Source organism: Neofelis nebulosa, chromosome 5, assembly GCF_028018385.1.
Source record: "Neofelis nebulosa isolate mNeoNeb1 chromosome 5, mNeoNeb1.pri, whole genome shotgun sequence".
In the NCBI taxonomy this organism is placed as follows: Eukaryota; Metazoa; Chordata; class Mammalia; order Carnivora; family Felidae; genus Neofelis; species Neofelis nebulosa.
Window position 1 is genome coordinate 60,723,675 of NC_080786.1, and position 558,078 is coordinate 61,281,752.

The 558,078-nt window shown below is 38.0% G+C and overlaps 7 protein-coding genes, 1 long non-coding RNA gene, 2 other non-coding genes and 2 pseudogenes across 16 annotated transcripts in view; 5 read left to right on the forward strand and 7 right to left on the reverse strand.

Moving 5' to 3' along the window:
- The window catches only part of ZBBX (zinc finger B-box domain containing), a 123,550-nt gene extending 117,711 nt beyond the window's left edge, over positions 1–5,839 (reverse strand). For 3 of the 4 annotated variants that reach the window (XR_009261974.1, XR_009261972.1, XM_058730418.1), the window contains exons 1-2: positions 5,758–5,839; positions 4,295–4,375 (exon numbers count right to left, since the gene is read on the reverse strand). The gene's annotated coding sequence lies outside the window, so the exon portion shown is untranslated. Of the gene's footprint in view, positions 1–4,294; positions 4,376–4,697; positions 4,717–5,757 lie in introns of those variants that run through there. The other variant, XR_009261973.1, reaches the window with a different exon arrangement.
- Positions 5,840–29,686: 23,847 nt separating this feature from the next.
- LOC131513126 (large ribosomal subunit protein eL19-like) lies at positions 29,687–47,087 on the forward strand (annotated as a pseudogene).
- A 6,476-nt stretch (positions 47,088–53,563) lies between these two features.
- SERPINI2 (serpin family I member 2) lies at positions 53,564–87,105 on the reverse strand. Its single transcript, XM_058730419.1, has 9 exons — positions 87,015–87,105; positions 84,264–84,518; positions 79,054–79,284; positions 77,443–77,637; positions 77,172–77,364; positions 65,809–65,906; positions 61,862–61,948; positions 58,492–58,581; positions 53,564–53,826 (listed from the first exon to the last, which is right to left on the reverse strand). The coding sequence occupies exons 2-9, from the start codon at positions 84,508–84,510 to the stop codon at positions 53,750–53,752; spliced, it is 1,218 nt and encodes a 405-aa protein (XP_058586402.1). The 5' UTR covers positions 84,511–84,518; positions 87,015–87,105; the 3' UTR covers positions 53,564–53,749.
- A 5,948-nt stretch (positions 87,106–93,053) lies between these two features.
- On the reverse strand, positions 93,054–231,184 carry WDR49 (WD repeat domain 49). The gene is made up of 18 exons (XM_058730420.1): positions 230,442–231,184; positions 209,441–209,881; positions 203,768–203,944; positions 202,763–202,937; positions 191,961–192,128; positions 188,818–188,966; positions 171,903–172,136; positions 153,476–153,640; positions 149,443–149,558; positions 137,859–137,989; positions 135,407–135,505; positions 133,623–133,787; positions 131,431–131,618; positions 130,428–130,625; positions 125,396–125,577; positions 115,792–115,901; positions 113,605–113,751; positions 93,054–93,252 (listed from the first exon to the last, which is right to left on the reverse strand). The coding sequence occupies exons 1-18, from the start codon at positions 230,601–230,603 to the stop codon at positions 93,122–93,124; spliced, it is 3,138 nt and encodes a 1,045-aa protein (XP_058586403.1). The 5' UTR covers positions 230,604–231,184; the 3' UTR covers positions 93,054–93,121.
- LOC131513237 (U6 spliceosomal RNA) lies at positions 101,104–101,210 on the forward strand. The gene has a single exon (XR_009262470.1). It is a non-coding gene; the product is annotated as a U6 spliceosomal RNA (small nuclear RNA).
- Positions 212,838–212,985, reverse strand: LOC131513365 (U4 spliceosomal RNA). The gene has a single exon (XR_009262561.1). It is a non-coding gene; the product is annotated as a U4 spliceosomal RNA (small nuclear RNA).
- A 21,788-nt stretch (positions 231,185–252,972) lies between the features above and the next one.
- PDCD10 (programmed cell death 10) lies at positions 252,973–299,750 on the reverse strand. The gene is made up of 8 exons (XM_058730424.1): positions 299,614–299,750; positions 279,878–280,085; positions 270,678–270,731; positions 264,887–265,004; positions 264,115–264,241; positions 256,455–256,533; positions 256,067–256,149; positions 252,973–253,454 (listed from the first exon to the last, which is right to left on the reverse strand). Exons 2-8 carry the CDS (start codon positions 279,971–279,973, stop codon positions 253,373–253,375), a joined length of 639 nt encoding a protein of 212 aa, XP_058586407.1. The 5' UTR covers positions 279,974–280,085; positions 299,614–299,750; the 3' UTR covers positions 252,973–253,372.
- A 345-nt stretch (positions 299,751–300,095) lies between these two features.
- SERPINI1 (serpin family I member 1) lies at positions 300,096–372,469 on the forward strand. Of its 2 annotated transcripts, none has more exons than XM_058730423.1 (9): positions 300,096–300,627; positions 345,883–346,149; positions 347,181–347,411; positions 349,611–349,805; positions 351,496–351,700; positions 357,459–357,556; positions 370,110–370,196; positions 371,589–371,678; positions 372,148–372,469. In XM_058730423.1, the coding sequence occupies exons 2-9, from the start codon at positions 345,900–345,902 to the stop codon at positions 372,222–372,224; spliced, it is 1,233 nt and encodes a 410-aa protein (XP_058586406.1). In that variant the 5' UTR covers positions 300,096–300,627; positions 345,883–345,899; the 3' UTR covers positions 372,225–372,469. The 2 variants fall into 2 exon arrangements, with proteins under 2 accessions (XP_058586406.1, XP_058586405.1); XM_058730422.1 differs by having other exon boundaries at positions 300,097–300,638.
- LOC131513345 (U2 spliceosomal RNA) lies at positions 337,305–337,456 on the reverse strand (annotated as a pseudogene).
- Positions 360,600–369,159, forward strand: LOC131512129 (uncharacterized). The gene is made up of 2 exons (XR_009261976.1): positions 360,600–368,011; positions 368,265–369,159. It is a non-coding gene; the product is annotated as an uncharacterized LOC131512129 (long non-coding RNA).
- Positions 372,470–389,542: 17,073 nt separating the features above from the next.
- Positions 389,543–389,767, reverse strand: LOC131511375 (protein CEBPZOS-like). Its single transcript, XM_058729082.1, has one exon. The coding sequence runs from the start codon at positions 389,765–389,767 to the stop codon at positions 389,558–389,560; it is 210 nt and encodes a 69-aa protein (XP_058585065.1). The 3' UTR covers positions 389,543–389,557.
- A 62,882-nt stretch (positions 389,768–452,649) lies between these two features.
- LOC131512130 (uncharacterized) lies at positions 452,650–480,136 on the forward strand. 3 transcript variants are annotated; one of them, XM_058730427.1, is made up of 8 exons: positions 452,656–452,962; positions 460,948–461,089; positions 465,532–465,625; positions 470,735–470,853; positions 473,601–473,743; positions 476,750–476,947; positions 478,757–478,818; positions 479,956–480,136. In XM_058730427.1, the coding sequence occupies exons 1-7, from the start codon at positions 452,937–452,939 to the stop codon at positions 478,803–478,805; spliced, it is 771 nt and encodes a 256-aa protein (XP_058586410.1). In that variant the 5' UTR covers positions 452,656–452,936; the 3' UTR covers positions 478,806–478,818; positions 479,956–480,136. The 3 variants fall into 3 exon arrangements, with proteins under 3 accessions (XP_058586409.1, XP_058586408.1, XP_058586410.1); XM_058730426.1 differs by lacking the exon at positions 478,757–478,818 and having other exon boundaries at positions 452,650–452,962; positions 473,622–473,743; XM_058730425.1 differs by lacking the exon at positions 478,757–478,818 and having other exon boundaries at positions 452,652–452,962.
- Positions 480,137–558,078: the final 77,942 nt, after the last annotated feature.

A 558,078-nucleotide genomic window follows, 5' to 3' on the forward strand; every position in this document is an offset into this window, starting at 1 on the left:
TATGTGTTCCTATGTACTTAAAACCCCTATAAATATTTCCTAAGCTCTGCTATATGCAAAGCACTGTGTTAAGAGGCATGGAGTCAAGGCCCAAGGAGATCTGTTGACTGGCTCAAATGGCATAGAGTCAAAAAGGGCATATAAGACCTACATATAAAGGCCACAAAATAGGGTAGAAATTATAAAGTCCATAAAACTTACAGATGTGATAAGAAGAGAGAGAGAATTCAAGCTGGCTAGCATTTAAAGTGGCATTTTGAGGAGAATGGGGGCTTATATAAAAAGATATGGACTGGATGAACACTTCACACTATGAGAAAGAACAGCTCTTGAATGGGGACTAATGACTGGCTCCATTTGGTTGATATTCGGGTTACATGGAAGGGGAAAAGTAGGCATAAATTTGGACATGTAGGCTGCAGCTCAATAATGAGTGGCTTTAAATGCCAAGTTAAGGCATTTGGAATTCAATATGTAGCTAATAAGAGGCACTGAAAGTTTTAGAGGGAGAACAGAAAATAAGTCTAGAAGCTTTGCTCGAAAACTTAAGGAGAGAAGGTATCAGAATAGGAGTAACCAAATGGAAGGTTATTGTCACATGGAAGTCTACATAATCAAATGTGCAATTCTTCAGTTTTGTTCCTTTGGGACACTATATCATAATTTCAATGATGCAACCACTGATCAAGACATTTTTGGAATACCTCTTTGAAACCTCCTGCAGAGTCTGTCATATACCCAACAAACATACAAATCTACTTTGTTGTGCCTCATTTAAAACTAAAAATTATAGCACTATATGCTAACAAATTTGGATGTAAATTTAAAAAAATAAAAAATTAAATTAAAAAAATATATATTGTTTGGCAGGAGTGAATACTTTATTCATTCAAATCTAGTTTCAAGTTATTCTACCTCCAAAAAATCAAATCTACCCTGAAAGGGTAGATTTTTACTACCTTGGAGAAAATTCTGAAGGAATTTATTTCTGAAGATAATTTCAAATAGAATTATACAAAATAATTTTATATTGTAAGAAAAGTAGTAGATGCATCATAAGACTAAGTGTATTTGTGCCTTCAATAAACACTTGTGTTTTTTTTTTAATTTTTTTTAAAGTATTCACTTTTGAGAGAGAGAGGGAGAGAAAGAGAGCCAGAGAGGGGCAGAGAGAGAGGGAGACACAGAATCCAAAGCAGGCTCCAGGCTCTGAGCTGTCAGCACAGAGCCAGACACGGGGCTCAAACTCCCAAAAACGCGAGATCATGACCTGAGCTGAAGTTGGATGTTCAACCAACTGAGCCACCCAGGCACCCCCGGTAAACATTTATGTAGCTACTCCTTCCTGACCTGTTTATGGGTATTGATATCACAATAGTAAATAAGATACAGTGTTTTCCCCCAAAGAACTCAAAATCAAAGGGAAAGCCACACAATGACAATACCATGGAACATTCCAACAGAAGGAAATACTTAGGAGGGACATTTAACTCGGACTTGTTTCTTAAGTACCAAGTCCTCTCTCTCAAAGCTAAAATGAATATCAAAGAAAAATAAAGATAACCCCTGGAAAACTAAGATTTGGTTTGCTTTTGCGGAGGGAGGATACATCATCTTCTACGCCTTCCTTGTAGGTAAAAACTTTGTCTCACTTAAAAAAGACTTCAGGAATAATCCTACTCAAAAAGAGTCTCTATCTCTTTTTGATCATTATTTGGAAATCCAACTGCTGGACCCTAAGTCTACTGTGATAAATTTTTCAAGAAAACTTTCATACTGTTATCATTGCCACCATTATCAAAAAATAAAGTCAAAAATTATACGTGGGTTTTTAACTGTGTGGGGTGCTGGTGCGCCTAATCCCCCACATCGTTCAATGGTCAGCTGTATATGTACGTATGCATAAAGCTGAACGTACACATGAAGACTGAAATGAATAAAAAAAGTCTGTAAATTTCATTAGGATGAGATGATTCAGATGTATAGCTCTGCTGATAATGTGATTTAACCAATAAATGGTCTTATTTGGGGGCATTTCACTTCATTGAATGCAATTAGTAAGGCTCCCTCTCAGTTAAATGTTTTATCAAGTCACACACATAAGCCAATTTTCTCGTATGAAGAGAAAAGCAAGATTATAATTGTGAGTCATGCTGTTCCGCCTGTTTCCTTTCGTAAAACCAACAGAGAATTAGTCACCTTTCTTGGGACAGCAAGGAGATAATAATGTCAGCAGGAAGAATTGCAAAGCACAAAACTTTAGTCATTTAATGGAATCAGGGAAATAGAGATAAACTCCCTATTATGCGAACTTTGTAGTTCCACTTGTCCTTAGGTGACTCAATTTTTTTCTGACAATTAAATACCAAAGGTTTAATAGTTATTTGGAAAATGTTCTTGTTAACTGACTTATTAGACTGCATCATTTTTCTGTCCCCAACCTGTTTCTCCCCACAGGTGTACAGATACTATGACGCAATATTGTCCATGATGGTTTGATTCTCCTTCTACATAAGTTCTCATCCTGGGAATGCAACTCAAGCATCAAGGCCAGCTACCACAGAATGGAAACAAGGAAATTATGATGATTTATACTCCTAGAAACTCAGAGTATTTATCAAGAGTTGGCATAGTCTTCTAGAATTTGCCATGACACCACTGGCAGAATGGGAGGTTGGGGAAACCACTGTTTTCAAGATAGGACAGTTTTTGTAACTGAAAACTTATCTAAGATTAGCTGATTAGTCTAATGACCTGAAATCATCTTAGACTTGAAAATTCAAAAGCCAATAAATAAGAATTTTTCCTTGCTTTGACACATTTTAAGGTCCAAAAGCAAACTCTCTTGGATGGACTAATATGTTTGCCATAGCACTTAGAAACTGGATACCCAGGCAAGAAATATTAAATAAAAATGAATTTCAATAAAAATGGTAGTTTTAAACTCTTAAAAAGAATTGTATCCTTATTCTACATATATGTATATATTCAAATATTTTTAAAAATCTAAGGAAAAGACTGATAATACATGATCCCTGGCATAATGTCTTGTGCTTTAGTGGCCCAATAAATAAATATATGCCATTTTCTACTAGCACAGGCCATGAAAGTAAATCAGGTGCTGACTTCTCAGCTGCACTTAACCTTTCAGCCAACCAACACAGCCGATAAACGCTGCTTCAGGGTATTAAATAGTGCCCATGGCACCCATTTTTTTTTTTTTTTTTTTTTTACCTTATACGTGAAGGTTCCCTTGAGAGCAATTAAGAAAGTTTACTTTCACTCTCAAGGGGCAAGGTATCTTTTTAAAATAGTTGTCAACTAAAAATGATAAGTAATGTTAAAAGATGCTAGGTTTAAGTTCAGAGGACCTTTGTGTTAGAGTAGTCTCTGAGCATGTTTATCCATGTATTAAATGATAAGAATTCCACCCCCACCCAATTTGCAGGATATCAAACAAAAGGACTCTAATTTATGGTCTGTAAATCAGCGGGCTCCTTAAGGGCCACCAGAGAGCTCAGGGTTCAGAGAAGGGGCAGTGTTAGAAACTACCCTGAGAAGGGAATGAGGGAACATCAAGGTTTTTCTCAAACCACAGCTTCTCTGACTTCATCGGTTTTCATAAGGAGCCTCTGAGTCAGATTTAATATAAAGAAACTCCTCAATAGCTTAAAAAATGTTTTAAAGGCACAACATAAATCAATACACAATTATTATCAACTGAAAACTTCATATGATTACAAATAGCAATGAAAGTATTTAATTCATAAATTAAATTCAGAATCCTAAGCTCTTTTATATTTATCTATCCTACCCATTCTCATACAATCCACTACTATCCTAAGTGGTCTCTTCTGAATATCTTAGAAATGGGAAAATTAAGGAAAGATTGGTGACAAAGCCAGAAAGTACAATTTTATTCCCAGACCTGTTAGCTCTTAAGACTTGAAATCTAAATTGTTCTACATCCTTAAAGTGATGAATTCATATCATTCATATTCTTCACCCTTTCATATTCTTAACCTGTCATTAAAAGGAAATGTAGAGAAAGAACTGTTTGGCATCAGATTACCTTCTAAATTTTACAGTAATGTTTTTAAACACCGGTGAAAACCTTTTGGGTTTCAAATTGCCTCCATGTAATACAAGGTTATAAATTTCTTCTCTAAAACTTTCCCCCTTACCCAGAAGGAAAAAAAAAATTACTCATCTGCTCTGTTTGGTACTTGAGAGCTTCAATTATGCATTCTAATTTTCCTAAGCATTATGCTTTATTTTCCACTTTTCTGCTCACCAAGTTTTATTCCATTCATTGCCAGGTTGGAAGGCCACCTCTACGATGCAGATTTCTTCCATCAAAAGTGAACTTCTCTTTCTGTAAGAACATCATGCGTATTACACTCATTTGCTATTATATGCTTCCTTGTGCTATTTTTTCGGCTTTGCTTTTATAGGTGTGGTTTCCGTGAGCATCCCAAATATTTGAGGGCAGTCCTGCCACTGATCTTTGAATCCCCAGCAATTAGAAGAGTGCCTACATACAACATACTGCCAATAATAATAATATGCTAACTTTTAAATATTTAGCTTTTTCCTACTGCTTTGAATTTATTGGACAATCTTATGAAAAAAAATTAAACAAACACCCTCTTTCCCACTTCAAAATCTTTTTGTTTTCTTTTTTCCATGTATCCTACCAGACTCTGGTGAACATTCAACAAATATAGGAACACCTCTTCTGTGCCAGATATCGGATTAAGCTCTGAGAAACAAGGTGAGCCAAACAGGTATAGTACCAATCCTCACTGAACTTGTAGTCTGGTGAAAAGAGTAGGAAAAAATTAAAAAGCAAATAAAATAACTGTGGGAAGTACGAAGTGTTTTGAAAGAAATAGACAAAAGACTTAGCTACCTACAAATAAATGTGTAATACAACTGGAAATATCATGGGAGGTCAGGCAGGCCTCTATGTAGGTTATAAAATAAGGTGATACAAAATAAGGTAGGGTTTTTGTTCTTATTTTTGTTTTCATTTTCCATAAGCATACAGTTTGCATAGTTTTAATCCTGTGTAGCTTCAAATTTATACGACTTCTTTTTAATGAGTCTTGCTAACTCTGGATTTAAAAAGTCAGGCTATAAAAAAAAAAAATACATAACTGAACCAATATATGAGCACCTCTAGTGCCGATTTGGGGACAGAAGAAAAAAAAAAAAAACTCCCACAGCTTCAGATTTCTTAGGAATCTGCCACCCCTCACCTTGGGAAGCATGGACTTCTATAATACAGCGGGTGCCTGTGGCCACCCAGGCAGAAAGCAAGCTACAAAAGGGGATGTCCTACTGGATTGCCACAGAACCAAATTTCTCATAAGGCACCCCTGACTTCAAAGGATAAAAAAAAAAAGGGTAGCGTTTGAAAAGGTCAGGTTGTAGAGGGGGTATAATTGACAAGGCCCTGGTTTTCTTGCCTGGGGGTTCACTCTCGGTTCACCTCACGGGCTGGAAAGTTCTTTGTTTATAGAAAAAGACTTTTATCCTGAGGCCAAGGCCGTGTCTTGCAGCCCGTGGGCCTGGCACTGTGTCGGGCACACGGCAGCGCTCAGCAAACACCTACAGGGCCGGCGCCCCAGCCCCACCCGGAACCCGGTCTACTTTCCCGCCGTCCCGCCATGCGTCCCGCACCCGGCGGACCTGTCAGTCGCCACTCCGCCCCGCCGCCCGCCCACCATAGTCATCCGCAACCTGCTGACCCACCTGGAGACCCCAGCCCCCTGCGTCACCACCGCCTGCTGGAGCTATCCGGAGCTTCCGCCTCGGTCTCCTTGGTTACCGCGTTGCCTCGGTAGCCATAGCAACCAGAACACTTGGTCCTGCCGCCATTGACCAGCAGAGGGCACAAAGGAGCCCTGACGCGAGTGGGAAGCAGGGAGAGGAGCTGAAAGGAGAAGAGAGGAGAGAGAGAGAAGAGAGTGCAGGAGAGCAGGGACAGGGAAAGGACCTTCTCAGAAAGGACAGGGCTGAGAAACCCAGCAGGCCTTGAAGGCTTTCTGCTGGAAGGGCTTCTGCCACATTCCAAGCACTCTTCTAAGAGTTTTATCTGTAATATTTAATTCATCCTCTTAACGGCCCAACTTATACCTAAGAAAATTAAGGCACAGAAAGTTTGAATAACGACCCAAAATTACAAAACTAGAAAATGGCAGACCCAAGAAGAATAACCCAAGCAGTTTAGAACTCCCATATATGTGCTCTGTTCAACTGATTATCAAAGGTCACAATAGGTAAAACCAATACTAGAATCTAGGGCTCAAGAGCTTTCTTTATACCCAAATATATGACCCATGGTGTGTGCGAATCTAATATATAGGGAGAGAGGGAGAGAGAGATAATCAACCCATGCTTCTCAAACTTTCCTGTTCCAGTCACCTGTGGTGAAATTTTTTGCTTCCTAAATATGCTGTGGTTTTTTTTTTTAATCTCTATTTTATATGCTTCAAGTAGGATATGTGGTTGGTTCTGCAGTCAGTTGGTGCAAAAGCTTCTATCTCATCCACAGTGTTATCTATCTTGTAACTGGAGTAATAATCTCAACTATTATGGTTAAGATACTAAATTTGCACCACTGTTTTCCACATTAATGTGTCTGCCAATACACATTTAAGAACACATCTAATATCTTCCCCCGGCAAATTCAGTTGTATAAGACAACTAGCATAGATAAGAAAAAAGACACAATGTTGTGGCTATGATTCTGGACTTTGAAATTAAGGCAGACCTGAGTTTGAGTCCTGGTCCTGCCACAACTTACCTGTTGTGTGACCTTGAGTGAGATATAAAACTCAGTTTGATTGATTAAATAATAATACACTTAGTGCATACATAGTATAGTATGGAAGAGTAAATGAAACAATGTATACTAAGTCTTTAGCACTAAACCAGGCCCACAGTTGGCACTGAATAAATGGTTAAAAAAAAATGGTGATCCTGGTATAGCTACAGTGATTGTCATCTAAGTGTTCATGGCATAAATTCACCAACTCCTTTCGTTAAATCTAATACAATGACAACTTTCAAATGGACATATAATATTACTAGAATTTTCTTATGCAGGACTGTTTTCCAGACGTGCTCTTCAAATTACCAGGAAAGATATTTTCAGTGTGTATCCATTCATTTGTCCATTCATTCATTAATTTAACAAATATTTATTGAAAGTTCACTCTTCTTGGGGCACCTGGGTGGCTCAGTCGGTTAAGCTTCCGACTTCAGCTCAGGTCACAATCTCACAGTCCGTGAGTTCGAGCCCCACGTCAGGCTCTGGGCTGATGGCTCAGAGCCTGGAGCCTGCTTCCGATTCTGTGTCTCCCTCTCTCTCTGCCCCTCCCCCGTTCATGCTCTGTCTCTCTCTGTCTCAAAAATAAATAAATGTTAAAAAAAATTAAAAAAAAAAAGAAAGTTCACTCTTCTACACCTTGGAAATACTGCAGTGAAGAAAACATAGCACCCCTGTTATCAAACTTGTAATTTAGTAGGGGCAGAAAGACAATATAAAATCATACAAATATATGTCAAGTGCTTTGAAAAAAACAAAGCAGAATAAAGAAACAGAAAATAATTAAGATTTCACATTTAGGTTAGATGGTCAGGGAAGTCCCAGAATGCAGGGAGAGAGGAAGACATGGGACAATCAGGGCCAGGAACATTCCAGACAGAGGGAAGAGCAAACCAACTTCAGTCTGGACCCAATCAATAGCGGTATTTTGCATAAAACCTCTGATCACTTCTGTACAGCACATTTTTACTTTAAAAAGGAATTCTTGGGGCGCCTGGGTGGCTCAGTCAGTTGAGCGTCTGACTTCGGCTCAGGTCACGATCTCACGGTCCGTGAGTTCGAGCCCCGCGTCGGGCTCTGTGCTGACAGCTCAGAGCCTGGAGCCTGCTTCTGATTCTGTGTCTCCCTCTCTCTGCCCCTTCCCCGCTCATGCTCTGTCTCTCTCTGTCAAAAATAAATAAACATTAAAAAAAAATTAAAAAGGAATTCTTAGAATGTACTTACTGGTGCAATCGTAAAATTAAACTCATAAAAATAATGTATACAATATTCTGGTACTTGTCAAAAGCATTGGAAAGACATTAGCTTACTTATATTTAGAGAAATAGCTTAGCTTATGCACAGTTATGCAAAACAAAGCAGAGCCAAAAAATAAGCTAATGCCAAGTTACAGGGTACACTGAAAAATCTGAAGAGCTTGTCTTTCAGAACCATGATTAGTGACAAAATGAAATGAAACATGTAAAAACAATGACACCTCTAGAGATAGGATTTCCTCTCTGCTGAAGCAGAGTGCATTTAACTGACACCGGCAATTGTGCAAAAGTTTACCACATCTATATCAGGAGCACAGTATGCCTGATGGTTTTTGCAAATTCATGCCTATTGCACCCGTGTGAAGACAAGATTTGAACGCAAGTTTTCTGAACTAAGGATATTCGATGGAAAAAGATAAAAATTACCCACATTGATAAAACCTAGGTAGGACACAGACTCACTGAATTCAAAGGGCAGCTACAAGGTCATGTTTAAAAAGATATTCTCTCTCTCTCACACAACACACACACACACACACACACCTGCGTTAAGCAAGCCCCACTCATTAAGTAACCTTATTTTGTACTTGGTAGCCTGCTGTCTGGAGGAAAATCGTGGCAGGCTTCGGAACTTTCTGGTCACTTACAGGTGATAAACGTTCTTAGAAGAGTTACAAAAATGTCCAGTTCCATATAATCTTCAAACCTCTGCATGTGATGTAGTGTTAAGGTTCTTCCCCTTTGCAGTGGTTGGGCCTTCTGAATATAGGGAGGCCTGCAGTCAAGAACGGTTACAAAAGGCTTGTGTCTCTGTTCCTCATCATCCATTCTTGCTTGGGTCTTAGTAATTACCTACATTGAAATCACGGGAAAGGGTTTAAAACAGAAAAGTTCTAACCTGACTGGTACTGAGCCTGCCACGTGTTACGAGTAGTCCATTCTCCAGAGACCATCCCACCCCCATCGACGGAGGCCCTCTCACCTGCATTCCTCTAGAGACAGGTGATGCCTTCTCCTAACACCTTACTGAGCCCCAAGGCCTCAAGTGATCATTCTTGCTTCTCCCTGCGGGGTCTCAGTGATCCTACTGGACAGAATTTTAAGTGACCCATTTTCACTTACATTTTTGCATGTTCCATGTCTGACCTACAGGAAATCCTCCTGCATACTTTGCCCCGCCACCCTGTGAGTGCACAGGACAGCCAACACAATCCCCTCTCTTTAGCTCAAATACCAACAACCAGCAAGCTTAACAGTTGCACTTATGACTCCACAGATGGAAGTCAAAAATCGGTCTGCTGGATCTCCATTTGCGGGGACCCCAGTGATGCATGTTTTACCAGATCTGAAATGACAGGGACTGTTAACAGACATGTCCAAAACATGAAAATAAGGTGAAGGAATAATTACATGTCCTTTCAATGCCCACTGTAAGAGCCCATTCAAAGATAACCTTATTCTCTAGGAAAATAAACCTTTGTGTGCTTATCATTTACTATTCTATTCATAAGCCTGGGTAAAGTTACACATTAATTGGTAGGTTTTTTCATCTATATCTTTCATATCATGTGCATCTAGATGCAGATAAGATCCTTACTTTAGATAAAATAATTCCAGAGGTTGTGGTTTCATTGCCCTGTAGTACATTAACTAGTTCGAAATCTAACCTAGAAATCCTCTACCAATATCTTGTGTTGATGTCTATATATAGGTAGCCTCTCAAAATTTTTCTAAACATTTATTTATTTTTGAGAGACAGAGAGAGACAGAGCATGAGCGGAGGAGGGGCAGACAGAGAGAAGGAGACACAGAATCTGAAGCAGGCTGCAGGCTCTGAGCAAGCTGTCAGCACAGAGCCTGATGTGGGGCTCAAACCCACAAACCGTGAGATCATGACCTGAGCCAAAGTCGGATGCTCAACGGACTGAGCCACCCAGGCACCCCAGCCTCTCAAAATTTTTTGAACCAGCTTTACCATTCTAGTGGTTTCTTTTGGAGTGAATTAAATAAACTGTGGAGCATATACATTCCAGATTTATGGAACATGTTCTTATCTACTATAACTGCACGTTGATATTACCAGGCCTTTCTCTTTTGAAGAGAGATGGGATACAGCATACAAGCAGCTTTCCAAAAGTACTCTCAACCTTCACTCTACTTCTTGGCTCCTCAAACCCTTTTTTAGGCAGGAGTTGGTAGTCGGTTCAGGACTACAAGTTTTCTCCCATCTCCACTGTACAAGTCCTGCAGTATAACCTTACTTTGAAATGGAGCATCTTCTTCCTTTAAGCCCTGGCAGGCACTGAATATAATAAATCCTATTACATATGGATGGGATTTTTCAAATTGTCAAGGACAGTGAGCTTTAGAGGCAACATAAAATTACAAAAAGATTTCTCAGAACCCTGAATTAGTATGATATAAATATATTTAAGAGCATCTGAAGGGCTCAACTTAAAGAAGGAAGAAGAAACGTGTAGTTAGGAGGTGACATTGTCCTTTTATAACTTTTCTCAGCATTGTAATTTCTGGCTGTCACCAATGACACAGAACTCTTCAGCAAATAAATTTCCCTAACACAAGGCAATTATTACTGATGTTTCACAAGTCGAGGAAAATCATCAGGGCATAGGATAAATTTCTGCTTCCTGCAGTGTGCAGTTCTTTCCCAGTTGAAAAATAAATGTACAGGCTTGTTGGACGGGCACAGCTTCATTCAGTCAGCCTTTATTCAATACCTGCTCTATCCCAGGCACTGCCCGAACATGGATAGAAAGAGGAACAAAGACAGCATCTCCACCCTGGAGGAACCCACTATCTAATGAGAGACCTGAAATTGATATGTAATGTAATATGTAAATTGTAATGTAATATGTAATGTAATGTAATGTAATATGTAAATATGTAAATTAATATGTAATGACAATTGATATGGAATGTAGCAAATATCATATTTACAAAATAGGGGGTTGTGACATGTCTGTGGCATGGCCAGAATCTCTGGGTCGTTCAAACACAGTATATATGGCAGAGAGGTAAGGATAAAAAAAAAAAGTGCTGTGGTCAAATTTAAAAGCATCTCGGACATTATACAATTCACAATGAAAACCCCAAAATTATTTTTAAAACAGAAAATAATCATCCTAGTATGCTTATAGCAGCATCCTTCAAAGGTAATTCTGGTGGTAGCGTGAGGACAGAGCAAAAGGAGAAGATGGAAACAAAGGGGCAATTTTAAAATACGGCTATATTAGTCAAAGGTAGAAACAGTGAGCGTAGAGTAAATCAATACAGAGGTGACAGGCCAAATGAGACAGATTCAAGAGATTTTGTAAACTCTAACAGCACTTGGAGACTGAAGACATGTACTTGTCAAGGAATAGAGAACAGTTCACAGAGAGTAGGGACCAAAGAGGTGATGTAGAAAGTAGTTCCGTTTTGAAGTTTTTACTTCTGTGACAGCAATAAGAATTAATAAAAAAATAAAATATAGGTCTGATATTGGGAAAGTGATTGGGCTGGTCATATATATTAGAGTGGCATTAGCCACATGGAGGGTAACCAAAGATAAAGGAAGAGTTTACATACAATTCATGTAAATAGGTCCCAGAGTAAGCAAATCTAGAACTCATGTCATAAGGTATTTGGAAAGACACTTTATTTGAGCATAACATTATTTTCTTTCATTTTTTTTTACCGCACCCTCTAATGTGAGGTTAATATTTCTTGCTTCCATCCAGGGATTGATAAACAATACTGGTGCACACCAATAATCCCCTACTCATCCCCCTCTCTTTGCCTGGAAGTAATCTGTGCCCCGTGGCAGCCATGTTTTATTGCACAACCCAACCCACTCTTACAATGGTTTAGCAGACAGGAGTCCAAACTAGACCAGTCAGATTCACTCTTGCAAGAGTGTGAAACTGAGACTAAGAAATTCTCAGGGTTGCAATATTTGGCCATTTGGACCATAGGAAGAAGAAAGAAAGAAAGAAAGAAAGAAAGAAAGAAAGAAAGAAAGAAAGAAAGAAAGAAAGACAAAAGGGGGGAAAAGACAGGAAGAGGGGATTCTCTGGGGGCTCTCCTTTTCCTAAAGAGTAGCTACATCCTAGCCCTTGGGTTTCAGGATACACCCCTGTATCCTTAAACTAAATTCTCCTTTGTAACTTAAACTAGTTGGTTTTGGTTGTTCAGAAGAAAGAAATTTGACTGAAATGAGTGCCAGAAGAATTGCAATAAAAAGTAACTTTCTTTATAAGTCAAGTCCAAGTGTAGATTCCCAGAGAATTCTTTTAAACATCTGTAGAATATTAATCCATGTCTCTCATAATTTTAAATTAATATTGCTATATATGCAAAGATAGGAAAGCCATTTGGCATTCTTTTGAAGCCATTCTCTCAAAAACTGCTAAATCTCTTGTTTATTTTTTAATCAGTTTCATTTCTTAGTTTATTTGCTTTAAGTTTAGCTGTGCCCGTTTTGCTAGCAGACAATTATTTATAATTGATGTAGCTTTAGGGAAAAGCTAATCTTAAAAAGAAAAAAGCTGGCATTTCAGAGAAAAAGTCATTCATTTCTGATCCTTGCCAAGTTTTAATAAGTGTATCCTACTGTCTTCTGGAGATTTATGCACTGTTAGCTGTTCTTCATTTGGAAAATTTGCATTTTTCTCTTATGCACTCAAGCTGGGAGGCACAAAACAAGAGTTACAAGGTTTGTTTGACATGAGATGTCTAACAGTAATTTTCTTTCATCAACTTTATTCTCCTACAGTTCTCATCCCCAAGGGCAGATTTTTCATCAGATTTCGTGAAACATTTTATAACCACCTTACCTTTGCAGAAGTTGCTCTCCAAACATTCCAAAGGAGCTGTCACAATTCTCTCCCGTATAGAACAAACTAGATTTACTATTCTTATGCCCACTTTGAGTTAACATGATCTATGTACCCATGTTCACACTAACTCAGAAAACCATATACATCTAGTGTGAAACCATGGACAATCACCAGATACTTACTGAGGATCTACTCTATACCAGGTCCTTTGATATATAGTGGCTACAAACATAAACAAGACAGAATTTTATTGTCTTTACAGGGAAAAAAAAATAGTCTAGATGAGAGACACAGAGAAGAATTCAGAATAACAACTGCTAAAACTGTGTGAATCTGTGGGAGCACAGACAAAGAACACTAACCCAATAGTAGAGGCTCAAGAAAGGCTTCTTAACACAAGTGATGTCCTAGCTAGGTTTGGCCCAGATGGTTGAGTAGGAGCTCCAGACTGGTTTGGGTGGGCTGGGGGGATGCTGAAATTAGGGAACATTCTGGGTAGAAAGAAAAAAGAACATGCAAACTTCCTCATAGTGAGTTAAAATATGGTAAGTTTAAAGAATTTAAAAATTTCCAGCATTACTGAAACATGAAAAGGGATTAGGGTAAGTGGGGAAAGGGGAAGAAAAGAAGTGGGAGTCATACTCTGGCAAAAGGAGACTGATTTAGAAGTTATTGCTATAGTCAAGTCAATTACATACTAGTGGCCAGGCCTGGGCATAAGAAGCAATATTAAAGGGAAAGTGAAAGGATCCAGTATTCACACTGAAAAATTCATTAGTGGACTTGGAATTGACTAGATAAAAAGCTGAGGAATGAAGGGTGATCCCATAATTTATGGAAACGAAGACAAAATTTTTGCACTTACGCTCATGAGATATTGGTCTGTAGATTTCTTACAATGTTTTTGTCTGGTTTTGGTATTAAGGTGATGCTGGCCTTATAGAATGAATCAGGATTCCCTCTGCTTCTATCTTCTGAAAGAGGTTGTACAGGATTGGTATAATTTTCCTTCAATGTTTGGTGGAATTTACCAGTGAATCCATTTGGGCCTGGTACTTTCCATTTCTGAAGGTTATTAATTATTGATTCAATTTATTTAATATATACAGGCCTATTCAGATAGTCTATTTCTTCATGTGTGTTTAACACATTGTATTTTTCAAGGAATTAGTCCATTTCATCTAGGCTATGACGTTTGTAGGCCTAGAGTTGTTCATTGTATTCACTGTATTCATTGATTATTCTTTTAATGTCCAGTAGATCTATAGTGATCCTCTCCTCTTTCATTTCTGATGTTAGAAATTTGTGTCCTCTTTTTACCTTAGGTGGCCTGGGTAGAGAATTATTGATTTTGTTGATTATTTCGAAGAACCAACAACTGATTTTCTTAATTTTCTCAACTGTTTTCCTATTTTCAATTTCATTAATCCTGTTCTAATTCTTATTATTTCTTTTCTTCTGCTTACCTTAGATTTAATTTGATCTTTCTAGTTTCCTAAGGTGGAAACTGAGATGACGGATTTTAGATCTTTCTTTTTTTCTAACGTATACATTCAATGTTGTAAATTTCCCCAAAAGCACTGTTGTATCCTACAAATATTGATAAGTTGTGTCTTCTTTTTCATATAGTTCAAAATATTTTTTTCATTTCTCTTGAGATTTCTATTTTCACCATGTGTCATTTTGAAGAGTGTTGTTTAATCTCCAAGTATTTGGGGGATTTTTCAGCGATCATGCTTTATTGATTTTTAGTTTAGTTACACTGTGGTCTGAGAGCAAACATTATATGATTTCTATTCTTTCAAATTTGTTAATGTGTGTTTTATGGCTTAGAATGTGGTCTATCTTGGTGAATGTTCCATGTAATTTTAGAAGAATGTGTATTCTGCTGTTGTTGGATAAAGTAGTCAATAGATGTCCTTTATATCCAGTTGATTGATGGTGTTAAGTTCAATTATGGCCTGATTGATTTTCTGCCTGCTGGATCTATCTATTTCTGACAGAGGGGTGTTGAAATCTCTAACTGATAGTGGATTTATATATTTTGGCTTATAGTTCTACCGGTATTTCCCTCACATAATTTGTCACCCTGTTGTTAGGCACATAAATGCCTAAGAGTTACATCTTCTTGGAGAATTGACCCTTTTATCATTATGTAATGCTTCTCCTTATTCCCAATACCTTTCCTTGCTTTGAAGTCAGCTTTGTCTGAATTTAATACTCCTGCTTTATTTTGAGTAGGTTAGCATGTTTCATATTTCTCCATCCATTTACTTTTAATCTGTATGGGTCTTTACATTTATTTTTTTAATTAAAAAAAATCTAATGTTTATTCATTTTTGAGAGAGAGAGAGAGAGAGAGAGAGAGCAAGAGAAGCAAAAAGGTGGGGGCAGCGAGAGGGGAGACACAGAATTCAAAGCAGGCTCCAGGCTCTGAGCTGTTGGCACAGCTCACCATAGAGTTGGCTTTTGTCTTTCTTTTTTATTTTTTAAATTGTTTTAAGTTTTTATTTGAATTCTAGTTAGTTAACATACCGTGTAATATTAGTTTCAGGTGTACAATATAGTGATGTAACACTTGATAGGGCACCGGTGCTCATCGCGATGGGACTCCTTAATCTCCATCAACTATTTAACTTATCCTCCCACCCAACTCTCCTCTAGCAGCCATCAGTTTGTTCTCTATAATTGAGAGTCTGTTTCTTGGTTTCCCTCTCTCTCTTTTTCTCCCCTTTGCCCATTTGCTTTGTTTCTTAAATTCCACGTATGAGTGAAACTATATGGTATTCGTCTTTCTCTGACATATTTCACTTAGCATTATACTCTCTAGTTCCATCCATGTTGTGGAAAATGGCAAGATTTCATTTTTTGATGACTGAGTAATATTCCATTGTGATATACATCACATTTCTTTATCCATTCATCTACCTATGGACACTAGGGTTGTTTCCATTACTTACATATTGTAGATAATGCTGCTATAAAACATCAGGGTGAATGTATCTCTTTGAATTAGTATTTTTGTATTCTTCAGGTAAGTAACTGTAGTGCAATTGCTGAGTCATGGGGTAGTTCTATTTTTAATTTTTTGAGGAAGCTCCATCCTGTTTTTCAGAGTGGCTGCACCAGCTTGGGTTCCCAGAGCAAGAGGCTTAGGTCACTAATTTGTTCTTCTGCTTCTTCCAGTCTGCTGTTCATTGCATCTAGCCTGTTTCCAATCTCATTTATTGCACTCTTCATCTCTGATTCTTTTTTAACTCTTTTATCACTATGGTAAGGGTCTCACTGATGTCTTCTATTCTTTTCTCAAGCCCAGTGAGTAACCTTATGGTTATTGCTTTAAATAATCCATCAGTCATGTTACTCATATCTATTTATTTAGATCTCTGGCAGTGGCCTTACCTTGGTCTTTCATTTGGGATAAATTCCTCCATCTTCACATTTTGTCTAATTCTCTGCCTTCTTTAATATGTTAAAAAAAAAAGGCAGTTATGCCTCCTGCTCCTTCTTCAATGTGGCCTCTTCTCTCCCTTTAGTTGTGGAGTTTGTTCAGTCAGTTTTCAGGTCAATTTCTAGGATATTTAGGATGATTTGATAGTTATCTAGTTGTGTTAGCGGGACAAGGAGAGATTAGCATCCTTCTCTGCTGCCACCATCTTCCTCTCTCCCCAGGTTTTGTTTTTCAATCCACTCTGACATTCTCTGTCTTTTAATTGCTACAAATATTTAACTCTACTCTCTTCTAGCTTGCAGTTTCTAAGGAGAAATCAATATAATTCCTGTCTTTGCTTTTTTTCTAGGTAAGGTGTTTCTGCCTCTGCCTTGTTTTAAGCTTTTTTTCTTTGTTTTTGATTTCTATAATTTGAGAATGATATACCAAGATATAGTTACTGGTATTTACTCTGCTTGGTATTCTCTGAGCTTCATAGATCTGTAGTTTTGTATCTAACATTAATTTGGGGAAATTCTCAGTCACTCTTGCTTCAAATATTTCTTCTGTTCCTTTCTCTCTTCTCTGTTATTTCCATTACATGTATCTTGCACCTCCATAGCACTTGGAAATTCTGTTCTTTTTTTTTTTTTCAGATTTTACCCCTTTGTTTTTCAATTTTAGGTTTCTTTTGAGATATCCCCATGCTCAGAGATTCTTTCCACAGCCATATGCAGTCCAGTAATAATCCCATCAAAGGCATCCTTCATTTCTGCTACAGTATATCTGATTCCTAGCATTTCTTTTTGGTTCTTTCTTAGAATATGTATCTCTCTGCTTACATTGCCCATCTGTTCTTGCATGATGTCTACTTTATCCATTAAAGCCTTTAGTGTATTAACCATAGTTGTTTCAAATTCTCAAGCCGATCATGCCAAAACATGCCTGCCATATCTGAGTCTGGTTCTGATACTTGCTTTATCTCTTAGAACTATGTTTTATTTCGTTTTGTTTTTGCCTTTTAGTATCTTTTTTCTTGACAGCTGGACACAGTGTACTAGGTAAAAGGAATTGCTGTAATGCCTTTAGTAATGTGGTAGAAAGTGTGGAAGGAGGGGAAACAATCAAGTCCTATAATTGTTTCAGTCCTTTGTTGAGCCTGTGCCTCTGGACTTTGACTTCTCATATGTTTCTCAGTTGTTTTGCTTCCCATTTAAGGGGGACAGGATGGTTTCTCTTCACCCCCATCAGTTAGGTTTTAATAAAATGCCATCAGGTTAGACTTTGGTTAAACAATTTCTCCTGCAGGTAGCCTTTCTTTAAAAAAACCACACATTTATTTATTGATTTTGAGAGAGAGAGAGAGAGAGAGAGAGAGAGAGAGAATATATATGTGCATACGAGCAGGGGAGGGGCAGAGAAAGAGAGGGAGAGAAAGAATCCCAAGCAGGCTCCACACTGTCAGCACAGAGCCTGATGCTGGGCTCAATCTTACAAGCCATGAGATCATGACCTGAGCTGAAATCAAGACCTGAGCTGAGTGGAAATCAAGAGTCAGATGCTTAACTAACTGAGACACCCTGGTGCAACCCCTGTGGGTAGACCTTCTTTAGAACAGAATGTTTTGATGTATTTGAAGAAAAAAATTCCCCTCCCCCTACTGGAAGCATGAGGGCATGTTCATCCAATATTCTCTGTGAGAACCTGGTAGAATTTCAGGAGGCAAAGCTCACAAAAGTGTGGCATCCTTCCAATAAGTGCATCTCTCTGGAGTTTTTAACTCTGAGTTAAACTGCACCTCCAGGAATTCCTCAATCACAGTTCAAGTTCCTCTACCCTGGCACTGGTTCCCAAGTTTCTGTTCCAGCAAGCTGTGGTTCTCTGTATTTGCCTATAGGTGTCTACAATTTAGAGGCAGTGGTTTGCCCGGTGAGCATACTTTTCTTACAGATCTAAGGAGCATTGCTGAGTTTTCAGTCTGTTCAACTTTTCACTTGTTAGGAATGAATGGTGATTCCAAAGCTTCTTAGAGGCCTGATCAGAAACTGGAATCCTCTTTGTCTTTTCGATAATTGATATGTCTAAATCATATCTTCAATTTACATGTACTCCTAGTGAGTTTAAGCATTTCTAATGGCCATTTGTATTTCTATTTCTGAGAACTGTTTCTTTTCAACATGATTAATTTTTAATTGTCACCATTTGGTTTCTACTGCAAATAAGGCTATCTTTTCTTTTACCCAACTTTATTGGGGCATATATAATATACCTACAATAAATTATACACATTTTAAGTTTACAGGTCAATGAATTTTGACAAATGTATCTGCCTGTATAACTACCAATAAACTCAAGATATGGAAAATATATATCATTTCAAAACAGTTCCTATTTGCCTCTTTGCAGTGAATACTCCCAGAAAATCATTAACCTTTTCGCTACTATGCAAGTAGGATGGAATAATTTTTCCTGTTCTAGGATTCAGTATAAATGTAAACATGCAGTTTGTACTTTTTTGTGTAAAGCTTCTGTCACTCGGCCTAATGTTTCTGAATTTTTTTCATGTTGTGGTGTGTATCAGCAGTTTATTCCCTTTTGTTGCTGAGAACTATTCTATTGAATAGATATACCACAATTTGTTTATACATTCATCTTTTAATGGACATTTCATTCTGTCTAATTTTTGTCTCTTATGGATAAAGCTGCTATAAATGTTTGTGTACAAGTATGAGATTTCCATCTGCCATCACTTCTTTTATGAGCATGATCTGGAAATTACATGGGTGGCTTCGGTCTTTATCCCATAAAACAGGGCTTAGTCATGTGACCATATGTGACTGCAAAGGAAGCTGGAAAACTAGTCTGTAGCTGGGATGCCAGGTGCCTATCTAAAACTCAGAGTTTCTATTAGCAGTTGAAGAAAGAAAAAATGGAAATGTCAGGGATTGACTTCACGTGACAGGGAGAAATGAAATCCAACTTCTGGATTTTGGGTGAATGTTGGTCCATTAACTGACTTAACATGTTAAATTTGAGATGTTAGGTGTCCAAGTGGATGTTCACTATACCATTCTGGTATATTTCCATCAAGGATCAAAGCTGGAAATATAAATTACATTTGGTATAATTTAAAGCAATCAGATGGGATGAGATCATGAGGGAGTAAATGTAGGATATAGTTTCCTTACAATGATGCAGTGATTTCACAAAGTGTTACCAGAAACCAAACTAAGTGTAATTATAATGAACCGAATGCTAGTTAGCCTAAAACAAAACAACAAAACATAAAAAAAAATTTAACCCCTTTCCCTAATAATATAGTAAACACTTAGGGATTACATTTCTAAGCCTCTCTAAAAGTTGGATGTGTCTTTATGACTAAATTCTTATCGCTCAAGGGAATGTTAGTGATAGTGCCCCTACCAGTCTGGATGCCCATTTCCAGACTCTTACAATGAAAATTAACTTCTGGGGTGCCTCGGTGGCTCAGTCGGTTAAGCATCTGACTCTTAGTTTTGGCTCTGCTCATGATCTCATGGTTTTGTGGGTTTGAGCCCCATGTCAGGCTGTGCACTGGCAGCACAGAACCTACTTGGGGCTCTCATTCTCTCTCTCTCTCTCCCCCCTCCCCAACTCCATGACTTGCACTCTCTCTCTCTCTCTCTCTCTCTCTCAAAATAAATAAACTTAAAAAAATTAACTTCTATCTTATTTAAGCTACTAATGTGATTTTTTAGCACCTAGGGTTAACTGATTTATGAAGCATATCCAATATTTTTTTATGCTCGGTTGAACAGATCTCCATTTCCACCTATTTTATTCATTTTTATTGATTTCACCAAAATCTTTTTTATTTTTTGTCATTCCTTATTTAGGTTTAGTTGACAAAAAAAGTTTTAGGTTGCTAGTATTACTAAACTGCTCAAGGAAATAACGATATTATCTCGCAGAATATTAATGAACATTTTCTTCATGTACTAGCGATTCTTTCCAGTTATTGCCTCAATTAATTCTTGATGCTAAAGTTTAGAAAAAAGCTAATGTGGTTGTCCTCATTTCACTGAAGAAAACCGAAGCAGAGATATTAAATTATTTGCCCATAATAGCAAACCAAGTTAGTGGAAAAGGTGGAAGTAAAATGCAATTATCTCACTTCTGGTTTTATTGAACTATTGGATTACAAGTCACAACCAATTAAAAACACGATACAAGAGCTAAGCAGCATAACCTTTTTATCATGGAGACAGCCCCCAAAAACTGCCTGTCGGCACTTTGTAAAATGTTTCTTACTTTTAAAAAATGTATTTTGCTAACCTTTTTCACTGTTAAGTTTACATATATATATATATAGATAGATATAGATGAAAATATGGAAAAATTTTAAATACAGAAAATATTTTCACTGCAAGTTTTCTACACATATCAAAAGCTGTTTACATCTGGATGTCTTGTCTTCCAGCCCTTTCTCTATCCATATCACTAACCATTTAACTGTCACATAATTGTGATCAAATATAAATTCAGATGGCATCTCATATATATAGTGTTTCTCAACACAAGTGAAATTCAACAGATATCCATCAGGTGGAGTTGTACTATAACTTAACATTTCAGGGTTTCTCAACTTTTTCGTTTTAACTTTTCCCCCAGCTCTGATAGAGCTCATGGCCAAACAACACTTGCTATCTGTAGATTTTTAAAATATTTTATTTCCAATGGAAATTGTTTGGAGATGGCTGACCTGAGAATTATTTTCTTTTCTGATTGTATAAATACAAGCCACATACAAATGGACACAATTTAGGATTTAATAATACTGTCAAAGAATACAATTGCTTATTTCCCCAAAAATATTCAGACTAATGAGATTAAATAGAAAATAACAGTTAACTTGGTTAAAAAAAAAATGCTGTTCTGTCCTTTCATCTCTCAAACTCATGGGTTTTTTTTGTTGTTGTTTCTTTTTTTTTTGTTGTTTTTTTCTGCTATCAAGAAGAGAGGTAAGGGAAGCCTAGGTGGCTCAGTCCACTGAGCGTCCAACTCTTGATTTCAGTTCAGGTCATGATCTCACGGTTCATGGGATTGAGCCCTGTGTCAGGCTCTGTGTTGACAGCATAGAGCCTGCTTGGTATTCTCTCCCTCCCTCTCTCTATTCCCCTATCCCACTCGTGCTCTCTCTCTCTCAAAATAAATAAACATTAAAAAAAAATAAGAGAGGTAAAGTAGCTGATATTTTAATTCCTCTGATACAAAATGCTATGTGCCCCAAACAAACACCTTCTTCATTGGTGTTGATCTATTCTTAGAGGTGCCACAGAAAGCTGCCACAAGTTTGACATATACTTAGGGAACTAGCTCCTCAAAAAAAGATTTGCCGCTATACACATAATCAGGTCAAGCTCTTTCCAGCAGTATTTCTGCTGTAACTGTGCATAAATATCCTATAAAGGACCCAATCATAGAAATTCTGATTTTGTCAGTCTGAGGTGGACCTCAAGAATTTGAATATTTTACAAGCACCTGCAATGGATGTTCAATTATCCCTCTAATTTGAGTTTATCCTCTGAAGGGAGACTTAAAAATTTCTTGCTAACTCATTAGGGCTCAACCCTCTCAAAAGTACACCATGTACTCACATCACTTAGAAGAATGAAGGTCAATATTGTGGTAGGAAAATGATGACATATGAGGATATATAGATTGGACTGGATGGGCATTTTCTTGAGCTCATTAGAAATTACTAAAGTCCTCTTTTTGAGAGGCAATAACATTCTTGAATATTCCACTTTGGCCTCATGCTTTGTATATAATAAGAGTTATCAATTTTGGTACTAGCTGGTTTCACTTCCAATGCTAGTCTTTTTATGCATCAATAAAGTAGTGAATTCTCTTCTGCTGGGTTTACAACAAGAACAGGCAAGATTGCCAGTGTTAGAAGAGTAGGCTGATAGAAAGATCTTAAAGATCATAAAGAACCCTGAGATAAGAATTTGAATCTTAATTCCATATGCAGTAGCTGAGGAAAAAGGGAGGAGGTTCTTAAAATTCAGGACTTTTACATTTGTAAAATATCAGTAATAGCAATTTAACTACTTTATCAGGTTGTAATGAGGTTTGCAAGAGCGCCCATAATAAAAAGACATTGTGAAATGTGAAATGCTTTGAAAATCACAATAACCTTGTTTCTAATGATCCATTTTCACCTGCAAGTCACCATCCAAACGCCACTGGCTATAAAATATGCATATGTAAGAGACTCTTAAAAACTGAGAACAAACTGAGGGTTGATGGGGGGTGGGAGGGAGGGGAGGGTGGGTGATGGGTATTGAGGAGGGCACCTTTTGGGATGAGCACTGGGTGCTGTATAGAAACCAATTTGACAATAAATTTCGTATATTGAAAAAAATATGCATATGAATTGAAGGCTGAGAATCTGTCAAATGCTCACCAGTGATCAATTAAGTCAATACTGAACACCCTCTTTGTTCTCAGTGCAATGCTGACTCTGATACAGCCATTAGAGATATGTTCATTGTGGTCCAAGAGATTACAATAGAATTATAGAATATTAGATTTCAGAGACAGACACCTTACAATTGTGTTCCTTGATCATAAAACTCACATGGGGTACTTGCTAAAAACTCCAATTTCCTGGTGCCCCGCATCAGATCTACTGACTCAGAATCTCCAAGAGTCCTGAGAATCTGTATTCTATAATAAATGCAAAGATATTGTTATGACCAGAAGAAACCTGGGAAACTGTTTCTAAGAAACTTTTTTTCCAAACTCCTACATGATGAAAGTATCGCTCAGAGAACATCCTTTAACACTGGTTAAGTTCACGTTTTATTTTTTTTTCTTTGTCTTTTTGAAAAAAAAATTTTTTTTGAGAGAGAGAGAGCATGCACATGTGCAGGGGAGGGGTAGAGGGAGAGCGAGAGAGAATCTCAAGCAGGCTCCACACTCAGCACAGAGTCTAACACGGGGCTGGATCCTGCGACCCTGGGATCATGACCCGAGCCGAAATCAAGAGTCAGTTGCTCAAGCAACTGAGCCACCCAGGTGCCTCAGGTTCACATTTTCAATTCTATTATTGGTATTTCAATCAATGAAGAGTTGGGAAGACAAAGTCGCATACAAGAAATAGCAGCAAGCACTATAATTGGTGAATTTTGTAATGATATACATTAACGCTACACACTGGACGCCTTTGCTCAAAGTCATGCGGCAGAGATGTACTTAAAAAGATGAAAGTGTCTAATTCCAGGTTAGTATTTGGTCTGGCTAGCATGACACTTCTATGTGCTTCCATACTGGTAAATATCAAAAACCAGGAAGCTTTTTACTTTCTTATTTTTATGACATCAACCTATGTTAGCATTTTTAAAGCACCTGCCATGCTCATGACAGACACTGGAGAAGGGAAGAGGAATAATTACAGGTTAGCTTCCTCCAGTCACATGTGTGAGCCTCCTCAGAGCAGGCACCATGACTCCTTTTTCTCTGTGCCCCCTTTGCTCTGGCACAGAGACAGAACTGCACTTCCTTCCCCAAATCTAGAGGGTAGACGATGGACTTGAGTCACATTGTAAGAGGTTTTGAAAGGGCTGAAAGTCAACACGTTGCTTTGGGTGGTCCCCCTTTTCCATTCTCTTCCACTCAGCACAGGCTGGGCTGTACTCAGCAGGCCAGGGCCTGCTCCCTTACTGCGACCCTACCGTGTCTCATTGTTCCTTTACCACATGATAGCTAAGTCTAGATCTATGGCCTGGCCTGAGCCACACTCAAGAGGCAACATTAGCCAGCTGTCTCATATCAGGGCACACACTTTCTTGATCTTCTTTGTATCTCTCTTTGATTCTGGCCCACTTTGCCCTTTTGCCCATACATATCCTAAGTCACAAATTTGAAGAGCTCATGCAGAAGTGTAGAATCAAGAGAGAAAGCCATGTGGCCCACTTTGGTTTGAGGGTTTGGCTCACTTGACATAAAAGGAGCCTTCTGCATGGCTCATCCCCAACTCCTGGAGTTCTACTTGAAGACTGGTGTCCAAACCTCAGTGAAAATAAGGTATTCCTTTGTCTTGCTTTACCTCTTTATAGCTTACTCAGGGATTCCCTCAAGAGGAAGTTAGTTGCCAGGGCATGATTTCAGAACTCCTCCCCCTCCTGGAAAAATTTCTGCTTAATAGATCCCACGCTAACCCACACAAAAATACATTTCCTGAATGTAGGTATACTGGCAATGATCCTGGGTCTGTTTGCCCTCAGATCCATCTTTGTTCTCTATTCTGTGCTGTCGTGCAGAACTGACTGCTGATGGATGCATTTCCCTGGCTCTGTGTCAGCCTCTCCCAGCTGTGCTCTATTGCTGAATGTAGAAATAAATGACAATGTAAACAATGTAAAGAAGTCTGGCTGCATGGTTATAAGCCAGGGTGATTGGGAGAATCGGGACTACTATGGTGCACAACTCCAGGGGACAGCATTCACTTTGAAGTACGACTGAATGGCATATAAACACAATTGTGCAGAATGTGGCTTATGTGGCCATTTTCAAGGCATGAGTCAAAAGGCTGTTAGCACTGGCAGAGATAGAAATGAATGGGATCAGAGTTTCATGGATGATAATCTTACAGGCAGAGTGGAATAGAAAAAACACTGGATTAAAATCACCAAAACTGCAAGCACCTGGGTGGTGCAGTTAAACACCCAAGTCTTGATCTCGGCTCAGGTCATGATCTCACGGTTCATGAGCTGGAGCCCCGCATCAGGCTCTGAGCTGATGGTGTGGAGCCTGCTTGGGATTCTGTCTCACCTTATCACTACCCATACCCCACTTGTGCTTTTCCTCTCTCTCAAAATAAATAAATAAACATAAAAAAAATTTAACCACCAAAACTGGAACTGTTAATAATATCTAGATGACAGAAGGAAGTCATCACAACGAGTAAAATCACTGAGGAAGAAAGTATGTATAAAAATATAACCTAAGTGCTCTGTCGGTTAAGCGCCAGACTCTTGATTTCAGCTCAGATCCTGCTCTCATGGTTCCTGAGTTCAAGCCCCAGGTCCAGCTCTGCACTGACAGCTGCAGAGCTTCCTTGGGATTCTCTGTCTCCCTCTCTCTCTGCCCCTCCCCTGCTTGCTCTCTACCTCTCTGTCTCTCAAAATAAATAAGTAAACATTTAAAAATATATATAACAGGGGCACCTGGGTGGCTCAGTCGGTTAAGCGTCCGACTTCAGCTCAGGTCACGATCTCGCGGTCCATGAGTTCGAGCCCAGTGTCAGGCTCTGGGCTGATGACTCAGAGCCTGGAGCCTGCTTCCGATTCTGTGTCTCCCTCTCTCTCTGCCCCTCCCTCGTTCATGCTCTCCCTCTGTCTCAAAAATAAATAAAACGTTAAAAAAAATTTTTTTAATATATATAACAAAAATAACACTGAACTTGGAGCAAGGCAAATGCGCAGAATAAGCAGGAAAAAAAAGTAAAAGAAATGCAGAAGTAGGAGAGATGAATCATCTGGTGCAATCCTTTGAAAGTCAAGGCAGGAAAAAAGACCAAACGTGTGTATAGGACAGGGTAGGGGTCTTCAGATGATGAAAAATGAATGCAGTCCCTGGGCATTTACCAGTAAAGACACTGTAGGGAGACCATGTGCTTGGCTGTGGAGTAAATTCCCTGTTACAGACGGATTTGCCCCATAAAGTACCATAATTAACACTAGGTTGCATGGGCTTGTGATTGACAGCAATGTTGATATTTGTATTTACCTGAAAGCAAAAGGTCTTAGACTTTAGGCTACATAAATATCACCTAGGGACTTGTTAGATATGCTGATCCCTAAGATCAACCTCACAAGGGTCTGATTCAGATTTTCACGAGCCTGCTAACTCAGTGCTACTCGATGACGAGCTTTGAAGATGAGCACAAGTTTCCAAACTATCTGTTATCCTCCTGGAAGAAAGAAGTACTGATAATGAGAATAAGAGACTAGAAACTTCATGAACAATCTGACATTGTTGCAACATCCAAGCCCCCATAATTAGTGGACTCGTCTCATTGCACAGAGCATAGGACAAGAATTTCAGTCCTCTACAGGTTAAGAAAAATAAAAAATAAAAAAGACCTTTTTCCCAAATAGTTTAAGAAGCCCTGACCTAGATAATTCTGATTCATATATTCCATAAACCAAATTTCAAAGAAATATGCTACTAAGTTCCAAGAAAATCTTAATTTGATCACATTTCAAGCATATTTTATGTGTATAACAAAGGAATGTTACTTATATATGCTTATTCATATATTTTATGTTTTTATTTGTTAATATTTACTTATTTTTGAGAGAGAGAGAGAGACAGAGCTCGAGCAGGAGAGGGGCAAACAGAAAAGGAGACACAGAATCCTAAGCAGGCTTCAGGCTCCAAGCTGTCAGCACAGAGCCAATGCGGGGCTCGAACTCTCCGAACCATGAGAACGTGACCTGAGCTGAAGTCAGACATGTAACTGACTGGGCCACCCAGATGGCACCCCTATATTTATTTTTATATTAAAATGATATCCAAATGAACTGTTATTTTTTTAACATTTATTTATTTTTGAGAGAGAGACAGAGACAGAGTGTGAGCTGCAGAGGGGCAGAGAGAGAGGGAGACACAGAATCCGAAGCAGGCTCCAGGCTCTGAGCTGTCAGCACAAAGCCTGACGCGGCCTCCAACTCACAGACTGCGAGATCTTGACAGACCGCAAGCCAAAGTCAGATGATTAACCGACTGAGCCACCCAGGTGCCCCCAAATGGACTCTTATACAGTTTGAAATAAGTGGGTAAAATAGGGATCACGACCCTAGAGATTTTTGTTATTTTTTATACTCCAATTTGACTTATTATTAAGAAGTAACAGCTCATTTTATTCTGCTCTGCTTTGTTGAAACTAGTCATGAATGCCTGGGCATGTTATAAATATTTATGCTTTATGAATAAGAGTGTGCAAATGACAAAGTTCTTTCAAAATAAACACAATGACGCTGATACACTAAAGTCTTCAAATTTTTGTCAATGAACATTTTAATCGGAAAAAATTACATGAACAATTTTTCTTGCCCTTTTCTTGATAAGAGCAAAGGATGATGAAAAACAGATATCACAAATATCTCCAGGAAATTTAAGCCAGCATCACTTGTCTCTGCTTTTCACAGGACTTAAATAAAATATCACAATAATGTCAGATCTGGTTGTTGGTATTGTAGAAGAAAGACCAGGGAGAAAGGCACTGTCCCCCAGTCTCACATGGTAAGCACAACACTGTTTACCGTTTTTTCCCCTTTCCTAATCATTAAATCCTTGAGTATCTCATTTATAAACATGAAAAATTCAGCGACTTGCTTGCAGAACTGATGAGATATTAGTTAAGCACAAAGATTCTCAGTGGTAGAAATTTGGCTCCTTTCCATCACCGCCTTCTACTTCTCACTTGTGTTCCCTGGTTCCAATTCCTTTGCTTTTTCCAGGTTTTTTTTTTTTTTCCAGCTACCAACTGAATTGCTAAATTCCATTTGGATAAGCAAGAGAATTACCTTAGGTTTGCAAAGATACAAAGTCATGTCATAAAAACAATATGGATGGCCCATAATGCTCTTTGTTGTTTTTTTTTTTTAATTTTAGGGAGAAAGAGAGAGAGCACAAGCAGGGGAAAAGGACAGAGGGGAGAGAAAGAGAGGGAGAGGGAGAGGGAGAGAGAGAATATTCTAAGTAGGCTCCATGCTCAGAGCAGAGTCTAGCACAGGGCCTGGTGCCATGACCCTGAGATCATGATCTGAGCCAAAATCAAGAGTCGGAGGCTCAACCCACTGAGCCAGCCAGGCACCCCCATAATGCTGTTTTAAAAATAAATAAATTACTCCCTATCCCATTACAAGATCTGTGTGCACGCGCACGCACACTCACACACATTTTCCATGTCAAAAAATTATCAAATATATGTTATATCCTTATTTTATCTTCCTTGAAACACTGCCCAGTCTCATATATTAATATTTCATTCCCAAATGTAACATGTCAAAGTGAAGAGTTGTGTTGACCAGCAAGAAGTCAGAAGGAAAGAAATGTCCCTGCTTCCAGGAAAACTATTGTTAGTACAGCAGCCAATAAATAAAAGGGAAAGGCAGGAGGGAGCCTTTTATGCGGAGAGAAATGCAGACGATGACAAAACTTATAAGGCTAAGAAAAAACAAATCATCTTTAGGAGAACTTTCCCTAGAAATGTCTTTGCCTTTCAAGAGGAGAAATGCCCTGCTGAGTCAGCAGAGTTTGGTGGTGGGTGTATTGGGGTGGGGAGGGGTGTTGGATCTTATGTGGTTTTCAAAACAGTGAACTCAAACGCCCTGGCAAAAAAAGAAAAAAGGCTGTGTTGCACGTAAGATGAGAATGACTTTAGGTTCAGGAAATTGCAAATTGAGGATGAGGAAAATCAAGCACAAGGGTTGCAGAGAAAAGAAACGAAGCACATTTGGGCTGGTAGCATCCTGATGTAGAGGAGAAACAAATCTACGAAGTTGGTCGTGTGCCCATTTCATCCTGGCACTTTGCTTCATAAATGTGCTAGAAAAAGTGGCAAAAAAACTGAATGAGCTCTAATTCTCGTTCAGTCGTAGAGCTGTTCAGTCAAGCAAGAGAGCAGATAATGAATACCTACACTGAAAAATTGATTTGTGGATTCTCAAATTCTTCATTTTGTTTATGTTTCAGAAATGTATGGATGTGTCAGGATGTCCTAGTGGGTTTTTTTTCCCCTTTCAATATTTTATCGCAGCGAGAAGAAGTGACTTGACTATAACTGAGAAATGCAAATTAATTTTATCTTGCCATGTAAAATATACTATTGTCAGTCTACAACAAACGTAAAAAAATAAGATTCTCTGAAGTGGATAACATAGTCAATAAGATGTTTTTACTGTGGGAAATAAAAAGTCCCCAATCCTTCAGAAAAATATTCAGTCTGGATTTTTATGAACTTTAAAATTATAGGGCATAACAAGGATGCATAGAAAGGGCACTCCTCTTACACTACTGGTGGGAATGCAAACCGGTGCAGCCACTCTGGAAAACAGTATGGAGGTTCCTCAAAGTTAAAAATAGAATACCCTATGACCCAGCAATTGCACTACTAGGATGCAAAAATACGATTTGAAGGGGCACATGCACCCCGATGTTTGTAGCAGCATTATCAACAATAGCCAAATTATGGAAAGAGCCCAAATGTCCATCAATTGATGAAAGGATAAAGAAGATGTAGTTTAGCTTTCCTTTTGTCACTGCAGCTGCACCCATGAGTATGCTCAGGCTTCAGAAGAGGCTTGCCTCCAGTGTCCTCCACTGTGGGCAAAAAGCAGGACTGGTTGGACCCCAATGATACCAATGCAATTGTCAATGCCAAGTCCCATCATCAGATCCAGAAACTGATCAAAGATGGGCTGGTCATCCAGAAGCCTGCAGCCGTCCATTCCTGGGCTCAGTGCTGGAAAAACACTTCGGCCTGCCAGAAGGGCAGGCATATGGGCATTTCTAAAAGAAAAGGCACTGCCGATGCTCAGAAGCCTCAGAAGGTAACCTGATGAAGAGGATGAGAATCTAGGCCAGCCTGCTCAGAAGATACCATGAATCTAAGGTTGACCGCCACATGTATCAGAGTCCATACCTGAAAGTGAAGGGTAACATGTTCAAGAACAAGCAGATTCTCATGGAACACATCCACAAGCTGAAGGCAGACAAGGCTTGCAAGAAGCTTCTGGATGACCAGGCTGAGGCCCACAGATCTAAGACCATGAAAGCACACGAGGGCTGTGAAGAATGGCTCCAGGCCAAGAAGGAGGAAATCATCCACACTCTGTCCAAAGAGGAAGAGGAAAACATAGAAGAAGTGGGAAAAACAGGAGAGAGGGAAGCAAACCACAAGAAAGTCTTAACTATGGAGAATAAACTGAGGGTTGATGGAGGGAGGTTGGGGGAATTGGGCTAGATGGGGGATGGGTATTAAGCAGGGCATTTGTTGTAATGAGTCCTGGGTGTTGTATGCAAGTGATGAATCACTAAATTCTACTGCTGAAACCAATATTACCTTATATGTTAACTAACTAGGATTTATATTATTTATTTATTTTTTATTTTTTTGTAATTTTTTTTCAACGTTTTTAATTTATTTTTGGGACAGAGAGAGACAGAGCATGAACGGGGGAGGGGCAGAGAGAGAGGGAGACACAGAATCGGAAACAGGCTCCAGGCTCCGAGCCATCAGCCCAGAGCCCGACGCGGGGCTTGAACTCACGGACCGCGAGATCGTGACCTGGCTGAAGTCGGACGCTTAACCGACTGCGCCACCCAGGCGCCCCGTATTATTTATTTTTTTTAACATTTATACATTTCTGAGAGAAAGAGAGAGACAGAGAATGAGTGGGGAAGGGGCAGAGAGAGAGGGAGACACAGAATGCGAGGCAGCCTCCAGGCTCTGAGCTGTCAGCACAGCACCCCGCGTGGGGCTCAAACTCAGGAACTGTGAGATCATGACCTGAGCCGAAGTCGGGCGCTCAACCGACTGAGCCACCCAGGCACCCCATTAACTAACTAGAATTTAAATAAAAACTTGAAACAGAGGGGAAAAAACAGAAAGAAAGCAAAATTATAAGTCATAAATTGTAATATATGTTGTATTAAATAGAAAATATTTTCTACACTTAGTGAATTTATTATGAAATATGTACATATCAATTGTATAAAGATTTAATGAGCATTTATTATCACAACTGGCTGGTATTTACTACAAACCCTTCTTTTTTGGTCTAAGGAACTATGATAGCACATGAAAGAAGGTTTAATTTTAGATATCTGATAATTGCAAACTTTCAGCAAAATTTGAGAATGTGAGACATCATAAATAAATTTTTCTTAAATAGGCAGGGATTATTACAGGCCAACTTGACTTCATTCAAAACCTATAAAGAAACAGTTAATTGAGAGCCATTGTTAAACTGACGAAAATGAGCAAATCTCAGACATAAGAAAAAGTAGTTTACAGAGATAATCCAAGTAAAAGCAAAAGCTGCTGAAAGTTTAATTAAATCACTAGAGCTATTATTCACTCAGTCACTCAATAAATATTTTGTGAATACTTTGTAACAACAAATATTTTGTTAATATCACACAGTGATAACTGCCATTTATAGAGTGCCATTATGTGTCAGGCATAGTACATAGGCAGTTTCAGAAAACTTAAGAAATTAGGTAAAGATTTCAAAAATTTTAAGGACAAATCTGGTCCATATTAACCCCAGTCCATCTGCAACTGAAGCCAATGTTCTTTCAACCATTGTAAGTTACTTCCTTTTAGTACGTTCTATAGCTTGTACTCTAGGGCTGGAGATGGGGACATAATTAAAATTCCCATACAATGTGATAAGTGCTCTCAAAGATCAGGAACGTCTGACTAAAATGAGATTGACTGAGCTGGATGTTGAAGCATAAACTGGAGTTTCCTAGGTAAAGGAAAGGAAGAGAATTTCCTATGATGGGAAAAACAACAACAAAACAAACAACAACAAGAACAACTACAAGAAAACTCCAGCATATTCACGATCAGGGAGGCTATCGAAAATATGGTATAGTCTCACCAAACTCCACACCCAAAAAACAAATAATCCAGTGAAGAAATGGGCAGAAGACATGAATAGACACTTTTCTAAAGAAGACATCCAGATTGCCAACAGGCACATGAAAAGATGCTCAATGTCACTCCTCATCAGGGAAATACAAATCAAACCCACACTGAGATACCACCTCACACCAGTCAGAGTGGCTAAAATGGACAAATCAGGAGACTATAGATGCTGGAGAGGATGTGGAGAAATGGAAACCCTCTTGCACTGTTGGTGGGAATGCAAACTGGTGCAGCCGCTCTAGAAAACACTGTGGAGGTTCCTCAAAAAATTAAAAATAGATATACCCTATGACCCAGCAATGGCACTGCTAGGAATCTACCCAAGGGATACAGGAGTACTGATGCATAGGGGCACTTGTACCCCAATGTTTATAGGAGCACTTTCAACAATAGCCAAATTATGGAAAGAGCCTAAATGTCCATCAACTGATGAATGGATAAAGAAATTGTGGTTTATATACACAATGGAATAGTACGTGGCAATGAGAAAGAATAAAATCTGGCCATCTGTAGCAATGTGAATTGAATGGAGAGTATTATGCTAAGTGAAATGTTAGGCAGAGAAAGACAGATATCATATGTTTTCACTCTTATGTGGATCCTGAGAAACTTAATAGAAGACCAGGGGGGGAGGGGAAGGGGAAAAATAAAAAAAAGTTACAGAGAGGGAAGGAGGGAAACCATAAGAGACTCTCAAAGACTGAGAACAAAATGAGGGTTGATGAGGGGTGGGGGAGAGGGGAAAGTGGGTGATAGGCATTGAGGAGGACACCTGTTGGGATGAGCATTGGGTGTTGTATGGAAACCAATTTGATAATAAGTTTTATATATATATATATATATATATATATATATATATACACATATATATGTGTATATATGTATATATGTGAAAATATGGTATAGTCAACAAACATGCATTATGTGTCTATTGTGAGGCAGAATCTACACTATTTATTGGCATTAAATGGATAAACAAAATGAGGCCTTGGACTCAAATATTTTACTATCGTATAGAAGGATAGATCCTATAAACAACTAGGTATTCTAAAGAATCACAGCTGACAATATAGGATGATATACAGGGGCCACAACAGAAAAATTAGTTTCAAAAGAGAAGTTCAGTAAAGACCTCTAAGAGGTAACACTTGAGTAGAGTCTAAAAAAAATACCTAAAACTTCTCTAGGCACTTTCTGCTTCCAAGTATGACATAGAAAACCTTAGCTCCCATGGAAACATAAAATATATATATATATACAGATAATTCAAAAACCATACTTCTGTGGGACTATCAAAGAACAATGGAAACATGAAAGTCTTGATGAACTGATTTCCAGAGAAAGAGTCCTTCATAAGAGAATAGTGTGTCCTGGGTAGTCTGGATGCAGGGAGAGAAGACAGCTGCTTGAGATCCAGAAATTAACTGGGTGGACACAAAGCCAGCTGAGCTACTGGCAATGGTGGGAAGTTTGGGAGTCTGAAAAACTATCAAGTACAATGATTTGCTCAACACAGCAAGTTATCTGTACCCCCTCCCACATTTACTAAGAAAGATGCAAGTGAAGGCAGGACTGAAAAACAGAAAGAAAACATACCAATCTGTCCCATCTCCCACATTCTCCCTATGCCTGAAATGGAGGAAACCAAAGAAGTTACCTGAAATCCCACATCAAATCCTGGTAAGAACGAAGATACTAGCCCTTCCTTAGGGAACTGAATGTTGGGGCTTGGGCTGACCAGAAGTGAGCTGCAACTCAGTCCCAGTCAAATTAATCCTTGCTGACATGTGAATAATCTCCTCACTATAGCCAACAGTTGAGAGAAGAAATGAAAGTTTCTGGATCAAAAACAAACAAACAAACAAACAAACAAAAAACAGTATTATTTTTCAAAAAAAAAAAGGTATTATTTTTCAATTCTCACTTTTCTGAGAAGTAAAGCATAAAAAGAAAAGCAAAGCAAAAAAAAATACACCAAACAGAAGCATTAGTTGACCTATGGAACAATATCAAGCAGTCAAATATATGTGTAATTGGAGTCCCAGAAGGATAGGAAAGAATTAATGGGGCAAGAAAAAAAAAAACTTACAAAATAATGACTGAAATGTCTTTTCTCATGATTAAAAGCACATAAACGAGAAACCCATGAAGTTCAGTGAATCGCAAGTAGAAAAAATTCACAGAAAGTTCACCTAGGCATATCACTGTCACACTACTGAAAGCCAAATGTAAAGAGAAAAATTCTAAAAGGAGCCAGAGTAAAATGTGTAACACACACGGAGAAATAACAATCTCATTAGAAGGACTGCAAGGCAGACACAATGGATTGATATCTTTAAGGCACTAAAAGAAAACAACCAAAATATAGTGTCAGCCTAGACTCCTATGTCTAGCAGAAATAGCCTTTAAAAATGAAGGTAAATTGCATATATTTTTAGACAAATAAATAAATAATAAATGAAAGCTGAGAGAATTTGTTGCCATAAAACATGCACTACAAGCCATGCTGAAAGAATTTCTTCGGATTGAAAAAAATGATACCATTTGGAAATTCAGATCTGCAGGAAGACTTGAAGCATGCTAAAAATGATAAATAAGGAGATAAATATGACTCTAATTATTTTTCCTCCTCTGATTTCTTTGAAAGACATCTGCCTACTTAAAGCAAAACAACATTCATATTGTGGGGTGTAAGATGTAAGAGTAATATACATAAGAATTATAAAAATGATCAAATGGGGATACTGGAATTATAATTTGGTGGGCTTCCAAATAACATTAATTTAAGATAGAATATGATATGTTAAAGATGTATACCAAGAGCAACTACTTAAAAAAATACAAGATAAAATAAAAATCCAACAGGTTAGATAAAATAGAATACTAAAATATGCTAGATTAATTTAGCAGGAAAGTAAGATCAAAGGAAAAATAGGAAAAACAAATAGAAAATAAAAGTAAGATGTTAAACTTTAAGCAACCATACCAATAGTGGGGCACCTGGGAGGTTCAGTCCATTGAGCGTCTGACTTCAGCTCAGGTCATGATCTCAGGTTTCATGACTTAGATTAGTGAGTTCGAGCCCCGCATTGGACTTGCTGTTGTCAGCACAGAGCATGTTTCAGATCCTCTGTCTCTCTCTCTCTCTCTCTCTGCCCCTCCTCCACCCGTGCTCTCTCTCTTAAAAATAAACATTTAAGGGGCGCCTGGGTGGCTCAGTCAGTTAAGCCTCCGACTTCGGCTCAGGTCATGATCTCGCGGTCCGTGAGTTCGAGCCCCGCATTGGGCTCTGTGCTGACCGCTCAGAGCCTTGAACCTGTTTCAGATTCTGAGTCTCCCTCTCTCTCTGACCCTCCCCCATTCATGCTCTGTCTCTCTCTGTCTTAAAAATAAATAAACGTTAAAAAAAATTAAAAAAAATAAACATTTAAAAAAGTAAATAAATGTGTTAAAAAATAAAAACCATACCAATAGTTACATTAAATGTAAATGGAACACACCTGCCAAATAAAAAGTGATACTGTCAGAGGGATTAAAAATGATTACTAATAGTAATTAGTAATAGTTAAGAAAGCAATTACAAATACTAATAATGGTCTCTCTACAAGAATTGCATTTTAAATGCAACATGGATCGTTTGAAAGTAAAAGGATAGAAAAAGACATACCATGTAAACCCCAATCAGAGCAGAGTTAGTATGGTTATATTAATATCTGATAATGTAGGCTCCAAAACAAAGAGTATTACCAAAGATATTTTCATAATGATAACTAAGTCAACTAACCAAAGAGATCTAATTTGTCTAAATGTGCATGCTCCCAACAATGGAGCTTAAAAGTAAGTGAAGCACAACTTTACAGAAATATACACAAATTCACAGGAGGCTTTAACATTTTTGCAAAAAGCAATGGATGAATTTATAATTTTAGTAGGATATTTCTCAACATCCTTTGGCCAATAATTAATAGAACAACTTTATAATAAGGAAATAATAAGATCAGATTTGCAGTTTCCACTCTGATGGAATTGTCAAAGAAGTTTTGAAGGAGGCAGAGAGAGAGAGAGAGAGAGAGAGAGAGATTGACTGTTCATTAGTAATTATTACAGTTACCTAGTAAGAGATGATAATGGGCTGAATTCATGAAGAAAGAAGTGGGGTAGAGAAAAGATAATAAACTGGAGATGTATTTAGTTTCTAACATTCATAGAAACTAGTTAGTTCTTGGATGGTTGGTATAGGTAGGAAGTGGCGATAGGAAGACTCCTAGAATCTTCAAGGACTCTTGCTGGGAGACTGGATGGATGTTTTTCATCAAAATAGTGTAAGGAAGAGAATCACAACTGACAAGAAAGGCAATGAATTCGCTTTGGATACTTTTGCTATCTGTGAGACACTGTGGGAAATGTCCATAGGCAACTGAATAGTTAAAGTCAGAGATAGTCACAGTGACTGATGTCAATGGAATGGTTGAAAGATACCAAGACACAAGTATAAGGCCAAATACAGACCCTTGAACTCTGTGTCAGTAGGTAGAGGAAGAGGAAACTGTGATGGAGACAAAGAAGGAAAGGACAAGATAATAATCAGAAAAAAGTATGTCAAGAAAACCAAGGAGAGACATGAATTCAAAAAGAGGATAGTACTCAGGGGAGCTAAATGTTACAAGACAGTGGAGACTGAAGCACATTCCTTGTATTTAGAGAATGGAACATTTCTCCAGACTCTTTAACAGAATGACTTTCATGAAGAAAAGGGATGGAAACCTGATCTTACTGAATTGAAGACTGAATGAGAAGTACAGGTGAAGAAAAAGTTAATAGAAGTTAATCTTTCGGGGACCTTGACTTTTAAGCTGAATAGGAACGTCTGACTTGAAATCAATAACTGGTGTCACCAATAATTAAAAAGTCTACTACAAGCTATAAGAAAGATGAGCAGGCCCTTTGTTCAATTTAAGTGGCCAATAAACTCTTCCCAACCGGAGAGATTATCATAGTTTCCTTTGTATTATGTTGATTTTTGACCTAAGTGACATCTTCAGAGATAATTAGCCCTTGATACTATGTTGTGATCAACAGCACTGTGTGAAGGGTCTAGAAAAGCGATACATTTATAAAGAAGAATGCAATGATACTTAAAGGCAATTTGGGCAAAAGCCTACTTATATTTTTCACAACAAAGAGTAGAAAGTTTTAATACACTTTTCTTTATAATTTATACAATGGAGGTACCCTCCAGGGAACTCAGGAAATTGAAAGGGTGTGTGGAAAAGAGGCAAATATTAGGGAAATCTAAACTACAGTGCCATAAATAAGATGTTTCTCCTTAAGACTTTAAGGAGGACTTAAAGAAGGACTTTAAGTTGTGGCAATAAAGAGCCAAATCCCAACTTTATTCTTGAAAAGAAGGGGGGAAATGGAAATTGTAAAAGGTGGGAAAATTCTAATTTGGGGTGTAGAATTTGGCATTTAAAAAATAAGAATCTGGGGCACCTGGGTGGCTCAGTCAGTTAAGCATCTGCCTTCGGCTCAGGTCACGATCTCACGGTTCGTGGGTTTGAGCCCCACATCAGGCTCTCTGCTGTCGGCACAGAGCCTGCTTCAGATCCAATGTCCCCCTCTCTCTCTCTGCCCCTGCCAACTCAGTGTCTCTCTCTTAAAAATAAATACACTTAAAAAATAGTTAAAAAAAAATAATAATCTAATTCAAAAGATCAGTATTCTCCTAGTAGTTTCCGAATGGCCTGACTGCCTAGTGGAACAGGCAAGACAGGCTGTTTTGGTGGAAGCTGCTTCAGTTCACCACCAGGAATGCTTTCCTGTCTGCTAGCTCCGCTCTCAGCCTTGTGTTGTAAGAGGGAACAAAGTCAATGTTTGCTTGGTCTGCTGGGTGGCGCCAGATCATCACATAACTACCAAATCCCAGAAACAACAAGCATTTCAAAAACTTTTAATGAATAAGTATAAATATATGCCTATAATCTTCATTGTGTTTAAGTTTTTCTTAAAAAAATCCAGATAAGGATATCAAAAAGGGGAAAAAAAGTATGAAATCTCTCAAGTGTAGATACATGGATTTAAAATGATTTTTCTGATAACACTGAAACAATTTTACATAAAGAAACACCCAAAAGTAATGTCCGTACCTATATTACTTTTCCAATCGGAAAGGCAAGTATAGGTATAACATGGTTTGCAAAAAGTGAATGTGTGCGTATTATCATTACTGATGTGCTGGCAGACAGCTCTGGGAAAATATTGACCTTATCCTACTACCTGCTCTGCTTTGTTCCACGGGGATCCCTCATAGTGTCTCCAAGTTGATCTTAGGCAACTGTAGTCTTGTCTGCACACTCAACTCACAATCAGGCTCAAGTAGTCTGCAGAGTGCTTATTCACCCTCTCCCTGTTAAAAATATTCCTGCTCTATATCCCATAACCTCAAGATTTTACTAACGCAATAGCTACTGCATTGAATGGACTATGCAGAAAATGCTGACATTTTTGAATGATTCTGTGGTAGAGACTGCTAGTTGTCTATCAAAATCCATACTCATATTCTTCTATAGTAATCGAGTGCAAACTGGGTCTGTGGCTACACAGCTAAGACTACATTTTCCAGCCTCCTTTGCAACTGACTCTGGGATGTGACTTAGTTGTCACCAAGAGAATATGAGTGGAAGTGGTAAGTGCAATGTCTTCTTCATTGGTTTTAAAAAAAAACTGCTTGTCCCCAACACGTGTTCTTTTCCCTTGCCTCGAGCCAGAACATGGACTTATCTGCCATTTAGTTTTGCTCATACAGATAATGACATGTCCTAAGAACTGATGGATCTTGTAAAGCCACTATGTTTGGGACCTACATTTTTAATAGCAGCTTAGCCTTTACCTAACTAATATAGATATTAATAGACCAGTGAGTTTTATCTTCCATGTTTGCATTTTTAACACAGGCAGCATAGAGACCTAGTTACTTAATGACAAAGAGCACCTTTCCTACAAGAGTTCCGCAACCTTGGCAAGTCAACCACGTCTGCTACTTTCACAGCACTAATGAGTTGGAAAGCAAAGTCTATGTCTTCCTAGCTCTAGCATTCAGCAAACGTTTTAGTACAATAGTGGGTGCAGAGTAGATGTTTAAAAATATTGGAAATAGGGAGGGTTTGCAGCCTCCAAAATCATGTGTCCAAGGCAGCCACCTAACCTGCTTACACACAGGGTGAGTCCTGTAAAGGTTAGGCGTTATGAGGACTTACGTTGCCACATAGCTGGATATAAGATCAAGCTTGAAAACAGACCACATGGCTAATGTTCCCACATTTTGACCTGCCAGAAAACATGGCAGTTGATCAGAAGATCAGTGGTGAATAATATTGCCATTACAAACTTTATTAACATCTGAACTGTACTCTCATATTAGGTTCCATAAAATTCCATGAATGGTGAGATACCTAGATGCTGAATAATAATAATAAAGAAATACTGCAGGATTAATTTACCAGTTGAAGGACAGTAAGAAATTTGAATTTTTAGCATTCATGCTGCTACTTGAATGTTGGGAAACAGCAATCCTGGCTCTGGCTGATGCATCACTGAAGGCTGTATTTATAAGTTAGGGCACACCTGGGCACACGCTGATCTCACCGAAGCATGGTTCTCTAAAGGGCACTGCTCGAGAACATTTCTCAATCTACTCTTGTGCAATAATCTTAGCCTCAGGTCTTCCAATTTTAGGTGCCAATCTATGACAACTCTTGAAAGTGATTTTTGTTCTGGACTTAATTATAACAGCAATATGAGTCATGGAAGAAAATATTCAACCTATAGTTTTTTAACCTAATAAATGCCCAAGAAATACAAATAATATCTCGATGGTAATTTTCCGTGTCTCTTCACTAAGAAACCATAGCCAGGTGTAGATAGAGAAAATGTCTTTCAGGGGCCACGGTCAGTCTCAGATACAAGAATCCTAGAGATGGTTTTAGTCTGATGTTCTCTGAGTCTTAAAGTGAACCCTTTATCTTCCACTCCCCTTCTTTAGGAATTTCCTTAGATTCACCTTCCCTTGCGTTTGAAGATTGACTATAAAGAGAAGAAATGTAGCTCTGGGCTTGGAAGAGACATAAACAGGCTGTGCTGCCTAATCTGATTCCAGTTTAAGTTGTCAGAGGAATTCGTTTTTGTCTCTTCCTGTCCAGCTTAGCCTCTCAAACAAATACTTTAGAGTTAGGGCAAAAAGTCATCTCTTAAAAAAGCATTTGCATTTTTTCTGGAAACTCCTAAGAATCTAGGCATGCTGACCCCTAACATTTGTTAGTCCCTGGAAAGAATATAAATGGAGGCCCACATACCATATGCCCAAGTAATAAAGCTATAAATCAAGCCAATAATTTAAAGAAAATATGTCTATTCTCCTACTGCAATAAATAAACCTTCATAATAACCTGAAAGGTCAGGTTTGAGTTTACAATACTTGAATTCACTGGGTTTCTGTAACAGTAGATGACAGCATAAGGAGAGCCAGTCCCTTGTGCCCTAAAGGAGGTAACTCATTCCTTTTTCCTCTATTCCTGCCTCTACCGCACCCTAGGAAGGATCTGGTTACATGCTTATCTCAATCTATAAATCTAAGCTCCATCTATGTTCCTGCAAAAACCAGTCCTTTGGCCCTTCCTTGGGTTTTGGAGTGGGCCCTATAGCTGCGCATTATTTCCCAGAGAAAACAGACTCTAGGAATGCCCTACATATATGTTGGAAGTAGGCTTGGGCTGTTTAGAAAGTGAATTGTGGGCTTTCAGGTATCCAGAACTTGGCTTAGAAGATAGAGTCCCAAGCTTTGGATGGGCATAACCCTTGGTTTTGCAGACTTTGACTCCTTGGAGAGATAGCAAAGACAGAAGAGGTTTATAACAGGGGACCCAAACTCTCTTGCCTGGTTCTAAGGGTGATATTGAATCTAGGGCAGCAATAGGCAACCAGCCAGGAGAAGGTCTGGGAGTTGGGTCCTGTTTCCTAATACCACCACCCAATTTCAACATTTGGGTAAGTATTCTTTTGAGTACATCCATTGTTGGCTATGTTAGATGATGGCAGGGAATTTGAGATCATCAAATTAGGACCTTAGGATCTGTTAAAGACTAGAAGAAATCATTTCTGGTTATAGCCATGATAAGCATTGAGAGTGAGATTTCAAATGAATTGTTTATAAAAAGAACTATAACTGCAGCACACATCATATTGCCCTACTTACTAAATTAGTCTAATTAAGATCTAACTTTCTAATCCCAAGAGTGGACCTACAGAAATTACTTTTTCCCCTTTAATTAAGTGGGAACTTACATAGAGACACACGTGAGACAGTACTCATCAGACACAGTCAACCTTGAATTCTAGTTCTAATTTCTCCCATTAGCTAGAGGAATAAAAGACAGAGTATGTGGCCAAAGAAGAGCTGGGTATCACATTTTCTCAGCACCCTCTAGGTAGGACTCATAGGGAGTGGGTCGTATTACTAAGAAAACAGATCCGTGTTTTGACTGTTCTAGGAGAGGTCCATCATTGCATGTCAGACCAGATGGTCCATGTCCCACTGACTCAGTCTGCAGGGAAGGGGTGGCCTTGAGGCTTTCCATTTTATGAGTGTGATTGAATGTAGTTCTAACATCACCAACAGTGATGGGATGATCCAACAGAGAGCATTCTGGACAGAATACTACTTTAGCAATTGATCCTAGGGCTAAAAGCCAACTCTATGCTTCCAGTGCAGACCTACGGATATCCACGGTTATTTTCTCAGGTTGCACCCATTATATATATTTATATATATATATATATATATATATATATATATATGTTTCGATTAACTTAGGTTAGAGTCTGGGGCTCAAGGAAATAAATTTCATTACAATGTAGCAATTGCTTAGAGAGCTTCGAGCTTCATAAGGAAAACTGTCCAGGAGATTTCTATCAAAACAGTCATCTTACAACGTTATTTGTGAAAAGAGTCTTTACACCAATTGCTGAAACTGTGGTGATCATGTACTGAAATCATGAGGCACTGTGACTGCCTGAGTGATTGGCTGAAATACTGAGTAGGGTAACTAAGTTTCCTATAGATAAGTAGAAATCTGCTAGATATATTTACATATCTCATTTCCACTGAAAGGCAGTGTTTGTCCAGTTTACAAGGCATTTCTCTGAGAGCTAACATATTCTTTCATGAGCAGCAGCTCATAACTAACTCTAGACAATAACTATCCTGAGCAGAGCTCAGCATATGACCTAAAGTGGGCCAATCAGATTATTCTAAGCATTTGGAATTGGACTAAAATGATGATGGCTTGGCTTATAAACATGAAAACTTATGTGAGACCTATTTAACCACATGCATGAGACAGCACAAACACCAATCTACAGACACATGAATTTACTAAGATCCCAGAGAGAAGCAAAGATGTGGAACTATAATATTTTAAAAGGAAGGAGAATAATTTAATAACATCCTGAAGATTTGATGTTGGTCACTTCTGTGTTCTGGTCCCTCCAGAAACTTGGGTGCAGTTTCTCCCTGGGTAACCAAAATATCCCTGCATTCTCAAATAAATCCCCTTTCCTGTTTCAGCATGGTAGATTTCTATAGCCAAAGAGCCTTGACTAAACATTACTTGAATTTCATGAATTTCTCATTTACCTTGCAAAGATCTCTGCAAACACTGGGAAAATAGAAATGAGTTTTGCTTTTCTCTTAATGCATGTTCTGTTAAAAAACATTTTCTATTTTCTAATTTCTCAGGAGGGGGAGATATATAGATAGATAGATAGTAGATCAATCTACGCACACACACACACACACACACACACACACACACATCCACACACATATGTATGGTTTTTTTTTTGTTTTTTTTTTTAATTTACGTTGATTCTCCATAGCCCTCCCTACGGCTATATTCTGCTCTATAGTACATCTGTTCTGTCATGTAAAAGACTTTAGAGCTATTCTGTTTCCTTTTCTGATGTGAGAAAAATATTGAGGAGGGACTGTAATACTTGAAATAGTTATCCACATTGTGACCATATCTCTGACTGTGATGTGTCTTTTTCACAGTGTCATATATTCCTGTTTTTCCAGACTCATGTTTCCCCATCTCCCTCCCATTAGTCACCTAGATTTTTGTTGTTGTTGTTTAATGTTTAACTGTCTTATGCCATTATGGCCTATATAAATATATACTAGGGGTTCTCAAACTTTTTGGTCTGAAGAAATCTTTCCATACTTAATCGTTTAGCATACCAAAGAGCTAGATATTTGTCATCTTAGGAAATAAAACTGAGCACTTAAAAATAAATTCATTTAAAAATGGCAGTAATAAAATTATTACACATTTACATAAATAATATATTTTTATTTTAAAAACTGTGTTTTCCAATTTGAAATAAAGTTTCAGAGAACAGTAGTATGTCTTTATATTTTTCATATTTCTTTTATGCCTTTATTAATTGATGACATCAATAGCCTTATACCTGCCTCTTTGTTCCATCTGTTGCAATGGCATACGTATTATAGCCCATGGAAGCTTTGCTGTGTACTCATAAGAGACTTAGAGTGAAATGGGCAAATAGCTTCATGATATTATTATGAAAATAGTTTGACTTCATAGAGTCTCAGCCACTTGGAGAAGTATTGCTACGAATTATACAATTGCAACATTAACCTAACAATCAAGAAGTAATCAACTAAATATTTTAACAAAAAATACCTTTTTGTTGTGGCTTTTAGCTGAACCAACCAAATTCACATATTTGGGGCATCCTATACCAATAACTTCTGAAGGGAAAATCTCATTCTTATTTTAATTTTGCTGACACATAAAATACTTTGGGGAAATTTAAATTGAATCTGAAAAAGCTTAAATTCCTATGGTAACCTGCTCTGTTAACTTTTCATCATCACGTAGGTAGAATGAATAAATTAGTAAGTGACTTACTTAAATGCCTTAGATAAATAACATTACTTTTTCCTTTGAACACCTACATATAGAAATGGATGTTTTCAGCATTATTTTAGTTTTGATATATTTTTATCCTAACCTACTGGTATAATACGTATGTAAGTAAATATACTAGTCAAATTCAAATCACAGAATTCTACAAATCTCTAAAAGGAGGAGAATGTATGCTGAGAATATATGCTATGATTTGGTATATCTGAGAAAGCTCAAACACATCAACTTTTAAATTCTTTCTTCCATAATCTCTAGATAATTTGATCAAATAAAGGGTTCTTCTTATAATCTTTTGAAAAGGCACCAGAGCAGAACTCACTTAGTCATATTCCATCTATTCTTAAATGATTATCTCCATGCTAAAGTCAATATTTACAAAGATATCTAAAGTTATCTCCTTGTTCTCCAGGATGCACGTGTATAACCCTTCAAGGTGATATAAACGTAAGGAAATCAAGTTAAGGATGAGGCTGCCTCAACTGCAGCAACTCATTGCACAAGGCAATGGGAGACAATATGTATCTATACTTTCACTACCAAGTTCCATATTTTTGCTTCTTTCTTCCAAGAAGCGGTGGCATGGTAGAGACAAGGAAAGAAAATGAGGATATAGAATTAAATATGTAAATATTTATAATGACTTGAACAACCAGCAGAAAAAGCAATTGGTCAGCAGTTTCCGGAAGTTCTTTCAAGACTGAACCCTTCTTTATACAAATCATATTCTCCGCTTTCATGTTATTATCATCTGTATATAGCTGAATTTTCTGTCTTTGATCTCAAAAAGATCAATCTGACCTACAAGTAATTTTATGACTATTAAAATTCAATTCTCTTTAAAGTCAGACAACAAAGTCCAGAATCACAGCAACATACTAACAACAATTACAGTGCCCAGCATCCAATCACAGTGCTACAAATGCAAAAAAAAAAAAAAAAAAAAAAAAAAGCAGAAAATGTGACCCATAAGTAAAAGGAAAATCAATCAATAAAAAAACAGACCCCCAAACAACAGTGATTATAGATTTAGATGACAAGGACTTAAAACAGCTATGAAAATACATTCAAGATTTTAAATAAATATATTAAACCTAAATAAAATTAGGAGGAAAATGGAAGATATTTTTTTTTTTAATTTTTTTTTTCAACGTTTTTTATTTATTTTTGGACAGAGAGAGACAGAGCATGAACGGGGGAGGGGCAGAGAGAGAGGGAGACACAGAATCGGAAACAGGCTCCAGGCTCCGAGCCATCAGCCCAGAGCCTGACGCGGGGCTCGAACTCACGGACCGCGAGATCGTGACCTGGCTGAAGTCGGACGCTTAACCGACTGCGCCACCCAGGCGCCCCTGGAAGATATTTTTTAAATGAAACTCCTAGAGTTAAAAAATATACCTAAAATGAAAAATCCTACTGGATGGAACTCAGTGAAGATTAGACTCTACGGAAGAAAAGATTAATGAACTCAAAGACATTACAATGGAAACTATGCAAACCAGTGCATGCAGAAAAACATGAACAACATTGCAGTGTCCTGTGGAGGGATGTGATACAGTCTACCATGCCTGTAATTCCAGTACAGAAGTGGAGAGAGGAAAGAAAATAGTTTTTGAAGAATAATGGCCAAAAATGTTCAAATCTGATATTAACTCTAAGCTGATGGGTCCAATAAGGACAACAACCCCAAGCAGGATAAACACAGTGAAAATACAACCACAGCATGTTCTAATAAAATTGCTTAAAAGCCGGTAGAGAACAGAATCACATTACCAAAGAAGACACCTTGATGGTGGATTTCTCAGCCTCCAGAACTGTCAGAATTAAATGTGTTTAACCACCGCCCTGCCCAGTGTATGACATTTTGTTGTAGCAGCCTCAGCTAAGACACAATACCATAGAGATAAAGCCATGGAACCCCTATCTCAACCATGAATTGGCAACCTCCAAACTTCTTTTACTTGAAAGAGAAATAAACTTTTGTCATCTTAGGCCACTTTTTCTTGTCACTATTACAGTTAAAACACATCTTACTGTGTACAATTATCTACAACTTTGAGGACCTCATATAGACTGATAAGGCAAACATACCTGAATTGTTGGCTCTAACAAAGTTCTTTATTTATTTCAGTTCGAGGTCTCCTCATTGAGCAACTGCCAGAATACAACAGAGTCCTAGGTCCTATGGGAAACATAAAGATGAATAAGACTCCATTATGGTACAATTAAAACTATGCAAGTCTTCCTGGGCCCGCTGTTCCATGATGGTGGACTATTACGATATAAGGGGAGAGTTAGTGGAAAGAAGTAGCAATTGAGAGAAACTTGGAAGACATTTTTAGAAAAGGAAATATTTGAACTAGGTCTTGAAGCAAAATTAGACCTTTGACAGACATTTTGCAGGAGGGGATAGAAAACAATTCCAGGTAGAGGAAGCAGATTTAACAGTCACCCACCCAAAGTGAGAGATTGGAGATGTGCTACATAACCAAGCACCAGTGAGTAAAGATTAGTCTAGAAATGTGGGATTAAATTATGGAAGACCTTGAATATTGGCTGCAGAGTCTTGCTTTTATTCTTAATGCAATAAGGAGACATCATCTTTATAATTCACTTACTTTTTTTAAGTTTATTTTTTTTTATTTGAGAGTGACAGATAGAGAGAGAGAGAGAGCAAGCAGGGGAGGGGCAGAGAGAAAAGGAGACAGAATCCCAAGCAGGCCCCACGATGTCAATACAGAGCCTGATGGGGGGCTTGAACTCACGAATCGTGAGACCACGACCTGAGCTGAAATCAAGAGTTGGATGCTTAACCAACTGAGCCACCCAGGCACCCCTCACTTACCTTTTTTATTTGAATTTTTAACATAATATTTTCTCATTGGCCTCTTTCTTCATTGAATCTTGTATTTTTGTAGCTTCTATACTGTTTTATTGAATATCAGATTATTCTGACCATTAAAGAAACCTTCACAGAAGAGAAGCAGTCTACCTTATTTCAGGGGTTCGCAGGGTAGCTTTCCTGACTGGAAGCATCAGAATCACCTGGAAACTTGTTAGAAATGCAAATCCTTAGGACCCAACCAAGACCTACCAAATCAGAAGCTTCGGAGATGGAGCCCAGTCTGTTTTAACAAGCCCTCCAGGTGAATCTGATGCACGTTAAAGTATAAGAATTGCTGGCTTAGCGACTAAGAGGTGGGATCTGGAGTCAGAGAATCAGAGTTCAGGTACTAATTCTACCATTTATACTCCATGAGTATCCTAGAGCAAAGTTTCTTCACCTTTTGATTCCAAATTTCTCATTTTATAAAGGGTGGGACAGAGATAGGAGGATTACATAAAATACCGTATATGCACTTCTCAGTGACAGTAAGATCTCTATAAATGTAAGCTGTAGTTAATTACTAAATAGGAACTTAACTGGCCCCAATTTTTCTTTGTATACTTTCATGGACATAAGGATATGAATAATGGTACACAAATACTTCAAATTTAATATGCATATATAATCCAAAAGAAAAATCTGTTTTGGTCTCCACAAATGTCTACGGAGAATTCCTCAGAGCAGCTTTTCTTCTGTCATTTTCTGTGAAGCATTGAGAACATGCTTTTATTTTTTTTTTTTTTAAATTTTTTTTTTCAACGTTTTTTATTTATTTTTGGACAGAGAGAGACACAGCATGAACGGGGGAGGGGCAGAGAGAGAGGGAGACACAGAATCGGAAACAGGCTCCAGGCTCCGAGCCATCAGCCCAGAGCCTGACGCGGGGCTCGAACTCACGGACCGCGAGATCGTGACCTGGCTGAAGTCGGACGCTTAACCGACTGCGCCACCCAGGCGCCCCGAGAACATGCTTTTAAAGATCATTAGCAAGCCTGTGCCCTCATCCCTTACAAGTAGGTATAATTTTTATATCAGTCAGAAGTCTGTTTAGGACAAAGATTTAAAGAAGATACCCTCAACCTTTAGCTCCCCACCTCTGCCACACACACACACACACACACACACACACGCACACACACAGTAACTAGAAGTTAAAGGCTGCTTTTTTGCTTTTTTATTATGGAAAGGGTCTCATTAAAGACAGCTGTGTAGCAGTCAGCAAAGCACCCCATTCTGAATTTTACATCCTTTCCTCTCTTTTGATGAAGATATATTTTTACTATGACACTGAGCAATTTGCATAGCAAAATTCACTGGAACATCAATCCTAAAGTTCTTTCACAGAACTAAGAAAATTGAAATAGCATTCCAGAACTTTACCAGGTGTCAGGCACCAGGATGAGAAAACATACACCACGGGCTAATCCATGGAAAACATGTGTTAAGAACAAAGTTGTATTATTTCACGGAGTGAAATACCTAGTTACCTAGTTCCTATGGCTTAACACTATATGATGTATCTCTTGCTCCCAGTAGAGTCCAGTGTGGCAATCCATGGTCAGTGCTGGCAGCAGAGGATAAGACAGATGTGATCCATGCAATCATTCAGAAACCCAGGCTGATGGAGCCTCTGCCATCTTCCAGATGTCTTATAAGACTTTCATGGTCATATACAGTGTTGATATACAGCCAGCAGAGTGGATGGAAGAGAAAGAAAAGGAGAGAAACTTGCTTTGTAACTACCGCAACCAGAAGTAACACATGGCATTTCTGCCCATATTCTATATGCTGAGAATAGACCAAGCAGTCTACCAAGTTTAAGAGAGATGTGAATGTAGTCTCTGGCTGGCTGTTGGGTCAGTATACACATGGTCTACTTTTGAAGTTATTACAAGCAACCATTGTACTAAATATTTCCACAGGTTAACAAACTTTCCCGCCTTCCAGCCTGCTGTGTTTGTGTTGCTGCTGCTGCTGCTATCAACTTCAAATTGTTCCACATACTTTGGGTCTTGTTATGAAAACACCCCATTAAAAATACCAAATTAACTAACTATTGTCACTAACAACCCCTTCAATGTCAGTGAGACTGTAACTCTTGTTCACGTCACGTTGCAATGCCAGTGGGTGTTCCTGGTTGCTTGGGCAGCAGAGAGGATCTGCAACACACAGTAACAGAGGCACCCAGGCTAACAAAGGCTCTGTCATCTAAGTAAAGCCCCCAGGGTCAGCGCTTGACATCTTCAGCATTGAGGTCTAGATGGTACAAAATAGAGCAGTGAAAGAGGGACACTTGTTTCTTAATCATTTGGGCTCACAAGTGACACACTCACCTCCACTCAAATTCCATGGGTGGGAACCAATGGCAAGGGCCCACTCAGATAAATACAATGATGGATGAAATGTGGTCCCCAGCTCGTCCACCACTGTCCAGCAGTAGCTCTACACTGAGGAAGTCATGGTCAAAAATCTTCACTAGGGCACCTCAGTCGGTTAAATGTTTGACTCTTGATTTTGGCCCAGGTCATGATGTCATGTTTCGTGAGTTCAAAGTCTGCATTGGGCTTCAAACTGACAATGGGGAGCCTGCTTGGGATTCTCTCTTTCTCTCTCTCTCACTCTCCCTGCCCCTCCTCTCCCCCTCAAAACTAAATAAATAAACTTTAAAAAATCACCAGATACAGGTCTCTGCCACAAGAGTAAAATGTTTTATATGTATTCTGTTTTTAAAAATTGAATCTCAGGGCACCTGGGTGGCTCAGTCGGTTGAGCATCCGACTTCGGCTCAGGTCATGATCTCACGGTCTGTGAGTTCAAGCCCTGCATCGAGCTCTGTGCTGATGGCTCAGAGCCTGGAGCCTGCTTCCGATTCTGTGTCTCCCTCTCTCTCTGCCCCTTCCCTGCTCATGCTCTGTCTCTCTCTGTCTCAAAAATAAATAAAAACATTAAGAAAAAAAAATTGAATCTCAAACCTATAAATAGACAACTGTAAATACATTAAGGACAAGGTAACAGAGTAAGATCCTAGTGAGAGGCACATCCTGGAATTTTTGTTTTATGAAAACTCTAACCGCTTGTGGACAATGGTGATCAAAAGACATTATTCCAGAAATGTGTCTTCACTGAGAAGTCTAAGATTTACAAACATAGGACTTTGGAATAAAGACTTAAAATAAGATTTGTCCAACCCTTCACTGTACTGGTGAGGACATCGAAGCCCCAGAGAATTGAGGTAGGTGACAAGCTAAAAATACAATTTTAGAAAGTGTAAAATGTCTCATCTTTCATTTCCGTTATATTATACCATCAGCATCAAAAAGAGAAAGAAAAAAAAACAGGTTTTGACCTCTAGAATTTCAGACTTTATTTAGAGTTGATCACACATGAAGCCAGAAAAAGAGAAATGCAGGGGGGAAAACAACAACAACAACAACAGAAACAACAACAACAAAAAACCTGCTTTACAAACAAACAGATTATAGTAGGCCCACTTTTCCATCCTATGCATGGAGTCAGTCTCAGGATCCCCAGCTCAGGGGTCAGCCGCACACTGGGTGTATCTCAATGGTCTGAGGCTATCCAGTGAGAAAATACCTTATTTCCAGAAGTCCAAATCACTGACTTCTAATGAAATCTGCCTAATTTTTCTCTGTGTATTTCAAGTTTTCCAGATCATTATTATGCAATTTATGAAATTCTATAAATCTCACCCCAAAACAGAAATCTCAGGTCTTTGACCCCTAGGTCCCACTGCCCGATATAGCATACTCTTCACCCTAAAATATACCATGAATTATAACTATGTGAAGTCAAGAAACCCAATTCCAAAGTTCCCCCCAAATACTACTATGGCCATTTTGCCTCAAGGAGGAAAAAAAAATGTATATGTGATATGTATGTGATGCATTAGACTTTTTCAAGGGGTATTTATTTGACAATATTTTTATCCCACATAGATTATGGACTGTTGAATCATAAAGATTGTACATAGCTTGGCAACGAAAATGATTTCATACTTATGTTATTTAATATATATATATTTATATTTTATAAATATGTTCCAGAAACTTCTAACCTTTGTGATATGGACCTATAATAACTACTGAGTTAGTTTTATGAAGGTAAAGATTACAGGTTTTAATCTTGAAAGTGCTATGGCAACTGTTTCTTGAACCTGGAAGTGAGGAAAGAGGGGATTTTCAGCTTGAATCCACACCAGAAAGCTACTCCCTCTTCTATAAGGAGCTTAAATGCTCTCCTTTTGAAACCCAAGTACCACCTACCAGATGCAGAGCATGAAATCAGGGAAGAAAAACATTTGACAGTGCAAAATCAGGCTCTATAGGAGAGAACCTGAGGCAGACATTTGGCAGATCTCATTCAAGAAAAGCAAATACATTAGAAACATATTATGAAAATATCTACTTAACTTAAAACTTGGGCAGTCAACTTATTACATAGTCTCGTTTATAAAACCCTTCTTATTTCCTTACCCTGTTTTATTTGTTCACTGGTTATTGTTTTCTGCCATCAGTAAAATGTCAGCTCCATGAAGGCAGAGACCCCGTTAGATTTGTTCACTGGTATATCCCTGGTACCCAGAGCAGTGCCTGGAACAGGGTGGAAGCTCAGTTAATAGTTCTGGAAAGAGCAGATCAATCTCCAGAGCAACCTGACATGTTACACATGGAAGAGGATCCTAAGGCTCACACAATCCAAAGGAAACAGGAATGTGGACAGACCTGAAGACAACCACTGTCCTCTAACAGCTTATTACTCTCTTCTTCCTTAATCGAGGAAGTGTATTTTTAAACCAGCTCCGTGATGAGCAACAAATTTGTGGCATATCATTAACATATAGATTAGCATTTACTGTGCTATAGGTTAAGTAAGCTCAAGTTGACAGTCTAGAAAAAGGAACATTGCTTGCAATTATGTTATAGTTTTACGCAATCATAATTAATTATAAAGTTGGCTTCATAATGTCTTGAGTATTGTTCTAGATTCTTCTGTAGATAGAAACCTAGACTTCAGAGACTAGTCAGCACAATGTTTTAGGGGGAAGATCTGTACTACTTGGAAGGACTTATGTAGAAGGGAATATGACTCAGTGATTATGGTCACAAGCTTCTAGTTCAGATATTCTTGTCTTTAAACTTGGAAATACTTTAAAGGCCACCATATTTATTTGCTTTATTTCTGTGACTAATTTATATGCTGGTTTGGAGCCTCAGTTTTCTCATCTGGAAGATGGGTAACATTATTACACAGGGTTTTTAGTATGTTTAACATAATGTAGATAAAATACCTATTTCAGTGCCTAACAGGTGATTAGGCTCAACAATGGGTTGCCATTATCATTAAATTCTCTACCAAGAGCTGCCTAGACAAACAAACAAAAGGACACTTTACAGTATTAACATCAAAATGGAAAAACAATGAAACGTGTTCTAGTAAATCATTGGAATGTAGCATTCTTTTGAATATTTGGATCTGACATTTGAGAGTAGGCAGAGAAAGGGTTCTGCATTTAATCTTTATAGATTACAATCTTGGCCCTAATACATCTGTCATTCAGTGTTACAAAATCTTGGAAGGTCAGCTTCCCTAAATCACACTAATTTAGCTGCCACTTTCATGCATAGGAAAATTTTATAAAAGTTCTCATTATTTTACTTTCTTATACATGTTTAAAGCATAAATCAGAAGAAAAAAAATTGATATACCCCAAAAGGTATTGAAACAATGGCAAATAGTAAATGTAATACATGGACTTACAATCAAGATTTTTCTCTTTGCTCATTTGTTTCTTAAATTCCACATGTGAGTGAAATCATATGGTATTTGTCTTTCTCTGACTGACGCATTTCACCTGGCATTATACTCTCTAGATCCATCCATGTCATTGCAAATGGCAAGATTTCATTCTTTTTATGGCTGAATAATATTCCTCCACTATCTATATCTATCTATCTATCTATCTATCTATCTATCTATCTATGTTATGTATAGATATATCTCACATCTTTATCCATTCATTAAAAGAGAGGAAGAGAGAGACAGATAAAGAGAGAGAGAGAGACAAACCAAGAAATAGACCTTAACTACAGAGAACAAACTGACAGTGACCAGAAGGGAGGTGAGTGAGGTGATGAGTAAAATAGGTAATGGGGATTAAGGGGTGGATTTGTCATGATCAGCACTGGGTGATGTATGGAATTGTTGAATCACTATTTGAACACCTGAAACTAATATAACTCTGTATGTTAACTGGAATTAAAATAAAAACTGAAAAAAAAAAACCAAGATTAAGATTAGCAAAATACTTAAAGTGCATCTACAGTCATAGATACTAGATCTCTGTACCTTAAATGGCACCTGGAGAGACACACACCAGGCCCACTCTCTCTCTTGACCTTAACTTCTACATGGTCTGGATAACGCTGCTGTGCCTGGAGGTCATATGGTCAGTTTTTGAGGAATACAGAGACTTTGATATCTAAGATAGAAATCTGATGAGATTGTTCTAACACACTAACATTTTATGTAAGTTCTCCGCTTTTGATTCATATAGACTTTATAAAACATACAGAAAGACCAGAAACATTAAATGCACAATTTCATTTATTAATAATTTCCCTTATTCATTAGTACATGTCTGTATTAGTACAGATTAATACACATACAGTTAAAACAGAAAAAGATGTGTAAGAAGTATTTGCAACATGATGCTATTTTGCTGATCAACTATTTTTCAGGAATCATCTTATATTCTGAGGCTGTGTTTTTCATTCACAGTGAATCCAAATCTCTTGCCTTCATCTTTTGGGTGTCAGGATTTGTCACCTTTCCCATAAATAAAATTGAGTCTAGGAAAAGAAAAAAAAAACCTAGGAACTACTGGAGAAAAAAGTTGATAATAATTAGTCTTTCTGAATATTTTAACAAATCATTTAATATTTTATTTATCTATAAGATAAATAGACCATGTCGAACAGCAAAACCCTCTCCTTTTTCTAAAATATGTAATTATATAAGTATTAATCTTTTTCTGGTAATTTATGAAGTAAATTAACACCGACAACGGCTTGTCATGGAAAATGCATTAGTCGTGTTTTTCATACAGGAAGGCAAAAATAAAGTGGCAGAGAGGTATTCTTCTAAATATAGAGACTCAGGCAAACATAATATAATGAAATGGTGTTGAGCATGGTGGAGTTTTTAATTTAAGGCATTTGCAGTCATCTTTTTATACATGTAACATAAGTCTTTAAGGTTAAGAGTGCAGCTTCTCAGATGTCTTCCTTCAGCTCAGAATCAAAGCTTACTGCAAAAGACAATATTTTCTATTGTCTAGTGCTTTCAAATCCTCACTGGGGTGATATTGTACACAGCACACACGTAAACACCTGAGTCCAGCTGTTCTGTGTTTGCAGGTGAAAGGGAACTAAGAACTAGAGGACAAAGTAGAAATACAGGATGTATCAAAAACCCATTCACCTTTCTTTTAAACTAGGGTAAGATAAGTGGCTTGAATGGATCGGTGTCAAGCGTTGCCTTGACTTTTACGTTCCTTACAGACAAATATAATAGAACTACCCTATGATCCAGCAGTAGCACTACTAGGAATTTATCCAAACAGGTGTGCTGATTCATAGGGGCACATGTACCCCAATGTTTATAGCAGTACTTTCAACAATAGCCAAATTATGGAAAGAGCCCAAATGCCCATCAACTGATGAATGGATAAAGAAGATGTGGTTTATATATACAATGGACTACTACTTGGCAATGAGAAAGAATGAAATCCTGACATTTGCAAGAACGTGGATGGAACTGGAGGGTATTATGCTAAGTGAAATAAGTCAGAGAAAGACAAAGATCATGTTTTCACTCATATGTGGAACTTGAGAAATTTGAAAGAAGACCATGGGGGAAGGGAAGGGGAAAAATAGTTTCAAACAGAGAGGGAGGCAAATCATAAGAGACTCTTGGATACTGAGAACAAACTGAGGGTTGATGGGGGGAGGAGGGGGGGAATGGGTGATGGGCATTGAGGAGGGCACTTGTTGGGATGAGCACTGGGTGTTATATGTAAGTGATGAATCACGAGACTCTACCACTAAAACCGAGAGCACACTCTATATATACTGTATGTTAGCTGACTTGAAAATAAATTACATATATATATATATATATATAGAGAGAGAGAGAGAGAGAGAGAGAGAAGAAGAAGACAAATGTGAATTTCAAAAGTGATAAAATAAATTTTACATAAGTTTAAAGCTAATGAAAATTATACTGAAATGTATTTGAAATAATAGAGAGTTTTCATTAACTCTAGTGTTCAGTCCAAAGACAGTCACTCTTAGAAGAGCCAGTAACATGGAAATAGACATAATCTCCAGCAGATTTTTTTCTTTTTATGATTATAATCAATAACACTTTGCCTCAAAAATCTCAAAATAACTCCAATAAAAAGAAAACAAATACTCCTGTTTTTCAAATAGATGGAGATACATAAATAAATTTCCCAGGATTTTGTGACAATAGGAATCAACCTCAATGATTTCCTCAGTTCATCTGTGAGAGGAAAATAAATAAATCACTGAATGTATCTTTATAACTCTACAGCATTAAAATGCTTATTGGAATTGTTTAGATATTTTTAAAGTCACTTTTATGGAAACTAACCTCATAATTGAAGACAATTGTTTAAAATTTTAAATGCTCAGAAGCAGAAGACATTACATAAAAGCCATTTGTCCTAGCCTTTTCGATCTGTTTCTTTGACCACGGAGAACCACAGTTTGAATGGAGTCCATATGCAGTCACCTATCTACTCTCCACTAAACTGGATGGATTAGCAAACTCTTCCTGGACATAACAGGAATGGATCTAGAGGTAGGCTGAAACAGAAATTATTGTTTCCATTTTTCTCTACAGTCCCCCTTCCCAAAGAGGTGTCCCCCATATTGAATCAATATATTCACATATCTCCATCAGATAGAAACAACTTTTACCACCTAATACAATACTAGGTACGATAGCCGATAGCATCACCAAAGCCAGAAGAAGGATTTCTTAATAGATATCCTTCAGTCTGCTTCTTCAAACACAAAACCTGAAAGAATTTTAAACGCACTGTGTATATATATATATATATGTATATATATATATATATACATATATATATTTTATTGTGTGTGGAGTACTGTCAGTTTCAGAATCATCATTCACTCTCTAAGAAATGGCACATTCGTGTAGCATCTTTCACAATTTTCTTCTGAAAGTCTCTAACACTGGCCTACACCCTCAGCCTAAAAGAAGAAAAAGTGTTCTTCGTTTCCCTGCAAGTTTGGCTTAATAGGAGCTTCGGGTGAATATATTGAAATATAAGACGAACGTGATAGAAAAATACAAATAATGTTTGTATTTTGCACAAGAGGACTGTTTGAATGAAAGAAAATATTAAATCTAGATAAAAATTGATTTGCACTAAGTCTAAAATCATCCATCCCTCATACTTCAGAAATTATCAAATGAATATATTTTATATAAAGTGTTAAGCCACTTAGCTTACTATGCTATGCTAAGGCACCATTTTTATCAACCTCAATGATTTCCTCAGTTCATTTGTGAGAGGAAAATAAATAAATCACTGAATGTATATTGTCTTAACATAATAGCCCAATCTACATTTTATACGGCAACAATTTACAGCCTCCGATGAATGAGTTGCTATTCATTTTAAACAATACTTTAAGGGAGTAACCCTAGTTTAGAAAGTCTCATTACAATAAAGATCACGAAACAGTAGAAATTGTCATTAAGGTCTGATGGTTAAGCATTATCACAAATAAATAAATAAATGGATTATTTGGGGTTTTGAATTTTCATTGCTGCTTAACAGATAGCAATTACATGGCCTTTGTTCTTCAACTTAGAAAACTGAGAGTCAAACATCATTATTCTAAATTATTTCCTTATGCACTGATGTCCAATGCAGCTCCATTTCTTTCTGTTCTCCATACTTAACAATTACATACTAATTGTAAGAAATTAGAGTTATCCAAAGGTTAAAGATGTATAGATCAAATGACATTCTCAGAATATCTTTTAACACTGACCCATCCACTGGAATTGAAGTTGTGTTAATGCAATCTCAGCAAATCTAAAACTGCCTCACTGTTTCCAAGATATAACTTTCGAAAGGGTCACTCAGCATTGGTTTCATGGAGCCTAAAAAAAGACACTAGTATATCCTTTAGGGGGTCGATAGTATGAGCACCATCATGAGCTAATCTAACAGATTCAGATCTGAAATTAACTACGTCTCTTTTCCATATAACAATTTATAAAAAGCAACTTTTCCATTTTCCTTCCTTCTTTCATGTATTCAGTCATTCACTCATTTATATTTGTTGATTTATTCATAATGAACACTATGTGTCAGGCATAGTGTTACACGCTTCATATATTCTTTTACTTAACTCTAGATGAGTACTAATATTCTGTTTAAATTGGAGGTGAAGAAAATATGGCTTAGGAGGTTTAATTGACTTGTCTTACAGCTATTAGTTAACAGAGCTGGGACTTGAGCCCACTCTGACACCCACGTTCACACTGTCAGTCTCTAAGGATACTGACATTGTGTGCAGAGCCCTTGGCCAAACACTCCACCTGCTGCCATTGTGTCAAATGCAACCCAATCCACTACTACCTCTCTACCTTTTGTAACTATAACTGCATCATCTTTCACCAACAGCCCACATTGGAGATTTGTATATATTTGCATATATTTGCATATACGTGACCTCTCCCTCCCACTCAGAGCCCATAGCTAGTCACTTCTTTGGGAATCTACCTCTGAAACCTTCGCAACTGTGCAACTCCCAATTTCTACTCCTATTGTAACATCACAGAGAGTTACCTTCTGAGACAAACAGGTGCTATTTCCCCTCTGCTGTGTTCCAACTATATGACCTTAGACAAATTATATAACCTCTCTCTGAGCTTCTCTGTTGTTATTTGTCAAATATCTAAGCTACTGGAATGGTGTTAGCTTTAGAGATGGGGATTTAAAATGGCTACCATATTTAATAGCTGTGTTGGCGGCTATTACTACCACTTTTAGGCCCCTGTCACCTTTAAAATACAATACCTGGTATAAAAGAGGCACTCCACAAATAGCCACTGAAGGAATAAATTTAAAAATTGCAATAAACTTAATAAATTGAAGGAATAAATGATTTCAGATATATAGATTACAAATAACAGCTTGGGGCGCCTGGGTGGCTCAGTCAGTTAAGCACTCTACTTGACTTAATTTTGGCCCAAGTCATGCATGATCTCACAGTTCAGGCTCTGTGCTGATTGTCTCTCTCCCTCTCTCTCTGCCCTTCCCTGTCTCGGGCACATTCTCTCTCTCTCTCTCAAAATAAATAAATAAACTTAAAATAAAAACTAAACAGCAGCTAGAACTGGGTCTGTTTAACATAAGCAATTGCCCCAGAGAATTCTCAAAAAGATACCTGTTGGGCTATTCTTCACAATAAACAGAAATGGACGATTTGCTGTAAATTGGTTTTGAGCCAGACTCATGATCACAGGGATGTTCATGCCTATGAAACAGAGACAACAGTTATTTAGATGTTCACATTAAAAGATGAGTAAAGAAAATATATCCATAATACTTTTTTGTAAACAGGAAAAGTCATTTTGTTTCAGGACTTAACGTGTAGAAAAATAACCATTTTCAAAATACAGGGAAATTGAGAATAAATTTAAAAATCAAAGAGCAGAAGAACAAACATTGGATTATTCATGGAATTATTCTCACTTCACATTTATGTTCAATGAAGAAGAAAGCCAGATTCTTGATTCAATTTATTGAAAGCAGCTGAAAATTTTCCTCTTTTATTTTTTAAAAAATTTTTTTTTTCAATGTTTTTTATTTATTTTTGGGACAGAGAGAGACAGAGCACGAACGGGGGAGGGGCAGAGAGAGAGGGAGACACAGAATCGGAAACAGGCTCCAGGCTCCGAGCCATCAGCCCGGAGCCCGACGCGGGGCTCGAACTCACGGACCGCGAGATCGTGACCTGGCTGAAGTCGGACGCTTAACCGACTGCGCCACCCAGGCGCCCCAAAATTTTCCTCTTTTAAACAGTAATTTTCCACTCACTTTTTATTTACATTATATGATTTATTCTTATAATGTTTTAACTTTTAATTCCTATCCAGATAGGTCTGCACTTTATTTTTGTTGTTCAGGCTTGTGGTAATTACATCTGCCTTCAAATTTATTCTTTTTTTAACTTTTCCAAAATCATTCTGTGGGCTCAGAGCTTTTAGGCTTTGTACTGTGAATGAGTATGGGATTTTTATTATATGATTAGAAACAGAGATTTGCTGCCTTTAATTATTATTTACTATAATAAAGTATATCAGGCGGCTCCATTATAGCATTTGCCAACATTTAGAGTGGGTAAATTTAAATGGTTGGATTTTTTCCCTGTGTCTACACTCAATTCAGATGTGTTCTTTACCAATACCGCAATGATTTCACACAATTTTCTGAGTCATGAAAAAGTCATTAAAAAAATACCACATGAGTGATCAGAATTGGAAAATAATGGTAGAGAAGGAAAAAAATGTATCCTCTACACTGTGACTGGGGTATGCAAATTAAACTGACAAAAGACATTAACAGAAAAAATGGTTCATTTCATATCCCCAGAGAAGCTTCATGGAAAAGAAGTAAATATTCCCAAAAATGTTAGCTTTGAGAGCTAATCTACCTGTTTAACAAACTGTGGAGAAGTGACTAGACAAAAAAAAAAAAAAGGAGGGGGGCATGCTTCTGGGGCAATAACTTGTGGGAAGGTAAATACATAGGGGAAATCAATGGTATGAGAGGGTTATTCAGTAAGGTTTGTTACGCAGACTCATTTCAGTGCCAGTTTTCATGTCCTGTGGTAAAGGTTGTTCTCCTTCTCCCATTATGGGAGAGAAGAGAGACACCTTCACAAGGAAATGCATGTCCTGCTTTTAGGCAGATCTGGGGAGAGTAGAGAGCTCTTTTTTATGTGCTGTTTCTCAATTTTCTTCAGCTCAAAACAACTCTTCTGACAAAGTAGCTGATTCTGATGCCCTTCAGAATTAAGTGCAAAATACAAAATGCAAGGCACTCTCCTACCTGAAATATCAGGGCTATGATGCCCAAATTACCAGCAAATACAGGTAATTAAGTATTCAGGCAAATTATGTCTGAATTGATGATAGAATACAAAAAAAAGCATAGTCAGTGTCACTCTCGTTCTCATTTGGGTGAGTGCTTGAGCTTTTTTTGTTCTTGAGCATCCACTGAGCAGATGCCTGAAAGTCAAAATGCTCACACTTAAACCTATTCTGACGTGTAATACATCAGGGGGCCTGCTGATCCCCGAGTGATCGTTATGGCCTCTTAGAGAACTCTAAACATTAGAAGCCGTGGGTGATAGTAGAAAGAGCGCTGAACTTGAAGTCAGGGAACGTGATTAGAGTTCATACTCTGCTGTCAATTAATAGTATGACCGTTGGCAAATCAGTTCACGTTGTGGGCCTGTTTCTTCACCAATACAGTGAGAGGATCAGGCGATGACCTGTAAAGACTCTTACGTCAAAACAGCTGGAAAATTTGTCTACATAGGCCAACAACTTCATCCAATGCAACTTATTTATTTCTCCTATATTGAAATAACCCATCTCTTCCAATCTACGTTCCTTGAGCACAGTAATGCAAAGTCCTTCAGGAGAGGACAGAATGGTAGTGGGAGTCTGGTGTGACCCACCCAGATATCAGAATCCATTGGCACTACCTAGCATTACAAATTAACCAAGAAATGAACGACATGGATGTAAATTTACAGAAATTTATCAATAACACGGTATAAAGGGTGCATGTCTTTGACATATTGACTGCAATCAGAGTAGTCTAAGGAATTAAAACAGGAATTATGAGACATTCATGAAAGTGGCTTTTGCTTTTCTAATGAAATTCCCTCCAATGATTTTTGAGTATTACTTGTGTGCAGCCTAAGATATTATTCAAAATACCATTAATTCAAGGAAATCCGTCAAAAGGAGTCGTTCTCAAATTGTTATATGTACACACATCACCTAGGGACCTTGGAAAACAAAGATTTTGATTAAGTAGGTCTGGGGTTGGGCTTCAGGGTCTGCATCTCTAATAAGTTCCAAGTGATGCTGATGTTGCTGGTCCATGCACTACACTTGGAGTAACAGGTGGCTGGAAGCCACTGTTAAGCAATGGTTCTCAACCTTGGATGCACATTTAAACCACTTAGGGAAACATAAGAAAATGTCAGAGTCTGGACTGCATCTCCAGAGATGCTACTTTAATTATTTTGGGAGGTAGACTGGGCATAGGATTTTAAAAAGCTTTCCAGGTGATTCTAACGTGCAGCTAAGTTTGAGAGCCACTGGAATAGAGATAATGACAAACACCATATTAGAAAAGTAGGGACTTGCCTGGTGTAATAGAAGGATGAAATTAATTCAGTCCCTTAAAAGTAAGCATTCCTGGACAATAAGAATTTCTTGTTTGAGCCAGCCTACAGTTTCCTCCACAGGTCCTATCTCCTAATTGGCAGGTAAAATCCCATTTACAAATAAGCAAATATCAGTAGATGGGCCTCATCTCCTAACCAAATCCCTTCCCTTCCCTTTTTTATTAAGCTGCGGCTGCAGAGATGCAAAAATAGCCAGTTTCTCTTTTCTTCCTATAATATACTAGACAGCAGGAGGGAAACAGGAGATCTGGGTATGCAGAAACGCCAGTGCTCTAATGTCGCGAATTCCCCCCCGAGTCTTTTCTCGCGACAAAACCATTTGTCCTACCGGTTGATGCCGCAGCTTCGCTCCCATCTTCATTTATCTCAAAAAAAACGTGTTGCATGACTTGGGAAACAAATACCTCAGCTGAATCTGTTGGAAAATAGAAAAGTGTATTTAAGGATTAAAATGTCAGAGCCATTACTTATTGGGTCCCATGTTAATTACATTTTCAAATGAACAAAGAATAGGAAAAAAAAAAACAAACAACTTACTCCAAGTTACTTAATTTGCTAGAGATGACGGTGGCTTAGGTTCGGCTCTTGCAAAAATGATACAGAGACCCATAGAGAGAGATCAAATTTAGCCCAGATACAAAAGAAAAGACAGAAGAGGATAAGCCTCAAATCAGGTATCCCACTAAGTGAAATATTTGTATGGACAGAAGGTTTTGCCCCCTTAGCTATGGTCTACAGACAAGATGAAAAAGGCTTTTCAGATTTAAATTAATCCCACCCTATGTATTCAACCTCAAAGCCAACTTGCCTTTCAAATTCTGTATTCAGTTTTGATCTGACTTTAAAACAAAATTTACTTTCTTTCAAGACTGGTGAGGCTATGAAAGTCTAAAGAGCTTTTGTGTCATCTGTTACAAAATCACTTCAGAGCTATGCTTTAAAACCTGTCAAATTTCTCAGTGTAAGATAGTGTCTTACAACATTCTGTTCCGGTGTGGATACAAGCTGAGAGAACATGCCCCTCATCTCCCCTTGGTGGAACTGATGTGTGTGTGAAGCGTTTCTGATCTTGTGACCTGCGGGGATAGTCTCCTTGAGAATGGGGAAGTGAAGCCACGAGTTCAGAAGCCATCAGCCATTCCTGCTGTGTCAGGACCACTTAGATCCGACAGTGTCCCCCAGAGAGACAGCGGAAACATGGTCATGGGTTCAGTTGTGGCCAGAAGGTAAAGGAAGGACCATGGGCCTGGAATCTTGAAGAGAAAGGAGAAAAGAGAGCTTTATCTCTCTTGGGAGAGAAAGCTGATGTGATCACGCAGAATCCACCCAAACCACCAGATTTAGAAGGATTCAGGAAGAAATACCTTACTAACGGTAGCCAGCTCTGACAGCTTACGGAAAGGCAGAGCCCCACAGGTAAGATATAGAAGTCATCAAAGGGAAATTTGCATAAAAAATGGCTTCCTAAAAATAAACTCCAAATCGCTTGCGATGTTTCATCTGGGGCCCTGATTACCTCAGCTACCCTCCTCTCCTCAGCCAGTAGCTCCAGCTCAAGGTCAGGTATCAAGGCATTAGCCCTAACTCTCCTGCCTAATACCCCCTTCTCCAGAATTTTCCTTGACTGGCCCTTGATCTTCAGGTCCCCCCAAAGTGTTACTTCCCATTCCAGTATTCTCTACCCACCCTAAGTCTGCTTTTATCTGACCTAATCACCTTTTATTCCATGATGGTATTTTAGTTAATTCACAGCATCCATCACCTCACTATTTAATTAACTAATTACTTGTTAATTATTCATCAGTAGATGTAGACTTCTCTAGAAGAGGAACTCTGTCCATTTCATGCATCCCTAGAAAACTGCCTGGCATGTCATTGGTAGACAATAAATACTTATCAAACAAATAAATCAAAGGATATGAACATGTCCAGTGACAGAGACACATAAGATGGAAAAGAGGGGGCATGCATATCTTGAAATGCAAGAGAATGGTCTATTAAAAGGTCAGGCAAATAAGCGTGTTCTTTCCTAAGGACTACCTAAAATAAAGCAAGATTCACATATGGCGCCCAGAGTAGAGGATCTAGGGCGCCATACCAAGGCAAGAGTGAAGAACAAAAAGCATGTTGGGATGGAGTGGAGAATTTCACCCACTTTAGCACTGGTACCAGATCAAGTGACTCCATGGCTATTAGACTGGGCCTCTGGACTCATGTATCCTGTCTTACCACAAAGTAGGCCTGATCTTGGGAAAAGAACGGGACCTGACAGATAATAGGCAAATAAGGAATCTGGACTCTATAAACTCACTGATTTCTCAGGTTTGTAATATTTTTTTTTCCTTTTCTATGATAATTCCAACTATGTCTTTGTCAAATTAAGAGGATGAGAACCCTTTTACAGCTTTGCTAGAAAACATCCAAATAAATATTAATGTGCCATTACCCCACTTTTTTTTTTTGTATTTAACATTTATTGAGCATCTACTCTGTGTCAGATGTTGAACGAGGAGATTTACATCCATTCTTTCTTTTTTTTTTTCCTCCACCAGGATTTATTATCTCATTTAACAAATTAGAAAGCTGAGGCTCAGAAAGGTTAAATATTTTACTAAAGGTAACACAAGAAGTAATAACAGTGTGAAGTCAAACATTCATCTCAAGGTTTCCAAAGTAACTGTCTGAAAACATTTCATCCAAAGCTTGTGAATTATATGAGTATAGGATAGTAGCTCTTGTGTAAATATCCCAAGGCACTGGTGTTGGACTGATTCACAGTAGCTTTTAGTGAATGTTTATTGTGCAAATGATATGTAGGGATAGCAGGGAATGTAGTGTTCTCTTAATGTCCAGATGTAGGGCCAGTGGCTATTTTATTTCAGGCAGTAAGACAGAACCAAAGCAGTTAAAGCAACTCAAATAGGCAACTCAGGAGAGAAAGAGCAGAAAGTGTTGGATATTTGTTTTTCTCTATTTAAGGTTATCCTCTTGCACAAATTCTTTTATATAGCATTTTGGAGGTATTTTTGTGATAAATCTGCCTATGAAAGGAAATTTTATAGAAGTCACAAATTGCTGGGGATTTGCAGGGTGAGTGGCTGTTTTAAATGTCTGAGGTATAGCAAGTGAGCTTCTGAAGGCCAGAAAGAGGTTTAACAGGAAGAGGTGCTTGACAAATGGCTTGGTTTATTTTAGGTTGGCAAGGTGGCTGTGTTCCAGGGCACACTTAGATAGCATCGTGTTGCAGTATTCAACGTTCACTGCCTCATTCCTGATGCTGATGAAATTGTCAGAGAAGTCAGATCTATCTGTCAGTGTGAGAACAAGTAGCTAAATCATGTGTGAAGGTAATAATGAACATCTGTCACAAGAGTACCCCACCCACCTCCTCCACCAGGAAAGCTCACTCATTCTGTTCATTTACCCACATAATTGATGAGTGAATAGATTAATGAATACTTCTCCAAAGCCCAGAAATTTACATAGGAATACACAATATTTCCATGTGATGATCCAAAACTCCATCAGACAGACAAGCTTGTAAGGTTAGGCCCCTTTTTATAAAACAGAAGACTGAATTTAAAAGCAGGTAAGAAAATGGGGACACATCAGCCCTCTTTGTCCATTTTTTTTTTCTTTTTAGCTGGTAATTTTTGAACTAGCAGGTACTGCCGGGACAAGAAAAAATAAGAGTGTCTTGGGCTTTGTTGTGTGAGTGAGCATCTTAGCCATGTGCAGTTTCCCAGGTGTGAGTTAGCACAAAAGCTCCATCTCCGGGGATGTGTGGTTAGTCTTAAGCTGAAACTGCAAGCTTCAGATTCATTACAATTTCTAGGTTACGTTCATCACCCAGCAGCTTGTGGATGCCTATTTCATGGGCTCCAATATTACCAAATTAACATTTGCAAATCGGTTTATAAGAGTTTTATTAGCTCTGCTTAGATGAGAGACTCAGCGTTGTAATTTCCATTATTCTGATCAGGAAATCCAAACAGGGCTGAAATAAAAGCCCCTGTAATACTTTACCTACATAGTTTTATTACAAGCATGGTTAGAAGGCTTAGCTAACATTCCAAAATGCTTTCTGACTTTCATTAAGGAAAATGACTTAAATGCAAAATAAAGTGCTTGTTTACAGACGGCTCAACATGACTATGACATTTAGTTATCATGCATGTATTTTCTGAGCCCGAATGCTCTTTCAGATCAGTCAGTTAACAGATTTACTAGGAAAACATATTAACCTAATAACATAAGACATACTTATCATACTACCTGTTATTCCAGAAAGGTCACAGCCACCACTAAATATCTCAGTTATATTCAAAGAATACAAAGCTTCTTTGAAGTCTAATTTTTGTTCGACTTTAAATCTGTTAAAAAAAAAATGAAGAGGAAAAGTCTTGAAAAACCGTGCACCGTTATGCTACCAAAATGTTTTCTATAAAATGGATGACTTGGAAGAGAATATAATGTGAAATCTTTTGTTTTCATTATCCCAATTGCATTTTCTCATATATAATACCATTTTCCCCGAGCTCCCCGAGTTCTGAGGTTGCTAATAACTTGCTTCCCAGATAAATGGTTGGTGAGAAGGGGGAAGAAAATGTTATATTTTTTGAAGTTGTAATTATCTAATGAAACAGGGCGAGAGTTCTAAGTTTCAATTACTTGGCTCCTTCCCTAGAAATGTAAAGTTTCCCTCCAGCAACCACATACACTGTTTTTCACACCATCAAAGATGGCTCCTGGCATACATCCAAAATACTGTGGAAAGGGAGCAGGAACCAACAGCCCTTGGAGAAGACTGTTGGCTACTGAAGTACAGAGAGGCATTAATAATCTATTTTTCTTCCCATCTATTGTCACAGCTGATGTGACTTCCTTCACTTTATGGACACACCTAATGTCTTCCCAACAGGTCCTGTGAAAGGGGTAAAACAGAGAAAGGAAACTAAAGATAAAAATTATAGGAGGAAACAAATTGCTGGCCACTTCTTCCAATGCAGGGCCCGAAGTTAGGACCCGAGCTTCCACTCAAGTCTTCCAACCTCACTTTGCCTGATGTGAAGACCTTAACCAGAGACTCTCAAAGAGTCTCTCAGGCTGATCTGTGATTCCAAGCTAACAGAACACTGAGCCTCACTTTACCATTTCACTAAAAAGGAAGCAAAAAGAAAAGCTAGTACTTACCGACTTTATAGATGCCAGAAGCATCAATGTGCCTTTTAAAACCAAGTTGGAAACTTCATGAAAGAAAAAAACAGAAGTTCTGTATATGTCTTACATCAGTGAGATTCCAGAGCAAGTCCTGCCTGAGGAGCTCAGTCTGTGAACTGATGGGCATTTGCCCCTGTGCTGTCCAGTTTGGATACAGACAAGGCTGGTCAAGGATGGAATCCTTGCTTAACTAATAGGTAGGCCCATACCAGGAGCTAGAAATTAGCTTGAGCAGTCAGTCCAATTAGATCATTGTTTCAGTTGCCAAATATTCAGCAGTCTTTTTAATTATAATTCTTGCAAACAGTGAACATGATATGTCAGAAATTTACCGGGCCTGAATTATATCTTGGTAAAATATTATATACTTTTTGGAAAATATTAACTTATTCAGAGCCCTGAGTGTGGGGTACAACATGGGCATTAAAATCTACCGATAGTGATTTAAAATCAGCTTCTTTCTTTTCAGTTCCAGCTAAGAAAGATAATAGGCAACATGATGGGTTTGAAGTCTTCATTTTTTTTTCTGTTTTTATTACCACATTCTTTTTGACAACTGAATGGAGGATAGGCATCTAAAAGGTGGAAACTAAATGTTCTGCTTCACCTAAAAAAAGGCTATTTTTAGTATAATAGTTTTAGGATAATGACAAGAATACTGCAAGACTTATTACAACTTTTAATAACGCCTAATTATCAGTGGAGAGTCATTTAAGCTACAGTCCTACCTGTAATATAGCCCAATGAAACCTACAGCAATAGAAACTCATTCAACCATTTAATAAAAGTATAATCTACAGCCAATTTCTAATTAGCCATAATTACTGGAGCCACGAATAGCCAGGTGTGAAGTAGCACTTCCATGTGTTAGGCACTTAATATAGATTATAGTTTTTAATCTTCACAAAAACCTGAGAAAGTTAGTATTCCCATTAATTACGAAAGTGGAGGACAGAGGAGGAGGATTTCCAGGCTCGGGTTCAAGATAGGACACAGAGCTGGGATTCAAATTCAGGTCCATTCCAAATCAAAGTTAATGTGCTAACCCACGTTGCCTTCTCATCAAAATATAATTTGAAGTCATAATCTCAATCAATATAGATACAGCATTCATTATGTACCTCTTCCAAATTTTGTGAGTCTTAATATTTATTTTAGATGTGGTTCATTTCCCCTTTTCCTTGACCCTCATCTAAAATTGTCAAAAGATGCATCTAAAGAAAAAAAAAAGAAGAAGCAGCAAAAAGACTGGATAGACAATTAACAATTAAGTAATCATGAAATGAATATTTCAGCAGATGTAAACATTATCTATTTGCTTAAAAGCCAACAGTTACTGCCAGGCAGGAGCACTGGGCTTGAAGCGGTTTAACATAGGTAACAGGTGCAGAAAATGAAGGAAAAAAAATTAGCATTTCCATTTTAAGATGGATCCACTCCTGGTCTGCAGGCCCTAGTGTGGATTGGTGTTGTCCCTTCCTCACCCTTTACACCCAGCACTCTTGGTTATTGACACAAAGCCTTGGATGGGTCTCCCTTGGGATCCCTATTCTCAACATTTGAAATCCCACTCTTGGACAGTAGTGGGCCTAGATTATTATATAAGTACATGGCAGTTTCTGGTCACTTTCTAACCAATCACCTGAAGTATATTTGTGTGTGTGTGTGTGTGTGTGTATCTATGTGTCTGTGTCTGTGTGTGTCTATGTATGAAATACTCTGTTAATCTCAAGGACTGAACTAAAAATGCCTTCTGTCACATACAAGACATATGTGGACACTGTTTAATGTAAAGAAAGTCAAGATTCCAATTGGTATCAGTGTCCAAAAGGTTAAAGTAAGTGAACATTTTGTAATCATTACTGCAGTTAGTCATGACATTTCTATTCTCATATTCAGCTTCATTTACCCTGAGATCACTTTCACCCATATAGCTCACATTCACCTGTTTGGAGATCCAAAGCTGGCCAAAGCTGGGACCGATTTCTAGCCCAGTAAGAACATACTTCATGTCCTGTGGAAGGTGTTATCTCCTGGGCACTGCCTCTCTATAGCTCATGCTGCTCATTGTATCATGGACACTTGCTCTGTTCTGTGCTCTGCCTCATGCTTGCCTACATTACACCTGTTTTCTGGCTTCCACAAGGTTGGCTGTGCCATGTATTAGCTGTGTAACCACGGGCAAGGATTCACCTGTCTGTACCTCATCTGTAATGTGCATATAAAAATTGATATTTATCAAATTTATTTGGGGGATTAAATGAGATGAGGTAAAGCAAGGCAGCATCTAGGACAGTGTTGGCACTCCAAGGGATGTTTGATATGTATTAAAATGAGTGAGAATAATAATAAAAATAATAATAGATAATACTGAATACTAAAAACATTATAAACAGGATTTCATGTAACCTGCAAAGTAACTCTGTGAGGCGTGTATTATCATTGTCCCATTTAACATTTAAAGAAACATCTTAGGAAAGTTCATTAAAGTTACACAGTAAAAAGGTGGCAAAGCTCTTGGTCTTCAGTATTATATTCTATTTGCCATGATCTCGTCTCAGCAGTTGCTAAAGATACTGTGAGATGCCACATCAGTCAATATTTTTGAAGAATGATACTTCTCACAAAGAGGTTATTTAGTTATTACTATACTCTTGAATAGAACTGTAATATTTAACAAGTTTAAAGACCCAGAACACCGAAGACTCATTGACAACTATGAAGCCTCCCCCAAAGAAAACAGATGTATGATGATCCATGCATACATTTGCTAATAGTGTCAAGGGCTTCAAGGACTCTCAGAAGTCTGCCACAGAACTCTCTAGAAGTCCAAGGTGCCCATCTAAGGACTGCCACAAAACAATAAGAAATCAGTCTTCTCATTTTCCTGGTAAGTCAAACTTAGAACCTCAAATCAATCTATTTCTTCTTAACCCAGATCTCATTAGTCAATACTCCACCAAATGTCTTTCTACGTCACCAGTTCTTTGCTATTCCCAATGTGTCTGTGCCCTTTAAATACTCACTACTTTGTGAGTATAATTGCGGTGGTTTCTTAACTAATCTTTTGGGCTTCAGCCTTTCCCTCTCTAACACATCTTGAATGTCACTACTCTTCAGATTAAAGCAATAAAAGTTCATTGAACAACTACTGTTTTTCAGATGCACGCTTTGTGCTGAGGTCACAGAAAGGAAATATACATAGCTCTGACCTCAAGAAGTGTATTGTCCAGTGAGGGAGGTGAAATAATAATGTTAATATAACTGCTATGCAGCAATAAACATGAGATACTCGGAGAAGTTTTCCCAGCAGGGAAATGGGAAGATGTGTTATCTTGAATGGAAAGATCAGAAAAGCTTTCTAAAACCCAAACTTGGTTTTAAGGACCAATAGAAGTTATCCAGAAACATGGGGATGGCAGTGGGAAATAGGGAAAGGGCTCAGACAAGTTATCCAGCATGAACAAAGGCATTGTGACTACCACATACTTCTCTCTAAAACACTGCCTTCATCATTCCACTATCCTACTTGGAAATTTTCAATAATTCCCCTTTCCATATGGGACTTAACCCTCTTGATTCTTCTTCTTTTTTTTGAAGTTTGTTTATTTTGAGGTGGGGGGACAGAGAGAGAGTGTGCGTGCAAGTGAGGGTGGGTCAGAGAGAGAGGGAGAGAATCTGTGCTGACAGCACAGAGCCTGATGCAGGGCTCGAACCCATGAACTGTGACATCATGACCTGAGCCAAAGTCAAGAGTCGGACATGTAGCTGACTGAGCCACCCAGGTGCCCCTCAATTCTTTTAAAGCCCAGTTCAAGTTCTTCCCTTTCCATAAAGCCTTTTTTTATAACTCCAGTTTCTGGTGCTCCCTTCCCCCCCCCCCACCCCTCTCTCTCTCTCTCTTTTTCATGAATCCCTTAGTGCTTACTGATTGGACCTTTCTTTTAATATATACTGTGTACTGCTGTATATTGCTAGTAAATTTCTTGTACAAATCTTGCCCACTCCATCTAAGTGGTAACCATCTTATCAGTGGGGAACATGTCCATCACTTTGCATCTTTTCCAGTTCCTTGTCCATAGTGGGGTCCCAATCAATCTGCTTTTGAACAGGAGATAAAATTTCTAGGAAGTAGCGAACCAATAAAACCATAAGGCTGTAAGACAGTAGTCATAAGAGCTAATTCTGTCTCCCAACACTTAGTTGGATGTTGATCAATTTATTGTTTGAGTGACTCAGTTTCCTTCTCTGTAAAATGCAAGATGTAACCAAGTCAGACTGTAGAACCACAACATTTAGTATTAAAATACTTTAAATTAGGGGCACCTGAGTGGCTTAGTTGTTTGAGCATGCGACACTTGATTTCAGCTCAGGTCATGATCTCACAATTTCCTGAGTTTGAGCCCTGCATAGGGCTCTGCACTGGCTTTGTGGAATTTGCTAAGAATTCTCATTCATTCTCTCTCTCTCTCTCTCTCTCTCTCTCTCTCACGCGCGCGCGTGCGCTCTCGCTCTCTCTCTCTCTTTCTCTTCCCCTCCCCTGCTTGCACTGTCTCTGTCTCTCTCAAAATAAATAAATAAACTTAAAAAACTACTTTAAATGTCCTACAAAGTTAAAATGCTATATAAATGAAAGTTACTTCTTCATTTACCTTATTTGCATGTATAAATAATCACTTTTGCCCATACACATAATCATAAGAACATGTTCTCACAATGTTTCTTATATAGAGAAGATCTGATATATAGAAAGTGTGTGTCAGACTCTTTAATCTGAGGAATTTTGACTGCTATCATGTTTTCAGGATCCCGTATACATTTAGACAAAGTAACATGATTATTTTAGCTGCTATCCAACATGGGGTAATTCTAAAACTAGATATCTGGTATGTTACAAATAATAAACACTAGAAAGCACTCTAGCATTTTTAGTCTATATCTTATTGACCTTGATTCTAAACTAGTCATACATTAAAGGAAAAGAAATGTTTCTTAAATAGTAACTAAAATCTAAATAGTCATTCACATGTTCCTTCCTAGTGTTACTAATATACAAGCATTCTTCCGATTAATTTTTCTCTTGTTGGCATTTACTAAATTTTGCCACCAAAGAGGCTTTTATTTTGTTTTACATTAACAGAACTTAGCATAGTTGGTGTAATGGATTGAACTGTGCCTTCCCCCATTCATATGTTAAAGTCCTATCTCTCAGTACCTCATAGTGTGACCTTACTTAGAAACAGGGTCATTGCAGATACAATTAGTTAGGTCAAGGTCCTAATGGAATAGAGCAGGCCCTTAATCCAATATGATTACTGTCCTTATTAGAAAGGAGAATGCCATGTGAACAGAGATGGCATATGACAATAGAGGCAAAGATTGGAATGGTGCATCTATCAGCAGAGGAACACCAAAGATTCTGGATCACCACCAGAAACTGGGCAGAGAGGCAAGAAAGGATTCCACACAGGGGCGCCTGGGTGGCTCAGTCAGTTAAGAGTCCAACTTCAGCTCAGGTCATGATCTCACAGTTTGTGTGTTCGAGCCCAGCGTCAGGCTCTGTGCTGACAGCTCACAGCCTAGAGCCTGCTTTGGAATCTGTGTCTCCTTCTCTCTCTGCCCTTCCCCCACTTGTTCTCTGTCTCTCAAAAATAAATAAATGTAAAAAAAAATTTTTTTTTAAAGAAAGAAAAAGAAAGGATTCTACACAGTCTCGGGGAGGGTGGCTTTGCTGACACCTTGATTTTGGACGTCTAGCCTCCAGAGCTGTGAGAGAATGAATTTCTGTTGTTTTAAGCCACCTAGTTTGTGGTCATTTGTTACAACAGCCCTAGGAAACTAATACAGCTGATTAAACTATTCAGTTTTACTAAAGTCTTTAGTTACCAATTTGAAAGCATAATGGATTCATCCAGATACAAAAGAACCATGGCACTGAGTATCAAAATCTAAAATTGTCAGTCCACCCTAATGTATTTACTCAGCCTATATGGTTTTCCCTCTCTGTACTGAACACGGATTTTAAGTGGGTATTTTTTCTGTTGTGAGGAAATTATTCATTTGGGAGAAAATGTATGTCAGAACTTCCAATCCATGATCTTAGTGCTCAGGAAACTTAATTCAATAAATGTGCCCTCATGGACTAAAATTATTTGTGAACTTAACAAATAATCAAATCATTCCTTTAATCAATCAGAAGACTCATCCTGTTGTGAAAAGTGAATGCATTTAAGATTTTTTAAAATGTTTTATTTATCTTTAAGACAGAGAGAGAGCATGAGTGGGGATGGGGCAGAGAGAGAGGGAGACACAGAATCAGAAGTAGGCTCCAGGCTCCGAGCTCCGAGCTGTCAGCACAGAGCCCGACGTGGGGCTCGAACTCACAAACTGTGAGATTGTGACCTGAGCTGAAGTCGGACGCTCAACCCACTGAGCACCTGGGCGCCCCAAAAGTGAACATATTTTAAATGTAATGTTGTATTAATGTGATGGAATAATTAATAACAAAATTTTCAATATTGTGAATTTAAAACACTCATTTTATTTCTCTAGAGAGGTTTCCAAGAAAATGGTTGATGTTCTATCTTTCATTATGCTGCACATATGGGAAAGTTTCAACAGGATCCTCACAGGGAATGAAAGTGTAATTGGAAAGTTGAATTCTGGTTTTTGAGGTATTTAAAATTAGATAAAGGGAAATGACATAGAATTGGTTTCTTTGAAATTATTTATATAAATTAATTCAACAATATTCATTTAGCACATACTATATACTATGAAATGCTTCAAGGACTGTGGAAACCAAAATGACGGAGACATAATCTCCTGTTCCAGAGCTCACATTTTAATAGGATACACAAGAATGTGAGCAAGAGATGGAAATGTAATGTAATAGGTGTTATAATGTAAATTTGTATAAAATGTTCTAGAAATAAAGATAAGGGATGGTTGAGTCTAAGTGAGAATGTTGGGGAAATGTACACCGAAGAGTTAATTGTGAGGGGAAGATGAAGGATGAATGAGAATTCCCTGGGTAGATACCATGGAGAAGGGCCTGCCAGACAGAGGGGACAGGCATAAGAGAGACTGAGAAGTCAGAGAAGACCTTCTACTTTGGCCAGTAGCTGGGCAGTGATCTTAACAAAGAAAGAAAAATAGTCATCACTTATTTAACATCTTCTATTTGCCAGACTTTGTGTTATGAATATAATTATGTAATGAGGTACTATAATTGAAACTTTAAAAAAATTTTTTAAAAATCTTTGGTGCCTGTAATTTATTTGAGAAAAGGGAGGGAGTACCACTGCCATTTAATGTTTCTGCTTTCATATCACCAAAGATCTACATTCACGTTTAAGACGAAGTGTTTATTTGTTTGGGAAAAGCAACATGATGAAATCTCCATTATGCAAATAGAACCAGTGGGATGGAAATAGTGAAGTTTGAAATGATCAGGATATAATTTATTCTACATGGTATGAAAAGGTATCCACTGAAGGTCAGAATCTGCTGTTGTCGATTCTGATCATGACTGGGAATCTGGCCTCAGAGATGGGAGAAAATCTGTGTTTCTTTCTGCTGGGAAAAGTTGGAGGACTCCAACTGCTGGGTTGGAGGGAGATGAAAAAGACTCTGGGTGACGGTGGGTTCTGGTACCATGACAGCGGTAGGCTAAGGTCAGCAATGGACAGGAGAAGACTCCCTGGTTACAAGACATGGCTTGGACTCCAGAACACTGTTCCCTGACACCTGGTTTTTAAATTACTTTCCACCTTAGAAGCCTCTTTTGTTAACATAAAGCTCTCAGTAAAATTTGGCTAAACATTGAAGTTGCTCTTGTATTAGTTTGCCAAGGGCTACCTCAACAAATTACCACAAAGTAGGTGGCTTAAACAACAGAAACTTATTGTTTCATGATTGTAGAGGTCTAAAATTAAGGTGTGGGTAGCATTGGTTCTTTCTGAGGACTATGAGGGAGAAGTCTGTTCTAGGCCTCTCTCCTCAGCCTGTAGATGGCCATCTTCTCCCTCTGTCTCTTCATGTAGCCTTCCTGCTTTGTGTATCTCTCTATCCAAATTTCTCCTTTTTATAAGGACTCCAGCCGTGCTGGATTAGGGTCCACCCTAATAACTTCACTTTAACTTGATTACCTCTGTGAAGACTGTCACCAAACAAGGTCACACATTTTGGGGGTAGTGGAAGTTAAGACTTCAACGTATGAATCAGGAAGGACATAACTCAAACCCATAACCATTTTTCTTGGAGGAATCAAAAGAGAAGTCTGTGTCACACTATGAGAGAAGTTGTATGAGAAGTGTGGCCAGTTTGGAGAAGCTGATAATAAAACCAAAGAGTCTGCTGTCCAGAATGTAGTAGCCTGGATGGAATTGTCGTCTGGGCAACATTCTTACGAAGATTCCTAAAATGTTGGAGAAGGGAATTCTGAAAAAAGCCTGTATTTGCTGTTGCCAACTGAGTTTGAAACTTATGCATTATCACCTAGGCATTTGTTAACTAGGCTGATGATGCTGGGGCCACCTTGGCTACAAGTGTCATTATTCCAATTTCATACTAATAAAACCACAACTCAGGACAGCTGATGACTCTCCTAAGACACCACTGTAGTACAAGGCATGAACAATTTTCAAACTCAGTGTTTTTGGCCCCAAACAGTGATCTTTCCAAAGGAAAAAGAGAGAGAGAAAAATAAATTTGAAAATAAATAAGTTAATCCCCCAAACTGTTATTAGAAGATAAACTGTCACATCACTTTATCTCCAATGTTTCACACATAATAGGAGCAAAAACAAAACAAAACAAGCAAACAAACAAAAACAAAACACCCAAAACTCTTTGAAAGACTAAATCACATCCAGGTAGAGATATACAGGGATGCTAGGGAATTAGAAGAGAGATTGGTGGAGAAATTCAGATATTAGAGACATGAAGAAAAAGGGACAAATAAAAGAGAGTAAGAAGAAGAAAATTCTGAAGAAACAATTCTAGTAAATATTAGCTGGGAATAGAAAGAAAAACAAATGTAGGTCAGGGAGCAGCACAATTTTACAATGGAGAGAAAAATAAACAGAAGTGAGGAGTGCCCCAGGGGTTAAAGAAAGAAAGATTTTTCAAGAAAAAGGAAATAGTAAATAATATTAGGATCAAGAACCTAGAGTAAGGGTGAGAAAAGCATAGGGTACCTCTTTCTCCAGGATGACAAGGAAGGTAGAGGAAGAGAAGATTATCAAAGATGTATACGAATTTTGAGGTGAAGGGTAGGGACGCAGATTTGCCTAATGATATGTTTTATTTAAGGAACAGGAAGTTGAGACATATGTTGAGAGTAAGAGAAATCAACATAAAACAGCGCCTGCAGAACAGAAGTTAAATTTTGGTGTGGTGTGTGTGAGTATTAAAAAAGGAAGTTCTTTGAAGAGAAATAAGGAATCCCCAGCTCCAGCCTCAATGATGCCAGAAGGGACTGCTTCCTGGGTTTTTGCTTAACAAAATTAATAGTTGGGGAGCAGGAATGGCTTTTGGGGTAGATTTGGGGTTGAGGATGAGTAGGGAGAAATCAGAGCAGAATAAAGACAAAATAACAAAAAGCATTAAAAATATTATCTGCGAATATGATTACAATGACTGACTGGATCCCGGCTTAGTGGAAAATGCAGGAAAAGCCAAGACATTTAAGTGGCAAAAGGCCTGGAAGAGGGGTGCACAGACCATCCAGGCTTTGATGAGTTTGCAGAAAATTTTAGAAACGAAAGAACAGAATATCATCTATTAGACATCTGCCTCTTTTAAAAAGTTGAGATAGAATGTGAATTGAGTTATTTGGGCATAACTTACTCTGAAGTTTCTCCTGTTGGCTAGAAGCATGATATTTAGAAATCAGTGTTTATATTCTTGTTTCCTGAGATAAGCCTTTGCAATTTCCATTTTGTATTAACTACCTAAAACTCTCCATAGGACTCTATTTAAATTCAATGACTGTTGGAGCACCGGTGGTCAAAGCTGGTGTCACACATCTTTTAATTGTGGTACATTGAGTGGTTGGGGGATTTCATCTTCCTTTAATGTAACAGAAGACAGATATTTAAAATTCAATTAAGAGATTAGAGAAAGGTACGTCTATATACTAAAAAGAATAAAAATTCCTTTTTATCCTGATGTTCTAGCTTGAACACTTACACCTCTTCATCTATTGCAGAGAATACTGGGTGCTTAAATTCAGTCCCCCACGTGGCAGAACAGTGCTTATGGAACAGTAGTTCCATAAAGTGGAGCTACACTTCCAAATGCATTTTTCTTTTCGACAATAGCCTTTTCAAATATTTGTTATCTTTTAGCCAGCTATTCAAATTCCTCCATGAGTGAAAACCTAAGAGCTGGAATAATAAAATAACGTTACCAACCTAGGGAGGCTGATTTCCACTTCCTCTTCTTGCATCTCAGAGAACCATTTCAGGATTCGATGCGCAGTCATGCGCTTTTCCATTTCTTCTATGTTCACATCTTCTGCAGGGAGTATGATGATTAAACTAAACTCGTCACCTTTATAAGGTAATTCCAAAACCTGGTAGTTCACGGAGGAGTCAGAAAAATAGCCTGGAACGGAGAAACAAAATATTAAATATTCTTGGCAATTCCCCAACTCATGCTTCAAAGCATGATTTCTCATCTCACCATATTTTGTTCGCAAAAGAGCCTTCATCATTGGAACTTTGACTGCTGCACCATCTTTCTTGGTAAAATTCATCAACTGTGTGTTCTCTTTTGTGAACTTCTGCTTCCAATTGCCCTTGAAATAAACAGCATTCACCAGGATGAGCCGAGTCAGAGGGCCAAATTCTTCCCCGGAAAACATGTCTTTAATTTTCCCTGTGAAGTGGGTGCAGGAGGAGGCAGAAAGAGATGTGCAAGAGCGACTCAGTGGAATGCTTTAAACAGAATTAAAGCACAAATTTCTCTTGCAGGTCATTATAAACGGGGTGCTTTATCATCTAGCCTTGGCAATTTTGAGAGTAAAGAGGAGCACTGTTACTTATTTCACTTAGAAACAGGTACAAATGAGATCTCACTAGGAAACCGGAGATACGAGATTGTCTTAGGCAAACCTGGACAGACCTGCTATTGGACTCTCTTCGGCGAGCTTGTTTGTGTAAATCGTTTTTCAGCCAGAAAGAATGAAAACTGAATGTCCCTTCCTGCATATTTATTGATGATTTTCGAACTTTATTTCAAGTTTCTCCAGCAGGTCAATCAGAATTAATAAGTCAATGGTACACTCAAACCTTCTATTCCTGTGGCTACAGCCACTGACCATTGGGAAGGGACAAGAATGGAGTTGTTAGTATGATTTTCTTCCTCTACACAATCAGTCTGCTATTTCTATGTCCAGTGACTATTTCAGTTAAGAGATAAAAGCATGAATGAGTGCCATGGAGCTGTCTAGGGATATTCATTTTGTGTCCCATCAATGGGACTTTCCTGTGAACGCTGCTCAAAACACCCATCTCACATTTTGAACCATGCCTCCCTGAATGACGCTTCCTATCAAGAATATGGTAGCATCATATATCATCATAATTTTTGGTAGCAGAATGAATGAACAAAGAAACAAACTACTGTTAATCAAGGCCTGATATATGCTTGTTATTTCTCATACATTATTATCAAACCTGCTAATAATCCTGAAATATTTTAATAGTATCCTCATCTTAGATAGGGCATAGCTTAGAACCGGTTAGGATTTGAACTCAGATCTGAAGGACTTTAAGCTTGTGTTCTTTCTACTATGTCACTCCATAATCCCTGAGGAATTTTTGCTAGCTTATATTGGGATTAAAGTTTAGATTACCATGTTTATGATAGTGTTATCCACATTTATTATTAAACATTAACCCATCCAACTGAGATGTGTTAATTATTTACAGTATATGTGGGAAAGAAGGCAGTTGAGGCCGACAGATCTAATTTTTACCTGGCCCAAGATATTACTTCGGCTGTCGTAGATTAAAAACCTATGCTTAAACAAAACTTATTATTAAAAGTTTTCCATTAAAAATTCTCTAAATAGGTGTCGCTGAAAAAATCTGTATGCTTTTCAAAGCAGCTGACAATTTCTCTCAGTTTTACAATTTAGTATTAATTTGAATAACAGGGAAGCAAAATGGGAGGTTTGATTCCTCTGAGCCACAGTTTAACAGGGAAATATTCAACCATTCTTTACTTTAGGATATTAAAAACCATGAATACAATGGCAAATAATGATTTTATGAAAATGGGAAACTTTACCATCTGTTTTGCTTTCCACCCAGGTACTTATTGTCTCTGCAGAAGCCTTTGCATCTTGAAAATCCACCAGTTTTATGGCACTCTGAAAAAACTCCTTGTTGCTATGGAGATACTGTTCTTTCACTGTGAATCCTTCTTGAAGGTAGAGGGCATTGGCAAGATTAAATGTAAATTCTTGCCTTTTCTCTGAGATGGCAGAGAAAAATGACTCCAGCACAGAAAATTCTTCTCCTAAAAAATAATTATAATGTATACTGACATATTGAACAACATAAAAACAACAGCTTTTCAGCTTTACTTCTAAGTGTTGATTCATATCACCATTTTTTGTGCCCTTAGGTAAAACTAACGATCCTTTCTAAGTTAGTATAAATATTTTAAGCATTTATCTTCATACAATATGCATTTTATAAAGAACTCAGTTCTTATATAGAAAAAAAAAGAATGTCCATGTAAATTTGAAATGTGTCAAAAACAAGAATGTGCATTTAAACAGGCTGAAGGAAATTCCCTTTTTATAGTCAAATTTAGCTCATTCTTACTTGTTGGAAATTTATCTTTAGAACCTCATTCTTTGCATAACATGCGATACTTATGGAAGGAGAATACTAATGAATACTGATGGTGGTATGACAGTGATGAGCAATCCTTTTCATTATTGCTTTTATTTCAGCTTAAGAAAGTTCTCATAAGAGATGAGCAATGGCACCTGTCCAAGTTTTGAGATTTATGAGGTAATCCCTGTAATCATCTCTAGAGATGTGCAAGAATCAGAATTGCCTATTTCTTCAGGTTCATGAATGTATATCCTGTGACTGTCTACATGAACAGTACCAGTCTTAACCATTCCAACTATCACCACTAGTCAACTGAGTCCAGTAGAGTCAGTTAAGAATCACTGTTGGCCTATTATTTATTTACCGTTGTATTATTCTGACCACCATGGATTGTCGGGAAGATACATGTACCTATGAGAGAATTCAGGTTTGATCTTTGTTCAGAGGCTTCCTATCCATTACCAAAAATATAATGTTTTTCATTCCTATCTGGCTTACTCCTGGAATTCAATCATTAAGTCTAGGAACTCTATTTCAAATCAAAGTTTCTTTCAGGGCCATTGTTATATTTTGAGTTACATACTAAAAATACCACTTTCATAACTTAAAAGTTGAGTATGCCTAATTAATCTTTATTGAAGAAAATATAAATCATTCATCACTAGAAGATACCCACTGAATAAAGAGAGAAAAATTTTACTGAGAACTTGTCTTGAGTTGTCCACTGGAAATGTGATGGCGGCCGGGGGAGATGCGTCTGCGCACTTTAGCAGAGAGCTAGCAGTCAATGGGCATCTTTGTATAAATAAGAACAGCTTCCCTCACAGGTGGGGGAGGAGGAGGGTTTCAGCCCAGTGGCCTCATATCTCGTCTAGCTGAGTGGAGCCTACATTTCCATTCCCACTTGTCTCCTTGTCCTCCCCTGTTCTTGCGCAGGTACAACCCACATAACCATATTGCAGGCTCTGGGAAGTATATTTCATTATGTTTCAAACTCCATGATGCTGCATTCTGGAGATATAGATACAGATATAAACAATCTTAGCCCTAAAAACTTACTTCCCTTAGGTTGGATTAGAAGAATTTCAGTAAGTCTTTACAATCCTAGAATTCTTACATAAGGAAGGAATGAAAGTTAATCTATTTAACTGGTTTCTGCGATGGTTTTAGATGCAATCATTTGCTATTTGAAGCTGAGGAAATATCTCAATAAAGGCAAGCTACAGAGACTTTCTGAGTTAAGGCATGTGAGTTTTTTCAAAAGAATTAATTAAGGTCAGAAATGAAGTGGCAGAATTTGAAACCAATCTTCAGAAGTTTGTAATTTATGAACATCTTTAAAGGAATGGGGGGGGGAGGGGAAGGGGAGAAAAAATAGTTCCAACTCATTTGTCAGAGCAAATAGATTTATGTCATGTACTTAAGGTCCAAGACTGTGTGACAAACAGTCAGTTTCCCTTTGATAAATCACTGGACTCAGAAGTCAATGAAAAATGTCATCAAGTAGCACAAGTTTGGAGGAGAATATAAAGTTATCTGTCTTATAAATTTGATTTAATTTCAGATTAATAACCTCTTCTAGCACAGATCAAAACGAATATGTATACATGGCTCCCAATAAGCAGTGAGAATAAATGTATTTCATTTCCTAAAACAGAGTCATAGAACACCTATAGGCCATGGGGTGAATATAACTTTTGGTTTGATTTGGTTTTGGAACTGGGATCAGAATGCAAAGCTGACCCCCTTTCCATAACACTCTTAGAATAGCAAGCACCCCAGTTAGTCTTTGATTAGTAAGCAGCATGTTAGAGGCAAAGCAAAATGGAGCATTATCAGATGCTCAGTAGACTAGAGAAGGTAAATTCTGAGCAGAAGTTTTGACAATTGGGGGAAAGAAGGAAAACTGAGGACACTGAGAGCCCTGTGGGGATAGGATGCCAGGAATTGTATGACCATCTGTAGAATAAGCCAGGTGTTAACATAAAACAGCCTAGTATGACAGGTAGTAACTTTTGATAACCACTGGGAATGGAAGGCAGGGCCAGGACCAAGAGGAGTCAAGGAGGCATTTATATTGAGCATGAAATTTAATGAGATGCCAGCAGACTCAATAATCAAGATAATATTTTACTGTAACAGTAAAAATCAGTATTAATCAAAGAAATCCATGAGGTACATTTGTAAAAATGCTCAATGAAGACAGGATCATTACTAGTGATTTTCCTGTTCCTCTTGGGTTCCAATGTGGCCCTACCAGGTACCACCTTCTGACCTTACACCTTGTTCCACCCTTCACACCACTTTGCTCTTCTTTCTTTAGACCATCTGGGCCTCTTCTCCATTTCCTTGCTCTCTTCCACTCTGTTCCCTTCCTTAACTCTGTCTCCTTTTTCTTTGTTCCTTAATTCTCTCCTCCTTTTTTTCTCCAGAGTTTATTTTTTCATATTTTGTCTCTCTCTGGCTCATGTTCCTTTTCCTTTTGCAATAACCTTCCAACTGTATCCCTGTGTCTCTCTCCTTCACAAAGCATAATAGCAATTTTGAGGGGCGCCTGGGTGGCTCAGTCAGTTGAGCATCCGACTTCGGCTCAGGTCATGATCTCACGATTCATGAGTTTGAGCCCCGCGTCGAGCTCTGTGCTGATATCTCGGAGCCTGGAGCCTGCTTCAGATTCTGTGTCTCCCTCTCTGCTCCTCCCCTGCTCACACTCTGTCTCTCTCTCAAAAATAAATAAAGATTTAAAAAAGTTAAAGAAAAAAAAGAAAGCAATTTTGATAGATTTTGTTACATGTGTTACAATGTTAATGTTTAATTGCCCGTCTATATTTTCCCAAGGAAAATATAATATATTGCTCTTCTGATCTAGAACTCTTACTGAATCATTTTTGGAATTTATTCTGGACAAGCTACTTTAACCTTTCTTTGCTTCCATGTCCCCATCTAAACAGCAGGGTTATGTCTGCCTCACAGAGTAACTGTAAATATTAAGTAGGAGAGCAGATATCAAGCACAGAAAAAAGTGTCTGCTACACTATATACATGTTTGATAGTGTCATCATCATTATTGCTATGATTAGCATTACATGCACAATCCAGAGTTGTTAACATTTCTGTTTCTCTACAAGATATACCCATTTAGAGTAATTTAGATTTCAGAGGCACTAATTTTGCTAATTTATCTTAGAGTCAACTTTACATATCTTTATAAATGTATTTTTACTTTTCAAAGCAGTATCAAGTGATGAAATGCTTCTGCGACTCTCTTATGGGATTTGCTGAAATTAATCTAGACAGTCAAGACTAAATCTGGAACACAGTGGCTTCATTTTACATTATTCACAAAGGAAAATTCTTGCAATTAACTTCACTATCACCAACTTCTTTTCTACATAAAATGGCCTTTATTTAAAATGAAGCAAATGAGACTTTGTAAAAACAGAAAGGCAAATTCCTAAATTTAAGTACTCTGTTCTAAGGCAAACATACTGAAATTGGTTATAGTTATAGTGATTACATTTCCAAATCGAAAAATCTGGAAATTTGCTCTGATGTTTAGGACATATTATCTGACAGTGATGAGGAAGTTTAAAATTAAAATTATTATGGAAATCGAGAACACAGGATAGCCCGAGAAAGGGACAACTGCCCTTTCAAACAGGACACCAGCACCAAAGCTCTAGAGTAGCTCAGATAGGCCTTTGGGAGACTCTAAGACAGCAACCCCTCAAACGCCAAAAGGCCTTGGATGGTTTATGTAATTTTTTTTTTCAGATTTTCTTTAAAAACTATTAACCAAACAAGCTTTTTAAATGTATAAATTAATACTTTTTCTTGGTCTCAGTTAAGTGAAAAAGTTAAATTTTATTTAGAAAACTAACTTTAGAAAGCTAACAAAGTAATGAGAGATGCACACAAAGATTTCTGGGTAAGGATGCTCATTGAAGCATTTTTATAACAGAAATACTGGAAACAACCTAATGAAGAAGGGTTAAGTAAGTAATGATAGTTCCATAAGAGGCCATGATATGCAACAATTAAGAACCATATTCTGAAACTGATGCGAAAAATGATCATAGCATCATGATAGTGGAAATATAAACAAACAGAAAACCATACACATACACACATTCACGCACACAACACGATCTCAATTAATTAAATCTGGCTAAACCAGACCAGAAGAAAATATACTGTCACACTCACAGCTTTATATCTGTATTAAAAATAATAAATTCTTTTGGTAACATTTTCATTGGGAAACAATTAAAATTATTATTGTACACAATTCTCCATTTTATTATAATTTTACACTTTTGATAACATTTTCCATTGATTTAAGTTGTGTCACCCTGAACTTCTAATTTAAAAAAAAAATTTGGCCAGATCTTATCCAGCATAAATAATCATATGTAATGGGGCACCTGGGTGGCTCAGTTGGTTAAGCATCCAACTTCAGCTCAGGTCATGATCTCCTGGTCTGTGAGTTTGAGCCCCGCTTTGGGCTCTGCACTGATAGCTCCGAGCCTGGAGCCTGCCTTGGATTCTGTGTCTCCCTCGTTCTCTGCCCCTCCCCCACTCATGCTCTGTCTCTGTCTCAAAAATAAATAAACATTAAAAAAAAATTTTAATAATTATATGTAAGAATCTCACCAGTTGAGTTTTCCTGAAGTTTTAACGTTTGTCTTATCTGCTTCTGTGCATTTCCTTTTGCTCCCAGTTGTACCATCCCAAGAACCAACGTTGTTCCAAGGGGGGAAAATATAATGTTGTCCTTATGAGATAAACAAATAGCTTGATAAAGATCCACTGCAAATTCGATATTTCTTTGAGCCAAGAGTCTTGAGGCTTGACTTCCAGAAGAAATCAACAGTAGACTCCACAACAAGATCTTATCCATTTTGACTTCTGTGCATTAATTTAAAATTCATTACTTTTCAAAATAACCAGAGGTGACCATAGTGAGCTCAACTGACAACCTTCTTCCTATTAGAATTCTTTGTCTTAAGTCAAACATTATTACAAGGAGATTCTCATGCCAGTTTGCAGAATAAGCCTCATCTATTAGGAGAAATAAGCATGTGCAAATGCCATTTTTATATTCCTTCAAGAACTAGTCCAAAACATAAGGCAGTCTTCTAAAATCAAAGAAGAAATTATAATTCTGGAACAACGTCAATAGCAATATGATCTCTAAATAGCTAAATGATACTTTTTCCTATCTTTCCCATGGTTTTAAGTGAGATACCTGTAACTCTTTATCAAGGGAATCCTCTGTCCACACTACTTAAAAATGGTTTATAGATGAAAAGAGAAATGGAATAAAATATGAAGACACTCCAGTGTGGTTTTTAACCTATAATAGTGCAAAGTTAATGTATTCTAAATCAGTTTGAGTAATCTGGCAAAGTTTTTATGGTATGAATTTTCATACTTTGTGGACTCCTACTTCTACAGGGTGAAATACCCTAAAATTCACATTGTACTTTTTCAAAGGAAGGAAAAACTCAGAAAACCTGTAAGGAAATGCAATTAAATGTAACACTACAACAATAACAAAAGAAAAAAGCACTTTTTAAGAAACCAAGAATAATTTGACAAGTTAACACGTAAGAAAGCTGCAGCTGAAAACTTTAGCCAAGTCACAACACTAATGACACCTTATTCAAGTGCCCTCCACTAAAAGTACAGGAAATTCAACCATCTGATTAGGTCTTGAGAATGAGTTTTGCAATATTAGACTTCATGGAATACTGACCCCAAAACCTCATAAATTTTAGTAACTCTAATTTTACCTTGCAAAAACTATATTTCAGGAACTCTTAATAACTCCTAGTTTCATAGGTTACTGGGAAGTAACTGTTCGTTGGGGGTAAAGATGAAAGCCTCCAGAACAATGTATTGTTACCCTTAAAAATGAAGAACTATATTTCTAAAGGGCTTTTGCAGACCATTGGAAGGGTCACCATGACCCATAAGTGGGTTAAGAGTCACTATTACATATAAAGATTACTAATAGTCAAATACTCTCTAAAGCTAATCTGTGGAGTCATTATGTAGCTACTTCAAATTGCCTTCTAATATTTGTAGCTAAACTCTATTTGTTTAGATATACAATTTGCAAAGGAAAAAGACTTCAAAATGCAATTTAAAACAAATGTTAAAAAAATAGCATGTTGGTAAATTGCAAATATAAATATATATTATCAAATGTTTTATTGAGGATTAAGTTAGTACATAAGGTTGTGATTGGAAGTGCAACAAAAGTAAAAGCCAGTGAGTAAGAAAAGTTTTATACACAAAAATAAATTTCTGTTTACCATTTTCTTTCTTTTTAATGTTTATTCATTTTGAGAGAGAGAGAGAGAGAGAGAGAGAGCACATGTAAGAGGGAGGAGGGGAGAGAGAGAGAGAGGAGAGAGAGAATCCTAAGCAGGATCTGAGCTGTCAGCACTAAGCCCAAATGGGGCTTGAACTCATGAACCATGAGATTATAACCTGAACAGACATCAAGAGTCAGACTGCTTAACCAACTGAGCCACCCAGGTGCCCCTATGTATCATTTTCAAATACATTCACTATCTCAGAAGATTTCTGATTAAAAACAGAAGTTTGTAGATATATAAGTAGTCACAATGTTATTAGTACTTTTAAGTCATCAAGTGGCAGTTCTTTAGGCACATCTTTACGTAATTGGTTTGTAATACAAAAGTAAACAATACTATGAAGGATACAAATTTTTCCTTATGGTAGAATCTGAGGGGTATCCTCTCATTATACTAATAATCTTAATAATTAAAATTTATATTATTTGAGCATCGGGGTGCTTGGGTGGCTCAGTCAGTTAAGCGTCCCACTTCAGCTCAGGTCATGATCTCCCGGTTCGTGAGTTCAAGCCCCACGTTGACAGCTCGGAGCCTGGATCCAGGTTCAGATTCTGTGTCTCCCTCTCTCTCTGCCCCTCCCTCCCCCAGGCTCTGTCTCTCCCTCTCTCCTTCAAAAATAATTAAACATCAAAAAAACTTTATATTATTTGAGCGTCTAATTCTCCCAGAAAATTTCTAGGCATTTAACAAATTATAATCTCACACACACACACGAAATGTTTTCAAAAGTTCACTTAACCTCATTGTGTTTTGGATCCTATCTCATTAGATCTCATTAGAAAGCATGAAGTACTGGTGAACTAGACAACGTAATGAAAGTCCTATAAAGAATTTGACCTTCAAATTTATAATGACATTATTTAAGGAGAATAAAAGTAATGTGTTAATTTGATAAATTTAAATAATATCTGTTATCAAAGTGAATTGAAATGCCAGTCCCCTGCTCTATTAAATACTCATGATCAATATTATCGCATATGTACTGCATTCAAAAGCTATTTAATTTTAAGGTACTTACCCCAAATTGGCTTCTAATTATTCACTGTGATGTTATAACTGAAATGTGCCTGCTGGGAAACACTAGTACATAAAACACCTGATCAGTCAAGGCCAAATTTACTTATCTTGAACACTGTATGATTAATTCCTCTAAACCCAAAGCAGGTGTTCCCTACATTTGCATAAAAGGACTAATATGATCGGTTAATGATCAATGACACAATAGGCAAGAAGTGAGAGAGAAAACCATAACAGAAATTTTTAAAAGCATTAAGCTTATATTATTTAATCCATTATTCCACTTCTGTTATAGTAAGTAGAAACAGAATTTGGAAGAATGTGCCAAGGCTTGTAAATTGGTTAGTAATTAGTTCTTTTTGTTTCTCACAGGACTTCTGCATCAGATTACCACTGTATACCATCATAAATATTTCAGAAAGCCTGTGAGAAAAAGGATAAAGCTAAATCAAGTCCAGAATGCAGAGACAAATTGCTGCTGCATTTACAAAGTTCTCAACAATTCATCAAATCATACAATAGTCACAGGAATTTCCTGTGGTTACAAGGCTCATTTTAATCCTTAGGAAAAAGGGTGGATATTGAAGAAATATACTCTCTATGATGAACAAAAAGACCAGATTAAGATTATTGATTTACCAAATCATAGGAGGACAATACGATTAAACATAGGTGATTTGGTAATACACATCAGTGTTACTTTCACATGCCTTTAAACTTTTACGTAATTTTCTCTACCAGTAGTTCATTAATAAAAAAAATGGATTCATAATTGAATGGATTGTGATCTCATTCTAGTTCAAATCAATCACCTCAATGGCAATCAGTTACACACTGATTCATCCGTGGTCTCCGAGAAGAGAAATGGAAAATTTGTTCCAGATGCAATTAAACAAATAGTCACCATTGATAACTAAATGTAATGTCACTTCTGGTAACTTTATAAAAACAAGATAAAATGGATGTAAATACCTGAGAAGTAACTTCTTTCAATGTCCTGACAGGGCTAGAGCTTACGGAAAGCCATGGGAAGCCTGATAATTGCTATAGGCCATAATGTCCTAATTCACTAAAATTCTTAATTGTCCATCTAGGCTTCTCTTAATGTTTTCTAAGTCTCGGGTTATATTCTAATATCACTTGCTCTAACATAAGCGAACCCCTCTCCAGCTTTAGCTTAACACTGTTAGAGATAATTTTCCAAAAACAGAGTTAGGCAGCACAAGAGTTCTATCCTTCTTGTTTTACTGTGTAATTCATAAACAATAGTCTGAATGTCCAAGGACTCTCATTCAATCAATGTTTTTCTACCCCTGTAGTGACACTAGCAAACATCCATCACAAGTACCCTGAGTTACCAAGTTATTATTTCTCCATATTACTCAGATCATAATGTGATTTACCCAGGAACAGGTCATTGCTTTCCTTGCAATGACAGAGACAGACACTCTGTCTTAGTAAGATCACTTAATGAAACTTTCTGTAAGGATCTTATGTTAGAGCAGTTCAAGCACACTGTACATTTTCCTGTCTCTTGAGGAGTAAAAAAGAATGGCCAAGAATTTCTCCTCCCTGGTTTAAGCTCTTTTAATTGACAATGATACCACAATTATCCATAAAATATTACTGCAGGCCTTTTAAATATTTTCATAAATCTGTTCCTTCTACAACTCTATTTTGCCCCTAGAGCATGAGCAAATATTTATATATATATTTGAAATATATATATTATATAATATATATATATATATTATATAATATATATAATATTTCATTAGTGAGAGCCAAAGTGTCTTGGTATAAATTTGAGCGCCATCACTCCTCCACTGTAAAAAATAAATCTGGGGATATGTATAATAAAAACAATAGCAAGAAGTTATAGGTTCAGTCTCATTATCTTTCTTAGCATTTTGTAGCTTTTTAAAAGTAAAATTGTATTTAATTCCCAACTTTAAAAACATACAAGCAAATGTTCTCGTTAATATAGGACTTAAAAGCTAATTATTCTATCTGAGCATGGGTTAATTTCAGGCATTTTGTTCCTCTCTCAGTTTGCTCCATATATCATGTGATAAGAAGAAAATGTTCTGAAAAGATAACAGGTTAAATTATATTTAGTGTAAACCTACATATTACAAACAAAGTAGCCTATTGAAAGTTCTGGCACATTCTATTTTAATGTGACAAGTTCATTTCACTGTAGAAAAAATGGATCTTAAATCATTGAACCTAAGTGTTAATTTCAGAAATAGCTTATAAAGTCTTCAGTTCTATTAGCATTTTATAGGTGAGACCCTGCTACCTGCCTAGCACAATTAGATGCTGTAAGATAGAAGAGACATAATAACTAAATGTCTTTTTCCTTTCCTGGAAGAGCCCCCGAAGTTAATTAAAGATGGGATTAGGGTTTTAACACAGCACAATTGCCTTACACATGTGGTAGGCTACAGAGAGAAGGTATGTCCATATGAAACAGACTATTTCACTAATCGTTTCAAACAGTCATCTACAAGGGTAAAAAAAAAAAAAAAAAAGAAAAAGAAAAAGATGTCTAGCAAAAGAATTTCCAATTTATACCAGAAAAACTAGTGGGCTCATTCAATCTTTGCTTAATAAATCACTGCATTTTATGTACTTTCACTCCAGGAACCTGATGGTAAGAGAAGTGTATTCTATTTATAGGTATATACCTGGTGTCTAAAACACTCCCTTGTATGTATCTTAGATAATTGGTTGGATAGGTGGATGAATGGATGAACAGATGGATGGGTGGGTGCATGAATGGAAAACAGAGCCTTCACAAAGTACGTGGTACCCATATTTCCTCTCTTTAACATCTTAATATTCCTCTAAATTTCTAGAAATGTGGCTCAAATTTCACTCCACTGTACTGTCATCAATCTATGATTCATAAATCATATGCTCTAAGTTTGAAATGATGGATTATCTAATCAAACCTCCCGACCAGTGCAAGAATTTTCTGCAATATCCCTGTGAGAGAGTTACTCAGCCTCTGCTGGAACATCTCAAAAAATCTTTTTTTCCCAAGGCAACCTTTTTCATCTAAAAAAAAAAAAAAACCTTTGAAATACTTCCAAATTTACAGAAAATTTGCTGGTATAATAAAAAGAACTACCATCTCCCTCTCTCCTTCTGTTTTCCCAATTGTTAGCCTTCTACCACATATGTATGCTCAATCTATATAGCTAATCTTTCCCTCCTTCTCTCTCTCTCCTATATATATAATATATATAATATATATATTATATATAACATATATATTATATATAACATTATATATTATATATGTATGTATTATATATATATATGTATGTATATATGTATGTATGTATGTATATATGTATGTATATTATATATGTATGTATGTATATATATACATAAAGTCATATATTATATACATGTATTATATATATATGGTGTATGTATGTGTAGACACAATTATAATTAGCATTTTCTGAATCATTTGCGAGCAAGCTGCAAACATAGCTTCTTAATCACTCTTAAACATTTCTTCCTTCCTTCCTCCTTCTTTTTCTTTTTTTCTTTTCCTTTCCTTCCTTCCTTCTTTTCTTCCTTCCTCCCTCCCTCCCTCCCTCTAAAACCATGAATTCACACTGGAATCTCAGACCCAATCTGTGATCTCAGGGTTCTTTCTAGCTTCCCCCCTTTGAAATTTTATAAATACCTCTATAAAAGTGAGACACCTGCCTCTCATTCTTAATATATTCACGAATTTATCCATTTACTTACTCAATGTTTATTTTCTCAGTGTAAGCAACCTCCCAACTGTGCCGCCCATTTCCTCTACTCACCCTCTCTGCCTTTCCACCACCTAAACACTCCTCCCACTCCCCAGTCCCATACTCTTGGATCCAGTGAGCATATGACTTCTCTCAGCTCCTCCTTCTTCCTTTCACAGCCATGCAGCCAGCCTGCTGCCAACTCCTCTCCACCAAGATGGGAAGGGAAGGGAAGACGAGAAATCCCTTCCTGTTTTAGCAGGTATCAGGAAAGAATTCTAGAATCTGCCTCCTTATAACTGTGTCCATTGGTTCTACTTCTACTCTTTTTCCTCATTGCAGCTTTGAAATATTTGAGAATAGGTTATATGTCCCATGAATTTTCTTTCTTATGCCAGACTTCCCCATTTCTTTACCTGTTTCTCTGGAACATGGTTTCCAGAGTCTTTATCACTCTGATAACATTCACCAACATTTGTTGGTTGATACATTCAAATATATGTTTCTTTTAAGTCTTTCCCACATGTGGTTGTCATTCAAGGAAAGGGAAAAGCAGTATACATAGACGTCACAGGGCCTGATCAGGATGCACTTAAATGTAAATGGAATAGGCAGTGTCTTCTGAAAACCTTTCCTCTGCCTCCCTCCTCACCAGCTAAAACGTTTGCTCCACTGATTCTGGAAACTCCATTGTTAAAGTTCAGTCCACTGACTTTATACTAACAAGAAGAGAGTGAACAGAAAGTTGAAGTGCAAAACCACACTCTTTGGAATAAAACACACCCAGGCTCCAACCTCAACTCTGCCATAGATAATTGGGCATTCTTCTCACAAATCCAAATCTCAGATTTTAACCTTATAATAGGTATACGATTACTGTGAGGCTTACACGCAATGAAATTTTGCAGTTACTGAACAGAATAGACCCCTAATATATTGTTAATTATTGCCTTTACTTGTGTGTGTTAGTACAAAATTCTTCTAAAAAATACAAATGGTTTTGAAAGAAGTCTTTAAAATGCAAATGTGTAGTAACTAAAGTTATATGAATGAATTTATTAATTACTCCTACAGAATACAATAAATAAAGCAGCATAAGAATATTGGTTACCTGGTAGATGATGACATTTATAAAGAAAAATGGATCCAAAAAGTGAGGCATTGTTTTTCAGAACCAAACATTTCCCACTTGAGCTTCTACATAGAGTGAGTCCTATACCTAGCCCCAGTCTCTTCAAAAAAAAATTTTTTTCTGAGACTATTACTTCTTTGGTAGTGCTATGCTTTTCAATAATATGCTAAGATAAAATACAGAAGCAGAACATATGCAGTAATTTCTCAATAGGTACACAGAAGAATGGATATAAGTCTGTAAGAATTAATAGGAATAGCTGCTACTGACATGGTCTGACTGCATTATCAGAATCATTTTCAAAAAACTAGAAAGTATGTAAACACATGGAAATGGTTTTCTTTTTTTTTTTTTTTTTTTAATTTTTTTTTTCCAACGTTTTTTATTTATTTTTGGGACAGAGAGAGACAGAGCATGAACGGGGGAGGGGCAGAGAGAGAGGGAGACACAGAATCGGAAACAGGCTCCAGGCTCCGAGCCATCGGCCCAGAGCCTCATGCGGGGCTCGAACTCACGGACCGCGAGATCGTGACCTGGCTGAAGTCGGACGCTTAACCGACTGCGCCACCCAGGCGCCCCTGGAAATGGTTTTCTTAGTTAAGTTTGTAGATATTCGCTGTGTTAGTACTTTCCATATTTAACTTCAAGGCAGGTTTTTATAATAATAATTGATCAAAAATATTTGCCTATAGAAGCAACCAGAAGGGCAACTGGTTAGAATGCATTGCTCTGAAAATGCACATTTTTATATAAAACCACTTGGGAATAGATGATACCAGTTAATATTGGCCCCTCTGTAGTCCAATCTATCTTTTATTAAGAATGCACAGAAAGTGAAAGGTGATGGATAAAAGCAGCACTAAGACATTGTCTGAAGGTGAAACTTCCTGAAGTTTAAATACAAAGTCAAGGAGGGGCAGCTGGATGGCTCAGTTGGTTGAGCGTTTGACTCATGGTCTCACAGTTTGAGTTCAAGCCCTGCACCAGGCTCTGCGGTGACAGCTCTGAGCCTGGAGTCTGCTTCAGATTCTGTGTCTCTGTCTCTCTCTGCCCCTTCCCTGCTCACACTTTGTTAATCTCTCTCTCAAAAATAAATAAACATTTAAAAAATCTTTTTTTAAACATAAAGTCAAAGAATGGCACAGAATTCTTGATTCCTCTCCACATTTTATATTCATATTTTATGTGACAATGAAATATTTATTTTTGTTTCAATTATAATTGCTTCTTATTTCTTTTAATCTTCACTTCACTACTTGTTTCTTGATATAATTGCTTGGCTCTTCGTTCACGATCCAGAATTTCTTTGGGGAACAGGTTTTTCTCATCAAATACAGCGTTCAAAGCTACAAAATGATGAAGAAAATAACATGTAAATTATACTTGGTAAGAGGCCCAATTAAATGAAATAGTGGGGAGAAAATTCCCATTTGAATTCATCTGAAAATGTGTATGTTTCTAACACCAAGAGTGTATCTGGGGGGATTTTCTCTTAAGTTCCTGCTATTTCTTTGACTTCGGTTTAAATTAAAAAGCTAAATTTTAACAGAGTTTGTTCTATTAATGTATTTATACCATGATGATTTCCACCACTTCGCAGTAGAAGACTAAAGAAGCTTGTGTTTTCCATTTTTGCTTTTTCATCTACTTAGCAGCTATCAAAGACTCATAATAAGCCAAGAACAGATTATTCTGTATTGAAATAAGACAATGAAAACAATCAAAACAGTTTGACTGCACCACTAAACAAGCTCTTCTGCAATCACGTCCTTATAAGACACTTTGATCTACAGGGATCTGTGGCTTCAGAAAAAAAGAGCCAAATTATCCCCCATGAGTGGCTGTCTTATGCATCAGTGAGATGTAGGAGGAAATTGTGCCATGCATTCAAGAAAATAATTTTGGCCTTTTGCTTAATTCTATCATTTCAACAAATGTTTACTGGATGTATATTATGCACAATGTCCTATGCTTGGGCATAAATGAGGCACAAATATGACTCAGTCGCAGGCCTTCTTCCAACTGGTAGAAAGCAGGCGCAGTGCCCAAATGACCAAAATATCAAGTACAATAAGTTACAGTTCTCAGAAAATAGGAGCAACAGAAATTTTGGTTAAGCATATAAAGAGATTGTAACACTATGCAGAGATCAGAGGAAAAGCTTGAAGAATTAGACACTATTTGAGGCAGATTTTGAAGTCCAGATAGGATTCTAATTGATAAGAAGGGCCACGGAGGTGAAGAAGGGTTCGCAAGAGGGAAAGGAAATGTCAACGAGAGAGAACAAAGTAAACCAAAGTGTGGAGAAACGAGAGCTACCGTTCAGGTAATTCTGAATAATTCAGTACAATGTGACCAAGGTTCAAAACAGAGAGAGAATGAGGTTGGAGCGGGACAAAGGAATACTTTAAATGGCAACCCCGAGGAATATGAAATAAACTACATAAACATTGAACAACTTCACCGTATACTGCCATCTTTACATATATGAACTAGGGGGAAAAAAAAACAACAAAAAACAAAAAACAAAAAAAACCCTCTCCACTTCCCATATAAACATGATTGTATACGTCAATATCCTTCCCCATTTTCTCTTGAATATTATACTAGAACAACCAGGAAAAATGAAAACAAATAATAATTTGGCAAACAAACTCCACGTGAGTGAAGCCCAAAGATAGAGGTAACCTGCAGCCTGCAAAATAGGAAGAAGGGCAGCCAAAGAGCTGTTACATGAGATAAGGTGATGAGTCTGAAAGTGTAAGAAGGCCAGCAGCCACAGCATCTCAGAAAGTTCTAGCAAAAAGACACTGACTAAAGGTGAGGGGCTCGCCCTGCAGTACAAATGCTTTATCTTTCATTTATATCTACGGATGCAAACAGAGGTGAACAAGGCCGGAAGCAAAAGCCCTCCATGACACCTTGTTTGGTTCAGAGAAACAGATGAGGCAGGGCTACGTGAAGAATCACGCACATGAGCCGTTTTTTCCTAAAAGCAGTTTGCCTGTCAGTTGTAAAAACTGAAGGCCACTCTAATCCCACACCACAAACTCTCACCTAGGGACCTACTACAAACTTCAGGTCTTAAAAAATCCAACTCATTAAAACTAATTAAGAAAGGAAATTTAAAAAAATGGCATAGAGTGGACACAAAGGACTATAAGAAAAATTAGAAACGAAACTAAACAAACTTTAAAAAGGGCAGAAGAGGGGCACCTGGGTGGCTCAGTTGGTTGAGCGTCTGGCTTTGGCTCAGGTCATGATCTCACGGTTCACAAGTTTCAGTTCCAGGTCGGTCTCTATGCTGACAGTTCGGAGCCTGGACCCTGCTTCAGATTCTGTGCTTCCCTCTCTCTCTGCCCCTCCCCTGCTTGCTCTCTCTCTCTCTCTCAAAAATAAATAAAAACATTAAAAAAATTTTTAAAGAGAAGAAAGAATCAATACATGAACTACCTCCAGAAGTACGTTGCCACTGGCCAGATAAATATTGTTACTAAGCGCTTTGTCACAAACTATATTTTAAAACTCGAAAAAGCACTTATTTCTGTAAAGGAAGATCACAGAGCAGAAGTGAAAGAGCTCCGGAAATGTCACAACAGGAAGTGAGGAAAGTGAGCTGGCAGAGCTCAGGAAAAATCTCACAAGTGAGATTTTCACTCACAAGTTTGTGGTAACATAATGGGAAATGGAGTTTACAAATGAGACAAACAAATATAATAAGGTGAAAATGAAAAGAAGAGAAATGAGAGAGGAAAGTGACACTGAAAAAGAAATAGATTCAACCAACACAACAATCAGAGGAGTCCTTCAGAACGAACACCAAAATGGAACAAATATTTGAAGGTATTATGTGTAAAGTTTTCCTTAAATTAGAGACAATCTGACATACACAGGAAGGACATACTGTGGCACCAGGAATAACAGAATCAGAAGTCAAACCGAAGCACATCTTCGTCAAATTATTAGACTTTAAAGAGAATCATTTGGCAGCCAGACAAAATGATCAAGTCGCTTAAAAGGAGAGAAATGTGTATCTTGCATTAGATATCTTCACAGCAATGATCAACACCAGAAGACAGAGCAACACCAACAAGAAAATCAAGGAAAGAACGTGTGGAGTGTGGATATTATACACACTCAATCTGCGCCTCAAATCTAAAAATACAAAAGTTTCAACAAATCTAAAAATGCAAATTTTCAACATTCAGGAAATTCGGGGACTATTGTTTCTAAGAGACCTTTTCGAGAAAACTACTACAAAGTAAACTGATGGATGACTGAGGAAAATTTAGAAAACGACTTAGTGGAGAATGCTGTATATTTTTAAATGTAGAAGTGAGATTAAAATAATATGAAGCGTAGGATAACAAAACAGACAGTAAATGCCACATGCCTGACAATGTCAAAATGATACAATTTAACAAAAACTGGACCGATTAGGGAGAAGCTTCATTCATGATAAATCAGCAACAGCTAAGAGACAAAGGACTTAAACCAACAAGTCAAGGAATAGTAGTATAAATAAATTTAACAAAATAAAAGAAGCACAAAAAAAGATCACATTGTTGAATAAAATTAGGTGGTAGAGGGGCACCTGGGTGGCTCAGTCGTCAAGGGTCCGACTTCAGCTCAGGTCATGATCTCACAGTTTGTGAGTTTGAGCCCCGTGTCAGGCTCTATGCTGACAGCTCAGACCCTGGAGCCTGCTTCAGATTCTATGTCTCCCTCTCTCTATGCTCCTCCCCAGCTCACACTCTGTCTCTCACTCTCAAAAATACATAAATATTAAATTTAAAAAAAAAAAAAGAGAAAGAGGGGAGTGAAGAAACATGCTCATTTTATCATTAGTCGACATGGATGTAATGGTTACTATCCTAGAAAACTGAAGGGCTAGAAGAGTTATACCAACCTATGAGTACAAAGTTACCACTAGAATGTATAATACCCTCCCCAAGTAAAAACAAAGAAAAAATTACAGATCCAGTGAAAACTTTAAAACCCATATAACCAATGAATGACATAAAAGAGTGTGAGAAATATAAAACCAAACAATATATAATATATACTTTTATATATAATATATTGACAAATTTAAATGTGCTCAATTTCATGCTCATAAAAATTATTTTTTAGCTGGATCAAAAGCAAAACCCAGCACACATCTAAAATGAAGTGACTCCAAAAATTTGAAATAGAAGGATTTGAAAAGTATACCAGGCAAATCAAAACCCACAGAAAGCAGAGGTCAAAATCTAAAATCATCAGTGCATACAGAAACCCTCAAAGGATACACTGAAACTCATATTGCTTCTGCACAGAAAAGGAAACAATCAGCAAAACTAAAAGGCAACTGACAGAATGGGAGAAGATAGTTGCAAATGACATATCAGATAAAGGGTTAGCATCCAAAATCTATAAAGAACTTACCAAACTCAACACCCAAAAAACAAATAATCCAGTGAAAAAATGGGCAAAAGACATGAATAGACACTTCTCCAAAGAAGACATCCAGATGGCCAACCGACACATGAAAAAATGCTCAACATCACTCATCATCAGGGCAATACAAATCAAAACCACAATGAGATACCACTTTACACCTGTCAGAATGGCTAACATGAACAACTCAGGCAACAACAGATGTTGGCAAGGATGCGGACAAAGAGGATCTCTTTTGCACTGTTGGTGGGAATGCAAGCTGGTGCAGCCACTCTGGAAAACAGTATGGAGGTTCCTCAAAAAACTAAACATAGAACTACCCCACGACCCAGCAATTGCACTACTAGGCATTTATCCACGGGATACAGGTGTGCTGTTTCGAAGGGACACATGCACCCCCATGTTTATAGCAGCACTATCAACAATTGCCAAAGTATGGAAAGAGCCCAAATGTCCATTGATGGATGAATGGATAAAGATGTGGTATATATATACAATGGAGTATTACTTGGCAATCAAAAGAATGAAATCTTGCCTTTTGCAACTATGTGGGTGGAGCTGGAAGGTATAATGTTAAGTGAAATTAGTCAGTCAGAGAAAGACAAAAATCATATGACTTAACTCATAGGAGGACTTTAAGAGACAAAACAGATGAACATAAGGGAAGGGAAACAAAAATAATATACAAACAGGGAAGGGGACAAAACAGAAGAGACTCATAAATATGGAGAACAAACTGAGGGTTACTGGAGGGGTTGTGTGGGGGGGAGGCTAAATGGGTAAGGGGCAGTAGGAATCTACTCCTGAAATCATTGTTGCACTATATGCTAATTTGGATGTAAATTTTAAAAAATAAAATTAAAATAAATTAAAAAAAAAAAAGAAACTCATATTAGTGGATTCCAGAAATAAGTGATACCGGGAACTGAACAAACCAGTGTGATAGAGGAGAGGGAGATTTCTCACTGAATAATTTTTCTTATGTTCTAATATTTGACCATGTATATTTTGGTTTTTAGCAATAGCACAAAAATGAATAAACCTGGACTATCTCTTAAGCAAAGCTACAAATGAAAATACTTTCCATTTGTCTAATGCCAGCAGTGTAAGATATATGGATTTCTGTATATTAGCCATTGATTCTGCCCTGTATGCCTGCGGATTAGCATTTGAGAATCATGAGACATTCTGAATGCCTTAGAGCTCTCCTGAAATCCATTATGAAAGCCAGAAATTTCCTTTTGAAATAAACTCTCGCTGTTTTATTGAGATTTGTCTCTCAACTAGATGAGGAATTTCTACATAATTGACTGGGTTTCAGGACAGTTATACCAATAACTAACTGATAGGGCGTTGAGAGAAAATCTTGCCCAAATAAGTCATTTTTTGTTTAGTTAAAAAAAAGGTGATAAAAAATTCATACGCAAGGGTGGATCCTCGTTTCCTGGGCCCAAAGCTTACAAGGTGGGGAGGCTTTCTTAAAGAAAAAATATAAAGTTACAAATATGTAATTATTCATAAAACTAGCTATTTATTTGGGATGAGAAAATAAATCTCAACAAACCATTAAAGTTTTGTAGAGTTGGGTCCTTTTATTCTGAGATTTCTTTTAGGAAACACACCAGAAATGCTTACCCGGAAATGATTCCTGCTTGCAAATGGGGCTTCCTGGAACCGGGAACAATAAAACTTCCAGCAACTATTAATACTCACAAGGGTCTTTGTATATGAGGCCTATTAAAACTTCTTGGCTTCACTGGCAAACTCTTTTATTTGGCAAAAATGATGTCATTAACCTAACACCTTCTAAATGGATAATGGTAATCAATTCATCTTAGTATTCAAAGTAACAACATCTGCTAGGTTTATGGCACAATGTTTTCATATGATGATGTGAGGGAGTCTGCAATGGAACGTGTGATGTATCTAAGAGACCATTAACCATTTATTGAATTTATTTAAGATTATAAAAGAATGCCCTTAACCTTGCTGTGATAACTTGTTTTCATGAAGTATTAACTGGCAAGGCTAAAGCTCCCTAAAGTCCCTAATCAATGGACTTTAAGTAAAAGAGATTATCCAGGATAATCTGGGTGAGCCAGATTTAATCAGCTGGAAGGCCTTAAAAGCAAGGCTGGGGCTCCCGGAAGACAGGGAAAAAATTCCACCAATGGACAAGAGTTTCTTCCTGTATCCATGGGGTTTCAAACTCACCTTTCCTGGCTGCCTGTGGACAACAGCTTTAAACTGTGCCCACTCTGCCCATGATCTTCCCTTTCTGACTCAGTCCTACTCATTTTGGATTTGCTCAAACCAAATCAGCCCCCACAATCCCATAGGCCAATTCCTTGTGATACATTTCAGTATATGGTCCTGCTGGTTCTGCTTCCCTGAAACCTGACTGGTACACTTGCCATAAAGGACATTGTGTACTATAGGACAATTGTGAAGGGTCAAGTGTTCCTATTGAGACAAACAGACTGGTTTGTCAAGATTCTGATGGTTTGTGACTAGAGTCTGTTGGGATATTCCATGTGAAGAAAATTTGTGTTTATTCAAATATATAGCTGATCTTAAAGCACTCTCAATATCTCAATAATACAATAGGTATTATATGGGACCTCAAGTTTCCCACTTCTTGCCCTCAACAAATTACTTTGAATCTTGAAGAGTAGTTGGTTTAGAAGGGCTAGTAACGGTTAATGTACATTAGCCTCTAAAGGCTTCCCTTCACACCTAAATCCAAATTCTTTGTGCAGGCTACATGGCCCCACATGACCGGATCCCCAGCCTCTTCAATCTCATTTTGTACCAGTCTCCATCTCTCTCACACTACCCCAGCAACAGTGACTTTCTTTCTGCCCCCAGAACATGTCAACCTGTTCCCAACTCAACAGTTTTACACTTCTGGATAATTTCCTTGGAAAATTCTACCCCTAATATACAGTGGGAGTGCTTTCTTTCAGGATTCAGCTAAAAAATCAGAGGAACCTTTGCTGATGCCCCCTAGTCATGTCTTATCACATTATTGTGCTTTCTTCATAACTCTTACCTCTTACAATATTGTTATCCAATCTTATCTTCTTATATTTACTTATTTATTGTCTGTCTTTCCCCTAGGTGGTAAAGTCAACAAAAGCAAAGATCTTGTCTGCCTTTATACCTCATATATTCATAGTACCCAGCATTGTGTCTGGTACATGGAAAATATTAAATGTATATACATACATTTATATATATATATATACACACACACAATACATATATATATATACAATATATATATTGTGTATATATATATACACACACAAATATATATACATACAAATGTATATATATATAATAAGTGAACAAATTTAAATGAATAAATAATAAATGAATATATATATAATGAATATATATATATATAATGAATATATATATATATATATATATATATATAAAATAAATGAACAAATGAATGAAGATACCTCCAGCAATGCAAAGGGTGGGGCTCACTTCTCAAACTTTGGAATTCTTGCATTCTACAGACCTGAGAAAGGTGGTGCTCCATGTCATGTATCCATGTACCCATCCACTTACCACAGCCCCTGCTCTTAAAAATCAATATCTAATGTTATGGGTAACCATTTACATTTACCATTTCCTACCTGGGAAAATATGACATTTATACATTCACCCCTTCATTTTATAGGTGGCTGTCCAACAAGGTTTGTTATAATGATACCCAAAAGGTGTTTTAAAAGTCATGAAAATGAGTGCTCGCTTCGGCAGCACATATACTAAAATCGGAACGATACAGAGAAGATTAGCATGCCCCCCGTGCAAGGATGACAGGCAAATCTGTGAAGCGTTCCATATTTAAAAAAAAAAAAAGGTCATGAAAATGAAAGATGTGGTGGTCATGAAGCTATTAAAACATTTCCAATAAAATGAAAGGATTCAGTGAACCTAATAAAGCAAAGTTAATCTTTTATCGTCTGATCCTTCCCTTGTCCCCTGATTGGCAACCAACCATATTAGACAAGCAATAATGGCAAAGCTCACAAAGGCATCCTGGCAAGAAAGGACTTGATGGTGATCTAAACATAGCACTGCAATTACCAGCTGTTGTTTGTTGATGAATATACAGTATTCTGAAAACCTTCTAATTCACATCCTCCATCCTATCCTAAGTCCTCTAGATAACTACTTCTCAAACTTTGATGTGCATGAGAATCACCTAAAAATCTTGTTGAAATGCAGATTCTGATTCAATAGAGCTGAGCTGGGGCCTGTGCTGCTACATTTCTAGCATGATCCCAGGTTGTGCCCATGCTATTATCTGCTGACCAAGTTTCTAATTCCCGAATATAGACTCTAGATCAGTATAGCCACGCTGTCATTCAACTTTAGCCATCATTGAATAACAATATGGTACCAAAGCAAAAGGTTGTTGGCAAGGTGGTGAGGACTGGTCTAAATGCTTTAACAGTCTTCATATAATGCTTAAATGACTGTGGTTCAGGACCTGTTGAACTTTTTTTTTTTTTAAGACTCAATTTTTTTTAATTTCAGATTTTAATGTATTTGAACTTTAGTTTACATAGGGATAAAGTCTCAATTTTCCAAGAGCAGTTTTAGGTTTAAAACAAAATTGAAAAGAAGGTACAAAGATTTCCCATATATCCCCTGCCTCCACACATGAATAGCCTCCCCCTTTATCAACATCACTCACCAGAATGGTACATATTTCCCCGAGAATGAATCTACACTGGCTCATCATAATCACCCAAAGTACATAGTTTACCTAAGGGTTCACTACTTGTGGTGTACATTATATAGGTTTGGAAAAAAGAGTAATGACCTATATCCCTCACTATAATGTCATACAGAGTATTTTCACTGCCCTAGAAAACCCTCTGCTCCCATTCGTCTTCTCTCCCCTTCTCTGGAAACCACTCATCTTTTTACCATAGTATTGCCTTTCCCAGAATGTCATGGAGTTGGAATCATCGTATGTACCTTTTCAGATTGGCTTCTTTCACTTAGTAACACTCATTTAAGATTCCTCCGTGTCTTTTCATGGCTTAATAGCTCATTTCTTTTTAGTGCTCAATAATATTTGATTATCTGGGTGTACCTCAATTTATTTATACATTTACTTAGTGAAAAACATCTTAGTTGCCTCCAAGTTTGGGCAATTATGAATAAAGTTGCTTTAAACACCCATGTGCAGGCTTTTGTGTGTATGTAAGTTTTCACCTCCTTTGGCTAAATACCAAGGAGCATGATTATTGGATTAAATGGTAAGAGTATGCTTCCTTTGGTAAGAAACTGCCAGCTGTCTTCCAAAGTGGCTGTACCATTTTGCATTCCCACCAGCAATGAATAAAGTTTCCTGTTGCTCCATGCCCTCGTCAGCATCTGGCAGTGTCAGTGTTCTAGATTTGGGCCATTCTCACAGGTGAGGAGTGGTATCTCATTGTTGTTTCACTTTGCACTTCCCTGATGATATATGTGGGGCATCTGTTGAACCTTTTAACAGATGCTTTTCACATATTAACAATGTCTGTCTTGTAGGACCCAAATTTTGGTGTGTGTGTAGTATGTGTGTGTGTGTGTGTGTGTGTGTGTTTGACTTTCAAGATAATTTAGGGCTATCATATAAAGATATAAAATGATAAGAAGGAATTCCACTTCTAAGATGTCTGTTTTATGCCCATTCTTTAGTTATTTAAAATTTCCTGAGGTGCATCACACATAACGGTCTCTCATTTCTTACTTAAAGTGAATATATCTATACATGCTTTCATGCTTCCTTTTTGTATTTTAATTATTTGTTCCAGTGAGAAATTTCTCACAATATCAGTGATTTTTTTCTTTATTGGTACTAGATTTACGATTATATTCTAAAGCAAAAACATAGTAAATTAGATTTTACTAAAAGCCTGTGTATATATTTTCACCCTATAGTTTAAGAACGATGCAGAGAATTTTGTGTTGCAATGGAAAACCACACATTGCCTCTACTACACTCTTCCGAGCTGTCAGAGTCTGGCTGCTGAGTTCACCACTGTTGAGCTATTTTGTCCCTCTTTGTAAATTGCAGGTTATCCTGCCAATGGATACACAAATTCTGTCTCATCTGGTAGAATTTTTTTTTTCATGTTTATTTATTTATTTTGAGAGAGGGAGAGAGAGAGATCATGAAATAGCATGCATGCACACAAGCAGGAGAGAGGCAAGAGAGAGAAGGAGAGAGAGAATCCCAAGCAGACTCTGTACTGTCAGCACAGATCCTGATGCAGGTTTTAATCTCACAATCATGAGATCATGACCTGAGCCAGAATCAAGAGAGCCGGACACATAACTGACCCACCCAGGCGCCCCCTCTGGTAGAGTTCTAATTGACTTCCTCTCCTGCTTTGGAAACACGCTTTGGAATCTACCTGCAGATTGGACTGGAGACTGTTAACATGCACAAATTGTTGGTTCTTACAGATTTTCAAATTTTCCAGTTCCCTTCAGTAGTATCTGACTACAATACTCCAAATGGACTTTCCCAGTTCTTCTCACACCCGACTAAAACTGAGAACTAAAACCCGACAGCCCAAATCCCTATCTAGACTCTATGCTGCCTGCCACTGTGCTTTTCTCTCAGGATCTCTTCAGGATCCAGAACAACTGACCTTTGTCACCAACTCGCAACATATGGTTCAACTGGTTTTGCAGGAGCAACACCAATGAGAATCCCTGAGGGACCACTTCTGAGACCATGCTTTGTGCCTCTAGGAGCAACCTCTGGGTTGCTCCATGATGAGAGACATTCCTTACTCTTTTTTTTTTTAATTTTTTTTAATGTTTATTTATTTCTGAGAGAGAGAGACAGAGCATGAGTGGGGGAGGAGCAGAGAGAGAGGGAGACACAGAATCCGAAGCAGGCTCCAGGCTCTGAGCTGTCAGCACAGAGCCCGACGCAGGGCTCAAACTCACAGACCGCGAGATCATGACCTGAGCCGAAGTCAGACGCTCAGCCGACTGAGCCACCCAGACGCCCCTATTCCTTCCTCTTAAACAAAAGAGAGGGACTGACAGTATTGAACTTTACCTGAGCCCTGTACTCCCTCCCGGAAAGCAGAGACAGTTAAGAAACTCCTCTACTATTTTGTGTTTGGGAGACAAATAATAGTAAAGGAGGACTCTGCTCTCCTACTGCGAGATAAGACCCTCCGTGCCTGTCCCCAGAAGTCTAGTAAGACTCATGGATTCACTAACCTGTCTCTGTAACAGGTCAGGCCCCTTTCCTTTCCTTTGAGACATTCCTTTTAACAAATATTCTCCCTATGCAATAGCTTGCAATAAAATCATCTCTTTAATTGTCCTGTTCATTTTGTCTTTGCCAAAACAACAACAACAAGAACAAAACAAGTCACCTGAGGTATCGCCAATGGAGCATCCTCTCTACGTGGAAAAATTTAAAGATTTTACAGATACAGTATAAATGGGTTCTAGGGCATTTATTGGTGAAACCTGACCCAGAGACATTTCCAAGTCACTTCTAGGTTTTTGAATAAGGCATATCAAAGAGGGGTTTCAAGCTGTTTGAGAACCCACAGGGAAGAGCTTGGAAGCTAAAGAGAGAGTATGAAAGATGTTTCAACCTGAAAGGGAAAGAAAGAGAATACAACAGGACATTAAAAACCCAGTAGGCAAGACTAAAAAAGTCACCAGGAGATTATGAAGTGTTTGAAAACTGTCCCGAGTTCCAAAGTGGTAGTTTAGAATATTGATAGTAAGTCTGGCAAAATGCCCCTCATCATACAATTGCCAAATAACCTTCCACACACTGTAATTACGGGGATGGCAGGCGTGTGTGGAAAATGCAGCACAAAGATTTAAGGCAGACCATTGTAATGAAATTGTGGAGGGGGGGATACGTCGGTAATTGAGATTCTTTTTAAGTGCTCTTTTATTGTAACTTTTTTTTTTTAATTCAGCAGCATCCTCCTGAAAAGAAGAACAATTTTGAATGAAAGTGATAAAAATAGGTACTATTATAGTAAAGTGGTTGATTTTAGAAATCAGCATAAGAATAAGCCGCCCTGGGAATATGATTTGAACACCACTTGAAAAAGGGAGATGACACCTAGAAATATTAACAACACGAACAACTAAATAACATGGACACTGCTCACGTAGGGCCCAGAGAGTCCGTGCCACAGATTCCGCATAAAGAAAATAGGGACTTAGAGATGTCTAGTGCAATAACAATGGGACAACGACAACCCAGTATTATCAATAAAGAACATGTATCAAATTCTCGGTAGGTGTCAGGCCCTATGCTAAAGGCTTCGCCTGAATTATTTCACTTACTGTTCACAGCAACATGATGAGGATGGTAACTAACATGATGCCATTTTCACTTGGAGAAACTAAGGCACAGAGAGTTTAATTGACCTGTTCCAAGTCATAAAGCTAGCAAGTGATAGAGTCTTGGTTTGAAGCCAAATGTATGCTCAAAATTTTGCCTTTAGACCATTATTGCTTCGAGTCTCCCAAGTTTGATTCCCTTTATAAATGGAAATTCTCCCAAAAGACAACCATAGCCACCAACGCCTTATAACTTCATAGGAATGATGACTGCAATTTCAAAAGATAGAAAATAACGTAAAGGGCCAGGCATGGGGGAGAAAGCACAGAAACAGAGGTAAAATGATAATAGGCCAGTTACCAATGGATTGCCCTCAGCTCCAAATCCACTCTTCACTGCTTGCTTTGCGATAATGGACTGGAGCCCTATAAGTATTTCTTTTGCCAGCTGGTGTGATGTTGCTCCCTATCATGAGGGGATGCCAGCAGGACACTGGAGGAGAAGTGGATTTCTCTTACAAGTGGGTGCTCCTGTCACCATACTCCTGTAGGGCACTTTCTCCAGCACTAGACTCCTGTAGTATGGACTCCCCCAGTACCAAGCCCCACAGTGGCTTTTCCAGCTCCAGACTCCTATGATGCAGGCATGGCTGACTTCTCCAGAGCCCAGAACCAGCGGCTTTCCTTGTCACCTCTCAGGTAGCTTTGCAGCAGAGTGCCACCCATCTGGCACCACCTGGTGAATGGCTTTCCGTAACACCCCAAGAAGTGAGCAGAGGTCCACCACTGTGACTCCTCCCTGTGAACAGCCTCCCCTGCCCTCCTTTGGTGGCTTTGCAGTGAGTTCTGAGGTGCAGCACCTCCCCGTGGATGGTTTCCCATGGCCACCCTGGGAGATTTTTGCCATGTCCTACCTGCGACAGCTATGCCACCTTGCTATCCAGTGACACGAAGAAGCCTTCTCGAACAAGGTCTAGGTATCAGCCCTAGCTTGGATGGGCATCTTCCTTGGTCTATCTCAGGCTTGAGGGGGGAGTGGCTGTTCTTTAGATCTGCTATTCCCAAGTTCTTTAGAGTTCTCTTTACTTCCTACTAGCCAATTTTCTATAATACCCATGATTATATCTACAACCAGAAAAAGAAAATGAACTTAAATATAAAAGGAATGCTGAAACTTGCCTGTACTTGCTTTTCAGCTACCTCTCTGTATTTCTTTCCTACTATAGTCAGTTTCTTGGAAACATATTAGCTTTTTTTGGTTCATGTCCCAGCCACCTCCATCACAACATATTTTGAAAACTGACTCTAAACCATCTTCTCCTCCTGTATTTCCTCTCTCAATAATAGTCTCTCTCTCTCTCTCTCTCTCGCTCTCGCTCTCTCTCAGACATAGTTATCCAAGCTAGAAATCTGAAAGTCATTCATGTGCTTACCTATCGTCATTGAACCTTTAAGTTCAATCTCCTTAGCATGTCTCAAATTAGTTACTTCCTTTGTAGGATCTCCATGGCTTCAAAATAATAACAGATACCATTTAATGAATGCAGCATATATGCTAGCCATTGTGCTGAAGTTAGCCCACACCACTTCAAAATCAGGTATGATTAGCCCCATTTTATACACGTGAAAACTGAGACTTGGTAGATTGTGTAATTTATCCAGATATAAACAACTAGTGAAAGGCAAACTAAAGATTCAAAAGCAGATAGCTGGCGGGGCGCCCGGGTGGCGCAGTCGGTTAAGCCTCCGACTTCAGCCAGGTCACGATCTCGCGGTCCGTGAGTTCGAGCCCCGCGTCAGGCTCTGGGCTGATGGCTCGGAGCCTGGAGCCTGTTTCCGATTCTGTGTCTCCCTCTCTCTCTGCCCCTCCCCCGTTCATGCTCTGTCTCTCTCTGTCCCAAAAATAAATAAAAAACGTTGAAAAAAAAATTAAAAAAAAAAAAAAAAAGCAGATAGCTGGCTACAAACAATAAGCTCCTACTGCTCTAATATGCTGCCTTCAGTCTAACTCCATTATAATGCATCTACTACAGTTTCCAGAAAGCGTTGTAAAATGCGTACCCGGTCGTGTCACTTTCCTGTTTTAAACATTTCAGCAGAAATCTTTTTTTCTGAAGAGGTTTAATAGCTAGTGGTAGGTCATCCTTTTCATTTCACCAGACAGAACAACAAAAACAGGTAAATTACAGAAATAATATTTTCAAAGCTATCAGAGGGTGATGGAAGCAGAGATTATCAAATTAAAATTCCAGAGGCAATAGAATCCCTCTTAGATGGGCTCAAATTGCCAAATATTTTCTTCTCTTTATGGATTTATCACATCTGGGCATCGCTAAGAAACAGGATTGTCAATAGACAAAGAGACGAGTTTTGATGACAATGTGGGTTAAGGTTTGACATATTGGAATCTAGAGAAATTCCACAATAGTCAGTTCCCTATAAGCTATTTTTTAAGTGCTAGGGTGATGGAGACTGTGGATGGGACTAGAGAGGAATGTGTCCTGTAATCTTGCAGTACTTAGGAGACAATATATCAATAAAAGGAGAGGCTTAAAACAGACAGACATTTGAAATCAGAAGTAGACTAAGTCGACTGTAACCAAGCACTGACCAAGCTCAATTTGTAACTGAATCAACATGATGTACCCTTCATGTTCTCTGCCCAATTAAGGAAAGGGTCAACTACCTCTGGGAGAAAATAACATTAATTTCAGCATCTATAGATATTTTACACATAATTCCTGTCATACAACTTAAAATTATGCAAAATTACTAGACTTGCAAAGAAGAAGGAAAATGTGACCAATAACAAAGAAGAAAAAATAGACATTAGAAGCAGACCCCAAGATCATCCAGATATTGAGGTTAGCAGGCCCAGATTTTAAAATTACTATTATAAATATGTTAAAGAAAAAGAGATAAAGTTTGGACAAAATGGATGAAAATGTGAATAATTTCAATTGAGAAGAACTAAAATATATATATATGTAAAATCTGAAATTGGGGCCTGATCACATGAGTTTAACAGCAGTCTGGTGAAGGACAGGGTAGTAATGCAAATACAAGTCAATATAAAGTACCCAAAATAAAGCTCAGAGAGGAAAATCAAATGGAAAGAAGAGAAGAATGTAAGAAACATTTATGATGTAAGGAGTGTCTACATGTACAGAAATGCAATCCCAGAAGGACAGGAGAGTGAGAATTGGAAAGAAATTATAATCAAAAAGATAATGGCCGAGAATTGTCCAAACTTGAAGAAAGATTTATTCAAGAGTTCCTATCAACACCAAGCAATATAGTGAGAAAAGCGTATTTATATCCATCATGATAAAACTGCTGAAAACTGAGGATAAAGAGAAAAATCTTTAAAGAAGCCAGGTAAAAAAAAAAAAAAAAAAAGATATTACCCTCAAAGGAGCCACAATCATAATTTAAAAAAATTTTTTTAGGGGCGCCTGGGTGGCGCAGTCGGTTGAGCGTCCGACTTCAGCCAGGTCACGATCTCGCGGTCCGTGAGTTCGAGCCCCGCGTCAGGCTCTGGGCTGATGGCTCGGAGCCTGGAGCCTGTTTCCGATTCTGTGTCTCCCTCTCTCTCTCTGCCCCTCCCCCGTTCATGCTCTGTCTCTCTCTGTCCCAAAAATAAATAAAAAACGTTGAAAAAAAAAAATTTAAAAAAAAAAAAATAAAAAAATTTTTTAATGTTTATTTATGTTTCAGACAATGCAAGAAACAGAGTGCAAGCAGCAGAGGGGCAGACAGAGGGAGACACAGAATCTGAAGCGGGCTCCAGGCTCTGAGCTGTCAGCCCAGAGCTCGACACGGGGCTCGAACTCATGAACCGTGAGATCATAACCTGAGCCGCAGTCGGACGCTTAACCGACTGAGCTACTCAGTAGCCCCAGGAGCCACAATCATATTAAAAACTGAATTTTAATCAGGAATTATGGGAGCAAGGAAACAATGAGATGCTATCTTTAAAGAGCTGAACAGAATTTTAACAATCACTGGTATTTAGAGTTTTAAACCCAGTGAAAATATCCTTCTGAAGTCAAAATAAAATAAATGCCTTTTTAAGACACATAAAATGACTCCCCAGCAGACTCACATTATAGGAAATACTGCGGGACATTCTTCAGATGGGAGGAATATGATCTCAGGTGGGAGCCTGCTATCATAAGAGGGATAAAGGACACAGAAAAGAGTATTGCAATCTTCTGAGTAATCACTAAAAGAATAATACGAAGAGATATAAAAACAGAAGAATTAATACTAGAGATAAAATGGAATAATTCATAATATTTGACTGAAACATTCTAATGGGTCCTCGTTTCTGATAAAATAAATGCCAAGGTCTTTAGCACAGCACACTATGTACTCCAGAATCTGGCCCTATTTACCTATCTAGCCTTAATTCTTGCCATGCTCCTTCTAGAACCATTTGGGACTATGTGTAGCCCCCAGACATTTGGGACTATGTGTAGCTTCCTCAGCAAACCATGTCACTCCCACCACCTTTACATTTGCATGTGCTGCTCCTTTGCCAGAAATATCATCCCCTTTTTTTCCCTACCTGACTAATCTAATAGCAACTTGACTTTTAGTATCCAGCTCAACATAATCAAGTTTCTCAAAAAAAAAAAAAAAAAAAAAAAGAACCATCTATGAATCTCCATGTGGTCTCACACTGGCCAGTGCATATTTCTGTCATAGTCCTTGGTATAAAACACAATTATTTGTTTCCTTATCTATTTTGACAACTAGTCTTCAAGATCATTGAAGGCTGGGCCTCTACAGGTTGACTCTGTCTCCAGCCTCTAGCACAGAGGCCAGCACAGAGAAGGCATTCAATATCTACCACAGAAAAGGCTACACACACAAATGAACAAACATTATCTCTATATCTGCTAGTTGAAGACTCTATAATATTATACAAAGCATGTTACAATCCTCCATCATCCTCAACAACTTTCTTTTAAAAAAAATTTAATGTTTTTATTTATTTTTGAGACAGCGAGAGACAGAGCATGAGCAGGGGAGGGGCAGAGAGAGAGGGAGACACAGAATCTGAAACAGGTTCCAGGCTCTGAGCTGGAGCCCGACACGGGGCTCGAACTCACGGACTGTGAGATCATGACCTAAGCTGAAGTCAGATGCTTAACTGACTGAGCCACCTAGGTGCCCCAAGAACTTTATTTCTAAATAGCATACCAGTATCTTAAACTCAACACCTTCTTTTTTTTTTATGTTTATTTATTTTTGAGAGACAGAGAAAGAGACAGAGCATGAGTGGGGGACAGGCAGAGAGAGGAAGACACAGAATCTGAAGCAGGCTTCAATCTCTGAGCTGTCAGCACAGAGCCCGATGCAGAACTCGAACCCACAAACCACGAGATCATCACCTGGGCCCAAGTCAGACGCTTAACTGACTAAGCCACCCAGGTACCCCTCAAATTCAACACATTCGAAACTCAACTCTACTCATGTGTGTCAAACTCAACGTATCACTATCTGAAGTCACCCAATGCAGTCAACCTAGGATCATGTGGACTTCTGCCCTACTTCATCCCTGATGAATTTCCTTACATTGTTTCCTTCATCTTGACTTGCCCTTCTCCTCCTTCACCCTTTGGACTCCTGCTTCCCCTAAGTCCCAGCTCAGATGTGACCACCTCTCTGCATTCCTTCCTATGCCCCCACAGTTAATCTGGCTTCACCCTGGATGCTTCCACAGAATATGGTGTCACAAGTCATGCATTCTGTTGTCCTCAAAGTCTGCATCTGCCTCTCCCTTTAGTTGATGGAACTTAAAAAAAAAAAATTCACTCATAGGGAAGGCAAATAAGTGGAAATACTGAAAAGAGAGCAAAGGATGAAAAGCTGAAGAAGAAAATAAAAAAGAGGGATGAAAAGATCTTTAAAAAAAACTGTGTGGAAATTACAGGGAAAAAATTTATGTTGTGAAATCCAGGAGAAAAAATTTTCTTTGAAAACTTAATAGAGTATTTTAGGTATGTCCATCCAGCCATCTATCCCCCCCCCGCCCCCCGCCCCCCGCCCCCCACACGTACATCCACCTGCCCATAGAAGAATTCTGCCTGCTGCAGAATGTACAAGGTTCCTCACAGGAGCAGGACCTCGCACTGCTGAGGACAGGTGTTTGCTGCCCTCACTGCTGCCCTCTCCCACTTTCTTGTCCCCCAGCATCTGCATACTCTCTGTCTTCTATTTCCCTTGCCTCAATTCTGATCCCTTGCTCCATCTTGGTTTCTTCCCATGTTCATGTTCTATGTCTCTACTGTCTTTACACTTTGTCCTGGCTCTGGGGATCTTCTCTTACTGTCTGTTCCTCAGATTCTCATCTGTCTGTGACTCAGAAGGACAAGATAAATGCTCCCCATATTTATTTGTAAAAGATGAATCATCCTGGGGGGAAAAAGGCAGGATGATAGATTGAAAGCTCTGTCAGATGCACAAATGGCTATTTAGAGCCCTAAAGTTTATGGATTCATGGTTTTAAAAGAAATGAGCAGAAGCCATTAGATGACTCTCATGAGACCAAATAAATGATTATAAGTTTAGAAAAGAAAAACTCTGAGTAAAGGCAAAGGAAGCTGATAACAATTAGACTGGAAACCATGGCAATGAGGAATGACAGCTGTCCCTTGCTCACAAGTAGAATTAAAAAAAAAAGGGGCACCTGGGTGGCTCAGTCGGCTGAGTGTCCGACTTCGGCTCAGGTCATGATCTCACGGTCCGTGAGTTCGAGCCCCGCGTCGGGCTCTGTGCTGACAGCTCGGAGCCTGGAGCTTGCTTCTGATTCTGTGTCTCCCTCTCTCTGCCCCTTCCCTGCTCATGCTCTGTCTCTGTCTGTCAAAAATAAATAAACATTAAAAAAAAAAAAAAATTAAAAAAAAAAAAAATGTTGACCAGCTGCTCTCCTTTTCCATAGGGAACCAAGCAGAGACAAGAAGCTTAAACTTCCTCCAGCGTGGACATAAAAAACAAAACAAAACAACAACAACAACAACAACAACAACCTCCTCCCTCCTAAAGGGTGATTATTTCTCAGGGATGATGTTGAACCCTCATCCCAGAAGATTTGAAAAATTTAGAGACCACAGATCTCAGATTGTTTGAGTATAGTTCTGATCATCTGACTGTGACAAGTTGGAAATGTGCACTTTCATTAATTATTTTAAATGAGTTCCCTGCCGGGTCCATATGCTTTCTGAGTGCCTCACTAAGATTCAGGTTGTGCCGGCTGCCCTCCCGGAAGGCCCCTCTATGCGGGGAGGATTTCTGCACCGAAACTCTTCTTCAAATCCTTAGGAACTTGGAAGCCTGTAACAGTCTGAAAATCAGAGCCTTCTTTTGCACATCTTGTTTCTGAATCTCCGGAGATTACTCACTTATATTTTCTAAGCTGAGCTTTCTTGTCCTCTCATGATATTAGCCCAACACTGCAGCTGGAAGTCTCGAACACAATGCACTTTAAGTAGCCTCTATTTATAGTGTTCCACATGCCAAGAACAAAACCAGATTGTCAAAGACTCGGTTCGAAAGCGGTCTTAGGATATCTCTTTCTCTGGTATCAGTTTTGAAAATGAAGATTATTTGGGGAAGGGGGTTCTCATCCGTGGCAGACTCAAAATACATATTCATGGCATACTGACTTCAGAAAACTGACAAAATAAAAATACACTTTTTATGTATTCCAGCCTGTTGGCTGCCCTTTTTGAGAGCACAGATCAACGGCTGAGCTATAAATCTTAGCAGTCAAACCACGCTTCCTTTCACTGCAACCTACAAGGCAAACATGTTACTTCCACGCTTTCCTACTTTGTTTTTTGAAGTGATTGAGTTGAATGGGGACAGATGATGGAGGGGTGTGGTGGCTGAGGACTTACTTTCGGAGAGCAATGGAGGCTCCGGAATTTGGGAACACTCCTCCTTTGGCTCTTCCCTGAAGTATTTCTCTGGGTCCCAAAGAAAAGCTGGTTTCGTCACTTCAGGCAGCTCTTTCAGGGCTCCGATACTTAATGACCTGAATGCACCTTGACGACAGTAGGTTTTAGGGGAGGGCAGGAAAAAAGTAGAGTATCATTAATTCCTCAGAAGGAGCTAGCATATTTCCAAGTTAACTTTTTAAAATGTAACCTTCCTGTTACTCAGCTGGTACAGCTGCAGTGATCAGCGATGCCAGCAAACACAGCTGTTCACGATGAATCCATGGTCCTTGTATTCAAAGGGACCAAAAGGAACTTGAGGCCCCCCTTTCATTTATTTTTTTATTTGGACTCTTTTGCTATGTTCCCTTGAAAGTGTGTATTCTGCCATTTTGGAAGAGCTCCAGTTTCTTTTATCTGCCAGAAAACTGCATCTTTTGCGGGACGGAATCTTGTTTTCACCATTTAACAACGTATCTAAAATTTTGAATGTGCAAGTACTTTTTAATTTCGCTAACATGTAAACCAGAGCTGTGCCATTGTATTTAAGATGCACACAATGAGACGACAGAAAGGAAAGGTCTTTTATTCCTGGGCCTTAAAGCAAAGTCTCGGACAATGGAAAAAGTTTTCGTTTTGCTTCACAGGATAAATGGGAAGTGCTTCGCTTGAGATGTGAATTTATGTTTGCTTGATTGTTAGCACTGCAAAGGTAGGAACTGTGCTTTTGTCATCATGGTGGTTCAGCACCTAAGAAAAGTGAGCTAATACATATTTAGCACTTGCTATGGGACAAGTCATGTGCTATGTCAGCAATTCTCAAATTTTGCCAGGCATCACCATCACCGGGAGAGCTTGTAAAAACATAAGCTGCTAGGGGCTCAGTAGGTTAAGCATCCGACTCTTGATTTCAGCTCAGGTCATGATCTTGCAGTTCGTGGATTCAAGTTCTGCGTCAGTCTCCGTGCTGATCTCTCTATCCCTACCCTGCTCATGTTCTCTCTCTCTCAAAATAAGTAAATAAACTTAAAAAAAAATTAAAAAAACCTAAGGTGGTATATATCACTCCCATTTCTGATTTACTAGGGTAGGGGTGGGGCCCCAGAATGTACATTTGTAAGTTCCAGGTGATGCTCATGCTGCTGCACAGGGAACAGACTTTAAGAATCAATATGTTATATCGAACCAAGGGAGACATCTTTACAACCTGTAAAGTATCAGTTCACCCTTCTGACAGATGAGGAAATCGCAGCCCAAGATATTTTAATAACTTGCCTGGAATTTACATAGCTGGCAAATGGCAGACCTTCAACATAAGCACAAATACGTTTCACTCCAAAGGTCACGCTCCAAGGCATAATAGCGATAATAATAAGAGTAACATTAGTAATAAAATTGTATAAGTTTCTATAATATGCCAGGTACTGTTGTATGTATAATATGCTTTATACATATTATCTCATGTAATCCTGACAAAAAGCCTATGGAGATTTGTTTATAAATGTGCATTTAATATTAAATAACAATGTACGTTTTGGCAACAAAACTTCAGTAGAAATTCTAAAATCAACGTATTTATTCTATCAAAGTCTATCCCTTGGACATAAGTTGAAATAAGATTTATAGTGAGTGAAATAGTTTCATATAGTGGAGCTTTACGAAATTATTCTCATTACACTTCTAAATAATACCCTTCAGTATGATAACAACTCTTGTTTCAATTACTTTTTAAATAATTCTTTTTCTGGTTAGCCCCAACCAAACTAATATTGTTCTGTATAGCTTTGGGCTTCCTGAGGGCAAAAATATATTTTATTCATTTTCATCTCTTAAATACTTAGGGGACAGAATTAGCGTTCTATGCCAACTCTATTTTGGATACTATAGTGGGCACTTTGTGTGTGTGTGTTTTCTGGCTTAGACCTTACACTTCAGCCATTTGTATGCTGTGCAGCCTGGGACAAGTCACAGTCTCTCTGATGTGTCTGAGCCTCACTTTTCTCCTTTGTTAAATAGAGATCACAGGACTTTACCTACCTTTATGAAGAAACACCAGCATTCCTGGCACATAGAGTAGCTGTTTGTTGCATGTATACCAATCTATAAAAATAACAACACTATAAAAATATGTCAACAGTGATTACTTACTGGATGATTTTTGTATAAATTCTCCCTTGTAAAGGTTATGTGTTTTTTTCTTCAAGATATTTCTTTCCTTATATTTTATACCTAAATTTATGACTTCTGATGGTCTGACACTGGAAGAAAATAACACATGATGAAATAAAATATCAACCACAAAGGATGAACAGGTACTTTCAGGCTTTAAATACATACCTTACTTAGACAAAAAAAAAAAAAAAAAAGAAAAGAAAAAAATCTTTATACTGTGGACCTAAGGGGCGAAATTTGTTAACACTAATCAAGCCATATCTTTGAATAAAATGTTTGCTAGCCAGGTGATGATGTAAAAGGGTAAGAGCTAAGTTAAGGCCAAGAGGCTAGTTAAGCAAAGATTTCCATAGCAACTGGCAGGTCAGAGAAAAAACTATCCAGAAGAAAATTTCACAGAAAAACACACTATTCTTGCCCTGTATACAAATTATATGGGCTAATCAGTGGTATGTGTCAAAAACTTATTCAATGTGAGGCCTGAATCGTCACTTATGATATCCAAAATGCAAAAAAAGTTCAGTAGTTTTGAGGCTTATCATATGAATCTATAGGAAAAGTTTAGATTAACTTGACTGCATGGAAAATTTTTTCTCAGTAAAACAGCGGGAGTGTAATCATTATTTAGCTGTCCCTAATTCCTGCCAGAAAACAGGAAACGGTCTCAAATATAGATAGCATCCACTGTGTGGACCTTCACCTTGATAGTGACAAGTTGCGTTGCCAAAAATCACTATTCTTCTCTTGGAGGCATCAGGTCAGAAAACACACCCATTTTTCGCACAATTACTGCGAGCCCTGCGGCCTGCCCTCTCCCTGCACCTCCTCTCCTTGTGTCTGTTAGCCCTCATGGTTACTGCCCTCCCAGCCCCTAGCTTTTATTCTCAGTTCTGCTGCCTCCTGAGTAGCTGCAGAACCTCGAGATGTTTCCTATACTCTCAGCCTCAATTTCCTGCTCTACACAATGAGATTCTTACTGTGGTTTTAAAGGAGAGGAGATGGATGGCTGTTCAGCGATGTGCCTAATAAATAACAGTATTCAATAACTGTTCACTTCCTTCCTTATCCTCTGCTCTATTTGGCTGGTATTTCCCAAACTCAAGAGTTTAAAATATCAATACAAGTGAAATTAAGTCTATGTATCTCAAAGTTAATATTGTGTGCTCTTTATACAGCTTTACGTAGCAATTTATTGATTGCTTTTTTATACAGAAATAAACTTTTCATTTTAGAGTAATTTTAGATTTACAGAAAAGTTGTGAAGACGGTACGGAGACCTGGTATATCCTTCACCCAATTTCCCTGTTGTTAACATCTTATATTACCATTTATCACAATTAAGAAGTCAATTTGGTACATTACTATGAACTAAACTCAATATTTTATTAGGATTTTCCTACTTTTTTCCTAATGTCCTTTTTCAATCCTAAGAAATCACATTATATTTAGCTTTCTGACTCCTTAGCTTCCTCTGGTCTATGGAAGTTTCCCAGACTTTCCTTGTTTTTCATGACCTTGACAGTTTTGAGGAATACTTGTCAGACTTTTTTGTAGAGTGTCCCTCAATTTGTGTTGCTCTGATGTTTTTCCTATGGTTAGATTGGGGTTGTGGGGAGGAAGACAATGGAGATGAAGTGCTGTCTATTCTCACTACATCTTATCAAGGGTACATGCTATCAAGCTGACATTACTGCTAATGTCAACCTTATCATTGGCCAAGGTTACGTTTGCTAAGCTTCTGCCCTATAAAGTTACTTTTCTCTACCTTTTCATATACTACTCTCTGGAAGCAAGTTTCCAAGCACAGCCTATGCTTACGAGGGGGATGACAATGGGATTTAAGCTCTGTTTCCTTGATTGGGTGAAGTATCAACATAAATTATTTGAAAATTATAGATTTTTTTTTTTTTTATTTTTTTTTTCAACGTTTTTTATTTATTTCTGGGACAGAGAGAGACAGAGCATGAACGGGGGAGGGGCAGAGAGAGAGGGAGACACAGAATCGGAAACAGGCTCCAGGCTCCGAGCCATCAGCCCAGAGCCTGACGCGGGGCTCGAACTCACGGACCACGAGATCGTGACCTGGCTGAAGTCGGACGCTTAACCGACTGCGCCACCCAGGCGCCCCTGAAAATTATAGATTTTTAAGGGAAATCCTTGGCATCGAAAAGACTAAAGGCAGGTGGCATGTTTTCCCCAAAGTACGCTGTAATAGCTCCCTCAAAATGTGCTGTCCCTCTTGAATAAGAGGGACATTTAGCCACTATCTGGGCTTGGAAATATTATTTAGCCACTATCTGGGCTTGGAAACTGTGAGAGTATCCAGAGACAGTCATTTTCAGTAAGAGAACTTGTAACAATAAGAAGTTGGTGGTGGGCACAAGAAGGGTAGAGAGTGGTGCAGTTACACCTTGTAGTTATCACATCTGGAATATTTTTCCCCCCAGAAAAGTATTACTGCTATAAACTGAGGTACAAAATGTTGAGGGAGGCCTAGAAATAAGGAGGTCTATCTTGGCACTAGATAATACCAGACCTTTATTTTCCCCAAACACTCTGAATTCTTTCCCACTTTTAGGCCATTTGCTTCCTGGCTGTCATCCAGTGATACTAAAATCACTTTGTCTATCTCCACTAAAGAGTTTAATCCACAGAGGGAAAGGGGCCGGCAAAAACTAGGAGAGAATCTCCTGGGACTCACAACAAATTGTACTACTGAATTGACTGCCAAGGAAACATAGCCACAGTGATAAAGCTCTAACCAAAGGGCAGTTCTATGAACCACGAGACAGCAGAATCAACGTCATGTTCAAAGCCCAACATACTGCTTCCTTTCCATAGACATTTAACATTTGGGGGGATGGTTACTATGAAAATGCAAACACAAACTTGGAAAGAGACGAATATTCTCAAAATTCCAATATTCCTACTGGAAGAAGACAAAAATGCAGAATAATGCAATAAAAAGCCTGGATAGAGTTAAAACTTTGCAAAAAAGTCTTACATGGTGATGCCAAAAGGGCGCCTACCAGGGCCTCTGGCAGCCTTGCCATCAATTCTATGAGAAAGGCTCTAACTGATCTCCTGTCTCTTGGTTCAGGGTATGGAAGGAAGGAATGACATGTGACAAGTCCCCAAGAGCCTTACTAGGCATTGAAGGAAAGTGAAAGCAACTAGAGTTGTGGCTTAGCATAGCACGTACTTGATAAAATATTTGATCACTCAACTCAGAATCCAATAACTGTTCCTTATTGACACATGATGCTTCTTGGACAGGCAATATGGAAGGGCGGCTAAGTGCAATGTCTCTAGAGGCAGAATGCCTGCTTGGGGATCTCTGGTTCACCTTTTTACTGATGGGTGGACACTGGGCAGATCACTCAATGTCTTCCTGCCTTCTTTCCTAGTCATGAAATAGGCACTGTAACTGTTACCATGCCAAAGATCACAGTGACAATTAAACGAGTGAAACACATAAAGACAGTAGAACTGTGCCTGGAATATGGTAGGAGCTCCATAAGTACCGACTGTTGTCACTTTAAACAAGAATAATAAAACATTTTCCACTCAGAGTAGGAGTTCCAGCACCCCTCACGGACAATTCTAATACTCTTGGGAACTATCAAATGATAAGACAAACAATAAGGAGATGTGGCACTTCCAAAAATTATAATTTGGTGTTGTAGTATTTTTATCACTTAAATTTTAAAACTGAGTAGACTTTCATTTGTCATACATGGGCAAAGGATAGTTATTGCCACAGATTGTTGGCAAAAGTAGACTGTCAATCCTCCAAGTGTTTTATGTCATATAAGGCCTAATTTCAAATGAGCTTTAAAAGTTTTGTATATTTTGTCTTATAGTTGTCCATAAATTTTCTAATTTAATTTCTCACATAAGATCAATTGGCAGGATAATTAGGTAATCAACAGCATATAAATAATATTAAATATCAATTCTCTCTTAACCATAGGAAGGAATTTAGAACATCATTATATTTTCTCAAGTCTAAGAAACATCAATTTCAAGTGTGCCTTCTGTCTCATAGAAATTTACGGAGAAATTAATGGAAATTTGTTTCATTTCCCATCTGATTCTTTTATCCTGGTTCTGATAATTAACGCTTTCCCCATAAGTAACTTTTTTAATGGGAGCCAGTGAAATGTGTCAAATAGTAGAAGGCAGACATCCTTTTTGTTGCCCTAGAGTAAGAATGAAGATCAAGGAGAGAGAGAGTTTTTTACAAATTAATAGATTTGACTTAACATTAGAATCATTCTATAATAAAGAGTGGTTCAAAAACAGAGAAGGCCAGGGGTGCCTGGATGGCTCAGTCAGTTAAGCATCTGGCTCTCGGATTTGGCTCAGGTCATATCTCAGTTTTGTGGATTCGAGCCCCGCATCGGGCTCTGTGGATTCTGTCTCCCTCTCTCTCTGTCTACCCTTCCCCCATTTACTGTCTCTCTCAAAATAAATAACCTTAAAAAAACTTTATTTTTTTAAATACAATTTATTGTCAAATTGGTTTCCATACAACACTCAGTGCTCATCCCAACAAGTGCCCTCCTCCCTGCCCATTACCCACTTTCCCCTCTTCCCCACCTCCATCTACCCTTGATTTGTTCTCAGTCCTTAAGAGTCTCTTATGATTTGCCTCCCTCCCTCTCTGTAACTTTTTCCCCCCCTTTCCTTCCCCCATGGTCTTCTGTAAAGTTTCTCAAGATCCACATATGAGTGAAAACATATGATATCTGTCCTTCTCTGACTGACTTATTTCACTTAGCATAGTACCCTCCAGTTCCATCACATTGCTGCAAATGGCCAGCTTTCATTCTTTCTCATTGCCAGGTAGTATTCCATTATGTATATAAACCACATCTTCTTTACCCATTCATCAGCTAATGGACATTTGGGCTCTTTCCATAATTTGGCTATTGTTGAAAGTGCTGCTATAAACATTGGGGTACAAGTGCCCCTATACATCAGCACTCCTGTATCCTTTGGGTAGATCCCTAGCAGTGTTATTGCTGGGTCATAGGGTAGTTCTATTTTTAATTTTTTTGAGGAATCTCCATACTGTTTTCCACAGTGGCTGCCCCAGTTTGCATTCCTACCAACAGTGCAAGAGGGTTCCCATTTCTCCATATCCTCGCCAGCATCTATAGTCTCCTGATTTGTTCCTTTTAGCTACTCTGACCAGCATGAGGCAATATCTCAAAAAAAAAAAACAAAAAACTTAAAAAAAAACAGAGAAGGCCATCTTTAAGATGGTGAGTGCATCCCACAGAAATTATTCAGAAAGAGTCCAGGATGTGCTTCTCTTAAGGATGTGTTAGGAATCAGTCTAGTGGATGTCTAATACCTCTTACAAACTCCTTATTAAATTATTAAAGGTTAATACACATGTGGGGAAAAAAGTTCACTCTCACAAATAATCAAAACATTCAATTTAAACCAATGATGAGATCTCATGGCAACAGGTTTAAGACAATGACCACACGCAGTGTTGGTTCACAGGCGGCAGTTACTATACACCGTCTACACTGCTCCTGGAGGAACCCACATGTCTCAGAACAGCCATTTAGCAAGAGGACCCAAAGCCCTTTGCAACTTTGGTCTCAGCAACTTCACTTCAAAGAATTTATTCTAATGATGAATTCAGTTGGGTATTCTAACACGTATGCATCAAAGCATTTGAAGAAATGTTTCCCTGGTTAAAGTTTGTTAACAATCTAAGTGTTCGAAAAAAAAAAAAAAAAAAAAAGAAAATGGTTACAAAACTAGATAATAAGTTCCTAGGGAGTCATTGCAAATGTTGATGTCTGTGGACGCTCCTATTAATTCATACAGAAATGTAATCACTGTGGATTTTTTTTTTAATTATTTAAAACAACTTTTTTAAAATGTTTATTCCTATTTGAGAGAGAGCATGAGCAGGGGAGGGGCAGAGACAGCAGAGAGACAGAATCCGAAGCAGGCTCCAGGCTCCACACTGTCAGCACAGAGCCTGATGTGGGGCTCGAACTCATGAGCCATGAGCTCATGACCCAAGCTGAAGTTGGACGCTCAACTGACTGAGCCACCCCAGCGCTCCTTCACTGTGGATTTTTTGAATGATAAGGCAGGTTATAAGCTAGGTATGCTAGTCTCCAGTTTCATAAAATGTGCCTTTATTTATTTGTTTACATGCCTGGAGCTAGAAATGCCTAAGTGCCAGCAACAGTTTTGTTACAGGTAATTTTTTATCTTTTTCCTTGGTGCTTATTTGTACATCCAAAATTTCTCCTAAAGGACATGCATTATTTTTGTAATAAAGAAATATTCTAAAGTCATATTGTCTGAATTCTTCATTTTGTCTATAACTTTTCTAGGTAAGAATATTCTGTGTGGGTCCAGAAACCAAACATGTGTTAATTAAGAAAAAATGCATGTCTGCTGTGGTTTTTGTTCCCTATTTTATCCTTTCATTTCTTTCTTTCTTTCCTTCTTTTCTGAATCTAAGGAAAGAAAAATTCCATTTCTCTGCATTAACTGTTAACATTAGGAATTTCTATTAGTCTCTTAAATTCTATATTCATCTTTATCTCCCCAGGACTTAAGTTGAAAATGACATTTTACCACCTACCTACTTCTCACACATAATATTATACAATACCTTAAGTGTTATGGAAATCTGTTATTTATGCATAAACCAGAAGATAATATATGCTAAGATTTTTCTCCTGGAGACAGGATCTTAGGAGTTAAGCTGAGAATGTAGCTTTAAAGCATCTGATTTTTCCCTTTATTTTTCCTGCTTCTCCCATTTTCTATTGGCTTTTCCTTTTTGCATTTCCATTTTTCTTACCGTTTCCCCTCCATCTGAACATACCCCCACATGCCTACGGACCCACCGGATGTGCTCTTTCTCTCCTTAGTTCTCGTAAATTCTCTCACATATTTTTTTTTTCAACGTTTTTTTTTTTTATTTTTTTATTTTTTTTTATTTTTGGGACAGAGAGAGACAGAGCATGAACGAGGGAGGGTCAGAGAGAGAGGGGAGACACAGAATCGGAAACAGGCTCCAGGCTCCGAGCCATCAGCCCAGAGCCTGACGCGGGGCTCGAACTCACGGACCGCGAGATCGTGACCTGGCTGAAGTCGGACGCTTAACCGACTGCGCCACCCAGGCGCCCCCTCTCACATATTTTTAAAAAAATAGTTTTGCATAGGGATAAGAACTGGCATGATTCCCTCCTTGCATTTACTAATCTTTTGAGGAATAAGGCATGTTCTTCAGAACAATATTCCCTCAAGGAGAATACAACCTGCAATCTCTTTAGTATTGGATGGAGGCCACAGAGGACATTTTCCAGTTGCCAATTACATTGCACTTGTATGTTTTCCATGGAGGATCCCTGGTTGTGCTCTTGGGAGAAGTGAAGGACACCTGCCAATTCTGAGGATATGTTTTTAGCCCTTTTCTTTCAATTAGTTCAAGAGCTCCAAAGTGACTTTATTCTGTACTATCTCCTTACAATAAAGTCTTAAACTTGTTTGAATCAAGTCATCTGACTTAAAGCAGAAATTTTAAAAATCACGGGTATTTTTTACATACTGTCATTTGAAAAGATGAAGTAGAATAGAGGTAGCTCTGCTTTTTACTGCTGACAACTTCTAAGGAAAACTTGAATTAAGGAAAAAAGAAGAATTGAGTGTGTCAATAGGAATAGAAAATCCGAATATTAGCTGAAATACTCTTAAAAAAGAATGTGTTCTAACAGTTGCCTTCACTCTGCTAGGAGTGTGACAGGAAGAGAAACAATGATCTATCTGTGTTACCCTGGGGTAACTTTATTTCCTTATCTGTAAAATTGTGTTGGGTGGCTGGGTGAGGGCATTTTTATCGTGTCTAAAATCTTTCTATTCCCAGCATTCTATTATTGTACAGGATTGGTCATGCTATATTTCTAAATTGAAAAGATCCTTCTGCCTGAAAGTAAAATGCCACTTGACATTTCAGCAAACCATAATTCAAGGAAATGGAAGAACAAATACCAAAGTGTAATTTAGTGTAACAGGATGTTTAAGGGGATTTTTTCCCCCTTCTCTCTCCCTGTCCACCGAGGTCCAAAAAGTCTGAAAGCAAAATAATTAATTAGTTAAGAGGCAAAAAGTATTCTCATCTTCCAGAGTGAGGTGATAGATTCCTGGGGCAGAACCAGGAGATAGCTCTGAAACCAACCTGCTGATACCCAGGCCAGCCACCACTCTAGGATATAAATAGACCAAAGATGCCGTAAAGAGAGGAGCTGCACTGAGTCCAGCTCCCCTGGGGCAGGAGGGAAGCTTCCCCTTCAGTTCCAATTTCGCCTCCCATGGACCAGTCAAAAAATCTAGTGTATGCCCTCTGGGGTAACCATTAGAGAGACAGAATGGATCAGTGGCTCATTAATACCTGCAAAAGTCTACAGGCAAAAAGCTGCGGCTGAAGCAACCCGTGTGAACAAGGAAAGAAGGGGCAGCCGGGGAGCCGTGGGTGTGGCAACAAGGTGTGAGCTTCCTATGGGCCAAGCTCAAGTTGACTCGGGAGAAGTGGGGCAAGTGGGGAGGCCTGCCATTGTGAGAGACTGTAACAGAAAAACACTGGATATGTATTACCGAAAGTAACCCCAGTTAGTGGGGCTAGGCCATAAGAGATTGGCCAGAGAACGCGCTGATTTGGAAATAGGCAATGCAGAGGTACCTGAGAATAGTCGTTAAAGAACCTCCCACCCAAACTCTTTCATGCAAACTATGTACTTTACTAATCATAAAGTATCAATATTGGTGCCTAAGTTGTAACAGATAAACCACACTAATGTGGGATGGGAGTAGAGAATGTCCTCTCTATACTTTCTGTGCAGTTTTTCTATAAATCCCCCAAAGGTAATACGCACATGGTAAAAATTTTGCTTTCATCTGTATCAAAGAAAATACAATTCAATTCTTATCAAAATAAAATCAGCCTTTCGAAAACAATAGTTTTTGAGTCTGAGAGATGGAATTATGAGGGCATGGGTTAGCAACAGTGTAGGAGACAAAAGAAATCAGTAAAACTCCCTGGCATTAGAGAGTAAGAGGAATGTGTAAGAATGGGATCTAGCAGAGCGGGGTGAAGAGAAGAAAAGGCTGAACAAATGAAGAAAAGGCAAGAGTTAAAAGGAGAGTCATATCTAAGACTCAAAGGTAAGCTCTTTGAACCTCTGTCATATAAACCCCTGTACATGTTACCAAAACCAGAAGCAAATCTGACATACATTTTGAGATAGATACGTACATACATACACACATACAGTGTATCATTTTTGGGGAAAAAGGCTAATTTCCACAATTAGATTGATGATGGAACAGAAACAGAAGACTAGAAGATCCTGAATGGAAATGGAGACAAGAGATCAAACCAGCTATAATCCTGAAAATATAAATTCTCCCCCCACCACACACATCCTTGAAGCAGTCATTGGATATTCCATGTAGAACAGAAGGAAGTTTGGGTCAATCTTACTTAGGTCTTATCTAGACTCCAGTTGGCATCCAGGTGACACTTAAAATTACTTACTTGTATGTGGAGCCATCTTTGTTTTTCTTATCAAGTAGAGAAAGTTCTGGTAGGTCTAAACATGATTCCTCCTTAGAAAGTAAAGGAATTTCTCTTATGCTTTCTTCTTGACTCTCACTTTTCATTACATTAGTATCCCTTTTAGGAAGGGAAAAACTGTTTTCAATTTGCCAGTGCTTTTCCTGAAAAAACAGACCATTATTTTATTTTTATGACATTTATTTTTCTTGAACATTTATGTGCTACACTTATTAACTGAAGTCCTGGGTACACACAAAAAAAATTAATGAAGTGTGGTTTTTCAAAGTCATTACAGTTTTATAAGGGAGATGAGGCATATATATGTAACTTTATTTTTTAAATTTATTTATTTAAATTCAAGCTAGTTAACATACAATGTAGTATTGGTTTCAGGAGTAGAACCCAGTGATTCATCTCCTGCATATAATACCCAGTGCTCCTCCCAACAAGTGCCCTCCTTAATGCCCGTCACCCAGTTAGCCCATCCCCCAACCCAATACCTCTCCAACAACCCTCAGTTTGTTCTCTGTTTTAAGTCTCTTATGGTTTGCCTTCCTCTCTGTTTTTATCTTATTTTTCCTTCCCTTCTCCTATGTTCATGTTTTATTTCTTAAATTCCACATATGAGTGAAATCATATGATATTTGTTACACGTAACCTTAATAAATGTAGACAGGACTAAGTTGTAAGAAACAAACATTCTCTGAAAAGATAATGAACTACAAAAAAACTGAAATTCCCACTTTACATTCTTGAATAGCAAGATGTATGCTTACCAAAAAGAAAAACAAAACTTTTACCAAAAAATTACCAGTTAATTTTTCATACAACTGCTTTCTTTGCATCTTCCTAAAAATATCTCAAAAACCAATCAAATTATTGAGCATTTCCTTCCAGAAAATATGTTACATGCTAGTTTTCACGAAATTTGGCTATAAGTCTTAATACGTTTCCACCTAGCAGAAGCTCTCATTGACATTCTATTTTATATTTGAAAAACAGAATCAATTTCCTTGTCTTGTGTCAATTCCTATTATATACACGGGAATGCATGATATGTGTGATATGAGGGAATTAGGCATCCCCAGGATATCTGTGTGGCCTATAAACTGATAACTTGTCAGCAGATATTGCATAGTAAAATGGCTAGAGGGGCCGGGAAGATAATGCCAATGAATGAATCAAGCCTCATATAAGGTGATAAGTAGCAAATGAAGTTCAGCCCCAGTGCTCATCATCAATGGGAAAAGTGGGACGACAGTGAATTAGAGAGAACCCATTTTAGAGTTACTCTCAGGGACTGACATGTTCTTTTTCAAGAGAAGCAAGAAATCTGGATCTGGTATGAAATCTTTAATTGTTTAAATATGAGCAACCAAGTTGGGCATCCGGGGGCCTCAGTTGGTTAAGCATCCGACTCTTAATTGCAGCTCAGGTCATGATCTCACAAATTTATGAAATCGAGCCCCATGCTTGGGATTCTGTCCTTCACTCTCTCTCTCTCTGCCCCTCCCCCATTCATGTACATTCCCTCTCTCTCTCAAAATAAATAAACTTAAAAAAATGAGCAATGGGGCGCCTGGGTGGCTCAGTCGGTTGAGCGTCCGACTTTAGCTCAGGTCACGATCTCGCAGGGTCCGTGGGTTCGAGCCCCACGTTGGGCTCTGGGCTGATGGCTCGCAGCCTGGAGCCTGCTTCCGATTCTGTGTCTCCCTCTTTCTCTGCCCCTCCCCCGTTCATGCTCTGTCTCTCTCTGTCTCAAAAATAAATAAACATTAAAAAAAAAAAAATGAGCAACGAAGTCAAATTTTAAACACTGGGTGAATAGGCACAACCGAAATCACCGGCCCCCACAGGACCAGGAGGAGAGGTGCCAATGAGCACATTCTGCCCAATACCACGGCTGTTAGTGTGCAAAGAGGGGCACCAAAGGCATGCATGTGATACCTAATTTCTTTCGATAATACAATCATCTGACAGTCACCTGGGACAAGTGTATCTCCACAAAAACGTCATCCCCACTCCATTTTCCAGTGCTAGAAATAGACATACCACACCTTTACTTTCCAAAATCGAACTTGAAAACCAACCACGGATCCATAGGTACGTTATAAAAGTTATTTACACTTCTGAAAATAATAACTTCATCCATGATATATATTCAATCACGTGGCACTAAATTTTAAATATTTTTTTTTTTTAATTTTTTTTTTCAACGTTTTTTATTTATTTTTGGGACAGAGAGAGACAGAGCATGAACGGGGGAGGGGCAGAGAGAGAGGGAGACACAGAATTGGAAACAGGCTCCGGGCTCCGAGCCATCAGCCCAGAGCCCGACGCGGGGCTCGAACCCACGGACCGCGAGATCGTGACCTGGCTGAAGTCGGACGCCTAACCGACTGCGCCACCCAGGCGCCCCAAATTTTAAATATTTTAATCAGACTGCATGTGACTGGAAAATTAAGTCTTAATGCCGGAAATTAAAGTACATTGTTTTTGTTCCTATTTTTAGAACTGCTAGGCCAGAATTAATTAAACTGAAACACAAATGTAACATTCAAATGTAAGGCAAAAGTCATGACACTGTACACATCAAGTTTGTTTAGCAAAAACTGTTCTAATCATAATATGTTGACTAATTGGGTCTCTTCTCCTTCTTATCTATGCATTACCATCTGCCTTCCATATCCTTCTGTTCTTTCTCCAAAAGAGTGCCTCTTCTTACACACCACGAGAAAGACATTCAAAACTGCTATTTTCCAGTGTCAACTAATTTATTGTCTTCCCTCCCCCACTCCTCTCTTTTCTTCTCACCCTACCCTTTCCCCTTGGGACTAGCGGCACCTATATTCAAGACAGCTTGATCAAAGTGAGCTCTCAAGGGAAAACAAAACAAAATAAAACACAAAAACAACAATGACAAAAAAAAAAAAAAACCCTCAAGCAGAAGAGACCAGGAAATCCAGCTGTCCCCAAGTCTGCCAGCCTTTACTTTCTAGGACTATCCCAGCTCTGGTGGCTCTTTTCCTGTCTTGAACATAAGGAAAATACCGAACTATTTTTACACGGGCTTTTTGAGGCTAAAATCCTTCAAAATACAAAGACTTTATAAAACAGCTAAGGACAAAAATCAAAGGCATAAAAGTGAACAATTTTACTAGCACATGCTTCTTCACCAAAATAAAATTTAGCCACAGATTCTGTTTGGTGGGCACAATATGGCACCCACACCTAGAATGGGGCTATTTCTTGCTTCAGCCCCATCTAAAGAAATCACACTCCAGGTACCAGCCACTTGATGAGGCTTTGTTTCTTTACTTGTTGTTCTAACCTCTACCTCATCTCTCCGGAGCCCATGAGGCATGGCATACAGCAATTCAGCACTGCATTAACTTCCTCACTCACAGAAGCATCTTTCCAACTCATTTTGTGCTCAGAATGCCAGCTGTGCTCCTCTGTCTCACTTACCACACACCTACACACATACCCATTTGAGTTCCCACTCAGATGCTCTTTTTCCTGACTGGGGAAAGTCTAGCACTTGCCTTGGGTACAGGGCAGAAGACACTATACAGCTCTTGAGTGTTACCTTGGGGCTCCCATATTACCCAGCCAAATATGGGCCCACCATCCCAGATTATTTTCTGATTTACCATCACCCTTTGTGTCCCATAGGGTTGGATAAAATTCTTTTGGGACAGGTTGACATCATCAAACTGATTCAAAAACAGAGCAACAACATATTTTGTCTTCCAGCATGAAGATAGTTGCTGTGTTCTCATGGCATGAGTGGCAATGGGGACTGCAGGATAGAACCCAGCCAGTGAGCCAGACAGAAATAAAGGTTTCAGCCTGACCTCACGTCACCATGCTTCAATAGTACTGGTTGAACAGGTCTGGGGCGCCTGGGCAGCTCAGTTGGTTGAGCGTCTGACTTCAGCTCAGGTCATGATCTCACGGTCTGTGAGTTTGAGCCCTGCGTTGGGCTCTGTGCTGACAGCTCAGAGCCTGGAGCCTGCTTCGGAGTCTGTGTGTGTGTGTCTCTCTCTCTGCCCCTCCCCCACTCATGCTCTGTCTCTCTCTGTCTCTCTCTCTGTCAAAAATAAATAAACATTTAAAAAAATTAAAAAAAAAAAACAGGTCTGTAATTTTGTACCCCAAATCACAAAGAAAACAGGAACAGAGTTCCCATGACAATAAATGGAAAAGATAAAAGAAATGTGAGACAATTAATATTTCCTTTCTACCATCCCCCCAACTTCCATTTCTCTTAATAGGCAGGTATACATGAGAACTTAGTTTCATAGGAGGAAGAGGTTAAAACCATGAGCTCTGAAATGAGCCAGCTTGAGTTAAAAGCCAAACTCTACTACTTATTAGCCTCTGTGAGCTCAGGAGATTTATTGAAACTCTGTACCTGTTTTCCCATTTGTAAAATGGGAATCATGAGAGCTCTTCCCTCACTGGATGAGCAATTATAATTACATGAGATAATTCATGGGAGACCTAGAACAAGACCTCACTCACATAGGAAAAACTCAGCAAATGTTAGCTATTGTGATTTTGACAGGAGTAAATCAGACATAGAATAGGAAGGTTTGTTTTTTTTCTAAAATTTTCCATATTTCATTATTACCTTGATTATTAATTGACATTGTCCTCTATCTGTTTAAGAACAACATGGTAATTTTTTCTACATTGTATTTTTACTAAGCATTGAAATGGAAGAACTTCATTTATTTTAGAGGAGAAACTTCTCAGCAATCCTGGAACATTTTGAGCTGTATACAGCCACCATCTTTCCATGTCTCCAGAGTCTTCCACTTGATGGAACTGTCATGGTTACTGGTAAACAGAACAAGAGACGCCTGGAGCTACAGCTCTAGAAATGGAAGTCAGTTCTTTCATGGCTAATGAATATTAACAGCCGATGAGATTCAAATAGAAATCAGCCCAACTTCATACTACATGTCACGTAAATACTAGAATAACAAAGAAGCAATATTTCTACCTGACCAAAGATCCAGACAGGAGCACCGAAGACGTCAGTCACACAAATGCTGCAGTCTGCAGAGGAGGAGATAATCAGTAGGCGGCCGCCCGGCTTACACATCTCTAAGGAACTTATCCGGGCTTCATGAGGTCGGAATGATCTTATCAGAGTTGGGGCCTGTGTGATTTTGCTCTTACTGGAATTAAGACAGTACTCCTGAATAAAAAGAAATGCCAGCATTCTAAAAAGTCCAAATATTAAATTCTTCCAGTGACATAACACTTTTTTTCTTAAAACATCTGATACGGAAATGAAAAAAAAGGACATTTGGGAATAATAATCTATTCTCCAAATGCAAAAGAATAGTTCATGATAACAGAGTTCAGAAAAATGGTATTAAGTTTCAAAAAAAAAAGTTTCTAACCGATTTGCGTAACTCGAGACGTTGAAAGAGAGGAAGAGGGGGAGGGGAAGAATGACAAGAAGAAAAAGTGAACAGGGAAGTCAGTTATTTGATAGAGATGAACTTTATCATGTGTATATAGATGTGTATTGTACAATTGTACAATTTTATGCGATTGTACGATTTTATAATGTTATTAGAAAATTGAGCAGTTTATCAGTGACAGAAAACTCCCAAACCAATTCAAGAGGACAATAATGTTGGATGAAGGGCCAGTACTCTTTCTAAATGAGGCTTACAATCTCATTTCAAATAAGGTACATCCTAATTATTTACGCTCAAACAATGCTGCAGTACCTAACTGACAATACCGTGTTTCTGAATTCGGTGACTGACTTGACTACATATTAGCAGAAGATTTTCATATATTGAGAAAAATCTAGTTTTCTCCAAACATCATGGAAGAAATTTCTCTGCTTAAAGCATGTAAATGTTTCCATTAAAATACTCAGGCTGATCATGTCTTCCCTTACCCAGGACACAGACAAAACCGAACTCATAGTTGTCTGCTGTCAAAGGCAATCAAAAATAATAAGCATGAGAATTCTTTCAATTTACTTCTATATTCCAGATTTTCAACTGTCCATCCAGATCTCCTGTGGCAAGGTATTGGTTTGACTTATCAGTAGACATTATAATGGATCCAACTCCACCATGAGCCAAAAATTCAGCCAGAAGTTGCTTCTTAAATGTGTCCCAGAACCTGACATAGCCAGAACCTCCACATGAGACCAGGTTAGCTCCTCCTAACATATAAGAGAACACCTAATTAGGAAAATGTGACAACAAACACCAGAGAAAAAATATCTTCAGTGGCTCACCCTGTGGGAAGCATAAGGATGTTGGAGAGGTAGGTAGCCCTGATACCAATTTCCAGCACTTTCACTCTCTCAAATATAAAATGGACATAATCCTATGGTACCCTTACTGGTTTGGGTGGAGTATTAAATGAGATAGGAAAGGCAAGATGATCCATTACATTTAGTTCCTTTTCCTCCATTCATTATTTCGATAAAACTGGGCTTTTAAAGCTAGATAGACTTAATTTGTTACTCCAAATAAATTTACAAAGACGTTATAATACTCCAGTTACATAAACTTATCTTTCTTAATAACCCAGTGGACACATACACCAAACAAGGAAAATTCCTCCTGCACAGAGCTGGATGCATATATTTAGTTAGAGCAGCATAGTTATTAATTACTCTATGTGGCATCATGCTTAGGATTCTATTTATGAGCTTGTTTTTAATTTTTCATCAAGAATTCATTAGAACCCCTTATGGAATACTCTTTTGGTTCATAGGCCTAGAACTAACCTTTTCATTTTCGATTTTCATATGCCTTGTAGAAGCACTCTACCTAAATTATTCTTCTGTGGCAAAGTTCCTATTATTATTTGATAAATCTGTAGATGACTTTCAATTTACTTCACAAATGTACTGCCGATTAACAATCATATCTGTTTAAGGTAGAAATAATGGCATGTAGCCGCTTCAGTGGAAACAATTTGGGAATACTGATAACATTAAGAAGAATTAGTGTTGAGGAAATGAGAGCAATTTCAGGATAATAGTTCATTTTGTGACTATAAGTGAGTTCTAGAAAATAGAGAGTGTTAGAATCTAACCATTTCAAAGTCTATCCTGAATACTCCGCCAGGTTTCTAAAATTCTATAAGGATATACCTTTATTGATTTTTTTAATGGTGCAAATTTTTATATGACAATCGTGCAGATTTTCTAGTTGCAAACTGAATATGGGAAAATAAATATGGAAAACACAGCTCAGATATGTTCAGTTTTTCAAACATATAATATCTATATGTCTAGATACCTAACATTATTAAATGTATTTGCCTAATATTAAGAAAAAAGATAAATTTTAGATAAAAGGTAAAAAGGATGCATTTTTCTCAAAAGCAGATTTTTATTTGGGGAAGATGCAGGCTGTGTCAACACTATGCTAACATAGCCACTGAAAACAAGGTGGAAATTAAGCAAATGGTTATTTCATTTACATAATATCAAACAATTACAGTAAGTGATATGATGGCAACCGTCTTAGCATACAGCTCAGCAACAGCTCTATCCTAAGCACTCCTGGAATCTATCCTAAAAATCAGGACTCTGACTTATTCTGGAAAGTAGGCCTAACTGGTAATGATACCCAAAGCATTACCAAAAAAACAAACAAACAAACAAACAAAATTAAGAAAAAAGCAAGCAGCTCTCTTGACCTAGGATCAGCAGTTATTTCAAATTCTATCGCCCTAATCTCCAAGATTCCTACTATTTTCTCCTAGCCCATTTTGATACTAGGTGCCAGCAAAGTCTCAGACTCTATCCTTCTGGCACATGTAGACCTGAGCCTTGGCTCATATATTTGAAGCATATTTCTTGCTGTACCCTCTACCCTACCAGACTTCTTTAAGCCATGGCTAGAACAGTGATTCTGATTGTCACCCGTATCTAATTGTTTGCCAGAGTTTTCCCACTCTGCTCCTGACCTATACAGCACTGTATAAATCACACATCGGGTGTAGTCTGGTTCCTGCCCCTGGATCCTTCCTCCTGAACCCTGACCTTGTTTGCTGTGGCCTGTGACCTCCCATGACCCAGCACTGATTCTTAGCTACCCAAAGTCAAGCTCTATGGGACCTAGATAGGAATAAACTGTCTTCATTGCTCCCTTTTCCAATGGTTTACAAATATATCCATGTACAATCAAACTCGAAATATATATTTTACCTGTCTCTGCAGTGTTTTTTCTTGCTTCAAGGATGCAAAGCCTCACAACAGCATTATTGTATTTGGTGTTTGTCTCAAAGGAGCAGGGTCCCAGGGTAGCCTGGTTTGCACTGGGGCAGGCAGAGTGGCTCCTCCCAGCACTGAGAAGCTTCTGAGGCTCTGTATCTGTGATGGATACAAAGCTAGGTGTCTTCATGAGGAGAATCTGCTCTTCAAACAGATGCTTATGCAAAACAAGAGGCCCGCCTCCCTCACGGTCTCTGGTGACTCTATCAAGTCTCACAAAAGGCTTCCAGTCAACATCCATTGAACCTTCCGCTATTCACTTCTTCAACACCAACTTGAAAGGCTCATTTGATTCCATTCTGTTTTGCATATTACATACACACTTAATGTGTTTTCCCTTGATATGAATTAATAGGGACTTCATTTCGTTGTCACTGTTAACATCTTAGAAATCCTGATGGGTTCCAGACAAATGTGATTCTAATATCGTAGCATTTTCAGCTTATCAATCATTAATATTAATCTTGCGAATAATGTAATGAACATGAGCTATAATGACTATTTAAATATATTTAAATGATCATTCTTAGCAGTATTGTTTGCTAGGGAATTAACCTGGAGAGGGCATTCCCAGTGGTCCTTTAATTATCACGTGACATCATCTCCAGGCCACATTAAGAACTGGGAATACTCAGAATCTATGAACAGTGTGTGCATAGATAGTTATGAAAAATCTATACAGGAGTATCTTCAAAATTTCAAAGCAAGACATCCATCGCAATGCCTCTTCTGTCTCTTAGAAGTCTGATATTACCCATTTTTCTTATCTATCTCTCTGTGGTTTTCATTGTAGCCACAATTAGGTTTGCCGTAACAGCAAGACGTCATTCTCCTGCAGGCAGAGGAAAAAGCAGAACTGCACCCTCTCCATGGAGGATTCAAATGAACCCTAGTGCTTAGGTCTTGGCACATAAAACAGGCCAGGGCTGCAGGTAAGTAAGCCCTAAATCTCCTAAGGGCTTATTCTTAACAAATTACTCCCTCAGTTTTCACACACAAAAAGCTTTATCTGATGACCTGTCCTTTCCTACGGTCCAATTCAGCTCTGTGAGTTTATCCAATTGAGACAATAGAACCTCACCGGGCTGTGAGGAATGACATATTCATTACCTAAATAAATAAGTCTAAGGAAAAATCTTCAGTATCTAAGGAAACTGAAATAAAATGTGAAAGGCAATTGTCAAGACATTTTGCTTAAGTATAAAGTATTCATGTGCTCTGCTAAACTCCCATAAAATACAATACACTTCCGTCTCATGCTCCTCACAGGTTTCTAAAGCAAGAAATAATTTAAGATTTCCAGGTGGCATAATATTTAATACAAGCTCTAGACTGAGCCTGAGCAGCCTATCAAGTGAACACGAGTTCCTATTTTCCTACTGAGGGGTACCAAGTTTCACTCAAAGGCAATTTGGTGAGGTTTATTGGCAAAAACTAAACTAGATGGAAATGACAGGCCTGCTCCCTGCTGTCAGTAATTCAGAAAAGCTGATGTGGCATAAAGGCAAGAAACAGCACGCCATGGAGAATTTGCTAAGCCAAGGAAATCTCAAGGTTCTTTTTAGTCACTTTGACAAGACAACGGTATCACTAATCCCTTGTGCTTATAGCCAATCATCTATAATTTAGGAGCAAGCTGTATCAGGTACATGCATAAACAGCTAAGCCTACTGTGGTTTGATTCAGCCACCTTATTTTAGTTTCAAACTTGCACTCACCCCATTTTGATTTTAGCAGCCTCCGGTAATCAGGGTGAAGGACGTAGTGAGCGTTTTCTGTGTTGTTGTTCCACAGAATAATTTCTCCATCATAGCTTCCTGTATGAGCCAGGATGGCGAATGTAAATTGTCAGAAAGTTGGAAAATATGAGCAACCGCAATGAGAAGTCATTATCATACTACCTTATGCAAAGTCTGGCACATAGTAGGTACTCTGTATTTTTGGAAACACGAGTGAATAACTAGTACTTTGATTAAACTTTAGAACTTACCATCCTCATAGCACACCTGTGTATTCACTGTGATAGAAATTACCGTCATATCTTTTTATTTTATAGTAATCAGTCATTCAGAATAAGGGCTTTGTAATTAAACAACTTGAGTTTGATTCCCCATTCTACCACCTACTGGCTGTGCACATGTGGGCAAGTTATTTAACTCTACCTAATGCCACAATTTCTTCACCTATAAAACTGGATTAAAAATTATATTTATTTCGGGGCGCCTGGGTGGCTCAGTCGGTTAAGCATCCGACTTCGGCTCAGGTCATGATCTCACGGTCCATGAGTTCGAGCCCCGCGTCGGGCTCTGTGCTGACTGCTCGGAGCCTGGAGCCTGTTTCGGATTCTGTGTCTCCCTCTCTCTGCCCCTCCCCTGTTCATGCTCCGTCTCTCTCTGTCTCAAAAATAAATAAACGTTAAAATTAAAAAAAAAATTATATTTATTTCATAGGGTTGTTGTGAAAAACAGAAAGTACTTAGAATAGTGCCTAGCATATTATAAGTACAATTCCTAATAATCATTATGCTTTTTTTATTGAGTGAAGGAAGCAAATCAAATCATTCTAGGTTTCTGTTTCCTGCATCTATTCACCTTTTCTTGTGTGTGTGTGTGTGTGTGTGTGTGTACACGCTCACATGTTTTCTTTTCCTTCCCTCCCTCCTATATTCTTTACTTAATAATGCTTTCTCCAATTCTAAAATTTTCCCTATAGAAAATCCTTCCCTACTGCTCATCGCAGACAATATAGAAAAGCCCAAATAGTGAGACTCAGTCTGACCAAACTTGTCCTGGGGAGAAGCAATACATGACCAGACTGCTGCTCTTACTGGCTCAGTGAGGAGCGCTCCCTACTGAGCAGAGAGTCAACGTCAAGTGAAGAGGAGAACAGAAGAGCCAAGTTTGAGTGCAATGTACAAATGGTGTCTTTCTTGGGATTTGGAGAAAGAGAGTGATACATACTAAACTCTGTATTGTTCTGGAAGGAGTAACCTGTGTAACTCAAATATTGGCCAAGGATGATGGATTTGCATGGATTAGCTGTATGGGGGAATATCCATCTTCTCCTATGATTTTGAAAGGCTTATGTTGTAAGGTGCTTGACCAAACATTTTCACATAGGACTGAAGGGATGATAACGAATGGAGAAATCATCTACCCACCAATTACAAGGGCCTCTTATGACACTTTCGCAATACAAAGACGCAGCCTTATAGCTTATTTGTCTCCATCACATTTCAGTATGTCATTCTCCCTGCAGAGATGGACTTTCAGCAGCTACCAAGCAAATTCAACTGCAGAGTTGGCCCTACTGGAAAGTAATCAGGTAAGTCCTGAAGACAGTGGAAATTTAAGTGTACACACAGCTGTAAGCCTCATATTGTAACACGTCATAGACATCCTGGCTTTTTTATTATAAGTTTTCATTCCTCTTAATTGATGACATTTTGGGTTCTATTAAAAAAAATTAGGTTGTCAAAATATGGACTCTATAATTTCATGGTGCAATCTATTTTTATAACTTGTTTTCTTTGGCCAGAAACGATACAATGATTTCTGATCCTCTTTCATTTGTCACGTCAAAGCATGCCCATGGAACCTTTTAAGGTCCTGCTTGGATTTGTAGACATTTTGTGAGGTCGGTATTTAACCAACATTACTTAGGCTAAATTGTGTCAAAGGGTTAGTATGTTCCCATTATGAAATATCTGAGTGTCAGAGAAGTGTGATTCGTTCCCATCATCCCTAATGCTGTTTCTGGGAAAAGGATAATAGGATAATAAAAATAAAAGCTAACCATTTACTGATAAGCTTACTGTGTGTCACGCACTGTATTAAGCCCTTACACAGATTATCCTACTCAGTCTTCACTTTAAACCAAGATATTGATAGATTATTGTTAGCCAGAGAAGGCTATGATTACAGTTTAAATAACGTGATTGGTAAGTGGTAGCACCAGGATCGAAAGCCAGGTAGCGATGTTCAAGAGCTGACAGGCGTAGCCACTAATATATTGCCCTAGAGATAAAGACCAAGGGTAGCTGTAAGGGCAAAGGCCAATTCTTCAAGAAATTTGTCCATTTTGGAGTTCTGAAAAGACTTTTTTAAAAGTGACTGAGCCAAAAGAAACCAAACTTTCAACCACCGATTGTCAAGTGAAGGTTCAATTAACCTGTAACAAGAGTTTGTGGAGGTAAAAATGCAGCGCACAAGATATCATCACAGTGCTGTATTCCACCTTTCCATTTCTCAGGCTGGATGAAATATTGATTGAAGTTTTGTAGACGGAACACAGTAATAGCCCTAGTAAAAAGGAAGTAAGATTTAGCTGTGAAACCAAATGTGATGTAGACATTGAGTAGCCAACATCCATTTGTCATCCATAATCCTGAACTTCCTACACTAAACTTTTTTTTTTATTTCTCTTTGAATTCTCTGGTATATTATGAATATTTAATACTAGAAAGTTAATTACCTTTTCACAGTCATTAACATTAAACATGTATGCATTTATCAGATCAATTATCCACCACCAAGACTCTAAACAACATCTCCCCATATGGGTACCATGGAACCACAAAGACTTATTTGACAGTAACAATAAAAAATGACATGAGCCTGTGAAGAAATAATATTTGGTAGTTTGAACAAAATCAGTAAGCTTTCTTTTCATTAGAGATTCCAGAAGAGCTAACATGTTAACATTCCCTGTGGCATTTTCCAGACTTACCTGACCACAGAGTCCTTTTTCATATAGCATTTCGAAGAGCTATCATTTGTGAAACCCACTTAGAAAATGCCACTCCAAGGGAATAGGACTCTGGACAGGCACATTTTGAACAGAAATAATAGTTTTAAAAAAGCCAATATCTTGGGGCACTGCTGTGAATTTGACAGGCCAGGATGGGCAGAAAATGAAATGCCTGGTGCCTAGTAAAGAAGGGAGGAGCATGAAAATTAAATTGTGGAGGCATCAATGCCACCTTGTTTCCACTTGATGATTTAAGTTCTGGCTACCAGATTGTACTAAGTCTCTCTCCTTCTAGAGGCATACACATCTCAAATGAGCATTTACAAACACAGGCTTGGGGTCTCCACCCACACTCTCTCTTCACCTACCCGAAATCCTGCTTCTATTCCTACTGCTCCAAAGGTCTCCCAATTGCTCTATCACAGCAGCTCCTCACTCTGAAGGATGTGGCTTTCTCCTCCTGAGAATTCTTTTCTTTCTAGTACATCCCACTTCTCTTCCTGACTTCCTGATCTTTCATTCCCTGTTCTCTATCCCCCCTTCCATTCTTTCTCCCCTTCTTTTTTAATGTTTATTTATTTTTGAGACAGAGAGAGACAGAGCATGAATGGGGGAGGGGCCGAGAGAGAGGGAGACACAGAATCGGAAGCAGGCTCCAGGCTCTGAGCCATCAGCCCAGAGCCTGACTCGGGGCTCGAACTCACGGACCACGAGATCGTGACCTGAGCCAAAGTCGGACGCTCAACCGACCGAGCCACCCAGGCGCCCCTCTCCCCTTCTTTTACTATGGATGCTCCTTACTGTCACTTCTCTGTTACTCTCTCTCTACCCAAGTGGGCTTGTGCAGGGAATCCACATACCGCTGTAAGTTGCAATCTTGCTTCTCTACAAATGGCTCTAAAATTTATCTACATTCATAACTTTTCCCAGTGCTGAGAAGCTCCATTTGCCAGCTGACAATTTCATATAATTTCCCATCAGCAAGATATCAAGAAATCCAAATTTTTCATCTTCCCTCCACACCAGGTGTGGATCCTAAATTCCCTACTTTGGTTAACAGTTACCAGCACTCCAGCTTCCTGGGTGTTTCTCTTCCTTAGGCACATCAAATGCTTAGATTCCACCTCTGTGAGATGTCACCATATTCATTCCTTTTTATTTAAACAAAATTTTTTTTAATGTTTATTTATTTTTGAGAGAGACAGAGACAGAATGCAAGGGGGTTAGGGGCACAGAGAGAGGGAGACACAGAATCCAAAGCAGGCTCCAGGCTCCGAGCTGTCAGCACAGAGCCCGACGCAGGGCTCGAACTCACGAGCTGTGAGATAATGACCTGAGCCAAAGTGGGTCACTCAACCCACTGAGCCACCCAGGCACCCCTCATTCTTTTTTATTTTAAACAACCAATGACAGCTTCCTAGTTCAGTGGTCACAACCTCATCGTTGAATAATTGTAACAGGCACTTGACCAATTTCATTGCCTTTAGTCTACCCTTTCTGGACTAATCATTCCATTTGGGGACTTTTGATATATATTCATTTTACAGGCATTTCTGGTTTCCACCTGGAAGTCCATAGTCAGGTGCTGCAGGGGATAGAGCCATGAGCATAAAAATGACTAAAATGAAAAGTGAAATGTGGCAAATGCCAAGGAAGTACTGATCAATTGCTGTGGAAGTCCAGATATAGAAAGCACAGAAAGCTGAGTGAGGGGTCATATTTGAGCTGGACCATAACAGATGGCTGGTATTTGGAAGAGGAGGGCACTATACGCAGAGGGAACAGTCTGGTCAAATATAAGTCTAATGCCCCTTTAAAAAAAATTTACTAGTTTTCCATTCTCTACATGGCAAATTTTAAATGTGTGTGCCTACATCCAAAGCCCAATACTTTTGGGGTCTAATCTACAATTTTAGAATTAGTTCTCTCTATTCCTGTATCCTTGATATTCAAAGTCAAATGTGAATGTCCAGCTAAATATTTGACAGAGCTACTGGGAGCCATAGGATAAATACGGCTCACCTTCCTAAGTGTTAATTTTATGTAAAAGAGTTTGGGGGAAATATTTTTTATTTTAAAATAAGGATAAATGAATTTATGTAATAGAATGCAAAATTAATCTGGATTTAAAAAGTAGAGGGGTGTCTGGGTGGCTCCAGGGCGCCCGGGTGGCTCAGTCCATTAAGCATCTGACTTCAGGTCAGGTCATGATCTCATCATTCCTGGATTCGAGCCCTGCGTTGGGCTCTGTGCTGACAGCTCAGAGCCTGGAGCCTGTCTTCGGATTCTGTGTCTCCCTCTCTCTGCCCCTTCCCTGCTCGTGCTGTCTCTCTCTCTCTCTCTCTCTCTCTCTCTCTCTCTCTCTCAAAAATAAATAAAACATTGAAAAAAAAATTTTAAGTAGAATACAAGGCTTCAAATAAATGTCATGATTACAGGAACTGTTTGAACTACTAGAGGTATTCAAAGGCTAAGCTTCTGAAGCACACTTTCTTATTTAAGAAAAAAAAATGTTTATTTATTTTTGAGAGACAGAGAAAGAGCACGAGTCAGGGAGGGGCAGAGAGAGTGGGAGACACAGAATCCGAAGCAGGCTCTAGGCTCTGAGCTGTCAGCATAGGGTCCGGCGTGAGGCTCAAACCCACGAACCGTGAGATCATGACCTGACCTGAAGTCAGACGCTTAACTGACTGAGCCACCCAGGTGCCCCTGAAGCACACTTTCTTGTTCAACACAAATGATATCTTTACTGTTCTCTAAGCACCCTTCACATTTCTAGCTGCTTCGTTTTCATTCATGGTATGCTCATCCATCCCTCTATGGATTTCCTTTCACATACAGTCCCACATCTATCCATCCATATAGTCATTATCTAAGACTCATCTTGTTCTGGTAGACTTCCTTAATAACTAGAGTTGAAAGAAATATTTCCTTCTTCTCATCTCATCTTACACATCTTACACTGTTCACATTTTACTTATAACATGTAATGAATATTATATAGCTATACTCCCCTGCTAGATTACAAATTCTCAGAAACAAGGAATCTTGTCTTATTCTACAATACCACAATAGCAGGCATTGTGACCTACTCATATTGAGTGTTCAATAGATATTTGTCAAATAAATGAATGAAAAATTCTCTGTCCCAAATGTCACTTCCTTAAGTAAGTCTTTTGTGACTACCCTCTCTAAACACTCTTCTTTGAGGGTTAATATCCAAAATACATTAAAAAAAAACTTATACAACTCAACACCAAAAAGGCAAATAATTCCAAGTTAAAATGGGCAGAGGATATGAATAGACTTTTGTCCCAAGAAGACATAAGGATGGCCAACAGACACCTGAAAAGGTCACTAATCATCAAGGAAATGCACATCAAAACCACAATGATATATCACCTCACACTTGTCAGAATGGCTAAAACCATGTAAAAGAACAGTGTTGCTGAGGATGTAGAGAAAAAGGACCTCCCCCCCATGCACTGTTGGTAGAATGTAAAATGGTACAGCCACTGTGGAGACAGTTCCTCAAAGACTTAAAAATGGAATTACCATATGATCCAATAATTCCACTCCTGGGTATTTACTCAATAAAATGAACACTAATTCAAAAAGATATATGCACCCCGATCTTTATTGCAGCATTATTTATAATAGCCAAAATATGGAAGCAATCCAAGTGTCCATCCATGAATAAATGGATAAAGAAGATCTGTATAAAAAATGTATATATATAAACATATAAAATGAAATATTGCTCAGCCATAAAAAAGAACGAAATCTTGTCATTTGCAACAACATGGATGGATCTGGAGGGTATAACGCTAGGTGAAATAAGCCAGTCAGAGAAAGACAAATACCCTATGATTTCATTCCTACGTAGAAGTTAAGAAACAAAATAAATGAACAAGGAAAAAAAGACACAAACCCAAAAAAGCTATTAAATATAGAGAGCAAACTAGTGGTTTCCAAAGGAGAAATTGGTGGGGCAGATGGGTAAAATATGTACAGGGGATCAAGAGTATACTTACCATGATGAGTACAGAGTAATGCATAGAATTGTCGAACCACTGTATTGTGCACCTGAAACTAATCTAGTACTGTATGCTAAACATACTTGAATATATAAAAGAAAATTTGAAGTGGGTAGCACTACTTACTTGGAGTTTTCCAATCAGAATAAAACTTGATTTAAATTAAAAGATAAAATAAAGAAGACTCTCCGTTGAGTCTTTCATCCCTCACCCTACGTCATTTCTCTTTATCGTCATGTGATATCGTGGTCTATATTTATTTGTCTGTTTACTTACTGTCTCTGCTACCAGAAATAAGCTCTAGGGGAGCGGGGACTTTGTTTTTTTTCTTTCCTGTATCACCAGTGCTTAGACTAGTACCTAGCACATAATCGGCATTTAATAAATATTTGCAGAATTGATGTATGAATTATTCTTTCTTTAAAAAAATCAATAATTTTAATACTAATATTCTTTTAATAATATTACTATGAGGCTTAGCAAGGTAAGATATTATAAATAAGGTACTCTGCAGTTCTGAAATTGCCGTGAATCTCATAAGAGCTTTACATGCATATATTTTTAATTTTTTCTTTACTTATTGATAAGTTTGGTTGAAGAGATTACTTTTTGGGAATGGAGAGAGCAGAATGGGAGTGAGAGGGAAGAAGTCAATCCTATATCTCTTCTATTATCTCTCAGTCAAAAGTCAATGTCAAATGTCTTTTTGCCAAGATACCCATATTAACTACATATATTTAGGTTGTATGACCCAAAGGCACAAAATGCTTTTCCCAAGATGGTGTAAAAACCATCCCTTCTGGTATTTGACCTTGTGTGTCAAAATGTTGAGAAACTAATTAGCTGCCACCTTTCCCTTAAAACCTAACCTGAATCTTTCCATTGAAGTGACAGTTATCCTTAAAATACCTTAAGAATCCACACTGCATTTCTTACTTTGTCCATTTCAAAGATAGCTTTTTTTTTAAGTTTGTACTTTTGCCAGGAGTTAAATTGAAGTGCAGAATGAGCCAATTTTAAGGCATTTGAGGAGTCTGAGAGATTTGTTCTTTTGACACTGAAGGAGTTTACTAGTTTCCTCCCATACCCATCTGAGATCCTGAGTCACTGTGTCATCTGTGAAGACGATCAGACCTCTCATTCAGAATGTAGATATAATGACCAATTCTGTGAGAACAAAATTAGTTTACCTGGCAAGTACAAAAAAATACAAAAAAGAAAAAAAAATATTTGGAGGGAAAAAAAAACACCAAAAACCTCTTTTAGGATGAATGAGCTGGGAAAATAACTTCTACCAAAACTAATCCTGTAGAAGTTGTCATGGACAGAACAAAAGAACACAACCAACTATCTGTTCCCTTAGAGGCTAATTGCTCATGTGTTGTTAGTCCCATTATAAGACTCTATCCATGTTCAGTCCATTGCCTTTTAGGCTTAAAAGAAGTATCTCAGAATGTGTTCGATATAAATCCATTCATTTTTATTCTTTTTCCTAAAATTTGTGGTGTCAAATTTTGGACACCAAAACCATCGCAAAATATGATTTGAGGGCTATTTGTGATTTTCCAACATACCTGCCCCCTCCTGACTTCCAACATGGTTATTCAGAGCAAGTTAAACTTTGGAAATTTTCATTCTGGTTCTCATCCTAATAATAGAAACCAATTGAGTCACATAGAAGTATAGTACCAAAGTAAAGCAATTATTAAGAATTTAATATCTCCTGATAGATAAGTTTTATTGTTGAGGAACTTCAAATCCCTAATCTAATTTTGCTTAAAAATACTTTTCTAAATCAAATGATATCAACAGCTATTTATTGAGCACCTACTTTTACAGAGCTTTGTGAAAGATGCTATCAATAATATTTTCAGAACTACTTGAAATTGTACAAAAGATTATTTTTATATTTGTATGAGTCTAGATATTTTACAGAGATAAAACCTTCTTAAACAGAGGTTTTTCCTTTAACAGGAAGGAAAGAAATAAAGTGGGAGAAACTAAAAGCCTTAGTCTATTTTTAAAAAGTATAGAATCATAGAACTTTAGGGCAAGATAAAATCTTGAACTATTATGATTATTTGATTTTGCCAGAACTATAAATATTACATGCAAATGCAAAGTTAATCAATCATCTATTCATATAATTTCACCAATGTAAATATGACCGGATATTTAACCGGGCATTATTTAATTGGCCCTATGTCAACTCACAACTTTGTCTCTAAATATATTTTGCCTAAAATGGTAAGAAACACGTTTCTAGAAGTTCTGAATTTGGGGCTTCTTTTTAAAAGATTTAACATACTCTCTTGATATTAACAAATGTATTTCTAAATTTTTTTAATATGTATTTATTTTTGAGAGAGAGAGAGAGACAAACAGAGCATGAGCATGAGCAGGGAAGGGGCAGAGAGAGAATCTCAAGTAGGCTTCAAGCTCTGACCTGTCAGCACAGAGGCCGACACGGGGCTCAAACTCACAAGCCATGAGATCATGACCTGAGCAGAAGTCAGATGCTTAACCAACTGAGCCATGCAGGGCAGGCACCCCTAACAAATCGTATTTCTAGATAGCCAACATAGGCTCTCCAATTCAGGTTTTGCTTAGGACCATTTCACAATGGCATTTATCATATCCTGCCTTGTGTGAGTTGACTCCCCAGTGAGAATGTGATGCCCCTGAGAGCAAGAATCATGCTTCTTCACATTCAGTCCACCATAGTTACTAACTCAGCACTTTCGACCAAGCTGCCATTTAAAAATATTTGTGGGAAGGAAAAAGGAAAAATAAGAGTAAGCTAAAACTTTGAAGTATTAATTTGATAATACATGTTTTTTATGTGTTTCTTCAAACACACAAAACTGATTCATTAGCTTTGATTGACATAACCAACCTATTCAACAGATTATTTAAGACAATATAGTTGTTCTAGGATTTAATGACTCCATTTGTAACTCAGGAATGGTGGAAAGAGCATGGACTTTGACATGGAGTTCCAATTCAGTTGTCTACTACTTTGTAACATTGACCAGGCTACCCAACCTCTTCAAGCCTCATTTTCTCCCTTGTACAAAAGGACTGGTAATACTTAGATTCCTGGTTTATCATGAAGAGAGAATAGATTTGAATAACTATCCTGCTTGCTCCTTATTCAGAGTGTGACCACAAATAATTGATCTCTCTAGTTCTCAGATTCCCTGTCTACTTAATAAATATTAATTAAGTCATTCAACACATATCATTGAGCATCTACTAAGAACCAGACACTAAACGCGCGTGTGTGTGTGTGCGCGTGCGCGCACACACACACACACACACACACACACACTATATGTTATAATCCAGTCCGATGTCAAATAAAGTATAGGAAGCTAAACAGCACAGACAAATAGGGGGAATATTTCCACCCTGGGAGTAAAAAGAGATGTCCTGATGGAGAAGATAAATGAACAAAGACCTGAAGCAGGAATAAACGTCAGCCCTATGAACAATGTTTAGGGAAGGATTTCTAGAGAAGGGGAGACAATAAAGGCAAGGAGGTGTGGAAAAGTATGGTTTACCTGGAGTGCCCTGATAGCACATTCCTATTTGAGGTGAGAATGGGTAAGAATGAAACTAAGAATAGGCCCAGGCTAGAGGGGGCTTCAAATTATTTTGTAGACACTCTGAAAGGTGTTAAACAAGGAAGTGACATCGATGGAATGCATTGTAGAAAGAAATAATTATAGCTAAAATGTGCAGAACCTAAGAACAAGGCGGTATCACTAGAGAAAAGGGCTGTGACATTCATCAGGTAGAAATGACGCTCTGAATTATACAGTTGTAGTTGAAATAGGGACAGGTTTGAGAAATGTTTAGAATATAAAACAGATAAGACTACTTGGTTGTGAAGCTGAGTGAGAAGGAAGAACCAAGGTGGATGTTCAGGTCTCTGGCTGGTAACCAAAGCTCTGAAGCCAAGAGAGCAAAGCAGGTTGTGAGGAGGGGAACAAATAATAAATTCAGTTTACAATATGTTGAATTTGAGATTGCAGTCAGACGTGTCCAGAAAGCAAATGGGTAAGTGAGCTTAGAGAGCTAAAACCTGAAGACAGAGATGGAGACATCTACAAAATATTGCCTACCTTTCAAATGAAGCTCAGGACTAAGGCAGATAATACATGTAAAGGGCCTAATGCTAGAAAGCGCTATAAATAAAATAAATCAGATGCATATTTAGGTACCTCAGTCAATAAATGTAATATCTAGCCTATCCTGGGCAAGATTATCAACCAAACTCTTTAGTTAGATAGAACCTAAAGTTAAAGCTACAGCTTAATTCGAGCCGCCTCTCTCTAGGTTTAAAGAAAGCTTAATGGGGCGCCTGGGTGGCTCAGTCAGTTGAACATCTGAGTCTTGATTTTGGCTCAGGCCATGATCCCTGGGTCATGGGATTGAGCCCTGTGTTGGGATCTGTGCTGAGTGTGGAGTCTGCTTGAGATTCTCTCTCTCCCTCTGCCCCTCTCTACCACTTGCTTGCTGTCTCTCTCTCTCAAAATAAATAAATAAGCGTTAAAAAGAGAAAGCTTAATAAGCTGTCAATCATCCAGTTGTTTCTTCTCTAATCACTAAAGTGTCAAGGAGTTGGCTCAGTGGACCATCCTCCCCCCACTATACCCCAACAGTTGACCTGTCCACTTGCCTCCTTTGTTAAATACCTCCTGATATAAAGGAACCTGTCAAAGTCTGGTAAAATGTATCCTAACCTAAGGCCTTTGACTTAGGAAATAAACTTTTAAATCTACCAATATAAAAGTGAAATAACACAATTGAGAATGCAGTCCTTTAACTTTCAGTTCCAACTAAGGGATCCAAGTCTTGACAACTTTGCAGAAAATGAAAAAGCTGGGGAAAGATAGAGGGAGTGGCAACTGTTCCTCCTACCTCAGTCTGTCCACATCTCCCTCTCTGAGATTAAAAAAAAAGTAACCCACCGAGAGAGATCAGAACATCAAGTGTTCCTTTTTCTTTCTGTCTTTCTTTTTTTTTTAAGTTTATTCATTTATTTTTGAGAGAGAGTAAAAGAGAGCACACACGCACAAGCATGCAAGCGGGGGGGGGGGGAGAGTGTGGAGGGGAGGGGGGGGAGAGAGAGAGAGAGAGAGAGAGAGAGAGAGAGAGAGAATCCCAAGCAGTCTCCACACTTTCAGCATAGAGCCTGACATAGGGCTCAATCTCAGGAACTGTCAGATCATGACCTGAGCCAAAATCAAGAGTTAGACACTTAACCGACTGAGCCACCCAGGTGCCTACTTTTTTTTTTTTTTTTAAGTAAGTTCAATGCCCAGTGTGGGGCTTGAACTCACAATTCAGATATCAAGACTCATATGCTCTATGGACTGAGCCAGCCAGGCACCCCAGGTGTTCTTTTAGGCCACTTTTAGAGGACTCTACTCATTTAATCTTTTAAAACTAACCTGCGCAAGCAATCAAAGAAACCTTACTTTTGATACAAATTTCTAACTATGGATATCTAAAAATTATAATTAAGAAAACAGTACCTCCAAAGTTTTGACTTACACTTAATAAATTTTAAATTTTTTTTGTTATGTTCAAAATTTAAGTTGGATCAGCTATATACTGTACATCTACCATACCATAATATTTGAGAATTAAACTTATTTACTGCCACAGCCCAAAAGGAATAATCAGGCAAAAGTCTGTTAAGAGAAAAGTCATTAATGGATCGTGACTGTTCCCAAGATGTGAAGAAGCCTTGTCTTTCAAAGGTGAAGATTATTGAATTAATTCTTAATATCAAGTGGAGTAACGTGGATTATACTTTCTTTCCTTAGAGTCAGACTACCCTGAAAACTAAGCTGTAAGTGGCATTATGTTTTCTCATCTGCACATGCACATTTGCATTAGAAGAAAAAGCCTTTCATGTGATTGATAAAAATCCCCAACTATATACCGTTAGTTTTCTAGGTATAAAATCTGATTTTAATCCTGGCTTCAAATCATGAAGATCAAAATTCCATAGTGAAAATGTGGGGCAAATTACCTATTAGAGCCATATTTTGTGAACTGTTGAATTTATGGACAATATTTTTTCAGAAAATATCACACTTTAATTTTCCTAGTGCTTATACAATGCCACAGAAAAGGTCCTGTTTATGATCCCTTAGTTCTCTCAGGAGAAAAGGAAAGAAAAGTAATTTTCCTTCTAATGAAATGGGAGAATTGCTCTTTGAGAACAGTAAGCAGGCTGTGAAAGCCCTCTCTGCCCTGATATGAAGCAAGTGCTAACACAATTCAGCAGCCTATCTCCCTCCTTGCTGCAATTTAAAATAAGTAACGAGAGAAGAAATGAGTTTCCTTGATAGTTGAAAGAATATAATTTATACTTTAGGAATTTATGGACTATAAAATTTAGGAAACTTTTGGAGTTAATACTCAGGAAGGGGTATTAGGGCCTTGTCTGGAATGGTTAAAGAAAAAGATTCCAAAAGCCAGAAGAAAGCCTTCTAATGCCATGATCTTATGATGTTTTAGCCCTAAGCACTCAGTCAATCCAAACAGTTTCATTCACCAAGGTCACCAGCAAGTTAATGACTCAGTATCAGTCAGGGTTTCTATGTTGTCTTATCTTTTAGATTTTGATCCAAATAAAAACACTCTCTCTCTCTGGGGCGCCTGGGTGGCGCAGTCGGTTAAGCGTCCGACTTCAGCCAGGTCACGATCTCGCGGTCCGTGAGTTCGAGCCCCGCGTCAGGCTCTGGGCTGATGGCTCAGAGCCTGGAGCCTGTTTCCGCTTCTGTGCCTCCCTCTCTCTCTGCCCCTCCCCCGTTCATGCTCTGTCTCTCTCTGTCCCAAAAATAAATAAAAAACGTTGAAAAAAAAAAAAATTTAAAAAAAAAAAAAAACAAAAAAAACAAAACACTCTCCTTCTGCCTTCCCACGGTTTTGCATGAAGCGTCTCATACCTCTCCCAGCCTGTAACCAGTATTGTCTTCTTAAGAACCAGAATCTGTGAAATATCCACAGCTCCCTCTTGCCCAACATTTAGGGTGTGGTGACAGTATCCATTGAAGTCCCATACCTTTAAGAGAAAATTTTATTTTTTATTTTTTTTTTTATTTTTTTTTTTTTTTAAATTTTTTTTTTTTTTTCAACGTTTATTTATTTTTGGGACAGAGAGAGACAGAGCATGAACGGGGGAGGGACAGAGAGAGAGGGAGACACAGAATCGGAAGCAGGCTCCAGGCTCTGAGCCATCAGCCCAGAGCCTGACGCGGGGCTCGAACTCACAGACCGTGAGATCGTGACCTGGCTGAAGTCGGACGCTTAACCGACTGCGCCACCCAGGCGCCCCTAAGAGAAAATTTTAAATCACCTTTGAGACAAGAAAAGAAAATGTCTTCTTCAGTGAGTAAAACGACACAGGGTAATCAGATTTGTTTAAGCTTTTGTGTTTATATTCTGGACTAGGGTTGATTCACTTAAGGTATGCAATAATTAAAGAAAATCCTCTCACCATTTAAATTTACCCATTATATTGATAATTCTACTTGTAACCCTACCCGTCTATTCTAATAATGGTCGACTCAAAAGCTATTAGTCAGTATGTATTTTTAAGGGGGACACTACAAAATCACTTAGAGCTACATTTTGGAGCGTTGAGATCATGGTTCTCTAAGTAAATCTCTCTAAATTTCAGTTTCCTCATTTATGACACAGGAAGCTTACTCCTCTGGGACATTTGGAGGATTAAGCATCTAATACAGAGCCTGAAATACAGTCCTTATGTATAGGTTTCCCATCTGCTCCCAGTAAAATGTCCTATTGTTAGTGGATGCCAGACCCAGTCCTACAGAGGAGAAGAACTCTTGAGTTTACTTCCTCAGGCAGTGGGTCAGGACCCAGGCCCAATGGGGACACTTTACAACAGAACATCACCAGCAGTTAAAACTAAGCCCTGCTATGAAACATTGCTGGTGCCTCATACACAAAGACCAAGCTGGCAGTATGAAAATTAAATTGCATATACCCTTTGAATTAAAAATTCAACTTCTAGGAAACTGTCTCACAGAGACACTTAGATGTGGGAAATGACATGTTTTAAAGGCTATTCTTTTTTTTTTTTAAGATTCTTTTTTTCAAGTTCATTTATTTATTTTTAGACAGAGAGAATGAGCAGAGGAGGGGCAGAGAGACAGGGGGACAGAGGATCCAAAGCAGGCTCCATGCTGACAGCAGAGAGCCCGATGTGGGGCTTAAACTCACGGACCGTGAGATCATGACCTGAACTGAAGTCTGATGCTTAACTGACTGAGCTACCCAGGCAGCCTTGAAGGCTCTTCTTGAGGCACTGTTTATAAAAGCTAAAGACCTGAATCAACCCCGTTGCTCATTAACAAGGGACTAAGCAGAGGGCCTGGGTGGCTCAGTCGGTTGAGGGTCCAACTTCAGCTCAGGTCAGGATCTCGCAGTTTGTGAGTTCCAGCCCCGCGTCGGGATCTGTGCTGACAGCTCAGAGCCTGGAGCCTGTTTCAGATTCTGTGTCTCCCTCTCTCTGCCCCTTCCCCGCTCATGCTCTGTCTCTCTCTGTCTCTCATAAATGAATAAACATTAAAAAAAATTCAAAAACAAAAAACAAACAATAAGGGGCTAAACAATCAGAATATGGAATATCTATACAGTAGCATATAATGCAGCCATTAAGACGAAAACGTCATTTCCATATTTCTAAGCTCTGCCCAAACTGGACCAGCTATGAAACGTTAAGCAATTTGCTTTATCTCCTTGCGCTTTAGTGTCCTCCTCTGTAAAAGTGGCATAATAATAATACCAACTATATAGATATATAGATGTGGGGAGTGTAGGGGTGTGTGTGTGTAAAGGGGTGTGTATGTATAAAGTGCTTACAACAGTTCCTGGCTGTTAGTAAGTATGCAGTAAAAGTTAACTACATTGTTAATAACAATGTCAAGGTCCGAGACAATATGCAAAATGCAGAACTTTGTATATACTGGGCTGCCACTGAGAAACAAGTGGTGCTCCCGGGCTAGAAGGATGCGTGAGAAACCATTAACAGTGGCAGCTACAAGGGAGGTGAGAAAGAGACTTTCTTTTCACTGTATAACTCTTTGATATTTCAAGTTTTACTGTATGCATACATTAATTATTCAAAACACTAATTAATTAAAAATCAGACACTTCAAAACCATGATAAATAGGGCAATACTTTTAAATCTTTGATGACATAGGTACTGGTTTTGGATTCTAAATTATAAATGAGATTGGAAAATGTCATTGATTCCTGTCTCTTCACAGAATATGTCCACAGCAGCTCAACTCTGATTTATGCATCCTACATAGAGGTTGCCAAATTTCAGAATTCTGTTATTATGATAAAGATAAATGTACTTTCGAAAGCTGTGATTATACTACTAAATTCACATTAAGCCTTCTGAGATGCAGGGCTTGAGCTGAAATGTTGAAGGGTGCTCTTCACCCATGTCACTTCATTGTCCTCTCAACATGGCTCCTACCAAGCCCACCTAAAATAACACCCACACATAGGTATCGCGAAGATCTGACTGTCCCCAAGTCCTATTAAGTCCTTTAGCTGGGACTGTCTGCAAGCTCTTAGCACCCCTGTAGGTTTGTAAGTTTGCCCTACTCTGGACTGTGTAGTTGGTTACTTTCCAAGACAGGGGTGAAAGAAACCTCATCTATTCATTTCAGTTCTCAGTTCAGTCTCATACCCTGGGACTAGTAAGTGGGATACTCACTTGTTCCTTTTACCTAAGCCTGTCTGACACTCCAGTTTCACTTGTTCTTGTTTATTCCACCTTGACTATTGGGGTTGGAATTGTCCCATTACCTTCCCAACGCCTTTCCAGTAGTCCTGTAAACTAGATTACTTAAACCCAAGCTCTCAGTCCCTAACCTCATGCTGTTAACCTTCCCAGAGGCCCAGCTCTGTTGATTTACAGACACTCTCATTGCAGCCTGCCATAGCACCTCCTTCACATTGACAGGTGCCACCCTAGAATCCCCTGAACGCCAGCTTCCATCATGTTCCACGTACATATCCAGATAACCTTCCATTAACCCGTTGGCAGGCTACCGGCATGCAACATACACCCCACCATGGAAGATACACCTAATTAATACCCTTCTTATTCCAGTTATGACAGAAGTTGAGAACTATTCAAAGCTTATTCTGGGAAACTGCCTTCTGTTGCCTCAAAGTGTCACAAGCCATCTCCAATCAAAGATTGTCATTAGTCTCAGAGCTGAGGGGGGCAGAGAAGATTCACTGGTAGGCGTGATTGCAGATAGCAAATATCTAAGCTTTGCATGAAAATTTGATCATTTTTCAAAGTATAATAGCTCTCATCTCCCAACAGAAATTAGTAATAGCTATAAAATAATAAAAGTGGAAGTATTAAATACTGGAGGTTTAGGATGATAATAAATAAGATAGTGATTGTTCTTTCTACTATCCGTCTTCACTGTCTCACTTGCCTTCACATAAATGTGCAAATTATAACATGGGTTGATTTTGAAATATTCATTTGCCCCCAAATTTGCATCTGTGCCATTTTAACAAGTTTTCTTGGTTGCACTGATTTCTCATTTTACAAACTAAGAAGAAAACTAGGGACATTAGCTGAAGCATAGGAAAATTATTCAGACTTCTTATTCCCCAAAGTAGTCCTCTATCCAGAACTCTGAGAAAGGCTTTCTGAAATAAGTATGCCAAGTTGTGTTTTTATTCTAAATAATTTATTCAGAGAAATCATTTACTCATTTTTCCACTGAGGCTTTTTTTTTTTTCCCTAACAGCTTTGTTATTAGATGGTATGGGTTATTTAACTCTTCTAATCTTGTCTTGTCTTTCCTCTTGCATGGCCAAAAAGGCAGAAACAAATATAGCTATAGCTGTGTCTCTTCACATAGTATTTTAGCCTCCTCATATGTGGATAGAAAGCATCACTGTGTTCTCACCTTTACGGTCCCATCTGTGCTGCCAGTCAAAAGCCGGGTCTCATTTGCATCAAGGGCCATAGTGCTGATTTCTGCATTGCCATGGCAACCAGTAAACTGTTTGATTTTCTGCCCAGTGTCTATCATCCAGAAGGCAACAGTAGACCCCTCATCACAGCTGATTACCTAAGAGAAAATAACATTGTAAAGAAATTAAATACAGTCCCAGAAGCCACCATTTTTATTTCAATAAAAATATCTAATCTGTGAATTTCCACTACTGAGATCCATCCACCGCCATAGTTAGAGGCACATTTGTAACATACTTACTTTCTCTTTGTTAAACTGGTAACATTTCAATTCTTCAGCTGGAACTGAGGTAATGCAGTCATGAGTCTCTTTACCAGAAAAGATAGGACTCTGCTTCTTTTACCCACCCTTCAGCTTACACTCTAGAGGCCGTACTGAAATCGAGTCCTATTGAAAATAAACTTTAAAATCTTCTGCATTTAAGTGACAAAGCTGATTTTAAGTCACGGTGCTCCCACACTATTTACTATATGAAAAGAAGCATTTTACTACGCACCAGCTTCCGTTTAGCATTCAGAAAAGAAAGTGCTACCCAACATTATCGGGGGGGTGGGGGGGGAGGGGAGTTAATTTTAACAAAATGCTAGAGCTATCACTTTCAACGCCATTAGTCCCTTTCTTCCTCCTTTCTCAAGGTGCTGCATATATGTCTACAGCGAAACACAATTATTCATGACTTGCTAAAAACAAAGAACACAGGAGGATTAAATCTAAGTCTGCAATATACACCCCAAGAGGAAGGCAGCAAAGCAAATGCTAGAAGGGATGGGACCACATATAGTAGCCCGACAATGGGAAATTTTATAGTGGCAAGCCACCTGCTAATTTCAGCGCTAGGTATTTAGGCACCCTTTAAGAGGTTAGAGTCACCTCACCCAGGGGCGCCTGGGTGGCTCAGTAGGTTACGTGTCCAACTTTGGCTCAGGTCGTGATCTCACAGGTCGTGGGTTTGAGCCCTGTGGAGGGCTCTGCACTGACAGTGTGGAGCCTGCTTGGGATTCTCTCTCTCTCTTTCTCTACCCCTCCCCCACTTGTGTTCATGCTCTCTCTCTCTCTCTAAAATAAATAAATACGCATTTTAAAAAATCATCTCACCCATATGATTTTGAGACCCAAAAGAATGAAAACCAAATGGACAACACTGAACACACAAATAGGTAGATAGGAAGGGGCCTGAAGGAACAGGTAGACTTTGAGAGAACTTCTGGCATGTTTTTGTCTTCACAGGTATCAATTACCATGGTATAAATGTTAAGTGTGACAATAATATGTCAATTTGAGTATCCCATTTTTATAATTACATAGGTTATTAAAATGTATCAAATGTATATTCAGAAGCCTCTAGAGCTGGCCATCACACATGCATGCTTTCATTCGTTTTGTTGGCAAGCACTGAATATCCACTCTGTGCCCAGCTCCGTGAGAGCAGCAGGGATCACTAATGAATCCCTGCTCTGAAGGAATCTACAGCCTAGGCTTGAACACTAAAATCACCCGAGGAACTTTACAAACCATGTCTGTGTACCAGATCAGAGACTCTGCTGTAACTGAACTAAGGAAGGAGCATTTTTTAAAGAGCTTCTCGGGTTCCTGAAGTGTGCACCCTGGGTTGAGCACTATTGGCGTAGACAGAACAGACAAGACACAGACAAATGCCAAACAAAACTACAGGTTTAGAGGTCTCTCCCTTGGTTGTTGCAGAGGCACAGAGAGGAAAACCCAAAATCCACTTGCTGGGATGGGGGATGGGGAATAAAAGGCGAGGATGGTCAATGTGAGATTGAAGATAGGAACATGCATTTATTGGATGCCAAGCCCTTTACAGTGCGTATCTCACTTAATCTTTCTAAAAATACTGTAAATAATGTTAGTGCCCTCATTCTACTAGGGACGAAATTGAGATTCTAATCAGCTAAGCACCATTCCCAAGCCTACATAATGAGGTTTGAATCATGGGCTATCTATGACAGACACATCATCAGGCCTTCTCTATTGTAGCATAGTATTCCAGATAATTAAGAGTGTGGTTAGAAGAGAGAACTTAGGCAGTATTCTACGCATGAGAAGCAATACGAAGTGTCATGGAGCCAGAGTGCGCAGAGGAGGAGATAGACGGTGGGATACGAGGTGAAGAAGCAAGCTGGTGACTGGTACTGAAATTCCTACTGAGCTGTGCTGGAGATCTTAACCAGGGAGACTAGTCCAATGGTGAGCAGAGGGGAAGGGGGTGGAAGGGTGGGTGAGACAGGTGATGGAGATTAAGGAGTGCACTTGCCATGATGAGCACCAGGTGATGTGTGGAAACGTTGAAACCCTATACTGTACATCCGAAACTAACATGACACTGTATGTCAGCTAAACTGCAATTAAAATGTTTGAAAAGAGCAATGTTAGAGAATAATGAGTCATGTGTATAAATGACTAGGTAGGGGCCTTAGCTTGCAAGAGACTGTCAAGTGGAATGTATGCCTCAAAATCAGCAGCAATCACTGTTCTTGGTGAGCGCGAGAGTGATACAGCATTTTTTGTTGGTCGGTTTGTGAAGGTACTCCTGGCAATGATGTGGAGAACAAGCTGGGGGTGTAGGAAGACCATCTGGGGACTTCTGTCATAGTCCAGGCAAGAGATGTTCACCTGAAACAGCAGTTCAGAGGTAAAAAGGAGAAAAGAGACAGGAAAAAAAAGGGCCACCATTTAACAACATTTGTGCTCAGCAGAGAACTGATCGTGAGCACATGCTCTCTTACAGCCTTTTTCCCCTGAAATTACAAACTGCGACTCTGAATCAAACAACTTCTTAAATGATGTAAAACTATATGTATGTTACACATTTTCTCTCATGAAATCAAAAGTAGCTTAAATATTTCATCACCGTTGTGAAACAACAGCATGGTTTCTAGGACAAATGGCCTGAATCTTGAAACAATGTGACCTACCTCTTCAATTACCATTCGAGATTAACTGACTGTGTTTCTGTCCGCTTTGCTGTGTGCAATACACATGGGGGTCGAGAGCACCAGGTCTGAAGCTAGGATGCCTGAGTTTGGAGGTCAATTGTTTGACCTTGGGCTCATTACTTAACCTCTCTAAGCTTCAGTTCCTTCACTTATAAACCAGGGAGAATCATAGTAACTGCCTCAAACCATTTTTAAAAGGTTTAACTAAACTAATATTTATAAAGCATTTAGCATAGTGCATGGCATACAATAAATAAGCCGTAAAAGTTAACTAGTGTTACTATTCTAGTTAAGCTTTATTTGTCTGACTCTCCATTTTAGGTGATATCACTTTTCATATACAAACTAGTTCAAAAATATTTAATGTCTTTCTTTCTTTCAACCATGACAGTGAATATAGACAATTACAATTTTAGAAGCCAGATTGTAGATGTACATTGAAATTTCAAATTAGGTCAGATTTGTGAATTTTTCACGTAATTACCTACGAATTTCAATTGCATTCATCAAAAACAAAACCATGAAGACATACAATTTTCCAAGCATGAGTGAAAATTTTGATGGCGTTTTAAGAAAAGGTTAAAGGTTGTAAAGGGTTTTATTATTTCTATTCAAAAAGTATTTATTGACCACTTACATGTTAGGCATTTCCATACTAAATGATGGGCATTCCCTGATAAGAACAAAACAATACAAAACAAAAAAAGCAAAGTAAAATGTGACCATGTTCAAGGAGAAGGCTTGCCCACTTGTCCGAGACTGGCATCGTCCGCGTCACAAAGCATCTAATCAGCAACCACACCACTTTTATCTGCTGTAGACATTCAATGAGGAATTAGTAACTTTCACACTTTGCTACTTGCAGCAAAACTCTCCCTCCGCTGCCCACCTGGCTGAACCCCAACGCTATTCATCAGTTTTCAGCACCTTTCTCTGCTCATTGAATGATTTTTCATGAAATCAGAATCAATAATGGCAAGAGTATATAGCCAGTCGGATTTCATTTTATGGCAGTCTGCAACCTCCAGGAAAACAACGTGCTGAAAAACAAGGACTGACTGTGTCACAAACATCCTACCAGGATTAACCAGACTCTGCTGTCACTATGACAATCTCAGAATACAAGAATAGCAAGACAGGTGAAAAGACTTTCAAAGTTTGGTGAGAGAGGAGTGCACTTAACATCACTTGGCAGGTGAAGGAAGTGTTTGACTACGGGACGGTGAGGACTTTATTTTTAGCAAGCTGATTTTCTCAGTAATAAAGCCCAGGAATAAGTATTGGCATTGTATTTACAGGCCGGATTTTGATGATACCAAATCTCATGAAGTTTTTGGTTCATTCCTGGCTGCTTCTTATCAGATGAGACCTCAAGTGACGAGGACGCAGCAGGGCCCCGGCAGTATGCAGGGCAGAAATGATACTACCCTAAGAACTTCACTCCAGTGCGAGTGGGTTTCAGAGCATATCGTTGTTCTCCACCTTATGTACCCAAGCTAATAACCATTTAGGAATATATGGGTCTTTTTGTCTCTCTCATCTGAAGCTGTCACAGCCAATGAGGCAATTCTAGGAGATACGAGGTTGTATCCATGTCCCTTAATTGTCTTCTTATATTCCAACAGCAGTAGGCATTTTAGTTGTCTCTCCATGCATTCCAAGTCCTAGGTCTAAGCGGGAAGGGAAATCAAAAATTACAGCAGCAGATATCGCTGGCTACCAAGGGGTGAGGACATTTGATTTCATTGCTGTTTATAGTTCTATTTTCAGTCAGTCCTGTTTGAGGCCCCATAATATAAAGCAGGGTACCTCCTTTATTTCTATTGTGCATCAAATCTCTTAGAAGTTACATCTCTGTAAGTAGTGAGGCGAGGGGAATGATAATATCTAAGTCCTGGTACGGAAGAGGATTCAAATATTTTAAGGCAGCCATTCTCCATTTATAAATCTTATTTATTACCTCTTGTAGAGTAACTTGTAATTTGCTCTTTCAAATTCAGTCCTCGAGTTTACTGAACCCCTACAATATGGAAGACCCGGGATTTAGGTGTTGGGGATTCAGCAGTAAACAATCCCTGCCCTTACATTTAGTGGAGGGAAAGACGCAACCAGATGAGAAAACAAAATAAAATTAAAATATATGGCTAGTGGTGATAAGCATTATGGAGAAAAATAAAACTGAGAAGGAGGAAGAAATCACTGGGAGTGAATGCAAAGCTGGGGGCTCAGAGAAAGCCTCCCTGAAGAATCATTTGAAGAAAGACATGACTGAGGTAAAGGAGGAAGCCACACAGATACCTAAGTGAAGAAAGTTCCAGGCAAAGGAAACAGCAATGCAAAGGCCCTGAGGTAAAGTGCCCTCGGCACATCCAAGGACTAGCAAGGAGGTAGGCTTAGTGTGAGTGAGGGGAGGGGCAGCAGGCTGTGACCACCTTACATAGGCATTCAAAACACTTTCCAAATCACCAGGCAGCCCCAGGAACTAGGTGACAGAAAAATACCACTTTCTCTTTTTTGGCTAATATTTACTTAGCTTTTACTCCTGCTCTGTTCCATGTGTGTTTATATGGAATATCCTTTGTCCTTTGTCAGAACATCTACAAGGGAGGTATTATAATCCCTATTTTATAGATAAGAAAACTCTTGTTTAAAGAAGTTAAAAATCACTCGCTCAATACAAAGTATTGGGAACTCTGACTAAAACCTCACCACTTCACTCATTCTAAACAAATAGCTGAGAAAACTCTACTTCAAAAAGCAGTTGAGATTGGACTTCCAAGGTTCCAGTTCTGCCTGCTCAGAAGTCATCCACCCTAACAATAAGTAAAAAGCCAAACAAAATTCAAAAATCAACAACCCTTCCCGGATCAATAATAGAAATGAGGGCAAATTGCTATCCCCCAGAACTGGAGAGATCAACAGGCAAATAGACAAAATAACAATTTACCAGAGCAGGAACTCGTGAACCGAAACTCCACGGGAAACAGTGCTGAGATAGAAAAACAAGAACCGTAATTGACGAATTGCTGGAGGCTCTAAGTGGACGAGTCTGAGAGCTAAAAATTCCAGGGGGAGCCAGTCATAGGGGGGCCCCACAATTTTATGAGCTTTATTTTGAGGATATCGACCAGGTTTTTACTGTAATTTTGGAGAAAAACCCCCTCCTGCTTCCGGCAGGGGCAGAAGCAAAGAAAAGATTTCAAAATACATTAGAGTAATTCTGTTCCTCTTAACAAGGTCTGCGCTGGAGGGAAACTACTTAACCAGGGCCTCACCTGCTGGGGGTTTATCAGCACTCAACTGACCTGAGGAAGGAAAATACCAAATTCTAGCTGGCTCTAGCCTTCCTGTGGGATATAGGGTGGGGAACAACTGGGAAGCCTATGTGAAGCTCACATATGTCCAGAAGCACAGGCTCACAAAAGACTGACACCTAATCCTAGGAATATAGAATCCTTCCCCGCCCCCCACCTCACCACCACACTTCTAAAGGCCTATTTACAGCAGTTCCTTTCACCATATGTCCCACTATCAAGAAAATATTACTATGAGAGGAGAAGATCGGATTCAGTAGGCAGAGAGGGAAAGATTAGGGCCTGAGGTCCCTGGGTAGGGAAAAACACATATTTTGGAACAATGCTGGGAGTGTCTGACCACAGCAAATCCCCTCAGGTGCAATGTTCCTCTTAAGAACTAACAGACCCCCACCTACTGTCCCTCAGGTTTCCCTCAGGAATTTGAGGAAAGACCTAGGTATGGCTATAGGCCACCCGGCATACAATGGAAATTAACCAATCAGGAATGACTCAACACCTCGAGTTATCCAGCCAATAAGGGTAGAGCCTGAGAAGGAACAAGGAGGAAGTGAAGGGGAGAGTAGGGGAGGGCTAACCAAAACCTTATAAAACAAGACCCTTGCGTCTTGTCAGGGGGCATTCACTTTTGAATATCCCCTATCTGTAAAGAGCTTTCCTACTAGTCTAACTTTGTAATCTTATACTCTAATAAACTTTTTCCTGCTGCTCATTTTGTGTCCACCTCTTAATTCTTCAAAGCGGAGAGACAACGAATTCTGGGTATTGTGGTGAAAGATCCTGCAACACTACAAAACATTCTAAAAGGCAAAAAAAAACATAGTTTGAAGAAAGAGAGCAAGCATTACACCCAGACATGGCAGCAGGGATGTTGGAATTATCAGATCGGAAATTTAAAACAACTATGATTAACGTGCTAAAGGCTCTAATGGGTAAAGATAGCATGTGAGAACAGATGGGTAACATGAGCAGAGAGATGGAAATTCTTAGAAAGAACCAGAAAGAGGTGCTACAGATCAGGAGGGAAGTATGCCTTTCATGTGCTTACTAACAGACTAAATGTGGCTGAGGAAAGAGTCTCTGAGCTTCCGGATATATCAGTAGAAACCTTGAAAACTGAAAAGGCAGAGGACAAAGACTGAAAACAAAAACAAAATACAGTATTCAAGAACTGTGGGGCAACGACCCAAGGTATAATATTCACACAGTGTGAATACAAGTAGGAGAAGAAAAAAAAGGAACAAAAGAAATACCTGAAACAGTAATGACTGAAAATTTTGGCAAATTAATGACAGGTACCAAGCCACAGATTCAGGAAGCTCATGTGACCCCAAGCAGAATAAATGCTAGAAAAAGAAACATAAATAAATAAATAAATAAATAGCAACACCTAGGCCTAGTGAAGTCAAAGGTAACATCTTAAGAGAAGCCAGATAAGAAAGACAACTTATCTTCAAAGGAACAATAAAGATAAGAATTACATTTGACTTCTCCTTAGAAAACACAATCCAGAAGGGAGTCAAGTGAAATATTTAAAGTGTTGAGAGAATAAACCTCCCAACCTAGAATTCTATATCTCGTGAAAATAACCTTGAAAATAAAGAAGTAGACTTTCTCAAACAAACGAAAATTAAAGGAATTTGTTGCCAGTAGGCCTACCTTCAAACTATGTTAAAAGAAGATCTTTAAAGATAAAGAAAATAAAGTCAGAAAATTGGATCTACACCAAAAGGGAAAAACATTAAAGAAAGAATAAGTAAAGGTAGAATAAAAACTTTTATTTTTCTTGTTCTTAATTGATCTTAATTTGATCTAACAGATCAAAACAATAATACCAACAATGCACTAAATTATGTATGCTTATGTATACATACATGATTATATAGAGATATATCGTTAAGAGTCTCTTATGATTTGTTTCCCTCTCTCTTTTTCCCTCTTCCCAAATGTTCATCTATTTTGTTAAATTCCACATGACTGAAATCGCATGGTATTTATTCGTCTCTCTCTGATTTCGTTAGTGTAATACACTCTAGCTCCATCCATGTCACTGCAAATGGCAAGATTTCATTATTTTTGATGGCCAAGTAATATGCCATTGTATATATGTACCACATCTTCTTTATTCACTTATCGTTGATAGACAATTGGAATCTTTCTATAGTTTGGCTATTGTTGACAAGGTTGCTATGAACACTGGGGTGCATGTACCTCTATGAATCTGTATAATTAATAATATTCTAAAACAGGAGCACCTGGGTGGCTCAGTTGGTTAAGCGTGACTCTTAACCACGCTTGACTCATAACCACGTCATGATCTCATGGTTCATGAAGTTCTAGCCCTGCATCAGGCTCCGCTCTGTTAGTGCAGAGCCTGCTTGGGATTCTCTCTCTGCCCCTCCCTGCCTCTCTCTCTCAAAATAAATAAATAAACTTTAAAAAAGTTAAAAACACATAATGTTCCAAAACAGAAAGCACAGGCTGAATGGGTTCATTGATGAATTCTATGAAAATTTAAGGAAGAAATGATACCAATTTACTATAGTCTTGTTCAGAGGATAGAAGCAGAGGGAATACTTCCTGACTCATTCTATGAGGCCAGCATCACCCTAACCAAACAAAATACCAAAACCAAAGGCATTACAGAAAAGAAAACCACAGACCAATATGTCTCATAAACATAGATGCACCAATACTTAACAAAATAATAGCAAATCAAATCCAAAAATGCATAAAAAAAGTCACATAGCATAACCAAGTGATACTTATCCCAGGTATGCAAGGCTGCTTCAACATTTAAAAATCAATTAATGCAAACCATCACATTGATAGGAAGAAACATCATGTGATCATATTAATAGATGCAGAAAAAGCATCTGACAAAATCCAATACCTATTCATGATAAAAATTGTCAGTAAACTTGGGGTACTCAGGTGTCTCAGGTGGTTAAGTGACTGACTCTTGATTTCAGCTCAGATCGAGGTCTCACAGTTGTCAGGCTCTGTGATGGGGGAGCCTGCTTAGGATTCTCTCTCACCCTCTCCCTCTGCCCCTCCCCTGCTCCCCCTCGTTCTCTCTCTCTGTCTCTATCAAAAAAAAAAAAAAAATATATATATATATATATATATATATATATATATATATATATATCTCAGTAAACTACTAGTAGAGGGAAACTTCCTCCACTTGATAGAGTACTTGCAAAAAACATAGAGCTAATATCATACTTAATGGTGAGAAACACGAAGCTTCCATACTAAGGTACAAGGCAAGCATATCCCCTCTTATCACTCCTTTTCAGCATCATCTAGAAACTTTACCTAACTCACTAAGACAAGTAAAGGAAATAAAAGGTATAAAGATTAGAAAAGAAGGAATAAATTGCCTTGGTTAACAGATGACATGATCCTCTATGTAGAAAATACAAAAGCATAAATAAAAAACTCCTAGAACCAAAGTGATTACAGCAAGAGCAGGATACAAGGTTAATATATAAAAGTCAATCGTTTTCCTATAAAGCAGCAATGAAAAGTAGAATTTGAAAATAAAACTGCAATGCCATTTATATTCATAGTTACTGAAATTAAATACTTAGGTATAATTTAAAAAATGAACAAGATCTATATGACATAAACTACAGACCTCTGATAAATGAAATCAAAGAACTAACTAAATGGAGATATTCCATATTTTATGGATAGGAAAACTCAATATTGTGAAGATCTCAGTTCTCCCCAATTTAACCAATATATTCCATGCAATGCAAATAAAAATCCCAGCAAGTCATTTTGTGGATATTGACAAACCGATTCTAAACTTTGTATAAAGAGACCAAAGACCCAAATGTGCTAACACAATATTATAGGAAAAGAACAAAATTGGAAGACTGACACTGCCAATTTCATGATTTACCATGAAGCTTCAGTAATCAACACAGTATAATACTGGCATAAAAATGGACAACTAGATCAATGGAACAGAAAAAAGAGCCCCAAAATAGATGCACATAAATGCGGTCAACTGATCTTTGCCAAAGAAACCAAGGCGGTATAACGGAGACAGGATAGTCTTTCCAACAAATGGTGCAGGAATAACTGGACATCCATATGTAAGAAGATGAATCTAGATGCAGACCTCACGCCCTTCACAAAAACCAACACAATGGATCACAGACCTAAGAACATAAAACACAAAACTGTAAAACGCCAAGAAGACACCTTGGAGAAAATTTAAATGACCTTGGGTTTGGCAATGACTTCTTAGATAAAACGTTGAAGGTATGGTCCATGAAAGACAAAGACGGATAAGCTGGACTTCATTAAATTTAAAAATTTCTGCTCTGCAAAAGACACTGTCAAGAGAATGAAAAGGTAAGGCACAGATTTGGAGAAATCATTTCCAAAAGACACTTATGTTGAAGTACTGTTACCCAGAATATACAAAAACTCTTAAAATTCAACAAGAAAACAATCCAATTAAAAAATGGGCCAAAGATCTTAACAGACACCTAACCAAACAATATAAACAAATGGCAAATAAGCATATGAAAAGATGTTCCACATTATATGGCATTGGGGAAATACAAGGTAAAATAATAATGTGATACTATACATCAATTGTACACACTATACGTTCCAATAGAACGGCTTAAATCTGGAACACTGACAACCTCAAATGCTGATGAGGCTGTAAAGCAGTAAGATCATTCATTCTTATTGCCTGTGTGAAAGCAAACTGGTACAGCCACGTTGGGAGGCACAAAACTAAGCATATTCTTACCATACAAGCTCCCAATCATGTTTCTTGATATTTACCCAAAGGAGTTGAAAACTTATGACCACACAAAAGCCTATGCATGGAAGTTTACAGAAGCTTTATTCATAATAGCCAATACAGGGACGCAGCCAAGATGTCCTTCAGTAAGGGGCGCCAGGGTGGCTCAGTCCGTTAAGCATCCAACTTGGGCTCAGGTCATGATCTCATGGTTCGTGAGTTTGAGCCCTGCATTGGGCTCTGTGCTGACAACTCAGAGCCTGGAGCCTATTTCAGATTCTCTCTCTCTCTCTCTCTCTCTCTCTCTCTCTCTCTCTCTCTGCCCCTCCCCCACTTGCATTCTATCTCTCCTCTCTCTCTCTCAAAAATAAACATTAAAAAAAATTAAAAAAAAAAGATGTCCTTCAGTAAGTGAATGGGTAAATAAATGGTGGAACATCTATACAATGGAATACCATTCAACATTAAAAAAAAAAAATCGCTCAAGCCATTAAAATACATAGAGAAAACATAAATGCATATTACTGAGTGATAGAAGCCAATCTGAAAAGGCTGTATGCTATAATGGTGGATACATGAGATTATACATTTGTCTAAACTCTCAGAATGTACTACACCAAGATTGGCCCTAATGTAAACTGTGGTTACACTTGGTGATAATGATGTGTCAGTATAGGTTCATCATTTGCAATAAATGTACCACTCTAGTGGTGGGTGTGGATAGTGGGGCAGGGTATGAGTGTGGGAAGACAGGGGGCATATGGGGGTATCTTTGTACTTTCTACTCACTTTTGCTGTGAACCTAAAAGTGTTGTTCAAAAAAACAAATTCTTTTTTAAAAAAGGCTGAGACTGTGATGTTGAGAGAGGCTGAGGAAAGGGTGGCTTTTATGGAGAATATTTGACCATATCCATCAAGGTTACTGACATAAATACTCTCTGACTCCATAATTTCAGCTCTAGGAATTTATTCCACAGATATTTCCTCACTAGTGCTAAAACCTGTGTGTTCAAGGTTGAAAACTACTACATTATTTGTAATATAAAAATACTGAAATCAAAAAATGTCCGTAAAAGCTGAGGAAAAAACTTTGTTACAACCATGTAATGGAAGACTGTGCAACTGTAACAAAGTAAGAGGCTATACTCTAGGTAATGAGATAAGATGATCTTTAGGCTGTATTGTTAGTTGAAAAATCAATGTACAGAACAGTGTTTCTGTGCATACAATATGCTATCGTTTGTGTAAACAGCATTTAAAATAACATCAATTCTTAAATATTAAGAATTAAATCTATCCATATTTAAAAGTGAGTATATATGTTTCCTTGTGTATGAATAGAATAGCGGTTAAAGGTAGTTCCTGAAAGTCAAAACTGGTTGCCTCGAGGGAAGGAAACTGAGTGGGTAGAGATGGAGAAGAGGAAATTTTCACTGAAATTTTCACTCAACATCCTTTTGAGTTTTGTAACATTGAAATGTGTTCTTCTTTCCAGGTTAATGACATTTAAATATGCATATGTGCATATGTGTGTATATATATGATTTGGTGTAACCTTAAGACGAGGGTACTCCCCATGTCTCCAACAGGTGACCAGAGCCCATGGCCTCAGGATTGACATGTAACCAAGTACCGCCTCAAGCTGACCACTTAAGAAGAGCCGTGCCAATAAAAGGAAGGTCACTTGGAGTCCAGCAAATAAGGCAGGCAAGGAGAAAGTTTTCATCAGTGTTCATCCAGCTATGTTCAAAAGAGAAACTCATTGGCTTTGACCTGAATACAAGCACTAAAGAGGTATAATGTCTTGTAAGGCGGAGATAAATTTCCCTCAAGCTTGTCCACTTCCCTTTGCTCAGATTTACAATTACCAAGGGAACTACCAATTGAATTGGTTAGATTCTCACATATCTCAATTCCCAAAAAATGGTGTGCAGAAGAGAGGACAAGAGATACACTGTCACTAAAAAATTACAGTCCAGCCCCATTTAAAAAAAGAAAAAACTTTTAATGTTTATTCATTTTTGAGACACAGAGAGAGACAGAACACGAGTGGAGGAGGGGCAGAGAGACAGGGAGACACAGAATCCCAAGCAGGCTCCAGGCTCTGAGCTGTCAGCATAGAGTCTGATGTGGGGCTCAAACCCACGAACCGTGAGATCATGACCTGAGCTGAAGTCGGATGCTTAACCGACTGAGCCACCCAGGCTCCAGCCCCATATTTAATGAATGATTTGGCATTATGCTTGCTGTGATGGTACAAGAGGTGGTCCTCGATAAAGAGCACCACTCTGGCTAATATGCAGAGGGTCTAGTCTTCAAATTTTCCGAGTCAACATCCCATGCTGAGACGTGGGAACCCCACCAATGATCTCAAGGGTCCTGCTGGAGGCAGCCAGGCAGCCGCGGACATGTCTCTTTACATAACCATGCATGTGATTAATATGCTTACTCTTGGAGATTGGGTAAAATGGTAAGATTCTGGGAGGCAATTTGTGTATCAAATTATCTAATAGGCATATATTTTAACCTAGAATTCATTCCTAAGATTTTACCCTAGAGAAATAAAGTCATGAGTGTGAATATATTTATGCACAAAAAAGTTCATAATAGCAAAATTCTCATCAAGGCAAATGGATCAGTAAATTATGATACACACACAGGGATACTGTGCTGCTTTTTAAAAATGATTTAGTAGATCTACATACACTTAGGTACAAGGAAATATATTCCAATATATTATAGAATAAAGAAGAAGCTTACGGAACCATATTTATATAAAATATTCTATGCACACAGAGATATTTAGAACATATTGATGGCATTTCAGCAATACTTAGTTCCTTATTTGAGCTTACTGCATTGTTTTAATTTCTTATAATAAGCATGTAGTGCTTTACAAAGCTAAGTTATTTAAATAATAAAAAATAGTTAATATGGTTCCCTGCCTAAATGCAATGATGCCTAAATATCTAGTCTGACTATAAATATGTCCTAGACGCAAGACAAACTGAAACATCACCATATTTTACAAAAACAACATAAACGCACATCATTAGGATGAGAGCCAGAGTGATTACTCAGAAATTTTATCTATTCCAGTTTATAGGAGTCCTACAAATACATTTTTTTTACGTTTCCTAACCTCATGAGTTTTTAATAAAAGCTCCATTTAAGAACTCGGTGCAAAGACAGTTCATTAGAACTGCCTCGGGGATATTGAGTTCCTTTGATTCTTTCAAAATTCAGCATTCCAGGGACTCCTTCATCCTGTCCCAACTCGTTCTGCTGTGAGCTGTGAGGGCAAGCTTTGCCGGGTAAGGTAAAGCATGTGGTTTCTTTTAAAAGATTTTGCAGGGTATAACATCACTTTCTTAGATTAGGGTACAAGGATACCAAAAGGCAGGTGGATAAAGAAAAGTCGCAGAGCTGCGCCCAGTTGCTTTAATACAGGGATTATGTCAGGTCTCTGCCGAAGTCCAAAGAGAATGAAATAATAATAAAGCTTCTGCAACATATTAAAATGACAACAGAAAGGGAGGTTTTCATTAAACTCAGACAAAGAGAAAGTCTACCAAAACAAAACAAAACAAAACAAAAAACAAAAAACCCCACCAAACCAGATAACCAAAGAACAAGTTCCTGTGGACTGAAAAAGCCTGGATTCCTTTTGAACCTGGAATGAGAAAGGGTGATATTTGACCAAATCTAGCAATTGAGATGTATGTGATGCTTGGGAGAGTCTAAGGAGTTGTAGGAAGATACAGAAGTGGAATGGAAGGATCTTTCCCCTTACATCAAAATCAAAGGAGCAGAGAAAAATGGGAGTTTAGTTAAGTGTTTGACTGGAAACAACTAGAAATGTGAGCAACACTCAGAGAGGGGAGAGGTAAGTGTGGGGTGTCCCTGCAGATTCTGGGAGCGGAGAGGACCAAGAGGAGCTCTGGGGATGAATGTTTATGAGCAGGAAGTGAGGAGAGAAGGGGCAGGATCAACAACTACCTCACCTAAAGTGGTGTTCCTGGATAAACCCAATTCAGGATCCCCTCCTCCATTCTAATCCTCCTAACATCTTGCTTTCACATGCACATGGTTAAAACAAAGATTAAGGAATAGCAAGAAGTTTAAGAATAGTAGTGTCGTAAATCACCAGCATTTAGCCTGAGAGGTATAGGGGGCTGGGGGACCCTTGATAAAGCTGGCTGTTTCTAAGAGGCAGGCTATAGCAAAGCAATGCTGCAGAGATATGTGCTGTTGCCAATTTCACATCTATGCTCCCCACCTCCGTCACCCAACACCCTCCCCACAAGACACATACATTTTTAAGAGTCAATCAACTGAAGCTTAGACATGTTAAGCTATCTGCTGGACCCTGAACTCTGATTTAACTCAGCGGATCTAAAAACTTTAGATCTTGGGGGCACCTGGATGGCTCAATCCAATGCTTGATTTCGGTTCACGTCATGATCTTACAGTTCATGGGTCCAAGCACCTTGTCTAACTCTTCTCTGACATTGTGGAGCCTGCTTGGGATATTCTCTCTCTCTCTCTCTCTCTCTCTCTCTCAAAGGGATCTTGGGATCCCTTAAGACTCTTAAAAATTACTGAAGAATCCAAACAGGTTTAGTTTATGTGGGAGACGAGACAAAGATAAATGTACTATGTATTTACCATATTAGAAATTTAAACTGAGAAACTGTGAAAACACAAGAATACAAAAGCTTATATTCTTTTAGCCATTAGAGCAATGATGTCATCACCCCTCACGCAGCCTCTAGAAAACCCCAGTATGCACTCAGGAGACAATAATGAAAAACGCGAATGACTACTACTATGATGAAAAGAGTTTTGATCTTGCAGATTCTCTGAAAGAATCTGAGCTCCCTCAGGGGTCTGAGGTCACACTGTGAAACTGCTGGTTTATTCTTTTTAATTTTTTAGTTTTTAGTTTAGTGGAGGGAGGGAGGGGCAGAGAGAGGGGGAGAGAAAGAATCCCAAGCAGGCTCCATACTCAGCATGGAGCTCGACGCAGAGCCCGATGCAGGGCTCAATTCCCTCATCCTGGGATCATGACCTGAGCTGAAACCAAGAGCTGAACATGTGACCAACTGAGCCCCCCAGGCACCCCGAAAATTGCTGTTTTAAACTCAAGTCCATGCTTTATTTTTCCAAGACCAGGCTGTAGTACATTCAGTGAATGACATTCACAATCTGGCTGTAAACTCCCTTTACTGCCTCAACTCCCACAACATTTGCTAAGTACCTCCAAACACCAGAATAAATCCTCTCCCTGTTGAAAAAAAAAAAAAAAAATGTCCTGTGAGTACGGGAGGCTCTCTGAAAGCTCATGCTGTGTCTTCTGTCTGGAACTGCTTCCTTCCCCTTTTAGAGAGTCCCACTCTAAGACTTCAGGGCTCTATTCTGTCACCCAGCCCAGCCCCAGGCAGAACTGACCACCCTCCCGGGACACAGCACTTTGCTCTCCTCTCTACTGCATTTTACTGTATTCCACCTTGAAGGTGTGAATTAGTAATGTGTCTGCCTTCCCTTCTTCCATCCCTCAATCCTGAATTGAGCCCCTGCTTAGCAGTGAACACCAAGATGGTCTGGACCTGAATCTCCCCGAGCTACTGGAAGAAAGAGACGGGAGTGTAGGAATCTGACTCCTCATTCCTGGCACCTGGACTTGTTCAAAACTGTTTTATTTGCTTGGTCTAATTACTCTGAAATGATACATTGTCACTGGGGGATGGGACTGTGGGTGACTTTGTTTTCTTTGCTCCTAACTGCAATACATTTTTATAATTATAAATGTAATGCCACATTAAAGTGTTTCTCTGTAGCCTAGCCGCTATAGTTACGAAACACGTATGCTAGGGATGGTTCTATGTGCTTTATATACATATTAATGCTTTTAATTATTTACACTGCTAACAGCAAAAATAAGTAGAGGTGTGAACACCCAACTCAACCGTACGGTGATTCTTCCCACTTCGTACCCCATATGTGCGCGTTCTATTGTTCCCTGCCATTTGCCTGTATTTCCGCTATCTTGGCTTTATCTTCACATCCCAAATGGGAGATTCCTCATCTTCGTGTCCCGTTTCCTGAATTCCGCCTGGGATATTGCTCATCTAATGGCGAGACAACATAAGATCTTCACATCCACATACAGACCTAGCTTTTTAATTTTGCAGATCTCAATTAGCAAAATGTTCTCCTGGAAATAAATAACATCTCTCAGTGGCCACCAGGGAGCCGAATTAACTGGCTGCCTTCATAAACTTCAGTAAAACATTTACGGGAGAATGTTCCCCGCAGATGGAATTCAAAATGGATTGTTTTGTAAAGGATTTTTATCTCCTACAATAACCAGAAAACAGAGTGTTTAAAGTACTGACACGGCACGCTACTCATTACCAACAAAGGGCTTTCCACCCCTTGCACAAAAACCGAACCACTCGTTTCTTCACGAGCGCAGAAGCTTCTGCGGAAGGGAAGGGAGGACGGGTTGGAGTTATTGTTTAATTGGCCGCAAGCTGGATACCAGCTCTCTGCTCCGCTCCTGCTGTGCAGTTACCATCAGGCCTGAGGTGATCACTGCAGCAGGCTAAACTTCCCCGGTGCCTCTCCCTCCACGACGCCGCACGCTGGTCCTCTCGGAAGGCCTGGGGTCTGCGCGGCATCTTTGCTCCAGAGGAGCAAGGGCGTCCTCATTGACATGCAGGTGGCGATCCCGTAAGCAAAGGCTGCAAAGTGTCATTAAAGTAGCGGGGAGACAGACGCCGCTGGCGCTGCATACCAAGTGGCGCCACATTTAACTGAATCATTTTATTATGAATACATTCCGGGCTGCCACTGTGAGCCGCTGGTGTAAAATATGCCTGGCAAAATGGATCTCTGCTAATTACATTTCATGCATATTTCAGAACTTTCCGCGGAGATCCAGGAGGATGGTGCTCATAAAAGAGAACTTTACAGCCAGGTTCACTGGCATTTGGCACCAAGACCCAAACTAGCGAGCGACAAACAGAAGCTCAATTATATTACACGTTGTGTTTGTTTTAGTCGGACTATCCTAATTCCTTACAACTCTATCCGTGCTGCTGTGGTCACGGGCTGGACACGAAATCACCCTTCAATTCCACCTGAACACACATTATTGCAGAAAAGCACATGGCTGTTAAATCATTTCTTCCCCACGTTTTTTGTTTTTTGTTTTTTTCTATCTGTCCTCAGTTGCCTTACACTGAATTAAGGAAATGAGCCTCTGGACATGGGGATGTGTCAGAAGAGTGACAGAGAAGCATCATTACCTGCTTCAAGACTGAATTGTAAAGAGCACAAGTGACTGGTTTCTTGTGACTCTTCACCCTCTTGCCGGCCTCGCTTTTCATTGCCAACAGTCCGAGCTGGTTATTAAATGAGATGAAAAGTCGTCCGTGGGCTTCATCAAAGTGGAAGAGACATCTGAAGTCCTGACTTTTGGAGAAAGAACAAGCTATCCTCTGGATGGACAGCTGGTGCTGAATATCCCAGAGTCTCAAAACCTGGTTAAAAAGTGACAAAGTCATATGAACATGTCAAGAATAATTGTAGTCTTTTAGCCCCAATTTTTTCTAGTTCACTCTCAACCCCAGGCAGATAGTTGTTTCCTCCAGTGTTACAGTTATTTATACTGTAACATATGGCACATATGACATGAGAGAGAGAGAGTGAGAGAGAGAGAGCACACTCAAGTGGGGGGGAGGGGCTGAAGGAGAGGGGGGAGGAAGAGAGGAAGACAGGAAGAGAGAGAGAGAGAGAGACAGAGAGAGAATCTTAAGCAGACTCCACGCCCAGAGCAAAGCTCATGTGGGGCTCAATCTCACAACTGTGTGGTCATGACCTGAGCCAAAATCAAGACTTAGATACTTAACCGGCTGAGCCACCCAAGCACTCCAAATGTCTCCTCACTTGTAATCTTCTGCATGGAAGAACTGTGTTTTGTCTCAATCCCCGGAAGGATGATGTATTTAGCAAGTGCTTGTAGTAGGCAAAAATAATAGTCCCCCCAAATGCCCATGTCCTAATCCCTGGAGTGTGTGAATATGTTGTTTTGCATGACAAAAGGGATTTTCCAGGTGTAATAAATTAAGGACTTTGAGATGGAGAGATTACCCTGGATGCTATGGGTGAGTCCAGTGTAATCGTACGGGAGATCAGAGTGATGGGGTATGAGAAGGACTCCATCCAGTATTGCTGGTTTTGAAGATGGAGGAAGGGGGTCATGAGCCAAAGAAGCCGGAAAAGGCAAGGAAACTAATTCCCCCCAGAGCTTCCAAAAAGGAAGAGTCCTGCCAACACCTTGATTTTAGCCCAGTGAGACCTATGCTGGGATTCTAACCTACAGAACACAAATGCATCTGTGTTGTTTTAAGCCACTGAGTTTGTGGTTATTTGTTACAATAGCAAATGAAAAGTAATACAGAGTCTCTCTCTCTCTCTCTCCTATATGTAACATTATATATAACACTTTTTATATAGTTGTTACGCATTATATGTACATATTAACCTCTTTTATAGCTATAGAGTATAGCATATTACCTACATAGTATATACATACATGTATATTGTGTATGCGTGTGAAATAAAAGACTCGGTATTAAGTGAACTCAAGTTCACATAAACCACAGCCATCAGATTCTTATTCAAACACAGACAAACAAGGCACAAAAATGACATGCAGACAGAATGAGACAAACACGGGAGGAAACAGGAAGAGCAGCTTTGCAGGTATACACGCTGCTGTTCTCACTCATGGAACAGCATTAACGCAGGCCAGTGAGGGAGAGTCACAGTGAAGACAGTGAAAAGTCCCTCCAAAAGATGCGAGCAGGCCAGCTCTAGAGTTAGACTTTTTGAGTTCTCATCTTGGTTCTGCCTCTTATTCTACGGTGACCTCTAACAAGTTTATTTGTCTGAGGTTTTGATGTAGTACCTAACTCATCCAATGCTCTGAAGATTGAACCAGAGCCCGTGTCAAGCATTTAGTATGATAACCAGCATGTAAAAAGTGTTCAATAAATGCTGTTATTATTAAGTGTATTTCATTATTTTTTTCATCGTGTAAATATTAGAACCCAAGAGCAGAAAGGGTTCTTTCAAATAAACTAGTCTGTGTTATCCGATGTAACATTTCTAAATTATTGATAAAAAACGGTCTCTGTTTAAATGAGTGTTTACAGGCAACCCTGTAGTTCTTAACTTATTTTTATTTTTTTAAGTTTATTTATTTTGAGAGAGAGAGAGAGAGAGAGAGAGAGCGCACAAGTCGGGGAAGAACAGAAAAAGAGGGAGAGAGCGAGAATCCCAAGCAGGCTCTACACTGTCAGTGCAGAGCCCAGTGCAGGGCTTGAACTCACAAATCATGAGATCATGACCTGAGCTGAAATCAAGAGTTGGACACTTAACTAACTGACTGAGCCACCCAGACACCCCAGCTCTTAATCTATTTTATTTATTTATTTTTAAAGTACATTATTTTATCTTTAGAGAGAGAGAGAGAGCACAAATAGGTGAGGGGCAGAGAGGAAAGACAGAACCCCAAGCAGGCTCTGAGCCGTCTGCAACAGAGCCTGATGTGGGGCTCAAACTCACGAACTGTAGACCATGACTTGAGCTGAGATTGAGAGTCAGAGGCTTGAGTGACTGAGCCACCCAGGTGTCCCTTAACCTATTTTAAATCATATAATCTTTCGGGAAAATAAAATCTGTTCAAAATGATGGTCTATCCCCTCCTCCTAAATGCATATGCCCATATATATATACAGATTCTTGCATATAATTTCTTTGAGCATATAGACACGTGCATCTCCCAAACATATGTGTAGACTCAGAATCTGCAGGTTAAGAGTCCCTGTGGTATCTACTATGTACATTCACCCAGAGATATCCTCTTCTACCTTCTGGTTCTACCCTCTTTTCCTACATCTACATAAGCCTCTTCTTTTTATTTTATTTTATTTTATTTTATTTTGTTTTGTTTTTTAATATATGAAATTTATTGTCAAATTGGTTTCCATACCACACCCAGTGCTCATCCCAAAAGATGCCCTCTTCAATGCCCATCACCTACCCTTCCCTCCCTCCCACCGCCCATCAACCCTCAGTTTGCTCTCAGTTTTTAAGAGTCTCTTAACATAAGCCTCTTCTTAACACTTCTTGTCCATGGTAAATGATCCCAGTTCCTTCAACCGTCTTAACATCAGAACTCACTGATCCATAGCAGCCTCTTGATTCTCTCAGTCTTTGCACTTTCTCTCCAGGGGAGGATCATCATTCAGATTTTTTTAACTTTTGAAACCATAGTTGGATATGTTGACGGTGTGAAATCCAATAGCACTGGAAGGCTTTATTCGCAGCCCATCCCCCATCCCTCTAAACCTCAAGCCCTACTCCTCAGAGACAGCCTTTTTTAAATTATCTTTGAAATTTTTATTATTTGGAGACAGCCTTCTTTAACTCTTCCTGAGTCATGGACTTCTCCATGACACCAAATAATAGCAGTGTGTGTGTGTGTGTGTGTGCGCGCAAATATCACATATTGATCAAATGACTCTCCTTTGAATGAAAAGGCATTGCTAACATGCTCTTTCTCCCTTCTCATTCCTCCCAATCTAAACTTTTTTTTTCTGGTCCTACTGGTTGTGATACTTTAAAATAATACACTTACACATTAATTATCACGTTATCAATTTAAGACAGTATCTCTCTACTCATCAAAATGTAAGATAAATCCTCAGAATGGATCCAGTATTTCAGGTGTGTTCTACACTGTTATAGGCGCTGTGACCGCTTTCAAGTCACTTATTTTTGCATCGTGATTAAGTCACTCCATCAGGAATTTTGCTTACCTTAAGGCTCTGTGCAAAACTCTTAAATCTTACTCCCACGAACAAATAATCAAGCCAGACGTTTACCATCCTACCTTCAAAAATCTGATGCTTTAAGCTAAGACTAGGATTTTCCTACTTTTTGTTAAAAGTTTCCAAGTATGACAATATAGTATTGAATCCTAATTCAGTTATATTGACAATTCCTCCCTAATTTGTCCACATATCCCATGAGACATAATAGATGTTCAATAATTTTTTTTAAATTTGTTGAACATTGTGGCTCAGCTAATAACTATTTATCCAGCTCATTGGTGGAGTTCATCAGCTAGGATAAAATCCAAGAATATAGAACCCCATAAAAACTTGCCTCACTTCTGCATCGTTATTCACCCAATTGCAAATCTCATAAAATCCACAATGACATTTTATGAAACTTTTTCAAACATCTTATAGAAATAATTATGCTTAATGTATAGGGTAATCTCTCCATCTACCAACAATTATAACAAACTTAAAATGACCTAGTCAACCCCTGCCAGATAAACAGCATTACCAATCCTTCTAACCCCAAGAATATATATATTTATGAAGTAAGTTGGTTCTGTGGCAAGAATTTTTCATTAAAGAACCATTCTGGTTCTTAAACATTACTAAATTATTTCTATTTAAACTATTCTGGCAATACTCCAGAATATATTTATCCTCAAAAATATAAATACTATAATAACAAAGACTTGCAAATATTTTTCAATGTGCTCTAAATATAAATAGAATTGATAAACTTATTTTGAATGTTAAAGCCACAAGATTAGACGCATCTCCATCATTCTCAAACACTCGTACTGCTTATAATCGTTATACCCTCATTGTTCAGAATCCTGTCTTGTTTAGTATAGACTCCCTTCTAAAAAATAGAAACTAACTTCATGTCAGGATAATAATCTGGGGCATAGTTGAATATAGATTAATAATAACTCAACAGTATTAATGGACTATAATTTTCACAGAATCATTTTCCACTGTGTTGTTCAAGTAATTTATATTGCCTTTAATATTTTATTGACACTTAGTTACATAAATTAAATGAAAAATTAAAAATAGATGAGCGATAACCTCTTGTCTATGATAGGTCAGTTCTTGCTATTAGCAATCAAAACTAGAAATATGTTTTTATCAAAATGTGTATATTCATTACTTGTTCTTAAAATTAATTTTATTGTTCTGATTTCTCTTCTTCCTCTGAAGATCCCTTAACTCTCTTAATTAGTGATCCTTGATCCCTTTAAGTCCCCTCCCATCTTTAATTCTCTAATTTTTCTCTCTGTTGAGAATCAAAGCAACAATATTGATGTATTACCATCATTGCACAGAACAGTGTTCTAGTATTCTCTTAGAAATCATGTCACATACCATGTCTTCCAGTTTTTCTACACTACCACATTCTATACAAATGGTTCTTAATCTTGACGTTAGAAACACCAATGGTACCTTAGAAATGACCTATTTGGGCCCTTCTGCCAGGTCTATTAATCAGAATCTCTGAGGATGGGGCTCAGGTATCAGTGTTTTGTTTTCTTGTTTTTGTTTGTTCGTTTTTAATTTCCCAAGCATTTCTTTTGCATTCTACCTTGGCTGCTTCTCTACATGGTTTTAAGGTCAGTACTAATATCCTTGAACAAGAAATCTTTCTCTCAGCTTAGTCAGTAATATTATGTGGCTTGGCTTTAAACCAGATAACTATATTCCCCTTCTTTCCTCATCAGTCTTTACGCTTTTTATCACAAAAATATCTCACGTTAATTCAGTTTTATTAATCACATTCTTTGACAAAATGTAACTTAAATATCTAGTTAGTATTTGAGAAGCCCGGGTTCTTCTCTGTTACGTTGAAATTGACTTCAGGGATAGAATTAGGCTACAGTGCAGAAAGACATATATTTAATACCAATTTTCATTCCAGATTTCCTAGAGAGGTTTTCGTCATTCTCAGTAGGAAAAATAGATAGACTGACAAACATCTAAGCTTAAAACTTACAATTGAACAACTGATGCTTTTTTATTTTATATTGTCCACAAATTTTCATTTAAACTGCACATCCGGCTTTCATCATGATAGCTGAGAACTTGTGATGTCCGTCCACACTCAGCCTTCCTAAGTCTAGTCCTTGAAATGGCATGTTTGGGAGCTTTCTATTTCATCTCCATTTTTATATTAAAAGGAATGAGTACCCGAGCTTATGATTTAATAGCATGACAACATTTAGCTTTTTACGTAACGATGCGGACATATTTTTCTGCCTAAACTTCCCCTTGTTTCAACTGTTGGCCATTTAATAATGCAGGATTATCAAAGCAAATATTTTGTTATTTGTATATATTAGAACAAGAAGTCACTGGGCTGAGACCAGACACCTAGACCCTCATTTTAATACTACTCCGAGTTGGCAGTTCAGGTATGCAATGTTACCTTTTCATTTCCTCACCTTTCTCCTAAAGGGACCCCTGCCAGCTCTGAAATTCTCTCAATTCTGTCTAGAATGTACCGAGGTTGCTCAACCTATTATCTGTGCATTCCAAAACAACAACAATTCAAACAGATTTAAGAAGGTGCACTCTGAAGACTGGACCAAAGAAATGTAGGACCTCACCATGTTGTCAGTCTAATTTTGCTGAAGAATTTTTTTCCCTGCTTCCTGCAAGAGACAGCATCATTTCACATAAACATAGTAAAACTGTACTAAACAGATACGAAAATAAATAAATAAAACTGTTATTTCGTCCTCTACTAGATTTGTAAATGGGTAACTTCATGGATGGGTGGATGCATGAATAGATACGGATAGATAAAGAATCTGTTTTCAGTGCACTTTCTAAAACCAAATCAGCATTATTTATATACTGGCAACATCTCCAAGTTTTTCTTTTAATTTTTTTTTAACATTTATTCATTTTTGAGAGACAGAGAGAGAAAAAGCGTGAGTGTGGGAGGGGCAGAGAGAGGGAGACAACAGAATCAAAAGCAGGCTCCGGGCTGAGCTGTCAGCACAGAGCCCAACACAGAGCTTGAACTCAGGAACTGTGAGATCATGACCTGAGCTGAAGTCGGACGCTTAACCGACTGAGCCACCCAGGTGCCCCTCCAAGTTTAATTCAAAGTGGGAGACAAAAGAGGTTTATAGTTTCCCAATAATGATATAAAAGTGAGGGAAAGAAAAGTAGAAAACAGACTCAGGTGACTATCAAAGTGAGACCTGTTTGGCTTCATCAAACATTTGTTACTAACTCCTGCAGTCCTGTAGGGGATAGATATAAAATGAAACAAGAAAAAGGGAAAGAGAGTATGTATCACGAGGGGATTTTGAGGACAGCAGTACAGCCGCTCAGCTCTCCAGGGTAATCCACAAAAATGGATAACCTACTTGCAGACGATAGCATAACAGGACATGATGGAATTGGGTCTCCTGAATAGTCCTTTATGTTTTAACAAGCTTATTTATTTAGAATTTAAGCCTCTGGATAATCCACGAAAGCATCACCAGTGAACCCTTAAAGGCTATTTTGTTTGACATGATATATGCAAGCAAAAGTATTCTACTGAATACCTCAGATAATGTTTTATCATAAAGTCATAGAACAGAGTTTCCTTTAAGAAATATTTTTACCAGTTTTTTCCCCCCAGGATTGAAGTCAAACCCAAAATATTGGCTGGAAATTAAAATCTTCTCTTGAGCTAATCATCTTTAAATTGTTACCAGAACCATTATCTTCTCTGTTTTTTTGTTTTTTTGGTTTTTTTTGTTTTCATTCTTTTCAATGAAAATGAGAGAAGATCTACAGCTCTAAGACTTAAATTTCTGTTAGGTGTTGGTTTGTATATTCTATTGCTGAACTAGAAAAAGTCAAAACCTTTCTAACTAACACTGTGAATTATTCTGCAAAAATCTCATTGATGTCCTAGTTCAGCCTTAATAAATTTAAATTTAATAAACTCAAGTTTAATACACTTAACTAATACCAACATTTTATTTCAGGTGATTCCCTTTTTCAGAACAAAAGTTTACTTGGGATATTGAAAAACATCTCAATTAAACTGATTTTTTTGCCCTTATCATTACTCACATAACAGAATTTTTCTTAGTCTTCAAAAATTTTTTTTTCTAATTTTGCTTTTCAAAGATCACCATTCCTATCTTATTTTACAAAGTAAACTTAAACACTTCAAATTTCTTTCTTCCTCTCTCTCTCTCTCTCTCTCTCTCTCTCTCTTTCTTCTCTCTTGAGATCTATACTAATCACAGCTTTGAAGCAAACAAATGAAAACCAGCTGGAACAAGAGAACTCTGGTTCAAGTGTCATTACAGTCTAGGTTTTTGTAGGGGGCCTTTCTGCTTCAAAGGAACACAGTTCTGAACAGAACATCATTTCTGCTGCCTTGCTGAGTTTTCAAGGAGTGGGAACAATCTCCACAGATCCAAAAGAAAAAAGAGGAAAAAAGTAACAAACCTAACACGGTAAAGCTCCTACAACCGGGAGCTTGAGCCGTGGACCATCCGCTAGGTGCAGGCACCGAGGCAAGACTGTTCGATTAAACTGGACAAGAGAAAGGGAGCACGTGGTAGCCGCAGGCAGCATCCTTGCTCGCTTCCACCTTCAGAAACAAATAGAAATTTCTGGAGGACAGCATCTCCAGTTTAGTTCCTCAGAATGCCTAGAGTTTAGCAACAGTGACCAATGAGGTGACAATAAAAGATAACAAAACATAAAAAGAAAACAAGTCACCAAGAGAAAGAATCACCAGAATAGCCAATATCGGATTTAGATCTTTCAAAGTCCAGATACTGGAATTATTACATAAGGACAGATAATAATTACGTGGAAATGAAAGAGCTAGAAGTCAAAATCCCCAAAATGAGCAAGCACCAAAAGACTATCCCAAATTACCAGTTAACAAAAATGTTTTAGAAGAAAAAAACTACATTAAAATAAAAAACTCAATGAATGGGTTATATAGACAGGGGCCCCACCTCCTAAAGGTGGTCACACTTGCTAAGATACGTACAAAAAACCTGAACAAGGAATGGGAAAGAGATTCGTGGCGTGAAATTTTTCTGAAAGACGGCTAAAAGAATGAATACATGGTGAGATAGAGGCTGTGGTTTCTCAGTACTTTACAGATGTCGAATATCATCATATTCAATCAAATTTCAACCCAAATACTAGTGTATTTTTTTTTCATGAAACATGAATATTGATCCTAAAATGTACTTGGAGGGATAAAATGCAGAAGACAGTTAAAACTGAAAAAGGGAAAGAAGTAGAAAACGACCTACCAGGTATCAATAGTTATGCTGGTTGGATAGTGTATTATGTAGGAAAAGACAAGTAGACTGATAGAAAGAATAAAGCATCCAGAAACAAATTTATATACATACAGTAATTCAAATGATGATAACAATAGCATTTCAAACCAGTGAGAGACAAATTATTCAAAAAATAATTTGGATATCCATTTGTAGGAAAAAAAAAACTTTAGATAAACTGCAAAGGTAAATGCAAAATATATTCAACAATAGAAAAAGCTATTGGTAGAAAATAAAGGAGATATTTCATATTTTATAAATAGGAAGTATGGAAGACATTCCTAAGCTAGATACAAAATCTAGAGCCATAAAGAAAATCATTTCTTATATGCTTGAAACAAGTGAAATATTGCATTATCTATAGTAAAGGAAAATCAAAATATTTTTCAAACTACTACAAATCAATAAGAAAAAGACAAGAGCTAATAAGATGAAGGGCATGATCAGGTAATACACCCCCCAAAAATAAATAAGGAAAAAGAAATGTGAAAAAGAAACTCATCATAGGTTTTTGTCCATCAGATTCACACACAAAAAAGTGAACACGTTAATAGCATCCATTATTGACACGATTGGAGAAACAGGCATATTTACACACGTCTGATGAGTATATCGACAAGTACAATGTTTCTAGATCTAAATCAGGATTATTTTAAAAAATTTACTGTTTATTTTTGAGAGAGAGAGAGAAATAGAACGAGTGGGGGAAGGGCAGAGAGAGAGGGAGACACAGAATCTGAAGCAGGCTCCAGGCTCTGAGCCATCAGCACAGAGCCCAATGCGGGGCTCAAATTCTGACTGGTGAGATCATGATGTGAGCCGAAGTCGGATGCTTAACCAACAGCCACCCAGGCGCCCCGAAATCAGCAATATTTAAAAAAAATATTTAAGGAATGCATCTCTGTTGACCCAAGAGCATTCAATCTAGGGACTTATATTAGTAACTTATCACAAAGAAATTAACATACAGTGTTTTAAAGTGTGTGTGTGTGTGTGTGTGTGTGTGTGTGTGTGTGTGTGTGACGGTTTATAAAGGTTGGGGCACCTGGGTGGTTCAGTTGGTTAAGCTTATCACTTTGGCTCAGGTCATGATCTCAGGGCTCAGGTCATGATCTCCCGGTTTGTGAGTTTGAGCCCCCCATCAGGCTGTCAGCACAGAGCCCAGTTTGGATCCTCTGTCCCCTTCTCTCTCTGCCCCTCCCTCACTCATGCTCATACATGCTCTCTCTCTCTCTCTCTCTTTCTATCTCAAAAATAAACAGAAAAAAATTTTAAAAAGATTGTTTATAACAGTAAAAACTTAGAAATATCTTTTACAATCAACAGGTGCTTGATAATAAAGTTATGACTATCTATTACTATGGATTACTATGCAGCAAGTAAAAATTCAGGTCTCTGTGTAGTCACACAGAAAGATCTCCAGGAGCTATTCTTTAAGGAAAACCAAACTGCAGAAAAAATATGTCTTGTATGATACCATTTACATAAAAACTAATAATAAATACTACCTTGTATTTGTACTCAGACACAGGATAGTATATATAATACTATAATACAATATAACATAATAAAATAAAATATATTATTATATATACATAATAAATAATACAGTTAACCCTTGAACAACATGGGCTTGAACTCTGCAGGCCCACTTATATGTGATATTTATTTATTTATTTATTTATTTTAACATTTGTTTATTTTTGAGACAGAGAGAGACAGAGCATGAACGGGGGAGGGGCAGAGAGAGAGGGAGACACAGAATCGGAAGCAGGCTCCAGGCTCTGAGCCACCAGCCCAGAGCCTGACGCGGGGCTCGAACTCACGGACCGTGGGATCGTGACCTGAGCTGAAGTCAGACGCTCAACCGACTGAGCCACCCAGGCGCCCCTGTGATATTTTTTTTAATATAAATTCAGTATAGTGCTGCAAATGTATTTGCAAATGTATTTACTCTTCCTTATGTTTCCTTAGCATTGCCTTTTCTCCACCTTACTTTGTGGTAAGAATACAGTCTATAATACATAAGATATACAAAATATGTGTTAATCAACTACTTATGATTAACTTACTTATTAGTAAGACTTCTAGTCAACAGTAGTAGGCTACTGGTAGTTAAGTATTTGAGGAGTGAAAAGTTATACATGAAGTTTTGGCTATGTGTGGGGTAAGTGCCTCTAACTCCCACACTATTTAAGGGCCAACTGTATAACAAAAATTATGAGAAGATATACATCAAGGGTTAATAATGGCTGTTTCTTGGGAGAGAAATGGATTTGAAGGGGAAATAAACAAAAGGAATATCCATTTTTTGCACTACATTTTTCCTCATTTATAATTTTTATGGAAGGGCATTAACCTATTTACCTGTGTAGTTTTTTTTTTTATTTTTTTTTAATGTTTATTTATTTTTGAGACAGAGAGACAGAGCATGAACGGGGGAGGGTCAGAGAGAGAGGGAGACACAGAATCTGAAGCAGGCTCCAGGCTCTGAGCTGTCAGCACAGAGCCCGACGCGGGGCTCGAACTTACGGACCATGAGATCATGACCTGAGCCGAAGTCAGATGCTTAACTGACTGAGCCACCCAGGTGCCCCTTTACCTGTGTAGTTTAAACAAAATGAAAATGGCTTTGTTTCTGGATGAACAGAGGGAAGTTGAGGAGGAAGAGTACACAGAAGGAAAAGGAAGACAAGCAGGTAAGATATAATCATAACACAAAGTCTCACTTTGTATTTTTCTTATCAACTTTGGGTCTACAATGTAGAAATCAGGGTCTGAAAAAAATCAGAACCTTAAACAAACATTCCTAAAATTTTTATGGAATCACAAAAGACCCTGAATAATTACAGCAGTCTTCAAAAAGAAAAAGAAAGCTGGAGGCATCACAATTCCAAACGTCAAGCTATGTTATGAAGTTACAATCATGAAAACGGTATGGTACTAGCACAAAAACAGACACATAGATCAATGAAACAGAAAACCCAGAAGCGGACCCAACTTCTGGCCAACTATATGGCCAACTAATCTTTGACAAAGCAGAAAAGAATATCCATTAACAAAGACACTCTCTTCAACAAATGGTATTGGAAAAACTGGACAGCAACATGCAGAAAAATGAAATTTTCTTATACCATACACAAAAATAAATTCAAAATGGATGAAAGACCAACATGTGACACAGGAAACCATCAACAGCCTAGAGAACACAGGCAGCAACCTCTTACCAGACACATCTCTGGAGGCAAGGGAAACAAAAGCACAACTTGAGCTATTGGGACTTCATCCAGATAAGGAACAAAGGAAATAGTAAAGGAAACAATCAACAAAACTAAAAGGCAGCCTGTGGAATGAGAGAAGATATTTGCAAATTACATCTCTGATAAAGGGTTGGAATCAAAGATCTGTAAAGAACTTATCAAACTCAACACCCCTCCAAAAAAATCCAGTGAAGAAATGGGCAGAAGACACGAACAGACATTTTTTCCAAAGAAGACATCCAGATAGCTAACAAACACATGAAAAGATACTCAACATCACTCACCATCAGGGAATGACAATTCAAAACTACAATAAGCTACCACCTCACACCTGTCAGAATGGCTAAAGTTTACAACACAAGGAACAACCAGTGTTGATGAGGATGTGGAGAGAGGGGAACCGTCTTATATTATTGGGAATGCAATGCAAACTGTTGTAGCCGCTGTGAAAAACAGTATGGGTTTCCTCAACAAGTTAAAAATAGAACTATACTACGAACCAGCAATTGCATTAGTATACTAGGTATTTACCCAAAGTATACAAAAATACTGATTTGAAGGGGCACATGCACCCTAATGTTTACAGCAGCATTATCAGGAATAGCCAAATTATGGAAAGAGCCAATGTGCCCATCAACTGATGAACGGATAAAGAAGATGTGGTATATAGATACAATGGACTATTACTCGACCATCAAAAAAATGAAATCTTGCCATTTGCAGTGATGTGGATGGAGCTAGAGGGTATTATGATAAGCAAAGTAAGTCAGTCAGAGAAAGACAAATACCATATGATTTCACTCATATGTTGAATTTAGAAAAACAAAACAGATGAACATAGGGGAAGTGGGGGGGAGGGGGGAAGAGAGGAAAGCAAGCCATAAGAGAGTCTTAGCTATTGAGAACAAACTGAGGGTTGATAGAGGGGAGGTGGGTGAAGGATGGGCTAAATGGGTGATGGGTATTAAGGAGGGCACTTGTTCTGTTATGCACTGGCTGTTTTAAGTGATGAATCACTAAATTCTACTCCTGAAGCCAATATTACACTATATGTAACTAGAATTTAAATAAAAATTTGAAGAAAAAAAAAGAAGAAAAATCACAACCTTAAATGAAGGATTAAGTTCCAAAGTGATATGATTCTGATGGGCAAATCAGGTGAAGAGCCTAGAAGAGTTAGGAGCAATAGAAGAGGCTAATCAGGCTCACGGGTTGCAATGTTGGCCTCCAGCAGAGAGATCTCTGCTAGGCTTTGAAAATCCTTTTACTCCCCATGGTAATTCCTCCTCCAAATCCCCAAGTTACTGACCTCCAGCAGGGTGCTGTCATCAGTGAAGTTTAGGAGTCTAAAGCAAAATGCAAATGGACTATTATTTAGTGTGGTACCAAATTTACCAAATTCTATAGGGATAAATTTATTTAATCATCACTGGAAAATGGTACTACAGCAGTCTTCCAAAAGCAAAACAAAACAAAACAAAAACCCTGAAGTCTCAGATCATTTTTGGAAGAAATTATTTAGATCTAAATTGCTTTGGTCTGAAAGTCTCTAACTCATTGACAAAAATATGACTCATTCAAAGGCTCTTTGAAAAAAAAAAGATGTTGTCTTTCATTTGCCCTGTTCCTTTACCCTAGTCCCATAAAACACCAAAAGAATTGTATAGCAATAAAGCAAAGGCTTAACCTGGTAGTAGAAAGCCCTGTTTGTTATAAAGACGTAAAGACTAAGATTACTATGCCTTTATCAAAGTGAAATGGATTTAGACTAATGTAAAAGACAGCATGACAAGCTTTATTACAACGTAATGGTTTAGAAGTCAAAGCAAAAATAGAATGATAAAACAGCTTTGGGAGAGGCTAGGTAGTCTTAACATTGATGATACCTATACACAATCAATTGTGACTCTGATGACCTTTTTTTTTTTTTTCACTCGCTTTTAAAGTTATAAAACCCTTTGTGCATTAAAACTGCAGTGGGTAACTGATGTCAGCCTTCTCTGGCTCTCAAATGATTTCAAGGAGAAAACAAAAACAAGAAGCAGAAAACCAGTTAAGCAGAAGCATGCAGGCAGTATTTTTGAACAATCATATATGATAGAAACACAATGTATTAAGATGACCTAAGGGGTCTTTCACACATCTGTGTGGAAATCAATAAACCTTAATTTTTACAACCAAAGTCTGCCTTGTGACACGCAATTATACCTTGGAGAACTGCTTGCGAGCATGTATACCCTTCCCTTCGTTTTGTATACAATCCCCTATAAATTGACAAACTTTGGGGGCGCCTGGGTGGCTCAGTCGGTTAAGTGTCTGACTTCGGCTCAGGTCATGACCTCGCGGTCCAGGGGTTAGAGCCCCGCATCGGGCTCTGTGCTGACAGCTCAGAGCCTGGAGCCTGTTTCAGATTCTGTGTCTCCCTCTCTCTCTGACCCTCCCCCGCTCATGCTCGGTCTCTCTGTGTCTCAAAAATAAATAAACGTTAAGAAAAAATTTAAAAAATAATAATAAATAAATAAATAAATAAATAAATAGACAAACTTTGGAGCAGTTCTTCAGAACAACCTGAAATCCTGTCTCCCAGGGTAGAGTCTTCAATAAGACAAATAAAGTGTTTACTAACCCACTCTAAGATGGGCTTTTTTTTTTTCTTTCACTCAACACTTTCATGGAATTCTGTAATGATAAAATACTTGTTATTTGTTTCGTATTTATGTTTGATAAAGACTCATTCATTTAAGATGTATGGATGAGTTACTGTGTGTTTGGCACAATTCAAAAAAGATATAATAGTCCTTAACCTCATCGATCCCATCGGCTAATTGATAGTTACACTATTTTATATGTCCCATTTAACATGTGTTTAAGTACATTAATATGTGCTATGTCCTGGGAAACAGAAAAAAACGAACTCAACAAATAACCTTTGTTCTTAAGGACTCAAAATCTAGGAAAAGATACACGTATAACCTTTGAGTACCCAAAGCACATTACGTTCAATTCAGTAGTGGAAGTTATATCCAAGTGCTCAAAGATCTCAAAAAATAAAACAACTAAATGTGATGAGGACATCAATAACGTTTTCAGTCTGAGTTTTTTGGTACTTTAGATTCATAGTTACATGTCTTCCCTTCAAGGTGTCAACAAATAACCACAGAACAAACACTACAAGGTGCCAGACACAGGGATACCAAGGATACAAGCCAAAAAGACACCGCCCCCTGCTTAAGGAAGCAAACTAACAGTTAATTTTGAAACAACAGGATACATGTTCCAATAAGAGACACACAGGTGCAACTGGAGTGTGGAGTGTGCAACAGAAGTCTGTGTGAAAGACTCCAGAAAGTTTGAGACTGAGGGTGAAAAGAGGTTTGTCAATTGATCATCAAGGAGAGGGAACTAAAGGCAGAAGAAAGAGCACACTGCAGAGCCCTGAGGCAGCAGGGTGGGAACAGCCAACTGGGATATGGCTGAAGCCTCAAATGAATGAAAAAGAAAAGCAGGAAATAAAGTGGGGCTGACACACTGGGAGAGGGCTTTGTATGAAAGCTTAAGAATTCTGGAGTTGATACTTAGAGGATTAGATGAAGTGCTAAAAAAGCTTTTTTTTACAAACCGCTTCATTAGCAGGACAAAGGGCAGACTGGAGTCAGATCATCTGGATGTTGGGAGAAATGTTAGGAAATCTTTGTTATGTTTTGGGTAAAAGAAAATGAGATTTTGAACTAAGAGCAGTGGCAGCAGAGAGGGAGAGGTGAGGCTGATAAACATATTTTGATGGTAGAATCAACCAGAATTGGGAGAAGATTGACACAATAGGTATTACAGCAAAATATACAAGTTTGGCAGGACCTGTGAGTGGGATGAGGCTAAGGAGTTGAAGATGAGTTTCTGTTTAGATTGTACATATACACGTATCACTTTAGAATGAAATAAAAAGTCAGATTCACTGACAGTCTCAGGTGGGGCCTGTTCCCATAAGCCTATAGCCCTGCGCCCCTTCTTCTCTTCACAACCAAGTGTCTTGAAATCTGTCACATGTTAACTGGATCTATAAATTAGGCATTATGTAAAATGAAAGTTTGACAGAGAAACAAATGACAAGATTATTAGAGATTAAGAAATTTTCCTAAGGGGAATATGGGTAGTAAATAATGTGGTCAGGATTCAACCTGGATGCCTGGTTCTGGTACCATGTCTTTGTCTGACATTTAAAAAATATCCCATCAACATCACCAAATGGAAATGGACTGATTTACACAATCGAAATGTACTTAATGAACTTGATAGTCTTCAGGTTAACTTAAATTTCTAATTTACCGAATTTCTTCAATATATATGTAAAAAAAAAAAAACTAATTAGCTGTGCCTATTCCACATCTTACAATTACCAAGCAACATTTCCCCATCGCTATTTTTTTTTTCTATTGCATTAGTGAGAACTTTGGAAACTCTCCAGATGTGAGCTTCTGAGAGTGCAGCTATAAACATTAAATCCACGAGTATATCATTTAGAAAAGTTTTTTAAGGAAATACTTTGTCTAGTTGCCCAGGACTATGCTTAAGTTACCATAAATATCTTTTCCTAATTTAGATTTCCAAAGACATAGTAGTTAGCCAGTATATTTTAAAAATCTACACCATCCCCCAGAGGAATTCAGGACCAAGGATAGATTTAGGGAGGAACCCAGGAGGCAGAAGTAAATACTTTCAATGTACGATATCGCTTACTTTATCTTTGGAGAAGCTGAAAAGTTGTTTTCTTGCAGCAAAGAATTGGACAGCTATTACGCTGGTTGAGTGACCCCAGAGGACACCAACCGGTTTAGAGACAACATAGGGGTTCCAAAGGCAAACTTTATTGTTGATGCCAGCAGTTGCTAACCAGAATTAGAAAGAAAAAAAAAGTGCTTTTAGTACATGAATAACCCATACCATTTTCTTTTTGAAATGAGTGCATATCGCACATCTGTAGGTTCTTAAATGCTTTCTGAGCACTAATGCACCCCGCCTGGAAGAAAGGAAGATCATGGCAAACTAACAGGCCTGAGTTCTATTACCGGAAATGGTTGAAATGGAAGGAGACGTGGGGAACGAGTATTCATGGGGCCACAGGACAAGAGAGTCCTGTTTAGGAGGCAGCCAATGGCCCAGCCAGGAGGCCACAAAATCCTGCTTCTCAGTCCTCATGCTTTCCTTCTACTGCTAGCACAGCCTAGGAATATACACCAAGTTACAGTTAGTTATCCCAGGAGTAAGAAAGAACTAAACCAATATTTAAAGTTTCCAAATTAATGAAAAAGATATAGAAAAAATTATTTCCACTGCCATATAAACAATTGAATATTTACAAGCACACAAACAGCAGAATTATATTTTTGACCTGCTCTATTGAGAGAACAAGATATTTTTGAACATGAATTGGTTTTATTCAGGGAGCACATCAAGAGCATGTGGAACAGTGGTGTTTCTGGTCTGTGGAAACTCAGTAGAGCACTCTTTGTTTTTCTCTTCTTTGGGGCCGACTGTAGAGCTGAGCTTATTCACTGTTCTCTTTCCAGCACTATGCCAGGTACAAAGTAGTGACAGTGTGTAGGGTTGAAATACTCAATCGATGAATCAATGAAATAGTTGATATTTGCATGCTTCCAAACTCAATTCGCTAACCCAACCTTATCAGATAGATCTACAATTCTCTTTGAAAGGTGAATATTGGCATATTCCTGAGTTTCTATTCAAGGTATCTTTTTTTATTTTTTTATTTTTTTTTTATTCAAGGTATCTTTTACTGTGATTGTCAGCCATGATTGTTAGGGATTTTAGAGACTCAGCCTCCTAGCTGATACCGATACTCTTCATGTGAGTGATAATTGTTACATGAGGGTGATTAATATGACCCGTTCCAAAGGCCATGTATGGCCATTCTCTACAACTACCCTATTAAGTTTTAGTGCCTCACTTTTTCATAGTGTTTGAACTAATGTATATACCATATCAAATTATCAGCTTTCAAAACATCACATATTTTAAATAGTTAGTGCCCGAAACTTTATAGCTTATTTCCTCAGCTAAAATATACTCTTTCATATCAAAAAAAGAACTCTCATTTTAAACTAAAACTAGGGTAATCTGAAAATGTTCAAAAAGCAGTGGGGGTTGCATTCTGAACAGTGAAAACCTTCTATATTTCATAGTTCTGGTGTAGGTGTGTTGTGGCTATAGAAGCAGCAGCAGCAGCCATAGTGGTAGTAGTAGTCGTAGTCGTAGTAGTGGTAGTAGTAGTAATTGCAGTAGTGGCAGTAGTAGTGGTGGTGGTGGTAGTGGTGGTAGTAGTGGTAGTAGTAGTGGTGATAGTAGTGGTAGTGGTGGTGGTGGTTGTAGTAGTGGTAGCGGTAGTAGTAGCAGTGGTGGTGGTTGTAGTACTACTAGTGTGGTGGTGGTGGTGGTAGTAGTTATAGTAGTGGTGGTGGTAGTAGTAGTAGTAGTGGTAGTAGTGGTGGTGGTGGTAGTAGTAGTGGCCGTAGTAGTTGTAGTGGTGGTGGTTGTTGTAGTAGTAGTGGTGATAGTAGTAGTAGCAGTGGTGGTGGTTGTAGTAGTAGTAGTAGTGTGGTAGTGGTTGCAGTAATTGTAGTAGTGGTAGTAGTAGTGGTGGTAGTGGTTGTAGTAGTGGTAGCGGTAGTAGTAGTAGTGGTGGTGGTAATAGTGGTAGTAGTAGTAGCAGTGGTGGTTGTACTAGTAGTGGCCGTAGTTGTAGTGGTGGTGGTTGTAGTAGTAGTAGTGGTAGTAGTAGTAGTGATAGTAGTAGTAGTGTGGTGGTGGTAGTGGTATTAGTTGTAGTGGTGGTGGTGGTAGTAGTCGTGGTGGTAGTAGTAATAGTAGTAGTGGTAGTGGTGGTAGTAGTAGTAGGGGGTGTAGTAGTGGTGATAGTAGTAGTAGCAGTGGTGGTGGTGGTAGTAATTGTAGTAGTGGTAGTAGTAGTGGTGGTGGTAGTAGTCGTGGTGGTAGTAGTAATAGTAGTAGTGGTAGTGGTGGTAGTAGTAGTAGGGGTTGTAGTAGTGGTGATAGTAGTAGTAGTAGCAGTGGTGGTGGTGGTAGTAGTAATTGTAGTAGTGGTAGTAGTAGTGGTGGTGGTAGTAGTCGTGGTGGTAGTAGTAATAGTAGTAGTGGTAGTGGTGGTAGTAGTAGTAGGGGTTGTAGTAGTGGTGATAGTAGTAGCAGTAGCAGTGGTGGTGGTGGTAGTAATTGTAGTAGTGGTAGTAGTAGTGGTGGTGGTAGTAGTCGTGGTGGTAGTAGTAATAGTAGTAGTGGTAGTGGTGGTAGTAGTAGTAGGGGTTGTAGTAGTGGTGATAGTAGTAGTAGTAGCAGTGGTGGTGGTGGTAGTAGTAATTGTAGTAGTGGTAGTAGTAGTGGTGGTGGTAGTAGTGGTGGTGGTAGTAGTTGTGGTGGTAGTAGTAATAGTAGTAGTGGTAGCCGTAGTAGCAGCAGCAGCGGTGGTGGTGGTGGTAGTAGTAGCAACAGCCGCAACAGCAGCAGCAGGAGGTTGAGCATTCGGTGGTGTTAGAAAGATGGCAGAATAGCAGACACAGCACCAAAACCGTCTTCTTTCTCTGTATCATCTCACATCCTCCACAAATTCTAATAAAAACGCTAATTCAAGCATTGGGGCCCTTTCTCATATTTCCACCCCAATGTAGTTCATACATGCCGCACATCACAATGCATCATTATCAGACATTCTCAGGCAATAAAATGTGAGCTGTTCAACTTGGTCTCTCTGGCAATAAAGCAAGAAGGTGGAGAGGCCCCGTGCATACAAATACACATCCCAGACTATTTATGAGGCCCTCAGAGTTACCATGATTTATTTTACATACCAATTAAATTGAGCCGAGAGTGGTAATCAAAAGCATGAATGCCCTCGGCAACATTGAAGGATGTCATTTTAAGAGGCTTTTTTGATTTCTCTCTCCAAGCCAGCACCACAGTGTTTGTATTGTTGGTTGTACTGGAAATGATAGCATCTAAAGATGCACTGTAAGTAACTGATTAAAAAAAAAGGATCTTTAGTTGGTTTCTCACAAAACATGAGCAAAATTCAACGGTTTTAATACCTAAAGTCAAAAATTAAACCCAGGTAATGAGGACACAACCCAATACATAGAAAATACCTCGTTAATGCCTCCCCGCTCCACTAAAGAATTTACAGTGGGAAGTTACAGCAAAGTCTGCATTCTGACCTTTTACCCAATCTAAGGATACGTTGACATTTTTTTTTTAGTTGGCACACATGGCAGGAAACAACATAATCACAATAATCATATGGGATTCTGGAGTCTTAAGATGAATGATTGGCCAGATTCCTGGGTTCTTCCTCCTGGATCTGAAGCAGGCAAACAGAAGCTTAGACACCCTCTGCTGCTCTCCCAGGTCCAAACCGTGCCCAAACCATGGTTCGTTTAAGTCATGACTGGACCTAGACAGGGCTCAACGTCTGGCATAAACACAGCCAGGGACTTGGGTAAAATGGCTGTTCCTATGTCCTCAGGGACACAGCACCAGATACCGTGGAACAAAATCCCATTCCCCAAGCAAGGATCTTGCTGCCTCTTGCCAGGAGGACCTGTCAGACTCCCAGGCTCCAAAAAGCAAATAGCCTGTTCCTCCAGGAACAGTATTCTTATCTCCTCCTGGTTTCCTCTCCATCATTTTTTCTCACCTGTCTTCCCTTCCAAAAAAAAAAAAGAGAAAGAAAAGAGAGAAGAAGGAAGGGAGAACAAACCTAAGAAGTGATCAGTTCCTGAGGTGCCTGGGTGGCTCTGTCGGTTAAGCATGTGACTCTGGATTTCAGCTCAGGTCATGATCTCATGGTTCCTGAGATCAAGTCCCATTGAGGCTCTGTGCTGACAGCATGGAGACTGCTTGGGATTCTCTCTCTCCCTCTCTCTGCCCCTCACCCACTCGTGTGTGTGTGTGTGTGTGTGTGTGTGTGTGTGTGCGCGCGCGCATGCGTGTACATGCGCAAGTGTGCATGCATGGGCTTTCTCTCTTCAAATAAATAATCATTACAAATTTAAAAGGTGAACCTCACTAGGGAGCAATTAATGTCAGGACAATAAAGGTCCCTGAGCACCCGCTATACCACTGCTGCTTCTTTACAGGAAGTACCAACAGACTAAGTCTGATGACATCTGTTCTCATTAGGAAGCAACCTCACTGAAAATATTCCTTTTGTTTACAGAAAATGCTAAGGGTTACTGTAACTTGACTCAGTGAAGCAATACTATCTGATCTAGAGTATATAACAAACGCTGTATCTTCAAATCCATGGAAATTTCAAGACGTCATTACGGTACAATCAAAATAAAGTATTTCTGTGCAGAAGATTACTTTGTCTTGTGTTCCCACATTACATTGAACTGTCATCTTCAGTTTTGAGGCTATAAAGAAAAACACATAAAAAAGTACGTTCTGCTCTGGTATTCGAAGGACTGCTTTTAGATTTGAATCTGCAGGCTCCCAAGTGACATTTATGGGCATGTAGTGTTACATATCGGAGGCTTAACAATTCACACTTTATTTCCAGACCAAGATATAACTTGTATCTGATTAGACTGTGGAATGCCAGAGCTCCTGAGAATGCCCGAGTAAAAGGTGAGGGTAAAGCCATTTCCTTAAAATCAAATTATCTGATAAATAAAAATGTTTTCCTCCCTTCTTGAAGACAGCAAAGGAAATGATAGGTTATGATGGAAAAGTTTTTAAAATATCAAACTAGGGAATGGGGTGAGCTGATAAAATAAATGATTTGTTTTTAATATTCTCAGTGAGTTTCAAGATTGGTGGAGGAAAAATACTTTTTAAATTACTTTTAGATACTGTTTTCAGGGGGAAAAATGTCTTCAGGGGACAACTTGATCATGTCTGTCCATTAAGATGTTCACTTTCCATGCTTCCGCTCTTTGCCACTTAGTCATGAAAAAGGCATTAAGCGAACTGCCATTGATCCCTGTTCTGTTCTCGTGCGTGTGCTGTCAGGATGACCCTGTGTAATGGCAATTAGTTAAGGTGAGGAAAGTGATCTGAAAATGGAATGTGATCCCTAAAAACCAAGTAAGTAATGCCATTAGGTGAAGTTGAAATAAGCTAGAATGAGGCCACCTGATATCCTCTGCCAACAGGTACAAGCTGTAGCAGAGTAGAAAATGGGGCCATTTCTAAGAACTCTTATTATCATTTTCCAAGCTTTTTTACTTTAGGAGTCATACGGCTTTAGGAAAACACCCTACCTTGAACTTTCTTTGATGATCTCTTGCTTGAGAGAGTTGGTTTTCAGTTACATTTCTTATTTTGAAGTTTGAGTCCCTTTCTCTGAGACCACCACATGGCTGCCTATATTGTGACCAGCTACCATTGTAAGAAGGACAGAAAGAATCACCCTATTTCGTTTTTAAAAATCAAAATGCATCTAACTCAGTACTGCTGGGCACATTAAAAAATAATGCAATTAATTTAATGACTTTTCAAAATGCTGATTGGATGCCCATGCCCATGATACAAATGGATCTTAACCTCCCATCACGCTGTTAAACAGGCTGCAGGAAGAGACCTCTTCAAACCTAGGCTACCAGCTCAAAGCTCATTTCGACAGCTTTAAACACAGTGAGAGAACTGATAGGAAGGACACGGTGTTCTAGCTAACTCAGGAAGGCACCCTCTTTTTGTCTGGACTGATTTAGATGCAGAGCAGTGGAACAAAGCACAACAAGAGACTAAATGTAGCCCTTATTCCAAACTTCATCTCTATCAATTATAAAGGCTTCCTAAGGAAATGTAGCCTGGTAGCTGTATTCTCAATTCTCTGGCACACCTCTATTAATTAGTGCAGCAATTACTGATTTTGTTATCAGTCCAAACTGTTTTGTACCTTCTCCCAGCCATGGCCAAACAAAGGAGACAAAACACCTTTCAACGTAATAAAAAAAAAAAAAATCAATGATTTTTTTATTATTGGCAATTTAGTGCTCACTTTTTCAAAAGCTATACTGCCAGTCTATGGTTTCCAAGGTTTCCAATGATATTGTCTATAAGAGGAGACAATTACTTGGGAAAAAAGGAAAACTTCTCTCAGATTTAAGACATTTACGTTTTGCCCCTATTGCATAAAATCTCTGTACTTTACAAGCATTTTTAGAATGTAATTATTTTTCTATTAAAATGTGACACAGAACCACTCAGACAAGATGAAAATATTTCTCCTTCTAAGTTTTAAAATAGAAATCTGAACCTTATCTTAAAGCAGTAAGTTAATATTCTTACATCTGACTCTAAGTTTTTCCTTTGACATTTCAGTTTTATAAATATTTTATCCTTGGCTTCAACGAAACATTATTACCATACTTGCTCATTTATTTCTTTCTTTCCCCAATTGTATATTCTCTTCTCACACTAAGAATAAAATCAACAAAAAATATTTCTTGAGGAGTTCTAAGAGTATCGATTCATGTCACTGGGGTAAAAAAAAAAAAATTATATATCAAATGAAAGCAACTGTTGGTTGCTTGCTCCTGGCAGGTTAAGTCTTGTGGACCAGGGATCACTATTAGGCCCACTGTTCTATTTTTTATTCCTTCCTGCCCTCCTCTCCCTGCTTCATTATTTTAGTATTTCTTTCCTTCTCCTCATACTGAAATAACTGAGCTGCAAATAAACAAAAAAAGTTGTATTTAAGCTTCTAATAGCTACTGCTAAATCTGGGAACAGGCATTCATTCATTGGTTAGGACTGAATTAGGTCCTTCTTTCACAGGTACTTTGGGCTTCAAATCTAAAATTTGAAATAAGAGGGGCTCCTGGGTGGCTCCGTCGGTTAAGCGTCCAACTTTGGTTCGGGTCGTGATCTCGCAGTTTGTGAGTTCGAGCCCCGTGTTGGACTCTGTGCTGACAGCTCAGGGCCTGGAACCTGCTTCAGATTCCGTGTCTCCCTCTGCCCCTCCCCTGCTCATGCTCTGTCTCTCAATAATAAATAAACGCTAAAAAAAAATTATTTTTAAGAAAAATTAAATTTGAAATAAGAGAAAATGTTATAAACTCTTCACCTTTCTAGACTCTATATACTTTTTAAATTGCCTTCTCCCCTATCCATTTTCCTCGATATTGATTCACATAGTATTAAACTATATACTATTTGCAATCTTTTTTACCCCAATCACTTTTTTAACCATAAAAAACCCCCTATTTTTTTTTTAAATCTACTAATAATGAGCGAGATTTCTTTTGGTATCTCTCTTTCCTTTTGAAATATTTTTCAGTAGTATTTATCCAGTGTCTTAATCTATTCAGGCTGCTATAATGAAATATACAGACCAGGTAGCTTAAACAACAAAAATTTATTTTTCACAGTTTTGGAGACTGGGAAGTCCAAGGTCAAGGCACTAACAGATTCAGTGTCTGGTAAGGGCCCATTTCCTGGTTCATAGATGGCCAAATTCTTGCTGCATCCTCACATGGGAAAGAAGTGAGAGACTCTCTGAGGTGTCTTATAAGAGCATGAATTCTATTCATGAGAGCTATACTAGCCACCTCCGAAAGGCACTACCTTCTTTTTTAAAATTTTTTTTTAATGTTTATTTATTTCTGACAGAGAGAGATAGAGCATGAGTGGGGGAGGGGCAGAGAGAGAGGAAGTCCCAGAATCTGAAGCAGGCTCCAGGCTCTGAGCTGTCAGCACAGAGCCTGACGTGGGGCTTGAATTCACGAATGGTGAGATCGTGACCTGAGCTGAAGTCGATCGCTCAACCGAGTCGCCCAGGCGCCCCAAAAGGCACTACCTTCTAATACCATCATATGGGGCTTAGGATTTCAACATATGAATTTGGAAATGGACACAAACATTTAGTCCCTAACATTCTGCCCCTCCCCTATCCATGTCCTTCTTGAAAGCAAATTACATCCCAATAGTCTCAAAAGTCTTAACTCATTCCAGCATCAACTCTAAAGACTAAGTTCAAAGTCTCATCTAAATCAGATACAAAGACTTGGGATACAATTCATCCTGGGGAAAATTTCTTTCCAAGCTGTGAACTCAAGAAATCAAACAAGTTGTGTGCTTCCAAAAAAGTGGTGGAACAGGCATATGGTAAGCATTCCCATTCCAAAGGGGAGAAATAGGAAAGAAGAAAGGGGTACTAGATACCAAGTAAATACAAAGTCTAACCAAGAAAACTCTGTGAAACCTTAACACTCAAGAATAATTCTCTTTGGCTTGATGCTCTCCCTTACAAATCCACTGGAATGGCCATGCTACTCCCGAGGCTTGGTGCTGCTGTCCACCTATGCTGCAGCTCTCTGAGGGGCTCCTCTGGGTGTGGCTACACCATGACTCTCTGCAGAGCCATCATCCCTTCAGAGCTAGGTTGGGACGACCTGGCCCACGTGAACCAGAGAGGCAGCCCCATCCTCTGAAACCATTCTGCAATATCTCAGAAGAAAAGAAACAGAAACTCAAAGGCATAGAAAGAAAATCTAACTAAACTAAAACATAGTGATTTAAAATAAATTTTATTTATTTATTTTTAATTTATTTTTAATGTTTATTTATTTTTGAGACAGAGAGAGACAGAGCATGAATGGGGGAGGGGCAGAGAGAGAGGGAGACACAGAATCGGAAGCAGGCTCCAGGCTCTGAGCCATCAGCCCAGAGCCTGATGCGGGGCTCGAACTCACGGACTGCGAGATCGTGACCTGAGCTGAAGTCGGACACTCAACCGACTGAGCCACCCAGGCACCCCTAAAATAAATTTTAAAAAGACTGAATAAACATGTATAAAGCTTATTGCAGGATAATATGAAACATCTAAGATATTTCACACATATAATGGGAGCCCCAGAAAAAAGAAAAGGAAGGGGTCAGACAATTTTGGGAAAAATAACAATAGAAAAATTTCCAAATTTAATAAAAACTACAGACCCATATATCCAAGAATTTCAGTGAATTCTAAGCAGTGTAAAAACACACACTCTCTCTCTCTCTCTCTCTCTCTCTCTCACATACACACACACACACACACACCAATAAACTGAAGCACATCACAAGTAAGCTACTTAAAAACAGTGAGAAAGGGAAAATAGGGCAAAACATGGTACCATGTGTTACAGTAGACACTATGGAGAATAAAAAACCTATCATACGCCCTAAGGAGATCGTTTAGCTTTCAGTTTATGTATACATGTGATTTGCATGTGATACATCCAAATTTCCTCTGGGTTTGAAAGAGTTATGACAGGCAGGACAAAAGTTGTGATGTAGGTACAGAAATTTTTAGGATTCCTTCACAGATTGAGCTGCATCTGAAAGCAAGATTTTTACGAAGCCAGGAGCATAGCTCAAATTGAGAACCCTGAAAATCATGTAAGGCAAAGTCCATATGAGTGACAAGAAACAGCAAAATAAGGAGTTTGGTAAAGGTAAGGGATGTTTCGGGGTCAAAACTGGCAAGTAAGACTCTGCTTTGGTGGCAGGATCTGGAATATCCCAGAATAAGGGAATCCTTCAGAGGTAGTCCACATTGAGAAGGTGAATGGAGAAGAATATGAGCACTGGGTAGGACCAGGGCATCTGCAATCTGCAAATTGAACATTCCCCACCTGGAAACTGATGTCTTTGTGGGACATTCTAAAATGGCTCATCATTTCAAATTTTCAGACCTCAAGTCCTGAAGATTCCTGTTTCAGAAGGTTGCTTATTTCCCTCCTTCCTTGCTTGCTTTATCATTTCCACTTTCTCATCATCAAAAGCCTTATAATTAGCCAGTCTGATTGCAGTGTCTTTCTTTGTCCTCCAACCTATGCCAAACAGAACTATCAAAGAAACCATTCCTAAATGTTGTGTGCATTAGGTCTTCCAAGTATCCTCAAAAACCTTCAGTGCTTCACTGTTTCATTTTCTATCAAGTGTAAATAGGGCTAGTTGCCAAGATTTCCAACATATGTCCCTATTAGACCTACTCACTTGTATTTGCTCAATACTCAGCCTCTCATCTATTCATGTCCATTTCTCTTCCCTTCATTGTGTCTGCTTGTCTCCCTTTACTCATGTTCTCTGTGTTCTTTTTCCCTCCACCTATCCATCCTTTGAGTAGCACCAACTACTCTTGAAGCTTTCCTCATAATGTTTGCTGCTTAAGAATTACTATGGGAGTTAATATCTCATTTATGTGGTTTAGTAGCTAATTTTCAGTACCATTGTACAATGTTCTAATAAGTTATTTTACATGAGTCTTTAATTCTTATTCCTATACTAAGTTTCTTGAGGGTTATAATTAATCTTTCTTCTACAGTCTCCAAGGCCTAAAACAGTTTAGAGCACATAAAAGACAAATAAATAATTGTTGATTGATTGACACATTGAGTCCACAATTTAAATAAACTGACTAATGTAAATATATTTTTTCGGCTATTTTTCCAAAAATGAATCACTTAATTACAATGAGTTTTGATTCACAGAGCTAAGAAATATGTAATCCTAACAAGATAGTAAACATCCTTGATATTTCTTTCATATGTAAAATGTTTTTGTAGCCAGTTCCTAACTGCAGTGATTCAGAGGCCAGACTCCAAAGTTGGATTGCTTAGTTCATAAACATGAATTACAGTGTTGATACTAAACTAAGTTTCCATGTTCTTTTGTCACTAGATGAAGGAAACAAAGATTAGAATGATATTTTGGAAACACGATGAGCAATGATTTCACTTGAACCTACAGAAAACTCCTTGTCCTGCAACTTAACAGACAAATGCCTATAAGCAGTTACCAGCAGAGTTGAATTTAGGTTTAAATGAAACTATGACAGGGTCTAGAGTGGAAACTTTTCATTCTCTCACTGAAAGTGAATAGAGTATTTAGATACTACTCATATTCAGAAAATATAATATCAAATTGAAAACTTTACTTGATATATCCCCAATCTTTTCAATAACAAAATTCTTTTAGCTACTTCTCTGTATTTATTCATAGTAATTTAAAGTCATGGAACTCAAATAATACACTAATCTTGAGGGAAGCCTACTACAAGTAGATTTTAAGAACTAGTACTTTATTACTATAGTCTATCTAGTGTTTGTTTTATGTATTAAAATAACATGCTTGTAAAAATAAACTATTGGACCTACACCAAAATAAAAAGCTTTTTCACAGCAAAGGAAACCATCAACAAAATGAAAAGGCAACCTACTGATTGGAAAAAGGTATTTTCAAATGATATATCCAACAAGGGATTAGCATCCAAAATATATAAAGAACTAATACAACTCAATACAGGAAAAAAAAAACACCAAAATAATCCAGTTAAAAAATGGGCAGATGACATGAATAGACATTTTTTTTTCCAAAGAAGACATACAGATGGCAAACAGACACATGAAACGATGCTTGACATTACTAATCATCAGGGAAATACAAATCAAAACCACAATGAGATATCACCTTACACGTATCAAATGGCTAGAATTAAAAAGACCAGAAACAACAAGTATTGGTGAGGACGTGGAGAAAAAGGAACCCTCATGCACTGTTAGTGGGAATATAAATTGGTAAACAGGATGGAGTTTCCCCAAAAAATTAAAATAGAAATACCATGATCAGGTAATTCTACTACTAGGTATTTACCCCCCAAACCCAAAAACACTAATTCAAAAAAAATAGATGCACTTCTATGTTTATGGTAGCATTATTTAGAATAGCCCAGATATGGAAAATAAAGAAGAGGTGACATATATACATATATATACGTGTATACATATATACATACATATATACACACGCACTTGTACACACACACAATGGAATACTACTCAGCCATAAAAAACAATGAGAGCTTCCAATTTGTAACAACATGGATGGACCTAGAGGGTATTATAATAAGTGGAATAAATCAGATAGGGAAAGACAAATACCCTATAATTTCACTTTTATGTGGAATCTAAAAAACAAAACGAATGAATAAACAAAAAGCAGAAACATCCATAAAGACAGAAAGCAAACTGATGGTTGCTGGGGATGAGGTATGGGCAACACTGATGAAGAGAAGTGGGATACACAGGATTCCAGTTATGGAATGAATAAACCACAGGAATAAAAGGTACAGTGTGGGGAATATAGTCAGTGATATTGTAAAAGGTTGTATGGTGACAGATAATAGCTACGCTTGTGGTGAACACAGTGTAACATACAGAGCTGTGGAATCACTATGTTGTACACTTGCACCTAATGTAACATTGCATGTCTAGTATATTTCAATTACCATGCTTGTTTGGAAGCAGCTGCAATAGCTCCCTGCAGTTTCTAGCACTGTGATTCTTATATCCATGCTGTACAAATATAACACACAATTTTGTGCCTGCAACACAGAAGAGATAACCAAAAAATATCATCTTCCGTCTTTCCCACATTCAGTATCATGCCAGCATTAAAGGATGGGCAGAAGGTATCAACGACGTGATACGATTTATAGTGAAGAAAAAATATAGAACCTATAGTTCCCATCTTGTGGGATATTACTATTGTGGGCCATGAATTAAAGAATTAGTTGCAACCTTCTAAACTCAAGAGGGTAAAAATACTAAAAGGGCCAATAGCTGGGTCCATTTTGAATATCTCTCCTTCAAAGTATATTAGGAATAGACCTATAAGATAATAGTCAAAGAGACTGTTAGTTTCCATTCCTTTCAATGGGCATAATTTAATGTTGCAATTTAAAAGTGAGAAAGTTATCATAGTCTAGTAGATACTAGGACCCAAGAGATATCAGAACAGATATTGCACATGTAGATCCTGGACCAGAGGCAAACTTTGTATAAGTTATATATATTGTGAAACTAATAAACTCATTGATGACAAGGTATTAGGAATTTTCTGGCTTCATAGATGCTATTTTATGACATAATCTGTCACACAGAGAAATACTACTCAAGTACCGTAGATCAGACGAACCCAGTCACTATATCAACAAACAGGAAAAAAAGAAGATCCTTTTTGAAGACAATCAAAAGAATATACTTTCATGAAAACATGAAGAAAACAAAGGAGTGGTTTTGAGGGCACTTGTTGCATTCTTTCACTAAGCAGCCATGGATGTGGCTAGATGAGACTTAGAAAAAAATTTTTCTTATCGTTTTATTTATTTTTGAGAGAGACAGAGACAGAGTGCGAGCAGGGGAGGGGCAGTGAGAGAGAGAGAGGGAGTCACAGAATCTGAAGCAGGCTCCAGGCTCTGAGCTGTCAGCACAGAGCCGGATGAGGAGCTCAAACCTACGAACCGTGAGATCATGACCTGAGCCGAAGTTGGATGCTTAACCGACAGAGCCACCCAGGTGCCCCTAGATGAGACTTTTAGGATCAGAGTTGGGTTGAAGTTACATGGATTCTATGACAATTTTTTCCCTTCTCTTGAGATGTCTTCAATGCACAGTTCACCTGAACTAATTGCATGAAATTTTAGAAGGAAAGAAAAGAAAGAAAGAACTGTTAGTGTGCAGGAGATAGCTGACAATCCAGGCCCAAACTTCCAGAGAACCAATTATTGGTTGTGAGACTAACATTTTATGGGAAACATTTTCAACAAAAAATGTAAATGTAGATGTCAAAGGTGACCGTTTCTTTCATTACTGTTCAAACTGAGTACCTTGCCTGACCCAATCTCCATGATGAAGATTATGCTCTAATGTATAGCAACATTTGTGATATCCAGAGAGCAGCTCTGCCCAGTTAATAGTCACAGTGGCTTCTTCGTCTTCACGTGCATTAGCAGGACGCTCAAACAGGGAAATCAAGGCCGTCGTGAAAACAATTGCTTGAACCTTGAGAGAGATATTGAAAGGAAAACAAAAATGGGCAGGATCATTGTTGGAAAAAAAAATCTATGTTCTTTAAGATTAATAAGGAATAGGTATTGAATTAATGGGAATTTCCTCAACATTATTCAAAGGATGCAGGCAGTCATACCAAAAGACAAAACAACTATAATGTTGGTAAAGCAATTACCAAGGGCAGTTCATTATTTGCTTTTATGATACACTTGTGATTAAAAACACAAAGAGTGAAAAGCTTTCACAATTAGGAAAGGAAATTGTTCAAATTAGACCACTTCAGAGTTCATGGGCATTCAACAAATAATAATTTTTTAGCGGTTAGGTGGAATGTGATAGAGGAGTCATTGCATCCAATGTCCGGGTTTTTGTGCTGCCCTCTCTAATGCATCTATCCCTTTGTTAGGTGATGCAGGAAACAAGCACTGCCCAGGGAGCGGGTACAGAGGAGGCTTTTAAATGAAAATCAGGGTAATTAATTTGAAAGAGTTATAAGAGATAATTTTGGGCATTTAAAATTTGATGTTTATTAAAACTGGGACCTAAAAGATCAAGCATCGTTTGGTGAAAAAAAATTACAATTTCTTTCTAAATAAGGAAAATGAGACTATACATAGACAAGAAAACCACATGAAGACTGTTTTTCATAAGCAAGAAAGGGAACTGTGACCTAATCCTTCTTTTCCACGCCCAGTAGGTGTGGCTTTATAATTTGTAGTGTAGCTCAATTAGGAGGTCATACTTGTTGTATTCTATTTCTATGTTGAGCTACAGTTTGCTGATTAAATCCATAGTGTTCAACTTTTCCTTCCCTCACTTACCTTTCCAGTTATGTCCCCAAAAGAAAGAATCGATTCATTGGCATCAAGGACGTCATACCAATATTCCATACAAATCGGTGTTCCCTTCAGGCCTTGGAGTTTATATTGACAAGGAAATTCTCCTTTGGACAGCAGATCATAGAAACAAATCTCTTTACTCGTAAAAGCCACTGCTATCTAAAGTAACAAATAGAAAATATTTGTTCAAGAAATACAGAAATACAGAAAGTATTTTTTCTGATGAATTTAGTAAAATCAGTATACAAAGGAGACATGCGACTCTTAGCCCCAAATCAGACACTGTTCCCTTCAGGTCACTAACAGTATTATAGAGGCACAGCATGGTAGCACAAGTGGACTTTATTCTAACTTTGGACTCTAGCCAAGAAAAAGTTCTTCCCGTTAAAGGCATTTGAACATATTTTCCTCTGTATCTCCACTTCACACTCCTGCCAACCTCATCCATCCATGGGAGACGAGATGATTAATCACAAAGGAAAGACAAAAACAGAGGTCTAGAGCATCACACAGTCAAACCAGAAGCTTTACAAATTATGCTTTATAAAGCAAGCAGAGTCTTTCACAAAAATCAGTTGATAAAAACTCTGTAAGTAGCCTTCACAAGTTAGATAAAATCCCAAAACTATTTTTAAAAGTGTAAATACATTTGTCGATAAAATTGACCAAACTTCAGCTAAACTAACCCAAGATAAAAAAGAGTGAAAATACACATCACTGAAATCAGAAATAAAAGTGTATTCTGCTATCGACCTGATAAAAATAAAAGGAGATTATAAGAGAATATCATAAACAATGGCATGCCAACAAAGTAGATGACCTAGATGAAATTCCAAATTTCTGAAAACAAAAATAGTACCTAAACTAACTCAAGACCAAATAGAAAATCTCAGCAAACATATCAGTAAAACAACAAAGTTGAATTGTAATCAAAAACGTTGTCACAAAGAAAATCCCAGGCCCAGATGGCTTCACTAATAAATGCGACCAAACATTTAAAGAATTAGCAACAATGTTTCTCAATCTCTCCAAAAAACAAAAAAATTAATAAATAAATAAAGTGGAGGCAACTTTTCCAAAATCATTTTATGAAGCCAATACCATCTTAACACCAAACTACACAAAAACATACAAGAAAACTACATATCAAGAACCCTAATGAATATAGATGTAAAATTTGTCAACTAAACAATAGCAAAGAGAATCCAACAACATATAAAAAAGATGACATACCATGACCAACTGATATTTATATCAGAAAGCAAGGCTACTTTAACATACAAACATCAATCAATGTAACACACTCTACTAATAAAATAAAGGACAAAATCTATATGATTCTCTCAATATATCCAAAAAAAGCATTTGACCAATTCTAACACATTTTCATGATAAAAATGCTCAACAAACCAGGAATAGAAGAAAACGTCTTCAACTTGATACAAAGAACCCACAACTGATATCATACTTAATGGTGGAAAACTGAATGTATTCTCCCTAAGATCAGGAACATGATGAGGATGTTCACTCTCACCACTACTATTCAATACCACACTGCAATTTCCAGAAAGGGAAATTAGGCAAGAAAAAGAAATAAAAGCATCCAGTTTGGAAAGGAAGAAGTTAGACTATCTTTGTTAGTAGATGACATAATCGTAAACACAGAAAATCCTAAAGAATAACAGCAACAAAAAATGATCAAAACCAGTAAATGAGTTCAGTGTAGTTGCAGGATATAAGGTCATTTTTAAAAATCAAATTTTTTCTATACACTAGTAATGAACAATCTGAAAATGAAACTACCAAAAGCAGTGTTAGGAAAATACAAAGACAAAACATGTGCTGTAAGACAGTATTTGTAAATCATCCATCTGATAAATGTATATATCCAGAATATATAAAGAACTCTCAAAACTCAGTGAAATAAAACCAACAACAAAATGGGCAAAAGATTTGAACAGACATTTCACCAGAGGATATACAGGTAGCAAATCAGTATATGAAAATAAGCTCAATATTATTAGTCATTAGGGAAATGTGAATTAAAACCACAATAAGATCCAATACAAACCTATTAAAATGGCCAAAATTAAGTGGGTAAGAAAACCCTGATCATACCAAATGTTGGTAAGGATACGTTATATCCACATGGTGGAATATTACACAACAATAAAAAGATAAACTGATATATCCAATGACATGCCAAGTTAAAGAAGTCAGACCAAAACGAGTATACACTATATGATGTAAATTATATACAAATCTAGAAAATGCTAACTATTGTATGGTGACAGCATATCAGTGGCTACCTGACAAGAAGAGATGGGAGAGGTTGGACAGGAGATTACAAAAGGGCACAAGGACATTTTTGAGCGTGACGATTATGTTCATTATCTTCATTGTACTGTTGATTTTTCACAGTAGACAAATGTATTAAAATCTGTCAACTTGGGTATTTTTAGTATGTGCAGTGCATTTTGTATAATTACATCTCAAAGCTCTTTGAGGAAAGAAGAAAAAAGCAACCCTCTTTAAACTTCTATGTTGCAAAAGTGCAAAGGAAAGGCTAAGATTTAGTTATCAGTCCTGGAAAGAAGAAACAATGCGACATAATCATTACACAACATAACAACATAAACATTGCATGATAATAACAGAATGCTGCACACAGATATAAAAGAAAATCTGGGCTTGAACCATCTTGTAATCCATATAGTTAACATTAACACCAGATGACCAGATGACAAGAAGAGACTGGATGTGATGATGTCCAGCTACCACTCTAGAGGCAGCAAAGACTCTGAAACACAGGTTCTGAAATCAAGCTGCCTCTGTATACAAATCTTACAACATGCATTCTGTGTGACCTGGGGCAAATTCCACAACCTCTCCTTGCCTAGTCTCTCATTCTTAAAGTAGGAACAATGTCCACTTCATGGTGATCTTGAGAAGATTAATAGAGCAGGGTGCATCACGTTGGAAGTTAATGATGATGATGATTCTTTACGTTCAAGGCAGTAGAGCCTACCATTTCCCACTTAAAAAAACCCTGGGTTTTTGGAAACATGGAGGACTCTGGCTCTGGCATAATAAATATGCAAGATGATCCTGGAACAGCTTGTCACACCAGAAAACAAAGAAGCTTTCAAAGACTAACACAGTTATAGCAGAAAAGACTCAGAAGCTGACTTGTATTCATTCCAGTGTATAAAGATGGTACAATTTTAAGGATGAGTTAGCAACTCGGTGGACTGAAGCAAATAAAATTGCTTAAACTCATGAGTTTGTGATGATATTGATAACAATAATGATAGTTTTGCTCATTTTTCGTCTTTAGAGGATTCTGAATACTGGCAAATAGAAGTAAAGAATTAGCCATTCATCCTCCTTTGTTCTATGATTTGTACTACATTATAACTAAATAATTGACAGGTGGAATTTCTTTTTATAGAGGTATTCCAGCTTATGAAGAAAGTAGAAATGATGGAATTAGAATGTCATCATCTTGCAACCCCTAATAAATTGATAGATCAAGGAATAATCAGCAATAACTGTCCACATCCCAGGAAGAGAGAGAACAGGCATTTTGTGCCTCCTGATTGAGGAACACCTATTCCAGAACGAACCATCTTGAAACCGATCAAGGCTTTAGATTTGACTACCAATTTACTGGAAATATGGGGAACAAGGAGACATGTAAAACAACCCCCTCTAAACACAGTCTGCAAAATCCAGACTGAGACATTTTAAAGAACAAACACCAGTTTCTCTTACAAAAACAGAATAGCAATAACAAAACAATGCAATAATAAAGAAGAGGTGGGGAAAAACACATAGATCAAAAGAGACATATCAACAATTCACAATGGTTTGGATCTTATTCAGATCGTGATTCAAATAAACTATCAAATGAGGAATTAACAAACTATTAAAAAATTACAAGAAAAGAAAATGTGTATTTGACTGGATATTTGAGAATAAGGAATTATTGTAATTGCTATTAAATGTGATCGTGGTATCATGGTTATGCTAAAAAAAAAGGAGATTTTTTATGAAATATTTACAGATTAAACAATTGTATGCTTTGGATTTCAAAGAGGGGAGATATAGATCTAACTAGACTGGCTGTGAATTGGAAATGGCCAAGGGTAGATATTGGTTCTTAATACTGTTATCTCTGGGAATGCAAGCTGGTGCAGCCACTCTGGTAAACAGTATGGAGGTTCCTCAAAAAACTAAAAATAGAACTACCTACGACCCAGCAATTCACTATTAGGCATTTATCCAAGGGATACAGGTACACTGTTTCAAAGGGACACATGTACCCCCATGTTTATAGCAGCACTATCAACAATAGCCAAACTATGGAAAAGAGCCCAAATGTCCATTGATGGATGACTGGATAAAGATGTGGTATATATATACAATGGAGTATTACTCGGCAATCAAAAAGAATGAAATCTTGCCATTTGCAACTACGTGGATGGAACTGGAGGGTATTATGCTAAGTGAAATTAGTCAGAGAAAGACAAAAATCATATGACTTCACTCATATGAGGACTTTAAGAGACAAAACAGATGAACTTAAGGGAAGGGAAACAAAAATAACAAAAACAGGGAGGGGGGACAAAACAGAAGAGACTCGTAAATATGGAGAACAAACTGAGGGTTACGGGAGGGGTTGTGGGAGGAGGAATGGGATAAATGAGTAAGGGGCACTAAGGAATCTACTCTTGAAATCATTGTTGCACTATATGCTAACTAAATTGGAGGTAAATTTAAAAAAATAAAAAATAAAACAAATTAAAAAAAATACTGTTATCTCTGCTTGTATGTGCATTTAAAAGTTTTCATAGTAGAGGCACCTGAGTAGCTCAGTTGGTTAAGCATCCAACTTCGGCTCAGGTCATGATTTCACAGTCCATGGGTTCATGCCTTGCGTCGTGCTCTGTGCTGACAGCTCAGAGCCTGGAGCCTGCTTCAGATACTGTGTCTTCCTCTCTCTCTGCCCCTCCCCTGCTCATGCTCTGTCTCTCTCTCTCAAAACTGAATAAATGTTAAAAGATTTTTTTTTTTAATTTTCATAGTGAAGTTTATCATCTGCTTAATATAAAATACTAAGAATATGGATTCTTTAAGTTATCTTCATCCTTCCCTCACACACTGATTTTCCTCTCAATACATTATCTTGCTCATAGGCTGTTACATAAGGATATTTGTACTGAGTGGGCCCTACCCATCAGAATTAAGAAATTGAACCGTGGTTAAAATCAGATAAGCAGTTCCCTGTGATTGCACTGAGTTGTGCCATGCATTGTAATAACCTCTCAGCGCCTCATATAGACCCATGATTCTACCATAAACTGTGGAGTCAGAAACGTCTTACCAGCCAGTAATGCAGCATGGCCACATTTGGGACAGAGCCAAGAATCTGAGTCACTGTCAGCTGTGTCCTTTAAAGGAGCTGAAGAAAACAATCTGGGAAATTGAGAAGCTCACTGGCTCTACTCGCATTCCCTCCAGATCAGATGAGAGGCACAAAGTGGGACTGAAGCTCTCAGTCCCTGCTGGTGTTATACTTGATAGTGATCAGGAGCCCCATCCTATCATTTTTCCCCTTTTACAGGCAATAATTTATTTATAAAGACGTGGTACCTTGTTTATATTTTCCAGAGAAACCATACTTGTCACCCACAGGTGTTTAAGCTTGGTGGCATCTGAAGTGATGGGAAATGTTTCTTGGAGCTTTAAATTCTCTCCCCAGATTCCTAATAAACCTTCTTTACTGATGGTCAGATAACGATTTGAACTTTTTAAGAAAATTACTTTTTGAATGATGTCCTTGTGTTTCGTTGGAAGGAGTTCAAGGTCTTTCCACTGGGGAACCACAGTTGCCTTTGCTCGTTCATCGTTCTCATGAAGTGCTAACAGCATAAATGAAGTCAACTTGTCCCAGTTAATGAAGCCATCTTGGGCCATATCCACTTTGTCAAAGAACTCCCCATATTCTTCCTTTGTTCCCCAACCAACAATCTCTGTCATTCTTTGCATGAACTCTTCTCTGGACATGCAAATAGTCTGACATGGTTCTGAGGGCTAGAAATAGGAATGAAAACAAGATGATAGTGAAAGCATCATAAGTACTAGGGCATTGTACCATACCACACCCAAATGTGGACCCAATCAGCAAGTCTTCCCAGCTTAAAAAAAAAAAGTTGTCTTTTACTTTATAACTATACTTAAGTTAATTTGGGCTGGGGAGCAAATAACTGACAGGGCTACAAGCTGACATTCTCAATAACCAATGTCCTTATAACTGGAAAAGGGAGGCAGGAGAGTCAATGATTTGATATCATGATGGAAGCAGCAGTCAGAGTAACGTGGGGCTATGTTCCAAGGAAGGCAAGCACCTCCAGCAGCAGGAAAAGGTGAAACAGAGTTTCCATTAGAGACTCCGGAAGGAAGACAATTCTGACACATCCTGATTTTAGCCCTGTCCAACCCACTTTGGACTTCTGACCTCCAAAGTAAGATAATAAACTTGTGGCTTAAGCCACTATGTTTGTGCTAATTTGTTATAACATCAGTAGGAAACTAGTATAGTGGTTGACAAAAGATAGATGAACAGAGTTTAGCACAGCCAGTGAAATTATACCACAGTGAAACTTTAATCCATAAGCAAGCAGTCCACTTTGGTAAATACACCATTACAGTGAAATTACAAGTACACCATTACAGTAAAAGCATATATGTTTGATTTTTGTGATGAGTGGCACTTATGCTCTATAAAGTCTTTGCAAATACTAAATTAGCAGCTACTGAACCATAGTTCAGAGATGAAATACAGAGTTATGTTTCTATGACCCTTTGGTCACAATATTTTCATCACTTGATCAATTCATAATTTGTTTTGTGTGTTTCTGTTGAAAGACACTTAACTTAGCATATTAAGTTAACTTATTAATATTTAATTCATGACCAATAGAACAAAGTTTATCTAACACCTGTATTTTCTCCATAAGGCACATCACTGCCTTCTTAATATTTATTTTTGAGAGAGAGAACATGAGCTGAGAGGGGTAGAGAGAGAGAAAGAGAGGGAGACATAGAATCCAAAGCAGGCTCCAGGCTCAGCTGTCTGCACAGAGCCCGACACGGGGCTCAAACCCACAATCTGCAAGATTATGACCTGAGCCAAAGTCAGATGCTTAACAGACTGAGCCACCCAGGTGACCCCACATCATAGCCTTCTTGTACTTAGGAACACTAATCAGAACCTTACCACCACACTTGGGGACCATTTTAAACAGTGAAATAACCAACAAAAACAAAAAATGCAAAATGAACTTGGTATTAGTAGACCTCAAGTTAGACGCTTGTTTGCAGTGTGAGTGCTAGAATAAAAAGGTAGTGTTATGTTGTTTGACCTCATCCTGGAATATGAACATTGGAGGCAGAAACCTTTTGCCACTCTGTACATGTCTGTGAATGACCATGAAAGTGTTTTCAGGATTCATTTTTGGGGTTACAAATAAATTTTAGTAAGCAGGCACACTCACAAATACAAAATCTGTGAATAAAAAGAATAATACTATATCATTATTATTATTATTATTATTATTTGAAGTAATAATATTTCAAATAAGTATACATTTTACTATTTAATAGGTTGTTGAGTTTGGTGAGATTCATGATAAGAAATCTACTTTTCCTACTACCTTGGAGCCAAAGAGTCAGGATTGATAGTAAGCTCTGGGAGGAAGCATATTGTAGAGCAAGTCAAGTAATTGCAGATTTAACCCTAATTCCACCAGTAATTGTAGGAACTTTACTTCAGTGCTGAGGCTTACTCTCCCCATCTGTAAAGTGTATATGGCAATATCAGTTACAATAAAATTGTTTTTAAAATTAATTGATATATCAATACATGTAGAAAAAGCATTTGACAAAATTCAATGGCCATTCATGATAAAAACTCTTGGTAAACAAAGAATAGAGGGTAACTTCCTCAACTTACTAAAGAATATCTGCAAAAAAAAAAAAATGGACATCTGACATCACACTCAATGGTGAGAAACTGGAAGCTTTCCTACTAATATTTGGTACAAGATATCTCACAATTGCTTTTTAACATCATAATGAAAGTTCTAGCTAAGGCAATAAGACAAGAAAAGGAAATAAAAGGTTTAAAGATTAGAAGAGAATCAATAAAATTATCTTTGTTCACAGATGACATAATCATCTATGTAGAAAACCTGAAAGAACCAACAAATAAACTCCTGGAACTAATAAGCCATTACAGCAAGACTGCAGAATACAAGGAAAATATATAAAATCAATTGCTTTGCTATATACCAACAACAAATAAGTGGAATTTGAAATTAAAAACACAATACCATTTATATCAGTAACCAGAAAAATGAAATGAATATAAATCTAACAAAATATTTATAAGACCTAAACAAGGTAAACTACAAATCTCCAATCAATGAAATCAAGAAGAAATAAATAAATGGAGATATTCCAAGATCCAAGATAGGAAGATTCAATATTGTTATGATCTCAATTATTCCAAAAATAATCTATAGATTCTTTGCAATTCCAATCAAAATCCCAGAAAATTATTTTGTGGATATCAACCACCTGATTCTAAAGTTTATATGGAGAAGCCAAATACCCAGATGAGCTAACACAATATTAAAGGATAAGAACAAAGTTGGAGGACTAACTCTACCTGACTTCAAGACTTACTATAAAGCTACAGTAAGTACCAAAATAGTGCGTTATTGGCATAAGAACAGATAAAAAGATCAATGGAACAGAGAGCTCAGAAATAGACCCATATAAATATAGTCAATAGATCTTTGAAAAAGGTCCAAGGCAATACAATAGAGAAAAGATAATACTTATAACAAGTGGTGCTGGAATAACCAGACATCCACATGATTAAAAACGAATCTAGACACAGACCTTACACCCTTCAGAAAAATTAACTCAAAATGGATTGCAGACCTAAATGTAAGACACAAAACTACAAAACTCTAGAAGATAACATAGAAATAAAGTTATATGACCTTCAGTTTGGAGATGACTTTTTAGATGCAACACCAAAGGCATAATCCATGAGAAAAGTTTTCAATTAGCAATAATCGCGCCTCGGATAAACCTCATTGGCTACGATACTGCCACTGCGCAAAGCTAAGGCATAATCCATGAAAGAAAGAATTCATAGACTTCATTAAAATTAAAAACTTCTGCTCTGTGAAATACAATGTGAAAAGAATGAGAAGAAAAGCCATAGACTTGGAGAAGATATTTTCAAAAGATATATCTGATAGAGAACTCATCCAAAATATGTCTTAAAAATTCTTAAAATTTAACAATAAGAAAACAACCCAACTTAAAAATGGGCCAAAAACCTTACTGAATTCTTCACAAAAGAAGATATACAGATACAGATGGCAAATAAGCATATGAAAAGAACATTATATGTCATCAGGGAAATGAAAATTAAAACAGCAAGGTATCACTACACACCCCATTCGAATGGCCAAAATCTGGAACACTGAAGCAGCAAATGCCGGCAAGGATCTAGAACAGGAACTCTCATACATTTCTGATGGGAATGTAACATCAGACAGACACTTTGGAAGGTAGTTTGGTGGTTTCTTACCAAGCTGAACACATTCTTATTATATGATCCAGCAATCACACTCCTTGGTCTTAACCCAGATGAACTGAAAATTATGTCCACACAAAAAACTGCACAGATGTTTATAGTAGCTTTATTCATAATTGCCAATATTTGGAAGCAACCCAGTTGATGTCCTTCAATGGGTGAATGGATAAATAAACTGAGGCATGTCTGGAGAATAGAATATTATTCAGCGCTAAAAAGAGATGAGCTATCACATCATGAAAAGACCTGGAAATGCATAGTACTAAATGAGAAAAGCCACTCTGAAAAAGGTTACATATTGTATGATTCCAAATACATCAAATTCTGGAAAAAACCAAACTATAGAGACAGTAAAAAAAATCAGCGGTTGCCAGGGGTTGGAGGAGTGGGGGAGGGAAGAATAGGCAGAACATAGAGGATTTTCAGGGCAGTGAAACTACTCTGAATGATACCATAATGGTGGATATACATCATTATGCATTTGTCCAAACCCCACAGAATATACAACACCGAGAGTGAATCCTAATGTAAACTGTGGACTTTGGATGATTATGATAGGTCAATGTAGGTTCATCAACTGTAACAAATGTGCCACTCTGGTTGGGGATGTTGATAATGGGGGAGGCTATGCATGTTTCAGGGTAGGGAGTATATAGGTAATCTCTGTACCCTCCCCTTAATTTTGTTGTTAGCTTAAAACTACTCTAAAAATATGACATCTTAATAAAAAAAAATCAAGTGAGGTATCATGTGAGCAAAAACTAAGTAGTCAAGTGTTTAATAGAATTTGGTCTAGGCTTTTAACTTAATTAAATTAACTTTCTGAGAAATAATTGGTATACATCCCTTTGAACTACTCAGAAGTCCATCATTCTTTTGTTTGTTAAATTATTTTTAGCCCCAAACATTTAGAGAGATGGAAAATTTTCAGTGACCCAGATTTTAAGTGTGGAGAAAGAAATCTGATCCTAAAACTACTCCATTTGAGCCAAGACTGCAAACTGTTTCTGAAAGCTAAGTCAATGTTGATCAAAAGTTTTATTTTAAACTGTTCTATAATGACATCAATCAGCTGCATATTTATGTTATTATATTATGTTATGTTCAAAACATTTTAAAGCTGAATCTCAGAGTATTTTCTTCGTATGAGTTAGTGATTTATTTTTATTTCTAAGAACAGGAAACTGTTTTGATTGATAAATACCAAAATGAGTCTTTTTTATATTCTAAAATATGGAATTACAACTAGACCATAAACAAGACGACAAACTTTCTTCCCCAAAGTAACATACACAATAACCTTTATAATTTTCTACACATTGATAATGTCACTCTGCACTGGGAGATTTGAGGAATACTCCCAATTTAGGAAGTTTGACAGAAAAGAGCAACTATATAATATACCTGAAGCTCTATTATTGATTGTTTAGTGATTTAAGTTTGAAAATAAAACCAGTTTTTGCCATACCTTTGGTTAAAATTTAGGAATTTGCTTTTATTGGGGCACCTGGGTGTCTCAGTCTGTTAAGTGTCTGACTTTGGTTCAGGTCATAATCTCACAGTTCATGGGTTCAAGCCCCACGTTGGGCTCTGTGCCGACAGTTCAGAGCCTGGAGCCTGCTTTGGATTCTGTGTCTCCTCTCTCTCTGTCCCTCTCCCACTTGTGCTCTGTCTCTCTCTCTCTCTCTCTCAAAAATAAAAAAATAAACATTAAAGTTTTTTAAATTAAAAAAAAACAAAAAAAACGAATGTGCTATTAAAAATTCCCAACTTGTTTCAAGAAGAATTATGCCTTGGGGCGCCTGGGTGGCACAGTCGGTTAAGCGTCCGACTTCAGCCAGGTCACGATCTCAAGGTCCGTGAGTTCGAGCCCCGCGTCAGGCTCTGGGCTGATGGCTCGGAGCCTGGAGCCTGTTTCCGATTCTGTGTCTCCCTCTCTCTCTGCCCCTCCCCCGTTCATGCTCTGTCTCTCTCTGTCCCAAAAATAAAAAAATAAAAAATGTTGAAAAAAAAATTTAAAAAAGAAGAATTATGCCTTGATCAGTATGTGGTTTATGTTTATTAATTCTATTATATGCCAGCTTTAATAAATTAAATGTACAAGAAAGTATGTGATCTTTTATATAAACTTAAAGGCACATATGCATTAACTTCAACCTCACAGTTAATTCTCATTTTATCAGTGGCTCCCACTTATCTTCTGGTACTAGAATTAATTCACTCATTCCATTATATTATACTCATCGCACACTGTGGTAGGGAGAGTGTAGGTGTGCAATTGGAGGTCTAAGCCTTAGCTTCAGTTACTGTACCTCTAAATAGGTACAATAAGGGGTGCCTGGATGGCTCAGTCATTTGAGTGACTGACTCTTGATTTCAGCTCAGGTCATGATCTTATGGGTGTGTGGGAATGAGGCCTGTATCTGGCTCTGTGCTGACAGAGTGGAGCCTGCTTGAGATTCTCTCTCTCTCTCTCTCTCTCTCTCTCTCTCTGCCCCTCCCCCCCACTCATACACATGCACACACGTGTGCTCTCAAATAAATAAACATTTAAAAGTAAATAAATAGAGATAATAATAACTAACTGTTAGGGCTGTTACCAGGCTTAGCTGATATTTTATGTGGACCACATGGGATAATTTAATGTGAGTACAACACATTTATACCCAAGAAATGTTAATTCCCTGCTAAATAGTTTAAAGAACAGAAGGACTTCACACCAGCAATGAGTCTTCTCTAAGGATTTAGCTAAATTCATTTGTTGGGGTGTGTGTGTGTGTGTGTGTGTGTGTGTGTGTAAGGATTTGGAGGTGTACATAATTACTAATTTTAGTAAACTGATCGCTATCTATCAGGAGGGGCTAGTTGCTAATTAGCTTCTAAGAGACTTCTCAGTGGGCCTGAAGATTATGTGAAGGAGACTCTACTAACAGGATTATGCAAAGTTCTCAGTTTCTGTGACCATTGCCATCGGGGTAGCAGATGCTAGTTTGGGGCTTAATACGAAATAGCAACTGTATACACCGTGTCAGTTGGTCTTCCTCAAATACAAAACTGTTCCAAGTGAGCCCAGTGAAAGTAAAGTTTACCTACCCGTTTCCAGAGCCCAAGACCATTTCATGCATACAAGACCAACATCTTGTCATTGTGACTCACTGTAGCCTGTACCTCATCATAAGCCATTTAAACTGCTATTTTATGAACTTTAGGTGAGCCAGAGGTTCCTATCCTGGACTTCTTGGCAGAAGGTAACTCCACAGGAAGAAAGATAAATAATCCTTCAATCTAAAAATGAGCTTCCATATACCATGATTTGGTTGCTAGAAACTCTCAATCTGTATTAGATTCAGTACTCAGTGGCAAAATAACATACCTTTGAGTCATTTTGGGGAAAAAAATACATATATATGTGTTTAAGTATACGTATATATCTAAATTAATACTAATTTAGTTAACATCTGAATATTATGCTTGAATTCACTACCTAAAATTTGTGGGCCCACAAGTCAGTCATAACATCTCTCAGGGTTTGTATGAAGGTCCAATAAGATAATCTGCACATAGGCCTTCTTTACATTAAATAATTTTATTACAACTTTAAGTTATTATTGTTGAAGACACATCCACATCAACCTAAATTCACAAGCATATATTTAGTATAGCTAGGGAAATATAAAGAATTTAGGAAATTTGATTTCATTATAAAACATACAGCCTAAAATAATTAACTGTCAGTCCCTTCAGTTGAAAATTTAATTTGGCTATAGTAAAAAGTATGGCTTTAATAAAACCTTCTTCCGGTAGACATTTGTTCCAATTTGAATATAGACTTTCCAAACAAAAACTCCTAACAGATTTTGAAAGTACACCCTTTCATTTCTATTTTTTTCTGGGGTGGGGGAGAGGAGAGAGAAGTTGAGAGAGGGAGAGAAGAGAATCCCAAGCAGGCCTCGTACTGTCAGTGCACAGAGCCCAACGAGGGGCTCGATCTCACCAACTGCGAGATCATAACCTGAGCCAAAAGCAAGAGTTGGATGTTTAACCAACTGAGCCACCCAGGCACCCCATCTGTCTGGTTCTTTTTGAGGTAAAAAATTAATACCCCCGTATTTTTGAAACTTCTCTTATAATAAACGTGAAAAATGTCTGCTCTATTAGAAAACATATTCTCATTCAGCTCTTCTAAGATAATGCTTGTAAATTTATTTCGCTATGTCTATGTAACTATTGAGCAATTAAAAAAAAACAACAACCCAGTATTGCTTCCAACTTTTCTTGCAAAAAAGCTAACATACTCAGGATGTCTGCTTGATTATCTCAGTGGGCACAACTTTAGACATTTAGAAAATCTTCCTGTCTGCCTGAAAACCTTTCAAAGAATATTCGAAAAATCCTTTCCTTTTGCCTAGAAAGCATTTTCTGCAGATACGCTCAGTTCTCATAAGCTATCCTTATAAAAAAAAGAAAAAAAAAAAAGAAGCACGAACTCTGTAAAACTTCCTCCAGCCTTTGAGATTTTAAGATTTGGATTTCACTATAACTTATGTCAAAACTAAGCACTAAAACCTAAGTGCAAACCTCCAAAAATATACCCTTTGTAAGAAACCTGACAGCCTTTCTTTAAATTAAGAAGCGATCATGTGCTTTCAATTAGTAATGTGTAAGTGTGCCAATACATTTGTAAAATTATTTTTTTGCACAAAATAGTTCATGTTTACTATAGAAAATAGAAAATATAAATAACCCCAAAATTAAAATCCTCCATAATGCCATCAACGTCTCAGATTTTCTTCTGGGCAGAAATAGAAATACCTGTGTATTATTTCTGAAATGGTGTCATGATATATGTATCTTTGTGTGCTGCTTTTCCACGTTACAGCATATCATGAAGGTTGCCTTGTGCAATATAGGTTGGTCTTTACCTTCATTTTTAACAGCTGCACAATATTCTATGGAGAAGATATACAATTTATGGCCCCACAGTAGTAAAAATTTCAATTGTTCCCAATGCTTTGTTGTTTTATATAAACAGTCCTGCAATAAACATCCCAACACATATGTCTTTGCTTATTTGTCCAATTATTTCCTGAGGGAAATTTCCTGGAAACATAATTGCTGGGTCAGAATTTAAATATTCTTAAAGCATTTGATATATCTTGCCAAATCCTCCTCCAAAAAGTTGAACAAATTTACATTTCCATCAGTAAAGTATGAGATTGTCTATACCCAAAACCCCCACTGAGCTCATTCCTCTTAAGACTCACCAATTGGCTGCTGAAAAAAAGTTCTAATAAGCCTAAACGTTCACATACTTGCTGGCAAAACAAAGCAATACATTTTTAAAGCAGACGCTTCCTTCTTTTAAATTCTGCCAACTTTTAGAAATGCTATTTATATTTATTTTTTCCTTAACTTTTTCTGGTAGCAATATTTTTTAATGAAATAGGGAAAGAAATTTCTTCCTCTTTTTTCCCTGCTCTGTAAATAAGGATTTGCCCAAGGTAAGAATATAAGTGCCAGTTAAAAACTATGGAGAGACTGACAATCCAATTTCCTCAGAAATCTAGGTATTTTCTCCCATGTCAAAGTTAGCAGTGGGTTAACATGTCACTGACCCAAAGTTCACTGCCACCATTCACTGGTGAGTAATGAATCCTGCGAATTAATGCCAAAATGTGAGTTGGCATGGGGTGCCTGGGTGGCTCGTTCGGTTAAGTGTCCGACTTCGGCTCAGGTCATGATCTCACGGTCCGTGAGTTCGAGCCCCGCGTCGGGCTCTGTGCTGACAGCTCAGAGCCTGGAGCCTGCTTCAGATTCTGTGTCTCCCTCCTCTCTCTGCCCCTCCCCTGTTCATGCTCTGTCTCTCTCTGTCTCAAAAATAAATAAACGTTAAAAAAAATTAAAAACAAAAACAAAATGTGACTTGGCTTAGGCGGATATTTCCACCCACCCATCCATCCATCCATCCACTGATCTAGTCATTAATAAATATATATTGAACTTGTACATCAGACAAAGTAGCATGGGGTAGGTTTATGTATTCATTCATATTCATATTCAACAGATAATTATCAAGCAACTGCTCCACGCCAAAGACTATTTGAAGCATTTGGTATCAGCTTTGAACAAGACAACAAGATGCATGCTCTTCAAACTGAATTTAGCATTTACGCATGTTGAAAATATTCTATAGACCAGAAACCTTTCCTTAGTTTGAAAGCTTTTTATTTATTTATTTTTTACTTCCTATCATTAAAATTCTGCAATGCTTTTTTTTTCTCTACATGAAAAATAGTTTCTAATACGGTTTCAGAGTCTCATTTTCTCCAGAACCTGCTAGTTTTATCAAGCATTTCACCCAAAATACTATTTCTTCTTGTCAAATATTTGGCATGATTTGGGGGCAATGTTCCATGACAGCTGAATGAGTGTGCACTATCAAAATGCATTCTTTCCTCCATCTCTATAATTAAATTTAAAATTAACATGCTGCTGTCTCATGCTGCATTCTGTTGCACTTGCCTCAATTTCCCTTGGTTACGAAGCCTATTGGTTATGAATATGTATTAGCGTTTGCTGTCAACCCTTGTGAACATCTTCTGGAGCAGAAGATTAGATATGCTATTTCAAAACAGATGCATCAGTTTAAATCATCGTCTGCTATGTTCACCTACCAACTTTCATGAGAGACTGAACAGCACAACAGGAGACACTAGTCTGCCAGCCAAGGTTCATATTGCCTTTTTTTTTTTTTTTGGCTTGCTTCAGTGAATTTTAGTTTTAATTTTCATTTACAGGATGATATCAATGATTCGAGGGCTCACGAGTCTGGACAGAATTAAAATTTTGTGACTAACCAAGACACAGGTAAATGGATGCCTGAAAGTACCAACTACTTCTGCCCAACCAAACTCTGCACTTCGTATCCTCTTTCCAGAAAACTAATCTCCCAACCTGCATTTACCTGCCTGCGTGATGCCCTTCCCTCAGATGGCGGCTTTGACTTTACTTCCTCCAAGAAGCCTTCCAGGAGGCCCTTCCCCAATGTGAGCCGTATGCTCTCCCAGTTCTGTTCTTTCCTCAGAGCATGGGGTGATTACAGAGCAACTGCAAGTTTACTTGTTGGCATATACCCTTCTGTGAAGGAAGGTCAGGGTCTAAGTGCTTTTCAAATCCCACAGGGTAGACATTCAATAAATACCTGTTGCAAGAATGAGATAATGGATGAAAATATTTTTACCGTCCTCTTCCATATTGCAGAAGAGATGCTCATCTGTTTTACCAGTAACAGCAAATTTCAGAAGGAGATCATAGTAATAAACAATGGTCAAGTTATAGGAAAATACTGTGTAAAATAATGTTGGAAAATTCGAAACAATTCTAAACGAAGTTTAGGGTTGTCCACCATGAGAAAAGGGACGGAAATGGATATCAGAAGACACTGAGCAATGTTCTGGCTTTGCCCACAAGTCAAATGGAGCTGGACAAAAACAAATCCCTTTGTTTTAGATTTTTGTTTCCTCTCATGTAAAATGAAGGCAATAAAATAGGTCTCCACAGTCTGTCTCTTAATGTTAAAACTCAGCGAAAGGAAGCTGGTGGAGAAACATTACTTAGTAGAAGCTCGAAGTATTTATAAAAGGTGTCACTTTTAAATTCAGCATTGCTTAAATTCAGCGTTGTTAGATACACATTTAGGAGAGTACCATGGAATTTTTAGGTGATTAGATATGCTGACATTTTAATGACATTTATCTTTGCTCTGAATTACGATATAGATAAGGTGCCCACAAGTCATCTGCTATGCTTGTCCTGCTACAAGTAAGATTCTATTTTTCTGTGATTGAGACCTCAATACATATTGAAACACAGACATTTTTCATTTTAGAATATGATTTGCACGGTTCTGCAATTTTCCTTTTTCCATTGAACAGTAAATCCTGACAATTTCATATGCTTGCCTTATTCTTTTTAATAGCTGAGTAGTAGGAGTATACTGTCATTTCCTTATCTATTCATTTATTGACAAATATTTGGGCCATTTTAAATAGTCCATCTTACTGACAATATTAAAATGAATTACAATGAATATTCTTGTACATAGATTTTTTTTAATGCACATCATAATTCATTTAGGATAGCTTATAGAATTGGAATTGCTCATTCAAAAAGTACACATCGGATACATTTTACATTTGATATGTTCTGGAAAACGGCCTACCAAAAAAGCTTTGACAATTCAGTCTTAATAATAGTACCCATTTCCCTGATTCTTTGCCAACAATATATATTGGTAATCTTTGCCAAGCTGATGAATGAAAAAAGATGTCTTCTTTTTTTATTTGCATTTCAAATCAAATTCCTAATGAATTTGAATATCTTTTCACATGATTAGGAGCTATTTGTGTGGCATTTTGTCCTTGAATGCATAAAATATGTAGACATAGTTATGAAGAATAGAACTATATGTGATATGGGGATGTGCATTTATGGGAAGAAATGAATAAAAAATACACTGGAAAGATGCAACACAAGAGTAGTTAACTTGGGGCAGAGCAGTGGCTGAGGGTGGGCCGTGGTAAGAGGGCAATTTCATGTGTGACTCAACTTTTTACAATGAGAATAATGTTTTCCTCCTACCTTTGTTTTAATAATAAAGGGACTGTTAAATAGGAGTCATAAAAATGAATGAAATTGTATTTCACTGGCTATACTCTCGTTTTCTGTTTGCTTCTCTCCTTTCAACTTCCAGGAGATAACCTTGCTTCTTTGTTTATTGTATCCACTCCAGTTTCTCTACCTCCTTGAAAAATTTCCCTAAGATCTGTCTTAGACACTCTGCTCTCTTCTCCAGATATCTCCTCTGCATCCATAGTGCCCACCCTCTGGGATCTATTGATGTCGCACTGACTTCTCTCTGCCTGCCTGATCCTTCTACTTGGTTTTAAATAACAGCATTGTACTTAGGGCATATGCAATTAAAACAACAAAAAGAACATACAGAAAGCTACAAAAAGAGGTGAACAGAAACCTGGGAAGGTGATAACCCAGCCTTGATAGTGAGAGAAGACTTTCTTGAGAGAGAAGTACGTAAATATGAAGTATGAGTATGAGTTTGCTGGGAAATTGTGGGGGAGGGGGCAGGAATATTCCAAGCTGACACCAGCATTTGATAGGCCCTAAAATAGCAATACTGTTAAATCATTCAAATAACTAAAATATGACCAGCATGACTTAAATAAGTTGGGTAATGTTACAGTGCTGGATAATTTTGTGACTGATACGTTGGAACCATAAATCTAGACTACCTACCTGTGGGGAGGTGGAAAGGGATGGGATGAGGACATAAGGATTCCCCTGAAAGGAATAGATGTTACGTATTCTTTACCATCCCAGGGAAGGAATGTAGAAAAATAGGTCTGAGACTAGAGCGAAGGAAAATATTTTCTGGCCTCCAGGCTCTATTTTCTGAAGAAAAATATTTTCTTCAACCTCCGGGTAGGTTTACAGAAAGAGTAACCTCTTTGCCATATAAATGTAACCAGAAACGAGGAAATGGAACAAATTAGTAGGATACCATGAGAAGGGTCCAAAACAGCATTGCCCAATAGGACTGTCTGCAATGATAAAAACATTCTATAAACTTAATTATCCAATATGATAGCTATTAACCACTTGTGGCTACTGAGTACTTTAAATATGGCTGGTGCTTGTGAAGAACTGAACCTTTCATTTTATTAAATTCTTCTTTTTAAAATTTTCACCTTAATTTAAATAACCACCTGGGGCTCATGGCCACCATATTGGACAACGCAGGTCTGGAGCAATGTGGCAACCTGGCCTCAGAAGTGTTGAGAGAATTAGAGAAGAACATGTGCACACGTGGAAGGGGAAGGAGTAGAGGAAAACGGTGTCCCTGATAGTCCTCAGCAGAGAATGTCAGTGCCCAGAGAGTCCAGATTTAATGGGGGTCATATATCCATGAAATGGTGGTAAGACACGATGAGGGGGGAAAAGACCCTGAGGTGCTTGTGGAAGTGTGAAGCAGAGGCTTGGGAAAAAGTTGGAAATCACCAAGGGACAATCCAGAGACTTCCTGGGGTGGTAGATTGTGTTATCACTGAGTGTAATATACTTGGTAATGAATGACAAATGTGCAGTAATGGCACACATTATAGTTCTTTGGTTGCCTATTTTGTTTTTCTTTTTTAATTCTCAAGAAAATTGAAAAAGTAGGCCGTGCCCTTGGTCTACAGGTCTGGCTAAGTTGATGCACCACAAATGAATAGCAACAGGCACTGTACTGTCTCTCTCTCACCTTTATAACAAGTTTCTTGGTTGCCTTCTCTGCTCCAATCCTGGCCAAAGCTCAAGGTTAAAATATTTGTTCACCTAAAGCATTCTTCACCACCCTCTCTGACCCGGATCAATTTTTATAAGCACCTGCTCCAAAAGCACACAGAGAAATGGGAAAGGGTATGAAGCTGTTAGAACTCATCACAAAATTCGGCACAAAGTCAGCAGTGTTTAAGAAGGCCGATTTTTCACGTGTGTTGACAAACAACTTTACTTGCTTTTGTTTTGGTGATGACATTGTTTGCTAGCCTCAACTACGAATTCTAGCAAGTCAAACAAAACCTCCAAAGAATGTCAGTCATTTCCAATTGTACCAGCTGCAGTGGTGTTGGATTTGCTTTGTGTTATTATTACCTTAATGTTGGGTGAGCGGTAGGGGAGACCCCCCTGAGCTTCACTGATTTCCTGCTGCCACCAAAAATGGGTTTTTTGATTCCACGAAGAGAGTTGAGGTAAGAAATGCTCTGATCTACTGCCTTTGTTTAGCAGGTCATGAATTGACTGAGGCTGCTGAATGTACAACGTACTATATAACAGAGTTCTAGATTAAGCTTTACCTGTTTACCTTCTCATAAGCCTCCATTGAGATGCCTTTATTTTATTTATTTTTTTATTTTATTTTATGTTTATTTATTTTTGAGAGAGAGAGAGAGACAGAGAGACAGAGTGTGAGCAGGCGAGGGGCAGAGAGAGAGACACACACACACAGAATCCAAAACAGGCTCCAGGCTCTGAGCTGTCAGCACAGAGCCCAACGTGGGGCTCAAACCTATGAACCATGGGATCATGACCTGGGCTCAAGTCAGATGCTTAGCTGACTGAGCCACCTAGGCGCCCCATAAGATGTCTTTAGAAAGGAAAAAAAAAATAATAAAGTACTAAATTATTCTTATTTTTCCTTTTTTTCTTCCACCTTTTCTCTGCATTGATTTTATTATTGATTATTTGCTGATTGTACGTTAATCCCAAATTACGAGGGCTGAGCGCCTATGTGTTATTAACTTAACGTGGTTGTTTTGTTAACCAAGTCCTTATCCTATCGGATTCCTGTTCCTTACAACAACATCCCACAAGGTTGCCTTGTGGCCAGTGGGAGCCGTGCCATACAATGGGCTGGAAAGTTGACAATCTGTCCCTGGGTCCTGGTTCTGCCCCATGAGGTAATTCAATTAAACATTTTTGCGCTCCATTCTTCTTGTGTGTAAATGGGAAATAAAAATGTCTACCCTGCCTACATTCCAGGCTGGTGAGAGGATCAAATAACATGATGCCTATAGAAGTGCTTTATAAAATCTTATCATACTTGAAAGATATTAAATTTTTATTCATCATTTTCACCTCCACTGATTTCCAGGAAGAGTTTTAGTTCAGTTACAATGAAGGTACATAGGTGGTTAGACCATTAAAGCAAAGATAAAAGAACAGGGGTCATATAATGAAAATAGCAGATAGCTGTTCCAGAAAAATCTACATTAAGAGCGGTATTAATTGAACACTAAATTCAAGCCTGACAATTAAGGCAAAACACAAAACATCGTTAGGCACATGAACTCTCCTTAATCTATGAAAGGAAGCATGTTGGTTTATTAGGAGAGACAGAACTTTTTCTACCATCAAACTCTAAGGATTGGGGATGAGACTGTTTTCTGGGCACAACCTGTGTACATAACCTGTGTTCCAGCTGCCCTTGCAGTTGGGATGTGTCCGGGATCCATGAAAACCTTCCACGTGTGACCCTTCTTGCTCTCACTCCTGCTACTAGCTTGATGCGTGGCAATCACAAATGGTGAGAGATGGAAGGAGCCCGGGCACCTGAATCCTTACCTGGAGCTGCCCACCAATTAGAAATATCTACTTTCTAATTTGTATGAGCAAGAAATAAACCTCTAACGTGTATGAGCTATTATATATTTTACAGTGGGCACACGCTATGAAAATATAAATTGTCTAATGTGGAACTTTACTGGATAACATAATATAGAGTTTTTAACTATCAGTTTTACCTAAATTTTTTTTAATGATCTTCCTGAACTGTCTCCTATTTTGACAGAGATAAGCAAAATCTAATAGTTGTAAGGAAAGGGAATGAAACAAAGATGGGGGATTTTATTTGTGTTTAGGATAGTAATGCCTGGAGTGGAAAAGAAAGAAGCAAGAGACAAGAATTCTTCTGGAATATGAGATATGTCCAAAAAGGCCTGTCCATTTGGGGACCTTAATAGTGAAGATACAATGAGCAATGAAAAGGCTGAGAGAAGACTGGGGCCTTATGGAACAGGGAGAAATCTTGACGGATTAGAAAGAAGGACAAATAGGGGTGCCTGGGTGGCTCAGTCACTTAAGTGTTTGACTTCAGCTCAGGTCATGATCTCATGGTTCGTGAGTTCGAGCCCCCCGTTGGGATCTGTGCTGACGGCTCAGAGCCTGGAGCCTGCTTCAGATTCTGTGTCTCCCTCTCTCTCTGCCCCTCCCCTGTTCATGCTCTGTCTCTCAAAAATGAATAAATGTTAAAAAAAAAAAAAGACAAAGAAAAAAAAAAAAAAAAAAGGACAAATAAAGCAAAGGTAGGAAAGACCTAATCCGTCTTTCCATATTCCCTTAGAGTCTACACCGCCTGGTAGGATATCAGAGCCTTCAGCTTTGTCCTGTCGGAACAAGGAAGCATCATTCATAGGCTTAGCTGTAGAATCTGTCTATAGGCAGACTCTTGCGAATTTTATAAAGACGACTAGGAATAAGGGTAACAAATTCTGTGGATTTAATCGTTTTATTACATCTCAAGCACAATTTTCAGGAACTGTGGAATTGCCTTCGGAACTTCTCTGATGTTTTGAGACTAAGTTAGCACAAGTGTACTGTGCACATTCCATTTACCCCCGAGATAGGTTTGTTCTGAGAACCTCCCTGAACATCTCTGGGGATGTTAAAAATTCTACTAGGATTTTTGCTATGCTTTTCTCAATGTTTTATGCTTTGAGCATAAATAGCTCATCTTTTCCATGTGGTTTAGATTTCATTTCTAGCTATTTAAACGAAAAATTTAGCAGGGCTGGGGCAAATAGCGGCATGGAATAGACAGGATAGGGCCAGTCCCTCATTCTGGGCCAACAACCTTGGCCAGAACAGAAGTTCCAGGAGATGATATACAGACACAGCTGCTGTCAGAGGTAGGTAGGGACCCAACCCAGTGAGTCCAGCAGGGTGGGCAAACCATAGTCCAAGGCCAAACAGGCAGCAGGGCATCCAGGACCGAAGAACAGAAAGTCCTGGCGTGTAGAGGTCAACAATGTAGAATTCAAGGGAAGAAATACTCAGAAATTTACATAGCCAGACTCTGAAGAAACTCAATATATAACAGGTCTCAATGGGGCTTTTCCAAAATTCCATTTCCCTTGGACCATAATTTTCACTTACCTGCATTCCTCTAAAATCATCAAACCACAGCCATCTTTTTCTACATAATAGCTATAGCTTTTGAAGTATCTAAGCAAATGTAAAATATGGTGGACATCAAAATAATATGAATATCCAGAGACCATGTCATTTCTCTAAGCATTGCAAGTGCTACAGGGAAGTTTGAGTAACAACCATTTTACAATTCTTTGAAGAATACAAGTTTCATTCCATTCAGGTTGATATATGGCTTTTTGGACACCATCACTTGAAAGAAAATGAAATTTCTAGTACTTCTATCCAGGTAATTTCTTTGTTCTAAAGATGGGGATCGATTTAAAATAAAATACAATAAAATTAAAAAAAAATAAAGATGAGGATCAAGACATCAGTTAAAATCTTTTGAATGCTAATAAAATGTGAAATAAGAGGTGAAGAATGATGCCTTTGTGCACTTCTATGTGAATTTGTCTTTGCAACTCACCGCTTCCACTTCCTACAGCAACTAAAAGGAATGTAAAAGCATAGTTGTGTTATTCAAAGTTTAAATCCCTTTAGGAAATGTAGGAGTTAGAATCAGGAGAATGTTAGAGGCCATGTGATTCAGCGTCTACTCCCTGAATAATACCCATGTTAATTGAGCACTTACTCTGTGTCAAGCACTCTTCCAAGTATTTTTCAGATAACAGCTTATCTAATCTTCACCACAAATCTGTTGTCCCCCACGTTAGAAATAGAGGAAACCAAGGCCCAAAGGGTTAATTTGCACAAAGACATACTGTTAGAGGCAAAACTGGGATTTAAATTCAAGAAATCTGATAAAAGAGCTTGCGGTTAGTGACTCTGAGTCATTTATACCACTTTACAATACATGTAAGCATTACTTGCTTCATTCCTAAATGTTACTACTAAGATGTATACGGTGTGTATATTTCATTTGGAAATACACGTGAAACATTCAATATGCAATTCAAAGTCCCAACTCCCCATTTTTCAGTTAAGGATATGGACTTTATCTAATATCTGACAAATCTTCAGCCCCAAATAAGCAATCTGTGTACAAAAAAAAGAGGAGATGAAGAGATCTAGTGACAGAATCTTCGCATTTCCAAGAGCATGTCTTTAATGGTTGGACTACAAATCACTACCTTTAGAGTTCCATGTTGCAGGACACTTAGGGCAATTTGTCCTTTTACAGCAATCTACACCTGTGGCCTGTGGGCCTAACGTTCATGACAGATGGACCGAACTCCAGTAAAATTATCAAGTGTATCATCCTTCTCTCAGTATCCATGCTGTGTTTAGAAATCAGACTGTCTCAAGGGCCTAACTTTTAGTCCTGTTGCACATTTGCCATTGGATTATTCCATTCTGTGTCTGTTGAGTCTGTGAAAAATGGATAGACTTCATTTTCTCTGAAAAGTGTATATGCAAAGCTCAATTTTTTTTTTAAACTGTCATTAGATTTTCTATGTTCATGCAAGCTCCAATTGCAATCTCTTCTCTCTCAGTAATACCTGCTTTTCCAACTGGTAATTTCAAGATAAGTGATCCAATCTTTGAAACATTTAAAGTTAAAAAAAAAAAATCTTGAGACTGATTATCGTGTTTCATTGGCTTCACTCCAGGCTGATCAGTGGTTGAAGAGAACACCCACTCCCACCCTTCGGCAGCAGTTTCATGCTTGAACACATCAACTTCAGGATGTCGACTCTCCTAACAGACCCTAGAATTCAGATTCTTTTTGTCCTAGCAGAACAAACCACCATATTTCTGTTCATGGCGGAGTCAAAGCTGTCATGATCTGGAGTTACGTTTTTCTGAATGTTCTCAAGCTGTCAAAATGTTTGCTATGTCTATCAAAATATGCCAGATCCATTTGGGGCATTGGACATGAGCAACACTGAAATTTTTCAGGCAAATGGGGTTGGATGAATAGCAAATATATGACAATTAAAATGAGGAAAGTGTAGGGCAGAGCATGTCTTTCCTACTAAATATGATGGATTATATTATAAAGAAATGATTGATATAATTGGGACATTAATCTATCATTATAGGTAGAATCTAACTGGTTATGCAAAACAGGGTACAGCAGACTTTTCCAGTAGTTAGCAACTCTTTTGGGGGGAGAAAGCTGAAGATTAAAATTTATGCCAATTACAGGCTGATATAATTGTTACATTTCATCATGCTTTATTAATTTCAAGGTGGTATTCCAAAATATTGCATGTCTGTCTCAAATTAATGTGGATACTCCCAAGCACCCTCAGAGGATCTTCTGAAGTCCTGAGAACATATTTTAGCAAACATAATGAAGTAGAAAGGAGGAGGGCTCATGTCTACCGAAATTCCACAGCACGAAAGAGCACTTCTTTGCACTCACATGAGAAAAAAAAAATCATTTTGACGTATGTGGGTTACAATGCACAGCTGCAGAATTCCAAATTAATTAGCTAAGATAGAGAGAAGGAACTTATTTATTTATAGTTAAAATTCCTAAGGTCTATTTCATATGTAGAATTAAAATGAAAACTTTACATTTTGTTTCGATTGGCATTGTTCCAATAATTACCAAAAAAGTGGGAGACTGTTGCTCACATAGATCCTGGGACAATTAAGTGCCCGCCCCCCCCCCCCAAAATGGAGTCACTTGGAGTGAAGCAGGGGAGAATGTTTACAAACTGCTTATTTGCATTTCCAGACTTCCTAAGGACAGTTGTGCTGGGAGTCACCTTGGTCCCCACTCACAACCATAACCTTTAGGTTTCCAAAACTATGGTGATCTCTAAGAAAAATTTTGTCCAAGAATTAATCCTTCCTTGATGGCAAGGATATTCAACAGCGGCAATTTTGAACTAAATCATATTTTTTGGCCCACAGAACTGAGGACTAACGTTACTCTGGCGTGAAATCCAAGCCTGATCAGTTCTTTTCAATTCCCTGTTTGTTTTTAATGTTTATTTACTTTTGAGAGAGAGAGACAGTGTGAGCAGGGGAGGGGCAGAGAGAAAGGGAGACACAGAATCCAAAGCAGGCTCCAGGCTGTCAGCACAGAGCCAGAAGAGGGGCTCCAACTCATGAACCACTAGATCTGAGCCCAAGTCAGACACTTAACCATCAAATGTCTTAACCATTAAATACATAAACAATTTTAAGGGAAAAATCTGTTTCATCCTAGTCTTCATGAACAATTTAAACCCTCCAGTAATTAAGATTAAGGCTTACCTCAAAAGCACTCTGTATTTTGAGAAAGTCGCCCACACAGAGCTGGTTTTCAAGCAGGGCAGGGTGGTGGTCTTCATCTGTGGCCACACTTCCTGTTCCCCTGGGGCTCTTTGACCCCAGCTGTGGCCCCTTGTTCAACTCAAGTGCATTCTGGTAACTCATAATGGCTTCACCTCTTTTCAGCTGACTTCAACTCTTTCTATACTTTTTTTTTTTTTTTTCAATTCAACAGGTGCCTTTGAAAACAAACCCAATTTAGCAACAGAATTCCAAAATGAAAGCACATTTCAAGACAGACAATTAGGAGACAAAATGTTCAAGCCAAAATGTTCAAGGTAGGGAGTAAAAGCCCTCAACCCCCACATGTCTTTAATTCCACAGTTTACTTTCAAAATCTACAATCGAATCCTTTTAAAACACCCCTCCTTATATTCTGTTTAATCTGGCTTGATTAAAAATGGATAAAGCTTCCCCCCCATGTTTATACCAACCAATACAGAACGCAGCTTGTAAATCTCCTTTGAAACGCATTAAAAAAAGCAATTTCTCAGAACTTCTTTGGCTAACCTTGCTTCCGTTAGCATGTCAGGGGTTTAAACTCCATTTTCTTGTGTGACTTGCCCCTGCAAGACTTCTGTCCCAACGGAGGCCTTGCCTCCGAAGGCCACTTTATCAGCGATGTGCAATTCTTTGTTTCATCTGCTCCTGCTTGCCTTTGTGTGTTTCCTGGCAACCAAAGTGAAGCCAACTACAACTTTACCTAACCCTCCCCGCTCCCCACCCCCTCCCACACAACTAATTACTGACCTCAAGGTTTCAATGCGTGATGTAAATGTTTGTTTTTTTTTTTTTAAAGGACAATTCAGCTACCTCCTTTTCTATTTTATTTTTTTTAATTTTTTTTTTAACGTTTTATTTATTTTTGAGACAGGGAGAGACAGAGCATGAACAGGGGAGGGTCAGAGAGAGGGAGACGCAGAATCCCAAAACAGGCTCCAGGCTCCGAGCTGCCAGCACAGAGTCCGATGCAGGGCTGGAACTCACGGACCGCGAGATCGTGACTTGAGCCGAAGTCGGCTGCTTAACCGACTGAGCCACCCAGGCGGCCCTTATTTTATTTTTTTAATGTTTATTCATTTTTGAGAAAGAGAGACAGAGCATGAGTGGGGAAGGGGCAGAGAGAGAGGGAACCAAGGAATCCAAAGCAGGCTCCAGGCTCTGAGCTGTCAGTACAGAGCCCAGCATGGGGCTCAAACCCGCAGACTTTGAGATCATGACCTGAGCTGAAGTCAGAAGCTTAACCGACTGAGCCACCCAGGCACGGCTCATCTCCCTCCTTTGTAATTAAACTTCATTGCTCTATTATTTACAAGCAAGTTTTATAAATATATATTTCTGTGAAGCATGTTATATATTATGAAATAATAAGATTAGCCAAAGAAAAGAGAATGACATTCTGGAATTTTATGTTTTCCATATAGGAAACCTTTTATTCTTAATTAATAAGAATCCATTCCTATCTTCTCTTTGTCTTAGTTTTATGTATCTAAAATGGGGATGTTCATCAATTCATTGAACAGAAGGGGGGAAACCACAGCATCACATGATAAGCTTTGTAATAAAACCACTTACAGTATCATCACTGGTTCAGCTACCATTAAAGAAAGGGGAAAAAAAGAAGTATTTTTGAGTATTTTGAGTATTTACCATATGCTAGGCACTACACATATGCATTTACTACATATGCATTCTTTTGCTTGCTTAGCTTTACAACAACCCTGCAAAGCAGACAAGATAGACAAAATCACTCTCCCCACTTTACAGGTGAAGAGAAAAAGAAAATGCCAAAAGCCACAAGAGATAATAAGGTATGAAATACGGGGGATGGCTCCCAGGCTTCAGAGACTGTGCCGTAGATGGATGTCCTCTCTGCACCTTTCGTTCACCTTTGCAAAACTGAAAAGTCGTCACTCGGTATTTTCTCAGGTCTCTTCCAGCTCTATCTATGAGCTGGTGTTCACAAGGCTATGGTGATACACAGTACATTCCGAAGAACACAGAGAAGGAAGCGTCCTAAAGGCATTCCTACACCAGTTTTAGAGGGGGAAAATATCATTCATGCATCCATTTAATTCATCTAGCTCTCTGTCCACTGTTCATTCCAAAGACCATTTATTAAGAACCTACTGTATGTCGTGTCCTGAATTGGATCTGGTCCCTGCACCTGAGGGAGTTTTATAGGCTTGTAGGAGCAATTACCTGGCTAGTTCATCTTTCATGCCAATCCCAACCTCTTGCTGTTTCTGGTGCTGTGTTGAGAAAGATTCTGAAGTCATATCTAGGCTCAGAGGAAAGGAGTGGCATTATAGATTACAGATGTGTATCAAGGGCACAGAAGGGCAAAGGGGGGGCGTGTTTACCCCAGGTTGGCCTTTCCTGATTTAGACCTTCACGTAAGCTAGGAAAATGTTTTTAAGCCCTAATATTATAAATTCCCCTAAGCTGTCTCAATAGGAACAAAATAGTTCTTTTTGCTATCCTAATTAGAAAACTAATAATAGTTTGGATCAGCTGGATCAGTCTCATACATGTTTGTAAAATATTTTATAGTGATGTTCTGGAGAGTTGGGCTTTATCCAGGAAGAGTCACTAATGAGGGAAGGCTGAGGAAACAGAAAAACCATTCTCTGAAGCTGCACCGGGAGAGGTAGGTACCCCACTGGCTAACAATGCAAAATTCTCTAATTATTCTTAGACAAACTGCCTGGCCTACTTAGCTGCCATCAAGATGCAGCTCTAAACGTTTTCATTAGTCAAAACAGGAAAGTATAACGAGCAGCTAATAAATTACCGCAGAAGTTAATCAATCGACACCGTTTGGTTAGGTAAAATTACGGCGTGGGAAATAATTCTTGATCGTCAAGGCTTAAATGGCTTTAACCTTCTTTGTAACTGTGTGGTTAATTTTCAGGTTAAACTTCCACAGCACTGTAAAATCCATAACTAGCCCCTTGACTCCGCTGAAATTTACCTTCTTGCTTGCCGGGAATCAATTATGATTGTGTGAAAACCTGCCCCAGGCCCCCTCCAATACCAGGCTCTGTGGGTGAACGCGCAGTGATGAAGACAGTCTGTGCTCTCAAGGAGTGGACGTTTGAGTCAGGAGAGAAGGCTGGTGAGCTAGGGGACACCTGCTCCCCTTCCCTGTAGGGACCCGCCAACACTCGCCAGCCCCGTGGAGCGCTCACACGTGAAAGGGTAGAGCAAACGGAAGCGTCCACTGGCCTGTGCTTCCTTTGGAACCTTGGGACTGAATCATTCTCCCCACTGAACACGCTTTCCTAAGTGTGCTTACATGACTCCCCCGGTCCAGCCCGTAATTTATACCCACCAGTGTACATGTGGGCCTCGCCTTTCCTCCAATCCCCCTTCCTTAGTTTGCCCTCCCCTCACACTGAAGCCTATCCTTACCGACATTCTTCATCTTTGCCTAGAATTCTCCCTGCACCTCCTCATTTTGACAGAAACCAGCTTTCCCTTACCAACCCTGTTTTCCACCAGACTATCCCACGTGAAGGCTGTCCCAGTCCCCGTTGCACGGGAACAGCAGAAGGGTGTCTTCTCCTGGTATCCTTGTTTCTTGAACCCATGCCTTCCCAACATGGCCCAGCGGCCAAACACCCCACAGCTCAGTTTAAATACAACCTCCTGCCAGAGCCTGAGGGAAAGCACTAGGCTTGCCTTCTGCAACTTTTAAGTCCTCAATAAATATTAGCTTCTTTCCTTCCTTGTTCCTGATCCTCCCCGTTTGAATTAATTACTCCTTCCACTCTGCAACCACAGCATTTTGTTTATACTTTAAGCACAGCACTTTTTCTTTCTGCCTTGCAGTATAATTAGTTGCCTGTGTATCTCTGTCTCCTACTACATTAACTCTCTAAGAACAAGGATGATACCACGCTAATGCTCAAGACTTACATTGCCAACACAGAGCTTCGCATAAGCCACACAGCAGTACAGCAATGTGTGCTCATTTGTAAAATGGGATGGACAGAAAGTGAACTTCACCCATAGCTCTGAGATGTCAGGGAAGGATCCTGGGACTGGGTGACACTGAATCAGAAACAGAAGCAAAATTCCATGAAAAATAAAATGAGTGAGGGAAACAAAAGATTGAATCTTCAAAGCACTTAGAATAAACCAGGTAAGTGCTTTTGCAACAAAGCATTTTTTATACATACAGTTTCTGTGTAAGATGGAAATGTGTCGCAACCCTATTCCATCCCAGACACTGCTCTAGGTGCCAGAAAAGCAACGATGAATGAGACACACGCACCGTTGCTCAGAGACACAAATAATAGTAAAAGGTTGGTTTTAAATTAATCCTATCTTTGGAGAAAGCAGGTCTTCAGCGAACTCTTAGGCAATATAATGTTTGCCTCTTGATCTGCTGAACAATGTCCATAGTAACAAAACCGTATTTTCATAATAGCATTTCTCAGACTGTTCAAGTATTTAAACACTGAGAAGTCACACAATAATGATATCCTAAAAGAACTAAATATATAATTTTGCAATAAATTGCATGTTATAAATTTATAATTTGGCAGTGGCAGCCAAATTAAAAAATATGTGGAAGTGAAAGGTAAAATTAAGAACATTCTAATTATTGACAAGTCTTTCTACCACTTGAAAAGGTGCATTCTACCACTGTGCTTTTCTTGTGTCAGTAGACACATAGGATCCACTGAAAGGGATATTGAAAATCACTGCTTAAAAATATTCTCAGGTTCAATGTTTTTATGCAAATTTGAATGGGTGTTTCCAACAGCTAATCACTTTTGAGCACCTCTTTGGTTTAACAAACCCTTCTCCTTGAAATGCGTCCATGCCCAAAGTACATGTGGGCTGGCTGTCTGCACAGCTTTCACTGGGGAGCCACTTTCTGGGCAATTACTCTGAACTAGGTTACCAAATTCCTTTATGTTACCTCTCTCAAAGGACACTGCATTTTATTCTACAAGGAGCTTTAGAACAGTTTATCAAAGTCACCTTGATATCGAACACTTGCATCCATGTATAGAACCACTAACACATAGTCATAAAATCATTGCCATGAAAGGAGTGACTGGAAATCCAGTAAACATTTATTGATTTTCTCTTTGAAGAAAGACAGAAAGCAAGTAGGTTGAAAATGAAAAATTATTGAGTCCCAACGACTGTTAGGCACTTTCACAAATGTTATTTTATTTAAGCCTCATTATACGCCTGCAAGATACTTAATATTTTCCTTTTTTTTTTCTTAATGATGGAACTGAACAAGATTAAGTATCTTGCCCAACCTTACACAACTTATAAATTGCATAATGTAATAATACCATGATATGGTCTCTGCTAACACTTCACATCGATTATTTCATTTAATTCACTTTGATATCCTTTGATATGGGCACTATTATGGTCATCATCTTATAGATGGATAAGCTGAGACTTAGATGGATTAAATAACTTACCTAAGATCACCCAGCAAAGAAGTAGAGAAGTTGGAATTGAAAACCTAGATCCTTTTATGTATTCCATAGTATAAAGCCATGTGCAGAGAAATCTGTTAAACACCAGGGTGATTTCAAATCCAGTTTGAAAGCTGAGAGGTATAAGAAGGGAGGAGATGGAAAGCATATACTAGGTAATGAAGTCAAAGGAGTTTAGAATTTGGAGTCAGAATACCAGGGTCACGTCTTGGTTCTCTCACTTTCAGACCCTATGATCTTGAGCAAACTGAGTAATAACTCAAAATAAAGATAGCAATATTGTTTATCTCAGAATTGTTTTAAGGTTAAAATGAGATAATATGGTCAAAGCTATATATAAATCATAAATTCTGCACATGAATTAGCATTAATATCGGTACATAGTCAGAGGAAGGCAAAGTCCCTGCAAATTCAGGGAGACCAGGTAGGAGGGATTGGAATATTGTAACTGGAAGACAGAATGAAGGAAAATTATCCACAGTATGGTATTTTGTATTGAAGCTGACATTCTATAATCATTTTCATTGCTTCTAGGAAGTTCTTACATCTAAATTAATCCCAGAGAGAACGATGGCATACCAATTTTTTCGAGATTAGTTATTAAATGTAATTATTGTGTGTGTGGTGGGGGGGTTGGTTATCACTTTGAAAAACATTTTCTGCCTTAGGATTGCTAATGGCAACTATCAAAGTTTTCTCTAAGAAGACTTCGTCTATCTGGCACTGTCTGAATCTATTTTTAATAATAACAGAAATAACTTTTTCCCATAACCAAAGCAGTATAACAACTGTCTGTCATAACGTGACCTTCTTAGACTATTTGAATGCCTGAATCCCCAGCATTAGATGTTTTATTTATAAAGCATTAAAAACTTTATTCTAGAAGCAAAGTGCATTTTAATTCAATCTGAATGCCCTGAGTGGTTCAGCGTCAGGCAAGATACTATATATACATATACATGTACATGTACGTGTACGTGTACATATACATATACATACACATATACAACAGAGACAGAAACAGAGATTGAGAGAGGAGACATGTAAGAGTGTAAGACTGCGACCTTCTCCTTAAGTTACCTCAAGGGAGGACCATGGGCAGCCACAGTGCTTTGGGTGGGCACTGATCACTAACTGGGGTGGCAGAGGCAAAATGTGGAGATAAAAGTACCTCCAAAAGGGATAAAATACTATGGGACAAGAGATCCAAGGTCAGAGTCAGGAAAGCTGGATTTTCATGCAGTCCTCACCATATCCATGTAACTCTGGACATATATTTTCTTTGGGCTTCAGTTTCTACAGTCATAAGTGGAGATAATTCCTACATGACCACTTCAAACACCTGCTTTGACATTCAAATGAGGTATGAAAATACAAGACAGCTTATGTTACCATGCTTATTATGTATATTATGTATAAACTAATGTAAAATGTAAATATAATCATTATAATAATATATTTATTAGGTACCTAGCACAGCTAGCTAGCTTGGCACATAGTAAGCATCAAATAAATATTTATTGAATGAATGTGTTCTTTAAATGTTTATTTAATTTTGAGAGAGAGAGAGAGAGAGAGAGCATGCAAGCAGGGGAAGGGCAGAGGGGGGGTGGGCAGAGAGGATCCAAAGTGGGCTCCACGCTGTCAGCAGAGAGCCCAATGTGGGGCTTGAACTCATGAACCATGAGATCGTGACCTGAGCCACAGTCAGATGCTTAACTGAATGAGCCACCCCAGTGCCCCAAATGAATGTTTAATAAATAAAAAGGAGCTCAAAGAAAAAGGAATGGTCATATAATATATATATTATTTTATGTATATCATAATATATATCATATATTTCATATTATGAATCATATATTCATAATGTATATTATATATTTCATATATTCTTTTTTCCTGTGCCAATCTTCCACTGATCACACACACAAAGAAACAAAAAAATCCATACTACTATGAAAAATGCTGCCATTTTACCTTTGTTTACTCTAAGAAATTCTGTCTAGGAAAGCAAAGGGGAAAAAGGCAATAAAAAGGAATTCAAAACTTATAGCAAAGTTCTGAGACAAACTGTACTTTAAAAGATTGAAAGCTGTGAGCCTTAGAGAGAACGCTGCCTCAATAAATATTTCCCACAGAACACAGTGCTCCCAAACATGGTGCTCTGATGAAGAGCCCTAAGGACCAAGGGGCTCTATTTCTCTGCGGCAGGAGCAGCGATCGTCAAATTAATACCGGAAGGACACTCCTAAATCAAGCTGTTCCAAGTGTGCTCACAGAGAAGTCATCTTACAAAATGCAGATGGAGTTTTGCAATCATTGCCTAGACCAAATACTGTCAGAGAAAATGGATCTTAATTTACTCAACATATTTTGATGTTGTAATTTTCAAGATTCATTTTTGCCAATGTCTGAAAAACATGAGGTCCTTTAAAGACAAGCTTTACAAATATACTCTTGAATGAGGCAGGGAGTTACACATGTGTTGAGCAGATGATGGGAGTGCTGATTATGTGTGTTCATGGTCACCTCAGGCGTGAGTGTGTGTGTGTGTGTGTGTGTGTGTGCATGTGGTGTGGTGGAGGCCACTTAGCTCAGGGAAGAGTTCATGCCCCCTTTTGGGAAAGTACAAAGATGGTAATGGTCTGGCAGATAAATGTACCAAGCAGGATGCTACATTTAGAGAAGTGAGTCAGGTCTCAACTAAGAGAAAAAAAATGATGTAAATTTATGACAATAACCAGCTGCATGAACTTGGGGAAGTTACTCAACTTCTCTGGTTTCAGAATCTTCATGAGTAGAATTAAAAGACTAAATCACATGATCTGTAAAACTCCCCTCCAGTACTTAGTTTTAAAAAGGGGGAGAGGGGGAAGTATAAGAATGCTCTATAGGGGCCTCCCCCCCCAAAAAAAAAAGATGCTATGTTCTAGGTGGTATTACTGCATTCATACTGGCAGTAAGTACTTTTTTTTTTTTTTTAACCGATGCTGAACCCTGAACTACCAGGAACTCTTGTTACATTGCCAGTGGAGATTTTAACACTTAATGGCAAGTGGATTCTTTGAAAAGAATACAATTGAAATGTAGTTCTTTTTTCGCTTAGTCGTTCCTTTTCATACATTTATACTATGTGCCAAGCATAGCCTTTAGCACTGGTGATATAAAGTGACAAAGCCAAACTGGTCCTGTCTCTAGTAGGGTGAGATAAATAAGTACAGGTTTATCCTACAGTGCTATACTCAATAATAATGATCTTCTATAACAGCTATCAACACACACATACATAGATATTATTGCACTATTCTTATAGTTAATGTAGTTTTGAAATGTTTTCAAGCTAAAAGTTAACAGTGAAAATTTCAGAATTTGAGCTCAAGCAGGTGAAGCACCACTGATGTCCTGCTGAGTTTATGAGGACAAGCCTCCCTCATGGAAGCCACTGGCTCTGGGGTCAGTTCAGCTTTTATATCCAGGAGTCACACAGCACCCCTCCTCGCCACCCAGGTACACATGACAGTGCCCATTCTCCAGTGGAGCCTGCATCTCATAATATTGCTTGTTTCTCATAGTATTGGCTATTGAGTATAAACATTTGCAACAGCGAAGCATAGGTGATTGAACAGTTTCCTCGGTTGGATTCTCCTTGTAATTCCTGGAAATAATGTGGAGAGAGCAAGTTTACAGAAGGTCAGATACCAAGGCATCTCTGAGGCTCAGAAAGGCTACTAAAGGACCCATTAACATTTTTCTCCTAGCTATCTTGCCAGCAATTTGGGTTTCCTATCCAACATCCCCTTCTGGCGTCTGCCTTGCTAGTAGAACCCCGTTCCATACACAACATTGTGGCCAACACCAGGAAAGACAGCTTGCCTTCTCAGATTCCCTTCCAGGCAGAAATGGCCATGTGACATAATAACACAGTCTGGACAATGAAACCATACGTGGAAGCCTGTTGGGACCTTGGAAAGTCTTTTGCTTTAAATAAAACAGGAAAGGTACTCCCTCTTCTCTTCATCCTGCCCTGTATGCTGACAGGATGACTGGAATAGCAGAGGGAAAAAACAACAAAAATGTCAGAAAATTAATACTTAAGCCCCTTAACCAACATCAGCAACTGTTTTTTTTTTTTTTCAAGATTTCCTATGTTAAAAAAAAAAACAACTATTTATTTAAACATTACTTAGAGTTTTGTTACCTATAACCTAATAACCTATAACAGATATAAACAACGAGGAAGGTAACATTTGTCTTGTTGGAAATACTAGTGCATGTGCAAGGTTAAAAGGTTAAAGTGTGCTTTTGGAATTGTTGGACGTAGGTTTTTGAGAACCAGCTAAGTGACATGTCTGATCAAGAACAGGCCATAAATGCTGGAGTGTGTTTCCTTAGGTGTGAAATCATTTCCCCAGATTTCTCTGCCTTTTTTGTATTTTGAACACAAAGACAGCAAAGGAATAGGTAAAGGTTATTTCTTTTTTTTTTTTTTTTCCTTTTACCTGGGAACAGAGAAGTATCTTTTTTTTTTTTTTTCTTCTTCTTTTTCCTCTTAGGAAAGAAAAAGTGGAAAACAAATCTAGCTATTTTCAATTAACTAGTTATAGATAGAATTTTAGGGATCGTTCTTTTCTAAATTACAAGAAAAAGCTGATTAGCCAGGGGAGCTTTCTAGCTGGTAGCTGTGCAGACCAACAGAAAGAAGAGGAATGCCTAATTACACTGTCTCCTTCCTTTTTCTCCCCTTTCCTTCATTTTAGTGGTAAATCATCAGCAAAGAAAGTCGGGGGGGGGCACATATTGGGGGAAATAGGGAAAATAAGAGAATAAATCTAGTGTTTTAGCATTAGGAAAATAAATATGAGTGCTTAGTAATCAGTACTCCACGAATACAGCTACCCATGAGGCAATGTAGATCAGGCTATTTTGGTTATAAAAAACAAGCTCACTTAGGTAGCCAAGTGATGGGGATTTGTTATATAGAGGAAGGATGGGGAGAGAGAGAGAGAGCCAGAGAAAGAGAGACATATTAGGCACTCAGAAGTAAGGAATTACAGCACTGCCAAGTTTGATGAAGATCATTCAGGGACCAAACAAGGGCTGGGAATTGGATTATTTTATCTCAATAGCAATCGATTGAATGTTCACCTAAATGTCACTTGAGCAACTCAACGGCTGTTTCTTTTTGTATTTCTACATTCTTTCACTACAAACTGACAACTTACCCTCTGGTCAACTTGCTTCACCTCACCTTTACCCATGGTTTCTGCTTCCTCCTGACGTTGGCTCATGTGTGTTCCTTTTGCTTTATCGCCTTGCTGTATACCTTTGGCTTAATCTCCCACTGTTCCAATCAGTACAGCTAGGAAGAGTGACAGAAATAGCCAAGATCCTTTCCCTTCAGCAAAGACCATGGTGGGGCAGTTTCCTTCAGAAGAGGCATCTGGAGGAAACCAAGGTCCCTCATCTAGCACTTGTGAGTACCACCGGAAAAAGAGGATAAAAAAGATGTTAGCGAGTAGACTGGTATGCAGAGAATAACTTCCTATTTATACTTGCAAAACCAGACACCGTAGGATAATTACAGAGTACAATGAGGTATTAAATAAGTTTGTGAATAGCCGATTTGATTTAGAAAGATGACTGCTATTTCCCTGCAGTGGTAGCAAATGACTGGGTTTATTTTCTCAAAGACCTTAGTATACATGCTTGAAAAAGCTTAGCACTTTTGCTTGGAATATAAATGTCAAACTGTCAAAATCATAACAACTCTCAAACAATTTTTGGAAAAAGCTTAATAGGAAAGGGAAATGCATAAACATCATAAAAGGGTCAGATACAAATGCCGATCAAGAAAGTCGGAGAAGCAGAGCGGTATTCAGCTGTTTTCACCACCACAGAAATCTTAATTCCGTTTAGAATTCAATCTGTGTAATTTCTTCTTTTTCAAATTTCCTTTGGAATTATGTCCTACTGCTAATTTGTAGCTTTCCAGGCAATGTGCCCAGGTGAAGGGACACCTTTTCTGAAGCACTGTTTGCTTTCTTATTTTTGCATCTTTACAAAACAATAACAAGTCTCTTAATTCATGCTGAGTAAAAGATTTTGGAACATTTATAAGGTAATGTTTGGATTCCTCCTATAGGATATTTTCCCTGTAGTCCTATTTATTTTCCCCTATGGACTTCCTCCCTCCTTGCAGAGTGACCTTGAGTAGATCAGGGATTGCCTAGCTAATTGATCAAACATTATTTTGGGTGCTTTTGTGTGAGTATTTTTGATGAGATTAACATTTATTTAAAAAAAAATTTTTTTTCAACATTTTTTTATTTATTTTTGGGACAGAGAGAGACAGAGCATGAACGGGGGAGGGGCAGAGAGAGAGGGAGACACAGAATCGGAAACAGGCTCCAGGCTCCGAGCCATCAGCCCAGAGCCCGACGCTCGGGGGGCTCGAACTCACGGACCGCGAGATCGTGACCTGGCTGAAGTCGGACGCTTAACCGACGGCGCCACCCAGGCGCCCCTGATGAGATTAACATTTAAATCATAGATTGCCTAGAACTTATTGCTTCTGTCGTGTGGGTGGGCCTCATTAAATCAGTTGAAGGCCTGACCAGGAGAAAAGTCTGACCGTCCCCTAAGTAAGAGAGAATTCTGTCCTACCTGATGACTTTCAAACTCAGTTATCAGTTTTTTGTGGTTTTTTTTCTCCCTGTCCTCAGACTGGCACTGCACCAACGTTCTCCCACTTCTCAGGCCTTCAGACTTGACCTGGAACTAAATCATTGACTCTCCTGGGTCTCTAGCCTGCCAACTCACCCTGTAGATCTTGGGATTTGCCAGCCACCATAATGACATAAGGCAATTCCTTATAATAAATCTAACTGATATAAAGTCCTGTTGCCCATCTTCCATCCCATCATCTTCTAGAGGAGAGAAAGCAGAGAGGGAGCCAAGGGCAAAATACAACGGAGGTAAACTTAAAAGAGAGTAAAAGAAATGGCGGGGGGGGGGGGTTATATTTTGGGGTATCTCTCATGTGTCCCAAATTTTATAGATGAGGAAAGTTAAATTCAGGAAGTTATAATTTATGTAAGGTTACACAGCCAGTAAGAAGCAGAAGTTATTCCACCCATAAGTTTTATGAAAATAAAACTTACAATGTAATTTCCCTTTACCAATAGTCTTCTAGTAAAGTGTAACACCCTGGAAGTAAGGACTTTCTATATCCTTATGTCCGAGTCCGTTGTTTTTTTTTTGTTTTTTCCTCATGGGACCTTTTCCAGAATAACTAGTATACTAGTATTACATCTTCATCTTTTACTGTTTTCCTCTGTGGTGTTGCCCTGTTTTATGGCAATTCATTAATGAGCATTCACTATTTCTTTTGACTGGTATTTCCTGTGCTTTCTTTCTCAATTCTTTGTGGGACTTGTGTCCATCTTATCACATAATATCAACGGTAGAACTTAGTTTTGCTGTTTCCAAGAATGCTGTTCTATTCAACCGTAGGTACCAGACTTTGCTTGCCACATAAATCTTGAATTCCATACTCCAAGCAGGCAGTATCTTGAATGAAGCTATACACTGAATTGTGCCATCCACAATTCCTATGTTGCAGCCCTAATATGATGGTATTTGGAGATGGGACCTTTAGGATATAATTAGGTTTAGATGAAGTCATGAGGGTAGGGCCTTCATGATGAGATCAGTGCCCTTATAAAAGATACCAGATGGTGCTTCCTCTTCCTCTCCCCATTGCCCTCTGCCTCTCTCTCTGCCATGTGAGAACACAGTAAGAAGGCAGCCAGGAAGAAACAAGCCAGAAAAAATGTTCTCACCAGAACCTAACCATGCCAGCACCCTGATCTCAGATTTCCAGCCTCCAGACTGGAATGTGTGAGAAAACACATTTTTGTTGTTTAAACCAAGCAGTTTATGGTACTGTATTATGGCAGCGGCAGCCAGTGGGCTTAGACATCATTAAAAACACTAGGTATTACTCCAAAGGCATACTATTATATCTTTTATCACAATTGGTATGCATAGTTCACTGGATGACTGGAAAATCATTGAATTTAGTCACATTATTTAATAATTCAAAGTCCACAAGGATTCCATTTTGGCAACATGAGTATGCCACTTAGAACTTTCTCAGAACAAAAATTTGTATCCCAAGTTAACCTGCAAGTTAACAGCAAGAATACCGAGACTAGGGAAAAGAGAAAAACAGAGCTTATTTTCTATTAGTGCTACTTATGGGCAAAGGGGACAGGAAAAACTGAGAAGAAAGAACCATCCGCTTTCTGCTGAATTTGCCCCAATGAGAAACAGAGTGAATGATTTATCTCTAAGACCCAATCTTTTAATCCATAGGTCTCAGGAATTTTGGATTTCACAAACTGGCAAAATTATTTTTAAAACTGGAAAGGAAACTTCAGGTTTGGAGAATAATGGTGCCTGTCTGATTCTGTATATCCCCACAACCTCCTAAATAAAATGATAAATTCAACAAGGAGAGTAAGTTAGACCTTAGGTGACTTATACCTTCAGTATTACTAGCAGACAGAGAACACTGCAACCGTCAAATGACCTGTAAGTAGAGAAGAACAATTCCAACAGACTCTCACTTCTCTTTTGCTGATGGCATGCCTATGAATGAATAGGGCAAGTAAAGGGAAGTTTAACAGATTCTGTGGAAAGGAGTAGAAAGAAATAGAGGAGTTAGGAACAGCAAAAGTAAAATCATCCCTAGAAAGAGAAAGTACAACATAAATGACAAAATTCTGAACACAGAATTTTGGTATATGGTGGGTATACCCAGGTGGGCATATGATGGATGATTCCCAACATTAGCTGCACAGAAGACGCAGGAATGGAAATGGAAGCTTTGGTAAAGCATTGCACCCAGAGAAGAATGAGACAGGAGAAGGAAACAAAATACAAAGAGAACATTAAGTATCTTGTATAATAAAAAAGAAACAAGGTGCACTAGTTTTCTCTTTCCCCAACATCAACACAATTCATTTCTGCTACTGAAAATCCCCACTCCCTCCAAAGAGGAAACCAAGAAGCTAAAGAAAACTGTACCAATACACCCCAACTAAATAAAATATCATCAGATAAGTGTATGGTATATGAAAAAAGGAGACTGAATCATAAGTACAAGTACTAAGAACAGAAATGCACAAAAATAAGGAGAAAGAAATGAGAGTTGATTGAATGTAGAAACAGAAAAAACATATATGTATATATATCAAAAGATTATATTACAAGGTGCCCAAGAGAAAGCAGACTTGGATAAAAATTTAATAAAGGATCTTAAAGAAAATCAAGGGGAAAAATGCAAATAAAAATTAAAGAAAGAAAGTTTAAAAAAAACACAGAGAAAGTAGTTGAGATGGAAGACAGGCAAAGAGGGTCCACCATATGTTTAATTGATGTCCCAAAGGACAAAACAATGCAATAAGGTTAATGTTTAAAATTATAATCCAAGAAAACTTTCCAGAAATAAAAGAAGACCTCAATCTACACAGAAAGGGCACATCAGGTACCAGGAAAATCGACCTGGAATGGTCAACTCTGATACATATCCTAATAAAACTAATAGACTCTGAAAATTCTCAGAGCTTCCAGGCTAAAAACAAAAACAAAAGTGAAATAATATTAAGACAAGAGAATCAGACTTTTCAACATAAACAAACAAAAAAAATGTGTAACAGCAACATATAAAGCAAGACAACAGTGAAGCTACATTTTCAAGAAACTGAAGAAAAGAAAATGTTGACCAAGAATATTTTACACAACCAAGATACCCTTTAAGTATCAACACTACAAGGAAAATAATGTTGAACATACAAAAAAAATCAGAGAATACTAGATAAATGTGTAATATAACACTACTATACTACTATAATGGTAGTATATGGTGTAATACTATATAATTTTGTAATAAAAAACAAAACAAAACACCTAGAGGATGAGCTTCATGCAACCAATAGGTGGTTGAGCATACTTAGGCAAAAGGACTCATCAGAAGCATTTCATCTATTTAATTGTAGAATTTAGACCATCTATGTTTTGATAAAGTAGAAAAATGCAATTAAAAAGGAGAGAAAAAGGGGAATGTACAAAAAGAACAATGACTCCCATTTACTAATAGGTGAGAATTAAAGGATAGGATCCAAAATTGATGCCCACATAGTAAGAGTTTAAAAAAAACCAGGGGATTACAAATCCTACAAAATATTAATACAAAGGCATGAATAGAACCAAAATAGAAACCTTCCTAAATGCCAAAAGGAAGTTTTTTTTTTCCCCAAAGCAAAGAGAGTACACCAAGTAGAAAAGATATGAATTATACCATAATGCACAGACAAATTGTAACAAGTTACATGACAGCGTAAGTCCAAACATAACAGTCATACCAATAAATGTGAATGGGCTTAACTCAAGGCCAAAAGACAATTTCAAAAGGCATTACACTAAACAAAATGAACACTTTATAATGTTAAAATCCACATTTCACATTTAAGATGCAACAGGTATGAATATCTATGTGTGAAACAACACAGCAATCACCTATATAAAACAAATACTACAAGGGATGTAAGGAGAAACAGGGAAACCACTACTAATCGAGACTTTAACACACAGTATAAGACAGGCCAAATGAATAAAAAAAAGTAGGGATATACAAGAACTAAACGACATAAGGTGAATTTTTGTATATATATTGAATAGTACATCCTAATAATAGAGAACATACAATCTTCTCAAGTATACATGAAACATTCACATGGATAGGCAAAAATTTGATCATATATTAGGGCACAAAGAAAACATCAGCAGGTACTATAAAGTTATTACAAACAATACTTGCCGATCACAGTGCAATAAAAATAGAAATTAAAAATGCAACCAAAAAGGCTCTTCCATTTAGAAATTAAGATATTGCAGTAAACAACTTAGGCAAGATAGGGAATAGAAATAAAAATTACAGAATTTCTGAAAAATGATAATAAATAAATCTGTGGGATACATTCTAAGCAGTGATCAGAGAAAATTTCATAGCACTAAATACCTATATCAGTAAAAAATAAAAAATTAATTACATTCCCAACTGAAAGGGCTAGGGAAATAACAACAAAGTAAAACAAACCCGGGGGTGGGGGTGGGGGGGAATAAATACACGAGCAGAAATTAAAAATTTTTTTAAATCAAAATTAAAGAGGTAGTGCACAGAAAATTAATGCATAGAGTTCTGGAAAAATAAAAACAACATAGACAAAATATTTCCTAGTTTAATAAAGAAAATAAAGGAGAGAAAGTGCAAATATACAGAATAAGAAATAACAACAAATAGCTATTGATACAGAGAAAAAAAATTAAACATAAAAGATGTCACTTACTTCAAATGAAATACATCTGAAAACCTAGAGAATACTTTCTTAGAAAAATATGGTTTAACAAACGGACTCCTGTAAAGAAAGCTTACAAAAACAATTTGCATATGAGAAATAAAATTGCCAAAGAATTACTCCACAAAAAAAGCACCAAGCCCAGATGGTTTCATGAAGGAATTGTTAAATTTGTCTACATAATAATAATAAAAAAAAAGTATGATAAAAAAATGCATGAGCAAATTCAAAATCACAAAGATATAAAAATGGTGCTTAAACATGAAAGATATTTAAGTTCGCTCATAGTGAGAGAAATGCAAATTAAAGCTACAATGAGATACCATTTTTCACCCATCAGATTGGCAAAAATGCAAAAGCTTGACAATATATTGTTAGTGAAGTTTTGGGGGAACAAAGTCTCAAACATTCCTGGTAGAATGTGAATTACCACAACCTTTATGAAAAGAATTTGGCAATACGTAATAAAAGCACATATGCGTATGTCCTTTGACTCAGTAATCCCGCTTTTAGGAATCTACCCTGAAGGTATATTTCAAACAAAACAGAAATATGTAAGATCATTCACTATAACATTATCTGTAATTTTGCAAAAATATTGACAACTCCCTGAATGCCCAAGCATTGCAGATTGATTGGATAAAACTATGTACCTCTCACACAATGGAATGCAAGGCCACAATAAAGAGAAAGATAGAGATAGAGAGAGAGAGAAAGGTAAAGATAATCTTTATGAATTTACATAGAGTGACTTCAGGCCATGCTAAGTGAAAAAGCAAAGTCTGTAAGAGCATATATGTGAAATAACTAATAAGCAAATGAAAAGATGCTCAACTTTGTCATTAGCGAAATGCAAATTTAAAGATGAAATAACACTTTGTATCTACAAGAACATCTGTGATAAAAATTAGTCATTAACAAATGTTGGTAAGGATGTGGAGAAACAGGAACCCTCATACATTGCTGGTGGGAATGTAAAACACTATAGCCACTTAGAAAACAGTATGATGGTTTCTTAAAAAGTTAAATATAAATCGCACACCCAACAATTCCAGTCTCAGGTATTTACCCCAAAGAAATGAAAACCAAAGACAAACAGACTTGCACATGAACGATCTTGGCAGCACTTGTGCATCAGGGCCAAAAAGGAAGCAACTCAAATGTCCACTAACTATTAAAAGAAGAAACAAAATATGAGTCCATAGGATGGAATGCTATTTAGCATTAAGAATACTGATAGAAATGCTGACATATGCAATGACATGGTTGAACGTAAAAATATTATACTAATTAAAAGAAAGCCGGACTCAAAAGAGAATAGTGTAGGATTCTATTTATATGAAATGTAAGTCTAGACAAAGAAAGTAGCTAGTGGTAGCCTGGAACAGGAGAGAAGGCAGGGTGTGGTGGGAACATAGAGTAACTGTACCCAGGCATGATAAAGTTTACTGGACTGATGAAAATGTCCCTAAAACTGAAGTTTGGTCAGATTGCACAACTCTTTAAAATGAGTTAATTTTGTGACATTATACCTCAACAAAGTTATTCTTTCAAGATATATATGTGAATTTTATAATACGTACAGTATGCATCGATACAGTTTTTGTTTTGTTTTGTTTTTTAAAGAGCAAGTAAACTGGGGCGCCTGGGTGGCTCAGTTGGTTGAGCAGCCAACTTCGGCTAAGGTCATGATCTCACAGCTCGTGAGTTTGAGTCCCGCGTCGGGCTCTGTGCTGACGGCTCGGAGCTTGGAGCCTGCTTCAGATTCTGTGTCTCCCTCACTCTGCCCCTAACCCACTCGCATTCTGTCTCTGTCAAAAATAAACACTAAACAAAAAAAAAAAATTTAAAGAGCAAGTAAACAGAGTTGTCAGCCCTCCCAGTTTTAGCACTGCCAAGTCCTGTGTGCCAGGAAAGTTCATCATGGGCCAAAGGGCTTGTCTCTCTATATGCAGGCTACCTTTAATGTAAGAGAAAAGGTTGGGGGGAGGGGGGAGGTAAGAAAACATACTTACTTTTCTTCATAAAAAGAATCATGGGGGGACACAGTGAAGTTGGATACCTATGAAGGGGCTGGAGAATGGGGCAGAAGGGGTATGAGACCGTAATACTTCTCAGTATACCCTTGGTATAGCTCTAACTTTTAGAAGCATGCTAATATCCCATATATTTTAAAAACTAAATCAACAAGGATATGAAGTATGTGTGCGTGTGTTTGGGGGAACCTTAAACCTGGAAAAAAACTGAAACAAATGAATCCGATTTATTTCAAATAAATAACATAATCACAGTAAAAGAGGGGAGAAAGAATTAATCCAAGTAATTTATGAACACAGAATGTAATTATATATCCTTATTATCGGGCAGAGTACAAGTGGGGAGAGAACTGCAAACAAGCTTTTAAGTGTTTTTTACAGTGACATGGGCAAAACAATTCTCAGTACTATTTTAGATGTACTACAGGATTGACTGAGTGAATAAATGAACTTTTTGGAGTGCCCAAATTCTGAAGAAAAAGAATGGAATGGAGAAAGCAAGAAAGAACCCTGAGGATGGCCTGGAACTGAAATTATCAGTGTGAACTCATGATTTCTGAAATCAAACACGATGTGTATAGAAGTACCTGTGAAATGTACATGGTGCATTCATATTACGTTTATGTATGTATAGGCCCATTTCCTAAATCTGTCTGAACAGGCCTAGAAACAGATGACACCTAGCAACCAGACCTACGTGTCTAATATCACTCCCCAGGAGTTTCTTGAAGAAACTGCTAATTCTAGATCCTAGAACATCTTTTATTTAAGAAAATGTGCTAAAAAAAAAAAAAAAAAAAAAAAAAAAAATTAAAACGGATGCCACAAGGGCATAGGAGCCAGACTGAAGGATCTCCCATTGGGCAAATTTAAGACAATGTAAGCACCAAAGTAAGTAATGAATTATAAGCCACTGAAAAAATAGACAACCAGGAGTCCAAAACAATAGTAAATATAAAACTGCACATAGATAAGCATAGATGAATGACTGGATGGGGACAGAGGAGGGCTCCTGCTTACAGTAGAGGACAGGATGCTGGAGTTGGAAAAATCACCAAAGGCTGCTAAATCCTGGTGGAATATGGTGATGTTAACGTAGACTTAAAAAAGAGTCTTCCTCAGATTGTTTAGTAGACACCAGGTAAAAAATAGTAACTATATATTGGAGAAACTGAAAAACACCTTGACCAGGTGACCAAAACTGACATCACCAATAGCAGACAGACACTCTGTATGTGATACTCTGATGACACAGTTTCAACGATGGAGTATTCTGAGAATGAATAATCTGAATCTAATGAGGAAACTCCAAATGAGGAACATTCTACGAAGGCGGGGGGGGGGGGGGCGGGCCAAAAGACTGCATTCTTCAAAAACATGTCATATCAATGCCATAAAGACAAAGGCAGACATGGAAATGATCTAGAGTAAAGGGGAGATGAGGGCAAATGAACAGCCAAATGATTAAAAAATGGTAAGCTCTAAACAATAGGTGTATCTGGATAAAAGATGTATTGATGTTCTTCGTACCATTCTAAGTCTTGCCAATTTTTGGTAAATTTTAAATCATTTCCATATAGAAAAATAATGTTAAAAAAACAATTAGGAGGAATTGTGATACTGGGTTGTGAACTTCATGTTTGGCTAATAAAGTTATTTAAACTGCAATCACTTAAAAAAAAAACAAAAACAAAACCCTAACATCTATTCTATTTAAAAAAGTGTGAAGAGGGAACATTTTAAACATCCAAAACATAGGAATAATACCAGAGAGAGAGAGAGAGAGAGAGAGAGAGAGAGAGAGAGAGAGAGAGAGAGAGAATGGGCCTCTACAATGCAGAAATTTAGATTTAAGAGAAAAACTTCTCAAAACTTCTCACACTGTCCTGATTTTTCCCATTTCCCTGTGGACGAGGAGTGTTTTGTCAGGTGGTGTTAGGGAATTAGTATTCTAAGCCAGATGGATTTTCAGCAATGAATGAAGTACAGATCAGTGGAAAGATCATGGAGGCAAACACTGAATTCAAATCCCTGCACCAGCAGTTACTAGCTTTGTAATTTTAAGTGCCGGTAGCCAGTTTCCTTAACTGCAAGGCAGACAGCTAAATCATGGGACTGTTAAGAGAATTAAATTCAATGAATGTATTTAGAATACTTGGCAAAGTATTCTTGGCAAAGAGAAGGGTGCTCAACAAATGTTTTCTCCTCCTCCTTTTTTTCCTGTTCTCTGGAGATGAATCTGACTAGGACCATATTGGCCCTTTCCTCACTGACCCAAATGCGGCCCCATTAGGATCATGTAGGAAACTGCATTATCCTGAGAACAAACCCCCCCTTCTGAGTAAACTTTGTGGTAAACTTCATGTAAATGGAAGCCAGGGATACTGGACAGTGAAATGGAAAGACAGATGGCTTATAAAAACAGATGATTTGGGGAATGGCTGGTAACTGGTGAGTTCCGTTAAAGAGGTCAGGACAACTGGAGGGAATATAGTATTAGTTTATGTTATAAAAGTCTGCTGCTCAGAAAAAGATAAAACAGTATATTTTTTCTTCATATATTCACAAGTCTATTTTGCAAACAACCATCTGTCTACTTCCAAGAGTGAATAATTTATATCAAAAATAAATAGTATTAAAATCACCAATTCCACTTGTTTTACTATGAACTTTTGAAAAAAAAAAAAAACAATTCAGTAAAATGTCCATAAATGATGAGATTTCATCCAATTGTCTATTTTTTTTTGCTTCTTTCCATATACTTCCTGTTCATATCTAATAGGACGATATCCTCTTATGTTGCCCAAGATAGTAATTCTTTATATTTTTAGAAAAGAAAAAAGTTAAAAAAAACCTAAATTGCATTATAGCAAAGAAATTTGTATTGCCAAACAGAAATTTAGCTTAACATTTAAAATCTTTATAAAAGATAAACAAATCCTGAGTTTCCCTTTATTTTATCATAATTGAAGAATGAAATCACTTAATATGATCACCTGATACATAATTTCCGTAAAACTTCTCTATGATGAAACAAAGCTCTATATATTTAAAGAGTGTGTATAACATTTATAACTCATGACAATTCCAAACCAACTAGCACTGGTATAGCTCCAAATTACTATTAGTTGTGGCTATTTTTGGAAAAAAAAAAGGTACAAAGCTTATTACGTAGGGCCCAGCATACCAGAAAAACTTAACTTTACATTGTCAGAGTTCAAGAAGTGACATTACAGTGTGAAGACACTATAAACTGCCATTTCTTTCTCATAAGTTTCTTAAAACAGGTTGCAAAAATATTCAGTACCTCATATATAATAACTAACAAAAATATTTCCATTGGCTACCGTTTGCCCAGAGTGACTAAGGACCAAAAAATAGAATTCTTGTTGCTTTATTATCTGATAAACTGCTAGTAAGCTCCCGTTAGAAGTTCTTTAGACATTACACCAAGTTGTCTTGGTCTTCTGATCATATATATATATATTCATATATATATATACACACACATATATATATATGTATTTTTTCAAGTAAAGAAATGTTTAACAGATGTAAACTATTTATTGAATATTTGCCACCAAATATTGTTAAATACATTATCTTGCAGCATATCGCTTTCAAGTTAAAATGTCAAACAAACACCAATATTTACAATTCTTTTAAGGAATGTTATATAATGACACATTAAGGCGTAAATTCTTTTGGCTTATAATTCTTAAAAGAATGATAATAGCAAAAGTGATGCAAAATCTTCAGTGTGAGATTATGATTAAGCTACATTTTACAAAAATATGGTGTAAGATGGCAATAATCCCATTCAACATCCTGGATTAAATCCCTTCAGGAGGGACTGATAATTTATACAGTCAAACTTTAAAATTTACAGATAAAGGCAGTTCAATACTGCCACTGAGAAGTACATCTCTTAACATATACAACTTTCAGGCCACAGTTTTGAAGGTCTGAAGTATCAAGTTGGTTTGATGAATTAGTCGGTTGGCACTTATGAACACATTTATTGCCCTGTTTAAAAAAAAAAAAAAAAAAAAAAGCATTAATTTTACCAAAAAAAAAAAAAATCATCCTTTAAAAATATTTATACTTGACACCATCTGCTAACAGTAGCACTGAAATCAATTTAGGGGGAAAAAAAGAAAGGCAAGTTAGTACTGAGGATCTTATCCTTCATACCAGTTGGTACTGAATGCTCCTGCATCATTTGAAACTGTCCTAGGAATTACTGCCCCCTAGTGGTTCTGGCTGGCAATAAGGTGTTGGGCTGCTAATGATAGGTGGCGCCTCAAAACCCAGATCTCATGGCTAGGTTGAACAAACTGGCCAAACAGGATTCAATGTAGTCTCCAGCTCTGATTTCATGTAAATTACCAAAACAGAATCTTCTCCTCAAAATCTCTATATCAATGGACATGATACTTAAGAAAAAAAGTTAATTACTCGAAATCTGAATTATCCCAATCTCTCTTACCTTCTTTCAAAAACAAAAAACAAAACAAATAACCATGAGAATTCTAAACTACTTTTGAAATAAATCTACTTTTAAAATAATCATGTGGCTTCAATATTGAAAGCTGATGATATATAAATATATGTTCTTAGAAATTACTTTGTGCTGCACACATTTCTTCTATCAGCCCATCTTTGGGACAAAGAACTGATGCCCTAGTCCCATAATGTGGTCTCATCAGTTTCTAAGTATCATAGCTAAAACTTGTATCTTTACATCCTAGACATTTCTCAAAAAAGATGGACCAGAAAGAATTAGTGGAATTAATGCAAATACATCCCTCTATTGAAAGATGGCTCAAAGATCAGGTTCTGGTAACAGTTTCCAGTTTTGCGAAAGCAGGTACAAAACTCGTGGCACATTATTCATACGCAAATAATTATAAATTAAAGAAGCTACTGAATGGAGAAAAAGTAGTAGCAGGGAGCCTGAATAATCCATATGCAGAGTACGTAACTTCAGATTAATGGAAATTAGGCTCTAAAGGAATTTCAACCTTTCAATGTGCTTATTTCATGATAGTTCTTAATTAGAATCAGAAATAATGATCCCATCAAGTAAATTATTCTTTTAATGTGTTTTGGTTATTTGGGCTTAGCAGTGGAGACCAAGGAAAAACAGATGTAAGGTTATTTTCAGAACACACCTGCAAGCTTATTAAACTAAGTCGTCAAGGAACATTTCTCCTAGACTATCTGAACAGTAGTAGGGAATAACACAAAACCATTAATAAAATGTAGCTCGGTATCTTTAATTTATAATGTAAATATTTCAACTTACTTGAACTGTTAAAAAATAACTGAAAATTAACAGACCATTCTAATGTATTTTATTTTTTTAAATATTATTATAATACTGTAATGGTTTGACATGGATTTAGGGATCTTTAAATTTCAAATGGTAGGATAAAATGTTAGAGGCCCCTGCCAGTTATAAATGAAATAATCACTATTTAGATGATTTTTCTGACTTTAAAAACAACGCCCAATTTACCTTTTTAGTATACTACTCGTAGAAGGACCCTGAAAGCTTCCCTCCTTCCACAAGTTAGTCACAACCTTTGCATCACTTTTAAAGCACCTGGAATACTTCTTTTTTTTTTTTTTTTTTTTTTTAAGTTTAATTATTTTGAGAGCAAGAGAGAATGGGGTAGGGGTACAGAGAGAGAGGGAGAAAGAGAGAATCCCAAGTAGGCTCCATGCTGTCAGCACGGAGTCCGACACGGGGCTCGATCTCACAAAGTGTGAGATCGCGACCTGAGCTGAAATACAGGCGGAATGCTTGACTGAGCCACGCAGGCACCCCCTGGAATACTTTTTAAAAAGACTTAAACCCTAATTCCAAGCTAACTGAATCAGAACCTCCGAAATTGAGACCACGGCATTGGAATTTTTAAAAACTGAACCCAAGTGATTCTAATATGCAAAGTGCATTAAGAACCACTGCTTTAACTTTAGTTCTCAACAGACCTGGCAGCATCAGTATCATTTGGAAACTTCTTAGAAATGCAGATTCTTGGGTGCACTCTAGACCTACAGAATGGACAATTTGTTCTTTAATAAGCCCTCCCGGTGATTCTGAGGCTACTAAAATTTAAGAACCACAGCCTCAGGGGCTGGTAAAGTAGGGTAGTAAGCCAATCTCACTCCCCATGTTTCTGTATGGCTTGCAAGCTAAGAATACTTTTGTATTTTTAAACGGTTAAAAAAGAAGAAGAAAAATATTATGTAACAGGTGCAAATTATACAAAATTCAAATCTCAGTGTCTGTAAATAAGTGTTGTTAGAACATGGCCATAATGCCACTTGCTCCCATACTATGACTGCTTTTGTACCGCAACAGTGGAGGTAAAGTACATAGTTCTGACAAGCCCAAGTCAAAATACTTGCCATGTGGCCTATTTCAGAAAAAGTCTGTCACCTTCTGCTCTCAACTAGTTATGGCTGGATTATCAACCACACGCTATTTTTATAAACAGTCTATCTTTGTTACTAGTTAACTCGAGTATTAACAATATAGTAAGAGTAAGAGTAATTTACATGGTTTTAGTATTATATAAAACTACATAATTTAACTTTAAAAGACAAGGATGATAAATGACACTACTTACTTGCCATCTTTAAAATAGGTTTTCAAAGTATCACTGAAACTTTTGGAGTATTTTACAAATTCTTTCTTTTGGTGTTCAAGTGCCTATAGACATTAAACACAGTAAGAAAAAAAATATTAAATAAGAAAAGAGAAATAACACAAAAGCCAAAATCAAAGACGGGAAGATTACACAGAATACAGAATGGACTTTATATTACGGATTAGAATTTTCAGAAGTATTTACTTAAATATATGTAACAGCATATTTTAATTCAATGACAAAACCAGTGGTTAATGATACAAAACTATTTCCCATAATCAAACCATCTTAGTATTTAATTCAATAAAGCAACTAAGTGTAAAGCAACATCTAAGATGGTAGCTTATAAAGCTTCTACTAAACTTACCCTGCGGTTCTGGTATTGGTACTTCTTGAAGACATTATTCACTGTATCAAGAAGTTCTTTTATTGCACTAGCTATATCCCTGTTGGGTAAGGAAAAAAGAATCTCCTTTAAATCAGTTACATTTGGAAGAGGTTTGTCTGTGTGCATGTTTATTGTATATAATATATATAAATATACACACATATTTTAAGGATTACTAATCACGCAGTTAATGACCACACTAATCCTGCATCATGTGCAAACATCCGACTAGTAGTTTGAGTGGAGCTTTTAGCCCGTACCCTTCTGTGACCCTGACCTCTCTTGCACTGCTGACAGTTTGGTCTAGGTTTATTCTGCAACTTCAACCTTCCCAAATCAGTAACATTTCATTCAACATTACTTACTGAAATTTTTAAGAATTATCTCTGCTTCTGATCTTTTCCAGTTATGATTTTTCCTTTCTCTGGCTAACGTAGCTAAATTCAAGCTACTATCTTCTTCACTTTTGCTATCTCATGAACAATTATATAAAATTTTTACGCTACATGCAACTCCCTCCTATATTTACCAGCACTTCAAGTTACATATACCTCATACTCTGAATGTTTAAAATGAAATATTTCCTTCTCAGACTCTCTCTTTTTTAAATTTTTTTAATGTTTATTTATTTTTAAGAGACAGAGTGTGAGCAGGGGAGGGGTAGAGAGAGGGGGAGACACAGAATCCGAAGCAGGCTCCAGGCTCTGAGCTGTCAGCACAGCTGAGAGGGCTCAAACTCATGAACTGTGAGATCATGACCTGAGCAGAAGTCGGACGCTTAACCGACTGAGCCACCCAGGTGCCCCATACATCTCTTAAGATATATTTACCTTCTAACAACTGCCTATCTTCCTCTTCCAAACCTTTGTTGTAATTATTTCCCTTGGAAAATACATTTAAATTTCTGAGAAAGGCAGTATCAGAATATTTTTTCTACCTTAACCCTTTTCAGCTATCATCCCTGGACTATATATGCATCAACACCTTCCTCTCCTTTTAAGGAGATAAAGAAATCAGCAATTTTCATGAGTTGAATGTTATTCTTATCTGTAAACCATTTTTTTTTCTAAACTCTGGTCTTTTATATCTATGCCCTTTTCAATTTTCATCTTCTAACTTCATAGCAATATTTTTGGTCAAACTGAACTTAAACTTCTGCTACGCAAATGTAAATGTGAAGATATGAATTAGTAAGACATGAATCTAGACCATCCCAAAGATAATCTTTTATTACTGACTTTTTAATCACAAATGTCAGATTTCAGGTATTTCATACCTAAAACATTTCAGCTTTACTAAAGAAAAAAAACCAAAAAAGCTCTGTGTCCAGATTTCTGTATGTGCTTCATAGTAGATTTCCCATAAATAAGCAAGTGGGACGACTAAGAATTACAAGTATGCAGGATTTTGGTATAAAGGAAGTATTTTAGCCTATTCTGAAATAGTAAAATATTTTAATAAATATTTACTTATTACCTCCTGTATGTCAAACATTCATATCAGGCCGATACATTAAAATATGAAATATGCAAGTAGGACAATGAATTTTACATAGAAATGGTATCTATCCACTCATTTTTTCCTCCTCTTTGCCTCTAGTTTAGGAACAGCAGTTTTAACTCATACAACAGTTCCTTTCATCTATGGTTTCAAGTAAGCTGACTCCTTCTGTATTGCTATGATGTGCATAAATTCATTACTGCTTAATAAAGTGATGTCACGTGACTATGACATGAGAAAAATTATGATTTCAGAAAATAAATATTTGGAATGTACTTCAAATACATAATGAGCCCATTTAAAACAGAACATAATGGAGCAAATTAGAGTGATCAAACAGGTGTTTATACAGAAGAACTTTGTAAATACTTTAATATTCTACTTTAAAGAAGGGATTAGGGGTGCCTGAGTGGCTCAGTCGGTTAAGTGACTTCGGCTCAGGTCATGATCTCAAGGTTTGTGAGTTCAAGCCCCGTGTTGGACTCTGTGCTGAGCATGAAGTCTGCCTGGGATTCTCTCTCTCCTCTCTCTGCCCCTCCCCTGTCATGTGATTTCTCTCTCTCAAAATAAATAACGATTTTTAAAAATAAAAATAAAAAAGGACAATAAGAATGTGCTTTCTGGGCTAATCAACAAGATGAATATATGCTCCATATATAATGACAATGGCTGGATTCTATAGGTCAAAAGAGCAGTGAGTTCTCACCCACTCACCTCTTAGATAAAGCAAGGGTTTACTAAATAGTAGTGCCCCAGGCTTACTAATGAATATTGGGAAGCTATCTATAATTTATTTTATTTATTTTAATTTTTAAACATTATTTTTTTAATGTTTACTTATTTTTGACAGACAGAGAGAGGCAGAGAATGAGCAGGGGAGGGTCAGAGAGAGAGGGAGACACAGAATCTGAAGCAGGATCCAGGCTCTGAGCTGTCAGCACAGAGCCCGATGTGGGGCTCAAACTCACAGACCGTGAGATCATGACCTGAGCCAAAGTCGGACGCTCAACTGACTGAGCCACCCAGGCGCCCCATGGAAGCTATCTATATTTTAAAAGAAAACTTAAAAAATAAGCCCCCAGGTGATTTTGCTGATGAACCAAATTTGGAATCCAGTGTTTGGGAACCTAGAGCCTAGAACTAGGCCATAGAGTTTCATAAAGAATTCTATGGAATGATCAAGGCTGTTTATCCCTAGGCCTGCCCTCCTCTACAAACAATCTGTGGTTGGGGCACCTGGGTGGCTCAGTCAGTTAAGCATCTGACTTCGGCTCAGGTCATGGTCTCACGGTTCGTGGGTTCAACCTCTGTGAGCCCAGAGCCTGCTTTGGATTCCGTGTCTCCCTCTCTCTCTCTGTTCCTCCTCCACTCGCACTGTCTCATTCTCAAAAATAATAAACATTAAAAAAATTTAAAAACAATCTGGGCAATTTATGTCAAATATGACATCATCTGTATGTACACAGAAGAGTTTTTTCAGTTAAGGCACTAAGGTTTGCACCAGGGAAGCTAAACTGTACTAGTAGTTAAGGGTCCATTTCCAACAAGAGAAAATAATCAGCCCTAAAAAATACTTCAGACAATGTAACAGATCAAGAAATGGAGAAAACCTGAGGATAAAATAACTTCAGTGTAATTACAAACAGTCTGGAGTTAAGTGATTCTGTGAAAAGGGACATATAATACAGTTACAATAGCAAGGAATTTTAGCAATTTGTAGCTTTTAGTGGGGCAATTTTGGGGAAACATACACTTGAAAGAGAGGACAACAGGCATCAGATGAAATGTAAACATACACCTTATCCAAAACTTGCATAGAATAGTAGAGCTTTTAATCATGTCACCCAAATTTATATAACATATGTTTATGTGAACACTTTAAGGAAGGAAATTCCTATGCTGTATGTTTAGTTTGGTCTAGACTGGACAACTCTGGAAAAGCTATTCTGAAGCCATCTGGAAAACCAAACTCGTGAATTTTAGCATATAATTATGCAAATGCAGATTATAAAGAGTGAATACATCAACGCATGGCTTTCTGCTTTATTAAGGTACAAGTCTCTACTAGTCATTCATTAGAATGTATCAGACTTTAAAAAAACCCTATTAATTAATTTTATTAAATATTTGTATAAGCTTAACTGTAGTCAAACAGAAACATTCATTAATCAAAAGAACTTTTAACGTATTTGTTTGCCGGATCATTTTCCTAATCATCTCCATAGAGAAAAGGGGGAAAAAAGCCCTATAATACAATGCAACATGTGCTGTAAGCATATGTGCAGTTCTGTGTGAAGCACTTTGTGTGTGTCGTTTCTTTCAATTCTTGCAACTGTCACCCTCATCTTCAGACAGAAGCTAGAAAGACAGAAGCTAATAAGCAATTTAACCGAGGCCACACTGCTAAATACTGGAAGAGAAATTCAAACCCAGGTCTGCTAACATACACAAAAATACCTGGATATTTGTTAGTGGACAGGAGTCTTTTTACTACCTTAATATAACCCATGAAATCACATGTAGTACTTGGTAAAGCATTTGATACATGTTTATTGAAAAATATTGCTAAAATTAATGAAAAAGATAAAACTACCTTAAATATACAAAAGTAAAATATTTTAAAGAAAAAACCAGTAACTACATAATATGTTGTACCTGAAGGATAAGCCTTAATTTTGGTGTGATTTTATCCACTAATTTGTTAAACAATTAACCATGGGGACGATATGTACCAAAATGTATCAATCTATATCAGTGATACAAATAATTATACCTTACCTATCTATATTAATTCATACATGGTTGAATTTTAGTCTCAGAAATAATACATATTATCAACACAAACTTTCCATGGCCAATTATACCTCCTCAAACGGTTAAGAAATAAATGTGAATTGCCAATATTCTTAATTCAGTCATGCTGGGCACACTCCAGAAAACAGAACTGAAATATTAATACTGCCCGATAAATGAGAGACTAGTCCCTGAATCGGCCTCTGTCAAGGATTATGGACAAGACTCTTAGGCTCCTGACCCTGATTTCCTTACAATTAAAATGTGGTTGTTTATAAAGTGTTTTTCAAACCTATCTCTCCACAGCCACAGTGGGTTTAGCAGGGATGCTCTGGGGACTCCACAGAGGGGAAAGATGGTGTCAAAGTAGCAGGAGGAGGGTTCTGGGCCTATCATATCTACCCCAGCTTCAACCACAACACTGTTCTCTCTCTTACCTACCGGAATTCTATATTAAGATGTCCTTTATCACACCTCTTCCAAATGGTAGAAACTTTTTTTTTCAATCACCAGATTAGATCAGCATTATGCATCTCGGATTGGGAAGCAGCAGAGAAGACCATGGAGCGAGTCTGCCTGGGTTCAAAGCCAGATCTACCAACTTACCAGCTCTGTGACCTTGGAAAAATTACTTAATTTCTTCACTTGTTATGGCAGTGTTATAATAAGTTAATACACATGAAGCACTTAAGAAAGCACTGAATACATTATTCTAAGTGACTGCTATTACTATGAAGATGACATTGATTCTATAAACTTCTCCTTCAATGACCTGAGGCAAAATCTGCCGAAAATATTATTTTTAAAATGTCGTATTTTCATAGAAACGTAGCAGAGATTATAAGCAAATATGTGATCAAAACACATTAAAATCTTATTAAATTTTTTGAAAATGCCGAAATAAGTTGTTTAAACAACTGTGCTTCAGATCACTGGCAATTTATCCTTTTATGAGCTAAAACATGTTTACTTTTTATGAGACTAAAAATAAAATTTCATGCACAGTTGACTGTCTTCCTTTTTTACATATTAAAAATAGTTAAAGGAAGTTGAGGCTTTCCTATAAGGGTAAAATATCTACCTTGGTATTTGCTCCTGTGACATGAAATTTGGCTACCCAATGAAAAATCTTTCTCATACTTTCAGGTTCTCAGTTAGAAGACCTACAAGAGGGGCACCTGGGGGGCTCAGTCCACTGAGCATCTGACTTCGGCTCAGGTCATGATCTCACAGTTGGTGGGTTTAAGCCCCGTGTGAAGCTCTATGTTGACAGCTCAGAGCTTGGAGCCTGCTTCCAGATTCTGTCTCCCTCTCTCTCTGCCCCTCCCCATTCGTGTTCTATCTCGCAGTCTCTCAAAAATAAAAAACGTTTAAAAAAAAAAGGGGGTGGGGTGGAAAAGAAGACCTAAAAGAGGAGGGGTGCTCCTTGATAGCTGGGTTGGGTGCCCAACATGAACCATTATTTTCTAAAATGGGATACTCCTCTCCCCATACCACTCAAAATAGGTGCCCAAACCAGCTAAAACAGCATTTTGTAATGTGAATTGCAAAGAATACTATTTCTAAGAGATGAATGTTATTATTTACTTCCAGTGAACCTCTTTATATTCTTCAACGATACGATGTATGTGAACAGACACCTTTCCAAAGAAGACATCCAGATGGCCGACACATGAAAAAATGCTCAACATCACTCATCATCAGGGAAATACAAATCAAAACCACAATGAGATACCACCTCACACCTGTCAGAATGGCTAACATGAACAACTCAGGCAACAACAGATGTTGGTGAGGATGAGGAGAAAGAGGATCTCTTTGCATTGTTGGTGGGAATGCAAGCTGGTGCAGCCATTCTGGAAAACAGTATGGAGGTTCCTCAAAAAACTAAAAATAGAACTACCCTATGACCCAGCAATTGCACTACTAGGCATTTATCCAAGGGATACAGGTGTGCTGTTTCAAAGGGGCACATGCACCCCCATGTTTAGAGCAGCACTATCAACAATAGCCAAAGTATGGAAAGAGCCCAAATGTCCATCGATGGATGAATGGATGAAGAAGATGTGGGGTGTGTGTGTGTGTGTGTGTGTGTGTGTGTGTGTGTGTATATATATATATATATATATATATATATATATATATAATGGAGTATTACTCGGCAATCAAAAAGAATGAAATCTTGCCATTTGCAACTACGTGGATGGAACTGGAGGGTATTATGCTAAGTGAAATTGGTCAGTCAGATAAAGACAAAAATCATATGACTTCACTCATATGAGGACTTTAAGAGATAAAACAGATGAACATAAGGGAAGGGAAGCAAAAAGAATATAAAAACAGGGAGGGGGACAAAACATAAGAGACTCTTAAATATGGAGAACAAACAGAGTTACTGGAGGGGTTGTAGGAGGGGGGATGGGCTAAGTGGGTAAGGGGCATTAAGGAATCCACTACTGAAATCCCTGTTGCACTACATGCTAACTTGGGTGTAAATTAAAAAAAATAAAATAAAAAATTAAATAAAGATAGGATGTATGATGATGCAGCCTCTTCCAGAAAAACAAAAAAAACCAAAAAACAAAAACCTGAAAATCTTTCCTTGTCAGCATTTTCTACTTGTGGTTTCACTAAAAGGTTGCACTAATAATGCCATTCTAGTTATTCCCAATTTTCTTCATTTTATATCCAGTCAGGCTGAAGAAAATTATGAGACTCTTTACTCATCGGAAATCATGTTTGGAGTTTCCCCCCTCATTCTCCCACCCTTTCACCCCTGAGGAGAGTGCTCCTGGTTTGAGAACCGCTACTCAAGGATGATCCTTCTTGCTGCTGCTCACCAGTCAGCCTCCTGGCCCCATGCATATTCTCAGTCTAATTTAACCTGTATCCCAAAGGTAAGGATTTGGAGGTTTACGATTTGGCCAATATTAAAAAATGCTATTCAAGCCTAAGAGTACATTACTTATCTTAATGACTTATGCCATTTCTGAAACAAAAATAATACTGGTATCCTCTGTTACCGATACTATAATTTATCCAACTTCTCTATTCACTTTAATCTGACATTTACATTTTTCAATTATTTTTTATAGTTCAAACTGCATTCCAGTTTATGTACATTTCATTCACTTTTTATATTAACATTCTAAAAAACATTACATTCTAATGCCAAATACCACAGCTTAAAAGTTAATCAAAAATACAGCATTTAAAAATTTCAAGTTTGATTTCAAATTAGCATTTCAATTTAATATTAATGTCATACCAAAATAAAACACCTAGTATTAGTGGTTCTTTTGAAGTATTTTCAAGAAAAGAAGAACCAAAGCCAAAAGTTGCTTACTTGATTGTCTGCAGAAACCTCACTCGGTCATTGATCTCATCTGGGATCTTACTGAGAATTTGTTTAAGTGCTCGTGCCTTTTCGTTTAGGTCCTGGAATTCTGGCTCTGGTCGTTCAATCATATACTCTGACAAAATACATAATAAAAAGCATCATGCAATTCCCTGCCAAATTCAAGTACAAGAATTCCCAGTATTGGTTAAAGAGGTGTGGCAGAGTGGGGAGAGAAAGGCCAGATGATTAGGAAAGACAAGGTTGCAAAAGCAAAATTCATTAAAATTCAACTTAGTTCGGAAATAGTATTAGGGCTTTCACTCTACAAGTGAAGTATCAGAAGATGAAAGACCAAACATTTTCCATTTTGGGATAAATGGAAATCCCATGAATATTAAATAACTAAACAAACGTCTCAGTCAAGTTTATCAGGCCTCTGAAGCTATACTTGACACAGAAACCTTAAACCTTATGACATTCATAACAAATATAATGGCAACAGATATCTGTCAATGGGGTAGATGAGTTTAATAAAAACCTTTGTATTTAATATATCAAAACCCAAACAACCTGCTAATATCTTCAGCACATTCTTGAAATCTCACTTAAAACACAAACATAATTTACATTGATTTTTTTCCCCACTATCATCACAGTAATAATAACAGTAAGAAAGGGAAGGAGAAGGGAAGGGGCGGGAGGCCCTTTTGCCAAATAAAGACTTGGAGGAAATGCTTTTCAACAACTGTAAGAAAAGTAAACAAGACTCTCTGACTACCTTCTACATCATCAGCTGCCATTCGAAGAAGGGACTCTGTGAAGTTAACTTCTACACTTTTTTTCTCTAAAATTTTCATAATGATGTCTTGCGTGAGTCCTGGATTTTCTTTTTCAGCCTATAAAGAAGAGAAAGCTAGTTTTAAAATACAGAAGCTCAATCAGCATTTTAAAGCCAAAACTTAATCGTTTAGAACCTGCTGAGAATTTCTTTCAGTGATCAACTTATGAGGGCAGAAACCTTTGTAAAGTAGGTGTCCTGATGGCATTCACTTATGTTTCCTCAGAGCTTATGCACGAGGCTTCTGGTTACAGCCAGGGTCTCTTTTGCCATTTGAACGTAAAGTACTTAACACTTCCTACTTCTCCTCTATGCTCACTTGCAATCAAACTAGTAACAAAAATAGAAATAAAGGTTATATATATTTTGATAATCCATCAATTACTCTTTTCAGTAGCTTAAATATACTAAGGATATTTAGATTTTTTTCTCATTAGCTAATATTCCAACTTGAGAATCAAGTAATACTTATGTTACCAGTACTTTGCAGATCCTTGGCATTTAAATGAACAGTAAGTCAAGAAAAACAAAAATGAAACAAAAAAGCAGGGTTCCCTTTGCAGGTTTTATTTAAGCTATATAATCCCTTAACTACTTCCCCACATAATGATTTCCATTTCCTATTTTATTTTTGTAGCAAGAATATTTGTAGCAAGGATAATTTACAGAACATCATTTCATCCTTTGCTATCTCCTGAGCTTGTCTCACTAATGAGTCTGTATTGGTTCTATGTTACTTACATTCACCAGGGCACTAAAATCTTCTAGCCATTTCAGGACTGAACATAGGAGTTCTGAGCTTATCAAAGTTAACTTTCTGATTTGGGTCTTTCCCAGTGATTTTGTCCCATTTTACTATTTTTAAAAATTTTGTAATGACATTCTAAGTTTGTTTTAAGATGCCTGTCAATGTGAATCATTGTGCTGATGATTTCTTATCATTTTTGCCCAATATTAAACGGCAAATAGAAACACCATTTATGATCATAATCGGACAGCGATCTATTTACTTCCTTATGTGTCAAGCACATTTAACCTCTGCCTTTACAATTCCTTTCTGGTATCACTGCAGATCTAGCTTTCTTCTGTTCCTATGCTCTTTCCATTATAACATCTTGTTTTTCAAGTACGAAACACTGAAAGGTTTTCGGATGGAATGGGAAAAGAAAATATGCACATTTATCTCAATCCTGGGACCATTTTAACTGCCGTCGTATGCTACTTAAGGAAGTCATTTTCATAGATGATTAATAACAATAAAGTGTATCCTATGAATTCATTCCCTTTTATAACCTGTTTTGCTTTTTCCTTCCATGAGTATATGTAAGATAGAATCTATTTTTAAAATACAAGACTACCTTTCGAAGAAAAATTGTATAAATATGGGTTAAGATGGTATCAACATTAATTTAGTGAATTGTCACGAAATTATATACACTATGTAAATAAGCCAGTATTTGATAACAGTGGTTTATCTTCCTTCTCTGAGTAGCATCAAATTGCCTATATAATGCATTGTTTTAGGAGGCAGGAGCGCATTCCCCACCTGCTCACAAAAAGTTTCAGCAGGAAGACAATCTCTCTGATTAAGTTATAATACGGTGCCAAAAGAACTAAATGCTGACAGTCTGAGAATAAAGTTTCCAACATCAAGTTGGTCTGGAAACTGCCCAAACTGGAGCATTACAGAAATCTTGCAGAAGTATTGAGCCTTCTCAGTTCACAAGTGTTCTTAGTGCTAAGAAATATACCTTAATAGTGCTATGTATTAAGTAGTTAGGTTCAAACAACTTAATAAGTACTTGCGTTCTTCTAACAATGTGGTCGTCTTTAAGAAATACATAAATTGAAAGAAGAATATTTTCTTTAATTCTTAAATAACCAAGATTACTTGCTACTGAGATATATGCACCTGTTGGGCACTGCACAATTCTCAAATGTTGGAATCAGATTGGACCCTGCCCTCACTTCCTGTTGTATATTGATTTTCTTGTGGTACCTGCTTTTTCTCACAGCAATGGCCAAAATTCCAACCTCATAAAGATATACAATCATTGAAAGGAATAGGGCTTAATCTAGTATGTTGGAATTGCAAACTATTTCAAGCTAGCATAGTTCACAGGGTCTAACAGATGTTTAGCATCACTATGTTCCTTTAGATGTTTAACATAACTCATGGCACCCATCTGAGTTTGCTGTGGGGACGCAGGGTGCCTAGGCACATAGCTGAGGAATTATAGTCTTAGTATCTTCTGGCTGAAATCCTAATTAAGCTACTTACTTTTAATTTTAAATGCCTTAAATCTACCCAATTCTTCTGACTGACAAAATAAACAGATCTATGCTTAAACTGGTGACTTTATCTATCTATATCTTCAGGTCTGCCCCAGAATACAACCTTGAATTCTATGGTTGTCCAATTTTTATAAAGAACCCAACTATGACAGGAAACTATCCTCAAAGGCAGTAACATCCCCTCTTGTGATTCAGTGATTCTCAACAGCAAAACCTATCAGAACTTTCCAAGAGGAAAAAGAACCAAGGAGAACAGGTATCTTCAAAGATAGTATTTATTAGTATTTCATCTTGGGAGAAACTATTTTAATCCTTTTTCTTGTGATAATAATAAAAATAAATATTAAACCTTGATAGATGACACTGTGTTGTGGTCAAAGAACTGGAAACACAGGCATATATATTATGGATATTAATAGGGATATATGGGTGAGTGAGGCTTTTAAAATCTTTTTCAGGGGCGCCTGGGTGGCTCAGTCGGTTAAGCATCCGGCTCTTGATTTGGGCTCAACTCTTGCAGTTTGTAAGTCTGAGCTCTGCATAGGGCTCTGCACTGTCAGTGTGGAGCTTGCTCGGGATTCTCTCTCTCTCTCTGCCTCTCTCCCTCTCTCAAAATTAATAAACTTAAAAAAAATTGTCAAATAAGTTCTAGTTTTAAAAACACAAAATCTTCATCTTTTTAAGGCATGCCCTTTCAATTCCATTTGAAGTTTAACACATTAAATTTGCTCAGTCGATTAAGCATCTGATTTTGACTCAGGTCATGATCTCAAAGTTCTTGAGTTCAAGCCCCTCCTCGGGCTCTGTGCTGACAGCTCAGAGCCTGGAGCCTGCTTCGGATTCTTTGTCTCCCTCTCTCTGCTCCTTCCCCTGCCCCTCCCCACTCACAATGACGGTCTTTCTCTCTCAAAAATGAATAAACATTTAAAACATTAACAAATTAAATATGATAATAATGATAAAATCAAGGCAAACTAATTTGTTTTCCTCTCAAAATAACTTCCACTTTCCCCAGTTAAGAGTCAGTGCCAAGGCTAATAAAATTTATCCGTATGGTAAACCAGATCTATCATAACCACATACTTTAAACAGTTTAAATTGTACTTTAGTGTTAAAACATCAGATTATATATAAGTATATTAAAAGAAGAAGCTTAACAAAATTATTTTGTCTCTTTTAGAAATAACATTGAGGATATCATCTACTACTTCAGACAGAGTCCTCTTTATGATGAGCAGGAGAAATTTCTCTCTGTTCTTGCTATCAGAAAAGCTGAAAAATGGACTTTTGCCTTATCAATACTATATTGTTGTTTTTTTTATTTTTATTTTTTACATTTATTTATTTTTGAGAGATAGAGTGAGACAAAGTGAGAGTGGGGGAGGGGCAGAGAGAGAGGAAGACACAGGATCAGAAGCAGGCTCCAGGCTCTGAGCTGTCAGCACAAGAGCCTGATGCGAGGCTCGAACCCACCGACTGTGAGATCATGACCTGAGCCGAAGTCGGACGCTCCACCGACTGAGCCACCCAGGCGTCCCTCAATACTATATTGTGAAATAAGTTGCCTTTCCTTCCCTTCTTTGGCCACACTGAAAATAGGTTGAAAGTCAGCTTAAAACAGTTTCCATCATGCCTCCCTAATGACTAAATATGCCATTCCAAAACCACACCAAACTCAAAGAAAAAAAGAAACACAACAATGATGGTGTTACTTGATTCATTTTCTTCATTAACCCAATGATTTGTCAGAACATATTTTAATTAAGCTACTATGTATACATATACAGGCAGTGCTTTTTAGAGTATTAATCACATCAAAATAGCTCTAATCTAATACATACAATGTAAATTCTTATGGTGAAGGAGGAGAGATGTCTAGTGACATAGTCTATGCTACCAGTTAAGAGTGGTATCGATAGGGGCGCCTGGGTGGCTCAGTCGGTTGGGCGGCCTACTTCAGCTCAGGTCATGATCTCGCGGTCCGTGAGCTGGAGCCCCGCGTCGGGCTCTGTGCTGACAGCTCAGAGCCTGGAGCCTGCTTCGGATTCTGTGTCTCCCTCTCTCTGACCCTCCCCCGTTCATGCTCTGTCTCTCTCTGTCTCAAAAAAATAAATAAACGTTAAAAAAAAAATTAAAAAAAAAAAAGAGTGGTATCGATAAACTAATCTTTGCCATAAAAAGAAATCAAGCTGGATGGCATTATGGTTTTATTCCAATAAAACTTAACTATACATTTTTTCCTAGATTTAAACATTAAAATACTTTACCTGAAATAAAAATTTTCTTAGCTACAGACAGAAACAAATACACACAAAGTAAATAAAAATTAAAGATTTGGGCACCCTGATATATACCGGGAAAGGAAGGGGGATGAATAAAGTTTTATATGAAAGACTGCACCCAATATGTAGAATAGGGATGTCCAACAGAAATATAACTCAAGCAACAAATGTCATTCATTGTAATTTTAAATTTCCTAGTGGCCACATTAGAAAAGTAAAAAGAAACACATGAAATCATTTTAGGAGTACAACCAAAATATTACGATTTCAGTATGTAATTACTATAAAATACTTATTGCTGAGTTATTTTACATTCTTTTTCTTGTACTAAGTCTTCAAAATCTGGTGTATATTTTATACTTGGAGTACAACTCAATTTGAACCAACCATATTTTAAGTATTCAACAGCAACACGTGGCTAGTAATTATTAAATAGTACGTGGCTAGTAATTATTAAATGTCTCCAAATCTGGAGACAATGAAAAAGTTGACTCTAAGTGACTCGACCATATAAGGAAAAGGTATCCTTAATCTGACCTACACACAGTTCTTATTTTCCCATCAAAAATATTGTTTTATACTTAGGTTCTGTAAGTAAGCAATATGAAAAACATATTTTCAAATTATAATTTTACAAAAAGCTTTTTTTTTTTTTTTGATATTTTTGAGAGAGAGAGAGAGAGAGAGAACATGACCGAGCAGGGGAGGAGCAGAGAGTGAGGGAGACCGAGGAACCGAAGCAGGCTCCAGGTTCCAAGTTGTCAGTGCACAGCCCGATGCAGGGCTTGAACCTGCGAACTGTGAGATCATGACCTGAGCCAAAGTCTGTCACCCAACTAACTGAGTCACCAAAAGGTTTTTATCAAGTCAAATAACAGGAAAAGAAATTGAAAATATACTCTAAAGCTAAAGAGAAGAGACTCCAAAGAAATTAGTTTCAAAAGCATAAAAGTGATAAAAAGATGAATGCTAAGGAAACAGCATTTCTGTCAATTCACTTTTTGGAAGTGTTTTAAGCTTTAAAGAGTACACTAAAACAGACCTGAGATAGCCGAGAGGTTTTCACTAGAAGGAAATAAAGTGGCAATTATCACATGATATTCAGGTTTATACGTAACATACATTTTAATCATAATAAATTATGTGCACCTCACCTTAATGAAAGCTGCTCTCAGTGTCTGAGCTGCAGACAGGTTTACTCGTTCTAGCTGTAATAAAAATTTTAAATCACTGTTAATATCAATTTTCTTAGAAAAAGCACATTTCTGATATTCCACTCTATAGTAATCACACTGATACATCCATCATTTGATTAACAAAAACACTTGCTAATTATTCTAAATCACCATAATTCTTCAAATACACAGGCTATCTAAAATTTTCATTAGAGACCATGAGAAATTAAGGAATATATAGTTTTTCATTGAGAAGAGAAGAGAAGAGAAGACAAGAGAAGAAAAACACACTCGGGGCACCTGAGTGGCTCAGTTGGTTGAACTTCTGACTCTTGATTTTGAGTCAGGGAATGAACTCAGGGTTGTGAGATCAAGTCCAGCATAGGGCTCCCTGCTGGCCATGGAGCCTGCTTAGGATTCTTTCTCCCTCTCCCTGCTCTCTCTCAAAATAACAAAAACAAAGACAAGCTCTACTTTAAAAGATTTAAAATAAGCATAGAATGCAAAATAATATTGTCTCTACAGAAAGAATAAACATATTTACTTAAATTATTGAAAATGGGATTCAAGATCAATTCTCAATAGTCTATTGCAAGTACATGGTAAGTTGGGTGTGCACTGAATATAAAATGATCAATACCAAGAAAACATTTATTTAAGATTCTTTGTATTTTACTCCTTTTTAATTATTTTACAATTCCTCAGCCAGGAATTAAGCTGACGTTAATATATTTTATTAATTAGAAAATAGCACTGATAAAAGGTTTGATACTAAATAAAGACTGTGGATCATCTGTCTTCTATGTTACCGGGATTAAAAAAAAAGGTTACCTAAAATACTGTCTCAAAAGTTGAATTCCAAAGCTTTTAATTTTAGTATCAAAATGTGAGGTTTACAATTATGAAAAATAAGTGTCCTTATTATGTACTTTATAGAATTCATTTTTCAGTGAGCCAAAAATAAATAAATAAAATTTCATTAAAAAAAACGCCATTTGCTGGGGCGCCTGGGTGGCTCAGTCGGTTAAGCATCTGGCTTTGGCTCAGGTCATGATCTTGCAGTCTGTCAGTTCAAGCCCCGCATCAAGCTCTGTGCTGACAGCTCAGAGCCTGGAGCCTGCTTCGGATTCTGTGTCTCCCTCTCTCTCTGCCCCTTCCATGCTCATGCTCTCTCAATAATAAATAAATGTTAAAAAAAAAAAAAAAAAAGCCATTTGTTGAAGAGTTAACTGCTAGGCTTAAAATAAGTACCTTCGGTTAAATTCATATTCCTTTGGTCTCTAATGATTGGGCCAATTAACTCAGTAAAACTCAATGTGTATATATATGTGTATATGTGTGTGTGTGTATATTTTTAAGCTTTATATTTAAAAAAAATTATTAACGTCCATATCTGAGAGAGAGTACAAGTGGGGGAGGGGCAGAGAGAGGGGGACAGAGGAACTAAAGCAGCTTTGCCCCCACAGCAAGCAGCCCAATATGCAGCTCGAACTCACGAACTAAGACCATGACTTGAGCTGAAGTTGGACACTCAACTGACCGAGCCACCTAAGTACCCTAAAGTATATATTTTTTTACTGGGGACAATATTAAATGTTCAAAAACAATGTAACTTTTATAGATTTTTATGCAAGTGGAATATTTTTACAAGAACCTTATGAACAGAGCATATTTTGAAGTAAATATTCCTTTCAATCCTTGGAGGCAATAAAATGTAACTTTGCCTTTATAAACAATATAAACATACATACATGTATTTAAGGAATGGCCTACACTTTATTTTCTAAACAAGACAGAAATGCCAAGAACCTTATCTCCCTACAAGTTATGCACCTGAAACATAAGGCAAAAACAACAAAATCTGCCAAGATAAATACTTTATCTCCAAAAATAAATAACAGACCATTTAATTCAGTATTTAGCTTGGCTTCTACAAATCCTGTAAAACTAACATCACCGGGAAGATACAAGGGAACCACATAGGCAAATACAACAAAGAAGCAACTATGTAAGTTTATAAAATTAAAGAAAGTATGCTTCCAAAAATGCAAACTTCTTCCATGGAATTCATTTAATTATAATGAATACTACTTAAGATTAAAATAACAATACAGCTCTTCTCATCTCAAGTTCTTGTGCAAGGGAGGGAGAGGCAGGCAGACAGGATGAATATTTTCCACTCTGATAGGAACCATTTCCTTATTTGGGTTTACACCACACTCTGACCTCTTTCAGCAAGTCAAAGGTCTGAGTCAGATGTGTACCTTCAAGTGTCAGCATTATTATCTCTTTCTGTACTGGTTGTTATGTGAAAGGGTCAAGGCAAGTAAAAGAGGCCCAGAAAATTCTGTGAAGAAGTAATAAAAGTACCAAGACAGACATCAGCATCTCTGGATTTCTAGATTAAGTTTACATAAGTTATCTTAGAAAAGAAAAGGAAAAGTCAGGTATATACTAAATCAAATCTGTGAGCTGTGAAGCACCTCACCAGAACTCTGCTGGGAGTCATTTTGGGATACATTATATACCCACACAACTTGTAATAAACCCACTAGGCTTTATTACTCATACGATATCCACATTGCCCAGGGAATACCAGGCATGCAGGCACATATATATTTTTTGAATTGAACTTAATCTCTCATCCATAAATTTATCTAAATTGTTTTTGAATCTATTTATAATTTCAGCCTGTAATACTCAGGCAGCAAGATATGTTTTTATCTTCCCGAATAAAAAGTGCTTCCTCTTTAGATCTTTTACTTGTGATAGATGATTTGATTATAAAATCATGTTCATCCTACCTTTCATGACAATGTAAGGTTCTGTTGTATCCTAATGACAATTATCATTTACTTAGCACCTGTAATGAACTTTGTTATATACAGTTTTATAGAGTATCTCATCCTCACAATCTGTAACTAGCGATCATCATCTCTATTTTAAAAGGCAGAAATTCAGTTTGCATAAATTTACCCAATGTTCAGTAGCTATAAGTACAGAGGCAGAATTCATAACAGTTCTGTCTGGTTCCAAAACCTATGCACAAGCCACTAATGCTACCCAGCCTCCCTGAATTCACCCTTTGCAGACTGGCAGTCCCCCTATCATTGAACCTCTTCAACTACTTAAGAACTAACAAATTCCTGAGTTTCTACCATGTGTAAGGAGGTCAGTGTAACAGATACAAAGAAATAGATTATAGTCCTGGAACCCCAGAAGATCAATTTAAGTAAGCCACTACACGGACACTGATGGGATCACTATCAGTTGAAGTAGGAAAAAAAGTCTTTGTGAAAGAGAGATCTGAATGGTCCTAAAGAGGGTATCCTCTTAAAATCTTCTTCCTTGGCTATTCTCCCACTTATGTATTTCTTCAGGTTGGCAACACATGGGGGTGTAAACACTGTATGTAAGTTCAGAACAGAAAAGAATTTCCATTTTGTTTCCAATGCTTTCATTAATTAGCCCAGTTGCTTTTTCTAGCTTTTGAGATAACAGTTGTTGGCTAGGGTATCTTTAGTGAGCCAACATCCATCATTTCTTAGCTGTAATTGATAGTGCACACACCACATTTTGAATTCTAAGGAGGAGGAAAATATGATTACACCTTGATTAATGGATATCTATCTGGACAAGGAGGGACTTTCCTTGGGGCTCAGCCATCTAGGATTTCCATGTCACCAGTAAAAGGGTAAAGGAAAAAAAAAATGAGCATGAGAGAAAGGGGCACATAATATCTCATTTCACCAAAAACATAAGGACAAGTGCCTCAAGTCCTACCCAGAGGGTTATGATAGGCTGGGTGAAGCAAGGCTCACCTCACATCCTGCCTACTCTCAGTTTTGTGAGCTCCTCCTGGAACTTATTTTTGATAGCTTCTGAGAGCACTTACTACTAACTGCAAACTTTGCTTTAGAATGTTCATGAAAATATTTCAAAAGGTTACACATAATTTTGATTCCACAGAGAGCTCATTTATTACATTGGTCCCTCCAAAAGTTATTAGTTCTTTCCTATACTTCCTTTTCTACTTATCAAGCCAGTCTCTTACACCCATAATTAAAAAAAAAAGAAAAAATCCATTTAACCCTTTGGTTGCTCAAGTTTTACAGGTCTTGCATAAGACTTTCTTTTTTTAAATTCTGCTTCCTCAAAATCAAGCATGATTTCCCCCATGCTGACATCTTTCTCCCTTCCCCACAAAGACTACTGCTCCTATTCTTTAAGGAACCAAACAGGGCCAGGACACCAGTATAAAAGGTACATTTCTCATGACTCAAATGAGAATGAGGTGAACCAGGTCAAAAAAAGAAAACAAACAAACAAACAAACAAACAAAAAACCAAACCCTACGACAAAAGTAGATAGAATCAAGAGGCCACCTACTAACTTCTGTGCTGCCACACAGAAGACAAATGCAGTCATGTGTTTTATACATAATAAATGCAGTTAACCGTTTCTAAATTGATCCATTCCTGGGGTTGCCAAGTTGTCCAGCAAAAAAAGTAAGCAGAGCCACCTAACTTTTACAAAAATGTCTCCTTAAGAATGGTCTACAGAAAATTACATGAAAGATTCCTGAATAACAGCTAATACTTCACTACATGCTTGGTACTATTCTTAGCACTACAATGTTTGAAGTCATTTACTTCACAGAGTTATGAAAAATAAACACGTTACTGGTTATCATTATCTTATAAATAATAAAAGAAGATAAGATTATACAGCCTAAGTAAGAGGCAGAACGGTAATTCTTATGCAAGATATCAAGTATGGTCACCTCTGGATGGTGGGATTTCAGGTAAAACCCAGGTCTTCACTGTCGAGATGTTTACCATGCTCAACTTTTGGAGTTTGATTTTTTTCTTCCAATTAAAAAAATTATACTTCACCTTAAAACAATTCCTCTACAAAGTCATATGAAGGGGTGCCTAGGTGGCTCAATCGGTTAAGCAACCAACTTAACGCTCAGGTCATGATCTCACGATTCGTGAGTTCGAGCCCCGCATCGGGCTCTGTGCTGACAGCTCGGAGCCTGGAGCCTGCTTCAGATTCTGTGTCTCCCTCTCTCTCTGTCCCTCCCCTGCTAGCACTTTGACTCTCTTTCTGTCTCTCTATCTCTCAAAAATAAATAAACATTAAAAAAATTAAAAAAAATAAAATAATAAAATAAAAAGTCAAAGGAAAAAATGATACATGGTGTATCTTTTCCTGGAATGAAGAACTGAACTATACCTCTCTCCTCCTCCATACACAAAAATCAGTAGATAGTGATACAGTACCTGAGAATCTGATCTAAGACTTGTCATGAGGCTTCTATAAACTCATTATTTCATAATGCAACCAGGAGACCGATTACACAGTACATTTACAACACATGCAATATACTTGGGACTCTGAACTCTGCAGCAGCTGATTAAATAAGAAGCCTACTCCTTTCTCAGCAGTCTTGGCATAGCTTCATTAAGTTTAGCAAGCATCAAACTCCCAGAATACCATAAATAACTTTGCTTTGTGAGCTGGAGTAACAGTATTACAATTTCCCAGGTGTAAGGATGTCCTACTATCTAAAACTCTGTTCTACAAGATGACTTCCAGATTACCACTGTCACTACTACGGATGTAATGTCAAGGTGAGAATGCATCAGCTTTTAAACTTACAATACACTGTGGACAAAATTAGGTGCAGCTTTTAGCTTCAGAGGAAAACATTCATCCCTACTCTGATACTATTTTCTATAAGATTAATTCGACAACCATTTTATCTTTAAATCCTCATAGCACAGAAAAACAGAGCCAAACTAGATTCTAATTTTCCCATTAGTAGACTTGCGGAAAAATCTATGTTTGAACTATAGTTAAATATTAATGTTTAACTGATTAGGTATCTTTTTTAGGATGTTACGTTAATATACTGGAATGTCAGAGAACAATGCTAGTATTGTATTCTTTCCAACCAAACACTGCACATTTAAAGGCACAATTATTTTATGCCATTCCTAAATCAAGCCCCAGATTTCATTCATATCTCTATCAGAGAGGAGACCTACTACCACTATTTCTAAAAGACTTTATTTCTGAATACTTGTTTTTTTTTTTTTTTTTTTAATTTTTTAATGTTTATTTTTGAGAGAGACAGAGATGGAGTGTGAGCAGGGGAGGGGCAGAGAGAAAGGGAGACAGAATCCGGAACAGGCTCCAGGCTCCGAGCTGTCAGCACAGAGCCCGACGCGGGGATCGAACTCACAAACCGTAAGATCATGACCCGAGATGCAGTCGGACGCTCAACCGACTGAGCCACCCAGGCACCCCTCTGAATACTTGTGTTTAAATAACATGACAAATAATTTTTATACAAAGCTTGATACCATGGTGTTAGATCATAAATTCGAGAACTAGACCCTGACAATTTGATATAGTATCTCTCAGTCGGCTACCTCTTGCCATTTCATTTTCATATTCAGTTCTAACAACTAATTCTTGAACCAACTATGAATCATTTGGCAACATGTTCTAATTCTGGGCCCATTAACCCACATATTTTTTCAGATATCATCTGGCAAGAATCATTGCCTTTATTTCTGGAAAAGATTTACCAGTCCATTCATAGCCATTTCTTTTTCTTTCAAATTAATTTTACTTACACATGAATAAATTAGAAAAGATGGATCAGTATCAATCCCAATAGTGCATTTTACCAGAATCTCATATCCTATGTAACTATTTTCCAAAGTGAAGATTCAAATAAAATCCATTTTCCATATGTAGGAAAAGATCACTCTAATTGTTAGAAAAAAAAAAAGCTTCTCTAATTCCTCTTCACTAACTAGAGAGTCAAACAGAAGGTCTACAATACACATTGCCCTTCCTTCAAGTAAAGACTCAAAATACTGGATGAATATAGAAATGCCCCAAAACAACTTGGGCCAAAGCCTACAGGGGTAGCTATATAGACCAGGAAAGAGAGAGCACCTCTGGGTAGAACTGCCATACTGCTTCTCGAAGTACCTGAGAAATTAAACACTAATCATCAACAAAGGTTACTCAACAGCTCTCAGTGACTATCTTCTTACCTCCTACATGGTACAAGGATAATTAAATGATGTATTTGCTTAAACATCTGTGCTCCCCACAATTCCTGAGGACAGGTATATTGCCTTTTTCTTCTCTACATCTCTAGGCCCTAGCAGGCTACTCAGCAAATAAATGGTTGACATTTAGTAAATATATACTAAACAGAACTGAAGCATTTGCTTCTAACAATAACTGTAGTCTTGTAATAAATGGTAGGTATTAGAACAAAATGGTGGACTTACTGGAGTGTTGGCTATACTTGCAGAGATGGGTATAACCAGACCTAAAAGAGTAGCTCCATTGCTACCATGGTACCAGTGTAATAGGGACACGTTTTTCAAAAGATGCCTCCTATTGCTTCCTCTTTAGTAACAAAACTTCTAAATTTCCCAACATCCTTTGCAGGTAGGTGTGTTCATAAGACTAAGTCCTTGCCAATGAGATGTAAATGGAAGTCTTGTACAGGAATTCCAAAAAGGTTACTTTAAGGAAGCTGAATCAGCTAGAAAAAACACCTCACCCCCTGCTCCATTTTTTTTGTACCTTCCAGACAACTTAGAACACGATGAATGGAGAATCAGCAGCCCAAGCACTATGATACTGAGTCATAATTATACTAGCACTGGACCACTTACTGCCACAGTTTTTTCTGCAAGAGAAATAACTTGTATCCAAGCCACTGTTTTTGAGTTTTCTTTTATCCTCACTGAACATAACACTATTTGACAAATAGCATTTGGAATTCCAAAGTGTATGTCTGAAATGGCAACTATGTCTGTGGTTTCCAAGTTGAAGAGGATGAATCGTTCTCTATTGTCCCTAAGACTTAAGACCATAAGTGCATCAAATACATGATCAATAAAACTAATAATATGGGAGAAATGGCTTTGAAACCCAGAATCTTACTCTAATATAAATACTTTACAAAAAGGAGTAAAAAGCCCATGGAAATGGTGAGGGTTTCCAGGTTACAGTAGCAACAATAAGGTTAATGCTGTTGACAGCTTTATAATTAATTAAGTGCAAAAAACCCCACAACAACCCAAAACAAACAACAACAACAAAAAAACGCCTTAATTAAATGGACAGAAAGGCTGAAGCCACTAAATTTAGAGTCCTAGCTCTTAGTCCTAAGTAATTTCAGGAACGCAATTTTATGTAATAGGAACTTGGCTCACGATTAAAAGGAAGGGTGATTAAATTATCTGTAAGGAACTTCCAGCTCTGTAATTCTCTACAAATCTTAGCATATTAATATTAAATTAAAAGAAAAAGTGCAAATGTACTATTATTAACTCCTAGAAAATTCCTCAAATAAAAAAGCAACTACATCTGCTCTAGATACTAAAGCAATGGTATCTTCTCTTTATCAGTAGAAATGTTTTAACACTACTAACTAGAATTCATCAGGATATTTTTGTGCCTGTTCTTCTGCTACCTAAAATGTGCTTATCCCCGACTCTTCAACTGTCTACCCCTTTTATTTATCTCTTTTCTGTCATAGTGTATAGGTCTCATCTTCATTGAGGCTGGTCCTGACCCCTAAAGCAGGTCCCACCTGCTAGGTAACAACAGGGTTTTTTTGTTGTTTTTTTGTTTTTGTAAACCTTCATAGCACTTACCACAACTTCCCATTTATATAATTACTTGCATTGTTTTGTTCACTATTTGTCTTTCCCTCTATAGTGAAACTTCCAGATGGGAAGCAATACGTCTAGGTTTTTTCTTCCCCCACTTTTTTTTTTTTTTAATTTCTTTTTAACGTTTATTTCTGAGAGAGACAGAGCATGAGCAAGGGAGGGGCAGAGAGAGAGGGAGACACAGAATCTGAAGCAGGCTCCAGGCTCCGAGCTGTCAGCACAGAGCCCTATGCGGGGCCCGAACTCACAGATCGTGAGATCATGACCTGAGCCAAAGTCGGATGCTTAACCAACTGAGCTATCCAGGTGCCCCATTCCCTCTATTTTATGTCCAGTCCTGGTACAATGTCTAACACATAGATGAAACTAATTTATGCACTTGTTACATGAAGGAATAAATGAATAAATGAAGCAGGCATCAAGAATTGCAGAGACCATATGAGGAAATGTTGACCGACTCACCTCATTAAACACAGGATACATGACTGCATAGAGGGGCATAGAAACCATGGAAGTGGTCTCAGCTTCATTCTTCATCTCTTCCATTGTCATCCTCATTCAAAAGCCAACTACAGTAGAAAAGGCAGTGCTAAAATGCAGAGGAATCTTCATTCACTGCAGTATTTCTTCTCTTTTTTGTGATAAAATAGGGCACAAAACATATACTGACCTGTTTGAAAGGGAAGAATGAACACAGGTTTACTATACAAACACCAGTAACTTTCTTTCCCAGTCCCTATCTTATGAACAACTGATTTGTTAATATATCTTACTTATGAAGGTATCCCAGATCTGTGAGACATCTCTTCCTCCTCAGACTCAAGAATTTGCCCTTTCTTACAACAAATTTCCCTTATTAGGTACTAATTCATAAAGCTGTGATTCAGGAACCCACTCATCTTCAACTGAGACAGTGCTTTCTGAAGCACCATGGAATAATCATGCATCTAATTCCACTACATACAATCAAAAAAGTTAACACAAGGAAGTTCCAACAAAAATACATAATTATAACATTTATATGTAATATAAAGCTGTAACTATAGAGAACCACATTAACGAACTAAGAATAAGGAATGAAGGTGTTTAGATTAAAATTTTTTTTTGCTAGTAGTTCATTGATTTTGTCACCTAAACACAGTCAAGCACCAGAGATTTAAGACAAATCTTAAAACTGGGAAAATTCTATCAAATGTGGTCTATTTGGGGGGGAAAATGTTTAATTTTGCTAGTGGTACTTTTCATATCTTGGTCCCCAAATCTGGCACAAAAACTTAAGTACAGAGATCCACAGACCCTGATAACTTGGAATTAAAAATACTGAGGAGCACCTGGGTGGCTCAGGTGGTTAAGCATCTGAATTCAGCTCAGGTCCTGATCTCACAGCTTATGAGTTTGAGCCCAGAGACAGGCCTTGTGCTGACAGCTCAGAGCCTGGAGCTTGCTTCAGATTCTCTGTCTCCCTCTCTCTCTGCCCCTCCCCTGCTCACACTCTGTCCCTGTCTCTCAAAAATGGATAAACATTCAAAAAATAAAAAATAAATAAAATACTGAGAATTTGGGGTGCCTGGGTAGCTCAGTTGGTTGGGCATCCAACTCTTGGTTTCGGTCATGATCCCATGGTTTCATGAGTGCAAGCCCTGCATTGAGCTCCATGCTGACAGTGCGGAGCCTGCTTGGGATTCTCTGTCTCTCTCAAAATAAATAAAAACTTTAAGAATTTAACAATCTAAGAGGGAAATTTTGCCTTGAAGAGCTGAGGAAATATATTGGTTTTTAAGAGAAAGCAACTGTATTTATTTTCTTTGCTAGGCTAAAAAATGAGCCTAAGTGTAAAGTGAAAGAATAGTATTAGTGACATATTTTAAACAATATATATTAATATATATTTAAAAGCCATCAGTTTTGAATAATTTCTACCATTTACAAAGCATTTTCAGATTATAAAACATTTTTCACATGCTTTTAGTCTTCACAATGTAACTAACTTACCTTACAGCAACTGCCATTCTAATTTTACAGATGGAAAAGCAGGTTCTGAGATGGTAAATGACTTGACCAAGAACACACATGCAGGGGCACAAGACTTAATCATAATACTTTCAATCCAGATCTGATAATTTCACATAAAAGAACTAAGTTTGAGCAGGAAACAAAGAACCTCAGCTCATCTACCCAGGAAAATGCCCAGAAGTTATTCATTCACTGAAAAATGTATATTTAGCACCTACTGTGTATAAGATGCAGTAGGGAGTGATCAGGATGTGACCCTAATCATTAAAAACTCATCTGGGCCAGACTGTGGAAGACCTAAGCAGTTTGAAAAATAAAATCAAAGGCCCAGAGTATGTATAGCTTCAAAAAGCTCTAATAACTCGTCCAATTTGAGAACTGCTTACTATCTATCCTTCCATATCCTTACAAGTGAAGCAGAACGCAACCACTACTGAAACAGTTTAGTCCCATTTCTGGTAGTTCTAAACACAGGAAGTTTTTCGTTTTTGAGCTAAAAGCTGCTCCCTGACTTCACAGAACCAAATAACTAACTAAAAATAAAAAGGCTAATTCCTAAGTTTTATCTCATAGGGTAACAGAAAAACATTACCTGATGAGATCATTTATTTAAGCAGACTGCTTCGGTCATACCATTAAAGATAGAACGGAGGAACACGAACTGAAGGGAAAACTTAAAACATCTAGTATATTTATATAAAAGACCAACCAGATCTGAGCAAGTAACAAGAGGAAGTAGGTAAATATCAACTGTGGCCCTGTTGTTTCTATTTAACTACATAAATTTGGTATTCTACTTTTCCACTTTAGAAGTAAATTGTGGGGGCACCTGGGTGGCTCAGTCAGTTACGCGTCCAACTCTTGATTTTGACTCAGGTCATGATCTCACAGTTCTTGAGTTTGAACCCTGGGGTTGGGCTCTGCACTGACAGTGTGGAGCCTGCTTGGGATTCTCTCTCTTTCCGTCTCTCCCTGCCCCTCCCCCACTTTCAGGCAGGCTCTCTCAAAATAAATAACATTATAAAAATCAATTGTGAATACTATTTCATATTAAACTTGGAACAAAAAAAGAGGGGCTGAAATGCAAGGATAGTAGTCAAAATTAAAATGATGGACAGTGGATGCACTGTATAGACAGTAATTGAAGGCATCAGTATCAATGAAAAAACAAGTGAGAAATAGCAGAACAGGGCCAACACTTGAAGAGTTATCTCATTACCTATACAGTATTAGACCTCGGACTAAATACAGAGCAGTGAACAAGACAAGACAGTCTCTGACCTCATGGAGCTTATCCAGTGAAAGGAAAGCCAGAAAATAAACAATTAGTATTACAAGGGAGAAGTCAGGATACTATATTGCAATGGGAGAATTGGGAGAGAGAACCAGTATCACAGAAACAAGGTGTTTCAAAGAGAAGGTGGTCAAGTTTTAAATGTCCTGAGCATGGACAATAACTTAAAAAAAAATGATTTGATTTCTTAAAAAAATTTTAATGTTTATCTTTGAGAGAAAGCCAGAGCACAAGTGGGGAGGGGCAGAGAGAGAGGGAGACACAGAATCTGAAGCAGGCTCTAGGCTCTGAGCTGTCTCAGGACTCACAAGCCATGAGACCATGACCTGAGCCGAACTCAGTCGCTTAACTGACTGAGCCACCCAGACTCCCCAAAATCATTCGATTTCTTGATGAGCTCACGAGTAACAAAGAGTACTGTCACTTGTACTCTTTGTACAGAGAGTACAAAGGGGGGGGGGGGGGGGGGACTACCTGTAGGAGCTGACTGAGTCTAATGATCTCAGTAAAAAGGAAGTGAAAAATTAAAGTAGGCTGAATTGGATCATTTTTGTATTTTTCTCTTTTGAACATATGTGTACCCCTGCATATATAAAGGCAGATGGAAGTGATCAGTAAAAGTGGCTAGAGTCACTTTCAGGATTCCTGCTGGCATCCACCCATCTACCCCAATAAATCTGTTCAAACACTTAATTTTTTACCTTTTGTAAACAGCTGTATTGAATTTTTTTCCACTGTGTTTCATCAGTAGTATTATCCCATGTCAGGAAATTTTCACTTGAGATATTTATGATTCAAACTTAAGAAAACACATGTATGTATTTCTCACCTCTAAAACTAACTATGCGGTACGATAGCTACTATTTATCATCACAAAGAAAGTATTATAGCAATATTATGAGTTAAAGAGGCAGCTAAAGAGGAGGCACACATTCACAAACTGGGGCCACTCATGGTTTCATCAGTGTTTACATGAGATTAAAAATGAACAATTTCAGGGGCGCCTGGGTGGCGCAGTCGGTTAAGCGTCCGACTTCAGCCAGGTCACGATCTCGCGGTCCGTGAGTTCCAGCCCCGCATCAGGCTCTGGGCTGATGGCTCGGAGCCTGGAGCCTGTTTCCGATTCTGTGTCTCCCTCTCTCTCTGCCCCTCCCCCGTTCATGCTCTGTCTCTCTCTGTCCCAAATTAAATAAAAAATGTTGAAAAAAAAAATTAAAAAAAAAATCAACAATTTCAATTAGGTTTCTTAAATATTAAATTGTTCTGTCATTTTTAGTACAAGTTAAAAAATGCTGTCATTCCTTCTACAGGCTTCTTTATTTGAAAAGGTTCAATGAACAACCTGCAATTATTCCCATCAACAAAGAGCCTGTTACCCAAATAGCAAAGGTACTAAGCTGATCAAGGGCTGAGGGCTGAGACCCTGCCCCTTTGAGAAGGATGTTCCTTTCACAGTGGGTGTGGTCAGGCCCTGAGTAGTTGGGCAGCACCTTAACAGTTTCAGCTCTCTAGTGGCTACTGGTTTCTGAGGTGAGTGCGGATCATGTATGCATAGCCAACTGAAGATAAATAACTCCAAATCCCAAACCTGGAAAGGCCTTAAGAAGTCACCACATCCACCATCTAGTACAGTAGAAACCACAGTTCAGAAAAATGACTTGCCATGGTAGTAATTGCTAACTAACAATAAATAAAAATTTATTGTGGGTATGGTGGCAACATAACAACTACTTTGTTTCCCATTTCGAATGTGTTGCATTGGGGGAAAAGTTTTGATTTCAAAGTAAGCTTTGTTTCACAAGGAATTAGTCACACATACACACACACACACACACACACACACACACACAAAACAAAAAACAAAAAACAAACAAAAAAACCAAGAACCAGAACTACAAGACCAGTAACACAAAAGTATATTTTTTTAAAAAGTGTATTTATTTATTTTTAGAGAGAGGGAAGAAAGAATGCATAGGCGGGGGGCAGAGAGAGAGAGGAAGAGAGAGATCCTAAGCAGACTCCATGCTGTCAGCACCGAGCCCAACTGGGAGCCTGATAATCACGAACAGGAGATTATGACCTGAGCTGAGATCAAGAGTGGGACACTTAACTGAGCCACCCAGGAGTCCCAAAAAGGTATACTTCTAAGCAAATTCTTCTTCAAAAACACCCTCTGTGATATGGGGCTACGAATACAAATAGAACATAAGCAACCTATTCATTTATATTTTCTCATTTCCTTGAGTGATCAAAATAGCACTGCTAATCTCTAACACACAATGAATAAGTATTAAATATCTCCCTGCACTTAAGACCATTATTTGTTTAGAGTGAGGAGAAAACAAAAATAGGTTCTTGTCCATTCCACTGCAAAACGATTAGTCTTAGAGGATTTCTGCCCTGCCCTGCCCAAAGAACCAACAGGAGTCTGTTCATTTAAAGAAATACACTCAGATAGATGTCAAGGTTCAGAATCAGCAGTTCCTGAAAGAGTCTCATTTTAATCCATCTGGGCATGAGATAACTCTAGAGCTAAAGTTATTTACTCACAAATATAAGGCGTGGATAAATGGAAGTCCCTGGAACTGAAATACAAAGTTCTTAGGGAGAAAAAGAAAGCTCCTAAATAAATTCTACACTTAAAAACATTTGTGAGCAGGGGGTGACTGGGTGACTCCATCAGTTGAGCATCTGACTCTGAATTGATTTTGGTTCAGGTCATGATCCCAGGGTCGTGGGATGGATCAAGCCCCACATCCGGCTCTGTGCGAAGTGTGGAGCCTGCTTGAGATTCTCCCTCTCTCTCCCCCTCTCCCTGGCTTGCACTCCTCTAAAACAAAACAAAACAAAACAAAACAAAACAAAAAAACAAACAAACAAAAAAAACATTTGTAGGCAGGTCTATTTGCCTTGTTTTTCTCTATAGGCAATTCCAGAACTTAGTCTCCTCACCTGGTCTTAAATTCTTACAATTCCTTTCATTTCCTTTCTTAAAGAGGAAAGTTTTATTTATTTATTTTGCTTGGGTCTCCAATCTCCTCATGAACACTTAGCTAAAAGAAATTTATTCATTCTAGCAAGAAGCAGATTCATGTTTATGTTACCACTTATAAATATATTTCTTTTTACCAATACAGACCTTAGTGCAGCAGATACATAGTAGACACTAATAAATGTTTGTTGAATGAACAAATTAATAAGAGATGGTCAATTTATAAGTTAAACCAGCCTTGCTAATAGTTTTGAAATATCAAGCCTACCAAAACAAAAACATACAAAGAAATCTAATTAATTCTATTAACAAAGATTTTAATTTACCGGTCATATTTACCAGTTTTCACTACTTCTCGTTATCCCAAGCTCTTCCTAGTATAGTAAGCTAAGAGAATATTAGCATCAGATGATTGCAACTAAAATCAGAATTCCAAAAGAAATTTACATGAAAACCAAATCAAACTAGAGAAACAAAACAGTTGCAGATTATAAATTCTAACGTCTCATTTTTATTAAGGGTGAGAGGATGTATTTTAGACCATAGGACTTAATTGGCATATAACTTAATAGTTCACAAAATTCTCAAAGTGCAAGAATTTCCAACATAGATTAGCCTTGCTTTACATAGGAGCAAGATCCAAAAAGTATCAGCTTTTAGCAGAAAGCAAAACTTTCTCTAAGGGCAAGGGTGCATAAGTGGTGCAGTTCCTAAATGTTGGACAACCTAAGCCATCACAGTCACTTCAGTGCTTATTAAAAACATTCCCAAGATGACTCAATCAGAATCTCCAAGAAAGGGTCCAGGAAGCTGTGTTTTGAGTAGACAACCCAGATGATTTTCGTGAACAGGACAGGCTGAAAAGCACTGGTATGGAAAGAACAGTGCCTAGAGAGTCAGAAAAACTAGTTGCCAAGGCGAGACTCAGGGAAGGGGCACAGGTAAAACTAAGTACCTGAGACAGGGCTTCTTTTTGGTTCTGACTTTGTGTAAGTTTCACTTAATCACTGGTTTGTTTTCCCAGCAGAAACAAAGAGGGGATAAAACTACATAGTCTTAAATGCTTTGAAACTCCAAATTTCAGTGATAATAAAATTTTATTACTGCGATCTACCAGAGGTTCAAAAGTAATATCATGGGAAGCTAAAATTCTTTTTATTTTTTTTTAAATTTACATCCAAATTAGTTAGCATATAGTGCAACAATGATTTCAGGAGTAGATTTCCTTAGTGCCCCTTACCCATTTAGCCCATTGCCCCCTCCCACAACCCCTCCCATAACCCTCAGTTTGTTCTCCATATTTATGAGTCTCTTCTGTTTTGTCCCCCTCCCTGTTTGTATATTATTTTTGTTTCCCTTCTCTTATGTTCATCTGTTTTGTCTCTTAAAGTCCTCATATGAGTGAAGTCATATGATTTTTGTCTTTCTCTGCCTAATTTCACAACATAATACCCTCCAGGAAACTAAATTTTTTTTTATCAGGTCATAAAAACTATTTACAAATTCTAGTAAAGAGATCCTCCCCAATAGCTGGTTGATTCAAGGTTTCAAATACCTGACAACTCTTTGCTTTCTCTTAAGCACCTGGCATCATGAATCATATCCATCAGGCTCCTGGAGAAACTCGATTTATTTTAAGGCTGTGTAGCTCAGTCTGGCCATTTTGCACAGCTGAAAAGGTGAGTCTTTGATATCGCAACCTATCGTTTAGGGCCTTCTCATCTCAAAATGTAACCAGTTTTAAATAAGAGACTACAGGTTTAGAGAAGAAAGCTAGGAAAAGGGGAGGCAGAGGAATAGGGTTAAGTAGAAGATCCTACTTAGATCAAAATAACCTTGAAGCCTTCAAGATAAAGCTACATCTCTCCTTCCTTTGCAAATTATATTGTCTAGGATTCACTCTCTTCCATATATAGTTTGCTTTTTTAGTAAGGTTATGTGGAACTCAACCTCCCTGAACATGTACTATGATCAGTTCAGTTTTTGCTGAATTTTGCAGTTAGGGACATCTAGAAACAATCTCTTTTGTTTTGGTTTGGTTTTTAGTGTTTACTTTCGTGCGCACACACGCAGGGGGAGAGGCAGAGAGAGGATCCCAAGCAGGCTCTGTGTGGATAGAGCACTACTAGTGCAGAGCCTGATGTGGGGCTCAATCTCATGAACCACCGTGAGATCATGACCTGAGTTGAAATTAAGAGTCGTATGCTTAGGACTCAAGTCGTACACCTGACCCACCCTAAAGCCCCCAAACAATCTCTTGTTAATGGTAAGGTAACATATGACACTTTGCCACCATATTTGTTTACATATATCAATATTTTTTCTGGACATCTTCAAAATATCAATGGAGAATTTGTTCAGAGCTATGGAGAAAAAGACCATTAGGTATTAAGATCTGAAAACAAGGGCTCCAATTCCGGTACTATCATCATAACCCATCTTAGCTCTGAGCAAGTCACTTTACCTCTCCATGCTTTAGTTTCTTTAAAAAGCTGAGCCATGGGGCGCCTGGGTGGCTTAGTCGGTTAAGTGTCCGACTTGGGCTCAGGTCATATTCTCGCGGTTTGTGAGTTCGAGCCCCACGTGGGACTCTGTGCTGACAGCTCAGAGCCTGGAGTCTACTTCGGATTCTGTGTCTCCCTCGCTCTCTGCCCCTCCCCCACTCATGGTCTGTCTGTCTCTCTCAAAAATAAATGAACATTAAAAAATTTAAAAAAAAAAGCTGAGCTGCACACTTGAAAGAGATACAGTTAGAATAAAAGATGAAGTAATTTCTAAATCAAACCATAAAGTCTCTATAATAAATACCTGTAATTTGCTAAATATTATATTTTTGCACTTTTAAATAACTATTCAAAGAAAGTACGCATTCCACAATGAATTATCACTTCAATCAAATTTTTAAAGGCACCCTCTCTATCATAACACAATTTCCAGGTATCTAGTTGATACCACTATCTAGTTGAAGGACTCCAGCTACAGTTTTCTTAAAAATAAGATCAAAAAGGTAAGTGTTCATATCTCTGTAAACATGACTGACCAAACAAGCATTTGATGAGCTATTAATTGAGAAGAGAGGTTCCAACTAAAACATCATCTGAAAGCTAAGATGTCTCTGAAAACAGGTAACACTGGCAAATTAGAATACAATGACCCATGAAGGAAAAATGCAAAATGTAAAAGTGCTCTAAATTTAACTCTATTACCTTTATCATTCTTGGTTAATTCTTATATGTCTGTCATACAGAGGCATTCCATAACTAATAAGCAGACTTGGTTCTAAACATACACTTAAAAATCAGTCCCTTTTAAAGCTTACAATTTATTTTTCTATAGAGGATTGGGGTTCTAAGAAACACTTCAAAATCCACAATGCTACCTAAAGGAAAACAGGATTAGGACTGTTTCCATTATACTTAGGTAACATTAATAGCACTGTCATTAGAGAGGTGGGTAATAAGCTTAGTGACTCTAGGACCAGACTTGCTTAGATTCATTCCTGGATCTACCACTTACTAGATGGAGTGACCTGGGGCAAGTTATCTAACTAGTCTGAGCTACAGTTTTCTCATCTATGATAGGGGAATAACATAACAGTCTCCCTCTGTTAAGGCTGATGTGAAGATTCAACAAGTTATTAGATACAGTGTTTAGAACAGTGCATGGCACATAGCAATTATTCAATATTAGCTATTACTATTACATTTTTATCTCAGATGAAATAACAGATCTCTTTCTAGAAATCAGGTCTCCTGCACAATCATCTAGCCAGGAGAATCAAGGACTCCTGAAAGCCAGATAAATAGTGAAGGATAAGTGATTCTAAGCCTCTTTAAAACAGCAGAACTGTTAATTGTTTTTCAAATAAAATATTTTATCAAGAGAGGTAAAACACACTAAACTGTTCATTCATCCAATAAACATATGAAGTAACTAGCTTCCTACCCCTCAGCCTCTCCCTCTCAGAGGAGCTCTTTAACAACTCTACACAGTTGGAACACCACTGCTCTAGACTATCAGGACACAAGCATGGTAAACAAGGCATTATGAAGAACAAAGGGGAATGGTCCCAGAAGTAAGGGTTAGGTGTTGGCAAAAGCCTTTCTAAGCCCACATTTTTCCATAATTCAGTTCTCAATCTCTCATCAGTAAATTTACTCTTACTCTTGTCATATGCTTATGCATTTAAGAAACTTAAATATTAAGACCCTCAAATTTTAAAGCTATACCAGCCATTATATATTATCTAGTCCAATTTTTATATTTTACAACTTAGAAAGAAATGCCCTTAGAAATTAACATTAAGAAACAAAACAGTGACAGACATTTTAAACAAATATGCTACTGAGCTACTCCAGCTTATCATACAGGTTATGTTGATACATACAGTCTGCCAAATGAACTACTTCTAGACTAACCTGCCCTGCTCCATATGTCATCCATGGGTCAATCTGCTTACAGCCAAGACCCCCAGACTCCACGCTGAGTGAAGACTGAAGCCAGCAGGAATCGGGCTCTGATTCAAAGTCGCTCCAAGTGGTACAAAGCAGCAGAAGTTTGAGATCTTCAGTTTGGTGCTGCTGAGACTTCTGACTCACTCACCTTACAAGTTAAACCGTTTCGTGTCAGTGAATGCACTTGTAGATTTTGGAGAGTATCGTCTCTTTTGTGTGGGAAGTATTGTTTAATATAGAAATCTATATGGACAAGAATTAAGTATTTCTACACACAGATGGACAGTACAGAGCAGTAGGTAAAGCTCTCAAATTCAAAACAAAGATCTGAGTGTTATTGTTTACTAATCTCTCTATATTCAGTGAGAAATTAATGAAAATATTGACTGAAGTACTCAGCTTCCTGGTTATTAAGAGTACTAAATGCATATTAAGCACTTAATACAGTAGCTGACACACAATATGCATTCAATTCATATTGTGATTGGTCTTAGATAAAATTCACGCACCTGACATGTCCTGTGGATTGGAACTAAGGTGAGGCAAACTCACACCTAAGAGCACACAATTTACTTCTGACTTGCATGACAGAGTAAGTGCCTCAAATTTTGTACCCTAGGCCCCTCATTTACCTCAGTCTAGTCCACACCTGCATAGCACACACAATGACAACCTCATATTGATATCACAATGTTATACAGCCCACTTTACATAGCATATTTTTAAAACTTTTTCTCCCTCATTTGCCAAAATGGAGACATAAATAAATTACTTGGGCCACCAGAAAAAAAGGTTACACGTCATCCAAAGCAAGTTACAGTATTAGAACACTTAAGAGAATTTGGTCAATAAATAAATTTTAACATTACTTGTCAAGCCTACATTAAAATTACTTTTCATTCTTTTAATGTAAATAGATCAACTTAATAAAAGAAAACTGTGGCCCAGAAGCGGACTGGGTAATGGAGTAAAATTAAGATGCAGTCAAAGACTTCAGGATAATTCATAAAAGGGTATAACCTATATGGGATAATGAATAGCTGACAACAAAATCAAAGGGCTAGTTACCTTTGAGTTACCTAATGGGAAATGGGAACAACAATACAAGTAGCAACAACTGGCTTCTAAGATATTTCTACAAAACTAATTTAGGGGGAAAAATACACATCTCTTTAGTTGTGACAATCCTCAATTTTTTTCCTATCCCAATGCCTAAGTTTCCGTTAAATCCTGGTCTGAATATAAATGAAACATTTGTTGTAGGGCAAGAAACAGAGTTGTCCCCTTGAATATGTTCATCTTTTGCTTATAAAGCTCTTAATCTAGTGGCTCATGAATCACATAATCCCAGAGTAGCCATCAAGTGTCTGAGGGACACCTTTCTATTTTCCTTTTTATCAGTATTTGTGATCTCCTATTTTAATTTCTACAATATGCATTTAAAATACCTTAGAAATTCAACTAAACTCAAATGCTCATACTGTTCCTATGTTCTCTATGCTTGAAGGTATAATTTAAGGAGTCTGTACCACAGGGGCTAGGCCTATCTGCTCTGTATCACTTATAATCTTAGTTATCTAAGATTTACCTTACAGACTCTTAATTGCCTATGGGCCTCTACCAAATACATTGTGTATTTTCTTTACCTTACCTTACCAAATTTCTTTCCACCAAAACATTGCCACAAGGCACTCACATGTTGATAAAATTGTTAGCTGCAGATAACAGACTGAGTAGGTCATGTGCTTAAAACTAGGAGCTAATAAAGACAAGGTTCTATCTTATAACAGTTAACTTCACTTTTAGCTCCTAACTGATCTTCAATACAAATGCTAGGAGTCACAAAAAGAAACGAAGGTATCTGCTTGTATACATACTTCCTCTTGTACCCTTCCTTTGCCAAACTAATTAATTTTTTAAGGAGGGACACCAAAATTAAGGTAGGACCTCAGAAATCTGGTGTTTTGACAACACTGCCAAAATGCCAATTTTATTATGGATAAAGACATCCAGAAAGCATATATATTTCTGAACAAAAAGATCACAGCAAAATTCAAAGTGCTTTGGAATTAAATTAATTAAACCTTGCAACACTATGAACTAGCATAGGGAGCAGTTGCAGCCTAGAGGTCAGGTCTGACTCACTTATCACTCCCAACTGTTTTTTGTTGTAGCAACCTTATATAAGTCTAAGGAGGCAGCAGGGGTGTGACATCTTAGGGTTTGGTCATTCCTTAACTCCCATCTCCACTGGAGTTCCGGTTCATCCTGAACACAGGGTGGTTGAATAAGGTAGTAAGGCATGTTTCAGTACCAGGGACCATATGGCTAAGTTAGAGAAGGTGTAATTGTTTCTCCTTTGTATCAGCTCTGGCCCAAAATTACCAAACGAATTGATGCATGCAAAAAGTACATAAGAAAAGGGGTAAGAAAGGGTGAAAGATAAAAAGGAAAAATTAGAAAAAATATATATATTAGAAAGGCTAAATGCCCACGTAACAGTTTTCCCATCCCTTTCCCCTAAAGAGAAGATTTGTTACTTTCTCTATCTCCTAGCAGCTAGTACAGTACTTTGGCATAGTCAGGCTAAGTCAGCAAGCGCTAGTTGGAGATGTGGTGATGAAGTCAGAAAAAGTCTGTGCCCTTGAGGGTGGTGTCTGGCAGGGAAGAGGAACAATAAAGAAATACGCCATGTAGAGCTGCCGCTCTGCATACCTCCGTGAGTATACCTGCCTCATGTTATACACATACTCACCGAGCAAGTTCAACACCACGTGCATGCTTAACATGTTTTGAAGAAAACAGAGAAAAACAACTATTGAAATACATAGATGTTCATGATTCCATTCCATACACATAAGCCCCAGAATGAAAGACAGAAAAGATATGGATCTGCTATTCCCCCTGCCAGACTCCCAGCTGCAGTACCTCTCACAACGAGCAGCTCACCACACTGTGACGCCCATATTATACATACTACTTTTCCAACATGGCTCTGAATAACAAGTCAAATACTTCACCTACTACTCAAAGGAAAAAGTAAATCTATTCCATGGCTAAAGAAAACTGGCTGGGTTAAAGTTATGTTAGTCTTCAAGGTGTAACTCCCTAAGAGATTTTTTTTAGAGTAAGTTTGAATATAAGTAATTTTTGCCTGCCATACTGACCTTACCATCTAATATAAAAGTTCTCTGTAACTGCAACTCTAAATCTAACTGCCTTCCAATAGAGCTCAATCATTGACATAATTTTTATGGCAATGATTTAAAATATGGTCTCTTGAGTGAGGCAGCTTGGATTCAAATCCTAATTCTAAGCAGTTACTGATTATATATAACCTTGGGCAAGTTGCTTAACCTCTCTGTACTTTAGTTTTCCCATTTATATTGGGGATAATAGTGCATCTACTTCTACTGTTGCAAGGATTATATGATATCATGTGAAATGCTTAGTCTGACGCCTGGCACTGAGTTACTGCTCAATGAATGCTGCTATCAGATTATATTCCAGCTTATTCTAAACACTTAGACCAATTACACATGTAATATATACTCAATAAATATTTGATAAATGAATGAACCAAAGTATTATTATGTAATCCATACTTACTTCTGGTAAACTTATTTCCAAGGCACTGGCCTCAGCAAACAATAGTGACTACCATTTAATATGTTCTACTGTTGTTCCCCAATAATTCATAAGCTTGCTGATAAAATCACCCTTTTTCCTTCTAAATAGTAACACTTGATTCTAAACAACTATAGTAAAGAATGAGATTGAGACTGAATAGATTCAACTTGCTCTTTGGGTAGTAAAGTTACTCAAACCAAAAATATGAATGATCTTGTAAGATTGTAATGCTATATTACATTGAAGATGAAATTCATTTTGTAGCTAAAATTATAAAACTAAATTTTTCCATCTTTCCACAAAAAAAAAAAAATGGACCATCAACTACATTGTTTACCTTTCTGCAAATACATTATTTCTACTTGCTGCAATAAAAGTGCTTTCATTGGTTACACTGTGATGTGGCCTAAAAATTCAGTAACTAAGACTGTAACTTTCTATTAACATTTCAAATGCAGTCATATACACTAACAATCGCACTCTTTAACTTCTAAATCCCGTTTACAGCTTATTTACTGTGAAATTAGCTTAATATTCTTTGTTTTTAAAATTTTTTAAGTCTGTTTATTTATTTTGAGAGAAACAGAGATAATAGGAGTGGGAGAAGGGCAGAGAGAGGGAGAGAGAATCCCAAGCAGGCTCTATGCTGCCAGTGCAGAGCCCGACATGGCACCTGAACTCACCAAAATAAGCCAGAACCAAGAGGTGAATGCTTAACCAGCTGAGTCACCCAAGTACCCCTAGCTTAATATTCTTCATAACATTACCTATTATCATGACCTTAACAATCTAAAAACATGTAAGAAGCAGTACTTCAGATTTATCCTCCACATATTGGTTATGCTAGGTAAATATGATTTAAAAAAAAAAATTTTTTTAATGTTATTTATTTTTGAGACAATGCAAGAGGCAGAGTGCAAGCAGTGGAGGGGCAGACAGAGGGAAACACAGAATCTGAAGTGGGCTCCAGGCTCTGAGCTGTCAGCCCAGAGCCTGATGTGGGGCTCAAACTCCCAAACCATGAGATCATGACCTGAGCCGAAGTCGGACGCTTAACTGACTGAGCCACTCAGGCGCCCCATTATGATTGTTTTTAAATCCAAGATTCAAATAACATAAAAACTGACTTTTTAAAAAAGTCAGTTCAGGACTTATCAAAGACATATTTATTAATAAAAACTGAGAGCATCATCAAATTTTAAAGCCAAATACCAGCAATCATTTTTTGATAATACCTTGTGGGACAGGGAATTGGCAAATTCATAAAAGCATATAAGGTTACAGCAACTCAGAGCTGTTGAATTTATTCTGAGATTATTATAGTACTGAAAGGATTAGGAAATTTGTTTTCACGACTAAAACCTAACACAAATTTATCCCTGAAATTTAGTTTGCATGTTTTTAAAATAATGATCTTTTTACTCTCATAAGTATATAGGTTTAAAGTAAATAAGGTATTACCTTAAGACCCAGTGAAATATGAAAATTTTCAAGAAGCCCAAAATATATTAACTTTTTTGAAACAAGCACTACTCAGTTTTACAAAGTCACCATGTCTAAAGCAGGTGATATTAAAAGTAAAATTCAAAAGAAAATGCCATGGTTAAAAAACAAAATGAAACAACAAAGGAAAAAGCAGCATGGATTCTGCTGAGGACAGAATGAGATCACATTAGGGAAGCGTAGAATCCATTAAAAGTCAGTTAGTTTCCTCCACATCTGTATTTTGTTATAATGAATGTTGCCTGCAAAAAGCAGGACAGTGATAAGGTCTCCAAAATGCTCTGTTGTACAGAAAGTTTGCTGTAACAGAATATGACTCCTTTGTCATTTTCCTATAGAAAACGATCTATTCTGATTTTAGAGATCTCCAAAAAAAAAAACAAACATCTTTCTACAATTTATTTTTTTAATGTTTATTTTTGAGAGAGAAAGACACAGAGCACGAGTGGGGGTGGGGCAGAAAGAGAGGGAGTCACAGAATCTGAAGCAGGCTCCAGGTTCTGAGCTGTGAGCACAGAGCCTGACGCGGGGCTCAGCTCAAACTCATGAACCGAACCGGAAGACATGACCTGAGCAGAAGTCGGACACTTAACTGACTGAGCCATCCAGGTGCCCCTTTCTACAATTTGTATTATAAAACTTCTGTCATAAGTCCTTTCATCTAAAGGTAGAAAGCGAGTCTGTTTTACTTATTTCTGTATTTTTGTCCCCAGCAGAGTGCTGGAGGCACTGTCCATGGATGTACTCATTCATTCAATCATTTATGCGTTCATTCAGTGAGTATTTACTGAAAACTTACTTTGTGCCAGATACTGTGTAAGTAGTGAGGCAAGGCACGTGACAAATGACAGGACCCTACCCAGGTAGCTTATAGTCTAATGAGGGAGACAGACATGTATCACATGAATTACAGAAATGATGGAGTTCCTACTGTGATGATGCTACAAAGGGGAAGTATGGAGTATGATGAAGATACAGTGGGAACTTACTATAGTTAAGTTCTAATTTTAGGAAGGAGGAGTCAAAGAGGGTTGGGAAAGGTTCCCCAGAGGAATGACATTTAAACTGAGATCTGCAAATTAACTAGGAGTTGGCCAGATCTGGGAAGGGGAGGAAGAGCAGTCCAGCAGGGAGATGGTACACGTATAAAGGCTCCCAAGTCAGGAAAGAACTTACATATGTAAAAACTGAAAGGTGCAATAAGTAAGAAAGGCTGGGTACAAAGATGGAGAGCTAGGAAGGAGGCAAAGGATAAACTACAGCATTAAACAGAGTAAGAGAATAAGGGTATTTGAATATTTAAGTAATTTTAAGTCCCTTTATCACGTAAAATAAATAAAATTTTTTATTAAAAAAATTTTTTATTAAATAAATATATATTATTATATAAATAAATTATATAAAAAATTTTATTAAATAAAATAAATAATTTCAGGCAGAGTCTTTATTCTATAATATAAAGGTCTACAATCAGAAGACCTGGATTATGCCTAAGTCCCACCAGTCACTAGTTAAATGACCTTACACTTAACCAATCTGAAACTCTTCATTCTCTGTATAAACAGGTACTTAATTATTTTACCTACTGGGGATAGAATAATACAGAGTCCTGTTCTCACGACTTTCTATACTTAAAAATAGATGCATATGGAGACATCCTAAGTCCTGTAAGAGATGATGTCCAAAAGCTGACACCAAGGCTCCTGAAAACAAAAATAAGAACAAATGTGGACACTGGTGAACTACAAACTACGATAAAAACGTAAGTGAACGCATAACTCTGTGAACCCTAACTACTTCAATGTGCAGAGATCCAAAAGGACCACAGTATTTTAGCATGTGACTGAGAGAGGATAAATGCAATAAAAACATTATTCCATCACTGCAATATAGATGAAATATCAAAACTGTAATGGACGTCAGAGATGATGAGTAATGACAGAACTGAAACAAGGAGAAAAATTAACACATACTGAACAAGTGCATTAAATTACTTTTACTTATTTCCAAATTTTTCTGACTTTTGGGTCAAAAGCTCATTCCACAACTTCAGCTGCATGCCAAAAGTTAGAGAACTCACTTTACACTTCCCCAACAAAAAAACAAACATCTACACTGCCATCTAGAAAACATATTAACACTCTTGCTTTACTATCACTAACTCATGTTCAGTTTACAGTCTATGTAAACTACCATATCCTTCCAATATAGCATAGTTATCCCCACATAAATTTTCTACTTGTTTAGTTGATCTTCCTTTCCTTGTGTCCATTACTCATGGTGCTACGTTATTCCTATACTTCCAACTTCATTCTATAGTATCAAACCTCCACTTTATTTTAAACGTTATGTTAACTTCTAGACCATCTTAACTTCAGTCATACGGGGAACAATATACCTCTAATCCTATAAAATGTTTCTGCATTCAAAAGTCAAACACTGTTGATAATATTTTCAGAGTACATTCAAAAATCAGCAGTTTCAATGGTTAACATATACAGTAGTAAACCATGATTAACTATTAGCTAGATACCTAAGTATTGTATATAAACTTATCACAAAGAAATTCTGATGTCAAAAAACATACACCTAAAAGTCTATTAAGGAACTATCCAATAAGAACATTCATACATGGTCACACTAACAATTATAAAGGAGAAGACTGTTACAAGCAGACTGCTTTCTGCTTAATACAAAATGTAATCGTCCGATTTTCCCATTCTTTAACATAAAATAGAATGAATTAAAAGTCGTAAGTAATGCTAAGAAAAATAAAATAAGTAAGTGCCTGACGTTTTTACACACATGCACGTGCACATACCCACACCAGGGTCAAGAAAATCAAGGGGAAAGTAGAGATCAACAAAAATGTGATGTTACTTCCAAAAAATGCAACGTATATTCTTTTCTAATAATGTGCACACTGTACTCTCTTGTTGCTGTTATTATTTGAAAAAAAAGTGTAAAATAAGTTTTTTGAAAGAATTCCTACACTACTGTTGTCAATTTTACAAAATGAGAGTAAAAACAGTCCTACACTAGGAAGGGAAAGGAATGCCTTGTAACTATAAGGATGGGATATACTTTTTCGACATTCTCCTATCTCATTATCTGTTTAAAATGGTGGTACAGGGGCACCTGGGTGGCTCAGTGGGTTAAGTGACAGACTGTTGGTTTCAGCTTAGGTCATGATCTCAGGGTTCGTAGGTTCAAGCCTCCAGTTGGGCTCTGTGTTCACAGCTCAGAGCTTGCTTGGGATTCTGTCCCCCTCTCTCTGCACCTCCCCCACTCGCTCTCTCTCTCTTAAAAATAAGTAAACATTAAAAAAATAAAATAAAATGGCGGTACAGTTCATCACTTAATATACTTCTAATAAGTAAGTTGAAACTCAACATTATTTTTCCAAAAAGTTAGAATGTGTCCTTCTTTTATTGAGGAATTTATCTAACTCAAAAAACTCTTCACTTCACAAAGGGCTTCTTAAAAATGCACAAAATGCATTACTTTGCGATTTTCCCCCACTCACTTCAAAAGACCACCAACCTCTCTACCCCTTTTCTTTCTGGTGCAGCAGCTCTATTCAGAAGGGGGATTACAACTGGATTAGATCAGATCTGTCCCTACGTGTGTGACCTTGGGTACGTCATTTATCCCTTCAGTTTCTCATTTGCATCTTTGAAACGGTATCTTTGAAAACAGAACGGGTGTAAAGATACCTTGGGACATATCTAGGAGGGTTAAGGTTTTCTGCTCAGAGGCAAAACTGCCTCCTTAGAGGGGCCACATCATGAAACTAGAACTGAATCCGTAGGTCTCTGTCAACATTTGACTCTTCCTTCTACAGTTCTCTTCTTTCAAAGGGCATAACCTGAGTCACCTCAAGAGCAGACTCCCAAGCGCCCCTTCCCTCCTCCACTCCTTCCCTATCCTACTTCTAAAGCAGGGGGAAAACAGCAGCCACATCTCCCCGCCCCAAGCCACACCTTCAGAGGACCCCACCCCAGACACATCCGCCTTCTCCCTTCTCCGGGGGCACCAAAGGCCAACCTCGCCCTTCCCCTCCCGCCCCCACCTAGAGGAGACTTCCTGGAGGCGTTCAAGGCCCAAGCAGGGCAGGCAGCATTTACAAACCCGCTTTACGCCACTCGCGTAGGGTAACCTCGCTTACGCCCATAGGGCCCCGTTCCCAGCCCCGTCCGCTCCGCCTGCCAGAACCAAGCCCAAGTGCCTCAGCCACGGCCCCTGTGTGACCCCAGACCTCTTCTGCTCCGCTCGGGGCTACAGAGACTGGGAAAGAACAGCCACACCTTACCGGCAACTGAGGCACTGACTTCACTTCCCACCTTTGGAGCCCTCTTCAACTCCCGGATCAATTCACTCCGGCGACGCCGGAAGGACCCGAGAGGAACCAGGCGTTGTCCGGAATCCTGCCCAGCCGGAGTCGCGCAGGGGCCTATGGGGACTCGTAGTCCCACTCGCCGGCGTCGATTGCAATTCCTGCACAAGCAAGACTACAACTCCCGGCAGGCCGTGCGGTAGAGCCTAAGGCGATGGGTGGGGACACTTCTACCCAATAAAAGGACAGTTCCCTGCTTTTGCGGGAGGAGGTGAGACGGATAGAGAGGGTGCTTGAAAAGCGGGGGGAAGGGAGGGGTCAGCGCTCACCTGCGCCAATCAGGGTGCTGGGTCGGCCCTGCCAGCGACTCACCCATTGTGGGGGCGGGCTAGCGGAGCAGAGGAAGGAAGGGGGTTGGGGAGAGAGCTTGAAGTGGGGAACGAGGGGTGGCTGAGCTGTGGGCGCTGCATCGGGGGGAGAGGAAGCAACGCGGGAATCGCCGGCAGAGAGGGAGGGGGCTCTGTGGGGATGCGCTCAGGCCGGAGGGGCAGCTTCCCCGAAAGCGGTAGAGCCCCAAAGACACCAGGCGGCCAGACCTGCGGGTCGCGGAGGGGTAGAGTGACCCTGGGCTCCTCGAGGAGGCTTCCGGGCCAGGGAGGCAGCTCCAGGTGTGAGGCCACTGACTGAGGAGAGAAGGGTCCCCAGGGAAAGGGAAGGGGCAGAACAGCTGCAGAAGTGCAGGGAGCGGGAAGGTACTAGGGCAGCAGCTTCCCGCCGCCACCAGCCGGGGCAGCAGCAGGAACAGCAGGGGGAGGAGCAACAGCTGCTGAATTCACCAACTAGAGGAGGGGGAGGCGGGGCTTAGTTCACTGTAGCAGCCTGAGGCGCAGTCTGGACTGTAGTTTCCCGGGAGAGACGAGAGCAGGAACACGAGCAGAGCGGAGCGCAGTCCTCCGAGCATCAGCTCCAGCATCCCACCAGGGGTTGCAGGTGTGTGGGAGGTAAGCGTGGGTGCCTCTTCTGGGCGTCCTCATACTGCCCAGGAGAAAGCGTCTTCCAATAGGAATTCTGTCAAGGCACAGGTAGAGTCTCTGACTCGGGTTAGGGAACGGGTGCGAACCCTTTTAGATGAAATACGTACATTTTGGACTTTGAAGGGGGGAAAAAGCAAAAGGTGGCTTGATTGTGGGTATAAAGGGCGTGGTTAAGTGTTTTTGGCGTGAGTTACACCATTAAAACTGTTTTGGGAGATCTTAGGATTTAGGGAAACCCGGATAATTGAAGATGAGGTTGATGGTATCTGGGTAGGTGCGTGGCTGGTTAAAAAAAAAAATGTCATTGATATAGAATTACTTCAGAACTCTTTCACTAGGAAAATAACTTTGCATTCTTCTTCAGTGTCTACCCCTTACGTTTTATCAGATTGTCCTACCACCGACCTGTTTTCCAGGGTGGTTTACTGCAGGTTCCTAAAATTGAGAGAGATCTGTATTAAGCAAGCAAATGCAGGCAGAATAATCAAGATGACTAAACCTATCAGAAGTATAACTTTGCCAGCGATAATGTAAAAATGTTTTAATGGATGGATACGTAGCTTTCCTTCCAGTGGCTCTAGAATATTGGAACAAAGACCAGGACTCAGCCTACAGTGGGAACATATGGTGTATTTCGTTGCTGCTTCTTATTCTCTCATTTGGGTCTGGTAATATTTATGCATTTGAAAAAAAAAAAAACTAAAGTACAAGAAAAGCTGTGCGAGGATCTTTTCTGTTAAGGGGGTATGTGCTAAATGGTTACCCTTAGTGTGTGTCGTGATGGGTTCAGGCTTAAAACACATGTAATAGTATCATAAAAAAATAGTTTATTCTTGGTATTAAACCATGTACAATTTCTCTGTTATTAAATACCTGTGGATGAAAATATGTTTTAATACTAGGTAAAGGTGAAAGTCATACCTACCTTTGTGCAACTATGATAAAATTGCAGGCTTTCTTTTTAGAAAGTATGTAAATAGCTATTTTCCTAGTCATTTTCTTTTTGTTTCCAAGGTTCTCCAGATTACATGGCTTTTAATCATAGTAGCATATTGCAGCATGTTTTCCTTTGAAATGCTTTCATTGTGACAGTTGTGTATTCCAGGGTCTGGGTGAATAATTTGGATTTTTTTTTTTTTTTAACTAGGGCCAATACAGTGGGGTAATTATCTTCTGTTTTCTGGTTTTCATGCTTTCCTCATTTACTTAGTATTTCAGGATTTTATTTTTGTAAAGCACACACAGTTCCTTTTTCAAAAAAAAAAAAAAAATGGCCAGAAGGAATTCTCTTTATAGATTAAAGTTCTATCCTACTGAGTGCTACTACTGATAAGCCTAAATGACTTATCAGTATATTTACTCCTCCCCTCCAGCACCCCCTGCCACATTCTTATACGCCAGAGAAATATATACACGGACAGATCTTAGAAAAACAGCCGCTTTTAGATTGTCCCCAAGCAAATCAGGTATTAGAAGCAGCAAAGAGCTTAGAAAAAAGAAAAAGCAACAGTAGCCACTGAACTTAGCAGTCGTGGTAAGGATCTGAGTTTATCTTTGCTATATATCACAGGTGAGTTTATTAATCCACGTAGCTGAAAAGACACTATGTAACTGATTTTAGGAGAAAAAAAATGAGTACTAGAATATAGTGAGGCTTTGAAAAGATTGTTTTTACCCTTGTTATTTGTCATTCTGTGGATTGTTCTGAATTAGTCTTAGAATCTTTCTTAGTCTCTGCTACCAATTGATTTTGTGAAACTGAACACCCGCTGTCACTGATTTATTTACTCCATGTAATAATAACAATTAATAGTAATTGGCAATGAAGTTCTTTCAAAGCCTATATTAAAAGATCTTTTGAAAGAGTTTGGTTGGGAATCAGTTAATAATCAAGTAAATGGGATAGAAAAAAAATATCAAAACAGTTGGAATTCAGATGTACTCTGAATCCCAACTATTTCTAGGTCTTCTGCTGTGAGGTATCATAAAGGATGGAATCTCATTAGGAATGACTGAGTTTGTAGTATTAAAGTACTGGATTTTTCTCCTGCTTCCAAGATTTGGATCCTTTTTATTATGTCAGTGAAAGAGATTGGGTTCCTGTATCATTTGGGAGTAAGACCATGTTTTTATAAGGGAGAAATCTTTAGCAATATATAGTACTTAGGTATTTGTTACCTTGAACTTGTGTCAAGAGATTTTAAATTGGTGTTCACGTTAAATCTCATATAATATGAAGTCTTCTTGACTGTATGTTACTGGTGTTGAGATGATTGTTCATGTCACAGTTTATAATTTTATGTAAAGTACTACCTAGGTAAAAAGCATATTATTTGTTCTGCTCTTGATTTTTACTATTTGTATATGGCTATTAGTGAGCATATGATGAGAAAGAAAAACCAACAGAGTGCACAATGTCTCTCTGGAATGGATAGTGCTCTGGAAATCACTATTTTTTTTAGCCAAAAGACTTGGTTAATTTCGAATTGCAATATATTTTGAACTTTTTTTAAATACAGGATTCTGACTCTAAGTTTATTGAGTGAAAATAATTGAGTAGCATAGATTTCTCTAACAGGAGGATTCACTGATGCATGCAGCACAAAAGAGCGAGACTTAAAGGTTCAAGATCAAATGGTTTTGGTGTGTTGGGAGGCTGATTTATAGAAGGAGGTAGATATGAAATATGCTGTTTGATAAACAGCTTGAGAAACTGCCCTTAGCAAGAGAGAAAAGAGATTTGATCTGTATTGTTAAATGCCTACACGTGATTTCATGGCCTTTTCTCCCCCCAATCATTGCTGGAAGCCTATACCCATTGTGGGAGACAATACTTTCCTATATTGCATTTTACAAGACCAGGGCTCTAACCCCTGAGATACGGAGCCTTGTTTCCTATATTGCATTTTAAACTGGAGTCAGACTGGCAATAATTCATTAGATATTGAGTGATCGTGGGTTATTAACGCAGAGCAAAAAAAGATCCACTGTGTATATATTCACTTCGAAGTGAATGAATTATTTGGACATAATATTAAAAAGAAGTAAAAACCCAAAAGGTGTTTTCCCCCTTAGTAACAGAGATACTTGAACCAGATACTAAAGATGAGCAAGAGCATCCCCCTCCCCCTTCTTCCATCAAACTTCAAAGGTTAATTACTGCTTTGGGGGATCAGGATTAATTATACAATGGTAACAATTTGTTTTTGTTTTGTTTTCAATCTAACGTCTTCAAAATTTAGTCCTTAAATTTTGGTAAGTGTGTTTGAACCAAGTAGGTTATTAGCTTCTAGAGACCACATACTTCTTTTCTATCTCCTGCTCATTCTGAGCATCTTGTGTCGTGCTCAGCATAAAGTAGTGGCCCTATAATCGCTTACTGAATTAGAACTACTGGCTAAGACTTTTTAATGTACACATTGAGACATTTTGCGTTTTGATAGACAAGGGTTAAGTTGACCTCGCAGAATAATTACTATACCTTAGCCTTTCTGAGAATGTCTGTGTGCTGGTTGGCCTTTGCAGAAGTGTCCATTGAGCCCAATTTCATTCAGACAGTGTGGGCTGCAAAGACTGATCTACAACTTTGTGTGGTACCATTTCTAAATTCATCCCAGAGACAGGGAATGTGGATGAGGGGAAAGGGCTCTCCCACTGGTGACAACCAAGTTTGCATTTCCAGCCAGGTCAGTCTATGGATCAACACAATTTGACCTAAGTAAAATACCTTTGCTGAAGCTTACCCATGAAACACACATTTCATTCCATAAAACCTGAATTTATTCTTCCATTTTTATAATCATTTGTTAAAAAAAAAAAAAAAAAAGAGCAAGAAGAAAGGAAGTCAGACTGTGTTTAAGTACATGTGGAATTGGGCATTTATTGTCTTTTGCATTTAAGCTTCCAGAAACAGATTAATCTGATTAGTGTAAGAATGAAGAATTCAAATGTGATTTTTCTTCTATTACTCCAAAACCTGGAGAATTTGAGTTAGTTGTCAATAGTTCTTTAGTAGTAAATTTAATAGTAACATATTTAACTGCCTTTTCTTTGCTTTTTAACATAGCTTTGCTAGCATGCAAATAGATACAAATTGCTTAGAACTGATGATTGATTAACCTTCCTTCTTCATGTTCCTTTGGCATGACTCTTCATGCTTAGCATTGTGCCTTGTGTAGAATTAGCTGAGTTTGTAACTGTCTTCCTCACCAGATGCTGAGTAACTTCAGAACTGTTTCATTTACCTTTCTATTTAAGAGCCTTATATAAAGTCTATCCTTGGTAACAATTTATTTAAATGTTTGATTACCTATAGAGAAACATAATTTTACATTTTTCACAAACAAATACAACTAAAAAGGGGATTGTTTCTTGGACCTCTCTTTTAGCACCAAATGCAGCCCTTTGCCCACAACCGTTGCTTATATAGAGTTAAATATAAATACTGATGTCTATTGTGACATTGTGAATGAACAGAGCAAACGTTGCTATTAATTGCAACATTGCATAGGCGTGTACTTCAGATATAAATTTATTAATTGGATGCCTTTTGGCATTGTCTCTGCCTCTAAAATTTTGCTGACTTAAAGATGTACTTTTAAGTAACATCCCCCACACATTCATATACACACGGTCTATGGCTTTTCTTCTTGATACATAAAAACAGAGACTTCGAGAAAAACAGATAAATGTTACATGAAGCTTTGTCATAACAAATTTAACTGGTCTTGAATGTTCAATTTTTAGTGAAATGGTTGCATTGGGAGGCCTTATTCAGGCTTATTAAACCTAAATTATATAGATATGTGTCATTTTGAGCCAGCAAGGGGAAGGGTTGAATTTGGCATTCACAGGGCTCTGTGCTAGCCTTCTGTACATCATAGCTACTGAAATGTGCATGGTACCTCCAACTCCAGCCACTGCTTCAAGACCCCCTTCTGGTTCACCCTAGGAAAGGAGCCTTCTGAGCTCCTCCCAGCTTCTAATTTAGTGTGGGAAGGAAGGCAGTTAGAATTTACTTTGATTTAATAATCTCATTTTCCTAAGTGTACTGTTTTTCCCCGATAAATCTCATACCAGAGTTCTCAATAACAGTAACTGAAGGGTCGCACAGTGATTTCTATGGCACAATCTAGTAATTCAGTGAGTACCTACCAACTTGGAGTCCATTTCCTTCCCACCGTCTTGGCTTCTTTTGAGTGGGCCCACAACAGTTCACTGGAATACTTTTGATATGTTACCCACATTGGATTGCTTCTGTCATTTTCTTGATAACTTAAATTTGCTTTGAAAAACTAACTAGTATGGAAACCAATTTGACAATAAATTTCATATATTGAAAAAAAAAGAAAACTAACTAGTTTTATTTGAGGTCTTTAACCCTATGTAACTTGAAGTGTTAGTTAACTTTACTTTTTCCATCTTTTAATAGTGTGCTGTAAACACTTTATTATAATGTATAATTTTAATTGTTGGGTACTTCAAAAAGCCATCAAAAATCATTGAAGAAATCAATGTTTTTTAAGATACAGTCAGCCTTCCAGTTAAACCTGTACAAAGCATCTTAAATTGCTTACAGATATCAAATCACTTGTTCAATGGTCAAACTAAGTTAAACTGTATTTTATAAGTCACTTGACATCTAATACTGGATAAAATTTTAATAATACCAGTATCCTGACAGCCACATAACAATGGTATAATTTTTGTTTTTGCTAAGTCAGGGAACTTTTTACAAATTGTATTAAAAATAAAATGCTGGAGAGCCTGGGTGGCTCAGTTGGTTAAGCATCCGACTTCAGCTCAAGTCATGATCTCGCGTTTGTGGGTTAGAGCCCCACATAGGGCTCTGTGCTGACAGCTCAGAGCCTTGGAGCCTGCTTTGGATTCTGTGTCTTCCTGTCTCTCTGCCCCTCCCCCACTCATGCTCTGTCTCTCTCTCTCTGTCTCAAAAATAAACATTAAATAATAAAATAAAATGCCAATAATCCAAAATTATAAAAGCCTAATCATAATTATTTGTTTTTTAATTATAAAAACAGATTTAGTTAATAATTACTAATATAAAGTTAAGTATTTTGAAGGAGAAAGAAATCTTATTTTCAAGATTATTAAAAAGCAAATTCTTACTCATATGGCCCAAAAGTAATTGACAATTTAAAAAATAGTTTTACAATACGTATCAACTAGAAATGCTTTCAGCTTCAAGTTTTATGTACAATTAATATAAAACAATAGGGATTTATTATTCTAGAACAAGAGGTCTAGAAGTAGTTGTTCACTTTTTTGTTTAGAAACTCAGTGTCGTCAAAGTTTTGTGCTCATGCTTTTTCTCGTACTTGCTGCACATAGGGTGTTCCTCCTGATCCAGATATCATCTTCTACTTCAAGGCAGGAAGAATAAGGAATGGCTGTACCTATTGAGTGTTTCTCTTTTAGTGAGGAAATAAAAGCTTTCCCAACAACCTGTTCCTGCAAATGTCCAACGTGGACCTACTGGCACATGGCATGTGGATGCCTCTAGCTTTTTTTTTTTAAAGTTTATTTATTTTTGGGACAGAGAGAGACAGACCATGAACAGGGGAGGGTCAGAGAGAGGGAGACACAGAATCCGAAGCAGGCTCCAGGCTCTGAGCTGTCAGCAGAGAGCCCGACGCGGGGCTCCATCTCACAGACCGTGAGATCATGACCTGAGCCGAAGTCGGATGCTTAACCGACCGAGGCACCCAGGCGCCCCTGGATGCCTCTAGCTTTAAGAGAAGCTTAGGTATCAAGGACTTTTGGCCTTTGCGGTGGATAAAGCAGGGAAACAGTAGCTTGAGAATAATTTGGGGGTAATGAGTCAATAGTTTCAGCTGTAGTCTCATAATTAAGACCATGTTAACTTTAAATTGTATTTCTTCTCATTCTAACTCTGCCGACTGTTTATTTGTTGTTTCACCCGGGTTAGAAAAAGCTAACCATCTTATACCACGTTTTCATTTCTGTAGCTACCAAACTTCAAGTCTCTGGGCCAAGGCATTCCTCACAGACTGATGGTATCTCTGGTTAAAAGGTCATCTGGCCCATACAACATTTAATACTTGTCCTATACTTTTTATCACAGATGTAATAACACCTGAAAGGATGATTCTCTTATAAATCTACTTTAAATTTCAAGGTAACAATGAACCTCCATATAGACTGTATTTGAGAATATAGATATAATACAAATGAAAGAACAATTAAATATTAGATTCTTTTTTAAGATTTGTTTAGCTGCCTGAAAAAGTAACATAAGCCAGTTTCATAGAGAGGAACTCACTCTAAAAGATTTTAATCCTGGAGGCGTCTGGGTGGCTCAGTTGGTTAAGCATTCAACTATGGCCTAGGTCATGATCTTGCCGTTCCCGAGTTCGAGCCCCGCATGAGGCTCTGTGCTGACAGCTCAGAGCCTGCAGCCTGTTTCAGATTCTGTGTCTCCCTGTCTCTCTGCCCCTCCTGGGCTTGCGCACTCTCTCTCTTTCTCAAAAAAATAAACATTAAAAAAAAAAGATTTTAATCCTGGAAATGATGTTATTACTCATTGCTAAAATGTGAAACATATCAACATCCATACAATAATTATTATCTAAATTTTGACTAATTCTTACAGTGACACATCTTTGATTTATGGTTTTCATAAACTGTGATTCCTTGAGGTTAGGAAAGTCTGAGGAAAGAACTGAAACTGAGAAAATGGAAATAAATATATAGTTTTTCTACATTAAAAAAACTCATAAGGAAAGATGTTGACTGTAGAGTCTTATATAGCAGTTGTCTGAATTTCTCTATCAATATCTTTATTTTTCAATTTTTACATTTCTGTCATTTGATTTCAGGTGAGTGGCTGTATTGTGTCAAAATTCTCCACATAGGGGCACCTGGTGGCTGTGTCGGTTAAGCATCTGATTCTTGATTTTGGCTCAGGTCATGATCTCACGGTTCAGTTCATGGGATTGAGCCCTGCACATCAGGCTCTGCTCTGAGGCGGAACCAGTTTGGGATTCTCTCTCCCTTTCTCTCTGCCCTTCCCCACCACTCATGCTCACTCTTTCTCTCAAAATAAATAAAACATTAAAAAAAAAATCTCTTCAGATACAGTCATATGTAAATTTCTAAGCTACTTTCACAATCTGTAGCATGGGGTTGGTGCCTCACAGAGATACAACAAAATGTATAAAGTCACTTTTTCCTTGGCATGATCTTTTGTCAATAAAGTTAACAAAAGAAGACATGTGAGACACATTTACATAAAAACAAAGATATGTGATTTAGGACTGATACTACAACAGCTACTACGGTAGAATTCCAGAAGAAGAGGAAATTGAGCTAATGTGGCGGTCAAGGAAGGCTTTGAGAAGGACGTAGGGTAGTGTGGTGTGTTGGTTAAGAGCACAGAGTGGCACACTACGGCCTATAGGCACACTACCTTTTTGGTAAGTGAAATTTTGGTAAATGAAACACAGCTGTGCCCATCATTTACATATTATGAAGATTGCTTTCTTGCTACACCAGCAGAGTTGAGTCATTGTGATAAAGACCATATGGCCCAAAGCCTAAACTATATCCTATCAGGCCCTTTTAAAAAAAAAAAAAAAAAAAAGTCTGTCAACCACTGGTTAAGAATGTGGGCTCTGCAGGGGCACCTGGGTAGCTTAGTCTGAGTGTCTGACTCCTGATTTCAGCTCAGGTCATGATCCCAGGATTGTGGGATCGAGCCACACATCTGGCTCCACACTAAGGGTAAAGCCTGCTTAAGATTCTCTCCCTCTGCCCTTCTCCCCTGCTCTCTCTTTCTAAAATTAAAAAAAAAAAAAAAAAAAAAGAATGTGGACTCTGCAGTCAAAACTGAGTTCAAATTTGGTTTTGTAATCTGTAACTTGACTCAAGTGCTGTTTATGTTGCTATAATGAGATTTCATACAAAGTGCATTGCAGAATACCTGCCATGCTCATAAATGTTATTTTATTAAATGTTAGATTTATATTATGATTTATTATTTTAAGTGAACAATAACTTGTAATTCAAATAGGAACTTTCAACTCTAAGTACTCCTTAATGCTAAAATAAATGTTCAGGAAACTGGGAAGGATGTCATCTAATTGTAACCAAATTTTCAAGTGTGGCACAAAATATTGTATAGGGATAATAAGATTGATAATAGAACTGAAACAACCTCAATATACGGAAAAGTATAGCCCAGACCTTAAAATACAATTAAGACTGAACAGCATATTGGATATTGTAGGAAGCCATGCCAGTCAATTAAGAAAGAAATTAAGATACTTAATTGAAATTTAGAAGAAAATGAGATTTAAAAGGGAATATACTACAGAAGAGGCATCACTACCAATCTTATAGAAATAAAAGATTATTAAGGAATACTATGAACAATTATATGGCACAATTAGATGAAATGGGCAAATTGCTACCAAAAGACAAACTATCAAAGCAGAAGAATAGAGAAGGTGAATATATACTCAGAAATCCCCCCAACAAAATACTAGCAAATCAAATCTGGCAACAAATAAAAATTATACACCATGATCAAGTGGGATTTATTCTAAGGATTCATTCTAGGTTAGTTTAACATGAAAATCAACCAGTATAATACACCATATCAATAGAATAAAAGGCACATGATCATCCCAATAGACACAGAAAAACATTTCACAAAATCCAACACAGCTTCATGTTGAAAACATTCAACAAATGAGGAATAGAAAAGAATCTCCTGGGGTACCTGAGTGGCTCAGTTGGTTAGGCATCTGACTTTGGCTGAAGTCATGATCTCACGGTTTGTGAGTTCGAGCCCTGCGTCAGGCTCTGTGCTGAGGGCTTGGAGCCTGGAGCCTGCTTCAGGTTCTGTGTCTCCTTTCTCTGCCCCTCCCCCACTTGTGCTCTGTCTCTCTCTGTCTCTCAAAAATAAATAAATGTAAAAAAAGAAAAGAAAAGAATCTCCTAACCTGATAAGAGACATACAAAAACCCAACAGCTAACATCATTCTTAATGGTGAAAGACTCAATATTACTTCAAGATCAGGAATAATAAGGATGTTTGCCCTCACCTTCTATTCAACATTGTGTAGAGGTTCTAGCCAGGGTAGTTAGGCAAGAAAGAGAAATAAAAATAAAAAAAAACCCAGATTGGAAAGGAAGAAGTCAATCTATCTATTCACAGATGAAATGATCTTGTATATAGACAACCCTAAGAAATACACACACACACAAAACTATTAGAACTAAAAAATAAGTTCAGCAAGGTTGCATGATATAAGACCAAGATACATTGTATGTTTGTATACTAGCAATGAACATCCAAAAACAAAATTAAGAAAAATAATACAATTAAAATAGCATCAAAAAATTTTAATACTTAGGAAGTACAAGACTTGTACACCAAGAACATAAAATGATGTACAAAATATCACTAAAAGAGAGTAAAGAAGACCTAAATAAATTGAAAGATATCTCATGTTTATGGATTGAAACATTCATTGTTAAGATGGTGCTTATTTCCTAAATTTATCTGCCAATCCAGTGCATCAAAATAGATCTTTCTTGGAAAAATTGACAAGGTGATCTTAAAACTTAATGTGAAAATGCAGTGTACCTAAACATACATTTATTAGTGGAGTAGCATTGAGAGTTCAGAAACAAACCTTACATATATGGCCGATTGATTTTTGACAAGAGAAAGGACAGTCTTCAACAAATGGTACTGAAACAAGTGGACATCCATATGCAAAAGAATGAAATTGGACCCTACCTCACACCATGTACAAAATATGTGACACAAAATGGATCACAGACCTAAACAAATGAGCTAAAATTATAAAATGCTTACAAGAAAATATAGAAGTAAATTGTCACCACCTTGTATTAGTTTTCTTAGATATGACACCAAAAGTACAAGTGACAAAAGAAAATATAGACTTCATCAAATTTAAAACTTTTGTGTTTCAAAGGACACAGTCAAGAAAATGAGAACACAAATCATAGAAGGGGATTAAATATTTGCAAATCAAATACTTGGGAAGAGACTTGTAGCCAAAGGGCATAAAGCGCTTTTTTATAATTCAAAAATAAAAGACAACCCAATTAAAATAAGCAAAGTAATTGAGTAGAAATTTCTTTCTCCAAACAAGATACACAAATGCCTAATAAGCACAGGAAGATACAGAATAGTGGTCACTAGAAAAAGGCAAATCAAAACCACAATGAGATATTACTTCACATCCATTAGACAGCTAAAATAAAAAAGACAATAACAAGTATTAGGATGTGGAGAAAATTGAACCTTTATAATGTTGGCATTATAAAATAGCGCAGCCACATTGGAAAACAATTTGGCTAGTACTCAAAATGTTAACCATATAGCTAGCCTATGACCTAGCAATTCTACTCTAGGCATATGCCTAATAAAATTGAACAAAAAAAATATCCACACAAAAACTTGTACACAAATGTTCATAGCCATGTTATTAATAGTCAGAAAGCAGGGGCAGCTGGCTGGCTTAATAGAGCATGGGGACTCTTTATCTCAGGGTCATGAGTTCAAGCCCCACATTGGGTGTGGAGCCTACTTTAGAAAAAAAATGTCAAAAAGCAGAAACAGCCCACTGTCCCTCAATGAATGGATAAACAAAATGTATAGCCATACGTAGAATATTATTTGACCATAAAACGGATTGAATAACTAACAAATGCTACAACATGAATGTCTCTTAAAAACAGTAGGCTATACAGAAAAAGCAAGACACAACAAGGTATGTTTTGTATAAAACATTCAGAATACGCAAATCGATAAAGACAGAGAATAGGTTAATGCCAAGAGACATGGGAAATGTAGAGTGACTTCTAATGGTTATGGGGTTTCTTCCTGGGATAATGAAATGTTCTAAAATTTAATAGTGGTGATGGTACAGCTTAATGAGTACATTAAAAACCACTAAATTGTATACTTTAAAAGTGTACATATAAAAGTGTAAGTGAATGCAGTTGAGCCTTGAACAACACAGGTTTGAACTGCATAGGTCCACTTATGTGCCAATTTTTTGGTATAGTACCATAAATCTATTTTCCTTATGATTTTCTTAATAGTTTCTCTAGCTTACTTTATGGAAAGAATATAGTATGATACACGCACACACACAGTATGTATTAATTGACCTTACTTTCCTCTGTGTTTTTGATTTGAGTATTTGATGCAGAATATTATTAACATTTTTCTACCATAGGTAGAATCTTAGAAAAATTTTAACATCTGGTTTTAAGACAATAGCAGCAACTATATACATGTCATTTATTCCATGATTTCATAGTCCTGGTCTTGAAATCTTGATTCTCATTATGTTGCAAGGAAATATGCACTTTTTTGTTGTTGGAGGTGATGGTGGTGGTGGTACGTATGACTGAGAAGATTGCTGTTTTTCCTTCTGCACGCTGAATCGTACCTTAGCTGGATAAGCAGTTTTGAGTCATGAACATATACAATTCTGTATACATTCATCTATTACCTTCTATTATTAATTATGAAGTGCTGCAAAAAAGCAGCAAGGCTTTATCAGTAAGGCTTTCAGTCAACAGTGGACTATTAGTAGGTGAGTTTTGGAGGAATCAAAAGTTATACACAGATTTTCAACTGCACCAAGGTCAGAGCCCCTAACTCTCGCATTGTTCAAAGGTGAAATGTATATTATAAAATTGAAAAAAAAAAATAGGGAAGAGTTACAGAAGATTGAACTGTAAGGAACCCAGACTAGCAGATGAAATCGAAGGAAATATCCTCATTTTATATAATTTCGTCTCAGAACACCAGGTGAAATTAATGAACAGAGACCAAGATCTGGCCACACTTTGTTCAAGTTGTTTGTTTTTATTTTAAAATGAAGGGGAGAGGGAACCTAAGGAACAACAAACAAAAATGAAGGGAGTGGAAATCAGCTTGTCGTCAGACTTTTCTGCAACACTTAGTAATGGAAAGTAATAGACTTCTACAGAATTATATATAAGTTTATGACTCAAAATTGCTTATCCAGCTAAGGTACGATTCAGCGTGCAGAAGAAAAAAACAGCAATCTTCTTAGTCATACGTACCACCACCACCATCACCTCCAACAACAAAAAAGTGCATATTTCCTTGCAACATAATGAGAATCAAGATTTCAAGACCAGGACTATGAAATCATGGAATAAATGACATGTATATAGTTGCTGCTATTGTCTTAAAACCAGACGTTAAAATTTTTATAAGATTCTGCCTATGGTAGAAAAATGTTAATAATATTCTGCATCAAATACTCAAATCAAAAACACAGAGGAAGCTGTATAAGAAAGCATATTAAATGCTTTACTGTATAAATCATGGATTCAGTAAATGTTTTATTCTTCACACTCCTAGAAAATATATATTTCAGAACATAGGAAAGAAATGTGATCAATGCAAAAAAAAAAAAAAAAAAAAAAAGATAAGCATGACAAAATGTTAAACAAATATATTACAATTACCAATAGATTTAGACTTTTGTTGAAAGGTAGAAATTACCATGCTGGGTGAAAAACAAAATCAAACCATTTAGTTTTTTAAAAAGACAAAGCTAAACAAAATGATACCAGTTTAAAGTAAAAATATGGTAAAGCAATAATAAACAAAAATTGGTTTAAAAATATAGGGTGGCCGGGGCGCCTGGGTGGCGCAGTCGGTTAAGCGTCCGACTTCAGCCAGGTCACGATCTCGCAGTCCGTGAGTTCGAGCCCCGCGTCAGGCTCTGGGCTGATGGCTCGGAGCCTGGAGCCTGTTTCCGATTCTGTGTCTCCCTCTCTCTCTGCCCCTCCCCCGTTCATGCTCTGTCTCTCTCTGTCCCAAAAATAAATAAAAAACGTTGAAAAAAAAAAAAAATATAGGGTGGCCATATTTTTAAAACAAGACCAAATTCAAGGCAAAGGCTTTAATCTGGTGAAAAAGGGTAATTTATATTGCTAAAGGTGTAATCCGCAGTGAACATTTAACAGCCATGAGCCTATTTGTATTGATTGTGTAGAATTAAATTACATAAAACAATCTGGAAAAGAAAATATGGCCTTGGTATCAAATGTGGATTCAAGGGAAACAAGTAAATAAACATACAAAGTGAAGAATAAGGAAAGAACAAAAATGGACTTGGGAAGAGGCAGAGATGGAGGCAATATGCTGGCTCAGAGTGGCAGTAATGATGATCTACATCAAATTTTCAGGGAAAATTTGGGGTACACCATCAACAGTTTTTGTCCCTGTGTTAGCTAAGGTGCAGAGTTGATGAAACAAGTCAGAGGTCAGCCCACAGGTAAGTTGTGTGTGTGTCTGTTTACTGTATTTGAATACCAGTTTTCCACAATCCCCACCATCTCTTTTGTCTTCTGTGGAGCTACTTGGGGTCCTTTACATTGTGCCCCTGGCCTCTGTAGACATTTCAATTTGTGACCCTGGCATGAGGTTAGGGAAATGGTTAAGGTTAGGGAAGTGGGGTTAAGGAAGAGTGACTATGAAGGTTGTGAGTCCGAGCAATAAGAGAATAATTGTAGTTCAAAAAGTAATAATTGTATATACTTAAAAAAGGTTACAACGGAAAATTCTTAATATGTTTTTTTACCACGTTAAAATATGAGTTTAGAAACCTAAAAGAAAGAGTAACAATTGGGGCACCTGGGTGGCCAAGTCAGTTGAGCGACCGACTTTGGCTCCAGTCGTGATCTCACTGTGGGTTCGAGCCCCGTGTCGGGCTCTGTGCTGACAGCTTGGAGCTTGGAGCCTGGAGCCTGCTTCGGATTCTGTGTCTCCCTGTCTCTCTGCCCCTCCCCCACTCATGCTCTGTCTCTCTCTGCCCCAGAAATAAATAAACATTAAAAAAATTTTTTAAAAAGGAAATAGTAACAATTATGAATCTACGGAAGCATTTAAATCTGTTTGTCTTAAAGGGATTGTATTTATTCATCTGCGTTCAGTTTGGTTCATATTATAAGTAATGGCTTACTGAGACGTTGATACATCACTATGTAAAAATTTCCTTTAGCTTTTAGAGTGAAGAAGTCAACTTTAATTAAAATACTGTCTCATTTTCTCTCTTTTCGGTCTTGAAATTTTTGTTGTTGCTCTGGTTTATGCTCATATCACCTTCATTTTATGTCACCCTAATTGGAAAATTTTAGTTTTTGGTTTGCTATCTGATTCTTAAGTGCCACAAAACATAATAATTACGTATTTTACCCTCATAGAAACATAACGTTCAGCTAGCTAACTAGCATGAATAATCCATCGCTGAGAATCAGTAACCATATTTGACAAACCAGAGTAATTGCTGTCTTGATACAAGTGAAGACAAGCACTTGATTGTAAGGCTGACAACTTAAAACCACAAGTTTATTTCACTGTATGTATTGTTTAATAGTACACCAGCTGATATTTTAAGAAACGTTTTCTTCTTTTTCCCCTTTAGAATAACTTGTAAATGAAAACCTTTAACAGGAAGATCTCATTTATCAAATGGATCCAGAATTCCTACCGAAACAGCAAACCTTAGAACCCAGGAAGTAAGCTTCACAACTCAGCCAAATTTGTTGCTCTGAAAGTCCCTTTATTTGTTAGGCCCTTATGCCCTACTCAGAGCCTGTTTACTTTTAATAAACTGTTTAATTGTTGACTATTTAATTTGTATGTATAGACAAATTAAAAAGAATTCAATGACGTAAGCCGTCTCAGTGATACAAATGGGAGGAAAAATATAAGACTAAAAAAAAAAAAAAAAAAAAAAAGCATCGTTGTGAGAAGGGCACATGTCTTGACAACTCAGTGAAGAGATTTTGCTTAAGCCAGACAGAAAATTGGAGATGTGTGAAATTGCAAGTGCTTTTCCTGCTGAATGTGCTTACCAGGAAATGGTATTACTGGGGTTATCAACAGTCAGAATATGGTGATAGGTTGTCAATGGCATTTTCGGGCTGTCAGCTTGATTGTCAGGGTAGAACTAATTGGTAAAGGGTATGTAGCCTTAGTGTGTGTGATTTGTTTTAATACCTTTAGCATATATAAGGTAATAGAGGAGCCTCTAATGTTAACGAAAGATTACTTTTCATATGTGAAAGGGCAGCATTTTAGTACCATATCCTGTCCCATGATTTAAATTTTGTTCTAAATTGTGTTTGTACTAGGCTGAACTTCATGAAATTGCCAAGATTTGACTCTTTTTGACCTACCAGAAAAAAAAAAAAAAAAGAGAGAGAGACAGAGACAGAGACAGAGACAGAGAGAGACAGAGGCACTTCACATGATTCAAATGAATTCAGCAGCTCTGCCAGCCTACCTACATAGTATTGTTCCAAACTGGGAAAGTGTTTTTCAACAGAAACTGAAATATAATTTTGTTTCTAGGTGAGTAATAAACATGCCTTGTGTCCCTTTTTTTCTGCCAGGCCCACATGGATGATCATTTTCTCCCTTTATCCTCCCACGCCTTACATGTATTAGAATTTCCCAGAGCTTGGCCATAGGCCATCTCCCCGACACTCCTCAGGAAATCTCATCCATTTTGATAGTCTTAACTGTGCTGACAATTCCCAAATATATCTCTGTCCCTGACCTGTACTCTGAACTCTAACCTTATTTATTTAACAGCTTCCTTAACTCCCAAAGTGGATGTCATGAGGGTATTTCAGATTTATCTATCCAAAGCAAAATTCCTGATGACCTTCTCTTACCCCTCTCTGTTTTTGATCCAAACTTCTCCATCTGGAGAAGGGCACCTTCACCCACCCAGGTGGTCTAGGAGAACCTGGTAGTCATTCTTCCTTTCTGTTACCTATGTCCTATCCAGTCTCCCTCTTAATAAGAATGTCCAGAATCTGTCTGCTCCTTTTCTACCTACATCAATGCAGCTACTATCTCCTTTCACCCAGATTCACCTATTCATTGTTGTAATAACCACTCAATTTGTCCTTAGGCTTCTACTCTGTGCTCCCTATAATCCATTCTGTAAATATCAGCTTCTTAAATGGTTCTACATTGAGGAGAAAATACAGCTTCCTTGCTGCCAACAGGGCCCTATATGATCTGGCCCCTGCCTACTAAGGCCGGCCCCCTCTTTCCCTTTTGTTCACTGATTTCTTTTAATTCTTCACAGTCACAAAGCTCTTTCCTGCCCTCAGGCTTTCATATTTTCCCTCTGTCTGTAATACTGCTTCTCTCTTTAACTCTTACTTATCCTTCAGTCCTCAGCCTAAGTGATCCTTGCCCAGCGAGGCCTCCCCTGATCCCCTCTCCAATATGAAGTGGGCCCCCATGAATCTTTCATATAGCACATTATGTTTTATTCATTGCACTTAAGACAGTTTGCAAGTAGATATTTGCACATATTTTTGTTTGGTGTAAACTCCGTGAGACAGGGCCCTTGTCTGCTCTGCTTACCACTGTGAGGGCCCAGAACGTAGTAGATGCTACCTGCTTAAAGTGAAAAACGGTCTATTTTGGATGTTTGTGCTTGAAGAAAACCAGAGTGTTCAGACGAGGTTGTGATAGGAGAGTCCTCTGGAAATACGGTATATGGCATGGGTTGTTCCCAGATCTCATCTTCATTTGGTGTGAGTTTACACAACTATTCTGAGCTCCTAAATTGTAAATCTCCTAAATTGAAAGCAGATACTTTGTCTATTTTGTTCACTATTGTATCCCCAACACCTAGAAAAGTGCTTAGTAAAAATTAATAAATATTGATTCAATGAATGAACTGTTTCCTCTTTTGCAAAGTTCTTTTCTCATGACGTGAAGATTGAGAATGAGGGGCAGTGAGGTGGGTGCATTAGAATACCCTCCGAGGCTTTTTTCAAACTACCTAAACTTCACTCTCCTCACCTCCATTGCCTATTACAGACTGGCTATTCTTGAATATATTCCATTCCTCAGATGTGCTGAAGCAAAGATTAAGAAACACCTGCCTAGAACCAACATCACTGGAATAATATCTGATAAATGAGGGCTGTATGTCAGAAGACTGTTTATGTTGTTAGTCAAGTGTGTGTGTGTGCGTGCGCATACGCGTGTGTAACTGCATATGTGTGGAACCACATCTATATGGAATGGCAATGATTATATAGTGGTGCTACTGTCTTTCTGTTGGAGAGAAATACCAGAATGTGTGCTTGATAGAGCATGCCTCTGGGTCTATTACCTTGGATTTAATTCTAAAGACAGTTGCTAACCCATAACTTTTTTAAAAAGGGAGGGAGGGTAGGAGGGCAGGAGAGTAGATTTCTTTCTCTTGGAAATCATGTATTAACCTTAAAGCTCCTTTTTCAAGGGAACTATTTATACTTTCAATGACAGTGATCGGAAGAGACTCCGTTATGCCACATTTACCTTTGTTTTATGTCAGTTTAAGCATTTGTGAGCTCTGCAATCATTTTTATATCAGTTAATTAGGCATGAAATCCAGGCAAGAGAGAGGGATGAAGGTTAGAATCACCACAGGATGTCCACAAATCCCAGAAATTGGGACAGTGGGAATTCATCAACCAACGAACCACACATCCCGGCCGGACTCCCGGCTACGGAGACACATCTTCAGCAGTTGGAATAGATGGAAGTGCCTCTTAAAGCCCTCTACTGGTCTGTAATTGTAAAATGTTTACAAGCATTTGGATTATTTATGCAATTGAAATATTTAACCAATTCAAAGTGCCCTACTTCTGTGAAGCATATATTTTCATAAGTTGCAGTTTCTAGCATAAATCTGTTTTTTCCATACTATATGGAGGCTGTTCAAATTGGAATATTTTAAATGTCAACATAGAATAACATTAAGGTTTATGACCTGGCTTTAAGAAAATCCACAGTTCAGGGATGCCTGGGTGGCTCAGTTGGTTAAGCGTCCGACTTCGGCTCAGGTCATGATTTCACGGTTTGTGGGTTCAAGCCCCGTGTTGGGCTCTGTGCTGACAGCGCAGAGCCTGGAGCCTGCTTTGGATTCTGTGTCTCCCTCTCTCTCTGCCCCTCCCCCCACCCATGCTCTGTCTCTCTCTGTCTCTCAAAACTAAATAAACATTAAAAAATAAAAATTAAAACAAAGAAAATCCACAGTGCAAAACTGAATTTACACATCTTTGGGACACACTGGGAGTGTCCCTAACCAGATTAACCCATCAGAAGTCAAACTACTTCTGGTAAGCTATCCTCTATATAGAGAAGCAAAGTTAATTGAACATACCCTCATGATTTGGCTTAGTTGGAACAAGCTGTAGCATCTGTCATTTTCCTGCTGCTGCTTTATAGTGCTCCCAGATTTGAAGAGCTAAATCCTTTCATTTCCTTCCACTTTAGGATTTCTCAGTCTTTCATTGCTTGCGTGCATGCCCACCCATGGACTTCAAGGTTAAACTGACCTTGTCCTGTCCCCAGCCTCCACCCCCAGACCCCAGTAGTTGTGTGCTTCCTAGATGCCCCTAGCATGTTTTCTTTCCCTGTGACTGACCACTTGACTTAGTTGGCCTTCCTGAGTTACTTCTTTTCTTCCTTTCCTGCGGTCCACAAACATCTTTGATAACTTCCCTGTAGCCTCAGGCTGCACAATGAGCCATTCTGTTGTCTGAGCTGATATTTTCAAAATACATTCCATCAGCAAATCTAATCCTCCATCCACTTTTACTTTAATCTTCCAAGTCTAACAGGTTACTAGGTCATACCTCTCACTATGAGCATTACACATATAGCAACCCCCCCCACACACACACACACATATCCACATGTCGTAAGTGTATCTGTAAAGGGGAAAATGATACATTCTAATCCGTGGTATATTTCAGGACAGTAGTTTGGAAGCACTTCCTAATTAAGACACTGAAAGAAAGAATGTGGCATTGTGAGGATGTCTCTAAGCTGAACTCCTTTTAGAGGCAGTTAAGATTTTTTTTATCTACAGCACATCTTCACCTCTGTCTTGGAGTAGACAAGTAACCAAGGACTCTGGTAGATTCAATATTTTAAAATCAATTTACATGTGAACATAAGTTCTTGTTTTAAAAAAATTAGATGACAGTCTTAGATTCCTTCAAATGCGCTCGTTGTGATATTGCTATGCTTTGTAGAAAGAGCTGTTATTTTAGTTTAAGATGTTGGCAGAGAGGGACTATGAGAAGCCTGTGGTTAGCACTGGAACCTTGTACAATGCACACCAATATCACTGTTCATATTTGAAATTGTAAATACAAAATGTGAATTCGAGATGGCATAAGTGACTTTTTAGAAAATATCTTGGTCTTTATCTGTTTTTTTACTTTTCTGTTCTGTAACCTCTGAGATTATAGTACCAGCTATTATTATTAGCTATTAAAGGAAGTAGGTGTTGCTGTTTTTTGAAATTTTTTTTCATGTTTATTTATTTTTATGAGAATGAGAGACAGAGCCTGAGCAGGGGAGAGGCAGCGAGAAAGGCACAGAATCCAAAGCAGTCTCCAGGCTCTGAGCTGTCAGCACAGAGTCCGATGTGGGGCTTGAACCCATGAACTGTGAGATCAATGACCTGAGCCAAAGTCGGATGCTTAACCAACTGAGCCACCCAGATGCCCCTCTAATGTTTTTTAAATTAAACATCGAAATAAGTGTATCTGGTCATCAGTCATAAGATAAGGCATCTTTCTGATTTGGGAAGAGATAGATAAGCAAATGCCCCAAATTAATATGGCAGTCATAGCCATGGAAGCAATTTCTAGCCTTCCACTATAATTATTTAGATTAGCTATTTGATTTCCATTAATCAAAAGAAGAAAACTAAGTAACCACAATATGCAACTAACTGTCTGTCTCTGACTTTAAAAATAATGTATTCTGAGTCTCCGCTGACTCTTCATTATGTCACAAATCTAAGCCTGTGTGTGAAAAATAGAGTCGGGGACTGTATGTAAATGAGGTTTTCCACCCATAGGGGATCAGCTCTGTGAGATTCAGTAGGTATTTAAACAGCTACAAAGGATTTATTAAATAGAAAAGTGCATCTATTACTGATTAGGATATTTTGAGAGACAGGCACATTAAACCGCAATTTTTAAATAATCAAGTTAGTGAATCACAGTATCAAATGAATTTAATGCTGAAAAGAATCTTAAAGATCAAAGACCAACCCTCCCATTTTACTAATGAAGCCAAAAGCTTTTTCTATGACCACCTGGAACATTTCAGCTTTTTGAAAGGACCTCAGTTCCACTGAACTCAAGGTCACTGAAGACAGTATTTAATTGTTGCTTATATCCATGGTGTTTGCATAGTGTTAGGAACATATTAAACTTTCAAAGTATAAGTCTGTGTGATGAATTAGTAATTGATTTTATGAACAAACAATCACCTGTCTGTTGCACAGCGATTTATGTTATATAAATCATACTCAAGGTTGGCTTTAGCTGTTTTCAAAAAGTTCTCATTAGAGTAGTCTAAATAGGTTATAATCAATCTCTCTCTCTCTCTCTCTCTCTCTCTCTCTCTCACACACACACACACACATACACACACACACACCATAAGATATAGCTATTGAACTTTTAATTAATTTTTTTTAAGTTTATTTATTTTTGAGAGAGAGACAGCATGAGTGGGGAAGGGCAGAGAGAGAGGAGGGAGAGAATCCCAAGCAGGCTCTGCACTGTCAGCACGGAGCCCGATGCAGGGCTTCAACTCATGAAACCATGAGATCATGACCTGAGCTGAAACCGAGTCAGATGCCTAACCGACTGAACCACCCAGACACTCCTAAGTAATACTTCTTTCCAGCCTCTGTATATTCAGATGAATGAGGGATATAAATGTCCCTAAACACGCTTACCAATTGCCAGATGGGTAAATCTCCAGCCAGAGTATAAATGTAAAGGGTATTCAGTACCCTGAACTTCTATATCCTTATAGGTCTTTTGTCTTCATTTTTGGAATTGCTAGTGTCTGGGTCACTGTGTCCTTGATACTCCAGACATTTTTTTACAGCTATACATTTTAATTTTTTCTCATATGCCACATCTCCAAACAGGCGTTTCTTGGGGTAGATTGATTTTCGGCAAGGCATTGATTTGTGTGAGGTGAACCCTCAAAAAAGGCCATAGCACATCTAGGACAATTTGAAAAGCAAATCAGTACTGATAGTAATGGACTGTATAACCGATGGAGTAAAATAAATACCTATGGATCCATACTGATACAAATAAATAATTTGGATAAATAAGTAAATGAGAGAAAAGGGATAGCTCTTTCTTGCAGTAGAATTCCTATTAAGGAATGAATGTACAAAGAATAATGGAAGTAGAAAAACCACCATTTGGCAAACACTGTGTTAATCGTAGCAGATAAGGATAATCGGTGGATATTAAAATTAGTGGCCAAAAACATGATGAGAAATAGGATATTTGCAGTCTTACTATATCTACCCATAAGATACGTTTGAAAAAACTGAAGGAGACAAAGGAGACATGACAGCTAAATGCAGTGTGAAACCCTGGATAGAATCCAGGACTGGGAAGATTAGTGGAATAATTGGGAAAAAGTTTGAATAAGGTCTATACATCAGCTAAAAGTAACATATCAAAGTTATTGTCCTGGTTTTGGTGATCGTGCATCAGTTATAAGTAAGATGGTAACATCCGGGGAAAGTAGGTAAAGGGTACATGGGAACTCTTTTTTTTCCAATGTCTTTGGTAAGTCTAAAATTATTTCAAAATTAAAAAATATTTTTAAACATAAATTTTAAAGAGGCATCTGGGTGGCTCAGTCAGCTAAGAGTCCAACTTCAGCTCAGGTCATAATCTCACGGTCAGTGAGTTTGAGCCCCATATCAGGCTCTGTGCTGACTGACAGCTCAGAGCCTGGAGCCTGCTTCATATTCTGTGTCTCCCTCTCTCTCTCCTTCTCCCCTGCTTGTGCTCTCTCTCTGTCTCTCAAAAATGAGTAAACATTTAAAAAAATACATTAAAAAAATAAATTTTAAAAAGGCCACAACACTTTCTGGTATTTGAATGTCCCTTTATAAAAGAAGCCTAAGATAGGGAAGTTTTTTGATCCACACTTGACATAGGAAATACATGCCACCCATTTCAGTGATTTGCCCAAGGCTACCCATTATGGAGCCAGGTGTTCTGTTAGATCCGGTTTTTCTCACTATAGCCCCTTTGTTCTCATAATTGCTTAACAAAGAAGATGGAGAAGGCATTAGTATTCCCACTTAATAGACTTGGAAACAGCGAGAGTAAAAGATTTGCTGCTTAGTGAGTGGTGGAGTTAGAACTCAAGTTCAAGTCTTCTCACGCTCCATCCAGTTTCTTTTTATTCATATTCCATAAATGTAGCTATTTCTCTATTACCGTCTTTCATTCGACAAACATTTGTTTAGAATCTTCCAGTCAAAACACTGCACTGAGAACCATACATACAAATGTGTAAATAACTTTTGGGGGCTGACTTCATTGCAGTGAGTTATGAAAGAGAAATGGAAGTTAACCAGGTGAAAAGGGCTAGGAATAGCATTCTAAGCAGGAACGGTAGTAACTCAGCCGCCAAAGATCGCAGCAAGGACAACAGAATTGGCCTTGAAGTCCAGCATCCTTGAGGTCCTGTTTATTACTTCTCTGCAAACATTCAGTGCACATCCACCAGTGAAAGGCCACTTACAGACTGTTTAAAAGTAAACTTTATTTTCTTCATATTAACTGTGCTCTGGGAATTGTTTTAGAATCTACTTACATCCTGCTTCAACTGGCAAGCTTAAATTAATCTTGCTGCCCGAATATCTCTGTGGTCCAGCTGGCTAGCCTCATCATTTCCTCTTTGTGGTGCCATCAATCATATCTTACTAAAGTCATAATGGTTCTGGTAGGAGAAGGGCCAGCCACCAGCTAGATAACTGAAGTCAAGAGAAGATGCTCCAACCTGGCTTCAGAACTCATCACAACTTGTCCTGGCACCAGGGCAGTGGAAGGCAACCGGCCAGAGAAGAAGCCAGCCTCCAATCCTCCCACACTGTGCCCCTGGGTTGAACATACTGCCTCAGCTCAAATTCATAAGCTGGCAGCAGGAGATTCTTCAGTTCTGGTAGCCTTGCTCCAAATGGTGCAGGTGTGGTGTGTGTGTGCGTGTGCACACGTGTGTGTGTGTGTGTGTGTGTACACTTATATTTTCAGGTGTGATCTTGACTACTTCATAATCCTTAATCTGCTTAAAGTCTATGGATTATTGAAATGGAACATCTCTTCTGAATTTATCTAATCTGACCAAAGATTACACAGTTCAAAGGATCTGAATTTGCCTTTCCTTTGTTGGTTTCACATATGTGTTTTTATCAGCCTGTGCAGGGGACGAGTTCAACATCAGGATGATTTAAGGTGTTAACTCTTAAGTTTTATTCATAACAATTCTGCAAATAACAGTGGCCAAGTCCAGGGAGAATAAGACCAGATGATTATTCTCTGAATGTGGGTAGTCTTGAATCCTTAGCTTTGGAATGCCATTGTTTTGGTAGCATATGGGATACACGCATCTGTATTTGAGCAAGATTTAATGCTAGTACAATAGTTACTCCTGATACACAATTAGTGCAGATGAACTCTTTGGTTGTACAAGAGCCCTCTTCAGCCTAACCTGGAGGGGGAGAAAACAATGCTGCCTAAATGGTTTACTCAGGTGTGATATTTTTGTTCTAAGCCTGCCTTCAGATATGCGAACAATAGACTTTCGGGATCACAGTTTTGTTATAAGTTTATTCATTGCACGATTAGCCACTGAGTTGCAACACCTTTTTTTTTCTTTTAATGTTTATTTCATTTTTGAGAGAGAGAATGAAAGCCAGGGAGGGGCAGGGAGAAAGGCAGGGAGGGGCAGGGAGGGTCTGGAGGAGGTTGTGTGCTGACAGCAGAGAGCCCTGCCTGGGGATCAAACTCAACGAACATGAGATCATGACCTGAGCCAAAGTCAGATGCTCAACCAACTCAGCCGCCCAGGTGCCCCAAGGGTTGCAGTCTTGAAGAGTCCAAATAATAAGCTACAAGTTCAGTGGTGGCACTTTCAGTTTGTTAAACCATATCTTGGCCCCAGATTAAAATCTTTGTGGGCCTCTACTTAATGGGGAGGAATTTGCCCAGATTCTCCATTAAAAAAAAAAAAAAAAAATTAAGTTCCCAGCTGAATCAGCTTCCACCTGTATCATCATTTGTATTAGTATAAAAACTTTAGGCCATGCTAGCCTTATAAATTAGTTGACTTGGTAGATTGGAGGAGTGGTGAGTAGTACCTGTATTATCCGACTTATGTTTGTCTTTAAATAGTGTGCTTTCAGCCAAAATTACTTGATCTGCATTAACCCTCTAACAGTTATGCATTCTACTGATGCCCTAATTTCATAAGACATTAGAGTGATTTCTGTTGCATAAATGATAGCTTTCATTGCTTATAAAATGTGCTTAGACACACTCAATAATGTTTTCTTCAAACTTATATTGCATTGATTACATCTGGCAGTCCCATATGGTGAAAGTTAGTTACAACCCTTCCAATTAAATTACGGTTGGAAACCCACTTCTGGGGTGCAGCTCAGCAATCTACTAAATTCCTCAATGACATTCAGAACACGAAATAATTTTGAGAGAATAAATTTACAGTACAAGTGGGAACAGAGAAGGTTTTCAATCTGTATTAATTTATTTTTCAAAATTCATTACTTGCACGGTTTACTTTCCAAGCTAATTCTAACCAAAGATGAGTAACACTGCTTTGGCAAGAGTATGTGCGTAAGATATTTCCATATGTTTAAGCAGGTCTACCAAGTACAGTGCTTATACACGAGTAAATGCAGTGAAAAATGTACTGAAGGCAGGTTCTCTGGCACCTGCTCCCTGGCTTGTTCTTAGCTAATGACCTTGCATCCTATTTCGTGGAGAAAAGGGAACCCATTAAAAAAACTTTCACAGTGTGAGCACCTGGGTGGCTCAGTCCGTTATGCATCTCACTCTTGATCTCTGCGTGGGTCTTGAACTCACGGTTTGTGGGGTCTCATCCTGCGTCAGGCTCTGTGCTGACATTGTAGCGTCTGCTTGGGATTCTCTCTCCCTCTCTCTCAGCATTCCCCCTCTTTCTCTCTCATGTGCTCTCTCTCTCTCTCTCTCTCTGTCTCTCTAAGTAAATAAACTTAAAAAAAAAAATTCAAAGTCTCCTGCTACCACAGCTCCGCACCTGAAAGCATCTGTACCCACATACTTTGCCTTTTCTCCTGTATCTATAGATGAATTATCTGTGCTTCTATGTAAGGCCACCCCCTTCCTGTGCACAGGTTCTCATCCTCTCTCCTCACAATACCTAACTCCTGAAATGCCCTCTCCTGAATCATCAATCCCCCTTCTCTCAGTGCATGGCTACTAGGAGACAAGCGTCCTGTTTGGTACCTCAAACAAGCAAACAAAGAAGACCCTCTCCCGACTGTGGTCTCCATCCAGCTACTGCCAGATTTCTCTGTTCTTCAAAGGGGCTGTCTTTTTGCATTCCTCCCCACTCTGATTAGACTTTCACCCACTCTCCGCTTCGCTCTCTCTATTCCGTGAGGGTTGGCTGATGTTGGAACTAAAGACAAACTCCTTCTTCAGGCTCTTGCTAATAATCCCTGGCCTCGGACTCCAGTTATCAGGGGCATGGCTCTTCCTTAAAGCCCATGTCCAGAAATCACCTACTCAGGGAAACCTGCCTAATCTTTTTCCTTCAAACTGCAATACTCCTTGTCACCCTCTCTCTCTCTCTTACTCCCTTTTGCTGAGTGGTCCCCACCCCCCCCCCACCCCCCATGCCCGGGATATTTACGAATGCCTTATGACAAGGCGGGCTGTCTAGGGAAAGCAGCCTAGGCTCTGGTACCAGCCCTGAGTCTCTGCTCACTACCAACTGGGTGGTCTTAGGCTACCTACCCTCTCCAAGTCTCAATTTGTTCATCCGTGAATGCAGGTAATATACGTAAATCATTCATTCAGCATATATGGAGGTCAGACAGGCCAAGCCATGCTCTAGGCCCAGATAGTCCTGAGGGAGACAGATGTGATTGTGTCCTCATCGAGTTTACAATCTGGGGAACAGGTCAACATTCAGCCATCATCCTAGAAACAAATGTAAACATCACAGCCCACCACACTGTAAAGGAATAAATGAGCTGGTTTGTGAAGTGCCTCGTTTTAATTAGCACTCACTATTTCCTCCTCCCCTGTTCTCTCACACCACCATTGCATTGTTTTTACCTCAGTCCTACCTACAGGTATATCCTAGTTGGTATCTACCCTTGAGTACATCAAACAATCCCCTGACAGATCTCTTAAAAATACTAGGGCCCGGGTCTAGAATTTCTGATTCAAGAGGTTGGTGATGTGGCCCCGACCCTGTGTTTTCATCATGTCCTAGGAAATTATGATGGTAGAAGTCCCCGGACCACACACTGAGAAGTGCTGATTTAGAGAAATAGTTTAATTATCCTTTTTTTAAATATTGGGTTATAAAAACATTTTAAAGTCATGTCATTCTGAATAAATTACACTTCCCAAGAAGCCATTTAGTCTGGGACTTTTGCCTCACATTAATGATATTAATGATCCTTAGAGACTACACACACACTATCTAATCATAGATTCTCAATCTTAAAGTAACTCACCCCTCTGAGGACACCTTTTGTTGCCTAGTAACTTCATCGTCAAAAAATTGAGTTTTAAAATGCCACCCGTGTTCATTGCTAAAAAGTGAAGAACATCAAAGAAAACCACAACCAAAAAGAAAATTGACCAGAGAGCCTCCCTGCCTCAGACACTGAGGAGAGCTGTCAACAGATGATGCCAACTGCTGCCATTATGAAGCCATGCAGATTCAAATATGAACATAATCTCACTTCATTAACATAATTACATTAAGGCAAGTAATTTTGAAATATGACATGTTCTGCAGTAAGGTCATAAACCCACAAAACTATTCCTTAAGTAATTACAAGGTAAGTTAGGTATTATTCAATTCAGAATTATGGAAGCTTGGAAAAGCTGACTTGTGGGTAAAAAACAAAAGCACAAAAGCATACCAGTGACAATTTATTATTTGTCTTTTAAACTAGAGTGATCACACTTAGTTGTGTCCAAGGAGGAATTTGCACAATTGAGTTTTCTAGACAAATGAAACATATCTTGGTAAATATCCCAATATTTTGTTTCCAATGGCTTATGGGTAGTTTATCTAACATATATTATATGCATCCTTCCATATGTCCTGAGCAGAGTAAGAATTATTTTTGAGACGGCTGAAGGGCATCCTCATGAATATCTAACACTGGATGCTGCAGTAATACCATGATTCTCATAGGAAATGCGCCTATAGTAAGTCATCCTAGGCTTTAAGTCTTTATATCATATCTACATAGTTTTTCATTTGCTGTAGACCATCGTTTTTTGTGGCTTCTTCCTAAAGTCAGTATGCCTGTCTCCAGCAACCTTTCTCTCTCCCTCTTTTTTTTTTTTTCTTTCTTGTAATTGCTAAAGATGGGAAACCAAATGAAAACAAAAATTTATGTTGGGACTGTATATAAAATAAAAGTAAATATTCTGAAGTAGGGTCCACAGCATGCCCCTCTGAGTCAAGTGTACAAGTTTTAATACACAATGTGTATCTTTATGGATTTTTATTTTTGACTATTTTTTAAAACTTAAAGATTTTATTTGTTCTAGTTTTTCCATTACATTCTGGATTAGAGAGATCATCTGATGTTGTGACCTTTGCATAAGTTAGAACCATAACACAAGCCTAAAGATTACAGGAATGTTCTATAACTTCTAAGATGTTATTGCTTTTTTGCCCCAGTCATTTTTTTTCTACAAGTCAGATGGCCTTAGAGTCATTCTTAAATAATTAAGAATTTAGGCCTTAATATTACTTTCATCATTCTGATATGTAACTAATGGTACCTCAGTGTAGTTTTAATAATTATCAAAAAGTTTGACCATATTATTATGTGGTTAAGAGCTTTTTAAGTATCATTTTAGTGAAAGATCTATTAATGTCCTTTGCCTAATTTTCTATAGGATTTTTGTTGATTTTCTAGATTTATAGAGGTCTTGTATAAGGTAGGAAAATTATCTTTTTATCTGTAATTTAAGATTTTTCAGTTTGTCACTTCCCTTTGACTTCACTCTGTGGTTTTTGCTGTACAGATTTTTTAATTTTCCCTATAGTCATATTAATCATTTCTTTAATGGCTCCTGCGTTGTTTCTATGTTCCCAGGATTTCTCCCTGGAATTTTAAAGCTTCAATTTTCACTTTTAAAGTTTGACCCATCTGAAATTTATTTTAATTTAAAGTACAAAGGACTCATCTTCTTTATTTTTTAATATATGGATATTCTGTTCTTAGCATGTACTCAATAATCTCCTACCCCACCGATTGGACATGCCAAGTTTTATCATATACCAAATTATATTTCTCACCACCCTCTTCTAATTATTATAGTTTTAAAATGCATTTTAGTATTTCATCGGTATTATTTTTTCCCCAGAATTTTTTTTCTTTTGCTATTCTTGCTTAGTTTTTTCTATGTGAATTTTAGAATGGCTTGTCTAATTTTTAAAGGTTGCTATTTTTACTGAAATTACACTAAATGCATACAGTAGTGTAGGGAGAACTGAAATCTTTATGGTATTGAATATTCCTATCTATGGAGAAGATGTCTATTTCCATTGATCCTAGTCATTTCCCACATTGTCTCATAATACCATACGTGATTTTTAAAGTTTGCTTGTTTCACCCAGCATCCAAATAAAGGTCAGGCATAGCAACCTGTGGCTATGTCTCTCGAGACTCTTTGAAGCCACTGGCTTCCTGCCTCCCCAACTCTCACTGGCCTTTATTCCTGCATTTTATTTGTTGAAACTGAAGTTGTCCTGTGGAGTTTCCTACCACCTGGATCTTGTTGACTGTGCCCCTATGGTGTCATCCAACATGTTCATCTGTCCTTATTTTAGGAAGATTACATAGGAGATGAAACATTCTAGTCTTTTTTGTGTCTAGTTTTTAGCAATATTTCAATTTTTCTTCTGTATAGGTCTTCCTTATTTCTTTCTAGGGCTTTTAATGGTGTAATTTCAATGTAGGGTCAGTAGGCAATATTTATCAAAATTACAAGTATTTGTGTTTTTTGACCTAGCAGCTTCACTTCGAGGAATTTACCCTGCAGAGATCATTGCACACCTGTGAAATGATATATTTCTGAAATTACTCATTATCTCATTATTTGTAATAGCAAAAGATTACAATAATCTAAATTCCCATTGTAGGAGACTAATTAAGTATTTTATGGCAATCCATACAGTAAAATGCTGTGAAGCTGCTAAAAAACAAAACAAAAAAACGAGGAAGCCTTTTATGTAATGATAGCAAATAGTTTCCAAAATGTGTTGCTAAATGAAAAAAATGAGGTTGCACACCACTGTGTATATGATGCATATTATGTTATTGCTTCTATAACAAAAGATGAAATGTATATACTGTACATATATAAGAATCTCTGGATGATGACATTGGTTGGTTCCACCAAGAGAAATTGGCAAACGAGGGGATAGGAGATAGAAGATCTTCACTATAACCCTTTTCATAACTTTTGAATTTTGTTGTTTGTGAAGGTTTTACCAATTTAACTTTCTCTAGTTAAAAAAGTTAAAGTATTAGGGCGCCTGGGTGGCACAGTCGGTTAAGCGTCCGACTTCAGCCAGGTCACGATCTCGCGGTCCGGTCCATGAGTTCGAGCCCTGCGTTAGGCTCTGGGCTGATGGCTCGGAGCCTGGAGCCTGTTTCCGATTCTGTGTCTCCCTCTCTCTCTGCCCCTCCCCCGTTCATGCTCTGTCTCTCTCTGTCCCAAAAATTTAAAAAAAAAAAAAAAAAAAAAAAAAAAGTTAAAGTATTATAATGTACTCTATAGCAGGGTAAGACCCTAATTAATACATTTTTTACTTAAAGCCTGTTGTAGCATTATAGGCAAACATAGGATCTGTATGTTAAAGGCGGTGAGATTTCATCTAAACTACAAGATACCTTGCTAGCATGGAATCCAATCAAAAACTCAGAGGTCCCTCCTCCCCCCTCCATACCCATACACACACAAACACAAAGCTGACACACACACAAGGAATTTAAGCAGAGTTGGTTTTGTGGAATTCCTGCATTCAATATGAGAAGTGGACCAAGTGACCTCTAAGTCCTATCCACCTGGGGCAGCGTGGCACAGTAAAAATAGCATGAGATGTGAAGCCTTCAGATGAAAGCTCAGATCCCCTTTTCACTCCTTAGTAAGCCATGTGAACATGGTAAAATATCTTAAACTCACTGAATTTGAGCTTTTTAATCTGTAAAATGGGGTCACCTTCCAGCTTATTATGAGGATTAGCCATGATTTGTTTATTATGTATAGATGACTAGCCCATTACATTATTATTTCAGCTCTAGAATTCCATGAAGTAATTGGTCTCTGGGGAGAAAACTGATGTCAGATGATCTGTTTTATAGGAAGAATTTCTCTTTTAATTTGAAACTGAGATATTCTTATCATATTCTTAAAGCGTATTAAAAATTCCCTAGTCTTCAAGATCCCAGACACTCACATGTAGACTCTCAAGCAACACTAGAAATGAGAAAATATGACAGCATATCCCTCCTATCTGAGTAGATTCTCTTGAGCTTAACTCAAGTTGAGCTTTGACTCTCATTGTTTTTCTTACTGGGACTATAACTGTATATTTAAAATATAGATCTGTAGATCTATTCCACTGTAAAATCTGTGAGGCTCAAACCAACCTGATGCCCATCATTCAGTCATTCTCTGCAGGGCCAATTATCTGTGTGTATTTTTTAAAAAGTTAACTTACGAGAACAATTTCATTTTATTCTAATTTATGTATAGGCAAGTTGTCTGCAAGATAGACCCTGACACATATCTTGCAGTCCTAAAAATATTCTCTGAAATTTCTCTGACACAACTAGCTTTAACTTTCAATAATGTTTAGGATATGTAAGAAGCAGCTCCCTAGTTAGGAAAATGAAAAGTAGACATCCCTGCCTGCATTTCACCATGACTCTTGTGCGATCTTTCTTTCAGTGGTTGACTGAGGAGAGCAACATGCTCTCACGGTGTGCCAGGGCAGTGGGCACTGGTGACCAATATAAGATCCATAAAATATCCCTCCCATTTGACCTGCCCAACCATGGGGAAAGCCTTGAGCTGCTGTATAAGGAAGGAGTTTGATAAAAAGGACCATTTCCAGTCAGTGAGAACCGTGAAACTTAGAAGATGCAGAAGAAAACAATTAAATCCATGTCTCTCCAGATCTCTGAAAATGATAAGGGTTGATTTTTATTTAGATTGCTTTAAACTCTGCTTTGTGGAGAAGTACACTGTCACCCCAAACTTCTTCTTCTCCTCTCTCTCTCTCATTTGCTTATCTTTTTTTTTTTTTTTTTTTTTTTTTTTTTTTTTTTTTTTTTTTGCCTATTCAACATTAACATTGGCTGATTTCCTTAATCATCTTTCTACACACTTCCTACAGCTATTACGATATTGTAAATGTGGTTCTGAAATTTACAGGGAGATGTAACCAGAATACTTTCATGGAGCCTTTTTATATCTACTTAATGTTTCCCTTGTTGGCCCAGGCAACAAAAATTACAAGTTGCTTTTTCAGACACTGACAGTGATGAACAGGAAGAGGAAACCAAACTTTCTTTTAGAAATCCCCCACACACAGTGTGTGTGGCAGGTTTATAAATAGAGTTAACAGGTGGATATTTTCAGGCAGCATTAATACATTCATCAATATCAGAGTAATTTTGTATTTTTAGTTTATAGGAGTATTAAAAAACAAAGCAGTAAAATTAGTTTTTGACACATTCTTTCTCACTTTCATTTTCCCCATGCTCTGTAGTCCTGCAAAAGACTGTCTAGAAAACAATGCCTGTAACTTAATTTCCCCAGGGTACAGTAAGTAAGCCACAAGTATTTTTGTTTGTTTTGTTTTTTCTTTGCAAGAAAGAGTCACCTAATTTAGGTTGGTGTTTGTGTCAGTTGCTAGCATTTCTAACAAAAGGTGAAAGAATTCTAAGAGAAAAATTATAATAAATATTTTCCAGCTTCTCAACTAGTATGCATTTTAAAAGTGTGTGATATTGTGACTTTTCAAAATACTGAAATAACTTCATGAAATAAAAAGTAGTGAAACAGCAAATGAAAGTTCTAACCTTCAGCCTGCGGCACAGCAAATTCTCACTAGATAGTAGGTTGAAACATATGAAGGTGCCATTATTTGACCACTTTGACTTATAAAAATGGCAATTTCACAAAATTCAACCTAATATTAATATCCTTCTGCAATCATCTCGGTGTCAGAAACCCATGAGCTTATGCCATTTTACTACCAGAGCACTCGGGTCTTGAGAATATTATACTTATTAGCCAAGATAAGAAAACAGCTTTGTGTGGTCTCAACAGCATTTCACCTCAGAAGAATTTAGGGATGTGCTCAAACCCTCACACATGCTCTTATGAAATAAGGCAAGAGGTAAAAGCCAAAGGTGAAACCCAACACCAGCTGTGAGGGCTCTTCAAGCTAAAATAGTAAAATAAAGGGGAGAGACAGAGAATGTAAAAGAAAGACAAGACAGGAACGCTAAATATAACCCAAATATAATTTGGTATAAATACAAATGTAAATACCTTGTATCTGGGATACTGTGGTGGGTGTGGCTAACAGCCCTAACTACTGTCCTCTATTAGGGTGTCATCACATTACCATACTGTATTTATAGTTCTGACTGTGCATTATCCAGACCAGTTTAAAACTGGCTTTAAACACTCTGAAAGTCTTTCTGTGACAATTTTTTCTTGACATAATTTCTCTGGATGTTTTACCTCATTTCCCAGCCCTTCAGGATACACTCAAGCATTAGTGAATGATTGGAGGGTGAGTGGGGCTCATACTCCCTCCATTAGCAAAACAATTGAGAAACACCCTTACAGCTGAGTATTTGCAGATTTTCAGGGGCATAGCCCGCTTGTAAAACCTTTATTACACAAGCAACATTTTCATATCGGGAATTAGAAAATCCAATATTTTCAAAGCTCTGAATTAAAAGCTGGAGATCTCTTTAAAGAATGTACACCTAATACATGAAGGGAAATACCACAAAAGCATATATTTTGTATCTTCCTGTTATCTTCTGTATCCCTAGCATTTTGCACAGGACCTGGCATGCAGTTATCAAGAATAAGTATTTTTTGAACCACTGACTGAATGAATGAGTGAGTTGAATTCTAGAGATTGCATTCACATTTCAAATTTGTATGTTTTTTAGCCTCTCTCATAGCTCATTAAACATCCTTTGTATGTAAGAAGTTGTTCAGTACAAATGACTCCATTTCCTCACCTATAAAATGAGGGTCTGGTCAAGGTGTTTCCAGCAGGAACATTCTGCAGTCTTTTAAACAGCTAAGCCCATAGGCTGGGGGAGAGCAATCAGTAGGGATTTCTTAAAGTATTAATGGGTAAGCTAAGACCATTAATGCCTGGCTTAGTTTCAAAATGGCCTTGAGCCACACATGACCTTGATTGATGATAACGTTTTAACCCATCTCTCTGAAACGACTGCCTGAATCTTGCCTTAGGGCTTGTGTGTCACTTGTCTAGCTCTCCTGACAATATTCCAAAGGAAGTCATTCACTGGCAAGGACAAAGTCTCCCTGCTTGTGACAAACAGAATTATTCATTACCACTTTATGGAAAGCCCAAGTCACATTTCCAGGAGGGCTGGGATCTGCCAGCTCACTGGTGCTTGTTGGCATTGACTTTACTTTTCCCAGTAGTCACCCACTTTAATCAAAAGCCTTGGGAATTCTCAATGGAGCCTCTTTATTGATTGAGATCTCTTGAAGAAAAGGAGTATGTTTATAAACAAAATATCTTATGTAAGGAGACATGGTTTTTGGAGTTCATTCTACTAATTTTTCTGTGTTTGTTTTAAGCGCTTGTGTTATAGGCTATTTGGTCAAGAACCAATGTTATGAAGAGTAAATCTATTTGGCCTACCTCTAGCTCTGCGATGTCAAATATGATACCCACTAGCCATATGTGGCTATTGAAATTAATTAAAATTAAAATTAAAATACTTGGTTTTCAGTTGTATTGGCTACACTACAAGTACCCAATAGCCACAGGTAGCAAATGGCTACCTCATTGAACAAGTACACATATGTAACATTTATGTCATTGCAGAAAGTTCTGCTGGACTGCATTTTTCTAACTTTCTGAAGGACACAGAGTAATTGAGTATTTTGGTTTTTGGATTTTAGAAATTTCTTATGGCCTAACATGGGAAAATATGTGACCAGAGTCTCATTTATTCATCATTGATTTATGGAGCTAAACAGTTTCCCAAGAGGTTATCTTTGTTGTGAAATGTTCTTGAAAGTTTATAACCCTTACCTCCTACTAGTTAGAGGATGTTTGGCACCAAAAAACTCCAAAACTCTTTGGAAGCCTTGGGCATCCACAAAGAAAGGAATTTTTTTTTTTTCCTCAAAATATCTGCTCGCTATTTATTTATTTATTTTTGAAGTTTTTGTGTGGACACTTTTTCTTTTTCTTTTTCTTTTGTTTTGTTTTGTTTTAATTTATTTATTTTTTAATTTACATCCAAGTTAGTTAGTACATGGTGCAACAATGATTTCAGGAATAGATTCCTTAATGTCCCTTACCCATTTAGCCCATCCCCCTCCCACAACCCCTCCAGCAACCCTCAGTTTGTTCTCTATATTTAAGAGTCTCTTATGTTTTGACCCCTCCCTGTTTTTATATTATTTTTGCTTCCCTTCCCTTATTTTCATCTGTTTTGTATCTTAAATTCCTCATATGCATAAATAAAGTCATATGATATTTGTCTTTGACTGACCAATTTCACTTAACATAATACCCTCCAGTTCCAGCCACATAGTTGCAAATGGCAAGATTTCATTCTTTTTGATTGCCACGTAATACTCCAATATATATGTATATACCACATCTTCTTTAAGGAAAGGAAATCTTCTAAGTCACAGTTCATCTTCATTCCAGTTAGCCTCCTCCTGATGCTGAGGAATTCAGACTTAATATGTTCATATATACCAAAGCACTTTACAAATTCTGGGGAGTTTTAGCGCATTTTCCCTTGGTTGTTTCTCAACATTTCCAGGGTTAGTTAGTCCCTAAATGAGCAGGCCACCATAGACTCTTCCAGGCCTAACCTTCTATTTGGATGCATGCAAAATACCCAAGAACTTTAGGCCTATTGCACAGCCGCTCAGTGCCAGCTGCTATGTGATCAGTAATTCCAAGCCACAGAGTTCTACTACATCATTCTGGGGTACCACTGATATAGTACTAATTCAACCAATAATTATGGAATATTCAATAATAAAAGACTAATGTTCCAGTTCCTTCCCACTTTGATTGTTGGAGTATCCCATGAAAATAAATATTTTTGGAAAGAAAAATTTCCAACTGCAAGGATTTTTAAAATTAGTAAAATTATCATTATTTTTTAAGGGTTATAATCTTGACTCGCAAACAAATGTAAAATGAAAAAATATCAAAGATTTTCTGTAGCTCATTAACTAATGAGAGACTCAGGAAGCTATTAAACTGATAAGAACAGATACTACACTTGATCTTAGCCAAAAGGCCGAGAAGCGATGACTCAGGAGGCTATTATAACCAATTCATTAGAGAATCCAAAAGGCAGATGAATATATAAACTCATGAGGAATACTGAAACACATTTGCATAGTAGATACAAAACTAGTCAATATCCACAGGGCAATAATCAATTGCATTCAATCATACATGTGCACTAAGTATTTTTTATAGATAAGAATTATTTGCATCCCTATCAATTATCTTTATCTTAGAGAGCTGTAACATTGTTCAAAGAAGATGAAGGGTTCCAAACTCATAGTCAGATACCCTGGAAGGTATGTTCTAGATAATTCATAGTTTTTCACTGAAGACATCCAGTAATCATGTTGGTCCATTTTCAAGCCTTTCATAATTTTTTTCTGGTAAATTATGTATCTGTAGCTTACTCTCTCCATAGTTCTGCCCCTTTGATTTTACCTGGCCATTTTCTCCTTATTTCTGAGATACTTGATAAGCTTTCCTTTTTCTTGATTCAGTAGAACAGGAAAAAACATAAAGATGTGATTTTTTTTTTTTTTTTTTTTTTTTTTTTGGCAAAACGTAAGAGAGTATGGAAAGAATCACAGTGGGCTAGATAGCTGGGGTGAGAAGCAAAAGAAAGAAAAAGATGGAAGGATCATAATTTCATAAATGTTGTGATTAAAGAATTAAACCTCCTGCATTCCTTTATTTCCTTGGTTCTGATCTCTTGGTTTTAAAATACATCTTTAATAACATCTTTCTTGGGAGAAAGAACATTTTAAGGAGAAAATTATACAGTTCTTTTTTAAAAATAGCACAATGAAGTATGTTTATTTATACCCTAGCATATTATGCCCTTAATAAGCAAGATTTTTCAGTCAGAGCCTTCTTTTCATTGTTCTGAATCACTTCTGGCCATCATTTATGAGGCACATGACATGATACTCTTCATAATGCATTTTCTGATCAAAACTTGTAGACCTTTGTGATTGAAGATATAATCTTAAGGCATTTCAAAAATTGCTGGTGTGTTCTCTCCATTTCCTTTTGATTATTTGACTAGTCGACCCCACACCCCTCCACACATCTATACAACTAATTTGAAAGTTATCAGGAAGCTATTGACAGCCTAGCACTTGAGCAACAGTCCTCCACAAAGTATGCATGTGTCATTCACCTTTCCTGGCTTTGAAAACACTATGATTTATATTGAGAGATTTGGCACATTCTTCTGCCTCTAATTGTGCTGCTTGGCATCCGACAGACCGTTCTTTTGTACATATCCCGAGGACAAGAGATATATCCACTTGCACTTACATGGGTCTTATATTCGTGAATCCTTTGTAAAACGTTTGGCTGCTGTTTCACAAGAAAATCAGCCAGTTCATTTCTCGAGTGGTAAATGCTTGCATCACTTATAGTAAACCTACATCCTCTTCTCTGTTCTCTGCCTCCGTGGCTCCTTTTCTGCCATACAGTACAGTGCTATTGAAGATAATTCTGCCTCCAAGTTTAAGCAAAAACTCAACTGTGGGAGGCACCACCAAAGAAAACAAGTCGACTGAGAAAACAAGGATAAAAAAGTAGCTGAAAGTTTACACTTATTCAGGCGATGACACTTAGGCAGGAAATGACCACAGTGGCACAGCTTTGCATCTGAGGACTGGCTGGTTTCCTTGGACATTGATTATAAGATTTATTCTAATTTCAGAAGAGTTAACATCGGGGGTGGAGACGAACATTACGCATATTACAGTTGAGGAAATTTGCTAAATTATAGGTTGGTAAAATATGGATTGTTTCACAAGGTAATGACTCCTTTTTTGTGTGTGTGACAAATTCTTTGACAAATTTTCCAGCTTCATTGCTGCTGATCTAGGTCAGCCCTTTCTTTTAGTGAATCAGAGAACAATTCCAAATTTCCGTTCCAAATTCCACCAAGTGAACTAGAACTAACCAAACTTAGAGCAGTGGTTTCCAAACACCTAGTGCTAACCCTGCCGGGGGGGATGGTGGGAGGGGGGAGAAAAGAAAAAAAAATTAGTGAAACCATGAATTCAAACATAGCCACTTTGAAGAACGGTCTTCTTTTCATGATGAAATATTTATTCTTATATGTGACTGATACATTCATTCTTTTATGTGATTGTAAGAGGCATTATTTTTATAAAACTGTTTTGCCCCTATCCCAGTGTAATATAACTACATGTGGGGTGCCCGGATGGCTCATTGGTTAAGCATCCTACTCTTGATTTCTGCTCAGGTCATGATCTCATGGTTGTAGGATCAATCTCCACACATCCAGCGCCAACTCTGGGCATGGAGCCTGCTTGGGATTCTCTCTCTCCCTCTCTCTCTCTGCCCCTCCCCTGCTCATGCTTGCTCTCTCTCTCTCTCTCTCTCTCTCAAAAGAAATAAATAAAAGCATTTAAAAAATAACTACATGCAAAAATATGAGAATTAATAGGCCAGAGTGCTTCAAGATAGTGTTCTTTGCTTTAGATATTTTTTCCTTAGATATATCTAAGGATATATCTAAAATATCTTTAGATATTTTTCTTCCTTCCTTCCATTCTTTCTATCTTCTTCCTTTTTTTTAAATGTTTATTTTGGAGAGAGAGAGATAGAGTGTGAGTGGGGGAGGATCAGAGAGAGGAAGACACAGGATCTGAAGCAGGCTCCAGGCTCTGAGCTGTCAGCACAGAGCCAATGTGGGGCTCAAACCCACAAACCGTGAAATCATGACCTAAGCCTAAATCGGACACTTAACCAACTGAGCCACCCAGGTACCCCTTCCTTAGTTATTTTCTGTGGCTGTTTTTTTGTTGGAGAAAGGATCTTCCTCAGCAATTCTTTTCACCATCTAAAGAATACTTTCAGTTTTTCTCAGTTCGCAATTATGAAACCATTTTTTTTTTATTTCAAACAATTGGGTTATCCAAAAAAGGCAACAAGTTGTATTTATGAATAATCCATCTTTCTATAAATACCATTAACTACGAAGAAAGATTTTTTTTAAGTCTTTCTTACTGTGCTAGCTTTCAGCTCTGTGATCACTCATCCCTCAATTATAAGATTTAATTCCCTGACCTTTTTGAACGCAGTGTTTTCTAAAGCAAAATGCACACATGCACGGGCCACAACCTATCCGGCCACTAGTACCATAAAGGAGAGATGCAAGAGCTAATGGTAATTTATTCATAGCTCAACTACTTCTGCCTTTTCTAGCAACGGCACAATCAACTACTATTCCGGCACTGCAGCCCCTTGTTCTTATGTAAAGGCATTTTATTCAGTAGCTTGAAAATAATGAATCTATGAAGTAATGCTCCATGTAAGAGTAATTCGTTTTAGAATGTGTTGATTATTATGATTAATGGTGGGGCCCCGGCATTTTGTAGACTAATGTTAATACAGTAACATTCGGGTGGCACCTTTGGTGATTTTTCAAGGTGGTACGCTTGTTTGTTAATGCATCCCGTGTCCAGCCATTGCATTATGCCAGCATTGGTGACAGTGCCACTTTGTCAGTCTGGAAAGACCGTCTCCGACTCAATAAGGAAACACTTTTTCAAAGGGAATAAAAAATGGAAATGAGCTACTACCTGTGGACTAAGATTAAATTAGCTTTGAGAATTTAGAAGCAGCAGCTACTCCTGCTTTTCCTTCTCGTGCAGCATTTGTGAGCCTTTACATCTCAAGCTATGTTAGTTCAACAAATATTTGGTACCTACTATGTGTCAATCATGAAGTGCTTATTCTGATTCTTTTAAGATATACAAAGATGAATGCACTGACATCCTGTGCCTTCAGAAAACCCAGGAAAAGAGATGGCTCGTGTACAGAATTATCTGTAATGGAAGGATGCAGTGGTATGTGCTATTGGAGAGGTGGAGACGAAATGTGCCAACATTTCAGAGGAGGGGGAGATTGTTGTTGTAACTGAAGAGTCAGGAGGGTGTTCATGAAGGAAATGGAAGTAGAGCAGAACCTTGAGGAGTGGTTAGGATATGAACATATGGAACCAGGTTGAAGTAGTTCCAGAAAGAACTACACAAGCCAGCAACAGGAGGGAGAAATTCTGGGATATGTATTGCAAAAGGGAGTCTGGCAAGAATTGCAGGCTCCCTGAAAGGGGAATAGTGGGTAGAAACATGTTGGATCACACTACAGTGAGACTAAAGATTTTGGGCTTTACTCTAATGGGCATGAGGAAGAGCATAAGATTTTGTAGGATTTTGTAAGTATACCTGTTTGTAATGGTACAATCAAAACAATTCATCTGGAGGCAATGCATACGTTGGATTAAAGAGGGCAGTAACCTAGACTTCAGAGAATGGCTGAAAATGGTGGGTCCTTGAGAATGCATTAAGAGGAACTGCCACCATGGCCATGGGAATGGTTATGGGATAATGGATAGAAGTGTCGGGAATGCAGTATGGAGTAAGTATTGACAGCTCATTGAACATAAGGAAAAGGGAGATTGAAAGGAGTCAAAGACTTTGATGAAGAAAGAAAGAAAGAAAGAAAGAAAGAAAGAAAGAGGGAAGGAGGGAGGGAGGGAGGGAGGGAGGAAGGGAGGAAGGAAGGAAGGAAGGAAGGAAGGAAGGAAGGAAGGAAGGAAGGAAGGAAGGAAGAAAGAAATGGACCTTGGTGACTCAGTTGGTTAAGCGGCTGACTTTGGCTCAGGTATGATCTCATGGTTCTTGGGTTTGACCTGCACTGGGCTCTGTGCTGACAGCTCGGGGCCTGGAGCCTGCTTCAGATTCTGTGTCTCCCTCTCTCTATCTCTGCCCCTCCTCCGTTCATGCTCTATCTCTCTCTCAAAAGTAAATAAACATTAAAAATTTTTTAAAAAATTAAAAAAAGGAAGAAAGAAAGAAAGAAAGAAAGAAAGAAATAAAGAAAAGAAAAGAAAAGAAAAGAAAAGAAAAGAAAAGAAAAGAAAAGAAAAGAAAAGAAAAGAAAAGAAAAGAACGGTTTTGGTTGATAAGACAGAGTCCTGTTTGAGCCACCTTGAATTAGAAGTGCCTGCCAGAGTCAAAGGCTAAGACAATCCCAAAATAATTTGCAATGCACATCAGAAATTAAGATTAAAAATAAAGCCAGGGCTAGACTTTTACTTACTTGGGAATAATATGAATAGGGATAATAGTTGAAATATCTTTGCTTTGAGAGAAGTTCACCAGCAGACAGGAGAAGAACGTTACACGGAAGAGAAGAGAGCCAAGAATAGATCCATGGAGAACACTCCCCACTGAGAAGGTAGAAGAAGGGAAGAAAATCTTCCCTTCTCCCCAGAAAAAAAAAAAAAAATCCTCAGAAGGAGGAGTTCAGAGGTACCAGACAGGAAAGGGCCAGTGACCAGGGGTAGGGTAAGTAGGATCAGAAAGACTGGGCCAGTCTAACAGAAGTCATTTTTCTTGCACCCTGGAAATTTTGCCTTTAAAAGAAGGAAAGATCACTTAACTATAGATAAAATGTGTGTTTCCAGAACAGAGTTCTTTAAATGTTTACTAAAGAGTTTCCTGATTTAAGCCACATGTAAATCAGTGGCTGCCGCTCACTGCCCTGGGAAGAGCCCTCTCTCACAGACATATGGCTGTTCTTTCCAGGACACCTCCAGAAGCCTAGAGGTACATTAGTGGTTTTGACATCTCTTTCCCCCCGTAAGGATACACCGCAGAGCCACAGGTACACCAAACACTGCTTCTTTCTGCATCTGGCCCATCTGCCATGTAGACCAGGGGTTCCTGAGGCCAAAGAGTATCCTGGTCAGTGAAAATAATGTTCTGTTATCCACAGGCGTGCATTTTCTGAAGAGGTTATTTACCCTTCTCCTGATTCTTAAAAGAATCTCTTTTATTAAAAAGGTAAGGACTATAACTGATTATATGCTTTTGTACAATGATGGGAGTTCCTTGAGGACAAGATCCCGTGCTTATAAATTTTGGTAACTTCATGGTGCTCTTTTGATCTTGGCTGAATGAATGGCTAATTGTGCTGCATTAGATGGGCGAGCAGGAATGATAAAATACTCATTTTGGCTCTAAAGCCTCTTCCTTGACTTGGCAAACCTAGGAAACATATTCTCTAATGATAATGCTATTATTAATATAACTTGTAGCTTAAAATGAGGGCTTCAAACACACACTATCTCATTTATTTCTTCAATAATAGTGTGAAGTAGGGATTGGCATCTTAATTTCATGAAAGAGGAAGCTAAGACTGAGAGAAGGCATGTGATTTGCCAAAGATCATACATCATGTGTTAGCTTATTTATCTCATGGTACATTCACTTGGAAATAAAAATGCTTATGAACATAATAGACATGGCCTTGTTTGCTGGAATGCTTGTTGGTTGGCAATAGGTTGGTTTTGTTTTATATGAAGGAAAAATGTTTATTAACCTAAAATTTGATACTCATGTTAAATGCTATGGTTTCCAAATAGCTGTGCTATTGGATGACAGATACCACTACCGTATAGTGACTTCAACTTCTTGGCCTTATACTCGATAACATTCAATGAGAGTAATGAGGCCCAGGTTTGGGTCTTTGCAGGGTATATCAGACAGCAGTATAGTGTTAGGTTTAAGAGCAGACCTTTGAGTCTGACTTATATTTCCAAGTTCTACTGAATGGTAATACCTCCCACGTATTAAATACCATATATGTCTTAAGGTCTCTTTCAACTAAGAGAGGTACCTGCTAAATTTCCATCCAAATCTAGAGCTTCAAGCTCCCCTATTCTACTTCCACCTTTTCTTTGAGTTCCCTAGAGTACAGAAGGAAGAAAGGATGCCACAGCAGTCTGCCGTTGATGGCCCAAGTTCGTAGGCTAGCAGGGGAGCTGCGTTCTCTGCCCCTGGCTTCAGTCCCTGCACCACAGGCACCCCTGGCCGCTGTTCTACAGCAGTGCACTTGATTTCCCACGGGCAGCCATCGTGTCTCCCTCGTGTCTCCCACAGTGTGGGTTTTGAGAGTCCATATTTACATACAGGCTGAACCTTACCTTCCTAAGCAAAGGAGAGTGATCTAAACCTTCACACAAAAGTGGAGGGGTGGCGGCAGTGCTTGGGATTTCTCAGACAAAAAACTGATACCTAAAACTGAGCCCTGAAACGTGAAGGACTTACAAACTAAGTAGGCAGTTCTCTGAAGTTGGAATTCAAACACTGCAGGAGGGATGAGGTCGTTGTGACTCGGAAGCTTGGCAGAAGCACACCAGTCTTAGGTGAATGTGTGTGCATCTGTTAACTGAGTAACGGGGACTGTTAATGCTCCATGCGAACTGAAACACAATTTTCTAAATGTGTTTGCTCAGTATCACTTTACATGTTGTTTTAGTGATTTTTTTTTTTTTTTTTTTAAGATTGTGAACAAGGAAGCTACTTGATTGTCCGAGTAGGCAGTTCGGCTTTTAGATGCCTGCAGTGACAAAGCGGGAGAACACAAGGAAGGAGGAAATTCTGTCCCCAGTGTGTGCTTGTCACTGTGTGCTGTTTGTGGGGAGACAGGGCTGCTGGAATACTGGAGTGCCAAGGGGCAGAAATATTATCTAGAGTTGTCTGGGCACTGACACTCTCTCTTCCAGAGAGAATATGGTTCAAGAACCAGAGAAGCCTCATATTTAGAAATACTCATTTAAATAGAAGCATCAGTTTGTATAAGTTGAAATGGTAATATCAACCTGAGTACAAAAGGACAGTATTGTAGAAGGCTCCCCTGCCCCGAGATTGTCACTGGGCGCAGCCGCCTCATAGAAGCCAATGTACAAAGGGAAAAGTGCGTAAGGATGTGCTGACCCTGCTTTTTCTCTGGGTTACCACTTCCTGTGGGCTCTGCAGCCTGGGCTGAATAAACTGGGGCCCGTGGCAGGTGTGTGTCTGATCTTTTCCTGCCGGTTGACAACCCAGTTGCATGGTGCATTAATTTTATAAATTGTAGTAAATGGGTAAAGCATTATTTTCAAATACCTGACTTTACTAGTTCGTCTTAAACCTTGTACATATCTTTTGGTTTTCATTATTTTTTTTCTGGACCTGTGTAGTTTAGTGTAAGCTAGAGTAAACTGTTTCAAAATCATGACCAAAATATATATGGTGAAGATAGGAAAAATTGATAAATCAGCCTCATCAAACATGGTCTATAATAACTCGTTATATATGCATCTGTATACACTCTTGTACACCACAGCGGGGACCAGGAAATACCTTGTTCCTAGAAAATCCTCAGAATTTAGCAATATTATTTATTCATTTGACTATGAATTGCCTTTTTAAAAATAGTATCTTCCAGCATATCCTTTAAGGGGGTTTTGTTATGAGATATTAATACTGTGTACATTTAAAAACCTGGTTTGCTTTATAGCTTTGCCAAGAAATAATTATTACTTATTTTACCTTTCACTCCATTTCTCAGAGATAATTAATGATTAATACATAAACTACTGTTTTTCAGGTTTGAACTCTCCCATCATGGCTTTCCTTGGACTGTTGTCTTTGCTGGTTCTGCAAAGTTTGGCTTTAGGGGCCACTTTCCCTGATGAAACCATTGCCGAGTTGTCAGTGAATATGTATAACCATCTTCGAGCCACTGGGGAAGATGAAAATATTCTTTTCTCTCCATTGAGCGTTACCTTCGCTATGGGAATGATGGAACTTGGGGCCCAAGGGTCTACCCTGAAAGAAATCCGTCATTCGATGGGATATGACAGCCTGAAAGATGGTGAGTGTGCTTAGGTTTACATTTTCAAGGTGGTTTGACTTTAACTGTCAACTCAGTTATGCTGTCTTATGCTACAGGCTGCAGTATTTACATGATGTGAGAAAGTGATGTCACTGAGACGGTATGGCTAGGAGAACCATTAGGAAACCCAAGAAAAGTATTAATTCCTGGCTCCATCTTTAGCTGAGTTAATCTAAGGAAATTGTATATTTTATTAGTATTATTTCAATAAGCCTCATTGTGATAAATAAAAGCACACATGATTCTTAATGAGTTTCCAGTCCAGAGGGAGAGACGTGTATTAATTATCACCTGAATAAGTGAAAATTTATAACTATGAGAACTGCTATAAAGAAAAGCAACATCATTCTCTAAGAATATCAGAAATTTTTGCTTAAAACCAATTGTGTCTTCATTTTTAAAGGAGCATCGAGAATTCCTTGAAATGTTTTATTGTTATGAAAATGTTATGTATTGGGGAAAGTTTTTAGCCCAAAGGTGTTTTGAAATCACTTTGACAGGATGTATGATTTTTATTTTAATGTTTTTAATATACATGAGAACTGACTCATTAAAAAGTTGAGAACTCAATAATTTCGAATAGATTTTTCTCGTTATTAGGTAAAAAAAAGTCTAGTGAAAGTAAAATTCCAAGGACTATTTTAATTTTTAAACCAGGTAATTAAACTTAATCCTTTTTCCTGATAATTATAAAACGGAGACCAATGTAATGAAAATAAACCTAAGTACTTTGAAAGGAAACAACCCCCAAAAATCTATAGATTCTACCAAGGTATCAATGAAAATGGAAACTAATGCCAGTTGATAATACTAAAAGTTAATTTGAAAATCCGGAATTAGCACAAATACCGGAGCCTCCTAATCAGGTCTGTGTAGGGAACGAGTTAGTGCTCTTCCCTTGGGCTCCAAGTTCCATCAATCTCCCTTGCTGTGTTTCAGTGCTTCTCCACTCCCCGTGATCGTTCACTGTGTTTGTTCCACTAATAAACTTATCCTTTGTCATTTTTCAGGTGACGAATTTTCCTTCTTGAAGGATTTTTCTAACATGGTAACTGCTAAAGAGAGCCAGTATGTGATGAAAATTGCCAATTCCCTCTTCGTGCAAAATGGATTTCATGTCAATGAGGAATTTTTGCAAATGCTGAAAAAGTATTTTCATGCAGAAGTAAATCATGTGGACTTCAGTCAAAATATAGCTGTGGCCAACCATATCAATAAGTGGGTGGAGAATAACACAAATAGTATGTCATTTGGTTCCTTTCTTTCTGTAATAGTTTAGCTTTAACTCTCTTTTACTTCTGAAATTACTTGCCCCTCACTCCATTTGAATTTTTGAAAGATAGCATTTAGTTGAGTATCTGATAATTATTTCGTATAGATTATAGTCTTTTTAGAAGCATTACATATGAATAAGCATTTATGAAAGAACTTAAATCTTTTGGCATGTAAAGAATTTTGGCACTATTGATATATCAGTCTGAAATCTGTGTTCTCCAATAACGGGTTTCCTCTGTATGGTAATCTTAACCACTGTGTGGAACTTTGTTTGAGCTAACTTATTTAATGAGTTAGATAGCAGTTAGGATGACAGTTGGTGGCCCTCTTAACAATATATTTAAAATAGAAAATAAGAGAGAGCTAAAAATCAGGGTTTGGCTTTTAAATGACAGAACTATAGGATTTCTTTTTAAAAGAGCAGCCCATTTTAAACCCAAATAAATGGAGAAGTAGAAAGCGATAAGTTTATTTCAATATTTGTTTCTAGGGGCGCCTGGGTGGCGCAGTTGGTTAAGCGTCCGACTTCAGCCAGGTCACGATCTCGCAGTCTGTGAGTTCGAGCCCCGCGTCGGGCTCTGGGCTGATGGCTCGGAGCCTGGAGCCTGTTTCCGATTCTGTGTCTCCCTCTCTCTCTGCCCCTCCCCCGTTCATGCTCTGTCTCTCTCTGTCCCAAAACTAAATAAAAAACGTTGAAAAAAAAAAAATTAAAAAATATTTGTTTCTAATCTTAGAGCATCTGGCTGGCTCAGCTGGTAGAACATGTGACTCTTGATCTCGGGGTTGTGAGTTTGAGCCCCACGTTGGGTGTACAGATTACTTGAAAAATAATCTTCAAAATAATAAAATAATATTTCTAATCTATACTTTAAAAATGTATTTAAGCTTTCCAAATGTTTCATATTTTATCATTTTATTTTCTAATTTTACCACCAACATAATTGAAATTAGAATTTAAAAAAATGAGACCAAACTGAAAGGAGATTACAGATGTTCATTAGATTAATTCCTACTGTCAAAACCCCCCAAATAATATCAATCTAATAAATTTTATGTGGGAACAACAAAAACCCTGACCATGTGCCCTATGTCCTATTATTTCCAAAATTCTGAGGCACCTTTGTAAGGACCTAAAGAAGTTCTATGATTAATAAAATGAGAGAATATAAATTTTGGTCCTATCTTTTTCAATTATGACATTAAAATGTAGGATAAAAGAAACTTATGTTTGTATTTTAACATTCAAAGAATAATTCAAGAATAATAATACATTTGGAATAGATTGGATTGTTAAAAGCTATTTCCAAACTCTTTTTAAACATTTTCAGCTATCAACAAAAACCCAATGTTTTTGAAAATAGATTTCTAAAGGAACATTTCAAATGATAGAAATGATAGGTTTTCACTCATCTGTTTTCACCTAGTTGAATGCAGTTGTTATATTTGGTAGAAAGATATCCAGTGTTTATGGGGGGGAATTTTGAATTGGATGACATTTTAATTGTGTATGTTATTTAAGAATGAACTCTGAAATGATCATTGAGTGCTTAGTCTATGTTAAGAGTTTTACATGCATCACTGCAACTAGAAAGTGGTAAAACGTGAGATTCTGTTGTATGTGGTTCCGTAGTTTCTTCAAGTGTCAGGATCCTACCAGTTTTATTTTAGGTGGTGTGAATGTTTTAGATCCCTTAATCTGTAACTGTGTGTGTGTGTGTGTGTGTGTGTGTGTGTGTGTGTGTGTGTGTTGTGTGTGTGCGCACGCACGCATGCTTGCTTGCTTAACATTTTTCCTTTGAAAGCAAGATACTTCCTTCTTTTTTTAATGTTTATTTATTTATTTTGAGAAAGAGAGAGAGAGCAGGGGAGGGGCAGAGAGAGACAGAAAGAGTCCCAGGCTCTGCTGGCAGTGCAGATTCTGACGAAGGGCTCAAACTCATGAACCATGAGATCCTCACCTGAGCGGAAATCAAGAGTCAGATGCTTAACTGACTGAGCCACCCACGCATCTCAAATGCAAGATACTTTCAATTTTTATTATAAATTTGGTAATGGTATACAGTTTTTCTGGATTACTCTATCAGATGGTAGTTTGGTAATATTTTGGTCTCCTTTCACCTTCAGATTTAATATGAATTTTCATCTCTCCACTTTTTCCTGCACAGATCTCTTGAAAGATTTGGTATCCCCAAGGGATTTTGATGCTGGCACTCATTTGGCACTCATCAATGCTGTCTATTTCAAGGGGAACTGGAAGTCACAATTTAGACCTGAAAATACTAGAACCTTTTCCTTCACTAAAGATGATGAAAGTGAAGTCCAAATTCCAATGATGTATCAACAAGGAGAATTTTATTATGGTAAGATCTTTTGGCTTTTATTTTTCTTGTCTTGCTGTATATTAACAGCTTTTTAAGAAAGAACATGAAATATTTATTACACAAATGTCAATCTTATTTGGACTACAATTCAATTTCCTTGGCTCCATTTTCAAAGGCCTCTCTAATTAGATCCTGAGTGAATATTATATGCACTGACAGTTTTCCAATATGTTTCTTTAACTTATAAAGTTGATTACACCCACAGAGTGGCTTTATTCATATGCAAACACCTGACCTGTGTAAGAACATTCTGAGTTACTCCAAAAAGCCATTGGCTTTGGGGTGGTTGTCAGTGACTCATATGTTCCACTCTGCTCTTGCTTTGGATTCCTCACCACTATTTGAATTATAAGCATTTCTTTAAAATTTTGCTTTCAGACTTGTGTATGACATAATTATTCATTTATAGTTTCATTTATTGTGAGTCTATGAAATGTGATGCAACTCAATATCCTTGGCATTATTTTCAAAGATATTTCATTGGACCGGAGCGCCTGGGTGGCTCAGTCAGTTGGGCATCTGACTTCGGCTCAGGTCATGATCTCATGGTTTATGAGTTTGAGCCCCCCATTGGGCTCTGTGCGGATGGCTCAGAGCCTAGAGCCTGCTTAGGATTCTGTGTCTCCCTCTCTCTCTGCCCCTCCCCCGCTCATGCTCTCTGTCTCTGTCTCAAATAAATAAATGTTAAAAAAAATAAGTTAGAAAAAAAAGATATTTCATTGGACTTTTCAGAAGGTTAGGATGTTAATCCTTCTTACACACTATATTGAACTGTAATAATTTGTTATCATAGCAGAAATGTAATTGTAAGCCAAGTACATATTGGAACTAATAGTTCATGCTATTTAAAAGTATGATGTAAAATTAAAAGACTATAATCATAGTTAATCAAATTAACAGTCAAAATAAGAACCAAACATTTAACCAAAGTGTTTAACGGGATGTCTAAAGGACCTAGATCAGTTATAGGAAAATATTTATAACAAAAGCATTACATTTTCTTTTTGAAAATGAGGGAAATTTTAAGGTGGTGGTGGGACTATTTGTTTTAAAGATTTCTTTATTTTTGTATGGAAGCCTGGTGAATTTAGCTGAGTTATTAGAACACAAAGCCAATTACCTAATTAACCTAATTACCTAGTTTGGAGGTCTTAAGCACTACAAATACACTAGATAACTACTGTAAAATGTAATAGATTTCATTTGGACTATGCTACTCTGGCCCCAAGACTTTTAGCTGTGGTGATAATACAGTCCCAGGTATTATGTGGTTAATTTTTCCCTTCTTAGAAATCTTAGTTAGATGGATTTCATCTAATTTGGATCCTGGGCTTCATTTTTTTACCCAGGACTTATTTTTGTTTCTAAAAATATCCCTTAAATATATATTCATTTGAAGTATCTCATTTAAAAATAAAAAGTAAGTCTAGAGAACATATTATGACAAATGTGATGTAATTCTGGGGATTCTAAAATAAAATAATTTCTTTAGGGCCGAAGAGTCACTTGAACTTCAGGGCCTATTTGTTTCTTTTTTTTAAACCCTCTTTTCCTCAGATGCCTGAAGTTTCTTATATTCTATATACTATTTTGGAACAAAGTTATTACAAATTAAAACTTTTATTTGAACTTTGGTGTGGGCCTTTAATCACCTTTCTTTTCCTTTTAGGAGAATTTAGTGATGGCTCCAATGAAGCTGGTGGTATCTACCAAGTCCTAGAAATACCATATGAGGGAGAGGAGATCAGTATGATGTTGGTATTGTCCAGACAGGAAGTTCCACTGGCCACTCTGGAGCCATTGGTCAAAGCACAGCTGATTGAAGAATGGGCAAACTCTGTGAAGAAGCAGAAAGTGGAAGTGTACCTGCCCAGGTGAGAGGCTTCTGTGTGACCCCCTCTGATACATCTCAGAGGGAGAGATAGTAATGGAGGTTCTGATTCAGAAAAAACCCTTGCCACTGCTTTTGAATTTTAAGTCTTAGCTACTCTCTTCAACACCCCTTCACTCTTCCCTCCTCTTCCCCTCCTCACCTGCGCTTCCTTCTCCTTTTTTTCTTTAAACGATTCTTTTGTATTCAGGAGGTCCTGCCCAGAGACACAAGCTCACTTAGTGATTCATTCAGTGCTGTTTACCAAGACCTAGTTTCAGATCCTGGTCAATATTCTTAGCTTCATTTTAGAAGATTTCTCAATAGATTGTCTCTGAATATCATTTGCATTGGCAGTCTTCTGTATTTCATTAATATTTAAAGTTGATTATAGCTGGAGAGAAAATTATCTCCAACATTGTTGGGAGAAGCGCAAGCACGTTACAGTGCTGGGTGCCAAGATGCAACCATAAATAAGCAAGAAGAGGCTTAAAATTCTCCCTGTGGCTTAAATAATAAAATCTATGCAGGGTCCCGATGTTCTTCTCAATGCTGCCTCTGGCCACACACCACAACAAACGTTCTGTGGCATGTACTATCCACGTGGTTGCCGTTAGGCTACAGATAACCTGCTCTTGGCCTGCCTCTGGGTCTCCATGCATGTTTTTGCATTGGCCTAAAATGCCCTTCCCATGCTTCTTCGCCTGATATTGATGTGTATTTTTCCTTATATTTTTAAAGAACTTCTTCTTGATAATATGAGAAATTCAGGACTGTGTTAATGCTTCCCTTATTAAATTCCATGAATTAATGCAGCATCTCAAAATGCTTCAATTCTGTGAGGATGCAAAGTTATTTAGGGGTATTTTAACAGAATTCTAAATGAATGCTTAATAAGTATCACAAATCCTAATTCAACCATATTCACTAGAAAATGTGGCCTCCAGGTCCTGTCCACTGAGAAATTGAACGTGGCAGAAGAAAATTAAATTTTCATTTTCTAAGAGATACTCTTCAATTATGGAATACTTTAGCTTGCTTTCTCATATTAATGCCTGATACTAAACTAGACACAGTTAATTACCATGCATCCATTTCTCCAGAAGTTCTATGAACTCTTCCTCTGCATGGTTAATGCATAGAGAGAGAGGTTAAATAGCTAGATAAGATGAATGTGGCTTCCTTTTTTAAGAAATTGACGGTTTTCAAATACTTATATGTAGGTAATAATCAATGGGAAACGATCCATCAAATGTTCAATGAAGGTGATGATTTTTGTGCCCTCATTTTAGCAAACGTAAAAATTTTCCGGTAGCCATTTTCTAGGTTTACTCACGTGTCTGTTTTAAGTGGTTTGTATAGTTTTATTCACGTGGAGATATTACTTTGAAAACACAACTTTGCATTTCTGTAATTTGACCACATTCTTGTCCTGCTTGACAGGTACTTTTATTTTCCATTACATTAGATTGTATACTTACAGGTTTTAAATGCTGTTCTTAAAGGGTATAAAGGTGTATGGTATTTTAAAGAGGAGAATGGGCAACTACTTTTGCATTTTTATTATTTTCCCCCCTTAACAATAAGTCCTACAGGAATCAAATGCTGAATTGAAATTGTGTTTTTATCGAAAATACAAAACTCTATTCAGGAGAGGGTAAAAATTTTCCACCTATATGATATAACCAAATCTAGTGAAATACCAAAAGGTTTATGGACAGTCATACATTTCTAAGATTTAAATGAGATTACCAGATATTCTTGCAATTTATTCATACTAGCAAAAATAGTTTGGCTAATATATATATATATATATATATATATATACATATATAATATATGTAAGATATCTAATAAGCACTTGAGAATAATGCCTGGCACAGATGCCTATATTATAAGCATCATATAATTATTATCTGTTATCACTATTATTTATTTTTCAGTGTACATTTTAACTCCTAGTATTCACCTTGTGTTAATCTATAGGTAGCTTTATATATACTTTTCCTTTAGTAGGATTTTTTAAAAACCTTGCTCTGATGAACATTACCTTCTTCATTATATAAGGTACAAAAGATTTTTCTAAAATGAAAATCAAATATCTAGGAATACTTGGAATGCAGATGTACCTGGCTGTTGTATCTTTCCACTCTTTTGTAGTCTCAGATTTGTCATTTTTTAAAAGTTTATTTATTTATTTTGAGAGAGAGAAAGGGAGAGAGAGAGAGTGCATGCATGAGTGGATGAGGGGCAAGGAGACAGGGAGAGAGAGAATCCCAAGCAGGCTGCACGCTGTCAGCACAGGGCCCAGCATGGGGCTTGATCCCCCAAACTATGAGATCGGGACCTGAGCCAAAACCAAGAGTCTGAGGCTCAACTGACTGAGCCATCCCGGCTCCCCTCAGATTTGTCATTTTTGATCAGAGTGCTTGAAATCAATGGACATGAAGTGGTTTTCTATTTTGTCAACAGAGACCATCCTGTTATTTTGAAATGATTGCCTTAGAAATACAGCACTTTGGTTTGATGTTTGTAAAAGAAAACTCATATATAACCCATCTGATTTTGTTTTTTAATGTGAGTGCTTTTTATAGGTTTTTCTACAGAAGCTTTCTTGATTAGTTTCTTAATGGCCTATAAATTTTCTAAATCTCGTTATATGTAACATATATTTATTCTTTCCTAACACTAGCTCTACACAGCTCAGTCTCCAATGCTTCTGCCTCCTACATACCTCTTCAACTTACTCAGAAATTTGCAAGTGCATGATTACGTTATTAAAATGCGCATGCCTTTTGGGTTTAAAAGAGCAATGTTGTGGCTTTTTCTTTTTAAATTCAGTGGGTGAAATATAAAAATCTGTAAGTTGATTGTTTTTAAATAGCCATTGTTGGAATTCTAGTTATTAGTGGTAGGAGGCCTTGCGGTCAAACAGAATTTAGCTCATGTCCTCATTCTACCACCTACTAGCTGTGTGATTAGGGCTAAACTTCAGTTTGTTCTTCTGTAGAAAAGAGATAACAATGCATAATCTCATGGGATTCTGTGAGATTATCATTAGGATGATTAAATGAGATACCATATGGGGCGCCTGAGTGGCTCAGTCGGTTAAGCATCCGACTTCGGCTCAGGTCATGATCTCGCGGTCCGTGAGTTCGAGCCCCGCGTCAGGCTCTGTGCTGACAGCTCAGAGCCTGGAGCCCGTTTCAGATTATGTGTCTCCCTCTCTCTCTCTGACCCTCCCCCGTTCATGGTGTCTCTCCCTGTCTCAAAAATAAATAAATGTTAAAAAAAAATTTTTAAATGAGATACCATAAGTAACAGGATTTGCATAGTGTCTGGGAGCCCTCAGTGTATGGGAGATGACAATGATTATTTATATGAATATTGGTCTATATTAAGAAGAAAGGGATAGTAAATGGGTAATAGCTATGTTTCAATAGCTTGATAAGGAAACAAAGATCAGAAATGGCTAAGTGGAAATTGTTTACATCCTGTCTTCAACTTGGAACACTCAATGCACCTAAACTTTTTTCACTTCACCCTGTGTGTATTGCCCTATGCCAGATACTACAGATATTAAAATAAAAAAGACACTAGATACACTAGACTTGACTAATTTACAGTTAAAGCAGCATGGATTCAACAGCTATTTGATGAAATTACTCCACCACTACTGAAGTGCAAATATAAACACCTTAACGTCTATAATAATGTGAATGTTATGCATAATGGCATTATCACAAGTGCTATCAACACTATCTGCCCTTTATTGCATGCCTCCTACGTGCCAGCACCATGCTAAGACTTCCAGAGACCTCGTTCAGTCCCCTCAACAATACTATGATGCAGGAATTACTAAGGCCATTTCCTACACTGCAAAACCGAGGCTCAGAAATTAAGGAGCTTGCCCGAATTCAATCTGGCTGAATTACCATCCTCACCCGAAACAGCAAACCTCAGAAATGTGACACAGACCAGGTTGCTCTTAAGAAGTACAAAGTATCCTCTCCTGATCTCTTCCTTTGCTTTCCTGTTTTAGGTGGATCAGGACACACAGAGTACCACCTGGATCCCTGCTCTGCCATTTGTTAGCTGGATGACCCTGGTCACATTATCTCATCTTTCTGCTCCTCAGTTTCTTCTTCTATTAGCTGAGGATGATAATAATACCTGCCTCCAAGGGCTTTGGTGATATTTAAATTAATCTGTTATAATCTTGGAATAGTTCTTGGTAATAATCTTCATATAAGCGATCAATCAATCAATGAATAATAAAAGTAAAGCAGACACACAAAACATCTTAATCAAGCGATTGAATGTATTCTTTGAGACATTTCGTATTTCCCAACTCATCCCCCTTCTCTACTTTCACAACCAACACCTGCTCTTTGAAGGAAACAAAAGGAACAATGTTAAGTCCAAGTTAGAGTATAGGATACAGATAAAATTCAGTACTTGGTTTAATATGTTTGCTATACATTTATTTGTCTATTTGTCATATTTTCCCCATAAACATGAACCCGCTAAAACTATTTTCCCCTGATGATACCTCTTGATGTCTGAGTCTTGTTGACAGCAGTCATTCCCTTGTCACCAGACATCAGAAGTGATGCTAATGTAACGTTTGGTGACTGTCACAGACTTGGCTTTTTAAAGGACAAAAACTGACATTTATGATCTTTACTGATCAAGAGCCAACACCTTAGAAAAAAAAGAAACCCTTGGTTCTAACTAGTCGTTTTCACTTGTTCTAAAAAAGTAATAAAAACCTTTGCTTTCCAAGAACTGCATTCATGTGTTAATGCAGCCATGTTTTCTCCTTGTTTTATGCTAGAAAGATGGGTGACACACTTCATCGTTTGGGGAGAGACTCCACATTAGGACCAATCAAACTTTCTATGGAAACCATTTTTTAAATTAATATTCTATTCATGACCACGGTACCCATTTTTATTTCAGTTTTAAGAGATGTTTTATTTCTTCTCGCAAACGTGACGCACTTCTACGTAAAAGAATTCATAAAGTCCATCAGGACAAAAAATTAAGATTAAAATTCTTTTGCTTAAAAAAATCTCTAATGTAATTTTAAAAGTGTATAGTTTTTAAAATGTAATATTTAGCTTACTTTCATTGATGAACGTCTTTCTGTGATGCTACCAGGAAAAACAGGCTTATGTCCTAGAGGTTAATATAACCATGAGGATATATATTTTTAACATGATAGCTTTTATATTTCCTTTCTCTGAGTGTATGGAGTTGAAATGCTAAATGTATCCATTGTACTGCGATTGGCTGTCTCCACACACAGGGAATTGAGCAGGACGCTAAAAAGAGAATCAAATGCCTTGGGCAAATGTTTGGTTAGCCATTGACAGCTTAAAAAAGTCAAATATATTACTAGGTCAAAGGATTTTGAAAGCTACTCATTTACAAGTTTTACATTCTTGATCTCAAAACATTTATTCCACCATATCTATTACCGTCCTCATCAAATAGTTTTCCTACTTAATAATTTAATACTATTCTGATATATTATTCTTTTTGCCATCTCCTCTTTTTATAAGCACAGTCAAATCCTAAAAGTATTTTGACTGAAGCACAGTCAATACTTGCAGTCAAAAGCCAGTTGTAGCATAATTTGCTGTTCAAATCAACATATCTAACATTTTGCTCTTGTGCCAGGTTAACAGGATACTGTAACTAAATACTTTAAAAATGCTGTAACTAAATGCTTTTCCCCCTATGTGTTTGTTCTCCAGGTTCACAGTGGAACAAGAAATTGACTTAAAAGATGTTTTGAAGGCCCTTGGAATAACTGAGGTTTTCATCAAAAATGCAAATTTGACAGCTCTGTCTGGTAGGAAATAAACACCAATTTTTTTTAAATGTCATTATTTCATAAAAGCTTTGAAAAGTGATGATGTTGAACCCTCCATTTACTATGGAGTTCTGAAGTAAAATAAAGTTATCGTTTGCCAAATGTAACAAATACATTTACCTTCGATACCCCAAACTATAAATCATGGTCATAACATTGTTTATATTATTCTGGTCCATGTCTTATCTTCAATAATGGATATTCTCCAGAAGACCTGTCTTATATATCTTTAAATTCCCCATCCTACCTGTCACAATGCCCTGTAGAGTAGATAATCAATAAACATGGTGATTTAGTATCTCAATATGTTCGGTTACAGTAAATTATATAGAAAAGAAAGAAGGAAGAAAGGACAAACCCATGCCTGCTGTAAGAACTAAACAAGAACTAAACACTTTAAAAAATTGTTTTTAGTGTTTATTTATTTATTTATTTATTTTTGAGAGACAGAGCATGAATGGGGGAGGAACAGAGAGAGAGGGAGACGCAGAATCTGAAGCTGGCTGCAGGCTCTGAGCTGTCGGCACAGAGCCCGATGTGGGGCTCAAACCCACAAACCGTGAGAACATGACCTGAGCTGAAGTCGGATGCTTAATCAACTGAGCCACCCAGGGGCCCCAACGCTTTTTAAAAGAATACCTAGTGAGATGATGTAAAGATTATCTTTAGTCTTCAATAAGAAACCAGTGGTTTTGTAGTAGCTTCAAAATATACCTGGCATATCGGGTAATTTATTTTAAATATCCCAAGGTGGGGGAAAACCCAGTTGAATTATTTGATTCAGATGCCCTAATTTGTTCAAGGTAAAAATCATTAACATATTAGCAACATTAAGTACTTAGAACATGTAAAATCCTTTTAGAAATATTTTAAGCAGCTAACCCCAAGACACTTATCATTGAAATAAGGTACCTGTGAGTTTAAGACTTAGTTTGTATAACGTTGTTCTATCATTTCTGTGGAATATGGAAACTATCATAGATAGATAGATAGATAGATAGATAGATAGATAGATAGATAGATAGAGATAGATAGGGACATAATCAAGATTAAAAAAAAACAACAACAAAAAACCTCAGTGTGTAAGTCCTCTTTATATGCAATCTATTGGACCCAATTCTCCAACCAGAGAGAGCTGAGGCAATAGAAGTTTCCTTAGCAGTTTATGTGTTCAGGAGAGAATTTAGTTTTCCTCTCCTGAAGTAGCATCCTATAGAAAATCAAGCCGACCAAGTAACAGCTTCTATGAGGAGTATGAGGATCCATGGATTGAATTCAGTGAAGTGGATGCCTCTACCCCTGAAATTGCATATAAGTGTGTACACACACACACACACACACACACACACATGCAGAAAAAGAGAGAGTGGAGATAGGTTCATAGATTTCAGGAAATTCTCAAAGAGTTTGTAGTCAAAAAGGCCTTGCCTCCCAGATTTAGAATTGGACGGACTGTTTTCTAAGCAGCACTCAGCAATGAGATGATGTTGACGTATCTGATACCACAACTTCTACCCGATTAGAGAGCCTACATCTCAAAACACCAGTAGAGCTTTTCTAGCTGTCTACTGTATAAATGTTCCTGTCCACATCAGAGAAATGTGAATTTTGCCTGAGTAAAGGTTTTCTTGGCTTACATTCACACTCCTAGGGCTCTGAACTCTTCAGTGGGATTGTGAATGAAGTAGGACTGGGGGAGACTTACAAGCTAATGGACACTTTTGTGCTTGAGTCAGAAATATATCTGTGGCTCAAGCATAGTATCATTTAAACTTCTTATGCTCCCTTCCTTAGGAATTGAGAGAATCTGTATACCACACTGGCCAAATTCCAGCTGGATAATTACATTCCACTTCCCTACCGTGGCTCTATTTTCTGTTTTATTAGAGATTCCTCACTGTCTGACCCAAACATCGAGGCAGTTACTTCACACACATAAGAGTATCTGCTGCTTCTCAGTCCTGAAGGAGTAGCACTGCAGTGGCAAATCAATTATTGTGGTCAGTGTAGCTTAAAATGTTGGCAAATCTGGGAGGTTTATGATGTAATATTTAATTGCCTTTAGTATGTACAGAGACAATAGAGAATAAATATGTATTATGAATGCAGATGGTTCAGAAATTTGAAATCACACTGGGATCTCTCGGAGTTCACATAGTCTCTATGTGAAGTCTCTGTTCATTTGACCAAACCTCAGTCAGAATTTAACCCTTCTCAGAGTACAGAGGCTGCATTCCCACTACCTGGCACATGGCTGACACACAGTTGGCACACAGCAGATGTCCACTAAAGGATAAAACAAGGGAGGGAAGGAGAGAAGAGGTTTCTTCAGGGCCACCTTACATACTACATTTCTCGGAACATTTAACTCCTTAAAACATCAGTAAGAAATCCAGGATCGGCCATCCTCAAACACTACCCCGTTCGAGTCTTCAGGATAACGTGATGAAAGGTCTAAAGTCAACTTCTCAAGCTTTCAGTGGGAACTCTTTATTCTTAACTCCTTAGTTTTGCCAGAACCTTGGTAGACTCAGCATGTCAACCCACCCCAACTAATATATCCTTTCTCTTTCTCTCCCTCTCCCTCTCTCTCATTCTCTTTCTCACACACATCCACATCCACATTAATTTATGAATCATTCTTTCAAAAACTATTTACTGACACAACTATAAAACTTGTCCCTCTGCTTTTACTGAATTTGATAGTGTTTATTCCCTGCTTTGTTCACTTAGGCGCCATATGCTTTGCCCTACATGGTTGGTGTCCTTTTCAGGTGTCCAGTTTTCTTCCTCTCCAAATGACATGAAAACCCTGATGATTAAAGTGTCTATGACAGGGCACCTGGGTGGCTCAGTTGGTTGAGCGTCTGACACTTGGTTTTGGCTCAGGTTGTGATCTTGTGATTGGTGAAATGGAGCCCCATGTCAGGCTCCCTGCTGGGCATGGAGTCTGCTTGAGATTCTCTTTCCTTCTCCCTCTGCCCCTTCCCCACTATCGCGCATGTGCACATGCTCTCTCTCTCTCTCTCAAATTAAAAAAAAATTAAAGTGTCTGTGACAGTAACCCCTGCAAGTACCCAGGAAAATTATTAATGTGTATTTGATTATTACTTTCTGCCTTAATGAATTTCATGGTGAGAATTTCATGGTGTTTAAGATATACAACATTAATTACATTCAATGCCATGTCTATTCATTTCATTTAATAACTCTTTGTGAGGTAGATGGTGTGAGCACAGTACTATGTCATAAAAATGAAACAATGATTAAGATATACCTACTCTGAACATGGATGCAGACTTGTGGGGAGAAAGACATAAAGAGTGGATTTAATAAAAGGAAGACTGGTAGAAATGCTTTATTGGAGCACTGGTTCTCAGCCAGGACAATTCTGTCCCCCAGGGAACATTTGGCGATAACCGGAGACCTTGTGGATTGTTACACCTGGGGAGTGCTATTGGCATCTATCCAATAGATGGCCAGGGATGCATCTACATCCCAGTGATCTATGCTGCACAGGACAGACCCACAACAAAGAATAATCCAGTCCCAAATGTCAAGAAACCCCATAGCAGAGAAAGCATTGGGAAAGCAGAGAGGGAAAAGAAAGTCAATGGGCAGACTGGGAGCACATTGGTTCAAAAGATGGAGGAGGATGGGGTGCCTGGGTGGCTCAGATGGTTGAGTGACCATCTCTTGATTTTTGGCTCAGGTCAAGGTGCTGGGGTCATGGGATCAAGCCCTGCATCAGGCTCTCTCTCCCTCGGCCCCTCTCTCCTGCTCTCACTCTTATGTGTGTGCATTCCCTCTAAAATAATAATTTAAAAAAAAATGGAGGAGGAGAATATAGGTATGTATTTCAGTTTTTAAATGCGTTGAACATTTTTTAATAATGTCTTAGAAGATGATAGCAGTGGTTACCTCTGGAATACAGGACAGAGGCTGTTAGATGAAAAAGGAGATGTTGTTTCATGTACCACTGTATACCGTTTAGGATTTTTCCTTGTGTATGTACAACATCTTCAATTAAAATGCTATATTGAAAACTGGGAAAAACTTTTAAAAATAGCATTATTAGTAGAATTCGTAAGTTCAAAAGCACCCAGAAAACAATTCAGTACTATTGTGATACTACCAATCTTAAATTATGCAATGAAATTGTATCTTTCTTTAAAGATAGCAAATATGATTTAGCAGTGGAACAAAAAAACAAAAACAAGAACAAAACAAAACCCCCTGCTCCACATTCTCTTGCTTCTGGAAAGACGCAGTGACTTGAGTCCTTTGCTAAGACCTCTTGAATCCACTCTTTCATTTTCTATTCCATGGCATCCACCTTTATTTCAGACTCTCATGACCACTGCCCCAGACTATTTCAATAGCCTCCTAAACGGTTTGCAATCTCTCTTCCGTCTAATCTGTTTTATCTACCACTGCCAGGATTAATCACCTTAAAGCCTGCTCTCAGATCATCTCAGCTCCTGTTCGGAGCCTTCCTTGTTCAGTCTGCAGTGCACTGTCCGCTGCTTGGCAGGGCATTCAGACCTCAGCTCCCTCCAACCTTAACTCTGATGGAGTCCTTACATACAGCTTTCGCCAGCCAAACTGACCGCTGGCTCTGCACCTCACATCTCCCCAGGGCCCCATCACTGTAATGTCTCTCCCACCTGAAATAGATCTCGAACGGATCTTCAGCTTTGATATCGCCAGCTTCATCAAGCCACGTGATTGCACCAACCAGAAGTAATTGCTCCTTCATAAATTCTACAGTATTCTGCACTTTTCCTTATGCTGCATAACATACCCGATCTCAGATTATCATTACTTATGCATTGGATATCCTCTGCTAGAATTTAAACCTCTCCAAATTGATCCTTATGTGTGTTTAGGAAGCACGCAGTTCTGTGTTTCTGGCTAGTACTCACTGAAAGAAGAAATGAATAAGATGAAATGCTGTGTATTTACTGTGCTTATTTTTTTTTAATCTCAATTTGATGTCCATTGCTTTTGACGCTAAACTCCATTAACATAAAACACAGTAAAGACTCATACAATAAACATGGAATCTAGAGAGTGCTGAGAATCATTTTCTTCTCAGGCTCGATTTAAAACGCTCATCTAGTGGCAGTGAGGATCCTGTTATAGAGTAGGGCTATTTTTGTAATGGAAATGAATGACTGTCAGCATTTGGATTAATAGATAATCCTCTTGGAAGGTGGAAGGGGAAGGAGAAAGAGAGTACTAAATCCTTCAGCACAAAGTACGAGCTTTAATAAAGGAGCCAATAAAGTAAAGGAATTAAGAAGACACAGCAAAAGCCACATTCCGGTCAGACTCAAGTGCTGAGATTTATGCGGGACTGACTCTTACATCCTGCCCTTGTTTGTTCTTCTTCTCCTTGCACCTGTAAGCCAGAGGGCTGCAACTGTCTTCCAGTGCCCTACCTCCACTCTGCCTCCTACTTTTTTGCCTGGACTGTTGTAACAGCTAGCGAACTTGAACTTCTGCCCGTAGCTGTTTGCTCATCTGATTCACGCTTTACAGCTCCTGCCGCAGATTATCTCCTAAAATCAAAGCAGTAGTGCCCTGTTACTTCTGGATGAAGCCCAGGCTCTCCAGACTCGTGGTTCAAGCTCTTAAAATCAGGCGCATCCCCTGCCATGCCCCGCCTCCTCATTGCCCAGGATCCAATTGGACTTCAAGTCTTTGCCGAGGCTTGTCTCATTTGCGATATAATCCTCTGCTAGGGATGTCCTTGCCCCATTCTCTGGCTCTTTTCTGCTTACCTTCAAGAACCAGCCCAAATGGCACCGCCTCCAAGAAGCTTTCCCTGACGTCTCTGCCTTCCAAATGGTTCACTTTCCCTCATCTGGCCTGTCATCGTGCAATGTGCTATCACAGGTTCTACCTTTTCCTTAGATTGTCTGTTCACATACCTGTCTCTGTCCTCGGAGCTCCTCAGAAGCAAGGACTGTGGCATAGATGACTTTCTGTCCTCAGAGCCCAGCATGGTGTGGAGAGCAGGACAGATGCTGGCTGGGTAGGAAGTGGTGATGGGCCCGCCTCACTCCAGGTGTAGAGGCTTCTCACAAACGTCTGGCCCTCCTCACTCTCTGTGCTCCAGCCACACAGGCCTTCTTTTGGGTCCTTGAACACACCTGGCTCCTATCTGCCTCTGCACTAGCTTTTCCCTCGGCCAAAAACTGCCTTCAGGTGTTCCCGTGGCAGGCTCCTTTGTATACGTTAGGTCTCAGTCAAATCCACCTTCTCAGATGGCCTTTCCCAACACCTTGAGTCAAGTAGCTCCCCTTGCCTGCCCCCATCACCAGCCAACACTTCACCTCATCCTGTTTCTTAGGAACACTCACCACACCTGAAATTGTGGCCATTTATTGATTTGCTTTTTTATTGTCATTGTTATTTCATGTCTGCTTTCCTCCCATTAGGAAGGAACTTTTTAGTTTACTATAGTATATCCAGCGTATCCACAATGGCACATGGGAGGTGCTTAGTACCTGAATGAACGAACGAATGGACAGATGAATGAATATTTGCTGGTCTATAACAAAATTTCTCCAGAAAAACAAACACTCTTCCTACCTTGGAGGAACTCAAATTCTACGAACCTTTCTAAAGTTCATAGGTGGGGCTGAAGCTAAAAATATTTTAGCGACTCAAGTACAGAGACGCTTTTGATATTCTCGGGTTCTGTTATGGAACGCTCTTCATTTTGTTATTTTAAGCATGTCCTTGGTGACGCAGAAAGCTATTTAAATTGGCTGTGTTTAGGAACAGTGCCACAAGGGAGCTAGTGGCATCCACTCGCATGATGGCCATCCTGCCAACATTATGTTAATCACAGATACTTAGAGCTTTGGTTTCCTGCACAATATCTCCTATGAACAGAGTACTTGATAAATATTTGCTCAGTGACTGAATGAATGCCTTAGTATTTTGCCCTGCTTTCTGCAGAAGAGCTTGAATTATTGCCCAGCTTTTCTCTGGTAAACCTAGGGCTTGCTGGCCCCTTTCCCATCTTCTCCTTTGTGAAAAGCCCGGCTCCATGCTGCCCAGAGGAAAGCAGGACTAGTTATTTGGCAGCAATGTCTGCTGCGGCCAGAAGGGGAGGACTGCTTGGGGCCAGCATGCGCAATGTTTTTTTGCGTGTAGCTTTGTTTGCCTTTGATTTATTTATTTTCCTTTTCTGGAGAACAGTGGACTTTTCTCTAGTCAGTAAGACGGGCTCATCAGTGTAAATTTCCTTAATCCCCCTCACATTTTGATTCACCAAATATCCGAGTGCCTACTTGGTGCCTGGCAGTGTGCAAAGCATGGCAAGTAGGAGATAAATTGGACAGCGAGGTCTAGGCCCTGAAGGAATAGGTGTATGGCGTATGGCCTAGCGAGAAAGACGGCCTTGATTGACGCCTAATTACACGAGGATGAGCAATATTGGAGGCAAGCATAAGAAGCCATGAACTTGCCTAGTAGGTGCCTGCATGACCAGACTGGGTGGTGGCAAGTCCCATTCTTGTTGAAACCACTTTCGGCTTATATTTTAAGGTGACTGCTTGCAGTGTGTCCCGAGAGAAGAAAGTTTCATTTTATTTTTTCCCCCCGCTATTTGTGCTGTGATTTATCTGTTACTTTTTCTCCCACTGGTATATCTCATGGGGCAGTGTGTTTCTGAAAGTTAAGTGTCCTGAGGTCTCACGTACATCTGCAGACATTTGCTGTCCGTTGGAGTTGGAACATTGGATTCAATCTTTATTTTGCTGTCTTTGAAATATATATGAGGCCAGCGGCCTGTTGGATCCCATTCCCTTAGCTCCTTCTCCACGACTGGATTTTTAAGTTTTTAGTCTGCGTGTGGTCCTTGCATTCTCTCCCTGTCTAGTGCTGTTGTCCATCAATTTTCCTAGAGCATCCACTTTGGATGAATGTCATATGTTTTATCTATTACAAGAATAAACTTTATAGCCATGCTTGTGAACAGAATTGTGGCCATGACGGCCATAGAGTGACGTATCCAAAGTCTTATTATGGTAGGAAATAGCTAGTCCCTTTCATTCAACGATTACTAAATTCCTGTTCGTGCTAGGTTAAGTACTAGAAACTCACACATTACCAGGAAACTCTCTTTTCTTAACGTTAGTTCAGTCACCAGGCCCACGAAACGTCAGAAGCCAGGGACATCAAGAGCAATGACACAATCCTTGCCTTAAGGGATTTGACAGTTCAGGAAGAGAGAAATATTGCAAATATAAAGGCTTCAGTAGAATAAGACGCTGGGTTCAGTGGGAAAGAGTGGTTAGTTCTACCGTAGTGATGAATAGCAGTCAGAGGAGAGCAGAAAAGCCCAACAGGGCTCAAAGCTGAGCTTTAGAAGTAGATTAGGTATCTGACTATACAGGGGTAAGGGAGTTTCTGGGGAAACAAAGACACAGAAGGGATCAAGTATGGTATGTTTAGATTATCGCTATGCAAATAATCTGGAGCACAGAGCATGGCGAGAAGCATGCTAAATGAACGGCACAAAGGCAATCTCCTGGAGACCCCCATATTGCACCCCGAGGTTCGTGGGTACACAATATGCCAAAGGCAAGGCGGGAGGCAGAGCCAGCAGGAGTGGGGAGAAAGGGTTTTCAGTCGGGTAGTAGTGGCATAAACTGGTTTCTATTTGATAAGATCATCCTGGAGGAAGCCCTAATGTGAAATGGGGTCAGTTAGGGCAGTTCTCAACCACTGTGTCATTACACACTAGGACATCCCTTGAAACCTCATTTGAAAAAAGTATTTGCATATGTTGCTGGGTTTAATGTTCTGATTAAAAAAACAAACAAGCAAAAAAACGTTTACCTCTATGTTAACAGGTGAGTTTGGCCTATGATTTTCTTTCCTTAGCCTGCCCTGGGTCAATTTTTATCTCAAGGTAAAACTATCCATAGATGACTTAGATTGCTTTTATTCTCTTTCTAGAGTTTCAAATGGTTTTATAAGAGAGAAGCCTATCTGTTCTTTGGAGGATTGGTTAAATCACTTAGAAAACCATCCAGGCTTGGAGTCTAATTTTGAGGAGGGAGAAATTTTTGTCTACTTATTCAACTATTTTAATGGTTACTGGATTATTCAGATATTCTATTTTTTTCTTTGTTCAGTTTTATAATTTATATATTCCTATAAAATTGTCCAGTTGCTGACAAGTCTCTTTATTTTCAAAACTATCTGCATATAGAAGCACAAGAGTCTTTTAGGGGAGATAGAAATATTCTGTATCTTATTTGTGGAGAGAGGTTCAAAGATATATCAAAACTTACCAAATGTGGTGTTGTTTTGTAAAATATATTTTTGTTTTCCTGTATTGTAATTATTGTGTTGTTAATATATATAGTTCATGGTAAATAAATTACACCTCATAAAGTTGATTCACATTTATCTGCAGAAAATTGTACCAAGTATTTTTTGTGATTTTTAAAAATTCTCTTCTCTGTCTTAGGACATGTTCTTTTTTGCCTTAATATTGTTCATTGGGGGTAATTTCTCTTCTTTGTGAGTCTTGTTAAAGGTTTGTCCACTTCATTATCTTTTAGGTAACTCACTCTGTAGGAAGAACCCTCAGCATCCTTGCCTTCTTGATCTTTCTGCCATGGTGCCTTGTAGTATCCCTCCTCTCCATCTCCCTACCATTCTGTGTGGGTAAAGGAGGGCATATAAGAGGTTAGGTGACTGGAGGAGAAGACCCTTGTGGCAGAAACCAGAGTTAAAGGGATGAAATTCCTTCTTTCAAGGTGTCTAGTGCAGTCAACAGATCAGACTCAAGAGCTAGGAGGCAGTTTCCTCTGTGCAAATTGATGCGGCTACCGTGTCATTTGGTGTCTTTGAAAATGCCCCTCCGAATATTTAAAGAGGGCTTAGCTGGCAGTGTGAACACCCATTACCCTTTAGGAACTACGTTGTCTCACTTTTACATCCAGGGCCATCATACCGCCTCTTGATGCATGACCCTACCTTAACTGGCAAACTGAAGAAAATGGGCAGCAGAATCTGAAAATAATATAGCATCAGTTAACTAGTAAATAGTTAATATGTTTTACTCTCTTGGAATTCATGTATTTGTTTTGTCAGCTAAATATATCTGACTAGTTGCTTAATGCAGTTTGTATTGTTCTTTCTATTTGTTGTGGAAAAAAAATGAGTCTTCTGGATTTGAGGGAGCTAATTATACTTAATTGTTTAATGTAAAAGTCTATTGCTTTTTATTTTTCTTCTAGTTATCAAGTGCATTCTAGGAGAAAATATCATAATATGTGAGACTATTTCATAATGCAGTGTTTATATCTTAATACTAAATATGAGCTGAGGAAGTAATATCCCTATTAAAAATATATTCAGAGTTGGCACTCAGTTGTCTTGGGGCTGATTCAAAATAAGCAGGTGTTGGGGCGCCTGGGTGGCGCAGTCGGTTAAGCGTCCGACTTCAGCCAGGTCACGATCTCGCGGTCCGTGAGTTCGAGCCCCGCGTCAGGCTCTGGGCTGACAGCTCAGAGCCTGGAGCCTGTTTCAGATTCTGTGTCTCCCTCTCTCTCTGCCCCTCCCCCGTTCATGCTCTGTCTCTCTCTCTGTCCCAAAAATAAATAAAAAACATTAAAAAAACAAAATTAAAAAAAAAAAAAAACAAAATAAGCAGGTGCTGTGTGAAAGATGTACCAAAAATATTGTTGAACATTATTCCCTATCAGTGTAAGATAATTATGGGTTTTTGAAAACTAGAAAGGAAAATGTCTGTTGTAGGTAGGACTTGGTCACTTACAAAGTCTTACTAAACAGCCTAATGGGAAATCCACTGTGCTTTTACTGCATCAGCAACAAGGTTATCTTAAATTTGAATTAGACCTCCCAGAATGGAAAAAGGGGGTGAGGGGGGGTGGCAGAAACTTGAGTAATCTTTTATCTTGCTTCCTGATGCTACTTTTCTTTTTACGTATTTGAGCTATCTTTCGTTCATTTTGTCTTAACTTTGGGGACAAAAGTTGGAAACCCAAGTCTGAAAGCTGGGACTGCCATAACAAAGTCCCACAGACTGCGTGGGTTCAAACAGACCTTTGTGTTCTCACAGTTCTGGAGGCTGGACATCTGAGATCAAGATGTCTTCAGGGTTGGTTTCTTCTCAGGCCTCTCTCCTTGGCTTATAGGTGGCTGTCTTCTCATATTGTATTAATGTTCTCCAGATAAATAGGACCAACAGGATGTGTGTGTGTGTGTGTGTGTGTGTGTGTGTGTGTGTGTGTGTGTTTGGAGAGAGAGAACTATCTGTATCTATACAGAGAAAGAGACAGAAACTGAGAGATTTACTAAGGAATTGGCTGTATACTTGTGGTGACTTTGGAAATTTAAAATCTTCAGGGTGGACTGGCAGGCTAGAGATTCAGCGAAAAGTCCCAAGACTTCATCTTTGTTCTTCTAAAGCCTTCAGCTGATTGGAAGAGGCCACCCACATCACAAGGACAACCTGCTTTACTCAAAGTCCACCAATTCAAATGTTAATCTCATCCACAAAAAACAAAACAAAACAAAACCCCACATCTGTACAGAAACATCCAGAATAATGTTTGACCCAATACCTTGGCCCAGCTGAGTTGACACATAAAATTAGCCATCATGCATGGTCTTCTCTATCTGTGTCCAAATTTCCTCTTCTTACAAGGACATAAGTCATATTGGATTAAGGCCCACCCTAATAAACTCATTTTCATTTAAGACTCCATCTCTAAATACACTCATAGTCTGAAGTCTTAGGGGCTAGAACTTCAACAGATGAATTTTGAGAGAACACAACTGAGCGCATAACAGCCATTAATTTAAAAGTAAGCATAACTAGAAATACAACCTAAAGGGAAAAACAGTCCTCTTAATGATGAAAATGTGTTATTTCCTCTGACTTTAGGATAAAGCATGTTTGTGAATCCTCAGATAAACCAATTAACTGGAATGGGAAGTAACTTTTTTACATATTCATGTTTGTACAATCTAGAAGTCAATTTTGCTTTTCTTTGCCAAGGATATTTCTATTATCACCAAAATTAGAGATTAGATTTTTAAACATTTATTATTCTGGCTATATCTGGATTTCTACCTGTTTTCATTTTGTGCTTTAAAATTTCAGATTAGAATGTAATGTGTGAGATGTTTTATCTTGAATTATGAACTAATTTGAAGTTGCTATTAAAAACAGAGCCACATTCCTGCTTCCTCTGGCAATATAAGACATAAACATTGGGAAAATTACCAATACAAATAAATGAAGGGAAGCACGAACAAGAGAATATAAAATAAGGACAAATCTGAAAAGGCTTCTCTGAAATCATAATATAATCTTACAACATGATCTCTTATGTTTTACATCAGTATCTTAAGTCACTTATATTTCCCAAATCTGTTTAAATAAAGGGTAAGATGCTTCCCTCTTTCTGACACTGAAAAAATGCTTCTCTTCTCTCTTTTTTTTTGTTTTTTTTTGTTTTTTGTTTTGCAGATAACAAAGAGATTTTTCTTTCCAAAGCAATTCACAAGTCCTTCATAGAGGTTAATGAAGAAGGCTCAGAAGCTGCTGCTGCCTCAGGTGCCAAGATAGAGTTTTCTAAAATCTTCTTGTCTTTTTTAGATGTGTATTTTTAAAATCATCTTGGGTAGGGGGTGGGGGTCATTTTTAGACCCAAGCTAAAAAAAAAAACTGACTCTGCTTTAACTCAGAAGTCAAGCTAATGCTGAGTTTTCGAAACAGAGTATGAAGTACACATGTCCTCCATTGCCCTGATACTGGAGAACTCCCACCTCTAAGGAGAGGCAGGGGGACATTGACAGCTCTGTAGAAGACATTTCCCTGCTGTGCTGCCTCTTTTGATATTTTAAATACTTTCTTGCTGCCCATTTAAACACTTTTCTTCCTACCTAATCATTTGTGGAAACTAGTTCTTCATTTTGTCAACAGTCTTGATTTTTTAAAAGCACATCCATAAACAAGGTGTAATAAATTATTTTAAATAATTGTAACTCAATGATGTTAATAAAATACTTTTATATAAAAAATTTGAAAATGTAGACCTACATCATGTGTTCACAGCGAAATGTTAAATGTCCTTGATTGTTTTCAGTGTTCTGATTTCCCTAGTTGAATGAGAATGATTTCTCCATTGAATTTTTTCCCATTTGTTTTTGTTTTTGTTTTTTTGGTTTTGGATTTGTTTCAATCTCATGTTCAATAGCTATGTGCAAATTTTAGTAGGATTTTGCCTTCCTTTGGCAAAATGTACTATATCATTTTTAACTTCTCCATAAATTTGTCCACTAAAAGGATATCACCAGTTAAAACTGTTTTCAGGAAGAAATAGAAACACGGTAGTCTTAGGCATCAAGAAAGCTTAAGATCTTACACAGTTTGATCTTGACCTTTTCCTGACAACCAATCACCCTGTAGCAAGTATAACGCGGTTATCCCATAATAAGGATCTCAGGGGAATTCGGTTTCCCAGCTGTAGGAAACATCATGCCTCCCTTCCTGCTGTATATTCCATTTAATCACTGCCGTTCTAGCCACTTACTAAAAGCCTGATGACTTCCCACGTGAAAATCCCCATTTTAGACAAAAGAAATAATGATTCGAGGATATAAAGAAACTTGGTTTTTTGTCTGGGGTGTTTGTTAATTCTCCCCCTTTCCTTAATTCAAAGGTCATTTTAATAAAGCTATGTGTATTCATCTGAAACAGAATGACAGGCAGAATAACTTTTTCTGGTATTTTGGTGGAGTGGAGATAGGAAACTGTATGTGTGTGTATGGTGTGTTTAAAGATCAAATAGAAATGTTAGCACCTTTACAATTTTTCCTCTAAGTCTTTAAAATCTTGTTTTCCTGTAAATTGTTGCCTTTGCATTAAACATAGATGGTTTGGAGAAATTACTCATTAGTCTCTGCACATCCACAGACATGTAATTACTTTCTCCCTGCGCTGTAGGAATGATTGCAATTAGTAGGATGGCTGTGCTGTATCCTCAAGTTATTGTCGACCATCCATTTTTCTTTCTTATCAGGAACAGGAGAACAGGTAAGTCTGTTATGAGCACTGAATTGTATCTATAGGCCAAAGAGAGATAATTTTTTTTAAATTTTTTTTTAACGTTTATTATTTTTGAGACAGAGAGAGACAGAGCATGAACGGGGGAGGGTCACAGAGAGAGGGAGACACAGAATCTGAAACAGGCTCCAGGCTCTGAGCTGTCAGCACAGAGCCCGACGCGGGGCTCGAACCCACGGACCGTGAGGTCATGACCTGAGCCGAAGTCGGACGCTTAACCGGCTGAGCCACCCAGGCGCCCCCAAAGAGAGATAATTTTTAAAAAATCGAGAGCATTTTTACCACATTATGTATCAGATAATTTCTCATGTTCAATTTTTTTTAAAGAGAATTATTTATATTTTTATTTTGAGAACACTGCTAATTCTAAGCAAGAAGGAAAGTAAATATCCCACTCTTTTGTTCACACCCTGTTCTGTTCACTTCCAACCCAATGCAGGTACAGTCCTATTCATGGGCCGGGTCATGCATCCTGAAACAATGAACACCAGTGGACATGATTTTGAGGAACTTTGAATCATTTCATATGTAAAATAGTAACCAAACACATTATGTGTGCAACTGGTACAGTTAAGATTTGTGTTTTACAGTATATCTTACGATACTATTTAAAAATAGCTCCAGATAAAAACAATGTATGTAAATTATAAACCAACTTGTCAAGGAATGTTATCAGTCTCATTGAGGTGATGGTCCTGTGGTGTCACTGTGTTTGTTGTGCTGTTATTTAAAATAAAAGTACATATTGATCATGTGAACAACTCTGTTTTCATTTTATAGATTGTAGTATAAGGATACTTCTAGGAAACTGATTTTGTGGACATCTGAAATCTTTCATAATCATGCAAAAGCAAAGCGCCAAAGTAAATTAGCACCACCATAATAAGCAATAACAAGTCAGATGAAGACAGGTTCTCCACAAAAATTCTAATTGTTATTTCTCTGAAGATGGTGCATAGTGTAGTATAAATGAGTATAAACTGAATATCTTCTGTAGGCTCTATGACAAAACTTGGTGGAAAAAAATAGGACTATGCAAACCCCCAGATTATAGCTATAGTGTATTTACTATGTCTTTAAAAACCCACTGGGCTTCATAGGCCTGATATAGATTAGAAACCTGGTATATCACCATGTTTTGCTGCTGCAAGTCACATCCAAATTTCAACAAAGTTCCCAAAATAAACCACATGAGCACATTAATAATAAAAATGTTCCCTTTGGCAGGTCACCAGAAAATTAACTAGAAAAACCATGCTAGTACAGATACTGGAAACTGGTAGGTCAAGGGCTGAATGCTGCCCACAGAGATGTTCTTGTTTATTCTGTGTGGAAGGATTTTATGTTTTGAACTTGAATGTCTATAATTGGGGTATCACATTCTGGGTTTCTCTCATGGCTCTTGGATGCACTGGTATTTGGGACCTCTGGAGAGTCATGGTAAGTACTTAGCAGAATATATTGGCCTTATTTTAGCAGAATATATTAGCAGAATATATTGGTCTTATTTTCTAGTACAAGAAGATTCCAGTGGGGGCTATGCCCACTTCTTATGTCTCCAGTAAATTACTTAGTTATCCTTTGACTGAGATAATGGTATTCCTTGGATGGGTGGGGGAAGGAGCTGGCGGAGATGATTTCATCACGTTCCATGAACGGAACACCAAATTTTTGATTCTGTGATTAATGGTTGTAGAAAAAGTCTTAAACAGTTTCCAAACTTCACAGAAACAATTTGCATGCGACTTACTTGTGTGTTAGGTATTTTGCTATGATTTGGAGCCGTCAACAAGAATTGATATTATCATTAACTTTAATTCTGTTCAAGGAAGTAATGGTTTGGGGAAACCAGGCTTGACCCTAGACCTACCGAGTTCTAAACTCTGGGGAAAAACTTGAAAATCTGTTTTTAACAGATTCCCCGTGGCGATTTTGTTATACACCAGATCTTAAATATTGCGCCCCCCCCCCCAAAAAAAAGGATACACATGGAATACTTACATAGTAATTGTTTAGATACAGTATATTTATAGAAAATTAGATCAATCAATTAAGTATCCTAAAGTATTAGTGCTTTTCAAACTTTATGTGTAAGGGAGTAACCTGGGGATCTTATTAAAAATGCAGATTCTCATTTAGAAGGTCTGGGGTGTGACCTGACATTCTGCATTTCTGACAAGCTCCCAGGTGATGTGACTGCTTTTGGTACATGGACTCAGATTGGTATCAAAACTCCACTTAACATAAGGTTTGCACGTTTCATACTTTTATATATGGAAACACAAAAACTGTGTAATATTCATACAGCTTGGAGAGATTCAGGGGGTGGGATAGTAGTCTCCATTAAAAATGCAATGCACTTATACAAAAAGAGAAAACAATGGTTTTACTCTAAAGCTTCTTTTTTCATGTACATACAATGGAAAAATGCAGGCCTCCTCTGCATATTAGAACACTTGAAATATATTCTTTAACAATATGGAGACATTTATAGGCAGTGCCCACAAAAAATTTATGAATACCCAAGGATACAATGCTTAACACTGAATCTTTTACAGCTTATGTTTTCAGAAGGCTTATAGTTTATTCATAAAGCTGAGGTTATTGTAAAACAGTGCTCTTGTTTTCATTTATAATGTACACAGATTGGGCTAACTGATGTTGATTCAGTGTTGATATTCTAAGTTTGTGATATTCTTTATTACCGTATCACTACTTGTTAAGCATTACATCTATTGCTATATCTGTAAGTCCATCAGTCAACTAAATGAGTTATCTATAAGGAAGAGTAAATATCATTAGACAAGCATGAGAATGTTATAAAGCCCCAAATGCAATTTTTATTAGCTGGTATAAGATTAAACTCTACCATTCAGAATGTTGACCTTAAACTATTTCATTACAATTTAGATGTCCCTTAAATGAAAATGGATTCTGCCTTGGTATTAGCATGTCTGTGGAGTTCTTAAAAAATACAATACTTGATAGTACCAAGTTTTTCCTATTGTTTGACTTTGTTTATAATTTCTTCAATATCTTCATTTCTGTTGAAAAGGTAACATCTCATAGTTCAGTTCCATTTCCTTTAAAATGTATAATTTCTCTCTCTCTCTCTCTCTCTCTCTCTCTCTCTCTCTCACACACACACACACACACACACACACTGTGCACAGCTTATGGAAACTTCTTTCTCTTTGACTATATATTTTGGGAAGAAATCGACAATTATATATCTTTTGCTTTTATTTTAAATCTTTCCAGCTTTATTGAGGTATAATCGACAAATAAAACTGTGTCTATTTAAAGAGTACAATGAAATTTCACATACATATACATTGTGAAATGATTAACACAATCAAATTGATTAACACATCCATTATCTCACATAGCTACCTTTGTGTTTGTGTGGTGAGGTTTACTCTCTTAGCAAATTTCAAGCATACAATATAGTATTCTTTTTATTTTTAAAGTTTATTTATTTATTTTGAGAGAGCACACACACAACTGGGGTAGGGGCAGAGAGAGAGAGGGAGACAGAGAGAGAATCCCAAGCAGGCTCCACACTGTCAGCACAGAGCCTATGCGTGGCTTGATTTCATGAACTGTGAGATCATGACCTGAGCTAAATCAAGAATCAGATGCTTAACCAACTGGGGTACCCAGGTACCCCCAATGTAGTATTCTAAACTATAGTCACCATGTTGTAGCTCAGAATCCCAGAACTTGTTCACATTACAGCTTGTGCTTCTTTGACCAACGTCTATTTCTCCCACCACCACCCCTCAGCCCCTGACAACAACGAGTCTACTTTATTTCTATGAGTTCCACTTTTCCTTTGTTTTTTTTTTTTTTTAAGATTCCATATTATGAATGAAATCATACAATCTTTGTCTTTGTTTGGCTTATTTCACTTAGCACAATGTCCTGCAGATTTATCCATGTTGTTGCAAATGGCAGGATTTCCTGCTTTTTTATGGCTGAACAATATTCTTGTGTGTGTGTGTGTGTGTGTGTGTGTGTGTATATACACATTTGATATATATACATATATTTGTATGTATATACATAATTACAAAGGTAAATATATATTACATTTTCTTTATTCATACATCAATGGACGCAGGTCATTTCCATAATTTGGCTATTATGAATAATACTGCAATAAACATGGGAGTACAGGTGTCTCTTCAAGATAGTGATTCTGTTTCCTTCGGATATATATTTTAGAGATTAACATTTTATCATATATGTGATTTGCATATATTTCCTCCCATTCTGTAGGTTGTCTTTTCATTTTGTTGATGATTTCTTTTGCTGTGCTAAAGCTTTTTAAATTGATGGAGTGCCACATGTCACTTTTGCCTTTGCCGCCTGTGTTTTTGGTGTCACAACCAAAAAATTATTGCCAAGACCAATGTCAAGAGCTCTTTCCGTGTGCTTTCTTCTAAGAGTGCACACATGGAGAATATGAGGCTTAGCCCAGCCGCTTTGTTTCGTGTCTGCCAACAAAGTTATTCTTGAGGGAATGTTGAAGCCTCTATATGCACGTAAAAATAGCTCATGGAAAAAAGATCTGTGTCTTATGAAGAAAAGGAGAGAAATTTCCACAGAAGAATCAGTTTATTTGTTTTTTATTAATTACTTTGGTTTAAAGTATCATCTTGTTCGTATCAGGTTCTGATTTTGGTGAGACAAAGATCCACGTATTTGTGAAAAGGATGTTTAATTAATGAAAATCAAACTGGTGCAGTTAATACATGTACTGTCCTTTGTCCAAATACACTTTTTATTATACATTAAGTATAGATGAACTTTTCCTCTATTTGAAAATTGCAGGGTTTTTTTCTTTAACTGGGGAGAGATAAAGTGGTTATGTGTGACATATGGCATGTTCCAGAAAATGTTTCTTCAGCAGTCATCACAGCTTCTAGCTGATATAGCAGTTTTTTTTCTCTTCCTCAAATAGGAGACAGTGTTTCATCTCTCTCCTTTTTTGAAAGTTTTGTGATAATTCATGGATACATAAATCTGACATTTATCCACACAATGGCTCTGTGCTCTGTCTGTTATTCAAAGAAAATTACTGATGGAGAGATTATCTTTTTTCCATATGATTGAGTGACCCCCTCTTCTGGTATTTTCTGCTTAAATATTTATAGCCAAACTGCTGTGGAAAAAAACACAGGCTGTGATATGGGAGAGAACCAAGTTTAAACACGAGATCTGCCACTTACTAGATGCCTGTCCCTGGAACAAGTTGTGTAATCTATATATTCAAATAATAACATTTACTTCATAGGATTATGTTAAATATTAAATAGTAGTCACTCATCAAAGGCTAGCTATTAGCATTAATATCATCATATTGCAGACCATCTAAGGCACATCATTTCTCACGTTTGCACATTTATGAAAATGGAGTGATTCATAGGGTCTCACACTTGCCAGTAGAGGTGGCAGCTGTGACATGATATTGCTTGTGCATGCAGTAATCTTGTTGACGATGACCGTCTGCCAACAAACTATTTGAGAACAAGTCATAATGACTATTTGAGGAAGCATTGCAAATCCTGATTATCACCTAAAAACCTTGCATTGATTTTTTTTTTTTTCTGTAAGATACGGTGCCAGTTTCAAAGTTTACAGAATAGTTGTCAACAGCTTAGAAGAAAGTTCTAGAGACAAAAATGGCAGTCTGGGCAGGACTGTGTGTCACCAATGATCTCGGGGGCACAAAGGACAGCAGTGTGGGCAAACATGGACATCAAGCGCTGCACAGAAAGTGACTTGGATCTGGACTCTATTTTTTTACAGTTTTTATTTATTTAAAAAAATTTTTTAACGTTTATTATTGAGAGAGAGACAGAGAGACAGAGCATGAGCAGGGGAGGGGCAGAGAGAGGGGGAGGCACAGAATCCGAAGCAGGCTCCAGGCTCTGACCTGTCAGCACAGAGCCCCACGTGGGGCTCGAACTCACAAACCGCGAGATCATGACCTGAGCCGAAGTCAGTCGCTCAACCAACTGAGCCACCCAGGCTCCCCTGGACTCTGTTTTAGAAACGTTGTATTTTGCATATTTTCATTTAAAAATGTACATAATGATGACATATGAGAAAACTCATTTAAATAAGTCCACAAGGCATACTTACTGTTTTGAATGAGTTGAAAATAAATGTTTATCCTATTCAATGTGTCACAGTTTAACTGAGTGATTTTTCTTTCTTAGTACCTAAAACAAAGGAGTGTCTTACAGCTTATGTCTCGAATTGGATAAAACTGCATATTATTCACATCAAGACTTGTGAAGGAATCACATTTATTAAAGTACGTAAAGTACATGTCACCTATAATTTTCAGGAGTTTGCCTTCACTGGCTGTTAGGGATTGCTTAGCAGTTCAAATTCAAAAGGAGATGGAGGAGAAGTTCAAATTCAAAAGGAGGGGCGGGGGAAAGCAAGAGGGGAGTAAAAAAGCAAATGTTCCCAAACTACCTGCACACAGTAACTACTTCCAGCAAAATGATTCTACAGTACCTGAAGTGGACTAAACTTGGTCATTAAAAAAATATCTGAAAGAAGCTTGTTCCTGGCATTCATCACAGGGAGGTGAACATTAATGACTGAAATGTATCTGTGTGATGAGGGCAGGGGAAGGGCTGGGGCTATTGAATCCACTTTGTCTTTTTAAAAAATTACATCTCAATATAGCTTAATAACATTCTCACTTTACATACTGCACATGCTAATTAGAGGCAGTCCATGAGGAGGCTACTAATGATCAGATTTAAAGTGCAAAGGCTGCATTTCGCCCTGAAATTTCTTTTTCTTTCAATAACATCCTTTTCTCCAATAAGATTGTTTTAATTAGCTGGTCTAACAATTCACAGAAGTTATGAACACACAACACTTCCTTAACAGCAGACTTTTAATTTTTAATTTCATTGTCTTTACAAGGATTAAGTGGAAGCCAATTTCTAGAGCATTTCCTATGTCGAAATGACGCCAGTGGAAGAAAGTTTAAAAAGAAATGCTAGCTCTTGATTTTTGAAATAAAATATCTTTCCAATTGAAGTTATTCAAAAATATTTATTTGAACCAAATGAAGTTCATCTGGTTTCTATTTCAAGTAGTTGCTTCTGAATTTTTTCACCAATATAAATTACATTCATAAAGCTAAAATTTTTCAGCAAGAACTAAAGTGTCATTTACCTGAGCAAGTTTTAAAAGGGAAAATGATATGCCACAAGATGTCACTGTAATCCTAATAAATGGGTAAGGGTAATCGCTTTTATTTCTACGTTTAAAGAAATTAGGTGAAAAATCCTCACAATAGGCACAACACAGTTGCTAATATTACAGTCTATTTTCCAGATCTATACCTATAAAAAGCACATCAGAATAAACCCCTGGCATTAAATGGCAACTCTCATAAGAATCTTCTGCTCTTTTGAAAAAAAATCATCTTCATTTTCATGACACAATTCCATCTAGCCTATTTCTGATTCAGATTTGAAGTAAAATAATACACTGGACTCATTGGAAATAAAAACTCCAGGTTAAAGATCCAGTAGAAGCTCTTTATATTCATCCTATGATGTCTTTGATATCCATGAAAGATTCAATTGCCAGCCAGAATGGAGATAAAATTGTGAAAAAAAAAAAATACAGTTTGGATTGAGAAAGAAAGAAGAAAGAAAAAAGAAAGAAAAGAAAATTCCTGCTTGATAATGTACTTGAGACACAAATTGTAAATGAAATACCCATTCTTGTTAATTTCCCCTTTGAAAATCTTTTTCTGATTCACATCCTATAGTCAAAGCACACAGATGAAAGGGACATCTATAAACCTATTTCAACTATACTGACAAAATCAGGGGAAAAGTGAGTTTAGTTGGTTCTTTCAAGATCGCTTTTACCATTACTGGTGGGCAGAATAATATATCATTTCTGAAAGGAGGCACTTCCATGTCTCTGAATGTGTAAAATAATGTTATATTCAGAGTCCTTAGGTGATATGTACAAGGGAATGATTGGCTGGCATACATGGATGTGGAGGCAATTTTTTTAAGCTGTCCCTTACTTTTTAAAAAAGAATGTCTCAGTGAAAAAAACTTTTGAAAAGCAAATCCTTATAGCTAAGCATATGAAAGCCTTTGCTACCTGTAACTTTGGTGATCAGTTTTCGTTTAACTGAAGTTTTTCCATATTTATTCACTTAAATATTGCTAATTTATCATGCACTAAAGATACTAAAATGAATTAGACACAGAGCCAATGGACTATTAAAGCTCTTGAAAACTAGCTGAAGATGGGACCTGTATTAGCAGATGCTGTTAGGATAGAAGCTCATATTGTGTGCAGCTGGGGCGTAGAGGAAATGAGTTCCTCAGGAGTTGGGGTAAAGAGGTCTAGTTCTCTATAAATCCCAAATAGAGGGCAACAAAGATCTTCAGGTGATTGTTTTTTCACTTGATATGCCGATTTATTTTCTCTGTCCTAAAAGAAAACCTGACAAAATGCATGGTTTCAGTTTTCTTTTCAGCTTGATAAATTTATTTAACTAATCAAACCATCCATTTTCTAATTTGCATGATGTTGTTAACATGACAGAAATGTAAGAAATTGCTCACTTGAAGATAGAAAACATTTCTAAAGAGATGTTCTCTAATGCTCCTGTGGGTGCATAGTCTTATTGAATTCTATACTTTTTTTTGTCTCTGCACATAACTTATTGTAAAAAAAGGGGGGGGGGGGTTATCCAGTGCTTATACACTGTTCTGTAAAAAAGGAAAAGATTTTTAAAAATCATTTTAATGACTAATAAAGATACAGCAAAGTCTATACATTTATCTTATCAGCTAGAAGTTCTCTCCCCATTAGTAAAGCATTTTACGTCCCCCATATCTATTTTCTAGAGCTGTGACAGGAAAATGGATTCTCACCTGTGATAGGGCACAACTAGAACGATCTGTGGGAAGCCCCAGCACAGGCACGAATGGCTTCAAGGTTCAGTTCCAGGTAAGGAAAAGGACTCAAGTGCTGGCAAAGAAAGAACTTTTATGGCAAAAACTTGGATATTATCACCAGTGACAGTGCTGTAAATCTGAGCACGAGATTTATAGCTGTAGACAGACATGTAAGCTTTTTCTGGGCAATGACTTGGCTAGGAGTGGACAGGAACAGGTTCATATCCTAATGCTCCTCCAGCTCTGGGGAGATCTCTGTCCATGAACGTCACCAGGACCACCACCTCTTGGGCCACCTCTATAAGGGATGTATGGAATACTGTGCCTAACCACCCACATCTGATGTTGTTTATGTCCTTTGCACAGCTTCATTGTCTTTTGGAGCAGAAACTTACATACCGGCAACCTAAACTAGGTGCAAATCATTCTCACTGACTCTGCAACCCCAACCAGCTTCTTTGGTCTGGCCCAGAATCTGCTATGGTTGTTATTAAAGTAAAAGTTCCAGCAAATACAAATTAAAACCACAGTGAGATACCACCTCACACCAGTCAGAATGGCTAATATTAGCAACTCAGGCAACAACAGATATTGGCGAGGATGTAGAGAAAGAGGATCTCTTCTGCACTGCTGGTGGGGAATGCAAACTGGTGCAGCCACTCTGGAAAACAGCATGGAGGTTCCTCAAAAAATTAAAACTAGAACTACCCTATGACCCAGCAACTGCACTACTAGGTATTTATCCAAGGGATACAGGAGTGCTGTTTCAAAGGGGCACATGCACCCCAATGTTTATAGCAGCACTATTGACAATAGCCAAAGTATGGAAAGAGCCCAAATGTCCATCAATGGATGAATGGATAAAGAAGATGTGGTATATATATATATATATGTATATATATATATATATATACATATATATATATATATATATATATATATATATACACATGCACACACACACACACACACACACACACACATACAATGGAGTATTACTCGGCCATCAAAAAGAATGAAATCTTGCCATTTGCAACTATGTGGATGGAACTAGAGGGTAATATGCTAAGTGATTTTAGTCAGAGAAAGACAAATATATGACTTCACTCATCTGAGGATTTCAAGATACAAAACAGATGAACATAAGGGAAGGGAAGCAAAAATAATATAAGAACAAGGAAGGAGAACAAAACATAGGAGACCTTTAAATACAGACAACAAACAGGGTTGTTGCGGTGGGGGGGGTGTTGTGGGTGGAGGGATGGGCTAAATGGGTAAGGGGAATTAAGGAAGACACTTGTTGGGATGAGCACTGGGTTTTATACATAGGGGATAGATCACTGGAATCTAATCCTGAAATCATTATTGCACTATATGCTAATTAACTTGGATGTAAGTTAATGAATAAATTTTAAAAAATCATAAAAAAAAGAATGGGAGAGCTGCCTGGCAAGATTGAGATGTATCATTTCTGGGCTGCTAAGTAAAAGATATGTATCTATTTATATTTATTTAAACATTAAAATTTGAGGATACTGTTAAAGTGGATTCTAAAATAAGAGCCTAAATACTCAAGTTAAATTATTTGTAGAAAATTGTTAAGTCATTTCCTCATACTAAAGCACAAATAAATGTTGTAAGAGTTAGGGGCTTAAAAATAAAACCATAAATTGAAACATAAAACAAAAAAAAAGTAAAAGTTCCAGCTGCTGTCAAACAGGAGACATTTTCTTCAGAGAATTGGATTTTTTTAAATTAAAAGTAATCATTAAAAGAAGACTGAATAACAAAAAAACAAAACCAAAAACAAAACAAAACAAAAAAACCAAAAACCCCCAAATAATCCAATTACAAAATAGGCAGAGGAAATGAATAGAGATTTTTCCAAAGAAGACATACACATGGCCAATAGGTCATGAAAAAGTACTCAACATCACTAATCATCAGGGAAATGCAAATCAAATCCACAATGAGCTATCACCTCACATCTGTTAGAATGACTATCATAAAAAAGACAAGCAATAGCAAGTGTTGGCAAGGATGCAGAGGAAAGTGAACCCTTGTGCACTGTTGGTGGCAATGCAAATTGGTACAGCCACTATGGAAAACAGTATGGAGGTTCCTAAAAAAAATTAAAAATAGAAATACCATACGAGCCAGCAATTCCACTTCTGGGTGTATATCCAAAAGAAATAAAATCACTACCTCAAAGTGACACCTGCACCCCCATGTTCAATGCAGCATTTATTAACAATGGCCAAGACACAGAAAAACAAACTAAGGGTCCACAATGGATGAATGGATAAAGAAAATGTGGTGTATATATACAATGGAATATTATTCTGCCGAAAAGAAGGAACTTTTGTCATTTATAATAACACGCATGGGCCTTGAAGACATCATACCAAGTGAGGTAAGTCAGATAGAGAAACACTAATAATACTGTGTGATCTCATGTGTGGAATCTAGAAAAGTTGAACTTACAGAAGCAGAGAACGGATTGGTGGTTGCCAGAGACCAGGGGTTGAAGATGGGTAAGATGGGTGAAGGTGGTCCAAATGTACAAACAAACAAAAACTAAAACAAACCTAACAGTTCATAGGAAGGGAAAAGACAGACCCAGCCAGCCCTATGGAAGAAAACTTGGCTATCTTTTGCCACCCGTTCCTTTTTCTCCTGGACACATAAGATATCCCAGCTTGCCTTGCAGATGCATGCAGCCAAGCAAATAAATTCTGGCCAAACGGTCGTGAGTGAACATATGTATGTCATTTTCCTATCCTCTACCTCTTTTTCTCCCGTCACCTGTTGGCCGGATATAGAATGTCTGGAGATGTTCTCAGGCCCTAGGCGCTAGCACTACAAGAGGGAAGGAGGCTGGTTCCCTGAACGGCCACTTGCCGAAAAGATATCCAAAGGAGCCATGGGACCAAGAACTCACTCATTTGACCAGTGCATCAGCAAAAAACTACAACTTGTATAGTTACGTCACTAAATTCAAGTCTGTTAGGGCAGTTACCCTGCTATGACTTCTCTAAGCAAATGCATGACGGATTTATTCTCATAAGTATGCTGTATACCTTTTCGCTCTTTTTTCCATTTTTCTTTTCCTTGACATTTTACCAAAATAATACACTGGAAGATACTTATCCTAGATACCAGTGTGGTCCCCAGTTAGCCAGACAGATTTGTTTTGAATTAATGCTTGATCTTTGTGAGGTTGCTCTCACTGAACACTGCTAAGTAATGGAGGATATTACTTTCAGGAGGGATTTTCAAATGCTGGCACCTTAAATAGCCCCCTGGCACGAGCCTAGCGTGTCAACGAACAGGTATTGATTAGATTTTTGCCACTTCTCTGCTTCCGGCTCCAAGAACCAAATACTTGAAAAAGACTTTTGTTTCCTGGGTCAGTCTGCCCCGAGACGCAGCATCCCCACCCCCGCTCCGATTGCTTCTTTCTGAGGAGCTCAGAACTGTACTTAAAGAGAGACCTGACTGATGGATTGCCTCCAACACCCTCAGGCTGAGGCTGCTACAGGTACCGTCTACTTGTAACCTCATCATCTCTTCCCAGGTCTGATTCACTAAGAAAAGCAGCCAGGCTGTATAATAGGATATCCTACTAATGAGTGCTCATTTATTTATTAATTCATCCATCCTTGATTAAGTACCTATCAGGCTCTATGGGGGCACAAAGAAGCAAGTGAACTTAGCTCAGCCCCTACCCTCAAGAGAGCTTACACTGTTGTAGAAGGAGCTGGGAGAGAGACAGACGGTACACAGGAAGTTATGATCCTGTGCAAGGTGTGTGGTACAGGGGAGCTCCAGGTAGGTATTTGTCAGAATTAACTGAGCTATGCAAATGTAAGATTTGTGCACTTTGCTGTATGTAATATAATACACTTTTAAAAGTACAGTTAAAAAGGAACCTATTTAAGCATTTTTTTAAAAAAATAACATTTGTTTGTAGCACCTCCCCCCCCTTCTCTGTTGCAAGGAACACTTCCTTCAGATTTGTTTTCATATTGCATTTATTTAAATATATTTACCTGTTATTTCTGATGCTTAGTTTGGGCCTTTATTTTCCCTTGGAAATGAAGATGTTTACTGATTCTTTATAAAGTAACCTACTTTGGGGGTATTTATGGCATTCGCATTTCACAGGCATAACACAAATTAAAACAGTGTTAAAATACTTTGAAAATGTTAACAGGCTATGGAAGCTCTAAATGATAATACAGCAGATGAGGGAAAACTTGCAAGTAATTTAGCAGTTTTGCGTGCACTTTCCCCCAGAGAGACAAAACTGAGTTCAAGCTATAAATATAAGAAATCAGCTCTGAGAGGGGCACCTGGATGGTTCAGTCGGTTGAGCGTCCGACTTCAGCTCAGGTCATGATCTTGTGATATAGAACAATTTTTAAAAATTTTTTCTTAATGTTTATTTCTGAGAGAGAGGCAGAGTGCAAGCGGGGAAGGGGCAGAGAGAGAGAGAGGGAGACACAGAATCTGAAGCAGGCTCTAGGCTCTGAGCCGTCAGCACAGAGCCCGACACGGGGCACGAACCCACGAAGGGCAAGATCATGACCTGAACTGAAGTCGGCGCTCAACCAACTGAGCCATCCAGGCAGCCAAAAAATGGAACAATTTTTAATGACAGTATAGAAAATAACAGATCATCAAATATGATCTTTGAAACAGATATTAAAGATAGTTTTCAAAAATAAACAGTTCTATTTTTTAAGTGTTAAAATCCTGACACACTCAGTAAATCCCATGAGTAATGTATCAAGTAGTAATGTATTTGGTGTTATGAATGTGTAAGTTTACAAGACAGACCTTAAAAGTTTTGAAAGTGGGAAGAAGTATAATCAGTCATTCCTTCAGTGGTGACTTTGCAGTTTCAACTCTAACCAAGATCACTTTTTAGTTCACTGTGTTAAATTAAAGAAAGTATGACCTTGGCTAGAATTTGGCAGAAGTCACATATGGGGCTGCAAACACTATGGAAAATTAACCTATGCACATCTCAGGAACAGGATTGTGATTTTTGTGTATTTGCACTTCCCACTAGCCCTCAACGACCTCCCAGGATGCAGAGTTTACCCTAAGGCAATGGAGGTACAAATGTTTTCTGCTAGTAGTGACCCACAGGCACCAAATAATCCTTAATTTGCTCTTAAAGAGAACTTGGTTCAATCTTGCATTTTACAGCTGAGGAAACAGAGACCCTAAGAGTATGTAGCTCTTGCCCAACATAACCATCATTATCAGCTTCATCATCATCTTGAACTTACCGTGCCCTCTCCGTGTGCTGGCCACTGAGATGTACACACATCATACCATATCATCCTCTTACAATCCTCGGTGCTATTTTCACCCTTATTTATCAAGGAGGAAATGAATGCTCAAAGCAATGGTATACCATGCTCAGGGTCACACAGGTGAAAGAAAAGTCTTGGGTTCCTCCTTCAGAGCCAGAATTCTTTTTTAAATTTTTAAAATTTATTTTATTTTTAACATGTGTTTATTTCTGAGAGGCAGAGAGAGGCAGAGCACAAGCAGGGGAGGGGCAAGAGAGAGAAGGAGCCACAGAATCCGAAGCAGGCTCCAGGCTCTGAGCGGTCAGCACAGAGCCGGACCTGGGGCTCGAACCCCCAGACCACGAGATCATGACCTGCGTAGAAGTGTGACACCTGACCGCAGGAGGCACCCAGGTGCCCCAGAGCCAGCATCATTAATCACTGTATCAAACTGCCTATTGATTGTGCTGTCATAGTTAGAGCTTAGGGCTCAGGACTACCAAACGGTCGGTACAGCTGATACACAATTTATCACATTTTAGGCATTCAAAGATACTGTGGAGCAAATGAATAAATGAAAACTATAAGCACAACGCATAATGTTACGTCTTCACAAATGTATCCGCAACGAATTTTTACCAATACATTTGAAAGAGTGGCTCCATCAATACAGCTACTTAGACATGCTTTATTTTCTTTCAAAATTACTTCTACATTTTTTTTTTTTAATTTTTTTTTTCAACGTTTTTTATTTATTTTTGGGACAGAGAGAGACAGAGCATGAACGGGGGAGGGGCAGAGAGAGAGGGAGACACAGAATCGGAAACAGGCTCCAGGCTCCGAGCCATCGGCCCAGAGCCCGACGCGGGGCTCGAACTCACGGACCGCCAGATCGTGACCTGGCTGAAGTCGGACGCTTAACCGACTGCGCCACCCAGGCTCCCAAAATTACTTCTACATTTTAATCACTATTTTAACAGAAAATAAAAGATACTTGAGAGAGGGAGAGTGTGCATTAACTGCCAGAAGTTGTGTCCTGAGAATATGGCTAATATGTGTGAGGATACAGTGAAGAAAATAAGAATAAATATAAACAACAAAGAAATAATTAATGATAAAATTGAAACTATTCGTTTTTTAAAGAATTAATATAACGTCAACTTTTTGAAGTTTCTAAAAGAGATGGCCTATGTAGTATATAGTGATATGTGTATACACATACCTATATTTCCCTAAATGAGCATTGACTTATACCTCAATATACTGTCTTCTGTTACCCTTTATTGGTGCTTTAATGTCATCTAGCAGGTATTGAATAAAAATGTCAGTAAGCCAGACAAGAATTCATTTCAATCTACCATAATCATATGTTACAGATTTTCTGAAAGTTACAAATTTTATTATTTTTTTTAACATTTTTTAATGTTTATTTTTGAGAGAGAGAGAGAGAGAGAGGAAGTCAAAGCATGAGCAGGGGAGGGGCAGAAAGAAAGGGAGACACAGAATCTGAAGCAGGCTCCAGGCTCCAAGCTGTAAGCACAGAGCTGGATGCAGGGCTTGAACTCATGGATCGTGAGATCATGACCTGAGCTGAAGTCGGATGCTTATCCAACTGAGCCACCCACGCACCCCAGAAAACACACTTTTAAAGTATATGTTCTACCCACACACTGTATTGCAAAACACACTCTTTATTTCCCCATTTTGATACCAACATGCTCAGTCCCAGACTTTCTTTTCAAGCCAAAAATATATCAATATATTCAATATCAGTTTATTCAACAAATATTTCCTGGCTACCCATTATGTGCCAGGCCCCTAGGATAAAGAAGGAGGCATTAGTCCTATTTTTGCATTAAAAAAAATAAGTAGCTCTGTCAACTTGGTGGTGAATTATACGTTAAAATTCAGTTGACCTTTAAAAAAGGCTAAAACTGTCTTTTTGCCAGATGTGTGATTGCCTGGGAAACTTTTATAACAAAGAGTCTAAATAGGTTTTTGCTTTTTCTTTTAAATTCTTCTTAGTATTTCAGAAGATAAAGAGCTTTTTTTAAATTAAAGATGGAAAAATTTTAAGTTATTACGAGTTAAACAGAGTTCATCTCTACAAAAGAAGAACTTATCCATGGATATTTTCATTTTAGGGGCAAAATCATATAATTCCTATAAGATATTGCAGCCAAATGTATTTTTTGAATTCATTGTGTAATATTTTTCACCCCTACTCAGCATTCCTAATAACTTCTGTGATTTTTGTAGAAGTAATATCCACTCATTGTATAAAATATGAGCTAAATGGCCATCAAAACAGGAATAGATATGTAGCTAAAGGAAATAAACCAGAGTTTCTGGGATTAATCTGAAAAAAAATCTTAAATACAGAATATTGAGCAAAATACATGTTTATAGTATGATTACATTTCTTTCTTTCTTTTTTTTTTCTTTCTTGTCCTAGTCTTTTATTTGTTAACCAGTAACCTTTAAAAATAAATGCATAGGAATGCAAATTGGTACAGCCACTCTGGAGAACAGTATGGAGGTTCCCCAAAAAATTAAAACTAGGACTACCCTATGACCCAGCAACTACACTACTAAGTATTTACTCAAAGGATACAAAAATACAGATTCAAAGGGGTACATGCACCCCGATGTTTATAGCAGCATTAGCAACAATAGCCAAATGAATGGATAAACAAATTGTGGTATGTGTATATATATATATATATTTGTATTTATATACTATATATATATAAATATATATGTATTTATATACATATAATGTATGAATAATACATACATATAATGTATGAATAATAAATGCATGGATAAACAAATTGTGGTATGTGTGTATATATATATACATATAAATATAAATATATATGTATATACACACACACACATACACACACACACACACAATGGAATATTATTCGGCCATAACAGAATGAAATCTTGCCATTTGCAATGATGTGGATAGAGCTGGAGAGTATTATGCTAAGCAAAGTAAGTCAGAGAAAGACAAATACCACATGATTTCACTCATGTGGAATTTAAGAAACAACAAATGTTCATTGTGGGGAGTTATAAAAGAGAGGCAAATAAGGAAACAGACTCTTAAGTATAAAGAACAAACTGATGGTTAGTAGAGGGAAGGTCAGTTGGGGGATGTGTTAAATAGGTGATGGGGATTCAGAGGGCACTTCTTGTGATGAGCCATGGGTATTAAATGTAAGCAATGAATCACTAAATTCTTGAAACTAATCTTACACTCTGTTAACTAACTGGAATTTAAATAAAAACTAAAAAACTAAAAAAAGAAACATTATAGTTAACTAATAAATAAATAAATAAATAAATAAATAAATAAATAAATAAATAAATAAATGCAGAAGGAAAGCAACAAACAAAAGCGGGAGATCTGTATAGTGGGTGGAAAATGACCGTAAGCCACGGCACAAGAGAAGTTCCTGTTTTGTTCTGTGGGGCCAGGAGGTTACAGTACTGTGTGCTCACCTTTCTTCTCCCCGATGAAGGTCTCAAACAGCTAATTTTTGCTTTTCAACCATTTTTATTCATCTTATTCTCTGACTCCATACATTCCAGAAGGCTCAACGGATTTGTAATACACTTCCAAGATGAAGGGAAATTTCTTGCTCATTGTTTGCCTGACATCTTGGCTTGTGTCCATCTTATTAAACAAAAAATATGCTCCAAAAACACCCACAAATTCAACTACTAAAACTCCTTTAAAGATCTTCTTGGCCAGTGGTTCCACAGTGTGGGCCATCATGTAACCAACAGGCAGGTGAGTGGGCAGCAAGGGAGAACTGCATTGCTGTTTATAATGCTGTACCCGAGACACTTACATCTGATACCATTTCTATAAAACTTTAAGCCATATATAACAATACCATATAGTACTAAATGGCTGTACATAGTAAAAATATAAAAATCTCTGTGGGTCAACAAACAAGTTTGGAATAGTGGAGATGGAGAGAAAAGACTAGAAATGAGATCAAAGAAGGGTACCCAAGGAAGGAAGAGGTCAAATGTATTTGTACTAGACCAACAATTAACCTCTAGGCAGAACTTACAGGTGATTCTAGGGGCCCAATGCTGATGGCCTTTTGACCAATGTCAGAAAGTGGCTGTTTCCTATCATTTAATGTTTTCAGGTTGTTTAAGGTAAGAAAGTCACTCCTGACCTTATTTTCTTGTGGTTTGAAGTACAAATCTTCCTTAATTCTGAAAAATAACAAAGAAAAAGGGAAAAAGAAAGAAAAGTAAAAATAAAAAAAATAAATAAAAGAAAAGCCTCTGCAATTGGCATAGTAAAATGTTGTTAAGAGCTGGCACTTTGAATTTCCAGTTCTGAGATGTTTATTATACTATACTTTATACTTTTCTATATATTTGAGCTGTGTCACAATTTAAAAAGGTAAATTATATGAAATTAGAAATAAGAGAACACTTAAAAAAAATTCTGACAAGCCAAAAGGCCACAATTCTACCATCCAGAAATAGACGCCTCTACATTTTGGTGTGTTTTTATAGTCCTATGTGTGGGAAATGAGACAATACTTTTTGTTACAATTTTAAAAAATTATATAAGTATATTTTCAGAATATAAATATTCATCCTCACATCTTTCCTGAATGACATTTCATTGTATTTCTGTAAAATGCTATATTTAATCAATCCTCCCTTCCTGGAAATACAGGCTGTTTCAACTTTCATAATTTGAAATAATGTTTTAACGAATGTTCTTCTACATGTATTTTCTATACACAACCATGATAACTTCCTTAAAGTATAGTTTTGTAAGTAAAGTTTCTGGGCCAAAACTATACATAGAATTTTAGGTTTAAAGCATATTTTGAAATTGCTTTCCAAAAAGATATTAAGCTACATTAACATGAGAGACCCTATATTCTCAGAGTAACACTTATTATTTAAAAAATCTTTAATAGTTGCATAATATGGAATTTTACTCTTTTTACTATTGGAATTTTCTTTTTCACACCTTTGCCTATATCTTAGCCAGACATTTATCTTCTTTCCTATAGTTCTATAAGATTTTTATATTAAATAAATTCACTTTTTCTTATGCATTTTGAATATTTTCTCTATGTTGTGTTTTGCCTTTCCTTTTAGTTTAGAGTGTTTTTAATGTCTTGAAATGTATAAGTTAAATCTATCAATATTTCCCTTTATGTTTTCTGCTTATATGTATAGTCATTTATGTAATCTGTAGCATTTCTGTTTCACTTTCTATTTGGATATTCAACACATATGGAGTTTATTTTAGTATATTTGGGCATATGGTGCTAGGAATCTAATTCTATTTTATTATAGATTATTACAAATAGTTGATCAGCTGTCTCAAAGGCATTCATTGAATAATCCAGACTTAACCTGCTAACTTGAATTTTTTTCAATACTTAATTCTCATATATCCTGTTTGTGAATTTTCCATTCTTTTGCCATAGTCAAATAAGTTATTTTTTTTCATGAAAAGATGTATTCCTAGTACATTTTTGAAAGAACTTTAAGAATTGAGTTTTCCTACAGTTAACATTGTGTTAAATTTTTTAATGCAATTGACATAACTTGAAGTTGTTCTTGGAATTCTCATCTACTTATGCCTAGAGAAGATAAAAAATTGAGGCACAATCTATCGATTCCTGACATTTGGAATCATTCTAATCAAAATGAAAATCCAAGGGAATGGAATTTATAATCACAACAATTACAATATATGAAGCACAAAGACTTAGGTAATACTGACCCTTCACTGGCTAAAATGATAATAACAGGAAATTGCAAAGCTGGGCTAGCTTGTTATTCTTGCTTAAGCTACTGGGTGTTATCATCCACCTGATAGAAATCTCAGGGTTATACCTCTCTATTTTATCTCTATCTTTTCTCTGGGTCAGTGGAAAGGATGAAATTCGAAGGACATGATCCAAACCTTCTTACTCTTATCCTCGTTCTCACCTTTGGACAATGAGTATTTGAATTTCTTACATTCTCCCTTCTCAAATTACATGAAATTACAGTTATTGCCATGGACGAGGGAATGTACATAAGATATTCCTTCATTGGACAAAACCCCCTGAGCCTTAAGATCTACATCTGTTGTATTTTTTAATTAAATGAGCTATAAATGTGCACAATGTCATTGCAATAGAAATATATGAATGACTTGGCTAAAGCATCATGTTTCAAAGTAAATGTTTCAACCCTTATCTTTCCAGGTCTCCAGGAAGCTCAATAACCATTTTGCATTATAGGGATTTTAATATATGTAAATACAGAGGAAACAGGAACAACGAACTACCATGTGTCCATCACTGAATGTAAGTAATCATCAACATTCTGCTGTTTTTGTCTCAATAGCCTTTGATATGATGGCATCTCCCTCCTTTTCTTCGGACAACACACTATCCAAGTTTGCCCCTATCCATCTGGCAGTTCCTTCTCAGGCTCTTCCTCTTTTCCTTAAACTATCTGTTTCCCCTTGAACCCAACTACTCCCATGGCCTCATTTACCATATTTAAGCAACTCCTAAATTCATACATCCTGCTCAGATATCTTTTCCAGGGAAATTAAACTCAACATGACCAAATGTACACACATTATCTTTAAACTCTCCTTAGCACAGCTCCTCTCTGATGTCTCAAGAAATGATGTATCCATCCAATTACTCATAATGCAAACAGAGATCTGATCACTGATAATTTTCTCTTCCACAATAAATTACCAAAGTAGCCAACTTAGTGTCCTAAACACTTTTCAAGTATGTCTCCTTTCCATTTGCACTGTCCACACAATGATCAGCACTATCTGATGAAATATAATGAAATCCGTACATCCAAGCCACACATAAAATTTTAAATTTCCTGGTTGACACATTAAAGAGTTAAATTTAAGAAGACATATCATTTAGTTCAATTTATATCCCAGATATTGTCATTTTAAACATGTAAGCAATGTAAAATACTATCAATAAGATATTTATACTCTTTTTTTTTCTTACGAAGTCTTTGCAATCTGGTGTGTATTTTGCACTGCTCAGGACATCCTAATTTGGACAAACCACACTTCCAGCACTGAGTGGCCACATGCAGCTGGTGCTCACCACGTTGGAAGAGCAGATTTAGTCCAAGCTGTGACCATCTCTTTTTGGTGGTGTCTGTTAATGGGCTTCAAACATCGCTACTTGGTTTCCTTTCAGTTCATTCTTTTGAATTTCCATGGGAAACTGGAGTTTCCATTTCCAATGGAAACGGAGTTTCCATTCAGTTCATTATTTTTCCAATGCAGATCTGTCTCATGATTGCAAACTATAATCCTTTAGTGATTTCCCATTTTTCCTTTTTGGCTAAAATCTGAAACTCCTAACATAACCTACAACACTCTCCTTGATCTGATCGCATTTGATATCTCCAATTTGTGTAATGTACGAAGCCTCTTTCCATTCACAGCCTTTATACAAGCTTGAAATATTCTTGTTCCTATCATCTTTATTCATTAGCGTAAGTGTCACTTACTTAGAGAAATCTTCCTTGACACCACGTTCCTCTTGTTCCTCCCAAGAATCCAATTACTTTGTCTTTCTACCCACAATACTTTTACTTCATGGCAAAAGTTATTTGTGTTATTATTTGTTCAAGACAGGCCTCCAATTTGGGTCTGCTAGTTATTCTGGTTCATCTTTATATCTCCTCACCAAGAATAGTGCTTTGCACTGAATAAATATAGGTTAAATGTATAAATTTTACTTTCTTAGCATTATTCACATGAGAAAAAGCTGAGGTTACCAAGATGGGCTTAGACCAATCATGATTCACATCCCCAGTCTAGGGAAGGGACTCTTATCCTTCAGCACAAAGACACCTCATCCTTGAACAAAATTAATATTCTGTGAACAAGAAAAAAAAGAAGAGGTGGCTATTGGGTATGCTACCAACGCTGTCTACCAGAAATTTCCAATTTATCTTTGTGATAGACTGTTCACCTACTTCGGCTTACAGCAGCCCAAGAAAAGCAAGACTGAGCCATCTGGAGATAAATTTGTGGATGGAGGTTTTATTTTGTTTTTAAACTATAAAAATAAAGAGGAAGAAACACACTGTATTAGTCAGGTTCTGCAGAGAAACAGAACCAATAGGATATATATAGATATATATATATATACATATGAAAAGATTTATTATAGAAATTGGCTCAGGCGATTATGGAGGCCGAGAAGTCCCACAGTCTGCTGTCTGCAAGCTGGAGAACCAGGAAAGCTGATAATATAATTCAGTCCAAGTCCAAAGGCCTGAGAATGAGGAGCTGCTATGTCCAAGGACAAGAGAAGGTGGACATCCCAGCTCAAGAACAAAGAAAGAGAATTTCTCCTTTCTCTGCCCTATTGTACTGTTAAAGCCCTCAATGATTGACGATACCCATTTATACCAGTGAGGGGAGATTTCTTTACTCAGTCTACTGATTCAGATGCTAATTGTTTTGGGACATACCTTCACAGACACACTCAGAAATAATGTTTTATGAGCTGTCTGAGCATCACTTGGTCCACTCAGAGTGACACATGAAGTTAACCATTACACATGCACTATTAACTAACATTCACAAACATTTTCCTTCATCATCACATTTGGTCCTCCCAATAATTCTGGACAACCTCATTAAGTTAGTGTTATTACTTATCATCTTGCATAATTTACAAAGGAGAAATCTCAATCAAAAAGGTTAAGAGACTTGTCCAAGGATACTCAGAAATCACATAATGACTTGGACAAGGACATAGGTGTTCTTTTTTTTTTAATAGACATATGCTTTTTATTATTATGATGAATTTTTAAACTTTTTTTTTAATTGTAAGATTATTTATTTATGTATTTATTTAATTATTTTTTAAATTTACATCCAAATTAGTTAGCATATAGTGCAACGATGATTTCAGGAGTAGATTCCTTAGGGCCCCTTACCCATTTAGCCCATCCCCCCTCTCCTCCAGTAACCCTCACTTTGTTCTCCATATTTGAGTCTCTTCTGTTTTGTCCCCCTCCCTGTTTTTATATTATTTTTGTTTCCCTTCCCTTATGTTCATCTGTTTTGTCTCCTAAAGTCCTCATATGAGTGAAGTCATACGATTTTTGTCTTTCTCTGACTGACTAATTTCACTAAGCATAATACCCTCCAGTTTCATCCACGTAGTTGCAAATGGCAAGATTTCATTCTTTTTGATTGCCAAGTAATACTCCATTGTATATATACCCCACATCTTCTTCATCCATTCATCCATAGATGGACATTTGGGCTCTTTCCATACTTTGGCTATTGTTGATAGTGCTCCTATAAACATGGGGGTGCATGTGTCCCTTCAAAACAGCACACCTGTATCCCTTGGATAAATGCCTACTAGTGCAATTACTGGGTCATAGGGTAGTTCTATGTTTAGTTTTTTGAGGAACCTCCATACTATTTTCCAGAGTGGCTGTACCAGCTTGCATTGCTGCCAACAATGCAAAAGAGATCCTCTTTCTCCGCATCCTCGCCAACATCTGTTGTTTCCTGAGTTGTTCATGTTAGCCATTCTGACAGGTGTAAGGTGGTATTTCATTGTGGTTTTGATTTGTATTTCCCTGATGATGAGTGATGTTGAGCATTTTTTCATGTGTCGGTTGGCCATCTGGATGTCTTCTTTGGAGAAGTGTCTATTCATGTCTTTTGCCCATTTCTTCACTCGATTATTTGTTCTTTGGGTGTTGAGTTTGATAATTTCTTTATAGATTTTGGATACTAACCCTTTATCTGATATGTCATTTGCAAATATCTTCTCCCATTCTGTCAGTTGCGTTTTAGTTTTGTTGATTGTTTCCTTTGCTGTGCAGAAGCTTTTTATTTTGATGAGGTCCCAGTAGTTCATTTTTGCTTTTGTTTCCCTTGCCTCCAGAGGCATGTTGAGTAAGAAGTTGCTGCGGCCAAGATCAAAGAGGTTTTTGCTTGCTTTCTCCTCAAGGATTTTGATGGCTTCCCGTCTTACACTGGGGTCTTTCATCCATTTTGAGTTTATTTTTGAGTGTATGGTGTAAGAAAGTGGTCCAAGTTCATTCTTCTGCATGTCGCTGTCCAGTTTTCCCAGCACCACTTGCTGAAGAGACTGTCTTTATTCCATTGGATATTCTTTCCTGCTTTGTCAAAGATTAGTTGGCCATGCATTTGTGGGTCCATTTCTGGGTTCTTTATTCTGTTCCATTGATCTGAGTGTCTGTTCTTGTGCCAGTACCATACTGTCTTGATGGTTACATCTTTGTAGCATAGCTTGAAGTCTGGGATTGTGATGCCTCCTTCTTTGGTTTTCTTTTTCAAGATTGCTTTAACTATTCGGGGTCTTTTCTGGTTCCATACAAATTTTAGGATTATTTGTTCTAGCTCTATGAAGAATGCTGGTGTTATTTTGACAGGGATTGCATTGAATATGTTGATTGCTTTGGGTAGTATTGACATGAAAGAGGAGAGATCACAACCAACACAGCAGAAACAAAAACAATAATAAAAGAATATTACGAGCAATTATATGCCAATAAAATGGGCAATCTGGAAGAAATGGACAAATTCTAGGAATTTGTCCTAGAAACATATACACTACCAAAACTGAAACAGGAAGAAATAGAAAATTTTAACAGACCCATAACCAGTAAAGAAATCTAATTAGTAATAAAAAATCTGCCGAAAAACAAGAGTCCAGGGCCAGATGGCTTTCCAGGGGAATTCTACCAAACATTTAAGGAAGAGTTAACACCTATTCTCTTGAAGCTGTTCCAAAAAATAGAAATGGAAGGAAAATTTCCAAACACTCTCTCTGAAGCCAGAAGTATCTTGATCCCAAAACCAGACAGAGGCCCCCTAAAAAGGAGAACTATAGACCAATTTCTCTGATGGACATGGATGCAAAAATCTTCAACAAGATATGAGCCAACCGGATCCAACAATACACTAAAAAAATTATTCACCGCGACCAAGTGGGATTCATACCTGGCATGCAGGGCTGGTTCAATATCCACAAAACAATTAACATGATTCATCACATCAATAAAAGAAAGGACAAGAATCATATGAGGCTCTCAATAGATGCAGAGAAAGCATTTGACAAAATACAGCATCCTTTTTTTGATAAAAACCCTCAAGAAAGTAGGGATAGAAGGAGCATACCTCAAGATCATAAAAGCCATATACGAATGGCCCAATGCAAATATCATCGTCAATGGGGAAAAACTGAGAGCTTTTCCCCTAAGGTCAGGAACAAGACAGGGATGTCTCTACGCTCGCCACTGTTATTCAACATAGTATTGGAAGTCTTAGCCTCTGCAATCAGACAACACAAAGAAACAAAAAGGCATCCAAATCAGCCAGGAGGAGGTCAAACTTTCACTCTTCGCAGATGACATGATACTCTATATGGAAAGCCCAAAAGATTCCACCAAAAAACTGCTAGAATTGATTCATGAATTCAGCAAAGTTGCAGGATATAAAATCAATGCACAGAAATCAGTTGCATTCCTATACACCAACAATGAAGCAACAGAAAGGGAAATCAAGGAATCAATCCCATTTATAGTTGCATCAAAAACCATAAAATACCTAGGAATAAATCTAACCAGAGAGGTAAAAAATCTATACACTGAAAACTATAGAAAGCTTATGAAAGAAATCGAAGAAGATACAAAAAATGGAAAAAGATTCCATGCTCCTGGATAGGAAGAACAAATATTACGATGATTTTTTATGTTTATTTATTTATTTTGGGAAAGAGAGTGCCAGTGGGGTAGGGACAGAGCCAGATGGAGAGAAAGAATCTCAAGCAGGCTCCACCCTGTCAACACAGAACCTGATGCGGGGCTGGATCTAATGAACTGTGAGATCACAACCTGAGCTGACATCAAGAGTCAGATGCTTTACTGACTGAGCCACCTAGGCGCCCCTGCTTTTTATTATAATACTAAGTAAATAGTATATATAGTGTACTATAATATAGTATAGTATACAATACTATTTAGTACAAAATACTAAGAGTATTTTTTAGAGCAGTTTTAGGTTCACTTAAAAATTGAGTGGGAAATACAAAGATTTACCAAATGCCCCCTACGCCCACATATGCATAGCCTCCCTCATTATCATCACCCCCCCCCCCCAGAGTGGTACATTTGTTACAACTGAAGAACCTACATAGGCACATCATTATCACCCACAGTCCATAGTTTCTGTTACAGTTCACTCTTCATATCGGTGTCCTTATTCCCAAATTCAAACTCTTTTCCCTACAGTGGCATTTCTCAGTATGAACCTCACCTGGGAATGTGTTAGGGAAAGCAAATTCTTGGGCCTCACTCCAGACCTAATGAATCAGACACTGGGAGTCTAGCCTAGCAACCTGTGCCTAATAAGCTCTCCAGGTGACTCTGATACTCCTAACGTATGAGAACCACTACAGTACATCCTACTACCCACACTGTTTTCTCTTACATTGATCAATTGTTTTCTATTTGTTTCATGATTTGGCAGAAAAAGAAAAATACTGATTTTGCACTCAGGTGTATCATAAGAAGTCAAAGTCATCTTCGCCTTACTTCCAAACTCGAATGGCTCTTGGATTTAGGGATCTACCCATTGGGCCCCATTTCCAAGGTTACATACTTGAATCAAATGAATGGTGGCCAGTTACTCCCTATATACGGCCTGAGTTGTATTTCTATGTGGGCAAGCAAAACAAGTCAGGGAAAGTCTGCATCTCACAGAACTTATTTTCTTTTACTTAACAATGAATTACAGTGAACTCTCTCTTCTGCCAAAATGAAAGCCCTTTGCCCTCTATTTCCCATATACTTCCATGATCCAGCCTTCTTACCACAAAACCTGCAGTATTTCTCCTTCTTAAGAAAACAAAAACCTAAAAATTTTCAGTGACTAATAATTGTCTCTGACAAAGATGTCCTAATTCTAGCACAAGATGAATTTGTCTTCTTCCAACTTTGCCCTTGTCTTTTGCTACATTATCAGCACTACAATAATTCTAACCCATAAATCAGGGGCTTATGCCTTGCATACTGCCTATTCTCCACATTTCTGGCATATTTGTGAGAATAAAAGAAATTGCAGACCCAAGGTCGATTTCTGTCCCAACTGATATATTGGCCAAGACTGTCTCTCTCTCTCTCCCAGCTTTGGAGCCCTAGTGTTCCCTGTCAGTATCTGCCTGACCATAATGTTTATCCACAGACTTTTCCTGCTGCTTAGGTTTCTCAAAATTCTATACTATCACACTTTACCAGATTGTCTCCCCAGTAACAAATCTTATATTTGGAACCTATTTAAATGACCTCCACACAAGAAACAAGTATTGTGCTGACTTTGAGGTCAGGCCAACCTTATATAGCTGATGACCTTGAGCAACGTGCTTACTTCTTCAGTTCAGTGTCTCATCCATGAAATGGGTATATGCAGTGGTTCTCAAATTCTAGGGTACATTAGAACCATGAGAGTTTGTAAAAAGAAAAAATGGAGTGCAGGGCTTTCCACAGAGTTTCTGACTCAGTAGGTCTAGGGAAGGGCCTGAGAATTCATGTTTCTGAAAAAGGTCCTAGGTTATGCTAATGCTGCTTGTCTGGAGATCACACTTTGACAACCACTGAAATAACATTATTAGTACGAGAAATACTATTTGTAAAGTGCCCAATTCAAAGTAACCACTCAATGAATGTTTGTTTATTGTCCTCCACCTCTATTCCACATGGAAATAGATGACAAAAATGAATTAATGACATTGGATTTGAATGGAATTGAGCTAAATGCAATTATCTCTGGGCAAAGCCTTTCTGGAAACAAACCAAAAGAGATATTTTGTGAAAATAAAATAAAGGAGGCATTTTAGGTAAATGAATTTTTAGAAGCTATTGATAAATATTGGCAAAGGCATCAAAGGGAACTTCTACACAGCATTAGTAGAAAAATAAATAAATATAATAAATAAATAATTTTATATGTATATATTATATATAATATATGTACATACATAATATATGTATTATATACGTACATATATTATATATAATTTTAGAGGACAATTTGGTAGTACCTACTAAATGTGAGATATACATAAATTTTGACCCAGCATTTCACTTCTAGAATATGTCCTTGAGAAATACATACAGATGCACAGGAATATAGTGCAATATATTTGCATAGCAGCTCCTAAACTCAAGTATGTAAGAAATGTATTTTTTTTTTCCTGCAAGTCAACTTGATTTATACTTCAAGCCCATTGCACCAGGTGGAAAAAATAAATCCCATTCATTTCAGGATTCATTTACTGACATTCTTCTGGAGTTGCATCTGAGAACCAGGGACATGAGCAGAGCAGAGGCATTGGGGTATGTGCAGAGTATTGGTCTTATGTCATAATCCATCCACACTGTCATCTCCTGGCTTGACCATCATTCTGTTGGTACTTGATAGATTTTATATACAGATTACTGCTACCTTATTGCATGACTTCCTCCTTGCAGCCCCATCCTGCCCTTTGATTTTATTACCTCCATACCTTGCCAGATACTATGGAAGCTGAGACCCTTATTCGTTTTATGCCACTTTTAGATGCTCAGTGTCACTCTGATGTTTCTGTGTCATGTAAATTCTGAAGTTGTCTAGGGCTCTAATCAACTATATATCTTCTTATTTTAGTCCTACAAATAGAGTAAATCAATAAAGTTTAATGGCTAAATTTGAAAGTGTCATAGATTGCCATTTGAAATCTTGTGTCATTTTAGTTTTTATCAAATACTGAAGAAGGGAAAATAGCCATTTTGATGGTGAAAAATCTTGTTTTCAAGACAAGTCCCAGATGTAAGCCACTCCTTAATCAGTGACTCAGTGATTATAACTTAGCAACATGTAAGTCTGTGTTAGCTATATATAGCTCTATTTTTGTATGCATTGAAATGAGCCTCTGATGGTCAAAATAGTTTTGTATTTTCAAAATGATAGCAGCTGTTTATCCTTAATTCTGAGAATAATTTGGGGAGTAATGTACTTTACTTTTTACCCAAAAGACAGGGATGACTTCACTGTTTAGATACAGAAAGAAATATGTTAAATCATTCAACCAATGCTGCTTGGAATAGACTTCTTTAAAGCATATTTTGATTGTGTAACTGTTCTGAACTAAACTTGGCTTGCGAAATCTCTGGATGTTACATAACTTCTGAGAAAATACAAAAGTAAGAAAGAAAGAAAGAAAAGACAATGAGGTTGAGGCATTTCAGCATACATTTTGTTTTTTTAAGTAGCCATAAAGTGCCAGATGTTGTAATACAAAGATAGATAGAACACAGGTCCTGTCAATGAGATCTTGGACTAGGTGGGGAGAAAATCAAGTAATAGAGACAAAGTTTCATCAGACAATACAAAATACAAAGACAGATAGCATATGACCTATCTGAAGAAAGGCTTCAAGGCAAAAGTAACATTTAATCTGTGGTGGAAGAGGGAAAGAAGCATATTCAAGAAGAAAGGACAGAATTTCCCAGGACAAAAAAAAAAAAAAAAACCCTATTCATCAGACTGTAAGCTCTGTGTTATGAGGAAGACATGTTGAGTGTTGCTTTTTCTTTGACTAAAAATGTTTTCAATATCTCAGAGCTAACTAGGGGAATTTATAAGAACTGCATGCATTCTATCCATAACATTTCCCTTGGGAATGCATTGTTCGGTTGAATTTGGGATTGTAAGAGGAATAGTTCCCCCACCTGTCACTTTAGAAGGTGGTTTAACCCAATTTCTGGCTGTTCTCTTTGGGATGTGGGGCTAACTTCTTAGCACTTGTCCTTATCTATAGGTCCTAGAAGCCAGTTTCATGGCAATAGGAAAAGTTTCACTCAACACTCAACACTGGTTCCCAAAAGAAATATAATGCAAGCCACATATGCAATTGTAAATTTTTCTAGTAGCCATGTTAGAAAGATGAAATGAAACAATTAAAATTAATTTTATAATATACTTCAAACCAATGTGTCCAAAATATATTTCAACATGTGATCAATATAAAAATTATTAATGAGATAATTTTCATCCTGTCTTCAAAACCTAGTATTAATTTAAAAATTACAGCATATCTCAATTTGCTCTAGACTCATTTCAAGAGGGCATTTTAGGCAAAGCCATTTATTTTTTATAGATTGTCTTGTGACAAAGCTAACAATGGCTCCTTACCATGCTCATGGAATAAGTCCCACTTCCAATTAGACATAAATTTGTGTCTTAGACAGTCGAGTAAAAGAGAAGATGCCTAATGCAGTTCTCCTTCTTGCTCCACAGGCTTGGAGAGACCACTTCTTTCTATGTCCTTCCTCACTAAACAATTATTTAGAAACTCAGTTGTTTTAAAATATCTGAAAGAGTATTATTTTTCTAACTCAGCTGACTGCCTAATTAGATAGAGGCAAACTTCTAGAATAGCTTTTCTTTGACCTTTGTATCACAATTTTTTAAAAAAATAGATGAGATTTGTTATCTCTTACAACACAAATCAAGCTTTTCTTCCACATCACCCTTTGCAGATGGATACGTCTGCCTCCAATGGCCTCATATCTGAACACAGGCTGGATATGCCCCCATCAGCTTGTTTTCAGATTTATTTCTTTAGACTGAGCAAGAAAGAATCAAGAATCAAGAGTAAAACTTCACTCATTACCTTTTAAACTTATTTACTTATTTTTTGTTGTTGGTTTGGCAAGTTGCCTCATTCCACAGAGACTTTACAAGGTGCTTATGTCTTATGTTTGAAGGTGAGAACTGTGATCTAATCTGTATTCTGCGTGTTACTTAGCACACTGAGGGTGCCCAATAAATATTAAACAGGAAGGCTTTATTGAATCACTTCATACCATACACTTCCTAGTGCCTCCTTTGTGCCAGCTTCCAGTACAAAACCATTATAAAAAGATGGGTGGCTGGATGGATTAATAAGTGAATTTACTTGATAGTTTGCTGCCAATTTTTTGCTACCTGTAATGAAATCATATTTCTCGGTCCTCTCCCATGAATCACAAAGAGAACAGTCTCACATTAAGACAAAGCCTAAATTTGAACAAATACATAGTAAGCTCTCTGTCTCTGAAAAATTTAAAGCAGAGGTTAAAGCCCAATAAACTCCATTTCCATCCACTCATAAAACCAGAACCTCCACAATGACCTTCCGGCACCTCAACATCAAAACATTTTAACAATATCGGGATATAGGGTAGTCATAATATTGACTCTGAATTATTCAAAAATGAATTATATTCAGTACAGTTTTAATTCTAAAAATGTTTTATTCCTTCAGAGATATTAATTTATTAACCTCATCGATTGTTAAAGACTCTATAGAGCACCTCTTATGCTCTAGGCTTTGTTTCCAAGGTCTGGAAAACATAAAAAAATCTTGCTTTAATGAAATGCATATTCTATTGGAATATTTAATTCAATAGGTGCTCAATATTTAAAACCTTTAATCAACCATTTTTATTTGATTCACACAATTAATGGTTTTAATTTATTCCTACTGAACAGCAAATCCACAAGGTCGGTGGTAGAACTGAGGCAAGAGTCAAGATTATTTGAGGCAAAATCTATGCTCTTTTCACAGGACTGTGACAGATACTTGTCTTTCTATTCAACTTGTTCAGACTTAGGTTAGGAAAGCTACAAGGTTTCTTACAACTCTAGGACATTTTTCACCCTAGTTCTCTCTCTTTTTTAATGTTTATTTATTTTTGAGAGACAGAGAGAGAATCTGAAGCAGGCTGTAGGCACTGATGCAGGGCTCAAACTCATGAACCATGAGATCATGACCTGAGCTGAGTTGAAGTTGGACGCTTCATCATTGGAGCCACTCAGGTGCCCTTCTCTCTAGTTCTGTAATAAAATATACTGTAATCCAAATATATCTCAAGAAAATTGGTTTTCAATTTGAAAATGAAGATAATAAGACAAAGTAATACTGAGAAAGCAATCCATTCCTAAAGGGTTTTTAGACGAAAAACTTATGAAAAACTTGAACACAAATATGCAGTATAAGGGTGCCTGGGTGGCTCAGTCAGTTAAGAGGCCAACTCTTGATTTCAGCTAAGGTCATGATCCCAGGATTGTGGGATTAAGCCCTGCATTGGTCTCTGTGCTGAGCATGGACCCTGCTTGGAATTCTCTTTCTCTGTGTGTTTCTCTGTCTCTCTCTCCCCCTCTGTCCCTCTTCCTTATTGCTCTCTTTCTCTCTCTCAAAATAAAAAAACAAAATTGTAATTAAAAAAATTCAGTATAATCATCTCCTTATAGATCTGATTAACATATGACAGAAATTATACTGTAAACTGATACTATTCCATTTTATGTCCAAATATGTTAACCTCTACTCTTCCAGAATTGTTCTGCAATGTGCTTCTCAGGCTAAGATTTGATTGTCTCCCTATAAAACAAATAGGTGTATTATAAATTCCCTTTCACCTCCTCAAATAATATGACTTTCTCCCTTCCCCAGAAAGTCTCCCACAGTCAAACTGCTTCACACTACTCTTGAATGACTATTATAAATATAATTGTGCTTTAAAAGGTTAGCTTAAAAGGTGGTAGAGAAGGGCGCCTGGGTGGCTCAGTTGGTTGGGCGGCCGACTTCGGCTCAGGTCATGATCTCGCGGTCTGTGAGATGGAGCCCCGCGTCGGGCTCTCTGCTGACAGCTCGGAACCTGGAGCCTGTTTCAGATTCTGTGTCTCCCTCTCTCTGACCCTCCCCCATTCATGCTCTGTCTCTCCCTGTCTCAAAAATAAATAAAACGTTAAAAAAAAATTAAAAAAAAAAAAGGTGGTAGAGAGGGAAGGTAACATAGAAGGCAAAAAAGAGTTTGGGAGAGATATCTCTTAAATAATTGGAGACCATTCAATTAATTAGAAAATTACTTGTTTTAAAAATTCTCTAAATAATTTTGTTGTTCCAGATTGACTGTCTTATGTAAATAAAGGCTAATTTCTTTAAAAAAATTTTTTTTAATATTTTATTTATTTTTGAGACACAGAGAGAGAGAGACAGAGCATGAATAGGGGAGAGAAAGAGAGAAAGGGAGACACAGAATCCGAAGAAGTCTCCAGGCTCTAAAGTGTCGGCACAGAGCCTGACGCAGGGTTCGAACTCACAAACTGTGAAATTGTGACTTGAGCCGAAGTCAGACCCTTAACCAACTGAGCCACCCAGGTGCCCCAATAAAGGCTAATTTCTAAAATTTGTCTTTGAATTTTGTATCACAGCTTTAAAAAAATTAAATAAACCTATTATCTCTCAAGCCACCAATCAAACTTCACTGATTGAGGTAAGTCAAGGCACCCCGCTTGCAGATGAAAAGACAGAAACTCTCAAGACCACAACATTCTGAGCCCCTGGACACTCTTCTTAGTGCCACTCTATATTATAACTGCTTTCTGAATCTTTGGTTTCTTAAAGAGGCTGTTGGTGTCTCAAAATCAAAATGATACCTTTCAGTTGCCTTTCTGAACCTCTCTTGATTTCATACATTCCAATAGCATTTACTAAATCATTTTCTGTGCCAGATGCTATTTCACAGCAATGCAAACGTGAATGTCATCCTACCTGCTCTTAATGTATTTAGAGTCTAGAAAAGTGAAATACAAGAAAAAAAAAATGGAGTGAAGTGTAGTCATAGAGACATGCATACTCTAATGAAAGTATTATGAAAGGGTTCCTGGCCTAGACTAAGGATTCAGTGGGAAGGTTTCCTGGTGTACAAGATGCTCAAGAGAATCTGAAAGTGATTGGGATTCCTTAGGGAGGCATGTAGGCAAGTTACCTCTGCTCCTTTCTGAAATTTATACCCATCGTGAAACTCACTGATATATTCCATATGCTTCATATCTCTCGCTATATATAGTGAGTTCTATAAATCCAGGCCCATATCTGGCACAAATTTCTCTCTTATACAGGGTCTAGAATAATGTTTCTAAGACAAAAACTCTCAGTCAAGCAGTCCCGTTCTGCAATACACAGGTGATTTGGGATGAAGAGAGGTATAAGCCCAGTGTAAAGGTTCATATTAATGACATCAGAAATACATCTTCCAGGACTTGACATTTTTCCACATTGAAGCAGATATAAGACCTTGGAAGCCTTTTAAGAAATAACTGAGTAACTCCCAATTTTCATTTGCTTACTGAATCAGGGCCATGCAATAACCCTAAGGGAGTCATTTACATTTTGTTCAGCATACGCTTTTGTCAAACCTCACATTAGAACAGGGTAGACAACATAAGCGAATATTGAATGGTGCTAAAGAGGGTAACTTTTCATACCATATATCAAAAAGATAGTGCTGAAAATCAAAGCAAGACAAAGCAATTTCAACCAAGAGACGAATTGAACTGTGGCTTCCTTATCCGTCTGCTCACACCTCCTCTTTCAGTCCCAAGAGTCACAGCAAGATGCCAACACATGTGTTTGTATCTGAGTACGAATGCACGCACGCATGCACAATTCTGGTAAATTATAGTCCTAAATGCCTATAGCAATCATCTCTGATAAATATATCAAAAAGCTTCTTTATTACTTTTCTGTATTTCCTATCTTTATTTGTTGCAATGCATGTGGATTACACTGATCATCAGAGAATCTATTGTGCTATTAAAGTCCTCACCTCAACTTTCCTCATTCTGTGTGTGGGATGTGCATGCTGTTATGGTCTGCAATGTCTCGCCGTCCCCAGCACCATGATGTGGACCCTGGTCTCTAACCAGTGTATTTGTCGTAAGCAGGACATCCTCATGAAAAATTTCAGCTAGAATAGGAAGAGGCTACTTGAAATCAGAAGTGCTGGAAAAGGCATTTTGTAGTTTATTGGCGCACGAGCGCCGGCCAGTATCTAATCTTTTATTTCCATGTTCGTAAGCACTGAAAAGCCTGGCTTTGTCTATGTGGATTGTCCAAGTCATGCATGCTGTGTGTAGGCTTCTTAACCTCCTGAAGCAAGCAATGGGTTTTGCCTTCTTGGACCCTCAAGATACATAGTACAACCATCATACAATATTCGTTTTTCTCTATTGTGTGGATGTTACCTAAGAGTGTAACGTCCATTGAGTGAGGCCATGTTTTCCCCTTTTGTAACTCTCCAGAGATGAGACCATAGCTGGTTAAACAGAACATTCTACCTACTTCTTCACATCTTCAGTACCATGGTGAGAAAGACAAGTGCCCTGGGAAATTAAAAAATGCCACATTTAAAAAGATGCTTTTTAAATTCCTTTTTAAAATGGCCTCAGGAAACATGTATATATAATAGGTATTTAGAAATATTGCTCACGGTGAATAGAGTATCAATCTATACTTCATTATACACAAAATGATGATGAAAATATATGTTATTATTGTTGAAATCATGCCACAGAAATATAATAGACTGTGTCTAAATCAAACATAGCAACCTAAGAAAACAAAACAAAAAAAATCGCCTTTTCTTGAGCAGCTAAATTCATTATTTTAGTAAGTCTTGGTTTGCTTACAAAGGATTGTTTCCTTTGGAAGAAGAGAGATGGACACATTACATATCTGACAGGTCATCATCTTGTAGGAAACACAAGTGTGGAGCGTGAGGTGGTGTTTCCTAACGAATTGAAAATATGATGCCAAGACATTTTCTAAGATGATAACTGACTAGTTCAGGGCTCTGAAAAGGATAAATTCGTCACTCTTGCACAGATCAGAAGGTGAGCCTTCATGTGGGGATGGAGATGTGGGTAAACCAAGGCTCAACTCTGCCAGTCGAGTGGGGCTGGAGTGAAGGTGGGGCTGGCCCCCAGTGGGCGTTTGGACAAGGAGACACCTGCACCACTGCATCAGCACCTTCCCGGCAGCTACCCTTAGCCCCGGCACCATCAGTCTCTTGAGAACCATCCAGACCCCTGAGTGTGCATCCCGCTGAATGATGATCCCCAAGAACGAGAGTGCTTGGAGCTCTTCCTGAACGACCTGCTCCCCAACTCCCTGCAGCATCTGGTCTTTCTTGGCTCACCTGAGGCTCACCTTTGGGTGAGGCTGCTTCTCCCAGATTCTTGTCTACCGACCTGCAAGGCTTACAGGAAGCCTTGAGGAGAGCTGGGAAGGAGGCCGAGGCTGCTAGTGTGGGGTGATGCCCTAATAGTCCCCATACTTGACTGACATGCCTCTTCTGTATTCTTAGCTAGGACTTCACTCCTGAACCCAACGCGACCAGAGCAGCCTCTGCTGCTCATGCTCCTGCTTGTGACAGGGAAATTGTCAAAAACAGCCTAAATTCTTGCCAGGCCTCCTCATGAACTCTGCGTAGTATGACCTTAAATATACTGGCTAAGCCAGAAACCTGAAATAGTTCAGCTCTTAGAATAATAGAATTTGGTCTTCTCCTTCCTTTAGTTGCAATCTTTTTGTTGTTGTTGTTTTTTAATGTTTATTTATTTATTTATTTATTTGAGTGGGAGACAGAGACAGAGTGTAAGCAGGGGAGGGACAGAGACAAAGGGAGACATGGAATCTGAAGCAGGCTCCAGGCTCTGAGCTATCAGCACGAAGCCCAGTGTGTGGCTTGAACCCACGGACCCTGAGGTCATGACCTGAGCCGAAGTTGGGCACTTAACCAACTGAGTCACCCCTTCCTTCCATTGAATTCTTAACTGGTAAGTTTCAGGCTTTCTTTGTTGATATGAAAAATCTTCAAGACCCAAATTCCAAAGATTTTGAAGTGAAACGTTCATAAAATCAATTAATTTGCCATTAATGGCCATTCGATTACTATTCTGGCTTAATAGTTGATTAGGGGAGTACTTTTGGTTATTTATTTATGGCTTTGTTGTTGATTCCTATTTTACTGGATTGACTGGAGAATATGGCCTCTGTGGCTTCCTGTGGGATGAAATATATAATTCAACCTTGTGTATGCTCTGGTAATGTAAGAAAATAATGCATATTCTGTCAGTCGAATATAATGTTTTAAATATATAGATATTTGTAAATATTTGAGAAGGAGTCTGCTGATCTTATTTTTAATGCATTGCACCTTTACTTGATTAAATTATTTTAATATTTCTGGAGTATTTCGTTTTATATACTGTGATGCCGTGTGTGTGATGAATAAAGATATTGACCTTATTTTGGACTACAGCTTTTATCATGATATAATAACCCCTTTGTCTCATTTAATACCTTTGTTGCATACTTTGCTTTATCTGATTTATCAATATTGTCAGTCTTTTGTATTTTTTGTTTGCATTTGCCTTTATGATTCTGCACATCCTTTTCAACCTTTGTCTTCATTTTATTTCAGATGAGTTACTTACAGAAAAAAAAATATATCTGTATATATCTTGTAATCCTGTTTGATATTCATTGTTTCATGACAGGGAGATGTGGTTCATTTGAATTTATTGTGAAGATTAGTATTTTGGTTTTGTTCTTATCATAGTTAATATTTACTATTTATTACTTTTCCTATTTTTACCTCTCGCTATTTCTTGCTCATCATAGTAAGGTTTTTGCTAGTCCTATTAAGTTTCTCTTCCCTTGTCTCATTTTTAAATTGTTATTTTATGATTCCCTATACCCCTAAATACTCACTATTCTAATAATATTATAATCTATGTGTATTTATTAATATATAAAAGTTAATAAGTACCTGTAGCCACCAAAATATTTACCTTTCCATCACCTCCCGTCTCTTCAATTCCCCTCCTATCCTTTTGAAGATGAGACATTTCCACCACCCCCTTCATCCGGAGCAAACTCTCCACCCTTGCCAACATCCAGTACTTGCATTTTGTGGCAAAAGTTTTAGATTTTTAATGTTTCATATCTTGGCTAAGTTTTCTGAGACAGCATTTTCTTCTGTTTAGGAATAAGTACTTAAAATTTAAATATATTCCAGTCATATCATCTTATCCATTTATTTTATCTCTGTATTTTAAAATCCATGGCATCTCATGGTTCAACATTAGAATATCCATCACTATGATTCATTAAGTAAATAAATTAAAGATGGAACATCATATTGCCTTTTTACGCTTTGGGTTTTAGTAATATCCTTTCACATTCATAATCCAGATAGCGAGATAAGCAAGATTTTATGCACTGAGGCCTTTCCTTCATTGCTCTTTCAAACTGAAAAACATTGCTGCCGTTTTAGCCAACAGTTAAACTTTACTACAAAATATTTTGATACCCTTTTCTTAAAGTAACCTGCAACTCACATGGTGATGCTCAAATCCCATTTGGGAATTCAGCAAACTAGCCGATTCTGCAACGTGAAATCCTATGAGATTTTGGATGTGTATTTGTCTGAGTACATGGGAGTTGACATCAAATACTTCACAAATACTATACCTGCCAGGAATCCACATTTTCTTTATTGGATGTAGAATTGTGAACTCTTTAAGAAATAGCTGAATCATTATTTCTTGACTCTCTCCTGCTTGTTAAAGCAGGACTATAAAATAGCTCAAGGAAGGCACTGAGAAATTTGCTTTCATTATATTCAATAGCCTGCATCTGTCCAAATCACATATGAAAGGATGTGGACAAATATAAATTAAAATTGAATTTTGCAGAAGAAGTTGAAGAACTTCCCTAAGATAAATTAAATGTATAAACTGAAAACTGATATAAGTCATAAGCTCAGTCCTACATAGACAAAGGGACTATGGCAATTTTGTGGACATTTTCCCTTTCTTCTCTTTTTTACTTTCCCAGACTTCTACAGATTTTCTAGAAAGAATAAAAAGATGAATAAATTTTAGAGATGCTAAAGGTGTATAATAAATTTCTTCATTAATTTTTAGGGTGTAAATTGGTATAGACTATCATGAAGACATTTTAAATGTATATACTTGGTTATTTAAAGTACATACACTTTTAACTATCCTTTTTTTAATGTTATTTTATTTATTTTGAGAGAAAGAGTGAGAGAGTGCAGTAGGGGCAAACAGAGAGGGAGAGAGAGAGAGAATCCCAAGCAGGCTCTGCACCGTCAGTATGGAGCCCAAAGTGGGGCCCAATCTCACAAACCATGAGATCATGACCTAAGCTGAAACCAATAGTTGGACACTTAACCCACTGAGCTATCCAGGTGCCCCAGTACATACACTTTTAAACCCTAATTTCTTTAAAATTTACCTTATGAAAATAAGCAGTTGTATAAATTTGTATGTAAAAGTTGCTTCCTTCATTGTTTTCATAGGAAAAAAAATAGAAAAAATCCCATAAACATCTATTAAGGGCCTCATTAAATAATTTATTATACACCAATACATTCAGTAATTAGAAATGGGCACTTATGTATTGACATTGAATAATGCCCACAATGTATTAATTGAAAGGTATAAACATAGAAAGAAACATGCCTATGTCTAAACAGAGAATATCTGTATATCTGCTTGTGAATATAACATGGAAAAATACTTCGAAGGCAATGGTCTGAAACCTTATTGGTTTATTTGCAGGAGCCGAAAATATGTTGATCATATCATCTATGCGATGGGCATTGCTTTATGAATGGCTGCCAGTATTTCTCCCTCCTCCTCTGTTTCTTTTCTTCTTTGTTACTTCCACCTTCTCATTTTTCCTTTTTTTACTAAGGTTGGTTGATGAACTCATTTGAAATGAATAAGACGTTCATATTCCAATGAAATAGAGAGGGATTAAAATAAAATAAACATGAAAAAGATGGGAAAGGCATCTTATGGTTTATAAAAATGTGGTTTAATTTTAAAAAACAAAGAAGAGGAAGAAAAGAAAAAAGTCACTGGCTGTACTGAATGCTAAAGTTTTAAATTCATTTTGATTTGAAGTAACAAAAAGACAGAGATGTCTGCTATCCCTACCAATTATGAGACACTTTCTGGTGAGATTATATATTCTTTTGTATTGAAACATAAAATCCAATAAATTTTTAAGGCAACATATTGTAATCAAAACTAGATTTTTTATTGATGTGGTTGACATTTTAAATACATTTCATTGCTAAAATCCTCAAAAAGTAAAATGATGTAAATGACAAATTATGAAATTGTGCTCTGATATTTAGTAGGAACATTTAACTCTAGTAATGGGGAGGGGCAGCTCCCAGAAGCAGAAAACTGCATTAAACTTACTGTAAATATTTTTCACACTTTTTGTGTAATCTCTTCCTTCACTATTCTACCTGCGCATACGATTCAGGCACACACTAAGTAAGGTGTGGTACTCACAATAAAACTTCTGGCACTTTTCCAACTCTTTGCATTTGTTCTTATTCATATATATGTAAAGTCTTCATTTTACTTGTATCTTCTTTTCTGCTAACCTAATGTCCAGGATGTAAGATCAAGTTTTATTTTTGAAAATAGAAAAGGAAGGAAAACTTACAAATTCATATCTAGCATTACTCTGATATCAAAACTATATAAGGAGTCCACTAAAAATGAAAACTACAGGGGTGCCTGGGTGGCTCAGTGGGCTAAGCATCCATATCTTGATTTTTGCTCAGGTCATGATATCAGGGTCATGAAATTGACACCACGTCAGGCTCCACGCAGAGCCTGCTTAAGATTCTCTCCTTCCTTCTCCCTCTGCTCCTCCCTCCCCCCACCCCCAAAAAAGCCCACAACAGGCCATATTCCTGATGAAAATGGATGCAAAAATTCTCAATAAAATACTAATAAACTGAATCCAACAGTACATCAAAAAGATCATTCACCACAACCAAGTGAGATTTATTCCTGAGTTGCAAGGATGGTTCAATATTTACAAATCAGTCAATGTAATACACCGCATTAAGAAAGGATAAAAACCATATGATCCTTTCAATAGATGCAGAATAAGCATAAGACAAAGCATAAGATCTATTCATGATAGAAACCCTCAACAAACTAAGGTTAGAGGGAACAAACCTCAACATGATAAATACCATATGTCAAAAAAAATCACAGCTAATATATTCCTTAATGGGAAAAACTAAGAGCTTTTCCTCTCTGGTGAGGAATAAGGCGAGGATGTCCACTCTTACCACTATCATTTAACATAGTATCAGAAGTCCTAGTCTCAGCAGTCAGACAACAAAGAAGAAGTAAAAGGCATCCAAATCAGCAAGGAAGAAATCAAACTTTCATGTATCATGTTGCAGAGGACATGATACTCTATATAGGAAACCCAAAAGGCTCCACAAAATGTTGCCAGAACTGATACACAAACTCAGTAAAGTTGCAGGATATAAAAATCAACATACAGAAATATTTGCACTTCTATACACTAATAATGAAGCAGCATAAAGAGAAATCAAGGAATCAATTCCATTTACAATGACACCAAAAAACGTAAGATACCTAGGAATAAACCTAGCCAAAGGGGTAAAGGACTTATACTCTGAAAATTATAAGACTCTTATTAAAGAGATTGAAGAGGACATAAAGAAATGGAAAAACATTCCATGCTCATGGATTGGAAGAATAAACATTCTTAAAATGTCTATGCTACACACAGCAATCTACACATTTAATGCAATCCCTATCAAAATACCAACAGCATTTTTCACAGAGCTAGTACAAACAATTCCAAAATTTATATGGAACCACAAAAGACCCTGAATAGCCCAAATGATCTTGAAAAAGAAAAAGCAAAGCTGGAGGTATCACAATTCTGGATGTCAAGTTACATTACAAACCTGTAATTATCAAGACAGTATGGTACTGGCACAAAAACAGTCACTTAGATCAATGGAACAGAATAGAAAACCCAGAAATGAACCGATAACAATATGGTCAGCTAATCTAACAAAGCAGGAAAAATATCCAATGGAAAAAAGACAGTCTCTTCAACAAATAGTGTTGGGAAAACTGGACAGCAACATGAAGAAGAATAAAACGGGAGCACTTCCTTATATCATACACAAAAATGTATTAAAAATGGATAAAAGACCTAAATAGAGATAGGAAACCATCAAAATCCTAGAGGAGAACACAGACAATTACCTCTTGGACATTGGCCACAGCAACTTCTTATTAGATACATCTCTGGAGGCAAGGGAAGCAAAAGCAAAAATAAACTATTGAGACTTCATCAAAATAAAAAGTTTCTGCACAGTAAAGGAAACAATCAACAAAACTGAAAGAAAGGCCACCAACAGAAGGTGAGAAGATACTTGCAAATGACATATCTGATAAAGGGTTGAAATTCAAAATATATAAAGAAGTTTTATAAAAATCCACACCCAAAAAACAGATAATCCATTAAAAAATGGGCAGAAGACACGAATAGACATTTTTCCAAAGAAGACATCCAGATGGCCAACAGGCACATGAAAAGACGCTCAACATCACTCATCATCAGGGAAATACAAATCAAAACCACAATGAGATACCACCTCACACCTGCCAGAATGGCTAAAATCAACAACACAGGAAATACAGGTGTTGGTGAGGATGCAGAGAAAGGGGAACCCTCTTACACTGTTGTTGGGAATGCAAACTGGTAAAGCCACTCCGGAAAATAGTATGAAGTTTCCTCAAAAAGTTAAAAATAGAACTACCCTATGCCCCAGCAATTGCACTACTAGGTATTTACCCAAAGGTTACAAAAATACTAATTTGAAGGGATACATTCACCCCAATGTTTATAGCAGCATTATCTACAATAGCCAAATTATGGAAAGAGACCAAATGTCCATAGGCTGACGAATGGATAAAGAAGATGTGGCATACATATATATACAATGGAATATTAGCCATTAAAAAGAATAAAACCTTGCCATTTGCAATGATGTGGATGGAGCTAGAGTGTATTATGCTAGGTGAAATTAGTCAGAGAAAGAGAAACACCACATGATTTCACTCATAAGTGGAATTTAAGATACAAAACAAATGAGCATAGGGAAAAACGAGAGAGAGAGGCAAACCAAGAAATCTAGCTATAGAGAACAAACTGATAGTTTCCAGAGGGGAGGTCAGTGGGGGTGGGTTAAACAGGCAATGGGGATTAAGGAGAGCGCTTGTGGTGAGCACCGGTTATTGTATGTAAGTGTCGAATCACTAAACCACACCTGAAACTAATATTACACTGTACGTTAACCAACTGGAATTTAAATAAAAACTTAAAAAAACAAATAAATTTGGCTAAGGAAACATACAAATGTTTTACTTTTGAGATCGCTAATAACTTAAAATATTAGTTAAAAAAACAAACTGTTTTTCATCTCTATTGATTAAACACAAACTCTTCAGCTCTAGAGCAGATTAATGACTCAGAAGATACCAAATATTGAGTGGAAAAATGCTTCATATAATCTGCTGGTTAGAGAAAAAGCACTTGGCTCTCAAAAGCATAACAGATCCTTAATAATTCACTGGACCAAAGGAAAAAGAAAAAAAAAAGGAACTTCTTTCAAATGTATGCTCTCAGCATACAATTCAAATGGCATTTTTGAAGTTTGCTGTTTTATGAATAAAAGGTTTTCCTTCCCCTTCCTGCTTCATGGCAGAAAGTCTCCTCTCCCCAACCAGGGTATCACAACCCCCTGCTGCTGGAGTCTCCAAAACCCCACCTCTTCCCCGTGGTCAGGAGACAGTTGTTGGTCACTGAGACGTTTGAAAGAACTGAATGAGGTGGGAGCCAAGCTTTGGGTGGGAAGGCGTTCACATTTCACTCTGTTCTTAAAAAGCATATATTTAGTAAATGACAAAGCTGTGCTTTGAGTTCTCCACAGTGGCGATTGTACAGCATAGGAACTCAAATGTATTGTTTTCACAATCAAGACAAGGAGATTTGATACAGGATTCCTTGTCACTAGAGGGCAGATGTATTTCTGGTGTGGCTATAGCAACCAGATATTGAATGTATCTACCCATATCAAACTTTGACGAATCTTCTGAATCATGCTTTCCTAAATTACTCTTGAATATAGTCAGTGTAAAACATATGATGCTCAATTATGATGAAATTTTAAAAATTTTAGGACATTTTGAATTAATAAAAAAAATTAACAAAGGCAATTAAAAGGAATTACTAACTACTTACTCTAGGTTAAAAAGATTCATTTAAATGTTTCAAGTATCTTTTTTCCTAAGCCTTCATTTTAGTATTATTTTCTGTGGAAAACTACTGTAACCAATGACTCTTCTCAAGCTTCTTTGCCTTTCTGACAGTTATCCTAACCATCCTTTGGCATTATTGCAGTCAGGATGGATACAAAGAGCCATGGAGGAAAAAGAACAACAAATCTAAAGAAGGAGTTGAATCCCTAATGCAAAATAAAGATACTACTGGGACTTGATTCAAAACAAATATTGTTTAAAGTTTCAGCTGTGTTTTTTGCCTAAGTCTCCTCAGTTCTGTCAGCCAGTGGTTTCTCACTTACCTGTCAGAGCTGAGAAGTCCCTTCCTTCCCTGTCAGCGCAGGCAGGGACCAACAATACATCATCTGTCTTTGAAGTGGAACAAACATCCTTTTACTAACACAACCAATCCGAAATGAAAAAGAATATATTATCACAGACTGGTGGTTGTCAATAAAGATGTTTTCATAGCAACTAGTCGTTCAAACACAATAAACAGTTGCAGTATTCTGTTATCCACGTGACAAATACCTTTCCCACTAAATTGTGTCCTCACAAAGTTAGGAGACTATTTTAGACTTTGAGTTCCTTCACCTTGAAGAGAATTCTAATTACAATGAAACCCCTTATTTGCATAATTCTTCATTCAATTTGTATTTTTTTCCTGAATTTTACCCTTTTAGAAATCCGTATGACGCTAGTGGTGAACACAATGGTTAAGAATTTTGTTGGTGAAGTCTTCATGTGCCTCAGTGGTTACACTGTGATGGTCACATTGCAAGAATGCATATGATGCTAAAAGTTCATAGGGATTGTGAAAACAAAATAATACAGCTAACACACAACAGAGAGTGGCAGAATAAATTGTAGCTAAATTGTTATCATAACTTGAAGGAGTGGTTTGTGTTACTTTGTTATAAATAATTGAAAAATATTTTATTTGCTGGAAAACGAATCCTGAGTGTTCAAAGATTTCTGCATAGATAACTAGGTACTTAGTACTGCCTTTTGAGATACTATTCCTATGCTGCAATCTCCCAGACAATGGTCTTTATAAAAATGTGTTCAAATTGGAAAAATAAACTTCCTGAAATACTCCTCACTGAAGGTCCGGTTTACACGGAAGAAGAAGCTATGATCAACTGTCCTCTTGAGAGGGGATGTCCAGAAAGAGCAAATTCCTGACTGTCCTGTGCTTGCCTAATGCTTCAATACTGTTGACCTTAAAATAGGGCTACTGGGGTGCCTGGGTGGCTCAGTAGGTTGAGGGGCTGGCTATAGATTTTGACTCAGGTCATGATCTTACCATTCTTGAAATGGAGCTCCACGTCGGGCTCTGTGCTGACAGCACAAAGCCTGCTTGGGATTCACTCTTTCCCTGTCTCCCCCTCTCTCTCAAAATAAATAAATAAACTTAAAAAAAAATAGGGCTAGCAAATTTACCTCCATTTTCACTAACCCAATCTTTACAATTCACTACAGATCCTAGACAAATAGTTAGAAATTATTTTAGCAGATTGCTTATTTTAAGTGCTACATATATAAAAATATTTCAATATCAGAGACTTCTTCTCCATGAGTAAATATTTTCAACCCCAAATCCAGTGTAAATGATCTCACGAAGAGTTATTTTTCCAATAATAGACATTATGATACAATCTTTTGCCCCCACTTTGCACTAGCCACTGCACTATATTTTACTATTGTTTACATCATTTGGGGCACAAAAGGCTTAAACAGTTAACCTCCTGAGACATGCCAGCCAAGGAGCGGCTAATGATGTTACATGTGAAGTGTCATGGCATTCTCATTTCTGTCCAGAGAAGAAAATCTGCTTTCAATTCAAACCCCAATAAAAAGCTCTTCTCCCAGACAAACTAGGCTAAATAACCCATCATGACAGCACAGAAGACTGTGGGCAAAGACCCAGAGGAAGCTGGCAAGAGAAAGGCAATGCTACCAGCAGAGAGAGACTGTAGGAGCTGTGGCATCACGCAAGCACAGAGAAAAGACATGTCCTGTCAGTAAAGGCTCTTAACTCTAGGCATTTTTTTCCCAAAAAACAGATTGAGAGTGAAGCAAAGCTTCCTTAGCAATACTCTGCTACCTTCTCAGCAGTTAGTAAATGGCAACTCACCGTGCAGGCAAAGGGGTAGGAAAGTCAAGCCCTGAAAATAAATGGGATGCCTATAGAGAGCAAGTGTAATAGAATTTGGAGAGCATATGGAGGAAGAGGAGTCCGGCCTGTGTCGAACAGAGGTCCATAGATTAATTGGATACATCTAGCAAAATATTTTCCCTCATTCTTCCGTGAAGGAACACCAAAAACCAACAGCCAGTCCCTTATACTTGTATGTGTGCAAGGGTATTCAAAACAGAAGCATCATTCTCAAGCTATGGTGTGAGTTCAAGCATTTTCAAAAGATGATTTTGTTGTGTTCTTAGCCCTTTATCATAATCTTCCATTATCAGATTTATTTATAGTGTATGCTTCCTGGTTGTCTCTCTCCTGCCCTGGAATGTAATTGTAGACTGAGACAGGGGCCTTCTCTGTCTTGTTCTCTTTGATACCCTTAGAGTGAAGAAGAGTGCCTGGTGTAGGCACTCAATCAGTGTTTGTATTACTAAATGTACCAGGTGCTGTTTTAAGCCCTTTAATCCCCACATTAGCCATGATCTGGGCTCAATTATATTTCCCATTTTACAGATGAGTGAATTAAGGAATAGAACAGTGAGGTGAGTTGCCCAAGTTTGGATGCAGGTAAGTGACAGAACCAGGATCTGACCCCAGGGAGTCAGTCCCTCCCACTCATATTCCAACTACTACCTCTAGTAGGTATCTATTCACATGTATATGTATTCACTGAATAAGTAAATGAAAATGTATTTTTGCCTGGGGGCCTAATATATTAAATTCTAACTACATCCTTTCTAATATAATTCAAACTTCTTCTGACCATAGACAAAGTAATTGCCCATATGGACATAATGATTATGCCATCCTACAACTTGTACTGCCTTGGTTTTCTTTGCAACCTCAATTATAGTGCTTTTTTTATTATCATGGCTGTACAGAACTTTATGACTGGAAAAGTACCACATTCATAATGAGTTGTGCCTCATTTTGCTAGACATTCAGGCATTCTCATGAATAATTATAATTTTTTTACGCAGCCAGATAGCACCCTGGTTTGTGATTCTGCCTCGTTTGTGTTGTATCACCTTTTGCGACTAGTTCACTTCATGAGGTTTACTGACTTCATTCAGTGAGTTATTAGTTTGCTACAAACTAGAATTTGGGAGATAGTTCAATGGACTGTGTAAAAACCAGAACTGAATATTTGAACTTAGGAGTACCTGAGAAAATCCATGGTGCTGGTGCATCCCAGACATAAATCGCACGAAGAGTGACATATTTTCCTTCCTTTGTCGAGTCATATACCCAAAGTTACACCATCACTAAAACTGTTTAAAAATTTGGCGGATGTCTCAACACATTTGCTGAACTACCAGTTGCTTACCAACCAGTTACAGTCCTAGTTTAAAATAATCTCTACATTGTTTTTCCATGGAGGAGCAAGTAATTATGCAGCCAGACAATGCCAGAGGTGCCAGATAATACCACCTGTTCCTCAAAGACAGTCCCTTAAGGGACTGGACCATCGCAAAGCATTGTTGGGAAAACATGGAAGTAGACAGATTCTAAATACCTTTTCAGTGCTGAAAAGCTATGGTGGTGTGAGAAGCTTACAAACTGGGAACAGTAGGTAACATAGATTATGCTTAAACAATACCATACTTTACTTCATTAATAAAACACTTTAACAAATAAGTTGTTCATCGAATGCAAATAGGTTTTAGAGACAATTTCATGCTTTGGTGAATGGACTTGAGTACACGTTAGAAATACTTAATTCAACGGTCCTATTCCTGTCTGATATGAGGAAGTTATAAAATCTGTTAAGCTTCACAATTTAATTAGTATGTTCCAGACTCCATCACTCGCTAGGTGGATGGCCTTTGTCCAAGTAGTCACCACTCTACGCCATAGTGTCCTCAACTACACAATGGGAAAGAAAATCATAACTCACAGGCTGTTAATAACGATGCCTGTGCTCTTCTGATACATAGTAAGTGCTCATTAAGTGTTCATTAATAGAAGTACAAACAGTGGTACTTCAGAATAAAATAAACTTAAGTCAAGAGTGTGATGGTCTGAACTGACCGAGAACCTCTGAGGTAGATAAAACGAAATGCATTTTTGCTGTTGTTGTTTAAACAGATTTGAATGAAGAAAAAGAAAAGAAGCAGTTCTTCTCAAAAGAAAGCCAAGTTTGTCAGTGAGCAAAGCTTAGGGACAGCTGAGTAGAAGAATCGTCAGCCATTAACTTCCTCATTATGTGCGAGAAACACCAAGAGCCTGTCCAGAATTGGGGAGCAGAAGGGTGCAGTGGAGAGAACAGAGAAGAGACAAATAAGGGGCTGTCACCATTCACCACCTCTGCCCGAATACTTTTGAAATATAAAGTTGTAGGAACAAAGAGGAAAAAGTCACCATTTTATTCCTCTCTTGAGATTCATCCAGAGGAAAACATGCAGACTGCAGTCATCCCCAGGTTGGGCTCACTCAGGCAAGTTTCCCAAGGCAAGTTTCACTTCGTTCTAAGGCGCTTGAGAAATAACGCTGCAATTCCTGCTGCTACAAATAAAACAAGAGGCAACAGCAGCTAAAGCCCTGGAGACTCCAACAGTGAACCTGAGGGTGGCTTCTGAGAGTGTTCCATGTAAAGCTGGAAGACTTTAGAGAATTCATAATTGAGCAAATACTGGGAAAGCATGAACTGGATTAGATACCACTTGTTCCTAGATTTTACGTTTGCCCAGCCCTTAAATGAGATTTTCTTTCATATTAGTAACGAGAATAATGAACATAATCTGTTTTGTGCATCTTCTACATTCCAGGCGTAGTGTTAACCACTTTATTACATTTTATCTTATTTAACACTCTCAACCTGATTGGATAGCTAGAATGATTAGCTCCATTTTACAGGCCAAGAAACCAAAGCTTAGAGAGATTAATCAACTTGCCCAATTCACACAGCTGGTGACCGGGACAAATGGGATTTGCACCTATTTGATGCCAAATGAGGAGTGTCCTTTTATATTTTGCAATAACTTTTCGTTTCATTTTGTTTTACGATCCTTGAAATGTACGTTCATTGTGAGAAACACAGCAGGAAACACAGATAAACAAAATAAATATATCTTTAAAGAATTTAATTTGCTTAAGAAATGCTATTTATTTCAAAATCCTTCTCAGCAGTTTGTCACACTTCTCTTCCTATGGAGGGCTAACTTCTCGAGGACTTTCTCTTGTCCCTCCACTGTTCCTTGGACAGTTCTTGGTGCATAGTGGGCACTTAAATGCGTGTGGACCAAATACACACAAGAGGAACAGAGCTGTTAGGGCTGCCGTGCATGCCAGCATGGTAACATCTCATGGTGGCACTTCCTAACTGCAGTCCCAGAGTTATTCCCGGAGTTCGGTGGTCGTCTTGCCCAGCCCAATTTTCTGATACTAAACATTGTGACGTTATAACAGCATCCCAGGTGCTGTTGGAAAATTTGGTTAAGGGTGAATATCACGGAACTGCTCACTCCATTTTTTCCTACTCTGAAAACATCTTTGAGCTTACTCATAAGCTTACTCATTTAGGAGTTAGTTACCCATAACTTACTCATAAATAAGAAAAAAAAATTCCTCTTCAATTTCTTTCTTTTTTTGAATAATGTACTTGGTTCGTGAGGGAAAAGTCTCAGTGAAGGAAAGAACTAAGAGAATATGGTTGATAAGGTATAAAATATATCAGACTTAGATAGTTTAGTCTAGGGAATTTTACTCTTTGGGTGTATCCTTATTTTAAAACATAATTAGAGGGGCACCCGAGTGGCTCAATAGGTTAGGTTCCTGACTCTTGATTTCAGCTCAGGTCACGATCTCCCGGTTCATTGGTTTAAGCCCCAGTGTCAGGTTCTGCACTGATAATGCAGAGCCTCCTTAGGATCTCTTTCTCTCCATCTCTCTCTCTCTGCCCCTCTGCCACTTGTGTGCGTGTGGACTCTCTCTCAAAATGAATTTAAAAAATAAACACAAAAAATTAGAAAGGAGCAAAGAAAGCATGAAAGTATCCAAATAAGATTCCTGATTGGCTGCTTCTTTTGTTTGATTGATATATACATATACGTATACGTATATGTATACGTGTATGTGTATGTGTATGTATACGTGTATGTGTATGTGTATATGTATATGTATATATACATATACACTAGTTTTTTAAAGGTTTATTTATTTTAGAGAGAGAAAGAGCTAGTTAGAAAGAGCTTCCAACAGCAAGTCAGGGAGGAGCAGAGGGGAGGAAGGAGATACAGAATCCAAAGCAGGCTCCAGGCTCTGAGCTGTCAGCACAGAGCCTGATGCAGGCTCAAACCCATGAGCTACGAGATCAGGACCTGAGCCAAAGTCGGATGCTTAACCAACTGAGCCACCCAGGCGCCCCTTGTTTGATATATTTTTATCATGCATTTGATTTATAATATTGATTTATCAAGCGTAAGGAATTTTTAATCATAAAAATTACATAACATCCCTTCCAATATTTGATCTTGTTTTTTTTTTTTTTCCTCTACACGTATGGTAGAGCTTTATTCCTTTGTATGCCCAGATAGGATCTTTGTCCTAAAGAGCTGCTCCACTCACATTCCAAGTACAATCCCAATGAGGCCTGCCGATCACACTGTGCCACCCCCAGGATAGGGCATGGCGCCAGGTTGGGGTCAAGTGCATCCTCAGCCTTTTGATTCACAGAAATTAGTCTAGGGATACATGTGGGACTCAGGCCAATTGGAGTACTTTCATGGAATTTTTCTAACTAGAGGCAGGAAATAGCTCTGTTCCTTGCTGATTACAAGACTATGAGAATACAAGGCCAGAGCTATCTGCTGCTAGTTTCTGCCTCATAGAGATCATGGGCTTAAGATGTCGAAGGCAGCAACCAGAATTAAGCAGAAGTATGTATGTGAGCATATGTGTATGCACGTGTGTGGCATCAGTGTGTGTACGGGTGTGTGAGAGAAAGTCAGACAGACAGACAGAGATGGAGAGAAACCCACAGTCTCTGAGGCCAAATTTACTGTCTAAGATTTGATATTAGGAGCAAACAAACTGCCCATTTGCAGAACTAGTTCACACTGAATCTTTGTCGTCTAAGAGAGTCCTAAGAGCCAACACTGAACACACAACATCTGCAAGACGTCTATTTTCTAGCTTCTAGTCCCCTTGATATCTGTTCTGAAAGAAGATTTATATAGGGAATTCTGAAGTCTCTTTGGCAACTGCATAAAAATTATATTATTCAACAGTGTGTTACCTGTCTTTTTGGGTCTAGGCACTGTGCTAAGCACTGGATGACTGGGGCAAGAAAGTGTGTTATCTTCACAGCAGAGGCATCCATAGAAGTCAATTAGTGCCGAAGGACTTCATCAGACACCTGTTGTCTGATGTGAGTGACATGATCGGATTTGTATATACATGTATGTAATGAGCACCCGTGTACCCATCATCCACTCAATAGTTATTCTCTTGTGTGGTGAGAGGTTGAGCAACTGTTCATACAGTTGAGGGAAATTTGCATTTCTTTTTCTATGAATTTTCTGAGGATCAGTTCTTGGCCCTTTTTATCTTAATTTTTATAAGCTCTTTATTCATTAGGGAGACCTTTGTATTATGCATTAGTATACCTTTTATAGTATATTTTACAAAAATTTTTTTTCCTCAGGCCATCATTTGTAGTTTTTACTTTCCTTATACTTTATTTTTACTGTGAAACATTTTTAATTTTTATATAATGCAATTTATCAGTCTTTTCTCTCATTGCTTCTAGAATTCTTATTTAGGAATTCACAAGTGCTTTTTCAAATACATCCATCTTTCTTTTCTTACCCTTGATTTATATATCTGATCCGTTGGGACTTTATCCTGGCTTATGGTGTAAGAGATGGATCCAATTTAATGTTTCTCCATATGGCTACCCAATAATCGCAACAACAACAACAACATATTTAAAAGTTCATTTTTTACCCAGTGATTTGAGATGCTACCTATACTGTATACTAAATGTCCCTATACAATTGCCTCTATTTCTGGGTTTTCTATTTTTTCCATTAGTCCATCGGCCTATTCATGTGCTAATATAAATTGTTTGAATTATTAAAGGCTTTATAGTACTTTTAAAAAACCTGACATGGCTTTTCCTCCTGTCCCTTAAGAAGAACTGACAACTTTATGATATTGGCCTCTCTCTTTCTCTCACAGAATTGATACGTATTTCTATTCATTAGGATCTAGTTCTTTCAAAAGCAATTAGCTTTGTTTCTTTATAAGTTTTGAACATTTATTGTTAAGTGTATGTCAAAGTATTTTCTTCTCTTACCTCTATTTTCTGTAATAAATGTGGCCCTGTCGTCAATGATACGTTCTGTTTTTGTTTATACATATGTGTATATATGTACCTATATACGTGTACATATGTATGTATATGTGCAGATATATATGGGTATATATGTGCATATGGATGTATAAATATGGACACATAAATGCTATTGATATTTATATTCTCATTTTATAATTGATTACTTTACAAAATTCTCTTATTGATTACTGCATTTTTCCATGGATTCTTTTGCATTTCCAGATATATAATTACCTCTTCTCTTAATAAATATAGTTTTACCTCTTCATTTCCTGTTTACCTTCCAGTAATTGCTTTCTCATATCTAATTGCGCTGGTTAGTATCTGCAACATAATGCTAAATTTTATGGATATACTAGGTACCTTTGTTCTTGACTTTAGAGAAAAAACACTACAACATTAAATATTAAACATTAAACATTGACTTATGGTTTCCCCAGCTTTGGGTATGAAATAAGTGCATTGTAAAATGCTAAGAAAGTTTATGGAGTATTTTTCAATGAATGGGTATTGCAATTTCTCTAGTCCATTTACTGCATGTGTAGAGACAATCACATGATTTTTCTTCTTAGTTTATTAATAGAATGCATTATAATGATGGATTAACTGGACATTACCGGGAAGATGGCGGCGTAGGAGGACGCTGGGCTCACCGCGCGTCCTGCTGATCACTTAGATTCCACCTACACCTGCCTAAAGAACCCAGAAAACCGCCAGAGGATTAGCAGAACGGAGTCTCCGGAGCCAAGCGCAGACGAGAGGCCCACGGAAGAGGGTAGGAAGGGCGGCGAGGCGGTGCGCGCTCCACGGACTGGCGGGAGGGAGCCGGGGCGGAGGGGCGGCTCGCCGGCCAAGCGGAGCCCCCGAGTCTGGCTGGCAAAAGCGGAGGGGCCGGACGGACTGTGTTCCGACAGCAAGCGCGACTTAGCGTCTGGGAGGTCATAAGTTAACAGCTCTGCTCAGAAAGCGGGAAGGCTGGAGGACAAAGGGAGGGAGAGCTGCTGAGCCCCCGGTCAGCAGAGCTCAGCTTGGCGGGGAACAAAGGCGCTCGCCAGCGCCATCTCCCTCGCCCATCCCCCAGCCAAAATCCCAAAGGGAACCAGTTCCTGCCAGGGAACTTGCTTGCTCCGTGCAAACACCCAACTCTGTGCTTCTGCGGAGCCAAACCTCCGGCAGCGGATCTCCCTCCCGCTGCCACAGGGCCCCTCCTGAAGTGGATCACCTAAGGAGAAGCGAGCTAAGCCTGCCCCTCCTGCCCCCGTGCACCTTGCCTACCCACCCCAGCTAATACGCCAGATCCCCAGCACCACAAGCCTGGCAGTGTGCAAATAGCCCAGACGGGCCACGCCACCCCACAGTGAATCCCGCCCCTAGGAGAGGGGAAGAGAAGGCACACACCAGTCTGACTGTGGCCCCAGCGGTGGGCTGGGGGCAGACATCGGGTCGGACTGCGGCCCTGCCCACCAACTCCAGTTATACACCACAGCACAGGGGAAGTGCCCTGCAGGTCCTCACCACTCCAGGGACTATCCAAAATGACCAAACGGAAGAATTCCCCTCAGAAGAATCTCCAGGAAATAACAACAGCTAATGAACTGATCAAAAAGGATTTAAATAATATAACAGAAAGTGAATTTAGAATACTAGTCATAAAATTAATCGCTGGGCTTGAAAACAGTATACAGGACAGCAGAGAATCTCTTGCCACAGAGATCAAGGGACTAAGGAACAGTCACGAGGAGCTGAAAAACGCTTTAAACGAAATGCAAAACAAAATGGAAACCACGACGGCTCGGATTGAAGAGGCAGAGGAGAGAATAGGTGAACTAGAAGATAAAGTTATGGAGAAAGAGGAAGCTGAAAGAAAGAGAGATAAAAAAATCCAGGAGTATGAGGGGAAAATTAGAGAACTAAGTGATACACTGAAAAGAAATAATATACGCATAATTGGTATCCCAGAGGAGGAAGAGAGAGGGAAAGGTGCTGAAGGGGTACTTGAAGAAATTATAGCTGAGAACTTCCCTGAAATGGGGAAGGAAAAAGGCATTGAAATCCAAGAGGCACAGAGAACTCCCTTCAGACGTAACTTGAATCGATCTTCTGCACGACATATCATAGTGAAACTGGCAAAATACAAGGATAAAGAGAAAATTCTGAAAGCAGCAAGGGATAAACGTGCCCTCACACATAAAGGGAGACCTATAAGACTCGTGACTGATCTCTCCTTTGAAACTTGGCAGGCCAGAAAGACTTGGCACGATATCTTCAGTGTGCTAAACAGAAAAAATATGCAGCCGAGAATCCTTTATCCAGCAAGTCTGTCACTTAGAATAGAAGGAGAGATAAAGGTCTTCCCAAACAAACAAAAACTGAAGGAATTTGTCACCACGAAACCAGCCCTACAAGAGATCCTAAGGGGGATCCTGTGAGACAAAGTACCAGAGACATCACTACAAGCATAAAACATACAGACATCACAATGACTCTAAACCCGTATCTTTCTATAATAACACTGAATGTAAATGGATTAAATGCGCCAACCAAAAGACATAGGGTATCAGAATGGATAAAAAAACAAGACCCATCTATTTGCTGTCTACAAGAGACTCATTTTAGATCTGAGGACACCTTTAGATTGAGAGTGAGGGGATGGAGAACTATTTATCATGCTACTGGAAGCCAAAAGAAAGCTGGAGTAGCCATACTTATATCAGACAAACTAGACTTTAAATTAAAGGCTCTAACAAGAGATGAAGAAGGGCATTATATAATAATTACAGGGTCTATCCATCAGGAAGAGCTAACAATTATAAATGTCTAAGCGCCAAATACCGGAGCCCCCAGATATATAAAACAATTACTCATAAACATAAGCAACCTTATTGATAAGAATGTGGTCATTGCAGGGGACTTTAACACCCCACTTACAGAAATGGATAGATCATCTAGACACACAGTCAATAAAGAAACAAGGGCCCTGAATGATACATTGGATCAGATGGACTTGACAGATATATTTAGAACTCTGCATCCCAAAGCAACAGAATATACTTTCTTCTCGAGTGCACATGGAACATTCTCCAAGATAGATCATATACTGGGTCACAAAACAGCCCTTCATAAGTTTACAAGAATTAAAATTATACCATGCATACTTTCAGACCACAATGCTATGAAGCTTGAAATCAACCACAGGAAAAAGTCTGGAAAACCTCCAAAAGCATGGAGGTTAAAGAACACCCTACTAACGAATGAGTGGGTCAACCAGGCAATTAGAGAAGAAATTAAAAAATATATGGAAACAAACGAAAATGAAAATACAACAATTCAAACGCTTTGGGACGCAGCGAAGGCAGTCCTGAGAGGAAAATACATTGCAATCCAGGCCTATCTCAAGAAACAAGAAAAATCCCAAATACAAAATCTGACAGCACACCTAAAGGAAATAGAAACAGAACAGCAAAGGCAGCCTAAACCCAGCAGAAGAAGAGAAATAATAAAGATCAGAGCAGAAATAAACAATATAGAATCTAAAAAAACTGTAGAGCAGATCAACGAAACCAAGAGTTGGTTTTTTGAAAAAATAAACAAAATTGACAAACCTCTAGCCAGGCTTCTCAAAAAGAAAAGGGAGATGACCCAAATAGATAAAATCATGAATGAAAATGGAATTATTACAACCAATCCCTCAGAGATACAAACAATTATCAGGGAATACTATGAAAAATTATATGCCAACAAATTGGACAACCTGGAAGAAATGGACAAATTCCTAAACACCCACACTCTTCCAAAACTCAATCAGGAGGAAATAGAAAGCTTGAACAGACCCATAACCAGTGAAGAAATTGAATCGGTTATCAAAAATCTCCCAACAAATAAGAGTCCAGGACCGGATGGCTTCCCAGGGGAGTTCTACCAGACGTTTAAAGCAGAGATAATACCTATCCTTCTCAAGCTATTCCAAGAAATAGAAAGGGAAGGAAAACTTCCAGACTCATTCTATGAAGCCAGTATTACTTTGATTCCTAAACCAGACAGGGACCCAGTAAAAAAAGAGAACTACAGGCCAATATCTCTGAAGAATATGGATGCAAAAATTCTCAATAAGATACTAGCAAATCGAATTCAACAGCATATAAAAAGAATTATTCACCATGATCAAGTGGGATTCATTCCTGGGATGCAGGGCTGGTTCAACATTCGCAAATCGATCAACGTGATACATCACATTAACAAAAAAAAAGAGAAGAACCATATGATCCTGTCAATCGATGCAGAAAAGGCCTTTGACAAAATCCAGCACCCTTTCTTAATAAAAACCCTTGAGAAAGTCGGGATAGAAGGAACATACTTAAAGATCATAAAAGCCATTTATGAAAAGCCCACAGCTAACATCATCCTCAATGGGGAAAAACTGAGAGCTTTTTCCCTGAGATCAGGAACACGACAGGGATGCCCACTCTCACCGCTGTTGTTTAATATAGTGCTGGAAGTTCTAGCATCAGCAATCAGACAACAAAAGGAAATCAAAGGCATCAAAATTGGCAAAGATGAAGTCAAGCTTTTGCTTTTTGCAGATGACATGATATTATACATGGAAAATCCGATAGACTCCACCAAAAGTCTGCTAGAACTGATACATGAATTCAGCAAAGTTGCAGGATACAAAATCAATGTACAGAAATCAGTTGCATTCTTATACACTAACAATGAAGCAACAGAAAGACAAATAAAGAAACTGATCCCATTCACAATTGCACCAAGAAGCATAAAATACCTAGGAATAAATCTAACCAAAGATGTAAAAGATCTGTATGCTGAAAACTATAGAAAGCTTATGCAGGTAATTGAAGAAGATATAAAGAAATGGAAAGACATTCCCTGCTCATGGATTGGAAGAATAAATATTGTCAAAATGTCAATACTACCCAAAGTTATCTACACATTCAATGCAATCCCAATCAAAATTGCACCAGCATTCTTCTCGAAACTAAACAAGCAATCCTAAAATTCATATGGAACCACAAGAGGCCCCGAATAGCCAAAGTAATTTTGAAGAAGAAGACCAAAGCAGGAGGCATCACAATCCCAGACTTTAGCCTCTACTACAAAGCTGTCATCATCAAGACAGCATGATATTGGCATAAAAACAGACACATAGACCAATGGAATAGAATAGAAACCCCAGAACTAGACCCACAAACGTATGGCCAACTCATCTTTGACAAAGCAGGAAAGAACATCCAATGGAAAAAAGACAGTCTCTTTAACAAATGGTGCTGGGAGAACTGGACAGCAACATGCAGAAGGTTGAAACTAGACCACTTTCTCACACCATTCACAAAAATAAACTCAAAATGGATAAAGGACCTGAATTTGAGACAGGAAACCATCAAAACCTTAGAGGAGAAAGCAGGAAAAGACCTCTCTGACCTCAGCCGTAGCAATCTCTTACTCGGCACATCCCCAAAGGCAGGGGAATTAAAAGCAAAAGTGAATTACTGGGACCTTATGAAGATAAAAAGCTTCTGCACAGCAAAGGAAACAACCAACAAAACTAAAAGGCAACCAACGGAATGGGAAAAGATATTTGCAAGGACATGTCAAGACATCCGGATGGCCAACAGGCACATGAAAAGATGTTCAACGTCGCTCCTTATCAGGGAAATACAAATCAAAACCACACTCAGATACCACCTCACGCCAGTCAGAGTGGCCAAAATGAAGAAATCAGGAGACTATAGATGCTGGAGAGGATGCAGAGAAACGGGAACCCTCTTGCACTGTTGGTGGGAATGCAAATTGGTGCAGCCGCTCTGGAAAGCAGTGTGGAGGTTCCTCAGAAAATTAAAAATAGACCTACCCTATGACCCAGCAATAGCACTGCTAGGAATTTACCCAAGGGATACAGGAGTACTGATGCATAGGGGCACTTGTACCCCAATGTTTATAGCAGCACTCTCAACAATAGCCAAATTGTGGGAAGAGCCTAAATGTCATCAACTGATGAATGGATAAAGAAATTGTGGTTTATATACACAATGGAATACTACGTGGCAATGAGAAAAAATGAAATATGGCCCTTTGTAGCAACGTGGATGGAACTGGAGAGTGTGATGCTAAGTGAATAAGCCATACAGAGAAAGACAGATACCATATGGTTTCACTCTTATGTGGATCCTGAGAAACGTAACAGAAACCCATGGGAGAGGGGAAGGAAAAAAAAAAAAAAAGAGGTTAGAGTGGGAGAGAGCCAAAGCATAAGAGACTGTTAAAAACTGAGAACAAACTGAGGGTTGATGGGGGGTGGGGGGTGGGAGTGAGGGCAGGGTGGGTGATGGGTATTGAGGAGGGCACCTTTTGGGATGAGCACTGGGTGTTGTATGGAAACCAATTTGACAGTAAATTTCATATATTAAAAAATAAAAAAAAAAATGATGGATTAACTAATATTGGCCAATCCTTACAGTCTTGAAATAAAACCAACTGGGTCATACCCATTTTTTTAAAATTGTGCCATTGGATTATCCAGGCTAATATTTTAAGATTTAGATTTGTGTTTTAAAGAAAAAATTCTGGCAAATTTTGACAGCTATTGCAGAAGGAGGAAAGGTTGGAGGATATTTGTAAAAATCTAGGTGAGGAATTACTGATAAACAAAAATAAGAGTTACTTATAGTTTCTCTGTTTCATATCAGCCTTCCCTTGTACTCTATACTATCTGTCTTGTTCATGGGCACATCTTTAGATCCCATTATAGTTGACAATGTATTTCCTGAATGAGTGAAAGAATTTTGAAAACAAATAAATGAATAGAAATTAACCGGAAGGAATAAACCCAGGTAGACTCAACAGGATATAGGGACTGAATAAATGTGAGAGATTAGAGAGACAAAATTAGGTAACATTGTTACTATTAAATTAGGTAGGGAATTTAAGAAAGAGAACTGATTTCAGGGATGAGTAAGGTATTGATTTGTAAGATTTGGGTAATCATCTTAAGGTTTCTGTAAGATGTCTGAATGGAGACATCCGGTGGCTCTATTTTCTAAGAAAAAGCCCTAGACGAAATGTTTATTAGGTCCTTACTTATTGCCAAATGCTGTGCTAGGTGCGTTACATGCATTACTTCATTCTAACCTAACAACAAGATATTAGGATTATTATCATTTTCAAATTCCAGGATAGAAAACTAAGACAGTGAAGTTGGATAACTTATCAAGATGGCCTAAACATTAAGTGGTCCAACCAGCATTTCAACCCAGACAGCCTAATGCCAGAGCTTGACTATGCCCCCTATGCGATGCTGACTCCTAAGATTTGGAGAGCAACCAGTGTATTCATTGTAGTTGAAACATGGGGAAAAGTTCGAGTGTGTAGAACAATAGTGAAGAGTGATAAGAAAAAGCTGAGAGCAAAAGAATTAAAAAGCAGTCAGAAGAGGAACCCAGAGAAGAGACTAAGCAGAGGCAGGCAGAGAGAGGAGGAAAAGCAAGGAGAGAGCAGGTCATGGATACAGGGAGGAGAGAATCTCAGGAGTGTTAGAGAATTCCAGTAGGGAATTTGGTTTATTTGCTGACCTTTATTCTTTATTTTTAAATTTCAAAATTTCCCCTCCTGTTAATCAATTTCTATTCTAACCACCACCACCTCCCCCACCAAAAAAAACAATAAAAAAGGTATCTTGGGGTGACTGGGTGGCTCAGTTCGTTAAGCATCTGACTTTAGCTCAGGTCATAATCTCACAGTTCGTGAGTTTGAACCCCATCCTGGGTTCTGTGCTGACAGTGTGGAGTTCTCTTGGGATTATCTCTCTCCCTCTTTCTGTGCTCCTCCCCCACTAATGCTCTTTCTTTCGAATAAACATTAAAAAAAGATATCTGGTGTGAAATATTGCAGGATATCCGCAGCTATCTTAATGAAATGAAATATTCACAGTATTATCAAGCAGAAAAGGAATCCCTTTATCATGAGGTGCGGTCAGTATGTTAACTTAGTAAAATCATAAACTTACAAAAATTCACATTATAAGCCTGTATCGCTTAAATATATTTCAAGTTCTCAGTCAGAACACAAGTAGCATGCAACTCCACAAAAGGAATTTAATTAGAATTACGATCTCTAGCAGATTCTGAAATTTAATTTTTATACTGAGAGACAACATCAAACACCTCTGTATACGTTATTCTACAAGCACAGGTTTCTTCTTTACTGCACCCTTTCAAATAAAACTTCCTATAAAAAATAAATAACATAGTGATCAAATGAACAAACCCTGTATCAAAGGTTTTCTTAACGTGATACAATTAGTTTGACGCAGCAGTAAATACATTAGCTTTGCTTTCTGATCTTTATGTCATGTCCTTCTTTGTAAGACACAAGATACAAGATCAATGAGGTTATCCATTTGGCCTTGCTTGAAAACATTCCAGTGCATTGCCATTCATCTTCATAGTCATCTAAATGCAATTTGTTACCCAGGTTTGTGATTCGACTTTATATTTTATGGAGTTGATAAGATTCCAAAATTGCTTTCAGAATCATCCATCTTGTACACATTTCCCCCCATTATCCAAAAGTAAAGCATTCCTATGAAAATTTTCATAAGCTGAAATGGTATAAAATGAAGAGTACGGTAACATGTTTTTTCCCCTAAAATTGAAAATCTTCTTTGGATTCCTTTCAGTTAGCAATAACAGGTACTAATGTAAGCAAAGCAGCATAACAGGAACTTGCGAAAAGCAGGGGATACCTGTAGAGGGAAAAGCTTTCTCCTTATCTGTGCAAGGAACACTGTCATACAAATCAGACCCCCATAATGAGTTCTTTAAGAGCAGAGAGGATGGATCAATAGAGTTTTATGTTTCTGCAAGTCATAATTCTGAATGATCTTATAACCAGTGTCATGAAAGGACTTGCTGCCTATGGTAATATCTGCCATCTAGTGGCTGACTTAAGCTATCACATAACGAACTAGAAAATTTATTTTTATGGAAATAATAATACTGAGTAGGTAAAATTTTGGTCATTGTATTCAATCCACTTTTTTATATTGCTAACAAAGTAGGACACATATAGATATTTATTTAAAAAGCTATTTTTAGTGCCAAATTTGATCTAATAATAATTCACTCCCTTTTATGTAGGCATCTTCAAAGTAAAGGGGAAAAATAAAAACAGGAGAAAAAAGATATGACAATATTCAGTAGAAGATATGAAAAGTATATAATTTAATTATATTTCTAATTATTTAGAATAAGACAAATAAGTTCCAGGGTGATTCTATTTTATCTCTGAGCAAATGCTAACTTATTGCTGAAATACAATTAGAATAAATAGAACTAATATATTTAAACGGAAACATCACAGATAAAAATGAGTGTATAAACCTCCCCGTCTATTTTTCCTATTGTTAAACTATTATATGCATACACTTCATCATCTGAACTGGCAGAATTCACTTTCATTAGATAGTCGCCTTGCCAAAGGCCACGATCAAACTTCTGTCCTTACCTTACTCAATTCCCAGTGGCACTGGACACAATTGACAGACCCCTCCCTCCTTTTGGAAGCACTTTCTTCACTTGGTTTCCAGGGCCATCTTCTTTGACAGCCAGCTACATAATTTGTGGGTCCAAAGAAAGACGAAATTGTGGGCTCCCTTGTTAAAAAAGGGCAAAAAATGTCTATAGGGTACTAAATCATAAAGCTTTTTTTCTTTCCTCCATTGTCTCTGTCTCTCAGCTTGTCATGGTATTTTTCTATTTGCTTTCAATGTTGTTCATAAGTAAAGAAAAACTTTAAACTTAGAATTATCAGCATGAATTTTACCATTCATCTGAATATTCTGCAATGCCAGATTTAAGTGAAAATATAAGAACATTTAACTCATACGAATTACACACGAGCTCATACATGTGTACATATCTCACTCTTCCCAGAACAGGAAACGCAGTGCACAAAACTAACACAACTGTTTATTTTGCTTTTTGATCTGCACATAGTCTATCAATATTCTCTACCTCTGGCTTATAGATAGGTTAGGAAGGATTGAAAGGATACGGATTGCTCTATCTTTCCCTTTCCTTCTGTGTTATTGTCTTCAATGTGGGTGGCTACTAGGGAAGTAACATAAGTAAAACAGGATATGATAGGGTTCCTTGGTTATTCATGATTCTTAGGTCACTATTGCCTTCTTCCTGCTCTCAAAGCATATTCTGGTTTGAAAGAAAGCATGGCATCTTAAGACTATCAGCAGCAACACCACCACTGGTTCTGTTGCAGGTATAATATGTTTACTCATACTTGAGTCTTCCTTGAACACCCAAGCTGTAGGTCCATTGGAATACTGTGCCCATGCAGCAGCATCAATGTGAATGGGGTGTCCGGGAATGATGGACATATATATTGCGCTATCTTCTCTCCTCAACTTGCATACTCTATTGTCTCATCAGACTTTGCTTTATAAAACACAAGCTCAAGGATAAAATTATGAAGAATTGGTGGCAGCTGAGCAGCCAAGCATGGGTCCTTCTGTGGCTACACAGGTCACATACCCATGACGCCCGATCTGCTTCCTGGGTTTCCTGCTACATTACTGGCTGCACCTTCTCAATCTTCCTCATTGGTTCTGGATAGTGTATGAGTTGGGTCACCCTTACACCTTCTTCTTTCATTCATTTCTTCCTTAGATGATATTGCCCAGTCCCTGGGCTTTCAATATCATCTAGATGTAGATTACTCCCAAATTTGTACTTCCAGCCCTGATCTGTCCTCTGAGCTCCAGGCATACCTAATGACACTGCTCGCCTGGCCTTTCTACATTGATGTAGAAAAGAGGAGTCTGCTTCGATTATTCCTCAACCCCCCCCCCCTAAATCTAAAGCAAACAGAAACCCTGTCAGCTTCACTTTTACAATATATCTCCAATTCAACCACTTCTCTCTACCTATGTGGAGAGAAATCTAAGACACTACTACTAATTTCCTGTAATGGCCTCCTAACCAAACTCCCTTTTCTTCCATTTGTTTCTCTATGGCTCTTTCTCCATACCGCAGTTGGAATGATCTAACGAGGGAATCATTACACAAATTTTTGCTGCCTAAATGGATTCTTAGCACATTTTGAATAAAGTCCAAACTCATCAGATTATCTGGGATGCTTATCCTCCTGACCTATGGCCCTACAACATTCAGTCTGGTATTCTGCATTCCAACAAGCTTTGGCTTTTTCTTTGTGGAAAACTTACCAAACTCAGTCTTATCTTAGTCTCTGTGCTTGCTGTTACCCCTGTCTGGGATACCTCTTCCCTTACTCAAACTTTACATTGTTCACTTTTTCAGGATGCAGCCAGAGCAAAGGCCCCAAGGCCAGATTATGTCTGGCACGTCAAAGAACAACAAACAGGTTAGTGGAGTGGGGACAGAGTGAGCTACGGGAGGACTAGGGATGGGTTCAGAGAAGTAATGGCACCAGATCCTCTAGGGATACTTTATGAGGGCATTAGTTTTACTCTGAGTGAAATAGGGAGACCTGGGGGTTTGAGCAGAGCAATAACATAGATGATCCACACTGTAAAAGAATCACTCTAGTGGCTGTGTTGAGAGTAGACTGTAATGGGAAAGGTTGGGATCAGGAAAACAGGAAAATATTGTGTATTCCAGGTAAGTGGGTAGCTTAGACCAGTGTGGTAGCTATGGAAGTGGTAAGAAGTGGCTGGAGTCTGGATATATTTTGAAATATAACCATCAGGAATTATGTATTGGAGGGAGAGGGGGCAACGATGACTCCATAGTTTTTATCTCCAATAACTATTAAGATGAACCTTTCATCAACAGCAACTGGGAAGGCTATAAGTTGACCAATTTTGAAGGAGAAAGGTCAAGAAATGTTCTGATATATTGTATTTAAAAGGAATTCAGACATCCAAAAGGAGACATCAAGTAGGCAACTAGATAAACATGCTTGGCGCTTGGGAAAGAGTTGGAACAGAGATATAATTATGTAAGTCTTCAGCATATATAGAGAGTAGTGAAAAATGAGACTTGATAATTTTAAGGGTAGAAAGAAATCATTTGGAGCACTTGAACGTTAAAAGAGTAGAGAAGAAATCAAAAAAGGAGACAGAAAGAGCAGGGGGAAAGTAACAAGCAAGCCAGAAGAGAATGATGTTCTAGTAATGGTACTCAAGTATGCCCAAGTCCCGTGAAGTAAGGATGGTTCAACATAAGGAAATCTGTTAATATAATCATATTAACAGGGTGCCTGGGTGGCTCAGTCGGTTAAGCGTCTGATTTTGGCTCATATCATGATCGACTCAGGTTATGGTCTCACAGTTCGTGGGTTCAAACCCATGTAGGGCTCTGTGCTGATAGCGCGGAGCCTGGAGCCTGCTTCAGATCCTGTCTCCCTCTCTCTCTGCCCCTCCCCTGCTCATGCTCAGTCTCTCTCTCTCTCTCTTTCTCTCTCTCAAAAATAAATATGCTTTGAAAATTTTTTAAATAAAAAATATATGATGTTAACATAATTATTTTGATATAATTAATAAAATACTAGTAAATTGAAAAAAGTTTCTCATTTTTTTCCATTCTCTATTCAAATATTATCTTCTCAGAGAGAAGTACCCTGGCTACCCTACCTAAAATAGCATCCTTCCCCTGCTCCCCAACTGTGCATACACGGTACTATTGCCCTGCTTTATGTTTCTCAGAACACCTAATTGTAATTGCACTCCTTACTCATTTGTTACTTGTTGCTGTCTGTCTCACCACTAGAACATAAACTTGGAGCTCCTGGGTGGCTCAGTCAGTTGAATGTCCAAATTTGGCTCAAGCCATGATCTCTCAGTTCATGAGGTCAAACCCCACATCAGGCTTTCTGCTGTCAGCACAGAGCCTGCTTCAGATCCTGTGTTCAGATCCCCACCCCCTTTGCTGCCCCTCCCCCCACTCTCTCAAAAATAAAATAAACATTAAAAAAGATAGTATAAACTCTATAAGCACAGGAGCTTTGTCCATCAACTGCTGTGTCTCCAAGGCTTGAAACATTGCCTGGAACATAGAAGGTGCTGAATATCTGTGCAATGAATAAAGGGATGCTTTATCTTCATATTCCTGGAAACTAGCACAGTGCCATATTTTGTACAATATAACTACTCAATAAATATTGTGGGAGGAAGGAAGAACTATATTGGAAGGAAGAATCATTATTTCCAAGTTTATTGGTTTATTAGTTCTATACAAAATAATAATGTATTTAATTCTATGTGATCAGTATCTAAAATATTATTTTAAAGTTAGATAAATTCTGCCAACATACTTACATTTATATTTTAAAATACATTACTTGTTATTTAATTAATATGGCTAGAAACTGTTTTATTGGGTCATGAATGAGATTAAGGCTTAAATTGCAAGAATTTTTAAATCTTCTTTGTTCTTTTACTTTCAACTCTGATTTACCCTGCTAAAAAGGTACATAGACAAAATATTTAATTCTTTTCAGTTGTTATAATCTCTCAGGCAAAAGTCAAATTCAATTATGCTTTGTCAACAGATGACTGATTGCCCAATGAACATCTAAATGACATTTCATTGCCTTTGTTGATAAATATGACATCGTACTTTTATCTATCATGCATGCAAAGTGATAAAATATAATTGCTATAACTTTTGGAAAACAAGCACTTAGATCTCTTTAAGTGCAACAAAAGCAATGTTGCATCTCAATAAGACTAGCCCTATTCTAATAGATGCTCAGTAAATATATATGCTTAGTAAATTTTTACATCTTTTATATTTGTAATTCAGAATACACACACTAATGAAGTAGCTGTTTTATTATGAATAAATTCACAGAGCCGGAAAGTAGATATAGGAACTCAAGGTAGATGAGTAACTTGGGAGATAGAGCTAAATGAGCATAGCTAAAGCAATATTCATTTTACCTGTTTGCAATGTCTTTCTGAATCAGCAGTACATATTGAATTATACACCTTCAGAAATGGTCACTTCTCTTTGAGTTAGGTTCAATAAATACTTATTAAACAGTTCACATCTGTACCAAGAACTATGCTAAGATTTAGGAATATAAGATGTATTTCTTGCTTTCTGAGGCTCCCAGTCGAGTGGGGAAATGAACAAATATATTCTTATTTCAAAAAAAAATTACAATACCAAGATAGAACAAACATAGGCACAAAATTATAAGGGAGCAATGTGGACTAAAGTATCTTGAAAGACAAATAGGATAGAATTAGACAAAGCATTAAGGTCTGTGGAGAGTGCTACAAAAAGGGGAAACAATGAAACAAGACACCTGTGCCTTGGAAATATTCAGAGTGTTCAAAATAGGCAAGCGTGATAGGTATGTCACTGGGGGTGGGAGAGGAATAGGGGTAGCGTAAGAGACGAGGTTTTGAGGTAGACATTAGTCAAATCATGAAGATCTCTGGGTACCACACTAAAAGATCTTAGACATCAACCTATAAGCAGTGGACAGCCACGAAAGGGTTTCAGGCAAGGAATAACATATAGGGCTGTGCTCTTCATACTTAAAAGCTTATACAAATTAGTTGGAGCTTAATGTTATTAACTTTGGATTCTGATTCAGTATGTCTGGTGAGGACGTGCATTTCTAAGTTCTCAGGTGGTATGCTGGCTGCTTACTGGTCTGCTCTCTGATCACACTTTGCGGAGCAGTATTTTAGGAAGCTTTTCTTTGGGAGGATCCCACAGGGACAAACATCACGTCAAGATACCCAGGAGACTACTACAGCAGTTTAGATGAGGGGTGATGAGGGCCTAGGCCAAAGAAATGGCAGTCACTAAAGATACTTTGAGGGCAAAAGTGGTATGGGTTGTTTTTCAAGTTTATGCTTGATGACGAAGGATATAGAAATAAAAGTATATGGGGTGGACTGGGAGATGCTGGTGGGGTTTGACCCAATAACCCTGAATTCTAGATAGCAATTTAATGTGTGTTGTGCACGTATTGCTTTAGTTATATTTTACAGTTAGAGATCCAGACTGGGAATCATCAGCTGGTAGTTACGATAAAAGGAGTAGATGAGAGAGCTTCGACAGAGACCATAGAAAGGTAAGAGAAGAGAATAAAGGACCGTCTCTGGAGAAAAATGACAACATAAGACAGGCACGGGGTAAAAAGATAAAATACAAAAGAGTAGGAAGAAATTAGGGAGGCAAGGGAGAATCAGCAGACTGGAGGATGACAGAAAACATTTCCTTGTAAATCTCTTCGCTGCTTGGGAATTGTTGGTTTTGAAAATGCTGACACTTCATATTTATGATATAACATGCTACATATCCGTTTATGTTTTAAAATGCTGATGTTACACTTTGATAGTGATTCCCAACTGCACACTGCTGAATCTACACACCAGTGGGAGTAAAGAGCTGTTCAAAGAAGATTATACTAAGCCACTTTCTCAATTCTCACTGACTGAAATGTAACAATGTTCCTTCTTTTGTCCTGAGTGGGGACAGCATCTAACTGCCCCCCACCCCCACCCACTAACCATAGGCAAATGTTTACAACACAGTGAGAAGTAATTTCCAATTAACTTGGACCCTTAGGACATTGGAGGTGGTGAGACTAAAGAAGATATAGTTTTCTTTAGATTCAAGAAGGAATCTAAAATTTCATTAAATTATTTTTAACTATTGTATTTTAGTTTCACGTGATAGCTATTTAAAGAAGAAAGAAAGAGTTAAAGAGCGGAAACATAGGAGAAAAAATCATGGATGATAGGAAGGAAAAATGAGATAAATCAAGCAAAAGAACCAGAGGAAAACATGGAAACAGGCAAAAGTAAAGATCTTCACAAGAGGAATAAATTTGTGTTTCCCTGGAGAACTACATATTATATAGAGAGGTACAGTCAAGCTTTTCCTATCAAGGGTCAGACAGTCAATATTTTTGTTTTCCCTCTCTCGCAACTACTTAATTATGTCATTGTAGCACAAAAGCGCTCACAGACGTTAGGTAAAAAATGCACATGGCTGTGTTTCAGTAAAACCTTACAAAAATCAGGCAGCCACCTGGATTGGCCCACTGACATCTTTTGTTGACCCCTCCATTCGAGGAAGGGTCAACAAATGACAAAAAAACTCCTGTAAGGGCCACATATATCTCTGCTATTTACCCTTCTTTGTTGTTGTCAGGTTTGTGTGTGTGTGTGTGTGTGTGTGTGTGTGTGTGTACTTATTTTATAACCCTTTAACAATATAAAAGCCATTTTTAGCTACAGGCTCTATAAAAAGTAACTATGGGCCAGATTTGGCCAGTGGGCAGGAGTGAGCCTGGCCTGTCTAGAGCACACCTTTCTGTGTTATCTGATTCTAATATGATGCAGGGTATTTTGCAACTCTGTAAATTGTAAGTAACTCACACAAAACAGAATAATTTTTGTCTGTAGAATGACATGCAAATTCTTTTCCATAGAGGTCCAATTGATTTCCCTTACTTACTGTGGAAGAAGCTAGTTTTGCCTCTATTTGCATGTTCATTTAAAATTCCCAATTATAAATATATCATTTTCCCTTTTAACTGATTATAGCATCTTGCCAATTTCATCATTGATGAGTTAAAAATACTTGACATATATTCCTTTTAAAATCTATATGAGAATCATGACTTTGCTTTTTTTTTTTTTTAAATTATCCTTTGAACACTGGTATGATCCTTATTTTCCACAATACCTACCAGGCTTCCCCTAGAGACCTTAACAATGGAGTGGATTCTCCCAGCTACATTCAGTCTAATCTTTTATAGTCTCATCTATTCCCTGACACCTTCCTCCCTGATTAACAGCTGGCCACTCTTTCACAACCCTTCTTGATCCAAATTATTTGTCTGAAAAACCACCTCTCTCTAATCTTCCTTTTCATGTGGTTTTTTGTTTCATACACATGCATAATCTTACTCATAAATTTTAACTTTGGGAAGAAAAGATTATTGAGACAATTTTCAAAAATCATGGCAATGAAATCAATTGAAACTAAGAGCCCACTTTCACCTAAGAAGTGAATAATCCACCTCCTGTGTCACTGTAATGATTTAAATGTCCATTTGCTCGTGGGCTATTACTCAAAAATGAAAAGGAACAAGTCCTGCTCATGTAGGAATGTCAGTAAACCTCAAGTGCATTATAATGAAAGAAAGAATCCAAATTCAAAGGGCTACATGCTGTATGATTAGTTTTCATGGCATTCCAGAAAATGGAAAACTATAGGGACAGAAGACAAATTAGTGGTTGCCAGCAATGAATGTGGGGGAAGAGATCAACTAGAATGGTAGGCAAGGGAAATTTTGGGACTAATAGAACTGCTTTCTTCTTAAGTATGGTAGCGATTACATGACCGTATGTATTTTTCAAAGTTCATAGAGCCAAACAGCCAAAATATATGAAGTTATTATATATAAGCTATGCCTCAGTAAACATGAGTAAGCTTATTTATCAAATCATCACCTATATATTTATTTTGCTAAAAAATCTGAAGATCTAATGTCTTAAGTTGAAAAACAAAACCTAAACATACAACTTGCCATAAAAGTATAACACTATTTTAACTGATTTTAAAAATTTAAATTATAGCCAGAAAAAATACTTCACTTAGTTTACTGAGAATTTGTGTGTGTGTGGGATGATGAATGGTGTTGGCTTTTGTCAAATGCTTTTTCTGTATCTATTGATTTGACTATGTGATTTGTATCCTTTATCCTATACATATGATGGATTACCTTAATTGATTTTTGAATGTTGAACTGGTTTTGCCTACCTGGGATAAATTCCACTTAGTCGTGGTGTATAATTATTTTTATACATTTCATTGTTGGATTAGATTTGCTAATACAGTTGACCCTTGAACAACATAGGTTTGAACTCTGTAGGTCCACTTATATATGATTTTTTTTCAATAAATATAGTACAGTACTATAAGTGTTTTTGTATTATGATTTTATTTTCTCTAGCTTTACTTTATTATGAGAATACAGTATATAATACATATAACATACAAAATACGTGTTAACCAATTGTCTATGTTGTCAGCAAGGCTTCTGGTCAATAGTAAGCTGTTAATAGTTAAGTTTCTGAGGAGTCAAAAGTTATACATGGATTTTTCAACTGGGCAGGGCATGGGGCTAGTCAGCAACCCAGTTCTTGCATTTCTCAAGGGTCAACTGAACTTTGTTGAGAACTTTTGCATCTATGTTTGTGAGAGATATTGGTCTGTAGTTTTCTTGTATTTTCTTTGTCTGATGTAGCATTATGGTAATACTGTCTTCACAGAATAAATGAGGAGGCGTTCCCCCTGCTTCTAATCTTCTGAAAGAGACTGTAAATAGCACATTTTTTTTTTCCCCTAAAATGTTTGGTAGAATTTACTAGTGACGCCACCTGGAACGAGTACTTTCTGTTTGGGATGATTATTAATTATTGATTAAATTCCTTTAATAATAGATTTTGGCCTAGGCAAATGGTCTTTTCTTCTTGTTTGGCTTTTGGCATTTTGTGTCTTTTCAAAGACTTGGTCCATTTCATCTAGGTTATCAAATTTGAGAACATAAAGTTGTTCATAGTAATCCCTTATTATCCTTTTAATGTCCACAGGATCTTTAGTGATATCCTTTCTTTAATTTCTGATATTAGTAATTTGTTTCCCTTCTTTTTTTCTTTGCTAGCTTGGATAGACATTTTTTATTTTGTTGATTTTTTCAAAGAACCAGCTATTGGCTTTCTTGGCTTTCTTGGTTTCCTGTTTTCAATTTCATTGATTTCTGCTCAATTTTTTCTTTTCCTTTTTTTTTTTTCTTTTTTTGGTGCAAAAAAAGCTGATTTTATTAAAGCACAGGGACAGGACCTGTGGGTAGAAAGAGCTGCTGATTTCTGCTCTAACTCTTATTGTTTCTTTTCTTCTGCTTACTTTAGATGATTTTGCTCTTCTTTTTCTACTTCTTTAAGGTGGAAGCTTAGATGATTGATTTTAGATCTTTCCTCTTTTTAATTTTTTTTTAACGTTTATTTTTTTTTGAGACAGAGACAGAGCATGAACGGGGGAGGGTCAGAGAGAGAGAGACACACAGAATCTGAAACAGGCTCCAGGCTCTGAGCTGTCAGCACAGAGCCCCACGCAGGGCTCGAACTCACGGACTGTGAGATCATGACCTGAGCCGAAGTCGGCCGCTTAACCGACTGAGCCACCCAGGCGCCCCTCCTCTTTTTAAATATATGCACTCAATGCTGCAAATTTCCCCATAAGCACTGCTTTTGCTGTATTCCACAAATCTCAATAAGTTGTGCTTCCTTTTTCATTTAGTTCAGAACATTTTAAAATTTCTTTTGATATTTCTCTTTTGGCCCATGTACAGTTTAAAATTGTGTTGTTTAAACTCCAAGTATTTTGGAATTTTCCAGCTATCTTTCTGTTATTGATTTCTAGTTTAACACTACTGTGGTCTGAGAGCAGACATTATATGATTTGTATTCTTTTAAATTTGTTAAAGTCTGGGGTGGCCCAGTTGGTTAAGCGTCTGACTTGATTTTGGCTCAGGTCATGATCTCACAGTTTGTGAGATCAAGCCCCACATCGGGCTCTGTACTGACAGCATGGAGCCTGTTTGGGATTCTCTCTCCATCTCTCTGCCCCTCCCATGCTCATGCTCTCCTCTCTCTCTGTCTCTGTCTCTGTCTCTCTCTCTCTCAATAAATAAATAAACATTTAAAAAAAATGTTAATGCCTGTTTTATGGTCCAGAATGTGGGCTATTTTTGGTGAATGTTTCATGTGACCTTGAGAATTATCATACTGTTAGATGAAGTGGTTTATAGATGTCCATTACACCCAATTGATTGATGGTGTTGTTAAGTTCAACCATGTTTTTACTAATTTTCTGCTTGCTGTTTACATTCAGAGTCTTCAGTTCATCTTTTTCACTTGTTAATCTTTTCTCCATTTAAACCTTAGCCACACTAAACTACCAGTGATGCCCAAACCACAACACTCTCTCACCTCTAGCCTTCTGCTCATGCTGTCCCTTTCTCCAGAAGCATTCCCCTCCTTTTCTTTTTCTACCTGACTCTTGCTTAACTCCAAGTGTCAGCCTAGATGCTAATTCTTCCAGAAAGCCTTCTCTATCACGCCTCCATTCTAACGCATAAAGTGTTCCTTTTAAGTGATTCTGTAGTTTTACAGTTACTTTTATTGTAGCACTTTTCCTGCTAATGAATAATGTCCTACTTTTTTTACCTTCACAATAGAAGTGTCTTCCTTTAAAAAATCTGACTTGTTTACTTTGTATTTCTGTCACCTCTAGCACAGTGCCTAGCATACATAGTAGGAGCTAAAATGCCTTTTAATCAACTATGATAGAATTTTTAACCAATCTGAAAAATAATTTAAGTATAGATGAAAGTTCTTTATAAAAATTGATTTATCCTATGATTTAATAAGCAATGACCATTCAGCAATTTTATTTCATTCACCAGAGCTAAGCCATCAAATTTTGCCACTGGAAAATGAACCCTGTTCATAAATGAAAACAAGAATAAAGGATTTAAAAAATATATATAATTTGATTTTTATTTGGTATTTGTCATAATAATTCTTTTTAATCACTTCTCTAAGAGTTGCCAGGCTACATGGTGCTTTCAGTCAATTACAATGATTTCAGATTCAGGGTGCCTGGGTGGCTCAGTCAGTTGAGTGGCTGACTTGGGCTCGAGTCATGGTCTCACGGTATGTGGGTTTGAGCCCCACATGGGGCTCTGCACTGACAGCTCAGAGCCTGGAGCCTGCTTTGGATTGTTTCCCTCTCTTTGTGCCCCTCCCCTGCTCATGCTTGCTCTCTCTGTCTCTCTCTCTCTCTCTCTGTCTCTCTCTCTCTCTCAAAAATAAATAAACATTAAAAATTATTTCAAATAAAATAAAATAATTTCAGATTCGATGAAATTACTTGATGCTTTTATATATTTCTAGATAACCAGACTAGACATCTCACATTAAAACATAAAGCAAGGTAGCAGTCTAAAAGGCATGCAACATAATCAAGTCAGAATTGCAGTCTTATTGCTAAGGATGGTCAATAAGCACTTAACAGTGTTTTTACTGATAATGATAGGTTAATTGACTTCAAACGGGATAGTAAGAAAAACATTAAAAATTTCTAGGCATAAGCTGCTTTTGCAAGTTGATGTGATATATGCCAACATCAGCATATTAACCAAAGTTTGGAGATAAAAAAACTAGAGTGCAATGAAAGAAGAAGTTATAGAGTATACAGTGGCTTCCTTAAATGTTGAACATTTATTAACCTCCTTTCTTTTTTTTTTTTATTTTTATTTTTATTTTTTTTATTTTTTTTTATTTTTTTTTATTTTTGGGACAGAGAGAGACAGAGCATGAACGGGGGAGGGGCAGAGAGAGAGGGAGACACAGAATCGGAAACAGGCTCCAGGCTCCGAGCCATCAGCCCAGAGCCTGACGCGGGGCTCGAACTCACGGACCGCGAGATCGTGACCTGGCTGAAGTCGGACGCTTAACCGACTGCGCCACCCAGGCGCCCCTAACCTCCTTTCACCAAAAGAAGCAACTTATTATGGTGAGGAAACATTAATAATTTTAACAGGCTCTGGCAAAATGAACTAGAACTCTTGGCACATACCATATTTTTTTTGCAAATGAAAATTCAAAAATATGAATTTTCATTGGCATTTGGCTGGTTGCCGTTTATACTGTAGAGAGAAAAATCTTTAGAACTCATCAGTTAACTTGTGTTAGGCTAAACATGATAATATCTATATGAGAAAAAATTTAATATTCCAAGAGTCAGCAGTGCTGTAACATCAGATTTGGGACAACCCCAAATATAATTTAGTTTGATCTCATGCACCTTTTATCAGAACCATTCTGTACCCGTATTTTTCTCCAGAGTTGAGATGTTAACTCATCCCATTATTTATCTGAAAGCAAGAAACCCTTCTTCATACTTCATATAAATCCCTCGTTTACACATGATGTTATCATACCACAACACATGAGTTATATTAGTATGACATGCCCTATGGCCTTCTGTGAGTTTCAGGATGATAAATCTGCTAAATAAATATGATGTTTCTACTCTGTTGTGCACTCTCCAGCAGCCTATTTCCTTCTCTAAAATGAATTTCAAAGAGGGACTCCAAAGACCCAGAGACTGATCCACAAGTTAGTGTCAGCTAAGTCAAGGACAAATGGGAAAAACAAAAGAAACATAGTAGAGTTTTATGAGGAGACGTGTTGTTAATTTAAAGGAATATTCTTTATTTGAAAATACTGTTTTTCCTATTTGAGTTACCTAATATATCTTTTCATTTTAGAAATGTTGATGAGAGTATATAGTACTGTTGTTGTGTTTTAGTTACATTAGTTGAAAAACAAATTGCCAATTCAATGTCAATTAATTAGAAATTTGCTTGCGTACTTATAATCAAATTGGAAACTACCATTTTACAATATGACTTTGTAATAGGAGCTACTCTTATGTAAATTAAATTTTAGATGGAAAAATCTGTATTTTATAGATACACATATAAAATACACATGCAACTAAATATATAGGTATATGTTCATAAAACTGTGTTAGAAGATTCCATATTAAGCAAGGATTCAAAAAAAAATCTAAACTGACAGGAACTTGAGCCATCTCATATTTTCTATCAGTTGTATTGTTGCCTAAAAACAATTTCTTCCAGTTTAAGTTTAGGGCTCTCTTTGGCTGCTTTTTAGTGTGTACTGCTAAAGTCTTTGGTTTGCCCCATTTTCTTCGTAGGGGAGAACTTGTTCTCCCCTTGAAAAGTCAATCTTTTGAAGCACTTCCAACTCCACGGTTTCCTTCTGCTGCTGAGTATCTATTATACATCAGACCTGGGCCAGGTACTCAAAATTCTGTGAGACCAAGCACATAACTGCTCACCCCACAAGATAAAGAAAGAACAAAAGCTTAATTTGTCTTTAATTTACTCCTACAGGAAAAAAATGAAATATTTCTATATGATTGTTTTTTCCCCAAACAATGGAATGTGATGCTGCATCCATATATTACAAATAGGCCATAGAATTTTTTTTCCAGAGTTTTGCCTGGTTTCCCCATCATGTATTCTTCATACTATTATTAGAAATATACACTTCTTGGGGCGCCTGGGTGGCTTGGTCGGTTAGGTGTCCAACTTTGCTCAGGTCATGATCTCACGGTCCGTGAGTTTGAGCCCCGTGTCGGGCTCTGTGCTGACAGCTCAGAGCCTGGAGCCTGTTTCAGATTCTGTGTTTCCCTCTCTCTGTGACCCTCCCCTGTTCATGGTCTGTCTCTCTCTGTCTCAAAAATAAATAAACGTTAAAAAAAAAAAGAAATATACACTTCTTTTTTTTAAAGCTCTCCAGGTCATTCTATTGGAAATTGATCTTCCACTGAAAGAAGCCTCTTGAAACCTTTTCCATAAGCAATAAACATGTAAACACACAAACATTTCCCCATAGTTACACTGTGACGTACTCCCCACCGTAATTACCACCTCTCAGTTGTGAACTGTCTCCATCTTCCATATCAGCAGGATGACTTTAGACCCTGTACTTTCCCTCATTCATTTAATAAACACTTATTCCATGCCTATGATACTTAGTGACCATGTTTGGCATGAAAAAGTTCAAGTAGTAAACAATACAGATAGCAAACTACTGTGCTGTCAGTTTCCTTTATTTTTTAACATTTTTTAAATGTTTACTTATTTATTTTGAGAGAGAGAGAGAGAGAGAGAGAGAGAGAGCAGAGGAGGAGCAAAGAGAGGGTGAGAGAGAATCAATCCCAAGCAGGCTCTGAGCTGTCAACACAGAGCCCGACTTGGGGCTCAATCTCATGAACCATGAGATCATGACTTGAGCCTCATGACCTGAGCTGAGATCAAGAGTCGGATGCTCAACTCACTGAGCCACTCAGGCATCCCTGTACTGTCAGTTTTCTAACAGTATGTACCAACTGCTTAGTTGTCCTTAACTGATATAAACAACTTAGAGTTGTCAGAGAACTTTTGTCACTTTAAACCTTGATTGTTCAAAAGTACTTTCATTCTGAGATAATACTTTTTTTCTTTTTTTGAATCAGATACATCAGTGCCATGCTGCTCATTGTAAGGATGCTAATCCTTTCTGAGATGGGTAACCATTGAAGTGTTTTGATCAGAACAATGACGTGTAGGGGCGCCTGGGTGGCTCAGTCGGTTAGGCGGCCGACTTCGGCTCAGGTCATGATCTTGCGGTCCGTGAGTTCTGGCCCCGCGTCAGGCTCTATGCTGACAGCTCAGAGCCTGGAGCCTGCTTCACATTCTGTGTCTCCCTCTCTCTGACCCTCCCCTGTTAATGCTCTGTCTCTCCCTGTCTCAAAAATAAATAAATGTTAAAAAAAAAAAAATTAAAAAAAAAAAAAGAACAATGACGTGTATGTTAACAGAATGACTCTGGGTGCTGTTTGAGAATGGAATGTAGGGAGGTATGGCCTGAAGCAGAAGATCAGTGAAGGGTCTCTTGTAAGGATACTGTTAAGAAATGTGGGGTCTCTGGAGTGCCTGGGTGGCTCAGTCAGTTAAGTGTCCAATATCAGCTCAGGTCATGATCTCACAGTTCATGAGTTCGAGGCTCATGAATCAGGCTCACTGCTGTCAGCACAGAACCTCCTTTGGATGCTCTGTCTCCCTCTCTCTGTGTCCCTCTCCCGCTCCTTCTCTTTCTCTCTCTCCAAATAAACGTTAAAATAAAAAAGGAAATGTGGGGCCTCATGCCAGGCTAGTAGTTGTGGAATGGGTGAGCAGGAATCAGATTCTAGATATATTTTAAAGGTAGAGCTTACAGGATTTCTTCTGGGATTGGATATGATGGTGGAGGAAAAGAGAATAGTTGAGGATGATTCCATGATTTTTTGGTGTGAATAAATTCAGGATATGAAAGGGACAGAGATAAATAGGAGATCCAGAAGTTTATTTTCAGACTACTAAGATTGAGATGACTGTAAAATACCCCAGAGGAACTTCAAGTAGGCAGGTGAATATATGACTTTGAGATTCAAGACAGAGAGGAAGGTCTAGGATAAAGTTATATATTTTGGAGTCATTAGCATATAGATTGTTTTTAAACCATGAGACTGGATAAGATCATTAATGGAGTGAGTTAAGAGAGAAAGAAGTCTAAAGACTGAGCTCTGGGCATGAAGATGTCCAGAGACTGGGGGAGGAGTAGAGATTATAAGTTACAAAGAAAATTGGTGGAGTGTGTGATCCTCAAAGCCAAATGAAGAGAATACTTCAGAAAAGAGAGAGAAACTCAGTGTTTCAAATGCAGTGGATGATCAAGGAAATGAGGACTAGGAGTTGGCTATTGAAGTTAGCTACTCGGAAGTCATTAGTGATGTTGCCAAATGTAGTTTCGGTGCAGCCGTGGCATGAAAACATGACTCAAATAAGCTCAAGAGAGGCCAGAAGGAGAACTGGATGCAGCAAGCATAGCACTTTCAACACTTTGTCCCATGCTGTGATGGATGTAAAGCAATAGGATAGAAATTGATTGGAGAAGTGGACCAAAGAGTGTTTTGTTTTATTTCTGTTTTAAATGGAGAACATTATAGTGTGTTTATATCTTTGTGGGAATTATTCAGGAGAGAGGACAAGTTAGTGATGTAGAAGAATGTCTGATCAATGGCCTTGAGTGGAGATGAAGGGATAGGACCTCGTCCATGAAAGAAGACAGAAGCACTGATAAGTCATAACTGTTAACGTGGGAGAAAGCAGAAAAAATGGGCAGGTTAAGGTGAGTTGGTGGGTAAATAGATGATGGTACCCTCTGGAAATTCTTTTCTGATTGATCCAGGGGGAATCAGAATGAGGTGGAGATCATGAGTTGGAAAAGAGAGGAGAAGGTATGAGAATCATCTGGGAGACTGAGGAGGAAAAAGCGTCTGGGGATTCTGACAAAGTCAGAAATGAACTGCTGGACTATTACACAGCTTTTGCCTGTGGCAGTGGAGCAACAGGTGAGTTGTTATGCTCTATAGAGCTAAAAAGATAAATTAAGACCAGATGTGATTTATTTATCTTAATTAATTCGTTTTTGGGTAATATTGGTCTACAACATTTGGACTTGGGGAGTCCAAATTCTGGACTCCAAATTCTGAGGAGGCTTCGAAAAGTCAACGGTATTTGGTCTCTTTATCCCCCTCATGGAAAAAAAAATGCGGAACATTGAGGTGTAATATTTCAGATACTTGATAGTTTCTTAAAACCTATACTAACTTGGGTAGAAACAAATTTCTGGATCTTTAACAAAATGTTAAATTAAACATTTTAACTTGGAAGGTTGTTATGTTAGGTTTGAGCCTAAAGCATTTTGGATGTAAAACTGAAGTTCTAACAGATACTTAATGTGGAGAAGAATATGTTTTCACTCTTTTGATATGAAACACATTCATAATATTACTGAAACATTTGCTGTCTATGAATGGCTTACCAATGCATGAAAAAAGGGAATAAAAAGGTGAACATGATGCTTTTTCCAAGATACGTCAAATATCTTGTTTTACTTTTTTTTTGGAAAGTGTTACAAATTTTCTTTTTGTGATTATTATTATTTATATTTTAGTTAGCTAACATAAAATGCCATCTTGGTTTCAGAAGTAAAATTCAGTAATTCACCACTCAGTGCTCGTCACAAGAAGTGCCCTCCTTAGTACCCATCACCCATCTAGCCCATCCCCACCCACCTCCCTCCATCAATGCTCAGTTTGTTCTCTATCATTAAGAATCTCTTGGGGCGCCTGGGTGGCGCAGTCGGTTAAGCGTCCGACTTCAGCCAGGTCACGATCTCGCGGTCCGTGAGTTCGAGCCCCGCGTCAGGCTCTGGGCTGATGGCTCGGAGCCTGGAGCCTGTTTCCGATTCTGTGTCTCCCTCTCTCTCTGCCCCTCCCCCGTTCATGCTCTGTCTCTCTCTGTCCCAAAAATAAATTAAAAACGTTGAAAAAAAAAAATTAAAAAAAAAAAAAAAGAATCTCTTGTGTTTTGCCAAATGTCTTGTTTTCAAACAAGGTTGTAAATAAAATCATTTCCTTAATGTCTTGTTCTCTGAAGCAGGAAAGACTATGGAAGTGTTTACTGTGCTTTTGGCAAACGATAAATTCTCAGCTCTCAGAAATGCAGCTAATATTTTTCTATTTTGGGAAAAGGAGACCCACCAGTTGCAGGTTTAGAGAACCTGTATTTTATCAGTGCATGCAGTTAAAAATTCACAGTGCTATTGATACACACAGTAGGTACTCTAAACAAACTTGTTGGACCAGGGCACCTGGGTGTCTTGGGTCGGGAAGTGTTGGACTCGGTTTTCGGCTCAGGTCATGATCTCACAGTTCTCACGGTTCACGAGTTGGAGCCCCCGGTCAGGCTCTGCACTGACAGTGTGGAGCCTGCTTGGGATCCTCTCTCCCCTTCTCTCTGCCTTACCCCTGCTCACTCACTTTTTCTCTCCCTCTCTCCCTCCCTCTCTCTCTCTCTCTCTCTCAAAATAAATAAATAAATTTTTAAAAACTTGTTGGACCAATAAAAGAATATACAATATAATATTCTCTGCTTTTTCTGTGAAAAGTTGTACACATTTGCTTTGAAATAAAATTCTATTATTCTTTCTCATGCTTAACAAGTCAGAATTCCCAGTCTTCAAAGTTTTATCTGAGCAGGTTTCAAGCAGGAGTTAGATAACTTCCCTTTTGCTCCTTCTGCTCCTTCTGAAACTACAGAAGAGAAGCAAGAAACCAAATACTGAGGGATATATTACACAAGTACCACTTTGGCTAAACCCAAGCCCGATGCAAACAATTCAGGAAATAATGGAACGGAAGACCGCAAAGTTTTCAGGAATCTATGGTGGTTTGTTCCCTCTGCTGTCGTTTATGTTTCTGTAGTCAAGGTTCAGTTACACCGCAGTGAAGACAACTCCCTGGAAACAATGTTCACTGTTACCCTGCTCCAGCAGCACAAGAATTCCTTTGATGAGCTCTAAGAGATTGGTAACAATACCTCCTAAAAGGCCAGGTTGCTAGGTAACAGCTTGTGTCCTTGGTCACAGTGAATACATGGAAGACCCCCCAAAGAGGCAGCAGGTTCTTGGTGGACAGCTCTCATATCCCCTCCCCGGAACACGATGAGAAAGGTCTTTGGAAAAATAGCTTTATGAAGGCCAGAGGAAATTTATGCACCAGCAAGGCATGTCGGAAAGGTAAGAAAAACGAAATGTTAAAAGTAACTTTAGTCGTTACTTGAGAGAAAACAAACATAGATAGTGTTACTGGATTACATTTCATTTAAAAATATAAAGTCACGCAACCTGTGTTACCGATGATAGTTGCTTTGAGAGAGAAGAAAACCCTACCACCGCCCTCTCTCCCAACACTGATGCAGCTGGCTACAAATGCAATTTATTTGATCGTTGTAACGGAGAGAGGTGGCCTTACTGTTTTAGGAATAGTATGTCTCTAGATACACTGGGGTCTTTGGGAGAGCATGTGCGAATTTCCGTAGAAAGAGGAGAAAATAAGAAGGAAATAGCTATTAGCTGACATCTATTAGTTATTAGTTAATATTAGTTAATATCTATTAACTAATTAAATTTAAATGGAGAAAACAGAACTTTTACCAGCTCAGTAGAGCCAAAGATCAGATTAAGAGGCCAAAACCCAATCCTTGTTACCTGACTCTTCTATTCTAAGATTCTAAATTTTTTTCTCAAGAGAGAGAAAGCACGTGAGCAGGGGTGAGGGGCAGAGGGACAGAGAGAGAGAATCCCAAGCAGGCTCCACACTCAGTGCAGAGCCAATGTGAGGCTTAATCGCACAATTCTGGCATCATGACCTGAGCCAAAAACAAGAGTCAGACGCTCAACCGACTGAGCCACCCAGGCACCCCTCCTCACTTTTAAATTTCATAGCTGTTCCATAAATGTTTTCCAAACTATGCCAATTATTAGAAAATATACAATTACAGAGTTTTCAAGTTTCTTGAGCTTTTTTGTCTTTCTATTGGTATGTAACTTGGCTCTCATCTTTCAAAAAGCGACACTTGCACCGTCAGTTTTCAGGATTATAAACGTGGTTTCATATGAGTGTGTGAAATTTATTGATAGCTTCCGTTTACTGCCTGTAGCTGAGAGAGGAATCTTGTTTAGGTGCAGGGTTTAGAGACTGAAGCAGCTCCCTTACCAAAGCTCTGTTTTTGTTAGCAAGCCGTGTATATCTCAAACAGTGCCTCGGTGTTGTTGATTTTTGTGTTAAAAACTGTCATAATTTGGAGAAATGGGCACATGAAGTAATAGTTTTTAAATGGGTAAGAAGTTCTGTGAGAAATTATACACTTTATGTTTCCCAACTTGCTAACAACCTTTAATACACAATACCAGAGGAGATTTATTTGTGAGCCTGCCATGAAATGGTATTTATGACCAATATTATTATCTTTAAATGAGTAAATATGTACAGAATTATTTTAGAGACAGTGTAAAAAGTGATGAAGTGATGCCCAGCCTACAAGTTAAACTTTAATCTTTAAATTTTGAAGGAAGCAGGAAACAAGGAGGCAAGGAAGCAAGGAAGGAAGGAAGCAAGGGAGGGAGAGAGGGAGGAATGATGATGGGAGGGACAGAGGGAAGAAAAAAAAGAAAAAATGCTTTCTTAGTGCTAGTATTCATTCAATCACATTTCTGCACATCGCAAAACAAGGGGCTTATTCATACTACCTTCCTCTTACACAGTCAGTTTCATTTGGGATTTTACAGTTTTATCCCCGTTCACAAGATCTACTTCAATCGCTTATTAACCTATAGTGTTTATATTCTTCTTCTCTCTTGTAGTGTTGTAGGTGGTTGAATTTTCTGCTACAACGCCATATAGAGTAGTAAAACATTCTTCAAGCATTGAAAACCTTCTAAGTGGAAGTTACATATGTGGTTACAATAAAGTTCTAACAATTTCTAAACATCCTCTCATAGAGGAAACATCGTGGTATTGCAATCTCTCTTCATTGCTTCTGGCGTTGAAATATATCTATGCTTCTATAAATGTCAGGGAACGCACTACTGTTTTTTGAAGTTTACGAGATTTCCCTCTGGAGAAGTTGGATAGATGTTTGTCCTTTTACTTTTGTTGTACCTTAATTTGGGGGCCTATTTGTGCTTATAAGAATGTTCACAGGGCTGAAGAACAGGATGAAATGCATCCTGTAAAAAAATTCAAACTTTAGGGGCGCCTGGATGGCTCAGTAGGTTAAGTGTCCAACTCTTGATTTTGGCTCAGATCATGATCTCATGGTTGTGAGCTCCTGTTTCGGGCTCTGCATTGAGTGTGGGGCCTGCTTAATATTCTCTCCCTCCCTCTCCCTTTACCCCTCCCCCGCTTGAGCTCGTGTGTGCACTCTCAAAAAAAAAAAAAAAGAATAAAAAATGCAAAATTTAAAGAATACAAGTTCACATAAAATTTAAATCTGTCTCATTCAGACAGAACAAGAAAAATGACAACTCTAGTTGTGCTTTTCTCAAGATATATTGTTACGTGGTTTTAGAATCAACAATCTAAGTAATTTAAGATATATCTGTTAAAATCTCAGGTTGTGGGTACTGACATACTTTGGGGATATCTGTAAAACACATAGTTTTTTGGAACAATACTCAAAGGGAAAAAGATATGGCACCCAAAATATGCTACTTTGGCATAACGATTACTTTGAATGAAGTTAGTTAGGAAACAGCCAGTACAAGAAAGTGACTCTGATCCTCCTCTGTCTCCCTGAAAGCAGGAAATAAATCTCCCATGTGAGGGACCCTCCCTGCACCAAGAGGGTAGAAGGCATTGTTATCACCAGAGAGAGGGTATTTAGGGCTGAGAGGACTGTGTAAACAAATATTTACTACCCCAAGCCCAAACTTCTTTGACTTGTCAGTTCTTCAAAAATTTATTATTTCTGCGGCACCTGGCTGGCTCAGTCAGTACAGCACACAACTTTTAATCTCAGGGTTATGAGTTCAAGTCCCATGTTGGGTGTGGGGCCTACAAAAAAAAATAGCTCTTAGTCTGGAAGAAATTTGGTCACGTTTTTGAGTCTCATATCTTCATGGGCTCCCGTGTGTATGAAATTGAATCTTTCTCTCCTGTTAATCTATCTTATGTCAAATTTAACGATTAGACCAGCCAAAGAACCTAGAGTGGAAGAAGGAAAAAGTTTTCCACCCCTACATTTTATGGGTATATTATTATTTACTCAATGAATGGGTTTAGTTTTAGGAACTTCATTTAAAGCCATCAGAAATTTAAAAACCTGTATACCTAATTTGCCATTTTGGACACGAACACACTATAGCATCAGATTTCTTCCTGATTTTATAAGAACTCCATTTAGAGTGTTTCTGTTACCTCATTATCATCTCTACTATACAGAGATGCACAATCACATTCATATTACAAATGAATAAAATACAGGCACAGACAGCGCAGGGAGTCTGGATTAAAAAAAAAAAAAGAAAATAAAAATGAAGAAAGGTCAAGGAAATAAGAAAGGCTAGAATAATATCTCCTTTCATCCAAAATTAATGCTCCAGAGTCCATGGAAATTTTCTTCCAGGCCTTAGTTCAGAAGTGCCTGGTTTTAGCAAGATCCCACAAGATTTGAGAACCTAACAATACTTTTGGGAGAGACGGAGGGAGGTTGAGGATTTGGGAAAAGTGACCTTGGCTAACTGAGAAATAAGACTGAGCTTCCTTCCTTCCCTCCTAAACACAAAGTTCTCATGATGCGGCAGTGAATATAAATGGGATGTTTAGAAATTGAGTCATATAAACACAATTTTGACAACCGTAGGTGTCTAAAAGGAGTCCCCTGGCCTTTTGTATGATGGGTGCCCAACGATACCTCTTTCAACCCAGGAGCTCAGCTTCTCCTCAGAAATTAGGCCATCCGCCATTTCCCCCTTCACTCGCCTTACATAATCACCAACTTGACATTTTAATTAAACAGATAGCACCCACTGCAGCTGACAATTTATGAGGCTTATAAATTCATGACTGAAAAAGGACGTCGCAATCTTCTGACGAAAGGTGCTCATGAGTTGATAAGTTACGTTATTGTTGCTTTCTATCCAGCACTCTCAGCTCACCTGATTCCTTCTTGTTAGCCATTCTACACTTTTTAAAACTAAGAATAGATGGCCAATTCAGATAATGCCACCTATTTTAAAGACACTATAAATCACTGCTGACAAATGCTGTATACTTTTAACCATGGCACCTTCTCCATGGCAGCTTTATATTGGAGCATTAATAAAATTAATTGCTCTTTCATAAGGGTTGAGATTTGTAATTTATGATAACTGTTTGTTCACTGCAGGCAGAAAGATTAAAAATGAGTAAACCAATATACCAGCTAAACTGCATGTGTCTGGTTTTATTTTCTTTTGTGGAGGGGGAATAGGAGAGGGTTTTAAAAACAGCTTGATGTTATCTGGAATGGTGTTCTCATGGGTTCTACTACTCAAGGCGTAACTTTTGTTTTCAGTAAATAGCTGCTCAGATTTACATGTCATATTAACTAGCGCTATTATTTATATGTAGTTAGGCGGAGCGATCGGAATAAGAAAATCAGTATTAATGGTTTTCCTTCATAACAGTTGCACCCTCATGATGATACAGCTTTACAGTTATTTAAAGAATCACAGTGGCTTATGTAAAGCTAATCTGAATCATCGTGGTAAGAACACTTGATCATTTCTTAATGTGCCTTGGGCAAATTACACCACCTCTCTGTGCCTCAGTGTCCTCGTCTATAAACGATAATGTTCACTGTGTTATAATAATACAAACAAAATAATCATGTTGATCACTTTATTTGGTAACTGTGATGCTTACACGAGTAAGCTAATCCATGTAGAGCCCTTGGTACAGTGCCCAGCACATAGCAAGTGCTTAATAAATGTTAACTATAAAACTATTATATTGTAATAGTCGTAGTCGTCATCATAGCAGTGATGTTACAAAACAAACAAAAACCACTATCGGTCAGAGTCTACATTGTCTTCTGAATATTAAACATAGGGAGCTGACCATTAGAGATGCTAAGTGCCTTGGCTAAAGTATCTGTTCCTCAGATTCCTAGGACTTAGAGGTCTTGCAGCTTTGACTTCAGCGATGTACACATTACAGATGGGGTACGTGGGTGGCTCAGTCAGTTAAGCCACTGACTTGGGCTCAGGTCAAGATCGCACAGTTTGTGAGTTCCGGCCCCACGTCCGAATCTACGCCTGTGGAGCCTAACTGCGATTCTCATTCTCTCTCTCTCTCTCTCTCTCTCTCTCTCTCTCCGCCCCTTCTATGCTCTCTCTCAACATAAGTAAGTAAACTGGGGCGCCTGGGTGGCTCAGTCGGTTAAGCATCCGACTTCAACTCAGGTCACGATCTCGCAGTCCGTGAGTTCAAGTCCCACATCGGCTTCTGTGCTGACAGCTCAGAGCCTGGAGCCTGCTTCAGATTCTGTGTCTCCCTCTCTCTCTGCCCCTCCCCCGTTCATGCTCTGTCTTTCTCTGTCTCAAAAATAAATAAACGTTAAAAAAAATTAAAAAAAAAAAAACATAAGTAAACTTAAAAAAGTTGCAGATGAAGTGGAAGTTAGAAACATAACCTAAAAGGTGCCCCATTTCTTTTCTTTTTTAAACCAAAGATTCAGAAGTTATCTTACTGCTGAGATTTCTCCCAAAAAATCAGACCAAAGAAAAATTTTATTTGAAATTGAAGACAGAAGTAACAGAACAAAGAAGATTTTGAGAGTGCCCCTCTGGTTTCTACCACAAGGTTCCAGCACACCACTCTTCAGACACTGCCCCCTGGTGTGGGTCCGGAGAGCAATGAGAATGCGACAGATAGAAACTAGACTTTGGAGCCTCGGAAAAAATTTCACATGAATAACAATCAGACTGGTCATCTATTGGTTAGAATCTTCTCAGATAACCTGAAAGAGACAGAGACAGAGACAGAGAGACAGACAGAGAGAGTTTAGGGATGTTAGCAGCCTATTTATTTGTGTTACCAAGCTTTAATTAACTTCTATTATTAATAAATGTCTAGTAGTAATCAGGATAATGGCATAAAGAGGACTTCTACTTTAAATCCCCAAGTCATCTAATGTAAACTAAGATGATGAGATGATTTTGAGTTATTTTTAAACTGAATCTCACATTGAAATGATTGTACTTAATCTGTAGCATTATACAAGATAAATACAGTAAAAGCCGGTCAAGTGGATCTCTCTTGTCAGATCTTTTAATTATGTGACTTTCTTTTTTTCCCCTGTGACTTCTTTGGAGAGATTGGATAAGTAAACTATGACCACTTCTCATACATTAGATTAAAAACAAGGGAGAAGAAGACCTCCGGATTTTTTATTCACACTGTGTAACCATCAATGAAGTTTAGAGTAACACGACAACAATCACTGATGAAAGATTCAGCCACGTTCATTATCCTAGTTTCCTAACTTCATTTTGGCAGAAAATAGCTAGAATATTTTATTAAAAACAAATGAACCAAAAAAGTCAGCTAAACTTTCATCCTGTTCATCCCAGTATGTTATTCCCTTTTCTCCCAGTGTTTTCCCCAATTGGTGACCAAAACTCCAGTTATCAATCACAGGATTTACCTGCCTCAGGAATGACAAATTTCACACAATTTGCTGTTTTTCTTCTAGTGTTTGTTAATTTGTTTCAATGGCAAGGCACACTTTGCGAATTACAAGAAACAATATCCAAACTATTAATGAATTGCTCAAGTGGGAAAGATATGAGAGACATACATTTTCTGACTTTTTCACATAATTAAGATAAAATTCTTGATTTGTTATTTAGGTGCAGATGGAGGAATAATTTTCTCTTTGATAATAGGGTATGGTTTTTTAAAATGTTTATTTATTTTTGGGAGAGAGAGAGACAGAGAGACAGAGGGAGAGAACATGAGCAGGGGGGGAACAGAGAGGGAGACACAGAACCCGAAGCAGGCTCCAGGCTCTGAACTGTCAGCACAGAGCCAACACAGGGCTCGAATTCGTCAACTGCGAGATCATGACCTGAGCCAAAGTCAGACGCCCAACCGACCCAGCCACCCAGGCACCCCCAGTTGTTTTGTTTTTAATGACACAGCAATGCTATTTGTGGAATATGATGTACTGGCTATGCTCTTCTAGTGTACCAGCTCAGCTAATACATGGAAAATAAAAGACATATTAAATTGTACTTTATGAAGGCAACCTCATATACAAGAGATGTGTAGTTTCTTGTAAGCAAAATTGCTACCGAGGCATAATTGTGCCATAAAATATAGAGGGTTGTCTTAAGATTCTTGGAGCCTGAAAAATGATCTATCAAGAGTAAAAAGAGGTCAGAAAGAAAGAGAGATATGTATAGTTTTACTTAACATGAAAAAGCATATTTAGATATTATTTTAAAATTGGCTTAAAATAATGTACAGCGCCAATTACAGAAAGAGAAACTTGCAACTATTCCTGAAGAGATAGGGAAAAGTGTAAGAAAAACAATGAATAATGAACCAGAGAATTGCTCTAGGAGAGCAGAAAGGGTGTTTTATATCTCAGGGGTATAAAAATGGGGATACAGAGAGCACTGGGCTGTTGTTAAGCAAAATGGTCGAGTAATATTTCAAAGTGAGTAAAACTGATTAAAGAACCTGAATTTTTTATTTGTTTGCCACCAATTTGTAGAAGTATAAGAGGTTTGGGGAAATTCCAGGGAAAATGTAAGCCAGATTAATGGGGAAACCAAGAGAAAGTTTAAGGATGCCTGCTTGTACCAGTCTGCCCCGGTAGCTCCATTAGGAATGATGTCTTACTATGAGGGCTGACCTCCTCATTCAGATCTTGAAAGGATGTATGTGCTTTTCTCTGTACCATTAGATTTACTGTTCTAAGACATACAGTCTAGGCAGACCCTCTTATCTTTGGGGAGAATTTGCCTCATGTGACTATTAGCCATAAGAAATGTGCTTAGGACTATGTCAAAGTCCCTCTGAGATCTAGATAAATTTCTAGGGTATCATTTATCCTCTCAGTGGAAAGGTTGGTGCTTATAATTTGTTGCTATGGCTGCTATATACAAAGAAATGTACATTTAAAGATTTTAAAAGAGATACACAAACACTTTAAGCATTGTCTTTGGCTCAGCTCCTCAGGTCGAAACACAAGCAGTCAGATATGTGCATCTGATTCATCGTATTGCTCCAATCTGAGTGAGTCATACACTCGGTCAGCTCTGTCAAGGAACAGAAGGTTTCATCCACATTCAGATTCTGGAATATCATCCCTGGTAAATACTTTTCGTTTGCTCTTTACCTAATGCGAAGTTCATAAAATGTACTTTATCTTGCATTGAACTTTTAAAATTTAAATCCAAGTTAGTTAACATATAGTGTAATAATGGTTTCAGGAGTAGAATTTAGTGATTCATCACTTACATATAATACCCAGTGCTCATTCAACAAGTGCCCTCCTTAATGTCCATTACCCATTTAGCCCATCCCCCCACCCCACACCGCTCCAGCGGTGTTCTCTGTTCTCTGTATTCAAGAGTCTCTTATGGTTTGTCTCCCTGTTCTTATATTATTTTTACTTCCCTTCCCTTATGTTCATCTGTTTGTATCTTAAATTCACATATGCGTGAAGTCATGTGATACTTGTCTTTCTCTGATTGACTTATTTCACTTAGCATAATACACCCAAGCTCCATCCACGTTGTTGCAAATGGCAAGATTTCATTCTTTTTGCTTTCCAAATAATATTCCAGTGTGTGTGTGTGTGTGTGTGTGTGTGTGTGTGTGTGTGTATACCACTTCTTTATCCATTCATCAGTTGATGAACATGTGGGCTCTTTCCATATTCTGGCTATTATCAATAGTGCTGCTATAAACATCAGAGTGCGTGTGCCCCTTTGAATCAGCACTCCTATATCCTTTGGATAAATACCTAGTAGTGCAATTTCTGGGTCATAGGGTAGTTATACTTTTTAATTTTTTGAGGAACCTCCATACTGTTTTCCAAAAGTGGCTGCACAAGTTTGCATTCCCACCAGCAGTTCAAAAGTATTCCTTTCTCCGCATCCGCGCCAACATGTCATTGCCTGAGTTGTTAATTTTAGCCATTCTGACAGATGTGAGGTGGTATCTCACCGTGGTTTTGATTTGTATTTCCTTGATGAGTGATGTTAAGCATCTTTTCATATGTCCATTAATTAGCCTTCTGGATGTCTTCTTTGGAAAAGTATTCATGTCTTCTGCCCATTTCTTCACTGGATTGTTTGTTTTTGGGGTGTTGAGTTTGATAAATTCCTTATAGATTTTGAATACTAATCGTTTATCTGATATGTCATTTGCAAATATCTTCTCCCATTCTGTACATTGCCTTTTAGTTTTGCTGATTGTTTCCCTCACCGTGCAGAAACTTTTTATCTTGATGAGGTCCTAATAGTTCATTTTTGCTTTTGTTTCCCTTTCCTTGGAGACATGTCGAGGAAGAAGTTGCTGTGGCTGAGGTGAAAGCCCTTGTTGCCTGTTTTCTCCTCTAGGATTTTGATGGCTTCCTGTCTTGCATTTACGGCTTTTATCCACTTTGAGTTTATTTTTGTGTCTGGTGTAAGAAAGTGGTCCAAGTTCATGCTTCTGCATGTTGCTCTCCAGTTTTCCCAACACCATATGCTGAGGAGACTGTCTTTTTTCCATTGGATATTTTTTCCTGTTTTGTCAAAGATTAGTTGGCCTCTTTTAAACATTTTAAAATAAGTGTACAAAGTTCTTAAATCTACCCTTGTAATTGGGAAGGAATGAAATGTTGACACCCTCACTCCTGACTCAGAGGGGAAATGGAAAGAAGCTGCAGTGGGAAGGAAGGCAAACTGGAGATGAATAGAAAAGGCAGTGACCACAAAAACAGAAATGGCATCCCTTCCTTTCCCCTGCTGAGTTCAAATTCTGTCTCTGGCCTAAGATTTATCTCCTTTCTTTCTGGAATGTCCTTTGTCCTCAAGATGAAATGGTTTCCTGCCAAACTCACCACTTCCAAGACTTTCCCCTCTGACATCTCAGTGGAACCGTATGTGCTTTTCCCTCCTTTCCTTCATTTATAATTGTTTCATCTAGCCCCCTGGATCAAGATGGGTTACTCCAAATATCTGCCTCTCCAATGATAGGAAACGAGTTTTTCAAGCACAAATGCCATATTTTATTTAACTTTATATCCCCAGTGCCTGACACACAGCAGGGTACAGTATATATTTTTGAATAAATGAGTGAAATGAAATGAAGCAAACCAACTTTGGAAATATCTATTGAACCAATGGATTAATCACTTCTTCCATCAGAATTAAGAAAGGAACAACAAAAAGGTAAGACACAAGTATTCACAATTCCTTTAGGAAGAAGCAGTGGTCACACAACTGCAGCATATTGACAACCTCACATAAACATAAACAGAGAAATGTAATAGCTCATTTTCCTATAATATCAGAAATCCCAAAATCAACCACAGAACTCCTTTAAAAAGGCAAACAGTATTTTGTACAAAATTAGATGTCGGTTGAAAAATGGAAACTTTCTTCTCAAATACAGCTTTAGCTTAGATTCTTCTTTTTCCAGTAAGATCATCAGGAAATAGCACAAAAAGGCAATGGGGTATGGCAACTCCAGGGAATTTAACTTCTAATATATTTTTATTCTATGATAGAAGCAAGAAAAAACAATCCAAAAGCACATTGGAAATTGGGAACGAAGCTTCCATAAACATGTGAACTCAACAGCCAAGAATAGTCCAGGGATCACATTCCTCAATAATCTAAAATGTATGTTTCTTGGTTTTTTAAATAATATTTCCAAAGAATGAGTGAATTCCATAAAATCATATTAGCAAATCCTCAGATTATCTCAAAGAATTGCTCAAGCATTCATTAGCTTTTTAGCTTTTTGCTATCAATAAGGTAGAGAGATTTTGTTACTCTATTTTTATTTATTTTTTTTTAAAGTTTATTTATTTTTGAGACAGAGAGAGACAGAGGATGAACGGGGGAGGGTCAGAGAGAGAGAGGGAGACACAGAATCTGAAACAGGCTCCAGGCTCTGAGCTGTCAGCATAGAGCCCGACGCGGGGCTCGAACTCACGGACCATGAGATCATGACCTGAGCCGAAGTTGGCCGCTTAACCGACTGAGCCACCCAGGCGCCCCTTGTTACTCTATTTTTAAATGAAGATATGGAGGTATTTACTAGAACAGCCATGGTCATTAGTGAGTAAGCAATGAAGATAAAAAAAATCAAAGCTAAATGATTATTAAAAAGCCACCTCTTATCAATTTCTTCTGAGTCGGCATGTTCCAAATTCTGCTTCACAAGATGCACAAGCCCTCTGTGCTGCTTCAAAAATAAAAGTTTTTATGATTTAAAAAGTCCAGGGGAACACTTTGTGAGTAGAGACTCACAGTGTATATTAGCAAATAATAGCTCTGCGGAGTCCTGTAGCAAAGGGAAATGCTTCACTTAGTTCAGTCCAGAGCCTCATAAGCTTATTCAGTGGTGGAAATGTTTGTTTGTTTGTTTGTTTTTTTATGTTAGTATTAGTCACACAAATTTACAGCTCAAGCAAAACATAAGCTCTGTGCAATGCTTCTCTGTGAGATGAAAGTAGTTGTTCCAAATACTCTAATGACATTTCTTTATATCAAATATTCTGGGTTTGTTTGTTTATGTATACAACACTGGCTAACAGAAGAATGAATGTATGGTGTCTGTATTTAACAGAACACTCTTTTCCGTGTAATATGCCTTTTCATTTGTGTTAACCTTGAGACTATCATATACCATATAAGATATGGGGAATTTTGATTGACTACAGCCTCCATAATGGTAAACAATAAAAAATTGCCCCAAATATGATGTGGGCACAAAGTCTGGTTGGTAATACACTGTCCAGAACAAGGAAGATGACCAGACCTACAATATTTCTTTCAATACTGGCTACACATTTTAAGAACAATGTCAATAAATTAGAACTCTTTCCAAGGAGAATCATATAATGATTTGTCAGCCATGCCATGATCTGTGAGTAATAACGGTATGACTTAGAAAGAAGATGACAATCGTTATCTTAAAATCGTACTACTTAAAATAGTAGCCACATGTGACTTCTATGGAGCCTCAAAAGGCAGAACTTTGACAACTGAAGCAAGTTAGAGAGGCTTGGGGTCACGTATAATAAAGAGCCGCCGATAATTAGAACTGTTATAAAACAGAAAAGGGAATGAGATCTCTCAATCTAAATAAATCAGGTAGTTTCGTTTTATATTTTTACCAAGCATTTTAAATTTGGTACAATAAACCAATATTTGACTATTCCTTTATATCCTATCAAATTTTATAAGTGTACTAGTGTGACTGCAAAGAATTGTTAGCTGTAGCCCCTAATATACATTCAATAAATATTAAAGAATGATTTATCAGAGGTGCTGTAAAGCGGATTCATGAATGGGTATATGTATGTATTACTACTGTCATTTATCACCAGATGTAAATCAGTTGCAGGTGTTGGAGATGCTAATCTGTATAAGAATACATAATTTAAAATGAACTAAAATGACTTCTATAAGGACACCGTCAGGTATTTGCAGTTCAATGTGGCTGAATGTTTGGCGATGATCTGTGTTACTTTTACACATAAAAGTACATGAATCGCGTATGACCAGATGCTATTTCTCCTCTTATTTTAAAGCTTCCATCAGACTCCTTTAAGTTCCTCACTTGGCACAAGGTAGAACAACATGACATTCAAGGAAGTCAGCTGCGTTGCCCAAGAATAAGAGAAGGTAAAGAACAAATGTATGTGTTCTTTGTGTACGTGCTCTGAGTTGATTGTATCTGTGGATTAGAAACATTACTTGGGGAAACAAATATATTACTTGCAGGTAGAAAAATTTTCTTTATCAAGACCACAGAATTATTAATATAGTTAGTGAAGCCACTTTAAAGCACGGTCACATACCTGGTTATGTAAATAATGAATGTTCAGTATTAAATACTAGAAAAATAGAAAGATGAAAATGAGCTTGTAATTCAGTGATACACAAATAACCACTGTGATTTATTTTGTTTCTGTTTAGCCTTTTTTTTGAAAAATATATTCACATACTTCTTCACGGAGTTGTACAAAAAAATTGTATCTTGAGTTTTTTTGCTTATCTCGTTATTGGGAGCATTTCTTCCGTGTTATTAAATATTACCCAAAACATGTTTTTTTAAAGGTCATTTATCTTTCCATCATATGGATATTACTAAATATATTTAACCAGTGATCTTTGTTGGAATTTTATTATTTACAATATTTAATGATCATGAATGACATTGTCACTTTGATGAATCACTTTAACCTGATTTACTTATATCATTGGTTTTTAAAACATCAATTGGGAATCTAAATAAACCAGGGAGTTTTATTTTATATTTTCACTAAGCATGTTAAATTTGGTAGAATAAACTAATGTTATTCTATTCCTTCTCATTCTGTCAGACTTTACAAGTGCACTACTGTGACAGTATGAAGAATTGTTATCTCTAGCCCCTAATATACACAATGTTTAATTTTTATAGCTTTCTTTTTTTTTTTAATTTTTTAAATGTTTATTTACTTCTGAGAGAGAGAGAGAGAGAGAGAGACAGAGTGCAAGCGGGGGAGGGGCAGAGAGAGAGGGAGACACAGAATCCGAAGCAGGCTCCAGGCTCCAAGCTGTCAGCACAGAGCCCAAAGCCGGGCTCGAACTCATGAATAGTGAGATCATGACCTGAGCTGAAGTCTGACACTTAACCGACTGCACCACCCAGGAGCCCCAAATTGTTATAGCTTTCAATGGATTCTACAGTATGTAAGAATAAGCACCATCCATTTCTCATGTCTCTTTTGCATATACCATAAGCTGATGAAATAATATTAGACATAATTTTGGCTGCAGTGGGTATTTAGTCATTACAAAACATCAAATATCTTGGCTATCTTCCATCTGTATTTACAGATTTGCAGTTATTTGTATACTGTACCATTGTAATACTGATTTAGAAGAAGTTGCTTTAAATATATTCGCCTGCTTGTTTCCCTCTCCCAGTAGCATCACTTTACCACACAATGCCTTTCTTCTTTCACTCAAATTCAGTTGACAAAGATGGACTAAAATAGCATCATTTTCTGAAACTTTGGGTAAAATATGTTCTTACGTTTTAACTCTGTCAGCTTTGTTTGCAGCTAAGCACTGACTCCTAGTTTTAAAATATTAGTAGACAGTACTACTAGAGGTAAACTCAAGTTGCTCTGTGGGGACTGAGAGAGAATACTTTTCAAAGAGCAAGAAATTATGGGGAATTAGGAAGGTGGGAGGCCAAAGGAAGTAGAGGCCGTATGTGTCACATGAATAAGGAGTCCATCAGTAAAAGGAAGAGAGGTCTTACTAGGGTTCAAAGTGAGCAGCTTCAGCTGGTTCTTAGACTTCAGTGTGTGGACAGATTACCTGGAGGCCTGTGGAAAAAGCACTTTTCCAGGCCCAACTCTCAACGAATCTGATGTGGTTAGCAGGAAGTGGGGCCCAGGAATCTGCATTTGTAAAATTATCAGGAAATTCTGTTGCAGATGATCGGAGGGCCATACTGTAAAAATACTAGTTTTGGAAGTCTGGAGGGAAGAAATTTGAATAGACAGTGGAAAGACTGATACAGTAAGGGTGCTGGCATGTGTGTGTGTGTGTGTGTGTGTGTTTGTGCTGGTAGTGGTGGTGGTTGATGATTGTGCCACAGTGAGGCAAAAATAAATTGTACTCCGAGCATGGATGGAGAGTTGAGGTTTAGAGAGAACTGAACTGAAGACACTGAGGGATGACAGGGGAATCAGATGTAGGAGTAAACTGACAATGAGTATGTGTAAAGAGAGCACGGTGGCCTCTCTCCTTCCCCGGTTTAAGTGCCAGGTCATGTGCTAAGGTCATCAGTCAACAAAACTAATCCCACATAAGGACCACAGTGGCCATTCATGCAGAGGAATCATCGCTCTGCAGAGATAAGGCACATTTTCCTTCCATAGACCATTAACAACACCCAATCTCTTGCAAGTGACTAGTTGTAAAAGGAATGGAGCATGATCTAGGGGATTGAAAACATGGGAAAATCTCATCACCTCAAACCGTGAAGGAAATAGATGTCCCTTGTTCACTGTCCTTAATTTAGTTTAAGTTTTGTGCGTGTATATGTGAGATAGACAAGTGCTTTTCAAAACCATTCTAGTAACAATTACCCTTCTTCTAGATTAGATCCTGAAACACCCATCCAAACTACTTCAGTTCATCTCAGTTGCCCCAATTGTACATCCGGGAAGAGTTCTTAAGAAAAGAAAGGTTATCTTGCGTGTGATAAACAGCAATTTCCCAAAGCTTTGATGGCCAGATCAAGACTGACTTGACTCCTCCCAATTAAATGAAGCAAAAGAGCCAACTGTTGGCAGAATTCTTTCAACTGTGGATGCCTTCTATTTGAAAATCCCTCAGCAAGTCAATTCAGTCACTGCTGCTAAGTTACAAATCCAGTGAGGGGACAAAGTACCAGCTCAGAGATGGCAGGTAAAAGTCGACATTCCAAGGATGTCAGATATTCCAGACTGTAGTTCTCAACTGCTAAGATATATCTTCAATTACCAACCAAGTCCGAGTTTAAAAAAGAAAGAATCCAATTTAATATAATTCCTCACAGTGGAAGTGACCTTTGGCTTCCAACTTCAAAGAGATCTTTGAAAGCTGTTTAAAAAAAATAATAATTGAAAGAACAGAAGATCAATAGAACTCAAACAAACAATATAGGGCAGAGTTTAATAAGTCTGGGGATATCTCTTGCACAAAGCAAGCTTCCAAATTTCGGGTGGGTGTATTAAAGATAATAGAGCCCAAGGTCTGCCCAATTAGGTGATTATCCAGCTTTTTCCAGTTCTGTGACTTTTAATTCCAATCAGCTTAATCAATGAGGAAGAACACTTAACACAAGGATATTTTATTTGTAAATTGGTTGGGATACTTCAGGGTTATGTGATTTCCTGGGTGGAAACTGTACAGTTCATTATGAGAGAAATACCAGAAAGGTCAGGTTGCACCTAATCTTCCACCTGCACCTGATGAAAGAAGAGATGTTTGTGTCAAAATAATGAAATATTGGACTCTTTTATTGCCTTCCATAAATCCTTCACAAATGGACTCATTATCTCCCAGCAAAGCCTGGACAAAACTGCCACAAAAGCAAAGTTTGTTCCTGATGCCTTTAGTCACCTCTTTCTTTAGTATATCTCTTTCTTTTCACCTGTGAAATAAGAATCGTGCATTCCAGAAAAATGGCGTGGGGGAAATGTACACAAATGATTCCAGGGAGGATTCATAGAAACATATTGTGGAGTGGGAGGGATTTGAAATCACTGAGCTTAGGATTGCTGTCAGGGGCCCAGTTAGCATCATAATAGACTGTAGTTTTCCTGGGCAACACAATAGAGTTATACTTGCTAATAAAGAAATACATTCTAATGGAATTGGAAATCGGTATTTTTATAAAGCAGTATGAACTTCAAACAAACATAACTTCTCATCATATTCAACTCACGTTAGGCCCTTGATTCTAGTCTTTCCTGTATTTTTGCTGACATGGAAAACTGAAGCTCAGAAAATTAAAATTAGTCATCTGGAGATACACAATCACCTAGCACCCAACCTCAGACTGGAAACAGGATATCCTTTCATTAACCATGGAAATTTTGTGCAAACCTGATTTGGAGGACAACAGGGTTGTGAAATAGTGGGAATGAGTGTGGAAATGGAGATTGAGATAAGATTGTCAAAAACTTTGGGGCGCTTAAGTGACTCAGTCGGTTGTCTGATTTCAGCTCAGGTCATGATCTCCCAGTTTGTGGGTTTGAGCCCTGCATCGAGCTTTGTGCTGACAGCTCAGAATCTAGAGCTTGCTTCAGATTCTGTGTCTCCCTCTCTCTCTGCCCCTCCCCCACGCATGCTTTGTCTCTCTCTGTCTCTCAAAAATAAACATTAAAAATTTTTAACTAAAAAAAAAAAGATTGCGGAAAACCTTGCTTGACAAACCAGGATTTTCCATCTCTAATTGGTAGGCAGTAAGAAAATTCTGAAATGTTTTCAACATGGAAGTGTGGCAAAAAGCTGTGTTTCTAGAAGGCTAGAAAAGTCTATCATTTATATTGAAGGAGTGAAGATTTCAAACAAGGAGATCCACAAGAAAGTAGTTCTTGTTCAGGGAGGAGATATGAGGATCTAGACATTGAAAAGGAAGGGGACAGATTCTCCAGCAGAAAGGTTATAGAACCAAGTGGCTAACTGAGTAGAGAAACAAAAGAGAGGGAAAGTCACGAATGACTTCATATCCCCAAAGAGAAAATTATGTGAGACTAAAGTTACTCTACTGGTGATTTTCTTATGTGCACAAGAAATAATTTATGTAAGGTTAAAAGTTAGCTCATTTTTTTTTTTACTGCTCACACTATTTGGGCATATTACAGGCCAACTCATGTTTTCCTCAATTCTGATATCTCATGGGAGTTTAAAAAAACTGGCCAAATGTCAACTGAAGGGTGCCTGGATGGCTCAGTGGGTTAAGCATCCGATTCTTGGTTTCAGCTCAGGCTATGAACTTACAGTTCATGAGTTCGAGCCCTGCATCAGGCTCTGCACTAACAGTGAGGAGCCTGCTTGGGATTCTCTCTCTCTCTCTTTCTCTCTCTCTGCCCCTCTCTCTTGCTCTCTCTCTCTCTCAAAAAAAAAAAAAAAAACCCACAAAAAACAAAAACAAACAAAAAAATCCCACAAATATCAAGTGAAGATGTCAGTCCTGCTGCCCTAAACCTATTTCCAAGATCTCACCTTGTGATTTTTGCCCAGGACCCTCCACAGAAGAGTTGCTCTTCAGACAGGAGGAGTGTGTCTTACCCGCTCGGAAAAGAGTCCTTGAAAAAAACAAATGGGAAACATGGCTACAAGAAAACTGGGAGGACTGCACGGTGAGAGCTTAAAAGACAGAAAAGGGTCTCTTTTCCACATTGATTCTGTTATGACCGCCCCCCCCCCCCCCCCATTTTAAGGGCAATTGCTAGCATAAATATCAAAACTTTCAGCATTTCCTCGGAGTTTTCTCTAAAACTAGTGGTGTATGGGCTTCTCTATCTCTTTGTTCACCTCTTCTTCATCATGACATGTTACTTATTTTCTACCCTGTGTCTTATCCTAATATTGCTCGATTTTGGAGAAGTTTAAAATACCCCAGAATGAAATTGTTCCGTTTGACAATAATGAATATCAAAGGGTTGGACAACATTCCGTATCAGTGAGTTTATGATGCCATCTAGAATCCCTTGAACAATGCATTACGCCAAAAATTTTCATCAGCTGGAGCAGCCAGCTTGGTCTGAACACAACTATCCTGGAACAAATAAAACTTTTGCAGTGAAAAACAGGAGCTGTGATTTCTTGGTGCTGAAAATGACCCAACTGATGAAGCCAATATCATTGACAACAGTGCCTGTAATCAGTCAGCCTGGGCACTACAAAGCTATGGGGTTGTGATCCTTCAAGCCTCTAATTCTGGCCTGATCAAGTCATCTTGGGCAGTAAACACATAAATGGGAAGGCTGTGTTGGTAGCAATGAAAGGGCAAATCAATGTCTCAACATTATTTTTGTTGAGCGGGATGCCAATATTTTTGTTTCTTAGAGTGACCAAATTGTACGTGAAGAATTTAGGAAGCCTTCCAGAAATAAGACTGAGTTTAAAACCTGCTCAGTGGGGCCTCTTGATGGCCTCTTTTGTTTCACAGATTGGCCATTTATGTTTTAGAATTATGGAATTAGGAGGTGGGAAGGAGCTTTGGAGAGGGTCTGGTCTAAACCCTTTCCTTTCAAAAAGGAGAGGGAGGTTCAGAAAGAGAATTGATTTGCCAGAAGTTACATATCTTGGTAGTGGCAGATATAAAAATAGAATATTGTTTCCCTACACAGTGCTTTCTTTTCTTTTTAAAAGTAAAGTTTTCATATATAATGGATGGATACATTCTACTCTTAAAAATTGACACCATAGGCCTATTTATTAAAAAATTTAACTAATACACCTGAAACTTTGACCTCCACTCCCAGAACTATCTTTAGAGGTAATCATTTCAGTGTATATATCCATTTATTCTTTATAGCTGCCATTTAAACCATGGATATACTGCAAAGGCCAATGGAGGCTTCATCATAAATTATCATAGAAAATTTAATTGGCCTTGAGATAACTGTAGTCTAGGAGAATGGCTAAAGAAACTCTATTATAATATCTATTATAATATATCTATAATATAATGCAATTATATTATATAAATACTGTTGTTGTAAGATAGAGATTTTTAGTCAGTCATATTTGTTGAGCACCTGTGAGGAAAGACTCTACAGATAGTTGGCAAGAATCTTGGCTTCAAGGTCACATTCTAACGGAAGGGTGAGAATAGAGACAGAAACAAACTAAAAGTTTTTACAAATGTGCAGACTCTATGTCTAACTAACATAGAAAACTTAATTGAGACATAGTGGTCCAAAAAATGCCTCTCTGAGGTGGTGGCATTCAATATAAAATGATAGATATAATCTTTTATCATTTCTTAAGTTTTATGTTGGAATTAAGATGTTTTATACTTTTGGAAAATGGAACTTAAAGTGTCAAAGTTTATAATGTTTAATGCCTAAAAATATCAAGACTTTAATGATCTTTTTAAAGATAGAGATACCTATATTTCTTTAAAATATTAAATCATTCTGCTTCGTTTTTTAAAAAAGGGATGGCCAGGGGCGCCTGGGTGGCGCAGTCGGTTAAGCGTCCGACTTCAGCCAGGTCACGATCTGGCGGTCCGTGAGTTCGAGCCCCGCGTCAGGCTCTGGGCTGATGGCTCGGAGCCTGGAGCCTGTTTCCGATTCTGTGTCTCCCTCTCTCTCTGCCCCTCCCCCGTTCATGCTCTGTCTCTCTCTGTCCCAAAAATAAATAATAAAAAAATTAAAAAAAAAAAAGGGATGGCCATTTTATTCAATAATTTTATTGACAGAACTTGATGGTAAAATTGCGGAAACAAAAAAGTTAAGTTGACTTTTAGGAATAGAGTTTACAAGAGCAATGCTCTTGTAAAACCACCAAAAGTGGTTTTAATTTTCTTTAAATTGAAGTTGACTGCTGTTAAAAGCAAACATAAAGTATCTACTATCTGTGAAATATGCTAAGTCATCGTTAGGTATGTATTCCTAACTACTTTAAAAGAAAATCATAGCTTTCATCTTTTGAATGATGGTAGTTTACTTTGAAACCTTTTTAAATGTGATTTCTGAGTATTTCCAAGGAGGCTAAATGGTAACTCATCATTCAAATCAGTAATTCCAAGATAGAATGTCATCCTTTCCTCCCTTAACCCCTAGAGAATTTCAGACTCAGTTTCAGGATCCTGCCTTCCCCACCTCCAACCTTGTAAGTCATTCTAATCAGGATTAGGTCAGGATCTTTACCTCCCCCATCTGAGAATGAATCTGCAAGGTAATTGTGAGTGTTTGGATGTGTGAGTGTTTTAGAGGACACACACAAAAGAGGTGAAAACTATTGGTTTAAATAACATATTTAACACGTATTTAAATAACATAGTTAAATAACATATTTAAACACATTTTTAATGAAGAACTATTTTTAAAAGTTGACAAAGAACTTGCCTTTTCTTTTTATTTATTTTTCCCTTCAGAATTTGAACCTTTCATTTCAGGATTTGGGGGACCCTTATCAAGTTGCAAATTTTAACAGGATTCTTAGAAGACTAATTCGAGTCGAAACCCTCTGGTTAGTGGATAATTCACTGGTGGACTTAAGTGCCATAAGATTGCCAAGGTACTTGCTTTTTAGCATGTCTAGTTACTAAGTTAGAGTCAAATCTTTGCTATGTGGGCATATGTGACTATTGTCTGCACATACCGTGGCCATATGGTCAGGTCTTAAAGGTGATGGTGCTAAATGATGCCTGGACAAGGCAAAAAGGGCAAAAAGGGAAATTTATATGTCAAAATGTCACACTTTAGAGGGCAAAATCTATTCTTTTCTAAATTAGTATTATCAGCAATTTTTAGGGGAGGAATTTGCAATCGTAGAATCATACTGGCAGAAAAGTTTGCCATAATCCTTCTATTGTACACTGGAAATGCAATTATATTATATAAATACTGTTGTTGTAAGATAGAGATTTTTAGTCAGTCATATTTGTTGAGCACCTGTGAGGAAAGACTCTACAGATAGTTGGCAAGAATCTTGGCTTCAAGGTCACATTCTAATGGAAGGGTGAGAATAGAGACAGAAACAAACTAAAAGTTTTTACAAATGTGCAGACTCTTTGGTCTTCCAAGGATCCCAAACTCCTGATGTTAAAAGATAATCTGCCTTTTTGCTCAGGATTGTAGAGAGCCTCTGTCAGCTTCACCAGGCACAAAAATAGGTGCTGTGAGCTTTGATAGCAATCCAAGGAACAGACAGAGGTCTTCAGGAGAGAAGTAGAAGATGAAGGAAATCAGGCAGCCACAAGAGGGAAGGGTAAATCCTAGAGCAGGTTAAGATACATCCCTCAGCATAGATTGAGACAGGGCAACAAAAAGACCATCACAGCCACAAAGGAGAGGGAAACAGTTGGAGACGGAAGAAGGGTCAGAATATGCAATGTGCCTGGGTTATCTTCAATCATGTTTAACACCCCTTGGAAACTTTAGGCAGATTTGCCTAGCATTTGATTTTACCTATGTTGTTTTTAACAAATTGTAAAATATCTAAGTAAAAATTCTCAAAAGAAACTTAATATCACTACTATAAATAAAAACTCAATGGCAGTTGATATTGATTCATTCAGGTTTTGAGGTTTTGAGGGGTTTTTTTGTTGTTGTTGTTTTTGTTTTTGCCAGACTCTCTTCTAGGGATATAATAGTGATACATTAGCTATATTTTTTTAAATACACATACAACGAAAAAACTTTTTAATAATCACATGGCATGCTCTAGAAATACTGAACTAAAAGATGCTTGGAGTATCTGAACTTTACTTGATCCGGATCAATAAACTTCCAAATCTTTGCTATCTTAACGTAAAAAAAGAGAAAGAGAAACCACAGTCACTAAAGAAAAGACTTCACCTAACTTTAGTGTTCTCTAGATGTATTCTTTTGGCTTTTCTTTCATTAGAAATAGGATATATAATATAAAATTATGTAATTGCAATTCAAATTTTACAACTGCCAAATCAACATGTCAAAAAAAGGAGAAAAAAGTTGATGCGTGTATATTCATAGCCTCCTTCCTTCTGCCCCAGGGAAAACACCACACTGGGTTTGCTGCTCTGCTTGCCTAACATCCTGCTAACTGGGGATCTGTGACGGGGTGAATCTGAGAGCCTGGGAGGGATGGATGGATGTTGAAAATGAGATACCAGTCGTTCATTTCTGCTTTTATTACCTTTGCCTCTGGTGACATGTCTAGTAAGAAGTTGCTGCAGCCGAGGTCAAAGAGGTTGCTGCCTGTTTTCTCCTCCAGGATTTTGATGGTTTCCTGACTCATGTTTAGGTGTTTCATCCATTTTGAATTTGTTTTTGTGTGTGGTGAAGGGCATTAAGGAGGGCACTTGTTGGGATGAGCCCTGGGTGTTATATGTAAGTGACGAATCAATGGGTTCTACTCCTGACACCACTTCTACACTGTATGTTAACTAATTTGAATTTCAATAAATAACTTTTTAAAAAATAAAATAAAATGAGAGAATGACTGGCAGCTAAGAAAAGAAAAGACTTCATGGACAGAGAGGGGGGCAGAGAGACAGGAACTGCTTGGGCTGGGTTTTCGATTACAAATTGTCATAGTACTGAAGTGCTTCTAAAGATTCTGTGTAACCTGGAAAAGAGTAAAAACCCCAAATTATCAAATGTGTGATTAGGACGGTGTGAAATATCCATATGGCGGTAGAGTGGAAGGAAGAAAGGAAATGAATAGATGTGGAAAAAAATTACAATGAGATCGGGGTGGGGGGCGGTTCAAACTGAATTTTTCTAATACCGTTGTGTAGAAGCACTCTGTTTAGCACCATCTTTAACATTACCAATAATTATCTACTAAGTGTCCTTATGGAGTACAGGGCCCATAAGTAAGTTCCCTGTGCTTTTCTCATGGTATTAAATTCCAACGTGTACATAAAGGAATTTTTCCTCAAGGCGAGGTGTCAGTGACAGATTTGGAATCATTTCCTCTATTTGCATGGTCTTACACAATTAAGGCAAAAATACTGAGAAACATCATATGTCAGGAAAATATATTCACCTTAAATGCCTAACACACATTTCTTCTCCTAAGGATAACTTTTATTCTTTTTTTTATATAAAAGACTTTTTTTTTCGGACTTACAATGCTATTTTTTTCCAATATAGCATTTAAGTTTTCATTTTCATACAGCATTCAATATAGCATCCTGTCAGCTAAGAAAAAAAACAACTATAATCTCAGTACTTGGAGGCAATACTCTTCACAAGTTATTATGTGTCTGTTGTGTACTACTATATCACTGAGATTATATGCAGCCATTCACTCTTTCATTTGGCACATATCATGAATCCCCCATGGACCAAATGTTATGCCAAGTACTAAGTGTATACATTGGAAAAGAAAACAGATTCCTGCCCTCAGCAAACTTACAGTCTCATATATTCTGCTTATTTTCTCTGAATATTTTAGTATAAATCTTTCTCTTCTTTTACAAACCAAACTTGTAGAAAATGTCATTTTCACTCCTTTGAGGGGTTATGGTCGAGATCTGGTAGTTAACCATTCTTTTTGGGAGACAAATGACAAGTGTTATATTTTTTTATCCAGATGCAGAGTTTTAAATATGAACAAAAACCATCTCACATCTTTTAAACAATTGCCAAAGATACCCCAGATACAGCATTTATCTTTGGCTGAAAACCATATTGAGTCTCTGACTGGGCTCTCCAGTTTACAGTGCACTCCACTAGAATCCCTCATGCTCAAGAGGAACCCTTGTGAGTTTCACCAAAATTACCGGAAACGGTAAGACCCCTAACACCTTTGTCATCTATGTTCTTTATTGAATGTTACACTTTAACAGTTGTTCCCCTCTAGCTTAAATTCCCTTGGCAAATATTTATCATATCTACTAAGAGTTGAATGTTTCATGCTTCTGAGCTCAACTAAAGAACTTTAAGCTGACCTTTAAAAAAAAATCTTTAATACACTCTTCTCTGAGTTAATTTATGATTGCTTTAAAAGTTTAGGCTTCTCTTGTAATGTGACTTTACATATACAAAGATGCTTCATTTTAGATTTTCAAATCCTATGCATTTTCTATCTAATGTTTAAAAGATATTATGTCTTTAAAAAAAATTCTACATGTAGAATCCTATTGAGGTCCATGTGATAATTTTATAAATTGTTTATTCTCCGGTTTTATTTTCACTCCTTTGGACCACAAGGGCACCATTAAGTGAATACAAAGAAATAATTGATTCAATCTACCCTAGTGGTTGAAAGTCCTTGAAAACCTGTGAAGAATAAACCATTTAATTTCTTTGTCACTACTGGGACATTCCTAATGATAATGATGCAGTCTACACCTTGGAGCGTGCAGGAAATTCTATGCCCACTGATTTCTCCCTAGCTAATTCCCAGCACCACTTGCGGGAACTTAAAATAATAAGCGACTGAGTTCTAGAAACTGTATTTGCCCCCCAAATGACAAGTCAACTCATGTCTTAGTTTGGATCTATCATACGAAGCATTAGATCATCTCTAGGTGCCATACCTGGTCTATGACTACTTCCTTCATCTACATTCAACTTCAATAAAAGACATAGTTCTCACTACCTTCCTTCCTAAAGCTGCCATTTTCCCATGACAACAACAGTAGTCCAGAGGCCTACCTAATATTAGACTCCTCAACCCCTGATGTACAACAAAAGATTGTCAAAATAAAAATTGTAATCTCTGTTGTTCCTACATAAATCTCATTATTGCCGTTGTCTCCCCCATGACTGTTAACCGAAGGCAAAATGCATGTTCTGTGATAATAAATTCTCAAATTGCTTTTACGTAAGTGAAAACTAGCAGAACATTTGCTTTACAACTGAACTAACATTTAACCATAATAACATTTTGAAGTTTAAAATTATATTTGCAACAGTCAGAGGAGGGTTAGCTGGGCATTTCAACACCATTCCAAAAAAGGCACATTTCTAGTCATAAAGAAAATTAGCATTACCTTTTAGTTTTGTTAATTTATATGTGGGGTTTTACCTTGATCCCATTTCAGTGATTTGCCTCCCTTCAAAGGATGCCTTACAACAATAGAATTAAGATTCACTGTCTGAAATCTGATATGCCCTGAGGCCTCACTATGAATCTGTCTTCACTATGATGTGGTATAGAGTTATGTGAGAATGAGGGATATAATGAGGCTCTTCTATTTTCTAACATTAACTCCATTGGACTGAGTCCAAGGTGGATATAGACTGGCGTTCAAGCTATAAAATGTCAGGTTGTATTGACTTGGGTAGTACAGGGTTACTTTAAACAGAAAGATACAGACATTTTAAAGCATGAGTAAAGGACTTAAGTATCCACTTCTGCTAAGAAACTAAACTGAAGTCCCAAGTTCATCCAAATTTGGGCTATAACCTGGTCCTGAATTCACACTTTTAGGATCGTAACAGCATTCATTTTGTTTCTGGGTATCTCTACATCAAGATTTGGACCAGACTTTCAGTGACCCTTTACAACAGGATCAGAATGATTTAAGTGTAAGATTTTCTTGATCATTGTCACCTAGATTGTGACTATCTTTCCCTTCCCCCTTTGTTTCAGATCCTTCAAAAAGAAGAGAGCACAGTTCAAAAGAGAAAAAACTTACTGATAAAGCTCATAGTGTAAGTCCCAGTAGGTAGAAGGTAGCCCCATTTCCTGGGACACCCATAGGCAAACTCTTCTACCGTTCTTCAGAAGAAAATGTGATCTTAGTTCACCATAGTTTGACTTTTTGAAAGGAAGTAGTGGTTAGGGTTTCCTGTCAGCTAAGTCTAAACATTAGGGCCAGAAGACTTAGATTTTTATCTTTGCTTTGTCACCTACAGGCTTTATGATCTTGGATAAGTGATTTAAAATGGGGGATAAAAACCAACCTAACAGAACTGGTGTGAGGAATAAATATGATAATGTGCAGGAAGCATTTAGTGCTAAGCAAATCATGAAGCCAATGACAGCATTCCAAGGAGGTCAACACCACCCTTAGCTGACATGGCATGTCGGGGTCTTTCATCCTGGGCAAATCCCAGGGCCACAGAATTCCCAGATCTAGAAAAGCTGTCCACTTGAAAGGAAACACTACTTTCTCATACTGCTAGGTATTTGACTACTGTGTAACGAGGCTGACGTGCAGGCCCCCTCCTGAACCTGGAAGGGGTATGTGACACCTTCCTGAACCTGGAAGGTATAAATTTAAAATGTGAGCTTCAAAAATGCTGTCATGAGAAAATCATGCGGCACAAGGTTATTCTCGACCCCCTCGTCTTCTTATAACTCACAGTGAGAATTCTTCCTTAATTAGCAGTAAACAATATGTGCTTTCTTTACTTTTTCCATTTTTAAAAACTTTTAACTTCATGATGTGTACATGTCTCATTATCTCATTCTTTCTCTCATGGTTAGTTGGCTAAATTCTCTCATTTTTTTTTCTTTATAGGGTTTTGTAGAAACTGGACTGAAATTCTCTTATAAAAACAGACTGTAGGCAGTCCTACTTCTCTGATCTATATTTATAATAGGCAGAACCATACAGTAGCTCCTGAGAGGGCAAGCTACAGCAGGGTGATCAGTTCAATGCACATAAATAGTATTTTATTAGAACCCTATTGCATAGATTAAAAACAAAACAAAATAAAATGATAGCCACTCAACTTTCTTGTAACAATAGGCAAAGTGCACTTATTTATAAAGACAGTAAGTAAAATACAATGCTTTTGTTCAATACGGTTACTTTTTCTTTTTTTTTTTCACTTCTGCTTTAGAGTGTTCTCCTGTTTGCCAAACTTAAAAACGCTGGATGGAATCCTGAAGCTACCAGAAGATTCTTCACCACCAGAAACCAATATTTTTTCACAACTCTGTGTTATATCCTAATGCAATCTGTATGGAAAGAAATCACCATTGTCTCTAAAAGCTAATAAATATAGGAGATGCATAACTAAATATTGTTGTTTACTATGTATATAATATATTTATATATTGTTTTCTTTTAAACGAGTGACCTCCAGGTTTTTTTAATTCTATACCCCATCAGTAAATAAATTTTGAGCATACATATATAATTAATTTTTATCTAGAAATCTTATACATAAAATACTAGAGAAATATATTATGTATGTGTATATATATATATATATATATATATATATATATTTCTTTTTTTTTTTTTTTTTTTGGGACAGAGAGAGACAGAGCATGAACGGGGGAGGGGCAGAGAGAGAGGGAGACACAGAATCGGAAACAGGCTCCAGGCTCCGAGCCATCAGCCCAGAGCCTGCCGCCGGGCTCGAACTCACGGACCGTGAGATCGTGACCTGGCTGAAGTCGGACGCTTAACCGACTGCGCCACCCAGGCGCCCCATATTATGTATATTTTAAACATTGAAAAGAGAGATCGTTAAGTGATAGAATAAAAACAACATGAATAAGGGCCCTAAGGTTTCTCACATACTCCAGGGACTCATCCATCCAGCGTCGGGGCTATGAGTCTCTTACTCTGACAGCACTGCTTTAAAAAACCTGACCTATCAAAAGGAAGAGGGGCAACTTGTGGTTTTAAGCCACGTGCATTGGATTTTTCATTTTAAACATTGTCATTCATTAGTGGCTTCGATACAACAGAAATTTAGGAAGGTCCTAGGCCATTCATTAGATATTTAGAAAATAAACAGTAATGGTGAAGTTTCTTTTTGTTCAGAGAATTTGATAAATGGGATTTTAAAACTGTCTTCCCTATACACTAGAGAGAAGGAATACAATTCAATTTAGTTGCTTTCAAAATGTAGAGAAAAGTCAACAACTAGACCAACTTATGACCTTACATTTTTCCTTATTTATAAAGATCAACTTAGCTGCAGAACTAAAACTTTCCCGAGACAGTTCATCAATTAGATGCTTCCCAGCATGAAATAAGGAAAATATTTTCTAGACCATCCTGCCATGAGTGAATGCTGCCTATCAAGTTGTATAGAAAGACTCTGACAAGACAAAGGTACAGTCCCTTCTCTCAAGAATCTTATGGATGTCTGAAGTAGACCAAACATACCTAACACCTAAAATACAATGAAATATGTTACAAATACTGTGGGAGGAGGAGATATAATTTTCAATTAGGTGAAGCCAAAAAAAAAAAAAAAATTGTGGGAGGCCACTTTGAGGACTTTATAGAGAAAAGATGATTTGAGATGGATGTTAAAGATCCACAGATAGCAAATAGTAGCAGATGGTCCCAGTCAGGAAGCACCACATGAAAAGGGGCCCAGAGACCAGAAAGTGTGTGTTAGGAATGGGCCTGGCTGCAAAAGTCAATTCAGATTGACAATGGCTTAAAAAGAGTTAACAGTAGGAGCACCAGGGTGGCACATCTGGTTAAGGGTTGGACTCTTTGTTTAGGCTCAGTTCATGATCTCACGGTTGATGAGATCGAGCCCCGCATTGGGCTCCACTGTGGAGCCTGCTTGGGATTCTGTCTCTCCCTCTCCTTCTGCCCCTCCCCTGCTCGCTCTCTCTCTCTCTCTCTCTCTCTCTTTCTCTCTCTCTCTCTCACTGTGTGTGTCTCTCTTTCTCTCTCTCAAAATAAGCAAACTTTTAAAATATTTTTTAAAAAGAGTAATAGAAATAATAATAGCTACAATTATTGAGCATGTGCTGTGTATCAGGCACAAGACAGACATTGTACATCCATTATTTAAATCCTCAGAAAACTATGAGGTTCCAACTATTCTCATCATAAGTAGGGATATCTGAGGCTCAGAGAGGTTAAATAGTTTGGTTAGGGTGACCCAAGGTAGGTCACACAACTATTCCATGGCAAAGGCAAGATTCAAAGCCTTTCAACACCCTTGCTGTATCTTCTAATAATATAGTTCTAATTTTAAAATTCCAGATGGTATTTTGTGTTTCCAGGGACAGCATCATCTCCCATAATCCATCACAAATACCTGCATTTAATTATAAACAAGTATTCACCATTCCTTGAACATACCTTAAATTTTCCTTGTTCAAATCTTTCCTACTGTCTGCAATATTTTTCACTGGAAGTTACCCTTAAGAAAACCCTTTTTTTCAAGGCTTATTCCAAATACAATTTCCTCCAAAAGTCTTCCCTTATCTTTTCAATCAGATGTTTCCTCTGCAGTTCCAAAGTGCTTAAAAAAAATATTGGTCTTCAGGCACATCTCCACTTGATTTTTTATTTAAATGTATACTTTGCTTGCTTCCCATAAAAGGACTGTAATCCTGAAATAAGAGAGTGGATACATTGCATTTTAGATGTTTATGCATGTATCCTTCTGCTTTTCTAAATCAGGGTAGCAAAACATCTTCTGTAAAGAACTAGAGAATAAATATTTCAGTTGACCATATGGTCTCAGTCTTAACCACTCAACTCTGCCATTGTAGTGCAAACGCAGCTATTGACCATATGTAAATGAATGGGTGTGGTTGTGTCCTAGTGAAGCTTTATTTACCAAACCACGTGGTAGTCTGTAATTTGCTGACTCCTGCTCTAAATGTTAAAGTCATGTGATTGATTGCTTTACTCTTAAACAATATCCATTGTCTTGTTGGCCTAGAAGAGGTGTATATTTCCCTACTCCTTGAAGTTAGATGTGTTAAACCACTTGATTTGGCCAATGAAATATAAGAGGGTATGATATAGGTCACTCGCAGGCAGAAATTTTGAGAACCAGTTTGTGCTTTCTCACACTTTGATTTTTTATGCCATGCCAGCAGACAAATTTCCATATAGAGGCTGCTCCACTGTGAATATGATCTGGCACAGAGTGACAGTCATCCTACGGGGATGTATACAGCAAGATAGTAGACCTATGTTATCAACCTCTGTGGTTCCATTTGATGCTATACCATAGCCTAGACTTTCCCAATAAACACAGCTCCTTCAATTTGAGGACAGCAATTTAAATTATTCAATGATGTGCTTTGCCTCCAATATAGTATATAGTAGGCACTCAAACGTTGAATGAATGAATAAATGTCTATTATAGGAAAACATGAATGGGGCGGTAGAATGACCAGGTAGGACACAACTGTAATAGTTTAGGTGAAATGTATTAAAAACTTGGATTCGGGCAACAGTAGTGAGAACAGTTACAAAAAAATGAGGGCATGAACAATTGACGATGATAGCCACCAAATTGTTTTATTGCTTAAGCTGATTTGATTACCTAGGCAAGAATACTCTACCTGGCAAAGAAAATCATGGGTTTCAGGGCACCTGGGTGGCTCAGTTGGTTAAGCCCGACTTTGGTTCAAGTCATGATTTCTTGGTTTGAGAGTTCCAGCCCTGCGTGAGGCCCTGTGCTGACAGCTTAGAGCCTGGAGCCTGCTTCAGATTCTGTGTGTCCCTCTCTCTCCGCCCCTCCCTACCTCCCTCTCTCTCTCTGCCTCTCTTTCTCTCTTTCAAAAATAAATAAACATTAAAAAAAATTTTTTTAAAGAAAATCATGGGTTTCATATGTGGAAGTTAAGAGGTCCTAGGTGCTGGGTAGCTATGAGGAAGAATGGGTACACTCACTGGTAGGTAAGGGTCTCAAAGGTAGACATCACATTATTCCCAAGAGATAGCCTATGTTGGGTTGCAATCTGATATTCTGGTCTTAAGAGGCATACAGGTTTTAAGGGTAGTGTCACCAGAGAGGGTTGACGAAAGTTAGTGATGCCTACCTACCTATGTCAGAGGGGAATTGATTGGAGGGAGGTCAATAAACTGAATAACATTAAACCTAAAATTGAGTTTATCACTCATTGTATGGTAGCATCTTTAGTAGCCATCATCGTGGCATGTCCAACAATGGTGTTGCTATTATTTCAAATAAATCTGCTCACTTGACCTGTGTAATACTTCCCTGCATCTTCTATAATATCTAGAGATCTGAGTTACTTTCTCCCATGGCCTAAGCAGACATATGGTCTTGGAAAATACTGTGTTGGGAGTATACAGGGATTTTTTAAATCAGCAATAAAGTTCTATTTGTGGGAATTTTGTCCATAGGCAGAAAAGATGGCTGACTTCTAACCATATTCTATTTAACTAAACAGGATCACATCAAGTTCCCGTTCTAAAACTTCAGATACATCCATCTTTCTGAAACAGTCGGTTCTCCTCCAATCCACTGGAGGCAACAGGCATAAAAGGAATGACCTAATGCCACTTAACATCTTACATCTAATTTTGTGTCTCAATTTCATTCTTTTCCTAAATGGCATGTGTGTGCAGTTCATGATTATCTGCATGGCTCAGTTCAAAACAGTGGCAGGGATTCAATTGTGCAGCTAGGACAGCTTTCTGACAACAGGCATGATGCAGGAAACTCCTCTGTTAAGAAAATAATTTCAATGAGGGAAGTTCATGCAGTGCATGACAAAGTCTTATGCATCGGCTAGCCCACCTCCTCACCAGCACTCAGTGAATGCTCATATCAACCCTACAACATCCAGGAAAGGATTTTTCAGTCCACATTTGATAAAATTGAGGAATTATAAACATTTGAGAAAAGAATGTTTGATCTATCCTAACCTATAGAAGTTAGTTCTTCCTTATATTGAAATGATAACTGCCTTCTGCAGCTTCCAAACAATGGTTTAAATCTCTCCAATAAGTATGATTAATTCCATCTTGTAGGGAATTTCTCTCAGCTTCCTTGTCTTGAAAGTACCCTGCTATTTTTCTCTTCTATTACAGTGGAAATGTAGTTTGTGGGATGAGGAGGGAAGAAGGGTAGAGAAAAGGTAACTAGAAAGAGCCAAAGCAAGAAAAAGGACTTTATTTTCTTCAAGTTCTATCCACACCCAAAGAGGACGATCCCTAAATTGAATTCTTTGTGCCAAATTTTAAAGATTAAGTTAGCAAGTTAAAAAAAATAAGTGATTTTTCAATTCCTTTAGAGGTCATCTACTTTCAATTGTTATTTCTTCCCAGGATAGAACAATTTATCACTAATTGCTTGTCATTATACTATCAAACCGTGTGAATGGATGCCCATCTTTTTAAAGGCTAATTGCAGACAGGAAACAAATTTCTAATTAGTTTTAGAGCTTGGGAGCAGATGCATCAATATTTGAATCATGCAGGTGCGTATTTGCTTATCTGCATTTCTTTTTTCCTCTTCAAAAGAAGAAGTATTCTATGAATTCTGTTTGGAGTTTCTAAAAGGTCACTCCAAAACTTGTTATATTACTTTATAAAATTCAGAGTGGAATTTGCTATTGCTAAAAAATGTTATTTTCTCCAAACTCTCAGTGTCCTTGAACTATGAATATATAAGGTGCTTTGCACTTTCTAGTTTGTATTCTAGTTATTTTTGACAATATCTAAAATACAAGCTCCTTCAAGGACAGGAGTCATCTTACTTCCTCTTTATTCCCCCTCAAAAACTAAGCATCAGTGAGTATTGGGAAAATGAGTGATATCCTCCTTGAGGTTAAATCTGTAATTCTGGGGAAAATTTTTGAAAAATTGCATCTCAGGAGTCTAAAGAACTACTGCTATAGGGCTGAAAAAAATATTTTGTGGGAACCAAAAATCTCACCAAGACACGAACTTCACTATGAGATGGAGGTTAGCCTTAGGGTTGCTCTGGGCCTTTTTTCTGCCTCTTCCCTCACTCCTTCCCCTGACCAATCAGACCTCAGGCCAGCAGTTCTGCTCCCTCTGTCTCTCCACCCAAGGAGGGAGGGCTAAACTGCTTGGATCTAGATTATGGACTATGAAGAGTTTTCTATGGTTGGGGCTTTCAAGAAGGCTTTTTCTTTTTCCTACTCTTCCTTCCACATTTGGAAAATGGTAAGGGCACCAGCTTTCTCTCCCCACCTTTACCTTTCCACTCCTCACCTCTCGCCTTCTTCCTCCTACACCGCCCCTCAAACACACACACACACACACACACACACACACACACACACACACACACACACTCTTACACACTTTGCCTCTCCCACTCTCTTGCTCAGCAGAAGACTTCACCTGGGTCTGGGAGGTATGCATGTCAAGTGGTATAGGACAACTTAGGGCTAGGCACTGGAGCAAATGCTCTTCTCCGCTTGCTTATTTCCATATTTTCCTGAGCTGGCAGGTGTAGCTTCTTGTTTTATGGGCTCAATAGGATGGTGCCTATGCCTATAACTAGCTTGGGTGTAAGTTCTACTAGATCCCAGTATAATTTATTAGACTTTGTCAATAGCTTTGGGGACAGAGACCTAATTTGTAATTAAATGTTATTTTGTTTAACTAGTCAGTGTTCTCTTCATTAATCTTCTTCCAGAAAATGATAGAGCATATTTTTCTGAGGAAGGATTCTGATATTCTGAGTCCCATGGCCTAAGTGCCATTCTTTAGCATGCCAGTCTCAGTTTATTCTCAATAGTAGAGAGTGTGTTTGCATACATACCTACAAATATACTGATAGATTTCATATTAAACATTAAGTTGAATTTCAACTAAATAAAAATCTGTTGTAACCAATTAAAACTGTATCTTGATTAAGTTCTATGGATTCTATTCATACAGATTTTCAATCTGTTCCCAATATGGTTGGAGTTAGTTAATGATATTCCCTCTGTACAGAGAAAGTTAATAACATAGTAAACCTTTGTTGTGAAAAGTAAGGATTAAAATAAGGACCAAATATGAATGTATATTTATTCTCACACAGAGCTGTGAAATTCAAGCAAATAGCTGAATATTGGTCTGTATTATTCAGAAGAATTATGGTCTCTCTCTTTGGCTTTCTAAAATAAAAATAAAGACAAAGCAATTGATCACTGGGTAACAAGATCTAGGATGCTTTTCAAATGAATTTATATTAAGTATCCACAGGGTGTATTGCCATCATTTTTTAAAAGTAAAGCTCATTTTGATGAAAAATTGTGTTTTAAAAGGTTCATTTATTTCCCTTTTGCCAAGCACATACCTGTTCAATGACTAGATATATTTTTCCTGCTTTTAAAACCATTATCTGTCTAAAACACATTTTATAAAGCGTTTGTCTTTTTTTCTCAGTAAATTATTATGGATAAACATAGAAAACGGCCCACTGATGAAAGGAAATAAATTTATAAAAAGCAAATGAGTTTTATCAAGCATTGTTGTTTCAATACTTTAAACTTTGGGGGAAAGTTTATGCTCATTCCTACCTCTCGTCTTCTTTGCTTAACACTCTTCAGCTCCTTCATGTCTATAAAAGGGCACCTGTAATCTAGTACTGATTTAAGAGTTGTAACAGCAGGTGAGTCAGTGGGTATGAGTTGAATACTTTATCATATTTCTAAAGCAGCTAACCTTTATTTAGCAGCCACAACATTCAAGGCCTTGTGCTAGCATTTTCAGATCCCATATTACCAAGTATGCAACTTCTACCCGTCCTTTTTTAAAAATGTAATTCTAGCAGGAAGTAAGGCTTTGGGATGTGAGGATCCTCATACTGGCCCTCTAGTCTACTCAATGGTCTCCTGGATTCCTTTTGCATTTGGGCCCTTAAATAGATCTGGGAGCAGATATTCTTCTCTCTTGAGTTCTGAGTGGGACATAGCAGAAAGGAGACAGAAGGAGGTATGTATAATATAAGCACAACTGAGTGTATACCAGGTGTGCTGGTTAATTTCATGTGTTAACTTGACCGAGCTATGAAGCCCCAATATTTGGTCAAACGTTATACTGGGTGCTTCTGTGAAGGTTTTTGTTATGGATGAAATTAACATTTAAATCAGTACATTCTGAGTAAGGCAGATTGCTCTCCATAATGAGGCATGCCTCATTCAATCTCTTGAAGGCTTAAATGGGACAAAAGACTGGCCCTGTCTCCTCTCCTCCCTCACCTCCCCATGCACCCCTCTATCCATCCACCTCCCAAGATTCTGCCAGCAGAGCTTTCAGACTGAAATTGCAACAGTGGCTCTTATCTGGCTCCCTGCAGATTTTGGACTTGCCAGCCTCCATAACTGTGTGAGTCAGTTTCTTAATAATAAATAAATACACACACACACACACACACACACACACACACACACACACACAAATATACTCACACATCGTATTGGTATCATTTCTCTGGAGAATGCTAATATACCAGGTAATCACCCTAAGATGTATATCTTTTATTTGCTTCCAGTTCTCTCTGAGCCCTCTGCCAGCACCCCTCCACCACATCTTCACCCCAACTCCCCCAAAAGTGGTCATCATTATTGTTTTTACCCTCCTTTCTTTACAGTTGGAAATGACTCTTTCAACATAGCCTTAATCCTTCCTCTTTTGGGGTTCACTTCTTATACTCCACGCTTGAGTCCATCAGCAACTGACTTCTGATACTTAATAATTTTGAATTCAGAAAACCTTTTCTTTTTTTAAAAAAAAATTAATGTTCGTTTACTATTTTTGAGAGACAGAGAGACAGGGCATGAGCAGGGGAGGGGCAGAGAGAAAGAGAGAGAGAGAGAGAGAGAGAGAGAGGGAGACACAGAATCCAAAGCAGGCTCCAGGCTCTGAGCTGTCAGCACAGAGCCCAACGCGGGGCTCGAACTCACAAACTGTGAGATCTTGACCTGAGCCGAACTCAGACGCTTAACTGACTGAGCCACCCAGGCACCCCTCAGAAAACCTTTTCTCTATCAAGTACTTAGTCCTTGCCTTTGAAGGTCTAGTTTTTAAAACTATCCTTTCTGCTATATACTTTTTGAAGTTTATCTTGAAATCAAAGCCAAACACTGATTTTTCTGTCCTTGGTTTTTATCTGCCCACCCTAAAGCAATAGATGCTTCATCATCTACGCTTAGTGAACAACAGGCAAATGAATCATGAAAAAAAAATTTTTTTTTAATTCATCAGGTAATATTTGCAAATATTTTTACTCTGCAAGAGAGTAGCATAAAATGAGAGTCAGCCCTGGCTTCACAATGGAATTGTCTGGGACCTTTTCAAAACCATCAGTGTCCTAGCTCCACCCTCCACAGATTCTGATTGAATTGATCTGGGCGAGTTTCAAATGTCACTATTTTTGCTAACCTCTTTGGGTGATTCTAATGTGCAACCAGAGGTGGAAATTGGTGGTGTAAGGGAAAAGGCATGGGACTGGGCTCTGGTGCCACGAACTACCTACGAGATCCAGGGAGATGAACTTCACCTACCTGGGTTCAACTTGCTTTTGTGAAAAATGTGGAGTAGAGTTTTAAGGTCTCCGTGGAACTTTCTCACGCTAACATTCTGTGAATTCACCACTGTCAGAACTAAACGGGTGACTTTGTTCAGTGAGTGATTATAGTATCAAAAAAAAAAAAAAAAGAGTTGGTGTAGTCACACAAATAATGTTTCCCTTTTGCTTTGAAGTAATATATAGCAACTAAAAGAGCCCAGTGGTCTTTTCAATACACATGTCCTCCTGCTGTTGTAGTCTGTTGGATCGTTTCTGTACCAACATCAATTTAGAAACACCACTATAAGCAGCTCTACACCGTCAGTTGGTCAGCTAAGTTCAATGAGATAAGCCTCAAATACTTTTTGTGTTGCAAGCATGTGTCTACACATGTAACAAGTGACGGACCAGCTCTTACCAGTAAAACGTTTTGCAAAATGTAGACTGTGTACAAGGAATTTCAAGTGGTTGCATGAAATCACAGTGAATCGCAGGGGTAGAAGCTTTCTCCTTTTTAATTCTGTTTTATTTCTCTTGGTTAGCTTAGCCCTGACTCAGTTTAGCACCGGGATATCATTATCACATCTCTAATACTTGCTAGTGTATTTGAAGAAAGATAGTAAATTGCAGGCGCAAAGCCTTAAGCAGGTAACAGTACTTAGCTAATATTTAACAGCAATGTTTGATTTTCCACTCTATTTAAAATATGTTATATAAATGGCAGATGGATTTTTATCTAAATAGATATAAGGCTCCCTTTTAAGATGTTTTTATGTAAGAAGCTGTCAAATAAAGATTCAGATGAAAATATTGAGAAAGCCTTTATTTGGGAAAGGGTGCATGAGAGTCAACTGTCAGCTGGACAGACTAATTGAATAAAAATTACTAATGTTTAAAGGGGAAAAAGGAAATTACCAAGGTCATATTATTTGGGGGTTGAAATATTTTATTCTGTCATTGGCTGGGTCTGCAGGTAAATTTAGTGGTTCTTTTTTTCAATTGGACGAATGGTAGATATTGACTGGACAGATCTTACTATTATTCTATCTTATCAGTAAATACATTATTATAAACGAATTCAACACTCTAGTCAAAAGGCAGATAGATTTTTAAAAAAGGATCCAACTATATGTGTCTATATGAGACATATTTTAGATGCAAAGACACAAATAGGTAGAAGATAAAAGCATAGAAAAAGATGTAATACAAAAGCAGTAACCAAAAGAGGGCTGATGTGACAATGCTAGGAAAAAAATAGACTTCAGGACAAAAGCTGTTAGGGACAAAGTATGACATTTTATAATGATAACAGGGTCAATCCATCAAGGACTCATAGTAACATTAAAGAGCTTTCTTTTCTTTCTTTTTTTTTTTTTTTTGAGGAGTTACATGTTCTGATACTGCCTATCTAGTTATGTGTAATGTTTACTTCCCAAACGAGTCTGCTATTTTCACTGAAATTATTTATAGTGAATGGGGATCTTAAGTAAGGTTCTGGTACCCTGACATAAGGAATTTATCGGTATGCCCATCAGTATGTAGGCACAACCTCTGATTTGCATGGTGCCCAAGAGGCTCACAGAAGACAACCTGCTTCTGGTTTGTACTGGAGGCAAGAGTGCTAGACTGAAGACAGTTCCAGTGGGGCCCCTGAAAGAATAATCTCTGTAAGTGAGGAAAGAGCCTGGCATGACAGACCAGCTCCCGCAGAGCGGACGGTGTGAGGGAAAACTGCGGCAGTCCGGGAGGGTAATGGGGTCACTGGGAGGTGGAACTGTGGGGGAAGTCCATGAGAACTCTCCAGACCTATACTCCCCCGCTAGGAGACCTTATTCCTCTTTCTTGACAGAAGAAAGTGAAGGGTATAATATTTTCTAACCAACTGAGAGAAAGACGTAAATTAGATCCAAAGACGAGGTGGAGAGCTGGAGGAGAGAGCAGGTTCCCAAAGGGGTACCAGAGGTCACGTTAAGAAGCAGGGCCATAGAGGGAGGCCCGCGTGAAGCCTGAACCGGGGCATCCTGGCGTAGCATGCACCAGCAACTAGCTCACAGCAAGAGCAGATTCCTGAGCAGAAGAAAAGGCAGATGCGTTGGAGAGCATTCAAATTAAATTTGAAACGATTCTCCCTGGGGAACCCAAAAAAAGGAGACTCAAAAAGATTTTTTAAATGTTAAGAAAAAAATCTAAAACATTACACAGAGTTCAAAAAAGGCCATTTCTCATTGAGAGGTACTGGTTGAAGGAGCAGCCTTAGGAATAAACTGCAAAATAAACCCACGAGTGGAACGTGGAATACTTATTATTAGGTATACATCATGTAAAACATTTCTCATATTGTTGTAGGAGATCTTCACCACTTGTCTATGAAGCAATATTATTCCCCTTATATGGTTCAGGAAACTAAAATTCAGAGCGGTTAGAGAGACTTCCTGGAGAGCCAGTAGTGTTACTGACTCAATCCCAGCCCTTGTAACTGCCAAACCAGTGAGCTCTTTACACCACCTCCATCTTACAGCCTTCAGTATGATTCAGCCGCGCCCCATTTATCCACAGCCTCCAGGAGCCCAGAATGTGTTTTCATCAATCGGAGGGGACTTCACAATAGGCCTAGTAGGAAACTATAGTCACATGCTGCCTGGAAGGCAAGATTACGTTCACCTGGGGCCTCAACCCGACATTCATCCTCCTCCTCTGTGTATTTCTAAAGCCTGGATACTGCCACTCCCTACTGGAGACTCAGCAGTGGAAGTCTTTCAAACCTAAAAAAGTTCATTATGTGGAGAGATGCATTTCACATTAAGGTGGCAGGTGACTAGAGGGAGGTGGGAGACAAGGGTTGACTCAAGATGAAATGTAAGAGATTGACCTTCTTATTCTCTAGTCTATAGGCTGGAACACAAACTTAGAATTAATAAAACTTCTAATATCAGTTTCTGCTCTAATACAGACTATTAAATTGGATTCTGGCACCATATACCTGTCCTAATCATCAGAACAGAGTGACTCCTCCTTTTTTTCAAGAGAGTGAGGATTAGAGAACCACAGTATAAACCTTCACAGGTTCATAAGGATTTGTTAAATGAGTAAATGAATCATACTTTTTTTTTTTTTAACTGCAGGTCTCACGCTGGAGAATAAGAAAAATAAAAAGTGGTCATTCAGGCAAAAATTTGTACTTAAGTGTAGCTTTTGGTAGAATATCTTCCAATTACCATTTTAAAAGATTTTATGGCATTATACCAAGATATCTCAAAAGACTAAATTTGTCACTTTCAGTGAGAGTCGAATGGTGCACTTGAATGTACAATCTGGTATTCCAGGAAGAGAACAAAAGAGACGCATAGTTTAGATTTTTCAATTATGGTCATCTATAATCACCAACATCACCACCATTATCAACATCAAGGATTATCTAGGTGCATATGGCAGAATTGAAAAAATTGGATCTACCAAAAAAAAAAAGAAAAAAAGAATGCCAAAGGAAGACTGCTTTTAGCAAAGAAAAATACTAAATGACATGCTTAAAAAAATTATACTACCTAATCTTTCTAGAAATTAAACAGACGGGAACCATGTAAGACAGAAAAAAAAAGCCAAGGTGAATAGAATAATAGTAATTGCTTATATAACAGCTGTATATCCATATCCTAAAACAAACATGCCCCATTCCTCGTTTTCTACCTCTAAAAATAGCCTATGGAAATTAGTTTAGTTGATTGCTTCATCAAGATCACCTACTTCATAAAAAACTGTTCAGTTATGAGACATGCCATAATAGTCTATAGACACTCTATTCTTCCAAGCCTCTAATGTCCATTTTGGCCTCTGATCTCATCTTCCATTGGAAAACATGTTGCATTCTTTCCTTACCCAGAAAAATTAAATATCTTTAAAACTGTTAGTTTTTATAAAAAGCCACACAGTTGTAAGACAAAGAAATGAGCCCTGGCATCTTATTAAACATCTTTCAAAATTTGAGACGACACTGGTTTCTGATAGTGTAGAAACATTAAGAGTTTGTTCCATAACCGAAGCATCCTGACAGAACTTGCCCCCTCAATAACCATCTGCCACCACATATAGTTGTTGTTTGTGATGAGCTTCCTTATTATCATATAATAAATGGAATAATCCTGAATTTAACATATCTGCTTTTATGTAATTCACAATTTTTACTAGTTAGCTTGCCGCTTAGTTCAGCTGACTTTTGTTTCCCCTTAGGGTAAGAGTCTACTAAGTTTGGAAGCAGTAAGTGCCAGTCTGGCACAGACTCCTTAGTCTGGGCAACTACTCCAGATTAATAATATAAAATATTTTAATATAAAATCATTTCTTACAAAATACATTTAATATAATACATACAATATTTTCAATATAAAAATTTTTTAAATGTAAAATAAAGGGGCACCTGGGTGGCTCAGTTGGTTGAGCATCCAGCTTCAGCTCAGGTCGTGATCTCACGGTTCGTGAGTTCAAGCCCTGCATCGGGCTCTGTGCTGATGGCTCAGAGCCTGGAGCCCGCTTTGGATTCTGTGTCTCCCTCTCTCTCTGCCCCACCCCCACTCGTGCTCTGTCTCTGTCTCTCAAAAATAAATAAATGTTAAAAATAAATTAAAAACAAAATAAAATATAAAAGAAAAAGAAATGTTTCAGCATCTCTGTTTCCCACCTTACATGAGGAGAGACCAACATTACCTTTGTAAGGACTTTTAAACAGAGTTCACACAGGACCGTTTTAAGGGGAGAGATAAAAGGTGGTGGCAGCCCTTGGGAGAAATTAGTTCCCTGGATTTCAAAGGGGAAGATATTTGGAGGTTTTGTGAGAATTAGGAGCTCATGCCTCATTTCCCCTGCAGCAACCATGGAGATTAGCAAAACTACAGAAGGCATGCCATGGTGAACTGGGGGAGCCTACATCCAAGACACCAAGGCTCTAAACTAAACTCTGCTGTCAAACTTTGGCAGAGATGCCACAGAGCAGACTGCCTCCAAAGCAACAGACAAGTATATCAGTGATCATCCCAGGGGAAAGAAACCGAATGGTCCTTGCCAAATTTTCTGGATTTCATCAGATTCCCAGGACATTTACACAACTCGGGCAAAGGAGAAGGAGGCCCAATGATGAATAATATTGGATTTCCTACCATTGTGGCCAGATAGAAGCTCACTACAGAAATGTGACTTACAGAAACAAAGAGCTGTAGAATTTGGAGATTAACACCCACTACACATTCAAATTTCTATAGAATAACAGCAAGCAAACAAGTTTCATATTCAGGAGACTTATAAAGTCTTTTTAACGCTTTTGGCTTTGTGATAAGCAATTTCAATATGTTCTGCTCCTAGAGAGATCTCCATAGTATTCATTCAATTTCCTGTTTATTCCCCAAATGTACACTGCGTTCCTTCTAGAAACTGTTTTAGGTGCTTTGGATATAGCTAGAAACAAAAGAGACAATAGCTACTGCACCCTATGGAACTTCTATTTTAGTCATTTAGACAATAAGATAAGTAAACATAACATGTAGTATGTTAGAGAGTGATATGTCCTAAGGAGAAAAATAAAACACCAAAGGACAACCCCGAACCCACGGTGTTCCCTGCTCATAGTGCTCCCCCAGCTTGGTTCTACAGAAGAGCAAAACCGCTGGTTGGGATTGTTACTTGAATTCCGCAGGTATGGACGTGGTTGGCCAAGATCCACATTTTGGTTGTTGCAAGCCCCTCCCCACTTCACAATCACAATTCCAATGGTTGAGCCACACAGATTCCCCTGCATCCCTCGTGGTGCAAGATCAGAGTTGGTGCTCCCAAAAAGAAATCTACAACTCATTCGGTGTTGGGGGGGCTGGTTTCCCCCCGTGGGGTCTCTTTCCCCACTGGAGGAACCAGAGGTTTAGGGGCGACCTCTCTGCAGTGCTGCCTGGGGGAGGGGCAATGTGTCCAACATGTGGCTGCTTGTCTTACCCTTGTAATGCAAACTGTCTTGGTCGCTGTGGTACAGGGGATGCTTCAGCCTCACCTTCGTATGCCAGGATTCTCAGTGATGTCTTTTCCTTGAATAGTTGCTTTTCTCGTGATGGGGAACAAAGTCAGAGGCGACGTATGCCACCATCTTTAGTGAGTCACTTCCCTACATCTTAATTTTGACCCAGGGACTTCATCACTACTGGTGAAGACATATAAATACCTCTTGCTTTTGATCTCATTAATGTCATGGAAGAAAATACACTTCCCCAGAGAGAAGTGGCTCCCAAGCTTCAGAGATGCTAATGTGTCAACTGGGTGGATATGATTTCTGTCTACTCAATAATTACTTCTTGAAATACAGTGATGTGAAATACACTTTGAAGCTCATAACCTAGTGCAGTCACTTCATTGCAAAACACAGCTCACAGTCATCGAAACCTATGAATCTCTTCTGAAATTGTTTATTTCCATACAATTACACTATTATGTTTTAGATTCTGTTGGATTTCAGAGAATTCTACAATAGGAAATGAGGTTTCTCTACAGTAGCTATGTGCATAATCTACATATAATCCATCTGTATTAGTCTGGTTTCTCCAGAGAAACAAACCAGTCTCTTTATATATAAGGAGATTTATTATAATGAATTGGCTTATGTGATTATGCAGGCTGAGAATCCCATGATCTGCAGTTGGCAAGCCGGAGTCCCAGGAGAGCCAATGGTATAGTTCAGTCTGAGTCCAAGTCCGAAGGCAGAAGACCAATGTTCCAGCTTGAAGACCATCAGGCAGAAAGTAAATTCTCTCCTGCTCAGCCTTTTTTTTTGTTCTAGTTAGGCCTCCAATGGGTTGGATGAGGCTAACCCACACTGAGAAGGGCAATCTGCTTTACTCAGTCTGCTGATTCAAGTGTTAATCTCAACCAGAAATGCAAACACACTCAGAAAAATGTTTAACCAAATATCTCACCATGGCTCAGTCAAGTTGACACATAAAATTAACAATTGCACCATGTTTTATTGGACAATCTGCCCAGGATGCTAAATGAGATTATAGTCATTCAACACATTTGACAAATATTTATTAGCTCCTATTATGTATTTGTTCCCAGTGTAGGCTCTCCGGATACAATAGTAATTAAAACAGACAAAAACCCACCTCATGAGTTGACATTAAGAAGTATCTTCCATATTTCATAGGCACTGGCTTTCCACTGTCTAGTGAAGGAACTCCAGGGTCTTACAAATCCGTACCACATATTTGTGGAACATCCAAATATTCTAGGAATCTAGTCAATTAGTCAACAATTGCTTGTTGAATAAATGAATGTCAGCCATTTTCTTCCTTTCTTACTTCTTGGGGCTGGTTTTTATCCTTGTAGCCAGGTGAAAGTTCCTCATATTTGAGAATATCTGAGGCTCACAGTTGACTCAGCTCTTGATGGTTATCACTGTGACCCTCACAGCTATCCCACCACCGTCTAGGACACTTAAGTGGCCAAAGGGATCTTGGTTCCCTTGATTGTTCAGCTCAGGAAGGATAGTCTACAGTTCATGCAGAAGTGGAGATGTATGGATGAGGTTTGAGGACATCCCCCCCAACCCTCACTCTTTGGTGTTACACCTTAAAAAGCTGGGTTTTTTTTTTAAACATTTATTTATTTTTGAGACAGAGAGAGACAGAGCATGAATGGGGGAGGATCAGAGAGAGAGGGAGACACAGAATCTGAAACAGGTTCCAGGCTCTGAGCTGTCAGCACAGAGCCCGACGCGGGGCTCGAACTCACGGACCGCGAGATCGTGACCTGAGCCGAAGTCGGCCGCTCAACCGACTGAGCCACCCAGGCGCCCCTCTAAATAATATTCTTTTTTCTTTTTTTTTTTTTTAACGTTTATTTATTTTTGAGACAGAGAGAGACAGAGCATGAACAGGGGAGGGGCAGAGAGAGAGGGAGACACAGAATCCGAAACAGGCTCCAGGCTCTGAGCTGTCAGCACAGAGCCCGACGCGGGGCTCGAACTCACGGACCGCGAGATCGTGACCTGAGCCGAAGTCGGCCGCTCAACCGACTGAGCCACCCAGGCGCCCCTTAAAAAGCTGTTAAGACAAACAAATTTGTGATTAAAAAATAAAGGTTCATAGTCCCCTGAACTTGTGTGAATCCAGGAATTGGAGGAAGGTTTGGAGGGAGGTTGAGAATCTAAAATCAACCGTGCTATATTCAAAATTGCCTGCTGGGTCACTGAGTCGTTGCCGTTGGACCAGCCCCATGCATCGAACTCCACTTTTCCTTAGGACGACTTGTCTTTTAAGAGGTGATTCATTCCTAATATAGATTTCTGGTGAACCAGTGCCTCGTGCTCTGGACATGCCCTGTCACGTTTTAGCTCCGCCCGCACCCACAGCTGCAGACCAAACTGGCATCCCAACTACACACATAATCAGTTTAAATCTGAACTATTACTTCCTTGAACAAACCAATAAAGAACTTGTTTGCCCTCCCTGGGTTTTTAAGACAAACGTGTCTGATGTCTTGCCATCTCAGTAGAAAGTTCCATCTTGTGAGTCATAAAAGACCTGACAAGTTGGTTAAAGTCCTTCCATTAGAGGACTTTAATCCTGAAAAGTTCTTGATTTGAAAACATTCCTTTGCAGAAGTTTCTCTGATATGTCCTATTTGACTAAAATTTAAAAATTATATTCCTTAAATCTGCTTTCTCTTCTTTGAACAAACCATACAGGTATTTCTATGGCGATATTTAAAGGCCTCTGATAGTATTAAAAGACCAAGCACAAAGAAAAGTTTTAAACTTGATATCTCCTTTTCTGTCACACGGTACAAAATCTGACTTGCAGTGTTCCCAGCACAGAATCTTCTAACAAAAGATACAGAAAAAGTGTGACATGCCAGCCTCCTCTCTGGCTTAAGTCGCTGAAATCTTCCCTTTCTCCTTTTGGTTACAAATGCTCCGTTTGTGATAAATTAATCCAATTCTTCCAGGTCTATAACACATTTCTCAAATTCTTCACTGAAAATGAGTTAGCTCCTCCTGGTTCTTGTGTTCCTATATACGTAATTTTATTTTGCTTTGTTTTTGTATTGAATAGATTATCAGCAACTACCGTTTATTGAGAGTTAGATGTGGTTGTAAAACCACCTTCTCTAATCTTCATAAAAACCTGCAAGGCAAATATTCTTCTTCATCTACCACAACTGAGGTAACAGTGGCTGAAGAAATAACTTTACTCACCTGTCCAAGGTCACCCAACCAGAGACTGTAAATTGAGGTGTAAAAAAAGGTTTTCCTGAGTTTCTCATGGTCCCTGTGTGTCAGTAGTAATGAATAATGAATGTTGCCATTACAACACAGCTATCGTTAGAAAGAAGGAGTGAAATTTTGTGGTTTAGTTAACGCTTTGGGAAAATGTTTTGAAAACCAACCTTCACACAGTTTCCTGTGTTCTTGTTGCTGATAAAGTCCTACATGAAGAGGAAACAGTGCTATTAGCTTTCTCCCTTGGATATGCACAAAACAACTTGCACCTGACATTTTGCCCCATATTAACTATAACCAAAGCCAACCCTATTTGTTCCTGTTTGGCATCAGATTTTAAGTATGATCATAAATATATATTGATGTTTAATAACAACAGAGATGATGTTACAATGGTGGCACTGTGGACACCAGCTAGACCCCAAGACCTGACCTTTACTGCCCACCTGCTTGTATTCACTAACCTTAGTTGTTGTTGTTTTTAACATTTATTTATATGAGAGAGAGAGAGAGACAGAGACGCAGGGCGTGAGCAAGAGAGGGTCAGAGAGAAAGAGAGACACAGAATCCAAAGGAGGCTCCAGACTCTAAGCTGTCAGGGAACTGTCAGCACAGAGCCTGATGTGGGGCTTGAACTCATGGACTGTGACATCACCACCTGGGCCCAAGTCAGACGCTGAACCGACTGAGCCACCCAGGTGCCCCCCCCCCCCCGCCTCCTTTTTAATGTTTATTCACTACTGAGAGAAACAGAGCGTGAGTGGGGGAAGGGCAGAGAGAGAGGGAGACACAGAATCGAAGCAGGCTCCAGGCTCTGAGCTGTCAGCACAGAGCCTGACATGGGGCTCAAACCTCAGACCACGAGGTCATGATCTGAGCCGAAGTAGGGTGCTTAACCAACTGAGCCACCCAGGCGCCCCTCTGACCTTAGTTCTACATTTTTCCTTAAGCAATTCTGCCAGCTTACCTCTTAACTCAGGCAAATGAAACCTGAAACCACCCCTGAGGTGATGGCCACTGCCCTCCCAAGACCTCCCGGTGGCTCAGACCACCCAGACCTTTTGAGCTAAACCCCTGACCTACACGTGCACAGATCATCCACAGAGTGATCTCTGGAATGACTAATAATGACCTTTACTTCATTATTATACTTAAAATCTCTGCCCAAGGAGGAGCACCAGCCTCATTTACATAATGTGCAATGTAAATATAAGTATGTTTTCTTAAGGGGCATGTGCAGCCTTATGCCTGCCTCTACATAGGATGACGAGGGGCTGTCCTACTTAAATATTCATCCTAACCCTCAACAAAAGGTCCCCATTCACCCTTTCTCTCAGGGAGGCAAGGCTTTGGAAGCCATTCCCTATGATCTCCTTATTTGCTGCAGATAAAGTTTTCTTTGTGCCACAGCTCACCGGGTTTCTGTGACTCACCAAGGAGCAAACTCATGTGGGTTCGGTTACATCGTCATAACACCACATTCAGTGTTGCTATAGATGTTGGAATAGGTAAAAAAGGAAAAGTGCCATGTTCAAAAATTTTAAAGTACAGAAGTTTTACCCTTCATTAATATTTACCAAATGGGAAGTCAATGATTAGGAGGAATAAAAAAAAATACAGTGGGGAAAATATATTCAAAAAAGTTGTTTAAATGAGAAATTAGATAAAACTGGTAATATTAGCAATGCTTTCTATTACTATAGCTCTTCATTGATATTATTCTGTAAAAGTTCTCATGAGTGGTTCGTTAATGACCACTTCTGCCCAATTGTTATTTCTCTGAATATTCAGCCTACATTTCCTCTAGAAACATTTTGAATAAACTTGACTATTGTCTGATATTTAATTTCAGACAAACTTATTTCATAGTGCCTTATCCCTCTTCAATCCTGAATTTGTCACCAAGTTATCTTTTCAATAAGTTGTTTTGCAAAACTCATATCTTTTGTTTTGCAAATGTTGACCACATATAACTCCTCTGGAGAGCAAGTGGCAATAAAATGTGGGAATTAACTTGAAACAGGAGAAATACCACAAATCATAGCTCTCAATGTTATCTGTTGACATCCAAGACCTTCGGAAGAAACCTATCGCTCAAGCAAAGTTTATTTATCAGTGGTATAAAAAAGCAAAGCCTACCATGGGAAGGCTATTGTTGATATCTAATCAAGAATGAGGAGTATTAGCATGGAGTTAAATACCAGAAGAAACAGCTGAAAGGGTTGAAAGTGATCATCTTTGAAAGCATTACGAATGGGAAGAAACTTCCAGGACTACAGATTCTCAAGAAAACCCTTGTGGGCTCTTCTTCCGCTCCTTCCTTTTTCTTTATTCATCTTTCCTTCCCTTTTATCTTCTTTAAAAATATTTATTGGTTAGCTTCCTTTAACTTTTTCTTTTGAGGAGTCATGAGTCAGCAATTTCTGTGTGGAACAAAGTCCAAATATGGATAGGATAAAGGCTGAAATGAACTCTGTAATGTTGGATTATAATTGGACATACTAGTGTAAGCTCATTTTAAAAAATACATATATGGAAATAGATATAGATGTAAGTATATATGTATGTGTGTGTCTGTGAGGTTATCTTTCCTACTTCTGTTGTCTGAGAGGCTTCTGTTGTCTGAAGTAATAATACCTCAGTAAAAATGTGAACATCTAGGACTCAGATCTTTGTTTCCAAATGATGTTCTTTTTTAAAAAATTATTTATTTTTGAGGGAGAGAGAGAGAGAGAGAGAGAGAGAGAGAAGATAGTTGGGGAGGGACAGAGAGAGAGAGAGAGAGAAGATTCCAAGCATCTCCACACTGTCAGCACAGAGCCCAATGCAGGGCTTGATCTCATGAACCATGATATCATGACCTGAGCCAAAATCAATAGTTCGATGCTAACAGACTGAGCTACCTGGGTGCCCAATTTCTAAATAATATTCTTTTTTTTTTTAATTTTTTTTAACGTTTATTTATTTTTGAGACAGAGAGAGACAGAGCATGAACAGGGGAGGGGCAGAGAGAGAGGGAGACACAGAATCTGAAACAGGCTCCAGGCTCCGAGCTGTCAGCACAGAGCCCGACGCGGGGCTCGAACTCACGGACCGCGAGATCGTGACCTGAGCCGAAGTCGGACGCTTAACCGACTGAGCCACCCAGGCGCCCCTCTAAATAATATTCTTAATAAAAAACCCAGCACTCCTTGAATGAATGCCTGATTCCGGGGCTTAAATTAAAAATAAAGTACAAGACAGGGGCACCTGTGTGGTTCAGTCAGTTGAGCACATGACTATACCAAAATATTCAAAGTTATAATGAGTAATGGAGTAAAACAACATTGCATGTTTCACTGAGAACACAGAACCATTTCTGTGGATTTCCTACCAAAAATCATTATCTGTGTATCTGACCATGAGGAAACATCAGACAAGCTCATGGTGAAGAATTCTACCAAAAGAGCAGCCTGTACCCTTCAAAAATATCAAGGTCACAAAAGGTGAGAAAACACTGAAGAAAACCACCAGACTAGAGGTGTCTATTGAATTATTATTGGTATACACAGAACATATACTGGATTGAATCTTGGATCAAAAGAAAAGAAAAAATGTTTTATATAAAAGCATTATTGGAAGTTTCTAGACAGGTAAATTAGGCTTTTCCAGAAGAAAAATAAAAGTAAAATAAAACTACTTCTGTTTGAAGGTAAAATAATCTTTTATGTAGAAAATCCTAAGGAATCCACCAAAACCTATGAGAACTAATAAATGAATTCAGTAAGATTACGGTACAGGAGACCGATATACAGAAGTCAATTGCATTTCTATGCACTAGCCATGAACAATCTGGAAATGAAATTAAGAAAACAATTTCATTTTTAATAGCATCAGAAAATACTTAAGAATAAAAATAATAAAAGAAGCACAAGACTTACACATTGAAAGTTATAAAATATGGTTGAAAGGAATTAAAAGCATGTAAATGGGAGAACAACATCTATATTAATGAATGGAAAGACTTAATGTTAAGATGGGGAAATTTTCCAAATTTATCTGCAGGTTCAATGTAATCAAAATCCCAGCTGGCTGCTTTTTTTTGTTTGTTTTAAATTGACATGCTGATCTTAAAAATCAAGTGGAAATAGAAGAGACTCAGAGTAGCCAACACAATCTTGAAAAAGAAGAATAAACTTGGAGGATTCTACAGTTACTATAAAACTGCAGTAATCAAGAATGTGTGGTACCGGCATAAAGAGAGACATATAAGATCAACGGAATAGAACTTAAAGCCCGGAAATAAACCCAAGCATTTATGAGCAATTGATTTTCAACAAGGATGTCAAACAATTTAATGGGGAAAGAATAATCTTTTTAACATATAGTGCTTAGACAACCAGATACCCACACACAAAAGAACAAAGTTGGACTTCTACCTCACATGCTAAGAATCAACCCCAAATGGATCAAAGACCAAAATGTAAGATCTAAACTATAATACTCTTTGAAGGTGTAAATCTTTATGGTTTTTAATTAGGTAATGTTTTCCTGGATATGACACTTAAAGCACAGGTCACTAAGAAAACAAAATAGATAAACTGAACTTCATCAAAATTTTATTAAAAAAATTTTAATGTTTATTTATTTTTGACAGAGAGAGAGAGGGACAGAGCATGAGCAGGGGAGGGGCAGAGAGAGAGGGAGACACAGAATCAGAAGCAGGCTCCAGGCTCTGAGCTGTCAGCACAGAGCCTGATGCGGGGCTCGAACTCACAGACTGCGAGATTGTGACCTGACTCGAAGTCAGACGCTCAACCAACTGAGCCACCCACGTGCCCCTCAAAATTTTAAATGGTATGCTTCAAAGGACACCATCAATACATAAAGAACTCTTGAGTATAAAAGTAACTTACAGCTCAAAGACAACACAATTTAAAAAGGATCTGAATAGACAACTCTATAAAGAAGATATACAAATTGCCAATAAGAACATGAAAAGATGCTCAGTGTCATTAGTCATTAGGGAAATGCAAATCAAACCACAACGAAATACCACTTCACACACTCTAAGAAAACTATAATTAAAAAGACAGATGATATCAAGTATTGACGAGGATATTGAAAAATTTAGAACCCTCGTACATTGCTTAATGGACATGTAAATAGTACAGCTGCTTTAGACAACAAATTGTCAGTTCCTCAAAATGTTAAACATAGAGTTATCATGTGACCCAGAAATCCAACTTCTAGATATCTACTCTCAAAAATGAACACATATGTCCATAAAAACATGTATAAATGTTCACAGCAACACAATTCATAATAACCAAAATGTAAAAACAGCCCAAATACTTATTGACTGAAGAATAGATAAACAAAATGTAGTACATCTATAAGATGGAGTATTATTTGGTCATAAACAGGAGTTACGTTTGGATAGGTGCTGAAACATGAATAAACTCAGAAACATTATGCCGAATGAAGAAGCCAGTCACTAAAGATGTATTGTTTTGAGTACAGAGTTTTGATTAAAGTACAGAGTTGTTACATGGTGTATATTTAAAGAGACGGTGAAAAAGGAAATGGTCATCAACTCTAGTTATACTTAAAAACAATAAAGGCCATTGAATCCCAAGGAAAACAAAGTTTTTTTCTTAAATAAATAAATAAATAAATAAATAAATAAATAAATAAATTTGGGAGATTTTTAGCAATTTATTGATGTCAGGAAAATAAATTCTGAATATATTAACTAAAGGAACCTAGATGTCCCAGAAATTGTATTTCAAAGGATTTAGAAAGAATGCTGTATAAAGTTAATATTACATTATTTGTTAAACTGGGACTTTGACAACTTCTGGTATAATTTCATCCCTGAACCAATATCATGATAAATTACTCAGTAACAGCATATTCCATCTATATGAAATGGCCAGAACTGGCAACTCTGGAGAGATGAAAAGTAGATTTGTGGTTGACTGGGCTTAAGTGGAAAGAGGAAGAGAATGATTGATAATGGATACAAGGTTCCTTTGGGGGATAATAGAAGCGTGCTAAAATTACAGTAATAATTGTACAACTCTGTAAAAATAACTGAACTGTATGCTTTTCCCCTCTTTTCCTCCCCTTGAATAGTACACTTTAAACAGGCAAATTTTATGGTATATTATATATCAACAAAGTTGTTAATAAATAATATGCACATAGAGAGAGATCAATAAGGTAAATGGGGTAAAATACTAACAATTAGGGAGCCTGGGGTATACTTGGGTGGCTCAGTCGGCTAAGCATCTGACTTCAGCTCAGGTTATAATCTCATGGTTCTTGAGTTCAAGCCCCACGTCGGGCTCTGTGCTGATAGCTCAGAGCCTGGAGCCTGATTCAGATTCTGTGTCTCCCTCTCTCTCTACCTGTCCCCTGTGCTGGCTCTCTCTCTCTCTCTCTCTCTCTCTCTCAAAAATTAATAAACATTTAAAAAATTAAAAGAACAAAAACAAAAAACAATTAGGGAACCTGGGTGGTAGGTACATGGAATTTCTAAATGTTGCAGCTTTCCTGTAAGTTAAATTTATTCCAAAATAAAAAATTAAAATAAGCTTTTATCGTGTCCCCTAACTTTTTAAACTAAATGTATCATGAGGGTATATTTAAATGTATACATGTATACATTTAAACATGTATCACGAGGGTAAAATTTAGAAATTATAAAACAGATGTGGATGAGGCGTATAGAGGCGTTCTACAGAATGCCTATAAAATGAGGCAACAGATAACGTGGTCTGGTCAGGATGACTCCAGAACTCCAAGAGGCACCATTCAATCATAGAGTGGCCAGATATTCCCCTCTCAACTGTAGCTTTAAATTCAATATACAGGGCTCTAGAGTTGGGCAGTTTTGATAGTTTTTCTACTGCAAGCAGAGAAAATTCCAAGATCAGCTGCAGGGACTCTTGTATAATGCCCTTCCCCTTGAGTGTGAGGATAAACTGTGAATATAACAGGAAAGTCCCTCCCACGGCTGGATTATGCCATACGGCATAGCTGACTTTAATAAAGGATAGTCCTGACCTAAATACACGAACCTTTTCCATCTGGGTCTTAATGTTAGAGACAAAGGAGTCAGAGATTTGACACGACATATTTGCATTGCCTGCTTTAAAGATGTAGGGGGCCACATGGCAAAAACATGCGGGCAGCCTCTGGGAGCTGAGAATAACTGCCAAGCGAGGGCCGGCAAGGAAACTGGAACCTCAATTCTATAGTCTCAAAGAATGATTCTACCCACAGTCTGAATGAGGTTGGAAGTCGACTCTTCTTCAGAGGCTCTAGATGGGGAAGCAGGCTATGGACAACCTTGATTTGGGCCTTGTGAGATACTGAGCAGAGAACCAAGTCATGCCAGGCCTGGAACTTCTGCCCTAGAGAACTGTGAGGTAATAAATAAGTGTTGTGGTAAGCTGCTAAGTTTGTGGTGGTACGTTACAAAGCAAAAGATAACAAATACACAGATTCGTCATATAGCAAACGAGAATAATAGCACTTCCTGCCTCATAACAAGGCAAATTCTTACCAACTAAAACAATCATATAAAATATTTAGCAGCCTTTCCTACTTTAGGTTAGCTCTCATTATCATTACTTTTACTCTTGTTGTTGAGATCAGATAAAGCCAAATCCTCAAAAAAAAAAAAAATCAGCATCTTCTCTAGTAAACCCATAATACACTTAATTTATTCATTAATATTGCAACCAATATATTTTGGCATACCCAGGATATGAAAATTATCCCTTATATCGTTCAGAACGAAAGCTCTGGCTTTTAGTCAAGATCTGATTTATCCCGATGGTAGCATATCTTAGTGAAAGATACCTTTCTCGGTCCTATAAAGTATTTATCACAAGGCTGCCTGTCAGGTTTTGATGATGGGTGGAAAATGATGGAGACAGCAGGGAAGATTCTTATAAATGCTCCCTGAATACAGCATTTAAAATTTTATATGTTAACTGTAAAACTGAAATACCCCTGCCAACTAACAGAGTCAAGATGGTATTCATGAAACAAATAAGCCAAACCACCTGAATAAAGTCACACTTGTAAAGTGGACTGAATAGTTTGTGTCCCCTAATCCCAGCTATAGGCTCATACTCAACATGGCTGATACCCATACGCTAAAATTGACTGTAGATGTGCACCTGTGCGTATGTGAAGCAACATAGCACTTATTCCCAGGTGGTATTTATCTTTGGCAGTGAAGAGTAATCGCCAACCCATGGAGCATGAGGCTAGCTTTCCCTCAAACACTTCAGAGTTTCCATTTACGTTTCACAATATCACAAAGATGCCATGGATTAATCCTCCTTGCTACCGAGTAAGGATGGCACTCACTCCTTGTTCCTCACTTCCCATCAAATTTAAAGCTGTACCAGCATTTTCAGATCTCTGGCATTCACAGAAATGCACTGCTGAGTTATCAGAGCAGTACAGAATGTCAAGGAGATCCATGGATATGCAATAAACTTCTACAAAACAAAGAAATGATAGAGAAACGAAATTGGAACATACCTTCAGAGCAAAGTGAAACTGTCAGCTAGGCTCTATGACTGTGTCTGAAATTAAGATCTAATTTTGAGAAAATCATTAATCAAGAGGCATTAAATCCCTGACTGTGCTAAACAACTTTTGATCGCTGACATTTCCAGCTCAGAAAATTAAGTTTAAAATTTATGGAAAGTCTCATTCAACTCTCCTCACCTTAGACATAAATCCACTCTAATTGGAGTCATTTCATATTGCCTTTTATATTTTGAATCCTAGCAACATTCTTAGTTTAATCATTCTTGAAGCATTACTGATTTTTGGAAAGATGTCTTATTCATTATTTTTACAAAACACCTTAGCTTATTAAAACGAATGCTGACTTACAAGGTTGTTTTATTTATATATAATTTGTATCTTGATTATTTATTAGCACATCACATTCAAAATACACTGCTAGATGAACAGAGTGGCATGTCAGTAAATCAAATGCAGACTTAATCCTGATATCTGAATGATGATGTAGGTCACATCTTCGTATACTGGGTGGGGGGGGGGGGGTGAGGGAGATGACTTTCCACATTAAAGTACACCAATTAGTTGAGAACTATTTTAATATATTTAGTTAAGAATTAGTAAACTTGTTAGGCATAAATGGGTATTTGAGAGTCTAATTCCCAATATAGAAAAATAAATATAAGTTGGAGTTGCATATTTTTTTATTATTAAATATCATTGTTTTCAATGACATTCTTTTAACATAAAGAAAAAAAGCTAGGGGGTTTGTATGTTTGTTTATGTTTATTTATTTATGTGGAGAGAGAAAGACAAAGAGTGCGAGGAGGGGAGGGGCAGAGAAAGCGAGGGAGAGAGAATCCCAAGCAGGCTCCACCCTGACAACACAGAGCCCAATGCGGGGCTTGATCCCACAAACAGTGAGATTTTTTTTTTTAATTTTTTTTTTTTTAATTATTTTTGGGACAGAGAGAGACAGAGCATGAATGGGGGAGGGTCAGAGAGGAGGAGACACAGAATCTGAAACAGGCTCCAGGCTCCGAGCTGTCAGCACAGAGCCAGACGCGGGGCTCAAACTCACGGACCGCGAGATCATGACCTGAGCCGAAGTCGGCCGCTCAACCGACTGAGCCACCCAGGCGCCCCAAACAGTGAGATTTTGACCTGAGCTGAAACCAGGAGTTGGATGCTTAACCTATTGAGCCACCCAGGCACCCTTTTTTTCAAAAGGAAAGTAGTCTCTTCACTACATAGCAGCATTTCTAAACCAGAAATGCTTCCAATAATCAAGCACTATAATCACCTGTTGGTGTGTTTTGGCTACTTGCAAGAAGGTCCATAACTTTACTTCAATACTACATGATGTTGTCCTCAAAATTATAAGAGTCTTAAGGAGGGCACTTGTTGGGATGAGCACTGGGTGTTATATGTAAGTGATGAATCGCTAAATTCTACTCCTGAGGTCAATACTACACTATACGTTAACTAACTAGAACTGAAATAAAAACTTGGAAGAAAAAACAAGTAATGGTCTAAATATGAAAGTAATTAAATGTGTCATGATTTGAAAAGAAAAAGAGAACCATAGATTATTTCATTGTCGTCATTTTCATCATTGTCATCAGAGATTTAAATAAATGTTCAATGGGGAACCTGGGTGTCTCAGTCAGTTAAGCGACCGACTTAGGCTCAGGTCTTGATCTCAGGGTCCAGGAGTTTGAGCCCTGCGTCGGGCTCTGTGTTGACAGCTCAGGGCCAGGAGCCTGCTTCAGATTCTGTCCCCTCTCTCTCTGCCCCTCCCCTGCTCGCACTCTTCTCTTTGTGTCTCTCTCTCTCAAAAATAAACGTGAAAAAAAATTTTTAATGTTTACATAAATATGGGAAAGAAGCCCATCAAAGGGTTAAAATTATTTTATCTGAGTAGTGATAAAATAATTGTATTATTTTTATTTAATTTGAAAAATACTAAAAAAATATATATAAAAAGACAAACAAGGGGTGCCTGGGTGGCTCAGTCAGTTAAGCGTCCGACTTCGGCTCAGGTCATGATCTCGCAGTCCGTGGGTTCGAGCCCCGCGTCGGGCTCTGTGCTGACAGCTCAGAGCCTGGAGCCCGTTTCAGATTCTGTGTCTCCCTCTTTCTCTGACCCTCCCCTGTTCATGCTCTCTCTCTCTCTGTCTCAAAAATAAATAAATGTTAAAAAAAAAAACATTAAAAAAAAAGAAAAACAAAATCACCTATAAATCTACCACAATGTGTATACGCATCATATTTACTCTCTGCTCCAATGTCTCACATCGGAGTTGTTATATTAACAACGTAAAACATGTCTTTGTAGATGTTTTCCTAAGTTTATGCAGACATATTTATGAATATTTACACATACATTCACGTACATATTTATTTTTTTATAAAAAGCTGCCCTAGTACATATGTGCAAAACTCATTTTTATTTTCTAATTACGAATACACGGTGGACATATTTTCAGATCTGTACAATATCTACATCATTCTTTTTATTAGTTGCATAACACTGTTCACCTCCCAACATGCTACATAACTTACTAATTTGCTATGTTTATTATATATTTCCTTCCATAGATAAGCCTCATTGGATAAAGAGTTCTTTATTTATTGCCATATCCAAGTGCTTAGATTAGTCCTATTATACAGTAGATTCCCAATAAATATTTGTTGAATGAATCAAGTTTTTAATAATGTAAACCCAGGGGCACCTGAGTGGCTCAGTTAGTTAAACAGTTGGCTTCGGGTCAAATGATGATCTCACGATTTGTGGATTCTAGGCCCGCATCCGGCTCTGTGCTGACAGCTCAGAGCCTGGAGCCTGTTTCCGATTTTGTGTCTCTTCTCTCTGCCCTTCTCTTGCATTCTGTCTCTCTCAAAATAAATAAATGTAAAAAATATTTATTTAATAATGTAAACCCATAACTAGTTTTGCTATATTCTCATTAATGACCTTATTTTGATTGTGTTCTTTGCTAATAAGAGAAATAGTTCAAGGGTGTCTCTACAGATATATCTTCCCTTGCTGAGGCAGTTATTTCTTAAATTCCTGGAAGGTAATTGCTAGTTTTTAGATTATATGCTTTTAAAAATAGTATTGCCAAATTGTTCTCCAAAAATGTTGTACCATAGCAAATTCTTTTTTTTTTAATTTTTTAATGTTTATTTATTTTTGAGAGACAGACAGAGGACAAGCAAGGGAGGGCAGAGAAAGAGACATACAGAATCCAAAGTAGGCTCCAGGCTCTGAGCTGTCTGCACAGAGCCAGACGTGGGGTTTGAACCCAGAACCATGAGATCATAACCTGAGCCAAAGTCGAACGCTCAGCCAACTGAGCCACCCAGGCACCCCTGAAATTAAATTCTTAATACAAGATATGAGTAGGTCATTTTGTTTTATTCTTTTTATAACTTTCTACTTTTCCAATTTCCTATAATCAACATTAATTATCTTAATCACAAGAAACCATGATTGAAAAGAAAATTAGTTTTTATTTTCTTGATTGTCCTAGAAACATAATTTAACTGTCTATAACTTGAACATAACAGATATTATTTGAACTACAGTACTCTTTTTCACTCATTTAAACTATTCCAGTACTTAATTTTTAAAAAATTGTTATTTTAATGTCTATCAACAATTTACTACCAAATGAGAGACTTATAGCATGCTTGCTAGAGCAGAGAAATTAGAAAGAAAGACTTAACTAATTTTCCAAAGTTGGTGTTGCCTTACAATTTGCACAGAGCAGCATGAAGAGAAATACTTTTAATAATAAATTATTTTCAATTAATGATAAGTTATTAATAAATAAACCTATTAACCTCTGAGTTAGCCCTTTTAGTAAAAGTCCAGGGAGAAAAGAAACATATTAAAATTTTCAGGGTACACGAAATATATATTAGTTTTCAGATCTGGAATGTTTCTAAGCAGCCAGTAGACTAAAAACAGAGTTGGTAGTTTTGTTTTTTGTTTTTATTCAGCTTTAAACTTGACCTTCTTGCTCAATAAGTGTGACGACAGCTTTGGTAAAGTGTTGTCCTTCTACAAAAATGATTAACCCGGAGTCATGACACCAGACCTGCTTATTCAGACCTGCTGACAAATTGCACTAAACCATTCACGTATATTTGTGTCTCAGCTAAATAGAAGCAGAAATAGGGAGAAATTTCTGTCAGGGTACATAGATTCCCTCTTTGAAGGGAAAACAAACCAGTAACTAATGGGACTGGACCCTCCATCATTGCCTCTGTCTTCGGACTAACTGATCCAGGGACAACATTCATTGTCTCCTAAATATTTCAGAAGCTCGTGAAATTTCATAACGACTGAACTTCTCATTTATATAATAGCAACTTGTAAATAATCAAATAGAAAACCTATAATGAATAGAAAAAAGTCCCACTTTAATCAATAATAAAGAACACTGCTAAATGCCAGGTGTGCAAAGGCGTAATTTTAGACTAATGCAAAGTAAGCAAGCCCTCGCCTCAAGTCCTCTACATTTCACCTTGCAGCCAAGGAGATTTAGAGAGAGAGGTAAGCAAGAAAACGCAGCGAGTTGAGTAGACATTATATCTAGAGGTGAACTTTATGATGCTTCCTTTCATTGTCACTATAAGGAATTATAAACATACTACTCATAAGATGAGTGAATACAATGAGATCATGAAAGAACTGGGAAATCTCAAGTAGGTTTCCCAATGAATTTCCTGACAGGGATCCAAGACCTAAGTCATCCTTCAGCACTCTGGTTTTTTAACTTTTCTCTCGAACTAACATATTTGTATTTACTCAGATTCCTTTGTTCATCTTTTCATCTTTTCTCTAGTCATGAAGAAAAATTCATCTCTCCGACTTTCTAATGCTTCTTAACTTCAAGTATTTGCATGGATGAGTTTCAAAAGACCTATCTGTTTCTTTAAAAAGCCTTCTGTGAAATAAAATTCTTTGAATGGCTACCGTCAAAGTATTCTTTTAATCCTAACAAGAGCAGGGTGCCAGCTAAGCCCCTTTTTGGTTAAAGTCAATATTCTCCAAGTATTATTTAAACGTATCTGCCAGTGACCTCAAAGACATTAAATTTTGGGGAAATTTTTAGATGAATTTCTTGAAAGATGTGTCCTCCTATTTATCTCGGCTGTCTGTATATCACTGTCCCATTGTTTACTGTAATAGGTTTTTCCATGCAGCTTGCATGTCTCATTCCTTTATTGGAAAGGTACTATCATCTTGCCGAACCTGGCAGATAGCCAACCAAAGACTCAATAATAAGTTAACTCTACAGATACTGATTGAACACCTGTGTATAAAGTAAAACAGTAGCTGCTGAGGTAAAGACAAAGGTAAATTAATCACAGACTCAATTCCCCTGAAGTTCACAACCAAGTGGCAGAGATGGTGTCAAGACATCTAGTTCTGTGTCTGAGGAAAATGTTGAGAAGGAAACGGAGGAGGAGAAGGTGAAATTTTTAGATATCGAAACTTCCTAATTTAGCATTAGTGCATAATTTACATAATTTCATGCGTTCCTCTGAAAAACATTCTCAACTTTCTTAAACACTTACTATATCTCTCATCCATTTATTCCGACATACTATTATCTATTGAGTGCCTCCTGTGTATACATAACTGCACAAGGACATGGCAGAATACGGTAGTGATGTATTGTCTAAAAACAAAACGTTAGAGACTTCAGAATTGCTGTTTTTCATACAGATGCTTTTATAGCTTGGCCCAGAATTGTCTAGGGGATCTAAGCTTACTTTCATAAAAACTACTTGTTATATTTTACTTAACAATTTTTGCATCACTTTTAGTCTTAAAATCTTAAAGTTCATGTTTTGGGACTTTCGTTTCAAAAGGTTCTTGTATGAATGTGAGAATCCAGGCTTTCTGGCAGCAAATGGTAGCAGAAAAAAGTTGTCATACACCTGTGAATCTCAGCAATTATCTGGTAGATTGTGTTACAAATGATAATATGCAAAGCAGAGGTTTAATTCTTCCAACTGGCAATAGATATCAAGTCATGAGTTCAATTATTCTTTTTAGTTCACTAAATATTCATGGGTCTTGAAGAATATAACCAAAGAGCTGTAAATAAACATCGGTCACATTATTTTGATGATATATAAGATACTTCACAAATCTCATACTGCAGCATAGTTATTTTCTTTTAGCGGTGGCAAAATACATTCCGATATGAAAATGCCCACCTAAAAACGCACATGCCGGCTCTATTCACTTTCATGATGGTTGTGAGTTAATTAATTTGCATCAGATGAAATAAAACACAAGAGAAAATTGATTATTTCATATTAAAAAGAGAAATGCTGCCTGTAGAAAAATAGTCAATATCATACCCAAATGTCGATGTGTGAGGAGCAAATAGAGAATGTGCAGAAGTGCCAGGATTCTGAATCCTCTGTGTCCATTTTCAGGAAGCTACTATACGATGTGCTCAGTGAAATGTGGTGGAGGGAGACTGGTGCCTAAAATAGGGGATCCAGAACAAGAAAGTCAAAAAGTGGAGACACAGCAAGACAGCCATGCCTTAGGCTAGAAAGCAGGCAGAATAGACTGAAATAGGCAGAGGGGAAAAATCTACAAATGATCAGATTTATTGGAACATTTGAAAAGCTGGTAGTAATGAGTATTTTAGCGATCTGACAGAGAATTTGAAAGGGTATATCGAAAATCAAACAAGACAAGGGGGGAGCAAAGCAATTAACTCTAGGTAAGCGAAAGGCTGAAAAAGGGTAAAATATAATAATAATGTACTACTTGGTTTAGTAAACGATAATTTCACGGTAAACACTGACCAATGATTTAAGCAAATGTTTTACAAAGATATTGGGACGATAAAGGAAAGGAAGAGAGGTGAATGTAAATATATATATTTAGGGGCACTTAGGTGGCTCAGTCTGTTAAGCATCTGACTCTTGGTTTCTGCTCAGGTCATAATCTCACAGTTCATGAGTTCAAGTCCCGCATCAGGCTCTGCTCTGATGGTGCAGAGCCTGCTTGTGATGCGCTCATTCTCTCTCTCTGCCCCTCCTACATACTCTCTCTCTCAAACTAAATAAATGAACTTAAAAAAAAAATGTGTAGCCAATAGGTAATATCTACATGTGCTAAAGAAAAAGTTACATACACATATAATTTGTAAATGGAGGAGGGAGAAATACCAGATAAATCAACTAAAGTTGTTAAAAGTGAGTGTGTCTGGGTAATGGGACTAGAAAGGAAGAAAGATGGAGAGAGGTATCTGATGTTTATTATAACCTTTTTACTTTGAAAACCTCTGTGTATCGTGTTTTGACAAAAATCTTTGCATATTTTAAATTATATTTGAATATCTTAAATTTGCAAATAACAAAAACATTCTGCCTAATCTAAACAGAGAAAGAATTTGTTAAAGGATACTAGAGAACTCATAGTCATTAGATGGGTTAGTGAAACACGGTAGAGGCTGTATACCCAGCAACGCACAGAGATTTCACTCAATCGAGTCATTCCTAAGGCCAAAGCTGCATATCCCAGCTACCTTGCATTCTAGAAGAATGGATGCTATTCAGGTTGCTTACCTTTGGATCAGTTTTACAGAGTGTGAATGACAGAATCTAGACTTCATGCTTTCAGCCTACGGGCAAAGGGGTCTAGAAAAGTGAGTTTTCTGGATTCTCCTTTAAAGAGGCAAACTTCAAAGTGTGGGAAATTATCAATACATGGAGAAGTTATACAAAAGATACCAGGTAGCTAAAAATGACAAATGTTTGCTACATATAGATAAATCAATTCCTTTCCTAGAATGTATGCTTTCCATAATTAATATTTAACCACTTAAATGCAAGCATCATTGGTAATTTTTTACAAATGCTAAGAAGATGTTATAACTCTGGATTGGCAACCTCTGGGAATTTATTACGTCATGAGAGACGATGGTGACCTAGATATAGCTGTGCACAGTTTACACAGAGGATATGAATATATATTCTAGGCCTGATTATGAGAAAGCAAGTGTGCACAAACAGCTGGGAAACATTTGGGTATATGGAGAGGTACGTAAGACTGGGTGAAAAACTCAGTATCTTGGAGAAAAGTTACAAATTCTATCCCAGTTCTTTCTACTGTTAACTTTACCTCTTCTACGTAGTATGCAATGAAAATTATTTTCACTTTAGTCGGAATTTGAGCATCTTAAGTAGACATTTTGGTGACTGTATTTTTCTTTAGCTAAAATTATCGTAAATTTCTTCACTAATTAGCAGCAATTATGTGATAGTCAAGTACAAGTATGTTAAGAAGTAAACATGTTGATTTGTCTCCAGGGCAATCTATGAATAACTGGAGACAGAAGAAGACGTAAAGAATGCCATAGATAATAATGTCATAATATTACAGAATGAGAATTGAAATTGTTATTTGACAAAATAAAAGTCCAGATTTTATTTACTGATCTGAGTCAACATAATGCCAGGAAATTATACTAGCCCAGCAATCCAAAATTATACATATATGACAACTCCCAAGAATATTATCACTTTAAAATTCTTCAGACACCTTAGCCCTTCAAGACAGAATCACAGAATGCAGACATCTAAGAATACCATGCCATCAGTTATACTCTGCCTCCAGTGAGGATGCAGATTACAATAGGCATTGATTCCTAAAATGTACATTATGGTAATAGATTCAGAGTTGAGGTAGGATATAACATCCTCATTTTACAGATTATAAAACCAAAAATCTTAGAATTGGAAAATGTATGCCCTCATTTTATAAATGAAAAGAAAAGCTCAGAAAGTAAAAGCAATATGAATAAATTTACATATGAATGGAAGAAAACATTTTAGAACGCAGATTTTTTTGTATCAAGTGTTGAGCCAGAATATTATTCCAGACAGTATACACATTCGCGACTACTACACTATCTTGCCTTTGACAAAGGAGAAATATATATGGTTATTAAATATCAAAAGACCACTTTCAATTACAATAAAAGATATGTAAATTAAAATAAGAGGAAATCAAAAAGGGGCGCCTGGGTGGCTCAGTTGCTTAAGTGTCTGACTTCGGCTCGGGTCATGATCTCACAGTATGTGAGTTCGAGTCCTGCGTCGGGCTCTGTGCTGACAGCTCAGAGCCTGAAACCTGCTTCAGATTCTGTGTCTTCCTCTCTCTCTGCCCCATCCCCACTCATTCTCTGTCTCTCTCTGTCTTAAAAATAAATAAAAAATTTTAAAAAATAAATAAACAAATAAGAGGAAATCACGGTTCTCAGATGATTCTTGTTATTTGCAGCAGTTACATTCTATAAAGTAGCTGTGAACACTGAATTAGTGAATACTGAGCCATTGCTCCAAGGGGAAATGTAAGAATAGATTCCTGAAAGCATTTGGTCACAACATTTTCTTCAACTGACAAATTTATAACTTTGTTTAATTATATGCAGCATTTCTGTATAATAAAACACTACTTGAGAAGGGTTTACTGTGATCCTCGCCCTGGGTAACATGAACATAAATTTCTTTGGCTTTCAGCCTTGCAACAATGCTATCAACCATGCTTTTTTTTTTTTAATCAGCCATCATCTCATGAATCCACTTTCCATCCATTCCATAACTTTATCATAAGTTGCAGATGTTACTTTAGCACTTTCCAGAGTAGCCTCATGTACAGATCAGTGAATTTCCTCTTCCTTTTTTCTGGATAGGCCATATTGTTTCATTAACATTGAAATCACAGCTAGTAGCACTATAACTCATGCTTGAATGAAATTAATCTAACAGAGGTATTTTCGCCAGGAGGCACATCACAGTTTCCTTCCATACACACACAAGAACAAAAACAAAAACAAAAACAAAAACAAAAAAGTAGACAGTACTTCAGCACAATGCTTGGGGAGGAGGCATTTTGAATAACAAAATCACCAAGACAAGCCCCAAAACGTAAAAATTACAACACTAAAGTGAGCATGAAAAAGATGCTTGAGAGTTGAAACAAGAATGCTGAGGATTGCATTGTTTGTTTGACCTCAACTGGAAATAGTTTTTCACTCCTCTGCACATGTCCACAAACGGCCAGGAAAGTGCTGTTTGACTTTGGGCTTAAAGTTTAATGAGTAACCAAATTTGCAAATTCAGAGTTCCTGAATAATAAGGACCAATAGTATATTGACAAAGATTTCAAAAGAATGACAAGACTAGTGTGCCAAGGATGGAGGACAGGGACATGTGCCTTCTGAATTAGGACAGAGTCTCCAGAGGCCAACTCAGAAATATGAATCGAAAATTTAAAAACTGCTCACATGTGATGATTAATTTCATGTGTCAACCTAAGTAGGCCACAGGGTATCCAATATTTAGTCAGACATTCTGGATTTGTCTATGAAGGTGGTTTTGGATGAGATTACTATTTAAATTGATAGACTGAGTAAAGCAGATTGCTCTTTCTAATGGGGGTGGGGGGATGGGGGGTGAGAGGCCGGTGTTCATCCAATCAGTGGAAGCCCTGAATAGAACAGACAGGCTGTCCTGCCCCTGAATTAGACAGAATTCCTCCTAACTGCCTTCAAAGTTGGGTATCAGTTTTTTCTTACCTTTCTTGCTAGAGTGGGTTCTAGCACTTACTAATTCTGAGGAGGATTTTCCTCACCAGTAAAAAAGAGACTGTTCCACATACTTCAAGAGTTTTTAGGAGTTCTACATTCACTAAGGGATCTAAAGTGCATAGGACAAAATCGGCACTAAAAAGAAATAATAAGTAATCATTTCCTTTTCTTCCTCCTTTCACAGATGACACATTCTAGAATCACGTTAATTCTGAGGAAAATGGGGGAAGGGAAATGATTGTTCTTCATAATTGTCCTAGGAGCTAGAGATAATCTTGTTCTGCCTAATGATTACATTAGACAGTTGATAAATTATAACACAAAATGAATATGTTGTCATAGCGGTAAAAAAAAAATTAAATTAAAAAAAAAGCAAGTTAAGCAATATGAGATAGGAAGTTAGCATTTAATTTTGGGATCCAATTTGGAACACAATTAAGGTGATGTAGGAGACTAATATTTCATTCATCTAAAAAAATATCTCCAGGCTTGGTAATGATTAGATGTAGAGTCATTTCCTGGCCCCTCTAATAGATAATAGCTCTGACACTGTCCTTTAACAAAGTGCCGGAGTAACAGCTTAGTCTCCTCCACGAGGAGAACAAATCACACCTTGTCAGACCCACATGGTTTCTGGATTCTGCCCACCAAAGTAGTAACATAGTTTGACCTTTTTTGACTCAAGAATTCTGATAGGATCTCAAGATAAGGCATTATTGCTTGATCTTGAAAACTCATTATATTCTTTAGAAAGAGAGTTAGGCAAACTCATGTTGATGTGTAACAAGGAACAAATTATGAGGCCTCTTATCAACTCGATGAATCTTAGTTTTGCACAGTGAAGAAACCACTTGGTCATCCAAAGAGATGATCTCCTTAAATGTTCTGTTCTCTGATCCCATTTTCATTTCTGATTACCTCCAAATTCCCCAGAGCTGCAAGTCCCCAACTTTGTGTCAGGCCATCTCAAGGTAAGGCAGAACATTCATAGGGGAGCTGTGGATATTTTCTATTTTTTAAGGGAAACACATTGATTGTGTCTATCAGGTGGCTCGTGAATTACAAGTCTGAGTTAATTTTCAGACTGCATTACAGGATAACACTCCTTTGAATGATATCATACCTTTTAGAAGCTGTGTTTCCTGTAGTTGCTCTGATAAAAAGCAAGTACTGTACAAAAATTTATGTGGAACAGGAAGTGAGGGTAGTGGTATCATCCAATTTCAAGCATTATATGAAATATTTTTTATTTTAATTTATGTGTGTTATTTTTCAAATGGCTACCGACTTGCTAGGACATAAATACTTATGAAATCGTTTGTACCTAACTACTTAACACACTGAACTATCGGGTATTTCTTTTGTCCTAAGAATGCTGTGGAAAAGGCAAAAGGAAAAAACAAAAAAATGCAAAAACAGAGACATTGAGGGCCCAGGAACAGAAAAAAATCTGGCAACCTCTGCCCTGCAGCCCACTCCTACCTTGTCAATATAGCTCAGGTCGATATTTTATCTTCAAGTGCTTAACTATCACAACAAACTGCCTGAGGAGGCTGGAGAGATGGGTGTTCTTTTCTTTAAGTTAGGCAAAGTTGAAATTTTAGGTCGTTAAGGTTTTTTCAATCTGTTGAAAAATATCTGCTATGGTTCATGTTAAATATTTGTCACCTGGGGACACCTAGTGTTCTTTACAATTCTCAATTGGGCTTAGCCTCTATCTTCTGGCCAAAAGTATTAGATGGTTGATATCTTGATTTCCGAAATCAGTATGCTTTGGGGTTGCCTACTGTATGTGCTTATTTATAGCAATATTTACTGTCTGACCTGCTTTCTGGGTTTCTCCAAAGCATCCATATCTCATAAATATACTATTCATTTCTAATCATGTTGCAAGCTGTAAGAACCCTAAAATAATTATTTCTCCTTTCTGTTTAAATTGGAAAGCTGGAAAATATTCAGACATTATCAGTTACTCATACTAAAAACAAGGCACAGATACAATGCAATTTGTAGTTGCATATTCAAGATCCCCAAGAACATGTCTGAGGCCTTTTCTCTCCTCTATATTCATTCTGTCTGGGAGAATTCCTCCCACCTCAGTGCTACCGCAGGATAATATCTACATAGATGGCTCCCAAGTTCCTGTCTTTCCTTTTATCCTGTCTTCTGAATTGCAGACACATGTTCCAAATTACCTAGATATTCCACAGGCCCCCAAACATCATGTGCCCTAGCAGACTCGTCCACTTTCCTTTCACACTGTCCTCCCTTCCTCATTCTTTTACACCCAACTCAGGCTCAGGATTTGGTTACCTTTTACTCTCTTTTCTGGCTATGTAGCTCTTCCTGTATCCTCAATTCCCACCACAACTTCCCTGGTTCAGGCTTTTACTTCTCCTTACTCCAGTTGATTCTTTACAAAGCAGCTAGATCATTTGCGAACTTCAAATAGGTCCATGTTACTTCCCCCTCCCAGCTTTCCTGGGATATAGTTCACATATGAAACAGTGTAAGTTTCAGATGATTAGATATACATATATATTGCAAAATGATTACCACAATAAGGCTAATTAACACATCTACCACCTCACATGGTTACAGTTGTGTGTGTGTGTGTTGAGAACTTTTAAAATCTTTCTGGGCAACTTTCAAATATGCAGTACTATTTACTAGAGACACCATGCTGTACAATACATCCTCAGGACTTACTCATCTTATAACTGGATGTTTGCACCCTTCAACCACCTTCACCCATTCCCCCCATGCCCGTGAAACCACCAATCTGTTCTCTGTAAGTATGGCATTTTAGGTTCCACATATAAGTGATATTATATACAGTGGTTGTCTTTCTCTGTCTGACTTATTTGACTTAGCATAATGCACAACATGGATGGACCCATGTTGTCACAAATGGCAGGACATCCTTCTTCTAATAGCTGAATAATATTCTATCACCTGTACACACCACATCTCCTTTATCCATTCATCCCCTGATGGACACTTAGGTTGTGTCCATGTCTTGGCTCTTGTAAATAATGCTGCCATGACACTTTTGGAATTCAGCCTGCTTGTCTTACAAGTTTCATCTGTAGCCTCTTATCATCTCTTCTCATCACAGCTCTGGCCTTCTTTTGGCTTCTCAAACATTTATTGCACTTCTCCCAAATCGGAGTCTATATCATGCTATTCTTGCTACCTGAAAAGTTCCTACTTTGGCCTTCTCCACCTTTCAAATGTGGGATAGTGTCAGGCTTCAGTTGATCTTTGCTTAACCTCTTCTGTAGGAGTCCCTGATACAAGGCAACATAGGTCGGTGCCCACTCACCCACCCACCACTTCCCCACTCTGCCTCCAGGAAAGAAAAAGTGTTCTCAGTTTTAGTTGTGCTCAAGCTGGCTTCAAATTTGGAGGACACAATAGCTTAAAAATAAAGCTATGGTAGTATAATGACCTGAGTTAGCCACAACAGTGAAAAACTCAGGCGTGCACTGGTTGTCAAAAAAAGGAATCTCAAAAAGCACTTGAAAGGAACCACATGAGCAAAACCTTTTATTAAGCTTTCAATGGGAACATCTTTCCCACTGATTTGAACTGATTTGGAACTTAGAAACCAAGGAAAAATTTTTCATTCATTGTCTTCATTAAATGCTTGCTTTGTATATTCTGCAGGGTATATTCCAGTATCTCCTTATTTATTCATTCATCAACATATATTTGTTGAACCTCTGCTGCTGAACCACATTCTACGCTTTGTGCTAGCTCCAGAGTCAGTCCATCTTGAGGCAAGGGGGCTGGCCTTCTTATTTCACAATTAGTCAGTGATTAGCTATGTGTTACCCCAGGATTGGAAGGCACCAGGGTTACCTCCCAGACAAGATGCTCCTGTTTCTCCAAGGTCAGTACTTAGAGAAAGTTGCAGTTGTGAGCTCTTACCGGTCAAAACTCGTAACAGCTGGGGGATGAGTACAATAGCCTTTCAAAGGGTACATGGGACACCAAGAGCTTCTACTACAAGGTGTAAATGAAAGAGCTGTCATCTTGGAAGCCCCCAAATGATACAACTCTGGGGTAGACATGGGTCTGATTAACATGAGCATTGTTGCAGGAGTGAATAAGGATGCATTATATTGTGAAGAATTTGTTTCAACTTACTTTAACACAGTGGTGCAACACCAAGAACAATAGCATCCCCAAACTGGAGCCAACTGGATTGACCAGTTTCTATGGTTGTCTCTCCTTGAGATTTTTGGAAGCAAAGCTAGCTTCCTTGGATCAAGTGAACCCTTGATCTTGACTCATTTGGGGAACAAAAAAGGATAGTAAAGCCTTTGAAAGTCTATTATATGAGGGATTCAGATGATTTCATTAAAATAAAATTAAAAAATAAAGGTCATGACCATACTTGTACCCTGAAGAGTGCTTGTGAAGTATGGGTTGGAGAGGAGTTGGTTGTGGGTGGGGTGCAAGACAGACCCTCTAAATCGGTTTCTCCCTTCCATGTGGGGTTGAGAATAACTTTGGAAAGGGGAAACTGTAATCAGGTGTCATTAAGTGTCAATCTTAAGTTCTAGAAATGGAATTGGAGATGCACAAGAAAGGGCCCCTTATTGGTTACCCACTAAGATAATTCTCTCCATTTGGGCACATTGTTTATATGTCAAACACTGATGAATAATGAAATAATTTAATAGAGATAATGCTAAATATTTTCAAACCATAAATCTCACAATCTTTCTGAAGTTCTGCTTAGATTTACTTTTTTTTTTCAGCACTAATAGTGATATTTGAAATTTGGTGAAGAGAGACATAATTTTTCTTAGGTCCATTATTCTTATTCTTACTATGACAAAGCCTTGGTTTTGTGTTTAAAATATCCAGTTACTAGAAGAAAAATGGTTCAGCAAGAACCCTTAGATTTTTAAATTTTACTTGTTTTTTTGAATTGGCAGTAAGTTCATATAGTTCAAAATTCAAAAGCTGCAACATGGTACATGGTGAAAGGTAAGGTTGTGCTGGAGATGGCTCTCCCTGGCTCATAAGGGCCATTGTACACATCTTTTCCCAACTCTGTGTTCACTAACACCACACTGGTATCTTGAAATCCTGAAATGTGTTGGGAATATTTACACCGAGAAAATTCACAAATACTACAAATCAAGTACCTCCTCCACCCCTACCGAGTTGTTGCACATTTACCATAATACCACTGGTAAAAGACTTTCCCCCACCCTCAATCTTCTACCCAGCCTAATTATCTCCCTACTTGCAGCTAACATTATTTAGGATTATTGAAATGTCTTTCCAAATATATTTTTGGCATATGTCAGCAGTATGTTAAATGTAGCAAATACAGGGGCATCTGGGTGGCTCAGTCAGTTAAGCATTCAACTTCGGCTCAGGTCATGGTCTCGTGATTCACAAGTTCAAGCCCTGCATCAGGCTCTGTGCTGAGAGCTCAGAGCCTGGAGCCTGCTTGAGATTCTCTGTCTCCCTCTCCTCTGTCCCTCCGTTGCTTGTGCTCTCTCAAGAGGGGAAAATTGATAATGGGCATTGAGGGGGGCACCTGTTGGGATGAGCACTGGGTATTGTATGTAAGCATTGTATGTATTGTATGTATTTTATGTCAATAATTTGACAATAAATTATATTAATAAAAAATAAAAATAAGAAAGTAAATAAACATTAAAAAAAGTAACAACTATACATATTTAGTTATTTCTCCCCTTGTGACCCAAATGGTAACATTTCACACATGCTGTTCTGCCCCTTGATTTTTCACTTAACAAAATACCTTGGAGTTCATTTCATAGTGGTGCATACAGCATTTCCTCCTCATTCAATTTTTTGTGCAAAGTAATCCATTCTACAAATGTGCCATAATTTTTATTTAACCCGATTATGAGCATGTACATTGTTTTCCAACTTAGGAGAGGTGGTCAGTGATCAACCTTTACACTGGTCATTTCCTACATGTGCAAATGTACCTGCAGAATAAATTCTTAAAAGTGTTGCATTTAAAGGCATGTGTATTTTTTTTATTATTTTTTTGAAAGAGAGAGAGAGAGTGAGTATGCAAGCAGGGGTATGGAGGCAGATGGAGAGAGAGAATATAAAGAAGGCTTCATGTCCAGCACAGAGCCATACCCGGGGTTTGATCCCACAACCCTGGAATCATGATCTGAGCCTGAATCAAGAGTCATGTTCAGTCGAGTTAGCCACCCAGGTGACCATATTTTATATGTGATTGATTATTTATTTATGTATGTATGTATGTATGTATTTATTTTTAGAGAGATAGAAGGCATGTGTATTTTAAATTTTGATAGAGAATACCAACTCATGTTCCATAAATATTCCTGTTTGCACTTCTATCAGTGGTATATGAAGAAAACATTTATAATTAGATGCATAAGCACCTTATCATATAGTCAATATAAAGTTGTTGTTTTCTGTTAAAAATACTGCTTTCTATCATTCTTCAATCAATGGGACAGGTACGGGATACTATTGTTTCATTAAGTGAAAAGCTTTCTTCGACTAAAAATCTCTTCTGCAAATTCTTTATTCTCACTAGGAATGTTTTGTGCAAAATGGCTTCACTCAAACCCTTAGGGAAAAAAATTCATAAGATTTGACACAAGAGAAATCTTTTATGTATTCACTTCTCCAAATTCCTTTTCTATCTCATTATTGCCACACACAGAAAAAAGTATGAAATGATGTAGAGAACTTAAGTTAGGCAGTGATTCATCAGAAAAAGCAGGAACATGCATTTAAAACGCTCATCTTTAAAGAAAAAGAAGGAACAAGTTTTTAAAAATGACTTTACTATACATCTAACAAAAGAATCAATATCTGGTTTTTGCAGGAGCAATCCCATAGTGAAAATAAAATCATTCACCCTTGTAGCTTTAAACAACGAGTTTCTATGCCTAAGGAGAAAAAGGGGCATTTTCTAGAGAAGCTTTAAAAGAATAATGAGAAGTTAAAATTACTCATGTTCCACTCTTTTAAAGGACTTGTTTCTTGAAAAATTAAATAATTAATGCACCATTCCTAAAGCCCAAACGCCTTAAATAATTCTTCACAAAGTTTACTAAATAGTCAAGACTAAAGTACATGTTAGCCAAGAAAAATAAGACAGAAAGAGAGAGCTACATTGCATAAAGTATTATTTCACTTGAAGGCTTCAGGCAGGCAAAATGCCAGCGGAGTTGTTAGAATAAGTTTCTCAAAGGCTGCAGGCAGGAAACCAAAGAAAAGATACACAACATTTTCTTTAAATGGAAATAAGGCAAAATGCAAAGAGGGGAAAGTCAACATCTCATAACCACCACTAGCTTCTAGGTTGTGTCCCCTAAGCCTCTAACTCAACTACATTTGGTGCTTTGAAAGTATATCTCTATTAAAACAAAAAAGGAGGGGGAAGAAAAAATAATAATAAATAGAAAAGGGAGACAAAGATATTCATAGCATTTGCTAATATAAGCTGCTGTATTTCTTCAGGAAGTACCTGAAGGCACTCCCATATTTGTTTACATTCATACCTTCTTTTGGTTCACATAATCATGTTGTTTGGAACATTGACTAGAAATGTATGGTTCCGCCCCACTGGGCAAAGCTCCCTTTACACATGAATCTTACAAGATTCCTTTTATTGCAATGTGTGTTCACTTCCTGCTTTCCACATATAAAAATGTATTTAAAAAGAACTAATTTGGAGCAACTGAACCCCGAGAGAAGTTCAGAAGCAGGAAGTTGAAAATACACATCTGAGGCTCAGATACACACACACACACACACACACACACACACGCACACACACACAGGAAGTCTTCAACATAAAGGGCATAGCCAAAGTATGTGGTGAGGCAGAATAATGAAATAAAAATTACAAAGGAGAAAGAGCCAGTGAACAAATCAGCAGGGACCAAGAGGAACAGTGCTCCAGGGTCATTGCTATGCTGGAAAGTTGCTGGTAGAGGCAGCCTAGCCGGAGGCTGCTTGTGCACCTGAGCCCATCACGAATCCTCTCCGGGCTTCGGTTTCCCCATTTGTAAATTGAGGGGCTGTCTAGATCTGATACCTATGAGTCACTGATGCTATGCTTGTACAGGTGTGTAAGGAAGGAAGATGGGGCTGAAAGGAATTACCAGGAAGGCTCTTTCCTCCATCCCCTCTGACACGATCTGAGGTATAAATAGTGTTACTCCCCAAATATTCTTCCACACATCCCAGCCCTTTTGCACTAAGGTGGAGCCACATGACTTGATCTGACCAACTAGCTGTGAGCAACTCTGAGTCATTTCTAGGATAAAGTTTGAAAGAACCCACTAATGGCCCTCTAGTTGTCTCCCTGCCATGGCAAATCCCAAAGCCTGGGTCCCCAAGAGATTAAGTGGAACAGAGGACTTCACCAACCAATTTGGGACATGTGCCATGAATGAGAAATGAACGTTTGTTGTTGTAAGACACATACACATGGGGTTAGGCAGGTACTCTTGTCTTCCCAATAAATAGCATAACAGTAATCACTGGATAGAAGAAATATTGGAATATGTGTGGATGAAGAGAAAGGAATGAGAAAAAACAAACAGAAAAAAAAGCAAAGCTGCATGGTAAACCAGGAAATGACTGGTAGGGAAGGGCTATGAACAGGATACTCTAAAAAGTGGTCAGACCCAGTGGGAATGGCTGCTGCATGTGTTATGAAGGGACCTCTAGGCGGTAAATTATCCTATGCAGAAAAACCACAAGAAATGGTGAAGTCTGTTTTTAGCAGAGGAGGAGAACATTAAATGGTCAACCACCTTGTGTTTAGTATATTGGCTCATAATCAAAACATCCTGTCTTTACAAAACAATTGTTCATTCTTTCAATCAGGTCTGGCTGACAAGATAACCATGACATTGGCATTCAGCAGAAAGAGTACACCTCAGGGGCACCTGTTCAAAATAAAAATCCAGAAAAAGGGTGGTGAAACGTGTCTCTAGAGACCTCTTCTAAAATTGCTTCATAGAGAAAGGCAAGGCTAGTTTTGGGGGGAAGAGTCTCAAAATAAGTTTTGCTTAAACAAGTCATTTTCTCTGTCTACTAGGAAATCAAAAATGCAGACCTGAGGCTTAGGTATGTGTATAGCTGGAACTCTTCAACATAAAGGTCATAGTTGAAATGTGGAGTGAGACAGATGCTCTGGTTGGGTTGCTGCACACCCATTCTGATAGACACCTAACCTTTCTTCTCATACTCTAGACCAGGAACCCTAACAAAGTATGTCCCAGGTCCCCTCCTGACTAGGGCTCCACTCGTGATCAGGTTCCAACAAATCTTTGTGTGTTTTTGACGTAACAGTGAGCATCAAGGGACAACTGTCAGGAGAAGAGGTCGTTTTCAGACAGGTAGGCATGGTGACGGAGGTTTCTGGAACTTCTGGGATAGCTGTGGCTGAGTTTCTAGCATTGCTTCCCCAGCATCATGGAATCTGAGTGACGAGCAGTGGCGACTGTGAGCTTTCTACTGAGCTTTCTTCTGGGCTGCTTTGTTGTTGGTTTTATATCTCAGCCTTATTCCCAGGACCCTGGAGTTCCTGTGAGTTTCCCAATAATAGTTCATTAGTCTCTTTATGTTTGAATTAGTTAGAGCAGATTGTATGGTCTGCAACTCAAAGTAAACTACCTAAGGAAACAGTGAAATAAGAGTTCCTGGGTAGAGGCATTGGGCAAATTGAGAAAGAAATATCCAAGAAGTGGAGGTGAAACAGCAGAGTATGGGGTCCTTGCCCTACTCCCAGATGGGATTCAAGTTTAAATACTATCCTGTCATTAAGGAGGTGACGAGTGTCTGGTCCCACTTGGTCTCGGGCTGGTGTTTCCTCTTGCTATGTTCTCTGTGCCCCTTGCGTGGCCCAGGACAAGACGTTCTACATAGCTATCCATCAGGTCCCATCTGGTCTTTTGGGTGTCTCTTGTTACTGATAACAGCAGACCTGGCCTTCACCGTGGATTACAAGGTCTCTGTTCTCTGTAGCTTGCTCATCCCAAACCCAGTCCTCTTCTCTTCCACTGCTTCCCTCAGCATTCTCATACCGTGTGTGGACCCAGAAACTCTCAGGTATTTTTTCCATGCTTCACTGGTGTGAGAGGGTACTTTCACAGGTGCTGTCAGACCCACAGCCCCGGAATGTCTCCCTGCCCTTGCTAAGCCATGGCCTGGTGGAGTGCAGAGTCACATCAAACTGGGAACTCTCTGGTGATTAATCACATCAAACTGGATATACTGTTCGAGTGACAATTCCATTGTCCCCACCCCTTCCCTTTCCAGAATTTCAACTCAAGTTGAGAAAGCCAAATACATGATGTTTGGTGTAGACCTTAAGATGTTTAGTTTGAAGAATTCTCATATATTTCCAGTTGGTGTGTAATTTAGTACTATCTCTATGGAGGATAATTTGACAATATTTAGCAACTTTTAAATACACATGGCCTTGAATAGCAATTCTGCCTTCAGGAATTTATACTGCAGATATAATTGTGCTCTCACAGAATGGCTTTTTAATGAGGTTATTCATATGGGATTATTTGTAATAGTGGAAGATTGGAAACCTACATGTCCATCAATATGAAACTGGTTAAATAAAAATTATGGTAAATTCAATAATGAAGCATCAGAAGGAGAAATCAAGGACGTTATCCCATTTATAATTGTACCAAAAACCATAAGATACCTAGGAATAAACCTAATCAACTGTATACTGAAAACTATAGAAATCTTATGAAAGAAATTTAAGAGGACACAAAGAAATGGAAATGAATTCCATGCTCATGGATTAGAAGAACAAATATGGTTAAAATGTCAATAACACTTAAAGCAATCTACACATTCAATGCAATCTCTATCAAAATAACACCAGCATTCTTCATAGAGCTAGAAGAAACAATCCTAAAATTTGTATGAAATCAGAAAAGAACCCTAATAGCCAAAATGATGTTAAAAAAGAAAACCAAAGCTGGAGGCATTACAATTCTGGACTTTAAGCTATATCACAAAGCTGTAATAATCAAGACAGTATGGTACTGGCACAAAAACAGACACATAGATTAATAGAACAGAATAGAGAACCCAAAAACAGACCCACAAATGTATGGTCAACTCATCTTCAACAAAGCAGGAAAGAGTATCCAATGGAAAAAAGACAGTCTCTTCAGCAAATGGTGTTGGGAAAACTGGACAGCAACATACAGAAGAATAAACCTGAACCATTTTCTTATACCAGACACAAAAATAAATTCAAAATGGATGCGAGACCTAAACGTGAGATAGGAAACCATGAGAATCCTGGAGGAGAAAACAGGCAGCAACCTCGGCCACAGCAACTTCTTACTTGACATGTCTCTGGAGGCGAGGGAAACAAAAGCAAAAATGAACTATTGGGACGTCATCAAGATAAAAACTTCCGTACAATGAATGAAACAACACAACTAAAAGGCAACCAACAGAATGGGAGAAGATATTTGCAAATGACATATCGAATAAATGATTAATATACAACAGGGGTGCTGATTCGAAAGGGCACATGTATTCTAATGTTTATAGCAGCGCTATCAACAATAGCCAAAGTATGGAAAGAGCCCAAGTGTCCATTGGCTAATGAATAGATAAAGAAGATGTGGTACATATATACACACAATGGAATACTACTCGGTGATCAAAAAGAATGAAATCTTGCCATTTGCAATAACATGGATGGAACTAGAATGTATTACACTAAGTGAAAAAAGTCAGAGAAAGACAAATATTTCACTCATATGAATTTAAGAAACACAACAGATGAACATAGGGAATAGGAAAGAAAAATAAGATAAAAACAGGGAGGCAAACCAAAAGAGACTGTTAAATACAGAGAACAAACTGAGGGTTGCTGGAGGGGAGGTGGGTGGGGAGATGGGCTAAATGGGTGATGGGCATTAAGGAGGGCACTTGTTGGGATGGGTTCTGGGCATTATATATGATGAATCACTGGGTTGTACTCCTGAAACCAATACTATACTGTATGTTAAGTAACTTGAATTTAAATAATTTTTTTAAAAATTATGATAAGTTCAAACAGTGGAATATTATGAAGACATAAAAAATGAAGTGGCTCTTTATGTGCTGATCTGTAAGATCTCCACGATATATCTGGATGGTTAAACTAAAATCAGTAATAGTGATTGAGCAGAAAGGCAGTGGGTAAAGTTCAGGAGAGGAAGGAAGAATTTTCACCAGATATTCTTTTATACTTCTGAATTCTAAACCATGTGATCACCAAATTTGTGAACACCTATAAATCTATTTTAACTAAAAACTACAGATTCAAAGGGATACATGCATCCCAATGTTTATAGCAGCATTATCAACTATAGCCAAACTATGGAGAGAGCCCAAATGTCTACCAACTGATGAATGGATAAAGTGTGGCATGTATTATGTATTATTCTAAGTGACAGAAATCAATCAGAGAAAGACAAATACTATATGATTTCACTAATATGTGGAATTTAAGAAACAAAACAGATAAACATGAGAATGGAGAGAAGAGGAGAGAGAGAAACAAACCACAAGAGACTCTTAATGCTGGAGAACTAACAGGGTTGACGGAGGCAGGTGGGGGGGGGATGGGCTAGATGGGTGATGGGTACCAAGGAAGGCACTTGTTGTGATGAGCACTGGGTGTTGTAAGTGATAAATCACTGAATTCTACTCCTGAAACCAATATTGCACTGTATATTAACTAAATAAAATTTAAATAAAATAAAAAAATAACTATCATAGATCTGTAAGTCCAAGACCTGAAAAGATACTCCTTTTGAAAAAGTAAAAAGTAGTAAAACTTCAAATAATTCAAAAAATACCCTTGTTCAATTTTTTAAAACCTATCCTTTTCCCTAAAAATATGTACTCATAAAAACTATATAATTATATTTTAGAAATTGCTCCAAGTTGAGCAATTACTTATTTGTTCTTTGGAATACCTTCCCTCCCCAGAAGTTACAATTGCTTCAGTTTTAATGAAAGAAGAGGCTTGGGGCACAGAGAAGCAATTAATATCTCCTCAGAATAAGCAATTACTGGTAACTATGTCATTAACTATATCAGTTTAGTGTTTTAAAAAATGCCATCTCTGTACATAAGGTCAATAGTTGGGATTTGCAACATTTTTTATTCAGACCTTTCTGTGTTAAGTGTTTCTCCTTGGCTTATTTCAATATTTACATTAAGACTCCAGATTCTAAGCCATCGTTCTATAGTTTCTGTAGGTTCCAAAAACTGTATCACTTAGATATAAAATTACAACCATAAAACAATCTTATGAAAGCAGCCAGCAGTTTTATGGACTGCTCAGTATATATTAAGCATGCTCTAAGTTCTTTGATATATTTGTTTGATCATCAAAATAATTCTATTAAGTAGGTACCTTTATTATCATTTCACAGGTGAGGAAATTGAGAAAAAGAGAAGTTCACCAAAGTCACACAGGTAAGAAGTTATGGAAGGAAGATTCAAACCCTAGATTCTGCTCAAATAATGGTGATGATAACAACTAATATCTATTATAATAACTAATATCTACTGAGCAGTAATTATGTGTCAGGCACTGTCCTAAACACTTCCATGGATTAACTAATTTTTGAGCGATTGACCAGTTTAATCCTCACAAAAATTCTATGAATAGGTATTGTGATCTTCCCATTACATATAAGGGTATTTTCCTAGTTCCAGCTGCTATGACAGAGTACCATATTCTGGGCGGCTTTAACAACAAGCATTTATTTATCATAGTCCCAGAGCCTGGAAAATCCAAGATCAAGGTGCCAACAGATTTTGTTCCTGGTTAGAACCTTCTTCCTGGTTTGCACATGGCATCTTCTCAGTATATTCTCAACAAGGCGGGGAGAAAGAGAGAGCTAGTTACCTCTCTGGCCTCTCCTTACAAGGGCACCAGTTCCAGTCATGAGGGCTCCATCTTCCTGACCTATCTCCCAAGGCCTCTTTTCCAAATCACACTGGGAATTAGGCCTCAACATGAGGGAACCTGAATTGTCTTCATCTGCTCTGGCAACTATCATAGGAAGCCATAGACTGGGTGGTTTATAAACAACAGAAATTTATTTCTCAGAGTTTGGGAGGCTGGGAAGGCCAAGATCAATGCATTGGCAGATTTGGTGTCTGGTGAGAGCCCACTTTCTGGTTCGTAGATGGCTGTCTTTTCTGTGTCCTCACGTGGTGGTGTGGGGGTTTTGCGGGACAGGAACATCCAGTCTATAGCACAAACATTCAATCTGTAGCAGGTGTCAAGGCACAGAATGTTTAAGAACTTTATTATGTTCTTAACCACTCTAATGTAGTCTTTCATCACCGAAGCAAACCCATGAAGCAAACAAGTTTTTCCCCGGCTTTAAAGAGCTAAGAGTAGCTCAGTGGAATTCCCTGGAGTCATGGGACAGGGTTTGAATCCAGCCCCATCTGCCTTCTACAACCTGGGCTCTTCCCATGACACCCCTGTGCCCCTAAAGAATGACCCCTGAAGCACATGGCAGGCCACCAGGGCCTGGGCTCAGCTCTACCATTAATTGGCCTGCCAAGTTGTCTAACCTCTCTGAACTTTAATGGCAACACTTTAAAATTTTTTTTAGGTTTATTTATTTTTGAGAGAGAGACAGAGTGTGAGTAGGGGAGGCGCAGAGAGAGAGGGAGACACAGAATCCAAAGCAGGCTCCAGGCTCTGAGCTGCCAGCACAGAGCCCAACGCAGGGTTGGAACTCATGAACCGTGAGATCATGACCTGAGCCAAAGTTGGACGCTCAACTGACTGAGCCATGCAGGTGCCCCTAATGGCAACACTTTTAAAGGAAAGAGGAAAACCATATGGTCTCTGAAAACACTGAAACCCTGGAAGTTTCTACCACCCAACTTTCCCACTCTATTCCTTCTCTTAGTTTATAAATTCCATACAGGGAAGTCTCTATTCACCTCCTTATATTCTGATGCTGCAAGACTCAGAGAAAATATCTCACAGCTGAGGAATTCTGGACATTTAAGAGCAAGAGTTGAAGTTCCAGAAGAGAATGAAGAGTTGTCTAACTACCCTGGGTTCAAATCCAGACCTGGGTTTAGCTCTTGGTTGTCCAATGTATCAGCTGTTCCTGATTCAACACCCTTCTGGTCACTGCCACCATCACCACTGTCCTGTGCTTTTGCTCATACTGAACCTTCTGCCTTCAGTACTTTCTACTTCCCTTTCTTTGAGGGCCCAAGCTGTAATATTCTTCAAGTCTCTTGTTCTCTCCTCTTCCTATGTTGGAAGTATTCTCCCTTGCATCTGTTTGGATTTTTTTTTTCTGCTAAATGCTAATGGAGGTCAAGAGGGCAGAGATCACTGACGTTTTATTTATTTTGTGCCATCATTGTAACATTTTTTCTGGCCCAGAAATTCTTCATTATCTCAGGTCAATTTTGCCTGCTACCCTAGAAGCTGACATTTTTTTTTTTTTACAGGTGAAGCCTACACCGAATTTATTTCTTTAACATGCAGAATAATGCCAGTTCCTTCAATCTTTTCTAAAAAGGCATTGTCCCCACTATTCAATATCTTGGTTGCTTTTCTCTACCTCTCTCCAACTTTTCTCTTTCTCTCAATCCCTTTTGCTTTCCCCTCTCCCTTCTCCTTTCTCTCCTATTTTTCTTTCTCATCTCCTTTTCTTCCTCCTCCTTTTCTTCTTTCCACTTCTCCTCCTCCTCCTTCTCACTCACTTCCTTCCTTTCTTTTTAAATGTTCAAATTCAATTCAATTTAGCCAGTGTGTGTGGAAACCCAGCTATCTATAGAACTCCATCCCTGGCATTTTAGAAGATTAAAAAAATCAAGCACAGTCTCTCTCCTCAAGGAATTTGCAATCTAGTCAGAAAGATATCTGCAAAAACTAATTATGACACAACAGTCTAAGAAATGCCTGGGGAACTAGAGATTAATCTCCATTTGAAACAAATAATGCAATACACACACACACACACACACACACAAGCTGTCTTAAAAACAAACTAAAAACAAACAAAACATAACATTTAAAAAATATTATTAGCTTTACTAACAGAGAACCCAAGATACAAATTAGTTATAATCTGCAAGTTCTTCCAACTTTAATAAAACAGAAAACAAGTCCATTGTTATTGTTGTTTCAAAAACTAATCAGTTAAATTTATATGTAAAAGATAAAGAGTGGTACCTGGGTGGCTCAGTTGACTAAGCATCCGACTTAGGCTCAGGTCATGATCTCATGACTTGTAAGTTCGAGCCCCCCATCAGGCTCTCTGCTGTCAGCATGGAGCCTACTTCGAATCTTCTTTTCCCCTCTCTCTCTGCCCCTCCCCAGCTTATTCTATTTCTCTCAAAATAAATAAATAAACTTAAAAAAAAGAAAGACTTTCTTCTATGGTTATTTAAGCAAAAATTATCCTTTCATTTATAGCATAACGTTTCATTTTTTTTTTTTGGTTTGCTTTTTTTTTTTACATTTATTTATTTTTGAGAGATAGAGAGAGACAGAGCACAAGTGGGGGAGGGGCAGAGAGAGAAGGAGACACAGAATCCGAAACAGTCTCCAGGCTCTGAGCTGTCAGCACAGAGCCCGACGTGGGGCTCAAATCCACAAACCGCGAGATCATGACCTGAGCCCAAGTTGGATGCTCAACCGACTGAGCCACCCAGGTGCCCCTGGTTTGCTTTTTTAGGTTGGATAAGTACTGTGCAGCATTTTAATAAACTCCAAGTGCTCCATGACAATATTTACAAGATAATGTTTGCTTTATATGGAAGAACTTTAAAAGGGAAACGCCCCAGTGAAATGGTGACAAGCATCCCTGGCAATCCAGTACATATTTTTGACCGTAACAAGCTAAGACTGCCTTTTCCCTGGTTTATATTCCCAGATTGTAGAACAGGTGGCTTTAAAATCTTTGAAATCTAAGATATGGCGGAGACTTCAGTGGCCCATTCAGGCTAGGGCTACGTTCCTCATCAGTCAGTGAGACCAATACTGAAGCTAACATCTTCCTCCCTAGCAGTGCTAACTGGCAATTTTACTCACTTCTCTCTCAGTCTCATGTGAGCTATTTCCATATTATATAACCATCACCACCACCAAAAAAAAAAAAAAAATAGGCCTTTGTACACCTGTTAATGTATTAAGTTACTAACATAATCAATGAATTAATTTACTTTTGTATACAAGTAATAGAAATGGTCCAGATGACACTATGCAGGAACATAATACTACTAATTGGTATTAGAACGTTTTTGTTGTGGACTTTGTTGCCAAAATCAGAATGTGTCTCAAACCATTAGATAGTATGTTCACGGAGATAAATCAAAATAATATAAAAGTGTGGTTCAAGCACACATGTGTAAACCAAAACGATGCCGCACACATAGAAATGGAGAGAGAATCAGAGGGTATCATTCCATCCCCTCCTTACTTTACAGACAAAATCCCACTACCATAATGGCTTACATTTTTGTTCTTAGTATTATTGAAGCATGCATTTCAAAATGCCTTGCACATTGAAAAGTAACAATACAAAACTTAGTGAGCAATCGCTCTAATGAAAATTTTGGATAGTGATTGTCACTGTACTGAAGTTACTCGTCTGTGGTATCAGTCACATCCATATTTATAATGTTCCAATTTATCAGCTTAAAACACCCAGCCAGCGTATCAGTGAAACATACTATAGCTCTCCCATTATTAACAACAGGAAACATAAATATAACGTCCCTTCATCCAGGATATCCTTAGCAAGATTTGCAATGCATTTTATTATTATCTTCACATAAACAATGTAGGAGAAAATTTAGAGCAAAGCATAGAAGTGTGATTTATTTCTATTCCTTTTCAACATTTCGTGTGATGTGGCTCTAAAATAATGAGTAACACTATATTTTAGTCAATAAAACCAATATTCTGCTTTTAAGAAATGAATTATAGAAAATTAAAAAATACTCTACTAATAGAAAAAGTAATACATTGGCTGGAATTCTGTGTATTTCAAAAATTTTGTCAACAGCATAAATATATTTTAGGGCTATGACACAAGAACTTTATTTGGCCTATAAATATATTTTTATCTCTACATATTCTATTTTGAGGAGCATTGATAGGACAGTTTGCATCAACCAAAAATGTCTTCAAATGAAATCAAATAAAGTTTAGGTTTTCTTTCTCCTTATAAATGTAAAAATGCTGCAGAAATTTCATATAATATAGAAAAGCAGAAGGAAAAACAATTGCCCATTATCCCACTATTAGAAACATTTTTGCTATAATTTCTCTTTAAAAAAATTTTTTAATGTTTATTTATTTTGAGGGACAGCACAGGATTGAGCTGGGGATGGGTAGAGAGAGGGGAAGAGAAAAAAATCCCAAACAGGCTCCGCATTGTCAGATGGAGCCTGGTGTGGGGTTGAACTCACGAACCATGAGATCGTGACCTCAGCCGAAATCCAGAGTCGAATGCTTAACTGATTGAGCCACCCAGGCGCCCCCTCTTTTAGGCTTTTTGTTTGTTTTGGCTTTCTGTTTTTTGTTTTGTTTTGTTTTTAATGCATACATTTTGGTTTGGTGTTATTTTTCTCCCACGGTAAGAAAAATATGGTATGTTTTTTCCACCAGCTTTAAGTACAACGAAAGGGATATTAGAATAGTACTCAAATTCCCATCCTACCTCTCCCTCTGACAAGCTATCGTCACCTTGACAAATCACTTACTTCTCTACGCCTTAGCTTCCTCATCTATGAAATGGGCATAGTGCTGACGTTTGCCTGTTGTGATCTAACCCAAGCAAATGTGTGTTCTCACAATTGCCAGGTCCTTTTTGGTGAAAACTGGTGAACTCTATCTACAGTAATCAGAACTCCTCTCAGGCTTCCTTGCTGTCAAGGGACATGTAACGATGAGAGCAAGGCTCCGTGATTTCTGCCAGACGTGCAAACAGTTCCTGTCAGGAGCACCAGTTCTCCATCTCGAGGAAACCTCATAACAGTCCTTTTGGTAGTGTCACTCTAAGGTAGAGATATTCACCCTATTCTGAGGTGAGGAGCAGCCATCTTTCTAGTTAGGATATATGATGAAATTTAAAGCCCTCCTCCAGCGGCGTTAGGCTGCAGGGCTCTAAAAATCCAATGCACCATTCGGGCAAATTTGCATGTGTCCATCAAGTATTTCTATTTGATCAACATAGTTGGAACATCACTCATTCCACAAATGAGAAAGTACCTCTAGCATCCCTTATGTTAAATAATGAACTCTAATAATAATAATAAAAAAAAAAAGTCGCACAGTGACATCTGCAATGCTGGTGTAGATATTCCTGGCGTGTGGATCAATACCTTTCAAATACTACCAATTGCCTCTGGAATGTGTATTAGAATACTCAAATTATTGGCCAAATGTCTGTGGGTTATAAATAAAGACTGATACATACTCATTTATACCCCGTTGTCCATGGCAAAGTATTTTAAAGGGATTATGAACACTTAACACTGTCATATACTGTCATAAATTTTCAACAGAATCACTTAACAAATATTTATTGAGCTCCTAAAGATGTACCAGGGACTATTCTAGGTTTTGGAATTATGGAAATAAAAAAGAAAAATCCCTGCTTACGTGGATATTTTATTGACAATTCGTGCTCTTGATAAACTGTTTTTAGAATAAATAAATGGTTGGTATTTCTGCTCATTTTGGTTGATATGTCAATGCTGCTGTTGATGATTTATTATGTATCTTCTGTATACATGGCATGCTATATATATGTGAATATGAATATATATATATATATATATATATATATATATAGAGAGAGAGAGAGAGAGAGAGAGATTTATTATAATGTAAGCATTTTTCTTAAATACTACTGTTAATTACTACATAGTATCCTAAAGTCTGGATATGCAGCAATCTGCTTAGCCATTCTCCTTTCCTTGGCATTTAAGCTATTTTTAATTTTTTATAATAAAAATAATATTGTGAGAAATGACTCTGTAATACATCTCATAAAAGGCTATTTAATAAAACCACGGTAACACTTCTTTCCTACTCTCAACCATATTTAAATCAGACATACTATTTATGTCTGAGGGCCAAGAAGCTTGCCTCTCTGGAAATGTTGTCATGTGTCCATATTTGACTGATCTTGTGAGTTTTAATTTGTAAAAGGATAGCCTTGGCAAAGTCATGGTGAGGGGGAGAGTGCTTGGACACTTTGAGAGAAACAAATACATTGTGGGAAATGTCTAAATGTAAGATTCTCTCCTCTGGGTCTTTCTCTTCCTCCTGACCTCCCATCTCCACCTCTTTCCTTCCCTTCCTTCTGTCCCCTCCTTTCCCTTTCTTCCCTTCCTTTCAGCCAGCCTTAATTGTCCCAGCTTTGATGTCACTTGGTAGCTAAGTTAGACTCATTTTCATACCCTGGAATATACTGTCTCTAGACCTAAAATGGCCTACCAGGCACTGTGATTCTTTCTAAATGGTAGGAGGTACAACAATCTGTTCTTTACTTCCTTTTTAAAACTTTTTTTTAATGTTTATTTATTTTTGAGAGAGAGAGAGAGAGAGAGAGACAGAGAGAGAGAATGAGTGGAGGAGGAGCAGAGAGAGAGGGAGACACAGAATCCGAAACAGGCTCCAGGCTCTAGGCTGTCAGCACAGAGCCTGACACGGGGCTCGAACTCACAAACCGCGAGATCATGACCTGAGCCAAAGCCAGACGCTCAACCGACTGAGCCACCCACGCGCCCCTGTTCTTTACTTCTGAGAGGATATCCCACCATGTCCCAGCACGTGGGAGTTTCATAACCTGCACTGATGAGGACAAATCTGTGAAGGGCTTTTTCCCCTCCCTTTCTGGCTTTTCATGTATTCTCCAATTCTTGCTTATCTGGTCACAATAACGTACAATTGATATAATGAACTAATGTGATGTTCTGCAGATCATCTCAAAAGCCCAGGTCCTTTTGACTATATTATGACAGAAGAGGAATTTTAATATACTCTGGAACAAGATCATAAACTTACACTCTTATCCACCCCAAGTGAATGCAAACTATTTCTGATCCTGCTCCTAATAGGATTGGAAAAAGATGAACTCATCATATCAAAGGCTGAACATTATGTACCTTAGGCCAGTTATTCTGCTTTGGCAAAATATCCCACCCATATGGCACAGTTTACTCTCATCCTTCAGGATTTTTCTGGTTTAAATAGAATATGATTGGGACCATCAATGCTGCATTCTTTAGTTTAAAGGCAGCACTAATCTCTGCCATTCCCCATGAAACTTAAAATAACTGTGATTTTCTATTTTGGTAGAGTATAGGGGTGTTCCAGTTGGCCTTCTCCCTTGTGACAACTCTTATTCCACAGACCAAGCAATCAATATGGAGGCTCTTCCAACAGCAGAGTATGCCTATTATAATTATTCATTTAGGAATGGGAAAATGACCACTAGTGGTTCTATGGACTATTATGAATAAGACCTGGGCCAAGATTCCATTTATTGTCTGACTCCCAATGACCCCAACTGTAACAGGGAAATTATATGCTGCTACTTCTTGGGTCCCTTTGGGGAAATACTGGGGAATTTTTACCATGTGTCTTTCAGTACCCTTTCTCCTGGGAACTCAATCTCCATTTCACTAAGTGGGTTCTGGGTTTGAAAACTGGTTCATTTCTGGAAACTGGACAAGAGATTGTGAATTTTTATTAGGGAAACTGACCTCAGGCTCCTATCTTTGATTTCTTTTGACTATGTACGTTTAGCAATATGTATGTTGGCTGCTTCTGTCTTGCCCCTTAAGATACTATATTCTATTAATCATCTCCACATCCTAAATTAACAAAATTCAAAAAGGCTATTTGAAAGGGATACGAATTGACAAGAACTAGGAAAAGTCTGCGATTTTACCTTCCTTGCATGCTAACAAGTCAGCCAACCACAATTTCATGAATGTCTATTGAAGATGTAAGACATCTTGGTCAGAGACACCGAATGGTTTACTATTCATAGCAATAGTAGTAGTAGCCAGAGTATAAGCATCTTTTGTGCTGGTTCCCTAAGCCCCATTTCCCAAAATGGAATGCAAAGGGGGTAAGATGAAGTCTGAACATGCAGCAGGGTGTGCTGTAGGAGATGAACTCTGAACTTGGGGAACTTGAATATTTTACAATGGAAAAGAAAATAATTATTCTTTGTTTTAGAGAGAGACAATATCTTTATTACACTACACAGTAAGCATCCTGCCCTTTGCTTTGGAGAGGACCACTCCTTTTATCTTTTAAGGCTGTTTGCTATACAAACATTCTTTTTTTTTTAATTTTTTTTTTTTTTTTTTTTTTTTTTTTTTTAAATTTTTTTTTTTCAACATTTTTTATTTATTTTTGGGACAGAGAGAGACAGAGCATGAACGGGGGAGGGGCAGAGAGAGAGGGAGACACAGAATCGGAAACAGGCTCCAGGCTCCGAGCCATCAGCCCGGAGCCTGACGCGGGGCTCGAACTCACGGACCGCGAGATCGTGACCTGGCTGAAGTCGGACGCTTAACCGACTGCGCCACCCAGGCGCCCCTTTTTTTTTTTTAATTTTTAACATTTATTCTTTTTTTTTTTTTTTGATAGAGACAGAGACAGAGTGTGAGCAGGAGAGGGGCAGAAAGAGAGGAAGACACAGAATCTGAAGCAGGCTCCAGGCTCTGAGCTGTCAGCACAGAGCCTGACGTGGGGCTCAAACTCATGAACCGTGAGATCATGACCTGAGCTGAAGTCAGATGCTCCATCGACTGAGCCATCCAGGGTCCCAGTACAAAAATTCTTTAAAAGATAGTTGCAACAAGAGGCAGTAGGTGCTTAACTTCTCAAGATGTGCAGAAACATGAGAAACTCATGGATAATTGTGTCCCCAAACTGATAACATACATTGAAAAAGTTCACAATATTTGTTCAGTAAAATACGTAAGATTTATAAAAGCGCTATAGTGCTTATCCAGAGAAGTGAACCCTTGTTGAAGGGATCACAGGTTGTTTTTTTCTTTTAGGTAATTTGCTAATGACTGCTCTGTTAATGAAGATTATTTCTGTATGTTAATTAAGGTTTTTAACTTTTCAATTATATGACAATGTTTTATTGATTATAGAAAGGCTCATTTCCTTGACTCTACCTGAATATCATTGTATTCTACTGAACCTAACATCTCAAAAATCATAAGATGTGCCACTAAGAAAAAAATTGTCTAATAACTTCATGTTGCAATGCTTTCTTATCACATTTGCTCTAAACTGCATAATAATTTTAGATATTAAATTATGGAAAACAGATGTGTCTTAAAATCAATGAAATATGTATTTCTTGTCTGTCTTTTCCAACCAGAATATAAACTCAAGAGGAAGGTAGGGATTTTGTCTACATTAATCATCAATATATGCCCAGTGCCTAGAATAATGTCTGGCACATAATAAATATTCAGTAAATTTTTGCTCAATTAATACAGGAAAAAACAATAGGTTCTATTTCTCTCACCTTTCCGTCTCTCTCCATGCCCAAACAGTAGTTCTCAACTCTACTTACATACAGAATTATCTAGGGAGCTTTAGAAACAGACCAGTTCCTGGGTCCTATTCAGACTAATTAGATCAGAATTACTTGGAGCAAGACACAAACACAGTATGCTGTAAAAGCTGTCCAGGTGAATCTAATGCATGCTGAAAAGTTCAGAATCACTGATTCACGCTGCTCCATTAATACAGCCTATACACATAGAGCGACCACATGTCTCTGCATTGCCACCTTCTCTGTAGCAAAGATCTGATCACTTGCTGGATGAGAAAACGTTTTTTAAAGGAAATCATTGATATTCTCTCAGAGTACAGATCCAATATGCCTTCACAGTACATTGTTACAACTATCTCATTTGATCCTCAAACAGGTGAGGAAGATACAGCAAATATCATTTCTAAAATTGAGAAGAATCTGGTTCTCAATCATTTGTTCAAGGGAAAAAGAAGGGTATATGCATTTTATCTTCTCTGTTTTATGATCTTAAGAAAATCAGAATAACAGTTCTAAACTATCATTTTATCTCTGTTTTCAAACAGCATTTCCTAATCAATGTGTTAACATTAGCAAAACACTGAGGGGAGATCTGATTACTGTTAGCTGTTCGTTCATTCAACAAATACTGAATATTGACAAGTTTGTTGAGTGCCCGCAATGTTCTAGCTGTTAATCTAAAGCAGGCTGAGTTTTCCCTGTAACTTCTACTCTGCCCCCGCAACCTGTAGCTTTTCTCATGTTCCTGTCTCACAACACCTTGGCGGCCTCCCTTTGCCTTCTTTGGTTCAAGCCATTGCTCTAGGTGTAGTCAACAGCACAAGTCTATTCACGCTGTTCCATTGTTTGAAAGACTGTTAATTTTCTTTTGAACTACAACGTCCTACTTTCTTCATGCTTCAGGCCATGATTTCTCTGCTCTTTCCTTCCGCTTGCTAGTTTTTAATCAGTGAGTTTGGGGCCACTTGAAAACAGATTGAAACATGCTAAGAATAATATCCAATTAACCATTGGAGAATTAAAACTTGAGAACTAGGGTCAATTTTGTTTTTTGTCTTTCCAGACAAAGCAAAGACCTATATCTTTAATGTGCTGGAAACCATTTTTCCTGGAGGGTGAAGAAAACCATTAAACTCTCGTTATCATTTTATAAAGTTGGAAACATTTGCTAGAATTATAAGAGAGAGAGTTCCAGCAACAAGGAAATCTGCACTTAAATGACCTTATGCCCATAAATGAATGGGACTTACAATAAAACATTTTCCTGAAACAACTGTAAAAGACTCTTAGAATCAAAAGTCACCAGGATAAAAATGTAGGCGAAATAGGCAGACTGTTCTAATGCTCTTTAGGGACAGACCTAATTTCCTCCTGGGGTATTATAGCATTATTAAAAAGTTAATAGGATATCAGCCATCCTTAGAAACCTTTAATCCCAAGGATTTATATTACACAATTAAAGTCCTCATTAAAGAATTTAACATCATCCATAGACATTTAAATTTATATAGAAATGGTAAGTCCCTCCTTTGGTTTTTACATAGTTTCTTTTTAAACTTGAAATGAGGATGGGGATGTAGAATCCATGATTTCCAAGTACACATTTAATATTTATTTATTTTTGAGAGAGACAGAGACAGGATGTGAGTGGGTTAGGGGCAGAGAGAGAGGGAGGCACAGATCCGAAGCAGGCTCCCGGCTCCGAGCTGTCAGCACAGAGCCCGACGCAGGGCTCAAACTCATGAGCCGTGAGATCATGACCTGAGCCGAAGTCGGATGCTCAACCCACTGAACCACCCAGGCGCCCCTCCAAGTACCCATTTAAAACCGACATTTCGAAAACATTGTTCTACCCAGACCCTCAACATGTTCCATATGTGTTTTTTGGAAGTACCCTATATTAGTTTCTTCCTAAGCAAACGTTTACTACTACTCTAAAGGTTCCGAAATGGTGTACAATAAGTTGGGTGGTCATACATCAATTTTTGCCTGGGAAAATCCTGGTTTAAGCCTTTGTTCTGACATACATATCAACAGCGCTCCCTTTCTCTCTCAGAAGTGTCTTAGTTTGGACAATATGGGTACCCTAACAATTTTAGTTTAAAACGGTTTAACCTGTTTCACAAACTAACTTTACCATGGAAGCTGTTTAACGTTTGTCAATCTCCTAGGAAATGATATTTTACAGTTTTCCTAATTAATACTTACGACAGTATCTGACATCAGTTTAATTTTGTAAAAATGTGCTCTTACCGTCTTTTCATAGGAACCATAAAAATCATTTGCACAGGGCACCTGGGTGGCTCAGTCGGTTGAGCGTCTAACTTCAGCTCAGGTCATGATTCTTGCGGCTCGTGAGTTCAAACCCCACATCAGGTTCCCTGCTGTCAGTGCAGAGTCCACTTCAGATCCTCTGTCCCTTTCTCTCTGCCCCTCCCCTGCTTGTGCTCTCTCAAAAATGGATAAAAACTTAAAAACAAACCATTCGCAGGAAGTAGGCATGTTAGAAGAAACTGAAGACGCATTTAAACATACAGGAGAAGGATGCAACATGCAACTTCTTTTCCAAGTTATGGACATTGCAAAATGGGACATCTGGTCTACCAGGATCCAGGGGATCGTGGAACCAGGTCTATCAGAGATTTCTCAACTCAGTTGCACCTTAACAAATACAATGGGTAGATTACAGCAGCAACCTATAGATTTTGTATACCCCTATCTTAATCACCTAAATTCACTTCCTCCTACCACTTACCATCTGTAAACTCCCTTGAATAACACTGGTCAATGCAAAAAACAAAACAAAACAAAAACAAACAAAAAACAGAAACAAAAACAAAAACACAAAACACTGCCAAATAGTCAATGGTAGAATTGCACTCACACAAGATTTGTGGTCACCCAGTCTCCATTCGATTTGCCTACTAGTCTTAGCTAGGCTGGGGAAAGAAAACATCAGAAGCAGGGTAATTTAACTGTTCTAGTGTGGTATATTTTTGTCTGTGGCAGTACATATTCCAGGAAGTGTATTTGGTCTGAGAGATGAATGGCAGCAGAAGATTCCTCTTTGGAGAGAGGAACCCATGACCTAGATGTGCTCAAGGTGACTGTTCTGTTTTGCTTGGACCAATGTTTCTTTTTGTGGGATGAAAGAGGGCAAGTACAGACCTCTGTCACAACCATTGTCCCAGGACATCTCAGCAGAAAACATTCAAACCCACATATATCAAAAACACACCAATAGAATTCAGATTGTTCAAGTAGTGTAAGTTTTCCACCCGATTCACTTTCAACAGCAAGTTCAGCTCCAGAATGATTACGCTCTCCCAGGAAAATCCACTCATTACATTAAAACAGACAAATGACTCCTGCTGAATAAGAAAATCAATTGCCATCTCAAATAAATTGTTTATAACTATCCAAGTTATCCAGTGTTCTCCGGAAACCATTTTCTGACGAGTATTTAGGTCCCCAAAAGACTTTACAATATTGTCTCACATCATTCTTAAATGTTTATAGGTACCAGTTTTGTTTTTCTTTGTTTTCCTAATAGTAGCTAACACCTCTACAAAGCTTCCGGTGTCTGTGCATGGTTCTGAACACTTTTCAGGGATCGACTCATTTAATCCTCCTAACAGATATAAATATCACTGCCTCCATTTACAGATAAAGAAAGTGCGATGCAAAGAAGTTTACTGCCCTACCCATGATTACGTCGCTAGTAGGCAGCAGTCTATCATGCCCTCACTTCCAAACTGCACCTTTCTTTACAGTAGAGTATGTCCTTATTTGAAAGCTTTTAAGGAAAAGTACTATGTCTTTCTTGTTTTCTTTTTTCCAACAAGTCATGCCCTACTTCATGTATTGCAAGTAATCAAGAGTAGATATGATAACTATTTTAGTCAATAGTAGTTATGTTTCAGATAAACGAAAGACCAATATGCTATGAAGAGGTGCTGGGGACATAGTAAATGTTCAGTAAATATTTATCGGTTCTTTCCGATACAGTGTGTGAACATGAAGCCAACATTTCCTACAAATAGTATTATTAGATTATTTCCTAATTCTTTGCTCTGATAAAACTCAATGAAAATTTAACAACATACTTCCCAAGTCAAATTGTTTAACTGTCAGGTTAAGCACATGAATACCAAAAACATAGTCTGAGCCACTTTTTTAAACTATTCATTTTTTCCTTGCAATGGGTAAGGCACACTATTCGGTTGAACAGTGTCCCCTCCAAACCTCCCGTCCACTCAGATGCTCAGAACATGACCTTATTTGGAAAGAAGGTCTTTGCAGGAGTAATTAGTTAAGACAAAGTTGTACTAGATTAGACTGGGTCTTAAATCCAACAACGTATGTCTTTATAAGAAGGCGACGTGAAAACACAGAGGCAGAGACTTACAGGGAAAACACCAAGGGATGACAGAGATAGACGTGAAGGCGAGCAGCCACAGACTAAGAATCACCAAGGATTGCTGGAAACCGCCACAAGCCAGGAGAAAGGCCTGGAACGGACCGTCCCTCAAAATGTCCCTCAGCATAGAAGAGCCAACCCTGCCATACCTTGATTTTGGACTTCTAGCCTCCACAAGCGCGAGAGGATAGACTTCTACGGTGTTAAGCCACCCAGTTTGTGGTGATTTGTGATGCAGCTCTAGGAATCTAGACATTAATGTCAAATTTTGTCTTGGTTCCCTGGTAGGTAGAAATTTGCCGATGCCTCAATTCTTTTGACATTAGCAAGAAAAACTATTTTTATAATACCACTCTTTTCTGTTGTAAACATACATGGTCTTAGTTTATAAAATGATCAATTTTCAAAGCAATATGTAAACATATAAGTTTCTGAATAAACTTAACCTCAGCCAGTTAATTATTTGTTGCTATATGGAGAGGTGAAACCAATACTCTATTTTCTCCATTTACGGTAACAATAGACCATACAGATAATGTATTAGGCTTCTCATATGGTACAATTAATTTGATAGAATGTTTAGTGAAAGACGAGTCAGACCTTCTCCCATGGTCTTTTTGAAATGATGACCTTTCCTTCTTGGTTGTTCATAAAAAAATACAATCGCTTTGAAAATAATTTCAAAAGCTACCATTAATCTACATATTAATTAAATGTTAAATTGTTGAATGATAAATTTGGCAATTATTTTATTAAGTTGGCAAAAGAAAAAAATTGCTGAAGTCAGTTCTAACTCTATGAAACCATTCATAATTATACAAAAACACTTGAACCATTTGGTTTATTTACTCACATACATCCCTCCCTTTTTACCCCAAGAATATTTTCAGTTTGAAATAAGAGGGATGAAGAAAAACTATTCATTTAGATTTTGCTTCTGATATCACTTGGCAAGTATATTAAAATGCTGAAAACACAACTCAAATATACTTAAAAACAATGACAACATTGATGGGAACCTAGAACAACTAATTTTTTTTAAATCAATGTCCTCGCTTTCTAAGAAATACCACTTTGGAGGCTAAGTGCATTTCCAAGCAACAGGGAGAAATATACGATTTTCAACTGGCACAAAAGTCATATTTACAGTTGGAATTTTTTTTCAACTTTTACATTTGGGGCTTAAGTGTGTTTGCATCACTGGAAGGCTTACTTGCTTTCGGCATCACCTGTAGATTTAAAGCTATAGTGGAACTATATCCTGGGAGAAATAACAGAAAGATACAAGAGAAGAGTGTGAGTCAAAGGTGCTGACTTAGTTCTTTATTCTAGCCATCGAAATATAAATGATACTTCATTAATTTTTCATATGAAGGCAAAGGCATGATTATAATTTCTAAGTGGAAAAAAGTATTGGAGAGGCAGTTTAATAATTGAATGATTCCCCCTCAAATTGTGGGCTGGGTAGCACACACAATGTTGTATTCCCTCTTAGCTCATCAGTTCTACATGCGGACGAGGCTCCTGAGTTACCTCTTCATTAAAACAAATTGGATGCTTATATTGGGCTCTCCGATACACATAAAATTAATGCTGTATTTTGAGGCTTTCATAAAATATATTTAATTATAATTACTGTCTATCTGAACTGGCTATCTGAAGTGGCTGAGTGTTTTATATTAAATGAAGACACTCTATAGAACATACACAGTATATAAAAATCTATACTGATATCTAGCCATTGCTTTCCTAAGCTATCTAAAAAGAAAAGGTATAACATTAAGACTCCTTCTAGAAGCCAGTTCCCTGCGTAGTGTAAACTGTCTTGTTTGGTACTCTTAGGATATGAAATTAAAACAAAACCAAAAAAAAGTAGGCCAGAAAACCATGGGGATGTTGGCCAGGGGCCAGCTGGTCCTTTGCAGTGAATCTTGACTCACAAAACCTTGGCTTTATCACACTGCTAGTGAAAGAAGAATATATGGTGGATGGTGTGTTCCCCCTTTTACAGGGAGCACACATGGATTCAAGAGCTGAGAACAGAAATGCCAAAAGGATTAAAGCCCACATATGTCTCTGTAGTGCTATATGCATAGGCACAGTATTTATTAATTCAGCTGTCAGCCCTCAAAAACCAAGAGTATTTATAGATGTGGAGCCGAAAGAGGGAAAAGCAGAGAAAAAGAATTGGAATCATGGTCTCCACCCCATTAGCCTTGATCGTACCTGTGTGTCCTCCTATAGCTCTGAGATAATGGAAGCCAAGACGCTATGAAGACAGAAGACAGAAGAGGCTCCCAGGGGCTCTTAAAACTCATTCCAAAGCAGAGGTACAGAATAGAATCACTAAACCATTTAAGAAGTCAGAGTTAGCAATCCACCGGGATGAAAGTAACTACTCCTAGAGTTTGCAAAGGGTCATAATCTTTGAACTGTAATGCAAAATATTTTCGTTACTTTACTCACAGCTGAAGACAAACAAGGTGGGCAGGCTCTTGGCAAATGGTGCTCTCTTCCCCCAGTCTCAAGGCTGCCAACATCCTCTGAACATCTGATTCATCATCCAGCAGCATCCCCAAACCCCAAACCCCCAGGATTCAGTGATGCACATTTTAGTTACCTGAGATTCTGTGCAGGTGGATAAGCTTCTTCAGCCAGAATCCTCTGCCAAACCATTCATTTCTCTTTGAGAACTCCTAAGTCTTCAAGTCCTGGTGTTAAGGCATTTCAAGTATTAGTAAGCTGGTTAGCGCAAAAAGGAGAAAGCCACAAGAAGGAAGAAGAACAACGAGGGAGTACCTGGTGTGGCTCACTGAAGTTACAGCATCCCTGTGAGATGTTGTACAGGTAAGACTCAGGGAGGTCAGGAAGAGGTTTGTTCCCAGGATGTTCACCTAGAGATGCCCCTGCCCGAGGCTGTCCTGTGGTGGAACGGGATGGTAGTAGGCAAAAGTCACAACTTTACTGTGTAGGTACACATTGAATTCAAATGCATTTTCAAAGTGAGAAGCCAAGGTTTCACTTTGCAGTTCCCTCCTGCGCGCCTCCAAGCAGATTAAATCTATCATTTTCAGGTTCCACACTGGCGTTTCTTCCCTTTCCAAGTGTATGTCAAGGCTGATTTTCCTCGCCATCCAGTTTCATTCTTATTAACACGTATTGTTCTCTTTCGCCACCTTAGTCATTTTGTTGCACTTCAAATACCATATTTCACCTGCTGTTGGAGGCAGTCATCGAGAGGCTGTGACCACAGTTGACCCTCCAGCTGGACCCAGGCAGTCAGAGGCTCCTCACCCTGCTCCCCCTCGGAATGTTCCTTCCGCCCACGGTTCCCACAGCTGGAACCATTTGCAAGAACGCCGCATGGAGATAGTGATGCGTTGTTGAACACACCTGGATGGTGTGAATCACTGAGCCCAGTTAAGGCTTCTACATACACCTTTTAAACTTGGCGGTTAGGTGTGGAGGCTGTCTCCTCCCTGCAGCGCCTAAGACAAGCCTCCTGTGTAAGTTCCCATGCTTATCAAACCTGCCACCTGCCAACATGGCCTGCCCCTTTCTTCCATCTCTCCCAGCCCTCCCCATAAGGGGGCCAGTTTCAAATTTCTCAGGGGGAACTCCCAAGGTTGCCAACCAACACCTGATTTTCTCTCAGGATCAGCAGGCTTTTCAATAGCTTTTGCAATCTAAAAGCCAGGTTGGAGATTTTTTAAATATACTGAACTACCCTAACTGTACCATGAAGTTTGCAAGGTCATTATGTTTTCCTCTATGTCTTAGAAAAGTTTCTGGTCTTGGCATGAATAGACCCTGGGCTAAACAGCACACACTCATAAATTAGAACAGCCATCCACATTGTGAACAAATAGCAGGGCTGGCTTCTATGACACAACACCCCTTCCCTGCCCCCTGCCCCAAATAGCAGAAACCAGAGGCTGAACCAAGTAGCTTCTTTGCCTTTGATTTACTTCCTGGTACTTGCGTTTTGCACGATTTCTAGGTCTGTACATATGGTGTATGTTTCCAATCTCTAAAGTTTTAGGAAGTGCCGTAGTGAATATTTGAATATACTTTGCTTGCTTAGTTTCCTGGGTCCTCAAATGCCCTGGGGTGCCTTGGCAGCGAGTTGATGGTGAGGAATTCAACCAGGCTGTTTGGCCATTCCCTTCTACTGAGACTCTGCACAACTTTTGCCTTAGCTAGGATAATCATCTCATTTTCCCTCATATACTACTAGTTTTCCATAAGGCAAATCCATAAAAGTGAGACGTTCCCGGTTATCTTATTTTTATCTATTTTCATTATTTTTTTTAAATGTTTATTTATTTTTGAGAGAGAGAGAGCACAAATGGGGGAGAGGCAGAGAAAGGGGGAGACAGCACGTCTTGCAGCACGTGCAAGGAGCACGATGAGGGGCTCAAACCCATGAACCTTGAGATAATGACCTGAGCCGAGACCAAGAGTGGGATGTTTAACCAACTGAGATACCCAAGCACCTCATTCCTGGTTATTTTAGTTTATTTATTTTGAGAGATAGAGAGAGAATGAGGGGGAGATGGAAAGGGGGGCTGGCTGGAGACAGAGAATCCGAAATGGGCTCTGTGCTGACAGCAGAGAGCCTGATATGGGGCTTGAACTCATGAATGGCAAGATCACGACCTGAGCTGAAGTCAGATGCTTAACTGACTAAGCCACCCAGGTGCCCCATTTCCTGGTTACTTTAAAGTAAGGATGTGGACGGGGCAGATCAGTTCGTATTAACTACTCAATCCTCTCTGGCCAGAACAACTGGTTAAGTTAACTTAGTTTTCTGCTTCCAGCCAGAGTGTCCTGAATCATTGGAGATTAAAGAATGTATACTGTTTTTAAGATTTTCGAATATTTTACATATTGAAAGCTCTGATAGTCCTAGTTACCACATATCATGATTAAAGAAAAACAACACGGTCAGATAAAGACAAATACCACAGGATTTCACTTTTTTTTTAAACAAATCATTATATCTCAACACTTCTAATTTTTTTAATGTTCTCTTTTTATTTTTGAGAGAGAGAGAGAAGGGCAAAGAGAGAGGGAGACAGAGGATCTGAAGCAGGCTTGAGCTATGAGTACAGAGCCCAATGCGGGGCTTGAACTCGTGAAGAGTGAGACTATGACCTGAGCCGAAGTCAGATGCTTAACCAATTGAGTGACCCAGGAGCCCCTGTTTTCACTTATGTGTAGAAGTAAACTAAATAAATGAACGAAGAAAAAAAGAACCAAACCAAAAAAGAGACTCTTAATTATAGAGAACACGCGGATGGTTTGTTCCCTCTACCAGAGGGAGGGAGGTGGGAGATGGGTGCAACAGGTGATGGGGACTAGAGAGGACACTTATCATGACGAGCACTGGGTAATGTAGGGAATGGTGGAATCACCATATTGTACACCTGAAGCCAATATAGCACTATGTGAACTATAGTGGAATTAAAGTAAAAATAATAAAAAAGAATTTAAAACACAAGACAAAAAAAATTGATTTTCAATATAAAACGACCATAAATTTAGGTTTAGTCTTCTGGCCTCCAAGCTAAGAAGTAGGTCAGGGCTTCCGTGCCCAGTCTCTTTCTCAGTGAGTCTTAAATGTAAAGGAAGGGAGGAGAAACTTGGCAATCGGGTGCACAGATGAGGATTAGTGGTCCCAACCTCAACCTGAAGGCTGCGATTCTTCCCATTTTACAAGTGGGCAAGTGGAGGTGCACGAAGGTCAAGAAACCTGCCTGACTTCAGAAAGCCAGAGAGTGGTGCAGCCAAGGGTCACATTCCCATCTGCTTTCCTCCCACATGGCAGGCAGAAGCGCAGACACATGGTTATATTCTCCCAGAGTATTTTAGCTGTGATTTTCTCACCGTTAATGCATCATGCCAGCAAGATACTGAGTCGTGACTAACACTGCCATGAAATAGCATAAGATAGAAAAGGCATGAGCTGTTTCTTGGAACTTTTATTTCATTGGTATAACACACATATCCATGCACACTGTTTTGTGATATAAAATGTATTTATTTCTTCCTATGATCCTACTCAGAAATGAAACTAATTAAACTGCCAAACTACTCTCCTTTTGGGATTCTTTGTTATTCCATAAAAACCACAGTTTATGGGTTTGAGACACAGGGTTTTGAGACAAAGCAATTGCATTATGAATTTTTTCTCCAAGAGCAGAGATTAATAGAACTATTGACTCATGCAGTTCCCCTACTGCAATGTTCTGAAATTCCCCAGTGTGAATCTGGGAAAGACAGCTGTATCTCACTATTATAGTATTTTTAATTTACTTTAAAATACTTCAGCATAGACAATGTGGTGTGCTCATATAAGTGGATATGTGCATATGGGGAGTAAGGAAGGCTGGTTAATGTAGGAAGTTCACACTGGTGGTGGCCTAACAATGAATACATGTCCCAAAGTTGGTAGACCATCCCTTGAAGGAATCTAATCCAGTGACTTCCAAAGCTGGCTGTACATTAGAATCATCTTAGGCATTTATTTATTTATTTATTTATTTATTTATTTATTCATCCATTCATTCATTTATTTGAGAGAGAGAGAGAGAGAGAGAGAGAGAGCACAACTGGGGGAAGGGCAGAGGGACAGGGAGAGAGAGAATCCTAAGCAGGCTCCATGCCTAGCACAGATATCGATACATCCAAGACTATGCTGTATATTAGCTAACCATGAGATCATGACCTGAGCTGAAATCAAGAGTCGGATGCTTAACCAACCAACTGAGCCACCCAAGCACCCCCATCTGAGGCTTTTAAAAAGAATTTAATAGTTATGATATTTATTTAAAAAAATTTTTTTTGCATTTATTCGTTTTTGAGAGACAGAGAGAGACAGAGCACAAGTGGGGGAGGGGCAGAGAGAGAAGGAGACACAGAATCAGAAGTAGGCTCCAGGCTCTGAGCTGTCAGCACAGAGCCCGATGCGGGGCTTGAACTCACAAACCGCGAGATCATGACCCGAGCCAAAGTTGGACATTTAACTGACTGAGCCACCCAGGCGCCCCTTGTTTTTAAAATTAAACAGTAAGATTGATCTTTTCGTTTGCACAATATTCTTACCTGTGCAGATTTGCATAACACTCTCACAGTCAGAATATAGAAGAGTTTCAGCACCCAGACTACCCCTTTAGGGTTGTATCTCCCGGCCAACCTATCCCCTGATAATCCGGGCTTGTTAAGAAGTTTTTGAAAAGACCAATGCCCAGGCTCTGCCCTCAGAGTTTCTGGTTTCATTAGACTGAGGTCAGGGCGGGACTCTTTTTTTTTAAGTTTCTTTGGTGGCTCTAATATGCATCCAGGGCTGAGAAACAGGTGATCTCATTAGGGCCTACACTCCAAAAGCCGTTGTCACACGATCTTTTACTCTCTTCACTCAAATCAACACTGTTATGTTAGATAGTACCGTGGGTATTAAACACATTTTTTTTTTCATTCTAGAAGTGAATGAATGCTATTCAGAACAGGTGGGTGAGCTGGGGGAAGTCTTGTACATACAGGTACTGACCCTCCTGCCGCCCAAAGACATGCAGGAAGACATGGGACTCTTAAGGGAAAACTGTCAGGTACAGGATCTGGTTGGAAACTTAGCTGAATTCTGTGCCTCTGAAATTATAGGATCTGTCCTGAGCAAATCTTTCACGCCCTATGCCTGTCTAGAATGCCTTAAAGGATAGGGATCTGTGTCTTTATGGAGACTTCAGGAAAGCTTAATGTCTCTTTCTGCTTGCCCATAAATATTTGCTTTGCAGATTTGCTCTGAGACTTGTATTGTAATTTATCATCTGGTAGGGAGATGTTGGGGAAGGAGCATTACTCTTTCCTACTTTTAGCTTAACCTTAATCTTAGCTACACTTTAGAAACACCTGGAAATTTAAACACCAGGGAATTTTAAAATCCTGGTGCCCAGACTCCAACCTGGTGCAGGTATTTCAGAATCTCTGGAAATGGAGCCCAGGTATCACTACTTTAGAAATTCTTCCCAATGTTTATAGCAGGGCTTTCAACAATAGCCAAATTATGGAAAGAGCCCAAATGTCCATCAACTGATGAATGGATATAGAAGATGTGGTGTATATATACATAACGGAATACTACTTGGCAATGAAAAAGAATGAAATCTTGCCATTTGCAAAAACATGGATGGAACCGGAGGGTATTATGCTAAGAAAAATAAGTCAGAGAAAGACAGATATTATATTATTTCACTCATATGTGGAATTTGAGAAACTTAACAAATGACCATAGGGAAAGGGAAAGAAAAATAAGATACAAATAGAGAGGGAGGTAAACTATAAGAGACTCTTAAATGCAGAGAATAAACTAAGGGTTGATGGAACTGGGGGTTGGGAGGTGGTAAAAGTGGGTGATGGGCATTGAGAAGGGCACTTGTTGGGATGAGAGTACTAGGTGTTTACGTAAGTGATGAATCACGGGAATCTAACCCTGAAGCCAAGACTATGCTGTATATTAGCTAACTTGACAATAAATTAAAAAAAAGAAAAAAAAAAAGAAATTCTTCAGGTATGAATCCAAGTTGAGTAATACTATGTTAGAGGCTACTAATATCTGCCAAAAAGAGCCTAATAATTTGAACAAATTAATTGAGTTAAATTTATTTTACTCATTAAGTAGATCTTTCTCTTCTGTCACCAATGCATCTAGACTTGGCTTCCAGCAAAGCAACTGGCTAGATGCCCAGTCTCACCATGCAGCTGCGCATCATCTTCACCATTGGCCTCCCCACTTTGAGTCATAAACACTCTTTGGAAGATGCATTAGTTATCTACCGCTGTGCAACAAAATCTAAAAGTAAGTAAACATTTATTATCTCAAGTTTGTGTGGGCCAGGGATCGGGGAGTGACTTGTCTGGGTGGTTCTGGTTCAGGGTTTCTAATGAGGTTACAATCAACTTGTAGTCTGATGGCCAGAATGGGGCTGGAGGGTCTCTTCCAAACTCCCTCCAGTAGCTGGGGGCAGGAGGCCTCACTTACTCATTGGCTGCTGGCTGGCTAGAAGCCTCAATTTCTTGCCATGTAGATGTAGGTCTCAACATTAGGCTGTTTCGACATCCTCATGACATGGTAGCTGGCTTCCAAGAGAGAATATGGAGGGTGCTGCATTGTCTTTGTGACCTAATCTCTGTGTCGCACACTATCGTTTCACTTCAATTTTATTTGTTAGAAGCCGGTGACTATGTCTAGCCCATGCTCAAGGGAAGGGGGACTAGATTCCATCTCTTAAATGGATTAAAGATTTTGTGGATAAATTTTAAAACCACCACAAGAGGTAATTGGCCAGGGCTATGGGAATATAAAATGTGCTTGAATTGACTTTGTGGAAAAAAAGTCTAATTCCACTACGATGCACAAACTTAACAGGAATCAGAACACCTGCAGAACCCCCCAAAACTCTTGGAGTTGAGATCACAAATTTGATTGCCATTAATGTATTAATGGTAATTGGTTTTAATTCCTTAGGTCTTCAAAGGAGAAAGAACACACCAGACCAAAAGAAGTCTTCTCATCTTGCTCAAACCCATGTTTTCCAACGGCTCAGTTCTTTAAAAGGCATGTACCTTATAGGGAATTCTGTGTATGTGTTAACAGACAAACAGAAATGACATTTAATTTCAAGCTCCATTAGTAGCATATAGGGAATGGTAAGAACAAGGTCAGCCAAGATAGTCAAGGACAAAAGTATTTCATTTCCAATTACTTAAAATAGTGCACAAATGAAGCAGCTGAGATAATGTTGAGTGCTTGCCAACTTCAAATAGAAGGGATTATAGGAAAGAAATAGAAAGCCTTGTGATACCCGAAGATCTCAAAATGCTCTATTTTCGGTTGAAATCATTGTTTTTACAGCAGGCCTTCAGATCATATATAACAGGTGTCTACAATTTGCAGGCCAATTCTGGCATGCTTTCTGTTTATGTAAATAAAGTTTTATTGGAACACAGCTATAGTCATTCCTTTATGTATTGTCTCTGGCTACTTTTGTAGCACAATGGCAGAGGTGAATAGTTTCGAAAGAGGCTCTATGGCCCACAAGGACTAAAAGATTTACTATCTGGCCCTTTTGCCGATCTTTGGTATAGACTAAAGAAAGAGGATATATGAGTATTCTTAACTTCATTAAAATAATCCCAAAGCTTTCAACACAGATTCTCTGGGCCTTAAAGACAGACCCAAGAGAAAACAGGACGATCAAGAGATTGGCAAAAAGCATGTCATTATTTATTAAAACTTGCCACCTTAGGGCAATGTGACTAAAAGTGAATGCCAAGTATCTCCTCTCATCCTAATCTTGTTCTTCCCCGTAAAAAAAAATATATATATAACGCTTAAGTCAGTATTCTTTAGGTTGTGATTGAAAAGAACCTCAAACCTGCTGAAGTAAAAAGAAAAAAGGGGTGGGGTGGGGTGGGAGGGAAATCAAAGGAAGTCAGAACCTGGGAATTTGAACACCATTCTCTTTATCATTCTGTATCTATCTCTCTTCCTTCCTCACTTTTCTTCTTCCTCTCTTATATTCCCAGTTCTGTCCCTCTTTCTGTATTGGCTTCATTTCTCTCTGCTGCAACTGGGTATTCTCCACGTCACAGGGAGTATGACCCCTGGAAGCTCCAGATGTACACTTCAGAGCAGCCAGAGAGCAGTTCTCTGATCTGGCCTCATACAGAAATCCCAGAAGATGGAGCACAATGGTTGGTTTGGGGTCCAATTCTGTGGTTACAGGATTAGGCCTTTCTACAAATGAAGGGCAGAAGAGAAATGGTGTGCAGACAAAAGGACAACCAGTGGACAAACACATGGTCCACTGCACCACACCGACTGGCCCTCCCCCAGCACTCAGTCACAAGACCCAAGGACATTCTAAGATAATTCTGCATTTTTCTTTGGCTTAGGTAGGGCTCTTATAAATCATAACTGATTAGTGTATTCTGACTTAAAAACCTCTCTAGATGTCATAACTCCACCAACCCATTTCTCAAGAAATTCTTTATTGCTTATGCTACAGTTGATGCTTCTAAGAAGATAGACATAAAACATTACATCTTCCTTTGACCTTATGTCTTTCCCTGGTCAAATAATTCTAATCTCTTGGTTCCTCCTCAAGACCCTATGGCTGAGGCTTTGGTCATTTAAAAAATTTTTGACTCCCACCAGAATTGTTTTTGCAAAATTTAAAACACACCTTCTTAATATGTGAAACCCAGAATGTGGCACTGGATAGTAATCCATCCAACTCTGGCTGTATTTGCAATTAACATTGGAATCAGATTCATCTGGGAAGGGTTCCTAGTTCTGCCACCTATTCATTGTATGATCTTGAAGTAGTCAATATTCTCAGATGAGGACTAGAAGATGTTCATCTAGTAAATATTTACTGGAAGTATCAGTGTTTGGGTTGTGACAATAAACAAGAAAAATAAGGTCTCCACCCTCATAGAACATTTATGCCAAGAAGAGTATAGCCAAGCTTATTCCCATGTCTGTTTCCATAGGCTGTGTTAAATACTCGGATATGGAATGCAGGATGTTATAGAAGGACATAGAAAAGGTATACGATCTAGCAGGGCAGGGGGTGAGTGGGAGGTAGACCCTTCCCAGGGGAATTGGTATCTAAGGGGATACCTAAATCAATGAGCCAGGCAAAGGAGAAGAGAGTAAAGAGGGATTGGACAGTGGTTCTGGGGAGAGTAGGTAGTAAATTTACCATGATGCAAGAGAGCATGATGATTTAAAGGAACTGAATATTAAGTATTAGTCAAGAATATTCAGATGACAAGTGACAGAAATCCATTTTCAACTAGCTCAAATGAAAAAAGTAAGATTTATTTGCTCATTAATCAACCCCTGGGTAGACTTGGCTGGCATCAGGAATGGCAAGATATAAGGACTGCAAAATTGCCACAACTTTCTTCACTTCCGCCTGTGCAGAAGCTGTTTGCTTACTTTTGTGGGTTATGTTTGTTCTCTACTTCTGCAGACTATTTTCTCCGTACAACTGAGAAAATGGACACCAGCTATCCTGAATTAAGGACACAGTAGCTTTGGCATTGGTGGGGGGGTTACTAAGACATTAGGAGAGGAATGTGCTTGACAAAGAGGAGCCACATTTATTATGATTCAGTATTAGAATGTAAATTATAAAGTTGGAGAGGTAAGATGGGGCCAGATTATGATGATGTAGGTTATACTTAAGAGTTTGGAATTTT

Coding starts and splice junctions, on each gene's coding strand:
- SERPINI2 (XM_058730419.1), bottom strand. CDS start 84,510: ATGGATAAGATCTTGTTGTGGAGTCTACTGTTGATTTCTTCTGGAAGT. Junction 79,285..84,263: donor ACTTCAGGAAAACTCAACTG/GTGAGATTCTTA, acceptor ATTATTTTTTAG/GAGAAGAATTTTCTGTGCTG. Junction 58,582..61,861: donor CGAAGCTGCGGCATCAACCG/GTAGGACAAATG, acceptor TCTGTTTCATAG/GCATGAACATCCCTGTGATC.
- WDR49 (XM_058730420.1), bottom strand. CDS start 230,603: ATGAGTTACCAGAATGCACTTGAGTTGAACAAGGGGCCACAGCTGGGG. Junction 135,506..137,858: donor TCCACAAACTCTTGTTACAG/GTTAATTGAACC, acceptor TGGCTCATACAG/GAAGCTATGATGGAGAAATT. Junction 113,752..115,791: donor ATTTATACAAAAATCATCCA/GTAAGTAATCAC, acceptor ACTGTCGTCAAG/GTGCATTCAGGTCATTAAGT.
- PDCD10 (XM_058730424.1), bottom strand. CDS start 279,973: ATGAGGATGACAATGGAAGAGATGAAGAATGAAGCTGAGACCACTTCC. Junction 270,732..279,877: donor TGTATCCTGTGTTTAATGAG/GTGAGTCGGTCA, acceptor TTTTTATTACAG/CTAGAACGAGTAAACCTGTC. Junction 256,150..256,454: donor ACCAATACCAGAACCGCAGG/GTAAGTTTAGTA, acceptor TAATGTCTATAG/GCACTTGAACACCAAAAGAA.
- SERPINI1 (XM_058730423.1), top strand. CDS start 345,900: ATGGCTTTCCTTGGACTGTTGTCTTTGCTGGTTCTGCAAAGTTTGGCT. Junction 349,806..351,495: donor ACAAGGAGAATTTTATTATG/GTAAGATCTTTT, acceptor TTTTCCTTTTAG/GAGAATTTAGTGATGGCTCC. Junction 357,557..370,109: donor AAATTTGACAGCTCTGTCTG/GTAGGAAATAAA, acceptor TTTGTTTTGCAG/ATAACAAAGAGATTTTTCTT.
- LOC131511375 (XM_058729082.1), bottom strand. CDS start 389,767: ATGGCCCACACTGTGGAACCACTGGCCAAGAAGATCTTTAAAGGAGTT.
- LOC131512130 (XM_058730425.1), top strand. CDS start 452,937: ATGCACCAGCAAGGCATGTCGGAAAG. Junction 452,963..460,947: donor CAGCAAGGCATGTCGGAAAG/GTAAGAAAAACG, acceptor TCTTTGGCTCAG/CTCCTCAGGTCGAAACACAA. Junction 465,626..470,734: donor TTGCCCAAGAATAAGAGAAG/GTAAAGAACAAA, acceptor ATTTTTGCCCAG/GACCCTCCACAGAAGAGTTG.